General features: G+C 45.9%; 3 protein-coding genes across 7 annotated transcripts; 2 read left to right on the forward strand and 1 right to left on the reverse strand.

The window, feature by feature from the left end:
• Positions 1 to 26,207: 26,207 nt before the first annotated feature.
• On the forward strand, positions 26,208 to 70,229 carry ZFYVE1 (zinc finger FYVE-type containing 1). Of its 3 annotated transcripts, none has more exons than XM_055437500.2 (12): positions 26,208 to 26,433; positions 27,775 to 28,716; positions 48,524 to 49,028; positions 53,320 to 53,534; positions 62,125 to 62,231; positions 64,537 to 64,645; positions 65,200 to 65,297; positions 65,384 to 65,501; positions 66,865 to 67,035; positions 67,774 to 67,954; positions 68,433 to 68,546; positions 69,992 to 70,229. In XM_055437500.2, exons 2-12 carry the CDS (start codon positions 28,234 to 28,236, stop codon positions 70,222 to 70,224), a joined length of 2,334 nt encoding a protein of 777 aa, XP_055293475.1. In that variant the 5' UTR covers positions 26,208 to 26,433; positions 27,775 to 28,233; the 3' UTR covers positions 70,225 to 70,229. The 3 variants fall into 3 exon arrangements, with proteins under 3 accessions (XP_055293475.1, XP_055293477.1, XP_088695600.1); XM_055437502.2 differs by having other exon boundaries at positions 28,116 to 28,716; XM_088839474.1 differs by lacking the exons at positions 62,125 to 62,231; positions 64,537 to 64,645; positions 65,200 to 65,297; positions 65,384 to 65,501.
• A 3,035-nt stretch (positions 70,230 to 73,264) lies between these two features.
• DCAF4 (DDB1 and CUL4 associated factor 4) lies at positions 73,265 to 105,791 on the reverse strand. Of its 2 annotated transcripts, none has more exons than XM_055437504.2 (14): positions 105,637 to 105,791; positions 90,583 to 90,679; positions 88,346 to 88,443; positions 87,778 to 87,935; positions 86,954 to 87,036; positions 85,752 to 85,854; positions 83,612 to 83,755; positions 82,883 to 82,932; positions 78,597 to 78,676; positions 77,498 to 77,593; positions 77,287 to 77,384; positions 76,261 to 76,434; positions 75,797 to 75,911; positions 73,265 to 74,271 (listed from the first exon to the last, which is right to left on the reverse strand). In XM_055437504.2, exons 2-14 carry the CDS (start codon positions 90,669 to 90,671, stop codon positions 74,078 to 74,080), a joined length of 1,482 nt encoding a protein of 493 aa, XP_055293479.2. In that variant the 5' UTR covers positions 90,672 to 90,679; positions 105,637 to 105,791; the 3' UTR covers positions 73,265 to 74,077. The 2 variants fall into 2 exon arrangements, with proteins under 2 accessions (XP_055293479.2, XP_055293478.2); XM_055437503.2 differs by having other exon boundaries at positions 77,498 to 77,596.
• A 40,011-nt stretch (positions 105,792 to 145,802) lies between these two features.
• On the forward strand, positions 145,803 to 431,542 carry DPF3 (double PHD fingers 3). 2 transcript variants are annotated; one of them, XM_055437076.2, is made up of 11 exons: positions 145,803 to 145,863; positions 264,784 to 264,944; positions 286,011 to 286,118; positions 304,925 to 305,052; positions 312,183 to 312,278; positions 323,475 to 323,553; positions 348,323 to 348,460; positions 368,813 to 368,941; positions 419,926 to 420,038; positions 426,881 to 426,962; positions 427,477 to 431,542. In XM_055437076.2, exons 1-11 carry the CDS (start codon positions 145,832 to 145,834, stop codon positions 427,545 to 427,547), a joined length of 1,137 nt encoding a protein of 378 aa, XP_055293051.1. In that variant the 5' UTR covers positions 145,803 to 145,831; the 3' UTR covers positions 427,548 to 431,542. The 2 variants fall into 2 exon arrangements, 1 of the variants encoding a protein (XP_055293051.1); XR_008687334.2 differs by lacking the exons at positions 419,926 to 420,038; positions 426,881 to 426,962; positions 427,477 to 431,542 and adding exons at positions 372,125 to 373,524; positions 381,040 to 382,796.
• Positions 431,543 to 437,279: the final 5,737 nt, after the last annotated feature.

The following is a 437,279-nucleotide window of genomic DNA, read 5'->3' on the forward strand; positions in this document are numbered from 1 at the left end:
CTAGAAAACTACTGTTGATACCAAGAGATAAGTGGCTAAGGCTGTTGTTTTGAAAAAGTGCGCACATACACAAACAGGAAAGCTTACACGCGCTGGTAGGGCCAAAGAGGCGGCTAAAACATTTTTGAAATGCCTAAAAACGGCCTGTAATAGTATTTAACCCATAAAACTACAGTTATTAGATTAATTAAGATAAATTAATCACGAATGATTAGGTTATTCAATTTATGGATTGTATGGTCAGTATCTATTTACAGGCCGGTGTTTCCCAACTGCTTGCATCTTAGAAGAGTTATCATTTATTTAGTATAAAGTTACTGTCTCTGAGTGCCTGGTGCTGGGAGTATGGTAAATAGCAATGAAGCTATTATCCTTGTTCAGGAGAGCTGCAAACAAGGCAGAATAGAGGACAAAGTGAACTGACCACTGCCTATTGAACATACTTATATACTCCCTATCCGGGTTTCCTGTTTACTTTTACTGTATAACGCTTTTTCCTTCTTTATTTTATAGTTTGTCTGCCCATACCCTACTAGGTGTAAACTTAAGGAGTGCGAGTATTGTCTGTTTTGTTCACTGCTATATAACCCAAGTGCCTAGGATGATGCCTCATAAATAGCAAAGGCTCAATAAATATATGTTGAATGAAAGAAATGGTTATATATGGATACCAACAGTGCTAAAACGCAGTAGGAGACTATACTAGTACCACCATTTGTAAAATCCACATCCATCTGTATTTTCTGCTTGCAAAGTTTGTTACCATTAAGAAAGTCTAATAAAACCTACTCTCCCAGAGCTATTGCATGGATTAAATAGCTAACACATGTGAAAATACTTTTTCAGTAAAGTGCTAGTCAAATGCTAGTTATATTTTCAAATAAAAAGTTTGTGCTTTTTTTTTTTTAAACAACCACAAGGGTAAACAAATCCTATCAGGTTATCCCTATATATAATTAGAAACAATGTACACAAATTCATGTATTACTTGTATGATAAAACCTTAGAGAAGTCTCAAGCAACAATTGGCTTACCTATAGTAAACGTGTTGTTTATGTTGACCTGGCCTCTTTTCCCCAGCCTTTCATAAAGGCACTCCAAATTTCTTAAAAGAAACCATCCTTCCACTACTCCAGATCGTTGTAGTTTGGATGGAAAGTCCCAACCCTAAGAAAAAACCCTTAGGACGTAGGGAGGAACTTATGCCAATCAGAGCTGGTAATATAGCCCTTACATTGTATCAGGCACTATTTTAGGCATCCTACAAATATCAGCAACTTTGAATCTCATAGAAACCCAGGTAGTAGAAACTATTGTGATGGTTGTTCGGTTGCTAAGTTGTGTCTGACTCTTTGGGACCCCCATGGACAGCATGTCAGGCTTCCCTGTCCTTCAAACTCATGCCCATTGCGTCAGGGATGCCATCCAGCCACCTCATCCTCTGTGGTCCCCTTCTCCTCTTGTCCTCAATCTTTCCTGGCGTCAGGATCTTTTACAGTGAGTTGGCTCTTTGTATCAGGTGGCCAAAGAATTAGAGCTTCAGCATCATTCCTTCCAATGAATATTCAGGGTTGATTTCCTTTAGCATTGACTGGTTTGATCCCCTTTCTGTCCGAGGAACCCACAAGAGTCTTCTCCAACACCACAGTTCAAAACCATCAATTCTTCAGTGCTCACCCTTCCTTATGGTCCAACTCTTACATTGATACATGACTACTGGAAAAACCATAGCTTTGATCAGATGGACCTTTGTCAGCAAAGTAATGTCTCTGCTTTTTAATATGCTGTCTAGGTTTGTCATGGCTTTTCTTCCAAGGATCAAACGTCTTTTAATTTCGTGGCTGCAGTCATTGTCCACAGTGATTTTGGAGCCCAAGAAAATAAAATTTGTCACTGTTTCCACTTTTTCTGTATCTTTGCTGTGAAGTGATGGGACCAGATCTATTGTGATATAGATGAAAAAAGCTAAGGCTTGAAGAGGTTAAATAAGATTATAGAAATAGATAATTGATGAAGTTACTGAGTCCATGCTTTCAACCTTTACACTATGTGCTTCATCCTATCAAGAAAAATGCTTAAAGGGGGAGGGCCGGAGAGCTCTTCCTTTTTTCACTTAACTCTGGGAGGATTTAAACTCAGAGCTAGTGGAGAGAAAATGAAACCAACACAGAATAAAGCAGGGCTAAGCTGACAATATCATTTGAAATCATGCGTTCAGCCATTCTTTAGGCCAGTCATGCTTCTAGGACTTCCTTCGTGGCACAGTGGATAAGAATACATCCACCAATGCAGGGGACACAGGTTTGAGCCCTAGATGGGGAAGATCCCCTGAAGAAGGAAATGGCAATCCAGCCCACTGTTCTTGCCCAGAAAATCCCATGGACAGAAGAGCTGGTGGTCTATAGTCCACGGGGTTGCAAAAGAGGCAGGTACGACTTGGCGTCTAAACAGCAACACAACAACATACTTCTAGGCTTCTCGGTTTGTAAGCCAATAATTTCCTTTTCCTGAATCAGTTTGAATTGAGTGTCCCATCCTTTCAATAGAAAGAGCCCTAAATAATGCACTTATATATCACTTGTAGGGCTTCCCAGGTGGCACAGTGGGTAAAGAATCTGTCTGCAACGCAAGAGACACAGATTCAATTCCTGGGTTTGGAAGATCCCCTGGAGGAGGGCATGGCAACCCACTCCAGTATTCTTGCCTGGAGAATCCCATGGACAGAAGATCCTGGTGGGCTACAGTCCATAGCATCATGAACAGGCAGACACGACTGAAGCTACTGAACACACATGCACATATCACTTGTCATGGATAGGCCAAGCTATTCATATGTAATGACCTTCAACCCCAAACTGAGGGGCCCTTGCTGAGGAATGCAGCTGAAGATAATTAATTTGGATATTGCTAACTGTACTATGTGGACTTCCTAGGTGGCTCAGTGGCAAAGAATCTGACTGCCAATGCAGGAGACGCAGAAAATCCAGGTTCAATCCCTGTGTTGGGAAGATCCCCTGGAGTAGAAAATGGCAACCCTCTCCAGCATTCTTGCCTGAAAAATTCAATGGATAGCTGAGCTTGGCAGGCTACAGTCCATGGGACTGCAAAGAGTCAGACATGACTGAGCATGCACGCAATTTCATTATGTACATTCTGGCCCTATTCCTATTACCGTATTTGAGCCAAATGGTCAGCAAAATATCAGGTGACTTATGAAAAGAACACACTTTAGCTGAACCAAGCAGATCATCTCAGGAATTTAAACTCAAGATCAATGAATTGATAGCAAGAGAAAAATGCAGTGACAGGTGAGACAGTAGGTGAATTATGTCAAAAACAGGAGGTCGCTAGCATAGGTACACTTGTGCCTTGGATTGAGAGGAGGAAATTATTGGAACTCATATCAAGGCATCTGAGTTGTCATCAGAGCTGCTGGAGCTAAGGTCGTGTCCCAACGAAGCTCCTGTCTCCCAGAGGCTTGGCCATAGAACTTCCTGTGTGACTGTCATCTGTTTCTCACATACTTTCCACGTCAGACACAGTTCCTTCAAGGAAGGGGCCGTGTGTTTACTCACCTTTAAATGCCTAAGCTATATATGTCAATATTTAAAAATCACAGCATGTCTTTAAAAGTAGGAAAATAGTTTTAAACGGCCAGGTATCAAGCAGTTTGTCCCTACATCTCTGCCTGGAGCTCCAATTTAGGCTACTTTGTTATCAAGATTTAGACTTCATGTGAATTCAAACTGCTGTCAATTGACATTATTAAAATATTTATATAATTATAAATAGGCATATTGTGTTAGGTCATCTAAAATTAATTATCGAAAAAGTAATAGCATTGGGTAAAAGAAGAAATAGGTATAAAAAAGGGCAGCTTTCCATATGAAATGGTAATCTGGTGGCTCAGTTGGCAAAAAAAATCTGCCTGCAATGCTTGGAGACCCAGGTTCAATCCCTAGATTGATTCTCTAGGGAAGATCACCTAGAGAAGGGACTGGCAACCCACTCCAGTATTCTTGCCTGGAGAATCCCATGGATAGAGGAGCCTGGCAGGCTACAGTCCATGGGATCGCAAAGAGTCAGACACGACTGAGCAACTAACACACACCATATGAAATGATGAATTAGACTGTTCTTTGGGCTATAAAGAAGAGAGAGTCATGAGACTTCCCTGGTGGTCCAGTGGTTAAGAATCTGCCTTGCAATGCCAAAGACGTGGGTTCTGCCCCTGTTCAGGGAACTAAGATCTCACGTACTGCAGAGCAACTGAGCCTGCGTACTGCAGCTACTGAGCACGTGCACCAGAACTACAGAGTCCCTGTGCATCAGTGAAAGATCCCACATGACTCCAACAAGACCCCATGCAGGCAAATAATTTAAAAAAAAGAGATGAGTAGCTTTGAAAAATGAAGGATCTGTTAAAGTGTAACGATAGAAATATGCAAAGTATTAGTACCAGCACTTAGGCTAGCCTGAGAATCTGGTGAAGTCAGGGAAGTCTTCCAGGAGGAAGTATTATCCTGAGCTACGGTTAACTAGGACTACAGAAAGAAGACAAGTGATGAAAAAGATATAAGAGCTGCTTCCTTTTATTAGTAATCATAGAAAAGCTACTACCATAGTGAGGTATCGTTTTAAAGTCATTTCATTTGTAAAAAATAAGGAGTCTGATAATACAAGAATGTAGAATAACAGGAACACTTAGGGATTGCTGGTGAAAGTGTACATTGGCACAACTATTTTGGCATAACTTAGAAAAATAAAGCATGTGCTTTGCCTAAGAATCAGCAGTTCAACTCTAGTTTCATAAGGAAACTTGTGTATGTACAGCCGGACACATGTTCAAGAATGTCCATGGCACCATTGTTCATAAAGGAAAAAACAATGGAAAGTGTTCATATGGTTGACATGAGAATAAATATACATATTTTCAAAACTTACATACTGAGCATTGTATAAAGATAGGATGAATAAACTACAGTTACATACACAAAGTTTTGAGTCAAGTCAGAACTGTATGTTGTATGATACCATTAATACAAAGATTAAAAAATTATATAAGTAAGCAACTATTGTTTAAGAAACATATATGTGGTAAGCTATACTTTAAGAAAATTAATTAAAAATTCAAGGTAAGGGCTTCCCTGGTGGCTCAGTGGTAAAGAACCTGTCTGCCAATGCAGGAGACACGGGTTCTATCTCTGATCTGGAGAGATTCCACATGCGTCAGAGCAAGTAAGCGGTTGCGCCATGACTATTAAACCTGTGCTCGTGAGCCTGGATCCACAACTACTGAGACTGTGTGCCACAAATACTGAAGCCCACATGCCCTAGAGTCCGTGCTCCCCAACAGGAGAAGTCACCCCGATGAGAAGCCCACACGGTGCGACTGGAGAGTAGCCACTACTTAGCAAACTAGAGAAAAGCCCACACAGCAATGAAGACTCAGCAAAGCCAAAAATAAAGAAATTAATTAAATTATTAAAAAAAATAATTCAGAGTAGTGGTTATCTCTTGGAATTGCTATTTCTCTTTTGGAGAAAGCAAAGGTGGAGATTGGAAAAGAGCATATAAGTATCCTCAATGGTTTTGATAATGTTCTAGTATGCGAATTCATTGCTGGGTTTAATGATTTTAATCTTATTATTATGCTTTACAGTTTACATATGCAGTACATATATTTTCAACGTAGCAAATATTACATATATTTTAGCTTGGAAATAAATTATACAATCATATCTACATATACAACACTTATAGAAATGGTTCATTTTGCTTTTAAAAATTTTACATAAATAGAATCATACAGTTTTTCAACATTTATTCATTAGTGCTGCTGCTAAGTCACTTCAGTCGTGTCCGACTCTGTGCGACCCATAGACGGCAGCCCACCAGGCTCCCCTGTCCCTGGGATTCTCCAGGCAAGAACACTGGAGTGGGTTGCCGTTTCCTTCTCCAATTGTGAAAGTGAAAAGTGAAAGTGTAGTCGCTCAGTCATGTCTGACTTGTAGCGACCCCATGGACTGCAGCCTACCAGGCTCCTCTGTCCATGGTATTTTTTAGGCAAGACTACTGGAGTGGCTTGCCATTGCCTTCTCCGTATTCATTAGTAGGGTTTTATATATTAAATTAGTATATAGAAATCTGCCTTATTTTTAAAACTGCTTTGTTGTATTCAATAATATGGTTGTGTCATAGTGTCTGAACTAGAAAGTTTTCAAAAACAAGAAACAACGCAGAATAGCTTAACCAGTAAGGAAATGTATTGGCCCATTCAGCAGAAAGACTAAATAGGCTGCCTTTCAGGACTAAGTGATCCAGAACTTTAATGATCCTATCAAGAATGAAGGTCTTCTGTCTTCATTTTTTGTTAGCTCCCTGCTCTACCATCTACAATGTGGACCTTGCTCTAAGGCTAACTTCCCTCAGGGTCATAGTGTGGCTACTTTGAGCCCATCAGTTGAGTTCAGTTCAGTTCAGTCCCTCAGTCGTGTCCAGCTCTTTGCAACCCCATGGACTGCAGCATGTCAGGCGTCCCTGTCTGTTGCCAACTCCCAGTTTGCTCTAACTTATGTCCATCGAGTCAGTGATGCCATCCAACCATCTCATCCTCTGTCGTCCCCTTCTTCTCTCGCCTTCAATCTTTCCCAGCATCAGGGTCTTTTCCAGTGAGTCAGTTCTTCACATCAGGTGGCCAAAGTATTGAGTTTCAGCTTCAGCATGAGTTGCTTCAATGAATATTCAGGACTGATTTCCTTTAGGATTGACTTGTTGGGTCTCCTTGTAGTCCAAGGGACTCTCGAGAGTCTTCTTCAACATTGCAGTTCAAAAGCATGGCTCCAGTCACCATCTGCAGTGATTTTGGAGCCCCAAAAAATAGTCTCTCACTGTTTCCATTGTTTCCCTATCTATTTGCCATGAAGTATTGGGACTGGATGCTATGATCTTAGTTTTCTGAATGTTGAGCTTTAAACCAACTTTTTCACTCTCCTCTTTCACTTTCATCAAGAGGCTCTTTAGTTCCTCTTCACTTTCTGCCATAAGGGTGGTGTCATCTGCATATCTGAGGTTATTGATATTTCTCCCAGCAGTCTTGAATCCAGCTTGTGCTTCTTACAGCCCAGCGTTTCTCATGATGTACTCTGCATATAAGTTAAATAGGCAGGGTGACAATATACAGCCTTGACATACTCCTTTCCTGATTTGGAACCAGTCTGTTGTTCCATGTACAGTTCTAACTGTTGCTTCCTGACTTGCATACAGGTTTCTCAAGAGGCAGGTCAGGTAGTCTGGTATTCCCATCTCTTTCAGAATTTTCCACAGTTTATTGTGATCCACACAGTCAAAGGCTTTGGCATAGTCAATGAAGCAGAAATAGACATTTTTCTGGAACTCTCTTGCTTTCTCCATGATCCAGCGGATGTTGGCAATTTGATCTCTGGTTCCTCTGCCTTTTCTAAAACCTGCTTAAACAACTGGAAGTTCACGGTTCACATATTGCTGAAGCCTGGCTTGGAAAATTTTGAGCATGACTTTACTAGCATGTGAGATGAGTGCAATTGTGTGAGCATTCTTTGGCATTGCCTTTACATACATTTGCTTTAATGGTAGACAATGACATTTAATTTAGTTTAACTTACATTTCCATAACTTTCTCCAGTGAAGGTGATTATCTCATCCTACAACTATTATCTGAATCTATTCCCCACCAATCCAAGAAAACTATATCTACTTTTTTACTCCTCTTGTATTTAATACCTCTGACCAGCACCTTTTTTCCTTTTGACTACACCACATGGCTTGTGGGCTCTCACTTCCCTGACTGGGGATTGAACTCAGGTCACAGCAGTGAAAGTGCGAAATCCTAACCACTAGACCACCAGCGAACTCCCTGACCACTGCCTTTAACAATTCCTTCTTCCTTAGTTTCCATGTCCCAGGTTCTTCCTCCTACAACACTGCTTCCTCCTTCTCAGTCTCCCTTGAATGGTCCTTTTCTTATTCTCACATCTTAAAATGTTGTTCATCCTCAGTGTCCTGTTGCAGGCCTTCCTTCCTTCTTACTCTAAGTGATTCCACAGTTGAAGCATCCACTCTTAGGGCTTCAACAATGAGTCTACATATATAGACCTATTCTCAAATCTGTGTCTGTAGCCTAGATCATGTGAACTCCCTTCTCTTATTGGCCAGCTATCTACCAAGTGTCTCTATTAGGATATTTCCTGGGCACCTCAAACCCAACTTAGGCAAAACTATAGATAGAGTGCCTGAAGAACTATGGACAGAGGTTCGTGACATTGTACAGGAGACAGGGATCAAGACCATCCTCATGGAAAAGAAATGCAAAAAAGCAAAATGGCTGTCTGGGGAAGCCTTACAAATAGCTGTGAAAAGAAGAGAAGCGAAAAGCAAAGGAGAAAAGGAAAGATATAAGCATCTGAATGCAGAGTTCCGAAGAATAGCAAGGAGAGACAAGAAAGCCTTCCTCAGCGATCAATGCAAAGAAACAGAGGAAAACAACAGAATAGGAAAGACTAGAGATCTCTTCAAGAAAATTAGAGATTCCAAGGGAACATTTCATGCAAAGATGGGCTCGATAAAGGACAGAAATGGTATGGACCTAACAGCAGCAGAAAATATTAAGAAGAGGTGGCAAGAATACACAGAAGAACTGTACAAAAAAGATCTTCACGACCAAGATAATCACGATGGTGTGATCACTCACCTAGAGCCAGACATCCTGGAATGTGAAGTCAAGTGAGCCTTAGAAAGCATCACTACGAACAAAACTAGTGGAGGTGATGGAATCCCAGTAGAGCTATTTCAAATCCTGGAAGATGATGCTGTGAAAGTGCTGCACTCAATATGCCAGCAAATTTGGAAAACTCAGCAGTGGCCACAGGACTGGAAAAGGTCAGTTTTCTTTCCAATCCCAAAGAAAGGCAATGCCAAAGAATGCTCAAACTAACACACAATCACACTCATCTCACACACTAGTAAAGTCACGCTCAAAATTCTCCAAGCCAGACTTCAGCAATACTTGAACCGTGAACTTCCAGATGTTCAAGCTGGTTTAAGAAAAGGCAGAGGACCAAAGATCAAATTGCCAACATCCACTGGATCATGGAAAAAGCTAGAGAGATCCAGAAAAACATCTATTTCTGCTTCATTGACTATGCCAAATCCTTTGACTGTGTGGATCACAATCAACTGTGGAAAATTCTGAAAGAGATGGGAATACCAGACCACCTGACCTGCCTCTTGAGAAACCTGTATGCAGGTAAGGAAGCAACAGTTAGAACTGGACATGGTTAGAACAACAGACTGGTTCCAAATAGGAAAAAGAGTACGTCAAAGCTGTATATTGTCACACCTCAACTTATATGCAGAGTACATCATGAGGAACGGTGGGCTGGAAGAAGCACAAGCTGGATTCAAGATTGCTGGGAGAAATATCAATAACCTTAGATATGCAGATGACACCACCCTTATGGCAGAAAGTGAAGAGGAACTAAAGAGCTTCTTGATGAAAGTGAAAGAAGAGAGTGAAAAAGTTGGTTTAAAGCTCAACATTCAGAAAACTAAGATCATTGCATCTGGTCCCATCACTTCATGGCAAATAGATGGGGAAACAGTGGAAACAGTGTCAGATTTTATTTTTTTGGGCTCCAAAATCACTGCAGATGCTGACTGCAGCCATGAAATTAAAAGACACTTACTCCTTGGAAGGAAAGTTATGACCAACCTAGATAGCATATTAAAAAGCAGAGATATTACTTTGCCAACCAAGGTCCATCTAGTCAAGGCTATGGTTTTTCCAGTGGTCATGTATGGATGTGAGAGTTGGACTGTGAAGAAAGCTGATCGCCGAAGAATTGATGCTTTTGAACTGTGGTGTTGGAGAAGACTCTTGAGAGTCCCTTGGACTTCAAGGAGATCCAACCAGTCCATTCTAAAGGAGATCAGTCCCGGGTTGTCATTGGAAGGACTGATGCTAAAGCTGAAACTCCAATACTTTGGCCACCTCATGCGACGAGTTGACTCACTAGAAAAGACTCTGATGCTGGGAGGGATTGGGAGCCAGGAGGAGAAGGAGACAACGGAGAATGAGATGGCTGGATGGCATCACCGACTAGATGGACGTGAGTTTGAGTGAACTCCGGGAGTTAGTGATGGACAGGGAGGCCTGGCGTGCTATGATTCATGGGGTCGCAAAGAGTTGGACACGACTGAGCAAGTGACCTGACCTGACACTTAATATCATCTTCCCTGTGTTTTTGCTTTGGTTTGTGTTTAAAGTGAATTTCACATAAAATTCCCAATTTTAAACATTCGTAGGTCTACAATTCAGTGGCTTTTAGTGTGTTCACAATATTGTGCAACAATCACCACTAATTCCAGAACTTTTCATCCCTTCAAATTAAATTCTGTACATTAAGCAGTCATTCTCACTCTCTGTTATCCATTCCCCATAGCCCTGAAAACCACTAGTTGGATTCTTGTTTCTATGGATTTGCCTATTCTGGGCACTTCCTATGAACAGAATCGTATAATATGATTTGTGTCTGACTTGACCATTCCCAGGTGGTTCAATGGTAAAGAATCCACCTGCTAAGCAGGAGACCCAGGTTTGATCCCTGGGTCAGAAAAATCCCCTGGAGGAGGAAATGGAAACCCGATTCAGCATTCTTGCCTGGAAAATCCCATGGACCAAGGAATCTGGCAAGTTACAGTCCATGGGGTCACAAGAGTGCTGGACATGACTGAGTGACTTAACAACAACATCTTTCACTTAACATGTTGTGAAGGTTCATCCTTTTGAACCATGTGACAGACAGTACCTCATTCCTTTTTACGGCTGAATAACATGCTGTTGTATGGATATGCCAGGTATTATTTATCCACTTACTAGTTGATGGACATTTGAATTGTTTTCACTGTGAATAATGGTACAATGCACATTTGTATGCAAATTTTGTTATGTTTTCCATTCTCTTGAATGTTGTCTCTGGGAATGGAATTGTGGGATTATATGGTAGACCTGTGTTTAACTTTTGAAGGAAATACCAAACTCTTTTCCATAGCAGCTACACCATTTTACTTTCCCACTAACAACGTTTGAGAATTTCAGTTGCTAATATTTGTAATTCTCTGGATTTTTTCCCCTAGTTGTACCTGTCCTAGTGGATGTGAAGTGATATCTCATTGGGGTTTTGATTTGCATTTCTGTAATGAGAATCTAGGGCTTGCTTGGTGGCTCAGATGATAAAGAATCCACCTGTAGTGTGGGAGACCTGGGTTCAGTCCCTGGGTTGGGAAGATCCCCTGGAAGAGGGCATGATAACCCACTTCAGTATTCTTGCCTTGGGAAATCCCATGGACAGAGGAGCCTAGCAAGGTATAGTGTATGGGTTTGCAAAGAGTTGGACATGACTGAGCAACTAAGCACAGTGAATATCTATCCATGAGCTTTTTGGCCATACATGTATCATTTTTCTCTAGTCTTTTTAGACTAGAGAAATGTCTATTTACATTCTTTGCTCTTTTAAAATTATTTGACTTCCTATTATTAAGTTTTAAGAATTGTTTATGTATTATGAATATTAGACTCATCAGTTCAGTTCAGTCGCTCAGTTGAGTCTGACTCTTTGTAGCATGCCAGGCCTCCCTTTCCATCACCAACTCCCGGAGTTTACTCAAACTCAGGTCTATTGAGTCGGTGATGCCATCCAACCATCTCATCCTCTGTCGTCCCCTTTTCCTCCTGCCTTCAATCTTTCCCAGTATCAGGGTCTTTTCAAATGAATCGGTTCTTCCCATCAGGTGGTCAAAGTATTGGCGTTTCAGCTTCAGCATCAGTCTTTCCAATTAATATTCAGGACTGATTTCCTTTAGAATGGACAGGTTGGATCTCCTTGCAGTCCGTGGGACTCTCCAACACCATAGTTCAAAAGTATCAATTCTTCAAAGTAATGTCTCTGGTTTTTAATATGCTGTCTGCTGCTGCTGCTGCTAAGTCGCTTCAGTCGTGTCCGACTCTGTGCGACCCAATAGACGGCTGTCTAGGTTGGTAATAACTTTTCTTCCAAGGAGAAAGCATCTTTTAATTTCATGGCTGCAATCACCATCTGCATTGATTTTGGAGTCCCCCAAAATAAAGTCTGTCACTGTTTCCATTGTTACCCCATCTATTTGCCATGAAGTAATGGGGCCAGATGCTCAAAATTCTCCACGCCAGGCTTCAGCAATATGTGAACCGTGAACTTCCAGATGTTCAAGCAGGTTTTAGAAAAGGCAGAGGCACCACAGATCAAATTGCCAACATTCGCTGGATCATGGAGAAAGCAAGAGAGTTCCAGAAAAACATCTATTTCTGCTTCATTGACTATGCCAAAGCCTTTGACTGTGTGGATCACAATAAACTGTGGAAAATTCTGAAAAGATGGGAATCCCAGACCATCTGACCTGCCTCTTGAGAGACCTGCATACAAGTCAGGAAGCAACAGTCAGAACTGTACATGGAACAACAGACTGGTTCCAAATAGGAAAAGGAGTACGTCAAGGTTGTATATTGTCACCCTGCTTATTTAACTTACATGCAGAGTACATCATGAGGAACGCTGGGCTGGATGAAGCACAAGCTGGAATCAAGACTGCTGGGAGAAATATCAATAACCTCAGATATGCAGATGACACCACCCTTATGGCAGAAAGTGAAGAGGAACTAAGAAGCCTCTTGATGAAAGTGAAAGAGGAGAGTGAGAAGGTTGGCTTGAAGCTCAACATTCAGAAAACTAAGATCATGGCATCTGGTCCCATCACTTCACGGCAAATAGATGGGGAAACAGTGGAAACAGTGTCAGATTTTATTTTTTTGGGCTCCAAAATCACTGCAGATGCTGATTGCAGCCATGAAATTAAAAGACGCTTACTCCTTGGAAGGAAAGTTATGACCAACCTAGATAGTATATTAAAAAGCAGAGACATTACTGTGCCAACCAAGGTCCGTCTAGTCAAGGCTATGGTTTTTCCAGTGGTCATGTATGGATGTGAGAGTTGGACTGTGAAGAAAGCTGATCGCCGAAGAATTGATGCTTTTGAACTGTGGTGTTGGAGAATACTCTTGAGAGTCCCTTGGACTTCAAGGAGATCCAACCAGTCCATGCTAAAGGAGTTCAGTCCTGGGTGTTCATTGGAAGGACTGATGCTAAAGCTGAAGCTCCAGTACTTTGGCCACCTCATGCGACGAGTTGACTCACTGGAAAAGACTCTGATGCTGGGAGGGATTGAGGGCAGGAGGAGAAGGGGACGACAGAGAATGAGATGGCTGGATGGCATCACCAACTCGATGGAGGTGAGTTTGAGTGAACTCTGGGAGTTGGTGATGGACAGGGAGGCCTGGCGTGCTGTGATTCATGGGGTCGCAAAGAGTCGGACACGACTGAGCGACTGAACTGAACTGAACTGAACTGAATGGGGCCAGATGCCATAATCATAGTTTTCTGAGTGTTGAGCTTTAAGGCAACTTTTGCACTCTCTTCTTTCACTTTCATCAAGAGGCTGTTGAGTTCTTCGCTTTCTGCCATAGGTGTGGTCTCATCTGTATATCTGAGGTTATTGATATTTCTCCTGGCAATCTTGATTCCAACTTGTGCTTCATCCAGTCCAGAATTTCTCATGATGTACTCTGCATATAAATTACATAAGCAGGGTGACAATATACAGCCTTGACGTACTCCTTTCCCAATTTGGAACCAGTCTGTTCTTCCATGTCCAGTTCTAAGTACTTCCTGACCTGCATACAGATTTCTTAGGAGGCAGGTGAGGTGGTCTGGTATTCCCACCTCTTTAAGAATTTTCCATAGATGCATGATTTAAAAATATTTTTTTCCTATTCTGCACACTGTCTTTTCACTTTCTTTACAGCATCCTTTGACGCACAAAATTTTTAATTTTGATGAAGTCCAACGTACCTGTTGTTTGTTTGTGCTTTTGGTGTCTTCATTGAAAACTGTTGCCAAATCTAAGGTGTCTTAGTGTGTTCAGGCTGCTACAGTAAAATTCCACAGACTGGAGAGCATTATGAACAGCAGAAATTCAATGGCCACAGTTCTGGAGGCAGAAGTCAAAATCAGAGTGCCAGCAGGGCCAGGTGAGAGCACTCTTCCTAGTTGACTCACATGGCAGAAAGGGACTAGAAAGCTGTGTGGGATCTCTTCTATAAGAACACTAATCCCATTCATGAGGGCTCCCCGCTCATGACCTAATCACTTCCCAAAGGCCCTAATCACCTCCCAAATAATAATATTATTAATATTCTGTTGATATAATCAGCTTTGGGGATTAAGATATCAGCACATAAATTTTGGAGGGCCATAAACATTCAGATACTAGCACAAGGTCATGTGGATATATGCCTGTATTTTTACTTTTTTTTTTTTTGGTGATGCTGTGGGTCTTGTGAGATCTTAGTTCCCCAACCAACAATTGAACCTGGGCCCATGGCAGTGAAAGCTCTAAATCTTAACCACTGGATCACCAGAGCTCTCCTCTTATACACACAGATGTATATATATTGGGGTTGCACTGGTCTTGCTGTGGCATGCCGGCTTTCTCTAGTTGTCAAGAGCGGGGGCTCCTCTTCATTGTGATGCACGGGCTTCTCATTGCAGTGGCTCCTCTTGTTGCGGAGCACCAACTCTAGGCACATGGGTTTAAGCGTGTGAGCTCAACGTTTGTTTCCTGCGGGCTCTAGAGCAGAGGCTCAGTAGTTGTAGCCCAGGGGCTAAGTTGCTTCATGGCATGTGGTATCTTCCAGGACCAGGAATTGAACCCATGTGCCCTGCATTGGTAGGTGGATTCTTTTATCCACTAGACCACCAGGGAAGCCCCTCTGTTTTTAATAAAATTTCATTGTTTTATCTTTTACATTTACATCTTGGATTTGAGTTAATCCTTGTATATGTTGTGAGGCTTCCCTGATAGTTCAGCTGGTAAAGAATGTACCTGCAAGGCAGGAGACCTCGGTTTGATTCCTGGGTCGGAAAGATCCTCTAGAGAAGGGCTAGGCTACCCACTCCAGTATTGGGCTTCCCTCGTGACTCAGCTGGTAAAAAAATCCACCTGCAATGTGCGAGACCTGGGTTCGATCCCTGGGTTGGGAAGATCCCCTGGAGAAGCGAGCAGCTACCCACTCTAGTATTCTGGCCTGGAGAATTCCTTGGACTGTATAGTCCAAGGGGTCGCAAAGACTCAGATATGACTGAGCAACTTTCACTTTGTATATGTTGTAGTATAGGGGTCCAAATTCATTTTTTTTGCATGTGTATATCTAATTGTCTCAGCACCAATTTTTGAAAAGACTTGTTTCCTCCATTAAATAGTCCTGGAACCTTTGTAAAAAATTAACTGACAGTGAATGGGTGGGTTTAATTATAGACTCTCAATTATATTCCTTTGATAAATACTTCTATCCATGTGTAAGTACCACACTGTTTTGATCATTGTAGCTTTCTGAAAAATTCTGAAGTTGAGGAATGTGAGTACTCCAGCTTTGTTCTTTTTAAGACTGTTTCAACACTGCTACTCAGGGTTCCTTGCAATTCCATATGAATTTTAAGATCAGTTGCCCATTTCTACAAAAAAAGTGTTTGGAATTTTGGTAGAAATTTCATTGAATCTGTAGATCAGTCTGGGGTGTATTGCCATCGTAACAAGATTAAATCTTTCAATCTATGAACCCGGGATGTCTTTCCACTTATTCATGTCTTTTAAAATTTCTTTCAATAGTGTTTTGTCGTTTTCAGTGCATAAATCTTGCATCTCTTTGGTTAAATTTTATTCTGAGGTAGTTTATACTTTCTGATGCTATTATAAAGTGAAACTATTTTCTCCTGAAACCATAACATTCATGGGAGAAAATATATAACTCGTAAGTCACTTGACATCAGTCTTGGCAAAGATGTTTTGGATCTGACACCAAAAACAAAAGCAGCAAAAGCAAAAATAAACAAGTAGGACTACATCAAGCTAACAAATTTCTGCACAGCAAAAGAAACCATCCATGAAATTAAAACGTAACCTGCCGAATGGGAGAAAATATTTTCAAGTCATGTATCTGATAAGCGGTTAATATACAAAATACATAAAGAACTCATACAACTCAATAAAAATAACAAAAGATCCAATTTAAAAGCAGGCAGAATATATGAATAGATGTATTTCCAAAGAAGACCTACAGATAGCCAACAGGTATATGAAAATATGCTCATCTCTTATCAAGAAAATGCAAATCAAAACCACCTCATCATCACCTCACATTTGTTAGAGTGGTTATTATCAAAAACACGAGAGGTAAAAAAATATTCATGAGGATATGGAGCAAAAGAGAGTCCTTGCGCACTGTTGGTGGGAATGTAAATCGCATAGTCACTATGGAAAGCAACATGGAGTTTTTGAAACAAAAGCAGAACTACCATAGGATGTAGCAATTCTACTTCTGAGTATTTATAGGAAGAAAATGAAATCACTAATTCTAAAGAATATATGACCCCAGGTTCACTGCAGCATTGTTTACAATAGCCAAGATATGGAAACAACCTAAATGCTCATTGATGGATGAATAGATAAAAAATATGTGAGAAACATAAGTAATGGAATGTTATTCAGCCATAAAATCAATGACATTTTGACACTTGTAACCACATGGATGGACCTTGAAGACTCTATGCTAGGTGAAATAATTCAGAGAAAGACAAACGTTGCAGCTCTCACTTTTATGTGAAAACAGAAAAACAAAACCCAGCTCAAAAATACAGGGAACAAAAGATTGATGGCTGCCAGAGGTGGAGGGAGGTTGAGGGGTGAGCAGATTGGGTGATGGGGGTCCAAAGAACAGACTTACAGCTATAAAATGAATACACCATGGGGGTGTAACGTACAATATTGTGACTGTAGTCAATAATGCCATATTGCATATTTGAAAGTTTAAAGTAGATCTTAAACTTTCTCATCCAGTTCAGTTCAGTCACTCAGTCGTGTCCGACTCTTTGCGACCCCATAAACTGCAGCATGCCAGGCTTCCCTGTCCATCACCAGCTCCCGGAGCTTACTCAAACTCATGTCTATCATTACAAGAAAAAAACTGGGGGGACTTCCCTGGAAGTCCAGTGGTTAGGACTTGGTGCTCTCACTGCCCAGAGCCTGGGTTCGATTTCTAGTTGGTTGGGGAGCTTAGATCCCACAAGCCACATGATGTGGCTAAGAAAGAATAGAAAAATTTTAAGTATTTATGACGACAGATATTAACTATTATGGTGATTTTCTTACAGTATATGTACACATCGAATAATGATGTTGTACACCTGAAACAAATACAATGTTACATGCTGATTATAAGTTTTCAAAAATGAGTTGGGAAGTGTTCCCTCTTCTACTTTCTGGAAGAATTTGTGTAGAATTGGTATTGCTTCTTCCTCAAGTGTTTGGTAATAGTAATAGAATTCAACAGCAAAGCTGTCTGGGCTTGGAATTGTCTTTGTGAGGAAGTTTTAAACTAAAATTCATCTTAATAAATAAAGGGTTATTCTGGTTACATTTAGAGTCACGTTTGGCAGTTTGCTTTTAAGGAATTTGGCCGTTTCTTGTAAGTAGTTGAGTTTATAATAACAAAAAGTTATTAATACTATTTATTATTCTTCTACTAAATTAGGATTTGTAGTGATTCTTGTTTCCATTTCCGTAACTGTGTTTGTGTCTTTTTTCTCTTTTTTGGGTAAGTCTAGATATAAATTTACCAATTTTAAAAAAATCTTGTCAAAGAACCATCTTTTGGATTATTTTCTCTATCATTTTCTATATCATGAGTTTCTGCACTGATCTTAATTATTTTTTCCTATTTATTTTGAATTTAACATGCTCTTGTTTCCTAGCTCCATAAGACAATAGCCCAAATAACCGCTTTGAGGCCTTTATTTTTTTCTGAGACAAGGTTTATATCCTACAATTTCTCTCAAAGCATTTTCTTTATTTATTGTGTTTTCATTTTCATTCACCTCAGAATACTTTCTAATTTCCTTTGTGGCTTCTTTGACAAAGTATCATTTAGAAGTGTATCGTTTAATTTCCAAATATTTGGGCATTTTCCAGATATATTTCAGATACAGATTTCCAATTATTTCCATAGTGATCAGAGAAAACACTTTATATGATTTCAGTATTTCTAAATTTACTGAGATTTGTTTTATTGCCTAACGTGATCTATTTTGATGAATGTCCTGTGTGTACTTGAAGAGAAGGTATGTTCTGCTGTTGTTAGGAATATCAAGTTGGTTGATAATGTTTTTCAAGTCTTTCCTGTTTTAACTGATTTCCTTCAACTCTGTGCATATGTCTATTTCTCCTTTCAGTTCAAACTTCAGACCCTCATGATGATAAAACCATGTTTACAAATTCTCAGAAGAGACACTTGTGATCATTATTATAGAATATAGTCCACCTATAACTCTGGGAGATGGTGGTGGGCAGAGGAGCCTGGCGTGCTACAGTCCATGGGGTCGCAAAGTCACAACTTGACTGAGCAATAGTCACACACAGAGACAGGTTTCTTTTCTTGCTCCCCCTGCTGGCAGGTAAAATTTGTTAGTCCATTCTTGGGAGGCTTGGCTTTCTTGGGAGGCTTCCCTTGTGGCTCAGCTGGTAAAGAATCCACCTGCAACGCAGAAGATCTGGGTGTGATCCCTAGGTTGGGGAGATCCCCTGGTGAAAGGAATGGCTACCCACTCCAGTACTCTGGCCTGGAGAATTCCACGGATTGTATAGTCCTTGGGGTCGCAAAGAGTCTTTACTTTTTCTTTTGCAAGGACTCTCTTTTATTGCCCAGTTTCCTCTCCTGTTTCTCTCCTTAGTAATTGTTATCAAGACTCTGAGGTTTCTCTGGTGGCCCGGTGGTAAGACTCCGTGCTCCCAATGCAAGGGTCCCGGGTTCAGTCTCTCATCAGGGAACTAGATCCCACGTGCCACAGCTAAGAGTTTGCATGTCTTGACTAAAGATCTGCAACAAAGGTTGAAGATCCCTAGTGCTGCAACTAAGACCTGACATAGGCAAATAAAGTAAATAAATATATATATATATATAAAAGACTCTAGGATAGTCCCCCCAGGCTTCCCCAGGATTTACCACTCTGCTTGTATTTTTTTTTTTAACTTTCTCTTTTTAACACTTGGGGATTGCTATTATTTTCCTGTCGGTGTAGTAATGTATTTAAATATATATTTTTTGTAGTTTACCTAACATCTGAGTATTCTGCATAAGTCTTTTTAGAATACCATGTCAAGCATACTCACGGAAACAGAAGTTTCATTTTGAATTCCAAACTGTTTTTATTTATTTAATGTTGTTACTATGTACTCATGGTCCATGGTCAGCTCACTGATTGAACAAATGTCTCATCAACTCTCACACAACAGGTATATCTCCAAACACAGAAAAGAGATTATATGTTGAGCACACTCTCTGTAGCAAATGTCCACTCTATTTACTGTTTTTGGATGTTAATTCTAAATGCCCTGGGCAGAGAATCTGACTGGCACAGCTAGAGATCAAGGTACCTTTCTAGTACCTTTTTAACAGAGAAAAAAAATTTTAATTTGTTGACATCTCATTGTATCAATTTTCTCTTTTATGAATTGTGCTTTTCCTGTCATGTCAATAAATTCTTCATTTAGCTTAGGTCTTGAAGATTTTCTCACGTTTTCTTCTTAAAATTTTACAGTTTTGCATTTTACATTTACATCTGTGATCAGATTTTAATCAATTTTTGTGTAAGGTATGAGGTTCAAGTTGAGGTTAATTTGTTTTTTTGCCTAGTTTTTTGTGTGCAATTACTCCAGCATCATTCTTCCTCAATGATAAAGGAAAGACAATCCTTCCTGTAACTGAATTGCTTTTGTACCTTTGTCAAAAATTATTGAGTGCGTTTCTCAAAGATGAGAAATGGAGAAGGAAATAAGAACTTGAATATGTTCAGTTCAGTTCAGTCGCTCAGTCGTGTCCGACTCTCCGCGACCCCATGAATCACAGCACGCCAGGCCTCCCTGTCCATCACCAACTCCCGGAGTACACTCAAACTCATGTCCACAGAGTCGGTGATGCCATCCAGCCATCTCATTCTCCGTCGTCCCCTTCTCCTCCCGCCCCCAACCTTTCCCAGCATCAGAGTCTTTTCCAGTGAGTCAACTCGTCGCATGAGGTGGCCAAAGTATTGCAGTTTCAGCTTTAGCATCAGTCCCTCCAATGAACATCCAGGATTGATCTCCTTTAGAATGGACTGGTTGGATCTCCTTGCAGTATAAGGGACTCTCAAGAGTCTTCTCCAACACCACAGTTCAAAAGCATTGATTCTTCAGCGATCAGCCTTCTTCACAGTCCAACTCTCACATCCATACATGACCACGGGAAAAACCATAGCCTTGACTAGACGGACCTTGGTTGGCAAAGTAATGTCTCTGCTTTTTAATATACTATCAAGGTTGGTCATAACTTTCCTTCCAAGGAGCAAGCGTCTTTTAATTTCATGGCTGCAATCAGCATCTGCAGTGATTCTGGAGCCCAAAAAAACAAAGTCTGACACTGTTTCCACTGTTTTTCCATCTATTTCCCATGAAGTGATGGGACCAGATGCCATGATCTTTGTTTTCTGAATGTTGAGCTTCAAGCCAACCTTTTCACTCTCCTCTTTCACTTTCATCAAGAGGCTTTTGAGTTCCTCTTCACTTTCTGCCATAAGGGTAGTGTCATCTGCATATCTGAGGTTATTGATATTTCTCCCAGCAATCTTGATTCCAGCTTGTGCTTCCTCCAGCCCAGCGTTCCTCATGATGTACTCTGCATATAAGTTAAATAAGCAGGGTGACAATATACAACCTTGACGTACACCTTTTCCTATTTGGAACCAGTCTGTTGTTCCATGTCCAGTTCTAACTGTTGCTTCCTGACCTGCATACAGGTTTCTCAAGAGGCAGGTCAGGTGGTCTGGGATTCCCATCTCTTTCAGAATGTTCCACAGTTTATTGTGATCCACACAGTCAAAGGCTTTGGCATAGTCAATGAAGCAGAAATAGATGTTTTTCTGAAACTCTCTTGCTTTCTCCATGATCCAGTGGATGTTGGCAATTTGATCTCTGGTGCCTCTGCCTTTTCTAAAACCTGCTTGAACATCTGGGAGTTCACGGTTTACATACTGCTGAAGCCTGGCTTGGAGAATTTTGAGCATGACTTTACTAGCATGTGAGATGAGTGCAATTGTCTGGTAGTTTGAGCATTCTTTGGCATTGCCTTTCTTTGGGATTGGAATGAAGACTGACCTCTTCCAGTCCTGTGGCCACTGCTGAGTTTTCCAAATCTGCTGACATATTGAGTGCAGCACTTTCACAGCATCATCTTTCAAGACTTGAAATAGCTCAACTGGAATTCCATCACCTCCACTAGCTTTGTTAGTAGTGATGCTTTCTAAGGCCCATTTGACTTCACATTCCAAGATGTCTGGCTCTAGGTCAGTGATCACATTATCGTGACTATCTTGGTCGTGAAGATCTTTTTTGTACAGTTCTTCTGTGTATTCCTGCCACCTCTTCTTAATATCCTCTGCTTCTGTTAGGTCCATACCATTTCTGTCCTTTATCGAGCCCATCTTTGCATGAAATGTTCCCTTGGAATCTCTAATTTTCTTGAAGAGGTCTCTTGTTTTTCCTATTCTGTTGTTTTCCTCTATTTCTTTGCATTGATCACTGAGGAAGTCTTTCTTATCTCTCCTTGCTATTCTTTGGAACTCTGCATTCAGATGCTTATATCTTTCCTTCTCTCCTTTGCTTTTTGCCTCTCTTCTTTTCACAGCTATTTGTAAGGCCTCCTCAGACAGCCATTTCGCTCTTTTGCATTTCTTTTCCATGGGGATGGTCTTGATCCCTGTCTCCTGTACAATGTCACGAACCTCCGTCCAGAGTTCATCAGGCACTCTATCAATCAGATCTAGTCCCTTAAATCTATTTCTCACTTCCACTGTATAATCATAAGGGATTTGATTGAGGTCATATCTGAATGGTCTAGTGGTTTTCCCTACTTTCTTCAATTTCAGTCTGAACTTCGCAATAAGGAGTTCATGATCTGAGCCACAGTCAGCTCCTGGTCTTGTTTTCGCTAACTGTATACAGCTTCTCCATCTTTGGTTGCAAAGAATATAATCAATCTGATTTCGGTGTTGACCATCTGGTGATGTCCATGTGTAGAGTCTTCTCTTGTGTTGTTGGAAGAGGGTGTTTGCTATGACCAGTGCATTCTCTTGACAAAACTCTATTAGCCTTTGCCCTGCTTCATTCCGTGCTCCAAGGCCAAATTTGCCAGTTACTCCAGGTGTTTCTTGACTTCCTACTTTTGCATTCCAGTCCCCTATAATGAAAAGGACATCTTTTTTGGGTGTTAATTCTAAAAGGTCTTGTAGGTCTTCATAGAACCGATTAACTTCGGCTTCTTCAGCATTACTGGTTGGGGCATAGGCCTGGATTACTGTAATATTGAATGGTTTGCCTTGGAAACGAACAGAAATCATCCTGTCATTTTTAAGATTGCATCCAAGTACTGCATTTCGGACTCTTTTGTTGACCATGATGGCTACTCCATTTCTTCTAAGGGATTCCTGCCCACAGTAGTAGATATAATGGTCATCCGAGTTAAATTCACCCATTCCAGTCCATTTTAATTCACTGATTCCTAGAATGTCGACGTTCACTCTTGCCATCTCCTGTTTGACCACTTCCAATTTGCCTTGATTCATGGACCTAACATTCCAGGTTCCTATGCAATATTGCTCTTTACAGCACCGGACCTTGCTTCTATCACTGGTCACATCCACAACTGGGTATTGGTTTTGCTTTTGCTCCATCCCTTTATTCCTTCTATAGTTATTTCTCCACTGAGCTCCAGTAGCATACTGGGCACCTACCGACCTGGGGAATTCCTCATTCAGTATCCTATCATTTTGCCCTTTGTTACTGTTCATGGGGTTCTCAAGGCAAGTATACTGAAGTGGTCTGCCATTCCCTTCTCCAGTGGACCACATTGGGCTGTGGTCCATGTGATCAGATCGGCTAGTTTCCTGTGATTATGATTTCAGTTTGTCTGCCCTCTGGTGCCCCCTAGCAATACCTACCGTCTTGTTTGGGTTTCTCTTACCTTGGTCATGGAAATTGAATATGTTATTTGACGCCAAAATTGAGATTTGGCAGAAATGATAATCACCAGATTGTTCAATTATGTGAGCCAAATCATTTCTTTTACTGATTAAGGCAGTTTGATTCACAACTTCTGCCTTAACTACTGGAAGGAAAATATAGCTCATAGTTTGGTAGACTCAGACATAATCTGATGAAATAGATTATCGTATTTTAAAATGACAAACCTGGAAACCTTTTGTCTTGTTGGGGTTAAGACCTTTAAAATGCTGTGCTGAGTGACCTAAGGAAATCAGTAAGTCCAAAACTTGGTTTGCTTACCTCACAGATTCTACTTTCCTGTCACCTTTTTCATTATTCAGTTTTTGCTAATTAAAATTTTTAATTTTATTTTTTATGATGAGATATACAAATGGGCTTCCCTGGTGGCTCAGAATCTGCAGGAGACCGGTTTTGATCCCTGGGTTGGAAAGATCCCCTAGGGAAGGGAATGTCTACCCACTCCAGTATTATTGCCTAGAGAATTTCATGGACAGCAGAGCCTGGCGGGCTACCATCCACACGGTTGCACAGAACGACTAACTGTATTGTATTCTATTGCACTGTATACAAGTGGGAAAGTGCAAAAAACATATAAATTGTGTAAAGCAAAATCTAGTGAGTATTGGTACAGCTACTACGAAGGTCAAGAGTGAAACACTACCAACAAACACCCAGATGCCTACCATGTGCCCTGATCGTATCAGCTCCCTCCCCGAGCTCACCACAAGGTTTGTTGTGGTTCAGTTGCTAAGTCAAATCTGTAGTCCCTGCGGGACCCCGCGGACTGCAGCACACCAGGCTTCCCTGTCCCTCACCATCTCCAAGAGCTTCCCCAAACTCATGTCCATCGAGTCGGTGATGCCATCCAGCCATCTCATCCTCTGTCATCCCCTTCTCCTCCTGCCTTCAATCTTTCCCAGCATCAGGGGTCTTTTCCAGTGAGGTGGCTCTTCGCGTCAGGTGGCCAAAGTACTGGAGGATTAAATGCCATTTAAAGTTTTAAAAAGGATTAAATACCATTTTGGAGAAGGAAATGGCAACCCACTCCAGTATTCTTGCCTGGAAAATCCCATGGGCGGAGGAGCCTGGAAGGCTACAGTCCATGGGGTTGCAAAGAGTTGGACATGACTGAAGCGACTTCACTTACTTACTTAAAATACCATTTTGTCCTCAAGATATATTAATATCCTCATTTTATGATTAGGAGTATGAAGCAAACTATTAAGATTATAAAAAATTATTGTGGTAGGTTAGAAATAAAACCTTCTAGGGAAATTTTGTGACATGCTAGCTAATCCTTAAAGTCTAGCTCAAGATCTTTTATCTTAAGTTCATTTCTAAAATCCCTCTTTTCCTCTTCTCCCTTTAAAACCTGAAAATTACAAGTGCTACAGATATTTAGTTCTTAGCATCTTGGTTTGTGATGTGGCATTTCTCAACGAAGTTTTGCTGTTAGTCCAGCTGTTGGCTGTCTCGTCTTGAAAACATAATTTTCAGCAAAAAAACCCTTACAAATAACTTACACTTTATTATGTAGATTTGGCTTTACTATTGGTCTAACTATGTCCTTTGAATTATCAGGTAAAAAATTATCTCACTTTAATTCAGGAGATGGGTTCTTGTCCCAGCTTTGTCAGTTATTTGCTTTATGACCTTGACAAGTCACTTACCCATCACTTTCTTTCCTGGGTTAACAATTATCAAGACAGAGTCAGAGAACATGAGAATTGGCAGGGACCTTTGAGATTACATTAATACAATCCTTTTATTTCATAGAGAGTTGCATGATTTGCCCAAGAGCTTTCTAGATCACAGTCTTCAGCATCTCAGATGAGTGCTCTTTACACCAGGCTTTCTTCCGGTGTTGTTCTAAGAAACAATAGAAAAGACAAAAAATGAAAGCACTGAATAAAAGACAATTTCCAAAAAAAACACAAAAAAACAGGTAACAATGTTAACCATTAGCTTGTATTGTAGCCTGAAAATTTACCTGGATAAATGTACCCCTCTCTAACCAAAAGACGATTTAAAACTTGGAAGTTCTGAAAGTAAGTAAGGAAAGGTCAGAGAAATAAATTAATGGAGAAAAATGTTACTTATTTTTATTTTATATTGTACTATATTTTATTTACAGTGTTGTGTTTGTTTCAGGTGTATAGCAAAGTGATACAGTCATATATATACATATATGAATTAACAAAAGCAGTTCCTGTCTTTTGATGGGGAGCTCGTGGTTTATAATATAAATGACATTATTTTGAGAGAGGGATAGCTTAGGTATGGCATTAAGTTTTTTTTCTTTTTGCAGCTTGAGGCAGTTGTAAAATAATGTAGCTTTTTGCAACTGTGTATTCTATAGTATTTTTTTCATTTGGTGAAATTTTAACTGTTAATGTTTATGGCATTGTACTTTGTACTATTTATTAAATAAAAATTAAAGAAAATAAAAAAAATTAATGCTTGGCTTGCAGAACATTCCAAGACTACTTATATTCTCATATAAATTCTTTCTGGTCTTAGTTTGTGCAAGACGAAATTGGGTAACTGGAGACTGCCTGTTTTTAACACATTTCTGAAGGAATGGTGTGCAATAAAAGTTACTTGAAATCGAATTATTTGCCTGGCCTACACTACATATTACATCAGTTTTCTAATTTAGAGCCACTCCTTCTTTGGCCACTACCCAGAACAACGTGCTGAAACCTGCGGAAACCACAGTCAGCGCAAAAACTCCAAGTCCCACAATGCTCGAGAGTCTGTCTCTGGCGCCTCTTTGCAGGAGTAGCGTCTTCCGTATCGGGAGTTGTAGTCATTCAGAAGCTTCACTTCCGGGAAGTTGGGGAAGGGTGCCACTCCGATGAACTACACTTCCCAGGAGGCTGTGCGCACACCTCTCTATGTCAGGCTCCACCTCTCCCGCTCCTCCCTCAGTGGGCTGCAGCGCTCACGCCTTCCTGTTAGTCCGAGCAGGGAGAAGTTCACTCCGATCAGCTGATCCTAACTGACAACAGGAGAGGAGGAAGCCCGGGAGGCAGCGAAGGAGGAGTGGGGGCAGAGATGGAGATGAGGATGGATCTACCGGTGCCCTGAAGAACAGCCCCCGCCTCCACCGGCGCCCCGTGGTTCCCAGTCGGCGCGTCGCCGTGACAGAACTGCTTAGTGGTGGGGTTCCCGGGCCGCCGCGGTCGGGGAGGGAAGGGCACGGCCCTGCGCAGGGCGAGCGATAGCCCTGGAGCTCCCTCTGCCCCCGGGAGGAAGGGGGGGCGGGTGCGGCTGGGGTGGGGGTGGGGTGGTATAAACAATGGATTCGGCTCTGGCCTCTGCCAGCGTGGGGGAGATTTGGGGGGACCTTCTTTGTTCTTAGATCCTGCTCCAGCCCCTCGGGTTGAGGTGGTGTTGCCTGGGAGGAAGGAAGGGTGAGAAATCCCCGGCTGGGGAGAGGCGTTGAGGTGGGAGGCCGAGTGGGCAGACTTTGCTTGGGTCTTGGTGGGCAGAGAGGTATCCTTTTGAAGATTCGTTTTACATTTTTAATCAATTGTGACAATTTTGATTTTTGTTAACGTTGCGGGAGGTGCTTGGGCACGTCTGTGATTAGGGAGTAAATAAAGTCTCCTAGTCATTCCTTTCGCCTTCCCTGTTTATCTAAAAATTAGATGGATAGATTGATTTCTGTATGGGAGGAGTGAATACTTGAAAGGAGGGCTTTACATTTCGTTGGAGCATTAGAATGGGTGTCCAGGCGAAGGGGAGTTAGAAATATGATTGTAGAAGGGACAAAAGCCCCTTTCTTGCTCCACTTATTTTTCTTTCTTTCTTTTTTTTTAAAAGTTATTTTAAAGTTGGGTTTTGAGTGACAAAGAGAAAAATTATTTAACTCATTGCACGCCTGGCTTTGCAGTGGGTCATAGTGAAGGAATTCTGTCTCTGTTTCTCCCTTTTTTTGCGATTAGAGAAAAAAATGAAAGGAAGTACAATAATTGTTTTTAAGCACCATAGAATGGTGACTCTTTCCAGGTTTAGAGTCCTTAATAGGCATCTGGCTAGAGTGAAACAGCCCAGTTACAAGGGTCTTTGGACCTGCCCAGGACTTTGATGGAGCTAGAGTTTATTATTATTGCTTCTGTAGTTTTTGCAGGCATCTTTCTTCACCTCTCCCAACTGTGGAGTGCAGGGACGGGTGCAGAACGTTGTTCCTTCAAGGACTGTTTGCTTAGTGCTTTCGATCTGATTTTAATAACTCAGGGAACAGAGAATTTCAGTCTGGGAAATAAAGCGACAGAGTCTCTTAAGTGCTTTGATCCTAGAGGTAGTTGTTTTCAAAAGGAACACCCTTAATGATTTTTAGGAGAAATTTCTAGGATCAGAATGAGTCAGTATTTAAGTTTTAAGAATGAAATTTCTCTTGGGAGTTTTGGCCTCATATTTAATCACAATCTTTTTATTCTTTTTGTAAAGGTGCACTTCTTTTAGATGAGTGAAATACTTTTCCTGCCTCTATTCTAGGTATCCCTAGAAATATTGACTTGAGGTTGGATAATATTGAAAAGCTCCTGACCACTCTTTCATTACCAAAACCTTGCGGCTGAGGCCCCACCCATGAGCCCACCTCAGTAAATCCATCAGATCTCTCTCAGATAGCCATAAAAGACCCTTTCAAGTTGATTTTGACCACATATTTGCCTGCACTTTATGGAAGATGAAACTATCAAACCAAATCAACGTTGCTGCTGATTCAAGAGTCTTAGAGGCAGAAAATTAAACATTGGAACATTTGTGAGTGTGTGAAGAATTCTAATAGGACATCGATAGTTTTTTTAAAAAAAACAAAAAAACTTTTTTTTTAGGATATTCAGAACCCTGTGGAAGTTGTGTGCAGTCTTCAGACTCAACACCTCTGTCTTCACTTCCCCTGGGAAAGCCCAGGTACCGTTACATGGTAGGTGGTTTCCTTCCAGTCAGAATATGAGTGCCCAGACTTCCCCAGCAGAGAAGGGCCTGAATCCAGGGCTGCTGTGCCAGGAAAGTTACACCTGCAGTGGGACTGACGAAGCTGTCTTCGAGTGTGATGAGTGCTGCAGCCTGCAGTGTCTCCGTTGTGAGGAGGAACTCCATCGGCAGGAGCGCCTGAGAAACCATGAGCGGATCAGACTCAAAGCTGGCCATGTCCCTTACTGTGACCCCTGCAAGGGCCCCAATGGGCACTCTCCAGGTGTGAAGCAGAGGGCAGTGGTGAGGTGCCAGACCTGTAAAATCAACTTGTGCCTGGAGTGCCAGAAGAGGACTCATTCTGGGGGTAACAAAAGGAGGCACCCCGTTACTGTGTACCATGTCACTAAGGTCCAGGAGTTGCTGGAAGAAGAAGGGATGGATGAGGAGACCAAGAGGAAGAAGATGACTGAGAAGGTTGTGAGTTTCCTCCTAGTAGATGAAAATGAAGAAATTCAGGTAAGCTTTCAGGGGTAGTAGGATTCATGTAGTAGTGCAGGAGATGTGTTGTTGGCAGGTGACTCTCAGGGAATGTCCAGGAGGAGCTCACATTTTAATCGCTAAGAGGCAAGACTTCCGAAAGCTTAAGTTGCATGGAGTCAGATTCAGTCACGTACCAGCTGCGTGACCTTGGGCTGAATTATCAGTACTTTACCTCTCTGAGCCTTAATGTTCTCATCTGTAAACTGGGGACAGTGCCTCCTTCACTGGGTTGCCGTGAGGAAGAAATGACACAGTGTTTGTAAAGCCTGTTAGATAATGAATACTCAGTATATGATAGCTGCCATTATTATTATTAGGATTATTATCAGAAAGAACTGATTTAGAACCATTTTCTGAATGAGAGCACTTTGGTAAGTTGTGAATACACGTGAATGAGGAGAGACTGTGTGTACAGGGAAAGAAACACTGACTTTTTTGGTGGGTCCCAGGGGAGTGGAAGGCTGTTAGTCATAACCCTGCTAGCTCCATTGGGAGACAGGTCTTTGAAAGGTGGGCTTTTCCCAAAGGTAGTGTCCTCTCCAGATGGGCTCTTATTTTCATATATTGGCTTCTGATCAGTAGAGGCCAGTAAGGGCATCTATGATTACAGGACTGGAGAATATTTGATTTAATTCCGAGCTAGGGAGAGGGTGGTGAAGTGATAGGAGCAAGCTGGGGAGATGAAAGTGTGTGACAGTCGGGCCGATTGGGAAAGGGGGTAGATGAATGTTTATACTCTCCAGTGAAGCTAGTATCATCATTTCTATAGTTTCGAATGAAGACTGCTTGAATTCACATCCTGGCTTCACTTGCTGACTGTGTCACCACAGATAAGTTATTTAAACTCCGTGCCTCAATTTTGCTTCCACATTGTAGTAGCAATTGAGAGGATTCAAAGAAGTTAGCAATGGAAATGGAAAGACCCTTATCACCGGGCCTGGCATTGGGAGTCGGCATCCATTTGTTGTATTTGTCAGGATCAGGGAGTATTTGTGGTACATTCAGTACTTTTAGTTGTGATGGCTCCTCAAACCTCAAGATTGGAGGAGTACATTTGTAAGTTACCACTTGGAAACAAATTACCCTTGAATATTTTTCATCTGTCTTTTTCTTCCTTAGATAAGATTATGGAGATGAATTGCATCATGATTTCTATGTACATGTATTGTCAGCTAAATACTTTGCTAACACAGGCTTTTCTTTCTTGGCTGAAAGGAACTAATAGAGTTATGGAAGAGTGACCCAGATCCCCTTCTGCCTCTCTTGTTAGCAATCAAGTCTCCTTTATGGATTATGCTCTAATTGGGTGACAGTGTGGACTAAATATTTATAAATGGAACACTTGGATTTGGATGATTCTTGTTGGTTTTGCCACCAGTTCTCTTTAATGTGGAATACTTTGCAGTGTTGTCAGTTTCATAAAAGGAGAGGAAGATTTGGGATGACCAGTAATCCTCATGGATGTTGTGTCAACACCAAAAAGAGTGTTTCTTGAGAGGAGGAGGCTGCATTGATACATATTTCTTAGTAGGGAATTAAGGAAATAGAAGAATATATACCACAGAAGACAAATCCAACTGTTTGTGCATCTCTTTTTCTTGTAATGTGCTTTTTATATATATATATATATATATATAATAATTGGGTTGTTCTGTAAAGATTTCTCCTTCATAAACATTGACTACTTCCCAGGAAATAACAGTGTATTAGGCTGGATGGCATCACCGACTCTGTGGACATGAGTTTGAGTGAACTTCGGGAGTTGGTGATGGACAGGGAGGCCTGGCGTGCTGTGATTCATGGGGTCGCGGAGAGTCGGACACGACTGAGCGACTGAACTGAACTGAACTGAATTGCAAGCAGCTTTGGTTGGGACTAATGGATTAGATGAGAATTTTAGGTGGTGATTTGTTCTCATAGAGTCACAGTGGAAAAGTACGTGGAGAAACTATCTGGTTCCCTTTTCTAATGTGAACGTCTGAAACAATTAGAGAGGTGATTGTCTGATATGAATCTAGGTGATGAACTCAGCTAGATTGTAAACTCCTGGAGAGCAGGACCCTGTGTTGTGCCCTGGGTCATACAATTGTGGACACGTCAGCCCATAAATACTTGATTGGTGATGTCACATCTCAGCCTCAGATTTTTAGAAATGAATATCACACACATACTTAGTGAAAAGGCTGAAACCATCTGAAAGGACATACAATGACAGGAGTTCCCCTCCTACTCCATGCCCTTGGTCTCTTTAGTTAGAACATTCACCATTAACAGTTAACTATGTGCCCTTCTAGAATTTTTGTCATGTATTCTTATGAATATATGTATACATCCTTTAAATTTTTCAACAAAAAGGGAATCTAATATACTTGCTGCTCTGTCCTTGGCTGTTTTTCACCAAAGGATACTTCTTGTAGAACTTTCTTTATCTGCACTTTGGGGTTTACCTCATTATTTAAAGGCTGCCTAGTACTCGGCTGAATGGTTTTGCTATAATTTTAGCCTATTATGGGATGTTTGAGTTATTACAACCAAGGATGTATTGAATATTCTATAAATCTATTTAGAAATGGAATCTTTGTCAAATGACATGTACATTTTAAAATCAGATCGATACTACCAAATTTCTGAACCTTATTTTCTTTGTTCCTGCAGTGATTCTCTGAATCTCCCCTGAGTTCTGGTCTTGGCTCATCATAGTTAAAATTTAAAGAGCTCTTACTGTGGTACTTGGCACTGTGCATAGCATTTGCGTTCATTGAATCCTGATGATAGATAGCTCTGTATTAGTTTCTTACTGTTGCTGTAACAAATTATCACAGATTTAGTGACTTAAAACAACACAAGTTTTTCTATTATAGGTCAGAGATCAGAAGTCCTAAAATGGATTGATAGGGCTGTGTTCCTTCTGGAGACTATGGAAGAATTTGTTTCCTTATCTTTCTAGCTTCAAGAAGCCTCTTGTGTATTTTGGCTTGTGGCCCCACCATCCAGCTTCAAAGCTAGTAGTGTTAACATCTTCTAATCCCTTTTTCCATCTTTTTTCTTCTGCCGTCACTTGCTTCTCTGCCTGTGGCCCTTCTGCCTCCCTCTTGCAAGGATCCTTGCGGTTATGTTGGATTCACTTGGATAATCCAGCATATTCTCCCCACCGCAAGGTCCTTAATTCAGTCATGTCTGCAGAACCTTTTTGCCCCATGAAGTGACATAGTCACAGGATCTAGGCACTAGGATGGCATCTTTGGAAGTGCCATCACAGCCTATGATGTAAAGTGTATGTCTTAGTCAGTTGGGCAGCTATAACAGAATAGCATAGATGGGGAGGTTTATTAACAACAGAAGTTTATTTCTCACGGTTCTAGAGGCTAGGAAGTTCAAAGTCATGGCACTGATCGATTCAGTGTCTGATGAGTGTTTGGTTCATGACAGCTGTCTTCTCACCACGTCCTCATGTTGCAGGAAGAACCTCTCTGGAGTGGCTTTTATAAGCGCACTAATCCTGTTCTTAAGGTTTCTACCCTCATGACTGAATCACCTCTCAGAGGCCTTACTTCCTAATGCCATCACATTGGGAGTTGGATTTCAATATATGCATTTTAGGGGAATACAGCATTTCTTCTGCAAGCAGTGTATTTTCTCGATGAGCACACTGAAACAGAGAGATGAAATGACTTGCCAAGATCAAGTTACAATAAGTGGCAGAGGATTTGCGCTCTAAGATCCTTGTGCTCTAATACTTCTGTTCTGTCTCACCAAGTCATTTAAACTTTCGAATCAAACTTCATTCTGGTCAGTAGCATCAGCTCACCCATTCCTCATGGCTACTGTGAGGATCAAATGAAACACAGCTCTATGTAAATGCAAGACTGTTAGCATTGAAGAACTCCTTCCCATTCAGTGAAGATTTCATGATTTAGGCCCCGATTTTGTTTTTCTCTGCATGTTTCTAGGCATTTGTGGGCTTTGATCATTTTCAGTTTAGTGCATAGGGATTATTTTAGCAGCTTGTAGGCTGTTACTGTTATGTGAGGTTCCCTTAAATTCTCTGCCCTAGAATCTCCTAAGATTTGTTGTTTGTGATCTGAGTATTTAGTTTCTTTTGGAAAACCTGGAAGGACAAAAAGCTTCCTTTTGGAGGTGACAATTTTATCATTAACCCGTTGCCATTTGAGTGTATACTGGAATGGCAGATTTGGGGAGAGATTGACTTTTAGTCTCAGAAGCAGGAACTCATCGGTGGCTCTTAAATGGACACGTTTGGCCTATTAGCCAAAGACATTTCATTCAGTCATCACGTTTATGGAGTATATCTGTTGGTGCCAGTCATTTTCTAGGCTCCAGAGATAAGGCTTGGTCCATGCCGTCATAAGAGCTTACCATTAAGGGAGGAAAGCAAAGTTCACACATGTAAAACACGTTAAAAAGCTGGTTTAGATGTATAATCAAGGAAGAGTGACTGAGAAGCCACTTTTCCCAGATGGTCAGGGAAGGTTTTATTGTAGAGGTGACTCTTAAGCAAAGACCTGATGGTTAGTACCACCTGGGGAAGTAGACCTCCTGACAGGAAAATGAGAACAGAAAGCAGGTGGGCTGGCATGTTTGAGTAGGGAAAGAATACCAGTGTCACTGGAGTGAGCCGACAGAGAGTGGTGAGGATGGCGGTGCAGAGGTAAGCAGTTGCCGGATCCTGTGGAGCCTTGTAGGCCATGGAAATAAAGTGTGGATTTTAAATGTCATGGGAAGCACCAGATTGCTCTATGCTAGAAGGTCACTTGCGCTGATAGAAGTTTTTTAGAGATGCTCTTGACTTTGGTGTGAAGACTAGGAGACATTGTAGTGTCAAGGAGAGGGCAAGAGGAAAGCAGGGAACCCACTTAGGAGGCTGTAGCAGATGCAGAGGGGAGAAGGAGCTGGATTTGGTGCGATCATTGTCATGGTGAGATGGAAAGACATTGATGAATTTGGGACAAAGTTTGGATGTAAAACAGGAATGCTGGTATGTTGGGTGGGCGAGTGAAGGAGCTAGAGAACTCAGTAGTGACTCCTAGCATTTGGTTTGTGCAAATAACACCTGCTTAAAACCCCAGGTTTAAATTGATAAAACCCCAGACTTTTATTGATAAAACTTTTAAGAACTCAGTTCACATAATAAAGAAAAAGTTAAAGTAATCTAATTTGCTATTATCTAGCGTAGTAGTTCTCAACCAAGGGTGATTTTGCTGGCCCCCAGGGGTGGAGGTGAGGGGGGCATTTGGTAATGTTTGGAGATTCCTTTAATTGTCACTGCTGGGGGATCAGGGATTATGTGCTCCTGGCTAGTGGGTAGAAGCCAGAGTCCTGCTGAGTATCTTAAAATGCATAGTGTAACCCCCACCTAGAGAATAATCTGGTACAAAATGTCAAGGGTGCTAAGATTGAAACTGATCTAAGACATGAAGATTTGTTCTGATAGGAGACCTGGATTCCAGTGAAGTGGAAAACATTTAACCGATACACCACTTTTTCTTCCCTCTTCTGGTTCTTTCTGTTCCTCAGAAGTCATTTAGCTGAAATCAATATTATCTTTTGGCATATTTTGTAACCTCACTAGTGAAATGGTTAGACCTTCTGTGTTGTATTCATTGATTTTTCTAGACATTACTGGAACTGTACTTGGAAAACCAGAGACTCATGGGTCCATTATTTAGAAACTCGCAATAAGTAAATGATCCACACTGACAAGAGATCTATAGTCTCTTGAAGTTAGAGACAACGCCCTTAGCAAATAACTCAAAGGTTAGAAGAATAAAGTTCTAACAGTTAGAGTTCTTAATGGAGGTAGAGGGTAGTATTTTCCTCTCTGTTGAGTCTTGTGAGGGATTCAGACATCTTGTCTTGCTGAAATATTTCTAGTCATAGAAATGGTGAAAAAATTTATGTACTGTATATATATAAAATAAAATTATACATTTATATATACACAGATACACATCTAATATAGGTATATATGAATACTTAAACCGCAAGTTTTTCTTTCTTTTTACAACCACTCCATTCTCCACTGCCTCTTTTCTACAAACTTGCTGTAACTGCCCTCTTTCCGAAAGAACAGAGCAGCTCACTAACAGTCTGTTGCCCCTGTTTCATCCTCATGCTAACTGATCCCCAGGGGTAGGAGAGCTGTGTGCTCTTCATGCCAAAAGCTCTGGAAGTTAAATCCCCTCCTGCTGATCATGTGGGGTGATAGGGAAGCCCAGTGACCCATCAGTGGTCCCTGAGACACTCAAGAAAGTGTCTCCTGGGGCAGGCCTTCCTAGACTAGGACTCCAGAGCCGTGAGCCCTGTCTGAAAGGGAAGGCCAGGGTGAGTCTTCTTGCCCTTCAGTGAAGTCAGTGGTGGCCCTCATCTCACTGAGACCGTTCCTTTAAGAAGACCCATCACGTTGTTTGGCTGCTCCACTTGTTTACAGTCCCAGAATAGTGTGGCTCAGAACACTGGGAGTTGGCCTTTTTTTTTTTTTTTTTAAATTGGCTAAAAGAGACATTATTCTAGTGGGATTCAGGAATGGAAAATAGCTGAGGATGTTTTTGTACTGTATGGGAATCCTTGACCCCAAACAGACTGTGCTGGTCTGTCCCATTTCTATTCTGCTTCTGTCTTAGACTCATCTGCGGGTGACCCCCTTGGCCTTGTCCTCTGCTTTCTGGTCTAGGGTACCTTCCAGGGGCTTGCTCTTCCCAGGACCTCTGTTTCAGAGAAGCTGGCAGAAACCCCTCAGGACTTAACCGTTCGTAGGTCAGGAACCTGGGGATCATAATCTTCTAATTTTTTTGTGGAACTTCCTTATTTTTCTCTTCGAATGGTCAAACTATTATAAGGACTCATTTTGGTGCTGTGGCTGGCTAGCCCTTTGGCCAATTCTGGTCAAAACACAAATATATTTACTCTTGGTTATTAGGTGCCATGTTAAAAAATGTAACAAAAACCCCTCCCATAGATCTGCTTAGGAGCTGTCTGTCAAAATAATAAGCAGTAATTGGTACAACAGCAGAGACTCCATCCCCCTCCATTACCTTTTACTCATAGAAAGCCAAATAAAAGCCCCTTTTGTTTAGTAATAGTAGTCGGGGGAGGGCATTGTATGATATTATTGGGAAACCAGGGTTGAGAATGACTCAGACAAACAGGAAGATGAAAGAACTCCTGTTATATGCCTCTAATTTCTGCTCAGCATCTTATGAACTTACTCAGCCTTGGGCTCATTCAGTTGTAACAGACTCCTGGCATTTAACCTGGGAGGCTATTCTATTTAGTCCAGGACTGTTTAAAATTTGACCCATGCAAGCCATCAAAACCACTGTGAGTCAGCTTTTCAGGGAACCTATCTTTAACTATTTCAAGTTACTTCCAGTTTGTATGATTCTAATTTTTTTCTGGTCTGTCAGTTCCTTGAAGTGATTGATTTTTTTTTCTGAAATTCGGTAAACATTTGGCGTTTTTGAGTCGGGGTTAGTGTACTGGGCAGATTTCTTACTAAGTTGGCAGTGTCTGTTTTCCCTGTGGCTGCGTCTCCTGGCTGTACTGCTCTTGAGTTGATCCTGCAGATTGTGTCATGTGGGAGCCTTCTGATGGCTGGCTGGACTTTTCTGGGGAGTCCTATCTGTTTTGGGAACACCTCCGAAGAAATTTCTGGCTGAGGTTAGAACTGCTAAAATGTATTGAACACATTTGATCAGTGAGAGGCAACCAGTGGAAACCTAGTGGGTGAGATCACAAAGATGGGAAAGAGAAAGTTTTCAGGCAAGAAGGATTGGAAAGACCTATGGGAAGGGACACAGAGGAACTTTTGGAGGCAGGAAAGGGTGGGTGTTTCCTTGGAGAATGTTTCGTTCATTTTGCCCCTCTTTCCAACAGCTTTTGGCCAGTAATTAAGAGGTTCCCTTTGACCTGTTTGTGAGGTCAACTTGGTGGTAGCCGGAATCCTTGGTGGTGGCAGAGAGGTATACCCACTGTACGTAAGCACTCGGCCTCTGGCTTGAATTCATGGAGGATAATTCAGTTTTCTTGTAGCTTCTGGAATTTTTTTTTTCCCCCTCCTTCCTAATTTTCTTCTGCTTATTACTGGGTTATTGCTGTCTTTCCCTGGAACTTGACTCTTAGAGTACTTGAACAGACAGAGCCTGGTTTTGGCGTGTAGTCACAGATACCCCGGTTCAAGTTAAGAGAATATAACCCCAAGCAATTCATTAGTCATAGAGTATTCTAGAAATTCCTCTACTTCTCAGCCCATTCCCCTGCCTGGTGAATAAGTCATCCAATTAATAATACATGGCTGAACCATTTTCCATAATCTCTTATAACCTTTCTTCTCAAAGAGTTTAATTCAGTTTATGTGTGTCATTCAGCAGCAGTCATAAACATTTATTGAGGCTCAATTTTCTGCCTTATTAGTATGAGTAATCTCTGTGAAAAATGCTTTAAAGTGAAAATTCCGAGGTTGAGCGTGACTGAGGAGGGGTGGTGAGGCCTTCTTTCCTGGGAAGGCCCTGCTGTCTTTCGTCCTCGTCTCTGAGTAGAGACACTTTGAGATCTGATTCTTGTTGCCACCGTTTCTGGTCCTGGTGGCTGGGTGTTTAGTCTGTGGCTGGGAGGTCACTGGGTGCACTATTGTTTCTCCCCCGTCCGTAGTCCGCTCTGTTGTTTGGAACTGGATCACCTCACGGGCAGCCAGAAAGAGCCTGCTCTGCCTGTCTTCTGTTCCCTTCCCTCCCTCCTCCTCCTCTTCTCCGTTTCCTTCCTTCCCTACTTCTCTCCCCCTCTCTCCTCTTCCCTCCCTCCCTCTCTCCTCTTCCCTCCCTCCCTCTCTCCTTCCCTCACTTCTTCCCTTCTTCTCCCCCTACGTCATGAATTACGAAGTTAAATCTACCACTGCCAGGGGAAAAACGTTTCTTTCCAGCGCTGCATGTAAATGATTTTAGGCTTAGTGAAAGTCGCTCAGTCGTGTCTGACTCTTCGCGACCCCATGGACTGTATAATGCATGGAATTCTCCAGGCCAGAATACTGGAGTGGGTTGCCATTCCCTTCTCCAGGGGAAGCCAACCCAGAGATCGAACCCAGATCTCCCGCATTGTAGGCAAGTTCTTTACCAGCTGAACCACCTGGGAAGCCCAAGAATACTGGAGTGGGTAGCCTATCCCTTCTCCAGCAGATCGTCCCAGCCCAGGAATCCAACTGGGGTTTCCTGCATTGCAGGCGGATTCTTTACCAGCTGAGCTACCAGGGAATCCCTTTAGGCTTATGTACCATATATATATATTTTTTGGCCACACCATTGTGCAGCTTGGGGGATGTTCCCCAATGAGGGATCTGATTGAACCTGGGCCCTCAGCAGTGAAAGAGCAGAGTCCTAACCATTGGACCACCAGGGAACTCCTGCTTATGTACTGTTTTGGATTGTTCATACATTTCTTCTCCTTTCACTACCATGAAGATTGAGTTTGCTGCATTTCTTTTTTTTTTTAAGGATTGATCTAAAGAGATTTTGGCTTTATAGTGCTGCCTTCCTTGACCACCAGATTTAAAAGAGCAACTCCTGCCTGTTCCTATAGTCCTACTCCTCTCCTGGATTTTCTTCACTCTGCTTATCATTGTTCGACATAACATGTACTTAAAACCAACCCTTGTGTTATCACTTACACATAATATAATATGTACATAAAAAACCATTTTTTTGTTTTTTGGCTTCTTCCCATGGCCTGTGGGATCTTGGTTCCCAGACCAGGGATCCAACCTGAGGCCCCTGCATTGGAATCTCGAAGTCTTAACCACTAGATCTCCAGGGATGTCTCTGTAATGTACACATTTTAAGTGTACAGATTTGTGAGTTTCAACAAATGTGTGTACACCTGTGTAACCACCTCCGCAACACTAGAGATGTAAGTACCGCACCCTAACCGATTGCACCCCTGGAGCTCCCATAACGCTCAACGTATGGAGCATTTCTGTCCCCTCAGAAAGTTTCCTTCTGACTTCCGCCACTAGGAAGTCAGTCCCCAGCAATCACTCATCTGCCCTCTATAGCTACAGATTTGACTTTCCTAGAGTTTCGTGTAAATAGGATAATTCGGTACTGTTTTGTATCTGGCTTCTTGCACTCACCGGAATGTTTTTGAAGGTCATCCGTCTTGTTGCCTGTCTCAGTTCATTTCTTTGTATTGCAGAGAAGTCCACTGTATAGATGTACTGCAGTTTCTTCATTTGTCTATGGACATTTTGTTTGCCATATATATTGTTTGCTTCTGGTCTTTCTCCTCCCCATTAGCATGTAAGCTTCCTGAGGGCAGTGATTTTTTTTTATAGGGGTGTAATTCATGTAACATAAAATTAACCATTTTAAGCGAACAGTTCATTGGTATTTGGTACATTCAGTGTGGTGCAGCCACCACCTCTGTCTGGTTCTAAAACATTTTCGTCATCCCAGAAGAAAACCCTGTACCTGTTAAGCAGTCCATCCCAGAGGCCAGTGCTTTTTTTTGTCTTTTTTATGCAACATTTGTTATTGTCCAGTTATAAAAATAACATAGACTGGTTATGTTAAAATACTGAAGATACAGAACTACAAGAAAGTATCCAGTTTTATCTTAATTTTACAATGAAAACCACTAGTACCTTCAATTCTGAATGAAGCATTTACTCTTTGAGCATGGCCTAGAGGCAGACTAGGGCACTGCAACATCAGTCTGCACTTAACGGTATTTACTGCATGCCTCCACTGTGCTGAATGCTTGCTGTGCATTCTCTCAACTTCATCCTCGCAGCAATCCTGAAGAGTAAATTATGTTGTTACCCTCATTTTACAGATGAGATAATGGAGCCCAGAGAAATTAAATAGCTTCTTTAAGATTTTTCTGAAGTCAGTGAGTGGTAGAGGCAGATTGGACCCCCTCCGCTTTTTTTTTTTTTAATATATATTTCTATTTTTTTTTTTTACTGTGTTGGGTCTTAGCTACAACATGAGAACTCATGTTGAGACAGGTAGGATCTTAGTTTCCCAACCAGGTATCAAACCCAGGCCCTGTGCATTGGGAATGTAGAGTCTTAGCCACTGGACCACCAGGGAGGTCCTCCCTCCACTTTAAAAGATATTTTCATGGCCACACTGTACAGCATGTGGAATCTTAGTTCTTCAACCAGGGATCGAACCTATGCCCCTTACAGTCTTAACCACCGGACTGCCAGGGAAGTCCCCAGATTGGACCCTAACGGGTAACACTATGCTATGGCCTTCTCTAGAGAGAATATAGCATCTAGACGTTCTGTGCTGTGTTTATTCGCTTACTTAACAAATAAGTACAGATTTCATATTGTGTGTCTGGCCCTGTGTTAGGGCTACAGTGGTAAGCAGCACAGCTTAGACCCTTGCCAGCCTGGAGTATGCTCTAGTGGGAAGCTGGAACCAGGAATAATGGGAAAATGTTAACAGAGGTGGTGGGTGGGGACTGGAGGCTGTGATTAAGAGAAAGGTAGAGAAAATTGTCCATGGCGCGATCCAGGTGGAGGTGGATCTAAATCGACCTCTCGTGTCTTAAAAAGTTAAAACATTTCCTTTGTGGTTTATCACAGGATATTGAGTATAGTTCCCAGTGCTCAGCTCTCCCATCTTCTGTCTAGCCTGGAGTTGTTACTACTAATCCCAGAGCCTTTACCAGAGTTTCTGTCTGTTTCTATAGCTGGCCAGATGTGAGTGTGCCATGCTGCGCCACTTAAGAGGGGGCATCTTCCATTTGGAAGAGTTCCTTGAGGGTGATCTGGGTCTTGAGGATGATGTGGTATTTCCAATCCCCAGAATCTAGCATTGCTTTGGAAAGATTCTCACTCGGTATAAATGGACAGCTGAACTGGGTGAGTTGGGTGAAGTCAAAGAAACTGACCATGGAGCTAAAAATGACCCTTCTAAAAGAATTTGTTTTGTGGATCATCTCTGCATAGAAACATTACTCTTTCCTGCTAGAGGAGCTTCAGGCAGCACTGTGAGGTCATATGTCAGAGGCACCACTGGTAGTTAGAAGACATGGGAGGAGAATTCCTGACTTCTCAAGTTCAGTTCAGTTCAGTTCAGTCGCTCAGTCGTGTCCGACTCTCCGCGACCCCATGAATCACAGCACGCCAGGCCTCCCTGTCCATCACCAACTCCCGGAGTACACTCAAACTCATGTCCACAGAGTCGGTGATGCCATCCAGCCGTCTCATTCTCCGTCGTCCCCTTCTCCTCCCGCCCCCAACCTTTCCCAGCATCAGAGTCTTTTCCAGTGAGTCAACTCGTCGCATGAGGTGGCCAAAGTATTGCAGTTTCAGCTTTAGCATCAGTCCCTCCAATGAACATCCAGGATTGATCTCCTTTAGAATGGACTGGTTGGATCTCCTTGCAGTATAAGGGACTCTCAAGAGTCTTCTCCAACACCACAGTTCAAAAGCATCAGGCAGCACTGTGAGGTCATATGTCAGAGGCACCACTGGTAGTTAGAAGACATGGGAGGAGAATTCCTGACTTCTCAAGTAATGGAAATCTTTTGAGGATACTGGAGTGGGAGAAAATGATCTTTGGCCTTACCAAATGCGCTCAATGTGTTGTGAAGCCAATCTTGTGACTTTAGTGGTCTTAAGAAAACATTTGATTGAGAAACAATTGTTTTTTACATGAAACTTGATTGGCACATGCATGGGTAAACACAAAAGTGTACAGTCCTTTGAGGATAGGATGAAAGATAATTTTCTGAACTAGCTGGGTTGGGGGGAGCAGGTTTACTAGAACTTTCTGGCAGTAGGGATTTGCTGTTGGAAGGGAACCACCTTTGGTTTTGGACTTTAACAATGGACTGGCTCCTGCTCTGTTTGACATTGTTTAAGTAAAATTTTATCTGAAAATTAGGCCATGGACTTAAATCTTTGCCGGAGTTTTTTTCAACATGATGAAAATGGCTCTGGATTTTTCAGAGAAGAGCATCCTCACTTTTCACTTCTCCTTTCCTTCCTACAGAAGATGGAAAGTGTTACCTAAATTTCATACTTGTGTTGGTCTTACACTGTTAGATTAGATGAAGCCTCCATCCAGGCATTAGATACTAGATGAAGCTTGATACATATTTGTTGATTGGTCAACAGAGAAAAGACACAGCCTAAAAGTTGAGAATTAGGTTTTACTTGGTGACTTTACTGAGGAGTATAGCCTAGGGTAGCCTCTCAGATGACTCTGAGGAACTGTTTCAAGGGTTTGAAGGAGGAACCAGGATACAAGGGAGTTTTTGCTGGGGGAGAAAAAAGAAAAATTTTCTAGTCCAACATCAAAAGATCACTGCTAATCACAAAGAACAGAAATCTCAAGTTAATGATTTCAGTGCTTTTCTACGGGAAGATGCAAGAGTCTGGGCTCATTGAAATTATTTTTTTGATATACATCGTTACTATCTAGAGTCAGTATTCTGTTTTTCTCCATCCTGAATCCCCTCAGGGTGAACCATGGCAGGAGGGGTGGGGTGGCTGCAGTGACTGATGCCTGGATGGAGGCAGCATGAGTTGTTTACCAGAATGGCAGGCAGCATTCTTTGTTTACTGAAATGGCAAGCAGCATATTTTTTGTGTAGAGATTAAATGAAATAATCAAGTTCTCATTTCCTTCTGAGACAGTGGTTCCAGATCGGCCAAGATTGAGAGTCTGGTTTGGTTTCTTTGGGTTCTGTCTCTTTGTTGGAGCTCAGGCAAAAATAGAATAAACCAGAGTTGTTGTTCAGTTCCTACATTGTGTCTGACTCTGTGACCTCATGGACTGCAGCATTCCTAGCTTCCCTGTCCTTTACTGTCTTCCAGAGTTTGCTCAAATTCCTGTCTTGAGTTGTTGATGCTATCTAACTATCTCATTGGCTGCCGGCCTATTCTTTTGCTTTCAGTCTTTCCCAGCATCAGGCTCTTTTCCAGTAAGTTGATTCTTTGCATCAGGTGGCCAAAGTTTTGGAGCTTCAGCATCAGTCCTTCCAGTGAATACTCAGGGTTGATTTCCTTTAGGATTGACTGGTTTGATCTCCTTGCAGTCCAGGGGACTCTGAAGAGTCTTCTCCAGCACAGACCCTCACATAAATGTAATTAGTGGGAACTTAACTTTGGGGATAATTTACCAATTTTGAGTAATTTTTGAATCTCAGTGGAGAGGTATCAAATCATCTTTGTTGTCCAAGGGTGGGATTTACCATGAGCGCTGTGGGGGGCGGAGTGGTCATGCTTCCCTTAGCCCTTTCGTTACTTTGGGAAAGGACCTGATTTTTGTCCTCAGCTATAAAAACTTAGAGGACTGTGTGTTTGTAGTTGGTGCAGATCAGATCCTCTGCACCCAGAGTGACCAGAACTGAGAGGACCTCAGTCCTGAGTTTCTTTCCTTTGGAGTGTGTTCCACTGTCTTTAACTTTACTGCCTCTGCTCTGTTGAACTTTCCTCCTTCCAAGGCTTTTTACTTCGATTTCTGTCCCATCTCTTGCTTTTTTCCTCCCTCGGCCGCCTCAGAGCAAAGCCCACAGGGTCATTCTTCCTGGAATAATTCTCTGAGGGCTGAGAAGGAATCTCTGGAGGGAGACTGTCATCATTCCGCTTGCCTGCTTGGGTCAGAGGTTGCCTTTTTCACTGTTGTAAACTGCTCTGAACTCTGAGCTGAAACAGTGTAGATCATTGAGTACTATAACATTTCATTCTAGAAGCTCTCCTTGAAACTTTACACAAAATGAAAAGCTTTGTGGGTGAGAGAGTGATAGAGAAAGGAGTGTGTTGTTTGGTTTCTTCAAGATGGGTATGGTAATAGTCAAAGTCGCTCAGTCGTGTCCGACTCTTTGCGACCCCATGGACTATACAGTCCATGGCATTCTCCAAGCAAGAATACTGGAGTGGGCAGCCTTTCCCTTCTCCAGGGGATCTTCCCAACCCCGTGGTTCAACCCAGGTCTCCTGCAATGCAGGCGGATTCTTTACCAGCTGAGCCACAAGGGAAGCCCAAGCTATAAAGTCAGTATCAATAATACTATGTTGTTTTGCTTAGGGGGAGTGGAAAGGAGTTACCAGGAGCAAGCAGTGAGATCTTTTCATTTTCAGATAGAATTTGTTTAGATTTCACCCCATCACTGCCTCAGTCCCTGGATGAGCAACCTCTGAGCCACAAGCAGGCGCAAGCCTGGGTGCTGCTGCTGTGCCCCTGGATCTTTTCCCAGCGGGCTCATCTTTACTAAATAATGGCTGGTATTCATCAAGTGCTTGCTGTGTGCCAGGTGTTGTACTGTGCCCTTTGCATGCCTTATCGCCTTTAGTCCTCTCAATAGCCCTATGGGTTGTAGAATCTCTTACCATCTCATTTCCCTAAGGTTTCAGGAGTTAAGTAGCTTTTCTAGGGCCACTCTGGGAGTTGAATTTGGGTGTTTCTGACTTGCCTGAGGTCCATGTGAGCAGGAGGAGGACAGAAGGCAGAGGTTGGGGAGGCACACCTTTGGGGTGTTGCTCCTGTTTTTGCTGTTGGGTCAGGGCCGAGGACCATTCCCAGCATGTCAAGTTGGGTGGGGTGACCAGTTGGCAGGGCTCAGAGTCAGATAGCTTATTTCAGCCCAGGAATGGAGCAGAGTGGGAACAGGCAGATGGTGAACAGGCAGAACCAGTAGAGCAGCAGCCTTGTTCCCCCTGGCCCTATGCTTCCTTCATCAAGGGGAATCTTCTTATCTTTTCTTGACCTTCTGTTTTGCCGACTGAGGGCTTCCCAGGTGGCTCAGACGGTAAAGAATCTGCCTGCAGTGGGGGAGACCTGAGTTCGGTCCCTAGGTCAGAAGGATCCCCTGGAGAAGGGAATGGCAACCCACTTCAATATTCTTGCCTGGAGAATCCCATGGACAGAGAAGCCTGGCGAGTTACAGTCCACAGGGTCGCAAAGAGTTGGACTCAGAGACTAACACTTTCAGTTCACGTTCTTCTGACTGAAAAACCGGTCTTTCTGCTTACTACCTAAGCTGTTGTCTCCTTCCTGGCTCAGGGGAAACTGCCCACAGGTTAAGGATGAATTGAGTAGCATAACAGGGAGCAAAATAATGGGAAAGGCAGAAGAAGGAAAAACGAAGCGTGGTTTCAGTTTGCCAGGCATTTTCTCGTTTATCTGTTAACTTGATTAGCAACCAGTACCCAGTCAGGGTAGGCAAAGATGGTTATATCCTCATTTTACATGTGGAAAAATGCGGTCAGTGCATATTGAATGATTATCCAGGGCTCCTTGGTAGAAAAACCAGCCTGAGGTTTGAGCTCCACCTCCTAGAATTCTTTGCGCTGGACTCATCTGCACATGCGCACGTGAACTTGTGTGTGTAACGTACCCCGGGACACCTGGTGCCAAAATCATATCCCCAAATGCTGACTCCAGTGAGTTCATTTCTTCGTTTGGTGGGTACTTCACTGGTATCAATCTTGAGACATTTAACTCTGTACCCAACAGCTCCTACAGGCCCCTTTTCAGGTGCCCACTCTTGAGTGTCCTGGATACCCGTTGTGTTTTTTTTTTTTTTGGGTAATGGATTCATGATTGAGTTCATTTCCAGGGGAGAAAACCCCTGGGCCTCATCTTCTTCCTCCAGATTGTGTGATGACTCTTGCAGCTGGCCACTCTGACCTTATCTGACTCCTATGCTGGTAGAGGTTTCTGGAGCTTTTGTTTTGTTTCCCTTGCAGCCAGCTTAGCAGCTTGGAACGATACTGGTGGAGTGACATGGGTCCAAAGTGGGCTGTTCTGTGTAACTTCCTGTTCCTCTCAGTTGCCTGGGAGATCCGTGAGCCCAGTTATCAAATGCTGCTGCTGTGTTCAGCCCTGTGGATGATCCAGGGTGGAGAAAAGTGATCAAAGTACCTAGCAAGGTGCACTGCAATCATTCATTCGGTAACTTGATATTGAACTCCTCTTCTGTGCCAGGCCATATCCCAAGTACTGGGAATGTAAAGGCAGACTCGATTCTGTCCTCATGGATCTAGTGAAGGGCACTGTCAGTGCCGTGGGCATTCAGTAAATAAAATATCGCCATTAAGGCTGCTGCTGCTGCTAAGTCACTTCAGTCGTGTCCGACTCTGTGTGACCCCATAGATGGAAGCCCACCAGGCTCCCCCGTCCCTGGATTCTCCCGGCAAGAACACTGGAGTGGGTTGCCATTTCCTTCTGCAATGTGTGAAAGTGAAAAGTGGAAGTGAACTCGCTCAGTCGTGTCCGACCCTTAGCTACCCCACGGACTGCAGCCTACCAGGCTCCTCCATCCTACCAGGCTCCTCCATCCATGGGATTTTCTAGGCAAGAGTACTGGAGTGGCTTGCCAAGTGCCTTTTCCATCATTAAGGCTATTCCTGTAATAATCATAGTGATGTTGCTGATTAATAGAATAGTGAGTACTTTGCCATCTTGATGAGATTATGGGAAATGAAGACATCATATTATCACACCCAGTGGTCTGCCTCCCTGTAACTTCTCCTTATCAAACCAACAGACTCTTGAGAGTCAGGAATGTGGTTTTTTTTTGTTTGTTTGTTTGTCTGTCTGTCTCCTGGCTGGAGGATGAGAGTTGTAAAGGTTCATCTCTCCTTTAGCTGGAGTAGAACACCGTGTGTTTGAATTAGGAGCTTTGACCTTGGGGATTTGTATTCTGAGAGTTACCGGCCCTGAGCATCTTCCTGGAACTCCAGTCTGGGATCTTTCTCACTGACACCAGCTCCCTTCCTTCCTGGCCTGACTTTTTTTTAAATTTCGTCACAGCACACACGTTGTCTCTGTTTGTGGCATGGGTTTCTCTTATTGTGGAGCATGGGCTCTAGAGCTCACAGGCTTAGTAGTTGTGGCGCTTGGGCTCAGTTGCCCTGTGGCACGTGGGACCTTAGTTCCTTGTTTAGGAACCTGTATCACCTGCATTGGAAGGCAGATTCTTAACCACTGGTCCACCAGGGAAGTCTCATGGCCTGACTTCTTATAAGGACTGCAGTGTTTCTAAACTGTAAACAGAGGAGTTATGGATACATGGAGTTTGACTAGTAAGTTGTTCTTTTTCTTAAATAGTCTTACTTAGATGTAAGTCACATACCATGTATTTATCATCCGTTTAAAATATACGGTTCAGTGCTTTCAGTATATTCATAAAGTTGTACAGCCCTTAGTACTAAGTCCTTAGTGTTTTCATCAACCGAAATAGGAACCCTGTACCCACTAACAGTCACTCCCTGTTTCTTGCTTCCCTTCACCCCTGGCAGCCACTAATATATATTCTGTCTCTATGAGCTGACCTGTTGTGGACCTTTCATATAAAAGGAATTATATAATATGTAACATTTTTTCAAGGTTCATCCATGTTGTAGCATATATCAGTACTTTTTATAGTTGAATAATATTCAGTCATTGTATAAATATACCACATTTTGTATTTTCACTCATCAGTTGATGGACACATGGGTTGTTTCCATCTTTCACTGTTATGAATAATGCTGCTGTGAAAATTCATGTTCAAGTTCTGTATGGATGTATTTTTTTTTTTTTTAGTTCTATCAGTTTATTGATACCAGCCCATCTCCCTCCACCCCCATGCACACATGCTCAGTCATGTAACCCCATGGACCGCAGCCCTCCAGGCTCCTCTGTCCATGGACTTTTCCAGGCAAGAATACTGGAGTGGGTTGCCATTTCCTTCTCCGTGGATGTATGTTTTTAATTCTCTTGGTTTATACCTAGGCTGGTAGGCTGCAGTCCATGGGGTCGCTACGAGTCAGACATGACCGAGTGACTTCACTTTCACTTTTCACTTTCACACATTGGAAAGGGAAATGGCAACCCACTCCAGTGTTCTTGCCTGGAGAATCCCAGGGACGGGGGAGCCTGGTGGGCTTCCGTCTGTGGGGTCACACAGAGTCGGACACGACTGAAGTGACTTAGCAGCAGCAGCAGCAGAGCTACTGAGACATATGACTCTATGTTTCACTTTCTGAGAAACTGCCATACTGTTTTCTAGAGTGGCTGTGCATTTTACATTCTTATCAGCAGTGTATGAGCATTGAAATTTTGCTGTATTCTCACCAGAACTTGCCATTATCTTTTTGATCATAGTAGCCATTCTAGTGGGTGTGAAGGGATATCTTGTCGTGGTTGGTTTGCATTTCCCTGATGACTATGGTGTTGAATATTTTTTCATGTGCTTATTGATAATTGTATCTTTGAAGAAATGTCTGTTCAAGTTTTTTGCTTAATATTTAATTAGGTTATTTTTTCTTACTGAGTTGTAAGAATTATTTACATATTCTGGACCATTAATCCCTTATCAGATACGTGGTTTGCAAATTTTTTCCCTCGTTCTTTGGATTGTCTTTTCATCTAATGGTATCCTTTGCAGAATAAAAGTTTTTCATTTTGATGAAGTCCATTTTATCCATTTTTTTCTTTTGTTGTATTCTTTTTAGTATCATATCTAAGAAGACATTGCCTAATCGACGGTTGCAAAATTTCCTCCTATGCCTTCTTTTAAGAGTTTATAGTTTTAACATTTTTATGACCATTAAGTTCTTATATACTGACTGAGGCTTTCAAAGTTCCTGTTAGCTGTTTGCTAGGGGTAAGTGTTAGGTGAGAGGCTATTATCCTGGGATTCTTTTCCTTGCTACATTGACAAATCAGTCGAGGAGCCCTGGCAAGTACTTAATTCTTGCAGGTGTTTTTAACTATTTTGCAGTTTTCGTATTTCATTGTCTTTCCCCTCCCCCCCGTTTTTTTGGAAAGGTAACGAATGAAGAGGACTTCATTAGGAAATTGGACTGCAAACCTGATCAGCATCTGAAAGTGGTTTCCATTTTTGGAAATACTGGGGATGGGAAGTCTCATACTCTCAACCACACTTTCTTCTATGGCCGAGAAGTCTTCAAAACCTCCCCTGCCCAGGAGTCCTGCACTGTGGGAGTGTGGGCAGCATATGACCCAGTCCACAAAGTAGCCGTGATAGACACGGAAGGGCTCTTGGGAGCTACAGTGAACCTAAGCCAGAGAACACGGCTGCTGCTTAAGGTCCTGGCCATCTCAGACCTCGTCATCTATCGAACTCATGCAGACCGACTGCACAACGACCTCTTCAAGTTCCTTGGGGATGCCTCCGAAGCTTATTTGAAGCATTTCACTAAGGAGCTCAAGGCTACCACTGCCCGCTGTGGCCTGGACGTCCCCTTGTCCACCCTGGGCCCTGCTGTTATCATTTTCCATGAGACTGTACACACCCAGCTGCTGGGCTCTGGTAAGTAGATGGGGTTCGCTTGTCACACATTGACCTTTCTGGGTACACTGGTGCAGTAGTGACTTGGCAGTGGTAGATTGCCCAGAAAAATTTCTGCCTGGGCAAGACATAAGGAAGTGTTTCAAGAAGGACAGAGCGATCAACCATGTCAGAATCTGCTCACGGGCAGGATGAGGATTGAGAATTGCCGATTGGCTTTGGCGATATCGAGGTCCTTCGTGATCTGGGTAAGACCGTTTCCCAGGGATGGTGGGCCTGAAAGCCTGATCAAAGTGGGATCAAGAAAAGAGAAGGAAAAAAGGTAGTATATTCATCTCTTTCACAGAGTTCTATAAAGGGAAGCAGACAAATGAAATGACAGCAGGAGGCTGATGTGGGGGATTTCAGGGAGGTTTCCCTTTTTTGAAGTTTAAGACGTGAGGTATTGCACATACTTGTGTATTGCTGGGAATGATTCACTAGAGCAGGAGTGACGTGCAGGTGGAGGGCTGATCTTGGGAGCGTGGACGGCTCATCTGTAACAATAGGAGAGAAGGGAGATTATATGGACACGATTACAGGTAAGCAGGTAGACATGGTGGAAGTTGTCCTGCTGTTTCTGTTTTCTTAGAGAAATAGGAAGCAAGAGCATCGCCCGAGTGGGGGGATGAGGGAGCAGGTGCGACGGTGGTTGGGTGCAGGTGGGGCAATAGTGTTGGCTCCGAAAACAGTTTCATTATTAACGTTCACTCAGTTAACAAAGTTTGTTAAGTGCACAAGGTCACATGCTGACTGCCAGGACCCCAAACGGAAAAAAAAAAAACAATTCCCATCCTCAAATAGCTGATAGTCTAGTTGGAGAGGCCACACGTGTTGCGTTCTGTGGTGGGTGTCGCTCCTGGAGCTGTGAGTGTGCAGAAGAGGGACACTGTACCTGTCTTTGTGGGATCTAGGAAAAGGAGGTGACATTTGAACTCTAGAGACTGGCTAGATAGAGGAAGGGAGGAAGGATGGTCTAGGAGGATGAACCTGTAGTGGTTTGAAGGAGCTTGTGTCCCGGGAACTGTAGGTATTTGTACACTGAGTTCCTGGATTCCATTCCTGCCCATTTCAATGCAGCCTCCTCAAAGGATGGGGAGTGATGTTTTTTAAAAGCTTAATTTATACTTTAGGTCATGTCATACTCCTGCTTCCAACCTGTCAGTGGCTTTTCATTACATCAGGATAAAATCTAAACTCCTAATTATAGTGTCCTCACTCATGCCTCTGTCTCTGAACTCTCTCTGCTTACCCCTTTCACTCCCTGCACTAGCTATACCAGACCTTTCTCTGTTCCCATCTTTGTGCATGCTACTCTGTCTACCTGGAACACACTTTCCCCCAGCCAGCCATCCCCTTTCAAATTCAGCTCAACTCTCAGCCCTTTGGAGCCTTTGCCAAGTGTCTTCTTTAAAATGGTCCTTCCTGCACGCTGGTGGTCCTGTCTTGTTAGATTCATCAGGGCAGCTGCTGCTCTCCGAAATCATCCTGTTTGTTTGCTTACTGGTTTTTGATCTTTTCCCCTTGGAATGGAAACTCCAGGAAGGCAGGAACATTGCCTGTCTTATTCACTGCTCCCTTTGAAGAGCCTGGGTGAATGCTTGGCACACAGGAGGCTGTCATCAGATACTTGCTGAATGAAGAGGCTCCGTGTGTCCGAGGCTCAGATTTTGTGGGAGGGAATAGTGGGCACACTCAGGGATCAGATCCTGCATGGATGGCCTTGATTTAGGTCTCAAGTGTGACCAGATCCCTTGAAGGATTTTAAGTAGGGAGTTAATGTGACCAGATCTGTATTTTCAAAAAGATCCCCCACGGCCTGTTGCAGGATGAACTAGAGAGGCATGTGTAGCTGCAGGGAGGTGGCCAGGAACTTATCACAGTACTAGGTGAGGAGTGATGGCTGAGCCAGGGCAGGGCAGGAGGCAGGGAGTGGACAGACTGGGACCGTATTAAGGAGTTAGAATCTGAAGGATCTGGGTCTAGTATACCTCCCATGATTAGCATTTTTATGCCACTTTGGATCTTCACAGCTTTGGTGGGGGAAGGTCTAATTTCCTATTCAGGGTTTTGAAATAACCAGCCTTTCAAAGTAACTTTTTTTTCCCATAGGTTTTACTTAAAAAAATTAAAAAACATCTTATTTATTTTTGGCTGTACTGCGTCTTTGCCGCTGCACAGGCTTTTCTCTAGATGCAGCTAGCAGGGGCTACTCTCTAGTTGCAGTGCTCAGGCTTCTCATTGCAGTGGCTTCTCTTCTTTCGGAGCACAGGCTCTAGGGCACGAGGGCCTCAGTAGTTGCAGCTTGCAGGCTCTAGAGCACAGGCTCAGTAGTTGTGGCACATAGGCTCAGGCACTTTGCATCATGTGGGATCTTCCCAGAACAGGAATAGAACCTGTATCTCCTGTGGTGGCAGACAAATTCTTCACCACTAAGCCATCAGGGAAACAACCCCCCTTTTTTCTTTTGCTTTATGCCTTGCACTATGCTAGGTGCTTGTTTGTTTTTTAAAATAAAAGCTGAATAACAAAGATAACATTTTTTTCCTTAAATTTTTAAACATTTTAATTTTTTTGCCTGTGTCATACGGCATATGGAATCTTAGTTCCCTGACCAGGGATCGAACCTGTACCCTCTCCAGTGAAAGTGCAGAGTCTTAACCACTGGCCTGCCAGGAAAGTCCCAACATTTTCTTAAAATAAATGTAGATTTAATGTATCTTTGTTACTCAGCTCAATCAACAGCAGCTATATTTTACAAATGAAGAAACTGAACTTAGAGAGCTTAGGTTATGTAACCAAGGAGGTTCCAGCTAGTAGGCCGCAAAATTGGGATTCTGAATCCAGAGAGTTGTTTCCTGGATCCAGAGCTTTGGCTACTTCTCTTTGATGACTGTACCTTTAAATTGAGCTAAAGCCATATTTCCAGTGTTTAATTGGGATGATTTTGTTGTTAAGATATTAAAGGAAATTATGCTGTATGACTCAGGGAACTCAAACTGGGGCTTGGTCACAACCTAGAGGGGTGGGATGGGGAGGGAAGTGGGAGGGAATATTCAGGTGGGAGGGGATATAGGTAAACCTATGGCTGATTCATGTTGATGTTTGGTAGAAATTAACACAGTCCTTCAATTAAAAAAATTTTTTTTAAAAACAACATAATCCTTTGTCAGCATAGAATCTAGTTTCTAAAAAATAAAATAATTTAGGTTTTAAAAAAAAATTAAAGGAAATTAAAGCCAAAAGTCCTTCCAAGTTTTATCTCCAAAATGATTATTGAATGTTTATACTGCTGCTCCCTAAATTTCTGGATAAATGTTCGTGAAACTACAGGAAGGCTGATACTCTCACACGTTGGCAGTTGTCTGCAACTTCACCAGCATAAGACCAGCGCTTCCAGAGCAGCTATTTATTTTAAATGCTCATTAGAAGGTGACTGGTGAAATCCATCCATAGGATGGAAGACTATATAGCTGTTAAAAAGGAGATGTCTTCTCACAGTGTATCAAGTGTACAAGGATACATGCTTACAGTATGTTATTAAGTGATCAAAGCAAGTTGCATATATGTATTGGGAATGTAGGAAAAAAAGTCTGAAAGGGTAAACACTGGACTGCAGTTGCCTTTGAAGAGTAGGAGGAAGCAGAAAACCTACATTTCTTTCCTTTTATGCTATGACATGTTAGGATTTTTTACAATGAGCATATTAAAAAAAAAGACACTTCTAGTTAAGAATCCATCTTGTAATGCAGGGGACTCCAGTTTGATCTCTGGTTGGGGAACTGAAACTCCCACATGCTGTGGAGCAACTGAGCTCTCGTGCTGCAACTAGAGAACCCGTGAGCCACAATGGAGATCCCTCACGACACAGCTTAGACCTGCTGCGGCCATTAAATAAATAAATAAATATTAAAAGTTAAATAAATGACTGATTCTTTTTTTTTTAAAAGGTACTTCCTTGAAGTGTAACACACATACCCAAAAGTGCACATTACATCAAAAGTGTATACCTGAAGCCCTTTCACAAGCTGGGGGTACATGTGAATTCAATACCAGGTCATGACCCACCAGCCCCCCACTTCACAGAAACCCCTGCTCGTGCTTCCTTCTAGGCAATTCCTTCCTTCCTGACTTCCAACAGCATAGAGCAGTTCTGCCTATTTATGTACTTTATATTTACGGAGTCACACCACATATTCCTTTTATAATGAAAGACAGGAGACTCTTTTTTAAAGAAAGCCCCCTGTTCACACACCTGTTTCCGCTTGTCCAGATCACCCCTCCGAGGTGCCGGAGAAGCTCATCCAGGACCGGTTCCGGAAGCTGGGCCGCTTCCCGGAAGCCTTCAGTTCCATTCACTACAAGGGGACAAGGACCTACAACCCTCCCACTGACTTTTCTGGGCTTCGGCGTGCTCTGGAGCAGCAACTGGAGAACAATACCACCCGCTCTCCCCGGCACCCGGGCGTCATCTTCAAAGCCCTGAAGGTCAGTTGGTTTCTGGCCTGAGTGCTTCTCACTGGGGCACCAGTGGGCGGTGAGGACACGCAGTTCTGCAGCTTCTGTCAGTGCTGCTGATCAGAAACCTGGGCCGGAAAGAGACGGTCTGTGAAAGGAAGGGCGTGAGTGGAGAGTGTTACCTGTTGAATGGCGTCCTCTTGCCAGGAACGTGAATCTCAGATGATAGTTAAAAGGTGACAGGTCCTCATCGTGGAGAAAAACCTTATTTTACCATCTTTATAATGAAGACATCAACTCAGTTTCTGCCAGGACTGCTTCAGTTTTAAGGTTTACTTTGTGTACACCGCTGTGTTACCATGCCTGCAGGCGGAGGCCAGAGGAGCAGGAAGGGAACAGGGTCTTTGGAGCAGTGCAGGATTTGGAGAAAGGACAGTATTGACATGAAGACTTGAGCTAGGGATTTGAGGGTGCCCTGAGGGTTAGGGCATAGAGCCCGAGACCGGAAGAGGTAGGAGAAGCGGTTTGCATAAAGCTAGGCCGGCCCTGGTTGACCCAGGAAGAGGCTTTGGGCATACACTGATTTGCTTCATCCATGGAGTCTAAAAGGTTTGCAGTGGGACACAGTGTAAGCAATTTCTGCATCTGGGTAAACTGTATACACAAGTTCGTTATACTATTCTTGCAACTTTTCTACAGGTTTGAAATTACATCAAAATGAAAAGTTAAAAAAAAAAAGCAACAGGAGGAGGGAATGAAAAGTTACCACTCAGAAAACTTTTTGCATAGTGGTTACTAAAGGCTAGATGTTTGTATCCTCACAAAATTCATATCTTGAAATACACTAATGCCCAATTAGTATACATGTACTAGTATACATACATATCCAGGGGTTTGGGAGGTGATTGGGTCATCAGAATGGAACCCTCTTGAGTGACTTTAGCACCCTTTCAAATGAAGCCCCAGAAAGCTCCCTAGCCCCTTCTGCCAGGTGAGGACACTGACAAGGCACCATCTGTCAACCAGAAGGCAGACCCTCACTTGGAGGCTGCCATGCTGCACCCTCATCTTGGATTTCCAGCCTACAGGACTTTGGGGAATAAATTTCTGTCGTTTATAAGCTTCCCAGTCTGTGGTATCTCATTATAGTATCCTGATTGGACTAGAGAAACTTGGGACTCTGGAGTCAGACAGACTTGTGTTGGGATCCCAGTTCTGCCATTTACCTGTTGCTTGGTCTTAGGAAATTAGTTTGTTCGTTCATCCATTCAACAAATAAATGAGTGGATCTCTGTGTCAGAGTTTGAGGTGCTGGAAATAACCGTGGAGAATAAGACAGATAACAATCTTTGCCCTTATAGTGTACTTCTTCATGGACTTCCCAGGTGACTCCATGGTAAAGAATCTGCCTGCCAGTGCAGAAGATAACGAGTTTGATTCCCGGGTTGGGAAGACCCCCTGGAGGAGGAAACGACAACCCATTCCGCTATTCTTGCCTGGAAAATCCCACAGAGAGAGGAGCCTGGTAGGCTAGAGTCCATGGGGTCACAAAGAGTCGGACACAACTGACCACACATGTCCTTGTTATGGCTTAGAGGTAGTCAGGTGGAAGATTACACCCAAATATTGCAAGCGTTCTTAAATGGAGGCCGAATCTGTACTATGTTATACAAAGGGCTGTAAAATCTGATTCTTAAGACTTATTGACAACTAGGCCAATGGCTGCATTATAGAGTTCCTCAGGTTTTTCTCAGAGGTAACCTAGCTTAATGTTTACATAAGGCCTTCAGGGACACCAGGTGCTGTGAGCAGTAATCCAGTGCTCTGGGATTTTACCTCCTGTCTTGGATGTCCTCCTCCAGGCCGGCTTGTCAGGCCCTTTTCTGGTGGTGTTATTGTTGTTAGTTACTTTTGAGAAAAAGAGTTACACTGTGTTTTTATGAGGTGATATGATTCATGAAGCTTTCTGTGATTAAAATGAGCCTGGTCAGCTGGAATTTTGAGGACTCTCGGTAACTGTTGGCCTCAAGAGTTTACCTGGATCTTGTATTTCCTGTTCTCTGAGGCAGAGTCTGTGCTGTACTGGGATGTGGGCCCAGGGCTCTGTCCATGGGTTGGAGTTACCTGTGTAAGCTTGTGTTTCGGGCTCTCCTCAGGGAACTCTGGGGTCTTGCAACTTAGTCAGATCCTTGAAAAAATTGTTTTGTCCTTTTCTGGTTGTTTTTAATCTTTTTTAAATTAGAAGTTGTTCATTCTCTGATAATCACGCTTATAGAAAACTACCTTTAAAGTCTGCATTAGGCAAATTGACCTAGGAGAGGTTTACTGCTGTTAAAATACTCTTAACAGAAGTCTTCATAGTTCATAAATATAATGGCCATTTATTTTTGTCCACTTATTTTTTGTTTTATGTTGTTGTATTTTTTTTTAAGTGGCCTTGCATTCTTTTTGGAACAAAAGAGTGGGGATGGTCATAAACAGGTAAATTATCAGTGCCAAAATAGCTTGTTTGACTTTCTATTTCTCCCATTTTTTTCTTTCTCTCCTTTTATTTATTCTTCACCTTGTCCAGTTCCTTACTGACTCCCTGAAGAAACACTTCAAGAAGCCTTGGGATGTATTCCAGTATGATTTATATGATTTTGTCTCTTCTGTGATTTTCTCTTTATTTTACATAAGATACACAGGAATATTGTTAGAAAAAAATGTATAAACCTTTCGGGAAAATCAAGAGACAAATGTATAAACCTTTTTGGAAAATAAAGAGGCACCCAAGACTGTGATGTCCAAATAAAGAAATCTCAGCTCTCTAGTAAGACCACCATCATGCAAGGGTAAACACTGACAGGTCTGGCAATAAAATGTCAAAAAGGATATGAAGCACTGTAAACTTACAAACTTCTGGTTGAGGTAAAATTAGTACAGCCACTTTGAAATGCAGTAGTATAAAGAAATGCATAATATATATTTCCAGCCATGTCATTTCTAGAAATTGGCCTTAAAGCAACTCTTCCACAGGAACACAGAGACCTATGTAAGGATGTTAATGGCAACATCCTTGTAATAGCGAAGAAAAAATCAAACCAAGTGTGCAAAAAATAGATAAATGGGGCATTATATGATTCTTTGCTACTTATTTTAAAAAGAGAATTGGGGTTGTGATGTGTCTATGTGCACTTATATACTTTGCTTTTTTTTATGGAGTGTTGAAGCCTAGCATTTTTTCCATGCTATTAAATATCCTATAAAACCATTTTTTTTTAAATAGCTGCATGCTTTTTCATTTATATGGATGGATCATTTTTTATATGTCGTAGTTCTGCCCTTATTCTAATAGTACTTTCCAGTTTTCCTTATATTTTCTGAGTACCTAAAGGTATTGCCTACATTCTGCCTACTTCTTTCGGGTAAATTACAGCTCCCAGTGCTGCAGGCCAGTCTTTCTGTGGAGCATTTACTAATGTCACGTTCTGTGCTCTGCACTGATGTGTATTTGTTCATTTTATCCTCATACCAACTCTGAGGTTGAGAAACAGAGGCACAGAGAGGTATGCTGATTTGCCTGAGATGACTTGTCTAGTGAGTGGTGGAGAATTTGTTTTTTAAATATTCATTCATTTATTTGGCTGCGCCAGGCTTTAGTTTGCAGCATGGCACTCGGGATCTTCAGTCTTTGTTGTGGCACGTGGGATTCTTTTTAGTTGCAGCATGTGGGATCTAGTTCCCGACGAGGGATTGAACCCAGGCCCCCTGCATGGGGAGCGCAGAGTCTCAGCCTCTGGACCACCAGGGAAGTTCCAGTGGTGGGGAATTTGAACCTGGTAGTCTGGCTCCCAAGTCTGTGTTTTTAAACCATGGGCTGTATTCCTTCTCAGTAGTTACTCCACTTTTAAGAAGGTCAGAAGATGGGTTGGGTTGTCTTTAAAGGTTCCTGATACATATTGCCAGTTGCCTTTAGAAAAGAATTCTTATAAGTTGTATTTGAGTGTTTGGTTACTTTAAAAAGTTATTTTTTAAATTGTAAAAGCAATGTGTGTTTGTAATAAATAATTGAAATAGTACAGATTCAAATAGTACAATTCCAATAGTAAGCTATGACTTAAGTCCCTTTCACTCCTGTCCCCCTCACTGTATAGTAACTGTTATAATACTTTCTGACATTCGCTTCCAGAAATTTTTGGTGCTGCTTCAGTGCATACAGAAATATATGTATGTAATGTATGTATACATTTTCTCCCTAAATCGGATCATGGAGAAGTTAAATCTTTTTTTCTTTCTTCATATTCTTTTCATGTTCATTATTGAACAACAAATGTGATTAATGAGCAAGATTGAGGAGTTGTAGGATGTGTGTGTGTGTGCATGTGTGTGTATGAGTCCTTTAGTCACTTTCTGCTCTAGCGTATTGCCTGTATGTTTCCCATTCATTCTGCTGACCTGGTTGCTCTTCCTGCCATTTAGCCTTCTTGTGGTCCAAGCCCCAGTTCCTTTTCTCCAGGGGAATTTTTCTCACTTCTTAACCTCTCACTTGTTTGTTCAGTTTCCACAGTAGCAACAGCTCAGATACCTACCAGCAGAGCATATTCTCACTGATGAAGTAAGTCTGTTTAAAGAAAAGAGATGCTCAGGTCTCTATTGACCAAGGAAATTGAATATTGAATTAACTGTTGTTGCCTGTATTTACAGTTATGAATAATGGAGAGAACCATTTTAAGGTTGGATTCTTACAGGTTTTATGTAATACCTCCTTTAGCCTCTGATCTGTAAATGTAGGAACTCTGACTCTCTAATTCTGTCACATCAGGAAGCACCTATTATGAAGTTATTATATATTTGGGGGGGAGGTGGCATCGTGGATTACATGAGTCTCCATTTTGAATCAGCCTTTGATGACTGGAGTGAAACTTACAGGTTAGATAGTAAGAGCTGTACTGTTGTCAGGGCAACTAAAGTTCAAGATCATCTAGTCTCCAGGCAACCTTTCCAGACTGACCTCAAATGCTTTCCCAAGCTTTCTCAGGAAAGGTCCTTCCCTGCCTGTTATGGCTTTGGGGCCTCAGGAGGGAGAGAGCCTAAGAAACCCTGGAATGATGTGAGGCTTGGAATTCTTGAAAGAGATGAAGTATATGGAATAGGTGGTAAAGTCCACACTGGAAAGAAACAGTCAGGTTATAGAGAAAGGAAGACAGTGTCTCCTTACCCTTGTATCTAAAACACATGAGCATCAAGTTTTCTTTAACAGTTACTGTTATGTTTCCATCCTTTTTTTTGGCCGCATCATCCAGCATGCGGAATCTTAGTTCCCTGACCAGGGATCAGACCTGTGCCCTGTAAGGGATGTATAATCTTAGCCATTGGACTACCAGGAAAGTCCTGTTCCCATACTCTTGATTCTTGTAAGTGTTCCTGATGCTTGTCAAGGTCTGATTCATTACTGACTGCCGGCTCTTCAGTGAGTTATGAGAGAAATAAGATGCTTGTGTTACCAGCATTTGAGAAGATGGGTGGCCAGCATCTGCAGAGGTGAGGCTGGTTGGTCTTGGAGTTCTCTTTCTGATGTCATAAGAAGTTACTGTTGCCTTGGCAAACATAAGCCAACAGTTGTCTAGGGCCGGTGGCAGTGGAGGTTCTATGGGGATTTGTCGCATGGCGATCAGGCTGCAGATTGTTTCATGCTAAGCCTTGAGATACTTAGAGATGTCCTCATTTTTCTGAAGATCTTCCAGAGAAGTGAATCAGGCCATTTGAGTTTGGAACAGAAAAAACCTTATGCTGACACTATTATTGGGTTGCAATTTACATTTACTGGGGAGTGGCATGCTTTCTGAATTCAACCCAGCTGTTGGATTCATGCTAAATTTGATATTTTTCATAAGGAAAAGTATTACTTAGGTTATCCTTTCAGTTACCTATTTAAAAGAGAAACTGAGAGCTAAAAATGCTCTTCTTTGGGTTTCATTATACATCTTTAGTAGCTTCTGCATTCCTTATTTAGCTCTTTTTTTTTTTTTCTTTCTTAACACTGCATTTGGTACTTAGGCATCTTTTTGCAGCTAAATATTCACCCACGAATGCAACCAGCCATGAAGACCAGGGAGCTGTCATGGAAAGGAGAGAAGCTCTTATATCCCTTCTGTTAGCTGCATCGGTTGGTGAGGGTATCCGAGGGAGAAAATTAGAGAATTCTCAGCATAAAAAATAAAAATATCAATCATGGCAGCTCACATTTTCTGAGCTCTCAATCTATGCCAAGTGCTCTACAGAGTAACTTGATTTTCACAGTGTAATCCATGGAGACCCCTGCAGAGGAAAGTACTCCTAGCCACCCCCACTTTACAGATAAGGAAATTGAGGCACTTGAAGAGCTACCAGCTATAGGCTGAAATAATTTTTTGTGGGGGGTTCTCACATTTATGCAGATTTTCCATTTGGTTTCATGCTATACCGAAGTTTATTTTTTATGTAAAAATAATTTTCCTGGGACTTCCGGTGGTCCAGTGGTTAAGATTCTGTGCTTTCACTGCAAGGGGCATGGGTTCATTTCCTGGTCGGGGAACTAAGATCCTGTATACCACATGGTGTGGCCAAAAAATTAAGCAAAAACTTCCTCCCCAAATCTTTCAATAAATTGACGCATTAGGAAGATGGTGCTCTATTTGGCTACCAGCTAGCCCCAGAGGGTTAGGCACACAGCTGTTTTGAGAAATACAGAAAGAGTTATCAGTGATTTGGCCAATCAGTGAGTAGTTAGCCATAAATTAGAGAGGCCTGTGGGCATGGGATGAGACCTGGTGCAGAGGCAGGGCCAAGGTGAGGAGGAGAGGAAGGGTGGGTTGGTGTGCGAGTGGGGCTTGGTGCTGGGGCCCTGCATTGCAGAGGTCCTAGTTGAGTACTTGTTAAGATGTGTGCTGGACTGAGAGGAGGATACGGAGGCAGTGCGTGCCTTTCTCGGTGTTTGTGATCTAGTTTGGGAGATCAGATACATATATCAGGCTTATAGCTTTGCCTCATCACTTACTACCTGGTTCAGATGTTGAGGACAGGAGGTGCTCAGAGAAGGCAGGTGTGATCTTCCTAGAGTGGTTGGGAAGGCTTCATGGAAGAGGTGAGACCAAGGATAGGCCCTACTCAGAAGTAGGAGAGGAGGATGATTCTGCTGGGTTTGCATCTTGATTATTCTCTTTAATATTCACATGTATATTCCTTTATAGTCTGTCTCCAAATCTTGTTTTCCCTTAGTTACTTTTTACAAAATTACTACCAAGAGAAAAGGACGTATATGTATTACTCTTAGATTGTATTTTTTTTTTTGGTCCAAGTCCGGGATTGCCCCTTGGTCAGCCAGCCGTCACTGGCAGGTGGTATTTTATGGGCATGTTCATTATCTTTGCAGGAGCTGAGTTTGAATGCACGTGGGTGAGTCCCACGCCCTTAGTCTGACATGTTCTTTGCCACTACTCTTGTCTTGAACGCCTGACCTGACTCAGCATTGAGAGCTTGTGCTTTTGAAAACACTTGGTTTACAACTCAGGGTATTAGGCTTCATTGGGAAAAAGGAAAAGGAGTTTTAATAAATAAATGTCCTTAAGCGAAATTCTGTTTAGAACTTGAGAATCTTGGTTTAGAACCTAACCTGCTCCTTTTCCGAATCTCATCTTAAAATTTCTTTCGCCTTTTTACTAAAGAAAGTAGCATCTTGTCCTTCTGTTTTAAAGCTACTTTTACATCGCTTCCCCTGAGTAGTGCCTGGCTGCCACAGAAAGAGTCGAGACTTAGGAACTGTGATTACTTAATAATTTTTAAAGCCTAGAAAGCCTGTTTATATTTAATTCATATGACTTTTTCCACTGCATATGACTGAAGGCTTGAAGGGAAAAAAAAAAAATCAGCCTGAAGAATACTTTCAATATAAAGTAGTGAACAAAAAGAGGATTAAAAATGGAAGCTTCCTTTAAACATAAAAATTTCAGTCTATTACTTCACATACCTTTATCTTTCTTCTTGGCATTTATTTTGGCCGTTTGCTTTCTTTTAGGTTAGTTACTGTAGTTGATAAAAGGCTGCCAATACCTAGAATAATTCCTCCTTGCTTTTTGGCTGATAACCCTTTTTTCTACATAGAGATAGTTCTGTGGCCAGTAAACTCCAGTGAGTGCCTGTGGTTAGAACTGGTGGAGATGCCCAGAAAACTCCCAGCGCACTTCTGAGCTCTGTCTCCCTCCGACTTCAAGACAAGCCACCTTCTCGAGTGTCGCTTTCTTTCCCAGCTTCACCAAGATGAAATGGGCATTCGTCAGTATCTGGTGGTTTTGAATGAACGGTGGCATGTGTGACGTGTTTATAACTTCCAAGGTCATTAGGAGAGAACAGTAACTTTGCTTCCTTTTGAGCTCTTGGGAAATGGGCCGGTTCTTTCTGAGGTTTCCTGTGGTGAGGATTGGTGTAAGTCAGGCCAAGAAGGTGGAGGGTAAGGAGCAGAAGTCGCTGGCTTCCCGCTTCTAGCCGCAACCGGTAAGAAATAAGCCAGCAGTGAGGACGTGTTAGAAACGCAGGCAGTGGAAGACCCAGAGCTCCAAGCTCTCCTCTGAGGCCCTTCGCATGTCACCTTCCCTCTGCGCAGGCTCTGAGTGACCGCTTCAGTGGTGAGATCCCCGATGACCAGATGGCGCACAGCTCCTTTTTTCCAGACGAGTACTTCACCTGCTCCTCCCTGTGTCTCAGCTGCGGGTAAGTCCCCACTGTGGGAAAAGAGCCTCAGAACAGTGCTTTGTAGACTTCCCTGTGCCTGCAGATCAGGTGGGGTCTGCTGAAGTTGGACTGTGACTAAAGGATGGAGTGGGGCCTGAGATAGGGTATTCCAACAAGTTCCCTGCTGAGCCTGATGGTCCAGGGACCACACTTTGAGGTTGCGGGGGATTCCAGGACACAGGGTTATGAAGAATTCCCTGAAGATTCCAATCCGGTTTAGATGTGAAATTGACTGGTTTGGGTAACTTTCACTGCAGAAAGCTTTCAGTTCAGTTCAGTCGCTCAGTCGTGTGTGACTCTTTGCGACACCATGGATTGCAGCACGCCAGGCTTCCCTGTCCATCACCAACTCCCGGAGCTTGCTGAAACTCATGTTCATCGAGTCGGTGATGCCATCCAACCATCTGTCATCCCCTTCTCCTCCTGCCTTCAGTCTTTCCCAGCATCAGGGTCTTTTTCAGTGAGTCAGTTCTTCATATCAGGGAGCCAAAGTATTGCAGCTTAGCATCAGTCCTTCCAATGAATATTCAGGACTGATTTCCTTTAGGATTGACTGGTTTGATCTCCTTGCAGTCCAAGGGACTTTCAAGAGTCTTCTCCAACACCACAGTTCAAAAGCATTTAGCACAGAAAAGCAAAAGCACGGAGAGCTTTAGGTTGCCTGTTTTTCTGCATTTCTCTTACAGAGCTTTCGGTTCTAGTCATTGCATCCATTCACTGTGTGCACAGCACTGGGGAAGGTATCGGTCCTAGTGGGTTCCTTTCATGATGAGGGCAGATGCCTCGAGCACATTAGAATTATCCAGGGAGCTTTCCAAATGATTGAGGCCTAGGCCTTGCCTCCAGGGTTTCTCACTTACCAGATCTGGGGTGCTGCCTCAGCATCAGTGTATTTAAAATGCTCCTCAGGTGATTCTGATGTGTAGCTGAGTTGAGAACATTGAGTTAGGGCAGTGTTCTCAAACTTTTATGTATGCATCACCTCGGGATTTTGTTAAATGCAGATTCAGAATCAGCGGGTCTCGGTGAGATTCTGTGTTTCCAGCCGGCTCCTGGGTGATGCTGCTGGTCCTTCATTACAGGGGAAACAGCAGTGATTCTCAATTTTAGCATGCCTCAGGAAAACCTGAAGGACATGTTACAACAGGTTGTTGGGCCTTGCTCCCAGTTTCTGATTCAGTAGGTCTGACGTAGGGCCTGAGAAATTGCCCTTCTGCTAAGTTCCTGGGTGATCCTGATGTCGCTGAATGGGGACCACACGTTGAGGCTCACTGGATTAATTTGAACTGTTGATAGCTACTCAGTCACAGGCCACTGACTTGTTGGATGGATCCTGGGGGTTTCGGTGCAGTGTGTCAGGGTCAGATTGCAGACTCTGTCTTACAGACACCTGCCCACCTCTCACTGCTTTCATCACTTCATCCGATCCTGTCCTCCACATTTGCCCATTCTGGGGAGACCTGAGCCTTTTCTGTTAAGAATCGCCTTTTTGCGTTGATCCCTATAGGCCACCTCCTGGGCCACCATGTTTGCTCTGAGTTTGTATCAAGGACTTGGTTCTTGGATTATACAGTCTGCGCTAGGGAGGACTGAGGCTTGTCTTAGGAAAGAGGGATGTTAGTTGCCAGTGTGACTTCCTTTAGCGGGCCCCATGAGCCCAGCAAGAGAGGCTTAGGCTCTGTCGGGTCATCATCACTTTCCCATTCTAATTGTGTCTCACCAGGGTTTCCAAAGCTTTCCCTTCTGTCACAGTGGAATTCTAAAGTCCTGGTCCCTGGTTTTGCGTTGTCAGTAGAGCAGAGGTCACTGTTCATTTGGAAGGTTTTCTTGTTCAGTTTACGCCTTCTCTTAATGCGTTGTCAGAATTTGAGGGTCAATTTTTGTTTTGCATCTTGGCAGCCTGTTCTGATTAAACTTCTTATTTCATGCTGTTGGGACGTTTGAGCTCCCTGAGGGCCGTTCAGGTTTTCTCTCTCGTCAAGGTGCTGTCTTCTGGCTCCTCCATTCTATTGAGGGACCTGGTGGTTTTCCAAGAAGAGATACCCTTTTGGCTCTTTCTCCTCATGCAAGAGTAATGGGTACACTACCTGTGTAGCGCTGTTGATTGCAAGTATGAGAGAGGCCCTAAAGTTTCCAAAACAAACTGCCGTCTCTCCTCTCAGTATTTGGGGCCCAATTAGTAATGGGGAGGTCTAGTTTGGCCCCTGCATCTGGCTTAATGCTTGTGCGAAAGCGGCTCTGGCTCCTTTCAGCAGCTTCATGTCAGCTTTGGTGCCTCCCTCAGGGCTGGATGTAAGAACAGCATGAATCATGGGAAAGAAGGGGTACCTCACGAAGCCAAGAGCCGCTGCAGATATTCCCACCAGTATGACAACCGGGTTTTCACCTGCAAGGTGAGTCTTCCCAGCCTCTCCTCCGGCAGCTGGCTTGCTGGCCACACTCCCCTCTTGGGAAGACTGGCTCAGAACCACTCTTGACTGTATCCCAAAGTATTTGATATTCAAACTGAGTCTCTCTGAAACTTCTCTCCAGCTCCAGCCGTTAAAAACTCACATGTCTGTTGCCAGGGGCCCCTTGGTTTATTTTTTTAAGCTTAAATCCCCCCCTTATCCTGTTGAGTCTGTATACCAGGTTCATCTACATTGACTGTTTATTCTTAAGAGTGGAATTGCCCTTCAGAAACACAGTTTGGATGGATTTCTCCTGTCTATGACAGGGATAGAATTTGTAGCTCAGTTTTGGGCTCCTGGGACAGGTACACATTTAGATCATAATCATTCAGGGCACTGACTTCTTTGGAGAAAAACTTTCCTCTGCTCCGCTAAAACCCAGGGTCTGTAAACCCTCAGCAGGTCTGGTTTGCAGGCAGTGGGGCCGGACAGGGGTGTGGAGAGGCCTGGGGGTCTGGTGGACAGAGCGGAAGCTGGCAGAGTGCTCCGTGTTTCAGGCCTGCTACGAGAGAGGCAATGAAGTCAGCGTGGTGCCCAAGACGGCTGCTTCCACTGACTCCCCCTGGATGGGTCTTGCAAAATATGCCTGGTCTGGGTGAGTTTCAGTGGCTGGCAGTTGGGTCTGTCTGTCTCTCCAGGCCCCTGGTGTGGGGTTCCAGTATCTGTCTGCCTTCCTTGTAGGTACGTGATTGAATGTCCCAACTGCGGCGTGGTCTATCGTAGCCGGCAGTACTGGTTTGGGAACCAAGATCCTGTGGATACGGTGGTGCGGACAGAGATTGTACACGTGTGGCCTGGAGTAAGAGCTGTTTTGTTTTTCTGTTTTCTCTTCGGGTTGTCCAGTTATTCCTGTGTATGGGAAAGTGGAACTTGTTTACAATGACGTTATGAATTTCAACATATTGGTGGTTTAGGAAGGTGTGATCTGGAGTGCCTTTTTTGTTCTAGACCCTTCATTTTTTTCCATTTCTTGCATAAATATTAGAAACACGAACTAAAAACTGATATAAGTTAAACTGCCTTAGCAAATAAAACTTATCTTTTCATATTCTCCTCACTCATTTTCCGTATGTATGTTTGTATAGATAGAATTATAATTAATGTGCTACTTAACTGCTTTTTTCTTGTACCACAGTTTTGCTTTGTTTCCATATTGCTTTCACTTTTCATGATTTTCATTTGTAATCACTGTGTAATATTCTGTCTAATGTTATAGTTTGATTTCCCCATCCCCTTCACTTTGAACGTTCATGCTGTTCATGGTTTTTTTATTATCAAAGAAAATGCTATCATGACCATCTTCATGTAAGACTTTTCTTTGTTTTGGAGTATATTTAAAGTATATTCTAAGAAGTATAATTACTATAGACCTTTACTGTTTTTAAATTGGATTTTTTAATTCAAGATGTTGGAAAAACAAATCTGTTTATGAGGCAGTGATAGGGTGCTTTCATTCTGCATTAAACCACGATTCATACTTGGAATTAATCAATCACAGCACATCCACAGTCTTTTCCCTTCGTGGAAGAAAGATAAGCGATTTTCTATGTGTTGTTTGCTTCAGTCGTGTCAGACTCTTTTCAAATCCACGGATTGTAGCCCACCAGGCTCCTCTGTCCATTGAATTCTCCAGGCAAGAGCATTGGAGTGGGTAATCATTCCCTTCTGCAGGGGATCTTCCTGACCTAGGGATTAAACCCGGGTCTCCTGCATCATAGGCAAATTCTTTACCATCTGAGCCACTAGGGAAGCTATTTTCTATAAGGGACTTATTTTACTCGGTGGTGTTCCCCTTTCTGGGTGATTCCTAAAGCAACAGATCCTAACCCAGCCTGGGGTGGGAGACCTCTTGGAGGAGGTGTCCTCTTTATAGGATTGTTTATTTCCTGGGTTGTGTATCTCACAAGCAGAGTAAGTTCTGAATTGAACAGTTGTGCATCAAGTCCTATGGTCATCTTGAAGAGTAGTATCAGCAATGACTCATAGGTGTGATGTTGCTTAGAAGCCGAAGGGATTCTGCCCTGACCCTGCTCTTCTCTGCCAGGGGATCTGTGGTTCTGGGTTGGCTGTGATGGGTGTGTAACTCAACCTGAGACCCCTCTCCCTCCTTCCCTTTACTCCCGTCATTCAGAACGTGACGGGAGCCTGCGTTTTCATTTCAGACTGATGGATTTCTGAAGGACAACAACAACGCTGCCCAGCGCCTCTTGGACGGGATGAACTTTATGGCTCAGTCCGTGTCTGAGCTTAGCCTTGGGCCCACCAAGGCTGTGACGTCCTGGCTGACAGACCAGATTGCCCCTGCCTACTGGAGGCCCAACTCCCAGATCCTGGTATGGTGGCAGGATGCCCTGGGTCCCTGGCGTGACCCATTCTGCTTGTGTTGCTTCGCCCTGCCCTTAGCTTGTTCTGCGAGGAGGGCTTGGAGTCTCTCTCCCCCCCAGATTAGCTTCCAGAGCGTTGGAAAGGGTGGGACACACTTAAGACAGCTGGTGTCCTTTGTCTGCTGATTTCCCCTGTTATTTTCTGAGTATTTCCATTGTGGTGGATTTTAGTTTATTTTCCCACTAGAGCCAGTTGTTATTGGTCAAATGTCTGAGGTCATACCTATAGACTGTGAAGGAAAGGGAGCCTTTAGAGGTCATTTAGGGTTACCCCCAGCTTGATACACAAACCTCACGGCTCCCACATCAAGAGAGCTCCCAGATTTGGCCCAAACACTTGTGACAGGAGACCTGTTCCTCCTCAGCTTCCCAGAGGCTCATGAGAAGCCGTGAAAGACATGAATCCTTGTTGCTTTCATGGCTGAAAGTACATAGTCCTTTCTGAGATCCCTGTGACTCAGCCAGGTGGATGTGAGGTACCTTTCCAGCACTTCTTGGAAGAAAATGTTCATCACAGCTGTGCTTCAGTAGGGGTGTTCCATGTGGCTGGAGGTCTTAGGTCCCCTCTGTTGGGACCATCAGGGTCCTGCCAACCTCAGATGATCCTCAAGGCTCTCCGGGTTGACTCTGTCAGCTGAGCAGACATGAATGACACCCGCCTCTCTGTTTGTTTTGGGCTTGGAACAGAGCTGCAACAAATGTGCTACATCCTTTAAAGATAACGACACCAAGCATCACTGCCGGGCCTGTGGGGAGGGCTTCTGTGACGGCTGTTCATCCAAGACCCGGCCGGTGCCCGAGCGGGGCTGGGGCCCTGCACCCGTGCGGGTGTGTGACAACTGCTATGAAGCCAGGAATTCCCAGTTAGGTAACGTGGGGCCCCAGCCGCGAGGCGGAGGGGGACCCTCTCCTTGGCACTGGGTGTTGGGAACGGGACTCTCACCCGCCCAGCCCTGTTCCTTCCTGCCTCGCTCTTTGAGAGCAGTCACTCCCCTGGTCTTGCCCAGGCATTCTCTAAGCTCTTTGTTAACTGGGTCCTGGGGGTGCTGTTCCTTGGGTGGGGGAGGGTTAAAGCTGTCCTGTGTTTACCATAGGCTTAGACTGAATCTTCTCCTGGAGGAGGTTCTAGGTCATGCTCCTGGCCCACTGTAGAGGACGGTTATAAAATAGCCCCAGAGGGCTGAGGTAAAGGACTGGCAGACCTCACTGGCTGTGGTGTGGGTGCCCACAGCCCAGACCCTTGCCACCCTGCAGAATGGCACAGGGTACCCTGGGAGAATCATCTAGAATTTTTCATTTGGGAAATGACTTGGCGGTGATGGCATTTCCTTCATCATTGTCTGCAGATGTCACTGAGGCGCAGGGGGACGACGAAGGTGGGACGCTGATTGCTCGGAAGGTGGGCGAGGCCGTGCAGAACACTTTAGGAGCCGTGGTGACAGCCATTGACATACCACTAGGTGGGCCTGGCAGTGCGTCCCTCGGGTGCGGTGTATGCGGGTCAGGGCTTGTGGAGTGCCGTGCCGTGGGCTGTCGTTTTGTCAGCCTGCTGACCTGGATTGAGCTGGGCAGCAAGGACGCGACTGAGAATTTACTTTCCCTGCTTCATGCTGAATACCTTGGTGGTTTCATGTCTATTCCTGGAGGCCATCCTCTTAGGCCATCTATTGCTGCGTAATAGACTACCTGAAAATGGAAAGGCTTAAAACAGTCACGTCTCAACAGGAAAGGCAAGTATTGTTCTCTAAGTGGCATTGCCGGGAATTACTGCTGGATTTTCCAGTATGGCAGCTGGACGGGTCTTGGGGGGCCAAGCCAACCTCACTTACACGCTGGCTCGCCTGGCAGGAATGCCTCGAAGGCTGGGCTCAGGAGAACTTGCCCCTCACCCCCATTCCCTGTATTCTCCATGCCTCTGCACATAATTTCTCCAGTGCAGTGACTCCTTACATAGTGCCTTAGGGCTCTCAGAGATAGGCCTGGGCCTGGGAACTAACTCTGCCACTAGAGTCTGCTGTAATCACAGAACCTGCCTAGATTCGAGAGGGGGCAGGGCCTCAATCTGCCACACCAGCCGAGCTGTTATTTCTTTAAGATTTAAGAGAGCCACTCACCTGATGTGAGGGGGCAGGCTTATAACCATAATGGGAAGAGGGAGATGAAGGGAAACCTACCAGTGCGTGGGGGGCTTAGGCAGGGCTGACTGGGCCTGGGGCATTCCAGCCCTTCATAGGGGAGAGACCAAGGGCTCCTGGGTGGCTGTGATGACAATTGCTTGGGTCAGATTTAATCACCATGGCTCACAGAATGAGCGGATGACAAGCTTTTGACTTGAGAGTGTAGAAATAGATGGATTTATCCAGCTTGGAGGCTCAGGTTGCATCTGCTCTCAGGTGACCAGGAAGGGCAGGGGCCACCCTTGGCAGAACCTGTGCTTAACAGGCGCTCATCTGCTGAGCACTCACTGGCTGTTGGGTCCCAGCTCATCAGACATTTTATTTCTTGTAATCTTGTAACTGCTTTTAAAGGTAGGTTGTTACAGATGATTAAACGCAAGGCCCTGAGACTGTAAGGAACCTGTCTTAATCCCACAGCTAACTGACTCAGGCTAAGTGGAACTGGGATGAAGCTGTGTTCTGACGCCAAAGCCTAAACTTCACCATTGCCCCAGTGGTTCTTAATTCAGCCATAGTTTAGGCTCACCTGGAGAGCGTAATAGACACATATCAGTGCCAGACATCCTGACCTGCGTGCTAGGGGGTGAGTGAGACCTGGCTGGAGGGGGTGATGTGTGTGTGGTTAGACTGTGAGCCAGTGAAGTGTCTGCCGCTGGGGTCTCGCCAGGTGGGACTTGGGCTGCTGGGTCCTGCATGTGCCAGCCGTCATGGCCCCTTCCGTGATGCAGGTTTGGTGAAGGATGCGGCCAGGCCGGCGTACTGGGTCCCGGACCATGAGATCCTGCACTGCCACAGCTGCCGGAAGGAGTTCAGCGTCAAGCTCTCGAAGCACCACTGCCGGGCCTGTGGACAGGGCTTCTGCGACGAGTGTTCCCACGACCGCCGGGCTGTCCCCTCGCGAGGCTGGGACCATCCTGTCCGAGTCTGCTTTAACTGCAATAAAAAGCCCGGTGACCTTTAACCCCAGCTCCCTCTCCGAGTCCTTCACAATTCCTTAGGTTCTCAGGGTTAGAAACGAGGTCGCGTTGAGGTAGGCCCTCCTCCTGGTCACCTGTGGCAGTGTGTGTCCTCTCCTCATCCCGGGGGCCCCTTTCCCGCTGTGGGGTGGCGGGTGCGGGGGTGCAGACAGCAAGCCGGGCGGGGGCCCGAAGGCGTGAACCCTGCCAGGGCGGGGGGCTGAGCAGCTTATAGCAAAGGGGAATGAACTTGAATCCAGTGCATTTTATTTCAGTTAAAAATAATGAGTACGTGAATATATATATACACACACACCCCCCATATATACATACGAAAGGAACGTGGAGCACGTGCAGGCTGCTGCTGGCCGTGAACACCTGCGCAGTCCGTCCCCAGCAGGGATCCGGGGGCAGCGGGCAGCAGGTCTTCCCCCCACAAAACCGAGCCAGGTCTAAGGCCACTGCACTGCTAGCCTCCCTCTGCCGCTTCTCTCCGAGCCTTTGAAGCCTTCGTGCCCCTCGGCTGCCCGGGTAGGAGCTTCCCAGGGACCGTCTGCTGGGGGTGGCCTGCGGGGGAGCTCCCTGGGCCCTCCAGAGTCAGATCCCAATCCCTGGCCTAGGCCTTTTTCAGAGACCACCCAGCTTCACGTGCAGGTCACGGACGGGTGGAGGGTGTGGTAGGGTCCCCGGACCCAAGGAGTCCCCAAGTGCAGGTGACGTGATGGCCCTCGAGCGGGGGTGGGCACGGAAGGAGACGGGCCTTCCCCAGCAGTGTTCCCTGCTTGTTGATGCTTCCATTTGCTCCACCACTTGGCTTTCCCTGCCCCCACCCTCCCCTCCCAGCCCCCTCGAGCCCACCACCTACTGAGTGTTGCACTAGGGTTCTTGCTTATTTTGAAGTGTCTTAATTCTTTATTCCCAGACATACGACCCCTTGAGCTGTTGGAGGGGTGGTCATGAGAAATCTTCCAGGGAAACAGAACACAGAACGGACTGTTAGTGGTTTTTTCCCCAAAGTATATACAAACATTTCAGCGGATCATTATGAAAATATTCTCCAGTCCTGGCGAGAGAAGTCAGATGAACTTTTGTTTCTCAAGAGCTGGGACATCTGTATCTGTCGTGACTGGAAAAAGACCGTTGTGCTGAAATCCTGTCATCATGGTGGATTTTATCATCAATGGCCAAAAACGAATTCGAAGTGACACAGTTCTTGACTGAACTGGGGGGTGGGCCAAGCTTCAGGGAGGTACGTGGTGGTCACTCTTGGCGTGGCACTGTGACGTGAGCCCTGGAAATGTGTTGGTCCCTCTCAGACCCGCTTCCTTCCTGCCTCCCGTGGCCCAGTGACTGAGGCCTGCTCTAGTACTGAGTATTATTAAATTTGCTGTTATAAAGGAATCTTCCTGCGGAATATGGACTGTGGCCTCTTTCCTTTAAGTTCATCAGTATTATCTTGCTACCTCTTTCTAGCTGATGAAAAGTGAAAGAAAGTGAAGTCGCTCAGTCGTGCCCGACTCTTTTTGACCCCATGGACTGAAGCCTACCAGGTTCCACCGTCCATGGGATTTTCCAGGCAAGAATATTGGAGTGGGTTGCCATTTCCTCCTTCAGAGGATCTTCCTGACCCAGGGTTTGAACCTCCATCTCCTGGGTCTCTTGCATTGCAGGCGTTACCTCTAGTTATAGCCAGTGGTTATACCTCCTATATCTCAGAGCTCATCAGGTACTTTTTTGAGTAGTCAGTTGTCTCCTGTCTCTGAGAGACAGGGACTGTTCAAAAGTGGACTGAGTAGCCACAGCTTCTCTGCCGTACACAATTGTGGCAAAAGCTCTGCACCAGAGGTGCAGTACCAAAGATACTCTCGATAGAAGGCAGATGATGTTATGAACAAACTTGTGAGAACTTAGAACTTCAGGGGGTGAAAGTATGAGTGCCATTAGGGTCATAGCTTAGCACTTATGCTTGTTTGTGTTCTTCGGGTGGGGGCATGTCACCAAAGTCAATCCAAAAGATTCTGCTGTGATTGGTCAGCTGGACCTTTCAATCATAGGGCTATTTCCTGGGTCCTCCATGTAGGTCAGCATGCCAGGGCTGCAGAGATACAGGGGTGATGTCTAAATGACCGAACACCTAAGAATTCTGGTAATTGGCAAGCTTCTTAGCCTTTGAGTGCCAGAGCCAGAAAAATTTACTTGGTGATTAAATATGAAATGCCCCAAGCCACTGTGATTTCTCCTCAGCACTAGCAGAGTGATACTCGAGTGCTGTCAGCAACTGGAGGAGTGCGGGAAGCAGAGGATGTGGTCTCCAATGGCACCAAGCACCAGGTCTCTGCTCCCAGGCCTGTGATCCGTGGGCAGTCACTTTCTCTGCCCAGAAAAGGATGCTGATAATTTTTACATTATTACTACTACGCTACCTCTTTTATGGGTTGTTTTAAGGGTCAAGTCAGGTTAAGATAGGGAAAGTCATTTATAAAACCTAAAGCTCTGAAAACATTTATTGTAATATACAGCTCATCTATTGGATGACCATTCTGATACTCTAAGGAGTTTTGGATTTGTTTCTCTGTACATTAAGTTGTAGGAGGGTTCTGGCAAGACACTCAAGGGGATAACTGTAGAGCGTTTGAATTGGCGAAGCACATTGGACTAGCAACAGAGAGATGCAATTACCAGCTGCAGGTCTGAAGGGACAAACAGATGTTCCTGGAATCCAAGAGAGCTGTATTCCAGCAGAAACAGAAGCCTGGGCTGGAGGGCAACAGCCACAGCCCACCAAACCCCAGCAGGAGGGGAGCCAGAAACTAACACTCTCCCCTCGAGCTCCTGCCCTCTGCTCTCCTGCTGTTATGTCCTATTGGCTGAACCCAACCAGGGCCAGGGAGCCTGCTGAAAGCTTTGCAGCAAAGCCATGGAAGCTGGCCTCAGTCTCCATCTTTTGTTCCCTCACCCGAGATCTGAGCAGATGTTGCTGGAGCTGGTTTGCTGCTACAGCAGACAAGCATCACGAGGTTCTAAATCATGAACAGAAGCAACACACCATGTTGTGGTTCTTTATTTGGTAGAAAGACAGGCTCTTTGTATTAACACTCTGTATAAGCATCTCACAAACTGCTTCTCTTGGATTACAGAAAGGCAAAGCCCATTTTCTTTGAACTGGGGCCCTTGAATCGGATGTTCAAGTCACCATGATAAATACAGGAGCTGCTGTACCTAACATTCTGGAAGGTGCTTCAAGAAACGCATGCTAAGGCCTGCCTAGCATCTGAAAGGATCCATCTTTCCTTTGAAAGCCAATGAATGGTAATAAATGAGAATCCCAGAGATCTGACAGTGGTGTTGAATAAGTTTGAGAAGGCTAACTTAATGATGACCTACTCAGCCTTAAAAATCTTCCTCTAGAGACTCAGAGAAATGACTTCCCCTTCTCACTTGGCTTTCTCAAGGATGTCTTTCTGGGACCCAGGCACTGACTACTAACAGTCTTACCAGGCTTCTTGAAAGGGCTTTTGGTGAAAAAAGCAGCTTTAGTTACTATCTTCAGCCTTTAGAAAATTATGTTTTGTTATAAAAAGAAGGGGGAGAGAGATCCTAAGGAATTCAACAAGAAATATGCACCTTTTATGAAAAGGACTTTCAAGGCTTTTGAGCCCACAACTTAACCGAAATCACTTTACTGAAGCATCTCCACATAAAACACAGCACCTCTTCTTCAGCAGCTGGATGGATGGTACACATGCACACAGCCCACCCACTTAAAATGCCCTCACTGGAAACAGCAATTGTGGCAAAAATACAGCTACCTTAGCTCCCTTGAGTCACATTCACAGCCCTCCAGGCCGCACCCTGCAGTTAGCTGTAGGAGAAGCAGTAAAGGTCCTGCCGGACGGCCATGAGCAGCCCTGGCGCTCCCTGGGCGCCCCCAAGCCGAGAAGAGAAGGCCACGCTGGGAATGTCGGCCTTGGAGGTGGGGTATGGGGAGGGTATGGTTCTGAGTAGCTGGCCATCGTGGAGGCTCCAGATTCTCGTGTAGCAGTCCTGGCCCACTAAGAAAGAGGGAAGACATGCGGCAGGTTAGTGAGAATGCACAGGACCAGGGCGGAGGTGGAAACTGTGGCCCTGGCTTCCACGACTCCTAAGGGCTAAAGGTGATTCCACCTGAGCCAAGCAAACTCACAAGGGAAATTATCTCTACAGATAAGATGTTCCTTTTGAAAATTAAAGTTACAGGTTGCCCTGGTGCTCCAGAATCACGAGTTGCCGGTGTTCAAAGGGACAAGACGCAAAGGCTGGCTGTGACACCCTGGGTGGTTCATGGCGCATCTTGGCTATTGGGTGGCCCATTTTGTTTCTCTTGGTGACAAGGGCTGTTCAAGAGGGAGCCCAGCCCACCTGTTCTAGATGACATGCAGCTCATTTCCTTTTTATGAGATAGTAACCAGGACGATCTCTTTAATTTCATTACATCCTGGGGCAAACTGGGTGATAACTCTCTCCAAAACATTTTCTGCTTTAATGATTCAGTTCATAAGACTTTATAGTCTTCAGTGTTCACAGGTCAGAGGAAAAAGACATCAGACACAACTGATTACAGCAGCCTGGACAGCCAATACATGCTACTGGGGGAAAAGGGCAGACCTCAGGCGTCGCGGATTTCAGTGTGTGCTTCTGACCATCCGGGTTGACTCTATGACCTTAGGGGTGGGTCGCTTCAGGTTGTGCAGTTGCAGGATTACTGCAGCCCCCACTCCCTGCACCTGCTTCTCAACAAGGCTTGCATCTTTTCTATCGTCCAGAACACAGAAACTCTTGTGTGGTGAAAACTTGTGGAAAACAGACTTAAGGAAGCTAACTGCTGGTGGTGTGGTAAGAGGAGTACAAAATTCTAAGAAAGTTCTAGCGAAGTGATGCTTCTCAGCCACAAAAAATTACACAGCAAAGTACTTTCTGTAGGAATATTAGAAAAATTTGAGATCTGTGAAGATTGAAAACATACCCCTTAATGCCAAGGGCCTATTATTTCATTTGTGAAACTGCCAAATAATTATATAATCTGTGATCAACTTGTAACTCCTTTCAAGGGGGTTTGGTGCTCGAAAGCTCTGCTTCTATTCTACACATCATGGGATCACAGCGGTGGTGGTAAAGGGATCGGGCATTGGATCCTTTACAATGACCTTCATCTCTTTTCTCGGCATCCTCTGGTAGAAACATGAGCACAAAGAACAGGAAGCTCAGGCTTTTCGACAGGACGGCCGCCCTGAATGCAGACCTGGTGAACAGACTTAACCCCCACACCCAGCTCTCCTAAGTTGCTGTGTTTCATTGCTCCTCACTGGCCTGTAACTGAAGTGACGTCTGCCCGGTGATGTGGAGACAAAGGGCTATCCGCATGCTGGGGATTAAACTGTTGCTCACTGATGGCCAGCTTTGCACCCCACCTTGACTCCCAGACCCAACTATCCAAACCCCCCTTTATTCAGCTTGTCATAGAGTCATGTCTTATCTCTTTAGCTGCTGGGGTTCCTAAGGGTCAGGATCAGTGGGATGGAGCATCTCGTCCCCAGGTACCTGCCACCACGATGCGTTCCTCCTCGTGCACGTGCAGGGGCAGGTGGGCGTACTCGTTCACGTGCCCTTCGTACTTCCTGATGCACTTAGTAGTCCTCAGGTCCCACAGCTTGATCTGTGGCAAGAAGCACAGCGGCTGTCAGGAAGGGTCCATCCAGCAGGTACTGGTGAGCCCCAGGCATGAAAGCCAGAGGGGGAGAGGTGGTCTCCACAGACCTCTTCAAGTGAGAAAAGGTAAGTCGCCCGCTCTGAGTCTGAGAACCCATCAAAGGCACCAGGATCAGTGCCCCATCCCTTTAGACCAGACGGGGCTCTGAGTGGGCGGCAAAGCAGCTGCCCTGCACACCTGGCACCTCACCTGGTCTCCACATGCCTCTCCCTGCCACGGTCCGACACAAGGGTCTCTCCTGCCAAGCCCCTCCCCTGGCCCAGCTCCCGCAGCTGCAGAGTCAGCGGTACCCTACCGTTCCGGCCATGTCGGACGCCATCAGGCACTGCTCTTCTTGGAGGATCCGCACGGAGGTCACTGCAGAGTCATGGAACAGGCGGGTGGCCTTCCAGCCGTTGCCCTGATTTTGACAACGCAGATCAATGGCAAAGATTTCGCCAGAACGACAGCCGTTAAACAGCAAAGGAGCCTGTGGAGAGAAGGACTGCTTGGAACCTCCCTCCAAGGCTGGGAAGGGTGAGCCCCCCAGGACACACCCCCTGTCTCCCTTCTCTGGGTCTGAAGGCTGGGTAGAGGCAGGCTGGTTAGGGTTCGAGTCTCAGGGGAGACAGAAGGGTTTCTTATCAAGTGTCAAGAACTGGACACGTGTCCCTCCAGTATCCTCCCCACTGGCTGCAATGGGCCCCTAAGGCCTCACCCTGAACCCTCCCCTCCCGTGAAGTGAGGGTGTCCCATCCCCGCCCAGGTTGTGAGTGAGAAAGTAGGTGATGAGAGTGGAGTAAAAGAGACTAGGGATCCAGGGAAGACACGGGTCCCAAACAGAGTGGGAGGACGGCTGAGGAGACCTGAATGCTGAGTTCTGTGCTTACTGCCAAAAGCAGGCCGGCACACCCCTTCCACCCTTTGAAAGAAAGCTGGCATTTTCTACAGGTCAAGTCTTGGAAAGGTAGTAAGGACCAGAATTTTCATTTTTAAATTTATCAAATGGGTAGCTTGACAGCTGCAAATAAAACTGTTACAACTTGGGACATAATTTATACATTAAAATTTTGTTACTGTCCTGCTGGCTAATCTAAGTACTCAAGAACTAACACTTCATTGAAACTTTAGGAAGTTGCTAAAAGCAAGCTGAGCCAGGTCTTTCTAGATCGGCCAAATTTCATTTCATGGCTCACTTATTCACCCATGAATCACTTCGGATGCCCTCTTTTCCCCTGTCAATGAGAGGGGACTAGATTCCACACAAGGGAATCCCATGCCAACCCAGCACAAGGTCCCCTCTTGGGAAACTCTGTGTTAGGGCCTCCCCAATGCAACCAACCGTGAGAGCAAACTGCTGGGTTAAGACGTCACTGCTGGTCCCAAACGACTGCCGGTGTCCCGTCACCACGCTGGTCACCAGGACTCGCCGAGACAAGCCTGACAGAGACAGAGGCAGGGCGGACAGTGTTCCTCTGGGTCTGGGGAGGGGAACTGTGGACCGGCGTTTCGGGTCTGTGTTCTCCCTCACCCTGGGCAGCTGGGTGGCTCACCTGTACTAAAGCAGTTGTTTGCCTGGATGTTCAGGGACCACGCACAGGACCAGGCCCCGGGGATCCGGAAACTGCAGAGCATGCCAGGCCGGTCTCCTGCTGAGGGAACAGCAGCACTGTTTCAAATCCAGCTGTGTGATCTTAAGCAAACTTTTTGTTAATTTTTTAAAATTGATAAAACATACATTAAGGGCACAAATCATACTATACCCCTTAATGAGTTTTCTCAAAGTAAGTAGAGCTATGTAACCGCCACCTAGGTTAACAGAACATTCTAGTACCCTGATACCCTTCATGTTTCTTCCCAATTACTACCTTTCTCACTTCTCCCTAAAGGAAACCACTATCCTGACTTCTAAGAGCATCTCTTGGTTTTGTAAGGCAAATTCTGAACCTCTTTTTGCCTCAGTTTCCTCATCTGTAAAATGGTGATACAACATCCTCCTGCCTCACAAACTGGCTGTATGATGAAATGCTAGGCACAAGGCTAAGTGTGCCTTAAACTACTCAATCTTCCATGTAACCCGAGGGGGCAGATATTTACTTTCCAGAAGTTAAGCAATCTCTTCAAGATGGTTAGGGGCAGAGCTGGGATTCATGCCAGGTCTACCTGAGAGGCCTGATCCTTGGCTCTGATCCTAATTCTCTGAAACTGAAAACTTCATATCCAGAATGCTGCCAGGCCAGCGGACTGCCTTCAGCCATACAGAATCTAAGTATCCCTGACAGCACCTTCCATACAGTAGGAGCTTAACAGGTGCTCTCTTGGTGATCCGTATATAGGCAGCCTAAATAAATATTTTCATCTCCTATATTGGTTACACATGCTTTTAACTATTCTGGCTGCTGAAAAGACCTAAAAGGAGGGGATGAGTGAAGATGTACACACTTCGGGTACAAATCCTGGGTGGGGTTTAAGGAATCCTCCCAGGTGCTCTGCAAACCGTCCCCACCCTGCGAGCTCCCACTTGGACTCACCAGCCTGTGGTCCCCACCCGTCCTGTCCAAGCCATCACCACAGAGCTTATGCTGCTGCTAGCTGCGGCTCCTGGGAGGCAGAGGACAAAGATGTTCCCAGCACCTCCTTATCCATCAGTACCTGCATGATTATTGGCAAACAGTGACGTGGGGAGCAGGGTGGCACAGCCCGGAGTCTCTGCAATTCCCATGAGGCACAGCCTGGAAAAGCTGTTAAGGACAGTCAAGAACGAGTATCCTCCAGGAGGAGAATGGGCATCAGCACTCTTCAGAAAAATCATCCATGTTTAACAGGCTCACATTTTCCATATTTAGCTTTGGATATTTTAAAAGGAAAAAAATGTCACAGATATACTTAAAGGCCCCTTTTTAACTTTCCCCACACAGAGAATTGCTACTCTGAAACAAGTCAGTTCTAGGCCTTAATATTTCTACTACACAGTATTTGTCCACAAGCAATGTAAAGAAGCATTTGATTTTAAAATACATGTAAACGGCATCACACACAATCTTCTACAACTGTTCAACGTACATTGTCTCCGAGATGTAATTGTGGTCATGTTTGTAGTCTGGATCAACCATTTGCACCACAGAGCACGCCTTTGTATGAACAGACCACGGTTTATTTGTCTGGTTTCCTGCTGCTGGGCACTGAAGTGGGTTTTGCCCCCTGCCCGCATCCTTTTCTCCTCTCTTCTTGTGCTTCTGTCTTCCACTCCCATGCATGGGAAGCTTCTCCTAAGGATTTCACTTTACACTACAATGTGTCATGTATACAAACACTGGATATAGGAGTTCTGTAAAACATTCACCCTCACTAAATAGGAAACTGGCATTTTCTAGCAGTTTTCCCCATTCTCCTCCTACACCAAAACTGGCGCTATCAGACCTTAAAAACTGTGTTTATCTGAAGGGGTATAACTTATCTTTTAATTTGCATCTCTCCAACTACATCTGATTAGTCATCAGGTTTCCCTTTCTTTGAGCTGTCACTTTAAATCCTTTGCCTGCTTTTCTACTGGACCATCTTCTGATTTGGTTCCTTTCCCTTCAGAGTTACAATAGGAACCTGTGTTTATTCCCTATTTCCTTGCCTTTTACTCTTCAACCCACTGAAATCCAGGTTGGACCTTCATCTTTCCAGTGAAATGTTCTCCACCAAGGTCTCCAATGAGTTCTTAATACCTAAACCCAATGAATGCCTTCCAGTCCTAACCTGAGCCATGCAGCACAGTTTCTAATGACACACTCCTTGGCTCCATAAGCACTCCTCTGGCGTTCCATCCTTGGAACTTCTATCACTAAGCTACTCCAGCCCAGGTTCTGCTGCTGCTAAGTCACTTCAGTTGTGTCCGACTCTGTGTGACCCCATAGACGGCAGCCCACCAGGCTCCCCTGTCCCTGGGATTCTCCAGGCAAGAATACTGGAGTGAGCTGCCATTTCCTTCTCCAGTGCATGCAAGTGAAAAGTGAAAGTGAAGTCGCTCAGTCGTGTCCGACTCCTTATGAGCCCATGGACTGTAGCCCACCAGGCTCCTCCGTCCATGGGATTTTCCAGGCAAGAGTACTGAAGTGGGGTGCCATCTCCTTCTCCGAGCCTAGGCTCTAAAGCCTCTTAAAGGCGTGTCTCTCCTCCACTCCTGCTCATCAGTTCACTCTCTCTCCACTCCTCCTAGTCCTGCAGCAGCCTTCCATCCAAGGTCTCATCCTCACCAGTCAGCCACCCTCGCTGCTATATGAGAAGTGAATCCATGACCACCGTTCTCAAGGGGCATCCCACAGCCCTGAGGATTTGGTTTTGCAAGGTCCTACCTAGCCAAAAACATCATGGCTACCAAACCACTTACTGCTGCCAAACGTGCCAAGCTCTCTTCTCACTCTTCCTCCTAATGGGTGGTCTGTCCCCTCCCTCCCATGTGGGAGTCACCTCCAGAAAGGCCACCCCCAGTGCCTGTATTCTACAACTGCCCCATGGCCATCCCTGCAGACTCCATCACCAGTTGAGGTGCCCAGTTCCAACCTTCCACAGGGATCGCAGATGCTCAATAAATGATGGAATTAATACACACACTTCATCGAAAAATGCACATCTGTGCCAAGCGGGCAACAGTCTGGACCACCTGCGTGTGTGACGTGTGGGTGTCATGTTGCCTTGGATGGTAAAAGCCTCATGTTAAATCTCTAGTACAGAGGCTGTTGAAACTATACATGAGAATCCTGTGTCTGGGCAGCTCAATTCTTCCTGAAATAAATTTCTTTTCCTTTTAGATTTGTAGGGCAAGGATGGGAGAAAGTCCTTACCCATGTTATTATGGCTGAAACCCAGGTTACACTCAAACTCTGCATGGTACTTGCAAGGGCCAGGATCAAAGATTTAATCCTTTAATAGGCCACAGGTCAATGAAGAAACTGGTTAAGTGTAGAAAAAATTCAGTCGAATCTTCCGGCACTCCAGGGAAAAGAGCAGATGGCTGGTCTGAACCAGGTGTCATTTTTGTAAAGGGAGAAAGTTCAAGACCTTCAGTAAAAGCTGCTGCTGCTGCTGCTGCTAAGTCACTTCAGTCGTGTCCGACTCTGTGTGACCCCACAGACGGAAGCCCACCAGGCTCCCCCATCCCTGGGATTCTCCAGGCAAGAATACTGGAGAGGGTTGCCATTTCCTTCTCCAATGTGTGAAAGTAGAAAGTGAAAAGTGAAAGTGAAGTCACTCAGCAGTGTGTATAAAAGCCTGATTACCTGAAATGACCACCAGAGGGCAAGCTGCTGATCAAACAGCAACAGACCCCAGTCATTAAACCCCATTACAGGCATACTTTGTTTTACAATGATTTGCTTTACTGCTCTTTGTAGATACCGGGTTTTTTAATATTTTTTTTAAACAAATTGAAGATCTATAACAACCCGATGTTCAGCAAGTCCACTACTGTTGTTATTTTCCCAATGGCATTTGTTCATTTTGTGTTTTTGTGTCACATTTTGGTAATTCTCACAATATTTCAAAATTTTTCATTACTATTTTATGTTACAATGATCTTTGATGTTGTTGCAAAAAGATTGATTTCTCTTCAACAAGTCAAACTCAGATGATGATTAGCACTTTTAACAGCAGTATTTGTAAGTTAAGGTGTGTACGTTGTTGCTCAAATATAATGCTGCTGCACACTTCACAGGATAGTGTAAACAACCTTTATATGTACTGGGAAACCAAAAAATTCACGTGACTTGCTTTATTATGATATTCTCTTTGTTGCAGTGGTCTGAACTGAACCTACACTATCTCTGAGGTAGGCTTATAAATGAATTTTTATCCTCACAAAGAGAAGCATGGAAAAATGCCATATTGTCTGCAGATCAGAAATGGGAGTGAGGTTCTTGTTTTGCCTTTTTTAAGGCTTGATCTCTTCTGCCCTCTGGTAAGATCAAGACAGTAAGAGGTGGTCTCATCACTACACAAACCCCACCAAATGAAAGCCACCTAAAACTTTCTCCTTCCAGAACACACACAGTTTGTCTTACATAAAATTTACAATCAGATCCTAATAAAACCCTTTGAAACAGAGTGTTGTGGAACAAATTAAAAAAAAACAAAACAACTCCCCCCTTAAAAAAAAAATCCCGCAAACCAAATGAACAGATTCCAATTGAGGCATCATTTGTTGAGGACCCATGACATGGCCAAGCACTGTGCGGAGTGTATTCACAGATGTTAACCAGTTAACCTGAGGACAACTCTAAGTTAGGTGTAACAAGTGGTCACACAGTTTCAAGAACTCATTTGTTATGGAAATAAACCACAAGACTCATTAACACATGGCTTCGACTTTGGGTCCTTCTCTCCATGAAGGATATGATGGACAGCTGACCTCTGCACCATCAAGAGCCCCCAGGGACCCCAGCTACCCTGACACTGCACTACGTGCCCCTACAATCTGGGAAGGGCAGACGGAGACTAGAATGGAGAGTGCTCTGAAGAAGGCCGGCTAGGCCCAGAGCCCACAGCCCCAGTCCACGTCCAAGGAACAGCCTTTCTGTTGTGCCCTCAGCCTCCCCGCCCCACCTGCACGGTTCCCCTTCCCTCTGTCTCAGGTGGACCTGGGGTCCCTTTTCAAGCCTTTACTCTTCCTTTGTGCTTGGTTCCTCTGCTAAAGCACTGACTCTCGAGTCCAGAACTCTGATATGTGGTGACATCAACATAGTTCCAGCACGTCAACCACTTCTCTGTGCTCCATGGGCATCCCTGTTTTCTAGTGGATGCGCCGCTCTTTCCTCCAGGGGACACATGCCTGCAGAAGGGCCCAGACCTCTGGACACTAAGACACCAAGACACAGTCTCACAAACCCCACAGGTGCACAGGTCTACACCAGGGTGCGGCCTGCCCACCAAACCTCTTCACTGCCCAAAGATACAGAACGTGGGAATCCAGGTGATTCAGCGAGGCCCAGCACATGGCATTCACCTGGTGAAGAAACACACAGAAAGATGGGAAGAATGGTCTGACTGCCAACTTAGAAACAGGTGCTTTCTTACAGAATACAGACATGTGACTGCTTTCTTGAGGTCTCACTCCTTGAACAGGGGCTGGAACGAGCTTCTGAGGACAAGGAAGCTCCCTGCCCACCGTGTAGAACCTTGAGGGCAAGGGAGGAAGCAACTGGGGCCGGGGTCCTTCATCATCAGCATGGGGGCCTCATAATGAGGCATCTTGCATCCCCCTCCAGGGAGGGGATGGATTCTCTACAACGAATCTCAACCCAGAAACCATTTTCAACCTGTGTCTGTCTTGTGGCCCAGGTCTCAACCAAAGAGGAAATCACAGCTACTTACAGATGCCATCACCCCAAATGAATGTAAAGCTGCCCCTAGTCAGCAAGCAAGCCCCTTACATTTATGTAAATTTCAGTGCTGGCTAGACTGGCTGGGAGATGGCACACAGAGTGACGCAGTGGGAGGACCCTCTGCCCACCGTGGCCCACCTCCCAGGAGCAAAACACAATGTTTTCCCTTGTGAAAATGAGGTACCGGAGCCCTGCCTCCTTCACCAAGCCCTCTCCTCTCCTCTGAGTGTGGCCAACTACCGCAGTGCCCTGGATCCAAAGGCAAAGCGGCTGCCAAGGCTACAGCGCAGGGCAGCGTACCTTCCGGTTGGTGAAATACAGGTTTTCGTGCATGTGCACCCTGAACGTGGGGGTCTTCAGGCCGTGCAGGCTGATGATGCCGTACTTGGAGCCCCCGACTTTGACATCGTTCACAGTGAAGAGCAGGTCACTGTTGGTATCCGCCTGGAGAGGGGAGGTGGACTGAGCGTGACCGCTCAGGCTGAGCCAGGCGGGCTGCCTAAGACCAACTGCCCAGCCCCCACGCTCTCTGTGCATTTCCACCAGGTGAGGGCCCCTGTCCACGAGGGAATGTGGAGTGACCTGACTTGCCCCTAAGTGGTGTAGCCGTCACTGGGCAAAGCTAACAGGTATCTGGTCTCAGAACTCAGGAGCAAAGACGGCACTGAGGGACACGGCCAGCAAGTCTGACCTCACTCAACTGGGTGTGGGAGAGTCCTAACATCCATCCAGAGGAATGCTCAGATGAGCCTCATGGTGACACAGCACGTGGCCATCATGCAGGCCACACAGCAACGTGGGAAATGCTAGTTATAACTGCCAAGGGCTAAAAGAATGCAAAATCAGATTCCTATTACACGGTCACTGATTACCACCTCAGGAGACCCCAGTTCGATTCCTGGGTAGGGAAGATCTGCTGGAGAAGGGAAAGGCTACCCACTCCAGCTGGGAAAGAATCCACCTGCAATGTGGGAGATCTGGGTTTGATCCCTGGGTTGGGAAGATCCCCTGGAGAAGGGAAGGGCTAACCACTCCAGTATTGTGGCCTGGAGAATTCCATGGACTGTACAGTCCGTGGGGTGGCAAAGAGTCGGACACGACTGAGCAACTTTCACTTCACTATGATTACCAGTAAAAAACGACACTGTGGGGAAAAAAATTGCAATAAAAAGATGGCACTGGGATGTGGGCTATTTTGAAGCTCTTCTTTTCTCATTTAAAAAATGTGGTTAATTATTTCAAAGCAAAACCTTTATATGTGTGTTTTTAATATATATATAAAATATACACATATAGACACTGGTTTGGATGCTGGTGAAAACACACTCCCTTTGCTAGTTCACTCAGAAAGAACAGGTATGTTCCTGAAGAATCGTTACCATGGCTAGCGTCAGGTTGAAAATCTGACCCCTGGGTGACAAATTGTCCTTCCCACCCCTCTGGTCACACCTGCCATCCAGGCATCTTAACTGAGTGACGGGGAGGGGCCTGCAAGCACCAGCACCGAAGTGTGAGGACCCAGTGCCCAGGCCGTGCTAAGCAGCGACCTCTACTGTCTGCACCCGGTTTACCGCAGGGAAGGGGCTCTGGAGGGGAGCCCACCACCAGAAAGGATTCTAGTTGATTCAGGTCAAACTGTACCCCAAACACAGCAGAGAAGGTGAGTCCTGGCCCCCAACACCCCTTCCGCAGAAGGGTTCTGCTGCTAAGGTCTCCCGGGGCCGGACCTCAGTCAATTCCATCGCCTCAGCCTCCCGTCCTGCCAGCAGACCACTGAGGTTCTTTCACTCTCCTTGACTGGCCCTCTGCCTCCAGGAAGGCCTCCAGGGGTTGCCAGTCTAGCTCAGCGGTCTGACTCCTTCTGTCTGTGGTGGACACTCTGATCCTCTGCCAACATTTCTCTGGCCACTGGCTTCTGGTTTGGGTCTAACCAGAAGTGGGAACTTTCTGTTCCTGAGATACGATGCAATGGATGATGAAATGGAGGTGTGCTGGATGAACAGGCCCTGCTACTGAGGTCAGGGACAAAGCAAGAGCTGAATACGCTGTTGTTTCTGAAGGACGCTGGAACTTCAGGTTTGGCCACCAGATCCTGTCCAGCACGGAAAGGATTAGAGGCCCCTGGTCCACTGTGTATTTTCTCACCTGTGTACACAGCATACCCAGTAGAAAGTTTTTGAGATGGTTCTCTGTTGGCATGGGCGGACCCTGGCTTTAATGAATGTCAAGCGACACAGCTGTAGTGGTCAATGGTCAAGCACAGACTGTCTCGCCAGCATGGCATCGGCTGCTGGTAGCTGCTTGTTAGAACCATAATACCTGATTTCATGGCTAGTGGCTTCTATGCAGTCAGGCTTGATGGAAACCAAAGCGAAACCACAAATGGTCCAGGGGATGGCCACTACACCCTGGCACCCGCGGATGGCTCCCTTGCACTCACCATTATCAGGTTAAACTGGTCACTTGCCAAAGCGGAGGGATCCGAGCTCTGAATGTGGACCTTTTTCCTCTGCATGCAGCTCACTCGCAGCTCGTGGGCTAAACTGCAGAGGAGAAAGAGCAGCAGGGGAGGGCAGACGCCATACCTAGGTATCTGTGAAGAAGATACAGGGCTTCTGCTCTGTCCCACACCCAGAAGACCATCTTTGTGGGTCAGTTCTCTCTCTGTCTTAAATCTCAGCAGTGGAGCTAAGCAAGGGCCCAAGGAAGCTCGATTTAAGAATCTTAGGAAAACGACAGCAAAGAAATGAGTGGCTCATGGTGTCAAAGAAGGTCACACTAGAAAGATTGGTTTTGGATCATCTAGCACAACTCTTTCTCTTGGGATGAAGAGCATGTGACCGAACAGAACAACCTGCTGAAGGGCACACACTTCATCTGCAGCCGCCCACCCGATCATCTTCTTTCCTCTTCACCAAGGACTGAGCATGTCTTCAGGTGAAGAACTAGACCTTTAACTCTTTCCCACCTGCACTGGCTGATACTGCCTGTAGGGCCTGCCTTCCCTGGAGGGGGCCTCCCCAAGGAAGCCACCCACACTCATGTTGTTTCTTCCCTGGCCCAGCTGTAGCAGGAAGCAGCAGAATGCAGGGGCCAGGAGCTCAGGCTTGGGAGTCAGATAGACGGTCGGTCCCCTTTCTACCTTTACCCTGAACAAATCATTCCACTCTGAGTCTCAGTCTTTTCTTTTGGAGCCTGGGGGAAGGGTCACAGGTCTTTAGTTAGAACTGTAGACATCACAAGTGTTTGAAATTTAGAACATATCCATTTAAGTTGCCATTTTTGCTGACAACTCATTAAGAAGGAGAAAAGGAGGCAGAAGTCTGATGGGGTGAAGTTAAAGGACCTTTTACTTAACTAGAAACAAACTACAGGTAATGAAGGGGAAACACCTTGAGAAATTCCTTCCCTGTTTCTCTGCCTAGATGCATTCCCCGCTCTCCCTGGCTCTAGAGGAAAGGTGATGCTCCCAGGGCTGACTTCAGCAGCGGAAGGCAGGCTGTGGGCTGGAGCGCCTCCACTGTGAAGGCGCCTCAAAGGGCAGCTACGTGCGCTCTGCCGACTTAATTCTTGGACCATGGAAATAAAAAAACAGGAAAAGAACCCTGATGAAGAAAACATAACCACGAGACATTATCTTACCGGCAGTAACTGGTGGCGTTGAGAAAACCCAGCTTGCTTTTCTGGAGTAAGGAAGATGTATTAAATCCCAACCTGGCTATTTTCTAAATTAAAGAGAGAAAGATTCGATGAAGTTTTCTGTTATCGTATAATGGATTCTGCTTTTAGGATGCGATGAAGAAACAGGTATTAAGTTGACAGAAATTACACACATAAAAATCTGATCCTCGCCTTTGCTAGTCTCCTCTCCTTGGAAAGAGGAAAAGCCTATCACAAGAAAGTCTGTGAAAGCTGCGAAGTCTGCTTGGCACCCCTCTCTCCAAGGCCCCCATCAATTTAAACCTGAGATGAGGCCACTGAGCTAGTGAGTGCAGGAATGGCCCTGGCCACCGGGTCTGCGTCATGCTTTCCATTTGAGCTCCAGGGACTGTGGGCCCGGATTTTCCATTCCACTGCTCCCGTGATCGCTGAGACGTCCTGGCGTCTCACCCCCAGAAGGGATCCTGGCAACCCTCCTATCCAAACCACACGTTCTGGTTTTCCATTGAAAATATACAGTCACAGAGGCTCTATCGGGTTGCTAACCAAGAACCTCCAGGGGAGGAACAGAGTGTCAGGATTACTGATGAAACCCAGCAAATGAGAAAAGGCGGTGGTGGTGGGAGGAGCATCTAGCCTGTTCCTATTCTCTTCATCGGATCCGCGTCAGGGAAAGCTCGTTGACACCCTCACAGTGTGCCACGCCAAGTCTTATGGGGGGTGTTTCACTGACGCCTCCGTGTGGCAGTGGGTGGACGCTGGCAGGAGTGGAGGGGACGGGGCAGCCCCTAGGGCGCGGCACCTACCTTTCCCTGCTGTTTCTCTTCCTCTAGCAGCTTCAGCCGCTTGCGCTCCATTTCCTTCTGCTGGATACTCTCCTTTGTGAGCGGGTTGCAGTTGTTATGTCCAGGCAGCAAGCGGAAGTAGCGCTTCTTTTCAGGATCAAAGTAATAACCTGGCAGATCTTAGGTCAAAAGAAATAAAATTCAACTTAAAACTCCATGAACTTAGCCACCCAACAAGGAGCCCAGGGGCCTGTCCACCACCCCTCCCGGTTGCTGGTCCCTAGAGACGGCAGGTGGACGGGCACTGCCAGTTGCCACCCTGGACCCGAGTTCAGCCCTGCGGGTAGCCTTGTGCCGCAGGATCTCGGTTCCTAACACACTCAGCTCCTCCCTTGAGTGTTTCAACTTGCTCCCAGGATTTCCTCCGCGTCAGGAGTGGGCTAACGACATACCTAGAGTGTATCACATATGAGTGAAGACGCAGAGGGCTGAGGAGAAGGACAGTCAGAACAGAAAGAACCAGATGACGAGGTTTCATCTTTCCCTGCAGGTAGGCCCCAGAGGAGCCCTGTCCGGCAGGCGGCCTTACCTGGCACAGAAGAGCTGCCAGCTGTGCTGGAGGTCGAGGGGGCCTCACCATGGCCATCGCTGGAACCCTGCGGGCTCTGCTGCGCCCCTGCGTCATTCCTGTTGACACACAGAGTAACTTGCAGCCAGTGAGTCCCAGCCATTCTCTGACCGTGGGGTCCTGCAGTTCCATAGCCTTCGCATTCCCAACCCTCAATTACTTGGGAAGCACTGACCCTTCTCTTCCTTGGAAGCAGTCCACCTACTGCCAATGTTCCAAAGTTAGGGCAAGGTTTTGGTTTCTCACCCTTTACAGGATGCAGGCCACAGTACTTCCCCTTTTGTATCTCCTCCTTTGAGCATTTTCTGAGGTCTTTTGGAATTTTCCAGATGAAAATGAGAACAGAACTCTTGGCCAATAAGAATTTTACCAGCTGGGCTCATCTGTCAGCTCAAGAGTAGCTACAAAGCCAGGTGAGTTGCAGTCTTTACTGGATTCAGCAGTACAAAGAATTTACATTTTACTTGGCTACCCAAGCCTACAGCTGGAGAAACTGGGGTTCGGGCACAGAGGTGATTTCCTCAACAACACTGGGACAGAGCCATGGTTTAGACTCATTCTGCAAAGCTACAAGCAGCTCCTGTGGCAATTGCAGGCTGAAGGATATAATGATAGAACAAAAGACCTAATTTTAGAATTCTGATAAAGTCCAAAATTATGAACTTTCCCTGCCCCCTGTAACACTGAAAGGAATACAAACTGCAAAAAAAGGTTAAAAAAAAGACAGTCAAATAACTTTCTTTTTGCCTATAAATACTAACTATGCACAGTTTCAGAGAATATTATTTATTCTCCCTTTTTATGGCCCAGAGCTTCCCAAGGCAGTTCATCTGTTATCAGCAGCAAGAGAGAGATTAAGTGTCTACATTTCTAGTCCAAGGGCTGCTCTTCCCTTCTTTCCACGTGGAGTGCAGAGGATTGCTGTCCTGCGTGTTTCCACGCGACTCTGGCCGACTGAGTCAAGGCACTTTTTTTATACAAACCACATTCTACAGCACGCTGTGCTCTTGGGGGAAGGCCTGGGGCCCACGGTTCTCCTTATAAAACGTATAAACACTGGGTACGATCCTGACCTTTCTACAATATGGGTCAAGTTTGGGAGTTCAGCTCAGAGTCCCTATTAGCTTGAACCAAGTGAGGCCCGCGCATACAGAAGGCCTGCTCAGAGTCAGGCATCCTCATAGGGCTTTATATGCACTACTTTGACCTTCGCAAGAGAAGTACTATATAAGAAGAGTGACTCGGGGCGACCAAGTAGCTTGCCCGATTTCACACGGGAAGAACGCAGAGCGCCAAACCCAGATCTCCTAATTCTAAAGTCCTTGTTCCTTCCACAAAAATTTGATGCTTTTTTAAAACTTAAATTTTAGGTTTTTTTTTCTTACTCTTTGAGTTAATCTGTTCTAAAGAAGCATACGGGCATTCGACAGCTTCTGATCCTATAATTAGAAATTTGTCCATTTTAAAAGGAGATCTGGAGTGGAAGGTTTCTGAAATTGGCATATAGGTCTCCTTTGGTGAGGGATGGGCTGTAGAGACGTCCTCGGGCCAGAAGTCAGGTCAGCAGCCCCGAACTGTGAGGAGGTAGACTCTTCTGCGGTGGTGGGGTGAGTCACGTCCCGAGACTAGATGGTTTGTACTTCACTCACCCAGAAAAACAAGTGTGGAAAATGTTTATTATAGGGATTCCACCTAAGTATATGCTGTTTTATTTTCTAAGCTGGGTGGTAGGTACATGATATTCACTGTATTATTCTTTATACCTTTCTGTGTTCATTAAATATTACCTATTATATATTACATAGTCTTACTTGGGATTTAGGCTGAATTAATGAAATTAGGTTTCCAGAAAGCTATTTTCATAGGCTGAAAAAAAAAAAGAGAGAGAGGAAAAAGGTCTAAAAAATGGAGAAACAGCTCCTCAGTTATACCAGACAATGTTTACTAAGCCTGTGGCTAGGGCTCTGACCACAAGTCATGGTCACATGGAAGAGAAAGATGAGTGTGGCCATCTCCTCACTACTCAAAGTGTGGCAGATGGGCTGGTCCACAGCAGAGACACCCCCGTGGAAGCGTGTGAGACGTGTAGACCCTAGTCAGCCCCACCTCAGATGCTGCATTTGGTCGAGACCCTTAGGGAGCTACGTGCGTGTGAGGGTGCTGGTGATGCTAGGAAGACACTGGGCAACAGCACTTGCCTCTCGTTGGCACCATGCTGTCTGAAGCAAGCGTTGTGTCGGTGGCCCCTTCTCCTGTGTCTTCTACTCTGCCAGCTGCTTTTATGCATTTCAGCTCCTAAAAGACAGAAAGAAGAAACAAAAAGAAACTACATGCAAACTCACGTGTGCACATCTCCTCTTCCGTTTGCTTTTGATAGTTCAGTTCCTTCATGTACAGAACTAGGCAGAAGGATGTCCCCAACCTGAGTTATCAGGAAAGCCGCCACCAAGCCTTACCTATAGAAGGACTATAGGTAAATGGATATAAGTGGTAACTGGACTATAGGCACAATGGATAAAACCCAATGTGCCCGTAGCCACCTCTCTGTCTGCAGCCCTCTTACCTCACAACAGTCACCTGGCCTGCCAACCCGCCAACCTCCAATCCCCGGGTCACTGTGTGACGGGTTAACAGACTCTCACAATTACTTTTCGACTGAGGTCTGAGCCTGCCATGAGAACCTTCTTCGGCTAGTCTTCTTTTCCTTACCAGATTAACACCAGAGCTATATAATAATTATTCTTTCAATCCACACACATCCCTGATTCATACAGAACAGTTAATAGTAAACACTTTCTCTTCCTCAGTATCGAGCAGGAAAAACTGTGTACAAATTCAATGGGGCCAGTGCCTGTGACTTCTCAATGTGCTTTCGAGAGTGCTTCAGCTTCCTGAAGTGCATGAACTGTTAAAGGCACGGGTGTGCGTGTGCGTTTGTTGACATGATGACACTGACGTTGCCATAATGATTTCAAGTGGCTTTTTCAAATCTTACCTTATAGAGCCTGAATTTATCACTTAGTTGTCAAAATGTCACAAGTTTTAACACTGGGAGTCACACTAGGAATTCTTAAGAAACTGAACTGTAGTATGGAGGCCAGGTGCTGCGAGATTCATGCTTTCCCAACACCCGGTTGGGATTCCTTCCCCACTCACTGGAGACACCGTGACATCTGACTGAATGTACTTTATAAATGTATTTAAATGCAATGACAAAAATTGGAAAAATATTTCTAGGGCTGAAATACAACCAAAGAACAGATTAGAAAATCTACTTGCCTTTGTACAGGAGACAGGAATCAAGACCATCCCCATGGAAAAGAAATACAAAAAAGCAAAATGGCTGTCTGAGGAGGCCTTACAAATAGCTGTGAAAAGAAGAGAAGTGAAAAGCAAAGGAGAAAAGGAAAGATATACCCATTTGAATTCAGACTTCCAAAGAATAGCAAGGAGAGATAAGGAAGCCTTCCTCAGCAATCAATGCAAAGAAATAGAAGACAACAATAGAATGGGAAAGACTAGAGATCTCTTCAAGAAAATTAGAGATACCAAGAGAACATTTCATGCAAAGATGGGCTCGATAAAGGACAGAAATGGTATGGACCTAACAGAAGCAGAAGATATTAAGAAGAGGTGGCAAGAATACACAGAAGAATTGTACAAAAAAGATCTTTATGACCCAGATAATCACGATGGTGTGATCACTCACACTCACCTAGAGCCAGACATCCTGGAATGTGAAGTCAAGTGGGTCTTAGGAAGCATCACTACGAACGAAGCTAGTGGAGGTGATGGAATTCCAGTTGAGCTATTTCAAATCCTAAAAGATGATGCTGTGAAAGTGCTGCACTCAATATGCCAACAAATTTGGAAAACTCAGCAGTGGCCACAGGACTGGAAAAGGTCAGTCTTCATTCCAATCCCAAAGAAAGGCAATGCTAAAAAATGTTCAAACTACCGTACAATTGTACTCATCTCACATGCTAGTAAAGTCATGCTCAAAATTCTCCAAGCCGGGCTTCAGCAATACGTGAACCATGAACTTCCAGATGTTCAAGCTGCTTTCAGAAAAGGCAGAGGCACCAGAGATCAAATTGCCAACATCCGCTGGATCATGGAAAAAGCAAGAGAGTTCCAGAAAAACATCTATTTCTGCTTTATTGACTATGCCAAAGCCTTTGATTTATTGACTATGCCAAAGCCTTTGACTGCATGGATCACAATAAACTGTGGAACATTCTGAAAGAGATGGGAATACCAGACCACCTGACCTGCCTCTTGAGAAACCTGTATGCAGGTCAGGAAGCAACAGTTAGAACTGTACATGGAACAACAGAATGGTTCCAAATAGGAAAAGGAGTACATCAAGGCTATATATTGTCACCCTGCTCATTTAACTTATATGCAGAGTACATCATGAGAAACGCTGGGCTAGAGGAAGCACAAACTGGAATCAAGATTGCAGGGAGAAATACAATAACCTCAGAAATGCAGATGACACCACCCTTATGGCAGAAAGAGAAGAAGAACTAAAGAGCCTCTTGATGAAAGTGAAAGAGGAGAGTGAAAAAGTTGGTTTAAAGCTCCACATTCAGAAAACTAAGATCATGGTATCTGGTCCCATCACTTCATGGCAAATAGATGGGGAAACAATGGAAACAGTGTCAGACTTTATTTTTTGGGGCTCCAAAATCACTGCAGATGCTGATTGCAGCCATGAAATTAAAAGACACTTACTCCTTGGAAGGAAAGTTAAGACCAACCTAGACAGCATATTAAAAAGCAGAGACATTACTTTGTCAACAAAGGTCTGTCTAGTCAAGGCTATGGTTTTTCCAGTGGTCATGTATGGATGTGAGAGTTGGACCATAAAGAAAGCTGGTCGCTGAAGAATTGATGCTTTTGAACTGTGGTGTTGGAGAAAACTCTTGAGAGTCCCTTGGACTGCAAGGAGATCAAACCAATCCATCTTAAGGAGATCAGTTCTGGGTGTTCATTGGAAGGACTGATGTTGAAGCTGAAACTCCAATATTTTGGCCACCTGATGTGAAGAGCTGACTCACTTGAAAAGATCCTGATGCTGGGAAAGATTGAGGGCAAGAGGAGAAGGGGGCGACAGAGGATGAGATGGTTGGATGGCATCACCAACTCGATGGACATGGGTTCGGGTAGACTCCGGCAGTTGGTGATGGACAGGGAGGCCTGACGTGCTGCGGTTCATGGGGTCGCAAAGAGTTGGATGCTACTGAGTGATTGAGGGCAAGAGGAGAAGGGGGCGACAGAGGATGAGATGGTTGGATGGCATCACCAACTTGATGGACATGGGTTCGGGTAGACTCCGGCAGTTGGTGATGGACAGGGAGGCCTGACGTGCTGCGGTTCATGGGGTCGCAAAGAGGTGGATGCTACTGAGTGACTGAACTGAACTAAATTTGCCTTTATTCACCAACTTCTACTTTTGAGTAGGGAGTGCCTGCCTGTTCGCATCAAACAAAGCACTGGAAGTCCAGACCTATGTTTCACAATTCACTATTTATCCAAAGACTCTGTGTCAACCTATGATTGTGAGTTGGGGTTAATTCAATATAAATGAACAGAAATTAAATGAGTATCATACTTAAACATTTCATGAATTCTGTAATGAAGTCCTTGATTTGCTTCCTTTCAAAGTCAATCTGCTTCCCACAGAGTCACTGCACGATTTGGATTAGTTTAACCAGCCACTCTCTAGTCCTGTGCCAGAAAGAATATGCATCACTAAAGCACATCATACAGCCATGCCGACTTGGAGTCATCATAAATGTTTCACTTTCATCCTCTGCTGGGACATCATAAACTGACCTAGTTTTATTTACTCCTAGTTTGGTTCATTGCTGACAATACAGAGCGTTATCACTCTCCTAAAATCCTTTCCACTTCCTTCTCATCACCGTTAGTACATAGCACAGCTCCCCACTTCACCCAGAAGACGGATGTTACCAGCATGAATACCCCAACTTCTTTCTCACCCCCTGCACAAATGTCTGCCTTTACCAATTCTTATCATCTTCCCTCCTGTTTAGGAGAAACACGTGTCCCTGTGGCTTTTCCAGGCCAACCCATCCCTCTTGACAGTTTCCTTCTCAAACTCTGCTGACATCTGTTCTCATATGTTCAATCTCCCCCTTTCCTTATCTCAGCTTATAAACATCCTCTGGCTTTTCGTTTGTATGTGCTCCACCTCCAATCCAAAAGGAACAAAACTGTTCTGGAGGCACAATCTGTATGTACACACCCTAATTCTTTATTTTCCAGTCATTCCTCAATGCAGTCAGGCCTCCTCTATCCTCACTCTTCTGCTCAAATGCTCTTACTGAGGTGTTAACTGATGATTACCTACTTGCCAATGTTAGTGGTCTCTCTTTAATCCTGATTCTCACGACGTGTGACACCACAAAGCTTCATGCTTCTCGAGGTTCCTGGAATAGCTTTCTCTGGGTTCTCCCCTGACTTGTCAAGTTCACCCTGCTCTCATTTCTCTTGGGCCACCCACTCTGTGTTTCCCAACGTTCTACGCTAGAGCCTCTTGATTCCATACTTAATACCATCTCATCTACAAACACAGTTTCACCTCTATCTTAGCATCCCTCTAGAGCAGGGGTCCCCAACCTCCAGGCCTCCAGACCCGTACCTCCTGTCAGATCAGCAGTGTCATTAGATGAGAAACAAAGTACACAATTAACATAAGGTGCTGGAATCGTCCTGAAACCATCCCCCCACGGAAAAACTGTCTTCCATGAAACTGGTCTCTGGTGCCAAAAAGGTTGGGGACCACTGCTCTAGAGCATCTGCTGCTGCTGCTGCTGCTGCCAAGTCACTTCAGTCGTGTCCGACTCTGTGCGACCCCATAGACGGAAGCCCACCAGGCTCCCCCGTCCCTGGGATTCTCCAGGCAAGAACACTGGAGTGGGTTGCCATTTCCTTCTCCAGTGTGTGAAAGTGAAAAGTGAAAGTGAAGTCGCTCAGTCGTCTCCGACCCTTAGTGACCCCACGGACTGCAGCCTACCAGGCTTCTCCATCCATGGGATTTTCTAGGCAAGAGTACTAGAGTGGGGTGCCATTGCCTTCTCCGCTAGAGCATCTAGTTCTTATTAAAAGACCACCTCCTGTCTACTTCTACAGATCTAGCAGATTCAACATGTTCCAAAGAGTTCATAATCTCTCTCTAGTTTCCTAGTCTGCTCTCTTCAGTTCAGTTCAGTTCAGTTCAGTCGCTCAGTCATGTCCGACTCTCCGCGACCCCATGAATCACAGCACGCCAGGCCTCCCTGGTCTGCTCTCTTACCTATCTGTATTTCCCTTCTCTGAAATTCCACCATTGCTTCACCCCATCCAAAAATATAATTTTATTAATTTTCCTCAGTAACCACTTTAATGGTTCCTGAATTTAGATCAATTATCTTAAGCCTCAGACCAAAAAAAAAAAAAGTTGTATTTATTTAAAAAAAAATAAGTTAAAAGACTATCATTATTTCCAAGTCAATAAAAAGATAGGGGTGAGTCAAAGGCTTCAAATCACCCAGTGGGAGGCAGGTCATTGGCCCACCAGCACCACTGTCCTTAGCAGAGCACTGCACAATCACAAGGACACAGCAAATAAAAAAGAAATGGCAACTGCTGGTTTTGGCCGAAGACAATACTTCTAAACTACCAACTCACGTTCAGGCAATGCAACAGGAGGCTGACGAGATCAAGCCAAAGTCATTTTTAAAAAGTCATAACAAATAGATGTTGACCAAACACGGAAAAGAATTAAGAGTGTGATGAAATGGTATCTCACCTCCCACCATTAGATGTGATGTGAATTCTTTAAGATAAAAATCCTGCTTTGTTCTTTTTTCTATTCCTGGTACTCGGTAGTTGGCTCTTGGTAAATGTTCACTGAGCTAAAACCAACTGACCAACAACCAGCCAACCAACCAACCAGCCAACTCTGCAGCTATTTTAAATCCCAAGTAGCTTCCTTCTGCTCTGGGTATTTTCATTTGATATTCAACATACATTACAAAGTGCCCACTCACGTCAGGCACCGGGCATGGAGGGGCAGGCAGAGATAAATTGTGGTTCCCATTCTCAAGGGACTCGGTGCTTAGAGGGAAGATGAATGCATGAACCAATTCCTGCAGTGCATCTTCAGGGTGATGACAGGTCTCTCCAGGTGCAGTGGGGGAGAAGGCAGTGATGGCTTGGAGTGGAAGAGCCAGAGGGGAGAGTGAATTTGAACCTGCCCGTCAGGCAGGGTGGCAGTGTGAGGAGTCTGTGAGCACTTTTTGGTGTGGCCGGAGCCTAAAGTACAAGGGTTTGGGTGACTGGGCTAGAGGCAAGCAGGGTCAGATACTGAGGTCCCTGGGTGTTGGGTAACATTAGACCTGTATTTTAGAAAGGGCATTTTAGAGGCAGTGGTGGAGGGAATAAGTTGGAAGTTAAGGGTTGCTGCAGCAACTCAGGTTAGATGAACCCACCAACATGGAAGTGATAGTGAATGATACCTGGGATAGAAAACCCTGAAGTTAGAAAGATGTAGAAGGTAAATTTCATGGTAGAGGTGGGCAGAGGGCAGCTGAAAACTGGTAAGTGAATATCTGGTAGTGTTCTGACTTGAGAGTCCAAGAATAAAGAAGGAAGGACAGTTTGGAGAACAAAGTCTGACTGTGAACAAGCCAATCTCAAGATGTGTTAAAACAGGCCTGGGAATCCAGAGGGGAAATGAGGTGAAAGATACAGATTTGAAAATCATCAGCACACGGTAACAGATTGAGACAAATGTGGCTCAAGCCAAATATACAGCGAGGATTAAAACTCAAAATTAGAGACAATTTTATTGGACAGTAACATGAAGTCAGCACAATCAGTTTTTAGACTGGTGTTTCTCAACCAAGGACGATTTCACCCACCAGGGGACATCTGGCATTTTCCAGGGACATTTTTGTTTGTCACAGCGTGGGGGTGGGGAGGGGTGGGCTGCTCTGGCATCTAGTGGGTAGAAGCCTGGGATGCTGCTAACCATCCTGTAATACAGGACAGCCCCTTACAACAAATTATCCAGCTCCAAATAGTGCTGAGGTTAAGAAACCCTGCTCCAGAAGGAAGTGCTCAATAACAATTTTGCTGGGGATGAAATGCTGGCTCTCTGCTCCTTGGGAGCCACTCTGCCGAGCACAGACATTAAATAAGATGTATTGTTGCAGGCTGAGCTTGGCTTTGCTTTTTAGAGTATCTTTCAAGCACTTAAAGGAATAAAGAATAATAATTTCTAAGAGACCATTATTCTAGAAAGATAATGTTAATCTCAAACAAATAAAGAAACATGACTTAACTTTTTGGAAAATGTCTGAGCAATACTTATCAAGTAATTTAAATGTACATGCCTTCTTCCGGGAACTGATCCTAAGAAAACAATCCAAAAGATTGTAAGAATTATATGCAAGACATTTACTACAACTTTCCAACTCACTTTATGAAGCTAGTAGTCCTCTGTTGCCAAAACCAGACAAAGGTATCACAAGACAAAAAAACTACAGATCAACCTACTTTATGAACAGACACTATTCCTCAACCATATGCTAGCAAACCAAATCTAGGTTCAACATAAAAAAAAAAAAAATCAGTGCAATACACCATATTAACAGAATAAATGAGAGAAAAAAAAAAACACCCAGGTGATTATCTCAATAGATGCAAAAAAACACTGGACAAAATCCAACGTCCTGCTGGATTTCCATGGTGGTCCAGTGGTTAAGAACCCGCCGGCCAAAGCAGGGGACATGGGTTTGATCCCTGGTCCAGGAAGATCCCACATGCTGTGGGGCAACTAAACCCGCGTACTCCAACTACTGAAGCTTGTGTCCTCTGGGGTCTGGGCCACTGAAGCGAGAAGTCCGCACACCGCAACTAGAGAAAGCCTGGCCCACAGAAATGAAGATCCAGCGCAACAAAAATAAATTTCAAAAACAGAACAGCTCTTATCTTTAAAAAAAAAAATCCAATATCCTGGTCATGACAAAAACTAGGCACAGAAGGTAACTTCCTCAACTTGATAAAGGGCATTGACAAACCCACCACAGCTAACATCATAAAAGACCGCAAGCTTCTCTCCTAAGATCAGGAACAAGACAAGGATGTCTGTTCTTGTCATTTCCATTTAACACTTTCCTGAAAGTTCTAGTCAGGAACAATTAGGCAAGAAAAAGAAATAAAAGGAATCCAAACAGGAAAGGAAGAAGTAAAACTATATCTGTAGATGACATGATGTTACACATAAAGAAAATCCTAAAGGATTCACATACACACATATGCACAAAAACTATTGGAGCTAAGAAATGAGTTAAGCAAGACTGAAGGATGCAAAATAACTATACTTCTATACAGGAGCAGTGAGTAATCTGAAAATGAAATGAACACAAATCCATTTACAACAGCATCAGAAAGAATAAAGTACTTAGCGGTAAATTTAACGAGTGCACAACTCCATACACGGAAACTACAAGACATTATTGAAAGAAATTAAAGAGGACCTAAATAAACGAGAAGACAACCATGTCACGGATTGGAAGACTTAAGATGGTCTACAAACTGATGTACAGATTTAACAAACCGCTATCAAAATTCCAACTGCCATCTTTGGAGAAGTTACTAAGTTGATCCTGAAATTCATATGGAAATGTAAGGGACACAGAAGAGTGAAAATAATCTTGAAAGAGAGCAAAGTGGAGGACTCACACTTCCCAACTTCAGTGCTACGGTAATCAAGACACCGGTACTGGCACAAGGACAGCAACATAAATCAATGGAGTAGAACTGAGGAATAAAGAAAGAAATCCAGAAATAAGTAAATAAATACATATATTTATGGATGTATAAATATATACATCCATATATTTATGGATGAAATAATATCCAGACATAAATCCATATTTTTTGCCTATTAATTTTTAAAGAAAATTATTTATCTATTTCTTTTTAGCTGCGCTGGGTCTTTGATGCTGAGTCAGGGCTTTTCTCTAGTTGCCTCAAGCTGGGGCTACTCTCCAGTTGCAGAGTCTGGGTTTCTCACTGTGGTGACTTCTCTTGTTGCAGAGCACAGGCTGTAGGGCACACGGACTTTAGGAGCTGTGGCTCGTGGGCTCAGGAGCTGTGGCACGCGGGCTCTAGAACGCTGGTACAGTTTTTGTGGCACCCACGCTTAGCTGCCCCACAGCATGTGGAATCCTCCTGGACCAGGGATCGAACCCATGAACCCCACACTGGCAGGTGGAATCCCAACTATTGGACCACCAATGGAAGTCCTGACAATTGATTTTTGACGAAGGTGCCAAGACCATACGGGGGTGGGAGGCAGCGGCAGATAAAGAAAAACCTTTCAACTGCCCAAAGCTCTGGATATTCACCTGCAGAAGAATGAATCTGATTCCTATTTCACACCATATATAAAATTAACTTGAATGGGTCTAAGCTCTCGAACTATAAAACTTTTGGAAGAAAACAAAAGTATAAATCATCATGAATTTTGAACAAGCAACACTTTAAGTATGACACCCAAAGCACAAGGAAAAATAGCTTAACTAGACTTCATCAAAAGTAAAAACTTTTGTGCTAAGAACACTATCAAGAAAGTGAAAAAACAACCCACAGAATGGGAGAAAGTATTTTTAAATCATGTATTTGATAAGGATCTAGTATCCAGAATATATATACAACTCAACAAGAAAAAAGTAACTCGATTAAAAACAAGGAAAAAAATCTGAAGATGATTCTTCAAACATACACCACTTAGAAATGTGGTAAACAGCCACTCAAAACGTGAAAAGATGCTCAGCACCATTAGTCATCGTGCTATGTGCTTAGTCACTCAGTTGAGTGAGACTCTGCGGCCCCACAGGACTGCAGCCCTCCAGGAGCCTCTGTCCATGGGGATTCTCCAGGCAAAAATACTGGAGTGGGATGCCATGCCCTCCTCCAGGGTATCTTCCCAACCCAGGGATCGAACCCAGGTCTCCCACATTGCAGGCAGATTCTTTACCATCTGAGCAACCAGGAAAGCCCTAGTTAGTCATTGCTGCTGCTGCTGCTGCTAAGTCACTTCAGTCGTGTCCGACTCTGTGCGACCCCATAGACGGCAGCCCACCAGGCTCCCCCGTCCCTGGGATTCTCCAGGCAAGAACACTGGAGTGGGTTGCCATTTCCTTCTCCAATGCATGAAAGTGAAGTCGCTCAGTCGTGTCTGACTCCTAGCGATCCCATGGACTGCAGCCTACCAGGCTCCTCCGTCCATGGATTTTCCAGGCAAGAGTATTGGAGTTATTAGGTACATGCAAATCAAAACCACAATAAGATACCACTTTCTCTCTCTCAGGATGGCTACAAAAAAAGAAAAATAAAAGTATTGATGAAGATGTGAAGAAACTTCTGGTGGGAATGTAAAACACTGCAGTCACTATGGAAAATAGTTTGGCAATTCCTCAAAAGAGTCCACAGAGTTACCATATGACTTAACAAAATCCAGCAGAAATGAAAATATATGGTCATATAAAGATCTGGACAGTAATGTTCATAGCAGTATTATTCATAATTGTCCCAAAGTGTAAATAATAAAAGTTTCTATCAACTGATGAATCAGTAAAAATATAGCACATCCATACAACAGACTGTTATTCAGGCATAAAAAGAATGTACCATTGACAGAAACTACATCATGGATGAACCTTGAAAATACTATGCTAAGTGAAAGAAGTGGGACACAAAAAGCTACATACTGTGTGATTTATTTGATGTGTATGAAATCTTCAAAAGAGGCACATTCAGAGAGACAGAAAGAGAGAAGTGGTTTTTCAGGGGCTGAAGGAGGAGGGGTACAGAGTATGAGGAGTATAAAGGGCCAGGTCCTTTCTTTTTTTAAAGCTTATTGAAAGCCTATTTTTCTGTTATGAATAACTGCTTTTTCCAGTTATCCCCAGATGAGTTGATAAAGACTCTGACTAAACTGTTTTATGCTTCCAAGAATAAGAGTAACTATTACATCTTTTTATTATCTAGGTGGTAGGTTTGAAAAATTTTTATAGAATTTTAAATGATTTATGATGTTCCATATATTCTTGTTTATGTTTTCTTAGGCAACATTCCACCAAATTACTAGTGCCATATATAATACTTGAGTATGACAGCAGTTAAAAAATGTTTTAAATTATAATTGATTTACAATGTGTTAAATTTCTGCTGAACAGAAAAGTGATTTAGTTATACACACACACACACATTCTTTTTTAAAGTATTCATTTCCAATACGGCTTATCACAGGACATTGAACACAGTTTAATAGGACCTTGTTTATCCATCCATTTTACCTGTAAGAATTGCTCACATCTGAGAACCTTAACCTCCCACTCCGCCCCTCCAACCCGCCTACCCCTGGCAACCACAAGCCTGTTCTCTAGGAGCACGACAGCAGTTTTACTTGTTTTAAAGTCAGAATCAAACTGAATATGACTTTAAACTAAAATTTATGTTTTGTGCATTTGTAAAACATGGATATACTGGTATCATATTTCCTTTATTCTGCTCGATTACACACTTGTTGAAAGGTAAATTTACAGATCAAATGATGGAACTTAATGATTCACTGAAAGTTTTTTTTCTCTTTTTTAAAAAGAAAACTTGTCTTTTTAGTTAAAGCTTCATGGAACAGAATTTATATTTAATCAGAATGACTAGACTGGAGCCTTTTGGGAAGTCAATCTAAAAGAAGCTAACAGGAATTGATAGAAGTTTTGGTTTTTGCTATTTACTTACTACAGGACTCCCAACCAGGCACAGTACATTAATATGAAATACTCTGAAGCCCATAATCTTACAAATGTGAGAGTTATACAAAAAGACCATATATCACTGGGTAGGAAGTTGACTAGGTACGAAGTGAAATGACTGGGTGTGTAATTTTTTTAAAACCTTCATTTTGGGTCAACATAAATAATCCTTTAATTTCCCCCCTACTTTCAGCAGCATTCCATTTTGATGGGCTTCCCTGGTGGCTCAGAGGTTAAAGCGTCTGCCTCCAATGCGGGAGAGCCAGGTTCGATCCCTGGGTCGGGAAGATCCCCTAAAGAAGGAAATGGTAACCCACTCCATTATTCTTGCCTGGAGAATCCCATGGACGGAGAAGCCTGGTAGGCTACAGTCCACGGGGTCGCAAAGAGTCGGACACGACTGAGCAACTGAACGGAACGGAACGGAATTCAGCAATCCTGAAATCTGAGTCATATTAAGATAAAAATGAAAATGATATATATACTAAGGAAAGTTAGTTTCCTTCTTCTGTAATATCTAATTCATCTTCTGATTGATCCTTTCTTAGTCCACAGGTGGACACTTGTCCTGTTCCAGACAGAGTGAGCTGAGCAATCTCTGAAAAGGACTCCGTGAATGTACTCTTACAATATATGTGAGATGGATAATCAGTTGAATACCTAGAGCTTCTGAAAACCTCAGAGCTTCTCATCAATCTTTTGTATATTTTGGTAGGCAGCAATGTATACCTCTGAAGCTATGCTGAGAAAAAGCATTTCAATAATGATAAATTCTGAAAACAGTCTTCATATCCTTTACTTCCTGCTTTTCAGAACCACCAACCATTTCCTCCAGATGAGGGCTGTCTGTACAACATCCACTGTAGCTCTTTATAACTGGGTTCATCAGGAAATAACACGTCCAGCGGAAGGGTGTGGCGACTCCATTTCTTGATGATGATGTCACTGTGAGGTCATCCCATTTTGTTTATGGTTCCTTCCACTCACTGCTGCGGCTTGCAGACAATCCTGAAGGTCGGTACACGCTTCAGCGGTTTTTCGGACCCCCTTCAAAGCTGGGGTCTTTTGTGATCTCACGTGGGCAAGTCGGCTCTGACTCTCAGCCTGGCAGTTTTCTGCGCATGCGCGCGAAAGATTCGCACAGATAATCAAACTGCTCCCGGGTCGAGCTGCGCAGTTTCCGGGTACCGCTTCCTTCCTCTTCCCCAAGACTCCATTCCAGGCCAGGCGGCCAAATCCCGAAGGTGCAGCCCGGAAAAGGCTGGGCCCGGGAATCTCAGACCTAACCAGGAAGCCTCTCTCTTGGCCTCTATGGCACGATGGGCCCAGTCCTGCCGAAATTCAGCACAGGGCCAAGGCTCACTGCCCCGTCCTACCCAGCACGTGGCCCGCAGCGTCTTCCTTGGGGAGTGATGAAAATATCCTGGAATAAGATGGTCGTGGGGCTTCCCAAGCGGTACTAGTGGTAAATAACCTATCTACAAATGCAGGAGTCATAAGAGACCCAAGAGACGCGGGTTTGATCCTTGGTTCTAGAAGATCCCGTGGAGCAGGGCATGGCAACCCACTCCAGTATTCTTACCTGGAGAATTCCATGGGCAGCAGAGCCTGGTGGGCTACAGTCAATAGGGTCGTAAAGAGTCAGACACCATTTAGTGACTAACGCAGCACGCACACACGCAAGATGGTCACATGACCTTGGACATATTCTACAAAACCTGCCGAACGGTGCACTATAAAAAGGCGAATTATATCCCCCAAGTGAAAGTCGCTCAGTCGTGTCCGACTCTTTGCGACCCCATGGACTATACAGACCACGGAATTCTCCAGGTCAGAATACTGGAGTGGGTAGCCCTACCATTTTCCAGGGGATCTTCCCAACCCAGGGATCGAATCCAGGTCTCCCTTATTGCAGGTGGCTTCTTTACCAGCTGAGCCACCAGGGAAGCCCAAACAAACAAACAAATATTTTCCTGCTACAAAAGTACTATGACGTTTATAAATGAGACATATCCTAAATATCCAGCGACAGATAAGATTATAGAGGTTACTGGACTGCAGCGTGGGAAACGCTACCGCCACTGGCTTGAAAAGCCCCACATAAAATGACCTCTGCAGGGGACTTGCCATGCCCACCCTGCGTAGTATTTAAAACCACCTCACAAATGAAGGAAATCAAGGCTTTGAAGGCTAAATATGGTACCCAGAAAGACACAAGGGGGTGGGGTTGGGGGTTGGGGAAGGGTTTCTACTCCTGCTGGTCTGCCTCAGGACACCACCTCAACTGCGATCAACTGCGATCTCCACGATTATTTAAAACTAGAGTTTGGGGTTTTGTAATTCTGTTTCCTCCTGGAAGCTGTGGCCTCAGTTTTCTTTCCTGAGAGCTGCTCGATTCACAGGACAAGGTCTGTGGACCACCCCATGTCCATCCAGGGGAAAGGGCGCGGCGCGGGGGGAGTCATGGTTTCTGAGGTCAACTGGGGAGACGACGAGGCTTCTTGGACACCGCGAGCGCTAGCTTCGTAGCTAAGGCACCTCGGTGAGGAGGTTAACTTCGGGAAGCGTGGGTTCATCCCGTGGCCCCACCGCTTGCTAGTGACCTCGGGTAAATGACAATCTCACTAGGGCTCGTTCTGCGTCCGACAGAGGTACTGCCGGCGACGTCATGGGGTTAGTGTGCAGAAAGCTTCGATAATGCTTATAAAGCAGTTGGTAGTGCCTAGCATTGTTCTTGCCTGGAAAATCCCGTGGACGGAGGAGCCTGGGAGGCTGCAGTCCATGGGGTCGCGAAGAGTCGGACACGACTTCACTTTCACTTTTTACTTTCATGCATTGGAGAAGGAAATGGCAACCCACTCCAGTGTTCTTGCCTGGAGAATTCCAGGGACGGCAGAGCCTGGTGGGCTGTCGTTTATGGGGTCGCACAGGGTCGGACACGACTGAAGCGACTTAGCAGCAGCAGCAGCACTGTAGGTGCTTGCCTTAACTGCTATGCTGACCTGTCTGAAAGTCAACTACAATCTGAACTTCCAGGTGAAACAGACACCAAGAGCCCGCATCCAGCCACTGACAGCTATCGGGTGGCACCTTGACATCACAATTCAGAAAGAACGCTCCATTGGGGCAGACACGAAGCGGCGAAACTCAGGGCCTTCCTCTCCCGTCTCTACGGCAGTAAACTGAACGCGACGAGCGAGCTCCACGCGCCCACAGACTCCACTCAACCAGAGTTCGCCCGCCCAGCCCCCTACCCACGCCGGGGTCAGGCCGGCGTTCCACGTGTTCGGCCCCTCCTCCCCGCCCCTTTTCTCGGGCCTTGCCCCCACCTCCTATCTCACCCCGAGCTCCATCAGAGGGCCAGCAGCGGCCCCCGAACCGACGCCAACAGTACTCCAGTCAGCGCAGACTTACTCGATCAGAGGATTTTTTTCCGGCTATCCGTCGGGCCCAGGGTCCACAGGAGTCAGGGGCGAAGCGTGGAAGACCCGGAAAGACCGAAGGGTAGCGTCTGCCACTTAGCTGCGTCCACTCTCGCGTTGTCGGAGAGGATAGGGAGAAGGAGGCCGCCCCTCCTTCCTCATTGGACGCGTCTTCTGACGGTCTATGCCAATAAGGGTGGCTCTCAGGGAGGGGGCGTGGTTGGGGTCTCGGCTCCGCCCAGGCCTGGCGAAAAGGCAGCGAATCGGCGGCTGAGTTCTTTGGGCTCCGCCCTTTGGGGCGGGGTCATGGACTCTTGGGACGGGGCCAAGCATGTTCGGGGCGGGGACAGGCGCGCTTTGGGGCAGGGCCGGGGTGGGGCCGGAGGCGAGTTGAGACTCGGCGAATGCGGTGGCTTCCCAAGCGGTGGGTACCCCACCCGGCACCGGGTGTTTTCTGTGTCCAACCCGGTTAGCCCAGGAAATTCTCTCGCCGCTTGGGACCCCCTCCTTTAAACTTACAGAGGAGGAAAGAGTGTGTTGTGGAAAGGGCGACGGAGGCTCTGAGATGAGAGGAAAAAGAAACCGGTGGTGAACTGGTGGTGACCTATTCGGTTGTGTCCTCTTGTAGCGGAGACTGCTGACCGTAGGTCTGTGTGGCTCCAAGGTGCAGAAGAGCGTGCCCTCAGCTTCAGTACGGGAGCTTCCGCTGTAGATGAAGTTCTGTTTCCTTCTTGCTGTGTGACCTTGGGGAAGTCTCTTCCCTTTCTGGCCTTGATTTCTTCTGCTGAAACAAGGAAGTAGATCTAACGTTCTGAGGTTCTCTCGAGTGGAAAGTTTGTTTATACAATTAATATTTCCAGAATGGTCTGTCTGTGCTGTGCCTGCTCCAGGTATCATTGACGTAAAAGATGGAAAATGGAAGCCTGTGTAGGGCCCTTGACCAGAAGTGGCAGTTTGCTTTTTTTTTTTTTCAGATTTGGTTTATCTTTATTGTAACTGAAATATAGTTGATTTACAATATTGTGTAGTTTCTGGTGTACAGCAAAGTGATTCAATTATATATGTATTTATATATATATATATATATATATACCTTTTCCATTATGGTTTGTTATGTGATATTGTCTACAGTTCCCGTGCTATACAGTAAGACCTTGTTGTTTATTCATTCTATATATATTCTGTAAACCGCAACCTCCCACTCCATGCCTCCCTCACTCCTCTTCCCCTTGGCAACTTAACTACAGGTACGTTCTCTATACAAGTGACAGTTTTGTGAGGAGAGCTGGGTTCAAATGGGCCAGGCTTGGTTGTTGCCACGAGCAGACCTGGCACAGCATGTGCCCTGTTAACCCAGGGCCCTGTGAGTTGCTAGACCCCTTATAAAATAGATTATGGGGTTAATCAATTGTGGCCATGTGTGAAAGCGTTTCAACAAATAACAAGGAAGGTAGGATTCTGTCTCTCAAGAATTTTATATAAGAAAGGGTGTGAGTGGGAAGAGATGATCAGAGTAAGGAGAGAAGTTAGTGTAAGAATAAAGGACAGCTTCATGAAGCTTGAGCTGCCTGGAAGAGAAAACAGAGAAATTCTAAGCTGAACCAAAAATCTAACTGGAAGCCTGTTCAGGGAGTAGTGAAGCATTCATTTTGGCTGAATGGGAGGGGAGTCTTGGAAGCTAAACTGGCAGAATAGGTTGGATCAAATGTCAAAGTAAGGAGCTGGCAGAGGGACCCTCTGCAGGTTTGAGAGGTAGGGAGTGACAAGATTAGAGCTGTGATTTGGGGAGATGACAGCTGTGGTTTGGACAGCACTGTCAGAGAAACTGGAGAGGAAAGATATGCGAGTCTTCTTAGAAGATGAGTGCACCCACAGTCCCTGCGGAAGGTAGTCAGAGCTGAACCTGAGCGGTGGCAACTGGGATGGAAGGGAGGGGTAGAGTCAAGACAGATTTCAGAGGAGGGGGAATCTGTAAGATGTGAGGAACTCTGGGAAGAGTCAAATGGGATTCCTGGCAGTAGAGCCAGGGTCACCAGAGGAAGTCAGGAGTTGGCTTGGGGCTTGCAGAGAGAATGAATGACAAACATCCAGCCCCCAGGCTGTCTTGAATATTCACTGAGGGAACTGAACGGGATGTGCCTTGGGGATCTGAGGTAGGTACATCAGAAAAAGGATTAAAAATATTTGCAAATTAATGACCAAAGGAAGTTTGGCCTTGGGCAAGTCTTTTGGCATTTGTGAACTCCAATTTCCTCATAGGTAAAATGAGGATAATGATACCTGCTGAAGTGTGTTTTTTTTTTCCATATATATATATATATATTATATATGTCTGTGTATACACACACAGGATATTGAATATATTTTTCCTGTGCTGTTACACCTGTGCAACCCCATAGACTATATAGTCCATGGAATTCTCCAGGCCGGAATACTGGAGTGGGTAACCTTTCCCTTCTCCAGGGGATCTTCCCAACCTAAGGATTGAACCCACGTCCCCTGCATTGCAGGCAGATTCTTTACCAGCTGAGCTACAAGGGAAGCCCATATATATATGTCTGTGTATACAAACACAGCATATTGAATATACTTTTTCTGTGCTATGCAATAGACCTTGTTTTTCGAAAAGAGTGGCTGTGAGGAGAAAACTGGAAAGCACCTTACTGCTTGATCTGTAGCTTCTATGGACTGAGCATCCTTTATTATGTGGATGACTTGATATGTGAATAGTGCATATTACTTATCAAAAGTAAGAATAATTCCTTTTTCTCATTTCATCTCCAGAATTTGAAGCCAATGCAAATAAGTTTTTCTTTGAAGTGGCACCTAAAATGAGTCAGCATTAACTTTGACTACATTAAAAAAAAAAAACAATACTTTTAGAGGCCTTGTCGTGTGCCACATATTTCTAAGCCCTTTCCATATATTTGTTCTTTTAATTAGCACAACCCTATGAGGCATGTACTATTAATATCACCACCTTATTGATGAATTGAGTGACAGAGAAGTTAGGTAACTTGCTCAAGCTGGTGAAAGATTGAAGGCAGGAGGAGAAGGGGACGACAGAGGATGAGATGGTTGGATGGCATCCTTGACTCAGTGGATGAGTGGCACAATTTGTGCTCTGAAGGAAAAAAGTATAATGAAAGTCTAAAAACATACTTCAATTTGGTATTTACAACTTCAATTTGGTATCAATATTTACAACTCTTACCACAGAAAAGGCTAATTGTCCTAAAATATAAAGTGCTCCTATAAATAAACTCAATAGAAGAAGTTGCAGTGACTACACCAACTATGCAAAAAAGGAGCCAACATGAAAGGATGCTCGGCCTCACTCAAGGTAAGGAAAATAAAGTTTAAAACTCCTTTGACATACTCTTTTTCATAACCAGATAGACAGAATCCAAATGTTAATACTCAGTGAGGCTCCTGGGCTTCCCTAGTGGCTCAGCTGTAAAGAATCCTGCAATGCAGAAGACGGGGGTTTGATCCCTGGGTCGGGAGGACCACCTGGAGGAGGGCATGTCAATCTCCTCCAGTATTCTTACCTGAAAAATCACATGGACGGAGGAGCCTGGTGGGCTATGGTCTGCTGCTGCTGCTGCTAAGTCACTTCAGTCGTGTCTGACTCTGCGACCCCATAGATGGCAGCCCACCAGGCTCCCCCGTCACTGGGATTCTCTAGGCAAGAACACTGGAGTAGGTTGCCATTTCCTTCTCCAATGCGTGAAAGTGAAGTCGCTCAGTCATGTCCGACTCTTCGAGACCGCATGGACTGCAGCCTACCAGGCTCCTCCGTCCATGGGAGTTTCCAGGCAAGAGTACTGGAGTGGGTTGCCATTTCCTTCACCTGGGCTATGGTCTATGGGGTCACAAAGAGTCAGACACGACTAAAGCTACTGAGCACAGCATAGCACGGTTAGGCCCCCATGCAAGCTTTAAGGGAGACAATTTGGCAATGTATCAATATTTATCAAAATAAAAATACACATACTTTTGACCTAGCAGTTACACTACTAGAAATTCATCCTAAAAATACATTTGCTTATATGAAAAATAACTTAGGTCCATGAAATATTTTGTAATAGTGAAAGTTTGGATGCCATCTTAGAGTCCATTAGTTAGTAGTTTAAAAAGTAATGATGCAGTCATTCAGTGAAATACTGTGCACTTAAAAAAATAAAAGGAGTCTCTATGCTGAGGTAAAAGTATCTCCAAAATAGATTCTTGGTGAAAAAAGCAAAGTTAAGAGCAGTACGTAAAGTATTATATAGGGTAAAAAGTGTGTGTGTGTATGTATGTATATCTCCCTGGAATGATAATACTCATTACCTATTGGGACCTGGGTGGTTAGGTGACAGGGATGGGAGAGAGTTTTCACCCTATTGTACCTTTTGAATTTTGACTATTGGCTTATATTATTTATTAAAATATAAAATTTAAATATTAACTAAATCCACATATTACACACGGCAACCAATTGCAGGAGTTGTTCATTTTAAGAGGTGACATATAAATGTGTTCTGTTGGAACATTTGTCAAATCCCATCAGAGAGACACTAATCTAAAATGTAATAAATACAAGAGTAACATAATCAACGTGTCCACTGTATGATAACAGTCCTCCCAGAGCCCAGAAGAAAGGATTCTTTTCATCAGAATTTGTCAGTGTTTATTCAGTACCCAAAGGATGTGAATGTCTTGGTCACTGGAAATCTCGATCCAGAGTAATTCTCCCGTCCTTTTACTAATGTGAATTAAATATCCCACAAAATTCTTCCAACCCCTTAGTATGACTACATGTTCACTGAACTGCCAATGACTGATTCTACCACTTAGGACATGATTCTGAGAAGGAGAGAGCCCTGAGTAACAGGTAAGAATATTATGGGCACCTGGAAGTTATATATCCTGGTAATAATTGACCTGTGGTATTGGTATTCTTGGGTGGTCTGAAACAGTTTCCAAGGGTCCAGCCCAAGTAACTGATGACATCAAATGCTTGAACCCATAAACTCAAAGATAAGACGTATGGTATTGCTAAAATATGATGGAATTCCAGTTGAGCTATTTCAAATCCTAAAAGATGATGCTGTGAAAATGCTACACTCAGTATGCCAGCAAATTTGGAAAACTCAGCCGTGGTCATAAGACTGGAAAAGGTCAGTTTTCATTCCAATCCCAAAGAAAGGCAATGCCAAAGAATGCTCAAACTACCGCACAATTGCACTCATCTCACGTGCTAACAAAGTAATGCTCAAAATTCTCCAAGCCAGGCTTCAACAGTATGTGAACTGTGAAATTCCAGATGTTCAAGTTGGTTTTAGAAAAGGCAGAGGAACCAGAGATCAAATCGCCAACATCCGTTGGATCACTGAAAAAGCAAGAGAGTTCCAGAAAAACATCTATTTCTGCTTTATTGACTGTGCCAAAGCCTTTGACTGTGTGGATCAGAACAAATTGTGGAAAATTCTGAAAGAGATGGGGATACCAGACCACCTGACCTGCCTCCTGAGAAATCTGTATGCAGGTCAAGAAGCAACAGTTTGAACTGGACATGGAACAACAGACTGGTTCCAAATCAGGAAAGGAATATGTCAAGGCTGTATATTGTCACCCTGCTCATTTAACTTATATGCAGAGTACATCATGAAAAACGCTGGACTGAAGGAAGCACAAGCTGGAATCAAGATTGCTGGGAGAAATATCAATAACCTCAGATAGGCAGATGACACCATATTTATGGCAGAAAGCGAAGAATTAAAGAGCCTTTTGATGAAAATGAAAGAGGAGAGTGAAAAATTTGGCTTAAAACTCAGCATTCAGAAAACTAGGATCATGGTATCTGGTCCCATCATTTCATGGCAAATAGATGGGAAAACAGTGGAAACAGTGTCAGACTTTATTTTTGGGGGCTCCAAAATCACTGCAGATGGTGACTGCAACCATGAAATTAAAAGACACTTGCTTCTTGGAAGAAAAATTATTACCAACCTAGATAACATATTAAAAAGCAGAGACATTACTTTCCCAACAATGGTCCGTCTAGTCAAAGCTATGGTTTTTCCAGTAGTCACGTATGGATGTGAGAGTTGGGCTATAAAGAAAGCCAAGCACTGAAGAACTGATGCTTTTGAACTGCAGTGTTGGAGAAGACTTGAGAGTCTCTTGGACTGCAAGGAGATCCAACCAGTCCATCCTAAAGCAAATCAGTCCTGAATATTCATTGGAAAGGCTGATGCTGAAGCTGAAACTCCAATACTTTGGCCACCTGATGGGAAGAACCGACTCATTGGAAAAGTCCCTGATGCTGGGAAAAAGATTGAAGGCAGGAGAAGGGGGCAGAGGGGAAGAGGGCATCACAGACTAAATGGATATGAATTTGAGTAAGCTCTGGGAGTTGGTGATGGACAGGGAGGCCTGGCGTGCTGCAGTCCATGGGGTCGCAAAGAGTCGGACTCAACTGAGCGACTGAACTGGACTGAACTGAAAATGTTATTCTTATCTAGTAGCATCAGCCTGACCAATTTAACAGTTAATAAAACATGCTTGATTCAGAAAATTTAAGAAACAGAAGCACAAAATAAAAAATACACCCAAATAATCTATAATAAACTCATACCTCTCAAGAAACCACTGTTAATATTTGAACGTCTGTTTCTAAGCATGTATTTGTTGTCATTGTTTATATAGTTCATTAATTCTTCAGCAAATATTTATTGGGACCTTGGAATGCCATGCCTGTGCTAGGTGCTAGGGATATGGTTGTGTTTTTTAATAATTAAAAAAAAATTTGAAACAATTACAAACTAAAGATTCAACCAGTCAATCCTAAAGGAAATTAACCCTGGAATATTCATTGGAAAGATTGATGCTGAAGCTGAAGCTCCAATACTTTGGCCACCTGATCTGAAGAGCCAACTCATTGGAAAAGACTCTGATGCTGGGAAAGATTGAAGGCAGGAGGAGAAGGGAACGGCAGAGGATGAGGTGGTTGGATGGCATCACTGACTCAATGGACATGAGTTTAAGCAAGCTCTGGGAGATATTGAAGGACAGGGAAGCCTGGCATGCTGCAGTCTATGGGCTCGAAAATAGTTGGACACGCCTGAGTGACTGAACAACAAGAAACTAAAAGAAAATTCCAACTAGTACAGAGACTTTTCACATTGGAATACTCTTAGTTGTATTTTTTCAAACAAGGATGTTCTTCTACATACTCTCAAGATAACCATCAAATTCAGGAAATTAACATTTTTATACCACTACCATCTAATCCTTGGTCCCACTCAGTTATCACCTATTGTCCCAATACTTTCCTTTATGGCAAAAGTATCAATTCAGAATCACATGTGTTTAGTTATATCTGTTAGGTCTTCTTCAGTCTTTCTTTAATTTTAATAATCTTGACACTTTTGAATATTATAGTCCAGTTAATTTGTAGAATGTCCTTTAGTTTGAGTCCTCAATTTGGTTTTATCTGATCTTTTCCATGATTGGCTCCAGATTGTAACTTCAATAGGAAAATCAGAGAAGTGACAGCATTCTTCTTATTTAATCCTATCAGAAGGCACATGATTTTGGTTGGTCCCATTATAGATGATGTTAATTTTCACTTCTTGATTAAGGTGACAGCAGGCAGGCTTCTCCTATATAAAGTTACTCTTTTATAAATTAAAAAAACAACAACAAAAACTTAAGTCATAGAGGCTCACAGGAAGTTGCAAAAATAGTCCAGAGAGGTCCCTGTACCTTTCATATAACTTTACCTGTGGTAATATTTCATATAACCATAGTACAAAATCACTCTTTGTTTTTTTGTAATTTGGTTAGTATTTATGAGTCCTTGTTGTAAATATTGTATTCTTTATCAAACGTTTAATTAACTTATTTATGGGCTTATGGTTTCCTATGTTTTTCAATGGGCTAAATCTGTCCTTATCATTATTTATATTGATGCTCAAATAGTCCCAGATTTGCTCTTCCTAACTATTTCTGTGTCCTTTTTACTTGCCTCATTATTCTTTGATCATTCTGTTCCGGAAAAAGATATTCCAGGCTCATCTTATTGTTTTTCTGCCCAAGCCTGAAATGAGTCATTTACCTAAGGTGTCCCAGTCTCATTTAGTGGAAATTGGTATTTAGAAGCCAAGATCTGAGTGCCAAGTGTACTCGTTGCTGTTAGGGGATCCCTGTTCCAAGTATACTACAACTTAGGGTTAAAGTTGGAACTATATACCCACACACTGTCACATACAACACAAACACATGGATACATTTACATCTATATTAACACATGGACACATTTACATCTATATTAACACATGTACACATTTACATCTATATTAACATGTGTACACATTTACATCTATATTAACACATGTACACATTTACATCTATATTAACCCTATCTTGAAAACCATGAGTTCACTCCAGTACCTCCAATTCCAATCCATCACCGTGGGGCTCATTCAAGTTTTTTCTCTTTCTGTATTGGTATCTCCCTTTCCCAACAGTAAAATTATCATTATCTTTTTTTTGTTTTTAATTTACTTATTTGAACAATCCCTCTATATGTGGCCATGCGTATAGGAGTCTCTACCACTCTTCTCTCCCGCTGTAGATGTCCTCCTAACCCCACATGGGTTCTGAGAATCTGTGCTGGGTCATACTCTCCACCCGCCACAAAGAGGATGCCAGCACTCCATGTGAAAATGTAGTTTTGGAGAGACAAAAAATCCTTCCTTTCTTTCAGGGAGTTTACATTCTAATGGTGGGGGAAGGGGAACAAAGAAATAAAAGGTGAAACGAGGTAATAAGTGCAATGAAAGAAAAACAGCAGGATATTGTGATAAGAAGTGACTGAGGGGCTACTGTGGGCTGGTGATGCTGATTGTTCTCTTTGTGCACTCCCCCAATCCTTTTCTGTCTCTGTGCACGTCTACAAAATGTATCATGTTGGCTCCTCTGTGACTTCCTCCCTTTTTTCCCGTCTTTGTGGCCACTCTGTCTGGTGTGTGGAACTTCCCTGACTGGGATCAAACCTGGGTCCCTGCAATAGGAACACAAGAGTCTTAACCTCTGGACCACCAGGGAAGTTCTGCAGCCTGCTTTCTGATTGCAGTCAACCAGTAGGAGATTGGGGGAGTGGGAGGAGAGAGAATCCCTTGCCTGCTTCGGGATGTATTTTCTGGCAGTGGCCCCTCTCCTGGCTCCAGTGCTTATCAGGCTCCCAAAATTCCATTTCTTCCCCTTGTCCCTTCAAGGCCCTTGGTGTAATAGCTTTTTTCTGTTACTAGCTCGTGGGTGCCCCAATGGTCTTGTCTTGTCTCTTTTTATCCTGCTTACACCTTTGTTAGTAATATCTTCATTAAAGTCCCTTGGATCATTGAGTTGGAGTCTATTTCAGGAAAAGGCTCTTTCAGGAAATGACTCCTGAATGTGGTGAATCATTTTTCAGGTCAATACATATTCTTATACTGTATGATTTTCAAAAACTCAATTTGATCAGTTAAAAAAGGACAGCATTAGCCAGGCTTGTCCTTCTGGAATTGTGTGCAGAGTGAAATCCCTCCTTGTCCTGCACCTAACCTGAGGCCTAAGAAGCTTGAGTTGTGCTTTCAAGGGGGCAGCATTGATCTTGGAGAGGCAGCAGTGATTGGTGGCTTGAAGCGAGCTGTTAATTCCCTGCCCAGGAATTGAACCTGGGTATGCTGGATGAAAACCAGGAATCCTAGTCACCAGACCAGAAAGGGTTAGAGGCTAGAGGTTAGAAGCTATTTTCCCTTGGCTCTTGCCTCTAGTGGAAAATGCGTTTCCCATGGAGACAAAAACTATAAAAGCAGGTACATAGTTTATTATTAGAGACATGGCACATCAAGTGGGAGAGCACATAGAGAAACTGTTAAGCTAGGAGCAAGGCAGAGATATACACCTGGAGAGAGAGACATGGGCATCCTCCTCAAAGAGGAGGAGCACAGAAAAGAGGTGGTTAAATCATTTACATAGGGCAGTTCTTCCAGGTCTCTGTCTTCCTCCTGGCCAATCACCTTGTTTTGTCCCCCTTGGCTAATTTGTTTCTGGACCTTCCCCATAGATGTGCACGCATCTCTCAGCCAATATGGATCTCGACGCAAAGGCATCTGGGAGAAGCAAGATTGATTGTGGCCTGGCATTGGCCCCTGACTCTTGACCCCCGAGGAGTCTTTCTGCGCATGTGTAGTGTTTCCCTTGCCACAAGGAGGGGGGGAATATGTGATCTCTTGATCCTTTACTCAAACAAGGTTTAACCCCTCTCTGTTTCGGTCATGACTGTTATCTCAAGGGGTCTTCCCTGGTGGCTCAGATGGTAAAGCGCCTGCCTGCAGTGCAGGAGACCCGGGTTCGATCCCTGGGTCGGGAAGATCCCCTGGAGAAGGAAATGGCAACCCACTCCAGCATTTTAGCTTGGAAAATCCCATGGTCGGAGGAGCCTGATAGGTTACAGTCCATGGGGTCTCAAAGAGTCGGACACAACTAAGCAACTTCACTTGTTTCATTATCTTAAGGTGTCCACAAAGAGAAAAAGCCTGGCTATTTACCCTGTTTCTGTTGTTACTTCCGTGTAGGCGGGCAAACAGGAGGCTGATTGTAAACGCCTCACCTGGAGCCACCTGTCTGTTTCAGGAAATGCAAACAGGATGCTAGTTTTAAGTGTCCACCTGGAGCCCAACTGTAAACAGGAGGCCAGTTGTAAACGCCTAGCTTGGGGCCCATGTGTTTTCTGCTCAGTATGCAGGATGTTGTGACTCTACACCCTCATGGCATCCAGATTAGCCCAGACATGCCTTTTTTGGCCTCTTTAGGATACAGAGGATTTTCTTCATCAGGATTCATCCTCAGTTGTGCATTTCTTCAGTCCCTGCCCACCTAAAGAGGGTTCTCAGCCATTAGGCATCAGCAGAGCCCTTTCTGGGTTATGCAGGTCGTTGCAGGAGCCTGCTTCTTTTATTACCATGTCTCCTCAGTGCCAGGCTTCCCTGGTGGCTCAGATGGTAAAGAGTTTGCCTGAAATGCGGGAGACTGGGTTCAGTCTCTGGGTCGGGAGGATCCCTGGAGAAGGAAATGGTAACCCACTACCGTATTCTTGCCTGAAGAATTCCATGGGCAGAGGAGCCTGATGGGCATCAGTCCATGGGATGGCAGAGTGGGACATGACTGAGACACTAGCACTCTCACTTTCTTTCACTTAGTGCCCAGGATTGTGGTTCCATTTGGAGGATTCTGCAAGTAATTAAAACCCCACCCTCCCTCATGAAACATTTGCAAGCCTGAAGGTCTTCCCAGGATGGTCTACAATGGAAGTGAGAAAGGGCATGCTGGAAGAGTTCCTTGCTAGAGCTTCGGTGTGGTTAGTCGCTCAGTCGTGTCTGATTCTTTGCAACCCCATGGACGGTAGCCCTCCAGGCTGCTCTGTCCATGGGATTCTCCAGGCAAGAGTACTGGAGTGGGTTGCCATGACCTCCTCCAGGGGATCTTCCCAACCCAGGGATCGAACCCAGGTCTCCTACATTGCAGGTGGATTCTTTACCGTCTGAGCCACCAGGGAAGCCCAGAGCTTCTGTGAGTATGATTCAAATATTTCCTCAGCAAGATTGAAGAACATTAAAGGAATTTGCATTGTTTCCCGTGATTGGCTTTATCAGTGTCAACAGCTTTATAGAAGTAGGAAGCTGTAGATTGAAAGAAGGAAAAAAAATAGCCTGCAGAATAAGAGCAGGAAAAAAGATTCATGCATGTAATTGTTCCAAATTTAATGCCTCCCTGGTACCTTCTGCATTTGAGTTTCTGTTTAGCACTGATAGGAGGATTGCCTTTAGGGGACAGGAGGAAGGGAGTAGGGGAGAATTCAGCTTCCGTTTAGATTTAGGGAACTACAGTGGACTTGAAGCAGAACTGAATTCATCAAGAAACCCACGTGTACTTGCACCTGGGGAGGCTTTTTACAAATCTGGTGGGAATGTTATTCCTGATCCCAGGAGAGGAATCTGTGGTGTTTCTGTTGTATTTTCTAGAATCGTATATATAGACAGTCAAGTAAACCAAGAAGGCTAAAGTATGGAGCCTCTTCAACCACAAATAGCATCGTCTCCCTCTCAGATGAATCAACACTGAAAGCTACATGCTCTCACAAAAATAATTTCTTCCTTGTTTTGTCCCAAATTTAACTATCTAGTCCTCTGTTAAGCATTAAAAAAGGGAATTTGAGGTACTGTGATCCCACTTTTCCAGATCAGAGAAATACTACACTCTGGATAAAGAAGAAAACATTTGAAGGTGTTTTGTATATTGGAAGGAAGACACTTTTTGGCCTCACCTCGTGGCATGCAGAGCTCCCTCGATCAGGGATCAAACCCAGGCCCCCTGTAGTGGAAGCTTAACCATTGGACCACCAGGGAAGTTGACACACCTTATAAAGAATGTTGCTTATTATTGTTAACGATCATCTCAAATGCGGTCTAGAGTGTAAGACTGTGCCATGGAGTCAGTCAGCCCGTGTTCAAATTCCTGTTCCTTTCCTATTTAGCTGTAGGATCTTGGGCATGTTTCTTAACCTCTTTGAGCCTGTTTCCCAAGTGAAAAGTGATGATACTAAGGCTATCCACCTCCACGTGTGGATTTTGCGAAGCACTTAGAACAGTGCTTGACCCACCGTGAGCACCTGAGAACTCAGTGAAACAGAACCTCCAAAGCACTGTAATCATCTTCCACACAGTGGGCATCTCAGAGGCTCAACTGCACTCTCTTAAGAGAGCAGGGAGAATCGCAGAGGGTGGTTCCCAGGCTTCCTTTTTCCCATTCTGAGGCATCAGTGTGATTTTCCACCCTCACGTCTAAAGTGATAGCTCCTTCAAATGAGGCTAAGTGTCAGCCATGGTAGGTTTTGTGGCAGAAGCTTTAACCATTTTATAGTGGAGGCTTCAGCAGAACAAGCTTCTCTTTCTATAAATGGCTTCCTGTCACTGCACCTCTGTGGACGGGGTCTCATGGTGGGATCGGCTCATTTTCTGGAGCTAAATAGACTTTCGTTCCCACTAGCCCCACGGTGCTCGTGCCGCTAGTAATGAGCGGGAGCGTTGCCCACTGCTGCCGATGCCATTAGGGACGCCCTGGTAGAGTTGTGTTGATTGCCAGGGGGGTGTCAGAGGCAGAGAAAGCACAGCTGGGGCTTTCCGCCCCCAGCAGATCATGTCGTGCAAGCAGCCAGAGCAATCATTCTTAGACTAGTGAAGTCAGGACATAAATTCTAAGGGGAATAAAAATGGGTGAGATAAAGGCTTTGAGGTCTGTGATTTAGGGTCGTTTTTCAGGTTTCTGAGATCTTGAATAAATTAATATGACAATGAAATTGAAAGGACACTTCGTAAGAATAACAGCTTGAGCAGCTCTGTATTAAGGAATGATCTCTGAGTTGGTTTCGCTGTCAGAGTTCGCACTTCCTGGCCGAAGCCTACAGTCTCCATGCTCAGTAAATATGCATTTTAAGAGCTGAGCCGTGGGGGAAGTCTTCAGAATGAATAAGGCCCATGGCAGTGCAATATGCATAGCATAAATGTGACAAAATCCACTGGTCCCTGGACTATAAGACCGAAGCAGCCTCTGCAGATACTCTGAGAGTGCTGAACTGACACCAACATGAGACTGGTGCAGGAATAGGAGATTCTCAGAATTTGCTTAAGGTAGGCTGGACTGTCCCACGCAGTGTTTGCAGGTGCTGATTTTAGATGAGGATATTTTTGGCTATATGGACTGAGATTTGCAGATGGTTGGATGTCCTAGCCACTCCCCTTCATGCAAAGCACCAGAAAGCCAGTCAGGCTAGCACAAGCCAGAGCAGAATTTAGCAGAAGGATTTTGGGGTATGTCATGGTGTCAAATCAACCTTCCTTCTCTGGTAGCTCAGTTAGTAAAGAATCTGCCTGCAATTCAGGAGACCAGCTTCCATCCCAGGGTCAGGAAGATGCCCTGGAGAAGGAAATGGCAACCCACTCAAGTATTCTTGCCTGGAAAATCTCATGGACAGGGAAGCCTGGCAGGTAACAGTTCCTGGGGTTGCAAGAGTCAGACATGACTTAGTGACTAAACCACTACCAAGGTGTCTAAAGGGAGGTGGCACTGGAATTAGGAATCAGGAACCCAGGTGATTTTTATCTTTGCCTTTTGAAAGCTTCGTGAACTCTCATCTCTGCTTCTGTCTGCACATCTGATTCTTGTCTTTGACATAAATCTCTGCAGCCTTGCACCTACCCTGATAAGCAATAAAGTTCAATATAAAAGGTCTAATAATGTTTTAGAAATAAGGAGATGTAACTAAACAAATCTAAGGAAAAGAGGCCTCTGACAAAAAAAAAAGGTAGAACCCAGAGTTCAAGAAAAATGAAGAAAGATTCAGATTTCCTTGGCATCAATTGGCATCACTAGGAGGGAAGAAACGTCCAGGTCACCCCAGCGATAATACCGTGAGAGTGGAGGGAGCCAGGACTGTCAAACCGCTCTGAGTGAGGTACCAGGCAGGAACCTAGTGGAGTCAAGAGGGAACTGAAGGAAGAGAGACTCTTATATTGTATAAATGCTGAAATCAGGTCTGTGTGTTTGAGAATTTTTTGACTATCCTGCTGACTCAGGTCTAGGCAATATGGGTAATAAATTGGACATATCCTTGCAGCTTCACCTGGTTTTATAGTTGGCATTACTACTAGAGAAAGCTGGCCTGGAAAAGGTGAAAAATACTCTGTAAAAATGAAGGCTACTTCACTGGTGATCCAGTGACTAAGACTCCACAATTCCAATGCAGGTTATGAAAGAGTTTCATCCCTGAATCAGGAAACTAGATTCCACGTGTGCAACTAAAGATCCTGTGTGCTACAACTAAGATCCAACAAATATTGAGTGTAGTTGCCTATGCTATGCAGTAGTTAGTTTATATATTGTAGTGTATATATGTTAATCCCAGACCTCTAATTTATCCTTCCCTTGCCCCTGTGGTAACCATACATTTCTTTTCTATGTCTGTGGGTCTATTTTTGCTTTGTATCTTCTTTTTAAATTTTTAAAAGATTTTAAATTTATTTTTTAACTGAAGAATAGTTGCTTTAAGTATCTTCTTTTTTTAGATTCCACATATTGCAGTAGAATGTAAGTGATAAAGTATGATATGCTATTTGTCTTTTACTTAACTTGATATGATCATCTCTAGGTTCATCCATGTTGCTGCAATGGCAATATTTCATTCTTTTTTATGGGTAAGTGATATTCTATTGTGTATGTATACCACATCTTTATCCATTCAGCTGTGGATGACATTTAGGTTTCTTTTATGTCTTGGCTATTGTAAATAGTGCTGCTATCAACACTGGGGTACATGTATCTTTTCAAATTATAGCTTTCTTTGGATATGTGCCCAGGAATGGGATTGTTGGATCATATGGTAGCTCTATTTTTAGCATTTTAAGGAGCCTCCATACTGTTTTCCATAGTGGCTATACTAATTTACATTCCTGCCAACAGTGTAGGAGGGTTCCTTTCCCTTCACACTTTCTCCAGCATTTATTATTTGTAGACTTTTTAATGATGGTAATTCTGACCAGAGTGAGGTGATACCTCATTGTATTTTGATTTGCATTTTAGAGGGTAAAGGTTTGATGAAGTAAGGATATGTACGTAATTTCAAGATATTGCCTAGAAATACTTATTAATGACAAAGTGGGAAAGGGTGATTTATACAGTGGAGAACCTGGCAGATACCTCCTTAATCAAGTGACCAAAGTTAGTATCACCTGTCATGACACAAATTTAGATTGGGTACCATCCATTAATATGCAGTGAGAAGAACACAGCATCACTTTTGTAGTATTCCTGACCAAAACACATCACTTGAAACTATTCATGAGAAAACACCAGATAAACCCATGTTGAGGGACATTCTCCAAAATAACTATCCTGTAATCTTCAAAAGTTTCAAGGTTATAAAACATAAGGGAAGTCTGAGGAACTATTCCAGGTTGAAGGAGACTAAAGAGATGACAGTTTTATGCAACATGTCACCTGAATTGGATCTTCTAGTTTTCTAAAGGATATTATCGAAACAATTAGCAAAACTTGGAATGGGTCTCTATATTAGATGGTGATACTGTGTAATGTTAATTTTCTGATTGTATTTTGGTTACATATGGGGAATGTCCTTGTTTGTAAGTATTATACCATGAAGTGTTTAAGTATGTTGGGGCGTCCCACTGGCAACTTATTTGGAAATGATCAGGAAAACAAAAGGTTCTTTGTCCTAGTTTTACAAATTTCTTTGCGTTTAAAATTATTTCTAAGTTACAAAATTATCTGGACAAAAACTGAAGGGAAAATAAAGATATTTTATTGGCCAAACAAAAACTGAGAGTTCACTATCAGCAAGCCCACTAAAATTTTTGAATTCTCAAGAAGTTTTTCTTTCCCAAGTAAGATGGAAAAGATCTCAAGTGAAAGGTTAGAAATACATTAACGAATAAAACACAAACAAAGGGATAAATAAATGGGTAATCTAGGAGAATATCAACTGTAGAATTTCAAAGTAAAACGCATGACAATAATAACAGATAAATTGGAGGAAGATATGTGGCGTTAAATGTTCTAAAAATTTACTGAATTTTCTGGAAGATTAAACTGGTTATATTAGATTTTGGTAAGTCATGAATGTGTAATTTTTAATGTACACACTAAATGTAAAAGAACAGAAAAATAATATAGAACTTCAAAGTATGTAAGAAAATAAAATGATAAAAATTGCTCAGTCTGGCTTCCCTGATGTGTCAGTGGTAAAGAATCCTCCTGCCAATGCAGGAGACATGGGCTCAATCCCTGATCTGGGAAGATCCCACATGCCCAGAGCAACTAGGCCTGTGTGCCACAATTATTGAGCCTGTGCTCTTGAGCCCGGAAATCACAGCTTCTGAGACTGCATGCCCTAGAGCTCATGCCCTGCAACTAGAGAAACCACCACAAAAAGAGAAGCCTATGTACCACAGCTAGAGAGTAGCCCTTGTTTGCCCCTAATGAGAGAAAAGCCCAAGCAGCAACAAAGACCCAGCACAGCCATAATAAATATATAATATAAATAAATAAAATGCTCAGTCAATCCAAGAATAAGGCAAAAAAAAGAGAGAAAAAGGAACATAAAACTTATGAAACAAGAAGCAAGCACATAATGTTGAATCCAAATATATCAGCATTTACATTAATTATATATGTATTGTTGTACACATATTACAATAATATATTTGTATACATATTAATTGTATATGTATAGTTTACAGTTATATTAATTGCAAATGCCTCAGTTAAAAGACAAAGATTATCAGACTGGATAAAAAACAAATAAAACCTAACTATCCACTATTTATAAGAGACACTTAAAACCTAAGGATACAAAAAAATCTGAGAATCAAAGGAGAGTAAAATTATACCGTGTTAAATAGAAGAGACAGCTGTGTGGCTGTGTATTGAACAACATAGATTTATTTTAAGGCAAAAAGCATAACTGGAAATAAAATAGTCACTTCATGATGATTACTGGTTCAATTTACTAGGCTGATACGATAAATCTACCTTGAATATATTAAAATTTGTTAAAAAATTGATGGAACTAACAAGGAGAATCTAGCAAATCCATAATAACAGGCTATTTTAATGCATCAGTTCAGTTCAGTCACTCAGTTGCATCTGACTCTTGGCGACCCCATGGACTGCAGCATGCCAGGCCTCCCTGTCCATTGCCAACTCAAACTCATGTCCATTGAGTCGGTGATGCCACCCAACCAAAGTGGGTGTCCCCACTTTGTTGTCCCCTTCTCCCACCTTCAGTCTTTCCCAGCATCAGGGTCTTTTCAAATGAGTCAGCTCTTTGCATTAGGTGGCCCAAGTATTGGAGTTTCTGCTTCACCATCAGTCCTTCCAATGAATATTCAGGGTTGATTTCCTTTAGCATCTTTCCTGGTTGGATCTCCTTGCAGTCCAAGGGACCCTCAAGAGTCTTCTCCAACACCACAGTTCAAAAACATGAACGCTTTGGCACTCAGCTTTCTTTCCAACTCTCACATCCATACATGACTACTGGAAAAACCATAGCTTTGACTAGACAGACTTTTGTTGGCAAAGTAATGTCTCTACTTTTTAATATGCTATCTAGGTTGGTCATAACTTTTCTTCCAAGAAGGAAGTGTCTTTTAATTTCATGGCTGCAGTCACCATCTGCAGTGATTTTGGAGCCCCCCAAAATAAAGTCTGTCACTGTTTCCACTCTTCCCCCATCTATTTGCCATGAAGTGATGGGACCAGATGCCATGATCTTAGTTTTCTGAATGTTGAGTTTTAAGCCAACTTTTTCCCTCTCCTCTTTGATTTGACCAAGAGGCTCTTTAGTTCTTCTTTGCTTTCTGCCATAAGGGTGGTGGTGTCTGCATATCTGAGGTTACTGATATTTCTCCTGGCAATCTTGATTCCTGCTTGTGCTTCATCCAGCCCAGCATTTTTCATGATGTACTTTGCATATAATTTAAATAAGCAGAAGCAGGGTGACAATATACAGCCTTGACATACTCCTTTCCCTGTTTGGAACCTTTCCCTTTTTAATGCATGTCTCTCAGTAATTGACAGGACAAGAGGACTAAAATCAAGAAGCGCCTGAAAGATTTTGAACGACACAATGAACAAACTTAATTTAATGAACATATCAGTATACACAACATTGCATCCAATAACTGCAGGATACATATTCTTTTCAAGACCAAGTAGTGTTTACCAGACTTGGAGATATCATAGTAATCTTTGACAGACTTAAAATGACTGAAATAATACTGTGTGTTTTGTGACCACAATGCAATTATACTAGAAATCAGTAGCAAAAAGATAACTAGAAAATAAATCCCCTTGTGTATGCAAATTGTATAAGGTGTCTTTTAGTTAGGTTATCCTGCAAGTAAACAACCTCAGACTCTCCTTGACTTACTAACACATTTCTTTTCCATTCATGTTAATGTTTTTGATGTTGCAGCTCTGCTCTACCCAAGCTATGGGTTAGCCTCAGGTCTGCTTTCCATATCTTTTTATTCTGGGATCCAGGCTAAAGGAGTCATCTCTAGGTGGGACATACCTTTCTGTGGCAGAAGGCACTGGAGTGCAAAACCCCTAGACAAACCACACAATTTAGTGTAAAAGCTCTGCTCCAATATAGCATACATGAACTCCGGGAGTTGGTGATGGACAGGGAGGCCTGGCGTGCTGTGATTCATGCGGTCGCAATGAGTCGGACACGACTGAGCGACTGAACTGAACTGAACTGAACAGTCCTTGGGCCCAAGAAAGCCACATGGTCAAATCCAACATGAATGGGTATGTATTATCCTATTACAGTTTAGGAGGGAATGACTACTTGAGAAAAATAATATATCTACATCTTAAATTAAGAAATCCAAATCTATGTAACCCACGATTCAAAGAAGAAACCACAATGGGCATTAGGTAAAGAATTGATAATTAAAAAACCCAGCATATTAAAACCCTAGAATGCAGCTAAAGCAATTCATAGAGGAAAGTATATACTTAAATGCTTATGTTAAAAATGAAGAAAGACTGACAGGCAATGGGATAGGCGCTCACTTCACCTCAGGAAGTGAGAAAAAGAACACTCCACAGTAGTGTCTTAGGAGGATACTGAGTGGCTGGGGGACAGGAGTAGAAAGAATTATTTTTCACTGTATATCCTTTTTATCTTTTAAATTTCACATCATATGAACTTACAGTTTTTTTTAGGAAAACATAGTATCAAGTATGGCTATATACATTTGGCTTGAGGGACTTGAAAGGAAAAAGAAAAAGAGGAATGCTGGGCTGGAAGAAGCACAAGCTGGAATCAAGATTGCCGGGAGAAATATCAATAATCTCAGATATGCAGATGACACTACCCTTATGGCAGAAAGTGAAGAGGAACTCAAAAGCCTCTTGATGAAAGTGAAAGAGGAGAGTGAAAAGGTTGGCTTGAAGCTCAACATTCAGAAAACAAAGATCATGGCATCTGGTCCCATCACTTCATGGGAAATAGATGGAAAAACAGTGGAAACAGTGTCAGACTTTATTTTTTGGGGCTCCAAAATCACTGCAGATGCTGATTGCAGCCATGAAATTAAAAGACTCTTACTCTTTGGAAGGAAAGTTATGACCAACCTTGATAATATATTAAAAAGCAGAGACATTACTTTGCCAACCAAGGTCCGTCTAGTCAAGGCTATGGTTCTTCCCGTGGTCATGTATGGATGTGAGAGTTGGACTGTGAAGAAAGCTGATCGCTGAAGAATTGATGCTTTTGAACTGTGGTGTTGGAGAAGACTCTTGAGAGTCCCTTGTACCGCAAGGAGATCCAACCAGTCCATTCTAAAGGAGATCGATCCTGGGTGTTCATTGGAAGGACTGATGCTAAAGCTGAAACTGCAATACTTTGGCCACCTCATGTGACGAGTTGACTCACTGGAAAAGACTCTGATGCTGGGAAATGTTGGGGGCGGGAGGAGAAGGGGACGACCGAGAATGAGATGGCTGGATGGCATCACTGACTCTGTGGACCTGAGTTTGAGTGAACTCCGGGAGTTGGTGATGGACAGGGAGGCCTGGCGTGCTGTGATTCATGGGGTTGCGGAGAGTCGGACACGACTGAGCTACTGAACTGAATTGAGCTGAACTGAGAGACTTGAAAGGAAAAAGAAAAAGAACAACAACAAAAAACAGTTTAGGAATAAGAAGGGAGATGTAACCATCATCCAAAACAGAAAGATCAGAAGAATTTTGAGAGACTGTGACATACAACCCTATGGCCGCAAACTTGAAGCCTTAAAGGAAAGGATTATCTCCTATCAACATACAGTCAAATTTGACCCAAGAAGAAATTAAAAACCAGAATAGATTACTTATCTTAGGAGAAATCAGAAAGATGATTCAAAATTTACTATTTAAAAAATCTACTTTTTAGGACTTCCCTGATGGATGGTACAGTGGATAGGAGTCCACCTGCCAGTTCGGGGGTCACAGGTTCGATCCCTTGTCCAGGATTCCACGTGTTGTGGGACGACTAAGTCTGTGGGCTGCAACTACTGAGCCCTGGTGCTGAAACACTGAAGCCCGTGTGCTTAGAGCCCATGCTGCACAGAGAAGCCACTGCAACGAGAAGCCGGTGCACTGCAACTAGAGAGTAGCCCCCACTTGCCGCAACTAGAGAAAGCCTGGACACAGCAAGGAAGACTTAGTGCAGCCAAAAATAAATAAATAAAAATCTACCTTTTAAAAATGGCGGCCAGGTAGATTCCAAGCTGAATGTATTCCCTAACCTTTAAAGAGTGGATGATTCTGAAGTTATTTGAAATATCCCAGTCTATAGAAAAAAGGTAAAACCCTCCAGTTTGTTTCATAAAGCCAGTATAATTTTGCAACCAAAACCTGAAAAAGGTAGTGCAAAAGTAGAATTATAGACTGATCTCACTAATGAATATGTGTTTGCAGAAATTTTAAATAAAGTATCAGTGAGTAGAATCAGGCAAACAGAACCTAGAAATCTCTCTCTCTCACTCACTCACTCACACACACACACACACCAGTAAGTTCAGTTCAGTTCAGTCGCTCAGTCATGTCCGACTCTCCGCGACCCCATGAATCACAGCACGCCAGGCTTCCTTGTCCATCACCAACTCCCGGAGTACACTCAAACTCATGTCCACAGAGTCTATGAAGTACAAACAACAAAAACAATAAAACCCTCCTATAACTCTCCCTGGTTACAGGACTGGGAGGACTTTGTTAAAGTGATTCACTATCAGGACATTTCTCAATAAATTCCATGATTTAAATAATGGAGAAAAACCTTATGATCATATCAGTAACTTCAAAAATGCATTTGATAAAGTTTCAGTTCAGTTCAGTCGCTCAGTCGTGTCTGACTCTTTGCAACCCCATGAATCACAGCACGCCAGGCCTCCCTGTCCATCACCAACTCCCGGAGTTCACTCAAACTCATGTCCATCAAGTCAGTGATGATAAAGTTTATCTCATTGCTAATAAAATTCTAATAGTAATAGAATGAAACAAATATGTTGAAAGCTGTCTACCAAAAGGGCTTCCCTGGTGGCTCAGTAGTACCTGTCAATGCAGGAGATGGAGGTTCAATCCCTGGGTTGAGAAGATCCCCTGGAGAAGGAGATGGCAACCCACTCCAGTATTCTTGCCTGGGAGATCCCATGGACAGAGGAGCCTGGTGGGCTACAGTCCATGGGGTCACAAAGAGGCGGATATGACTTAGCAATGAAACAACAACAAAAAATTTACCAAAAACTAACAGTAAATACTATCTTATCATTCATGGTGAAACATGAAAATAATTTCTATTAAAATCACCATTATAATTTGACTGGCAAATCCAATAACAAGAGAAAAGTTATCTTTTTGTTCCTGATGATATGATTACATACTTAGAGAAACTGAGAGACTTTGGTTAAAAAAAGATAATTTGATATTGGGGATAGATTTTAAATAAAGATCAAGAACTTTACTAAATGTGTAAATGGGAAAAAGTATTGCATTTATAAGAGCAACAAAAATGATGAAATACTTTGATAAAAATCTAATAAGACATAGGACCTGGATAAAGAAAAGTACAAAATATTATTATTTCTATAAAACCACTAAAGTCTAAATAAGTGCAAAGCCATATCATGTTCTTATATATGTCTAAAGACAATATTTAGATGTCAGTTCTCCACAAAATAGTATGTACACCTAATTAAATTCCACTTATGATACTCATAGGTTTTTTTCTTAATTAGATAAAATAATCTTAAACTTTACACAAAGGATAACTGAGATACTAAGGGAAAAAAATCAGATATTGGAACTTATTGATGTAAGAATTGATGTTGGTATAGGAATTGTTAGAGCAGTGGACCACAACTGAGAATTCAGAATTGGTGCACATAAGAGGTTAATACATACTAAAGGACATTTGAATTTAGTAGATAAAGGAGGAACATTTTTAAATGATGTTGGTTCACCTGGTTATTCTGCTAGAGGAAAGTAAATTTGAATCTCTATCTTACTTCATATCCTCAAAAAAATTCCAGATGGAAAAAAAGATAAATATAAAAATAAAATATTTTATGAGATAATTTAGGAGGCTACACGTATTTTCTAAAGATCAAGGAGATCTCTTTCACGAAGACTAGGAATCCAGAAGTTGAAAAGATAAATATATTGGACTAAAATATTTAAAAACCCTTTATATTATAAATGGTATCATAAGATAAGTTAATGGGCAAATAATAATGTCTGTAATGTGATGATGAATTAATTTCTATAATCTTAACAAATTTCAGCTCATATAAATTGACAAGAAAAATACTAAGTAATGCAATAGAAAAGTGAGCAACAGATATGAAAAGAAAATTCACTCAACAAGTCCAAATATTCTCTGCCATATAAAACTATGCTCAAATTTCTTGATGGTCAGGACAAGGCCATTGGTAGCACCTTCCCATAAACTGGAAAAGGTCAGGGCCCTTCCTCCGCACTGAGCACAGCGAGGATGCTTGCTTTTGCAAGCCATTTGTGGGCTGGATTTCAGCCATGACAAACTGTGTACAAGCTGTATAATGCATGCAGTGGTCTGGACTAAGAGAAATGCAAAATAATAATGGAATATTGCTCTGTATCCATTAACCTGGGAAAACTTGAGCTATGGTACCTGTTGCCAGCAGGGATGTGGGGGAAGTATGCTCTCATACATTGGAGTTGTAAAGTGTTCCAGCCCTTTTGGAAGGCAATCTGGAAATATCTATTAAAATTAAAAATACATATTCCCCTTGACCCCAGAATCCTACTCCTAGGAATCTATTCCATAAAAATAAAATGCTAATTTGTAAGGACATGTGTGCGAGAATGTTTATTGCAGCATTGTTTGTAGCTGCCAAGAACTAGAAATGTGGTGAATGGCCATTAATCAGAGAATGGATGAAAAATTAAAATATATTACTCCATAGAATATTACATGGCCATTAAATGGAATGAATTATAACCTTGCCAGATGTCTGACAGAGATTTCCATGAGATACTGGTTAGTGAGAAAACAAAGATGCAAAATGAGTGTCACATGATGCCATTATGGTAAAAAACAACCAAAAAACCCTCCTTACATATGTGGGGATATATGAATATGCATGTGTGAGTGTGTGTGATAACAAAAGGGAACCTAAATGCACTCCAGGTTGTTAATGTTGAAGGAAGAGAGGAAAAGAGGGGAAAAGTTGTCCATGATAAAAACAGCAAGTTTGATACAATCCCATTCATATAAAATTGTGGTAATATCTGTTCCTAGGTGTGTACATATATGTGTATGTAAATACAGCAAAGGAAGTTTCCCTCATTGTTACTGGTTAAGATGGTGAGATTTCAGTGGACTTTTATTTTCATGATGATTTCTTTATATGTTTTTCCAATTCTTTATAATGGATGTGTATTATTTTCATATCCAGGAAGAAGATGACGTTATTTTCACTTTGAAAATAAAAATAACGACAAAACTCAAATAAACCCCAAACCAGAAATACTAATATGACCCCGTAACACACACATTCTTATTTATGGTTGCCTGGAGGGGACTCAGCCTGAAAAGGGGATGGAAAAGAACGAACAAAGCGAAGGTCTATCGCTCTGAAGTATTGCCTCCATCTCAAATTATGGGGCAGCTGGGAAAATGTTTAAAGTCACACATATATTAGCTGCAGCATCTCTTTTTGATGGTTTCCCTGTGTCAGCAGAATTATTTGCTGCTTTTTGTAAACTTAGAAACCTTCAGTGGAAGTTTGTTATTTTGGTATTTGTTTTTTTCTTTGTGGGAAAACACGCAGAGTGGAGAGTCATGAGAGGGGAAAGGACTGTGTAAGGAAGAGACTGGCAGGCCTCTCTGGCAGTTGGGGTCACTTCGCTTCAAAGTTGAAGCTTTGAAGCCAAACAATTTTTATTTTTTTGGCCGCACGGTGCAGCGTGTGAGAACTTAGTTCCCCAACCAGGTATTGCGCTGGTCCCCTGCAGGGGACGCACGGAGTGGTAACTACTGGACTACAGGGCAAGTCACCGAAGGAGTATAGTTTTATCCATTTAAGAGTTTTCCTCCCTGCTTTCCAGATGGCTAATGAAAATGGCATTATGTGATGTTACAAACCCAGAACTGCACATTTTAGTTGGAGAATGAGATTCACGTCTGTGTTTTGGACTTGAGAGAAGAGTTATTTGGACTGGGGATTAGAGATTGGGAAACTTGTTGACCTAGATTTAAGTTGGTGTTGGTAGTTAGCCTGGGTTTACTTTTACTCAGTTATTCTTTCACAACTGAGAAAAACAACAGAAATCTTTCCTGCCCATAAAATGAGCTGTCCTGAGAGTATATCTAAGAGCTGTTGAGAGATTTAAATGGGCTCATTATGGGTAAAGTGATTTAGAATAGGGCCTGTACCTGGGAAGCACACAGTAAGTATTGCTCTTATTGTTTTTACTAGTATTACTATGAATCTTTTCTTATAGGGTGGGCTTGACTGTCTGCTTGCATGGTGCACACTTTTTTTTTTTTGGAAATGGCTAATAATACATGTCTTTGATGTAATTTAAGATCGAGATGCTATGTGAATTACTTTCTGTATAATACTTCATCCAACGCTGTGAATTTGAGGGCACTAAATTCTATTTAGTGGCAAAATTAAATCAATGGTTACAGTCACCACATAATGACACTTAGGGATTTAATAGGATATAAAAAATACTTCTGTTTTCCTTAAATAAATGGGGTTTTCAATAAAATCATGTGTTACTGATGCTTGACTTGGGATAAGACACATGGAAAGTACCGGTCTGTGGGGGTGTGCTGTGCTCGGTCGCTCAGTCATGTTTGACTCTTTGCGACCCCATGGGCTGTTGCCCGCCCCAGGCTCCTCTGTCCATGGGATTCTCCAGGCAAGAATACTGGAGTGGGTTGCCATGCCTTCCTCTGTGGGGGTACCTAGCAGTTTTTGTCAAGGGTGTCTTTTTCTAATAATTACAAAAAGAGTTTTCTGATGAGTAGTGACAGAGGATCTCTCCTTGGCAGACCCCTTTGAGCTCTGTTCCTGATTAGGAAGTCTTCAATGAAGTCTTTCTTGCCATTTAGAAAAAGAGAATCTTTTACAATGTCACTCACTGAGGACGAGTTAAGGGGTTCTGCTCTCGGGTTTGGTGTTGTTTCATCCAGCTGTAATGTCCCGTCACCTGTGTGACCTCTGTAGTTCCGAAAGCAGAGTCTTAGAAGGCCATTACTAACACTTTGTACCTCCTTCACCCTCCCTCCAGTTCTGGATGAGCTATTTTGACCCACCTGCTGGGAGAGCACTCCTGGCATTGGAAGGTCAGGAGCCCTGAAAAGAAGGCAGGAGATGAGAAGGCCTCATTTCTCCTGCATTAGCTGTGAGTTGGCAAAAGAAACCCCCTGCAGGGCTTCCAGATTTTAAAAGCACCCTGGTGCTTAATGGCAATTGTGTGAGTGCAGAGCAAATGCGGGAGGACTCTGCCCCTCTCCAGCCTTATTCCTCGTTCCATCTCTGTGAAAATAGAAACTAGTCAAATGTGCTGACCAGTGGTAGCTTGAATTTTTACTCCTAGGGCTCAACTGCCTGCCTCACTTTTGGCAATGTTGAGTAAGTTCCAGCTTGTGTTTGGCTTCGCTCCTAAAGGGCTCTGTCTGGGCACAGATTTGTAACCCTTTCCTAGCAGCACTGACTTCCCGGCAGCGACAGTGGTAAAGAATCCGCCTGCCAATACAGAAGGCTCAAGAGACGTAAATTCGATCCCTGGATCTGGAAGATTCCTTGGAGTAGGAAATAGCAACCTGTTCCAGTATTATCCTTGTCTGGAAAACTCCATGGACAGAGGAGCTGGGCGGGCTACAGTCCATGGGTTGTGAAGACTCAGACACAACTGAACACACCTAGCAGCACCATATGCCCTTGTTGCGTTTAAGACATCTGGTCGCCCTTTAGTCTCTTGGTCCTGGAAAGAGATTGGGAACAATCTTGTGAGTTCTTAGTCTGTGCTCTGGGAACCTCTCTCCAGACTGTCTGAGGCATAAATGTCTGTGACTTCTAGGCCAAACGAATAGTCATCGGATGTATCAGCCATCAGGAGACGTGGCCTGTGGGGCTTTTCCAAAAGGCAGGGCAGGGCATCTCAGGTCATTCTGCTGGATATTCAATTTCAGGCAATTGACCATTCATTCAGGGGGCATAAATACAGGCTGTAGATAAAACTTGCATTCTCATAGAAAGAAGTAGAAGGTTGTAGATTTCATTAGTGAAAAAAGTAACATGGTGTGTGTCATATATCACAGTGAAGTTGTATAGGGATTATCTTTCTCATTTCTCAAAGCAGGCAGACTGCAGGTTCCAGTACATTGCTGACTGTCTCAGCAATTGTTGCACTCTGATCAAAGTAGTTCATTGAGTTCTGGGGCTGTTTTTTTTTTTTTCTTTTTCCTTAAGGAAAAATCATTGCAATCTTCCTGCACAAAACTGGTATAGTCAGGGAATATTTGGTCCATATACTGTCAACTTACTGAATATAAGTTTCTAGTAACAAAAGAAACTGGACTGGCAAGCAATTTGAGGTAAGTCCATGTGGTTATTTTTTCTTTGCCTCACAGTGAATCATAGATCTGATGCCAGAACAACTTTGGAACTAGGCGTTTTTCCCCCCATCTGACGCAGGATGGATGATAAATAGATCAACCATGTTTTACTGCTCTAACAGTATGGGGGATCATGGGTAACTTTTTCTAAGAGGAAGCCATGTTCCCCATCTCCCCCAGCTTTGCAAATGGACTCACCAAAGCTCCGAGATTAAAAGGTGACCTACTTTTATGACAGCATGCCCATTTGGTTGACCCAATGGAGCAGTTCCTTAATTTCAAACAGGTGATCCTGCCATGGTTCTTACTCAAATGCATCACTCAGAAAACATCCTAAAATGTGAACAATCAGGTTTTCCGTTGCTGTATCCATTTGACAGGTGGCATATTCATTACATGTCAATATCCTGATGTGGCATTAATTCAGGACTCTGCCATGGACCTACTGCCATTAAATCATTCAACAAACATTTTATGAATACCTACGATGTTACCAAACCTCATGACAGTAGGACTTACTTGATCATCTTGATGCTTTTTCAACCCTCTTCTGCCTTGGAAGGTATCTCTGTAAACATTGCTGGTTTGGCAGTTTCTTCGAGGGCTGGAACCCTGCATGATTCCAAACATCTCCGCTTTCAAAGTCTGTCTTCCCTATTAAATGACACTAGAGGGCGCTCAATTGCCAGTAACAAATTTGGGCGGGTGGACTCCGCGCAGTATTTCAAGACTTCGGTTTTATTCTTTTCAGTCAAGAACAGTTGCACAACTCCATCCTCCTCCTGTCTTCTCTTTTGGTGGACCAGATGGACTAGATGTTGGTTTCCATTCCGGCTTTCTCCCGGAAAATCCAGGCTTTTGAAATATCCCTGTTAACAGTGAGTAACCTGCTAGTACGCACATCCTGGATATTAACGTTTAATTATATGCTCTTGTCGTCCACCACATCCACATCTAATCCTTAGATATCCCAAAAGGAAATTCTTGAAAAGACGGACTCCATTCATTATAAACTCAAAGACTTGACCGACAGACTAATTTGGCTCTCATTTTGCTTTGGGTTAATGTCCTTTTCCTTGTACTCAGGCACGTCTTGCCTCTCATTTTGGCTGGGGATTATCTGACTTCATGGAGGGGGAAATGGCAACCCACTCCAGTATTCTTGCCTGGAGGGTCCTATGGACAGAGAAGCCTGGCAGGCTACAGTCCATGGGATTGCAAAAGTCAGGCATGACTGAGCAGCTAACACTATCTGGCTTCATTGGATCTAGTGGACCACACACTATTTGCCTCTGACTCCCCCTAACCCCACCATCCCTTATCTTCTGTTCTTGCCCTTCTTTGTACCTCTTAAGCACCAACCAGGACTCAACCTTTCATCCTCTTCCGAGGAGAAGGGAGAAATATTTCTCAGGGGCTTGCATCATCAGTTGCTGTTCCTTATGTCACTTGCACTATGACATGAACGTCTTCCCAGAAACCCTTCAGAGCTGGTATCTGATATCTCCATTTTACAGGTGAAGAAACTGAGGTTCAGGATTAAGTCATAGGCCAGAGTTTGTATACCTCGTAAGCGGTTGAGACAGGATTTAGTCCCGAAGTTTTCTGACTATGCTTTCCTCTGTCCGTCCCCCTTACTCTTCGGTATTGGCATCAGTGTTTCCAGTCTTGTCATTCCTTGTCACGTTCCTTGGTTTTACCACATGAAAGTTTACCAAAATTCACAATACAGGATAAATACTAGCTTAAGAAAAAGGTTACACAAATGAAAATGAACCTCAAATCTGATGAAATCTGCGCTCCTATCCCCTCCTTATATGGGTTTCCCAGGTGGCTCAGGGATAAAGAATTCACCTTCCAATGCAGGAGACGCAAGAGACGTGGGTTTGATCCCTGGGTTGGGAAGATTCCCTAGAGTAGGAAATGGCAACCCACTCCAATATTCTTGCCTGGAAAGTTCCATGGACAGAGGCGCCTGGCAGGCTATGGTCTATAGGGTTGAAAAGAGTCAGACGTGACTGAGCGCGTACACACATGCACACCCCCACCTTATAACTAAAGATTAAAAAGAAATCAAACTTGGGATAGGAGTAGCTTTGGTCATTAAGTAAAAATGCATTCTTGGTTCAGCCTCCTCGTTATGAAATTTCACCTTAGAAAGCATCCCAGAGTGGCTAATATGTGACATTACAACACTTATATTTGACTTTACAGAAATACCAGAAATCCAAAGGCCTTCAGAATCTCTGTTAATGAGCTCATTTGTTTGGCATAGTTATAGCTTCAATATTTGAAGCTTTCTATGGCAAGGAATTTCCCTCTGTGTTACTTGGTATGCGGTAAGAGGCTAATATGAATATAGAATTATCAAGTAGAAAGTTGAATTTCCTCCAGTAGGCATGCTTTCTACTGTCTAGTACAGTTATAAGGGAGAACTGGCCATAGAGATTTCTGGGTTAGTGGGCTTCTGGCATTATTATGAGTAGAGATTTAAAAAAAAAAGCCGCTTTGCGATATAACTTCATTTATTGTACAGTTCACCCTTTAAAGTGTACAGTTGAATGAGATTTACTGTAGTCACAGATAAGTGCAACCATCACCATTGTCAACTTTAGAACTTTTTCATCACCTGAAGAAGAAATCTTGGGGAATTCCCTGGTGGTCCAGTGATTAGGACTTGGTGCTTTCATCGCGGGGGTCCAGGTTCAATGTCTTGTCAGGATTTAAGATCCCACAAGCCACTCAGTGCTGCCAAAAAAAAAAAAGGAAATTCTTTTAGCTGCTCCTCTCCTGTTCCTCACACCTGCCCCATCCAGTCGTAAGTAACCATTCGTACAGTCTTAGTTGATGGGTTTCCCTGTTCTGCACTTTCATATGAATGGAACCATGTAGAATGTAGCCTTTTGTGACTGTTTTCTTTCACTCAGCATGATGTTTTCAATATTCACCCGTGTTGTTGCATGTATCAGCACTTCATCCTTTCTTACGGATGAATCATATTCTATTGTGTGTATATACTATCTTCTGTTTATCTGTTCATCTGTTGATGGACATTTGACTGTTTCTACCTTTTGACTACTAAGAATAATACTGCTATGAACATTCATGTACAAGTTGTTGTGTAGACATATGTTTTTTACTTTTTAAACTTTTTATTTTGTGTTGGGATATAGCTGATTAACAATGTCGTGATAGTTTCAGGTGAACCGCAAAGGGACTCAACCATATATATATACATGTATCCATTCTCCCCCAAAGTCCCCTCCCATCCAGGCTGCCATGTAACACTGAGCAGAGTTCTATGCGCTATACAGTAGGTCCTTGTTTGTTATCCATTTTAAATACAGCAATGTGTACATGGACATATGTTTTCACTTCTTGGGGATCTGTACCCAAGAGAGGAATTGCTGGGTCATACGATAATGTATGTTTATTGTTTGCAGAACTGCCAGACAGTTTTCCAAAGCAGCTGCACTATTTTACAATCCCACCAGCAGTGTATGAGAGTTCTGTTTTCTTCATATCCTCCTCAACACTTGTCATGCAAGTGTTTGATTCTCGTCATCCTCGTGGATGTGAAGTAGAGTTGTTTAATAGGGTGGGATGTATCTTACTAGATATAGTTATTTACACTTTTATGTATCCTTTTAATTATTAACTGTCTGCTTGGTCTAGGGCCAGGGTTCAGAGATTTAAAAGTGCCATACCTTCCATCCACATTTTATGGGGTAGAGAGACAGAAAATGAGACACTTTAAAATATAAATATATTGTCTTTTTTTTTGGCTATGCCACACAGCTTGTGGGATTTCCGTTCCCCAACCAGAAATTGAACCTGTGTTCTAGCACTGAAAGCCCAGAATCCTAAGCACTAGGCCACCAGGTAACTCCCCCCAATATATTTTAATGTAGCTATGGGTAAAACTGTGAAAACCAAATGTAGCGAGTGATTAATTTAATCCATTAAATCTAGAGATCCATTTAATCTATATAGGTTTACATCCTATACCCTACTGAATGGGTATGAGTAAAATATTTAGTATCAGCTTTATTAAAAGCCTTTTTATAAACATGGTGGTTTTCGGAGTCATCATGAGTGAGCCCACTTGTAGAAAATAGCCCTTTTTTCCAGAATTGTCAGCGAGTTCCAACTGTTACAGTATGGCAATTGTACAAAGTTTTGTCGATTGTGCAGGGATAAAATAAGTTGGTTGGTGAGAACAGAGACCAGGTAACCAAAATAAATTTCATTTCTTGTCTGGACCTTAATGATCCCCTTTCATTGGCTTTTTGCTTCTTTTCTTTCCCAGAACCAACCACTTCCATTTCGTCTCCTCTTCCTGCAGTCCTATCTCCTTCATCCTCTATCACTATTTTCTTTCGGGGGGCGGGGGGGGGTGTGGTTCTGGACTCTGTGGGAAGAGCTGTCCCCAGGCTGGCTGCCCCTGTTGTCTGAGATGCATTTAAAATGCACTCTGTGGGCTTCAGGAACGTTTTCTCACCTCCTTTTCTTTTTTTTTCCCCTTGAGTAGAGTAAACATGGAGTTGAGGTCCTTTTGCAGCTATGTAGGCCAGAGTTCATCGCCTAGAGCGTCAGAGTAGAAAACATCTGTGATTCAGCAGGCCTCTGTCCCCGTCTTTGCCAGAGTGCGGGACATTTTAGGTCCTGTGGCGTCTGTCCACCTCTCCTGCTCGTGGACACCTATTTTTATATGGTGGTGTAAATATCTGCAGAACACCCAGACTTGGTGTGCTCCTGTCCTTGGCTCTCCCACTTCTCCTGGATGCATCCTGCCTGGTGACAGAGGAGAAGCCGAGGTCATGTCAGTGGTTGTGAGTGAGGGAGACAGGTGCCTCAGGGTGTCTCCACACTTAAAGCCATACCCCGCAGAAAGCCCTCTTTGGGGGGCTCTTGGGGCAGCCATTTTGCAGACGAAAGGCAGTTTCTCTTTACCCAGGAAATGGCTCAGGGGGTGGATTTATTTTTTTATGCGTGAATACAATCTGAAGGGAAGTCGGGTCCTTTGTGTCTTGGTCCAGGCATGGTTCTCGTCCCTCCCCGTGGGGGTAGTGGTGGAAGGAAGGTCCCCGCTTCCTGCTCCATTCTGGTTTTCTCTGCAGGGTAGTGGTGGAAGGAAGGTCCCCGCTTCCTGCTCCATTCTGGTTTTCTCTGCAGGAGGACCTTGCCAGAGCCTTTGATTTAGGAGGCGAGAGCTGCCAGAGTTTCAGATATGGCATCTACGTGGATGAGCCAAGGGAGGACTTGGAAACTTTTGGTCTTGGCAGGTAGAGTGAGGAGTTAGCTCTCTTAAAAATATGGACTGTGCAAGAGCTCCACAACCAGTGTCTCTATCAGGAAAAACCGAGGCCCACGTGTGATTGTCTGGCCTTAGTGAGCCAGTCCTCAGAGCAGACTGTGATTATGCCCTGTGATTTGAGTGGAGGGAGATCCTGTGTAAAAATATTCCGTTTGCTGCCTTTCGTGGTTACACCTGAGATTCTAATAAAGTCACTGCTTTTGTGTGTGTGTGTGTGTGTACTGTGTATTTCATGAAGTCTTGATCCCTTTCTTGTGAAGGTTTTGGGGTGTCCTAGAATCCCCTGCAACTACCCAGGAGGGAGACTTCTTTAAGCAGATTTGGAGCGTGACCTGAGGGAAAGGGTGGGGATTAGCAGGAAGGGATTTGGAAGAGGCCCTTAAAGTGCTTCCCTGGTGGTTCAGAAGGTAAAGAAGAACCTGCCTGTCATTGCAGGAGATGCGGGTTCCATCCCTGGGTTGGGAAGATCCCCTGGAAGAGGGCATGGCAACCCACTCCTGTATTCTTGCCTGGAGAATCCTGTGGACAGAGGAGTCTGGGGGGCTACAGTCCACAGGGTCGCAGAGTCGGACACGACTTAGTGACAACAACAACAACAGCTTGATGGAGGGTAGAGTCCACTGAGGAGAGAAAAGCCAGAGGAAGAGGGTAGAGGAGCATCCCAGCCTAGGTTGCCATTCCCCAGGGAGTTCATGTGAACACTGTGGGGGAGATTGGACAATGAGGGGTTACGATTTTCATTAAGACAAGCCCCTCTCCCACAGTTGAAAGTCCTAGGACTTCACTGGTCTCCAGTCTTTAGGACTTGGCCTTGACTTCATGTTTCTGTAGTCAAGGGGAGCTGGCTGTTGGCATTTCCGGGAGCCAGAAACCTGGCATTATCCCGGACCCTTCTCATCTCCCTCCAGCCCATGGCAAGCGTGCAACCATGTCCTGAGGGTTCTACTTCCTTAGAAATCACGCATGCCGTCCTTTATCTTCATCCCAGTGTGAATGCCTCCTAGCAGGTTCCCAGCCCGCCGGCTCAGTCTCTTTCCAATCTGTGGTTGCATCGCTGCTGAAATGAGCTTTCTAAAAAGGCACCAGCTTCATTTTCACCCCAGCTGAAAATCTTTTAGTGTTGCCCGACTGCCTTCCAGACAAATCTTAGCCCTGGCAACATTCGCGTCCTCACCTCTCTAGCTTTTCCCGTCTCACTTGTCGCCCTGCCACTACCTTCCTGTGACGGGATCCCCTGAAATCGTGGTGCCCTGTCTCACCTCCGAAGCTTTTATGTGAGCTACCACTTCTGCAAGGACATTTCTCCTCCCACAGGTCATTTGAGACTCAGCTCAGGGATCATCTCTTCTAAGAGGACAGCCCTGACCTTCCTGTCTGGTTGATGCCTCATCCAGCCCCACAGTGTCCCCTGTTCTTCCACCTCATACATCTTCACTGCCTTCTCCCTGCTTCCCATGTCTTTCAAATATGCGTCCTTTGAAGGTGGGGACTGTCTCAGGTCTCACTGCAGCCCGAGGCCCAGCAGAAAGGAACACAGTGGAGTAGAGGAGGGAATCTACAAATATTTGATGAATGCTGTTTTTAGTCTTTTACTCCTTGACTGTGTCTGAAATCTACCTAATCAGGGTCCACACTTTCTCCATGAAGCCTTTCCCTCCAGCACTGTTAGAGGTACTTTGCTCCCTCCAAAGAGGTTCTTTGGCATGTATCACTTCTCCCTTGTTTTATACTAATTTCTGAAAATCTTGATACCGTGAAGTCTCGAAAACCCAAAGGAGTGAATGCAGTAAACACTCAAGGACAGGATTATGGGCTCCATGCCAGGAAAAGGCGAGACTGACTGGGCAGGCCACTTTTCCCTTTTAAGTCACATCAAGTAATTACACTACTTACTTATAGGGTTGGGCCTACTATTTTTATTCTCTCTCCAGATGGATGGGAATTGCTTTTTGAGGGTTGTTTCCATGTCTGGTTTATTTTTATTTCACCACCTGTGCCTAGCACAAAGCCTCCCTCATAGAAAGCCTCTGATAGGTGAGTGAATGAATGAGCTGAGTGAGTGGAAACAGCGTGCATTGGTTTCAATTCAGCTTGTCCTGAAATAGGAGGTTTCAGAGGTTTGGCCCTAGGAGCATCTCCCATATCCAGACTTTGATTTTTTTTTTTCTGTGCTTTGAGATTTTGTGAATGGATTAAGAATCCCACTACCACCTACATCCCCAAGAAGAGAGAAAACCAGATTACTGTTTTTTTTTTTTTTAAGTCTTTTGCTGTGCCACATGGCATGTAGGATATTTCTTAATTTCCCAGGGATCGAACCTGTAACCTGTACGCTCTGCATTGGCAGCATGGAGTCCTAACCACTGGACTACCAGGGAAGTCATCAGATTACAGTTTCCGTGCCCGTACCTCTTTAGTTCAGTGCCTGTAATACACCAGAGCTGGTTCTGGATCTCAGGGGAACCGGTATGGCCAACCAGCTGCCAAGGCCATGACTGATTGTTCTGGGGATGAAAGGAGGAATTGAGGGTGAGCTTGTTCTTGTTTTTTAAACACCCACAGGACTTCAGACTCCTTCAGCTCGCAGAGCCTGCTGGGAACTGCCTTTATTTTGGATGGCTTTTGTGGTGTGCTTCCTCTTTCACTGAACTCTCTGGCTATTTGTGAGGCCTGTATCTCCTTCTCTTCTCTCTCTTACAGAAGTCAGGTGGAAAGGCTGACACTTGCTACAGAAAGGCCATTCTTCCCCTGTTTCTGGATGAGCATCTCCTCACAGCTTTGATTCACTGTCTGCTGAGACAGTCTTCAAACTTTTTAAGCGAAAACAGATTCCAGTGCCCCTAGTGGTTCAGGTACCCGAGTCCTTGGTTGCACCCCAAATGGTACTTGGATGAGTGGCATGGAACATGCTTAAGCTGGACCAGGGAGATTTGCTGATTTCAAAGCTGAATCTGAGAGGATGACATGGGATGGATTAACATGACCGAGAAAGGCCTCAGCCTTCTTTCCCTGGTCACATACACTGTCTAGAGCAATGCTGTACCACAGAAACACAACACGAATCTTTTAAAATTTCTTAGTAGCTACATTAAAACAATTACAAGGAAAGAGGTAAAATTAGTTTTAATAACATTTTAAATTTAGCCCAGTAAATTCAAAATATTTTCATTTCAACATGTAATCAATATGAAAATTATCAGTGAGATATCTCACATTGTTTTTTGGTCCTAAGTCTATGACATCTGGTGTGTATACACACTTATAGCACATCTGGATCCAGACTAGCCATGTTTCAAATGCTTAGGAGCCACATGTGACTCATGGCTCCCATATTAGCACAGCTCTAGACTCTCCCGGTGGGGTGGGGAAGTAGTTACTTTGGGCCTACTCTGTCCTTCAAATGAAGTCACCTAACCAACTAAATCAAGCTGAAAGCTTTGGGGAGTAGTGGAGTATATTCAAATATATGACTATCTATAGAGCCTCCAGTACTCTTGCCTAGAAAATCCCATGGATGGAGGAGCCTGGTAGGCTGCAGTCCGTGGGGTCGCTAAGGGTCGGACACGACTGAGCGACTTCACTTTCACTTTTCACTTTCACACATTGGAGAAGGAAATGGCAACCCACTCCAGTGTTCTTGCCTGGAGAATCCCAGGGACGGGGGAGCCTGGTGGGCTTCCGTCTATGGGGTCGCACAGAGTCGGACACGACTGAAGTGACTTAGCAGCATAGAGCCTTAGACATGGGATTTTAAAAGTGTCTTGATATTACAGTCAGGAAGAGGGCATTTAGGGGATTTAAGTAATTATATGACCCTTAACTCAATTAGTCCTATTTATTATTTCATTCTCATCAAAGTTGTTCTTTGCTTATTTTTCTTGGATTAATGAGTTTAAAAATCTAAACTTGATGGACACTTACTTTCTGATAGGTCTTTTTATTTGGAACCCCTTCATTCCTTATGCCATCAGGAAAGAATTAAATACCTACATAAAAAATAATAATCAGCCTTAATTGAGAGCTTGCTATGTGCCAGACACTTAACATGCATTACTTCATTCAAGTAGGTTCTATTATTACTGACATTTATCAGATGAAGAGACTGAGACATTCAAGTTCCTAAATAAATTTGCTCAAGATGACCCAGCTGGCAAATGGTGACCTCAAGCAGGTGAATTCTAGGGCCCAAGCTTCTAAATCATATACAGCACTTCCTTGCAAAATTAAAGTAAAATTTAACATTTTCCCCAAATTTTTAGGGTTCTGGTCTTATTTAAACCTGTCTGCTCTATGTTCTTTTGCTTTTGAGCATTCTGGCAAGAAATGTGTGTTTTTCTGTGGGGTGAGAGCAGTACATTTTAAGTCCTATTTGAACAATTTAGCCTCATTGCAGTTGGGTCAGACTGTCTGCATACTGACAGAACTTGCCTTATTGTAGAAAAAAATCTTGGTCTATGACATAAAAACCAAAGTTAAATTAATAATAACTCTTATATGTCTTATAATTGATAAAAGGTGAATTCACAACAATTCTGCTTACTTAAAAGTCATATCTATGTTGACAGAGTTAAAATGGCATTCCATTAAATTATAAAAGGCAAGGTTATGCTACTTAAGAAACCAAAATCCTGTCTTTAATTCATATTTTTTTCAATTCAATTATTATAAAATATAACATAAATGCTTAAATTCTGGATTAGTTCCTCATAGTGGAGACAGATCTAGTCTGCCATTTAGATGTACTGGATGCTTGTTTCTGCATCTTGGTCTTAACTCAATAAATGACTATACATGCTTAGAGTTTGTAATATGTAATATAAATATATTTTCCCTCTCCTATTGTAAGCCTACTTTTTCTGATTATTTATCAGAAAAAGGCACTACTTTTTCTGATTATTTATCAAGTGCATATATTAAAACATGCTTTGCCTTCCAATCTGAATTGCTATGCTTTTTAAAAATATTTTTAATCAGAGGATAATTGCTTTACAATGTGTTGGTTTCTGCTGTACAAAAACATGAATCAGCTCTAAGTATACCTATATCCCCTCCTTCTTAAGCCTCCCTCCCTCCCTCCCATCCCCCACAGCCCACCCCTCTAGATCATCCCAGAGCACTGAACTGAGCTCCCTGTGCTGTGCTTTTGATATCTCAAAGAGGCTTTGGGAGTTCTGACTGATAGTTCAAACTCATGCTTCTTGGGCTTTTTAATGTTGTCAAGGCCCATCACAGGCAAAGTATTAGCTTTTGAACCAATCCCTTGACAAATTAATAAAGGACCAGACTTTTCAAATTTTAATTTTAGAAAAAGGGAGTAACTTTTCAAATTGTAAGATGCTGTGCAAGAAGTTACATAGGGAGGTTGAGGTTAGCAGATGAATGATGCAGATGTAAACTATTATACATAGAATGGATAAACAACAAGGTCCTACTGTATAGCACAGAGAACTATATTCAGTATCCTATGAGAAACCATAATGGAAAAGGATATTTAAAAAGAATGCATATGTATCACTGAACCACTTTGCTGTGCAGCAGCAATGAGCACAACACTGTAAATCAACTGTACTTCAAAAAAAAAAGTTACACAGCAATCTAGAGAACTTGACTCTGCTATTAACTTGGCAGAAAGAAGGGGTTAAAAATGTCAAGTCTTGCATACTGATTCAGTCCTCTTCTGTTTATCTGTAACTCTGATAGTGTATGGAGTTGAATTCTGAAAGTTCTGGAACATAAAACAATTTTTATTTATTGTATCCATTGCTTTGAGAGCAGCACTGAGAAAGGAAGTGAGAGGGCACAGTTTTGAAAAACTGGCAATTTGGCATCTCCTCTCCCCTTTTTTCACCCCTCCCCCACTATCTTAGCTATTTGACCTGATTAAACAACTTTGGAACGGGAGCCAGATTTCTGTATGCTAACGAGGCCGCTATTCATGATTTAGTGCGATTTCATCCCCCCAGAGCTTCCAGGCTGCCCAGTGGAAGCTTGGCTTCGCAGAAGTCTTCTGATTTTGTCAGGGGTTCACCAGTGAGTAGTTCGCACTGGCTTGAAGCAGACAGAGACTCTCTGAACGCCTCGGGTCACATCGGATTATTCATTAGCAAAGCCTTTTCACCTTCTATCTAATCAGCTTAAGGTGACTCCAGAATCGTGTGTGCTACTCCCCGAAAGAGACCCTGGCAACATCCAGCCTAGGTTCCACAACTTTTGGCTGGTTACTCGCTTTCCTGGGAGCAGAAAGTTTGCAAATTTCCTTTAAATCTCCTCTTCCCTAAGCCTAAAGGTCAGGGTGCCAGGGCCCAGTTAGCTCCCAAGTCAGCCGGAATCTGACCATTTCAGAAGTTTCTGGTGTGTGTGAGAAGAGGAGGTAGTCGGGAACCGTCAGAGTGACCACCGCGCATTACGTAACGAAAGCCCCGGGAGCGGGCTTGACATCGAGACATTCCAGGGGGAGGGGAGCTGCTATCCTGGAGTTGCCAGGAACGGCGGCGGCAGGTCAAGAAGCCAAGAAGGAAGGTGCCCGAGATAAAGACAACACTTCGGGAAGGAGAATATAAAAAAGCCGCAGGACCCAGAGGATTAGCAAACGACAGGACACGTGTTAGACGAAACGGCAGCCTTTCAACTTTTGCACGGGAACAAGGGGATTTGCCCTTTGGGGGATTTAGGAACGTAACAGCAAAGCCAAAAGCTAATGAATGGAGTTCAGCTGTTTGTTGGCAATACTTAACTATTTCTATCCAGTACTTAAATATTTTTGTCCAGGAGCGCAACTCTCTGTAGTTATTTAGAAAGTAGGGATTCAAACCAAACTAAGATACTCTCCGTGCGTCTCCACTTTCCCCAATCCGAAAAGGAGGTGCTCGCGCGGTACTGCCCCTTTAAGACCTGCTTGCTCTCGGGCTCTACAAAAGGGAGTGACCTCTGGGCTTTGACAGCTCCCCTAATAACTACCACCGTGCAGGCTCCGCCCACTTGGCGACCAGCCGCGCCGATTGGCCGGCGGGCCGGTATCCCGTGCTCTGATTGGCTCTCCGCTTCCCCTGAGCGAACCTTTAGAACTCTGAGACAGACAATATTCTGTTACATTGTAGCAAAATGGCGACTGTCATTCACAACCCCCTGAAAGCGTAAGTAAGACTAAAAAATGTACATATTCCTCGTGGTTTCAATATGAAAAAAAGGCGCCTTCTGCGTGCGGAGCGCTGCCAATGCACAGCGCTTACAGGCACCTACAGCCGTGGCGGGGCTTCTCTCTTTTCTTTCAGCTCTTACTTCTTCATCTTTTTTTTTTTTTTAAACCCCAACGCGCAGAAATGTCAGGAGATGCAATTAACAAGGAGAAAATTGTTACATTTGTGTTCTTTTAAATTGGCGGACCGAGAAGAGAGGGGTTGTCGGTAGGGGAGCCAGGCGCTCGAGAGCTCTACAGCTAGGGGATCGTGGGCAGCTCGGGGACAGCACGGTCCCCTGAGTCTCCCCGGCTTCGCGGGGCGGGGAGCGCGGCGCGCGGCGCGGGGGTGGCGGGGCCGGCCCTGCTGGGGGCGAGCGCCGTACTCTGGGGCTGCCTTGGGCGCACTTGGCTGAGCCCCGCGCCTCCGGAGCCCGCGGCCCCCAGCCCGGCTGCTAGGTCCTCCCGGGCGACCGGACCGCGGCAGCTCCGGAGTTTGCAGGGCGCTCTCTGCCTTCCGATCGCTTGCGGGGAGTTTGTGCAAACCTTCCGGAGTTGGGAGGACCGCAGGGGGGAGCAGCGGGTCCCGGGAGCCCTGGGGCCCAGGTGGTTGCCCGGGGCTTTCCTGCCGGGGCAGCTCCCGGGAACGTGACGGCGCTTCGGGCGGTCGCCGGTGTGTCTACGGGTGTGTTTGTCCGGGAATGGGCTGTAGTAAATGAACGACTCGGGTTAACTTGAGGTTGATTTGGAGACAGGGAAGAGCTGCAGGTCTCATGAATGGTGTTCTCGGCTCCTCCGGGTGAATAGCCGAGGCGAGCGAGAGGCAGTTTATTGGGGAGCTCGGCGCCCGAGCCGGCAGCGTCTGCTCCCGGCCAGAGCGAGGGGCAGGTGCCTCTGGCCGCCGCCGGGAGACTTTGAGCGGACGCCCAGATCCGGGACGGAGGGGGGCGGGCTGGGCGAGGACACGCCGGGGCCAGCCCCGGGTCCCACAGCCAATTCCTGCCCGTCTTCCTCCCCCACTCCTTTTTATCCTGGCTTCCTTCCTTCCTTCCTTCCAGTCGGTGGAACTGTTAAGCCGCCAAGTCCGCTCGCGATCGCGGAGCCGGGGGTGGCTTCGGAAAACTAGCATCGCTCTAAAAGGGGTGCTACTGGCAGTGATGTTGGCAGCGGGGCGCTCCCTCCGGATCGCGGCGCGACGTGGGTGGGTGGGTGGGTGGGGGGTTTGCGCGCCTGGGATTAGGACTTCGCAGCTGGGCTGGAAGCCGCGGGCGAGAGGAGAGAGGGAGGTGCGGGTGTGTGTGTGTGTGTGGGGCATTTCGTGCCGAATTCTCTACGGTGCGTGGCGGATGCCCACTCTGGTTCTTTCAACTCAGCGCCTCCGCGTCCGCACCCGCGGCTCCCCTAGGAGTTGAAAGCCAGGTTCGCACGCGGGGTGGGAGGAGGGTAGCTTGGGGTGGGGTGGGGGAGGTTCTTAACGCGAAGGAAAGCGCCGAGAGAATGGGAAGTGTTTGCACCAGCTATCTCCTATCGGTCATAGGGGAAAAGGGTAAGAATGTCCCAGATCTCGGAGTTTTACATGTATATATATATACACACACTAACGCTGCTAACAGAACATTGGAAGCTGGGGCTGATTAGAGAGCAGCTCTCGGCTTCAATTCTCGCTCGGAAGCTCCGATACACTGCACTTGAACGCCACAGCGTTTCACCCAAGAAAGCAAATGTTTTATGGCAGAATAAATGGGCGTAACTTCGCGGCATCCCCTCTCCTCGTCGCTCTCGCTAGCCACATCGCTGATGCTGTGAGTTTTTAACCGAGCCCACAGCTGATTTGCAGTTTTCACATTTCCATCCGAAAACGCATAGCGGGGCGGATGCCTCCTGGTAAACTCAAGTTAGAGAAATCTATTTCGCCTGTGCGCCAGGTTTGTTTCCTATTGGGAAAGCGGTACCCTTGTTACCGTGGAACCCGCTTATGCGCGGTCGGGCGCAATATCTCTATACTCATTCCTGCCCGCTCCAGTTTTTTGTTTCTGTTTTTTTTTTTTTTGGACCGCTGAAGGGTGCGTTTTGGGGGGAGGGTGTATGTGTGGGGTGGGGTTAGAAGTGCAGAAAGGGACAGAGTCTCGGGCTGGTTATTGGAATTAGTTCTGAATTATTACACTTGTACTTTGTATAATTAGAAACAGTTGCAATGTGATGTATTTGTAATTCCGTGTCCACACACACAAACACACGACATTCCAGTCGGCTTTTTCTAGGTGGCAGTTGAATGGTCATTTATAATTAGCCGCTCATTTTTTGCATCCCGACCCCTTTCCCTGGGGGTAAGGGGGTGTAAACAATACCACCAACCAGCCGAGCCTCTTGCGCTCTAGACGGTTTTTAAACTCCAAACGCAGGAGCATGCACGACGGTACAGGGAGACCTACATCATCTGCCTTTATTTTGAAAAACAACCTGTTTAATAGAGCATCTTATATGTTTCATTTGTTTTTAAAAGTTGCTGATCAGGAAACAATACACACGTGAATAAATTATGCATGGGATAAATTAGAACAAAGCGCAGGGACACAGCAAGCGGAAGGAATGGATGGTGGTGCTGGGAGGAGGGGAGCAGGGAGAAAGGTTTGGAGAGCTATGTTTTTATCCTCCTGTGTCCCTCCTGACAATGAAACGGAGCTGAACAACATTAGCATTTTCTCTGTGTGCGTTCAGAGTCTTTTTCTTCCTTCCCTTAAAAAAAAAAAAAAAAAGCCAACACCGAGGACGCCCCCTATAGAAGCTGGTCACACAAAGGTTTCCTCTAGGACTGGGGATAAAGTGGCAGTAGGTAATGTTCTGGGAAGAAACAAGCAACACCTCTTTAGGGCTCTGCCTAAGCTGCGTAGGGACCATTTTTCATTATACCAGCTTTTTCCACATGGAACATTCAGTAATTCAATAGCTTGAATAACTGGACGGCACAGTTTGAATCTCATTGCTTTGGGGTCTTCTGTTGGGCCCCAAGCTCCTGGAGCCACATCTCCTCTCTCAGCAGTTCAGCTTTCTTCCTGCCTGTCTTTGATCTCCCTTCAACTCCCTTTCTTATTCCTCCTCCTTGTACCCTTCAGCCCCTTCCTCTCTGAAGTTGACAGCCTGGCTTCTCTGTCAGTTGTCGCCTTTAACATCTTATTACTGCCCAACAGGGTGTTAGAGGCAGAAACAGGAGCCGCCTGGACTGATCAGATCACAAAGGAAACGCAGCAGGTGGGCCCACAACCAAGCAGTCACATCTGGGCAGATAGGATATGAAAGCATCGATGGACATGTATGATGTGTAAATAGGTATTGCACATTATTTAATTTAGCAGCTACATTGTCTGAGCCTAGATGTGTGAGTCACCCTTAATTTTTACATGGACAAGCAAGATAAGGGCCATGTAGGGAAGTAAATACATGTAGGTAACATAAATATAGATTTGATAATCCATTTGTCTATGTGTAAGTCTGCCACATTACCTATCATGTTCTGGTTGATTGCTACATACCTTGGGAACATAATGCCTTTTTTTTTTTTGCCCTGCAATATTCTTAAAAAAATTAAAAAAATTTATATTGGGGCATAGTTGATTGACAAACATAATACTTTTAATATAAATTCTAATCTTAGTTGATATTCTGCTTCACGTTAACCACCCTCTCCCAAATCTGCTATCAACACTTTAAACAACTTACTCTTTTATTAAGTTATCAAAACCCTGGTTTGTATGCACTTAACTGGGAATGTCTGCCACCTTCTGCCAGACTGGATTATGCACATATATATCTATTATACTAACTGCCTGCTTAGAAAAGAGTAACTGTTATTATTATTTAATTATCCCATATAAACCAATAGGGATTTATCCCAAGTAACTATTTGTTTATAAATAATGAGGCCAGTAGACTGGTCATACCTATAACATGTGAACATCCAGTTATGTAGTTGTATTAAAACTTTTTTTGTAAGGAGTTTCCCTTGGTTGGAGGCTTTTTTTTTTTTAATCTCTGTTTTGTAATTAAGGACGCAACTCTGGGAGAAGCAAATATACTTACTCAGCCAAGGTCAAACATCTGGTCATGTGTATAGATGGACCTCAGATCTTCATCTTTTTATTCATTCTCTGACCTGGAGACCATGTATTCTAATCTAAAGTGGTTTTGTGCCTGTGAAAGTTGTGAAATTGTTGCCACTTAGAAGCCAGACCTCACTCTTGCTGTGGCACTCAGTTTAGATTATCAGAGAGGATGGCGCAGAGGGGACACATTCCTGGTTCTAATCTGCTTCTGGCTCTTTCTGTTGGGGTGGGGGGATATGGGTAAGTACTAAATGGGGAACACTGGGGTTGGGATTTGTGAGCTTTCAGCATTTTATGGACATTATTTTAGCCCCTTATGAAAAAGGACCCTCGGACATTTTAAGCCAACAGATGCCTAAGAACCACCTTCTCATCTGCATCTGGTTGCCACTGGGGTGAGGGCGGGGGAAGCCTTAAATTCTCCAAACTTCATTAGCACACATTATTTTTCAGTGAGAAGAATGTCTGGTTTTGATGAGATACCCATAAAGGTTATTAATTTCTGCCAGAACCCAGATGAAGCCATCGTCACAGAAAACTGCTGGGCTTGCAGACCACCTGGGAGACATTCAGAGGTCTCTAGTTGAACGGGAGTTGCTCAGTTCTAGAAAGTGAAGTTAATTCACTCAGTCGTGTCCGACTCTTTGCGACCGCGTGGACTGTAGCCTACCAGGCTTCTCTGTCCATGGGATTCTCCAGGCAAGAATACTGGAGTGGGTTACCATTTCCTTCTCCAGGGGATCTTCCCGACCCAGGGATCGAACCCGGGTCTCCTGCATTGGAGGCAGACACTTTAACCTCTGAGCCACCAGGGAAGCCAGTTCTAGAAAGTAGCCTGGAATTCAGAGGCAACTTAATTGGAGACTTCTCATCCTCCTTTGTCTTTTTGGAACCATGCAGGTGGCTGAAATTTAGGTACATCTGAGAAACACCATAATATCTAAAGCTGTTCCAGAGCCATTTGCCCAGATCAGTGCAGAAAGTAAAATGCCGTGGTCACCAAGCTTTGTTTTGAGCTTGCACCAGAAAAAGAAAGGAAACTGAGGCTGATGTTTCAGTATTGAACGTGCAGCCACCCTGATTGTAGTGGTGCTGGGTGTGGGTCAGGAGAAGCATCAGAATTCAGGCCTGTTTATTATCCCAACCTCTGCAAAGTAACTTTTGTGGTTTCTGAGTGTTCTGAAAGTCACTAGAAGACAAATGTAGCCCAATGTGGCAAGCCCTTGACCAAAGAAATGCCACAACCACTGAAACAGTTTTTTGCCCAGCCATGGTTTTCCAGCAGGGACCTATGTAAGCATGACCCTAGCATTAAATAATCTTTAAACATGTAGGCATTTAACAAGAAAAGATAAAAATGTGGCCTGGGGAGAGGGGATGGGGGAGGGGATAGGTAAGTGGATGAAACTACTGTGTGGTCTGGAACTCTGAGAAGATGATTGTTTAACAGTAAGAGAGACTGTTATGATCTATTGCAAGTTGAAAGTTTTCTTTGGTTTGTGTGAGCAACTGGGGAGAGATGAGGTGTTGCGGTGTTTTTGTAATCTGTTTTTCTTATTGGTCCGGTTACTAGTGTTTCACAGTCTGTCAACCCATATGGATGAATGGAGCTAGCATCGTAAAACTGTCACTGAAGGAAGGTTTTTGAAGCCTGTGATTTGCATCGGAGTTTTAAAAGCAGTGGTTAGGAGGTGTTTGGGTCGGGGGAGGGAGAAGGGGGCAACCTGTGCTGGGAATGTCTCGGTTGTGTGTTTGTGAATAGTGGTAGTGGGTGGGGGGTTACCAGGGAAGAGAGCAGCCTTGAGCAGGCCAAGATTTAGGGGACTGTGTTTGGAAGCAGGGAGGGGCAGGGGATTAAACTCAGAGCTCCTAATAATGGGGTTCAAATAGCCCACGTTGAGACCTCCACCCCCAGGCCTTATTTCTGAGTCCAAGGAACAATGATGGTGCGTGTCTAACTCCCTTTGCATCCTCTCCTCCCTCCCTGAGTCCAGAGCTTGCCGTCATCTCAGGTTGCTATGAAATGAGTGAGTTTTTCTCATTGTTATTCACTTCGAAAATCTGCTGTGGTATTAACTTCAACTGGAAGCTCCACCAGAAAAGGTTTTTCAGTCCTCAAACTTTCGCCGGTCATCCGTACGGCCTTATCTCAAACTCTGTCCCTCTTACACGTTTGTTTCTCACCAGTGGCTATGCATTTGTAGCTTCAGAAGTAAAAGCTTCAGGGAGAGGATCCCAGAGATGTGAGCTCAGTTTTCAGCCCTACCGCTCACTAGCTATGAGATCTATGAGCCACATATTCCTTGTCTTTAAGATGAGGGTGATGTACTGATGGCTCTTAGACTATGGTTGATTAGGAAGGATGAGGAGGACAGTTAGGAACCAGTGTTTGAATTCTTCTCATTTTTGAAGTGTGGCTCTAAAAGGGAGTTAAGACCGGTAGACTCGCCTGTAGTTTCGTCTTCTCCGGCCCAGTCTTGCCACATTGTGTTACCACTCGGGTTCTGATCTCTCTCTTCTCAGGGCCCAAGGCTGAGGACCAGGTGGTGGCCCATTTGGAACGTGGCCTTTTCTTCTGATTCTCCCTTTTGAACACTTTTCTCCTCATTAACACTCCAACCAGAGGATGAAGACGGGAAGGAGAAATGAGAAGATTAATTGCCCTATTTTTTTCTGTTTACAAGCACTCAGATTAAGTTTTTGGTTGTGCAAAAGTCTAGAATTATTGAGAACATCTATCTTTTTCTTCCTGTTTTGTGTAAATGTGTGGTGGAAGAAAGGGAACCAAGCAAAAGATTTTCTTCTCTGGATTTCATTTATCTACAGTCTCCTTCAATCTACTCTTCTTCTAACATGGCACCCATCCCAGTTAACATGGAAATAAATGCTTATTTCATTTCCATTTGGGCAGTTGCAAATACCTGACCGTTCAGTGAACTGCGGTAGGTGGGCCTGTACTGATGTCTCAGGGAGCTTCCTCTGCTGTACCCCGTGCTGCTGCTGAGGAAGTGGAGGTGTCCATTAGACACACAGAGTCTGGCCTTACGCAGGTGGGTGTCAGCAGTGTCTAAGGTGGAATTCACTGCCTCTCGTTCAGTGACACGCCTCCAGAGCATCCCAGATTCCTCTGGAGGCGTTATTATCAGGCTTTCCTTTGGTTGACAGCTCCCTTGGCAATTTTCGACACCTCTAAAGGAGAAAGAGGGGGTTGTTAAAGACATCAGAGAATTCACAGAAGCCTGAATTGTGAGAGTTAGGCAAAATGAAACAAAAAACCAAAATGGTCACCCTGACCTCCAGCCTACAGAGGCAGTCCCTTAAATTTTTTTGTACTTGTGGTAAGATATATCAATATATAACATGTATATTTAACATGTATGACATGTGGACATACCATTTTAGCCTTTTTTTAAGTGTTCAGTTCACTGGCATTAAGTACATTCATAGTGTTGTATAACTATTCATTGTATTCATTTCCAGAATTTAAAAAATCATCCTAAAAACACTCTATATCCATTAAACAGTAACATCCCCTGTTTTAATGAGGACATCCTCCTCCCACCCCATCCCAGTTTTGGTAACTACCATTGTACTTTCTGTCTGTATAAATTTGCCTATTCTAAGCACCTCATATGAGTGGAATCATACAATATCTATCCTTTTGTGACTGGCTTATTTAACTTAGTATAGTGTTCTTAATGCTCATCTGTGTTATAGCATGTGTCAGGATTTCCTTCCTTTTTATGGCTGAGTAATATTCCATTGTACATATATGCCTTATTTTGCTTATCCATGCATCCAGGGATAGGTACTTGGGTTGTTTCCACCTTGTGGCTATTGTGAATAATACTGCTATGAACATGGGTGTGTAAGTAGCTGTTTGAATCCCTGTTCTCAGTTCTTTGGGGTATATGCCTAGACCACCCCCAACCTTCATTTTTAGACTTATTAAAATTCATGGATCACATGTCTAGATAGTACAGGCAACTCCTTTCTTCTAAACTTAAAAAAATACTCATGGTGTCATAGAATTCAACCTCTTTACCCTCCGCCTCCTTTAGGACTACCACTGTTTTGGGGGTGGGGGATAAATGCCCTGGGAACTCAGAGACTCACTTCTTTTATCCCCAGCCATGAGGATTGCCTTCATCTTGTCACCCCCCTACCCCCAACCCATTGAGGGCAGGGCTCCCCTTGGGGGTCAGGGTCTGGGTCTGGGGAGGCCCCAGAGGCTGTGGCACTCGTGGTCACCTGGTGGGCCTGGGGCGAAGGTTTCCCAGGCAGAGTGGAGGTCTCCTCAGGCAGCAGGTGTTCAGGTGGAGGGAGCACCTGGGATGCCAGGATAGCTTGAAAGTCAGGAGGTAGTAAATCTGATCTATCTTTTCATAAGGTGAGAAGGGCTTTTACCTCCTTTGGCCTCCCTTCCCTGCACTCAGCCCTGCTTACCTCCCCCTGAAGGGTCCAACTGAAACAATGGATGTGAAAACACTTCGGAAAGTGTAAAGTACAAACGGGAGGTGTTACTAGAGCTGCAAAGTTTCCCGTAGCTAACTGAGGCCTTCTCGGAGAGTCAACAATATCGCATGTATCAAACATCACTTTACTATATTAAAACTAAAATAAATGAAAAGATCCTGGCATTACACATCCTATCTAACCATTGTTTCTCAGGAAATGCAAAACCTCACTCATCCAGCTGTGTGTAAATAGCCCTGGGATCTCAGTGGGGTTTTCCCATCTTCCGGGTTTGAAATAGGTGAGAATAGGAGCTCAAGGGAAGCCTTCGTTTCATTTTCCATTGTCAACCCCATACTGAGTCCATCTACAATCAGAGGAAACAGAAGCTGGTGGGCAGAGGGAGCATTCTCCTGGAACTTGGGCTCTGGTCATCCGTTGGTCTCTGGGTCCTTCTACCGAGAAGACTCCGGGGAGAGAGCAGGGGAGAAGGTGGGGATGGGGTTTAAATCTGCTAGTGAGCAAGGAGGGTGCAATGTTGGTGTAAGGGGTCAGTGGCAAGAATGAATTCTTTGTACATGAGTAGACTGTGGGCAGCATGGTGGTGAGGGTCAGATCTCAGAATAACAGAGTTATTTGCCAGCCTTGGAAATGCTTCAGATTCAAGTTTGCTGCAGAAACACTGCACTCCTGTACTTTATAAAAGCAAATTAAGTGGGAAATATCATCCTTGCTCCCATTCTCCTCAACTAAGGACTCTTTACATGTCTTTGTTTGGCTGTTAGTTGAGCTCAGTGAGAACTGTCTCATCCTCTTCGGAACTTTCTTCATCCTGTCCTGGCCAGTCCTGCTTGCCAGTCTGCTCCTCGGTACTAAGCAGCATGGTAGCCTCCCTCTAGGCCTCTAGGACCTTCCACTCCAAGGAAGGACTCCAGTCTGTCTGCTTCTCCTTCCAGATCCTTGATCTTTGACAGGACAAAGTAAATGCTTGTAAACCAGGAGGCGGACTGTTCCCCTAGGTGTCTGGGGAAACCACTGTTGTTTGTGGGGGTGGGGGGGAGGGGAGGCAATGTGGTGCTGGAGGTGGGGGAGGGCAGGGTGGATGGGGTAGCCGAAGTGGAGAGAATATATTCTCTCCTGCTAATTATTTTCCCCGAGGACTTAGCCAATGCAGAACCATCTATTATCGTGGGAGTGCTCTATGGTGGTTCTGCCTGTGATGAATGCTAAGTGGAAACAAGCAAGAAAAATTAACAGGCGGCTGCTTCTGTCCACCTAATTAAAATGCATATCCAAATGCATAATTCCTTATGTTTCCCCATGCACACACTCCCCTTCCAATCCCAATTCTATGGAGGGAAAAAACCCTACTTTCTCCCAATCATTTCTCTTGATTATACTTCCATCAAGAGAGAACTGGAGGGTTCCTTTAGAATAGTGAAGGGCCATTTTTGTAACACTCCAAAATTGCTGGGTTTCTTTTTTTTTTTTGCTTAGATTGGCCCCCAAAATTCTGAGCTCTTTTTTGTTTAAAATGAAGAACAAAAACTTTATCTGACTGCAGAGACAAGGGAGAAGGAAGGAAGTAGAGAAAGAAAAGGTGGGGTGGGGGGAGAGAGAAAGCAAGAAAGAAAAAAGAAAGTTCCCACAGTTTCCACTGACCTTTAGTTTTGTGCTGAAAGTCTGGCTTGGATCAGCAATGAGAATTTTGAAGGTCTTTTCCATCTCCTCTTCCTCTTCATTCCTTTCTCTGACTTGGCACTACTTCCCTCAGCTCCCCAAAGAAACATAGCCCAGAATTTTTCAGAGAGATTTTAGGAGATGCATCTACCTGTGCAGATCAGGTAGAGAGAAAAAAGCAAAAGCCTCTGTCCTGGGGGCAAGATCAGAGATGCAGACATCAAGGTCCCAAGAATGCCTTAAACAAACAATACCTCTTCATCCCTCCCTCTTCCTCACTTTTTGTTCATCCAAATGATCAAGTTCTCCCCCCTCGGAAAAGCAGTTTTATTCAGGGGTCATAAAATATTTACTAAGACATGAAACTTAAGTCACTGTGTTCCATTCCACGTCACTGCCGTCCTGGCAGTGGATCCCCTCCCCCAGGCAGCACCCCCCACCCCCCCATTCTTGAAGCCCCTTGACCGCCCTCTACAGCAGCCCCAGCTGTTGATTTATCAGGGCCGGCTGGCTCAGCAGTGCATGGAGATTGCTTTTAATTAACTCTCTTCATTTTTCCCAATCTTCAGGGAGCAGCAGCCCTTTAATGATTTTAATATTTTATCTGGATTTATATCCGCCTTATTTGTTGTTGTTTGACTTCCGCATTTGTTCTTCCTGAATCGCTTCCAGACTGATCTATTTGTGTGCCCCTTTCCCCTGTCCCCCAAGGCCTTCCAGGAGAAAGGGTGCTGAAGAAGAGCCACCCTCTCTTCCCACGCTGTCTACCATGGCACACGGAGAGGTGCCTAGCGTTGGTCTCTGCCATGGTTTGGATGAGAACTTTTGTCTTAGGAATCCCAGTCTCACCTGACTTAGCTGAAGGAGTTTCTGAGCTTCTCATTAAAGGGGGGAAAAAAATCTGAACTTTAGAAAGTGAAAATTTTCTAATCTCTTTGCCTCTTTCATGCTTGCTGCCTCTGTGAGGGAGTGAGTGCCCTGGAGAGTTGGATTAAAAACTGCTTCCAGGGCCCGGAGGTCTGTCATCTTGCCCATTCCAACCTGACATAGTTTAATGGAACTCCCTGGAGGATGATGACTTCCCTGATAGCTCAGCTGGTAAAGAATCCACCTGCAATGTGGGAGACCTGGGTTCGATCCCTGGGTTGGGAAGATCCCCTGGAGAAGGGAAAGGCTACCCACTTGGGTATTCTTGCCTGGAGAATTCCATGGACTGTATAGTCTACGGGATCACAAAGAGTCGGACACGACTGAGCGACTTTCACTCACTCACTGGAGGAGGATGACTTCAGGATGGGGCTGGAGGTAGGTGCCTTTTCATACTGTTCATGGGGTTCACAAGGCAAGAATACTGAAATGGTTGCCGTCAAGTCTTCATGCCACTTTCCATGTCTTTAGATGTGGCTGGAATTTGCCCCGCAACTGCAAAGAAGAGTACTTGTAGGTACGGTCTGAAAGAGGGCCTGCAGAGGTACCAGTTGCCTTCTCTGTTTGAGAGTGCCTGCTCCCTCAACCCTTGGTTCTCTGTTTCTGCGCCCACTTCTTACATACCACCATCTGAACACCTTCCCACCCCCGACTTCCAACTTCCTTTTGGCTGCAAAGTCTGCCTCTTCCCCCAACAGTCCCAGAGAGGCCCTGGCAGACAAACTTGCATGGGGGCTAGTTTTCAGAACCAACTTCTCTACAGAACACCCTTTTGACATCTCGGTTTGGTGATGTGTCTTTGGGGTTATTCGTTGCTAGGCAACTGCCAGCTAAAGTTTGAGCCTGATCTGGGGAATTGCAGTGAATTGCCCTGGGTGACTTGTATCCACATTTAGGGATTTGGCTTTACAATCCTTCGAACAGGAAGTTGAGAAGATATTTTTCTGTGTGCCTTTCTGGAAAGAGGTGTTGGATTGTAAGACCCAGCCCACCAACTGGCACACACGTGTCTGTACTCACAGTGTTTGTTCTGGTGATGACAATGGTGACTTCTTCCCATGTCCTTGTATTTATCCCTTGAGGTATGCTAGCTTTGAAAACCTGTGACGTGTCAGGTGCTAAGCTCTCTGCAGGATGCAGAGACAGAAACCATGGCTTCTATATCACAGTTTGGTATTCAGGCTACTCAATGTCCTATTGAGTGTTTCTTCTTCACTTTTCCTTGGCAATCACAGGCCCTTTTGAGAATCCTGTGAAAGTTCTGGATCATTTCCCCAGAAAAAATGCATATCTGCATCTGATTTTATGATTTCACAGATGTTGAGGAACCCATCAGTGGATGCCCTAGAGACCATTGGCTCCAGGTTAAGAACCTTAGATCGAGAGATGTGGGTGAGCTTGTTACCCTGAAAGGCTGCTTCTATGTCCCTGATCAGAGGTCCCTCACCCTTCCCACCCCTCCTGTAGTCTCACCAAGTGGCTCGTGCCTCCTCAGCCCCACTCTGCCCCAGTTGCACACGATGAACACCTACCTGCTCATCTTCCAGACACTTCCAAGTCCTCTCCTCCCCAGCAAAGCCCTTGCTACCCTCAGGTAGAATTGGCCATCCCTGCCCTTGGCCCCATAGTCCCAAGGATACTTCCCTCCTGGCCACTGAAACATTTAACACTGTTTAATTAAAATGGAAGGCCCTAGAAGGTTGAAGGGTGGCTGCCTGGGCCTTTCTGTCCCTAGGATCTAGCATTGTCCTTGTTCTTTTATGACCCCATGGTCTGTGGCCCACCAGGTTCTTCTGTCCATGCGATTATCCAGGCAAGAATACTGGAGTGGGTTGCCATTTCCTATTCCAGGGAATATTCCTGACCCAGGGATCAAACTTGCATCTCCTGTGTCTCCTGCATTGGCAGGTGGCTTCTTTACCACCATGCCACCAGGGAAGCCCAGAATCTAGCAGAATGGATGTCTGATAAATGTGTGTGGGATGACCGAGCAAATGAAACCAGCAGGCTCTTCCTGCCTAATTTGCTTCCAGCTCTTTGAAATCAACTTGTTTCTCATTCTCTCCCTGGCAGGAATTTGGAAGAGGCAGCAGAATTACTCTCCCCAAATTCTTCAACTTCAGGAGTTGGAAGATAGGCACAAGCTTACCTTGCTTGCACGTGTCATGTGAGGCTGTGATGGCTGTCAGCGTCATTTATTCTAGCCCCTTGTTTATTCACCACTTCATCCTTGTGGATCTAAAAAACTTGGCTTTCCTTCCCTTTGGTCTTGGGAATTAAAGGCAAGTCTTTTTACTCTGCCTTCTTTCAGGGATTAACTAACCTGGGGCCTGAGAGTAGTCACTGATAAATCAACTGTACTTTTATTAAGTGCCTACTTTGTGCTCAGCTGTGTATGGGATTTCCTTTAGCCTTATTTACACCTGAGGATTTTTATGGGTTTTTAAGATGGAAGCGATCAGGAGGTGCTAGTACAACAATGGTTTAACCTAAAGTTGGGGTCCCGGGAGAGTCTATTGCCTGTCTCATTGAACTTTGGAGGTAACTGTGGCCCAGTCACTATTTTCAGGTATATATTCTTCAAGAAATTTTCCTGTACTTTAATCATGCCTATGTAGATACAACTTTCCCTATGACTCCATCCCAAACACATTCAACGCAGGTAAATTTATTTGACAATGAAACAAAAAATAATGGCCTGGGGATCATGTTGTTGTTGTTCAGTCGTTCAGTCACGTCTGACTCTTTGCGAACCCATGGACTGCAACACGCCAGGCTTCCCTGTCCTTCCATCTTCTGGAGTTCACTCAAACTCTTGTCCATTGAGTCAGTGATGCCATCCAACCATCTCATCCACTGTCATCCTCTTCTTCTCCTGCCTTCAGTCTTTCCCAGCATCAAGGTCTTTTCTAATGAGTTGGCTCTTCGTATCAGGGGGCCAAAGTTTTGGGGCTTCAGCTTCAGCATCAGTCCTTCCAATGAATATTCAGGGTTGATTTCCTTTAGGATGGACTGGTTGGATCTCCTTGGGGATCATGGGAAGGGCTTTGTTCTTCATATTGAGAGAGAGGGAAATCTCTGTCCTCGTAACTCTTGCTGCTTTTCCACCCTCCAGATCATTCGGTGTTGGGGCTCTGGGGAGGCCTGGTTCTGAGTCAGGAGGAAGGCGAGGGCCAGAGGTACAGACAGGCTATTCAAGCCAAGTTTTAATCAGTCTTCATCCGCTAGACATCCTCCAATGTGGAGAGCTAGAAAGAAAATGCTGATGGTGCACAAAGTATAGGCTGGAGGAGCAGAACCATACCAACGAGTTTGTGAATTCAGAGGGGTCACACCACACCAGCACCTACTCTGAAAGTGACCTCTCCTTCCATCCTGGGTGGAGCCCTTTGGTACAGAGGGTACACATGGGCCTGTCCAGTTCCTCGTGCTCATTTCCTTTCTGGGCAGCCATCCCAGTGTAACAGACACTTATACATATTCTGTCCTCATTTTATCTAATTACACACATCTCTGGGGGATGGGAAACAGGTTTGGATCACTCGCTTTTAGGTCAGTTATGCACAGGGTAGCTGAGATGAGCAATGATCTATGGAGTTTGATGAAATTCGGGAAGCTCCCAGAGTTCCCTGGTCCACAGCACACCAGGGGGCATTCTTTGCTATCTCAGGGGCTGGAGATCCCAGTCAGCACAGTGGAGGGATGGAGCCTGGCCGGTTTGTGAGTCTGAATGTAGGAACCTTTCTGAGACTGAGCTCACTCTTGCTATCCTTGGAGCAACAGGATTCCTTTATCATTTGATGATCAGCCTAACTGAAAGGGGGCTTCCCCAGTGGCTCAGTGGTAAAGAATCTGCCTGCCATGCAGGAGCTGCAGGAGATACCAGTTTGATCCCTGGGTCAGGAAGGTCCCCTGGAGGAGGAAATGGCAGCGTACTCCAGCATTCTTGCCTGGAGAATCCCATGGACAGAGGAGCCTGGTGGGCCACGGTCCATAGGGTCTCAAAGAGTCGGACATGACTGAAGCAACCTGGCATGCACGCACGCATGCTAACTGTGAAGACCCAGTTCTATATGTCCCTCTTCTGGTGATCATTTGTGTTCACTCATTACCTGCCTAGTATGTGTTCTGATCAATGCAACAGTCTCTAACACTGCCCAGGGTTTCCAAGAATTCCTTGTCTTCTTTGCGACCCAGATGAACTGGTCTGTACAATACAATAGCTCTGGGAGGTCCACACCTTTCTCCACAAACCAGAGCTGGCAGCCTTGGGCAGTCCAGCTTCCTGGCTTTTCTCCTCCAGGCTCTCTGGTAGCTTTTCAAATACCCAGGAAGGAAGTGAAAGTGAAAGTCGCTCAGTCGTGTCTTTTGACTTTTTGTGACCCCATAAACTATACAGTCCATGGAATTCTCCAGGCAAGAATACCCAAGTGGGTAGCCTTTCCCTTCTCCAGTGGATCTTCCCAACCCAGGGATCGAACTCAGGTCTCCCACATTGCAAGCAGATTCTTTACCAGCTGTGCCACAAAGGAAGCCCCCAGGAAGGGAAAGCCCACTGGTTACTCTTTTCTTTTGCTTTCTGCTGCTTATTTCATTTCTTGACTCAGACCTAAGGCTCCCCAGCGTTCTGGGAGCCCTAGAAGGAGGAATAAGCCGTGTGATGCTTCATATCAAGGTCTGCACCTCTCGCCTGGGTTTCCTTCTGACCTCTTGCCCTCTTCATCTACGCCCCACTGACATCTTTCTCCTTTTCCCTGTGCATTGCACCTTGATCAAAAAGCGCTGAAGAGGCACAAAAGGAGGGAAAGCGTATCCTGTCTCGTCCTTGAGAAGGCACACTCATTCTCATCAACAGGGGAGCAGGGAGTGGGGAGGAGGAAAAGGCGAAGCTTGCACAGAGCAAATGGTGAGAAGCGGGAGAGAGGAAACAGGGACCATGAGGTTTCCTTGTGGGAAGAACTGCGCTTGGTAAGCAGTTCAGCCCCTGAGGGGTCTGTGAAATTGGAGGAGAGAAAGCGGCCCTGCAGTGGGGATGTGTCAGAGAAGGTTTCAGGGAGGAGGTGGCTTTGCGCTGGGTTTGGAAGGGCAGAGGGATCTGGTGAGGCTTAGGAGCAGTGGATGGGGAGGATGGGGAAGGATGGGCACGAAAGGGCTGTGAACAAAGATTTGGAAAGCATCTGAGTGACTCTTTAGAGAATCTTCCCCTGTGGTGGTGTGAACTGGAGGGGAAGGGCCAGTTGAGAAGCAACGTGTGGAGGGCAGCAAATGGGTCCATTTGGCTGGATGGGAGTGGGGGTCCATGAAAGTGAACGTGTTTGTGACTCAGTCCTCTCAGACTCTTTGCGACCCCGTGGATTGTAACCCACTGGGCTCCTCTGTCCATGGGATTTCCCAGGCAAGAATACTGGAGTGGGTAGCCATTCTCTTCTCCAGGGGATCTTCCCGGCCCAGGGATTGAACCTGGCTTTCCGGCATTACAAGGGGATTCTTTACCATCCAAGCTACCAGGAAAGTAGGAGTCCATGAATAGGAGGTAAAAATGGGAAATAGCCTGGGGCCGGGTTTGTCTGAGCAGAGCTGTACTTTGACAGCCAGTTTCCAGGAAGAACTTGAACACTTCAGAGGTTGAAAGAGAAGCTTCAGGGTGAGGTAGTGGGTTGTCATTATGTGTCCCTCAGTAGAGAGGATTGTCATCTGCAGGGACTCTGTCTCACTGATTCTTTGGTTCCTTGGTTGTGTGTTCTGGGTTTTTCCCAGGGCACCCCCAGAGGAGGTAAGGCAGAGGAAGACTCTAGGGGGCCTGGGCTGGTATGAGCCCCCCACCTCAGCAGGTACAGGACAGCCTTGGTCAGCCATCCAGGCAGATATGCCAAGTGAGGCAGGATGATGGGATAAAGCTCATCCAAGTGCTGGATCTAGAAGTCTTTCCCCTTTTCTATGCTTTATCTCCACCCCTTTTCTTTACAAAAACAATGAAAACCGCCCATAAATGGTTATAAGTAAACCATACAAGTCCATTCTAGGAAGGAAAACCTAAATGCTGACCCTCATAGCGCAATCACAGTCTAGTGCTCCGAGGATTAGTCTCATGGTTCAAATGGGAGTGGGGTGGGGGTGGGGGGCAGGGAGGCTGCAAGTCTCTAAGACTGTGTTTCTTCCCCCGGGGGATGGAGGTAGTTTATTTTGAAGGTAGTTCTTTTCCACTCCTACCCAGGCCCCCTGATACTCATTCAAACTGCCCACCCAATGCCCACTCCCTCCTGCTAAAAGGCCTGGGCCCCGGGGAGCTTTATTGATAGGCTTGTGTCACCCCAGTCCTCAGGTTCCTTGGAGAGCTCAGATGCCGTCCTAGGGAGTGAGAGGGTGGTGAGCAGTGGCCATGTGGCTGGAGAGTCTGGGTCACATCCAAGCCCCGTGACTGTGGGCAGGATCTCTCACTGCTCTATGCCTCAAAGTCCTCATCTGTCAAGTGGGAGAGATGGTTCCTGCCTTTGGAGGGTTGTTGGAAGAATCAAACAAGTTAATATACATTTAGGGTTAGAAGAGTTGGCCCATATTACCCTCTTAATATTAATAGATGTTGGCAGTGACTCTGCTTTTCTATCTGCGAAATGCAGACACACTAGCTGATTTTTTCCCACCTGGCATCTTAAGGAAAATGAGATAATAAGTAGGAGGAGCTCTGATTTTCTTAGCAGAAAGAAGTTCTAGAATTCAGTGGCGCTACTGTCAGTAACTCTTAGAAAGTGCCAGGAGAGACTTTGAGAGGGATTTATCTCTGGGACGCTTTGTCCAGGAGCTCAGGCTATTGCATGCTGCTGGACGGGTACTGATCTTGGGTCTTTCTGAGAAGGAACGATTGCACAGATGCAGAACCACTGAGGTGAGCTGTGCTGTGACTGAACTCTGGGCTCCTGCTTCCAGTCACTGCCGCCTCTTCCAAGGGGGAGGCAAGTGCTTCCTGCCTGAATGGGCTCTGCCCTAGAAAAGGGCTTGAACAGCCTTCAGACCAAAGCGGGTGAGGGTGGGAGCTGGTCTGTGCGCCCATGCGGGCGGCCGCCCCTTTGTCAGACACCTTGCTCATCGCGGCCCTCCTGTCCCCGGTGGGTGGGTGTATGTATACATGTTCCCAGCACACGCTTTTTGTAGGCAGCGAGCTGTGCTTGACAAGCTGGCATTCCAAACTCCAGATCTTCCAAACACCAGACCCCTATGTTATTTTTAACTGTCCAAAGTTTTTTCCACGAGGTGTAATTGATGAGACTCAATAGCCTGGTCAGAGAATCTAAACTTCAGCTTGTTTTGTCTCCCTTGAATGGGCCTGTGTCCGATGACCGAGCGAAAAAACAGTGTTTCAAAACTGGCTGGTCTAAATCTTCCCATCCGTCCCATCCCCCACTTCTCTTTAGGGAACAGAAGTGAACACCAAGATAACCTGAGCTCGCCTGTTTCTGTGGCTCCAGATAGGAGAGAGGCAGATCCCTTCCGTCTGTGACCTTCTCCTCCCTGCTCTCTCTCTCGGAGTCCCGATAGTGAGGGACAAAGCTACGTTTTCAGAGAGATAACAGGAAGGGCATTGAGAAGTTGGGCATGCAATCTCTTCTGGCCTTCTTTTCCAGCCCCCACATTCCCCGAGGGGTAAGTCACATTCTCCTCATCCTCTGGGGACAGCCCTGGACAGATGCTGTTATTTCAGCGTGCCCGACATCTTGTGACATCGAGTGACCACCATCCTTATAACACTGGAGAAGATTCTCAGCTCTGCGCACCCAGGACAAAGTGCACATCTCACACTGGCCTGCCATTTGCATCGTGAATTTCTTCAGTTTTGTGTGTCATTTCTCTTTTTCATCCATACATCTCTCCAGGCCGTGGTATACTTGGCACTTAACGTTAATCAAGTGTGCACAAGGTACCAGTTACTATGGCACTGGGTATACAGTGATAAGCAAAACTGATAGAGACCCCATCTTTGTGGAGCTTGTGGTCCAGTTGGGGAGACAGACGTTGATCACATACATATATAAATAAAAGTTGAATCTGTGTTATGTTGGAAAGTCCAGGAAGATAGAAGAGAGTGTGATAGAGGGAACTGTTCTGGTCTGGTATGTTGAGGGAAAGTTTCCTTGAAGAGGCAATGCTTCATTGCACGCAGAGGGGGACAAGCATGTGCAAAGGTCCAGTGGCATGTTGGAAGAACCAGGGAAGGCTGCTGTGGCTGGAGTGCAAGAGAGAAAGGGAAACTGTGGCTTAATGATAGGGTAAGAGAGGTCAGGAGGGACCAGAACATGCAGGGCCTTGATGGATATTTTAAGAGTGTGTACTTTCTCCTAAGAGCAGTGAGCAGCCACGGCAGGGTTGAAGTCAGGAAGTGACTTAGTTCCATTCATAGTCTAAAAATTGCCCCCTGGCTACGGGGAGATTTAGCAAGAGAGCCTGGGAAGGGAGGGATGAGTGAGCTTCTAAGAAGGCTTTTCTGGGTAAAATTTGGGAAATAAAAACATGATGTGTGCGTGTCCATGAAGGCCAAGGTGTGAGCTGGACAAGTGTGTGACAGTAAAACGTCCCCTTGAACTGCCTTCCCTGTTTCCACTCGTTCCCAGTCCCATCTGGTTGTTTACAGGAGCTGACAGCCCGCCCCCATCCTTGGAGGTTTCTGATACTGGGGACAGGTCTGTTTTCCTCCCAGGCAGAGTCTGGAGCTGTCTGCTTCCCTCTGCTCTCCCTGCTGCTTCCTCCAACTGTCCTTTGAGCAACTCAACATGTGGCCTGAAAACCCTGTACACAAGGGACCTGGGTGTGAGTGTTGAAAGGTGGATTCCTGGGCTGCCTCCTAGACCTTCAGAGTCAGAATCTCAGGGGTGAGGCCATGTAGCCTGGTTCTTGTTTTTTTTCTAGTTTGAGAACTGCTGTTCTTCCAGCCCTGCACACCAACATTACATCAGTTACTGCAATGATGCTTTAAATGTGTGTGTGCTGGGGGTGGGGGTGGGGGTGGGGGGGTAGATGGGTGCCAAGTGCTTTCAAGGCACGGAAGGTCTTCTTTGGGCCTCACAGTAATGTGCTCGAGGAGATAAGGCTCAGGTAACTTCGGTTAACTGATGGCGTTGGTGGGAGGATGGAACTCCAACTGATGTCTGACACCAAGTGCTTTCCTTTGCTTTCCTCTCTTCCCACCTCTGGGTGCGCAAGGTTAAAAAGGACAGACATAATTTCCAGGTGAAGTTCCTTTTAAAAAAAAAAATCCAATATGTTTTTTGGGGCTCAGGGGATCCACCTAAAAAGTGAACATCCAATTAATATGTGAAAGGGTGGAATTCGGTAAGTTTATTATAATTATTATTTATAATATATATGTATACAGATTAATATATATATAATTATTATAACCTTTTAGTATGGAAGATGTCAAACCTGTACAAAAATACACAGAATAGCGTGAAGAATCTCCATGTGTCTGTCACCCAACCTGGCTTTCACAGTCATAAGAAGGGTGGGCATCTTTTCAGGTGTTCAGATTTTGCTCTGTGGTACTCTAGTTTCTTCTGTCATTTACTGACTTGTTTAAGAATTTTGTGTGGGATTATAGTTGCTTTGCAATGCTGTGTTAGTTTCTGCTGTACAGCAAAGTGCATCAGCTACAGTAGCAGTCTTAGTTGCTCAGTTGTGTCCGACTCTTTGCGACCCCATGGACTGTGGCCCGCCAGGCTCCTCTGTATGTATACATATATCCCCTCTCTTTTGGGTTTCTTCCTGATTTAGGTCACTGCAGAGCCCTGAGTAGAGTTCCCTGTGCCATATAGCAGGTTTGTGATGCTCTCATTTCTGTGTCCATTGGACGAAATACCTGACAGGAGAGTAGGCAGCTTTCAAAGCACCCCGCCAGCTAATGACTGGAGAGGGACAAAACTTTTTTCATTCAATTTGTTCGTCAACACAACAGCTTGTAGACAGAGATTGTGCTTGGATCTGTAGATCTAAGAAATACCTTGGAGACCATTGGTAGTCTCCCTCACAAGTCTGACGTGACATAAGAGGCCAGACAAGCTCTGTGGACAGTCCTCAGGCTCTGCACAGTTAATAAGAGGCAGGTCCTCCAGTCCTGCCTTCCTTACACAGAACCGAGGGTCTCTCGACATCTTTGCTCCAGTGTTTCCCAGCATGAAGTTATGGGACAGAAACCCCACCAGACCCCTGGTGGTTGAAATACCAGTATTTGACCATCTCAGCTTTTGCTTCCTCTTTGTGGGAAAAAACCTTGGTGGAGCCTGCAGGGTAGCATATGAGTGAAAGCAAAGTGGGCTATATGCTCAGTCTCCCTTAGCTCTGCCTGCCCTAAAATGCTAGAAGCCCTGAAGCAAAATATGACATATTAGCAGGTGTCATAGGCTTTCAAGAAAGGAAGAAATGGTTTCACTGGCCAGCTTCCTGGAGGAGGTGGGAGTGGTGGCAGGTATTGACTGGTGGGCAGAAGTCAGGGAGCTGAGGATAAAGACGCCATTCCTTTAAGAGGGGAGCTAATCTCTCAGCACTGCACGTGGACCAGGAATTCTTTAGCACCCCCTAAAGCGGAAGGCTCTGTACTTCACAGTGAGACGGCTACTGAGATGCAGGAGATACGCTTTCTGTTCTCCGGGAACTTTCTGTCTAGTTGAGGGACAAGACATATGTTGAATATTAATATAAGGGGGAGACTCTAAGATGCTAAGATGCAAGTTGACTTTTAAGATAAGCTTAAAGAAGAGCATAGTGGAAACCAGAAGGTGAATCACAAAGCAGCACGTGTAACAGTATCAGTGGCCGCGGACCCGGGGTCTTCTGCGTGTGCGGCTGTGGTCCAGATGTGGCAATAACTGCACCTTACACGGCAGCTTTTAAAGCGTCATGCTCGTTCCAGCTACCATCTCTTGCACACCTGTGTCTGCTTGGCAGCCCTGTGCTGTGTGCTTGCACACATGAACTCATTTAATCCTCCTAGGAAGCAGGCAGTATTAACTATATTATAGGTGAGAAAACTCTGAAGAGTTTAAGGAACTTGCCCAAGACCCAAGGCATGGACCTGGGTCTGTCCATCCAAATGAACCTGGGTTCAAAAAGGAAGTGTGAAAAGCAGCCAGGCTGAGTAGTTGGGAGGGAGAGGGCTGGACAGGTAGCAGAGGACCTGTTCTAGACACCTGTGTGAAAAGTGTGGTGCGGATCTGTAGGTGTTGGGGCATTATTTAGATATGGCAGGATGGACATTTGAGGATGGTTAATTTGCAGGATGGGGTGAGTGGGGAAGCTGCGGCAGGAAGTGACTGGGGTCTCTGAGGGGGTGGCGGTGGGAATGCGCCTGGTCAAACCGAGTAATGAAAATCCTCACAGCCCATCAAACTTAATTAAAATCAAATAAACACTCCGGCAAACCCATCTCGTACCAAGTAGGGTGTCAGGCGAGCTGCAGAGACATAGCGCTTTGTCCTTATGTGATACCTGTGAAGTATGCCGTGCTTTGCATCGACAGGCCCCCTTTCACAGTCACGGTGTCAGCTTGGGCCCTGGTGCCCCATCGCTCTTCTCTTCTCTCACCCCTTCCCGTTTCTTCCTGACAGCCTTTGTTTCAGTATTTTGCCGTTTACCTGAAATCCCTCGCCATCCTCTCCCTCTCAGCGGATGATTTCCCCCAGAGTTGTTCAAGAAAATCGAAGCTTCGAGGCAAGGAACTTCCTTGTCATCCTTGCCCTCGGCCTCCTCATGATGAAAGCCACCTCTTCTGAGGCGCTCCCTGCCGCCCACCCCTGTGCCTGCATAACTCTCCCATTACCCTGGTATATTTTTTTTCACAGTGCATACAACCCTCAGAAATTATCTTTATGCATTTGTTTACCTGTCTTATGTCTGCCTTTCCTCTTGGAATTTATGTTCCGCGAGAGCACAGACCGTACCTGTCTTGGGCACTGCAGCATCCATGGTCTCAGCACATAGTAAATGCCTGGAGCAATGGAACCTGCTCAGACATGGAAACCAGAGAAGGCAATGGCACCCACTCCAGTACTCTTGCTTGGGAAATCCCATGGACGGAGGAGCCTGATGCGCTGCAGTCCATGAGGTCGCTAAGAGTCGGACACGACTGAGCGACTTCACTTTCACTTTTCACTTTCATGCATTGAAGAAGGAAATGGCAACTCACTCTAGTGTTCTTGCCTGGAGAATCCCAGGGATGGGGGAGCCTGGTGGGCTGCCGTCTATGGGGTCGCACAGAGTTGGACACGACTGAAGCGATTTAGCAGCAGCAGCAGCAGCAGATGTGGAAATAAATAAGCGGATTCCCATGACTTCTGCTGGCACTCATGAGTTGATCATCTCCCCTCCTGACTGTCCTACTGCCTATTTGACTCCATCGGGTTGTCCCTCCTCAAATTCATGTTCTAAATAAAATTTTCTTCTCCTTAAGCTGCTTGTTTTCTCTTGGGGTTCACTATCATTTAAACAAAAACCTCAGGGTCGTCTTTGGCTCTTCTCTCTCATCACTCCTATATACACTTAGTCCCCAAGTCCTGTTGACTTAACCTTGGCAATACCTCTGGACTCCGTCCCCTCATCCATTCGCATCTCATTCAGGCAACAGAAGCGCTCACAGGGATGCTGGCAGGACCTTCCTAATTGACTTCCCAACCTGTAATCTCTCCCCATGTCAAGTTATCCCCACCCACAGGGAGAGCTCTGCACTGTTTGCTTTCTCTTAACTTTCACCAGCACCACTGACTGTAGATCCTGCCCATCTACCCAACCGTCTGTCCATCCATGCCTGCATCTGCCCGTCCATCCATCCATCCATCCATCCATCCATCCATCCATCCATCCATCTGTCCTTTCCGTCCACCCATCTATTACCTATTTACTGAGTGCCAATTGTGTGCCCTGTGGGAGGTGCTGGGTAGAGAGCTGAGAGCACAGTCTTTCCTTTCATATCAATTTTCAACCTCGTAGGTGGATCCAGATATAAACAACCTTGACCTTCAAGTGTTACAGGTGCTTTTTATTCATTCATCAACTATTTATTGAGTTTCCACCATGTGCTACTCACTGCAGGTGCTGGGGATACAGCCAGTCCGTCAGGCAAGGTCCCGGCCTTCATAGAAGCCGCATGCTAGCGGAGGAGCCCAGCAGTGGACAGAAACGCAGGTGTAAATGCTGTGGGGAAATACGGCGAGGGTGAGGGGCGCATGTGCGTGTGTTGCCCTCTGGAGAGGGCATTCAAAGATGGTTCCTAGAGAGGGTGTGTTTGAGCAGAGACCTGTAGGATGAGAGGGAGTGGCACGTGCAGACAGCTGGGGGAAAAGCATTGCAAGCAGAGGGAACTGCTGACGCCCTTTGCTGAGGCCCTGCTGGGCTGGGAGTGTGTACAGGGCCTGGTGAGATACAAAGGAGGGGAGGAATCGCCCTACTGGAGGGGCCAGGGGGCACTCCCCAGAGGAGGGAGCCAAACTCCCTAGCACGACGATTCAGCCTCACATTCCACCACCTGTCCATGAACTCTGAGCTTGAATCATGCCACACCATGGACTTTCCACCTCCGGGCCTTTGCTTCTCTGACCATCTCTGCCTCCTCTGTCTCCTACGCCTCTCGCTGGTGAACATCTGGTTCCCACTCACCCTTCAAGAACTCAGCCACCTCCAACCAGAGTCAGTTGCCCCTCTGTGGGTCCCATAGCACTTTGTTCATGCCAGTGGAGCACTTGGCACGGTGGTGAGCTGAGTCTGGGCTGGTCACGTCCACCTGTTAAAGCTCCTCGCACAAAGGAACTGTATCTTAAGCCTTCCTGGGTCCCCAGCACCTTGCACTGTGTGGGCACACAGCAGGTGGTTTGATGCGTGTCGCGTTGGAAAGCATCTTGTTTTGTTACCAGACCTCTCTCTATTGACACACGGGCAGACGTCCATGCCCCCTTTCTGCACATCAGTTACTTAAAGCTCCGCAGTTCCTGATGAAAGGGAGAAGGTCATGAAATTAATTTGTCACCCCTATGCCAGCTTCACTCAGCTGACTCATGGCCTGGGAGGGGGTTTTCAAACATGTGTTTCTAATCTCTGTGCTAATTTCTCTTCCCTTTCTCCATCATCTTCCCCGCAGACTTGCGGGCGGGAGCTGCCTTCGGGTCCGATGGTACCTGCACCCCCTTTGGAATCCTTTGCTCGGATGTTTTCCAGCTTTGGGCCTGAGAAGAGGGGAGGTGGTCTCTGCTTTAGGGAGGGTAAGAGGGAGGAAAAATGAAATGAGGTTTCCTCCCCTCTCAAAATTCATTAGAACTTATTTATTTGCTTGAGAAAGGCCTAAAATACATATGTTTTGCTATGAACTGGATCATATGTCTGTAATGGGATTCTAAGATTTTTCCCTTTGTCAGGTGGAGTTAAGAATATTTCCAGGTGTCCTGGGATTAATTTATTAAGTCAGCAAATAGTTACTGGGTTGTTGTTGTTTAGTTGCTAAGTTGTGTCCGACTCTTCTGCGACCCCATGGACTGTAGCCTGCCAGGCTCCTCTGTCCATGGGATTTCCTAGAATACTGGAGTGGGTTGATATTTCCTTCTCCTGGGGGTCTTCCTGTCCCAGGGATCGAACCTGTGCCTCCTGCATTGCTGGCTCCTCCCTGAGCCAGCAGGAAGTCCCATTTACTAAGTACTTAGCACTATTCTGAGTGCCGGACATCAGCGATGAAAAACAGGAGCAAAATCCTGGCCTTCTTCTAGCTTACATTCTAGTGGAGGCAGATAATGGTGATCTAAGGAAGTAAATGACTGGGATGGTGATTAAGTCTATGAGGGGGATGGGAGAGGGGGCTTGGGTGGGGACAGTTAAGGTGGCCAGGGAAGATTTCACTGAAACGTGACATTTGAGGGTCATCTGGGGGAAAAAGATTCAAGGCAGAGAGAGCAGCGAGTGCAAAGGTCCTGAGGTGGTCCTCACTTAATTTGCCTGATGTTTTGCAGAATAGCAAGAATGCCAGTGTGGCTGGAGTAGTATTAGAGAGGGGGAGAGTAGTGGAAAACTTTGGCTTATTTTTGGAGTTGGGAACCTACTGGAGGGTTTTTACAGCATCAACCTAGCTGCCCAGTTGAGGGTAAACAGATGAATCATGGGCTGAGCAGGGAAATGAGTAAGGAGGCAGCTATTGGGACCAGGGTGGTAATTGTAAAGGTTGTAAAAAGTGACTGGATTTGGAATACATATTATAGATAGGGAAGGCAGTTTTTGCAGAAAAATTGGAAGTGGGGTATGACAACAAGAGAGGCATTATGGATGACTTCGAGGTTTTAGACCTGGGCAGGTAGAAGAATGGAATTGCTGAGATGGTGAGGATCGAGGGGCAGCGGGCGTGTGTGGGCCCAGCTTTGCCCTTGTTAGGCCTGAGATGCTCAGTCAACATCCAGGTGGAGAAGTCCAATAGGCAAGGGTGTGGATGAACCTGTTTTTTCTTTTTTTTCTGACTGCACTGTGCAGCATGTGGAACTTCCCTGACCAAGGGTGGAACCCAAGCCTCCTGCAGAGGAAGCGCGGACCACTGGATCACCAGGGAAGTCCCAGCACCTGCCCTTGTTGACCTCCACCTGGGGAAGAGAGTAGGATGTGGTCCAGGGAGGCTTCTTGGGACCTGGATGCAAATTGGTTGCTCAGGGTCTGTACCATTGCCCTTTAATTTTTAAAAATTGTTTCTTTAAATCATACTGGGACTGAATTCAAGAAATATTTACCAGCATTAACTATTTGCCAGGCATTGTGTTAGGTGCTGGGGATAAAACATAAAAGTAGGATTGAAATGTTTTTTTCCTCTTGGAGTTTATAGTCAATGGGGAAAAGTGTGCAAAGCATGCATTTTTATTAGAACAGTGAATGGTAAATCCACAGTTAATATGAGAATAGACCCTTTGTCTTGATGAATAAATTAAAACCTTTACTCATAACACTCTATTGCTGTTACTTTGATAAAAAAGAAAAATTGAAAATGTTTGTGGTTTTTCCAGATTGAGCTTTTCTTGCCAAAACATTTGATTTGCAAGTCTTTGAGTGTTCTTGCCTGGAGAATCCCAGGGACGGGGGAGCCTGGTGGGCTTCCGTCTATGGGGTCACACAGAGTCGGACACGACTGAAGTGACTTAGCAGCAGCAGCAGCACCCTGAGTGCAGGCATAAGTGATTCACTGAACACTGCTAAACGTTTTCCCATGACCAAGCATTTACATAGCAGGCCTCTGGTTGTGTTATTGGGGTCATATAAGTCATTCCTGGAAGGGAAGTTTTGTTTTTGAAAACTGCTACAGTCATGCATGCTAGTAAAACTTTACCTAGTTCAACATCAAACATGGGTGTGAAAACTTTGCCCAAGTGGCAGCAAAGGTTATAAAAAATCTAGTATGGATGTGGCATGCAGTAAGCCTGACTGCCCTTTCCTTGGCCATCAATTACTGACCCAGTGATTACTTTGGTCTGGTCTTTGTGTCCCATGAAATGGGGAACTGGGTTGGGGTGGGTGTCTGCTAAACACTGTGAGGTGTCGATCCAGGACCTTGCTTCAGACATAACGTACCTTTCAAGAAAAAGGTTCTAATGCAGAAAAAATCTGAACCAAGGATCCAGATTGATAGAACCTATCTTTCAAGTATTGTTGCACTTTATCTCCACAAATATTTGGAAATGTCTTTGTGAGATACATGGAAGAAGAACAATTATGGGACTTTTTATATAACATTCCAACCTCAGCATAAATAGAGTCCGAGGTAAAGGTCATCTGATGCCTGAGACTGGCACTGACCACTGCCACCAAGGACATTTGGTTGGGTGAAATTCTGTCTCTTGACATCAGATCATGTCTTCCTTTACTTTGGACAAGATTCCACGTGATTCAAGGGTGCCTTAGAGAATAGACCCTGACCCTAAATCTTGCAGTTTTACACCACCTCTGTGTGGGTGGCACTCTTGTCTCATTCACCACTGATCCCCAGCCCCTGACTCAGTGCCTGGCACAAGGTAGGAGACTGGCAAGTATTTGTTGAATGGATGAGTGAAACCCATCCTCCACCAGTCAAGCTGTTCTGCCTCTAAATAAACAGAGCCTGAGAGTAGCTCTCTCAGGAGTGTGTGGGAGCATTGCTCAGGCACATCCCTTCTGTCCCCTGGGCAGGGGTAAGATCAGATACAGTGACTTAGGTACCAGAGTATGCCAATAGACCTGATGGATGATTTTAGAAAGTTTGGGGGAATGGTGTTGGAGTGGAAGGAAAAATGAAGTTAAACTGTAATAGTGAAAGAGAAGAGTTAGCCTAGGGTGATGAAAAGCTCAGGTAGAAAGATGGCTGGCTGGGGACCTAGCTAGCTTTTGGGAAATATTGCTTCCCTGTTGTCCTTGAAAGAGGTTCCTCTTTCACTGTATATTATGAAAACTTTCAAACATAGTATAGTGCAGGGGTCCGTAACCCCCGACACCTCCATTGCTTGCATTATTACCTGAACCATCCACCCCACTCTGTCTGGAAAAATTGTCTTCCATGAAACCAGTCCCTGGTGCCAAAAAGGTTGGGGATCACTGGCATAGTGAACCTCATATATTCATAACTCAGCATCAGCAATTAGCAATTCAGAGCCAGTCTTAGCAACAGCCTACCCCGACCCTCCCACACCAGGGATATTTTGAAATAAATCCCTGATGTCATTTTATCTGTAAATGTTTCAGTTCAGTTCAGTGGCTCAGTCATGTCCGACTCTTTGTGACCCCATGAGTCGCAGCACGCCAGGCCTCCCTGTCCATCACCAACTCCCGGAGTTCACTCAAACTCATGTCCATCGATTCAGTGATGCTATCCAGCCATCTTATTCTCTGTCGTCCCCTTCTCCTGCCCCCAATCCCTCCCATCATCAGAGTCTTTTCCAGTGAGTCAACTCTTCGCATGAGGTGGCCAAAGTATTGGAGTTTCAGCTTTAGCACCAGTCCTTCCAATGAACACCCAGGAATGATCTCCTTTAGAATGGACTGGTTGGATCTCCTTGCAGTCCAAGGGATTCTCAAGAGTCTTCTCCAACACCACAGTTCAAAAGCATCAGTTCTTCAGCACTTAGCTTTCTTTATAGTCCAACTCTCACATGACTACTGGAAAAACCATAGCTTTGACTAGATGAACATTTGTTGGCAAAGTAACATCTCTGCTTTTTAATATGCTGTCTAGGTTGGTGTATATATGTATGTATGTGCATATAAACATGCATATATACTATTGTTTTAGTTTTGTTTCAAAATGAATTTATTATTTTTACAAAGTGATATATATTTGTTACTAAAATTTCAAGCAGTGCAAAAATGTAAAAAGATGAGAGCAAAAAAATAATCACTCCAGATCCATTAGATGAACGTCCTTTTAGATACCTCTCCATGCCTGTGTACAAAGGAGAGCAAATAGAAGATGGACTGTCAGAAAAACTTTTTTAGTGATATATTAACAAAGAATCACTGAATAGGACACCCAAGGTTCTTGAGCTTTTGCACAAGGCCGGGCTAGATTGCAGAATCCTTGAGGGCAGGGCTGTGCCTGAGTTATGTTTATATGTCCCCTCCCCCATCAACTCAGATGGTCAGGGACTGTAGTTTGAATTGAGGGGACCCTTAAGAAATTGCTCAGTCATGTTATGGGGTAGAATGGCCCTTGAGTTGAAATCACTCGCCGAGATCCCACAGCTACTTAGGATGCGTGTGGGGCTGGAGTCCATGCTCCGGAGTCCCATTTCAGTGCCCTCTCTCTGGTCTGTGAGACTGAGTGGTTGCAAAGTGGCCCAGTGCACAAGCTTGGAGTCAGACACACCCGGGGCTTGATTCTTCTCTGAATCTTTCTCGTGACTTCATGGTTGTGAGACACCTCTTACCCACAGAGTTTGCCTACCTCAAAGGGCTGTTGCAAAGAGTAAAGGAGATATTGCCTAAAAATATGGTTCTTAGCACATGCATGGTGCTAAGTCAATTCAGTTGTGTCTGACTCTTTGTGACCCCATGGACTGTAGCCCACCAGGCTCCTCTGCCCATGGGGTTTCCCAGGCAAGAATACTGGAGTGGGTTGCCATTTCCTACTCCAGGGGATCTTCCCAACCCAGGGATTGAACCTGGGTCTCCTGCATTGTAGGCAGATTCTTTACTATCTGAGCCACCAGGGAAGACCTCTTAGCACATACCAGGTGCCAAATAAATGTTAATTGTAATTATTATTATTTGTAGTAAGAGCAGCAGTGGTCTTAATAGTTCCATTATTTTCTTACTCTAACAGAATTGTCAACTGGAACTCAGAAAGTTCGACCCTCTCCCTGCCTCCACTCCCCTCAGGTTCCTGCTTGCAGATCGAACACGGTACAACTGTGTTCACGGTTCAACTATAACTGTGACTTTTGCTTTCTTCCTGCCACTGGGAAGCGAAGATTCTTTCATGTGGGAATCCTTTTCCTGTATTGCGTCAGCTTCTGGTTGGCCGTTTGGTGGTCAAGGTTCGTGTGTCTTCTCTCTGTTGGTAGCTTAGTGGTGCTGCCTTAACAAGAGCTTTGCAAATAATTATTCTAAGCTCTTCAAATACAAACGCCGGGCAAAGGGCTGGGTGCAAGACATCTGGCCTTCCCTGTCGCCCCTTCAGTTTGCTGACTCGGTAGCTCTTCCAAGGCCCTCCTCCAGGTCCAGGGTCTGTCAGGTCACTAATGGAATCTGCTGGAAGCAAATTAACTCATGAAAAAAGGGCTCACAAATCACTTCAGCTCTTGGTGTCTGCCCCAGGATGGCTGGCACTTCCCCATTCACTCGTAAGACCTCGCCTCACATTTCATAGCTCTCTGGGGGAGCCCCATGTTTTCTTGCCTGGTTACTGAGGAGCACTGGGGCGGTGTGGCATCTCAGCCCCCACAGCAGACCTGTGGCCTGTGTGCGTGAGGCGGCCATCTGTGCTGCCTGACACGCCTTCCTGTGTGGGAGGCCTGAGCTGGCTCCATGCGTTATTCACACTTCTGGGTTTGGGTTGGCTTCACTGTTTGCTCCAAGTGGAGGCTAGGAAAAGGCGTGTATGTGTGTGGGGGGGCAGGTCTTAAACATGGTCTTTCCTTCTTCCCTGATCACATGAGTTCTCTTCAAAATATTGTCTCAGGTTGGGTGGGAGCCGTGCTCCACCTGGGTCTGTCCGGTCCCCTGCAGTTCCTGGGATGTAGTTTCCTGGAGCGGTGTTGGGTTTGGGGGGCTTTCCCGAAGCATGCTGGGAAGTGCTTGCATCCTTCCGGAAGTGGCGGGCTGCCGCTCTGTCATTCTTCTTTCTCTCTCTCCTCACCCCTCTCGCCTCCCCCAATGTCGCCTCATGGGTCCCTGAGTAAACTGAGGGTGTTCTGGTGAGGGGTCCTCCTGGCTACAGTTGGGGTGATAAGAGAAGAGGGAATGATGCTCTCTTCCTGCCCCAGAGAGAGCAGTCCAGGGTGGGGAACAGGATTTTGTGGCATCAGAGAAGCCCCAGGAGCATCCTGTGGTAGAAGAGAATTTGAGTGATGGAGAGGGGACAGGACAGTGACCGATAACGTGCCTGGGCTGGAAGGAACCAGAGACATCCCCTTCCTTGCTCTGTCTAGGGAGAAAGTCCATGTCGTGCCTACCTAGAGCTGTTGCTCGAGATGAGCTCTGTGAGGACCCGAAGAACAGGCCAGGCCTTAGAAGATGCTCACTGAACACTTGTTTCTGTCTTTCCTTCCAACTCACCCAGGTCTTTGATAGCAATGGTTGACCTTAGATTCTCGAACGCCTGACACTTTGTAAGAATAGAAATTACAGCTGAGTGCAGGAATCATTATCTGGGGCTGCTGCTGACCACTCATGCCTCGAGCCATTAACCACCCCCCACACCCGAGGTTTGACACCACCCACGTGTTCACTCCTGGCCTCACCATCTTCTCTCCTGGCCTCATCACTGAAGGATGTCCATGTTTGCTTTGGACCAAACTGACACATCAGTTAAAGTGTCAGTAGAGGGGACTTCCCTGGTGGTCTAGTGGTTAAAGCTTGATGCTCTCAAAGATGGGGACCTGTGGTCAATGCCTAGTCAGGGAGCTAGATCCCACATGCCACAACTAAGAATTTGAATGCCACAGCTAAAGATCCCACCTGCTGCAATTAAGACCAAGTGAAAGTCACTTAGTTGTGTGCGACTCTTTGCACCCCCATGGACCATACAGTCTGTGGAATTCTCCAGGCCGGAATACTAGAGTGGGTAGCTGTTCCCTTCTCCAGGGGATCTTCCCAACCCAGGGATCGAACCCAGGTCTCCCAAATTGCAGGCGGATTCTTTACCAGCTGAGTCACAAGGGAAGCCCAAGAATACTGGAGTGGGTAGCCTATCCCTTTTCCAGTAGGTCTTCCCAACCCGGAAGTTGAACTGGGGTCCCCTGCATTGCAGGCAGATTCTTTACCAACTGAGCTGTCAGGGAAGCCTGCAGCTAAGACCAGGCACAACCAAATAAATAATTTTTTTTTTTTAAGAGAGTCAGTAGAGACCTTTGCTTTCCCTACTATCCCCTTGGCCAGTGGGAGTCTGAGACTGTCTTAGTTAAAAGATTCTGTGCAGAAGTAGGGCGAGTTCAAGGAGAGAGCCCTAGGGTGGTATAGAGGAGGTCTGAGTTCTGTATCCTCAGGTGGCTGAGCCTTCCAGACTCAACCCAAGACCCATATCGCTGAAATTCATTTCAGTGTTCTGAATGGACCAACACTGCTTCACAAACCACACTGCCCTAGTCAGTTCCCCACTGTACCTCAGTTGCTTTTTCTATAAAACAGGGCTAATAATAATGGGCCACTATCTTACCAGGGGAGGCTTCCCTGGTGGCTCAGATGGTGAAGACTCTGCCTGCGGTATGGGAGACCTGGATGTGATCCCTGGGTTGGGAAGATCCCCCGGAGTGGGGCGTGGTAACCCACTCCAGGATTCTTGCCTGAAGAATCCCATGAACAGGGGAGCCTGGTGGGCTATAGTCCATGGGGTCTCAAAGAGTCCGACATGCCTGAAGCAACTAAGCACATAGAACATCTCACCAGGGATAGTGATGAGATGGCATATGGGAAATCTCTTTGAAAAGAAGGCAAAGGGTGGGCTCAATTCCTAGTTCCCTTATTTGTATTGTACTGTGTTGTATTTTTTCTTCTTGTCATGACAAATAAGCCATTTGAGAGATCATTTCATTCATCTCACAGATAAAAAGGTGGCGAGGTAAGTGTACAGCATCCTTACTTAATAAATCAGAGTGATCCTTGCTGGTGAGTCAGGGCTGTAGCTCAGGAGCTGGGCCCTGGGCCTCCCAGTTTGGTCTCCCCACCCCTTCTGCCTGTTACTTTTTCATATTTCATATCAAAGTCTCAATCGTTCTTTCAAGTCCTGTGTAGTCTGGGCTCTGATCATCCGGGGACTGTGCAATTCTTATTAATATTAAAGGTGAGAGTTTTCTTAGCCTTCTTCCCTTCGTTTCTAAATCAGTCTCTGGAAGGAGAGGGCAAAAGTAGAACTGGAAGGACGGCTAAGCCCCCCAAGGAATGCTTTCTGGTGTGTTGCAAATGCAGGCTCCCTCTGGTGACTTTAAGGATTCTGATGAGTGAAGTGTGAACAGTGACTGATTAGCTGCAGAACTTCTGTGACTATTAGAGTCTTGATTTCAGGGTCAGGCTGAAATTGACAATTTGATCCTGCTGCACAGCTCTGCCAAATGCCAGGAGTTCAAGAGACCCAGAGTGTACATTTTCCTTCATTTCAGCCTCCTTGTCACTGATTTGCTGATAATAACTGTATCTAGCAGTATTCGTGAGGAAAACAGATGGAAGTGAAAATTTTGTAAATGAATTGGATTTTCTTGTTGGCCTCATCATTTCAACCCCAGGGTGTTGTTTTTTTTTTAAACTTCATTTCTAATTACTTTGCAAATGATAAGGGCCCTTTGAGATTTAGATCTCCGTTTCTCAAGCTTCCAGCAGCAGTATTCTCTAAATAAACACTTAAATGATGGAACAGGTTGGTGTAAGTCCGTTCTTTAAGAGAAGAAAAAAAAATGATTTTAATAATTGGAGAGATTCCAGCCTATCGGTTGGTTTTGTGAGTTTGTGTGTTCTGGCCATTTGTAGGGACTAAGCACTGGGAGCAGGAGCTATGTCTGATTTGTGTAGAAAGGTGGCTTTTCAGCTGTTTCTCAGATAATCCCTAAGGAAGTCAAGTCTAGAAGCCTCAGTTGTTTCCTAGGTGTTGGAGCTACATTTCTGCCTCTGTCTGATACAGCTTAACCCTCCTCTGTGAAGTAGGTTTCAAGATACTGTCCTTTCTTAGCTTGGTGCATTTTAGATGAAGCAGCCTGCGTGTTGGCAATATCATGACGAAGGTGTGTAATATTTTTTGTAAAAGACAGCAAGCTATTTCCAAGACTTACTTGCTTACTTTGCAGGGGTATGGGAACAAAATGCAACCCATGGGGGAAAAGTGATGTTGGAGTGACTTTTCATTTCATAATTTTAAACATTTAAGAAGTGACATACTGATTGTAAAAAATGCACAGTACAGGACATGAAATGAGAAGAAAAAAAAAAGAACAGAAAAAAAAAAAAGACTTCTTCCCCTCTTACCCATTCTGCTCCCCACAGTTAAGGACACTTTTTGTATCTCCTTCCAGATATTTTCTATGGCTCTGAAAGCATACACGTGTATACAGATGGCTACTGCAGAATAGTTGTTGGTATTTGAATTTAAAAAAAAGTCAGTCATAGGGTGATTTCCTGTATTTCTTTGACTTTATGGTAAATTGAGAGCAAACTCATTCAGTTTGTTTTTGTTTAGTTGCTAACTTGTGTCTGATATTTTTGTGACCCAACTCCATGGACTGTAACCTGACAGGTTTTGTCCATGGGATTTTCCAGGCAAGAATACTGGAGTAGGTTGCCAATTCCTTTTCCAGGGGATCTTCCGGACTCAGGGATCGAACCCACATCTCCTGCAATGGTGAGCAAATTCTTTACCACTGAGCCACCAGGGAAGCCCAAACTCATTCAAACTCTTTAGGAAAGCCTTTCTATAAAAATTTAAGCATCTCCGACAAGCCTATTTTTGCACATGGCATGGGTTCTGTTTAGTGATGCAAACAGTACATAGTGTACAGCAAAGAAAGCGATTGAAGTGTTTGACAAAACACAGACTAAAAACATTGACCGTAGAAATCCATGTGTAAGGTTATTGCCTGTGTGTGGAGAAGAGATTGTGGGGTGTTTTTACAGTATTTTTTTTATCAGTGGCATACAACTTTTCCAGGTATCTCACAGCAAAATATTAAAGGTTGAATAAATGTGTAATGTGAGAATGTGTGATGTTTATTGCCAAACACAGCGACAGGCTGTTGATCCTTACAAATGTGAGCTGTGGGAACTTCTGGACTGGTCCTTTTGAGATTGAGAGACCAGCCAGGTGGGGGATGGCCTTGGAGTACACACACACAAATCCAACCCCTCCCCTTTCAAGAAACAGGGTGGGAGTGCCCAAAGAGGCAAATTGGATCCAGATTTCAGTTTTCCCCTCCATGTTCAACCTAGGCTCTAATGAAGGGGTTTTGAGCCCAAGTCCAGTCATCTGAACTCTGGTTCCCGGCTTGGTGCACACAGAGCCATGATCAGGGCTCTTACCCTGTTTCACTTTGCAGCCTCCTCTGGAATGGGAGCCTTGGGGGACACCCTCAGAAGCAGTGGCTCCTTGGCGGCCTCCTCTGTCATCCCAATTCTGTAGGTTCGTCCATCTCCTGCAACTTGACCCTCTCTGGAGAACTATCTCGGAGCCCAGGGCTCTGTTTTCTCCTCTGCTGTCCCTTCAACTACCTGCGGCCCCTCTTAGCTTCCACACCCTCAAAAGGGATAATGTTCTCCTTGAAAGCGTCTTTTGAAGATTAATTGATGTTTGCTCTATGCTTTGAAGAGAGAATCCTATCAAGTCATGCTGCTGTCCTCAAAGCTGGCCCTGGTTCCAGCTGGTGCCCAGCCTGGCCAATGGGGATGCAGGGCGGGCACACCTCTCTCATCGGCTGCCTTTCTGGGCATATCATTTGCCTGCTCAGTACCCACCGTCCAAGGCGATTACCCAAATAGGTGGTGCAGATCCTCAAGTGGACACTTTGTACATTGTATGTTTTTTCACTTGGAGAAAGAGTATTTGCATCGAAATGATCATCCCTCCAGAAGCCAGTATGTGGCCATCTGTGACATTTTCTCGTTTGGAAATTATTCTTTTCTCTCTCCTTAAAAAAAAAAAAAAACTTCAGAAGTGAAGGAGCAAGTGGAGTTATATATAATCTGCCACTTCTCAAAGAAGTCCCTTTGCCAGGGCATTTATATGTTAATGGCATGTGGTTTAGGGAGGAAAAGGATGCTACCTGCTTCATGATAAGCACATTCATCTCAATGAATTCTTTGTTGGAACTGTTTAATCGAAGAAATGGAAGCTGCAACCTCCTTATTGGAAAGATCCACATTATGCAGTGTGAGTTAAGAACCTGAGGGTTCCATGGGGAAGATGGATAAGAAAAAGTTAAAAAAAAAAGTTTTTTTAGGACAGCTCAAACAAGGAGTTAGGAAAACAAACCAGTCAAAACATCTTAGTTGTCTTGTGGTTGTGGAGGGCAAAGTCAGCTGGAGGGCAAAGCCAGATAAGCTGTTGGGGTCCTCTTCCAGGTCCTAGGACAGGCGTCAGCATGGGACAAAAGATTGGGGACCTGCTGCTGGCTGTTCCAGTGGGGCGTTTCAAGGGGATCCAGCCTTGTCTATCAGTCCTCCAGCATCCGATCCTTGTAAAGTCTCTCAAGCCCCTGGGGTGGGGCTGGGGGTGGGGGTGAGCTGGAGGTAGGGGTGGGGTAGTTTGTTTCTCAGCACAGGTCTTTTTCAAAAAATATTTATTTACTTAATTTATTTATTTGGCTGTGCCAGATCTTAGCTGCGGCCCATGGGCTCTTCAATCTTCTTTGTAGCATGTGGAACCTTTAGTTGCTTCATGTGGGATCTAGTTTCCCGACCAGGGATTGAACCTGGGCCCCCTGCATTGGGAGCATGGAGTCTTAGCCACTGGACCAACAGGAAAGTCCCAGTACATGTCTTCTTAATAGAAAGCAATGTTTCTAAATTATATTCCCAGGTTCATGAAAAATCGAAGACAGGGCCACCCTGAACTTTCATTCCATCATGGTGCCATCAGCATCTGCCACCCGTTTTCATGGGGCAGTGGGATGGACACTGGCTCACCACCGGGGGCACGTGTTGGCTTCTCAGCCACGTGGGAAGTTCATGAGAAGATAGTGTGTTTGTCTAGAAACACATGTGTGAGCACACATGCATGTACAAACACACACATATGCACACACACACATACACACACCATCCCCGATCCAGGCCAGAGGGGATTACCTTACAGAAAGGTTACATCTCAGCAGGTTCAGAGTGTATAACCTGAATAAGAGACTTGAGAAAAGTTAGTCGGGGCATGGAGGTAAGATGGGAAGAATCAGAATACCATGGCACATGGTAAAAGAGGTGTTTGTGATCTGTGTGTTGAAAAGCACAGTGCCTTTCTTTGGCCTGTTCATGTATTTGGAGTAGCAGTGGGGGTGGGTAGTGACTCGAGAGGCAGAAGCAACAGACCTGTATTGAAGCCTCTGTGATGGTCTGGACAGTTCCTGGGACACCCAGGAGCTTGATAATAAACAGTATCTAATGATTCCAGCCCTGGCGTTGCTGATGAGCTCCTCTTGGAGATCTGGAAGAATGCACTCTCTCCCCACTTTCTCAGTTTCCTCATCAGCAAAATGGAGGCACTACAGCAGGCACTGCAGACACAAGCGCCCACAGGAGCCCGGCAGGCATGGAAATGAGTGAATGGATGTCTGGATGGGAAAAGTAGAGCAGGGACTGGCGTGGACTCTGGTAAACTGAAAATTCACGCTCAAGCATTGGGATGTCCGAACTCAACTCTAGCCATTTGCCACATGGGAAAACAGGGCCCGTTGTTGCCAGGACTCCTGATTTTTCTTTTTTTTCAAATTAAAAAATTTATGCATTTATTTTTGACTTGGCTGCGTCTTTGCTGTTGCACGCGGGCTTTCTCCAGTTGCACTGTGCGGGCTTCTCATTGCACTGGCTTCTCTTGTTGCAGATCACAGGCTCTAGAGCACCGGCTCAATAGTCATGGCACATGGGCTTAGTGGCCCTGCAGCATGTGTAATCTTCTTGGACCAGGGATCGAACCTGGGTCTCCTGCATTGGCAGGCAGATTCTTAACCACTGGACCACCTGGGAAGTCCAGGACTCCTGACTTTTCTAGAGACACTTGAAATTTGAATGTATATATAAACTCTAACAACTTGACATAAATAATTCAATTTTCAGAAAGCATAGTACAACCAAACAAAACATACTTGGGGACCACATTTGACCTATAGTCATTAGGTTTGCAGCCTCTTAGGAAAGCTGGTGTGAGGAGGAAGGAGCTTGTGGAGGTGAAGAATGGCTGTGAGGATAAGGTGGATGTGAAACCTGGACCACACCGTTACCAAGCTCGATAGGCAAGTCTGGACCATGCAGCTTCGAGGAGGAGGGTTTCAAGGCCTGGCAAGAACTGTGCATGGAGGCGGGCAGGAAAGCACACCTAGGGCAGGCAGCCGAGGGGAAAAGATGCAGGCAGTGGGTGGCAGTGGATGGGTGGTGGGTGCAGAGGTCAGGGGGTGGCAAGGGCAGTCCAGGGAGCTGGAGGAAGCAAGAGGGAGCGAGGCGGGCCCCAGGGCCAAGGCCGTTTGCCCTCTGCCCTGCTGTAGCACGGCGGGTGTGTGCAGCCTGTCACCAACTGTGTGCAGAGGAAAAGTGTCACGCCCACACGGTAAGCTCAGGGCATTAGGCACCTATTCAGATAAACACAAAACCTGGCCCAGCCCTCCCAACGTGTCATCATAATAGGGAATAAAAGCCTGTCACACATGAAGAGAGGCAGAGTAGCCTCGTGGGTAAAAAGAGAACAAGTTTAGGGTTCAAACAACTTGGGTTTGAATCTGACCTTTGTCACTTATGGCCATGTGGCTGGGGCAAGTTACTTAACTTCTTTCTGAGCCTGGTTTACTCATCTGGGGATAATGAAAGTTCCTACCTTTTAGGGTAGTCATGAGGATTAAGTGAAAACGAATGCTGTAATGTATGTGACGTGCTTAGTATAGTTCCTGGTCTGTAGTGAGCTCTTCAAATTGAGCTCTTCATTATTGTGAGATAAAGCAGTAACCTCAGCTAACTTGTGGTTAAGCACAAAATCCATTGTCTCAGCAGAGAGCTGACACAGACTCAGTACAGGTTTACTCCTCCCTTGTTGCAAATGTTTCCTGAAACATAGATTCTTTGGCCCAAGCACCTGTTTGCTAGGAATGTGGGATACACTGTACCCACCTGGATAAGGATCTTCTACTGAGATTGGGTGGGGCTTCCCTGGTGGCTCAGATGGTAAAGAATCTGCCTGCAATGCAGGAGAACTGGGTTTGAACCCTGGGTCAGGAAGATCCCCTGGATAAGGGAACGGCAACCCACTCCAGTACTCTTGCCTGGAGAATTCCATGGACAGAGGAGCCTGGTGGGCTACAGTCCATGGGGTTGCAAAGGGTCAGAAATGACTGAGTGACTAAGCACTCACTGAGCCTGGATAAGTCTATTTGGCCCCAGTATCACCTTGTTTACATAATGGTATTTTCATTTATCTTACAAATATTTGATGAGCAATTATTATGTTTCAAGCACTAAGAGAGGGTTTGGGGGATGATGTGTGGAGTAAGACAAGGTTTGGTCTTTAAGGTGCTTAATCTAGCATATAAGGTAAGCAGCCATGCGTGTGTGCATGCTTGCTAAGTTGCTTCAGGCGTCTCCTACATTGGCAGGTGAGTTCTTTACCACTAACCCACCTGGGAAGCCCATAAGCTGCTGTAATATCTCCAAACAGATTGGCTAAATAAGACAGATTCTTACTTCATGTAAGTCCTAGGGGGAATCACACCAGACTGGCAAGGTAAGTCCACGAAGTCATTTTTGGACCCAGTTTTTTTTTTTTTTACAACTTTTCATCGCTTTTTTTCATCCCAGTTTTTCAAAATCTGGGAAGCAGTTTGCTATTAAGGGGCTTCCATTCACATCTCTTGGCTTAAATTTAGTCACATGGCCATATCCAGCTGCAAAGGATGTTGGGAAATGTTGTCTGGAGCAGATGATTGTGTACTTAGATAAACCTTGGGGGTGGAGGCTTTTATCAAAAGGGAGAGAGGAGAATGAATAGTGAGGGACAGTTAGCAGTTTATGAGTCGAGGAGATAGAGAAGTAAATGAACTCTCATAAAACATTTAGGTAAATGCGCCTCATAAGAGCATTGTTGTTCAGTCCCTATGTTGTGTCCAACTCTTTGCAACCCCATAGATTGCAGCAAACCAAGCTCCTCTGGCTCCTCCATTGTCTCCTGGAGTTTGCTCAAATTCATGTCCATTGAGTTGGTGTTGCTATCCAATCATCTCATCCTCTGTCGCCACCTTCTCCTTTTGCCTTCAATCTTTCCCAGCATCAGGGTCTTTTCCAGAGAGTCAGCTCTTCCAGTCAAGTGGCCAAGAATATTCAAGGTTGATTTCCTTTAGGATTGACTGGTTTGGTCTCCTTGCAGTCAAAGGACTCTCAAGAGTCTTCTTCAGCACGACAGTTTGAAAGCATCAATCGTTTGGTACTCAGCCTTCTTTATGGTCCAACTCTCACATCTGTACGTGACTACTGGAAAAGCCATAGCTTTGATTATATGGATCTTTGTTGGCAAAGTGATGTCTCTGTCTAGGTTTGTCATAGTTTTCCTTCAAAGGAGCAAGTATCTTTTAATTTCATGGCTGCAGTCACCATTGACAGTGATTTGGGAGCCCAGGAAAATAAAATCTGTCATTGCTTCCACTTTTCCCCTTCTATTCGCTGTGAGGTGATGGGACCGTTTGCCATGATCTTAGTTTTCTGAATGTTGAGTTTCAAGCCAGCTTTTTCACACTCTTCTTTCACCCTTAGCAGGAGGCTCTTTAGTTCCTCTTCGCTTTCTGCCATTAGAGCAGTAACATCTGCGTATCTGAGGTTGTTGATATTTCTTCTGGAAATCTTGATTCCAGCTTGAGTTTCATCCAGCCCAGCATTTCGCATATGTATTCTACATATAAGTTAAATAAGCAGGGTGACAATGTACAGCCTTGTCGTATTCCTTTCTCAATTTTGAACCAATCAGTTGTTCCATGTCCAGTTGTAACTGTTGCTTCTTGACCTGTGTACAGGTTTCTCAGGATACAGGTAAAGTAGTCTGGTACTCCCATCTCTTTAAGAATTTTACATAGTTTGCTGTGATCCACATAGTCAAAAGCTTTAGCATAGTCCATGAAGCAGAAGTAGATGCTTTTCTAGGATTTCCTTGCTTTCTGTATGATCCAGTGAATGTTGACAATTTGATCTCTGATTATTCTATCTTTTCTAAACTCAGCTTGTACATCTGGAAGTTCTCAGTTCACATACTGCTGAAGCCTAGTTTGAAGGATTTTGAGCGTAACCTTGCTAGCATGTGAAATGAGCGCAATTGTCTGGTAGTTTGAACATTCTTGGCATTGCCCTCCTTTGGGATTGGAATGAAGACTGACCTTTTCCAGTTCTGTGGCCACTGCTGAGTTTTCCAAATTTGTTGACATATTGAGTACCACACTTTAACAGCATCATTTGTTAGGGTTTTAAATAGTTCAGCTGGAATTCCATCACCTCCACTAGCTTTGTTCATAGTAATGTAAGTAAGGCTCACCTGACTTCACACTCTCGGATGTCCAGTTCTAGGTGAGTGACCATGTTATCCAGGTCATAAGAGGACCATAAGAGTACGGAAATATCTTGTGGTCCTCATGGGAGCCTAGGCTTGAGAATCAGACTTCTAGGTTGAAATTCCAGTTTTCTCTTTCACCTCTGACACCTACCGCAGAGGGTTGGTGTGAGGATTAGATGTTAACCTACATGAAGCTCTTAGGAGATGGTCTGAACCAAAGCCAGGGCTCAGGAAGTATAAACTATTCCCATGGGGGAGTGAGGGTGGAATGTGTTTGAGAAAGTCTCTTGACTCGAAGATGTCTGGAGAATTGCGCATGGGTTCATCACCTCTTTCAGGTTTGCATGTTCCCATAGGCCTTGTCTCTCTGGACGCAACACTGGGCATTGAACCCTTGCCCCCCTCATCGTGGAGAAATGCTAATGAAGATAAACAAAGCTATCTGAACAGGCTGGTGTTTTGAGAAAATAGAATGAATTTGTGTTAGTCTGGACTGGAAGTAAGGGAAGAATTTAGAGAGGACATTTCAAGGTCACACTTAGCCTTCAATAGCTTGAGTAGGATCCAGTGCATTAAGTACTTGGTCCACAGACCTCTTCTTGAGTGTGTCTTCGAGTAAAGAGCTCTAGAAATTATTTTTAAACCCTGCTGCTTAGCTAAATAAAAGGGATAGTGAGCAATGAGTCCTCACTGGGGGCCAGGGAGGACTTTGCCCTTGGGGAAGGCCCTGGTGGCATTTCTAGGGCCCTTACAGCAAGAGGAGAAAAGTGGAAAAGCTTCCCCCACTGGGTGCTGCACTGGCTTCTTACTGGGAACTGGTGTTCTGTGATACGCAGAGGGTATCACATTTTCCATCTTCTACAGGTGTCATATGGAAAGAGAACCTCTCTTGCTTCAGAACAAGAGCCTTAACTTCCCTTGGCAACTCACACAGTGAATAGATTTTAGAGAAAAATAAACAGACATTGGAAAATGGTTTTCAACCAGCTTTCTGTACTGTCTCATCTTTGGGTCTAAGGAGCTCTCATACCTTTTTCAGGTCTTTTTCTAAGACAGGATCTGTTTAGAATTGGACCTCACACTCTTCTGGAAAGGCGCATAGGATGCCATATCACAATGGACACCATTTTTGATTCTCTAAACACATTTAATTGACTCCCAGGAAATGGGATGGACATGGGAGAAGGGAGCACATATTGGAAGTTTCACATGTTTTTAGGAGCCCCTCTCCTTGTAGAGAAGCCGGCAAATATGGGCCTGGGGCATGAGTGTAGCCTCTGGAGTCCTGGGTCAGAGCTAGTTCAAGGGCAGGTAGGCAGATGATTGTGTTCCTGCCTGTTGCTCGTAACCTTAGTTGAACTTCTGGATTTGACCTCTAGGTATTATGAAGCTCCTGCACCTGGCTGGCGTGCGACTTTATTGGCCTTGACCTAGAGTCTTCACCCGCATAGTCTTCAGCTCTGTGAACCTCCTTTCTTCCCTATTACTGGTTCCTAGCTAGGCTTTCATCAATCCTTGCCACTGGGATCAATATTTTATTCTTCTTCCGTTAAGAAAGGCTTATCAAATGGATAGAGCAGTAGTGTGACCTGATTAAACTTGGGTCTCCCATTCCTGTAGGACTCAAATGAAACTTTGGGGTTATCTCTGTGCGAGGTTTTATGTGTAGTTCCCAAGGTGTTCATCATAAGACATCCACTGTACAGTCTGTGGCTGGACCACACCATCATCCATGGGCCACTCTCTGAATTAATAATACTTTAAAAGAAACAGATCCTGTAATTCTCTTGAGATCATAATTATTTTACATTGTATTTAAGTTTGTGTGTGTATATATGTGAAGAGTGTGAATTTGTTGTGTAAACATTAAAAATGTGTCGTATGTGTAGCAATCCAGCTTTGCATTTCTTTGATTTTTTAATAACCTGGGCACCTTCTGAGAGGCCCGGTATTGCAGCCTGCTAGATGAGTGGTGAGCAATCCATTTTACACAAGAGGGCAATTCAGGAAAAGTAAACCAACATATTTACGAGTTCTTATTTTTTTTTTCCCCCTCCAATCAAAATGAAGAGAGTTTTGTTGAGTTCCATGACCCAGGAGAGGGTGGGGCATCAAGGAATGTTGATCCTTATAATTTACTCTACTGAGAAGATAAGATCAAGGAATTTTATTCTTAGAATGTACTGAGAAAACAGATGGTGCTTTTTAGTCATTGAAAACTTACATCAACCATTTGGAGAGTGTTTTCTAACTTTCCATTCTTGAGTTAGACCTCTGGATGCCTATCTGAGCTTTGTCACTGCACAGACTAATCCTGTAGCCTATGAGTTGGTGTTTTGTACATGTCAGTACCTCTCTTGCCTAGTATAGTGCCCAGCACATAATAAGGGCTTGGCAAACGGAGACACGGGTTCGATTCCTGGGTTGAGAAGATCACCTGGAGAAGGAAATGGCAATCCACTCCAGTATTCTTGCCTGGGAAATCTGGTGGGCTACAGTCCATGGGGTCGCATGAGTTGGACATGACTTAGCAACTAAACAACTACAAAGTGCTTGTTAGAAAGCTCTATGGTATAATGGTTACGAAGGCAGATTCTAGCCAGACAACCTAGTCTGTCACTTACTGGCTGTGTGAGTTTGAGCAAGTTTCTTAATGTCTCTGGGCCTCGATGTTAGTTTGCAAAGTAGGGGTTGTACAATCTTTACCTTATAGATGGAGATTGAATAAGTTAACATATGTGAGCACTCAGAGCTATGCCTAGCATGTATAAACCCTGCATACGTGTTCTGTTCTGCTCTGTTCCGTCGCTCAGTCATGTCCGACTCTTTGCAACCCCGTGGACTGTAGCCTACCAGGCTTCTCCGTCCATGGGATTCTCCAGGCAAGAATACTGGAGTGGGTTACCATTTCCTTCTCCAGCATATGTGTTAGCTGTTACTATAAATATTGTTATTGAACTGAATGGAAACCCCATTTGCCTGTGGTATTAGAGCCTTTATAGAGAATCTCTTTCCATCTCTGGCTTCTAATTTGTCACCATTGATCAGCTTTTCTTTCCATTCTCTATCTGTAAACATTGATTTGATTTCCGTATAAAATAATGATGTCTTTCCCCTTCATTCCAAACATTTTTTAAAGAGAAGAAAAACAAAAAACAAAGCCCCCAAATGTTTCTGAAACAAACCTGAGTCCAGCTGAAAAGGACAGGACAGTGGATTAATTACCCGGGTGGAGTTTGCACATCTAGATTTTGTAAAACTGCTCCTTTCTAAAGAAAGCGCCAGTTTCTCTGTGGCCTCTTTCATCTCTTCTCACAGAAGCCTCTTCTGCCACATTCAGCTAAGCAGTCTTTGCATGGACAGGAGAGCTCCCAGGAATGATACATGCCAGATGAAATCTGGCTCCAAGAGCCCTGTCCACCTGACTGCTTTACTCTTAGGGACTTTCCTGGTGGCTCTGATGGTAAAGTGTCTGCCCACAATGCAAGAGACCCAGGTTCAATCCCTGGGTTGGGAAGGTCTCCTGGAGAAGGAAATGGCAACCCACTCCAGTATTCTTGCCAGGAAAATTCCATGGATGGAGGAGCCTGGTAGGCTACAGTCCATGGGGTCGCAAAGAGTTGGACACGACTGAGGGACTTCACTTTCACCTTCATTTTTGTTCCATGTCTTTTTTTTGTTTTAAAGCTCAAAGTACATCATACATACAGTGTGTATATGCTGTCACTTCATACGTGTTTGACTCTTTGCAACCCTATGGACTGCAGCCCGTCAGGCTCCTCTGTCCATGGGGATTCTTCAGGCAAGAACACTGGAGTGGGTTGCCATGCCCTTCTCCAGGGATACATACAGAAAAGTACACATTTATGCAGCTCAATAAATTCTAACAAATTAAATTTTCTTATGTCATCACTGTCCATGTTAAGAAACAAGAGACAGAAGTCCACCTGTGCCCCTTCCAGTTACTACCACACCTCCTACCCCATCCCCAAGGGTGACCATCCTGATTGTCACCCCCCATGGAGTGGAATCTTCTGGCAAGTTCACTTTAGTGTCTGGATTCCCCCATCAACATCGTGAGATTCATTCATAGTATGGGCTGTAGTTGTAGGTCTTGCATTCTGGGTACTGGGTAGTATACTGTCATGTGAATATACTGTGATTTCTTTGCTGGCTCGATTCTTGTTGGGCATATGGCAGTTTCTGGTTTGTGATTTCTCTGAGTTGTGCTGTGAGGAGACCTGAAGTGTGCCTACCTGCCAGTGGGATGGCTAGGTCCCAGGTAGGCTGTGTTCAGTAGATGCTGCCAAGAGCTTGTCCAGAGCAAGGGGTGCCCATCATCTGCTCATTTTTTTTTTTTTTTAAAGCTGAGCCATCCGGTATGCAGGATCTTAGTTCCCTGTCCAGGGATCAAACCTGTCCCCCCACCCCCCTGCAGTGGAAGTGCTTTCTCTTAACCATTGAGCCACCAGGGAAGTCCCTCATCTGCTTGATTTTATGAGGAAAAGTATTCCACATTCAGATTTGATTTGAGTTTTAGAGCAGAATAACATTATACTAATTCTGCAGATTTTTTATCATTCCTATTGCTCCCTTGTGATGCGTTATGGTTGGATGGCATCACCAACTCAATGGACATGAGTTTGAGCAAACTCTAGGAGACAGTGAAGGACAGGGACGCCTGGCGTGCTGTAGTCCATGGGGTTGCAAAGAGTAGGACACGACTGAGCGACTGAACAACTCAAGCGTTATGAGCCATATGGTAACCCGGCAAATTCACTCGAGTTGCTGAAACTGCTTCTTTTCAGGAAGGTTCTTGAAAGGCTTAGAACTGCTACCTGAAATGGAAGTTTTAGGGATTTCCCCTCCCAAAGCATCTCCTTTTTTCAGGAACAGAAAATCCTAATTATCGCATCCCTTGCAAAAGGAGTATACCCATCCCCAGTACCTTACACTTTTTATTGAATGCAATTTAGAGCTTAGGGAGCTTTTGAGTGAAAATCAGACATCAGTGAGATTTCCGATTTTCCACAATCTGCTCACTGGACGATTCCTCTTATAACTTCAGTTACAGCTGCTCCTCTTTGGAATGTGACAAAGCCTGGCGGGTGGAGAGTCAAAAGTCCTTCCAGCTAGTCCTGACTTTGGGTTGTAAACAGTCGCGGTGCAAGGTGCTTCCGGAAGGCAGAGAGACAGAGGCCTTCCCATCCAGTCCCAGCAACTTTCTAAAGAAGGACCTCCAAGTCTTAGAGGGAGTTGAATTGAAACAGTTAGTTTTGCCTTGCCCTCCCTTCCTTGACCGCCAGAACAACAAGCTAGAAACAATATCCTATAGAATAACAGCAAAAATAGCACTTCACACAAGGCTTCCTCACAAAAGTACTCCCGAATTCTGCACCACCAGGCAATTATTTTTTTACTGTACATATGGGAAAATTAAGACCTAGAGAGTTGACACAGTAAGACCCTGCAAGAACTAGGAGTTGGAGGTCAGACCCAAGCCTGGAGTTTGCACTTCTAAGAGCAGAGGGGTCCTATTCTAAGGGGACTTTTAAGGATGATGTGACCCTATTGGAGCTCATGATCATGTCTTTTGATGGATGACTTTCACATCCTGGGCTTGGGCAATTTGTCTGGTTAGAAAATGATCTTCGGTGAGGACATGTGTACAAGGAGTTTATTGCTATTTTGTATGTAATGGCCAAGAATTAAAACTCAGTGAATACCTGTCAGTAGAGAAATGGTCCAATAGCAATGGTACCTTCATCCTGTGGGTCATTACAGAACCATTAAAAGGATTTGAGCTTAAAAAGAATACATTTGAATCAGTTCTAATGAGGTGGATGAAACTGGAGCCTATTATACAGAGTGAAGTAAGCCAGAAAGAAAAATACCAGTACAGTATACTAATGCATATATATGGAATTTAGAAAGATGGTAATGATAACCCTGTATACGAGATAGCAAAAGAGACACAGATGTATAGAACAGTCTTTTGGACTCTGTGGGAGAGGGCGAGGGTGGGATGATTTGGGAGAATGGCATTGAAACATGTATATTATCATATGTGAAACGAATCACCAGTCCAGGTTCGATGCGTGATATAGGATGCTCGGGGCTGGTGCACAGGGATGACCCAGAGGGATGGGATGGGGAGGGAGGTGGGAGGGGGGTTCAAGATGGGGAACACATGTACACCCGGGGCGGCTTCATGTCAATGTATGGCAAAACCTATACAATATTGTAAAGTAATTAGCCTCCGATTAAAATAAAGTAAAAAAAGAAATGGATTTGAGCAACATATGACAGAATAAACAAGAGGGAGAAGAGCATATATCTCTCCCCTAACCCCTATTTATGTATGTTTGTGTGTGTAAAATTATTTACGTGGGTATGAGGAAAAACATGGAAGGACACAGACTGAAATATTAACATTGGCCACATGGGGAAAGCAGGGTCAGAGCTGGGGTGCTGATGTGGAAAGACAGAATATAGGAAAAGAGTGTAAGTGATAAAATGCATTTGAATAAATTATATATATACACACACATTTGCATAAAGAAACTCATAAAAAGTATTTGCATAAATAAAAAAATTCAAACAAACGAAAGATGGTTCCTGTAAGAACAAGGCCGTGAAGCCAATATGGGTCAGTTAGCTTGGCAAGAATGAGAGCTCAGTTCTGCAGCCAGAGGCTTTACCCTCCAGGTCTGTTCTGTTGCAAGTGAAGGCCATGGGTCAGAAGGGGTCAGGGAAAATGTGTGGGTGGCTGAGCACAGACACCCTGCTGTGCCTGGCAAACCCATACTTACAGGTACATATTGGCATTTTCATAACTTCTTGCAGCTATCTTTATCCCCATTTAATGGATGAGGAAAACTGAGAGCAAACACTCTCAGTCACATAGTGAGTGAGTGGTGCTGAGATTCAAGTCCAGGTCAGAGTCTAGGACTCCTGCTTTTTAGGCCTCATCACAACTTGGAGTTCACATCCCATTGATTTTAATGAGATAATCAGGGCCGGCCTGCTTTAATCTGAACTGAGATTTCTGCAGGGCCTGTCTCGCAGATGTGTGTCCTAAAGATGGGTTTCGCAAATGAAGCCAGCCAAGCCACCATCTAGTGAATGTTTCCTGTGTGTACTCGCTGGCCTGGTTTTGGATGGCAGAGTCTCTTACCTGTGTGAGCGCAAAGCAGTCTGTTCGGGCTTCTGTTCCCAGGGGAGCAGGGCTCCATGGAAAAGTAGGGCACCTGGACACCTACCTGAGGACAGGTGAAAAGCAGGCTGGCTTGTTTAAAAGGAGGACAGTGTTAGCAAGTCTGACATCTGGCCCCCGAACCATATCAGCAACGTTTTTGGGAATAAATGCTTGGGCTTTCATGGGGATCTGTCTCCTACTTCTTCTCACTGCCCGCCTTTCCCTCCCACCCCAGCCCCCGCCCAACACCCCAGCCCCCGCCCAACACCCCGCCCCAGCCCCACTAAACACAAAAGGACTAACAGTGATGGCTTGTTTGGTGGCTTGGTAATGTGGCTTCCATTTAAATCCCTGAGCGCCTGTGCTGTCACCGAGGGTCCCTGAAAGTGAATACGTAGGATAAAAATCTCGGTTCTGCATGTTAATGTCACCTGGGATGACATTTCTCTGTCCTTTACCTTGGTGTCCTCATTCGTAAAATGGGCATTGGACTTTTTTTCCTGCTTAAGATGAAAAGAATATATTTGTGATGTAAAATTTTTTTTTAAATTAAAAAAATTTTTTTTTTTTCAGACACAAAAAACATGTTATAGATCCAGTAAGATAATGTCAGTTCTCTGTGTTAATTTTTGGCTGAAAGTAACGGTGCTGCTGACGCCAACAGCAGCCGCCATTTTTTATGTAAGAAGTCTGGAAGTTTCCAGTGCTATCGGGCCCCTGTTTTGTACCGGGTGCTGTGTCTTAACAATGTCAGTGATGACTTCCAGGAGCGGTCCTGTTGCCGAAAGGTTAAGTTGACTGCAGAGGGTGAGCCGGCTGCAGGAACGGCCTTCCTGGGCCCTACTGCCATTCATGGCAGATGGCTGCCATTTCCCCGGTGGGGCTGCAGCAACTGGAGCTCGAGCCGCCTGCCGCCTTCCTTCACTGCCTGGCAGAAGCCCCGCGGATCCCACAGCAGAGGACGAAAAAAGGAGAAAGCATACAGCCAGCTGTTGGTGTTCACTTGAGGATTTCGGGCAAGGCTCGCCCATGCCCGAGTTTTTGCTCTCTGCCCACAGATTGTAGACTGAGCCTCATGGCCAGGGACAAACTGCCTGGTCTCTCAGAGCTTTGGTTTCTAGTGGAGCAAAGGCATTAAGATGAGCCTGTGTAACTGTCATGATTGTGAACAGTCATCCTGTTGTTAGTTCTTTGAAGACTGGGACTCCAGTACCTGATGCAGTGCTTGGCACACAGTAGGGACCCAGAGAAATGCTTTTCATTGGTATGGAACCCCCTGAGCTCCATGGTTAGACAGTGTGGAAAGCAATCGTTTAGGAGATAGTTTTCTTTGCTCTTTCGCATTCTTCAGTGCGTGATAAGTAGGGGGTTTGTATGTCTTTTCCTCCATCTTTCTTCTTTGCCTTCATTTTACTTAAAAAATGACTGCCTTCTGCCCTGTTGAGTAGATCTGACAGGACCTTGTCACACATCCCTGTTCTGTTTGCATTTCTGAGTGCTGGTGAAATCTGTGCTCTGCATAAAGGTAGGGAGAGATTGACCAGCTTGGGAGGAGAGCTTCTCTGTGTCCTGGGAGCCACTGCTAACTCTTCCCTACCTTCATTAGGTCTGTAGAGTCTTCTGAGGTCCCGGATGCTGTAGATTAAGGTCTAGATTAAGAAAAGGGCTGGAGCTCCCAATGGGCTCCCAGGCATTGGATTGGAGGATGTCCTTTAGAGAAAAGGAAAAAAAAAAAAATCCACCTTGATGGAATGATAAAAGGAATGACATCACAGTAGGCATGGCAACTGCAGGGTATCATAATCTCCCCACGAGGTGGTCAGAACCCCAAGGGAAGACCTGGTTTCTTTGTGCTCTGCTTCTCGTGGGCGGACAGGGACAGGGAGGCATGGGGGAGGGGTTGCTTACCCAAGGGCTGGAAGAGGCCAGAGGTTTTGCTTTTCACTCCAGAACTGCCTCCCTGCTCTGACAGTCTCTCCGGGGTGGTCAGGTGCCACCTAGAAGCATGTTCATTCTCTCATTTTATTATCCAGTGTTACCCTGGGAGTTTGGCAGGAGAGAGGGAGCAAAAAGAGACAAGCGTTATCATTGGAGAGGGAAGTAGCGATGAAATTATCATCAGGAAGTTCTGCGGAACCCTGGAGCTCCAACCTCAGGCTCTGCTGCCCGGAGGCTCCAAGCTCCTCTGATAAACTCACAGTCTGTCTCCTGTCCCACTCTTGGCTTCTCGGGGCCTTGACTTCTGCAGCCGACGGTGCTGAGCTGGCTGTCGACCATGTAAGTTGTGCTAATTTCAAAATCACTTCTGTCCAAAGCCCAAAGAGATTTAGAGCCACTGCCTGGGGCACCATGTGAACAGAGAGTGGCTGTATTTGTGGTGAATGGTGCCGCTCTGGACAGCTTGGAATGCTGGCCCACAAGGTCGTCTGGAAACACAGTGCAGGGGTGCTGGGTGTTGAATAAGGGGCAGGAACCAAAAGGTTGCCATTCTGGGACTTCTGGATACCCTGAGCCCAGAAATCATTTCTCTTTTCTGTCTTCATGGAGTAACTATGCCCCAGGTCATGCCTAGTTGCTGTCTCTCTGTTGATCTGGTCTGCTTACTTGGCAATTTAGGGTCTTAGAAATAAGGCAGCCTCACCAAGGCAGGAGTAGCTATTAAGAGGCGCCTGTTCCTTCTCTACTCATCAGCAGAGCCCCCACCCCCAGCCTATGGACATTTGAAGACATTTAATATAGTCTGTTGAGAAGCATGCCCTTTGGCATCTTTAGTTAGAATGGAGTTTCAGCTTCTTTAGTCAGAATATCTGGGCAAGTTGGAGAAATTGCTTACCCAGCTCCTCTTGCCAATGGGAACTTTGTAAAGTGAGTTTATTGTCTAACATTTCTTTTATTGAGATAAAATTCCTGTAATATAAAGTTCACCATTTTAACCATGTACAATTAATTGTGTTCTTTTAGCATTTTATTTTATAAATTATTTATTTATTTAAACAGTAAGGATTAAAAAAGAATTAAAGCAGAACTATGTCATCCTTCTACCTGAAAACAAAGTAGTTTCTTGTATTTATATCCAGTCAATGTTCAAATATTGATTTTTCATATTTTGAAGTGTGCAATTGAGCAGTCTCAGTATATTCAGTGTTGTACAAACATTACCACTATCTAATTTCAGGATATTTCATTACCCTAGAAAGAAATCTCTTACCCGAAAGCAGTCACTTCTCATCCTCCCCTTCCCCAGGCCCTGGCAACCATGAATCTGCTTTCTGTATCTATGAAACTTGGTTTGAATATGTCATATAAATGGAATCGGACAATATACATGGCCTTTCGTGTCTGGGGTCTTTAACTTAACATGTTTTCAATGTCTAACCATATTATAGCATGTTTTTCCTTTTTATGGTAGAATAATATTCCAATGTGTGAATATTTTATTTATCCATTCATCAGTTGATAGACATCTGGTCTGTTTCCACTTTTTGGCTATTATGACTAATGCTAATATGAGCATTCAAGTATAAGTTTTCATGTGGGCATATGTTTTCAGTTCTCCTGGGTATATGCCTAGGAGTGGAATTGCTGGGTTGTATGATAATTTTATACTTTATTTTTTTAGAAACTGCCAAACTATTTTCATTTAAAAATTATTTTTATTTATTTTAAAAGATTGTTTTCATTTGTTGAAAATTTTTTTTGGCCACACCATGTGGCACATGGGATCTTAGTTCTCCAACCAGGGATTGAACTCACATCCACTACAGAAGGAGTGTGGACTCTTAACCACTGGGCCACCAGGGAAGTCCTGCCAAACTTCTTTTAGAGTGCCTGCACCATTTTACATTCCTACCAGTGGTATATGAGGGTTCAGTTTCTCCACATCCCTGCTGACACTTGCAGTTATCTTTATGATTATAGCCCGTCCTAGTAGATAAAAGGAAATGGCAACCCACTCCAGTGTTCTTGCCTGGAGAATCCCAGGGACGGGGGAGCCTGGTGGGCTGCCGTCTATGGGGTCACACAGAGTCGGACACGACTGAAGTGACTTAGCAGCAGCAGTAGATAAAAAGTGATACCTCATTGTGGTTTTAAGTTGAATTTCTCTGATGATTAATGATGCTAGGTGCTTTCATGTGCTTATTGACCATTTGTATATATTCTTTGGCGAAATAGCCATTCAAATTCTTTGCTCATGTTGTAATTGGGTTGTTTGTCTTCTTGTTGTTAAGAAGTGAGTTTATTTTAATATATCATTGCTCCTTCCTCGACTCTAGCATGGTGTGACCAGCCTGTGGAAGATAAAGGAGTTTAGTGGGTCACTTAAAAGCAGACTGAGGTCTCTGCTTCTTGCCCGTCGATGTTTGGGGGTGGGGGAGCACTCCTCTTCCTTGCCCACCCTTAGAGCACTTCGGTTCCCCAGAGTTTCTTAATTCAACTCTTGTTTTGCTCTCAGTTTCTCTCTAGTTGACCACATCTACACCCAGGACATCATGACTATATATATGCTGGTTACTCTCAGATGCATATATCTAACCCAGACTTCTCTTTGGGGCTCCACATTTACATATCCAGGTGAAACCTCAGCGTGTTCAGAACTTGCTCCATTCCTCTGCCAAACCTTCTCTTGGCCTCCCCACCTGGATGAGCAGCAGCCGCACCTCCCAAGTCGGCAGAGCTGGAGTCACCTTGGACGCCTGTCTGTCAGGCGCGTCTGCCCTCTTCCTCTAAAGGGCTGGCCCTTTGCTTTCTTTGATAGCCCTCTCTGACCTGTTCTTAGCTCCTCACTCCCACTCTAACTGTTCAGGTCTTTGTCACTCCAATTAGGCTCCCTACACTCCAGTGTTCTTGCCTGGAGAATCCCAGGGATGGGGGAGCCTGGTGGGCTGCCGTCTATGGGGTCGCACAGAGTCGGACACGACTGAAGTGACTTAGCGGCAGCAGCAGCAGTTTTGAGTTACTGCCGTCCATCCTCTGCTGGAATCATCCAGTTACATCCCTCCCATCTTAAAACCCAGTGCTGCCTTGTTGCCACCCCCCCACCCCCCAAATAAGCATCTTGTCCCTTTGTCCAGCATACAGGCCCTCCTGGATCTGATCTCTACTTATCTTTCCAATCTCATATTCTTCTGCTCCTTGTCCCTTCAACTCTTACTTTGATCATAAGGAATTCTTTCAAGTTTCTTGAATGGGTTGCATTCTCTCAAACCTTCATGCCTTGAATGCCACAGTATTGGCATGGGTTTCATATGTGTGGTCAGGGGTAGAGTTTTGGGGATCCTATATGACCCAAATTAAAAATTACGTTGAATAGAGAACATGGTGACTGTGGGTCAGATGTGGATTTTGATTCAAGAATTTATATGAAAGAATTTCCATACTGAATAGAAATTAAGCTGCATTCTGTTCTATTAATGAATCTCATATATTGAAAAGAGGATGAACTTCTTTTGGGTTCTGACTTTGCTCCATCCATAACTTGTTGTAACTAGTTATTTTCTGAAACAAAACCACCATGATACATAATGTGACAAGCATATGTGTATTTGGGGAGCTGATGGGACAAAATATTTGAAATCAGTTAAGTATCCCAAGGTTGCTGAGCACCAGCGTCATATAGTTTTTGGAGCCCTATGCCTCTAATCTCTGGGAGGTCTTACTTTTTCTAAGGGTGTTAGTCCTTAGAGAAACTCTGTGAAACTGAGGGAGTGAGTCCTAGTTCCTTCCAAATCATTAAAACAAATTAATTTAGATTCTGAACTAGTGCTTTCTCTCCCTGAAATTTTTACTTGGAAAAATTTCACACCCTCTGAAAAGTTACAGGAATGGTAAAATGAACATCTCTGGTTTGCTTAGAGTTAGCGTTTACTGGCATTTGGCCACATTGGTTTCCTGTCTCTCTTCCCACTATATGCATCTGTGTGCCTCCCTCCAACACCCTCCGTCCCCCAGATGGTCTTTACAGTTCTCTTTGTGTTTTGGTTATAGTATCAAATGGTCTGGAGAAGACAGATGATTCATGATGGAGCTAGTTGCTAGTTGCTAGTTTCTCCCGCAGAAGGTGATTTATTCTCTTAACAGTTTCCAAATGGATGGAGAAACCATGAGACTAGATCAGTCGCCCCTTCTGAGAACTTGTTAAGACTTTCCTCATCTGAGGCTGCAGATGTGATCAACTATGTTTTCAGGACGGATGAGCTTTAGTTCATAACATACCTTCCTCTTCTCTGGGTATGTTTTGGAGCCCCTAGTGAAGCCATGTGCTGAAACTGAAGCCTCAAGGTCTCAGCTCAGCGCCGCCTGGAGCACACTGGGATGGTCTCGAGCAGATTCCTTTCTCTCTCCGAACCTCAGTTTCCCTTCTGTAAAATGAGAGCTTGGGTCAACTGCTCTTTAAGTCCCCTTCTCGTCATTATGTTCCATGACCCTGTGATGGTGAGAAAACCTTCATCCTTTGGGAAATCGTCAGAAGATAGATATTTTTTGTATGTGTGAGGTGAGCCCCAGAAATTTATGATGGCTGGGCTTTGGCCAGGACCATGTCTGGTTTATAGCAAGGACTGTTTTCCCCCTTGCAAGAGCTACCAGTGCTCTGTCTGCTGAGGCAGGAGGTGGGCTTGGTGGGGCTGGAGGAAGCAGCATGACCTCTGACCCCTGTGTCAGAGTCTCTCCACCTCCCCTTCCTTTGAGGTTGCCTGCTTGTTTAATTTGTCTCTCCCTTGTTTCCCACACCCTTTTATGGCTACTTTTGTTCAAGGATATTGCCACCTCCTTTTTCTGTCCCTGGCCTGCCTCCAGTTTAAATATCTCAAGGAGGATGGCAGCAACCTGACAACGTTGATGAAATGGGTGACTTTAATGGTGGACCTGAGCAAGGCTGCACTCTCATACTTTGGGGAGCGAGAGTTAGTCAAAGTCCAGGTAGTGGATGGATCACGATACTAATCGTTAGAGGATTTCCCCAGAGTTCTTATCCACAGAACAGGGATCCTGGAGTGGCCAGACTTCATTTATGGGTTTAATCCCCATGGGGAGATTTTGAGAAAGTTCTAGTAACAGAGGGAAGAGCTTAGGTGTGGTGGGATTGGGGAAAGGAACTGGTGAGAGCAGGGTGTGATTGGGGGTTCATCTATTTCTTCAATAAATGTTTATTGAAGACCTTCTACATTATGTGCAAGATCCCTTTACCCAGAACATCCTAAATCTGGGTCGCCATCCATATGTGCCAGATGCTTTGCTGTGTGCTGTAGCAGAGGTATAGAAGTAACATTAGAGGTGTAGGAATAATTTTAGTCATCGTCATACCCCCTCTCTCCCGACAATCACATGCCAGGCACTTTGCTAACTGGGTTACATCGATTCTGCTTAATCCTCCCAACTCTGACGGGAGGTCCTGCAGGAGAGGAAAGGGAGGTTTAGAGCAGGCACTCGCTCAAGGTCAGGCAGTGAGTAAGAAGCAGAATTGAGATTTGAGGTCAAGTCTGATGTCAAATCCCACCTTCTTAACCTCTCGTTCCTCAAAGCTGGTTTAGGGACTGGTGCCAGTTTGTGAGGAGGTTTTCACCGCTCTAAAATATAAGGGTAATAAATTAATAACTAGTTTGTTAATAAGGCTTCCTTTATCTAATTCACTGGTTCTCAGCTGAGATGATCTTGCCCTCCCGGGGCTGTTTGGCGATGCCTGGAGACATTGTTTGGTTGTCACAACTTGGGAGTGCTACAGGCATCTCCGGAGCAGTTGCCAGAGATGTTGCAGACTATCTCACACAGAGTACAGGATGACTCCCCAACAACACCCCCTGCATCCCTGCCCCGTCCCCCCGCCCAGCAAAGCCTTATCTGGCCTCAAGTGTCAATTGTGCTTAGTCAAAGAACTCTGATTTTATTTGAAGGATTATCCCTAATCTTAAAACTATATTATTCTGACCTGTGCAATATGTATTAAATGTCCTTTCTTTTAAGAACCTGAGTAGTAGATGGCAGTTGGGTTTTAGAATGTCCTTAGCTGACAAAGTAAAAAAGTTGACAAGACTATGATAATCCCTGTAATTTTTTTTTTTTCTGTTGTTGTTAAAAGTTTCCTGAACTTTGAAATCCAAGCATCTAAGAACTGCCCAATCTAGGTGTGATTTAAAAAATACTGTTTGTTAAGGATTAAAGAAGAAAACAGTCTCACATTGCAGTGAAGGCAATGCCTAAGGCCCCCGTGGGGCTCCTGGATTTGACTGACTCACTAACATTCATTGACCTCTTGGTGCCTAGGACTGTGCCAGGCCCTTTGGGAGGTCAAAGGAATTTTGCATTCACGGGCTTGTCATCTTTGTAGGGTGAAAAGCGAACCTGCATGAAACAAGCAGGGAACAAGGAAACAGCCTGGCAGATAATGATGGCTAAGTCACTGGTTGATGCTCATGGCAAACCAAGGGGTTTCTACTGGGAAGAATTTTAGGTTCCTGGCGTGGGTCTGTCATCAAGTAGTCTATGTGACCTTAGCTAAAGCACTGTATTTCTCTGCCTCTTGCTTTCTTATTGGTTTCCCATCTTGGCTGAGCTCACACGAGAAAGCCTCCTTTTCCTCCTGCCTCCAGTGGGACACCCAGTCCTGTCGATTCTATTCTGGAGATGTCTCCAGAGTCTGCTGAGTCTCTTCCTATTCCAGTGCATTCTCTACTTAGCAGCCGGAATAATCTTGCTAAAATGTAAATCTGATCACATCACCTGCCTCTGCTTAAAACCCTCGGGGGCTTCCTCGTTGCCCTCAGGACAAAGTCCAAGCTCGTTGGCTCTACGGTCGGGGCCCAGCCCACCTCTTTAGCCTCGTTTCTCAGGCTGTGCCCTTCACCCCCACTCGTGCCATAGTCTGGAGACAGCAGACGGCTTACTCTTCTCTGAGCCCAAACAGCAGCCCACCGCCCTGGAATCTCCTTTCTTCTGTTTTTCACTTGGCAAAGCCTTTTAGGGTCAGTCATCTCCTCCGGAAGCTGCCCCAAATCCTGGAGCACAGAGTGCGTGCCCGTCTCTCTCCCCTGCTGTTCTGTGAAGCTGATGAAGGCAGGGCCCACGGTAGCTTTGCTCCGTCTTGTAACCTTCATACCCTGCGTGGTACTAGCGCACGGTAGGTGCTCAACCGTTGCTGAGGAGAAAGCACATGAAGAGAGGAGGGACGTTTAAAGCGGAGATCACAGTGCTTGTTCGTTGTTGCCACCCAGGGCTACATGGGGTCGCAAAGAGTCGGACACGACTGAGCAACTGAACTGAACTGAAGGTTACTGTGGCATGAACATGAGATAATATTTATTGAAGAACTGAAAAATGAGAGGCTAAGCAGATGCAAAAGAATGTATTCATCATTAGTTTCAAAAGGCGACATTGTTAACTTTGGAAACATGGGTGAAAAAACCTTAGAATTCCCTCCATCATGTCACCATTAATGTGTTTGCACATGTGTTTATGCAGACACACACACACACACACACAGTGCAGGTCTAAGAGTGAAGGTTGTCGGGTGCTGGAAGTTGGTGTGTCAAATAGAAAAGTCCAGATGGCCAGAATTTTGCCCAGTTCAGCAAAAACGTGTCTTGCTGGTGCAGGAACAGACATGGCATGGATTGTGACTTGGTGGCCTGGACCTGCGTGGGGCCTCTAGTGACAGTAGGTCCTCTTCTTTCCCAGAACTGGGACTGAGCATGGAGAGGACAGTGGCAGGAGGCAGGGCGGGGGTTGGCTTCCTTCACTTTTGCGTCCCCTGTCTTTCTACCCCAGTCACGCACGCTGAACATGGTACATCAAAGAAAGAAGCAGCAAAGACATAGAAATCGATGTCTGGACGTGGGCAACACTGCAGATATAATTGCACTAGCCTGTTTTATCCTTCTCTGCGCAGGTCCCTTATTCCTAGCACCAGCCCCCAGACTGTCACTCCATGCAGGGCAGGTGTTTTCTTTGTATTCTCTTGTACCCTCTGTGGGTGCCTGGCACCCTAATAAGTGTACACAAGTGTTTGCAGAATGAATGCGTGAGCTCACCGAGTCAGAACGAAGTTTACCTCTTGTGCCAGTTTCTAGGGGTGTCATCTTGTTTCTGATATTTTCCGAGATGAGGGATTCTTTTCCTTTTACCCAGATTGAGGACGAGGTGATTTGTGACCCTCCTTCTGGACACGCCCCCAGTTCGGCCCCACAGGTCTGATTTTCCTCAGAGGCATCAAGTCTTGGCCTTGGATCCCTCCTCTTCTCAGATCCCTGAAGGTTGCTCTGTCCCAGCACAGGGGGAGCAGGGCGCTGCAGGGTACAGGGACGGAGCCTAAGGAATTAATTTGTTAATCTTTATTACAAAGGCTGCTTCTATTGTTTACAGGCCATTAGAAACCATTATCATCTTCCCAGGCTGGGCAGACAGCAGTTAGCTGCTTTGATGCATGTCTTGGAGTGATAAGGAAAATTTATCCCTTCAAAATTTCTTCTTGGTTTATTGTTTGATGCAACTAGTCAACTTTCTCTCCAGAAGTCCCCGGGTTCAGGCAACTTTTTCAAATTGTTTTGGAGGAGGTTCAGATTAGGATCCTATAACTCTGGAACTGGAAGAGACCTGAGATAAATGATTGTCTGTAACCTACCACCTTCCTCTGTCAGTGTCACCCCTATTTTTCTCCCCGGAGCAGAGCAGTTCCTGGATACACCACCTTCTCAAGGAATTTGCGCCTATTAAGGTCTGAGCAGGGTGGACTTTTCTTCTGACTTTCAGCAAAGCTTCCTGTCTCCAGGATCGTGTTTCCTCTGCTGGGAAGGCTCCTAGAACTCTTCCCACACCCCACATTGCCAGCCCCTTACCTAGCACCCCTGGAGTACTGTGCACTTAGGTGGCGGGGTTATCTTTACTCTGCCCTCTTCTGTGATAGGCGTATCTAGCCTTCTCCTGGGTGGGCTGGGCAGAGCCCTTGAGGGCCCTCACCCGTCTCCCAGACAATCTGTCTGCTCCAGGGCTGGTTCTTGAGGGCGTGACATTTCATCTGGACAGATACGGGCATCAGGATGCAGACCGCATCCTCCTTGTTGTGGTCAGGGTTTTTGTCCTGTGATCCTGGGCGTGTTCTATGTCCTGGACCTGAAAAAAGGTCCCTCATACTGAAGCCTGAATGCTGAAAGTCATTTTTCAGCTGATTGGTTGAAGAGTTCCTATGTGTTCTGTAAGAGATGAGCTAGCTTGCCCGATCCTGGGCACTCACATGCTTTTTAGACAAATGAATGGATGGATACAGGAATAAAGGATGCCAGCCAGGACCAGGTCAATCCTTATGGGGCTGTGTATTCAACTCATTAGGTATTTGATGAGTGTCTGCCATGGAAGAGTTGGTTGTTGTCGTTCAGTTATTCAATCGTGTCCGACTGTTTGTGACCCCATGGACTACAGCATGCCAGGCTCCTCTGTCCTCCACTATCTCCTGGAGTTTGCTCAAACTCATGTCCACTGAGTCACTGATACTATCTAACCATCTCACCCTCTGCCACCCCCTTCTCCTTTTGCCTTCAATCTTTCTCAGCATCAGGGTCTTTCCCAGTAAGTCAGCTCTTCACATCAGGTGGCCAAAGTATTAGAGCTTCAACTGCAGGAAGAATTGGTGTTGGGGGTCAAAAGATGTTTAAGACCTGGTTGTTTGACATTCAAGCGTTTATATCTAGTGGGAAGTGAGACTTTTATAAGACAAGGCAGGTAAGCACATATGGGAATAGAGAGACCTCGACTTGTGGAAGGAGTGTAAAGGGTGGTGGATTAATTGCAAATGAAGGGGTCAGGAGAGCTTTGGGGGAGGAGATGGTTTGTAAGGATCACAGTGAATAAAAGAAGGGAAAGGAAAGCAGATCCAGACTGGTAAACAGCAAGTGCCAACGTTTTGATACATGACAGTGCCTTGAGCTTGCCACAGACCAGGCCTGGCAGCCCCACCAAAAGCCACTTCTGTCTTCAGCCAGTGAGGCTCCAGATCCATCTCAGACAACACCAAATAATCCCAGGAATTTTTTCCAGGCATCTGACCCCCGGGTAAGGCTTGGGGCAGACATTCCTGTCCTCCAGACTTCACAGGGGCCCCAGGTTGCCGGAGTTTGCTCTTTGGAGGGCGCATAGGACACACTCAGGGATGCCCTAGAGTAGATGAAGGGGGTGGATAAACTTCCAGCACTAGATTTCTCAGTTTCCATTAAGTCTCTGCCCTTCCCCCAGCCAGTCTCATTGCTAGGCCAAGCATCACCCTCTTCTGAGGTTTGCTCATGCTCTTCCCCTCTCTAGGACAGCCTTCCTCTTATTTCTGTTTGTCTGATTTCATCTACCCTTCTGCAGAGGCCCAGCCTCCTTCTGGAAGGACATGCATCTTTTTTTCTGAGCTCCCAAAGCAGATCCCCTGCTGAGGTTGGAGATGGGTCTCCTCCATGTCTATCAGAGGCATGGCACAGGATGACTGCCCCAGAGATGAAGGAAAGAACGGAACTTCCTACTGTCCCACTTTTATTCCAAACAAGTATCTAAGGTCAACATATTTTAACACATTAAAAAAAAAAACCTTCCAAATCCCCCTGATTTTTCGTATTCTCAGGGTAACTGCTGAGTTACCTTCCAGAGAGTGGGAGAAAACCAATAAGGAGAATTCTTAATCTCCAGGCGCAGAAATGTCTTGGAAGTGGAAGACGCCCTTGGCTCCTTGCTCCAGCAGCACTGCGGCCCATTTACAACTGTGGGCGAGGGCTCCCTCTCATTGTCGCTTATCTCTGCCTCACATTCACAGACTCACCAGTCTGCAGTCTCCCTGGATTTTGGCCAAGCCAGTTGGGAATGCATAATAGCTGAGATATGGGATGGGCCGAGCTTGCCACGTCCTTGCATGCTGCTGTGAAGGTCTCCCGTCTCCCCTTCTCTCTTCCCTTCCAACCTCTTCTCTGGCATTGGGAGCTAAGCTTCATGGTCCCACCTCTCTAATCTTTGAAAGAAGGCAGATTCAGATTCCATGTTTGCAGGTGGCTGTGCTAGTAATTATGAACACCCCTTGGAGATTGGGAGGGAGGTTTGGGTAAGCAGATTTAGACCAAATGGCATTTAGCTAGCTGCCATTTTGAAATCTCAGCTAAAAGGTCTTTTGAACTTCTGAGCTCTGTCTATAAAATCTCCCCCAGCTCACTTGCTTTTTATGACCAAGAGTTTGGTTTTGCTTTAGTGGCTTTCTGTTTTGCTTTTTTGCCCTGGCCAGAAATAGGGAAGACAAAAGGAAAGACCCCTGGAAAGAAGATTCTAACCTTCCAGACTAGAAGATGGGAGAAAGGGCTGCTGGGAAATTTGATGAGGTCTTGTCGGGGGCGGGGCGGGGGGTAGTCTGGGCCCTGCACTGGAGGCGTTGGGGGAGGCAGATGGCGTGGGACCATGCTGTTAGTGCTCTTGCCCCAGGAGCAGCTCTGTTCAAGTGGTACACTGGGTGCAATGGCTGACAGAACTACAGTGTAGTTGTGGAAGCTATAACATCCTTGTTGAAGATGGTCTTGGGCACTGTTAGAATGAATAGTTTCCATGCCACAGACAAAAGCTGAGTCACTAGCTGGAGTTACCAGGGGTGTTCTATCATATTCCTCTCTTCCAGTGTCTTTACTGTAACATCATGGGATTCTGGACAATGGCTCTTTAGGTGAGTGGGACGGTTCTGATAGACGCACGAGATTGTAATAAAGTCACATGCCTTTGTTTATTGTTTTACCTTTAAAAATTAAGTGTTTGTGTGTGTGTGTGCATGTGTGAGGGGGTGGGGCAGGGAGGGAGAGAGAATGTGAAGCATTTGCCCATTGCTACAGGCGTGGGAGTGGGGTGAGGTGATGGGTGCTTTGGTTATGGGACGAGGTGCAGGTATGTTTGTTTCTAGAATGGTAGGTTTGATTGTTGTGAACCTTATTATTATTACTTTTTGTTTGTTTGATTTCATGTTAATATTCCTCCCTATATTAGTCTGTTGTAATAAAGTACCACAAACTGAGAGGCTTAAACAACAGAAATTTACTGCTTCACAGTTCTGGAGGCCAGAAAGCCAAGACCAAAGTGTTGATGGGCTAGGATCCTTCTAAAAGTTTTGAGGGAGAGCTCTTTGGGCCTCTTTTAGCTTCTGGAGGTTTTCTGGCAGTCTTTGATGTTGCTTGGCTTCTAGAAGCATCACCCCATCTCTGCCTTCATCCTCATACAGCGTTTTCCCTGTATGCATGTCTTTGTGTGCAAATTTCCCCTTTTTATAAGGACATCAGTCATACTGGATTAGTTGTTGTGTAGTTGGTAAGTCATGCCCGACTCTTTTTTCGACACCATGAACGGTAGCCTGCCAGGCTCCTCTGTCCATGGGATTTCCCAGGCAAGGATACTGGAGTGGGTAGCCATCCCCTTCTCCGGGGAGCTTCCCAACACAGGGACCGAACCCCTGTCTCCTACTTTGGCAGGCAGATTCTTTACCACTGAGCCACCGGGAAGCCCATACTGGATTAGGGCCCACACTAACTACCTCATTTTAACAGTTAGGTCTGCAATGACCCTGTTTCCAAGTAAGATCAGATTCTGATATACTGGGGGTCAGGACTTTAACATATGCCTGTTGAGAAGACATGATTCAACTCATAATACTTTCCTTTCTTCTCCTAAAAAATGGTGTTCTTTTTTTTTTTTTAAAGAGGGCTTTACTTTTTGAAAAAGAAAGACCTCTAAAGTGGTAAAAAATTAAAACGCTACAGGGAGTAAACAGGAGAGGAAGATAAGTCTCCTCCCATCCTCAGACCTTAGTTCTTCAGTTTACTTTTTTTTTTTTTTTTAGCTGCACTTCTCAGTTTGCAGGATCTTGGTTCCCAGACCAGGGATTGAACCCTGGCCATGGCAATGAAGGGCTTCCCAGGTGGCTCAGTGGTAAAGCATCTGCCTGTCAATGCAGGAGATGCAGGTTCAATCCCTGGTCAGGAAGATGCCCTGGAGGAGGAAATGATAACCCACTGCAGTATTCTTGCCTGGGAAATTCCATGGATAGAGGAGCCTCAAAGAGTTGCACCCGACTTAGCGACTGAGTGTACACGCATGGCAGTGAAAGCTTGGCGTCCTAACCACTGAACCGCCAGGGAATTCCCCCCAGTTCTTTACCACGGAGCCTACCACTGTCATTCATTTTGTTTCTTCCCTATTTTTTCTAGAGTTGTTCTATGAGTATCAGTTCAGTTCAGTTCAGTCAATCAGTCGTGTCCAACTCTTTGAGACCCCATGAATCACAGCACGCCAGGCCTCCCTGTCTATCACCAACTCCCAGAGTTCACTCAAACTCATGTCCATCGAGTCGGTGATGCCATCCAGCCATCTCATTCTCTGTCGTTCCCTTCTCCTCCCACCCCCAATCCCTCCCAGCATCAGAGTCTTTTCCAGTGTGTCAACTCTTCTCATGAGGTGGCCAAGGTATTGGAGTTTCAGTTTTAGCATCTATGAGTATAAATGTGTATAAGGGGACAACAGAGGATGAGATGGTTGGATGGTATCACCGACTCAATGGATATGGGTTTGGGTGAATTCCGGGAGTTGGTGATGGACAGGGAGGCCTGGTGTGCTGTGGTTCATGGGGTCGCAAAGAGTCGGACACGACTGAGCGACTGAACTGAACTGATCCTTTTTTTCCCCCTTAAAATAGCTGTATTCTAAATGCCCTGTTCTGCACCTTGCTTTTTCAATTTATCAATATATTTCAGAGGTCCATATCAATAGGTATATGTCTGTCCTATTTTTAACAGAGGTACTGTATTTCATTGCGTGGATACACCATGATTTATTCAACTTCACCTCTCTTGATGGGTATTTAGGTGATTTCTAATCTTTGCTATAATGAGAAAAATTATATACACATTTCTTTACCCACTAGTATAAGTCACCTATATAGCTCCTTCTTAAAAAGTTCATATGCAGTATATAAGAGTTCCTACTCTGGACAAGCATTTGCTGTTTTATCGTACTGATATTCATATTTACTCAGCGTAGTGGCTTGTCCTAAGTCAGTAATGAAAATTCTTGCATATTGATTTCTAGTTTTGATTATTTTTAGCATAGGTTCCTAGGAGTAAGTCAAATAATCAAGAAATTGTTGTCTCTGGATCCTTATTGCCAAACTGTATTCCAGAGATGTACCAATTTATGTTTTTGCCAGAAGAGTGCTTATCTTGCCCTACAACACTAGCCTTATTATTAAAACAAACAAAAAGCAGTGCTAATTTGGTATGTGAAATATGGCATTTTACTTTTTAAATTTTTTACTTGTTTATTAGCCATTCTTATTTCCTCTTTTGTGGCTTATCTGTGTCCTCTGCCCTTTTATCTGTTAAGGTGTCAATGCTTTTTATATCAACTTGTGTGGGCACTTATTGATTTGTCATATCTGACATATATGTGGCAAATATGTTTAGTACTTTGTGGTTTGACTTTTATATTATTTTAAACCAACTTTATTATGATATTATTTGCTCGCAATAAAATGTGCTCATTGAAGTATATCGTTCTCTGGATTTTGACAAGTGTATATTCCCATGTCACCAATACCAGGATCGACTGTTTCTGTCACTTCCCCAAATTCCCTTGGGCCTCTTTGCAGTCCACCCCCTCCCTTGCCCCAGGCAACCATTGTTTTGCTCTCTGACACTATAGATTAGTTTCGTTGGCTCTAAAATTTCATGTAAATAGAATCATACTGTATGTGTTTTTTAGAATCTAGCTGATTTTACTCAGCCTTTTTTTTAAAAAAAGATTTACCCATGTTATTGTGTATGGTAGTAGTTTGTTCCTTTTTATTCTACTCTATGAATATACAACAATTTTTTATCCATTCACCAGTTGATGGACATTTGGGTTGTTTTCAGTTTTTGGCTACTATGAATGAAGCTGCTGTGAGCAACAGTGTACAAATCTTTTGGTAGACATATTTTTTCCTCCCTTTTTGGGTAAATTCATAGACATGAAGCTGCTCAGTCATATAGCAAGCACATGTTTCTATATAAGCGACTGCCACACTCTTCAGAAGTGGCTGCGCCATTTTATATTCCCAAAGTGTACGAGCATTTTGGTTGCTATGCATCTTCACCAGCACTTAATATTATAAATTTTTAAAATTTTAATTATTTTAGTGGGTGTGGTGTCTTATAGTTTCAGTTTGCATTTTCCTGATGACTAATGATATTAAGTATATTTTCATGTGCTTATTGACTGCCTGTGTTCTTTTGGGAAGAGTCTATTCAAATCTTTGCCCATTTAAAAAAAACTTGGTTTGTCTTCTCAGTACTGAAATGCTAGGGTTCTTTATGTGTTCTAGATATAGGTCCTTCATCACATATATGTATGATGAATAATTTCTCTCAGATTGTATTTTGCCTATTCATCTTCCTAACAGTGTTTTTTCCCATTGTGATAAAAATATATGTAACATAAAAGATGCCATTTTAATCATGTAAAGTATACAATTCAGTGGCATCAATTTCACTAACACAGTTGGGCAACTGCTATTCCTGTTTTTAAGAGTCTTTTGAAGAATAGAAACTTTTAAGTTTGACAAAGTTCAACTTATTCTTTTCCTTTTGTGTTTCTTGCTTTTGTGTCCTGAGAAAATTTTGCCTATACTAAGATTTCCCTTTATGTTTTCTTTTGGAAATTTTATAATCTTAATGCTTAATTTAATTCTATGATCAATTTGGTATTACTTTCTGTATTTACATGAGGTCATGTTTGATTTTCCTTATTTTTGATACTGATATCCACTTAAAACAAACAGAACTTAGTAGATGTTACTGTTTTTCTTTTGTGAGCCACTGATTTATTTCACTGCTGTTAATCTTAGAAATTCCACACTCCCATTCAGCTATCAGATAGATAATCACCTATATAATTCTTTCTTTAAAAAAATGTTTTTAACCTCAATTCTTTGATTCACCATGTGTTGAGGTTTATGTGAAGAGTTGAAGGACTCATTTGATTCTCCCTCAACAGTTGAGTGAATAGCAGGAAGGGGAATTCTTAGAGGAGATATATCTTCCCTGCTTGCTCAGCAGGTAAAGAATCCTCCTGCCAATGCAGGAGACACAGGAAGCACAAGTTCGATCCCTGGGTCAGGAAGCTCCCCTGGAGAAAGAAATGGCTACCTACTCCAGTATTCTTGCCTGAAAAATCCCATGGACAGAGGAGCCTTCTGGGCTCCAGTCCATGAAATGGTGAAGAGTCAAACACGACTGAGCAACTAAGCACACACATATACACACAGTGGGGATATAAGGTAAGCAGAGGGTAGAGCTTTTGTGAAATGGGGTCTACTTGGCCTCGCCTGGAGAGAAGTAGTTGTGGGAGACAAGTCAGAGAGGCTGGCAGGGGCAGCGGCAGCCTGTGGAGGACCCCCAGACTCTGTCCCCTGGGGTAGGGGGGCACAAGCCACTGAGAGATATGATGGGAGTGTTGCTTTAGCAATGTGTAGGTTGGTTCTGACTGGGGAGAGACAAGAGGGCATGAGAACAGAAAGTGAGACCTGGCAGTTTCTAGCTTTAAAGAGAGGATGGGATGGGGGTGGGGGAGGGGGATGGATTGCCAGTTCTTGATTCCCAAAAGAGAGCCAAAGACCCAGGGTCATGCTGACACCACAGGCTGGGTTGCTTCTAGGTGTCTGGAGGCAGGGGTTGTCTCTGATGGAGTGGGCAGGGGGTGCAGGGCTCTGAGACATGTGGAGGTACCCATTCAGCCCCCAAGGCTGGAGGCCTTCAAGGTCAGTGTGGGGATGTTTGAGGGCTCACATGTACTGGGAACATCTCTGGATTTGGATTCTGAGGCCATGGGCTTGAACATTCAGTACAGTTCAGTTCAGTCACTCAGTCGTGTCTGACTCTTTGCACCCCATGAACTGCAGCATGCCAGGCCTCCCTGTCCATCACCGACTCCTGGAGTTCACCCAAACTCATGTCCATTGAGTTGGTGATGCCAGCCAACCATCTCATCCTCTGTCGTCCCCTTCTCCTGCCCTCAATCTTTCCCAGCATCAGGGTCTTTTCCAATGAGTCAGCTCTTTGCATCAGGTGGTCAAAGTATTGGAGTTTCAGCTTCAGCATCAGTCCTTACAATGAACACCCAGGACTGATCTCCTTTAGGATGGACTGGTTGGACCTCCTTGCAGTCCAAGGGACTCTGGAGAGTCTTCTCCAACACCACAGTTCGAAAGCATCAATTCTTTGGTGCTCAACTTTCTTTATAGTCCAACTCTCACATCCATACATGACTACTGGAAAAACCATAGCCTTGACTAGACAGACCTTTGTTGACAAAGTAATGTCTCTGCTTTTTAATATGCTGTCTAGGTTGGTCATAACTTTCCTTCCAAGGAGTAAGCATCTTTTTATTTCATGGCTGCAGTCTCCATCTGCAGTGATTTTGGAGCCCCAGAAAATAAAGTCAGCCACTGTTTCCACTGTTTCCCCATCTATTTGCCATGAAGTGGTGGGACTGGATGCCATGATCTTAGTTTTCTGAATGTTGAGCCTTAAGCCAACTTTTTCACTCTCCTCTTTCACTTTCATCAAGAGACTCTTTAGTTCTTCTTCACTTTCTGCCATAAGGGTGGTGTCATCTGCATTTCTGAGGTTATTGATATTTCTCCAGGCAATCTTGATTCCAGCTTGTGCTTCTTCCAGCCCAGCGTTTCTCATGATGTACTCTGCATATAAGTTAAATAAGCAGGGTGACAATATACATCCTTGACATACTCCTTTCCTGATTTGGAACCAGTCTGTTGTTCCATGTCCAGTTCTAACTGTTACTTCCTGACCTGCATACAGGTTTCTCAAGAGGCAGGTCAGGTGGTCTGGTATCCCCATCTCTTTCAGAATTTTCCACAGTTTATTGTGATCCACACAGTCAAAGGCTTTGGCGTAGTCAATAAAGCAGAAATAGATGTTTTTCTGGAACTCTCTTACTTTTTCAATGATCCAGCAGATGTTGGCAATTTGATCTCTGGTGCCTCTGACTTTTCTAAAACCAGCTTGAACATCTGGAAGTTCATGGTTCATGTACTCCTGAAGCCTGACTTAGAGAATTTTGAGCATGACTTTACTAGCCTGTGAGATGAGTGCAATTGTGTGGTAGTTTGAGCATTCTTTGGCATTGCCTTTCTTTGGGATTGGAATGAAAACTGACCTTTTCCAGTCCTGTGGCCACTGCTGAGTTTTCCAAATTTGCTGACATATTGAGTGCAGCACTTTCACAGCATCATCTTTCAGGATTTGAAATAGCTCAACTGGAATTCCATCCCCTCCACTAACTTTGTTCGTAGTGATGTTTCCTAAGACCCACTTGACTTCACATTCCAGGATGACTGACTCTAGGTGAGTGATCACATCATCATGATTATCTGGGCCACGAAGATCTTTTTTGTACAGTTCTTCTGTGTATTCTTGCCACCTCTTCTTAATATCTTCCGCTTCTGTTAGGTCCATACCATTTCTGTCCTTTATCGAACCCATCTTTGCATGAAATGTTCCCTTGGAATCTCTAATTTTCTTGAAGAGATCTCTAGTCTTTCCTATTCTATTGTTTTCCTCTATTTCTTTACATTGATTGCTGAGGAAGGCTTTCTTATCTCTCCTTGCTATTCTTTGGAACTCTGCATTCAAATGGGTATATCTTTCCTTTTCTCGTTTGCTTTTCACTTCTCTTCTTTTCACAGCTATTTGTAAGACCTCCTCAGACAGCCATTTTGCTTTTTTGCCTTTCTTTTTCTTGGGGATGGTCTTGATCCCTGTTTTTCACCATGTCCTAGACCTGGGGTGAGATACTTGATTTCTCTGAATCTTCGTTTCCTTATCTTTGAAATGTAGCATCATATACTCTGGAAATACTGAAATTCCCGAAACTTGCTACGCCTCTGTGCCTTCGGTGAAACTCCTGCTCCTTCAAAGCAGAGGTGGGAGGCAGGGAAGGGAGATGCTCTACAGTGGCCTTGAGGAAGGCACATGAGCCAAGGTGTGCAGGTCGTCTCTGCTGCTGCTGCTGCTGCTAAGTCACTTCAGTCATGTCCGACTCTGTGCGACCCCACAGATGGCACCCCACCACGCTCCGCCATCCCTGGGATTCTCCAGGCAAGAACACTGGAGTGGGTTGCCATTTCCTTCTCCAATGTGTGAAAGTGAAAAGTGAAAGTGAAGTCGCTCAGTCTTGTCCGACTAGTAGCGACCCCATGGACTGTAGCCCACCAGGCTCCTCTGTCCATGGGATTTTCTAGGCAAGAGTACTGGAGTGGCTTGCCATTGCCTTCTCCGAGGTCGTCTCTAGAGACTGAAAAATATAAAGGGATTTTCTCCTCAGAGCCTCTAAAAGGATCTAGCTCTGCTGACACCTTGACATTAGCCCCGGGAGACTGATTTTGGACTTACATCTCTAGAACTATAAGAGAGTAAATGTGTAGTGTTTTAAGCTACTAAACCTGTGATAATTCATTACAGCAGGAATAGAAAACTAATACAATGCACTTAAGATTCATCCAAGTTATTGCATGTATGGATGCATTCCATTGTATGGATGTTTCACCACTTGCTTATTCATTATCAATTGATGAACACTTGGGCCGTTTCCAAGTCTGGGGCATTATAAATAAAGCTGCTATGAACATTTATATATGTAGGTCTTTGTGCGGACATATGTTTTTATTTCCCTTCAGCAAATGCCTAGGAGTGGGATTGCTGGGTCAGAAGTGTATATTTAATTTTATAAAAACTGCTAAAGTGCTTTCCAAAGTGGTGCATTCCCACCAGCAGTATATGAGAGTTCCAGTTATTCTATATCCTCGCTGATGTGTGGCATTGCCAGTCTTTTTAATTTTAGCCAGTATAATAGATGTTCAGTGATATCTCATTGTGATTTTAATTGCATTTTCCTGATGACTAATGATGTTGAACATTTTTTTTCACAGGCTTTTTGGCTATCTGTATTACTTCTTTTGTGAAATGTCTATTCAGTTCTTTTGGCCATTAAAAAAATTGGGTCATTTGTCTTATTATTGAGTTTTAAGAGTTCTTTATATATTCTGACTACATAGACTTTATCAGATATACATTTTGCAAATATTTGCTTCAAGTCTGTGGCTTGTGTTTTTATTTTCTTATTAGTGCCTTGCAAAAAGCAGATGTTTTAAATTTTGATCAAGTCCAATATATCAATTTTTTTTCTTCTATGGATTGTGCACTTTGTGTCTTATCTAAGAAATCTTTGTGTTGCTGAGTGCTGTAGTATGTTGCTTCAGTGTTCGACTCTGTGTGTCCCTATGGACTATAGCCTGCCAGGCTCCTATGTCCTTGGGATTTTCTAGGCAAGGATACTGGAGTGGGTTGCCATTTTCTCCTCCTTGCTTAATCCAAAGTCACAATGATTTTATCCCTCATTTTCTTCTAGAAGTTTCATAGTTTCAGTTCTTATATTTAGCTGTATGATCCGTATTGACTTAATGTTTATATATGGTGTGAGGTAAGGGTTGAGCTTTTTAAAATGAAAAAAAAAAATTTGGTAATGCCTTTGACTAGTTAGGGTACCAGGTTAATGCTGTCCTCGTGTAATGAATTAGTATCCTACTAGGTGCTGCAGGGAATATAAAGGTCAGATCCAACCCTTGGTGCAATCATACACATAAACATACCTCAAGTATTATAAAGGCGGAATTTAATAAACTCCATAAGAAAATGCTTCTGGCACTGCAAGAAGAAAGAGGGAAGCCTGGGAAGCCTCAGAAAAGCCTTCCTGAAGGTGGTAAGACTAAAAACGTGCTTTAGTAGGGCTGAAACTTTGCCCACCCCTGGGGGTACTGTTTATTGAATGATGCTCCCTTCTGGGCTCACAGAATAGAACATGGATGGTGTCCACCGAGAGTTGTAAACATAGAGGCCCTGCTAAAATAGGTCTACCAGCTGAGAGACTATGGGGGAACGTGGGTGGGTGGGCAAGGGTGCTGTTAGAGGGGATTCAATTAAATTCATGACTGGTTGTTTTATATACATATCCTTTTGTCTCCCCAACTTGTAAATTAATTCTCACTGACCTGAATCCTCCCCACACTGAATAAGGTGCTGGAGGTCTTGGAGAGGAAGGTGGGGAGGTGGGGAACCAGCCCTCCTGGAGCGCCCTTAGCTCTGTGCTCAATCTCAGTCCTCCCACCAAATAAAAAAAGGAAAATTGGCTACACCATACAGCATGCTTGATCTTATTAATATTTCCCTGACGAGGGATCAAACCCATGTCCCCTGCACTGAGAGCAAGGAGTCCCAACCACTGGCCTGCCAGGAAAGTCCCCAATCTCAGCTTCTCTATCTCCACTTTTTCAGATTAAAAAATGAGTCTCATAAAGATTCAGTGCCTTGCCCAGGGTCAGTGGCTAGTGGGTAGTGGAGCTGAGATTGCCATTGGGCCCCCAGCTCCCCTCGGCCTCTCCGGCACTCTCCCCCTCGGCTTGGAGACGACTTCATTTCCGAGGAAGGCAGGCACACAGACAGGAAAGGAATGGGTGCCAGGGGGAGGTCAGGATGAGATATTTGTGAGTGGGTTTGTTCTGATTTAGCAAAAACACTCAGCTCTGTGGGCCGGGTTGCGGCTGACTGGCTGTGTGGTCAGGGTTTGCAAAGCTTCCAAAGATCCTTTTGCTAGAAGGGCTTTAAAAGCTGCAAGCTCTCAGCAGTTTCTATCAGTTGGGATTTTTTTCCCTCCAGACTGAATCCTGTCAGGGTTTCACTGGCTTCTGTGTTCCCAGACTGACCTGTGTCTCTGTCATCTGAGCTGCACGGCTCTGTCCTCTCACCACTTCCTGTCCCCGGTGTCTCCTCGGGAAAGGGTTCTTCACCAGCTCCGTCTCCTGGTCCCCCAGCATCTGCCTTGTCACTCTGTCAGAAACCTCTGGTTTCTCCAAGAAGCGTGGAGTTGAGCACATCAGGGACAAAGGAACGCCAGGACCTACTTTTGATCTAGATTTGGGGGTTTGCTTCTTTTCCTGGTATTGTATTTTTTAAAAATAATTTTACAAGTTCTTTTTACCTATTTAAATTTTTTTTTTTTTTTTTGCCATACCCTGAGGTATATGAGATCTTAATTCCCCAATCAGGGATCAAAACCACACCCCAAGCATTGAAAGGCAGAGTTTTAACCACTGGACCATGAGAGAAGTCCCCAGGCTCATATTTTTAAAAGAGTTCTCAAACACCAGGGTGCTGTGAGAAGTTACTGCTTGAGGGACTTGGGTGAAATCCGAGGTCACCATGTATGGAAGTTTTCCTTGTGCCCGACCCTGTTCTGATGTCCTGACCGTGTGGAATGACCTTATCCTCAGACCCCTCTCAGTGAGTCTTGCTGGCTTGCCCTGGACATTGGCTTCTTGTCCTTTGCCTGGTCACCACGGGCCCTGCCCCTGTCACCACAGAGGCAAACAGAGATAGGGCCTCGAGGACAGCATCACACCGCTCTGCATCCTCAGAAAGAGCATCCGCTGTCACCTGCATCCTGGAGCCCCTCCCCTACTGCCCCAGAAGGCCTCGGTGCCCTCCGGCGCTGCCCACCAGGCCCAGCGCCCAGCGCTCCAGGAATTCCCGGTGACTTCACGGGAAGCGTTCTGGGTTGGTTCTCCTTGCCTCCACCTCCTTCCAGGACTTGCCGAGGATGACGCCTCCAAGCCCCTCCCAGCTCCCAAAATACCAGTCCTGCCTGCTGGCCCTGCCAGAAAATGCTTAGCACATTAGCGGGTTTAGCCGCCACAGTTGCAGCCATTTAGGAAGCTGCAGAGGCACATCGATTTCATTCTGGAATTCTTTCCAGCTGCTCGCTATTTTGACAACACTGGGTGGCACGGTTACCAGGAACCTGCAGGGCCTGTGAGCTGGAAGTGGTGGGGGGCCTGGGGGCTGGGGTGGTAGGCGCAGCAGTCTTTTCTCCTTGGCTGGTCTCCCTCCTTGCCTTCTGGAGCTTGCTTGGAACCGATCTTGGATACCAGCAGCGTATTTCCAGTTGCCACTGTGCTGCGGCTTCTGCTTGCGGGAGAGGCAAGAGGCCGCAAGGCAGAGTGAAAGGAAACAGCCCCACCAGACATCTTCTTGGACTCAAAAGGCCTTGCCGCAGTGGGCTTCCGGCCACTTAATGGCTGAGGGCTCCGGAGCCAGTCACCAGCTCTCCAGAACTCCACTGTTCCCATCTGTAGAAGGGATCACGTGACCTGATGCCTCTCCCCCACCCCTCCACCGCCCTGCACCTCAGAATAAGATCTGGGATGTACAAGAGAAGGATGCATATGAAAGTGGCAAACATTTGCATTTCTGTGAGCTCCTGGAGGGCAGGGACTCTGTTTTGTTTATCTTTGAATTTCTTCCACCGTGTTGGTTTGTTGGATAGGAAAGTAAATATGAAGACTTTCTGGAAGTTTCTCACTTGCCCATTGATGGTCAGTGTGGTGAAGAGAAGTAGGGTTATGGGTGTATTCGTCTGTTAGGGCTGTTGTAACCAGATGCCACAGACTAGGGGCCTGAGGTGGCATTCATTACCTCATAGTTCTGGAGGCCGCAAGTCCGAGATCATGTTGCCCACAAAGCTGGTTCCTTGTGAGTGAGACTCTGTTCTAGGTTTTTTTTAGCTTAAGGCAATGGCAACCCACTCCAGTATTCTTGCCTGGAAAATCCCATGGACAGAAGAGCCTGGTGGTCCAGGGGGTCACAAAGAGTGGGACACGACTGAGCGACTTCACTTTCACTTTAGCTTCTAGAGTTTTGCCGGCAACTTTCGGTGTTTCTTGGTTTGTAGAGGCATTGCCCTGATCTCTGCCTTCATCTTCACAGATGTCTCTGTGTCCAAATTCCCCCTTTTTATGTAAGGATACCAAACATGTTGGATTCGGAGCCACCCTCATAACCTCATTCTAGCTAATTATATCTTTAATAGCCCTATTTCCTGACATGTAAGGCAAGGGATCTTCTGAGCCCGGGGGCCAACGTAGCATAGGGAAGACCAAGGCAGTGCGCCAGGCCTGACTTTGAAAAGAGTTCTGATGCAGAGGCAGGGCCTTATTGGGTGAGGGACCCCATTTTATACTACCATTCTCAGATTTGGGGAAGTAGATTGTTCTCCATACAAGCAAGACTCATCTTTCTTCCAACTCAGAAGCGTGGGTGCTCAGGTGTCAATGCAGGACACTGCTGAGTAAATGCGGTTCCCATTCTCTGCCTTCACTTCCTCCTTCTGAAATTGCACTACTTGGATGGGATTCAAACCAGCCCCAAACTTTCAGATTGGGACTTGAACCCATGGATGAGACTTATTCAGCCAAAACTTGAACTGGGACTTGGACCCATTAACTTTTAATTAAGTTCCTTGGTGGCTCAGATGGTAAATAAAGAATGTGCCTGCAGTGCAGGAGACCTGGGTTCAGTCCCAGAGTTGGGAAGATCCCCTGGAGAACACGCTTCAATATTCTTGCCTGGAAAATTTCGTAGACAGAGGAGCCTGGTGGGCTACAGTCCATGGGATCACACAGAGTCGGACACAGTTGAGTGACTAACACTTTCACTTTGTTTGAGGACTTAATGAAGCTCAGATTCTTTATGTCTCAGTGCAGAAGGAATTCAGCAAGAGGCAGAGTGATGTGTAAGAAGTGAATTTATTTTGAGAGGCATACATTCCACAGATTGGATGAGGTTCATTGCAAAAGGCAAGAGCAGCCTGAAATATGGGGTGGTTAACTTTTATGGGCTGGGTGATTTCATAGGCTGGGCTTCCATGGTGGCTCAGTGGTAAAGAATCCTTCTGCCAGTGCAGGAGATGCATGTTCAGTCCCTGAGTTGGGAAGATCCTCTGGAGAAGGAAGTGGCAACCCACTTCAGTAGTCTTGCCTGGGAAATCTCATGGACAAAGGAGCCTGGCGGGCTATAGTGCATGGGGCTGCAGAGAGGCAGACATGAGTTAGTTACTAAACAATAAGAATCTCACAGGCAGATCGTTCCAACTATTTTGGAGAAGGGGTAGGAATTTCCAGAAATTGGGCCACCGCCCACTTTTTGGTTATTTATGGTTGGCCTCAGAACTGTCATAGACCTGTGGGTGTGTCATTTTACACATGCTAATGTGTACAGTGAGCAAATACTGAGGCTCAAAGTCCTCTGGAAGTTGAGTCTGTGGTTGTTTTGGGTCTGGTTGGTTCTAACTAGTTAATGTCGTATTCACAATTTATTCTTCAAGCATCATGCCCTGCCCCCGTCCCTCCTGTTTCCCTTTGTCGTCCCTTTTGTCCCCCACTGCAGTTTCCTACGCTAGCAAAGTCATGCTCAAAATTCTCCAAGCCAGGCTTCAACAGTACGTGAACCGAGAACTTCCAGATGTTCAAGCTGCATTTAGAAAAGGCAGAGGAACCAGAGATCAAATTGCCAACATCCGTTGGATCATTGAAAAAGCAAGAGAGTTCCAGAAAAACATATACTTCTGCTTTATTGACTACGCTAAAGCCTTTGACTGTGTGGATCACAACAAACTGTGGAAAATTCTTCAAGAGATTTGAAGACCAGACCACCTGACCTGCCTCCTGAGACCAGACAAGACTACCAGACCAGACCAGACCACCAGACCACCTGACCTCCTCCTGAGAAATCTGTTTGCAGGTCAAGAAGCAACAGTTAGAACCAGACATGGAACAATAGACTGGTTCCAAATTGGGAAAGGAGTATGTCAAGGCTGATATTGTCACCCTGCTTATTTAACTTATATGCAGAGTACATCGTGTGAAATGCCAGGCTGGATGAAGCACAAGCTGGCATCAAGATTGATGATATATATTATTGGAAATATCAATAATCTCAGATACACAGATGACACCACCCTTATAGCAGAAAGCGAAGAAGAACTAAAGAGCCTCTGGATGAAAGTGAAAGAGGAGAACGAAAAGCTGGTTTAAAACTCAATATCTGAAAAACTAAGATCATGGCATCCGGTCCATGGCAAATAGATGGGGAAACAACGGATCAGTGACAGACTTTATTTTCTTGGACTCCAAAATCACTGCAGATGGTGACTGCAGCCATGAAATTAAAAGACGATTGTTCCTTGGAAGAAAAACTATGACCAACCTAGACAGCATATTAAAAAGCACAGAAATCACTTTGCTGACAAAGGTCCACCTAGTCAAAGCTGTGGTTTTTCCAGTGGTCATGTATGGATGTGAGAGTTGGACTGTGAAGAAAGCTGATCGCCGAAGAATTGATGCTTTTGAACTGTGGTGTTGGAGAAGACTCTTGAGAGTCCCTTGGACTGCAAGGAGATCCAACCAGTCCATCCTAAATGAAATCAACCCTGAATATTCATTGGAAGGACTGCTGCTGAAGCTGAAACTCCAATACTTTGGCCACCTGATGCAAAGACCTGACCCATTGGAAAAGACCCTGATGCTGGGAAAGATTGAAGGTGGAAGGAGAAGAGGGTGACAGAGGATGAGATGGTTGAATGGCACCACCGACTCGATGGACGTGAGTTTGAGCAGGCTCCGGGAGTTGGTGATGGACAGGGGAGCCTGGCGTGCTGCGGTCCTTGGGGTCGCAAGGAGTTGGACACGACTGAGTGACTTTACAACAACAACAAACTTCCCAAACCACTCAGCTAAAGAGAGATGCATACAGTTCTCAAGCAGAACCTCAAGTTTTACTCTTTTATTCACAGGGGTCCTCAAAGGGAAGGCAATGGCCTGCTTGCATCAGAATTATTTGGAGAGCACAGTGAAAAGTCAAGCTCCTGGTCTCTACCCTAGTCCACTGAATCAGGAGAGGGTGGGGTGGGACCAGGGATCTACCTTTCACAGTTGCTCCCCAGGGACTCATGTACACACCTGGGCTGAGAACCCCTCCCAGGGTTCTACTTCCTCTCCAGAGCCTTCTTCACTTCTGGTTCCACCCTGGCTGTCCAGACCCTGCCGTTCCCCACAGCTGGGGTCTGAAATGCAGAGCACCTGTTCTCTACAGCCCCACACCCTGCCTTCTTCCCTGGGGTTGAGCATCTGGAAGTTCTGGTGGACAGAGGGCAGTCAGGTGTAGGGGAACAGAATTTGCCACCCCCAAATATGTCTCTTTGGCATATTAGTTATTTTAAGCTGGTTATTTTCTGAGAAACATCCAACAGGGAAAAGAAAACCAAACTGAACACTGACTAGTAGTTACTGTTTTGTAAGAAATATTTACATTTATAAGGGAAATCTCCATTCATAATGGTTTCTCCCTCATGGTACCAAAAAAGAAGCTGACCAGATCTCCAGAAACTCTCACGAGGAAGGCAATGACCTCAAGCTGTGCGACAACCTTATCCTTTTTTACTGTACTTTCCTGCTCACCTCCCACATGACTCCCCGCCCCCCTCTCCCCTCCCCCCAGCAGTCTCTTTGGTCTTTAGCCGAGAATGGTAATTAAGGTGAGGACTTTGGCCATTTTGGGGAGTTACTTAGTTTTCCTGGGTTTCCCCCATGTGTACACGTTATTAAATTTTTGTTTGGTTTTCTCCTATCGATTTGTTTCACGTCAAGGTAATTCTTCAACCAGCCGAAAGAACCTAGAACTGAATTTCCTTCCAGACATCGGCTTGCATATGGGTTGGCAAAGAGGGTGGCTAGTGACCTGTGACCCTTTCCCCATGTCCTGGTATCCTTCCCCTCTCCACTCTGCCCCAAGGCCTCATGTGGAGCGGCCAGGTCTTGAGTCATCAGGCAGTATCCTGGCAGGGCTGGGCAGCCCTGCACCCTGTTTGGAGACGGTATCGACGTTTCCGGTGACTGAAAGAGAGTGAATATTCTGGAGTGAAGTCCTTAACCTTAGCAGAAGTGTGGGATTCCGTGAGCACCTCTGTTTCGTCACACAGCTGTCCTCTGCTCTGTCTTCCTCTGCACACATTAGGCCTTCTTCAAGGCTCTTTGTTCTCTCCCATACCCACAGTTCCATTTTGCAACCCTTTATCAGAAAAAACACACCATTACCAAAAAATATCCCCCCATCAAAAACAAGCAAACAAACAAACAAACAAAAAAACCACCAAAACAAACCCCACAAAGACTCAGTACATTTTAGCAACTTAAAACGTTTTAGAAGGAAGAAGTACTGTTGTCCTACTTAGCAATGGGGTGGCAATTAATCACCCATAAGCTTTATGTTCTATCCTAGGGAGCCCCTGCCCCATCTCTTTTTCTGAGATATACAAGCACAAAACTACAGGGTGTATTCTTCATAGGCTCTTAGGAGTTCATAGTACATTGGAGCTAGAATGTGAGTCCCGAAATGGCAGGAACCCACTGTACCCCAGAGTCTAGAAGGTGTCTGACATGCAGGAGGTGCTCAGTGAACATTTTTCTTTTTTTCTTTTCAACCGAGTGAATATCAGAGCTGAAAGGCACTGCTGAGTTTGGCTTGTCCAGAAGCGCCAGATGAGCAAACAGAGGCTCAGAGAGGTGAAATCGTTCACCTGAGTTTGCATAGCAAGTAGGTGGTCTGGCCCGGGGTGGAACTCAAATCAACAGGACCTTTCCTGAGCTCCCCAGACTATCAAAATCCAAGCCATGGCTTCTGAAGTACATTCTATAAGCCTAGAGGCCTCTGGCTGATTCCTTGGTGGAAGAAGCTGTTGAGACCCTTCTCTATTTCTGGGTCCAAGATCTCAGAAGTTTGGATGGAAGCAAAAAGCTTTTGGGAAGGGTTTTCCCCCTCCCAGAATAGACAGCATCTCTGAAAACAGTACTTGGATTTCTAGGCTGACATTCTAAACACTACCTCATCCTAAAAGTAAATGGTGAACTATTTTCACACACTCTTAAAATTTTAATTTGGAAACCTCTTGTCCTTGGAATGCAAAATTCACCAGGGTTTTACATGCTGTGGGCAGAGCTTGTTTCTAGAACTTTCTTGCCAATTCCACTTGTGGGGAAGGACCTGTGGGATTTGACCAGCTCAGTGGCTTTTACTGTTTGAGTTCAGAATGTCTTGTTTGTTTGAAAATGTTCACTCAGTTCAGGGTTCTCCCCTCTGCCCCTCACCCCCCTACCCCAACACACACACTCCTCCTTTACAAAGCAGGACACCTTCTAGTGGGTGGTGGTGAAAAGGTAAAATTATTAACGTAAGCATCAGTCGATAGTCCTAATTTCACCGCGATCTGTTGCCCTCCTAGACTGACCCTTACTCCGTTTCTGATCTCCCTGCTTCCAGATCTTCCATCCGTCTTTGACCCACTCCTTTTCCTAATTCTCACTCTATCCCAGACCTTTCCCCTGGTTCTAACCCTCACTACATCCCTCACCCCACCTCTGAGCTTATCTTTTCCCATCTGTGAGGTCAGAGAGGGATGACCTCAGGGAGGAAGAGGGATTTTCCTTGTCTTACGTTACCTGGTGTTTTTTTAAAAGTTGAAAGTTTAGTGGTTTATTTTTTAGGCAATGTCAAAAGGCCTTTCTGTCAAAACTAGCCAAGTCAAAGGGCAGTATGAAGGTTATGCAGGAGTCAGTATCATGCCCCTTTTCTAACCTGTCAATAATAATAATAATAATAAAGCATATATGGAGCCTTTGTTATGTATTAAGTGTGGCATTAGGCACTTTCTCTACTTCCTGGTGACTCAGAGGTTAAAGCATATGCCTGCGTCTGCCTGCAATGCGGGAGACCTGGGTTTGATTCCTGGGTCGGAAAGACCCCCTGGAGAAGGAAATGGCAACCCACTCCAGTATGCTTGACTGAAGAATCCCATGGACAGAGGAGCCTGGTGAGCTGCTGTCCATGGGGTCGCAAACAGTCGGATGCGACTGAGCGACTTCACTTATTTGTCAGATCCTCACAGCAACTCTAGGAGTCAGATATTTTAATCCTTATTTTATTGATGGGAAAACAGGAACAAACAACTTAAGGTGATTGCTCAAGGGCATCAGTAAGAAAGGAGATTACAGAATTATGGACACTTGTGTCCTGAATAAGTAAAGTATTTCCTTCAAGGTCCCCCTTGTGGATGTCCAGCTGGTGGGCCTGCTGGGATATCTTGGTGTGGTGTGATGGTAGCCTCTGAAATGCCCAAGATCAGAGAAAACTTTTCTCCTTAACCCTGTAGATAGGTAGGTAAGCACTCCCTTGGGCCATGCTAGAAATAAACCTGGGAACAGCTTTCCAAAGAGACAAATGGTATAGAAATGGGATTTGGTATTGAATTTCTCCCTATTCTTGCTTCATTTTACACTGGGCAGTGTGGCAGGGACAACAGAGGGTGAGATGGTTGGATGGCATCACCAACTCAATGAACATGAGTTTGAGTAAACTATGGGAGTTGGTGATGGACAGGGAGGCCTGGCGTGCTGCAGTCCATGGGATCACAAAGAGTTGGACACGACTGAGCAACTGCACGGAACTGAACTGGGCAGTATGGGGACAAAAAAGAGACCAGCCTGCCCTCCAGGAGCTCACAATGTAGATGAGACTGACGTGATTAATTCTGCAATAAGGCACAGGACAATGCACTAAGGGACAGTGGCTCGGAGAGTGGAGAATTTGGGGGAGAGAATGACACAAAATCAAGTCACATTTCAGGAGTCACTTGGTTTTTAGGAGAACCACTAACTGAAGCTGCCCGCCCTGGCCAGACACCATAGTAGCCACTTCCATGAGCTATCTTACAACAGGAGGTCCTGATAAGGAACATGGAACTAACAAGCTGCCACCAATGGAGAGCAGAGACACCAGTCCATACGTCCTCCCAGAATCCTTCTCTCTGGAATCCATCTTGGCTGAGTGATGTGTACACCATCAGGAAGGACCCTGAGTCAAATGACTGGCCAGAGACAACCCAGAAACTAACCCCGTCACCATAGAACCCGAGTCTGCAAGCCACGTGGCAGAGCCGTCCTCCTGATTTCCCTTATCCTGCTCCTCTCCTCCCAGGCACCCCTTCCCAATACAGTCTCCTGCTTTGTCAGCAAGTGTCTGAGTGTGTTGACAAGAGCCTACTCTCGGGCCCTGGAAGAGGTCCCCTCCCCACTACAGTTGCCCATCCTCTACAGGTTTTCGGCACTTCCGAAATGGTGTTCCTTGCAAGAGCAACCCCTCCTCTTTCTCAGTAAAAGACGTTGTTATAATGCAAAATGTTTTTCTCAGAGTTGGCAGGGCTGAACTTTGTCGTTGCTAAAGGTGATGAACGTGGAGGTGGTGTGAGGTGAGGGTTGGAGCCAAGGTGGCGGATGTGGAGAGACGGGTACAGGGGTAAGGACTGGGTCTTACAATGGCCTGAGCCCCTCCACCTGGTCCCCGCTGAGGGAACTAACCGACAAATTAAAGTCAAGGTTCTGCGGGTTTCAAGGAGAACACGGTTAATACTTATCACATGTTGGTCAGGCAGCATCATGACCAGGAAGTGGCAAAAAAGGGAGGAATCAATGACCATGAAAAAGTAGTTCTGGGGAAGGGTAGGAGCTCCGCGGAATGGACTGATGAGAATATGGTGTATTTGAGGAGCTTCTCAGGAAACGTAAGGAACGAGGAGTCATCATCGCTAGAAGGGCCTTTGACGATTTCAAAGCGTGATCGTGCAGTCCCCGTGTTAGTGTGTGGGGCAGGTGAGAGGAAAGGCGGCTGGGAAGTGTGGAGGCCTGAGCGGGAGGAAGCCCTGCCGAGTCCAGGACAGGCAGAACACAGGGGCTGTGGTTCAGGGGGACCGGCTTCTTTGGCGACAAGAGACACTTTTTCCTTAGGGACGAGAGACAGTCATCTTTTCCACACCTTAGCTGTTACCAGGACCCACCAAGATGACCCCGTGTGCCCATTATCATGTGGCTCCTGCTCCTTTCCTCCAAGTTCAGGCTTCATCTCAGCTTTGGAGGCAGCAGGCATTCTCCTTCCTCAGGCATTCTCCTCCTCCCTGTGGAGACAGGTCCCGGCGGGGGCTGGGGGCTGCACCATGAACTCAGAGCTGTGTGTGTCTCCAGGGCTGGTCAGGGACTCTCATGTGGAGTAGGAGGCAACTAAGCTCAGGGAGGAAAGTGACTGCTTCTTTGTTTCCCTCAGTTGCTAGCTCAATGCCTCGGAGAAACTCTGTTTCTCGAAAAAAAAAAAAACACAACAAACCAAGGAAACAGCTAGTTATAGCAGAGTGACGAGAATTCAGATATTCTGATTTTTTTTTTTTCTCCTTTTTTGGCCACTGTCTTTTCCATGACACCATCCAGGGTTCTGTGTATTTTATACCAAAGTCCCTGGAAACAGTTTCGTTGGAGTAGTGAAATGACATCTCTTTACTAATAGGATGGATTCACTGAGAAGAAGCAGATTCGGGTCCCTTTGAGGGTTTCCTCTGTGTCATCCCCCAGCCTTGGCACTTCCTCAGGCTCCCCTTCCTGCTACTTCCTCTTCTTTCTGCTTCCTTATTGAAAAACTAACAAACAACAAAAAACCAACCTCCTGACACCTTATCAATTCCAGTGAAAGAAGGCCTTGTACATAAATAAATACGTGGAAAAAAAAAGTCCTGCCCTCAGATACATGTGGGAGGGTAGCGGCTCGGGCGGTGTTCAGTCTTTATTTCGGTTAGGGATCCTGCGGATTGTCGTTGCGTTGTTGTTGTTCTTGTGGGCTGGTGTGCAGTAGCCCAGTGTTCACGCAATGCCTTGACTTCACGACCGCTTCTCCTAGGATCATTACAGAACGGCATAATGTAGCTATTGTTGTCTTCCACAAAGAACCACTGTCATGGGGTGATGGGGTGGGGCTGGGGGGCGCGGGCGGGTGCTGTGGATCTGGAAGGCGGATCTTTGCGCTGGTGTGAGTGTGTGTGTCCTGGACAGCCATGCTGGATCTTGCGTTATTTTTCTTATTCCATTCCTTGAATCCCTAGCCACCTGTGCCTTCTTTTCCCCAGTTATTCATCCCTGATTTCCCTCACCAAGTTCCTAGTTTAGGCTGCTCTATACTCTTCCCTCCTAGGGTTATCCCTGGGCCTAGTTTGAGGACTTCAGCCAAAGAGGCCGAACTAGGATGTTTGAAGGAAGTGTTTAAAATTGTTTTGGTGAGGTGATTCGCCCGAGTCTGATGGCTCAAGGGCTTGTGGTGTTGCGGATGACCTCAGAGGTCATCCAGGCCAACCCCTTTCACTGGCCATCTGAGTTGTTCAGAGCCCTTGCCCTGCAAAGCTCGTGTTACTTCTGGGACATATTCATTCACTCACTCAGCATGAGCTTGCCAAGCGCTTGCTGTGAGGCGAGGGCCTGGGCTAGGCGGTGGGTATATAGTGATGGGAAGAAAAGGGCACCAATCCTGCCCTCATGGATCGTCCACTCCAGGTGCCCATGTAGGCAGGTGAAAGGTCTGCAGGTGTCATTAGACCCACTTGACCCCTGCGGAATCCAGGGCTGGGCAAAATGCTGGCCGTGACTCTTGAAGCTAGAAATTAGGACCAGATCTGGCCCACGTGCCAGCCAAGGCCAGACAACGCTGTTCTTTTCTTTTCTTTTTTTTTAAATGGTAGTGAGATCTCTCAGACTGAGATCTCCCTTGGAGATTTTAGTGGTAATACCTGCCTCTCATTTCTCCCTCTCTCCCACCTCCATCTCTCACCAGACTCATCTGCACTGGGGCTGTAGAGATGTTACATGTAGAAATGTTTTGGACTCCACCCACAAGAACCACTGGCATCTGAGTGGGAGTCCTACCTATGTTACCATGTACCTCATGAACCTCAGAGGCCATGGCCTTCTCTGTTCACCCTTGAAGATGCAAAAGACAGGTTTCACTGAAGCCAGGGGACACAAGGAGGGCCACTGAGCTGAGGTTCTGTAAGCAAGCTGAGAAGAGAGGAGAACTTTTCTATCTTCGGAAGGAACCTGCCTCAGTTTTGCCACCTGGAAAGGCGATTGTTATACTAAAAATTTATGCTCTTTATCTAACATTCAGCTTTAACTGGGAGTGCTTATTTTATCTGGCGACATTGCAGGATGGGGTGGGTGGAATGGTGGGCAGTTGGGTAGGGACTCTGCTTCCCCACGGGGCTGATGATGGCAGGATGGGGTTATTGGAGCCCCGAGGTTCTGAAGGGTGATGTGACAGCAGGGTATCAAACGAGATCAATCAGAAGACGAGAGACTGAATGTCTCTGCTGTTTGTGGCCTTTGGAGAAGTCACTGTGGAGGAGTCGCACTCACACGAGCCAAGAGAAAAAGAGCGTCCTTAGCCTTGCTTCTTACCCAATCGTGTCTGAAGATGCATTCCATAAAATAAACAGATGTATTCCCTTTGTGTATATTTTAAAAAGAACCCAAATTCTTTCCTCCTGGTGAGTTAAAACAAACACCCAGGGCTGAAAGTCTGTGTGCTCAAAAGTGTGTCTCAGGCCCCAGGCTGCTTGGGGGCGTGTGCCTAGAAGTGGGTGCTGACAGATACAAGCGGCTGAGGGCTCAGCATCTTTGTGCCCATTCCCAGGAGTTAACTTGAACTTGGATTTCTATGTGATTCTAAAAAGCATAGTGTATGACCACTGGGCAGGTCCTTGGAGATGAGCCAATCTGAAAACCAGGAACTCTTGGAACTGATCAGCCATGACCAGCAAGAGCACATTTGCTGGCTGGTACCCACACACTGCCATTCATGGGTGCCATTCCCTTTGCTCCTCTGCGGGAGTTTCTTGTCCGTGGCTCAGCCGATGTTTGTGGTTCCCGGGCCCTGGCTCTGAGTCATCCTCAGGGCGGAAGCTGGGCAGGGATGGTGTCTACCATCAGGGGTTATTCCCGAGGAAGCTAGTACTTCTTACCCCCAGTAAGTGCCCCTCTTTTCTGTCCTTGGAGTGGTTCTGTGTGCAGCTCTATTTTCCCTCTCTCTCGTAAGCAGTCATTTCCCAGCTGTAAGGAGAGATGAGATGTAGAGCCTCACGTTTTGGGTGAGTGCCTCGTCTTCGTGGTGGCCAACCTAGTTTTGTCCAGGTGTGCCGGTTTCCGGGTCGTCCCCACTGAGGACCTGCATCCCGAGCAGAGAGACAGCTGAACGCGCCTGGTTATGGGATCACCCCTCAGTAATCCCTGGAAAGGTCCTTCTGCTCAGAACTTTGTGATGACTTCACAAAGGCCATGAAAGGGGGACCATGATTCGTAGTGGGGTGCATGGTATGTGGTTTCTTAAAGTGATTGCCTGAAGTGTGAGCGTGCACCACACAACGAATAGTTCATGGTGTGGTTCTGTGTGAATCACCAGTTACCTCCCCGAGGAGGAACAGGCCTTGTCCTTGCTCTGAGCATCATCTCCCTCGCTGCTATCTCTTTGTTTCTATTTCTCAGTTCTCCGAGCCACTTAGTATCCCTCCATGGCCATCTGGACTCCTCATATCCTTGTTTCAAGGCCAGAGCCTCATAGATACATTTGTGGACATCTGCCTGCAATGACTCCAGATCCAGACAAGAAAGCACCGTGCCCGCGTCCTCAGCAACTCTTTCTGTGGCTGCTGCCCAGATCTCAGTGGCTGCTGAGAATAGAAAGAAGCTACTGCCTTGGGCCAGTTTTTCATGCGATGTAGTGCCTGTGAATGCTGGGAATGGTTTCTTCTTGTACAGCAGTATTGGTGGGATTATGTTAACTACTCTGGCTTGGGGGGTAGAGAGGAGAATAACTACGGGGTGAGTGTTACCCAGAATGTCTTGTCCCCCAGTGTTCCAAAGACCAGAGCCACATGGAAGTAAGTCCATGGCTATTTCCTTTCCTGTGTTATCAAGTGATCCCTGACAGCAGTGCCGTAAGGGTATTCTTTGTCTCATGCCTGTTTGTATATAGGCTCAATTTGAAAACACATAACTGCTTGTGAGGGCTTCCCATGTGGCGCTAGTGGTAAAGAACTTGCCTGCTAATGCAGAAGATGTAAAAGAGGCGGGTTCCATCGCTGGGTCAGGAAGATACCCTGGAGGAGGGCATGGCAACCCACTCCAGTATTCATGCCTGGAGAATCCCATGGACAGAGAAGCCTGGTGGGCTACGGTCCATAGGCTTGCACGGAGGTGGACATGACTGAAGCGACTTACACATGCAACCACTTGCCTGTTGGCCCCATCCACTCATCCATCCATTAATTGACCCATTGGTTGATTAACTGATCCATCCATCCATCCATCTGTCCATGCATCCATCTGCCTACCCATCCAATGATGGATGGTAAACTTCTGGGACCAGAAAGGTAAAGTAAAATGAGGAAAATGGGCTTATTAGATACAGAAGGGAGTGGTTGTGGGGACTGTGGTAAGCTGGAGAGTGCAGTTTACTGAGCTGCCGTATACAACATTCCCTGACTCTGACCTCTCTCAGGTTTGATGTACGGCAACTGATGGCTACAGTGAACCATCTTCATCTCACAAGCATTTAGGTTGCCAGCCTAGATCTGTTTGGATGGAGCCCCAGGCTTCTTCCTCAGCCTTGTGCAGGGTCTTTTGGTAAAACCAAACCCTGGAATGTGCACTAGTCAGGGCTTTTAAATGTTGCAAATGGAAGAAACTAAACTCAAACTGCTTAAGCATAAAGAGGAATGTATGGGCTCTTCAGGAGTACGTCTGCTTCACTTGGGACTGAATCTAGGGGCTCAACAAGATTCCCTCCACCTCTCCTTTCTCTCTTAATTCTACTTTCTTTGACACTGACTTCCTTTGCAGAGAGGCCTGCTTCATGGAGTCTCCCAGTAGCATCAGATATACATTTTTATTAGCTTTTTCATACCAAGAGAAAGTGCCTCATTCCCTCAGAAATTCCAAGACCGATTTGAATTTGCCTGCCTTGCACCACATGTTCATTTACTTTTGATGCAACCTAAGGCTTGGGTGTTCATTGGAAGGACTGATGCTAAAGCTGAAACTGCAATACTTTGGCCACCTCATGCGACGAGTTGACTCACTGGAAAAGACTCTGATGCTGGGAAAGGTTGGGGGCGGGAGGAGAAGGGGACGACGGAGAATGAGATGGCTGGATGGCATCGCCGACTCTGTGGACATGAGTTTGAGTGAGCTCCGGGAGTTGGTGATGGATAGGGAGGCCTGGCGTGCTGTGATTCACGGGGTCGCGGAGAGTCGGACACGACTGAGCGACTGAACTGAACTGACTGACTGAAGGCTTGGGGAGCTGCTTTTCTCATTGGTCAGGGCTGGGTCACAAGCCTCTCCCTAAAGTAGAGGGATGGAAATGAGTTGATTTTACTCAATTGACGGTGGGGAGAGCTGATTCCCTGGAGGAAAACGGAGGTGTTGTTACTGGAATGAGGTGGCATGGCAGCTCGACAGATAACCCATGCCCACCATAGACAGGGAGGATGGGCTGGTGCACAGACTGGGCCCTTACTGTAAGCAAGACTCAGGACACTGAGCAGGACCAGAGCTGCTCGCCCCTTCAGCTCTAGCCCCCTGGTTTCAGTAGCAGCCACCCCTCACCTCTGTCCTGCCCTCATCAGGCTCAGGATGAGGGTAGCACTGGGCTTCCTGGGCAGAGGCTGTCCTACTCTGCCTCCCCTCTGCTCTGAGACTCTTGGCTCTAAGGAAACCTGATATGTGTGTTTGTGTGTGTGTGTGTGCGTGCTCAGTTATGTCTGACTTTTTGTGACCCCATGGACGGTAGCCTGCCAGGCTCCTCTGTCCATTGGATTTCCCAAAGAATACTGGAGTGGGTTGCCATTTCCCTCTCCAGGGGATCTTCCCAGACCAGGGATCCAACACACATATCCTGCATTGGCAGGCAGATTCTTTATACCACTGTACCACCTGGGAAGCCCAAGGAAACCTGGTACTCACCCCAGAATTATGACTTCCAAAGGTTTTGGAGTTTGGAAGAGGGCAGTAATCCAAGAGGGTCCCAAAGTGCTCAGAGCACTCTGTAATCTTCCAACCTGGTCCTGTTGTTGTAGGAGGAGTTGCTGAGACTGGTTTCAGCAGTGCCTGACTTGGGCTCAGAACTTGGCTAGGTTGATCCCATTACTTGGCCCAAGGCAGGAACTGAGGCTGTTGGAAGAGTCATTCTTAGGAATATGGAGACTTTGGTTCCACCCTGGGCAGAAGCTGCTGGAAGAGGAGCAGGACCAGGCTGTATCCTCAGCAGCTAGCAGCCCCTGGTGCAGCCTAGAGAGGACCCAGAGTTCTCCATTGGGACTTTGGTCCCAGAGAGTAAGTCAGGCAGATGTTGGGTCTGACCTTAGTCACATGGGATCCTCAGTGCCAGAAATACCACCTCTCGGATTGAGCAACAGTTTTCTCCTCAGCGTCGAGGGTAATTTTAACTGTTTCTTACCTTGTTTTTGTTGTTGTTGAAAATATGGTGACCAGAGAGCGGAATGTGAGAAGGCAGATAGATAAAGGATAAATAGACCTCATAGCAGGATATATTTATAAAAGCACTTGAAACTGTCAATAAGTAAAACTCTGTTAAGAAGTAGAATTATTGATGGTGGAAAGCACTCAAGAGACTTGACACTCTATCTTGTTTGCTACAACAAACCAGTGAGGGAATGACAGGGAAAGATCATTTTCTTTTTAATATCACTTTACAGAGGTAGAAATGGTGATTAAGAAAATTAGCAAAGTCTTGCAGGTATTTGAAGAGTTGAGTCTAGAACTTAAATCTCTAAACAACTAGTCTATTTTTAAAATCACCATACCCTTTTCTGGTGGCTCAGTCCATAAAGACTCCGCCTGCCAGTTCAGGAGACCTGGGTTCAATCCCTGGGTCGGGAAGATCCCCTGGAGGAGGAAATGACAACCCACTCCAGTATTCTTGCCTGGAGAATCCCAGGGACAGGGGAGCCTGGTGGGCTACAGTCTATGGGGTCACAAGAGTTGGACACGACTTAGTGACTAAACCATCACCACCACATTATAAGTTCATGTGAAACTTTCTTTTTCACTTGACTAAACTGTGGTGCTGGAGAAGACTCTTGAGAGTCCCTTGGACTGCAAGGAGATCCAACCAGTCCATTCTAAAGGAGATTAATCCTGGGCGTTCATTGGAAGGGCTGATGCTAAAGCTGAAAGTCCAATACTTTGGCCACCTCATGCGATGAGTTGACTCACTGGAAAAGACTCTGATGCTGGGAAGGATTGAGGGCAGGAGGAGAAGGGGACGACAGAGAATGAGATGGCTCGATGGCATCACCGACTCAATGGACCTGAGTTTGAGTGAACTCTGGGAGTTGGTGATGGACAGGGAGGCCTGGCGTGCTGTGATTCATGGGGTCGCAGAGAGTCGGATACGACTGAGTGACTGAACTGAACTGAACTGAACCTTTCCGAAAGAAGAATGCTGACTGAGAATAATAAAGAAAGTGAGTCTTTTATTAGGTATCACGTAAGCAAATCTGAAAATATTCTGAAAAAAATCTGAAAAATATTAAAATGGTTTAACCATAACATCTCAATAGAATTATGCAATCCAACATAGTCTCAACTTTCCAGCATGGCATTCATTAATTCCCAGTTTTATTGATTCATTGATACAGTACTTTCGTCTGTTCGTTCCGTTCCGTCGCTCAGTCGTGTCCAACTCTATGCGACCCCGTGGACTGTAACTTACCAGGCTTCTCCGTCCATGGGATTCTCCAGGCAAGAATACTGGAGTGGGTTACCGTTTCCTTCTCCAGGGGATCTTCCCGACCCAGGGATCGAACCCGGGTCTCCCGCATTGGAGGCAGACGCTTTAACCTCTGAGCCACCAGGGAAGCCCTACAGTACTTTACTGTGTAACTATTATACACCAGGCCTTTTATTGGCTGTTGAGGATGTAAGGATGAAAGAGACACTGGTTCCTGTTAGTTTTGCTTCTTAACAAAATGCCTCAAGGCTTAGTGGCTTCAAAGAGCAACCATTTATCTTGCTTACTGTTCTCTGGGTTATCAGTTTGATCTGGGCTCAGCTGGGTGGTTCTTCTGATCTTGGCTGGGCTCAGTTATGTGTCTCTGGTCAGCTGCTGGGTAGGTAATGGGCTAGTTGGACTAGAATAGCCTCAGCCAGGACAGCTTATCTCTGCTCCTCCTCTATATTCACCCAGCAGGCTAGTCCACGCTTGTTCACATGCCAAGCAACTAGGCAGGTTTTCAGGAGAGCAGAGTGGAAGCTCGAAAGGTCTCTTGCAGCCTGGGCTTGGAACCAGCACAACCTAGCTTCCACTGTAGTCCACTGGTCAAAGCAAGTCAATGAGTTTATCCTAGCAGACTCTTCAACTGCAGTTTTATGATATTGGGTTGGTCAAAAAGCTCATTTGGGTTTTTCTGTACCATCTCACGGAAGAAACTCGATGAACTTTTGTTAGTTGCTCAGTTATGTCCGACTCTTTGTGACCCCATGGACTCTAACCCACCAGGAATTCTCCTGGCAAGCATCCTGGAGTGGGTAGTCATTCTCTTCTCTAGAAGATCTTCCTGACCCAGAGACTGAACCTGTGTCTCCTGCACTCCTGGCAGATTCTTTACTGTCTGAGCCACCAGAGATGAACTTTGGGGCCAACACAATACTCAGTCTCCTCTCCAGGTGCTATGCTTAGTCCTCTGTCTTGCTTCTCTTGTCACTTTTCCACACCTCATCCTACCCCATTGGGAAGACCCACCCTCTCTCCTTTTTCCTTCTCTCTAATTCTACCTACCTTTCAGATTCTACCTTCATAAAACCTTCTGGAGGTGATTTTAGAGTCAACTGACCTTTCAGTTCCTTTTATCAGCAACAATACTTATTGCATTTACCACTCACAAGGTATTTGAATTAGGGGCTGAAGATGTTAAAAGTATCCCCACCCTTCCCAGGTGGTAATATTTATAAAGAACCTGCCTACCAATGCAGGAGACATAAGAGATGCAGGTTCAATCCCTGGGTCAGGAAGATCCCCTGGAGGAGGCATGGCAACCCACTCCAGTATTCTTGCCTGGAGAATCCCATAAACAGAGGAGTCTGGAGGGCTGTGGTCCATAGGGTTGCAAAGAGTCAGAAATGAATGAAGTGACTTAGCATGCATGCACAAAGAGGTCTACTTTCTAGGAAAATGGAAATAATAAAGCCTACCTCATAGAATTGTTGTAAGGATTAAATGAATTAATATGCACAATGCCTTGCATAGTGTCTAAAACATGGTAAGGTCTCCATGAATCCAACGTGCCAAGGGTTTTACATGATATTTAACCAGTAAACCATGTGAAAGGCAAGTTTTTCTGTCTCCTTTACAGATGAAGAAAGTGATGCTCACACAAGTTATATGATTTCCCAGAAATCACATAGATAGTTTAGCAGGAGTTCTGAAATTCAAATTCTAAACCTCTTTAAACCTAACGCGGGAGGAGAAGGGGATGACAGAGAATGAGATGGCTGGATGGCCATCGACTCGATGGACATGAGTTTGAGTGAACTCCAGGAGTTGGTGATGGATAGGGAGGCCTGGTGTGCTGTGATTCATGGGGTCACAAAGAGTCAGTCACGACTGAGTGACTGAACTGAATTGAACTGAATTGAGATAGTTCAGTGATGGAATCAAATAACCCAGGATAAGGCTGGAAGACAAAATCCTTTTTCCTTCGGTCCCTGCCTCAGTTTGCTCATCCACAAAATGGGAAGGTAGAAGGATTCATGATGGGAACTATTGACTATAACCTGCAGCCCAGATTAATCGCAATACAAATTAAAATAATACTCAGTTATCTGTAAGAGAAACACACATAGGGGAATGGAGTATGAGTTTGTGGAGAAGAGTGCTTGGGCTTTGTGCATGTATTCTTTCTTCAGAAAGTAAACTGAGCTTCTTGTTTCTGGACTGTATCCCAACTAGGAAATTTTGAGCACGAATCTTAAGTCTTTGGGTATCTCTGCTGGGTCCCTCTGGCCTCACAGCATCAGTCTGCATTGGGCTGAGTGGCCCTTCTGCTTCCTGGGGCCTGACTGGGCCTGCTGGCGTTTGTGGACAGTCAAGTAGTTCATATCAACTGGTTTATTTAGTGACTGGACCTGATCAGAGCAGAGTAACTGACCAGTGGACTAGTGGGCAGCTCACTGGTTGCTATTGACTAAGCATTTATTGTGAACCCAGCATAGAGAGAAGGGGTGTTTCATTTTTTATTCCTTACGCTATAAGTGGAAAGTTATACGGACTTCTAGTTGGGGAAATAGAAGCTGATGCAGACACTAGGTCATGGAGTGGGAGGTGGATGTCCTGTGCATGTAGGCGCTGTACACCTGCCACCTTAATTAGATTTTTGCTTCAGTTTTATTTAAAAATTGAAGTAGAGTTGCTGTACAATAGTATGTAAGTTTTGATGTAGACAGACCTTCAATATTCTCTAGTTTAGGGCAGAACCTTCCTCCTCAGAATCTCACCATTGCTATAAGAGTTCTCCAGTGCACTTTGCTGCAGAACCCACCTTTGGCAGACAGAATAGGGGCCCCTTGAATATGTCCACACCCTAACCCCTGGAGCCTTGAATATGGAGAAAGGGAGTTGGCGGATGTGATTAAATTAAGGACTTTGAGAAGGGGAGGTTATCCTGGATTATGTGGCTGGGCTTGATGTAATCTTCCTGGTAGAGGGAGGTGGGAGGCTCAGAGTCTCATGGGGCTGTGACAGTGGAAGCAGAAATCGAAGTGATGCAATGGAGGAAGGGGTCACAAACCAAGGAATGTGGGCCACCCTAGAAGTGAAAAAAGCAAGGAAACAAGTTCTCCCTTAAGGCCTCCAGAGGGAATGTGACCTGGCTGACACTTTGATTTTAACCTTCCGGGACTCATTCTGGACTTCTGCCCTCCAGACATAGAAGCTGATTCTGTCAGATTCTGTGTTGTCTTATGGCACTAAGTTTGTGGCCACTGTTACAGCAGCAGTGGGAAACCACTACGCCACCTTTCCACATGTCCTGTTGAATATTCTGAAGTCCCAGCCTGCTAAGGCTTTCCCTCCCTTGTGACCAAGCGCCCTTTCAGAAAGGGGTTAGAAGCCCTTGACCCACCCCTAGGGGAGGTCTGTGCCATGACTTAGGTTCCTGCTGGTGTGGCCAGTTTGCATGGAATCATTCACATACGGTTGTGCTTCTGAGCATGGATTCTGTTGGCTAGATAGCTGACTGGTGGAAGAGTGCTAGCTGAGCCATTGAGCTATTTTATTTTTTAATATATTCTGCTGCTCTTCATCCTTGTGGACGGGGAGACCTGTGGAACAGACAGTACTGTCTGGGAATGACCCCCAGCTGTCTTTTCTGCCACTGGTGGTAGAAGCAAGTGGAGGTGGGACTGCAGATCATAGTAATGACAGCTAATATGGATTGATCACTCAGCGTGAGGATATTTCATCTGTTCTCAGTGGCCTATGAAGACGGTCATATTATCCCATTTTACAGATGAGGAAAGTGAAGCTCAGACTGGTCAACAGGTCACACAACAAATAAATGAGAAGCCAGGACTCAAACCTGGCCTCCTAATGCCAGCGCCCAGCCCTTCACTGAAATGCTTTGCTGCCCCTCCCATGGTGTGGCATGCCTGGAGCAGGCACTCCTGCCTACTAACTCAGTGAATGGATGGCTGTCACTCAGACGAACCAGGGGCGGCTTTGTGAATCCCCATCCGGGGTGACAGAGTAGACTGAGGGGCTGCCAGGAAGTCCAGCTGGACAGCGAGGTTTTTACTCCTGCAGGTGCACAGACAGCATGGAGCTGGCTATCTCACTTAGCATCTTGTACCTGGGCTCGTGGGTGGACCTGACTAAATTCTTCTTGAGTTTGCTGATGTCAGGCGCCAAGCAGGAAGTGGGAGTGGCAATCCCTCAAGGTCTCTATTTTCCCGGGGCTTCCCTCACCCCATCTTTAGATGCTCCAAATGGCCCAGCTAGGGTGGGAGTTGAGTGTGGGTTTGTTAATTTCCTTTGTTCCTTCTCGAATATGAAAGAGAGATGGGAGGAAAGAGTGAGGATGGAGTTAAACTTAGTGTGAAGCTGCAGGTTGGAGGGGAGCCCACGTGCCTTCACTTGCTTAGAAATTACCCACGTCCCTAATCAACTGGCAGCTTGTATGGCTGCTTCCTCCCTTTTGCTTTCTTTTATGTCTTGCTTTTGTGAGAGAGAATTTACCACTGATGAGCCTCATGCCAGATAACGAATAGAAGGCAAGTGACCCCAGCTGTCTCTGCCCTATGCCATCCCCAGGAATGTCTTGTCAGCCCTAGTGGTCTTTGTTGCCCAGCCAGTTTGTATGGGATGCTGCTGCTTCATTAAATTGCCTCATGACTGCTGTCTGACAGTTTTGATTTCCTTCCTCTCCAGGTCTCCCGCAACTTACTACTCTATTTGCGACATTGGGCAGAGCAAGGCAAAGATGTTGATTTTCCTTCTTTTGTTCTCAGTTTCTCTGAATATTAATTGCATCTAATCGTGTTTGTCATTCTCCTGTCTTTTGTGTTGTTTAGTCGCTAAGTCACGTCTGACTCTTTGCTCTTTTGTTGCTGTTTAGTTGCTCAGTTGTGTCTGACTCTTTGCGACCCCACAGACTGTAGCCCACCAGGCTCCTCTGCCCATGGGATTTCCCAGGCAAGCATACTGGAGTGGGTTGCCATTTCCTCCTCCAGAGGATCTTCCTGACCCAGGGATTGAACCCATATCTCCTGCATTGGTAGGTGGATTCTTTACCGCTGAGCCACCAGGGAAGCCCTCTCCTATCTTTGCTGCTGTTGCTGCTGCTAAGTCGCTCAGTCCTGTCTGACTCTTAGCGAGCCCATGGACTGCAGCCTACTAGGCTCCTCCGTCCATGGGATTTTCCAGGCAAGAGTACTGGGGTGGGTTGCAATTGCCTTCTCCGTCTCCTATCTTTAGGGAAGATTAAATTGTTGGTATTTAAAGGGAAGAGCAGGGAATCTTTTTGTTTTGGCAGCACTGTGTGGCAAGCAGGATCTTACTTCCCTGGCCAGGGATCAAACCTATGCCCCCTGCATTGAGAGCGCAGACTTTTAACCACTGGACTGCCAGGCAAGTCCCGGGCAGGGACTGTTTTTGATTAGAGTGAAAGTATTCAAATTCCAGTAGCGCACAGATTTAAAACTGAGTTCTGTGTGTTTCAACAAGGTCTTTTTTTTTTTAAAGAATATTTTCTGTTCTGGATGTTTTCCAAACAGTCTATAAAATGCTGTGGGAGCCATTCACCTAGAGACGTCACATCAGTGATTTAAGATTTAGAGGGACTAGGGGAGAGAAGGTACAGGAAGGCTCTGGAGATTTGGAGCCCATCTCATGCTGGGTCACTGGAAACATCCTCTGCTAATTGGACCTCGTCCTGTCAGGACACATCAGGCAGGGCTTGGTGGGGGTGGGATGGTCTGGATGTGCAGTTGTCACTGCTGTGGGTCCTGGGAGTGCTTTGTTACTCTGGGGAACGAGTCGGCCAGCAGTCACATGGACCGAGGTCAGTAGACTGTGCTGAGCTGAGTTCTCCAGGAGCCCAGGAGCCAGAACTGAAGTCTGGACTATTTTGGACTGTGTGGTGGCAGAGCTAGTGTGTGTGTGTGCATCATTATGAGTCTATATCCTCCAAAAATCACTCCTAAGACTAAAAATGTGTGTTTTCTTTTTTTGCCATTGCCTTCCAAAAAAGAAAACAAGTCTTTAGTCTTTGAATTGTGTTAATGGGGAATATTAGGTCCCACAGCAGGAAGGCTTTCTCCCTTTTTGTTGCCACCTGGTCCCTCCGCCCTCCTCTTGAGTTTCCTTGTGACTGTCTGGAGCATGGACATGGAGGGTCCGAGCCTGCGGGTGGGTTTATTGAAATCCTGGTGTGTGCCCCTGGATGAGCACACGGCTCTCTGCTGGCTCCGCAGAAAGGAGCAGTGGGGCATGTCATTCCAGGCAGCCTGGAGCCCTCCACTCCCTTCCCTAGCCCATACCTCCACTCCACCTGACTCCCTTCTGACCCTGGGTGACCGATGACTCTGGACTGCCTCCCCAGACTGGGTTTGAGTCTGTGACCTTCTTGCCGAGTTAAGGGGCTGGCCTGTGAGGTTGCCTGGACTGGTGGGAAATTAAAGTCTGAGGATATGGACTGATATGTACTTTGATCTCCCTTCTCGGTCACTTAGTAGCTTTGTGGCTCTGGTTAAGTTCCCTGTCCTCTTTGAACTGAAACCTCCTCATCTGTCAGCTTCAGGGAGGATGTCCACATGTGGCAGCTGAGTCCCATACCTGTCACACTGTGGTGGCCTGACGAGTGTGATTGCTGAGGCTGGGGGGCTGCCAGCTTTGTGTGACTTACCGGCGCACCATCTGAGGGGTCCCCAGCAGGCTGCCGCCGAGGAGCCTGAGCCAAGCAAAGGACAACCCTGCCCTGGATGTGATCACCTGTGCTTTCCCATCCCAGCCCTGGGCAGAGGCTGTGGTCCCTGCAGGGCCGCCCCGGAGTCCGCCTCTCCCTGTCTGTGGTTGGCAAAGGGCAGAGTCTGCCAGGAAAACCTTCAGCCAGCAAGTCACCATTGATTTATAGGTCTTGGAGGGAGACAGCCCCCAGGCTGTGGGGAAGGGCCTGGCGGAGGCGCTGCAGGGAGCGGGGGCAGCCGAGGGGGCAGCAACCGCAGTGGGGGGTCTGGAGGAGGTGCAGAGGCTGGGCGGAGTTTGCGTGTCGGAGACTTGGGGTTCCAGCGGAAAGCTGCCTCTTCACCCGGAGATGGCTGTTTATCAAAGTGTGGACAGGGGAAAGTACAAAGAGATGGCAGCGCCCCAGGATGAGGTCAAGGGGAGAGGGGACAGTCCCTGGGATGGCAGAGGGTAGCTGTGTGTGGAGAGGGCTGCCCGATAGGAGCTGTGACCTTTAGTAGAAGCTGCAGCCACCCCACTGTGACCCAGCGAGGAGGTGGCTGAGGGAATTCAGACCCCATCTCACTCTCTTCCTTCTCTCTGATCTGGCCCTGGCACCTGTGGCTGGCCCAGGCCACCAGAGGCAGAGGGGAGGGAGCAAGTGGCTGATGCAGGACTCCTGGGGGGACTTGGCAGGGAGAAGCATGGCAGAGAGAGAACCGGGAAGGGCCAATGGAAGAGATTTGGGGAGGCAGACAGAATGAGGGCTGAACTCAGTGTACTTCTGTGTGGTCTTGGGGGAGTGTGTAAGCTCTCCAAGCCTCAGTTTCCTCATCTGTAAAATGGGAATGGTAAAGACAGTCTCTGTCACATTGGGGTACAATGAAATACTAAGTACTCAGCAAGGTTCCTTGTGTACTGTAAATGAAGATCAAACAGATCAGCTGGGTTTACATGAAAGTGTCCAGCTGAGCAGCTGCCATGTATTGTGTAAGGCCTAGTGGGGTATCATTTATCCAGTGCCCACAGGATACTTACTGAGTGCCTCCTCTATGCCAGGTACCCAGCCTTAGGCACTGGGAATACAGGGGTGAACAAGCCAGACCAGTCTTTCCTCCAAGGAGCTGACGTATCTAAGCGGGGGGAAGACAGGTAGTAAGTAAATATAAATAAAATAAGTTTTAATAGTTGGCAAGGTGCTGAAAAGGCCATAAACCAGAGTGATGGGTGGAGAATGGGTGCTCTCTGAGGGGGTGGGCTGAGCAGAGCAGGAGGAGCAGAAGCAGCCAGCCCTGTAACGACCAGAGGGTGCCTGTAGAGGGGACTGCAGGCCCTCAGCCTGGAGGAGGATGGCGTCTCGAGGCAGACAAGCCGCGGGGAGCTGGGCACCAGTTGGATCACGGTGTCACTATCCAGGGTGAGGAGGAGGACTGCTGTCTACACATGCGCAGTGACCATTAGCTGTTTTTCTTATTATTTAATACATATTATTATTTTAGAAAAGGGTGGTGTAAATCAGTTCAGTTCAGTTCAGTCTGTCAGTCGTGTCCGACTCTGTGACCCCATGGACTGCAGCACTCCAGGCCTCCCTGTCACCAACTACCGGAGCTTACTCAAACTCATCCCATTGAGTCATTGATGCCATCCAACCATCTCATCCTCTGTCGTCCCTTTCTCCTCCCGCCTTCAATCCTTCCCAGCATCAGGATCTTTTCCAATGAGTCAGTTCTTCGCATCAGGTGGCCAAAGTATTGGAGCTTCAGCTTCTGCATCAGTCCTTCCAGTGAATATTCAGGACTGATTTCCTTTAGGATGGACTGGTTGGATCTCCTTGCAGTCCAGTGTGTACAATGTAAAACGTTCCCATGGATCAGCAAATGTTTACTGTCAAGGCAGCGTGAGTGGAGTGGTTGAAGAGCACAGTTCTGAGACAGACTTGCCTGCTCGCACCCTGGCTCGGCCAGTCCCTCGGTGACTTCAGCTCCTGGCTTAAGCTGTCTGAGCCTTGGTGTCCTCATTGCGTGATGAGGAATCAGAGGAGCATCTCTCTCATGGGACCATCATGCAAGAGAGACGTGTCCCTATTTCTAAAGTGCTTAGAACCACGCCTGGCCTGGTCAGCGGTCCTGCTGAGGCTCAGGAGCTGATTCTGGTAGGAGGGGGCATGAACCATGGCCTGTTCTCAAGAAGCTCACAGCTGGGGCTGGGATGTGTGTTTACAGAAACTCTGGAGAATTCCCTGGCAGTCCAGCAGTTAGAACATCACGCTCTTACTCTGTGGCCGGGGGTTCAATCCCCGGTTGGGGAACTAGGATCCCACAAGCTGAGGCCAAAGGGAAAAAAAGAGACCCCTGCCCCTCAAGCCCGTGTGTGATGGTTACTGCGTGAATGGCCAGCCCATTACTGGAGGAGGCATCATAGAGGGCTGGGGGGCGGGGCAGGGTGTGTGTACAAGAAGGCTTTGAAGAGAGATGGGAAGATAACAAAAAAAAAATTTTTTTAAAAAAATGCTGTCCAGATCTGATGGCATCAGTCAGGTGAAGACAAAAATAGTCCAGTCGGTCTGCCCCAGAGCACTGCTCTTGCTTTTCCTGTGCAGCCCTTCGCCAGCTTCCCCAGGCCCTGCCTCAACCTACCTGTTGTGTCTATCAATAGGGGACAGCTCCCCACCTCCCCCCAACCTCCTTCAACCTGCTGGACTCTGTGAGACTCTTCTACTTTCAACTTCCCTCAGGCCGGAGAGAGAAGGAAAGGTTAGAGGTCAGAGGACAGGAGCTGGGAAGCTGGGAGGGCCAGGGTGGGGGTGGAGGGCAGTGTGGGTGGAATTAGCCAGAACCCTGTGTTGTCTGGCAACTGGCAGATTCTTCTGGTAAGATAAGTGGAACCCTCTGCAAGGTAATTATTAGAGAGCATAAATTCCCCAGATAACCTGTCCTCAGAAGAGATATTGATGGCCCTGGGGCAGGCCGGCGCTGCAGGCTGCTCCCTCTCTGCGATATTGACTCCTGTCCCACCTCCTCCTCCCTCTCCTCTTTCTCCTTCGTTCAGTTCAGTTCAGTCGCTCAGTCGTGTCCGACTCTTCGTGACCCCATGGAGTGCAGCACGCCAGGCCTCCCTGTCCATCACCAACTCCCAGAGTTCACTCAAATTCATGTCCATTGAGTCAGTGATGCCATCCAACCATCTCATCCTCTGTTGTCCCCTTCTCCTCCTGCCCTCAATCTTTCCCAGCATCAGGGTCTTTTCCAGTGAGTCAGCTCTTCGCATCAGGTGACCAAGTATTGGAGCTTCAGCTTCAACATCAGTCCTTCCAATGTATATTCAGGACCTCCTCCTTTGTTTGGAGAAGGAAATGTCAACCCACTCCAGTACTCTTGCCTGGAAGATCCCACGGATGGAGGAGCCTGGTAGGCTACAGTCCATGGAGTCGCAAAGAGTCGGACACGACTGAGTGACTTCACTGCTGCTGCTGTTGCTGCTACTGCTAAGTCACTTCAGTCGTGTCCGACTCTGTGTGACCCCATAGACGGAAGCCCACCAGGCTCCCCTGTCCCTGGGATTCTCCAGGCAAGAACACTGGAGTGGGTTGCCCTTTCCTTCTCCAATGTGTGAAAATGAAAAGTGAAAGTGAAGTCGCTCAGTTGTGTCTGACCCTTAGCGACCCCATGGACTGCAGCCTACCAGGCTCCTCCATCCATGGTATTTTCCAGGCAAGAGTACTGGAGTGCCTTGCCATTGCCTTCTCCGACTTCACTACCTTTCCTCTAATCAGCTGCCCTGCCTGTCTCTCCTCCCTTCAGACCTCAGCCTCTGGTCCACGTTGACTCTTCTGGACCTTTCTTTTTGCCTGCCTCTCAGCTCTCTTAATGGCAGAGTTCCTGGAAGACCGGGCGGCCACATGCATCCTTGTGGCTTCAGCAGGGTTGGTGGAGGAGGGGCAGCCCTGTGGGGAGGAGTTTCTAAGATGGGAAGGAGGCTCTAGCTTCACTTGGGCCAGGGTCCCCAGAACAAGCCAGGGTCAGGTTCCATGAAGGGCCGGGACTGGACCTGATCCTGGGGATTGCAGCTCAGGTCTTAGCAGTGTAGGCAGGTGGTAGGTGCCCGTTGGTACATCTCTGCTCTTACAGTACTTCTGAAGCCCTCTATTCTCTCCAGGGCCTCCCAGGTTTTGGCTGATATTCTGTAAACATTTATGTAACAAATATAAGAAGAGGCAAAGGGCTTGGTAAGGGGCCACCAAAGAAGCAGGGTTGCTGGGGGAGTCTCTCCTTTCTTGTCCCAAACAATTCGGTTCTAGCCCCAGACCTGCACCCTGCCTCTTGACCAAACTGGACCTGTCTGGCTTAGAAGCCCACTTACTGCCATCATGGACAAGTTCTGAATGGGGGGACCTTATCTTTCTCTGACTCTACACAGCTTATCAATAGGGTGACCTGATCATCTGTCAGCAAGGCAAAGGCACTTTTGAGAGGGAAAGCAGGTATTAACTTTTACACAAGGACCTTGGTGTGAACCGGGACTATTCCATACAAACTGGGTCCCACTTCTTGAAGTTCTTTGCCTAAGATGATGCTGGTAAAAAAAGCCTCTCCAGCTTTCTACAGTCCTGGTTGTGTTTTAATATGACTTAGAGATTGGACAGGGGTGATGGGGGGTGGGGTGGGGGGTGGTGGTGCTGCCTGGCTGGCCTGCCTTATCCCTCATTTGGCTCTGCCCATAGCCCATCCTTTACAATATGTGAGGGTGAGTCTCTCCATTTAACAGAGGGGACCCGGGGGCCCAGCCAGGCTGAGAGACTTGCCTACCCACAGTGCCTAAGTTCCATCTCCGACCTGGAACTGAGGTTCCAGCCTTGATTCCCACCTCAGGCTAGCAGGGGCCAAGCCCCATCCCTCTCTGTTCCGTGGGATGGACCATCCTCATCAAAATGGCCAAGAGCTGGGATGCTTCTGTCAGCCTTATGCTGATCCTGATCACTTTCTGGAGAAGAAAGACATGGATGAGTGAGGCAGGGAGGCACCAGAGGCCGAAGAGTGAGAGTCTCTGCTGTGCCTGGTGGTTCCTGCGATTTTGTTTGGAGTGAAGGGGGACAAGTGAGTTTTGACGCCTCCTCCTTAACAGAGAGCACCCCAGGTAGGGGCACTGCTCCCAATCCCCCTGCTGTCCCAGCAACAGCCTTTAGCTCACCAGAAGGAAATGGGGTCTGTGCAATAGTACGAAGCATCGTTTTGCCCTTCGACTCAGAGTGTTTCATAAGTGAAAAAGGGCTTTCAAGGGAGGCTTGGAAAAAAAAGTTTTCAGCGATGAGTTTTGCTCACTGTGGTTAATGATAATTATTAAATAGGTAGGGTGAGCTAGTGCTTGTTTTCCTTATTATTAACTGTATTTATGGGTTTTTATTAAGTTGTGCCCAGCTGAGATAATTGTAAAATTATCTGCTTAAGACTCTTAGGGTTCCCATTCTATTTTCTTTCATTTCAAAGGTGGAGTCTTTTCATTATTCAAGGCTTATGCTATAGACCAGGAGTCGGCACACTTCTGTAAAGACCCAGAGGGTAATTATTTCAGGCTTTGCAGGCTGTGTGGTCTCCATTGGAACCCCTCAGTCCTACTATAGTGTGAAAGTGGCCACAGACAATGCATGACTGAATGGGTGTGACTGTCTTCCAATAAAACTTTATTTATAGAAATTCATGGTGGGCCAGATTTGGCCTAAGGACTGTAGTTTTTGGTCCCCTGCTGTAAACAGAGGAGAAATTCCTAAACTAGGAGCCTGAAGATTGAGGATTGAATCTCAGCCCTGCTGATGTGGGTGACTGGGGGAAGTTACCTCACTTCTCTGGTGGTTGATTTTCCTTGCAATAGAACAAAGGTATCAGACCAGATGATCTCTAACACTCTGACTATTAAATCTGACTCTAGTTTATGATAACCTGGCATCTTTCTTTTCCTCCCTGCAGTAGATGTTCAGAACCACAGGGCCTCTCAGAGGCCATAACCACTTTTGGGATGGATTTGGTTTCTAAACCCCAGAGTGGTGGTGATGGTGGTTTAGTTGCTAAGTCATATCTGACTCTTGTGACCCCATTATGTGTGTGGGATGCTACACTCTTGTGTAGACCATCAGGCTCCTCTGTCCATGGGATTTCCCAGGCAAGAATACTGGAGTGGGTTACCATTTCCTTCTCCAGGGGATCTTCCTGACCCAGGGACTGAACCCAAGTCTCCTACACTGCAGTCAGAGTCTCTCCTACTGCACCACCCGAGAAGACCCCATACGTAATATTTTGTATTTCTCTGATGGTTTCTTCTCAGGCAACCCCATCACAAACCTACTTCTTTTAAAAAAAATTATTTATTTTTGGCTGTTCTGGGTCTTTGTTGCTGCGAGGGTTTTTCTCTGGTTGTTGTGATTGGACCTCTCACTGCAGTGGCTTCTCTTGCTGTGGAGCATGGGCCTCTTGGGAGCTTGGGCTTCAGTAATTGAGGTGTGTGGGCTTAGTTGCTCCATGGCCTGTGGGATCTTCCTGGCTCAGGAAGATGGCTTGAACCCAGGTCTCCTGCAGATTCTTCACCACTGAGCGACCAGGAAAGCCCCTCGATTTACTTCTTGAGTTACTGAGGGTGACTCTGTTACAGGAAAGTTTGCCTCTGGACTATTTGGCAGAGGCTCCCAAAAAAGAAATAACTAAGATTACCCAGCAAGTTGGTGATGATGTTAAAGAAACCAGATGCCTCCAAAAAAGGAAGTGTTGCTCAAGTCATTCTAGTTCTGAAATCTCTACTCTCTGTGAAGCGGTAGCGGTGTCCCCATGGGAGCCGATAGCATAGTGGCCAAGAGCGAGGTTTTCTGCACTGAAATTACCTGGGCTTCTGTCTTCACAGCACCACTTAAAACCCTAGGTGCATCACTTAAAACTCTCTGTGCCTCAGTTTTCTAATCTGTGAAATAAGAGGAAATATTAAGATGGGGTTGTTGTGAGGATGAAATGAGATTATGCATATGAAGTGCTTAGAACAGTGCCTGGCATACATAGTAAGTGCCCAGTAAATGGAAACCTTGCTGCTATTATTTTCATGATCATTATCATGTTGTCATTCCTCTGTAAATATGTAGAGGGTGTCTTCCTCATTTTTATGTTTTTGATTTAAAAATTTATTTTATTTTTTGAAAGATATCTTAGAAGCTCAGAGTTATTTTTATTTTTTTGCCATACTGTGTGTGAAATGCAGGATCTTAAGCTTGGATTCTTTTTTTCCTAATTAATTAATTAATTTTTTGGAGGCTAATTACTTTACAATATTGTATTGGTTTTGCTACACATTGACATGAAACCACCACGAGTGTACATGTGTTCCCCATCCTGAACCCCCCTCCCACCTCCCTCCCCATCCCATCCCTCTGGATCATCCCAGTGCACTAGCCTTGAGCACCCTGTCTCATGCATTGAACCCGCACTGGCGATCCATTTCACATATGATAATATACATGTTTCAATGCCATTCTCCCAAACCATCCCACCCTCGTCCTTTCCCACAGAGTCCAAAAGACTGTTCTATACATCTGTGTCTCTTTTGCTGTCTCGTATACAGGGTTATCGTTACCATCTTTCTAAATTCCATATATATGCGTTAGTATACTGTATTGGTGTTTTTCTTTCTGGCTTACTTCACTCTGTATAATAGGCTCCAGTTTCATCCACCTCATTAGAACTGATTCAAATATATTCTTTTTAATGGCTGAGTGGAGACAGTCTCAGATTTTATTTTTTGGGACTCCAAAATTACTGCAGATGCTGATTGCAGCCATGAAATTAAAAGACGCTTACTCCTTGGAAGGAAAGTTATGACCAACCTAGATAGCATATTAAAAAGCAGAGACATTACTTTGCCAACCAAGATCCGTCTAGTCAAGGCTATGGTTTTTCCCGTGGTCATGTATGGATGTGAGAGTTGGACTGTGAAGAAGGCTGATTGCCGAAGAATTGATGCATTTGAACTGTGGTGCTGGAGAAGACTTTTGAGAGTCCCTTGTACTGCAAGGAGATCCAACCAGTCCATTCTAGAGGAGATCAATCCTGGGTGTTCATTGGAGGGACTGATGCTAAAGCTGAAACTCCAATACTTTGGCCACTTCATGCGACGAGTTGATTCACTGGAAAAGACTCTGATGCTGGGAAAGGTTGGGGGCGGGAGGAGACGGGGACGACAGAGAATGAGATGGCTGGATGGCATCACCGACTCTATGGACATGAGTTTGAGTGAACTCCGGGAGTTGGTGATGGACAGGGAGGCCTGGCGTGCTGTGATTCATGGGGTCGCAGAGAGTTGGACACGACTGAGCGACTGAACTGAACTGAATATTCTATTGTGTATATGTACCACAGCTTTCTTATCCATTCCTCTGCTGATGGACATCTAGGTGGGGAAGCTTGGATTCTTAACCACTAGGCTGCCAGGGAAGTCTCTCATCCTCACTTTTATACCAGACTCATCTTCAACTTTTGGGTTACGGATGTGGCCTGAATGCTTTTCTCCTGTCCTATATGTTAAGTGACTCTTGATGAGGTAGAAAGACTGAGGGAGGAAGATGGGGAAAAGCATGGGAGGAGCAGAAGGGAGGGATAAAAGAATGAAGGAAGGGAGGGAGGAGGGAGGAGGGAGGAGGGAGAAGACTTGGGAAAATAGGTCCACGAGGAAAGGAGAATCAGGTTCTAAATGCAGTCGTGTTTCCTAATACTTGTAGGGATGGGAAGGAAAACAGACCTCCTTCAAGCAGGATGGATGTTTTGATGTCCTTTGTCATTATCCTGGGATGTAGAGGTCATGAGTGTACGCTTAGGTATTTCTAGAGTGCACTCACCTTTCAGTTTAGTTTTGAGTTTTCAAGATATTTCTACCTCTTCCACCAGAGAATTTAAATTTCAGGAAAGGCTGGTCATGTTAGCCTGTCTTCTTTCTGTCATTATTAAAAGGTTTACAGCTTTGTGCCTCCAAAAGCAGCAGACCTGAGACAGTTTTCCCTGGGGGCTGCCAAGAGAAATTGGGGTGACTCTCAACCTTGCAGCAGGTTAAATGAGACTCAGTTCTCCTTTGTTCGGCTTGATGTCCCTTAGAAGGACAGCCCAGAGATCACTCGGTCTGCAGGGCGTTTGCTTCTGCAGGCTGATTTTAACCAACTCTGACAGGAGGGCAGAGGCCCCCAAGCGGGGTCAGGACCACAAATCCCATCCCAGCAGGTGCATGATGGGGAGACAGCGCCCTCCAGATGACCTTCAGGTTCCCATTGATTTCCCGTCCAGCAGTGCTTCCCCACCCCCATGCTGATCCTGCCCCGGCCACCACCCGTGGGCTCTGGGCTCTGGACGAGGACACTGATCTGCTCTGTAAGAAAGAACATGCAGAGGAGGTTAATTCAGAGAGAGGCCCTTTCAGGGAACTGGAGTTCATTACTCTGGAGACCATGTTCTGGCCACCGCTACTTTACAATGCCAATATCAGTCCTGGAATGTCCTTTTTCGGGCATAGGAAGGAGTGGTTGATGTCATGAATGGGAACATTTATTCACTTGGCCCCACTTCTCTTCAGGCTTTGGGTTGTTTAGGTGGCGTTGTGGGGTCATGAGCAGGATTTGGGTATGGACAGTAGACTCCCCCACTGTCTAACCAGCTGAGTGTGTTGGGAAGATCACAAGTGAGAAGATGGTGGTGTGATTCTTGCATTGTTGGGAGCCTCTCCCTAGCACTGACCTTCTTGTCCCCTGGAAGGCTGGGCTTCCACACCCTGCAAACTCTCTGCTGCAGGTTGGCCTGGATCTTAATGTATTTGTTCAGTGTTATCTGATGAGCATTTCCTATGTGCCCAATCCTGTGTTATATGTAAGGGATCCAGTTGTAGGCAGGGAGATAAAGACCTTGCTCATCCAGGGTTCATAGTTTTGTTATGTGGCAATGATCAGCAGGCCAAGAGAAAACAGAGACTTTTTTTGAGAATGGTAGATAGTTTGAGAAAAAAAGAAATGAGATAGTAAGGGTTAGCACAAGAGGGGAGTAGGTTGGGCTCTGTTCTGTTCCATCGCTCAGTCGTGTCCGACTCTATGCGACCCCGTGGACTGTAGCCTACCAGGCTTCTCCGTCCATGGGATTCTCCAGGCAAGAATACTGGAGTGGGGCTACCCTAGATTAAATGAGAGAGAAGCCAGCCATGAGAAGATCTGGGAGAAACATATACCAGAAACAGGAAGGAGAATGTGCAAAGGTCCTGAGGTGAGGTGATTTTGGTTTGTTAGACAGACAGTGCAGTGAGGAGTCCAGCAGGGACGAGGGGGCAGGAGACAAGATGAATTGGGAAAATTGGGCATGGCCACTTAGCCACAGGAAGTTGTTCACACTCTATTCTAAGTGCACCAAAGGCCACTGGGGGGATTTAAGGAGGAGAATGTCATGATCAGATTTCATTTAAAAAAGATCACTTGGTCTGCTGCACTGAGAATTGACTACAGAGCACGTGTTCTTCGTGGCTGTATTTTAAATGCCAGACGGATATTCCTTTTACTGGGGAGGGCAGCGCTGAGGCTCTTCTACTCCAGTGGGAAAGATGTATTTGCCCAAGACTTGACTCTAATCCATGGTCGGCTTCTCCTGGCAGTCACACTCAGGAGACAGCATGCTGGTGCCCAGCACACAGCTGGGGTTTCAGAGAGGACTCAGTCTATGAACCAGAGAAAGTAAAGATACTTGCTCAATCAATGAAGTTGCTGTGATGGGTGTGTGTTTTCTAAGTATGCTTCACCCTAAATAAAGCATCCCCCCTCCCCCACTTTTGAAAGTTGGTTGCATTCTACACATTCTTTAGGCTCCAGAGGAGAGATTTATTTTGTCACGTCTGGATGCCATTTGAAAGGCAAACCTTGGACACCAGAAAAGCGGCGGTCTTCTTCCTCCCCAGAGCATCCTCCTTTTCCGACTCCGCGCCCTCACCCTCCCATTATTTACTGGAAGGAATCACTCTGTTTTCCTCCTGCCTCCAGTCTCCTGTCCTTGTCAGCCCCTTGACTCCCACCCTGAGTTGTGTATGTCATCAGAACACCCAGTGGCAGCTCAGAAATCATGGCCAGGTTCAATATAAATTCCGTCTTGCTTAGGCAGCTTTGCATAATAAGTCCCTGAAAAGTCTTCACCAGAGTAGATGCTGGAAAAGCGATTTATTGGGTCTAGCAGGCCTGAACGTCAAGACTGAGTGGCGTTTCAGGCCACGATGGGAGTTTTAGGGTTCAGATTCTTCGTCTGACTTGGCTTTTGTAAGGCGATACCCTCGCCCCCAGACGCCTTTCCTGTGATGTTAGGAAGGTCAGGGTCACCTCCAGAGGGACCACTCTAAGGAAGTCAGGATCTCTGTACAATTGCCTCGACCAAGTCTCATGGGTGCTTTGTGAGAGATGAGGACTTCTGTGGGACTCGTCGGCTGCAGTTGAGTGCTGCCAGGTTAATCCATGCCCGTTGCCTGAAAACATCTCCCACAGGAACAAAACAAGCTGAGTTAAAGTCAGTTAACCAGGGTTTTGCACTCTGCTATTAAAACGTGGCTCCCTTGTTCGTGCCCTTGCTTTGTAGGTTAGGGAAGCTGTACTTCTATCAGTGAGTCTTGGGACCTCCCCTAGTGGTCCAGTGGTTAAGAATCTGCCTTGCAAGGCAGGGGACTCGAGTTTGATCTCTGGTCAGGGAACTAAGGTCCCATGTGCTGTGGAGCCACTAAGCTTTTGCACCACACCTGGAGAGCCCGTGTGCCCCCAGCAGAAATCCTGTGCGCCGTACTAAGACCCAATGCAGCCGAAGAAACAAATAATTAAATAACAAGCAACCAGAAACATTGTGAATGGACTTAATAAAAAAATAAGAAGTAAAACCTGATTCTCACTGTTCTCTGAATCACTGGGGGATATGTCAAATATCTAGACATCTAGATTACGTGCACGCTCCGGCATCAACATTTCACATTGCCACCCACCCTCCTGCCTGCATTGATTCTGACACAAAACCAAAGTGTGAGAACCACTGCCCTGGATTATTCTGGAAGGTGGGGTGATGGCATTCTTGATAAGCACAGAAGGGGTGTTTCCCGCATCACCAGAGCAAGTCTTCCTGGGGGTTGTCTGATGATAGCACAGCATGGCATTCAGTGAGCTTCTCCGGGAGTTCAGAGAAGAGGAGGGTTAGTTCTGCATCTTGGCGTGAATGCTGAAGTGACCTTTTTAAAGAAGATGGAGAGAATTCAGTAGGATTTGAACTTATAGGATCTCTGTTTTCAGATGCCTAATCCTGTGCCCTGGAGAAGCCACATAACTTCAGGCTCACCTTATTTTCATCTGGAGAAAGAGGGCCGCCTCACATCCCTCAGCTGTGACACTTCCATGAGCTTGCTGAGGATGGTGTGACATTTCCATCAAGCAATCCATAGTTATCACAAGCTTCTACATTCTCAGCACAGTGCTTGGAGGGGTAGCGCAGAAGTATAGACCTCTTAGTTCCTGTCTTCAAGATGGGTGGGGAGAAAGAAGGACAGTGGTAGAGATTGGCCAAACATGAACGAGACGGTTAAGGAGCTCAGAGGCAGAGAGCAAGAACCACTGGCTGGAATAACTGGGGAAGCTTCCTGGAAGAGGCGGGGCTGCAGCAGCCTTCGAACGGGGTGAGATCAGCCAGGCCAAGGGCAGGAGGCAAGAAAATTCCAGATAGGTGGGGAGGGAGGGTTCTGGGTAAAGTATTTTGCTGGAGTCCAGGGAAGACCTGACCTGACCACCTGACCTGCCTCTTGAGAAACCTGTATGCAGGTCAGGAAGCAGCAGTTAGAACTGGACATGGAACAACAGACTGGTTCCAAATAGGAAAAGGAGTACGTCAAGACTGTATATTGTTACCCTGTTTATTTAACTTTATGTGCAGAGTACATCATGAGAAATACTGGGCTGGATGAAGCACAAGCTGGAATCAAGATTGCCGGGAGAAATATCAATAAGCTCAGATATGCAGATGACACCACCCTTATGGCAGAAAGTGAAGAACTAAAGAGCCTCTTGATGAAAGTAAAAGAGGAGAGTGAAAAAGTTGGCTTAAAGCTCAACATTCAGAAAACTAAGATCATGGCATCCGGTCCTATCACTTCATGGCAAATAGATGGAGAAATAGTGAAAACAGTGTCAGACTTTATTTTTTTGGGCTCCAAAATCACTGCGGATGGTGACTGCAGCCATGAAATTAGAAGATGTTTACACCTTGGAAGGAAAGTTATGACCAACCTAGACAGCATATTAAAAAGCAGAGACATTACTTTGCCAACAAAGGTCCGTCTGGTCAAGGCTATGGTTTTCCCAGTAGTCATGTATGGATGTGAGAGTTGGACTATAAAGAAAGCTGAGTGCTGAAGAATTGATGCTTTTGAACTGTGGTGTTGGAGAAGACTCTTGAGAGTCCCTTAGACTAGAAGGAGATCCAACCAGTCCATTTTAAAGGAAATCAGTCCTGAATATTCATTGGAAGGACTGATGTTGAAGCTGAAACTCCAATATTTTGGCCACCTGATGCGAAGACCTGACTCATTGGAAAAGACCCTGATCCTGGGAAAGATTGAAGGCGAGAGGAGAAGGGGACGACAGAGGATGAGATGGTTAGATGGCATCACTGACTCAATGGACTTGAGTTTGGTTAAACCCTGGGAGTTGGTGATGGACAGGGAGGCCTGGTGTGCTGCGATTCATGGGGTCACAAAGAGTCGGATACGACTCTGAACTGAACTGAACGGAGGGAAGGCCTGTCTGCTTCATATACACAGGAAGGTCAGATAAGGATTTATTCATTCACCCACTTACTCATTTCTCCATCATCAACCCAACACAGCAAGCTGGCCTTGGGGATAGAGCCAAGTGTGGTCTCTGCCCTGGGGGCAGGCTTTGATCCCTGAGATCCTTGTGCGGGGTCTACTCTGCCCTTCTTGATGCTGGAGGCTGGCCTCTCCACGCTGCTGCCAAATGTCTTGGGATGGAGGTTTGGCAGGGCACCTGCCAGCTTCAGAGACACTGCAGTGGTGACTGTTGTGTGCGTGTATGTCATGTGGAGGGCAGTCAGCCTGCTCAGGCAGAGGGAAACAGTGGCAGGAAACACTGCTATTTGATGGAAGGATAAAGGAATCACCATTGGTTACAGGCATTTACCTCTGAGTTAGAGGTTCTATGTCGTCTGTTAATAATCATTTCAGACCTGAAGTAGGAGCTTATTGTGGGAAGGTGAATTTAGGCTTGGGGAGGGTAGGTAACTTGCCCCAGGGCTGTGAAGCCAGTGGGCAGTGGAGCTGGACTCAGCCCTGCCTGATTCCAAGTCTCTGATCGACCCCAATATCAAGACTTTCCAAGGGTCTTGACAGCTCAGTGGAGCAGCTTAGGACCTTTGGTGCCAACGTGGCTTCTGTACTGAGTATAAAACTGAAAACTGAGAATGAGGGAGATTTCTTTTTGTCAGCTGGGTAGGAGAAGTGTTGGAGTGACTGCATTCAGTCAACTGTTGAAATGACCAGGGGGTCATGCTGAGGACTCAGTGAAGGTGCCTGCAGACATTGTTTTAATTTTTCTTTTTAAAGTTGCCAGTAGACAGTTGTATAATCTCAATCACCCACCTATGCATTACTGCTCTGATGGAAACATCTACCATACGTGAGTGATATATGAGTTGTTGAAAGCAATTCAACGAAGAAGTTTTGGGCACCTACTGTGTGCTGGGCTCTGTGCCAGATGTTGGGAGTGAATTGGTGAAAAGGTCAGCTATGCAGGGCTCCGGGGAGTACCGTTCACACTGAAGTTTAATATGAAAGGCACCCCTTCTTGTGGTTTAGTGCAAAAACTAAGTGGCTGTGTGTAGTGGCCCTGCCCTCATGGAGTTTATAGTCTAGCAGGGGAGACAAATATTAAACATTGAGTTGAGCTGAAAGTGACATTATTAATAGTATTATTATTTTTGTTGGAAGAAGAATGAGGAGGAAGGGGACTGATCCTCTCTTACTCATTCTCTCTCTGTGTGAGTGTGTGCTCAGTTGTATCTGACTCTATAGCCCTTCCTATTTTATTTATTTATTCTAAAATATTTATTTATTTCATTTGGCTGCGTTGGGTCTTAGATGCAGCCTGTGGGATCTTTGTTGTGCTTTGCAGGATTCTCTCTAGTGGTGGCACTCAGGCTCAGAACTTTTAGCTCAGGGGCTCAGTAGTTGCGGAGCACTGGCTTAGTTGCCCTGTGGCATGTGGGATCTAGTTCCCTGACCGGGGATGAAACCCTCGTCCCCTCCATTGCAAAGTGAAAGTGAAAGTCACTCAGTCGTGTCTGACTGTTTGTGACTCCCATGGACTGTAGCCCGCCAAGCTCCTGGGTTCAAGGGATTTCCCAGGCAAGGATACTGGAGTGGGTTGCCATTCCCTTCTCCAGGGGATCTTGCCGACCCAGGGATCGAACCCTGGACTCCTGCCCTGCAGGCAGACGCTTTACCTTCTAGCCCATTCCCAGAGCCTCCATTGCAAGGTGTATTCTTAACCACTGCACCAACAGGGAAGTCCTGAGTCTTTATTTTATATAAGAAACTCTGTCTTAACTGGGACTGCTGTAGCAAAATGACCATGGAGTAGGTGGCTTAAACAGCAGACATTTATTTCTAACAGTTCTGGTGGCAGGAAAGTCTGACATCAGGGTGCCAGCATGGTCTAGGTGAGGTCTGGTGAGGGCCCTTTTCTCGGGCTGCAGATAACTGCTTTCTTGCTGTGTCTTCACGTGGCCAAGACAGAGACACACACACACACACACACACACACACACACACACGGTGGGGGGGGGAGGAGAGAGAGAGGAAGTGAGCGCTCTGGTGTCTCCTCTTGTAAGGGCATGAATCCCATCCTGGGTGCTCTACTCTCATGACCTAATGACCTCCCCAAAGTCCCATCTCCAAACCCCATCCATTGTGGCGTCAACCTCTGAATTTCAGAGACGGGGGACGTGGTTCATCCCACAGCAAGCCCTAAACATGGTTTTCGTTCAAAGGCAGCTTTAGGAACAGTTAACCGTGAGGAAAATGAAAAGGCTCTCCCCACACCTTGCCAAAGATTGCCCCCTGCTCGCTAGTTCTTTCAAACATGACTCAAACAGGAGATGGCTTCCTGTGCCACCGTCAGAGTGAAACACGCTTCGGTGCAAACGAGGAGGCAGCAAGTTGGCAGAGCTGAGTTTGCTGTGTGCCGGGGGTGGCTGGCTGTGGGCGCGGGGCCGCTGAGTGAGCCCGCAGGAAAAGGCCAGGTGCCGGGCTCCTGCCACGGGCCGCCCTCCTCCTTATCTTGGCTTATCTCTGCTCTGAGAACAAATAGCTGTGATGGGCCGAGGTCCTAATTTTTACAGCCAGAAGGGACCTGTGGCCACGGAGTGGGGAAGGAGAGAGGGTAGGGGAGCTGCTTGGAGACATGGAAGAGCAGGGGAGAGTCAAGGACAGCGGGCCCCGGAGAAGCAGGGCTGGGTTCCCTGAGGTCCCCGCCGCCACCCCTGGAAGCCTGGAGGCCGGGGTGGGAGCGAGGCTCCGGCCCGACGCGAGGACTTCGCTTTTGGACACAGGTGTGAGGTAGGGCCGGACGCCCGTCCCCGGGTCAGCACACGGGAACGGGGGGGACCCTGAAAAGGGAGGGGGCCCCAGGGGTCCGGGTTGGAGGGTCGGAGCTGAGAGCCCATTCAGGACAGTGGGCATGGAATCTAAGAGCACACGTGGGGGACTTCCCTGGTGCTCCGGTGGTTAAGACTCTGTGCTTTGGATGCAGGGGGCGCAGGTTCAATCCCTGGTGCGGGGTTGGGGTCGGGGGAGCAGAGGACTAAGATCCCATCTGCCCCTGAGCATAGCCAAAAAAAAAAAAGAGAGAGAACAGGCGTGGTTTGCGAGAGAGGGAGGTGGAACCATGAGGCTGAGGAGCCGGCTGTCTTACAGGGGGTCTGGCAGGCTCTGCAAATCACACGCGTGGAGCCTCGTCGGCAGTCATTTTGGAGAAGTCTTATTTTTTCCACTCTGAATCCTCTTTGGCGCCTGGAATCCATTTCTCCACAGATATGCTCAAGGAGGGCGCCTGGAAAGCTCTCAGAGGTAGGATGGCTCTCCCCCTCCAGAACGGATGGCTAAGGATCCCACAGAGCCCCTCACGAAGGCCCCCGAACTGCAGCCAGCTCTGCTCCAAGCCTCAGGCCTGGGGGGTTCCTGCTCTGGCTGGGAGCCTGGCAGTTTGTCCCCGCTGCCTGCCCTGTGTCTGATTGAAGCCTTGAGTGGCCCGAAGTCAGTGTTGATGAGAATATCCTTCTCCTGTGCCTGTGCCAGCTTCTTCAAGCCCAAGACATCTATCATCCCGGGGAACGTCTAGCCCCTCCGTCTGGGGCAGACAGGTGATGGCTGAGGCTGGGCCATGCCTGACCCATCCCGGGGTGTGCTGGTCACCACTCCACAAAGTGAATCATTCACTGTCAGCCTTTCCCTGCTCCCTCTGCCCCTTGCGGCTTTCATGCAAATGTCACCCACCCCTGGGATCCTATCAAGTAGGATTTTTTTTTTCTAAAAAGAAATGCTATATGGGTGGGGGAAGAGATAAGTTAGGTGTCTGAGATTATCGTATATATACGACTACATTTAAAAGAGGTGAACAACAAGGACCTTCTGTATAGCACAGGAAACGATACTCAATATCTTATAACAACCTATAACGGAAAAGAATCTGGAGAGTATATATAAATATATAACATACTTTTATAATATATATATGTATCTGTATAACTGAATCACTTTGCTGTACACTTAAAATTGTAAACAACATCGTAAATTGATTGTGCGTGCTAAGTTGTTTCAGTTGTATCCGACTCTTACGCGACCTCATGGACTGTAACCCACCAAGCTCCTCTGTCATGGGATTCTCCAGGCAAGAATACTGGAGTAGGTTGCCATGCTCTCCTGCAGGGGATCTTCCCAACCCAGGGATTGAAACTGCGTCCTTTAGGTCTCCTGCATTGGCAGGTGGTTTCTTTACCAGCAGTGGGACTTCAATAAAAAAAAGAAATACCATGTTGAAAAGGACATTTTCCCCTTCTCCCATTTAACTTGCTTTTCACAGGTTAGGGAGAACTGGCCATTGATTTTCTTCTAGAGAACAGAGCAAGCCCTGTGCAGATTTTGGCTAATTAACTTTTGGAGAAGTGCCGCTTGAATTTATCAAAGGGTGAAGTCTCTTTTCCCGTCCAGTGTCTTAAAAAAGGCTTTAAACTTTTGTTTCCGAATCTCTGCCAACGCCTGGCCTGTTTAAAAATGACTTCCCTGGAGACGATGGCAAAGGGTGACGGTTGTCATATTTTTGTAACTTCAATCTTCAATACAGTTGTTCCAGTCCTCAGAAAATCTCTTCTGTTTACATAAGAGAGGTATCATTCACACAAAGATTACATTTAAAAATACACATTCCCCCTTAGCATGCCTGTTACTAATAACATTGCATGTTATGAAAGTGGAAAGTATTTAAGATGAAATTAATTTTCACCCAGCGAGCCACTTTGTTTGACTTTTTCGTTCCATTTGGTGTGGGGCATGGGCTTGGCCAAATGCACTTCTCATTGTCATCAAGTTCACCTCCTTGTTTCTCTTTTTTGGGATTGATGCTGTTAGAAATGAGTTCCGGGCACATCGAGAGAAGTCTCATCTGGGATCGTATTGTACATTTCTTTTGTATTGGCTTCCAGAAGTTTGTTTTTCTAAATGAAAACCCTCTTCTCTCCAGTCGATGAGTTATAGTGTACAGTTTTTTTTCTTTCTTCCTTTCTTCCTTCCACGGATTCTCTTTCAGAAGAATTTCTGGAGTTGGAATAGTTAACATCTCTTTTGGCTGTCTGTCAGAAGATCGTGGGGAGCCAGATAATGGCTCCTTGCTTAGGACACCTCCCGGTCGTGTGTTCTTGTCAATTCTCATCCGTGTGATGCGGCTGGTCTCTGTTGCTTGGAGGGAAGCTGGAGCCCCCAGGACACGCCGGACAGGCTGTGTGTCCGAGCTGCCCTCGACAATTCTGTTACACAGAGAGGCATCGCCTTAGCAGAGGGAGGCGTTTAAGCTGGTGGGACACAGTCACAAATGCTTCCCAGGAAATGGTTGTTCATTTTTGATCAATCTCATGATCCTTGTTACTAACTTTGATTAAATCAGCTTATGCGCAGTTCTGTTTTATAGCATTCTGATGGACTTTCATTCCCCCTTCCAATTCATTGTCAGCTGGGTGACTATTATAATTTGATTACAGTTAGGTTTTGCAGCTGCTAGACACTTTCTGAGCTGTCATGCTGCTCTCGTGAGAGGGAAGATGCCCAGAGGTAGAAGAGGAGGTTTGTCCACAAGTAGTTTCCAAAAGGTGCCTTAGAAGCTTTAGTGATTATATCCTCCCAGAATAAGGAATTTGCTTTAAACTTTTTGGTAGAATCTGACACTTTGACCTTTAAAAAAGAGTAAGAGGCCAAATACTATTTGATAACTACCTATATGTGGAATCTAAAACATACAACAAACCAGTGAATATAACAAAAAAGAAGCAGACTCACACATAAAGAGAACAAGCTAGTGGTTACCAGTGGGGAGAGGGAAGGAGAGACGGGCAGGGAATTAAGAGGTATAAGCTTTTATATATAAAATAAACTGCAAAGTTATATTGTACAAGGAATGTAGTCAATATTTTATAAGTGGAATACAACTTTTAAAAGTTGTGAATCACTATATTGCACACCTGTAACATAACATATTGGACATCAATGACACTTCAGTAAAAAAATAAAGAGGACAGAAGAATCCATTTAAATTCCCCCCCCCTTTTTTTTTTTCTCCTCTAAATATTTTGGTTAAGAAATATTTTAAACTGAGACCTCCCCACCCCCCCATTTTAATGTCACTGTGTCTCCAGAGACCAAAACAAAGGGGCATTCATAATGTCCCTTCAAAATGAGCTATCTGATTCTCCCTTTTGGCTTTGCAAATCCTGTGGGTCTCCTCCTTCTGTCTTTTCCTTCTCCTCTTCTCTAAGAATCTCTGCTTTACCTGGTAGACATTATATTATTACAGTTTCAATTCCTGGGATCATTTATTCACCTTTGTCATGTGCCTATTGTTTATTTGTTAGGTATTTGATCTTACTGATTGTGTTTTATTACATTTGATCAATTATATCAATGTTGTATTTTTGGTCTTTGAAAAGGACAGTATCTTAAAAATTAGTAGCATCACCCAAGGATACCAAAGATTCAGGAACCTAAAATTTACTGTACTTAATCAGATCACCATCTCCAGTAAACCTGAAAGGTCTTTCTATTTGTGGATTGAACTCTGGGAATCAAATTATTTTGAGTCCCAAAATTCAGCCGTTATGCTTTAAATGCTTCCTTCAGTTTTTTTTCTATCAGAAAGTTATTTTTCTTCAAGTGTGTGGTTTTAAAAGATCGGTGCGTGCCCTTCTTCATCTCCTCGCCCCTATAATAGCGCTATGTTTACAGGGCGTTTCCTCTGACCCTCTAGACTTTTCTATGGGGCGTTTCTCTTCTATTGTGATGGAAGTCTTTGTATCTATGCTGGCAGTTTCAGTCCAATCTGGAGTGTCTTTGCTGGTTGCCACTGAGGAATAAGTGTGGCTAATGGTGGGTGTTAAGGGGCAGGGGGCTCTGGAAGCTGGGTGTCCTAGCAGACCCCACACAGAAGGTTGTACCAGAGCTACCTCCTTTCTGGAGGGGGGCCTCATGCTTCCTGGGACAGGGACATGTTACTCTTGTGTGTGTGCTAAGTCACTTCAGTCGTGTTGGACTCTTTGCAGCCCCATGGACTGTAGCCCATCAAGCTCCTCTGTCCATGAGATTCTCCAGACAAGAATACTGGAGTGGGTTGCCCTCCTCCAGGGGATCTTCCTGACCCAGGGATCAAACCTGAGTCTCTTATGTCTCTTGCACTGGCAGGCAGGTTCTTTACCACTGGCACCACCTGGGAAGCCCCATGTTACTTTTGCTGGTGGTTTATTCTCAGGGTCCTAATTTCTCCGTTAATGGGGTCTCTAAGTTCCCTGGTGGATTTGGTACAGGAAATAGAACCTGTTGGAGACCTGAAACTGAGTTGGATTCTGCTGCTTGCCAGAGCTCTTGATCCCTATTATCTTGGTCTTCGTAACTGCAGAATCTTCCCTGGCAGGTGGGTGGGTGACTTCAGTTTCCTTCTGGGTGTCTTCTGGTTTTCCCTGGCCTCATCCCCCCTCTCTCTGCCTCCCTGCAGGCTCGGGGACCAGTTCTACAAGGAAGCCATTGAACACTGCCGGAGCTACAACTCCCGCCTGTGTGCAGAGCGCAGCGTGCGTCTCCCATTCCTGGACTCGCAGACCGGGGTGGCCCAGAACAACTGCTACATCTGGATGGAGAAGAGGCATCGAGGCCCAGGTGAGCCATGCCACCCCTGGGATGTGCTCACGTTCGGGCTCCCAGCCTGGATGCAGGCTGCTCTGAGATTGTCCAGGAATCCCTGCAGCCTGGGTGGGCGTGGAGGTGGGACAGGCTGTACAGGGAGCCTGGAATACTTTCAAGAAACTCAACTGCTTCTGTAACTCTTGGCACGTGCCCCGAGGATGATGCGTGACATTGAAGCCACACTGGGGGGAAGGGGCAGAGTGAAAGAATTCAGGGTGTTTAATCCCTAAAAGGGAAGACTGAGGCCGTGACAGCTGCTTCACCGTTTACCCTGTGTGTTGGTATAGCTTAGTGGTTATAAGCTGGGAATCTGAAGTCAGATTTTGGTTTGAGGCTGAGCTTTGAAATCAGACCTCTTGCCCTCAGGTTCCTCATCTGTAAAATGGGGATACTGATAGTACCTACTTTAGGACTTTGTCAGGATTAAATGAACATTTTCATAAGAAACTCATAACCTGTGTTAAGTGCATAGTATATACTAAGGCTTCCCTGGTGGCTTAGTGGTAAGGAATTTGCCTGCTAATGCAGGAGATGCAGGTTCGATCCCTGGGTTGGAAAAATCCCCTGAAGAAGAAAATGGCTGTCTACTCCAGTATTCTTGCCTGGGAAATCTCATGGACAGAGGAGTCTGGTGAGCCATAGTCCAGGGATCGCAAAAGAGTTGGATATAACTTAGTGATTAAGCAACCAAAACAACGTTTTCTAAAAATGCTGTCTGTTATTGTTGATGTTATTATTATTAGTGCCGTGATACTAGTCTTCTAGGCTTCAGAGAATAGAGTAAACACCACTGGGTGGAGATCAAGGAGGTAATTTAACACAGTTTTCTGGCTCTATATTGGTATATTAAAAAAATTTTATTATGAAAGGTTTCAAAGCCATGCAAAAGTGGAGAGAAGAGTAAAATGAATTTCTGTGTATTGTTCACCCAGCCCCAACAGTGATCAACTCATAGCCAGTCATTTCATTCATACTCACCTTCCACTTTCCTCCTTGAACCCAGGTTATTTTGAAGCAAATCAAGACAGCAATACTATTTCATCTGTAAATTTTTCAGTCTATGTATCTCTAAATGGTAAGAATATAAACAAACATACCAGCCATACCTGTCAAAACTCAAAAGTTAAAAATGAGACATTAATAGCATCAAATATTTGTTCAACATTTATTTCTCCGTGTAATTGAAATCAGGATCCAAATAGGACTTCTACATTAAACTTGGCTGATGTGTCTCTTAAGTCTCTTTAAATCTGTAGGTCTCTCTCTCTCACTTGTTACTTGTGGAAGAAACTGGGTTGTTTGCTCTGTAGGGTTTCCCAGAGTCTGGATTTTCTGATTGCATCCCCATGGTGTTATTCCTGTGGATTGGTAAAAACAGATTCAGGTTCAATTTTGGGGCAAGAACAGTTCCTAAGTGGTGATGTGTGCTTTCATCAGGAGCCTCATGGGTTCTGGGTATTTCTCTTTTATTGATGTTAGCAGCCCTTGATGAAAATTGCCCAGATGCTTTATTAAGGGTTCAGAAATGGTGACATTCAATTTGAGGCTATCATTATTTCTTTATTTATTAGGTCTACATCATTTATAAAGAGAAGCATCTCCTTATTAAAATTTTGGTTATTGTGGGGTATAGTACACATATGAAAGTGTGGATAAATGATTTTCCCCCTTTAGTTATCAGTTTTCAAAATAATGAGCTGGTCCCCTTGTATTCTCCAAAGATGATCAATAACATTATTATGATTATCTTGAGTACCATCATGAATTCACAGACTTAAACATATTGAATAATTTTAATCCATTGCAGCTGTTATTCTCATCAATGCTTAAATTGCCCCCATCTTTGGACAGCTCAGTTGGTAAAGAATCCACCTGCAATGCAGGAGACCCTGGTTTGATTCCCAGGTGGGGAGGATCTGCTGGAGAAGGGATAGGTTACCCACTTCAGTATTCTTGGGCTTCCCTTGTGACTCAGATGGTAAAGAATCTGCCTGCAGTGTGGGAGACCTGGGCTCGATCTCTGGGTGGGGAAGACCCGCTGGAGAAGGGAAAAGCTACCCACTCCAGTATTCTGGTCTGGAGAATTCCATGGACCGTGTATAGTCCATGGGGTTGCTGAGTCGGATGCGACTGAGCGACTTTCACTTTCACTTTAGACAGTAGGGTTTCTGTCCAGTGCTAGTGTATTGAAACAGCCTAGTAGTTTCTGTAGCATCCTTGCTATCCTAATATTGGGATGTTTCAGGCTCATCTTGCACACGTCCTGCCCCAGACCCTGAATCAACTATTTCTTTAAGCATCCCCATTTCCTCTTTGTAAGACTATTATTTGGAGACTACAGTCTGTTGCTCCTGGGCTGGTCATTGACTTTTCAGTGAGCAGAACTAAGAAATATGGTTTCTTTTTTCTTGTTTCTCTTTTTAAGAGAAAACACGTTGTTAAATTTACTTATATAACCCATTCAATTCCGTTTTACCCAGTTTTAACTTAACTATCTTCATTCTCTCACTGAAAAGAATACTGGCTCTTTATGATGCCAGCATAGTTTTTTTGCTTTATTCTGCAATAGACACACAACAATATCAGAATAAAATGAGACTACCAGCAATAAGGTGACTGAAATGGTTTAAGTTTTATTTCTTTCTTTGCAATTTTTTGTTGTCTTTAGCATATTTCCTATTAAGGATGTAGAGTCAGATTACTGTGTTTTAAGGTTGCTTGAAATAGTTCCTCAGTGTGTTTGTAGTATTAACTCAATACACAGTTGGATTTGTTTCATTTTTGCTTTCACTTATTAGGTTTTACTGTTTTTTTTTTAATTTTATGTAATTACTTTGTCTTTTTTAAATTAACTTTTTATCTTGAAATAATTGTAGATAGACAGGAAGCTGTAAACATAGTACAGAGAGATCCCCTTGTACCCTTCACTGGGTTTCCCCTAAGGGATGTATCTTGTGAATTATAGCATAATATCAAAACCAGAAAAGTGACACTGGTGACATGTATGTGTGTAGTTCTATGCCATTTTATCACATGTATAGATTTATGGAACCACCACCACAATTGAGATACAAAACTAGTCCATCACCACAAAGATCTTCCTCATCCTGCCCTTTAATAGTCACACCCGCCTATTCTCTCTTCATTTAGGTCCCTTTACCCTCTTGCATTTGTAATATAGTATCTTAAACATTTCCTCTGCATACATTGAAAACCACATCAGACAGACTGATAATTTTTGCTTCAACTGTCAAACATAATTTAGAAAACTTAAGAGAAGTGTCTATTGTATTTACTCACAACTTTGCTCTTTTGTTGCTGCGTCTTCCTTTCTGATGTCCCAAGATGCCTGCCTTTATAATTCCTTTCTGATTAAGTATTTTCTTTAACCATTCTTTTAAAGTAGGTCTGATAGTAACAACTCTTAGTTTTCCTTCATCTGACAGTGTCTTGATTTTCCTGTTATTCCTTTTTTTTTTTTTTTTTGTCTTTGTTTTTGGCCATGCCCACACAACATATGAGATCTTATTTCCCTGACCAGGGATCAAACCTGTGCCCCCTGCAGTGAAGCACAGAGTCCTAACCACTGGGCAACCAGGGAATTTCACCCTTCATTCCCGAAGGATATTTATTTTGTTGTTGGATATAAACTTCTGGGATGATAGTCCTTTAATTTTAACACTTAAAAAATGTCTTGCTTCTTCCTTTCAGCCTCAGTAGTTTGTGATGAGAAATCTGCCGTCATTTAAATTATTTTCTCTTGAAAGTGAGGTGTCATTTTTCTCTCATTGATGTTGCAAGTTTTTGTTTTTAGTTTTCAGAAATTTGATTTTGATATGTCTTGGTGGAGATTTCTTTGAGTTTATCCTTTTCAGAATTTGCTCAGCTTCTTGACTCTGTAGGTTTATATATTGTTGTTGCCAAGTTTCAAAATTTTTCAACCGTTATTTCTTTGATTATAAGTTTTAGGCTCACTCTTTTCCCCTTCTTCTTCTGGATTCCACTGGGAAAGAAAATTCTGGGACTTCAAAATGTTAAATCTTTTGTTACAGACCCAGAAGCCCCCCAGGCTCCCTTCTTCTCTCTCCAGCCTCCTTCTCTTCCCTCTCCTCCTTCCTTCCTTTTTTTCCGAGTCTCTTGGATGACCTCTGTTATATTCTCTTCAGGTTCATTACTGTTTCATCTAGTCTCTTCATTCTGCTGTTAAGCCCTTTCACTGAGGGTTTGTTTTGTTTTCGTTATCGTGTTTTTCAGTTCTAAACTTTCCATTTGGTTCTTCTTTATATCTTCTGTTTCTTTGTGGGACTTTGTAGCTTTTCGTTGTCTTGGGTGTTAATTATTTGAAACATTCTTGTGATGGTGACTTTAAAACTCTTGTCAGACGATTCTAACGTCAGACGATTCTAACGTGTGTTGTTTCAGTGTTGGTGCCTGTTGTCTTTTCTTATTCAAGTTGAGATTGTCCTGGTTCTTCACAAGCGTGATTTTGATCGAACCCTGGACAGTCTGGCTGTAATGTAATGAGACCCCAGACGTTATTTAACTCTTCTGTTTTCACAGACCTCCTCTGGCACTGTGCCAACAGGGGAAGAGAGGTACTACTGTCAGATGGATGTGGGAGTCCAGGTTCCCCGTTCAGTCTGTCGACACCCCAGAGTGGGAGGAGTACCTCATCATTGCTGGGTGGAGGTGGGAGTTCAGACTCCCCACTAAGCCTTCACCAAGGCCACCCTAGTTGGGAGGAGGAAGCACGCCTTATTACTGGTCCCTGTACAGCCTCCACTGACGCCATGGGGTGTCACTTGCCCTTCTCTGACACTAAACCTGCAAGGATATTAGGATGCCCTGCTGGGCTGCCTCTTCCCTGGTCCTTCAGCTAGAGAGAGCAGGATTTTCTTGGGGCTTTTTGGGGTCTACATTTGGTGGTGTTTCTGGATAGTCAGCTTTTCTACATCTCAGTCTGGTGTGTATAAAACAACAACAAAAAAATGCCCAAACACTTGCCACCCTGTTGGATCTGAAAGTCCCTACGGGTCATTCTCTTTACCTTTCAGTATCTTATTTTTGTTATAGAAACAATGTCTAGGAGTTTTAGTTGGGCTTTGTGGAAGGATTATGGGAGAGTATATCTATTCTATCTTTCCAGAAGCAGAAGTCCCTGGGTTGCTTTTTTTTTATTAAAAAAAACATAAAAGTTAACAGCTTTATTGAATTATAACTGACATAGAGCAATCTGCACATATTTAACATGTGCAATTTGATAAGTTTTGACATGTATATACCTGTGAAACCATCACGACAATCAATATAACAAACACATCCTTGACTCCCCACAGTTTCCTTGTGTCACTTGTAATCCATCCCCCCTTTTCTTCCTCCTCCCTCTATGTTCCATCTCTCCCAAACCCCAGTCATGCTTTCTGTACTGGAATCACACAGGACGTACTTCTTTTTTTTGGTGACTGGTGGACAGGGTCCTGACTTCTTTCACTCAGCATAATTATTTTGAAATCACCCATGCTCTAGCATGTATCAATGATTTATTTGTTTTATATGCTGAGTAATATTCTATTATATGGCTACATCGCAGTTTATTCATCTGTTGATGGACATTTTGATTTGTTTTTAGTTTTTGGCTGTTATAAATAGAGCTGCTGTGAACATTTGTGTGTAGGTCTTCATTGACATATACTTCATGGACATATACTTTCATTTCTCCTTGGTAAAGTACCTAGGAGTGTAATGGCTGTGTCATAAGGAAGGTCTGTATTTTACATTTTAAGAAACTGTCAGGCTGTTTTTCATAGTGGTTTTATCATTTTATATCCACCCCAACAATGTACAAGAATTCCAGTTCCTTTATATTCTCACTAACACTTGGTATGGTCAACTTTTTGAAGTTTTAGCTATTCTTATTTTTATACAGTGGTATCTCATTGTGGTTTTACTTTGCATTTCCCTAATTAATGATGTTGAACATCTTTATATGTGCTTATTTTACCATCTTTTGGTAAAATGTTCAAATCCTTGGACCATTTTAAAATTGGGTTGTTTGTGGGTTTTCTTATTAATGAAAATAGATAGTTCTTTATATATATTAGATTCAAGACCTCTCCAAATTTGTCCTTCTTTTTTGAAGTTGTTTTGGCTACTCTAGGTTCTTTGCGCTTCCATATGAATTTTATAATCAATTTGTCAGTTTCTACAAAAAAAACATGGTGGAAATTTGATTGAGATTGTGTGGAGTCTATAGATAAACTTGGGGAAAACTGACATTTCTTAATGCTGAATCTTCCAACCCATGGATATAATGTATCTCCCCATTTATTATTATTCTTTTTAATTTTTCTCATCAATCACTTTTAGTTTTCAGTATACAGGTCTTTCACATTTTTGTCATATTTATCTCTATATACTTAATATTTTTGATGATATTATAAATAGATTTTTAAAATTTAAATTTTCTGATTTTTCTTTGCTAGTGTACAGAAATGCAATTATTATTGTGTACTCACTTGTGTCCTAAAATTTTGCTATACTCATTTATTAGTTCTAGTAGCTTTCTATAGATTGCATAGTATTTTCTCTATAGTTGATTATGCTAGTGAATGAACAAAGTTTTTCAATATAGATGTGTTTTATTTATTTTACTTTATTTATTTACTTGTCTATGTAAAGTAATAAGTATATTATCATAAGTGACCAGTCCAGGTTCGACGCATAAATTTTCCTCTGTTCAAAAAAAAAAAAAAAAAAAAGTAAAGTAATAAGCTGTATTGTCTATGTAAAATGACAAGTATTGTACTGGAATGTCCAGGACAATATTAAGTAAACGTGGTAAGAGTGAACATCCTTTTGTTGTTCCTGATCCTAAGGTGAGAGCATTCATTCTTTCATTTTTAAGTATGATGCTAGCTGTAGTTTTTTTTTGCTGCACCACATGGTGTGCAGGATCTTAGTTCCCCAACCGTGGATCTAACCCTGGCCCCTTGCAGTGGAGTCTTAACCACTGGACTGCCAGGAAAGTCCCAGCTGTAGGTTCTTTATAGTTGCTCTTTATCAAATCGAGGATGCTCCTATCTCTAGTTTGACAGTTATTTAAATCAGTATTTGGTATTGGTTTTGTCAGTTGATTTTGCTGAGTCTATTGAGATGATCATGTGATTTTGCTTTTGTTAATTGTTAATATGATGAGTTATATTGATTGGTTTTTGAATGTTAAATTAACATTGCATTCCTAGGATAAACCCTACTTTGTCATGACACGTTATCCTTTTTATATATTGTTAGATTCACTTTGCTAAAGTTTAATTAGAACTTTTGCATCTATCTTTATGACAGATATTGGTCTGTAGTTTTTTTTTTTTTTTTCTTCTTGTTGTGTCCCTGTCTTGTTTAGGTATTTGGGTGGTGTTCGCTTCATTTAATGAGTTGGGAAATATTCTCTCCTTTTCAGTTTTCTGGAAGATTTTATACATAGAATTGATATTAGTTATGTAGAATTGATATTAGTAGCTGCAGCATGCGGGCTCAGTAGTTGTGGCTTGCAGGCCCCAGAGCGCATGGCCCTTAATAGTTGTAGCACATGGGCTTAGTTTCTTGGCAGCATGTGGAATTTTCCCGGACCAGGGATAGAACCTGTCTCTCCTGCACTGGCAGGTGGATTCTTACCCACTGTGCCACTAGGGAAGTCCTAAACTTAATTTCTTTAATAGATATATACAGCTATTCAGGCTATTTCATCTTCAGTGAGTCTTGGTAGTTTGTGACTTAAAGGGACATGACCATCTCATCTAAATTATGCAAAATGAGTTGCATAAGATTGTTCATACTGTTGTAGTATATTTTTATTATGTGTAGGATCTGTTGTGGTATATCCTCTGCTGTTCCTTATATTGGTAAATTTGAATTTTTTCTTTCACCTGATCAGTCTGATAAGAGGTTTATCAATTTTATTGATTTCTTGAAAGAAATAGCTTTTGGTTTAAGTGATTTACTCAAATTTTTCTGTTTTATGTTTTATAGTTTCTGTTCTGATCTTTAGTTTTCCTTTCTTCTATTTTACTTTGGGTTTAATTTGCTCTTCTGCTTATTTCTCAAAGTAGAAACTGAAGTCAATGATTTGCAGTCTTTCTTCTTTTGTAATATAATTTCTCCCTAAGAATGAGAGTTTAGCTCATTCTTTAGCCTTGTTTCATAAATTTTGGTATTGTTTTCATTTTATTCAATTGAAATGTTTTCTAATTTCCCATTTTATTTCTTCTTTTGTCCATAAATTATTTAGAAGTATGTTATTTAGTTTCCAAACAGTTGGGAGATTTTCCAGAGATATGCCTTTTATTTATTTCTACTTTAATACCATATGGTCAGAGAATGCTCTGTATGACTTGGATCCTTTTAAATTTACTGAGACTTATTTTATGGCCCAGAATATGGCCTGTCTTGGATAAATGTTCTCTTTAATCTGGAAAAGAATGTGTATTTTCCTGTTGTTAGTTGGAATGTCCTATAAATATCAATTAAATCAAGTTATTGATAGTACTGCTCAAATTTTCTACATTCTTACCAATTTTTATATTTGTTCTGTAAATTATCAAGAGAGTACATTGAAATTTCTGACTGTAATTGTGAGTTTTACTATTTTGTCTCGTAATTCTTTTAGTTTTTGATCCATATATTTTGAAGCTCTGTTATTAGATACATAGACATTTAGGATTATTATGTTCTCTTGATAAATTGATTGCTTTGTCATTTTGCAATGACCCTTGAAATCTGTTAATATTCTTCATTCTGAAATTTGCTTTCTCTAATATTAATATAGCCATTCCAGTTCTACTTTGATTAGCATTAATATGGTGTATTTTTTTCATTCTTTTACTTTTAACCTATTTGAGACTTTATGTTAAAAGTAGATTTTTTTTAATAGGTAGTATGTCTTGCTTTTTAAATGTAATTTGATGATCTTTGTTTTGTTAATTTGGGTATTTAGACCATTTAAATTTAATGTGATTATTTTTATAGTTAGGTTTAAATCCTAACTATAAAAAAATCATTTTGCTATTTGTTTCCTGTTTATCCATCTGTTTGTTTCCTATTTTCTCATTTTCTTTCAGAGGTTAATTAAATTTTTTGACTCCATTTTCTCTCATTTTTTTGGCTTATTAACTAAAACTCTTTCTTTTGTTATTTTAATGTTTGCTTGGTGTTTATAGTATGCGTGTTTAACTAATTATAGTTTACCTTCAAGTAATATCATACTGCTTGGTGAATAGTGTAAGGACTCTACTATAGTATGGTGGTAAAAAGAATATTACTATCCTACCCCAAAGATGCACATAGCTTAATCCCTGGAACCTGTGAACATGTTATTTTACATGACAAAAAGGACTTTCTTAGTGTGATTAAGTTAATGAACTTGATATAGAGAGTTTATCCTAGATTGTTCCAATGGGCCCAGTGTAATCATAAGGGTTTTTGAAGGAGGGGGCAGGGTGATCAGAGTCAGAGCAGGAGATGTGACGGCAGAAGCAGAGGTCGAAGCGATGCAGCAGAGGAAGGGGCTACCATCCAAAGAATGTAGGTGGCATCTAGAGGTTTGAAAAGGCAAGGGAGTAGATTCTCCTGCAGAGTCTCCAGAAGGGATCAGTTCTGCTGACACCACAATGTTAGCTCATTCAGCAAGACTGATTTTGGAATTCTCTGGAATTTTAAACTAATAAACTCATATTGTTTTAAGACTCTCTGTGTTGATTCTTTACGCAGCAGCATTTGGCAACTAATGCAAGTGTACTTTAACATAAAAGTATTGACTATTGACCTTTGTGCAATTGCTGTCATACATTTTATTTTTATATATGGTGTAAACCTCATATTACATTGTCATTATTTTGTTTAGTCCACATCTTTTAAAGAATTTTGAATAATAAGAAAACTTCTTATATGATTACTGATACACTAGAAGTCATTTCTAATGTTCTTTATTTCTTTGTGTAGATCTTTAATTAGATCTAGTATCAATTTCCTTCTGCCTAAAGTTTTTCTTTTAACATTTCATATAGTCTAGGCCTGTTGATGATTGATTCTTTCAACTTTTGTGTATCTGAAAATATCTTTAGCTTGCCTTAGTTTTTTAAAAGTTATCTTTGCTGGGTATAGTCTCTAAATTGTCACGTTTCTTTTTTCCCTTTCAGTATTATAATGACTGAATTACTATTTTCTTGCTTGCAGAGTTTCTGATGAGAAATCATCCTTATCTTTGTTCCTTTATTTGTAATATATCTCTTTTCTCTGCTTTTAATATTTTTTCTTTATCACTGTTTTTGAGCAATTTTGACTATGATGTACATTGCTACAGTTTTTTTCATGCTTCTTATACTTAGTTCTGTTGGAGCTGCAGGTTTATAGTTTTCATCAGACTGTGAAAATATCCAGCCCTGTTTCTACAAATATTTTTTCTTCCCTCTCTTCTCTTTAGGGATGCTAATTAGACACATATTAAGTTGTTTGAAGTTGTCCCACTATGCTGTTCTGCTTTTTTTTTAAATTCTCATTTTCTCATGGATTTTTATTTTAGACAGTTTCTATTGCTATGTTTTTAAGTGTTCTAATCTTTTCTTCTCCAGTGTCTAATCTGACCTTAATTCCATCCAGTATGTTTTTAATCTCACACATTGTAGTTTTCATTTTTATAAGTTAAATTTGAGTCTTTTAAAACAGACTGTTTTAAGCTTTTAAGCATGTGGAATATAGATAATAACTGTCCTAGTGTCGTTCTGCTAATTCTAACATCAGTGTCAATTCTGGGTTGGTTTTAATTGATTTTTCCCCCCTCTCACTGTAGGCCATTTTGAAGCTTCTTTACATGCCTTATAATTTTGAATTGGGTGCCCAACATTGTGAATTTTACCTTGCTGGGTACTGTATATATTTTTTATTCCTATAGATATTCTGGAACTTTGTTTTGGGTCACTGTCAAGTTACTTGGAAACAGTTTGATCTTTTCTTGTCTTACTTTTAAATTGAACAGTGCTTAATCTAGGGCTAATTCCCCATTAGCAAGGCAAGACCATTCTCTGTACCCTACCCAGGGCTCCATGAATCATGAGGCTTTTCCATGGTGCTGGTGGGAACAGACTATTCCCACCCCTAGTGCACACCAGGCATCCTATGTTCTTCCAGGTGGTTCTTCTCTTGGCATTTAGTAGTTTCCTCACAAGCATGCTGCGGTCAATACTGAGTGGAACACTTGAAGGAGACCCTATGTGTATCTCCACAGTTCTTTCTCTGAGCAACTTTCTTGTGTTTGCTGTTCTTTTTTTAAAATTTATTTTAAAGTGTTTATTTATTTGTTTAAATTTTGGCTGCACAGGGTCTTGTTGCAGTACATGGACTCTGCATTGTGGCACATGGGCTTTCTTTTGCTGTGGCACGCTGACTTAGTTGCTCCTCGGCGTGTGGAATCTTAGTTCCCCAACCAGGGATTGAATTCATGTGCTCTGCATTGGAAGGCAAGTTCTTAACCACTGGACCACCAGGGAAATCCCTGTTTACTGTTCTTTTCCTTGAATTCTGGTCACCTTGGTCTTCCCAGACTCTCAGCTCTTTCTCTTCAACTCAAGAAGTCAGCTGAGTTCTACCCATGTTCCTCTTCCATGTGCTGCACCCTGGAAACTCTCTCAAGCAAGTAAGCTGGGGCAATCACAGGGCTCACCTTGCTCATTTTCAGTATCTAAGGAATCACTGTCCTTCATCACCTGATGTCCAGTGTCTTGAAAACTCTTGTTTCATTTTTTTTCTATCTTGGCTTCAGGTGGGAAGGTAAGCCTGGCCCTTGATATGCATCTTAGCTAGAGGCAGATGTTTGCTTTTCTTGTTCAATCACTAAGTTGTGTCCTGCTCTTTGTGACCCCATGGACTGCAGCACGCCAGGCTTCCCTGTCCTTCACTATCTCTGAGAGTTTGCTCAAATTCATGCACATTGAGTTGGTGATGCCATCCAACCGTCTCATCCTCTGTCACCCACTTCTCCTCCTGCCCTCAGTCTTTCTCAGCATCAGGGTCTTGTCCAGTGAGGAGGCTCTTCGCATCAGAAAGCCAAAGGATTGGAGCTTCCGCTTCAGCATCAGTCCTTCTAATGAATATTCAGGGTTGATTTCCTTTAGGATTGACTGGTTTGATCTCCTTGCAGTCCAAGGGACTCTCAAGAGTCTTCTCCAACACCACAGTTCGAAAGCATCAATTCTTTGGCGCTCAGCCTTTTTATGATCCAACTCTTACATCCATATGTGACTACTGGAAAAATCATAGCTTTGACTATATGATCCTTTGTCAGCCAAATGATGTCTCTGCTTTTTAACACACTGTCTAGGTTTGTCATAGTTTTCTTCCAGGAAGCAAGAGTCTTTTAATTTCATAACTGTAGTCACTGTCTTCAGTGATTTTGGAGCCCAAGAAACAAAATCTGCCACTGTTTCCATATTTCCCCTGTCTGTTTGCCATGAAGTGATGTAACTAGATGCCATGATCTTAGTTTGCTTTTATATTTTAATTTTCCTTTGTAATAATATCATATATTTACTGGTTTTAAAGTCAAATCTACAAAGCATCGTATATTCAGAGAGAGAGTTTAGCCCTCTTCTATCTCTGTTCTTTTACCCTGTTCCTTTCCTCTTTCTATAGACAACTTTCTTTTCTTCTTGTTACTATTATTGTTATTATTATTTTTCTATCTGTAAGTAACTTAAAAAAATAGTTTTTGGTTTATCTTTCCGTTAAAAAAAAAAAACCCATGTAAAAACACAATATATATGCATCTGTGTGTGTATATATCCCCATCTGTTAAAGACATGATAATATAATACGCACACTATTCTCTACCTTACATTTTTCACTTAATGATACCTTCCATTGCAGTGTATACTCCCCTGCCCCCATTCTCTCCTCCCCCGACTTCTTTCCATAACTTCGTTATAGTCCATTATGAGGATATGCTATTATTTATTCAACCAGGTCCCTGTAATGGACATTGGATTGTTTTCACCTTTTGTCTAGTATTGGATAGACCACGATGAAACCGTGTTTTTGTATTTTTGTGCGTGAATCTGTGACAGATTCCTGGAAGTGGACTTGCCGGGTCAAAGGGTAACATGTCTGTGGTTTTGTTAGACACGCCAAGTTCTCTTTCATAGGGTTAGTTGCTCAATCGTGTCCAACTGTTTGCGACTCCGTGGGCTGTAGCCTGCCAGGGTCTTCTATCCATGGATGTCTCCAGGCAAGAATACTGGAGTGGGTGACCATTCTTTCTCCAGGGGATCTTCCCCACTCAGGGACTGAATGTGGGTCTCCTGCGTTGCAGGTGGATTCTTTACTATCTGAGCCACCACATGATACTCAGACAGAGGGTTGAGCCCTTCTGCATTCTCACCAGTGGTGGATGAGATTGGTAGACATATTTTTAGCAATAAAATATTTCAACAGCATAGCAGACTGCTTCATGGAAGGGTAAGGACTACAATGATTGAAACAGAGGCCAGAGTGGAGACTCAAGTCAGAGATAGTGTAGAGGCAATTCTTGTGTCTGGTAAGAATCAGATCCAATAACTTCTAAGCTCCTGCTTCACGTTATAATGTTGATACTGTAAAAATTTCTGACAAATTTAGAAAGAATGTCCTAGTCAGTATCTGATTCTTCACACATTTTATATACTATACTATAATGTTTTTGTATTACCAAGATGCATTTCCCCATGAGCAATTTTAGTTGGTGATGTGAAAGGAAAGGAAAAATAAATTCCACAAGAAGTGGCTTGATGAGGGTGGGTAGGAGCACCAAAGTTCTTTTCCTGAGCGTTTTGGCAAGGAGAGCTCTGTGTTTCAAGCCGGCTGCGTATGGACCAGCCATGGAATGGCTCAATGATAGTGGAGAGGTTCTGAGTGTGGGCTGAGGACTAGGCTACCATTACGAGCTGTATGAGCCTGTACCAGTTAACCACTGTTGACCCTACTGTCCTCATCCTTTAAATGTCTCGTAGGTTTGTTGTCACTGTGAGATGGCAGTGATTGTGAGGCGCTAGCCTGGAGAATCCCAGGGATGGGGGAGCCTGGTGGGCTTCCGTCTATGGGGTCACAAAGAGTCGGACACGACTGAAGTGACTTAGCAGCAGCAGCAGCCTGGAACAGACTAAGAGCTCAGTGAATGTTAGCTACTGTCCTGTGTCCTTTTTTTTTGTTTTTTGTTATTTTTGATCTGGACCATTTTTAAAGACTTTATTGATTTGGTTACAATATTGCTCTGTTTTATGTTTTGGCTTTTTGGCCACAAGGCATGCATGTGCGATTTTAGCTCCCCGACCAGGGAGTGCGCCTGCATGCTCTGCACTGGCAGGCAGAGTTGTGACCACTGGAGCAAAGGGAAGTTCCACTGTGTCAGTGTGTGAAGGGCCCCTGAGGGACTTGGGGGAGACCTCTGGGGAAACAGATGGGGAAACAGTGGGAACAGTGTCAGACTTTATTTTTCTGGGCTCCAAAATCACTGCGGATGCTGATTGCAGCCATGAAATTAAAAGACGTTTACTCCTTGGAGGGAAAGTTAAGACCAACCTAGATAGTCTATTAAAAAGCAGAGACATTACTTTGCCAACAAAGGTCCTTCTAGTCAAGGCTATGGTTTTTCCTGTGGTCATGTATGGATGTGAGAGTTGGACTATGAATAAAGCTGATCGCCGAAGAATTGATGCTTTTGAACTGTGGTGTTGGAGAAGACTCTTGAGAGTTTCTTGGACTGCAAGGAGATCCAACCAGTCCATTCTAAAGGAGATCAGTCCTGGGTGTTGATTGGAAGGACTGATGCTAAAGCTGAAACTGCAATACTTTGGCCACCTCATGCGAAGAGTTGACTCATTGGAAAAGACTCTGATGCTGGGAGGGATTGGGGGCAGGAGGAGAAGGGGACGACAGAGAATGAGATGGCTGATGGCATCACCGACTCGATGGACATGAGTTTGAGTGAACTCCGGGAGTTGGTGATGGACAGGGAGGCCTGGCGTGCTGTGATTCATGGGGTCGCAAAGAGTCGGACACAGCTGAGCAACTGAACTGAACTGAACTGAATTGGGCCAGAAGAAGCAAGCAATATTCTGGATTTGAGGTCTACCTTGCCAGGGCCGTCCTGTCACATGGGACACTGAACTTGAATGTTAGAGAGAAACTCCCAAGAAGAGTAGGAGGGGAGGCTGGAAGGGGATGTTTGGCTAGCCAGATAGAGAGCCATTCTGGGTGCTGGCAAGAGGTGCCAGGTACCCAGGACTCCAGACTTTCAGGGAAGAGAAAAGGCACTGTGGCCTGGGATGGTTCAGGAATGCTTTACTGAAGAGATGGTCCATGAGATCCGGGCAGCTCTTAAATGAGCCAAGAGAAGAGAGGAGGACAGAGCACCAGACAGTGACACAGCTGTCAGTGCTTGGGAAACACATCTTCCCTGCCCCTCAAGCCCTGCCTGGGGCTATTACTCATCCTTCCAGCTCTGCAGACTTGGTCCAGAGTGTCATCCTCAGCCACAAGGAGCAGCAGTGCACCTATCATCTGTGGGTCCTGGGGAAATAGATAGGGGTAAGATCTGATCTAGTGCCAAGTTCCTTATGTGGGATGTTTTCAAACTACAGCTGCCTTGGTGGATCTCTGCTATTCTGGCTTGGAAGGATTGGACTGGACCCCTTTTCAATACCTACTTCTGTCGTTCTGACGCCCTGTCTTGGCGGAGAGTCCCAGGCTCTCGGGCAGGTGTAGTCACCGCCTCTTTCCTCCAACTCTTATTGCCCTTTAGTTCTTCATTGTCTCAGCTGGCTCGCCTCCAAACCCAAGCAGGTGGGTAGGATGGGCATTCGGGATGCAGATGACACCTGTCCACTCTTGGGATCAAGGGTTGACAAACTGGCATAGGTAAACAACAGGAAGGTAGATTTTGATTTCAAATAAGGGCAAGGTGAAACTCTGTCACGTTAACAGTGACCAACAGTGGGACAGTGTGTCCTGTGAAGTAATGACTAGGGAACCTCGGGCTACTCTCTGAGCTGTTGTGGGCAGAGCCCTTCTCTGGGTGGGCTTGAACTGCCATTGCTCAGCTCTGGTCTGGGGAAGAGGAAGATATTCTGATTCTTCTTTTCAAATCTGTTCTCATCCCATTTCATCTTCTGAATTCTTAATGGCTCATGCTGTGTCTGTCAGAGAGGCTCATAACACTCAGGATCCACCTGCTGAACGTGGGCCATGCATGTGACAAGCAATTTACATGTGCAGGCACCCAGCTCATCCTGCTGAATTTTCCTATGGAGCCGGTTCTTCCTGCAGCCAGTGGGTGAGTTCCTGAGTGGGTGTGTGTGTATGTGTGTGTGTGTGTGTCTGCGATGCTCACACTTGTGTATAAGTGTACCTGGAGTTGCAGCTCAAAGTAATAGCAGAGTAGTTTGCTCAGTGGGGTGTGTGAATGGAGGGGTTGCTGTGGTCTCGGTTACTGGGAAGGCTGGTCACCTGTCTTGTCTCCTGCCTTCCTCTCCTCTATATCCATCTCACTTCCCCCATCCCCAGACTTCCTCCTTCAGGTTAATTTCCCCAGCTGCAGCTGTGCCTCCCTCTTCCCCACACCCTCCTCCATCTACCACACAGACACATGGGCTTTGAGTTATGTGCCTCCTGTTCTAATGAGATAAACAACATAACTCTCACGGGGCTCTGCTCATCCCTGTGTAAGTGGAACTCCAGGGCTGAACGTGTTGGCCCTTTAAAGGCACCCTGGTGCTTGTCAGCCCAGGGAGGAGGGCAAGGAAGCGGGCGGGAGCCCTAAGAGAGCTCTTGGGGGCATTTGCTTGTTGATAGCAGTTGAAGCAGGCATCAAAGGGGAGCCCGTTGCCTCCCTTGTGGCTAGAAGAGCAAAGAGCCATCATGTTATGCCAGATGGGGGCCACGTGGGCAGAGAGTCCAGGCTCGTCTAAGTCAGCTAACTCCTGATAATTAAGAACTGATGTCTGTATGAGACTTGATGGCTATAAAGAGCTTCTTCTTGAATATAAGCTAATCCCCCAGCAGTCCTTGTAAGGCAGGTATTATTATCGCCTTTATCTTAAGGTGAAGAGACAGACTCAGAGAAGTATGGTGAGATTCCCAAGGTGACTCGAATGGGGGTATGAGGACTTGTGCTCATCCTCTGCACCGTGTGGGGCTCCTCCATCCACCAGAGAAAGTTACAGAAGGACCTAAAGACAGTCCCTTCTTCTGGGCATTCAAACTACTTTCTAAAATGGACTCCCCCAGGAGAATGGACCTGCAGCTGAGTGGCCCGAGGCAGCTGACCAGGCAGTGTGGTGATTGCAGCCTCAGGGAGGGTGGAGGACTTGGACAAGGGCTAATCGTTTCAACCTCCAGTCACTTAGACCTTTTTGAGTGTGCTGGTCAGGACCAGTTCCTTCTCACGGACCTGTTTTTGGTCAGAGTGGAAATACCATGGAAATAGCCTGTGGGGCAAGAAGGAGCCTACAGCACAGAGACTCCTTCCTTGGGGTGTCTGGCGTGGGTTCTGTGTTCAGTGCAACAGGTCCCTCTTGGATGGTTTGAAGGCGGGTGGAGGAGTTTCCTGGAGTCAGAAACAGCAGGAGCCAAGGGTCATCCACTTCCTGTGTTTCTGAAACTCAACCGTTCTGGTTGAGAATGCCAGGCACTGTGCTAAACTTTGGGGATATTTGAGACGGACATAACTCCTCCCACCTTGCATCTTATTAAACCAGTGGGGATGACAGTCTAGTAAGCAAGCAGTTAATGGCAATGGCTTGGGAAAAATACAGGAAACCTTGGGAACCTACTGGGAAAACGATTAGACTGGTCTTGGTATATCAGAGGGAACATCCAAGTAGTAACTCTTTGGTGCTTAGACATCCAGAGTTTCTTTGTCAGATATTATGACAGTCTATAAAGTGCTTTCAAATAAAGAGGTGTTCAGTTCCCCCCCACACCTCCATGTGGACGGGGTAGCTCTGGCATGGTTTGGGGCATTGGTGTTAGTAAGTTCTCCAGGTGATTTTTGGCTTCAGCCTGGATTAAGAATTGTTCATCCAAGATGAGGGGGGATTACGGGACCAGTTCTGGGATACAGAGCAGCAGGCCAGCGCTTATACTTGGCCTTCTCTGGGATCCTGGGGAACACCGGCCCCAAAAGTGGCCAAAACGTCTGGAAGGGACTCTAACTCAAGGTACCCATTTATAGGAATCATAAATTCATTCACTTTTCAAACAAAACAAAGCTTTGTTTCCTTTAATGCTGGAGTAGTTGCCTCTGCCCTGGACCTAACCAGTGTATGGGTAGAGGTGACAACACACATGCAGAATGGATGAATGGAGGCATAACAGTGAAACTTTTGTAGATTTTTCTCTAAAAAATGCAAAAACAAAGACAGTTTTTCTCTTAGCTTTTATTATTTTTAATTTTTAAAAGACTTTTTGATGTGGACCATTTAAAAAATCTTCACTGACTTTGTTACAATATTATTTCTGTTTCATGTTTTGATTTTTTGACTTTGAGGCATCTGAAATCTTAGCTCCCTGATCAGGGATTGAACCCGCAAGCCCTGCCGTTGGAAGATGAAATCTTAACCACTGGACTGCCATGGAAGGCCCCCTCTTAACTTTAAAAGCCCCAAAATGGAAGACAGAAGATGGGAAAAGGGTCCTGATGTTTTGTACCCACGGTCCGAGGTCTAGGAAGGGCCCCTTTTATGGGGGAGCTGCCTGTCTTTAACAGTTGTCATGTGCCACGTTTATCTACAGAAGACGGAGTTGTGACTTCCATGAAAGTGAACTGGAACGTATTCTTTCCCTCACTCACTCAGCAAATGTTTTGTTTGATTCTTCTCTGTGTCTGCCACGGTTCCAGTTCTGGGGATTCTGATGTGAATAAGACCAAGTCCCTGTCCTCACCAGGCTTTTCGCTCCAATGGTGGGGGTGGGTCAGTTGACTTGCTGGTTTATTTGGGGGTGCATTGGGCAGGCTTTTTATTTTTATTTTTTATTTTTTTGTTTTTTTCCCAGCTCTTTTATTTATTTAACATCTTAACAAAAGAACATTCCTCAAGTTTAAAAAAAAAAAACTTTGAAAAATATACAGTTTAATATTATTTACATAACATACAAGTACAGGTCCCAGTATCATACAAACATATGTTAGAGATATAGTGGGAAGGTATGATATAACTCAGTGCCTCCTGAATAGCTAGGGTAACAGACATGTTCGCATTTTCCAACTACCTTTGTCGCTTATTATCCTGATGCAAGGCACCTGAGAAGTTGGAAGACTTCTGAATGTGAACTTCAATAGCTTCTATTTTGATCTTATTGATTTCAAAACTGACTACATTTTAAATCTCTTTACAAGTTTACTTCATCCAAAACTAAGCTACCTTTATAGTCATTATCCTAAATAATCAAATATTAATCACATGTACTGTAAATACGTACACAGATCTAAAAGTCAAACATACAACTGTGCAGCTAAGTTATACAAGATTTTATATTTAACCCCAGGACACTCCCTAGTGCTTTGCAAGCAATCCAAATTCATTAAAGTGCCAACTCTTCAGTTTCCATGCTCTCAACTGGCTTTTTGAATGTATTTTTTAAAATGGCTTAAAAAAAAAAAAAAGACTGACAATAATTAGAATAATTGCTACTATAAATTAATCAAGAAACTAAGATAAAAAATTCTAAATTATAGTTTTATTTGTATTTAAAAATATGTTGGAAATTCTGCATATGCCCATGATCAAGCTTATTGTCAATGCACATTACTTAAAATTTTGATGACATGGTTTGTTCTGACAAGTCCTCCTTTTTAATCTGCAGATCACCTAACCAGTCTCCAGCCCTCTTCCTCTGCCCTCAGCCTCCACCCACCGCCCTCTTCTCTGGGAACAAACCAGGGTCTCCACGTTCTTCCAAGGCCTCTGGATGCCACACTGTGTGCCATGTGAGCCCCAAGAGTGTTGGCTGATAAGCAGGAAGGTTCCTCATAGGGTGCTCGGCCTGACACACGATGCTGGTGTGGCGCTTTCATGTCAAAGGCCAAATCCGAGTGGAAGTTCTTGCTGGGAGATGGTGTGATCCATAAGTCCAGCACTGGACTCCAGCCTGTTTCTTTTTGGTAAAGCCCAGGCAGGGATGTGGGCTTCCTTTGTGGGTCAGCTGGTAAAGAATCCTCCTGCAATGCCGGAGACCTGGGTTCGATCCCAGGGGATTGGGAAGATCCCCTGGAGAAGGGAAATGCTCCAGTATTCTGGAGAATTCCATGGACTGTATAGTCCAGGGAGTTGCAAAGAGTTGGACACGACTGAGTGACTTTCACTTCACTTCAGGCAGGGATGTACAGATATGCCGGCTGTGCTGGCGTGGAGCCTGCTCCCAGGAGAGGCTTATATTCTGAAGGAGGTTGCCAGGGACTCCCTTCAGCTTCAGCGAGCTGCCAGCAGCTGTCAGTGGGTGGAAGAAGCCAGTGGGTAGGAGATCTGGCAACTTGACTCTGTTTTCTTGAGATGTTTCCCCATACAGGCTGTCCGCAGGTAGACAGAACAACTCCTGCTGCTCCACCTTGAAGGGCACCTGGTTGGCCTGGGCAGAGGGGCAGTTGATGAGCAGTAGCTGGACATACACTGCCTTGAAAACACCGTGATGGGGATAAATCTGGAAAAGTCCCTCCTGTGGTTTGAGGTCTTGCTGATCTTCTCCCTAGGCTAAGAGAGCAGAACTGATTTTGGTAACAATGATGGCTCGCTTTTGGCATGTGCCTACTGAGACAGCAATGTACAGCAGTCAGAGCCCCAGGGTCCTGGGGTCAGGGGGCCTAGATTTTGCCTGGGCTCCACCATTTACCAGGTGTGTGACCTTGACATGCCCCTTCACTTCTCTGGGCCTCATTCTCACTGTGATTGAGAAGGTCAGACAGGGTGGTTTCCAAGGTCCCATCTAGCCTGGAGCCGTTAACCTTTATATCGTCTCTGTCCACAGGCCTTGCCCCAGGCCAGCTGTACACATACCCTGCCCGCTGCTGGCGTAAGAAGAGACGATTACACCCACCGGAGGATCCGAAACTGCGGCTGCTGGAAATAAAACCTGGTGAGTGCCCGGTGGAGCTTGGCTGGGCTGGAACAGGAGAGGCGGGGAGTGCTGGGCTGGCCAAGGATGAGGTTGCTCTGCAGAGTTTTCCCAGAGAGTGCATGTGCCCACACTGCACTTTCAGGAATAAACCATTCACCTGCCCCCCCACCCAACACCCCCAAACTTCTCGTCCTCTGGGGGGTGGGTCTCAGGCCTTCCCCTTCCTTTTGTCTTTCTCTTGCTATCCCAGGAGAGGAAAGCAAGCAGGTACAGGGCGGGAACAGGCCCAGGATGAATGACTTTCCGCCTGAGCGGAAGGAGTTGCCGCTATTTGGGGCTGGATGATACCTTCCCGGGGTTTCAAGTAAAGAAACCTAGTCCCAGACTGTGATCTAAGGAGAACAGTGCCCTGTATACCTTCTCCCACCTCACTGGGAATGAACTAATGGAGCATCTTACACAAGGAAGGGCCAGTCACTAAAGCTAGAACCCATCTTGGACATAGAAATGAAAGAGTTTGAGTTCAGGATTTGCTTCTAGGTGACACTGATTGCTTTGTGGCCCTGAAGAAAGAGTTGGTTAGTTTCTTTACTGATCTGTTATTACAATTCTGAGCAGAGGGCTATCTTCAGACCTTGTGGGCTGCAGCAAGGCAAAGTGATGGCCCTGGGTCCTTAGCTTTAAGGGAACCTCTGCTTTGGGGGATGCCGGAGCTGGGATGTGACTCAAGAATGGAGGCAACAGTGCTGTTAAATGGACTAAAGGCAGAGCTGATTTGCCCCCTTCCACTGTCACCAAACAACACAGACCTGGCAAGGGTGGTTGTCCGGCAATCTTACTTCACGCCGGCCTTTCCACACTGGCTCCCTAGGCTGCTTTTTTTTCTGGCAAAATCTCTGCTAAACCAGTTGTTCGGATGCTTTCTTATAGTTCCATTGATAAGCATGCTTCAACTGCTCACTCTAACCCAGATTTCACTTGTGCAGAAGTTTTATTTGTTAGGGGTGGGTACTCCACCCAAGTTCTCAAATGGCCTTGCCCCATTTACAGACCCTTGCAGACACTCCAGGGTGATGACTGAGGTGGTCCCAAACCTCCTGAGATGCAGGTTATAGGAGAACCAAGTCTCCTGGAGCAGAATTGTGAGCCACATGCATCTTTTTACATTTTCTAGTAGCCACATTAAAAAAAAAGAAAAAGAAAACTGGTGACAGTAATTTTTAACAATAGATTCTTTTTAACTTAATAATATTATTTCAGCATATTATCAGGATAAAAATTATGAATGAGAAATTTTTCTTTATTTGGTATAGTTTTTTTAATTCCAGTGTATATCTTGAGCTTTTAACATATTTCATTGTAAGCTAGCTGTATTCAGTGCTTGACTGCCACATGTGGCTAGTGGTGCCCATGTTAGCTGGTATGGTTCTAGAATTACACTCCAAGTGTGGTCTTGACCATCAGGATAGGCATCACTTGGGAGCTTTTGGTCCTCACCCCAGACCTGCTGAGTTAGAATTTGCATTTTATCCAATCTCAAGGACTGCATCCCCAGAACAGATGTTGAAGTTTGAAGATTTATAGGATTCATGGGGTCGCAAAGAGTCAGACACAACTGAGCAACTGAACTGAACTGAACTGAACCACAAGTCAGGATGGCATGACTCCACACTATCTACATGCCTTTATTAAACAGTTATCAATATGAATAATTTATTTTGGAGGTGCTGGCTCCCTCCTCTCTTGTTCCAGATCTGGAAGTGGTCTGGTGAGTGATGAGGTAATCCCTGACTTGAGCCTAACCTGGATCCATTTTAATTCCTCCCTAATCAGAGCTTTGCAGTAGGTGCTATAGTGAGAGGGTGAGCCCATGCCCGTTGGCTCTGTAGACTTGAGTGAGGGGACTGTTCGGGTGTCTGTCGTTGTTTGGATGTGTCTCTGTGTTGGAGTACGTGAACCCTTTGGGTGTATTTCTGCATCTGTAAATAGCACAGTGGTACTTGGGATTCCTAGCCAGCCTTGCAGCTTCCTCATAAGGATCAAACAAGCAATATGTAATAGTATTTGCCATTTCTTACCCTTTCAATTAAAATTTTAAAAAAATTGAGTAGGTAATGCAGTCACATTCCAAAGATATAAAAGGATATATTTTATAGTGAAAGATAAGACCCAGGCTTCAAAGAGGCATCAGTAGTACCAGTCTTCGGGGATTCTTCAAGAGACGGGTTATGCACACACAGGAATTACATCTGTATGACTTTCCCCTCCTCTCTTCGTGCAGCACAACCACCTTGCATTTTGCCCTTTCCCTTAAAACCGTGCCTCAGGAACTGACCATGTCAATATGTAAAGAATTTCTTCATTTCTTTTCCACAACTACATGATATTTCATTGTATTAATTCACTACAACTTATTTAACCAAGCTGTTCCCAATTTTTGTTTCTCAGGTGCTGAGTTGTTCAGTTTTGTCCAACTCCTTGTGACCCCATGGGCTGTAGCTTGCTAGGCTCCTCTGTCCATGGGGATTCTCTCGGCAAGAATACTGGAGTGGGTTGCCAAGCTTTCCTCCAGGGACTCTTCCCGACCCAGGGATCGAACCCAGGTGTCCTACACTGCAGGCGGATTCTTTACCATCTCAGCCACCAGGGATTTTTTTCCAATTTAAGCAATGATGCAATGAATGTTTTACATGTATATAGTGAAAGTGAAAGTATTAGTCACTCAGTCGTCTGACTCTTTGGGACTCCATGGACTGTATAAGGACATATCATATGTAACTTGTTAAAGGATTTTATTATAAGTGCTTGACATCAATTTTAAATTGTTGTCTTTATTCTTTTCTAAAGTCTTTATTCTTAACGTTTATTTAAAAAACCTTTATTAAGCATACTTTATGTGAGACTAATTGGATTATCTTTTACAGTATCAAAACTGTTTAGCACTGTAAACACCTCAGACGTCATTAACTCCAGTTCTTTATTTTCTTGAGATCCAGACACTCCAGTATTCTTGGGCTTCCCTTGTGGCTCAGCTGGTAAAGAATCCGCCTGCAATACGTGAGACCTGGGTTCGATCCCTGGGTTGGGAAGATCCCCTGGAGAAGGGAAAGGCTACCTGCTCCAGTATTCTGGCCTGGAGAATTCCATGGACTGTATAGTCCATGGGGTCACAAAGAGCTGGACATGACTGAGTGACTTTCACTTTCAGACAAGTTGAGAAATTTGCTCAAACTTACACAGCAATTCCCATGGAAACTGGCTGAGAACCCAGGTTGCTTGATTTCTCTGTTCAGTGATTCTGCTGCTTCCTCATGTTGCTGATACGTGTACTGACTTAAAAGTTATCAAAAATTTTTCCCGTAAAAACTTTATTTTATGATTAGAAAACTAATATATTAATTATTAAAATGCATCCGAGAGATAGTTCAAATTCCTTCAGTCATAAATACCAGACATTCAAGTTGAATCTGCCTAAGCAAAAAAAGGGAAGTGGTTGACGTAACAGTGAATCCCAGCGTGGATTTGGGCTTCAGGCACAGCTGCATCCAGGGGCTCAGATGTTGTAGTGGGGGCTCTGTGTGTCTCTTTCCACCTCTAGCACTGTCTTCTCCTCATGGGGATTGCAAGGTGGCCACCAGCAACCCGGACTCAGCACTCACCACAGCTGGCAGAAAGGCAGTCTCCTTCAATAGCTGTGCTGGAGAAATCCCTGGAAGGACGGATTAGCTGACTGGGTTTATGTTCATCCTTCCCATCACAGCCACCTGGGTATGGAGCACTCTGGTTGAATCATCATTATAACTGGTTTCTGAAAAACACTCTGGTAGCTCAGACAGTAAAGAATCTGCCTGCCAATGCAGGAGACACGCGTTTGATCCCTGGGTCGGGAAGATCCCCTGAAGAAGGAAATGGCAACCCACTCTAGTATTCTTGCTGGAGAATTCCATGGACAGAGAAGCCTTGTAGGCTACAGTTCATGGGGTTGCAAAGAGTTGGATACAACTGGGTGACCTGCAACCCCCACACAAAGCATTTTCATTTATCATTTGTCACTTTGGTCTTTAACCGTAGCCCTGGGAGTTAGAGAGGGAAAGGAGAGGTAAAAGTGTTATAAGCCTATTTTATAGGTGAGGGAAGTCAGATTGCTGGCAAAGCCAAGGAGCATCTACTGTGCTGCTCATGTATCAGAGGACTTAGAGCCTCATTGTTGGTGGGACTGAGGCAAGGAGCTACGTTACCGGTGTCTGGTCTTTCTGGCTACAGACATGTACTCGGGCATGTGGGTCTCCAAGAAGCTGAACGGAGAGCAGCTGGGGTCACGATTGACTTTGGACTGCCCCATCCTTGGGTCTGAGGGAGAGGAAAGGAAGGCCCCCGGGGCTGGCAGTGTCCTGCAGTCATGTGCCCAGCAGCACCATATGTGTATCTGTGATCTTCGAGAGGTTTCCTTGTGCTCAGTCCTCACGCTTGGAGCAGACACCGAGGTGACTGCTCCTCCAGTGAAGGCCTAGCCTCAGAGACAGTCAGGGTTACGTGGGAGGACCCTCTCTGCAAGGATGAGTACCAGCCCGGTTGAGGATGGGCTCTCAGAGGTGTAATCATATCCCCAGGTGGCAGAAGACCCCAGGCAAGTCAGACCTGCCCAAGGCAAAATGTCTACTTCACACCTGCACCTAAGTGTTGAGAAACAAACAATCCAGGGCTGGAATCAACAACTTTGCAAATGACAAGAGATCTATCTCAGGTGAATTTGTTCCCTCTCTGGGTAATCAGACCTACTCTTAAGCCTACTAAAAACAAAAACAAAACCCCCAAAACCTTGGGCCAAATGTCAGTCATTTTTGTATCCTGTTCTGAGTGTGTACCACCGGGCCAGGCCTGGCTCTCAGGATGTGTACAACCTCACCAGCCTGCGGCTGTAGGTTGTGAGTAAAGATGCCAGGGGAGCATCTGAGAGTCAGTGATAAGGAGCCTCAGGCTTGAACCTCAAAGCATCAGGGCCCATCCAGAGAACATGAAGCAGCATGACCAAAAAAACACGTACCATCCTCTTTCTGTAGGCTTTACACGTTTGCCTTTGAATTTTTCACACAAGCCAACGTTTCAGAAAAGGTCCTTTACCCAGAGCCTCAGCTCACCCATATGGCACCTTTGTGCAAAAGTAGAAAAAGATCCCCTGGCTGGGCAGACATTTATAAATGATGCCCCTTCTGGTGGGTTACGAGGCATGTTCTGGATCTCAGCTCCCTTCTGTCCCCTTGGCAGGTGTCCCTGCGTAGGTAACACATGCTACCTCTGAGAGGCTCTGCCGTCATCATTTATAAAATCAGTCCTCAGCTGAGAGGACTTCTCCCCTTTTATGGCGGGGGGAATGTCCTCCCAAAGCACAGAATCGACTTGGAAAATATTTCAAAATGCCTCTTTCTTATTTTTATTCCATTTGATTTGGTCTCAAAGAGAGCTGGGGTTTTTTTTTTTGGTCTATACTTTCGAGTGTGACTCAGGGTAGAACCACTGAACAGAGTTCCTGGGGAATTTGTTGCAAATTTCTAGTAGGTGGAGGCAGTCAACTGGGCGGATGGAGGCAGACCTCCCTGGGAATGGGGGGCAGTTGAAGGGAACAGAGAGGAGAAGCTAGGGATCTGCTCTCTTTTACCCATGGAAGTGGAGCTGGGTCTAACCTGTCTGAAGGTTCATGCACAGTGCCTCTCAGTACTGAAAAATCACCCGCCCTTTGACCTACAAATTCTATGGCTAGAAAATTTTATCCTATAAATAAATATGGACTCCCAATGGGTAAGGTTGTCCACTGTGGCATTGTTTGTAATGACAGCAGTGAACAGAGAACAGAAACAACCAGTAGGTCTATGGCAGGGGACTAGTTAAACATAGGATACATTCGTAAAATAGAATAGTGTTTTGTCCTTGAAAGGAATGAGTAGGAAAAAAAAAATGGAAAGACATCCAAGCTATATTGTTTAGTGGAAAGAAAAAAGCAAATTGCCCAACATTATGTATAGTCCTCTTTGGGCAAACCTTGCTGAAAATTGATTATCAATTTGTCCATCTCTTTAAATTTATGGAAACTGGAAGACTGAGTGTATGTTGGGAAAAAGTAATGAGTGACCCAACCACCCTTGGCACCCTTTTGCCACCCAGTCCCCATAGCTGCCCATCCTTTCCTCTGTCTTCCCTCCCAGCCTCCTGGTGTGGATTCTCCTGAGTTCCGCTCGACAGGCTCTAGGGATGCAGTTATGTCTATGATTCTTGGAGCCTCCCTTGGGCTCCACCATCAGCCCATCGAGTCCTCTGGGGAAAGAGAGACAAAGAGTTCCCCTGATTTGTGAGAGATGGGGCATTGGCCTGGAGTGGAATTGTCTCAAAGCATGAGTTTCCTTCCATCTCAGACCTTTCCATGCATGATAAGGAGCTGCCACAAGCAATTTGTCATGCCAGCACCCGGTTTGTCCCTCCTGTCTTCCTTTGTGATCCTGCCTGAGTCCAACCAGCGGTGGGCAGCTTTCAGGAAAAAAAAAAAAAAGGCCAGGGTGGAACGTGGCTTAGAGTTGTCCTTGACCCCAGGTCTTCAGAGCTGAGAGTATTGTCAGGAAACCAGGTCAGGGTAAGGGGCGGGGGGATCCACTATGGAAATTTGAGGGACTTTGGAGCAGATCTCAGCCAGGGTTGCAGAACCATCCACTTCTGGTGCAGCCCTACACAGCCCACAGCTTATCTGTGACATTGCAGGGTGGGGAGTGGGGAGCTGATGGTGGCTGCTGTGAAGTCATTTGTTCTTGGGCTAAATTATACACTGATGGAGTACTCCCCAGGCCTGCTGTCCTCATCCCATCTCCCTCACTGTGAATATGCCATCCTGCCCATGTTTCTTTACTACTTGCTGAAAATAAAAATGTGTCTGTGTGGGGGTGGAATGAGGCTGAGAGCTGGGGCGAACTCTTTGGAATTTGAAAGCATGCTCAGCATCCCTGGACCTATGTGTTTCTCGTGCCTAGCATCATCCCTCCAATCAGTCTTGAATAAACATCTTGCAACCTCCTACTTTCCTGGGCGTCTGAAGGACAACACACACAGCATTATTTCTCTCCGCTGACTGACAATGGAGTTCAGTGTTCTCTGCATCTTGTATTTGGCTGCAGGGGCAAATGCAAGGTGTTTCACGGCACAGCCATCACAGTTCAGGCAATGTGAACATGGGCAGGGGCCTGGTGCCGGGGAGGGGCCTTCCCTGGACCATTGCCCCCAAGAATGGAGCTCTGTCCTTGCGAAGGGGAAGCCGAGCTGGCAAGAGAGAAAGGTGGATAGTAAATATCCATCAGAAGGCCCTGAAGAGTGGGGCAGTTGTTGGGCAAAAGCCAGCTGATTGAGAAAGAGCCTTTAACTTCACTTTTCTTTTGAATAAGGAAAAAGGGCTGGGAGCAAACTTGTGTCCTTCTGGGTTAAATGCTCAGATAGTTTGCTTAGATCAGTTTAGCATCTTCTCATTCCAGACCTTTAGGTGCTTGTGGTCTAGGACAGGCTTTGTTTTAGAGGTTGGGACGCTGTGGCATGGAATTAGGCAGTGAATTTCCCGAGGGGCGTCTCTGGTGAAGCCAAGGAAAGGAACCTGTGGGGGAACCTGTTGGAAGTGGCGCCATGTTGCTTCAGGACTCAACACACACATCCATCCTGGGGTCTCAGTAGGGCTCCTGGAATGTACCTGAGGGCTTGCCAGTCTCCCGCTGCTCCAGGACCTTGGGGACCAGCATCTCTTTCAGATTCCAAGGGTGATGGGAAGGAAGGAAGCCAGGAATAGGGTTCTGGTTCTTTCTCTTGGGTTTTTATTTTCTTTTTGGCTGCTGTTCAATGACTGGGCATGATTGACCAGGGTAATCACCACCTCCCCAACATGTTATTGAGGGAACATTAATGGTTGGGCAGAAACCCTTGGGGGGATGGTAGTTGAAGGTACGGCCCAAAGCAGAGTGTGCCATAGCTGGCCACCAAGCAAGTCTCAGGGACCCTCGGAGGGGTGCTTCCTAAGGGGGCAGTCCAGGCCTGAGTCCTGCCTGCGGGGGCAGTGATGGAGCAGCCTGCTTCGCCCGCCTAGGGTGCTGTCCCTGCCTCACCGAACTGCCAGAACTCTACAGATGGGAGCGGGCCGCGGCCAACTTCCCCAGCTTTTGAAAATCCTGCATCTTAATTAGTTCCCTACTGCTTTTGTACATGGCCCACATTTTAATAGTCTCCGGGCTTCTTCCACCATTTGCTCTCTGATGTTCAGCTCGATTTCTCTTCTCCTCGAGACAGTCCCTCTGACTCCTCCAACACCCTCCCAGCCCAGGAACAACTTACAGAACGCCGATGTGCCAAGCATGTAGCCTGAGATTGATGAGCCTGTCAGCTGGCTCCCTCTGGCCCCCACCCCACCCCCGCCTCCCCCTCTCCTCCTCACAGGGCTGAGCCGGCAGGGGGTGGGGGCGGTGGGCTAGATGGGGGCACGCAGGGGAAGGGCCCCGTAGAGCCCCCAGCCAGGTGTGAGCCAGCGGACAGCGTGACCTTCTCCTGGTCTGCAGAGGAGTCCGGCTGTGTCCTTCCTCTGGGGGGAAGGACGCTGGGCTCCCCACCCCATCTGTCAGTGCTTATCTGTCCCTGCGCGGGGGGTTGCCTGAGCGTGGTACGGCCGGGAGAATGGATGCCTTCAAGTGCATCGGGGGAAATGACCAGTCATTTATCTCTTTCCTGCAGTGTCAAGAGCTGCAGCCATCCATTCTGGAGGCCAGCAACAGCAGCTTCTTCAGCTCTTGTTGGCCTCGTGAGCTGGAGAGAGGTGGGCAGGCCCCTCCAGCCCACGCTCCTGGCAGCCTGGGGACAGGCGCCGGGTCTGGGGGAAGGGGCCTGGGCGTCTGGCACTGTCCTGTAGGGATCTGGGAGCTGGGGCTGGCCCAGGAATTGGGCAGCCGCTGGGAATCGGCCAGGCTGTGTGCATAGTGGCTGCAGGGATTGCAGGACTGGATTTTGCGGTTGGGCTTGGCAGAGCCATGTTTAGAACACAGCTTGTGAGACTGTCACCCTGTTATACCAGGGCCTGTGCACTTGTATCTCTCCCTCTTGGAAGGTGCACAGTTTGAGTTCAGAGGCCCATTCAATACTTCATCTGTATCCCCAACACCCAGTACCCGACTTGGCACATAGTAGGAGGACAGCGAAGATTTATTAAAAGGATGAAGGAAAGAAAAGGGCCTCCTGGTCTCTGATCTCAAGTTTGAAGAATGTGGTTTAGTTCTCATCATGCCCCTTGCACAAAGGAGGGAGCTCGAGCAGGCGAAGGGGAGCCTTTGGAGCTGACCTGGCCTTCCCGTCCACTGCCCAGACTGGCCAGGGCAGTGGCGGGGGCGGAGGTTCTGTCCCGGGTTTACTGTCTTGCCTGTCTTTGGTTTGAGCTCACAGCGGGGCCTTCAGTATGTCGAACAGCTATGCTCTGCAGGAGAAAAGGCGTCCAACAGGAATCACAAGACCTGGGTTCAAGTCCCGACCCATTCCACCCCTGGCTGTGTGATTTTGAGCCATCACCTAACCACTCCGGCCTTGATTCTCCATCTGTGAAATGTGTATCGTGGCAGCTGCTGTGCTTGTTTGCTGGGATTTTTCCGAGAGTCCCGCTGGAAGGTGGGGCTGGAGGGCTTGGCAGATGTGAAGAGGCACCACTGATGCCACCCCCACGTGGCGCTGCTGGGTGGGCCGAGGAGACCTCAGCTGATGCTGCTCCTGTCCCCAGCGCTTGCTCACTGCAGGCAGCTCACCGCCCAGCTGGCAGAGTGTGTGCCGTGTGGCCAGAATGGGAACACATTCTGCCTTACAGTCTTTAAAAGCCCAAGGCTAGCACCTTCTGTCCTGAGAAGACCTGGCATCTGGCTATGGGATCTGCCTTTCCCAGAACCACAGCTTGCCCAAGTTCACCCCTGTGTCCCAGGACTCGGTCCTCTGGCATCCGCTGCGGGGAGCACAGAGATAAACTTGGAAGGCTTCCTCTCTGTTTTACAGACACCTGTCATCCCATGGTGCTAGGCTGGGCCTGCCTGGCTGGGTCTTTTCTCTTCCCTAGGCCGAGGCCGATCTGCCTTCTCTGAGAACCGCTGCTCTGTGGACTCACCCTGTGTGGCTTCACTCCTTTGCCCCTTGGCACTGGGCATCCTTTCTCCACACCTGGCCTCTACCCTGATTCACTGAGTGGGGATGGTCCCTGCTCAGGGGCCAGGGGACTGGCCTCTGGACGTGTCTAGCCACCAGGATGTAGGCATCTTGAGGACAGGGCCCTTTCCTAAGCACTGGCTCATTGGTGGTCCCCTCACTTCTGCCCTCCTTCAGTTAATTTCAGAATGATCCTATTAAAATATAGACATCATATTGTCACCCTTCACTCGAAACTGCCAGTGTCTTCCGAAGCGGGTGTTGTTAAGTTGCTCAGTCATGTCTGACTCTTTGTGATGCTGTGAAGCACGCCAGGCTTCCCTGTCTTTCCCTCTCTCCTGGAGTTTGCTCAGACTCATGTCCATCGACTCAGTGATGCCATCCAACCATCTCATCCTCTGTGGTCCCTTCTCTTTCTGCCCTCAATCTTTCCCAGCATCAGAGTCATTTCCAATGAGTCGGCTCTTCGCATCAGGTGGCCAAAGTACTGGCGCTTCAGCGTCAGTCCTTCCAATGAATATTCAGGGTTGATTTCCTTTAGGATTGACTGGTTTGATCCCCTTGCAGTCCAAGGGAGTAAACATTCTTGGAGAGGCCTACACAGCCCTTCAAGGCCCCAGCACTCTCTGAACTGGGCTCCTGCTCTCCCCCTGGCTCACTGTGCTCTGGGCAGACAGACCCCAGCTTCAGAGCCTTTTTGTGCTAGCTCCTTTACCTAGAACATCCTTTCCCGATGAGCAGTGTGGCCCCCTCCCTGCTCCTTCAGGTTAGTGCTTTCCAGACCACATCTAAATGTGGACCCACCCCCCCCATCACTCCTGACATCCCAGATTCCCCTATCGCTGTCCCCGCTACCCCCTCTCTGTTTATCTCCAAAACGATGATTACCATCTGCCATTCTATGGGTCTTGCTTGTTTGTTTTCTGTCTTGTTTCTACACCACTAGAGTATAACTTTTATGAGGAAAAGAATTTCTGTCTCTTATTCATAGCTGTGTCCTCATCACCTAGAACAGAGCCTGGTACACAGTAAATGCTCAATAATTATTAGTCAAATGAATGAGTAGAGCACAGGCTCGTCCATGTGGTTCTGCTGTGATGTCCAAATCTTCCAGACGCATTCCCTCTTTTGCACCCCCACCCCCCAAATTGGAGCAGCATCTCAGCTCCGAGCCAAGTCTCACCCCCAGCCTCCTCTGTCCTCTGCTCCATACTTGGCTTCTTCGCTTCCACTCCCCCTGGGCCCATGTCCAGATTGGGGGAGCTGTGTCTCACCATGTCTGATGGTCTGAGTGTGTTAGAAGGGGAGGAGTTTTGCTTAGAAGTGCAAGGAGAGGGAGACTTTAGGAGGTGAAAAAGAGGGGCTGTCATGAACTGAGCATCTCCCTGTGCAGACACTCTATGTCCGTGATCTCATCTGGCCCCATAACAACACTGGGAAGTGGACTTTGTTCTGCAGATGAGGAGAGCAAGGCCAAGTGTGCTGTGCAGGACACAAGACCTGAGATTTCACCCCAGACAGCTTCTTGGACTTTCCAGTGATCTGTATTCCCTTGAACCATTTCATCACTCCATCCATTCCTGCTGTCCTTCCCCTCCCTCACCTTCCCGCTAAGTTCTAGCAACTTGGTTGGTCCACTCACCAGCAGAGTGGTGAGCTTCCTCCAACGGTGTGGGTGTTTTCCTGTGTCTTAGAGGTGGGAGATTGCTTATCTGTGGTGCCAACCTCTGGATGCTGATTCCAGGGCTCATCCTTGCGTGTTGGCAAGGGGTGAGGGGGTTGGCAGAGCAGAGGGTGGGGACCACAGGCCTTCTGGGGGGCATGATCAGTACTCCTGTGGTGTGGATATCCTGGGCTTCTAAAACGAGTGGTAACAAGGGCCTGCAGGGTGCAGCCTGGGTGATGGGTCCTCATTGTGAGCCTCATCTATTTTGAGCTTTATGAATCACAAAGCAGGGAGTCAAACGCAGCCAAGAAAATGGCACCCCTGAGGAATGAGCAGATGGATTCCGGGGGCCCACCACCATCTCAGGAAATCAGGGCTTCAGTCCCCTCCGGTCTCCTCCCCTGTGGGGTGAGTGATAGCAGTCCCCTCCTCCTCCTTCCCCGTGAGCCTGAGAGTCTGGTGGGCATAAATGAAATAATGATTCTTAAGCATTTTACTCCTTGTATAAATCCAAGGAAATGTGATGAGCTTAACTCCTCAAAATAATAAGCACCAAAATAATAAGCCTGCACATTTGTATTTTTTAAAGAAAACTAGAGTCAGGTGGGGAAAAAAAAAATCTGAGCACTCGTGATGTAGCAGGAGAACTGTCTGCCATTGTCTGTGGGATTTCTGCCTCCTTTGCACCATGGCTCTATCTCCAGGCTCCTGCGTCAGAGAGAGCCTGTGATGGATGGACGGATGGATGCAGCTTGTCGAGGTGTTTCACCACGAGTTCCCATGGGGCAGCCTGTCTGTCGGCAGAGCACAGCCTCCCCAAAGAAGGTATCTCTTGCAAACTCGACAGCTAACAGACAGTTCCCTCTTTGTATATTTCCCCGAAGAAGAACTGTCTTAATCTGTTTTTTATATGGCATATTTTATTATAATCCATATATGACTTACAGGTTCCCAGTCCTCCATCCCGAGCCAAAAAAAAATGCACAAGGAGTCAGAGGCTCCATGAGTCCGTGACATCCGAGCGTTTGCATTTTTAAATGACCTGGGATTTAATTACTCACCACGCTCCTCTGTTGCACTTTCGGGTTCTTGCCTGCATCCTGTTAATGAGCTCAGTGGCTCCAACAACCCAGTGGAAGCCTTGCATTTGGTGTGTTGGGTGGCGGCTTGGGGCACCTGTGTCAAAAGTCTGTGGCTTTGATCTTTACCCGAGAGGATGGCTGCCCTGTCCACAGCCATGCAGAGAAGTCACTGCTCTTCACTGGTGATTTTTTTGTTTTGTTTTGCTTTTATTTGCGCTTTTCTTTCTTTATCTTTTTAAAAAAGACTTCTATGCTTCAATCCTTGTTTGTCTAAGAGGTTTTTTCTTATTTGGAAACCGATTTGCTTCGGTTTGCACAGAAGCTGTCTCTGGTGTGATGGATCGTGCTGGAAGTCACCCAAGGAGTATCTCTGTTCCCAATTAGAAGTGGAGGCAAAGCTGCGTATGGGGGCCCGGGGAGGCGGCTGGCTTGGGTGACAGCTGCTGCCGCTCTGGAGAGAGTAACGATCCGTGGGTTTATATCCATGTGTATAAAATCAGGCTAATTTAAAGATGAATTATGTGTGTGTGTTTTAGACCATTTTCTTTTAATGTTAAGTGTTCGATAGCTCCTGTCAGGTTATGTGGTACCCAAATTTGTGTGAGGATCAAAATGAATACGCTTTTAAAAAATTATTAAATCCTATATCCAGATGAGCCGTATTAGAATAAAACTGAATCAATGACGTCCCTACGGGCTCCATAGTGAGCGTGTCTAGGACATGCATTGTGCAAGAGCTTGGACCTGTTACCTTATTTTGCCTTCACACTGGGACCTCCTGTGGTCCAGAAGCAGGGAATGTACCCTTCGCTGCCTTATGGGGAGGGCATTGTTTAGCCTGTCACTCTGACCTTGCTGGCTTTACCCATAGTGCTTTGAAACCAAGGTTTGCCAGGGGTCAACTAGAATGCTGTTTGGGAATGGCTCTCAGACTAAGAACTGTATTTAAAATGTCCTCCCAGTTTTGAGAAGCAAAATTTTAGCAAATGTTGCTTTTAATGCTATAAAGCTGTAGTGTTTCATAGGGTAACCACCAGTCACGTGTGGCCATGGGACACTTGAAATGTGGCTAATCTGTATTGAGTTGTGCTGAAACTGTAAAATGCACACTAGATTTCCAAGATTTAATGTGAATGAAATAATGTAAAATATCACGGTAATTTAAACATATGGATTACATGTTGAAGTGATAATGTTTTGGATATATTGGGTGAGATAAAATGTATGTTAAGACTAATTTTAATTAGCCTCCAATTAAAAAAAAGACTAATTGTACTGGTTGCTCTTTGCTTTTATAAATGTGGCTACTAGAAAATTTAAAATTACATGAATGGCTTGCATTATGTTTCTGTTTGACAGTGTTGCTGTGCCATTAAGTCAGAATCATTCAAACTTCAATGATAATAACATATAGCATTTGTAAGACTTAGAACACCCCAGACTCTTTACATATATGATCTAATTTTGAATCTTAAGTTTTTAATGGGAAAAGGGTGAAGAAAAACTTGATAGCCTCTTTTCCCCACTGTTTCCCACACTAGTTTTTGTGGGGATCTTTTTGGAGTTTCTATGTGGGGTATATTACCACGTTTAATTCTCATGCTAATGCTATGAAATAGATACTATGATAATTCCCATTTAATAGATAAAGAAACAGAGACTTAGAGGTTGAAGTAATCAGCCTGTGGTCCTTTGGCTAAAACATGGCAAGGCCAGGGATTGACTTCCGGGGTTTCTGAAAGCAGAACATCTATGAGCCGATTAAATACTTTGGAAAATTTCTCTGTGACCCTGGGAAGGTCTCTATGTCTTTCTGGGCCCCACATTTCTCATGAAGTGATTGGACTCTGAATGCTGTTGGGGGTGCTTCTAGCTCTTCAAATGTAGGAGGGCCCATTCAACTCTTCCCATTTTGCTTTGCTTCTCACTCTTGCTTCTGACCTTGCGTCCATCTCAGAGGGCCAGGTCCAGAGGACCAAGAGGGTGGATTGAATGATCAGAAAGCAGGATGGAGGAATAGTTAGCAGGGGAGGAAGAAGGAGCAGGGGGAGGAGGAAGAGAAAGTTTACCAGTGATGGAAAATTCTGTGAGTTCAGTACTGTTGTGCTGAGTGAACACCCCATAGAGATGTTCACATAGAACACAAGACCTTGACACAGACCTGCCCTCGGCCTCAGCAAAGGTCTCTGCCTTTTATCTTGAAATATGAAAACTGTGGAGAGGATCTAGGAATGCAGTGAACACGCACAAAGTTTTGGAAAAAGACTTTTCATGGAAGGACCAAATTGAGGCAAGGTGAAGTTCATACAGACTAGCAATTAGGTGAATGGGTTCTGAGTCAGATTGGGGTTAAGGCGGGATTTTGCCCCTGACCAGCTTTCTGATACTGGGCATGTTCTAAGTCTCCCTAAGCTGCAGCATCCTCATCCTGAAATGGGATGATAACTGTACTCACCTCTTGGGTGGTGGTGGGGATTAAGTGATGCACGGCAGTAGCAGCTGACACAGTTTGAGTGTTCACTACCTACCAGGCATCTGCCACATGTAGATTGTGTTTTTATCTTGCCTTGTAGTTCTGTCAGTAAAGAATCTGCCTGTAATGCAGGAGCCCCGGGTTCAATCCCTGTGTCAGGAAGATCCCCTGGAGAAGGAAATGGCAACCCACTCCAGTATTCTTCCCTGGAGAATCCCACAGACAGAGGAGCCTGGCAGGCTACAGTCCATGGGGTCACAAGACTCAGACACTACTTAGCAACTAAACCACCACCACCAGGCATTCTGCGTGTACACGAACACATCAGCGCTCATTGGGGCTGAGCCTGCAAACTACTACTAATACAATGAGTGGGGCTCTCGTCACCATCTTTACTGTGTCTAGGAAAGATCCTTTGGCGGCATTCTTGTCCTGCTGAGTGGCTTCCGGTGAAGTTACTTTTCTGAGCCTCGTGTGACTCGTTTATAAAATGAGATAATTAAAGCAGATGATCTGTAAGGCCTTCTCAACTGTAAAATACTGTGCAGTTCGGAAATAGAATTTATTTAGTGTTGAGAAGGCTGAGGGGGATACTAAAATATGAACTTCATATATATATATATATATAAATATATATATGATTCTTATAAGTTTGAAGGATGGTGAACAGCTGTTCTCCTTTGGCTGAGGACAGGGCATGAGGCAACACATTTTAATTGTTTGAGATTAGACATTTGGAAGCCTTTCCTGACTTGGGAGAAAGACTAATGTGTCACTGGATCAGGCTCTAGAGCTGCACACTTTGAACTCATCAAGGCAGACGGTTGGCTATTTTTCTGACACTGAGATGTAACTTCATCACACAGGCCTTCCCTGAAGCCTTGATCTTAAATAGATATCCCACCCCCCGACACCCCAGCACCATGTTCTTCCTTCACATTTCACCCTGTTGTTTTCTTCCATGGCACTCATGACACTTTGCATATTTATTTTGTACTTTCCTGGTAGCTCAGATGGTAAAGTGTCTGCCTACAATGCGGGAGACCCGGGTGCGATCCCTGGGTCGGAAAGAACCCCTGGAGAAGGAAATGGCAACCCACTCCAGTGTTCTTGCCTGGAAAATCCCATGGACTGAGGAGCCTGGTAGGCTACAGACCATGGGGTCACAAAGAGTCGGACACGACTAAGCGACTTCACTTCATTTAGCGCTTGAAGTCTGTCCTTTTAGATTGTAAGCCATGTAAAAGCTGGCTTGGTCATCATTTGGTTCATCTCCTGTGTACCTGGTTCTAGCACAGTGGTTGTCACAGAGCAGGTGCTCAGCAAATATTTGCAGAATGAATAGATGGGAGAATGAGTTTCAGGGGTGGTTGGCTGGGTGGTAGTGCTTCTTGATAGACGTGAACCCTCTGCTTGCCTTTTTTAGTAAGAAAAATCCCAAAGACCTTACCTTTCAAGAATGTTATATGCTGTTTCTCCTTCCCATCATCATCTCCTGGGGTCTGATCACACAAGCATGTGAATTTCTTCAGTTTTGATGCGCTGCCCAAGTGCCCTTCCTTGTGGGCTGCTCAGCCTGCATCTGAGCAGGTTCTAGTGGAGGAGACAGAAGGGGTAGGTGGAGTTTCATTTGAGGGAGAATAAAGCCCAAGGGCTTCCCTGGTGGCTCAGATGGTAAAGAATCTGCCTGCAGTTTGGGAGACCTGGGTTCCATCCCTGGGTTGGGAAGATCCCCTCGAGGAGGGCATGGCAGCCCACTCCAGTAATCTTGCCTGGAGAATCCCATGGACAGAGGAGCCTGGCAGGCTACAGTCCACGGGGTCACAAAGAGCTGGACATGGCTGAGCGACTGAGCACACCCATACAGAGCCCAGTGGAACATGGCTTGGTTGTGCTGGTTGTTTCCATTTGCTCCCCAAGGTCTGCTCTTTGTCCTTCTTTGCACTGCCCTGTGTGAAGAAGTTGACCTCAGTGGTTTTATCAGTGAGGTTCCCTTGCCCTCTTGCTTCCGGTTGAGGTCGGCCAATGGGCAGACAGGAAGAGCAGGAAGACGAGGGAAGGAGAGGGAAGTTGGACGTGTGTGCCTGGGTTCTCTGGCCCACGGGCTCGCAGACTCCTACATGGGAGCTCGCCCAGGCTCTCTCCAGGTCTTGCAACACGCTCTCTCTGTCCCTCCAGGAACAGCGATGCTCATAACTCCCTACTGTTAACTCCCCTGGGTGCTTCCCCATTCCTTGTCCCCTCATTCCTGTCTGCTCTTCTATGAATAGTCCCCACACTAGACTGCATACAGGTGGGCCATTCGTGCCCCTGACCATTTGCTGGGGCACCTCACCCCTGTGGCCTTGCACCATCTTTCCTGATAGAGGGTTGGAACCATGCGTCTAACTGCAGGGTCCGGGGGTATAAGGTACAGGGTCCAAAGAGAGGGTTGGAGGGATATTTTGTAGTTAATCTGAGTGCGATCACCTTTTCCTGAGGTTTCTGTTTTTAATGAAACAACAACAACAAAACTGACCAGAAGACCTCCACCCATCCTCTGGGTAGGAGATGGGAGGACTTCTCGAGAAAGGGGGTTCAATGTCTCTCTCTGGTTTCTCTCATGGGCAGGGCTGGCTCTGGTTGCCACTGCTCGGGTGGCCGCATGACCTCCAGCCCCAGGAAGCCAATCAAACTCTGATGTCTTCAGAACACACGGCCCGACGTGCGGGCACTGCAGCTCCTGGCTGCTGATTGGGGGCCTGTTAGGCATCCGCTCTTTCATTATGTTTCTTCCCTGGGCTTCAGAGGCCTTTACTTCCCTGGTGAGTTGATTAGAACAGCCGCTCTGAGGTTGAAATAACTTTTCACGGAGCAGACTGGAGCTGGGCAGCCAGCATGGCCACGGGGAGGTCATGGAGTTGACAGATGAGAGTTGGCATGGAGGGAGAGGATCATAAGACTTGAGCCCAACACTGGTGCACCGCTTTCGAGTTTTCAAAGTGCTTCAATGTGAAGGAACACATTTATGCTCCACAAAATGGCCTGGTGGGGAGGCTGGGCATTGTCACCCTCACTCTTGTAGATGTGCAGAAAAGGGCTGGGGGGTGGTCCTTGAGTGCCTTGCCCGAAGTTACAGGGTCGGAGAGTGGCGGAAGCGGGCCAGAGACCCTGCCCGTCTGACCCTGTGTCCATCAGGTGCCCCTCCTACCCAGCCTCCGCTGTCTCTGAGGGAGCAGGCAGGGCTGGGCTCCGGCTAGGAGACTGGGAACCGGAGATGGAAAAGCCGGACCCAACTCCAGTGTTTGTGTTTGACCAGGAGGAGAGCACACAGGCCTTCTCAAGTCCTTCTCAGATGCTGTGGTTCCTGCTTGCCCTCAAGGGCTTCCCCCACCTCCTGTCCTGAGTGGGTTGACGCTGCTTTTCTGTTTTTCAGAAGTGGAGCTGCCCCTGAAGAAGGATGGGTTCACCTCAGAAAGCACCACCCTGGAAGCCTTGCTCCGTGGTGAGGGGGTGGAGAAGAAGGTGGATGCCAGGGAGGAGGAGAACATCCAGGAAATACAGGTATTTCTGTGCTTGTGGGGTAGGGGGGATGGGAGGGGGAGGCGGTGACCCCAAGCATCACCGCCCTGCCTCCAGAACTGCAGTCCCAAGTTGGGGCCTCCTCTCCAGGGCCAGGACTGTGTTTCCACTGCTCCGAGGCACCGTTGCTGGGAAGCTGGCCTCTGTCTCCCCGTTCATCCACTGAAAATGGAGTTTGGGAGCCTGTGTGTGCCAGGCACTGTGCTGGGCCCTGGGGACACAGTAGTGAGCAAGACTGACCGAGTCCTCACCTTCTACTGGTAGCAGAAAGCTTGGGTGGACGGCCCCCAGCCTCTCAGGGAGTTCCCCCAACCCCTGCCTCACGCCCCATTCCCCTCCGCTCTAGTTCCCTGGCCGCCTTGTCCTTCCCCAGCCCTGCCACTCCTCCTCCAAGGCCAGTTTAGAAGTCACCCTGCCCCCTGCCAGGTGGGGTTGGTGGCTCCTGGCCCCGTGTGTCCACCACCCTCTGTGCACGGCCCAACTAAGGCTGTCACCAGGCAGGGTCACCAGGCAGCTTGATAATGCATTTTGTGTCTTCTTTATGCTTCTTGAGTCTCCATTGTTGGCACAGCAAATTGTAATAATATTAATTAATATAAATATAAAATACCAGTTTTTAATAATTAAGCATAACAAGATTATTATAAAATTAAATCACATTTATACTTTGCATTAAAATTTTATATTTTATGTTGTACATGTATATGGCTATGAAATTACATCTTTATTATTAATTTTGCATTCAATTTAATATTTATGTATTACTATATTAGCATGGTAATTAAATGACTACCAGTTACATGTTTGATTTGCTTTGTAAGTACCGCCAGCATGCGGACACTGTCCAGCTGGGGACAGGGCCTTCGTGTTCACCACTGTACCCTTGGGGCCTTGCACGTGCCTAGCAGAGTCAGGTCGCAATAAAGGCATTGAATAAATCCATGAACGTGGCCTCCTCTACCATCCCTGCCTTCAGATCAATAGATGCTAAGATGCTTTTGAACTGTGGTGCTGGAGAAGACTCTTGAGAGTCCCTTGGACTGCTAGGAGATCCAACCAGTCCCTCCTAAAGGAGATCAGTCCTGGGTGTTCATTGGAAGGACTGATGCTGAAGCTGAAACGCGAATACTTTGGCCACCTCATGCGAAAAGTTGACTCATTTGCAAAGACTCTGTTGCTGGGAAAGATTGAGGGCAGGAGGAGAAGGGAGTTGGTGATGGACAGGGAGGCCTGGTGTGCTGCGATTCATGCGGTCGCAAAGAATCGGACACGACTGAGCGACTGAACTCAACTGAACTGAACTCTTGTTTCTTCAGTTGTGTCTGACTCTTTTCAAACCCTATGGACTGTGGCCCACCAGGCTCCTCTGTCCAGGGGATTCTCCAGGCAAAAATACTGGAGTGAATTGCCATTTCCTTCTCCAGGGGATATTCCAGCCTCAGGGATCAAATCCATGTCTTAAGTCTCCTGCATTGGCAGACAGGTTCTTTACCACTAGTGCCACCTGGGAAGCCCCGAAAGAGATCAGGCTCTGTTCTATCTACAGCCTAAGCAATTAATCACCAGGCTCCTCTGTCCATTGAATTCTCCAGGCAAGAATACTGGATGGTCTAGTCTCTTCTGTTTGGTCATCGAAACATGGCTTCTCAGAGTTACAGCCCCAGTAAAGATCCTTACTGATGCAAACCTGTATTTGTCTGACACATTGTGGAGTCGTCTTCGATCGCTGTCTTTCTCCCACAGCCGGTATGCGTTCCTCAGGTATCCTGTCCACTGCTCCCTAAACGCAAACCCAGAGGGGTAGCTCTTCTCCCTATATATCCTGCTGCTGCCCTGGTCCACGCCCTCACAGCTCCCATCTGAACTGTTACTGTTGGTTTCTGAGTAGCCCCTGCTGGTGACTGACGGGGGCCTTCCCTGTGTGCAGAGCCCTGCACTGGTCCCTGCTCTCCCGCGTAAAAGTCATGTCCTCTCCCCTCCCTCTGACTTGCTGCTCCCTCGTGCAGGCTCACTGGGCTCCAGGCGCCCCGGTCTTTTGCGCCTCACTCTTACACCAGGCACGCTCCACCTCTGGCTGTGCTCTGGCTGCTTCCTCTGCCTGCACAGTCCTCTCCCCAGACATCTGCTCGGCTCTCACCCTCACCTTCTTCAAGTTCAGCCCCTGTCTCTTCTGCTCTGTGAAGCGTCCCGTGACCGCTGAATGTAATACCACATCCTGTGTCCTCCGCACCCCCCAGCAGTCCCCATTCTCTTACTCTGCTTTCCTTTACTTTTTCCCCATAGGTTTTATCATCTAACATAACTTACAATTTACTAATTTATTACCCTATTGTTTGTTTTCTGTTTTTGTTTCCAACAGAATATAAACTCTTCGAGGGCAGAAATCTCTTGTCTATCTTGTTTGCACGTCTTTTGTATCTCAAAGCCTAAACAGTGTCTGGCACATAGTAGTTCAATTCAGTTCAGTTCAGTCGCTCAGTCGTGTCTGACTCTTTGCGACCCCATGGACTGCAGTAGACGCACAATAAATATTCATTACATGGATGCACGAGTGAACAGATTCCTGTGAGTCGCCATCCCTAGTCCATCCCCTCTCCATGTCCTGCTTTGATAGCTGAACTTTCATCCCCAAACACAACTCTGCTTGTACCACGCCCTTGTTTAAAAAACTTGGCCTGACACGCTTTTGTTTCCTGCTAAATAAATGCAGAATGATGAGGGTGATCTTCTTGGGCCTCCTCTCTCGGCTCCTAACCTAGTTTTCAGGCTTATTTCCCACGATTCCTTTACTCCTTCTGTTCTCCAGCCTTCTCCCCTCCGTGCCTCTGGTCATGCTGTGCCCTTTATCTGGCGAGCCTTTTCTTCCATCGCCATGTGTACAAATTCCTCCCATCTATTAGGCTCGGCCCCAATAGCACCTTCCCTGTGAAGCCTTTCTTGATCACACCCAGCCCCTAGTTCTCTTTTTACCCCTGGCATTTAGAGCACCTAGTATTTTCTTCTTCTTCTTCTTTTTTTACTCTTCATGTATTATATCCCATTTTTTGGACTTTTAGGTCTTTGAAGTCACTGTCTGTCCCATCTGTAATGCCGGTTGAGAGACTTTTTGTGCAGTTAGTGTAATTTGACCAAGTCAGTGAGCGGGACAGAAGCATTGCCCAGAAGTCTTGATGCTCCAGTGATAGGCAGCCCTTTCCTTTTTGAGCTGGAGATGAGTTTGAGTCCTTCTCGGGCAGCATCAGGGCAGTGTGCGGCTTGTCATTGTTGAATCACCACCATTGCCCTCATTCCTGATGTAAACTGAAAGCCTACTGTGTGCAGAGCATGGGGCTGCCATCCGCTGTGCTAGAAGCCAAAACCAGGACCAAAAGCCAGATGAGTGTACATGGTTTTATTGACTCTGATCATTAAAATAAAGTGTGCATGCAGCAAATGAACCGTTTTGTTCATTTTCCTTTCATGCATTCATTCCACTAAAATTTATTGAGGGCCTCCTCTGAGCAGGCGTTGTGCTGGGTTCTGGGGAAACAGGGAAACCAAGGAGAGACCTGTCCCTACCTCTCATGCTTATAGTCTAGTGTGACGTATAGATGGAAAGCAAGGAAACAAGTTAAATGGCTGCCTTTCAGGATAAGTGCCATGAAAAGAACAGAGCACAAACGCTCAGTCTAAGAGGAGAGACAGATTCTAGGTGCTGTCCTAAGGGAGACAAGGGCTATCCCCCAGTCCTTTGGGAGGAGAAGGTGTCAGCAAAGCCAGGGACCTGCAGAAGGGCTTTCTGGGCGGAGGAATGGTGCTCTTGAAGTTCTCATGATAGATCTGAACTCATTGCATTGAAAGAATAGAGGCTGGTGCAGCTGGAGCAGGGTGCCAGGGAGGGAAGGTCCCAGGATGGGGCTGGAGAGGCGGGCAGAGCCAGACCTGGAAAAGACTCGTGATTTCATGGGACATGAAAAAGCAATCCATTCAAGGGGTTTTAACCAGGGCAGTGAATTTGTGTTTCCTGAAGACCCGTCTGGCTGCTGTGTGGAAAGGAGACTGGATGCAGGGCCTGCAGTGGAAGGAGGGAAATCATCTAGGAGAATTTTGCACTGTTCCAACCAGTGATACCAGAGTCTTTAAAGAAGAATTCCTCTGAAATGCAAAAAAAATTCCTCCTTTTTTTAAAAAAACAAAAAGCACAATCACAAACAATCATTATCATCACTGTAAAGATTGTTTAGAGTCTCAAGGAGAAAAGTTATTTGAAAATGTGTTTGTTTTCCAAGTAATACCCTTGGCCAGGGAATGCAGGTATGTCATGAGGGGGTGAGCTGCGTCCCTAGCTGGACACAACTGCCCTGCTCTCCTGGTACAGGATGCCCCCTCTGCTTCCTGAACTCTGAATATGAGTTCTGTGTGTGAGGAGCTCCTGGCTCCTCCTGTGCTGTGTAGGGAGGCTTCTGGTGTCAGAGCCATGTTGCAGGAAATGCAGAAACACGGGAAACGCCGCTGTCACATGTGAGGCCCGAAGCTCAGACCAGAGGTTCTAGAGATGCAGGGAGGCCGATGGGAAGAGGGAGGGAGAAGTCAGTTTCCTCCCAGACGTTGAGACTGTGCAGTGTGTCTGGGGACAAGTGCAACCGCCTTCCCCACCTTTTGCCTTCTAACCCAGAGTTTATATGGTGGGTAATAAACACCTTCATAATGAAGCAAATTCGAATGGAGTCAGAATTGCACTGAGATGCCAGAGGCAATGACCTTTAAAGTCAAGACACTCAGAAGTTACCATGATTAAATGACTTCAACACCCAGAGAGTTTGCAAGGTGGCTCTACAAACAGCAAAAGCACATCTTGCATTTATGCCACATCTTTTCACCAAAGGCTGCAGAGCACCTGACTCGTCACTGTCCTGCCAGTCTTCCCCCAATGGTTCAGGAAGCCAAGGTTCAGAAAGGTTGAGCTGCTTGTGCTGGGCTGAGGCCAGCGTTTCCTAGCCATGGGCCAGAGGTTGTGTCCAGCTGCTGCTGCTGCTTCTCTGTTAGGTGTCTAAGGTTGGCTCAGAGAGCCTCAGTGCTGTCAGCTGATGGTTTCCCATATAAACTGGTAGAGAAGCCAGAGAAGGATTTACTATACCTGTTTTGAGTTCTTTGGGAGAATTTGGTTAATTAGCAATATCCTGACCACAGTGATGGAAATGGAACTCTCTGACAAGAAGGCAGTGGGAGAAGGTCGCTGGAAACTCACCCCTGGGCTTCCTGCTTTGAGGGCAAGCCCAGGAGGCCACTTGAACAGTGATGGTGATACTAGAAATCAGTACCGTGCATGCTGCCTTCTAAGCCTTTTCATAGCTTGTGTGATTGTCACACCATCACCATAGGATGGCTGGATGCTGGTGTCCTGTATAACTTGGTACCCACCCACCTTTCCAGCATCATCTTATGCCAGTCTCTCCCCGAGCCACTGAGCGCTGGTCACACTGGCCTCCTCGTGCTCCCTGGACAAGCTGTGTTCACCTCCCTGGTTCTGGGTGTCTGCTCGTGCTGTTCCCTCTGCCTGGAATACTTTCCCTCCTCTTCTTCCCTCCGTCCCTGTTCTCAAGGTTAGTCCCTGTTCATCCTTCACATCTCAACACCCTTTGTTCACTTCCCCAGGTGAGCCCTACCTGACCTCAGATAACGTGAAGTTTCTTTCTAACAGCCTCTCACAGCGCCTTGAATTTGTTTGTTGCTGTTTTCATAGCAGTTGTAATTATAGGGTTATGTATGCTGTTTGAATCTGTTTTCCCTGCATTAGGCTGGAGAGTCCACTGAGGCCAGGTCTGTAGCCACACTGTGGCTGATCTAGGACAGCTCCTACCATGTAGTCAGCCCTCGATAAATGTTTGTTGATTGACTGAATGAATGAGTTCCTATTTTGTAACTGGGGAAACTGAGGCATGAAGCAATGATGACTCTCCCAGGGTCACACAATCAGCTTACAAAGAAGCTCCTAGGACCCCTGACATGGAATCCATGGGCTCCCCTTCCCCTTATCTCATTTCTACTCTGGGGAAGGGGAAGCTGGTCCTCTGCCATAGTCTCTTATCCCTCCCTTAAACCTGGAGACATAGGTTTCCATTTTCTTGCCTTCCACCAAGTCAGCGAGGTGCTCAGGTCCTCTAAGAAGTGTCATAATATGCCTTGGAATTATCAGACACAAGAGCTAGGAGAGAAATGGAAACACTGAGCTGATGAACCTGACCTTGCTTTGGTTGTGGATTCTGTTGTATAATCTTGAGCAGTTGAAACTGTTTTCAGCCTCAGTTTGTTTACCTGTAAAATGGAAGTTGACTTCTCTGCTACAGTATGACTTGCAGGGCTGTTGGAGAGAGAGAATTAAATTGAATCTCTACTACAAGTGCTGTAATGACAATCCATTTCTCTTAAAAGAACATGACAGTGGGAGACAAGGAATAACACATTCATGTCAAATTCTGGTCAGATGGATAGGAAGTTGTTTTCATCAAACTAGGTAGAATTCCCAAATGCCAGGGAAAGGAGAGATGTATTTTCATATCTTTGAGGTGGCCCTTGAGGAACAAAAGGAAAATTACATTAAAGTAAGCTTTGGAAAAGACCCCTGATGCTGGGAAAGATTGAAGGCAGGAGGAGAAGGGGAGGACAGAGGATAAGATGGTTAGATGGCATCACCAACTTGATGGACATGAGTTTGAGCAAGCTCCAGGAGTTGGTGATGGACAGGGAAGGCTGGAGTGCTACAGTCCGTGGGGTCGCAAAGAGTTGAACACTACTGAGTGACTGAACTGAACTGAAGTTTTGACCAGACATCTTGGGCCTACATAGAAGAGCACCCTTACTAGAGTATTCTCTTTGTAGAAAACACTTTGTGGGCAAAAAGTGTAGAAAAGGTCGGTGTTCTGGGAGGACTTGGCTGGAAGAGTCTTGGGAGAGAGAGTCGGTACAGCCAGGAGCTCCAACTCCTGGCCAGCATTTTGGAGGCTGAACCACGGCAGCTTCTTCACTGTGCTAAAAAATAACAACAACAAAACACAACACCCTCCACATTACCCTCTGAGGATTTTCTCCTCTGTGCTTTATTTCTCAATGCTTCTATTTTCTTCTCATTTCAGAGGGTTTTAGAAAATGATGAAAATGTAGAAGAAGGAAATGAAGAAGAGGATTTAGAAGAGGATATTCCCAAGCGGAAGAATCGGACCAGAGGACGGGTAAGCTGGGGATGCCAGGAGGGAGGGAAGAGATCAGGGAGGCGGGGGGCCTGCCAGACAACTGGACCCCATATTCAGAATCCCGCTGCAGCTGGTTAGACAGTGTATCCATGGTCTTCCTCGCACAACACCCAGAGAGGAGACTGCTAGAAGAGCTCTGATCCCCGAGTTTAGAGCTGGCTAGAGGGAGAGAAGTGGCAGAGGACACAGCGAGGGGATGGGAGGGTGAGGGTGAGGTCTGGGCGAAGATAGAGGATGAGGAGAATGTGACTGCTGACCCCATTCCTCAGTCATCGAAGAAGGCTGGAAGTGTCCTGTCCCTAGGGCTGCCCCAGTTTCACAGGTACTGCTTTGGCATACTTTTCACCAGGCAGAGAGCAGAAGCTTACTGGGAAAGCATGGTGGGGCCATAGCTGATGGTTCCCAGGCAGGTGTGGCAAGAGTTTTGGAGGTGTGTGGGTCTGGAATACGGCAAGAAAAGACCAGAAGCCTGGGGAATGGCAAATAGGAAATCCATGATGGAAGGAATAAAAATATGAGGGTGACCCTTGAGGGGAGGGAGCCAAACCTGAGTGGCGCTCTCAGGCTTTTGGGGTGGTCCTCCAGAGTCCTCATTCTCAAGGCCAAAGGGGTTGTCTGTGGTCACCTTCAGGGATCTGCAGGAGTATCTGAAAATAACCCGGTGGAGTGGGCGCTGTGGGGATGAGCTGCCGCTTTCCGTCTGGAGAATTAGCGCTCTGAGGCTGGTCTGGCTCCTTCAGCCTCTGGACGGATGCCTACCCCTTCTCCGGACGAGAGGCTAGTCCTGGGTGTCCTCTGGGCTTGGGTTGAGTGGTGATTATGGCAAGGCTCTGTGTTCCCTGTGGCTCTTGAGTCTGAGCACACATCTGGATCACCACTAGAGCCTATCGAAATGCAAATTTGCAGGACCCACTCCTAGAAGTTGTGATTTAGGAGGTCCAGGGTCGGGCCTGGAAGGCTGTATTGTAAACAGGTTTCTAGGTGACTGGTGCAGGTGGCCCAGCAGTGCCCACTCTGAGCTACGGTGCTCTGACCTGGACGGGAGCTGGAATTTCTCAGTCTGGACAGGGCCGCCCGCTGATACCACAGCTCAGTTTCCTCCATGATCAGTGCTTTGTTTAATCTTTTCTTTGCTCCCACTTTCGGCTGGTTTGTATGTTTGTTTGTTTTCTGTGTGTGTAGTTTTTTTTTTTGTATGTGGGATATTTCAGTGCAAGTTCTAGACTTTTTTTTTTTTTATTTAACCTGTGCCATATTTTAATGTATATCTCTAACAGGCATCATTATCATACCTAATAAAAATAACTATTCTAGTATCCTCCACCTTCCCTGGTGGCTCAGTCGGTAAAGAATCTTCCTGCAATACAAAAGACCTGAGTTTGACCCCTGGGTCCGGAAGATCCCCTGGAGAAGGGAATGGCTACTCACTCCAGTATTCTTGCCTGGAGAATTCCATGGACAGAGGAGCCTGGTAGGCTATAGACCATGGGATCACAAGAGTCGGACACGACTTAGTGACTAAACCACCACCATTCTGGTATCCAGTCCCTGATCATTTCCCTCTGATTTTCTCAAAAATGGCTTTGGCAGTTTGAAACTTGTCTTTTGCATTCTATAACATACTTCTTCCTTGCTATTCCCTGTCACATACATAATTTTTTTCCCCTCCATGCCATTTATTTGTTGAAGAACTTGGGTGGTTGGTCTTGTAGAATTTTTCGTATTCTAGATTTGGCAGACTGGTGGTGTCTAATGTGCCCCTGGATCCTCTTTATTTCCTGAAAACTAGTGTTTTGATGAGAGACGGTTAGCTTGTGGATATTCGTGTGTGTATGTAAATACCTTTTTGGTGGGGCTAGACTCTTTCCTAGGTGTAATGTGTGTTTCTTATTGCTTCACATCTGGAGGCGTATGCTGTCCACTGGTTCTGACTTCAGCGGTGGTAAAACTGATCAGGAATTTGGGTGTTGTCAGCCAGAGCTCTCCTTAGAAAAGTGCCTCATCATATTTTTACCTAATCTTCTTAGTGGCCACTGATGAATTTGCCTGGACCCATGCCTTCATTGGGGGTTACAAAGTAACGAATGATCTAGTTCTATTGTTAAAGAAGACTTTAGAATGTGGGCTTTCTGGGCCTTTTGTGAATGCCAATTGCTATATGCCTGCAGGCCGGTTTCCATCCCTTCTCTTAGCCCAGACCAAACTTACTCTAGTAGATGGTAGACAATGGTTGTTTTAATATCTCTACTCCCTGAAATCTAGGCATTGAACTTGCAGTCAGCAAATATGAATTGGGTGTCTTCACCATCAGAGCAGCAGCAACAGTCATCTGTGCTGATTGTATACTTCCTGTACATTAGGCAGTGATGAGGCTCTTCGCAATGAGAGCTACGTTACTGAGAGTGATGGCAGCTCCTTTTTATGCTGCATTCTGTATTTCTTCACTGTCCGCTGGCCACTTGTGGCTACCAAACACTTGACATGTTGCTCATGCAAATTGAAATATGCTGTAGATGTAAAATATTCACCAGATTTTGAAGGTGGTGGTTTAGTCACCCAATTGTGTCCAACTCTTGCGACCCTTCATGGGGTCGCAAAGAGTCAGACATGACTGAGCGACTGAACTACCTAACTTGCTACCCCACGGACTGTAGCCTGGCAGGCTCCTCTGTCCATGGGATTTCCCAGGCAAGAATACTAGAGTGGGTTGCCATTCCCTTCTCCAAGGGATCTGCCCGACCAGGGATCAAACCCGAGTCTCTTGCATTTGCAGGTAGATACTTCATCAATTGAGCTACCAGAGAAGCCATAGATTTTGAAGACATAGTATAAAAAGAATGGTGACCATTTCATTAATGATTTTATATTGATTACATACTGAAATAAAGATATTTTGGATAGATTGGGTTAAATAAAATATATTACTAAAATTAATTTCATCTTTTTCTCTTTTCACTCTTTTCAAAAATGTGGCCATTGGAAAATTTAAAATGGCATGTGACCCCCGTTGTATTTCTCTTGGTCAGCACTGCTTCTTTCTTTCTTATAAGTTGGTATTATTACTACTGGAGAGGTTAAAAACTTGTTCAGGGTTGTCCAACCCAGTAAGGAAGAAGTGAGGATTTGAACACAGGTCTGTACTTTTCTGCTGGGTCACTCATGGCCTAGTGCCCAGCATGTGGCCATTGGCCAGTTTGTTGAATGAATGGTTTAATGATAGGAAAAGAACAAAAAGTCTTATTTGAGCTTTCTGGGCACTGAGAAAAGGCCCGAACACAGCAGTGGAGCTAGATGGGGCCTAGGCTAGTTCTGGGCCCATTCATGCTGGCGGAGGGGCAGTCAAATGGCTCTACATTGTGCAGTAGCATAGTGGACATGTCACCCATGGTGGGAACCATAGAAGAACCTAAAAGTTACAGGTGAGCCTGCCTGTGCTGGAATAAGGAGTGGAGACTGCTTCATGCACAACCTCAATGAAGCTACCCTTTAACGTGTATTCAAGCTGCTGCTGGCGCCTGGAGGACAGTCTGTCTGTTTCTGTTGTCAGGACTGAGACGCAGTCTAAGGCTGTCTCAGTATGTGGTCCCTGGGCTTCAGCATCAACTTCACCTGGGAGCTCGTTAGAAATGCAGATGCTAGACTCCACCCCAGTTGGGCTGAATTGGAGTCTGCACTCTAACCAGACCCCCAGATGCTCTGTGGGTTCATAGAAATCAGGGCTAAGGTAGTGATGACAAGAACAATCTCTACCTTGTCTGAACCCTAAGTTTAATCCCAGCTTTACCACTTATTAGAGTTTGGGTCAAGTATGTAACCCCTGTCAGTCAGTCAGTTCAGTCGTTCAGTCATGTCCGACTCTCCGCGACCCCATGAATCACAGCACACCAGGCCTCCCTGTCCATCACCAACTCCTGGAGTTCACTCAAACTCATGTCCACAGAGTCAGTGATGCCATCCAGCCATCTCATTCTCTGTCGTCCCCTTCTCCTCCCGCCCCCAACCTTTCCCAGCATCAGAGTCTTTTCCAGTGAGTCAACTCTTCGCATGAGGTGGCCAAAGTATTGGAGTTTCAGCTTTAGCATCAGTCCTTCCAATGAATACCCAGGATTGATCTCCTTTAGAATGAACTGTTTGGATCTTCTTGCAGTCCAAGGGACTCTCAAGAGTCTTCTCCAACACTGCAGTTCAAAAGCATCAATTCTTCAGTGATCAGCTTTCTTCACAGTCCAACTCTCATATCCATACATGACCACGGGAAAAACCATAGCCTTGACTAGACGGACCTTTGTTGGCAAAGTAATGTCTCTGCTTTTTAATATACTATCAAGGTTGGTCATAACTTTCCTTCCAAGGAGTAAGTGTCTTTTAATTTCCTGGCTGCAATCAGCATCTGCAGTGATTTTGGAGCCCCCCAAAATAAAGTCTGACACTGTTTCCACTGTTTTTCCATCTATTTCCCATGAAGTGATGGGACCAGATGCCATGATCTTTGTTTTCTGAATGTTGAGCTTCAAGCCAACCTTTTCACTTTCCTCTTTCACTTTCATCAAGAGGCTTTTGAGTTCCTCTTCACTTTCTGCCATAAGGGTAGTGTCATCTGCATATCTGAGGTTATTGATATTTCTCCCAGCAATCTTGATTCCAGCTTGTGCTTCTTCCAGCCCAGTGTTCCTCATGGTGTACTCTGCATATAAGTTAAATAAGCAAGGTGACAATATACAGCCTTGACGTACTCCTTTTCCTATTTGGAACCAGTCTGTTGTTCCATGTATAACCCCTGTGACCTTGACCAAATAATGTAAGTACTGTGGGTCTCAGTTTCTTCATCATTAAAATTGAGTTAGTAATTCACAACTGATTTTGAGTGCTTAATAAAGGTGAAATAGTATTAGGAGAGGACAAGCAAAGGGAATAGCCCTCTGACTTTGACAATGGAGATTCCCTGAGAGATGAGAGAAATTTAGGCCCAACAATTAATAACTGGCCCTAGTCTTTGGTTGGAGAAGGCAATGGCACCCCACTCCAGTACTCTTGCCTGGAAAATCCCATGGACGGAGGAGCCTGGTGGGCTGTAGTCCACGGGGTCACTGAGTCAGACACGACTGAGCGACTTCACTTTCACTTTTCACTTTCATGCGTTGGAGAAGGAAGTGGCAACCCACTCCAGTGTTCTTGCCTGGAGAATCCCAGGGACGGGGGAGCCTGGTGGGCTGCCATCTATGGGGTTGCACAGAGTCGGACATGACTGAAGCGACTTGGCAGCAGCAGCAGTCTTTGGTAGCTTTAACGCAACAATAAGCCCTACTGTAAGTCAGTGGTAACTTTAGCCCAACAACCAAAGCTTTTTAAAATTCATGAAATTCCTGTGAGTCATCCAAGTGAGTGTTATCAATCAGTTGATCAATCAGTAAGTGTTTATGATGCAGAATGGTGTAGTCCAGTGCTTCCCAAACTTTAATGTGCATATAAAGCACCTGGTGATCTTGTTCAAGCGTAAATTCTGGTGGGTGGCGACTGAGATCTTGCTCGATTAGCAGTATCCCAGATGATGTCAGTGCTGCTGATCTGAGCACTGCACTTGAAATAGCAAGAGTGTAGAACAGCAGTTCTCAATATTTATTTGGTCTCAGGGATTCTTTACTCAAAAATTACTGAGACACCCCCACCCCCCTCCAAAGCTGTTGTTCTGGCGGCTGATAACCAGTGATACTTCTCATATTAGAAAGAGAAACAGAAAAATGTTAAACTTAAGGGTACACAGCACATGGACTGATGACAGCAGTGTGTTCTGTAGCCCCTGGAAAACTCCACTGTGCACTTGTGGGAGGATGAGAGTGAAAACGTTCAAAGAACACTTCATCACTATTACAAAAATATTTTACCATCAGAGACTCCCTGAAAGGGTCTCAGCGACTCCCAAGGATCCCTGGACCACTATTTGAGAACAACTGGTATAGAGCAACTAACTCTCTGCTTGGGACTGAGTCTATCCTAGTTGAGAATCTTTTAGTTGTAGAAAACTCACCAGGTTAAGCAAAAATGGGAACTATTTGAAAAGCTGCTGAGCTATTACCCAAGATTTGAGCAATTTTTCAAGGTTCAGGAAGGACCAGAAAGTGGCCGGGATTTAGGACAGGGAAAAAGTAAGGAACCCAGGCAGTTTTTGGTCTTGACTCCTTCCTCCTTCATCCTTCTCTCATAAGACTGCCTCTTCTGCCTCTCTGTGCATGCGGCCCTATAGTTCCTGAATTTATGGGTCCCTAGCAGCAGTTCAAGTGACCTATACTAACTAGAGTAACTATTTTCCAATTTAAAGTCTGTTGGAGCTAGAATCTGATTGGCCCAGCTTGGTCATGTGTCTACTTCTGAGTCAGCCAATCAGCAGTGGCCAGTGGGGCAGGGCCGTGTGGTGCAATCATGCCTGCCATGGCCCACCAGTGTGTGAATGGGAGGTGGGGTGGGGAGGAGTGGAGTGAGATCTGCAGTTCTCAGAGCAGGAGGGTGGTTTTTTTGGACATCAGTCTCAAAGTCTTCTGTAACAGATTCTGGAAACCTGGGCCCCCATCTTCCATTGGCTTTGTGACTATGGGCAAGTCATGAGTCTTTTCTGAACCTGTTTCTTCAAGTACCAAATGGGAATGAAATTAGTCGGTTAAACTCAGATGGTATTGTAGGAATTAACTAAGCTAATATATAAGAAAGAACTTTGGTTGCTGTGTGCCCTGCATAGTACTAAGTGTCAGGGGTTATAATAAAATATGGAGTGTCATCTTTGCTCTCTGGGACCTTGGAATTAAATTGAGGAGAAAATGCTAATAGTCATGATACAATTAGAAAGCAGCAGGCTTCTGACTGTGCACTTACCAAATGCAATAAGAGTTCAGAGGAAAGAGAAGTCAAGTGGGCAAGGGCGGGAAATAATTTATTGAGTACTTCCTGTAGACCTAGCATTGTCCCCTGTGGTTTCACACCCCCTTATTAGCTCTATAGCAACTCTGCAATAAAGATGTTGCTCTGCCCATTTTACAGCTGAGAAAACTGGCACTTAGACAAGTAATTTGTCCAAAAACACATGCTAGTGTTTAAAGATATGTCCGTCTGACTTTAAAACTGATGCTTTACTCCTTAGTGTGGCAAGAGGAAGATTCTCGGAGGAGTGGCATATTAACAAGGCTAATGCATGGACCAGATATGGCTGGGCAGAGTAGAGGCGGATCCATGACAGGGATCAATCAAAACAAAGACTTGGATGTTGCATGAGCATGAGGTGACCGTGGTAGGGTTGGTATTAGGATATCACTGGATAAATCAGTAGGCTTCGGATGGCTGTGACTGAGTATGTGATTGAATGGATGACCATGGGCTCCTGTCCTTCACTCCTTTTGTCTCATGAGTCTGAGTATCATGCAGGATGCATTGGGTAGGGCAGCGCAGAGGTAGAACCCTAGCTGGTGAGTTCTTTGAGCAGCTCAAGGGTTAATTGATGCCCCTGGATTAAGATATGGAGTCAAAGGGAAATGCAAAGCCGGAAGGAAAGTTATGACCAACCTAGATAGCATGTTAAAAAGCAGAGACATTACTTTGCCAACAAAGGTCCATCTAGTCAAGGCTATGGTTTTTCCCGTGGTCATGTATGGATGTGAGAGTTGGACTGTGAAGAAAGCTGATCGCCGAAAAATTGATGCTTTTGAACTGTGGTGCTGGAGAAGACTCTTGAGAGTCCCTTGGACTGCAAGGAGATCCAACCAGTCCATTCTAAAGGAGATCAATCCTGGGTGTTCATTGGAAGGACTAATGCTAGGGCTGAAGCTGCAATACTTTGGCCACCTCATGCGACGAGTTGACTCACTGGAAAAGACTCTGATGCTGGGAAAGGTTGGGGGCGGGAGAAGGGGACGTCAGAGAATGAGATGGCTGGATGGCATCACCGACTTGATGGACATGAGTTTGAGTGAACTCCGGGATTTGGTGATGGACAGGGAGGCCTGGCGTGCTGTGATTCATGGGGTCGCGGAGAGTCGGACACGACTGAGCGACTGAACTGAAGATGTCCTTTGAAGAAAGATATCTGGATACAGAGAATGAAGGAGAAGACCCAAAGACAATTAACTTACTGACTGGCTGGTGGATTGGTTCATTTATTCAGCAAACATTCATTAAGTGCTGTTTAGGTGGCTGGCCCTGTGCCAGGTTCCATAATGGTGGCCCAAATAGATGCATTTTCCACCCTTACATGGGGGAAACAGAAAACCAGCAAGTACACCAACAAATATATAGTATAACATTGTGCGTGCGTGCTTAGTTGCTCAGTCATGTCCGACTCTTTGTGAGCCCTTGAACTGTAACCTGCCAGGCTTCTCTGTCCATGCAATTCTCCAGGCAAGAATACTGGTGAAAAGTGAAGTGAAAGTGAAAGTTACTCAGTCATGTCCAACTCTTTGTTGACCCCATGGACTATACAGTCCATGGAATTCTCCAGGCCAGAATACTGGAGTGGGTAGCCTTGCCCTTCTCAACCCAGGGATAGAACCCAGGTCTTGCGCATTGCAGGCGGATTCTTTTCCAGCTGAGCCATGAAGGAAGCCCAAGAATACTGGACTGGGGAGCCTATCCCTTCTCCAGCAAGTTTTCTCAACGCAGGAATCGAACCGGGGTCTCCTGTGTGGCAGGTGGATTCTTTACTAACTGAGCTACCAAGGAAGCCCTTAAGAATACTAGGAGTCATTCCCTTCATCCAGGGGATCTTCCCCGGCCCAGGGATCGAACCTGGATCTCCTGCATTGCAGGTGGATTCTTTACCATCTGAGCCACCAGGGAAGCCTAGTATAATGCCAGATAATGCCAAGTGCTGTGTGACATGAAGCAGGATGGAAGGCATTAGTGAACATACATTGGTCAGGAGGGCTTCTCTGAGGAGGTGACATGTGAGCAAGACAAGTAGGATTCCGAGTTTCCAGGCTTGATATGTTGCAGGAAACTGGAAGAGTGTTTCCCTGATAGCTCAGTTGGTGGAGAATCTGCCTGCAATGCAGGAGACCCTGGTTCAATTCCTGGGTTGGGAAGATCTGTTGGAGAAGGGATAGGCTACCCACTCCAGTATTCTTGGGCTTCCCTTGTGGCTTAGCTGGTAAAGAATCTGCCTGTAATATGGGAGACCTGGGTTGGGAAGATCCCCTGGAGAAGGGAAAGGCTATGCACTCCAGTATTCTGGCCTAGAGAATTCCATGGACTCTATAGGGTGGCAAAGAGTCAGACACAACTGAGTGACTTTCACATACATACGTACCAGCCACTGGAGGCATCCCTGGCCTGTGTCCCTGATGCCCTGGAGCCACACCCCCTGTTTGCAATTGAGGAAACTGAGGGAGAGAGAGGGAGCCCTGGCTCTCTGAGGGGCCTCCCTCTCGGCTGCTCTCCTCCCTGGTGGGTGGGAAGTCTTTTCAGCCACCCGGGCCCCCTCCCGAGTCTGCCTTTGCCTCTGTCATTCTGCTTGACTTGCTTTCACCTGCTCCGAGGCGGCTGTGACAGGGCTGCGGGCTGCACACGTCAAGCTGTCCCTGGCTTCTTGGAGGGGCTGTCGTGGGGTGGGGGCGCGGGCAGCTGAGGTTGACCACCCTCAACGTGGGCAGGGAGGGAGGCCCGTCAGTGCCTGGGGGGGTTGGCTGCCAGGGCCGTGCAGCTCCCTCTTGGGGTCAACTCTGCGTAATGAGGGCGAGGGGAGGCGGCTGCTGGCTGGTGGGGTGTGCAGGGATGGTGGGGGGTGTGGGGAGGCCGGCGGGAAAGCGCCCTGGAGGGGAGGGAGGAGGGAGGGGGAATTTTGTAATTGGTTTTGGAGGGAGACAGCCGAGGAGGTGGTGGCCGCCTAGCTTGGCAGGTGGTTGTTGATTGTGAGCTGTGTGTGTTTGGGGAGAGGGTGTACATCATGTGACTGGGGTACAGGCCTTTCCGCTATGATGTCCCCAGGGAAAGTGTGTGTGTGTGTTTGTGTGTATGTGTGTGTGAGCACCTCAGGCCTTTGGACTGTGAATGAAGCCCCCCTGGAACCACTTTTCCAGGCCAGGTCCTGTTTGCCCTGCACACCGGGTACTGCCGTGTTTTATTTCTCATCCATTGTGCTTTCCTATCTCTGTCCCCAAAGACCCCACGGGCCCTTTCCCTGCTTGGGAGTTTAGTGCTACTCATTACCAGAGAATGACCCAGAGGAGGCCAGGGTGCTACCCACGTGACCGCTGGAGGCCTCACAAAGTTCTAAAAATAAACCCTGCCATGTTCTTGTAGCCACTGTCCCAGGGCTGCTGAGCTGCCAGCTCCCTCTCTGGCTGCTCTTGTCACTCCTTGGAGGTGGAGCCCACCCCCCATCCTCCCAGATGATGCTGGCCCTTTCTGGGAGATGATACGGTGGGGGTGTTAAGAGTCCAGCCCCAGGAGACTTTGAGGTGTCAAGGTCTTGGCTACTGGCTGGAGACTGGAGGCAGAGCACTCAGGGAGGCCTCAGCAGACGCCCACCCTGTGGAGTAGGCTGAGCAAGTGGGGAGGGGAGCTCCCCACGGGCCTGGGCTCCTGCCCCAATTCCGGACCCGGCTCGCTCTTGAGAGACTTGAGCTGGAGGGGATGTGAACACAGGAGTCTGGGGTGATAGCTGCATGCTCATGCTACTTGCTCTCATTTTCCCACCATCTTGGCTGCCAAGGGGAGTGGGTTTGGCACCCACATGCGGTGTCAGCAAACCTGGGGGCTGAGGAGTTGGAGGAAGAGGTCCTGGGGTCAACAGTAGAGGATGGGAATTCTGACTGCCCAAGGCTCTAGAGTCAGACTGTCTTGAGTTTACGTCCTGGCTCAGCACGTAGTGACCATATGACCTTGGGTGAGCTACTTTACCTCTCTGTTGCCTCAGTCTTCTCATCTGTAAAATGGAGGTAATAGTAGCACCTGCTTCTTGGAGTTGTGAGGATTTAATGAAATGATACAAGTGAGTTGCTAAGTGATCTGAGCAAGTTACCTAGCTCTCTGGGTCTCAGTTTCCTAGCCCAAAGTGGGGTTGGTATAGGTATGAGTGGAGTATAAGGTTGAATGAGGAGATCCAGGTGAAGCGCTCAGGGCCTCACAGAACACACGCTGGGGAACCACAGTGATTGTCAGCATAACAAGCACCCCGATATTCCCATGTCTCCCCAGGCCCGTGGCTCTGCAGGTGGCAGGAGGAGGCACGACGCTGCCTCGCAGGAAGATCATGACAAGCCTTACGTCTGTGACAGTAAGTACCGAAGATGCCACCTTCCTGCCGCAGGCCCCCACCCTTCCCTGAGCTGCTCTGGCCCGGAGCTTGCTGGCTGTTCCTCTCGGGCCCGGACCTCAGCTTGCCTGCTGCCTGCCACCTCACTGCAGTCACACCTGACCTCCTCTGACTGCTCCCCCAGGCCTGGTGTTGCTGCAGGAGGGAGAAGTCAGCCTGGGAGGCCTCCCTGCCCTGTGCTCCTTTCCCTGAAGTGGGCTCCTTCGTGACTTTCCTCTGGCTCCCTCTCTTTCACGCTCTCTGTCTCTGTAAGGCTCATCCTTTATTTCTTTTTCTGTTTCAGAGAATTACAAACAAAAACATAACTCAAAATCCTCCAACAGAGGTGCTTGGCTCAGGCGGCTTTTCATTTGTTTCCCTTTAATTTCCTCTCTCTTCTTTCTCTCTCTCTCTCCTGTCCTAGGTAAGGGAGGTTATGAATCTTTCTCTGACGATGACTTAGTTTAATAAATTGCCTACGATCCATCTCCAGCCTTTCTCACTGGCTTCAGGAACATCTTCGGACAAGTGACTCCCCGGCTCCAGGGTTTAGGGTCTGCAGACAGAGCTGGGGAGGGACTGAGGTGGGCAGAGCCGCGGGAACAGTGGCAGCAGGTGGCCCTTGGAGACCTGCAGCTTTCAGAGGGACTGCCGTCAGCCTGAGAGAGCTTTGTCTTTTTCACCCACCAGAGCACTGGGCGGTGGGTTTAGATCCTTGTCCTAGTTATCTCCTCACCAGATTGGGCACCATCTACTAGCTCCATGGCAGGGGCGGCCCTCGAAACCGCACTCCCTGACCATCTTCCCTTCCTGCCTTCTCTCTGAGGATGCAGAGCTCTGCCACTGGCGAGAAGGGGCTGCGGTGGGACCACTGAGGCTGGGCTGGGCACGGTGGTCCCTCGGGCGCCCCACCTACCCTGCCAGTATCTGTGGTCGCTATGAAAGCAGGAAACCCCCAGGGAAGACGGGGGCGGGCACAGGCAGTGCATCAGGAGTGCTGCGCGTTTCCTCCCTCTTTGCTGGCCTCTTTTGATTTCCACAAGTTGTTCTGTGCCTGGTGGGGTGACAGCTGGTTGGAGAACATTTTGCTAGAAGAACTCAAACTCCACGACCCCCATTTGACTGTTCAGTACACCATGCAGATGACAGTCCTGAGACGAGTCCTGCAGGTAACATCACTCCATCCCCAGGTGACCCAAGTTCAGGATAAGGAGGGAGCAGGGCATGGGGGTCTGATGTCTCTTGGCAGTGCCGGGAGGTGCCTGCTTCCTCCTGGGTCTTGCTTCCTGGAAGGCGTTCAGTTTTGTTCTGACACATAAAAGCCCAAGCATGCTAGCCCCTCAGGAGACTGGTTCAGGGCTGGGAAGGGTGCTTCAGACGCTCTGGCAGCAGGCTTTCCTACTGTGTCTGGCTGGAGCAGCCCAGCTATCAAGAATGCCAAAAGCTGCTTAGGAACTGGGGCATTGCAGCTCCATTCCTCTTGTAAAAGCCTGCATTTTCTTAGGTGATTTTTCTGCTCCCGTAGACAGTGGGATTACCTTTTGCTCTGTCTCTCCAGCTCTCATCAGGTTCCCAGCCCGTAATAATCCCAGACACACCCGTGCACCCCTTTCCATCCTCCCCTCGGTTCCTGTCCTCGCTGCTTTGTCTCCGAGGTCTGCCTCCTTAGCGTTAACTCCAGGACGTGCCCTTTGTGGGTGTCCCCACCTGGCCTGGCTGCCGCCCTCTCCCCCAGCTCCTGTGGCTTTGTTAAGGGGCTCTCGTTGCCATTCGCCGTTTCCCCTTCCCCTCCCTGTGGGGTCTCTTCCTCCTCCTGTGTTCCCTGCGGCGCTTGGGAGGCCTGATTACAGGCTTTCCGGAAGTCTCTGCAGTTGGTTCTGCCTACACAGGCCTCCCTTTTCCTCCCTCAGTGGAACAAGGTCCACTGTGGAATGCCCTTCTCTAGTCTGGCTCTCTTAGGAAACTGTGTGGCAGCTCAGTGATTAATAGACTTTATTTTTATCTGGTGCCCTTCAGACATGTGATCCTTTGGGATAGGAATGACCTTTGGAGAGGTCGCAAGGCCCACCTCCCACCCCCGGTCAGAGCAGGGAATGCTTTTAATAATCTCTAATGCATCCTACGTAGAGAGGTGTCTGGTCAACTCCTCGAATGTCCCCAGGGATGGTGTTACCATAAGCTGCCCTTTCTTCCATGATTTCAACTGTGCTTTGAATGATTGTTTTTTTTCCTTAATAGGAGCTGAAATTTTTCTTTCCTCCAGGCCCGCTTAGCTTTGTGCATCTTTTCCCAACCAATAGGCACGTTCAGCATTTCATCTGTGCTGGAGGCCCTCTTAACATCTCCTTGTATTCTTGGTTTACCTAGGAACACATCGCATAACTTGTGTGCTGGCCTGCTCTGAATCCCCTTCCAGGTTTAATTTAAACTCAGCACTCTTCATTGAAAGTAGAACCAAGGCCAAGTGGTTCAAAGAGTAGCAGACACATTTCCTTGTTTGTTTCACACGTTGGCTCTTTCCGACCCCCGCATCTGTAGAGAGAGAAGTGGTTGGCCGCCCTGTCGCACTGCGCACCGTCTCAGCCAGTTCCCACTCCGTGCCTGTCCTAAGCCCCGGGCTAATGCCTCTCCAGGTGTGTGCCCTTTTCTACTTATGCATTTGATTATTCCTTCTCCCATAGATCACTCTGCATTTGGCCCTGTTGCGTTTCCATAAAGAGATACAATAATATGTGACTTCAATATACAAGATTCAATAAAGGCAAATTTAAAGACAGTGCCCAGTAGTTAAATTTCATTCTTCACAGATTCGCAATCCCTGCCATTTTTGTATTGTGTGTGGTTTGATTTGCATAATCCCCACTGCGTATTTCGAGTTATTTATGAAAATATCAGGCCACCTTGGACCCCACCACCTCTTCTCAGGTTTCTGTGGAGTAGTTGTAGCTATTTTTTTCAGGTGTGATTGTATTTAACCCTTCCTGGTATCTATTCCTATACAGTCCTGATCTGTTCTCGGTCCAAGGTTCCCTTTCAAGATGAGTGGCTGAAATATTATCTTACCTGCTAACTTCAGGTGATGGATAGTTTACTTGTTACCTTTCACTCAGTCCTTGAATTTATTCCATCTCAGGGAAATATTCAATCATCTAAATATAATTTATTTTTTACCCAATCCTTCATTTTCCAGCAAGTAACCAATCTCTATTAATTATCCTGAAAGTCTACCCAGCTTCAGGATTAAAGCTCTGTTTCTTCCCTTTTAATCTCTTGCTGAAGGGGAGAGAGTGTTCAATCCCTTCAAGTAAAGTACCTGCACGAGACTTTGTAGGAAAGGCTGTCGGTGTTGGTCAGAGTGTGGGCCTGGACGACCTGTGCAAAGATAACTGAGATGCTATTAAACCTGCATCTGTTGAGAGCTTCTCAGGGGATACTTAGGAATACTGGGAATGATTCTTCCACTTCATTCAGATCCGAAGGCTTCTGGCCTGTGACTGATCAGCCCTTTTATTATTCCCTGCTTTTTGCATCTGAACGTTCTGGAGTCTCCAAGAATTCTCCAGGCAGAGTGTCACTGGCTTGCATTTCTGTTTTAGTGGTCCTTTTTGGAATCTTTCCTGTTCTTTCAACATTGTTGTGAAACTCAGTAGTCGAATATAAAATTCAGCAATCCAGCAGTTGACTTTAATTTACTCAATAACTTTAAATCCCAGTAATATAATTTACTCCCCTTTATAGGTGGGATGATGACAGAGGATAGATCTGTGCGAGAAATCCTTGGGTTTGAGCCACTAGAGTATTTTAAAGATCATTTCAGGCATTTGCCACTTTGCTTCCTAGCTGTTCCCAGCCCTGGATTTTATCTTTGCATCACTACAACAGACTTCTGCTGACAGAATCACTTTTCCATTTTCTTGGGGCTTCCCTGATAGCTCAGTTGATAAAGAATCTGCCTGCAATGCAGGAGACCCTGGTTCGATTCTGGGTTGGGAAGATCCTCTGGAGAAGGGATAGGCTACCCACTCCAGTATTCTTGGGCTTCCTTCACGGCTCAGCTGGAAAAGAATCCGCCTGCAACACGCAAGACCTGGGTTCGATCCCTGGGTTGGGAAGAGCCCCTGGAGAAGAGCAAGGCTACCCACTCCAGTATTCTGGCCTGGAGAATTCCATGGACTCTATAGTCCATGGGTCACAAAGAGTCTGACACCGCTGAGCGACTTTCATTTTCGCGTGTTCAAGGAGCATCATGGGAAAGAGGATGGTGGTGATGGGATGATTTTTAGGAAGAGGGAGAATATTTGTCTCTAAGTTTCAGTCATTTAGGGAGGAACAATGCACCCATTTGCCCTTCTGCGGGGCACAATAGAAGTGATTTGTGAAGTTACTATTTTCTTTCTCTATTTTTAAAGAAATTTTTTTAAAAAAGTTAATTTAAATTTAATTACATTGTAGGAAAAACACTTAGCCTGAGACCTACCCTCTTAAATTTTTAAGCGAACATTATATGCTGTTGAATAAGGGCACATCGTTGCACAGCAGGTCTTTAGAGCTTGCTCATCTTGCTTGATGGAAACTTTATGATCGTTAGTTAGCGATTTCCTATCACCCATTCCCTGCCAGCCCCTGCACTACCATTCCAGTCTTTGATGCTGTGGCTCTGACTACTTTAGATAACTCATGTAGGTAGAATCATGCCGTACCTGTCTTTCTGTGCCATATTGTGCTTAATCACTCAGTCATGTCCGACTCTGTGACCCAATGGACCATAGCCCGCCAGGCTCCTCTGTCCGTGGGGATTCTCCAGGCGAGAATACTGGAGTGGATTGCCATGCCCTCCTCCAGGAGACCTTCCAAACCCCTGGTCTCCCATATTGTAGGCAGATTCTTTACCATCTGAGCCATCAGGGAAGCCCATTTGTCTCTCTAGAACGGGCTTATTTTGTTGAGCACAATGTTCTTAAGGTTCATCTATGTTATTGTATATTGCATAATGCAATATTCCTTTTAAAGGATGGCTAGTATTCCATTGTATGCATGCACCACATTTCTGTATCCATTCATTCACTGATGGACATTTAGGTTGTTTCCACATATTGGCTACTGAGAAAAATGCTGCACGCATAAGAGTGCTAGTATCTCTTTGAGATATTAATTTCAACTCTTTTGGATGAATACCCAGATGTGGGACAGCTAGATCGTATGGTAGTTCTACTTTTAATTGTTTAAGGAAACTCTGTACTGTTTTCCACAGCAGCTGCACCATTTGACAGTCCCACCAACAGTGCGCAAGGGCTCCAACTTCTCCACATTCTCGCCAACACTTGTCTTTTGCTCCCAGCCTTTTCTGATTATGGTGATAGCGTCTGCTAATGGGTGCTTATGTGTGCAGAGCATGGTGCTAAGCATTTTATATGCATTGTTTCTATAAATCCCAGGGCCAACCTGGAGAGGCAGGGACAATTGAGCTTACTTTACTGAAAAGAAACAGGCTCAGGGAGGTGACAGGACTTGTCCAAGGTCACACAGCTAGTTAATGCTAAACCTGGGGTGTGAATCCTGTTTCTCCAGCTCCAGAATGGACATACCCCAAGACATCTCCACACAGACTGCTGGCTAATATGCCCTTCTCCACACATAGAGAATTTGGTTCTGTGTGGATCATGGAAAACTGTGGAAAATTCTTAAAGAGGTGGGAATACCAGACCATGGCACCTGTCTCCTGAGAAACCTTTATGTAGGACAAGAAACAACAGTTACAACCAGACATAGAACAATGGGCTGATTCCAAATTGGAAAAGGAGTATGTCAAGGCTGTATATTGTCACCCTGCTTATTTAACTTATATGCAGAGTACATCATGCAAAATGACGGGATGGATGAAGCACAAGCTGGAATCAAGATTGCCAGGAGAAATATCAACGACCTCACATATGCAGATGATACTACTCTATAAGAGCCTCTTGATGAGAGTGAAAAAGCTGGTTTGAAACTCAACATTCAGAAAATGAAAATCATGGCATCCGGTCCCAGAACTTCATGGCAAATAGATGGGGAAAAAAATGGAAAAAGTGACAGACTTTATTTCCCTAGGCTCCAAAATCACTGCACATGGTGACTGCAGTTATGAAATTAAAAGGCGCTTGCTCCTTGGAAGGAGAGCTACGACAAAGCTAGACAGTGTATTAAAAAGCAGAAACATCACTTTGCCAACTAAAGTTTGTATAGTCAAAGCTATGATTTTTCCAGTAGTCAGGTATGGATGTGAGAGTTGAACCATAGAGAAGGCTGAATGCTGAGGAATTGATGCTTTTAAATTATGGTGCTGGAGAAGATTCTTAAGAGTCGCTTGAAGTGCAAGAGATCAAACCAGTCAATCCTAAAGGAAACCAACCTTGAATATTCATAGGAAGAACTGATGCTGAAGCGCCAATACTTTGGCCACCTGATGTGAAGAGCCGACTCATTGGAAAAGACCCTGATGCTGGGGAAGACTGGAGGCAAAAGAAGACGGGGACAGCAGAGGATGAGATGCAAGACAGCTTCATCAACTCAATGGACGTGTATCTGAGCAAGCTTCAAGGAGATGGTGAGAAGGACAGGAGAGCCTTGGCGTGCTGCAGTCCATGGGGTGGCAAAGATTTGGACACAATTTAATGACTACACAACAGCAATAACAAATATGTCCTGCTCCACACCGAAAGAGTCTTTGGGTCTCCTGAAAGCTGAGGAAACAACGTGCTTTAACAATAAATGCATGAGCAAGCACGCTTTATTTATGAGGTGAGGCCCTGTCCACTGTTGACAGACGGCTTCCCGGTGTCAGGTTGGCAAGCTGGAATCAGGGAGTAATTATAGCTGAAGTGGAATGGAATAGTTTACATAATTTTGAGCCTTTTCAATTTAAATCTATTAAAATCATTCTACCTCCCACCCCTAACTGGGTTATTAGGATAGATTAGTGACAGAAGGCACACAGATGGGATGGAAGCCCTCCTGGGAGCTTGACTCACCTCTGAGTCTTGTCAATCTCAACTCGGTCTCCATATGAGCAAGAACTCTGTCCCCTGCCACCCTCGCCCCACTGATGTGTAGTTTTGATTGTGTGGCCCATGACTTCACTGTGTTGCCTCCCTTCTAGAAATCTGGTGGGCTTGTAACTCTGTCCATTTGGGCCAGTGTCAGAATAGGGCCTGGGTCTTCTGGGCAGTAGACCCCAGGGAGAATGTTTGGGACAAAAAGCAGGGTCTGGGGGTAGACCCCCTTGATCTACCTTGATTCCACCCCTCAAGTGGCTATGACACCACTTTTCTCATTTGTCAATGATGGGGAGCTCCTTTTTTTTTTCTTTTAAACATTTTATTTATTCAGTTTTTCTGTATGGGGTCTTCATTACTGTGCATGGGCATTTTCTAGTTGCAGCGAGCAGGGGCTGCTCTCCAGTTACGGTGCCCAGGCTTCTCATCGAAGTGGCTTCTCTTGTTGTGGAGCATGGGCTTCAGTAGTTGTGGCTCCCGGGCTCCAGAGCACAGACTTAATAGTTTTGGTGCACAGGTTTCATTGTTCCGTGGCATGTGGGATCTTCCTGGATCAGCGATTGAACCTGTATCTCCTGAGTTGGCAGGATGATTCTTCACTATGGAGCCACCAGGGAAGCCCCGGGAGCTCCTTTTAAAAAAAAAAATAAAAAAAAAATTATTTGTCTGCACTGGATCTTAGTTGTGGCATGTGTGATCTAGTTCCCTGACCAGGGATCAAACCTGGGCCCCCTGCATTGGAAGTGCGGAATCTTAACCACTGAACCACCACAGAAGTCCCGGCTCCTTTCTTGAGTCTCTAGACCTCCTTAGTCGGTTGCCTTTCCCCCATCATGGGGCTCCTTTCTTTCCAAGCTTAACAGTGAGGCTCTTTCCCTGAAACATAGTATGTTGGGGTTTAGGACATTAGGAGACCGACATGCGGGGGCCTAGAGCAGCCCCAGCTGCTCCCACAGTGTTTCAGAAACTCTGCTTGACTGTGCGTGTGTGCGTGTGTGCTCAGTTGCTTCAGATGTGTCCGACTCTTTGTGACGCTATGGACCATAGCCAGCCAGGCTCCTCTGTCCATGGGATTCTCTAGGCAAGAATACTGGAGTGGCTTGCCGTGTGCTCCTCCAGGGCTGCTTGACCTCAGCCTCCTTAAAAATCACTGCCGTTTCCCCTTGTACCTGAGTGCACAGGAAGAATCGGACGACCACTGCAGTCTTATTAAAATTTTTCTGAGGGCATTAAGGCCCCACATTCTCTAAGGCTCACATGCTTCTAGCTTCGAGCTGCAGCAGAGAAGCCAATAATGTGGGCTTCAGGCTGGCTGCCCTTGTCGCTGGAGGGAAGCCGGGCTCATCACTCAGTTGTTGCGGATATTATCTCGCAGGTCCTTGCATGGGGTGCAGTGGGGGAGGGGTGGGACAGGCTCCATGCCCCAGAAACTTGATTTGTGGAGCAGGGCTTGTGGCATGGGATTGATCCCTAGAGACCCAGTGCGTTTGTTCCTGCAAAGCTGGGACTGTGTAAATATTTAAGTGTCCTCGCATCGTGGACGCAGGTTGCAGGTTGTCACAGCAGAGCTGGTCAGAGACAGGGCTGAGGAGCGGTCGAAGTTTCTCATTCATACCCTCAGACCTTCTCACTTGCTCAAGAACCATGTCCTTGACCACTAAACCTAGGGTTGCCTTGCCTGTAACCCACACCCTCTTTTATTTTTTTTATTGAAGTATTGTGTTAATTTCAAATGTACAGAAAAGTGACTCGATTATATATACATATATTTTATATATTTTTATATCACATATATTCTCTTTTCAATTGTTTTCATTATAGGTTATTACAAGATATTGAATATAGTTCCCTGTACATGCATGCTAAGTCGCTTCAGTCGTGTCCTACTCTTTGGGACCCTATGGGCTGTATCCCGCCAGGCTCCTCCATCCATGGGATTCTCCAGGCAAGAATACCGGAGTGTGTTGCCATGCCCTCCTCCAGGGGATCTTCTTGACTCAGGGATTGAACCCTAGTCTCTTAGGCCTCCTACATTGGCAAGTGGGTTCTTTACCACTAGCGCCACCTGGGAAGACCAATAGTTCCCTGTACTAAACAGTGAATCCTGTTGTCTATTTTGTATATGGTGCTGTGCATCTGTTAATCTTATACTCCTAATTTATCCCTCCTCTCTTCCCCTTTGGTAACCTTAAGTTGTCTTATACCTATATGCAAACCCTCTTGAATTACTTTGTCATCCAGTTAGAAATAGTATATGTTTATTGTGGAAAAATCAGAAGTTACAGATAAACATAAAGGGAAAACTAAAAATCACCCACAATCTTACTCTTCAGAGGTGACTTGAGTTTCATTTTGTTGTATCCTGTTTTAGGGTTCTCTTTATGGTCTCCATCTACTATACCCTCTCTCCCCCCAGTAAATAATATGTACCACGTTAACCCATCTCCCACTCAACAACACACAAGGACTATCCTTCCATGTTAATAGGGACACTTTTATGACAACATTTCAGGGCTATATGGTGTTCCATGATATGGCCATGTCCCAGTTTGCCCAATCATTGTTTCACTTATTGGATGTTTGGACCAAAACTTGTCCATGATTAAAAACAGTCTTGCAGCTCTGTCTTTGCATAACTCTTTTATTATTTCCCAGAAGCAGAACTGTGGGGTCAAAAGGCCTGGTGCACAGCCTTTTGATTTCTCTTATTTCAAGTCCTGGTTGGGGCTCAGGGAAGTGGGTTAGCAAGAGCTGCACGAAGAAGGAGGTGCGCTGACTTTGCTGGGAGAAGCCCGAGGTCAGACTGTGGCCCTGCCGCTTGTCAGCTTGTTATCCGGAATTTTTCGAGAAAATCATCTTGCTGCTGGGAGTGTCCATTGTCCCGAGGTGTGAACCAGGGCCTGATGCGGTTGGGAAAGCTGCCTGTGATAATGTCTGTAAAGATGCTCGCACGTGCACGGTGTGTGCTTAATGACTGCGTCTCCCACTTTTGCCTTTTCCTCATTTCCTTTGTCTCCAGTGTTGTTGGCAAGAGGAGGCTGCTGTCACAGGAGGAGAGAACACAGGCAGTTTTCTTTGAGTAGATAGATAGTGAGCGCCGTAGAATCCAGGGGAGGGGATGGCCAGGGCCAGGGACTGAGGTGGCCGAGGGTGCTTCCCTAGGATGCCACACAGGTCCTCGGTAAGGGTGTGCTGAATTGACTGAGGTCTCCAGGGATGTGGGAGTCAGCAGGGAGGTGCTAATAGTAATGGCGAAAGTCTGCTGATTTGTATTATGGGCCTGGAATGTTCCATCGGTTTCCTCTATACTAGTTCTTTTTTTCATATTTAAATACAATATTTTAAAAATATTTATTTACTTTTTGTTGCTGTGTGAGAGCTTTCTCTAATTGCAGCCAGTCGGGGCTACTGGTTGTGGTGTCAGGCTTCTCATTGCGGTGGCTTCTCTTGTTGCAGAGCACAGGCTCTAGATGGCACAGCTTCAGTAGTTTCGGCTCACAGGTTCCAGAGGGTGGATTCAGTCGTGTGATGCATGGGCTTAGCTGCTCTGCAGGATGTGGGATCTTAGTTCCCAAATCAGGAATCGAATCGACGTCAACTGCATTAATTCTTTAATCCTTGAGAAAGTACTTGGAGATAGATGGTGTGATTATCTCCATCCTACAGATAAGGATTCTGAGGAGGAGAGGGGTTATTTAACTTTCCTGAGGTTACACAGTGAGTAACTGGGAGAAGTCACTGCAATGAGAAGCCCGGATATCCTGCCATGTCCACAAACCTGTACGTCAAGTGCTCTCTCAAATTACCTCCTCCTCCTCCAGAATACTCCAGTTAAGCCTCCCTCATGTCTCCTCCACTCAGGCTCAAGACTTCAAGAACTATTGCTGCCACCCCCCTCCCTCTTGCACACACCCTGCCTGTCCCCTGCCAGATTCTGTGAATTTCTGTTTCATAAAGGCGCGTTTGTTTGCCCCATACATTTTGTTCCTGTTGCCACCACCATCCAGACTTCATGTCTTCTCCTTCCCAGAAAAGGCTCCTGTTAGCCACAGGCTTCAAGCTCTCTTCCCTGAATACCTAACCCTAGAGATTAACTATTCCAGAGATGTCTCTAGAACCATCCATGATTCACCATGGACTATACAGGCCAAACTCTAAGTACCTTAGCCTGGTGTTTCGAGCATCCTTATCCAGCTCTGTATCTCCCAATCTCCCTCCCCAAACGCTCTGCTTCAGCCACACTGGTCTATCTGCTATCCTGGTGTGTGCAACCCACATTCATCAACATTTTGGTAGCAACCAATGGGCTGGGTTGAATATGACACAGTCCCTGCTCTTAGAGGCTCACCATCCAGCTGGAAGAATGGACAAATAGACAAACTGTTATCGTACAATATGAGAGGCAGCCTATGCAGAGATATATATAAGGCAAGGCAGACTCTAGGAGGAGGTGAGTGACCAGTGGAGGATAGCAAGATTGCAGAGGAGAGAGAGAGAGAGAGAGACTGCCCACTGGGATCAAATCTTGGCTCTGCCAGTTACTCAGGAGGCTTAACTGGAGTATTCTGAAGGAGGAGGAGGTAATTTGAGAGAGCATTTGACGTACAGGTTTGTGGACATGGCAGGATATCCGGGCAGCGACGTTTCACAGATGCCAATGTACATTTGTTTCCCCAGAGTTAATGAGGGACGCACGCTGATGTCACTGGGGGATGGGGGCCTGCTTCAGGTAAAGGCCACTGAGAGACTCGGTAGGTTGGGTCTCACAAATGAAGCATCTGAGGGAGCATTTAGGTCAGATATTCACCCAGATATCCCATAAGAGAGGACACTGGCCAGATTCCCAAATGTTTGGGGGCTGCCACACTTATTATTACATCTGATTTTTTTTAAACCTATGTTTATCTTCCTCATAACTGTGGACAGTTATATTTATTATTGAAATTATTTTCAATGATGATTAAAAAAAGAATGATATTTTACTCTTTAAGTTAATTGTTGTTGCTGTTTAGTTGCTAACTTGTGTTCCACTCTTTTGTGACCCTACGAACTGTAGCCCACCAGGCTCCTCTGTCCATGGGATTCTCCAGGCAAGAGTCCTGGAGTGGGTAGCCATGCCCTTCTCCAGGGGATCGTCACACCCCAGGGAGTGAAATCGTGTCTCCTACATCGGCATGCAGATTCTTGACCACTGAGCCACCAGGGAAGCTAAGGATGGGCCGATGTATGATTCGCTACAATAAGGAATCAAAGGCAGCATCTCTGTAAGGTCCAGAGAAGATGGCTCTTGGATCAGAAGCCAGGATTTGCGTCTTTACTACGACATAACCTAGCCATGACCTTGGGCAAATCATGAAAACCTCTCTGTGCCTGAGTTTCTTTTTCTGTCAAGTGAGGACAATAAGATTGACTTTAGAGTGTTTTCAAGAGGGTAAAATGAGACTGTTATGTGTGAAAACCATTACTTCACTGCCTGGTTCATATATATGCTCAATAAATATTTATTTTTTTGTACTACGTCAAGAAAGGGTACTTATTTGACACTTAGGCTGAGTCCCCAGTTGTGTTCTGTGCTCTGGCTGCTGGAGTTGTGAGGGACCAGGGAAGCATTCTGATAGAGCTAAATTAATGATCAGAAATCGCTAGTGTTCAGTGAACATTTGCTGTGTGCCAGGCAGTGTGCTTAGTACTTTAAAGGATGGACTCATTCAGTTCTGGTAAAGGATCCGCCTGCAATGCGGGAGACCTGGGTTCAAGCCCTGGGTTGGGAAGATCCCCTGGAGAAGGGAACGGCTACCCACTCCAGTATTCTGGCCCGGAGAATTCCATGGGCTGTATAGTCCATGGGGTCACAAAGAGTCGGACACGACTGAGTGACTTTCACTTTCTTTCACTTTCATTCAGTTCTGACTATATCCATATGAGGTATAAAATTATTATTATCCCCATTTTACAGTCAAACAAACTGAGGTTTGGAGGGGTTAAGTAACTTGCCCAAGGTCATACAGCCAATTAACTGGCATAGGACGACTGACCTCAGAGTTCACCAGAATTATGTTACCCTGCCTCTCAACGGTGCAATGAAGTGTTCCACCAACACATTTAATGCTTTGGTGTGGGGAGTTTCTGCATTTCTCTGCTGGGGATACAGAATCAGGTTATAGAGTATTTTGAAACGGAAGCCTTGTTGCTTATCTCCATTCTTCTTGTGTTTTAGTTAAACCTGTAGCCACATTCACATACAGTAAATTCCTCAAATATGCAGAATGTTCTCCATTGCTGCAGACGCAGGACTTGTGGATCACTGGCATTTGGTAGATCCTGGCTCTGGGCTCTCTCCTAATACGTGGGTCAGTGCAGGCCCTGGGGAATATGGCTCTGACAAATCCAGATGTTACACCCCACCCCTCCACCAGACCTTTGTGTTTCTGTCCAGAAGACTTCAGCTTAAAGTAAGCGCCAAGTGTGGCCTGAAAGAAACATGAGGCCACAGAAAGGCCTCTGCCGACCTGACTTGATGGGGTGGGGAGGAGCAGAGACAGCCGCTGGGTGGATCCTGTGACTGGGAATCTACATCGTTTTTCTGTCACAGTTGAGGGAGTCATTGCTGCGGGAGGATCTGGAGGACCCAGAGAAACAAAGACATGTGCAGTGTTAGAATGGGAAGACTCAGAGAAGGTCTGAGGCAACTGCCATGTTTTACAAATAGGGAAACCAAGCCCAGAAAGGTTATTTTGTGTGTAAGGGTGCATGATGGGTTAGTGTCATCGCCAAGGCCAGACCCCAGGTGTGCAGAGGGCCACCTGCACTGCCAGCCTCTGGCTCGAGAGGATGGGGGAGGGGAGCCCACCTGGGCTTGCCCAAGAGGACCTTCTTGGTGCCTGAATGTTGCAGCACCTGGGCCATTCATTGGTGAAGCCACCACTTTCATTGCTTGAGTTCCATAGAGCCATTATTGACTCTTGAGAAAAGACTGGGCATTTAACTTAGTCGTAGGGATTAACACTCCACCCTGCATACACAAATCTGAGCTAATGGCTTTTTGCAGTCCCCTGGGTTTTGTCCCAAGCTCATTCATGGCAGGGCTTTTCTCACTTGGCAGTCTCCCTCGGGGGATTGGTGTAGACGTTCCTCCACCACCCCTTGATGGTTCTCCAGAGAGAACACTGAGGGTTGTCAGGAAGGTGTCAGTGTTAGTCGCTCAGGCGTGTCCGACTCTTTGTGACCCCATGGACTGTAGCCTACCAGGCTCCTCTGTCCATGGAATTCTCCAGGCAAGAATACTGGAATGGGTTGCCATTCCCTTCTCCAGGGGATCTTCCCGACCCAGGAATCAAACCCAGGTCTCCTGCATTGCAGGCAGATTCTTTACCATCTGAACTACTAGGGAATTCAGGAAGGTGTGGGGGTCCCCAAACATCTGGATCAGTCTGGTCCTACCAGTGTGAGTCCCCTGTCTAGATGGCCCCTGTTTTTTTCTGTCCTGGCCCCAGCCAGCCATAGAGTTCAACCTTAGAAGGGCTGAATGGCAGAGAATTTGATAATGGCGTGATTGTGGAGGTGTGGGCAGGATAAAGGTACCAACAAAGGAGGGGGAGCCCTCCCCATCCTGAGTCCCAAGGAGCAGGGAGAACATTGGCTCACGGCTGGATCTGGGGGGGGGGGTCACCCTGCTCCAGGGGTGCTGCCTGAGCAGGGACAGGCATGGAGATCCCCAATGCCTCTCTCCTCACCCTCCATCCTTCCCAATGACCAAACCCCACTGGAAGCAGAGGGCAAGAGGCCATAGAGGTCAGCTCCGGGCACTGGGAGGGGTGGTGCACAGAGAATGAGTAGTGTATCTTTGAGTCCGTGTGCTTCGACAGGCCTGGGTTCAGATCCTACCTCTGCCATTTAGTGAGTTGTCTCAGTGCCCCCAGACTCAGTTTCCTCCTCCGTGAAATGGGATGACAGTCCCTACCTCCTGCGCTGTTGTGAGACTCCATGTAAGAATGTGTGCCTGTAAGTGACCAGTCCAGGTTCGACGCATAAATTTTCCTCTGTTCATTTCTTTGCATTTGTGCTTTTTTAATAAAAATACTTTTAACTGTAAAGAAAAAAAAAAAAAAAAAGAATGTGTGCCTGCCCGATACTCTGTAAGCAGGTTGCCTTGGAGGCGTTGGCAGGTGACAGGCCCCGCTGGGTCACTTTTTACGGAAGGGGAAGTCGAGCTGCAGAGCGAGGAAGTGGTGTCCTCAGGGCTGTATGGAAGTGCCAGGGGCAGAGCTGGGAAAAAGACGCAGCCCGTGCCTCCCAAGGCCCAGCCTTCGTCTCTTGGACACTCATCCCGTAATTGCTTTCAGTCGCTGCTTTCAGGCTCTCGGAAACCACTGGCTCAGATACCCACTGCGTGCTCCAAGTTGGGCTGATGAAAATGTGCCAGAGTCATTAAGTTATCAGTGGGGAAGGCGGCCGCTTCTCCCCGGCAGGAAGGCTTCTGCTGTCTCTGCAGCCGGCTTTGTTCACGCACACTGCCCCTGATTGCTCCTCCTCCTCCTCTTCCTCCCCTGCCTCCCCCTCCTCCCCCACCCTCAGAAGGAGTGAGGGATCTAGGGTTGAAGTGCGGTGGTGGGGGGGTGGCATCATGCTGTAAATATTCTGGGGCAGCCCTAAAGGTATTCATAACTCCAGACAGGAGGTCCTGCCTGGAGACTCCAGCTCTGGTAGGGAAGTGGGCAAGCTCTCATTTTGCAGCTTGACAGATGGATTTGCCCCAGGGGAAGGAGAGAGAGGCAGGCAAGCTGGACCTTCCTCGTTGTCACAACCGGCCCTCTCCATGTGCGCCGCGCCAGGAACACATGATCCAGGTGTGAGCTGCCAAGGTGAAAAGAAGGACCTTAGGTTGTGCACAGGCAAGGTTGACTGGTCCCGGGGTGCTGACTTCCGAGGCGCCTGGCCAAGGAGCCTGCCCTGGGGGGGAGATGGGAGCCGGAGGAGGGGGCAAAGCCCTCTCTGAATGCTTCAGCTGTCTTGGGGCTCAGTCTGATTCTGCACGACAGATAATTCCAGAGTGAGATTGCTGACGTGATAAAAGGATAGCAGATGGTTCTAATACTTTATTTTCAGAATGTATCTTTCCCAACATTCTATTTTCTTGCAACTCCATCACCCGAGATCTCAGAGGAGAAACTACTAGTTCCTCGCACCCCCCCCCCCCACCCACAGCGCCTTTAGGGTTTATTCCCTTTGTGGATCCACAGAGTGGCTGATGGCTGGCAATGGCTGAGGCTTACTGTGAGCCCTGCACTGTTTTCAATGTACTCTCTCACGTAGCTGCCCAGCTGTGCGGTAGGTGTGCTGCCATGATCGTCCTGTTTTCCTGAGAGGATGCTAAGGCACAGAGAGATTTAGCCACTTGCCCAAGATCACACAGTCAGTCAGCAGCAGAGCTGGGATTTGAACCCAGGCAGTTCAGATCAGCTTACCCACATTCCAAGACAGATCCTGCCTCTCTGAAGGAAGGGTTGACCTAGAAGCAGGGCCAGAGCTGTCGCTGGCACTAAAATGACCACTGTTGAGTGACTAACCACTCTGGCCAGGTTTCCTATTAATAGTTACCTCAGAGGGGAACTTTACTCCTGACTAGAGCTGGCTGGGTCCTGCATTCACTGTGGCAGCTCTTACATGACCAGGGTGGCTGTTTGGAATAACTAGTCCCAGATCTCCACCCACTGCTTCCATAGGTTTCCTGGACCAGATGCTTTCTTCTTTTTTTTCTGTCACATCATGCAGCATCAGTTCAGTTCAGTTCAGTTCAGTCGCTCAGTCGTGTCCGACTCTCCGCGACCCCATGAATCACAGCACGCCAGGCCTCCCTGTCCATCACCAACTCCCAGAGTTCACTCAAACTCATGTCCACAGAGTCGGTGATGCCATCCAGCCATCCCATTCTCCGTCGTCCCCTTCTCCTCCCGCCCCCAACCTTTCCCAGCATCAGAGTCTTTTCCAGTGAGTCAACTCGTCGCATGAGGTGGCCAAAGTATTGCAGTTTCAGCTTTAGCATCAGTCCCTCCAATGAACATCCAGGATTGATCTCCTTTAGAATGGACTGGTTGGATCTCCTTGCAGTATAAGGGACTCTCAAGAGTCTTCTCCAACACCACAGTTCAAAAGCATCGATTCTTCAGCGATCATGCAACATATAGGATCTTAATTCCCTGATTAGGGATTGAACCCACGATCCCTGCATTGAAAGGTGGCACCTTAACCACTGGACCACCAGGGAAGTCCACCAGATGCGTAATTTGCAGGGCCCAATACAAAATGCAAATGAGGGAGCCTTTGTGTCATAGTATTAAAAATTTCAAGGTGACAGCAAACATTTACTGTAAATTACATTTACATTTAATGAGAGCAAAACATTAAACTAAGTGTGGGGCCCTCCTGACCCTGGGACCCTATCTGAAAGCATTGGTCTCTCGTTTATAAAACTGGTTCACAAGTGTTCAGAGCAGCAGGAAGATGTGATGAAATCCATATAGAAGGTGAGACGGCGCTGGATGTTCCTTCTCTTCCAAACCAGTCAAAGCAAGATTTCCAAGGCATTTCTTTTTATCTCAATGCAGCAGTCTGATCTAGAATGCACTTCAACCAAAATAAATCTTAGGAATCTCTTGGCCCTAGGATGAAGTCATCTGAAGGACTGGGACTTGGGTCAGCAGCTTTGTTTTGGGGTCAGGCATCTTGTTCCATGGGCTTCCCGGGTGGCTCAGATGGTAAAGAATCTGCCTGCAATGCGGGAGACCTGGGTTCCATCCCTGGGTTGGGAAGATCCCCTGGAGGAGGAAATGGCAGCCCACTCCAGTATTCTGGCCTGGAGAACCCCCATGGACAGAGGAGCCGGACGGGCTACAGTCCAGGGGGTTGCAGAGTCGGACTTGACTGAGTGACTAAGCACATGCAGCCCATCTTGCTCCATGAGCTCCAGTCTCTCCTAAGCCTGCCTTTCAAACTCTCCTCTCTCTGCTGCCTCTTTCCCTTTAGCCTCTGAGCCTGCTCGGGATCTATTCTGTTTAAGGACAAGCCCTGCTCAGTCTCCGTGGACTCCACGGTCCCATCCATCCACCAGCTGACTCTTTCCTCTTCTGCAGCCACGCTGGAAGGAATGGTCTGCCAGCCCCATCACCACTTCCTCATTTCCAGAAGCATCCTAGCTCCCTGCAGCCTTACCGTGTCCTCTGGGAGTCTGTGGGTTCCGTGCTCACTAGGTGACCTCCTAATTGCCAAGGCCTGTGGTTTCTTCTTGGGCCCCATCCTTCTTGGCCCTCTGGGGCATCTGACCTTATCCAGGCTCTGCCTCTAGAAAATGAGGATGCAAGTGGCTGTGAGCAAATGTCCTCGAAGCCCCAGATCAGGCCTGGCACATGGTACACAATCAGTAACTCTTAGCAGGAACCGAGACTGGTGGTGTCATCTCTAATGTCACCTGGAAACCCTGCTCCTCTGGCCTAGGTTACTCACTCCTGTGTGAGTCTTTCTTGAAAAATATTTATTTTTCTTTATTTGGCTGTGCCCAGTCTTTCTTTGTTGCAGCACGTGGATCTTTAGTTTCGGCACGTGAACTCTTAGTTTTGGCCTGTGGGGTCTCCCCACCCAGAAATCAAACCCCTCTGCCTGCATTTAAAGGTGGAGTCTTAGCCACTGGATCACCAGGGAAGTCCGGTGTGTGTAAGTTTTTCTTAACCAACTTTGACGTTGGTTTCTCTTTCTCCACCAGACTCTTAAGATCCTGGTGTTTTCTGAGCTCTGTCCTGTGTCCACACTTTTCTTCTTCCTCTCCTCATTCTCTCCCAGCACTTCTCTCCCGATCCATAAGTTCCACTGCCACCCTGCCAGCTCCAGCATCCGCATCTCCTTCCTAAAACTCCAGGTATATAAGCCAGCCGTAGACTGGGGAATCCTGCTTTAACTGTGGCAGCTCTTCCACGGTGAGGGTGGCAGTTTAACTTAATCAGACTGAACTCGCTCCCTTCCTTCTTTAAATCTGATTTTCCTGCTACAAGCTTCCACCCCACTGCCCAGATCAGAAGCCTGGGTGTTTTTATTGCTTCCCTTAGCTGACATCAAGTGTAGGCCCTGAGCTGAGCACTGGGGCTGCATCAGTGTCCAGACACTCAGGGCCTGCTATGCTTGCTGCTAGTGGGAGAGACACGTACTGATACACGACTCATCCTGGGAAGATAACACACCAGGGTCCTAATTGTGATTGGAAAGACTGGAGAACTGAAGGATCATGAAGGATCATTAACTGAAGTTAATCAGGCAAACAGGGGCTGGGGGACATTCTGGGCAGAGGCTTGTGCAAAGGCTCGGTGGTGGAAAGAAAACTGTTTAAGAAATGAAAGGTCAGTGGGGAGGAAGTCCAAGAAGGAGGCGGAATGTGGCTTAAGGTGAGGCTATGGAGGTGGACAGGTGCTGGATTGGCTCATGGCAAGGAAGTCTTGTTAGGCTCCTCCCACCTGCTCCCACTTCTACCAGATTCTCTCTCTTTAACCTCCTTCTTCTCCTGAAGTCCTCATTGTTCACACATTAAAAATTAAAGTAGCCTCTGTTGTTGTTGCTCAATCGTGTCTGACTCAATTTGACATTAGATTTAGGTGATTTCAGGATGTCTTTATAGTTACATCAAATACCGGGATGGGTTGCCATTCCCTTCTCCACAAAATCTTCCCATCCAGGGATCGAACTTGGGTCTCCTGCATTGCAGGCAGATTCTTTACCATCTGAGACATCAGGGAAGCCCTAAAATAGCCTCCTGCCATCTCCAAGTCCATCTTTCGCACTAGAGTCTTACGCGGTATCTCTAAAATATAAATCTGATTAAGTAGGTCCTCCGGGTGCACACAGTGCTCCCCTGGCCTCCCACTGTCGGAATGAAGTCCCGCCCACCTTCCTCTCCTTAATCTCCTCACACCCACCCCGAAGCCTGCTTCCCATCAGCTTTACTAAACACCCTGCAGGTCCCAGAGGTGCTGCTGGAATGTGCTTTGGTGCCCACAGGCCCTCCTCCTCTGTCTGCCTGGTGATGTCCTGCTATCTCACGTGCCGTAGCTCATCCCCCTCCTCCGGGAAGCTATTCCCCCAATCCCTGCCTCAAGCCTGTGCACTGGACCCTCCTCTTTGCATGCACAGGCTCCCACTGGTGCATGGGTCCCACCTCCCTCCTTGCTAGCTGACGTGTGTATCTCCTTTGCTAGACTGTGGACTCCTGGAGGGAGGGGACTGGGGCTCATTTATCTTTGTCCTCTGGTGCCTCGAGACTGGGCACACACTAGGTGTTTAATAAATGTTTTCTTGAAGACCTGATGATGAAGGAATGACATTGTATAAGCAGGTGGTACAAAATGAAGCTCCACCTGGAAAGCTCTGCATGTAGGGATCGTGGTTAAGGGGTCTGGCTCCCAGGACCTCCATGGGCCGTCTGGTTCTGTTACTTCTAATAATGGAACACAGATCTCACGGCTGCCTCCCACTGCCCCTGCCTGCCACCACCATCCATCCAGAAGGGCAGGCAGACGCAGGGCGGGCAGAGTCAAGCCTCAAAATAGTCAATCTTCTAACAGTGGTTCTCAAACTGTAGTGTGTATTCAGAGTTACCTCCAGGGCCTGTTAACACACAGGTTGCCAGGCTCTACCCCAGACTTTCTGATCCGGTAGGCCTGGGGCGGAACCCAAGAATCTGCATCTCTAACAGCTTCCCAGGTGCTGCTGAGGGTGCTGGTCTGGGGGTTACTCTTTGAGAATCTGTCTTCTAGCAAAAGGATCTGCTCTAAAAGCAGTTACTCTCTGTGATGTTGGGGAAGGAGATAAGGGAAGCTTTTTGCTTGGATTTGGTTTTGTAGGTTTTAAGAACTATTAGTGTGAGATTAATGTGGATAGATAGGGCCGATTCTACACACCTACCTCCTCCCCAACTCCTGGTTTTCTACAAAGCGCTGCTGGGTTCACTCATCACCTATTCAGTGGGTATGTTTCGAAGGTGTAAAATGTGTTTGGCAGCATGAGAGGTAGAGTCGTTGACATCAAGAGGAAATTGATATGAAATGGTCCTAGGAGAGGCCCTCTAGTGCAGTCCTAGCCATAATTTAAGGAAATCAAAGAAGAAATGTCCGCTCAGGTGGGTAGTGAGTTCCCCATCAGTGGAGTTGTTCCAGAAAGGCATCTAGAGTGTTCGTGGGAATAAAACAATTGGATAGCTAGTTAGACCACATGACTCTTAAGACCCTGGGATTCTGTGATTAAGGAAGACAGTGTGGTGGCTCAGTGGTAAAGAATCCGCTTGCCCAGGCACTCAAAACTGGTGCTCTGGGAAAACCCAGAGGGATGGGGTGGGGAGGGAGGTGGGGGGTCAGGATGGGGGGACACATGTACACCCATGGCTGATTCATGTCGATGTAAGGCCAAAACCACCATAATATTGTAAAGTAATTAGCCTCCAATTAAAATAAATAAACTAAAAAGAAAAAAATAATCTGTCTGCCAATGCAGGAGACCCAGGTTTGATCCCTGGGTTGGGAAGATCCCCTGGAGAAGGAAACAGGCAACCCACTCCAGTATTCTTGCCTGGGAGATCCCCCGGACAGACGGGCCTGGTGGGCTACAGTCCATGGGTCACAAAATAGTCAGACACGACTTAGTGACTAAAACAACAACAACAAGGTGTAGTCACAACAAAACGACACAAATAAAACGCGGTGGAGCGTGTGGTGGGAGAGCTGCAGAGGCGGCTGAGGTGTCCCGTATCAGTACTGATGTTATTGTCCTTATTTTAATAAACGCATTTACTCCTCACCAGTAATATGCTTGGTAATAAGATGAATTTATGCCCAGCGACCCTGTAATTTGCTGTTTATTGCCCTTAGATCATTTAAAAGGTTAAATAGAAAAAGCCACAAGCAGGCCCACAGTGTGCCTCAGAGGCCTCCTTAGGGCCTATTTCCTGAGTGAGATGGGATTGAGATGTGTAGTGCCGTGTTATTATTTTTTTTGCAATATTTATGTGTGCCCGTGAAGGGGAGAGAGAAAGAGGGAAGCCAACTGCAGGACTTGAATTTATAGTTACTAGGTCAACAACTTGATCACCAACTTGAATTTCAGACTGTCACCTTGTTAAGATAGTCCAGACAATTGCCAGATTCTGCAGTAGAGGTAAAGGTCAAGTCCCTCTTTCAGGAGGGTCCAGTGCCTCCGGTAGACGAAGCCCCTCACCCCTCACTACTGTTTCTTGAGCATCTATTAGGGAATGGGTACTGAGTGAGATACTTTACAAATCTTATTTACAATCCTTCAAGGTAAGTAGTACTATTGTCGTTTTCAGATTTTAAAAAAAGTCACATAGGGATTATGTGTCTTGTTCAATTTCACAGAGAACTCAATTCATTTTTGGAAGTCAACATAACTATGTGATTGAAAAGCAAGATAAAAGATAGGTGAAAAATTGTAGACCTATCTCAAGTCTGAGTGTAGATGTAAAATTAGAAAATAGAATGCAGCAGTATATCAAAAAGATAATACACTTCGATCAAAGAGGGTACATTCTAGGAATGCAAGAATGGCTCAATAGTAGGAAGCATTAGGAAATCAACGTAATTCACCATATCGACAAACTAAAGGAGCATCATATATTAGTAGATGCTGAAAGGCCAGCTGGTAAAATTCTCCTGTAATAAAACTAACTCAGGAATAAGATGAACTATTTAAACTTGATAGAGAATAAAACCTAGTCACTTACAGTGGATTCTAAACAGTGAATCACTAAATGCAATTTCACTACAATAGGAAAAACTTACTTTTCTGTCTTAGAATATGGTCTTGGTGATTCTTACAAATGAATTAAGCTGAGAAGATAAAATAGTTTGTATTATCTATTTTTGTGAAGGTTATCATACTTGAAAAACCCAAGAGAATCTAGTACGAAATGAAAAAAAATAGTTGCTCGGTTGTGTCCCACTCTGAGGTCCCGTGGACTGTACTCTGTGAAGCTCCTCTGTCCATGGATGTCTCCAGGCAAGAACACTGGAGTGAGTAGCCATCCCCTTCTCCGGGGGGTCTTCCTGACTCAGGGGTCGAACCCAGGTCTCCTGCATTGCAGGTGGATTCTTTACTGTCTAAGCCGCCAGGAAAGGAAGGAAACCCCACCAGAAATAATAAGGGAGGCCGGTAAGAGCGCTGAGTCCCAACTCTTCTCTGCACTGTGGAGGTCACGCAGCTGGTCAACTTTGGCCCCTGGAAATGGGACTTGAACCCATGTCTGATGATGAAGCCTGTGCTCTTTCCACCTTGTGAAGTGTTTACTCTCACAGCTGTAACCCAGGCATGTGAAGGGAAAGTCTCTTAAAGCTGCCAATTTCAGCTGGTCCAGCAGATTGGGTAGGGTTTGCTCTGCTGGGGAGAGGTGGGGGCAGGATGAGAGGGTCAGCACAGGACTTTTACTGGAAGACCCTCAAGACTTCTGCTACCAGAAGTGCTGTGCCTCCAGGGGCTGCGATACTGGGCTTTGTGGTGGGGAGGCGGGGTGACAGCGGTCTAGTCTTAGCCATTAATGTGCTGAGCAGACAACCGAGGGAGCTACCCCTTTCATCTTTTCGGCCCCAAGAAACCATATTTGTGTTGCTGGTTGCCCTTGTCTCCTACTGTCCACTTGAGTGGTAGGGCCTGCCGGGACACATTTTTAGAGTTTGGGGTATTAGAGATTCCTTGGGCCATCAAGGACACAAGCTCCTGGCTAGCACATTTACCAAGGATGCCTCGCATTTATGGTTTTCATGGTGGAAGTGGAACGTGTTTTTCTGGCACAAAACTCAGTGAGTGATACATCAAAAATATGATCCACATAAAGCTTTTGTACGGCGTCAGCCACAGGCAGAAGGCGCAGTGCACAGGGGCCCAGGAGACTGGGTCCCGGTGGCTGGCGCATCCGGAACTAGCTGTGTGTTCCCAGGCACGTCACTTAACCTTGCTGGGCCTCACTTGCCTCATCTATGTACGGGATAGTGGATTAAATTCAGTAGCTTCCAGTCTCTGCGTGCTAAGTCGCTTCAGTCATCTCTCAATTTGTGACCCTATGGACTGCAGCCCGCCAGGCTCCTCTGTCCACGGGATTCTCCAGGCAAGCATACTGAAGTGGGTTGCCGTGCCCTTCTCCAGTGGGCCTTCCTGACCCAGCGATTGAAATTGCGCCTCCTACATCTCTTGCATTGGCAGGCGGGTTCTTTTACCACTAGCGCCACCTGGGAAGCCAAAATAGACTCCTAATACCTTTTAACTTCAAAGTTATAATAATGATCACCCTTCCCACGTGCCCAGCTCTGTTCTAAAGTGCTTTGCACAGAGATTAACTCATCATAACAACTCAAGAGTGAAGTACTATTATGATTCTCTTTTTCCCTCTGAAGAAACCTGAGGCACACAGAGGGCAAGTGACTTTCCCAGGGTCTCACAGCTAGGAAATGATGGTGCTCTTCCTCAGTTTAACTTCTGTGGTTTTTCTTGACCTGGGTCCATGCTGTTATAGCGCTGTTGGTTCTGTCCAGTGGGGTGAGGGGTGTTAGGAGCGGGAGACATTTTCTCAAGGAAACCTAGCTCTGGGGTGGATGGATGAGCCACTGCCTGGGAGATTGATGGCAGTGGCTGCAGACGTTGCTGACGTTTTTGTTTTCCGTTCTTCTCTTCCTCTCTAGTCTGTGGCAAGCGCTACAAGAACCGGCCGGGACTCAGCTACCACTACGCTCACACTCACCTGGCCAGCGAGGAGGGGGATGAGGCCCAAGACCAGGAGACCCGGTCCCCACCCAACCACAGAAACGAGAACCACAGACGTGAGTTCCAGGTGTTGGGTTGGGTGAGTGGTAAGGTGGCTGGGCAGGGCTACAAGCTTTCCTTTCTGTTCACCTCTGTGATTGTCTGCCGGCACCTGTGGACTGGTCTCAATGACCTGGCTTAGAGTGGGCTGAGCAGGGGTGGCACACCCAGCTCTGCTCCTAGAGGACAGAAGGTAAGTGTTAAGGCCAAGGGAAACCTCTTTACCTGGCCATTGTCAAATGCCAGACCTGGCAGTCTTTTTCCCTAGCTCCGGAAGATCCATTCACAGCTGCTAATCTGAGTTGGGCAAAGCCCTGGGGTGTGTCAGTTCAGGCAGACCTTCCAAACGTCTCCTTGGCCATAAGAGACACAGGATATTCTTGATCCATCGTCTTGGCTCTGATAGGGTCACAATTTGGGTAAAAAATACTGCCCTAGAGTTTCCATGCTCTTCCCTTGAGCCCTCAATCATCTAACATGACCTGGGTGTGCTTGTCATTGGGAATGCTGGGCTCTGGAGAGATCCTGAAATTTGTGTTTCCATTTCTATTCTTTCTTTCCTTCTTCAGCTTCCAGTTATGAATTAGAGAGTCGCAAAGGGCTTAGCACTCACAATGTGACTTCCCTCTTCAACATTCTTTGTAGTTTCTGGACCCACCCCAAACTTAGGATGGGATGGGATGATGGGATCTTTAGGGCTTGCTTTGAAATGTGGGTCAGTCTAGGATCATGGGGTGAGGAATAATTGTGGACATGCCATGTGTTTTTTATTTTGTTCAGAACATTTTGTGGTAGGGGTTCCTATAGCGAACATGTCAGTATAATACAAGGGATCAGACCTTTAAAAATATTCAGATTCTAGAGTTTGAGGGTGACTCCTGTGCGTGTCAGTCAGTCAACTCAACTGATGTGAATTGACTGCCTTCAGCCAGTGTTTGAAACAATGAACACATGTTGGCCAAGACCTTTCTTTGGATTAGTCTGGGTTCTCCCCTGGCCCCTAACAACCCACTTTCCCCTTGTAGCATTGCCTTCTGTCTTACTTTCCTCGGATTGCCCCAACAAAGTGCCAAAGACTGACTGGCTTACCCGTGATTTGTTTTCCCTCAGTTCTGGAGCTGGAAGTCCCACATCAAAGTGTCATCAGGGCGGGTCTCCTTGGAGGCCTCTCTCCTTGGTTTGCAGGTGGCCGCCCTCCTGCTGCCTCTCCTGTGGCCATCCCCTTGTGCACATGTACTTCTGAGGTCTCTGTGCGTCCAAATTTCCTCTTTTTATAAGGACACCAGTCAGATCGGATTAGGGCCCGTCCTAACAGTCTCATTCTAACTTTTGCTTTTTCATCATCTCTTTAAAGGCCCTAGATCCAAATATAGTCATATCCTGGGGTACTGGGGGTTAGGGTTCAACACATGAGTTTGGGGGCGGGGACATGATTCAGACCATAGCACCTTCTTTAATTCTCACTCTTTCAGAATTCAAGCCCTTCGTGAACCTCTCTTCTGGTACAAGCCAGACCCTTTATTTTCTCACCAACTGTTGTTATCTGGACAGAATCTGAAAGCAGGCAGGAGGCCCTCCTCCACATGTCAGCTTCTGAGTAGTCACAACGCTGAACTCTCTCTGCCTGCTCCTTGGGGAGAGGTTCCCTTGGTCCCGTCACCCTTATCTTCCAGAAAGAAGCATATATTGACCTGTACCAGTCAGCTGGGTTTTGCATCCTGCCATCTCTCCTTTCCTCCTGCCACTAAGTGGCCAAGGCATAGCTATTGTCTCCTGCCTCGAGGAGGCCATGAGTGCCTTCCTTTGATTTGGGTTGCTATCTGGAATGCGTTGATTAGCAAAGGTTGCTCTCTCTAAACTATTTATCAGCTTGCTGTTATTTCCCACTCCCCCCAGTGCTGGCTTGTGGGCTTCCCTGGTGGCTCAGTGGTAAAGAATCCAGCTGCCAAAGCAGGAGACATGAGTTTAATCCCTGGGTCAGGAAGACCCCCTAGAGAAGGAAATGACAACCCACTCCAGTATTCTTGCCTGGAAAATCTCATGGGCAGAGGAGCCTGGTGGGCTACAGTCCATGGGGTCACAAAGAGTTGGACATGACTAAGTGACTAAACAACAACAACTGGTGCTGGTTTATCTCTTCTTTAAGGGCTTCCCTGGTGGCTCAGGTGGTAAAGAGTCTGCCTGCAATGTGGGAGACCTGGATTCAATTTCTGGGTCGGGAAGATCCCCTGCAGAAAGAAATGGCAACCCACTCCAGTATTCTTGCCTGAAGAATTCCAAGGACAGAGGGGCCTGGTGGGATACAGTCCATGGGGTCACAACTGAGTGACTAACACTTTATCTCTTTTATGGTATTGGTGGTTTAGTTGCTAAGTCGTGTCTGACTCTTTGCGATCCCATGGCCTGTAGCCCTCCAGGCTCCTCTGTTCATGGGATTTCCCAGGCAAGAATACTGGAGTGGGTTGCCATTTCCTTCTCTAGGGGATCTCCCTGATCCAGGGAGTGAACCCAGGTCTCCTGCACTGCAGGCAGATTCTTTACTGACTGAGCCACCTGGGTATCTCCTCTAAATCTCTTCTCAAATGTCAGGCTGTTTTGTCCCTCACGCCGCAGGGTTTGGCCTGCCTCTCTTTGGTCTGGATATGTTTTTGTGTGTGTGCATGGTGATGGCAGCCGCAGAGGAGGGTTCCTTGTGACCTCCAGGTATACTGTGGGCCCCAAGTGGACTCCTCCTTAGCCATTCCTGCGGGCCCCTCCCAGCTGTCTGTTGACTTCCAAGGTGGGCACTGGCCCCTGTTATTCTCTGTCCGCCGGGATTTCCTCCCGCAGTCTTGGGGGGCATTGTCCTTATGCCCTCACCGTGAGGCTGAGCAGCCTTGCTTAGGGAGGAAGCTGCATCTTTTCTCCTGGATGGAGACGAATCCCTGAGGATCCGGCCATGTGTTCCCCTCTCTTGGGGGGTTTGCCAGCGAGCACTCTTGTTCTAGCCCTGCTCCATCTCCCTGCTCTCATCCCGCTCCTGAGAAATTGGGTTTTTCATAAATGATCATACTGGAGGGGTTTAAACTGCATAGAAAAATAACAGCTGTTGCTGGGCTCATCCAGGGCCTTCTCACACGAGGACGGTTCTAGAACCCTCACAAGCACCATTTTGACAACATCTAAGGCCTCTGAGAAGTCTGTGATTAACTCTAATTTTACTAGCAGGGATGGGGGAGATGGGCTGCAACAGAGATACCCTCAGCGTCCTCAGAGCCCTCCCTCTCCTCTTCCCCAGTTTCTCTGGACGAATCCAAGAGACAGCAGCTCTCTCCCTGGGCTCCCTGCACACAAACACACCGACTGTTTGCTGCTCCGAATGTGTGCTCTGTTCCCTCCCGCATGTGCCTGGTGAGCGGCCCCCTCACCATTTTCTCATGCACTCTAATTGCCAGCATCATTAATACCCAGTCATTAGCTGCTCCCACTGTTTGGGGGTAGGACATCCATCCTGCCCCTAAATGCTACGGGGGCTGTGCGGGGAATCGAAGGTGACAAGCTTCGGCAGCATCCCAAAAGCCTGTGACCCTCCCTTGGCAAGGCTTTTGGAGTGGGGGAGGGAGGCAGGAGCGCTCCATCTGGGAGGTTCATCTCCAGTTCCCTTCCCCGGAAAGGTTGTGGATGCCAGCAAGGTGGGAATGCTGAGTTTTCCCTCTTTGAGCTGAGCTGCAGCGGGACCCCAGCTGCTTGTGGGCACGGCCTGTGGGAAAAGCCGCCCTTACAGACGCTGGAGACGTCGCGGGCATCTGCCTTTGCACCACCTGCGGCCGCAGAGACCTTTTGCCTTTGGTCCTCCTGCTGTCCCTTGTGCATCCCCCCAGCTGCGTCTCCAGCAAAGCCCAGTGCTCAGCTCTGCTCCTGCCGTTGCTGAAAGGGCAGAGTGGAGTGCTGGAACCAGTTCTGACTGCCCCCTGCCAGCCGCCCCATGCTGCCCTGTGCTGCCAATCCTCCGTCCTCCTGCCCCCTCCCAGCTCTGCTGCCTTTGTTCCTCTCCTAGGCTTGCATTTTCTCCTGAAAATATGCTGCTTGCTTCCCTGGCACATCTGTCCCCTTTGCTATGTGCCCTTCCCTCTCTGCCTCAACTCCAGGCAGCGCAGGGCTGTGTGGAGCTCAGACACCCCTCCGTGGGAGACAGGACTTTTCTGATGGGGTCCTCCCTGCCTGAGCTGCCACCCTTCTCCTCCCTGTAGGAGGCTGGATTCTTCCTACTTCTTCTATTAATATTGCTCTGACCACCTTCATCTACCTTCTTCTTCTTTTTAAAAAGATATTTTATTTATTTATCTGGCTGCACTGGCTCTTAGTTTTGGCACATGGGATCTTTGATCTTCATTGTGGCATGATCTTTAGTTGATGTGGGATCTAGTTCCCTGACCAGGAATCATACGCCTCGTGCCTTGGGAGCAAGGCATCTTAGCCACTAGACCACCACTAGACCCTTTCATCTACTTTCTACAAATGCCAGTCACCACGTGTGCACATGTGTGCCTATATGCGTACAGACAGATACACACACACACAGAGACTGTATTTATGTGAATAGATGGAGGGAGGTTTGGGCAGGTTAGGACTAGGAGAGCTGCCACTCAGAGGCGTCCTGATGTGACTCCGTCAGTGCCACCTTGGTAAACAGCACTGGGTTACAATTCAGAACTCCTTTGCACAGGCTCACAATGTCAAAGCTCTCCTTCAGTTTCTTTTTATCTTCTTTGCACAGTGGTAATCTATTATAGACTATGTTTTCAAGGTACCTTTCTTTGGGGGTGATGTGGGTATGGGCATTTCTGAGGTCATGTACCTGTATGAAAAAGCTGTGTGAATAAAGTCAGTCTAGTATATTAATCGGTCCGTCCATCCATCTATCCATTCATCCACCCATCCATCTGTTGGTTTAATGACCATGTATCAAATACTGTCTTGGTCCCCGTCCTTGAAGAGCATGCAGTCGTGAGCAGGAATGTGTAATAGGGTTTGTATAGAGTGTGCTGAAGGAAGCCAAGGGCTCAAGAGCACTGCACACTTTCTACTCCAAGGGCAGCCCTGCTCTAAGTGTGACTTTAGCATCACCTGGGAACTTGCTGGGAATGCAGTTTTTTGGCTCCACCAGACCTTCAGAAATAGACTCTGAGGGTGCTGGTCAGCAATCTGTGTTTTTTTTAAAATAATTTTGTTTATTTATTTATTTTCTGGCCGTGCTAGGTCTTTGTTGCTGCATGTGGCTTTCTCTAGCTGCGACGAGCAGGGGCTACTTGCTAGTTGGGGGCCACGGGCTTCTCATTGCTGGTGGCTTCTCTTGCTGCAGAACACAGCCTCTAGGGCGTGTGGGCTCAGTAGTGGTAGCTCCCGGGCTTTGGAGCACTGGTTCAATAGTTGTGGCACACGTGGCCTTAGTTGCTCCACAGCATGTGAGATCTTCCTGGATCAGGGATCAAACCCGTGTCTCCTGCACTGGCAAACAGATTCTTTACCATTGAGCCACCAGTGAATCCCCAGCAATCTGGGTTTTAAAAAGTCCTGCAGGGCAATGAAAGCTTCAGAACATTAGAACATTTAAAAAGCACGAGGGGATTTGCAAAGGCTTTCCTGAGGAGGTGACCTTCAAGTTAGCCCTTGAAGAACAATGAGAAATTGACTGGGTGGGAGAGAGCTTCCCAGGCACAGGGAACTGTGTGCAGAAGGGCAGCGGTGTGAAATAGCATGTTGCGTTCAGAAAATGAGTAGTAGTTGGGTTTGACGGTGGCATTGGAGAAATGGTGGAAACATGGGCAAGGGCCACAGCTTTAAGTATCTTCTCTGCCAGGCTGGGTAGCCGTCATCCTATAGGAAAAGGAGACTTTATTTTCTTGGGCTCCAAAATCACTGTTTGTGGTGACTGCAGCCATGAAATTAAAAGATGCTTGCTTCTTGGAAGGAAAGCTATAACAAACCTAGACATCATATTAAAAAGCAGAGACATCACTTTGCCAGCAAAGGTCTGTATAGTCAAATCTCTGTTGGACCAGAAAGAATGCTATGGGCTGAAGAATTGATGCTTTTGAAATGTGGTGCTGGAGAAAACTCTTGAGAGTCCCTTGGACTGCAAGGAGATCAAACTAGTCAATCCTAAAGGTAATCAACCTTGAATATTCATTGGAAGGACTGAATCTGAAGCTTTAATACTTAGGCCACCTGATGTGAAGAGCTGACTCATTGGAAAAGACTCTGATGCTGGGGAGGATTGAAGGCAAAAGGAGAAGGGTGTGGCAGAGGATGAGGTGGTTAAATAGCATCACGGACTCAATGAACATGAATTTGAGCTAACTCCAGGAGACAGTGGAGGACAGAGGAGCCTGGCCTGCTGCAGTCCACAGGGTCGTAAAGAGTTGGACGTGACTTAGTGGCTGAACAACAAAGGAAAAGGAGAACCATGACTAGAAGTAAGAATAAATGATTTATAAAGAAATACATGTGGCATTTTATTAATCGTTGGGCTTCCCTGGTGGCTCAGCTGGTAAAGTACCTGCCTGCCAGTGTAGGAGACACAAGAGATGAGGGTTCGATCCCTGGGTCGGAAAGATCTCCTGGAGAAGGAAATGGCAACCCACTCTAGCAGTCTTGCCTAGAAAATTTCATGGACAGAGGAGCCTGGCAGGCTACAGTCCATGAGGTTGCAAAGAGTTGGACATGACTGAGCATGCATACACGTGCACACACATATACACACATTATTAATGATGGTATGGCATCTCTTTCTTATTTAATAGCACAAATGATTGTAGAATGCTCTCTACAACATATTTGGAGCTTCTATGAAGGAAATGTGTTTTAATGTATGGATCTATAAAATTTATTCCAAGCCTATGTCTCAGGTTCCTGGCATGGAAGTCGGGTTGCCCTCAGTCCCAAGAGGGCTCAGTCTTCTGTTTAATAGAGGTGGCCTGGCATATAGCTAGGCTCTCAATATCTGTCAAGAGAAGAAAAGTCCCCACCCCAGTGTGCCTGTGGAGGGCATGCTGTACTCTGCAGAACTGAAAGAGGAGAGTCGAGTTGATTAAGGGTAATGTCGGCTGATTAGATAATCTGAAAATTAGTCTGATAATGTGCAAATTATCTAAAAGAAGCATATGATGTCATTGCCACACTGATGGGGAAGATGGAACAGATGTTAGTCTTCTGACATCTCTGTCCTCTAGCATATGGCCCAGGGGCAGCGGATACAGCTTCAAGAGAGAGAGTGAAAGTTATGTTTTGCATGAGCTTGAGAATTTTGAATCACTCTGAACGGTGCCTGAGAAGCTTTATAACCCACACAACCCACCCCACCACTTACCCAGCCTTGATGCAGGAAGTTCAGGCTTTGATCCAGGGCTCTGTCTGAAACAGTGAGCTGCTTCTCGCTCCCTAAAGAGCAAATTTGGAACACCGGTGTTCCTTAGGTGAATTATTATTTCACTGAACAGTTTATAGATTCCAAAGCAAAGAAGAATCTGAGGGGTTGCTCTGGCCTTGAAGGTCTAGTTGGAGTCAGCTCTCCAAACCTGTGGATCATCCACACTCTGGACCCTGTGGCTGAGAAATGGCATTGGAATCGGCCTGGCCCGTGTGTGAATCACGGCGGGGCCACCTCGCCATCTTCTGTGAGTGTGGGTGTGGGTCAGTTACACTTCTCTGCTCCTTTGTTGCCTCATCCATGAAACAGAGAGAACCGTCTTTCTGCCCCTATGGAGTTGTTGTGAGTCTACAGGCGATGCGGGTGTCTGGCACCTGGCCCTCTTGCCAAGAGTGCCTCCATCCCGCCTCTGTGCCCTTTGGGCCAGCAGGGCATGTCCAGACCACAGGTGGATGATCTGAATCAGGGCCTGTCTGTGGCCATGCGATGCTGAGAAGCTGACTGCCTATGGGGGTCTCACTGGCCTCAGGCGAAACTATCAGAGCCTGACTCAGTCCTGGCACAACCTTTGCTAACTCTTAGATATGGTACACCAACCCTTCCACATAAGCTAAACATGAGTGTTTATTGAGCACTTACTGGGCATACGCCCTCATGGGGCCAATTGTAACTGGGGCTCCTAAAAGAGAACATGTAGTCTTGGCCCCAGGAAATGAGATGGATATGAGACACCGGGTAGGAGGAAGCTGTGGGGTGGAATCGAGCCAGTGTCTGGCCCTGAATTTCCCGTCCTCTTTCCCCAGGATCGGGCATCCACCCGCCACTTGCCTCTCTGTGAGCCTCTTATTTCTCTCACATTTTTGGCCTAATTACCTAGAATGTTCAGGATCGAAGAGTTCCATGGTCCTGATCAGTGACAAGGACGATAATACTTGCTGACATTCCTTGAATGTGTCAGACACTGTGCTAGGCGTGCCATGTTTATCTCATTCATTCCTCACAGTAACCTTATAAGGTAGGTGCCGTATCTCCTAGAGGACACCAAGGCACCCAGAGACCAAGGGACGTGCCCTCGGACACAGAGGGTGAATGTGAATTCTTCAGTCATGTGTCGCTTCTTGAGAAAGCTTGCTTACTTATGACTGTGATCTGTTTTTCCTGCCTTTTCAGAAATAAAATTGTTTTATGGAGGAAAAGAAAGTGAGAAAGACATGGTGGCATACCTAATGGTGCCAGGCACTTTATATGCATCATCTCATGTGACGTCTGCAAGTCCGTGAGGTACATGCTTCCCTGGTTTTACGGGTGAGAAAATGGAGGCTCAGAAAGGTTTAGGAACTTGCCCAGGTCACACAGCAAGATGAGAAGCTGAGATGTGAATGTGCTTAATTTGGACACCATTCAATTATGTCAGGACACTGGAACCTCAAGTGATGAATCCCAGTCTCAACCTGGAATGTTTGTCTTGGTCCTACTCAGTCATTTCAGTTCAGGTCAGTTCACTCGCTCAGTCGTGTCCGACTCTCCGCGACCCCATGAACCACAGCACGCCAGGCCTCCCTGTCCATCACCAACTCCCGGAGTTCACTCAAACTCATGTCCACAGAGTCGGTGATGCCATCCAGCCATCTCCTCCTCTGTTGTCCCCTTCTCCTCCTGCCCCCAATCCCTCCCAGCATCAGAGTCTTTTCCAGTGAGTCAACTCGTCACATGAGGTGGCCAAAGTATTGCAGTTTCAGCTTCAGCATCAGTCCTTCCAATGAACACTCAGGATTGATCTCCTTTAGAATGGACTGGTTGGATCTCCTTGCAGTCCAAGGGACTCTCAAGAGTCTTCTCCAGCACCACAGTTCAAAAGCAACAATTCCTTGGCGATTAGCTTTCTTCACAGTCCAACTCTCACATCCATACATGACCACGGGAAAAACCATAGCCTTGACTAGGCGGACCTTGGTTGGCAAAGTAATGTCTCTGCTTTTTAATATGCTATCTGGGTTGGTCATAACTTTCCTTCCAAGGAGTAAGCGTCTTTTAATTTCCTGGCTGCAATCAGCATCTGCAGTGATTTTGGAGCCCAAAAAAATAAAGTCTGACACTGTTTCCACTGTTTCCCCATCTATTTCCCATGAAGTGATGGGACCAGATGCCTACTGATGACCCTTAATTTTCCCCTATAGATCAATTATCAAGTGCATCATATTGCATAGTGACTTTTCAAAAGAAATGATTGTATTAATGGGCAGTATTGAACTGAGCCTGGGCTATATAACAAAATACTATAGACTGGGTAGATTAAACAACAGGAATTTATTTCTCACAGTTCTAAAAGTGTCTTTTAGATGGGTTGGTGTCTTGTGGGGACTCTCTCCTTGGGTTGGAGACGGCTATCTCTTTGCTGTATCCTTACATGGCCTTTTCTTGGTACATGATGCAGGGCCAGGTGAGCTATGTCCCTTCAGTCATGTCTGACTCTTTGGGATCCCGAGGACTGTAGCCCACCAGACTCCTCTGTCCATGGGATTCCCCAGGCAAGAGTACTGGAGTGGGTTGCCATGCCCCCCTCCAGGGGATCTTCCCAAACCAGGGATTGAACCTGCGTCTCATATGTCTCCTGCCTTTGGTAGGTGGGTTCTTTACCACTAGTGCCATCTGGGAAGCCCCACAAGACGGTAGAGAGAAGCAAGCTCTCTGGTGTCTCTTCTTATAAGAATACTAATCCCTACCACGAGGGCTTCATCTCTCGATGCCATCACACTAAGGGTGAAGACTTTAACATGTGCATTTTAGGGGAGAAACAGCTTCAGCTATGTGTGATGTTATGTGGAGCCTCCTTCATAAATTCTGCTTGAGACTTGTAAATAAGTTTTGCTCTGGAGAAAAAAGAAATCACACATCTCTCTGTTCAACCATTTTCTTGCATCTTTCTCTCTCATTCTATGGCTCAGTCTTTCCAAGTTCTTTTTATCTCTTTCTGGCCTTGCTATTTAAAAAGGTACCTAAAGGGAAAACCCTAGGACTCATCCTTGGCTCTGTTTTCCTTCACCACCCATATTGGCTCCCCTTCCAAAACATACCGCAGGTCAGTCTCCCTTTCTCCATCTCCAGCACCACCAGCTTCGGCTCCTGCTTGGATCATTGCAACTTCTTTATTGGTCTCTCTGCCTTTATTCTTACCTCTCATAGTCTCTTCTCCATGGAGTAGCCAAAGTGGTCTTTTAAAAGGGTAAGGTAGATTATGCCATGCCATGCTCTCAGACTTTCATCATGCTTCAATACAATCCACACTCCTCACCTTGAGGGCCCACATTATGGCTTCTCAAAGTATGGTCAGCAGTTTCAGCATCTCCTGGGACTCAGGTGACCAACTTGTCCAGGTTGGCCGAGGACATTTCCAGTTTTAGACTGAAAGGTCTGTGCCCTAAAAACACCTCGGTGGTAGGCACACCTAGATAGGTTGGCTACCCTGTGGGGGAGCTTATAGGAAATGTGGATTCTCAGGCCCTTCCTGGGTCTATGAATCTTAATTTGAATTTTCATGCGATCCCTAAGTGGTTTGTTTGCACCACTCAGATTTGAGAAGCCCTCGCCTCCAGGGACTGCCAGCCACTCTGATTTGACTTCCCTAGGGTGTGGTTGTGTGTGCCTGTGGCAAGGTAGTATCAGGTGGGCCAGCTAAGAGCCCCACTGCGGGGTTCAAGGCCCACATAGCTTGACCTTAGACAAGCTTCCTTGCGCCTTATCACCTGCGTGAAATGAGAACATTTATGCATCTATTTATTCTCAGTTGCTTCGGTCCTATCTGACTCTTTGCGACCCCGTGGACTGTAGCCCACCAGGCTCCTCTGTCTGTGGGATTCTCCAGGCAAGAATACCGGAGTGGGTTGCCATGCCCTCCTCCAGGGGATCTTCCCAATCCAGGGATCGAACATGAGTTTCCTGCATCTCCTGCATTGCAGGCAGATTCTTTACCACTGAGCCACCGGGGAAGCCCTAATGCATCTCCACCACAGGGTTATGTGATGGTGAAGTAAGTGAATTCATATATAGTACAGCACTGACAGAAGATGTGTATGACACTGTGTGATGTGTCTGTCACGTGTCTCGTTAGAGCTCTGGTCCTCCAGCTTGAGCACGTCAGAAGCACCTGTTCCTTAAACACACACACACTGCTGGATCCCACCCCAGAATTTTGGATTAGGCAGGTCTGGGGTGGAGGCCTATAATTTGCATTTTTAAGAAGTCCCTGTGTGAACTTAGAGAGGTTGAGCTTTCGAAATGCGCTAAGCAATCAGTGTTTCCCTTTGATTCTTTTTTCTTTTGGAAGCACTGAGTCACGTAACCAGGAATAATGTGGCACTGTTAAATCTAGGGGGAACTTGGTTTTCATCCTTTTCCTAGGACTCTGTCCTACCGAAGGCAATGTCTGTGTGGCTCCCAGCACCCGCTTCCCAGCTTGCTTTCTGGGTGTGGTCCTCGTCTGGGCCCTTATCCCCGGGCTGGCCTGCCTGTCAACTCCATGGTCCTTGACCTCCTCAGGTCTGATGCTTGGGGCTCATCCTTTTCTTTTTCCTGAGTACTGGTTTTCAGTCTGAAGGACGCAGAAAATGCTGGTCCTTGGCAGACCAGTGGGGTTGACAGGCCTGAGTCCCGAGGAGGTGCTGGCGAGGAGGGTGGAGAGGGTCAAGGCAGAGAAGAGAGGAAGGGGCTTGCCGAGTGCTGCCGTCACGATAATCACATCCTGACGAGTGAAGCGGACCAGGCTTCTCCTGCTCGACAGCACCGGGATGGCCTGCCATTCTCTCAGGGGAATGACGCCACTTCACTCACAGCCCTTCTGACACTGTTCCTCTCAAGTGAAACGTTCTTCCCCTCAGCTGACTCATTTGGTGGCAATAACAATTTGGTGGCCAGGGCACGAACTGACCCACATGACCTGCCGCTGGAAAATGGAAACGTCTCCTTGTGCTTTTCCTTAATCAGCACCGAGAAAAGTAATCCGCTTTGCTTCGTCTTTTTCTCACTCTTCCAAAGCCTCGGTGACAGACCCCCGGTTGCTGGCCTAAGGCTGGAGCACGCGAAGGACATTACTGTCGGGTCATGTGACCGGCCACTCCCAGAACTGGGGACGTGGGGTCCAACTCCTGGCAAATGGCAGCTCTAACCGAACACATCCATTAAGAGGGAGATATCAGTGTGAACAGACACGTGCTCTCTGATTCTACAGCACAGTGTCTTGGAGTAAATATTTGCAAGGTCTGTGTCTAACGGTTTGAATCTTGTGTTCTATAAAGACAGAGGGAAGAAGACAGATATAAAGAAGGTTGGGATGATTGGCATACACTTAACATTTTCAGGAAGATTCTACAGCCACCAGAGCACAAGTAAGTCAGGGCCTCATATTCTCACTGGCTACTTCAGGGCTCCTGGCAAGACAGTGAACATGGGGTTCAAGGGGCCCTGGGGGCCAACTGAGACTGAGAGTTCTTAACTCCTTCCATCCTGGCTTTCCAAGAAATGCCTAAGGGAGAGGCTTTCCGCAGGAGGGCAGACCTGTTGACTTCCTCCACCACTGCTTTATTCTTTCTGATGCACCCCCAACCCCCCAGTCTTTATGTCCCCCGTTACACCCAGGACTGATGCTGTAGTGCCTTAGGACGGTCAGTCAGTGCTCAGGAGACACTGCATCCCCTGAATTCCTGATCTTTGACTTCCCTTTTCCTGGCAATTGTTTTTCTTCCCCTCCCAAAAGCCTCTGTGAAGATTTGCCCATCCTTTCATTAAGTATTTATTGTCAGCTCTGTGTCAATCACCGTGTCAGGTGCTGGAGATTCAGAGATTAAAGACACCGCTCCTGCCCTCAGGTAGCTCGCGGCTAGCATGGAGAGAGATGCGTACACAAATATGAAGTGGGGATGAAAGGCTGAGCTCCTCGGGGTTTGGGAAACTTTGCTTTTCTGTCTCTTCTTTCACCCTGTTATAATCCTCAGATAATAGGCCTAAAGGGGGCCTTAAGATGACATCTCATAGATTCTCTTGCCTCTAGATGGGCACACATTCAAACAAACCTGGGCCAGGGACATCTTCCCAGGTGCAGAGGCCTCTCCCTAGAGGCCTGCTCCTCCAACCAGGCCTTCACCTGTTGAGCCGCGCTTGTGTCCAGCTTTCGGACAGCAGTGTGCTGCCATTTCAGCTCCTGTCTCCCGTTGTCCTTGACAACATGGAGTCTGGCGACTTAGGCCTATCCATAAACCCAAAGACTTATTAAATCAGCCCTCGGCCTTCTCGTCTCCAGAAGGGCTAATCTGGGGGCCTGGAGTCGTTTTGTCTTCACAGCACCTCTCCCAAGGCCCTGTCATGCACTCACACTGTGTTCAATGCCAGGTGGCAAATGGCTCATGAGGCCTGGCGGCCACGTGCTGCGTGCATCCAGGTGTCTGTTTTCCCCTGGGCTCCCCGGCCACCCCGTCTTCCACATTCATGGAGGAGGGAATTTTTCGTCTTCCCTCTGGAGCCCTGGGGTGGGGCCAGAGTTGTAATTAGGTGGCCAAGAAGAACCAGCCTGAATGGAATCCCAACATTTTTATTCCTGGGATCTGTGGGATTTATTTTTTCATCAGTTCTAGGGAAGCAATGAAAAAAAGGTGTCAGGCCTTGGGGATAATTTATATGAGTAAACACGTAAGGAGTAGGGTGAGCAGGAGCATGAGAATTAAGGCCATTTATCCAGGCTTGGAGGCTCTGTGTGCCCTCTGGTCCAGCCTTCCCCGCAGTCTTTATCTCATCACTTTAACCCTCTCGTGGCTCTGCTCCACTTGGGCCCAGCACAGATCTCTTCCCAGCCCCAGCCTTCCGCCGCCTCCCCCTCCCCTCCCGGGTCCCTCATTAAAGGCTGGGTGGAAGGGAGCAGGCAGTGGCGGTGGCCTCCAGCTGAGGCCTGCTCGCTGATTCTGAAGGGAAGGCACGTTGGCTCCCCCCCCACACCTCCCGCCCCGTCTCTGCAGCTTCCTCTGCCAGCCCAGCCTGTCCGTGTGCCCTGTGTGGCCAGCCTGGGGCTGCCTTCCACCTTCTCCCTCTTTGCCTCTCGCTTCTCTAACTCCGTCCTCTGAAGATGCGCTCTGCGCAGCCACATGGCACGAGGCTAGGATGCTTTACACTTGAGAGATGAAGTAATAACAGGTGGCAAGACCAGAGACTGCCGGAGCCCAGGATTCCGGTTGCCATGGCAACATGTCAGACCTGTGGAGGGACGGGAACTGTCAGCCGTGGAGGGTGGTTGGGGAACGAGGGAGGGATGGGGGGGAGGTGCGGAGAGGCACAGTGCCTCCTGGAGGGCTCTTCTCCATGCCTGCCCTGGGTTCCTTGAGCAGCTGCACCAACCTGCTAGCCTGCCTTGGCTGGACAGCTGCAGGCCTGGGCAGGGGTGGGGCTGGGTGGTGGGCATGGAACCCAGCCCCGAGGCTGTGCATCCTGGCAGGCGGTCGGAGCATCTGCTTGGGATGTGAAGTCATGCTTTTGTGGATGTGCCATGGAGGAGCCTGAACTTCCAGCTGGCTTCCTCCTTCCCTAGGACCCTAGGGAGGAGGCTCTGGTCTCGGCGGAAGCAAGTGAAGGGTTGTTGCTGGTGGCCAGCCTGTGGCCTCCACGCATTCTTCTCCTGAGTGGCAGGCGCGTGACTGCGGCGGTCAGACGGACAGAGGGGCCAGACAGTCCTGTCTTGGTGGTAGTTCTTGGAAGGTTTGGGGCCTTGCTTGCCCTTGCCACGTTTCCTGGCTGAAGTCAGAAGTCCTGAAAAGTGGCTCACCCTTTCCCCAGTGTGTTGGTGGGATTATTTGGGACCTGGCTTTTCCTTTCTCTTGATTTGTTTTATTTGAATACTCCCTCCTGCCTTCTGTTATTATTATTGCTTTGCGTTTTTTCATGAACTTTGTTCCTGATTTCCATTTTTTTTCCTTTGAACTTCTTAAAGTTACCCCCTAACCCCCAGGTGAACCCCTGAACTCTCAAAGTGTTAGAGAGTGTTAGTCACTGTCATGTCTGACTTTTTGCAACCCCATGGACTGTAGCCCACCAGGTTCCTCTGTCTATGGAATGCTACAGGCAAGCATACTGGAGTGGGTAGCCATGCCCTCCTCTAGGGGATCTTCCTAACCCGGGGATCAAACCTGGGTCTCCTACGTTGCAGGTGGATTCTTTACCATCTGAGCCATGAGGGAAGCTCTCTCAAGGCTCACTTTATTTTCTCAGCAGCTTCTTTGTCTCGCTTATATGATCTCAGCCCATGAACGTTAATCAATAGAAAACCAAATCCATCATCGCAGATGCTGCCATTGACATACCACTCAGGTCTTAGGCCTCCCTGTCATCCTGTTCTATGAAGCGGGACTCAATTTCCCATAAGCAGAAGCGGAATGTCTATTTAAATACTACTGGCAAGGTCTGGGCAAGCTTCCTATTTATAGTAAAATCCTTTTTATAATGACCTCATAGATGGTGCCAGGAAATTGCTCATGGATGGGTCAGGCCAAAGGCCAATAAAGCCGCGCTGTGAGCTTTACTTTAAAAAATTCCTTCCTGAGCCTCTGGAGTCCTCTGGAGAAGTGTTTTCATGGAGTCTATGGCAATAAACAGGGCCACCAGGATGGATTACTGTGGTAGAGACATTAAATGTAAGTTCAAAGGGAATTTCCGCTTTTATCAGGCCAATCTCAATACTTTTTATTGCTTTGGGCTTCCCAAGTAAAGTAATGGGTGAATCACATTGACTTTGAAGAGATTTATGAAATATTTTATATGCAGAATTGGCTCTGGACTTCCTGGAGGCAGAGAAGTGTGATTAGAGACAGAGTCTCTGGGAACATTGACAACCCAGGGGGTGAATCCTGCTTCTTCCACATCTTTACTAGGTCCTGAAGCCAGCCCCTTCATCTCTTTGGGCTTCAGTTACCTCATCTGTCAGATGCTCCCTACTTCACAAAAATGTTGTGAGAATCAATGAAATAGTATGTGAAAAGCATCAGGGTAAGGTCTGTTACCATCTTGTAGTTGTCATATATGTCTGCTTCTTTATCTTCTCAAAAAGTGGTTGAACAGGGGGCTAAGTGGGTAGGCACAACCTGTTCCCTTCTCATGAGACAATCCTAGTCTTCTACTTCCCTTGTGTGTCTGTGAATAGGACAGTGTTGTACCTGCTGTAATAGGGGTGTGCTGCTGCTGCTGCTGCTGTTGCTTTAGTTATGTCCGACTCTGTGCAACCCCATAGACGGCAGTAGTCTAGTGTTATTCTTCCAGCAACCCAGGGCCCTTGGCTACCCACTCTTGTGTACTCTGGGAGCTAGCTAGACATGACCCAGACCAGATGACCGATCAATCCATTTGGACATGGACCAGCTCTTCTCTCTGGGGATTAGGGAAATAACCCAAGCAGAGAGGGCTATTCAGAATGACTGGTAACTCTGCCTCTGTCCCCCTAGGAGGAGCTCCCGAGGCATCCCTGGGTTGCTTACCTACCTCTCTGCCATCCTTTCCTAAGCTGTTCGTCTCACACATCATTGTTAACCATTTCCTATGTGCAGGACAAGTTGGTTTTCTAACAATGAGTTGGATGTGTATACTCCCCTATCTGAAGGAGTAAATTGTTGACTATCGGGGGATGAGGCAAGCGTACACATGTATAGACAGGGGGAAGGTCCTAGAAGTGACGTCAACAGCATGCTATCCCCAAGTCCTGATTGGTCATTTCTGGCTAGCGAATTGAGAGAGCTCCATGGGAGAACCCTCATCCTAAAACTAATCCTAAAGACCCGCAAAGGGTAAGAAGAGAGCCAGATGAGAAAGCTGTTGGTTAGTCCATCCCATGCCACTTTACCAAGATGGACGGAAGCTTGAGCTCACTGTCATGAGAGGAGAGTATGAATCGAAGCAGAAAGGATTTCACTGGAAAATGAAGTCTAACTGCTCACTGTCACTTTCCACACTGGGCCCTCGCTGGGCTGAAATCATAGCCACCCACCTGGCCTGTCCCAGCTGTACACACCAGCGCCTGCAGTTAGAAGTTTATCACCTTCTTCATCCCTTTGGCTGGGAACTTTGTATAACCAGCTACTGATACAAACAAATATTCGTGGAGAACCTGCTCTGCTTCAGTTTCCTTGGAAGCTTCCCTTCATCAGATGAATTCAATTCTCTTCTTTGGTCTTTCCCCGTAGGTTTGATTTCTCCACCACTGTCTGCCATGCTCTACTAGATTGTTTCTGAATTTTTTATTTCTTGCCGGGTTCAAGTCCCTAGTTTAATACGGTGGTCTGTGGGTGGTAAAAACTGTAAAGAATTATCTGGGCTTTCTTTTTTGTTTTTTGCTGCATAGAGTCTTAGTTGTGCTCAGGGGCTTCTAATTGTGGCTCATGGGCTCGGAGCCTGTGGGCTCTGTAGTTTGTGGTATATGGGCTGTCTGGTTGAGTGTATGGGCTTAGTTGTCCTATGGCATGTGGGACCTTAGCTTCCCAACCAGGGACTAAACCCACATCTGCTGCATTGGAGGCAGATTCTTTATCACTGGACCACCAGGGAAGTCCCTTTCTGGGCATTCTTATACTCTATATTCTATGTCTTCATTTTGATAAATCACAAGGGATATGGTATGTGGGAGAAAAACTAGATCCTTTGGTTGCTTACAGATTTTGTGAAAGGGGAGAAGTCTGACATAAAAGGGAGTCCCTAAGAGAGCAGGAAAGAAAAAGGTGATGAGACTGGGCCTCCTGAGAGGTTCGGTGTGATGATATACTTGGGGTTCTTTGATCTCTCATCATGCAGGAAGCTACCTAAGTTGTGATCGGCGTTTCTACACTTTATATCTAGTTCATACCAGTCATGAAACTTAGCTTTGGTTGACACTCAGCCCCGCCATTTGAAATAACCCACTTCTTTCTGTTCATCTTTTGATTGATTTCCATGATAGTTGCTTAATGAAGAAACCCTGAGTTTATTTGTTTCATAAACATACTTGGATTTCCTTGAGAGAGTTCTAAAAATGGTTAAGATGGCAATTGAGTGAAGAAGAAGAAAGGGACTTCCTTCTGGACTTGGGCAATGAATTTTACAGGCAGAGTAAACTTTTTGCAGATGTCCTGCTTTTTGGAGATTATCTGCAAAACCATTCTGTATGATGCACATCTGTCTTTGAGATGCAGTGACTGATGAAGAAAAACCCACATTCCCGGAGGCCACAGGGTGTGGCCCCCTTCTCTGTTTACCCCAGTCAGCCCCCACTTTTCTTGCAGAGAACTGTCTGCCTCCCTGAAGATGAAAATCAATGACTTAGAAACTGATTAAACGATCCAAATAGCAACTGATAAATGGATTAACCCTCTATAATGTGATTCTGCGAGCTTTTGTCTTCCGCCTTCCCCAGGTAAGTTTTTCTATTCCTGGAGGCAAAGAAGAGGCCTGGAGGAAGCAGAGGCCGGGGGAATCATATTAAAGAGGGTGAATCCGTTTATCACTTACTGTCTGGATGGTATTTCTGCTCACATATCTGCTTCCTTTTACAGATTTGTACCCTACGGGACCCTGATTAATGTTAGCCAGTGAATAATGAAAGATAGCGGCAGACGTTGGAATTGGGGAGGAGGAAGGTACCCTTGTGGTTTAGGCTGATCCCATAAACAGAGAGACTTTTCTTCTTTGCCACAGACAGAGAGTGTTAATATGACAAAGAAGTGTCCACAATAGGGATCGAAAAACAAGGAAAATGAAAGCATTTCTCCTCATACAAAGAACCTGTCCAAAGCTTTTAAACCAGCCCTTAGAAACTGAGATTTCAGTGCTTGAGGACATGTGCTGTTTTCACAAGGCTTTGTTTTGAAAAATCATGTCCCAAGATATTCCTTTGCTTTTGTGTAAGGCCTTTCAGCAAAGGTACCTTGTGAAAATCTTAAGCCTCAAGATACGCTCATTAACTCACCATTCAATCCATGTCTGTTATGTTGTTTTTCAGTAGCTAAGTCATGCCTGACTCTTAGCGACCCTGTGAATTGCAGCACACCAGGTTCCCTGTCCTCCATTATCTCCCAGAGTTTGCTCCAGTTCATGTCTGTTGAGTTGGTGACATGGTCCAACCATCTCATCCTCTGCTGCCCTCTTTTTGCCTTTGGTCTTTCCCACCATCAGTCTCTTCCACTGTGTTGAGTCTTTGCATCAGGTGGCCAAAGTATTGGAGCTTCAACTTCAACAACAGTCCTTCCAATGACTATTCAGGGTTGATGTCCAGTATGAGACTGATCTAAGTGTCCAGTTCCGATTCTAGGGATCTGCTGATTAACTAGTCCTGGGTGATTTCTGTAACCAATGAGTCTGGACTTCAGGGAGATGGATGGGGCTGAACAAGAGTGGACACCTATGTACCTGCCAACATGTGTATCAGCGTCCCAAGAGCATCTTCAGGGTCCTTCCTAGAATGATCCCCTCATCCTTGCTTCTTTGTTTTCCTTTTCAGAGGCAGAAGGACTATTTCCTCAATAGGAGCCTCTTTCCCTAGGTAGGGCAAGGCCTAGGTAGTGACCTTTCTCTTTCCCTATAGTCACAGCACCACTGATGGTTGTCATCTGATGTTTGGACCCTGAGGGTCAGTTGTTCAGGGATGAGACAAGCTCACTTGACTCATAGGCTCTCTGGATGCTTCAGTGATCCAGGGATGCAATCAGAGGAGCAGGGTTGTTTCTCTACAAACACAGAACTGACAAATATTGCAGAAATCAAACTCGGCTCTGAATGGCTTGCAAGACATTAGTACTATTGAATTAGGAGGATCATAAAACTTTGCCCAAGAAAACAACCTGGTTGTAACCAAACCTCAGATTCTAAACTTCATATTCTTTCTGGAGCAGATTCAGCCACACCAGCAGAAGAGGGGCCAGTGGAGACTCACTTCAGCCTAATACTGGATTTTTAAAAAATGTTTCCACAGCCCAGAAAGGACCGGATGGGACAGTCATTCCCAATAACTACTGTGACTTCTGCTTGGGGGGCTCCAACATGAACAAGAAGAGCGGGAGGCCAGAGGAGCTGGTATCCTGTGCAGACTGTGGACGCTCTGGTGAGTGTGGCCCCTTCTCTCATCGTGTGCCCGTAGACCAGGAACTCTTCCACTCTCATTCCTCTGCCATCTTGTCGGGGGCAGGGACTGAAGGGTGGGTCCAGAAGTGATGGTGGTGATTTTTCGAGTGCAAGGGGGATTTTCAGGTTATTTTGACTGTTTTGTCCTTCTTGAGTCTTAAGAACTAAAATCTATGCTCTGGGATTCAGGGAAAAGGGAAAGAAAAAGGTGTGGGCTTGTGTCTGTCTGGCCTTTCCATGAGGTGGCTATTTCTTGGTGTGTGTTGTTATGGACGATGGTGAAACAGCGTGGAAACAGCTGGAGACAGAGGCAGTGTGCTTCCTCGTATCGGGTGACGTGCATGTCACAGAAAGACGTGTTTGTTCTGTGCAAGTGCCCGGGGCAAACCGGAAGAATGTGGAGACATGAATGTTGATAGACCTGCCACAGCTGGAGTTGTGGGGGAGTCAGAGACCCCTAGGCTTCTGGGTAGCAGCATAAATACCACCTCCATTGGCCACTCATCCCATTTTCTCATGTGGAAAACCGAAGAGAGCCTGGTAGATCAAGGAGAAAAAAGGGCAGGTGTTCTTAGGACTCTTTTGGAGTAGGCTTGGGATGTTTTGAATTTTCATCTGAAATCTATTCAAAGACTAAACCTGGTTTTGCTCTTTCGTTCTTAAAATGAATTCAGTCTTCAGGCTTTTGTTTTGCTTTTTTCGTGCTGGATCATGGTTGGCTTTTCATATTGTTTTGTGTTGTAATGAGGCTCAAGTGCTAGGCAGGGAGGAAAGTTTCAGACTCATCTTTAGTCTCATCATCTGCTGACTAGTAGATGAAATTCTGTTCTGCTGGATGGTTGGTTCCAGCAGCCGGGAGTCATGGCTCCTTCCCACCTTTCTACCCAGCATCTGTTCAACTCCTAGTCCTGAGAGAGGGCCTGAGATGACCACACCTGGCTTTACTGCTGCTGCTGCTGCTAAGTCGCTTCAGTCGTGTCCGACTCTGTGCGACCCCATAGACGGCAGCCAACCAGGCTCTGCCATCCCTGGGATTCTCCAGGCAAGAACACTGGAGTAGGTTGCCATTTCCTTCTCCAATGTGTGAAAGTGAAAAGTGAAAGTGAAGTCGCTCAGTCGTGTCTGACTAGTAGCGACCCCATGGACTGCAGCCCACCAGGCTCCTCTGTCCATGAGATTTTCTAGGCAAGAGTACTGGAGTGGCTTGCCATTGCCTTCTCCGACACCTGGCTTTACTATAGCAGCTCAATTCTTCCCTGGCTCTGTCCGCAGACTTTAGCTTTTAGTCCTTTAATATTTGGTTTTGGATTGTTTAAGGTTTAAGATGGCAAATCAGTAACTGGAAAAGCATTGTGGTTTCCACTGCACACAACCCCCCACATTTAATGCTTAAGAACCCTGACAGGGTGGCCCATCTGTGCAATTCTGTCAGTTCCTTTACTTGCCAAATGTGATACCTAATGTTGAACTTTTTATTTTACTGGTGCCAGCTTAGACGGGGGCGGGGGGGGGGCATGTGATAGTGGACTCTGGGATTTAGACACTCGAAAAGAAAACGAAGCAAACTCAGGAAGAAAATGAAGCAAATGAAATTCAGTTCAGCATTTTTAAAAGAGAAAGCGATCAGACAAAATCTCTACCACCAGAAGCAGAGTTACTTGGTGGCATGATATTCTAGTCAGAATTGTATGGACTGCTGTGGGGTGAGGATGGGTTAGAGAGGGAAGCTTCAGAATTCTCAGTGAAAACTGCTGAGACGTCCCCTCTTCCTTTCCTACAAAAGATGGGGTACTTGAATGTGATCCGTGGGGGACCAGAAGTGGGGAGCTGGTTTTTCCTATCCAAAGCCTCTCTCTCGCACAGCCTTAACTCAGCTTATCCTTCCCAGGATCTGTCTGCTCTGTGACTCAGGGGGCCGTTTTATACCAGCCTAGGTGTTCTCATTGTATTCACCAAGGATTAGTTTTGGTGGATAATTTAGTCTTGATCTGACTCTGATGTTCCTGAAATAGTTGACACCTGGGGAATAAACAGGTGGCATTGGCCCATGGGATATGCTTTGTTGAGGCAGGTGGGTGAATACTTCTCTAGGGCCTCCCTGGAGTCCTTCCAAGGAAGAGTGTGAGCTCGGGAAAGCTGTGTTTTCCTTCCCATCTACTCCACTACTTACTTTTCCCGGGAGAAAAAATGAGATTCCTGAAACTGACACTGTAAGTGGAGCCTTGAGACCTCAATAGGGGGCAGTCCTGGGGCCCATTTAGAATGTGTGAAAGAGTTTGTACCCAAGTTTTATAGATTTCAGGATACTGTCTTTTATTCAGTTTTGTCACCCCTTGTTCCCACTTTCTGAGCTCTCTGAGTTAGCCTGAACAACCCCAGACTTTCTGGAGTAACTTAGACCTGGGTGTGTTTAAGACCTGGAGAGTGCGTTCACGTGCCTGCCAGCCTGTGTGCACACATGTGTGTTTGTGAATGCTCATGTGTGTGGGTGCAGGACACAGACATGTCCTCCAGGGGTAAACAAAACGAGAGGCTCTTTGAATACCTACCACTTATCAGACTTTCCAACTTCTTTTCGCTTTCAGTGCAAATGAACTACATGTTGTAAGGGCAGAATTGAAAGGGTTTGGGAAGAATGGGATTAGAAATGGGTCAAAATAAAAATAAAACGGATGGAGGCTTAACCACCTTGGCTGGGTTATCTGACAGTAATACCTTTGTGAAGCTGACTGTCAAAATGAAGGACAAACATTGTGCAAAGAAACGCCAACTGAAAACACCAAAGAAATACCAACCAGGCTTAAAAACCACCAAGAAAACTCATTGTCTGGGGTGGGTGGAGCGAGCGAGCATGTGAATGTGTGCCTTCCAAAGAGAAGAAAGAAAGATCGTGGTTGAATCTGGCGCTGTCAGAGCTGCGGACAAATATATTGGGTAGAGGTGATGCCTTTCTGGGGAGGGGAGAACCCTTTTCCTTGGAAGTGCTGCCTTTGTCCTCTTACCCCAAACCCCTGTCACCAGGTGACACACCCGGTTAATCCCTTTGGTGTGGAATGATGTATGATCTTGCTATTAAGAATAACACTGTAATAATGTAATAAGAATATTAATAATGCTGTCTGTTGCTTAACCCATGTGCTGATATATTCATCATACATGTCAGCTCATTTGGGAGGAGAAGGCAGGAAGGAGAAGGAGGCAGCGGCCGCAGCACGCACCACGGAGGACTTATTCGGTTCCACGTCAGAAAGTGACACCTCAACTTTCCACGGCTTTGACGAGGACGATTTGGAAGAGCCTCGCTCCTGCCGAGGACGTCGCAGTGGCCGGGGTTCGCCCACAGCTGATAAAAAGGGCAGTTGCTAAACGCACGGGACAGACTCTCTGGGCAATTAGCCATCACCCTGTGACTTTGGTCATTGTTCTGGTTCTGATATATTTTTTTTTAAGTGAAAGACAGTTTAGATTTTCCCTTTATCCTGGCTTTTTCCTCTCACCTTCCACACGTTCCTCTCCTCCTCTCCCTCTATTTAGGGTACGTACAGCGGAAGCACAAACTACTGAAAGCAGAACAAAAGAGCAGAATTAACAGTCCTTCAGAGAGACGGCATTGTGATGTACTATTTATTTTCCATAGATACGGGAAGTTAGGTGGATTCACTCTTTTTTTTGGGGGCGGGGGGAGTCTTTTTGACATGAGCAGAGTTGATTTCCTCAGTTTCCCTATTTATTGGCAAAACAAAGAGAGGAGGAACATTGGGTTTGGAAACAAAGAACCAATAATGTTAAAAAAATGGTTATTTATATATTCTAGCTATTATTAGTAGACCTCCTTTTTTTGAGACAGAGAGGGAGAGAGAAGGGAAATCAAATAAATGAAAGTAATATCCCATGTAGAAGAAAGCCTCTGTGGGGGAGGATTGATCCAAGGCGACCCCGTCAGGAGGAGGTCCTCGATTGGAGAGGGTGGCGCCATCTGTACCCCATGGAGTCCGCGGCTCCCCGCAGCAGACCCCTCCCCACTTCTCCTCCTCGACCTTCCCATCTTCCTCCCTGCTTGCAAGAACGTGTCAGCAGCTCCTGGGAAGCCGGGCCGCCCATGTGTGGCCTCCGTCCAGTGACTGGGCCCCAACCAGCAGCGCCTGCGGGATCCTCTTCCTCCATCAGTAGAGCTGCTGTTTTGTTGTTGCTGGTTTTTTCCTCGCCTTCCTCCTGGCAAAGAGCGATTTCCAAACTCAGGAATGGACTCTGAGCAGAAAGTCATGGACTTAGCAGTGACAAAACTACCCGAGGCTGTGCTCATGGAAGAAAGAACGTTACCTCACCGTAGAGTTCCCTCTCCCCTTGCCCCTGTCTAAAAACATATAAATACCCATTGGATGATCAAGTCTCCCATATTTCTTCTATTTTTTATAGTGCCCTCCAGGCACTTTGTTTTATGTTTCCAATAGCACCTCCTGAAATAAACCAAAGCAACACTTGCTCAAGGCCCCTGGGGTGATGAAGACCATCCACCTCGTTGCCAGTCCCAAGGATGAACAGCTGTGCGGTCCTTGTCCAAAGGTATGTCCTGGCTGACTTGTCTTATAATGAGGGAATACCATCATAGTTGTTTTGTTTGCTTTATGTTTTTTCCTTCTTTCTTTTTTCCTTTCCCCTCTTCTAACTTGTCTTTTGTTTTCCTGGGTTTGGACCCCCTTACTCATGTGGGAATGGCCCCTGGAGCATCTTTCTACCCAGCCATCTACTGTCTGTGTGTGCATGCATACTTATGTGGGCCTGGGCCTAGGTGCGGGCTGAGTCTTGCTTGGACTCTAGGGGGCTCTGTGTGGAGAATGGGGGGTTTCAACTGCAAGAGAATCAGCTGGGGGAGTGCTTGGCTCACTGCCTCCTTTGGCTACGCCTGGAAGCAGAACCCAGGGAACTGAGGTTGGAGTTGGCTGCTGTCCTGGGGTAGGAGTGAGGGGACTGCATGTCTAGGGTGGAATTCTTTGCTCCAGGTGCCAATTAAAAGAAGATCTCTGATTAGGTACGACATTGAACCCAGTTGATGTGAAGATTCTGAATTCCCCCCTAAGCGTGGTCAGGGTCTCTGGCTGTCATGAGAGTGTAGGTGCAGAGACGTAGGCACTGCCCCTTGGCTTGGGTTGGGAGACCTAAGAGGCCACCCAGGCAATAGGCTGTTTAAGTGTCTGGAAGGATCTGCTTTGACAATCCAGTCTGTGCAGAGCCTCATGAATTAGACCTCTCATTAAACTAATACACCAACCCAACAGAAGCAAGGACCAAGCAAAGAAACCCACAAATGGACTCTTTATGCTTCCCTTTCTGGTAGCCTGAGACAGGAAGGGCTTCCACTTTTCTCCTGATTTAAATATGTAAGTGCCTTCCTGGGCGTTTGCTCGGTTGTGAGAGATGAGAGTAACTCACTCACTTGGGAGATCTGCCTGATCTGTGTGTGGCCCTGTTCTTAGAAAATGTGGCATAAACCTCCAGTGTTGTAAGATTCCTGCATGCTCACGTGTGGGGAAAAGCCAGCATAGCTGTTTCCAGTTGGTTTCTGCTGAGGGGCTTACAACTGGCTCTTGCTGTCATCCTTCGCCCCTTGATTTCATCTGTTCTGCTACTTTGACTTGGGATTCATAGCCTTATACCTTGCTCCCACTGGTAAAATATGAGCTTCTACACTAATAAAAATGTATCCAACCTATCTATATGGTCATTTGAAATCTTGTAGTTGCTTGTAGTCCTGAAATTCTCAGTGACAGCTTGACTTTGAATTTGAAATTAAAAAAAAAATAAACAACTCACATAATCAAAGCAAATTATGAAAATTCATCTAATTTCAGAGTCTAGCTTGGGTTCTGAAGGGGAACCATGAATGAACTGTCTAAACTCCCATGCAAAGATTTACCTGAGGATGGCTATTGCTTACCTATTTTAGTTTTACTAGCATAACTTGATCTTCAGTGTCTCTTGTTTAGGATGGTAGATGTCCTCATCTTTCTTAGTTGGTATAGCAAAGGTAAATGTAATCATGCATCTTAGCATTACTTGAGTACCTTATTTCATCTTGCTTATAGTATCAGAATTTACAATCTTAAAAAAAAAAAACAGGAAAAGAACTGGAAGGGATGTTGAAGATGATCAAGTTCAAGTCCTTCACTTTTCGTTGGGAAAGATCAACCCAGAGAGACTGAGTTACATTCGAGAGAAGGAAATGGACATTGCTTGGAGGCAGATGTCTTAAAGGGAATGAAAGAAATGAAGAAAACTCTGAAAGGGAGCTTAGGAGGAGGAGGCTGGCTGTCCTGGCTTTCCAAGTACCTTGATGGTTGATGTTATAGTTTATCCTTCTTTCTTTATATAGCAATGGCAAACCATTTATATGCCAGGCCTTGTTCTGGTTTCCCTGGAACTGTTCATTTAATCCTCTTGACTACCTGTAAGGTAGGTGCTTGTATTACCCACAGTTTACAGATGAGGAAACTGAAGGTTAGTAATTAAGGAATGTACTTGAAGTCCCAGAGCGGATAAGGAGCCAGATTTTGATCCTTGGCAATCTGACTCCAGCACTTATACTATTTACTTTTAATATTGTTCTGCATTGCCCTTTGCATGTTCCATATATGGGATATAGGTATATATAGATATATCTCTCTTCCTTTTTCTCAGGTCCGCCTGAGAACTTTAAAGGGTAATCAGTCTTATTAAAAGCAATCTCAAAACTGAAGAGTAAGCAGCTAGATCCCCCAAAGATAATTCCAATTAAAATTTTATAGACAGCTCATCTTCTAAACCACCATTTCTAGACATTTCCTCCTGATGCCTATTAGGGACAAAGATCTACTTTCTTACAACCTCAGAAATTGCAAGAGTTGTGTGAGTAGTCAGCACATCTATTGTTTTGTTGTGGCTTTTGTTAAGTATCGATACTCAAATATTAGTACAAAATAAATTAGAGTCAACAGGATGAAAATGGTCCGATTAGTTTTCTCTGTCCACAGCTCAGTAAAGCACCCCCCAAATCCTTCAGAAATGTCACCTAATTTTCTGAATCCTAGCCCAAAGATAGGAGAATCAAAGATAGCAGAACTTTCTAAATTTGTTGCAACATAGAAAACCCCTGGGGGGAACTCTTTCTGTAAAGGTGATTATAGTGTTGTCTACCTGTTGTTTTTTCCTACCTAGGACAGTTTAATCCTTTACATCTGTTACTGAGACTATGTAGCGAGCAGACCTCTAATCACTATTAACACTGGGAGTGAGAAATTTGCATTTAATTTTTTTAAAGGTACTTTAAAGTCACTAATGCGATTTGCTACTGGTATTTTAGAGAGAAAGGTTTAATAAAAACATGATGTTCTCATCAATAGTATCCTTTTAAGTCTTCCCGCTTACCTTGCATCTCTCTTTGCACCTAATGGGCTGCAGCCTGGTATTGCCTTTATATAGCACTTGAGGGAACACAAGATCATTACTCAGGGAGAGAACTAAAGGCTGTTTGGAGGTTCTCACTTCATGGTGGAATAAAATTAATTAATATTATCCCAATATGCCTCCTGTTACGTCTGATGAATATCATCTTGAACTTGTACTTAAAGTTTGAGCAGACTCATGTGTTAGGAATTTTCCTATGGGGGATTTTGTTGACTTCTGGAAGTGAAGTTACTTGTGCCATGTATTTTCTGAGTGAGGCATTTTTTGAGTAGAAGCCTAGAGTAGAAAAGTCTGAACTCAGTCCCTTTGTGAGTCTGTTTCCATGAATCTCTGTCATGGGCTCTCTGTCCCTAGGATATGGACATTCCTTGTGTGTATAGTTGCTCAGTCATGTCCAACTCTTTGCAATCCCATGGACTGTAGCCTGCCAGGCTCCTCTGTCCATGGAATTCGCCAGGAATGAATACTGGAGTAATCTCCAGGCAGAAATACTGGAGTGGGTAGCCATTCCCTTCTCCAGGGGATCTTCCCAACCCAGGGATCGAATCCAAGTCTCCCGCATTGCGGACAGATTATTTACCATCTGAGCCACCAGGGAAGCCCTGGACATTCCTTGCTGCTGCTACTGCTGCTAAGTCACTTCAGTCGTGTCCGACTCTGTGTGACCCCATAGATGGAAGCCCACCAGGCTCCCCCCTCCCTGGGATTCTCCAAGCAAGAACACTGGAGTGGGTTGCCATTTCCTTCTCCAATGTGTGAAAGTGAAAAGTGAAAGTGAAGTTGCTCAGTCGTGTCCGACCCTTAGCGACCCCAGGGACTGCAGCCTACCAGGCTGCTCCATCCATGGGATTTTCTAGGCAAGAGTACTGGAGTGGGTTGCCATTGCCTTCTCCGGACATTCCTTACCCTATCACAATACATAATCAACATTACCTAACCATGATTCTTCAGACAACCCCGTGAGGTAAAACAGATTTTCTTTATACCCATTTTGCTGATGAGGAAGCTAAGGTTTGATCAGGTTAAATGACAGGTCTGAAGTTCCAGGGTCAGTAAGTGGTGTCTGGGTCTCTCTTGAGTATGATCAGTCAAAGGCTTTGAGGTCTCTCACTCAAGACCTCACTGGATTGAAAGGAGGCATCTGATACTGTAAAAACCAAAGCAAATCAACCTGACCCAACCCAAACCGAACCAAACTCCTAAATTCCAGCCTATTATCCCCTTAGAATCCCGTTGAGAAGTGGCAGTGTCTAAGTTTTCATGAACTTTCCCAAAGAACTGAGGTTGACTGACGGTCAGTCTGCTGGCGGTGACATCAGCGTGGGGTGGGTGGAGGGGTGAGGTGGCAGGAATGCAGACCTCAGTCTCTGTTTTGGTCACATCCCCAAGCACTTGCAACACTGAAACACTGAATTACATGATTCCGTTGTGCTCAATAAAAGTGATTTCTGACCATTTACTCAAAATAGGAAAAACCGTATAGGGAAAATCGTTCAACTTGATTGATTTATAAAACAGCTGAGAATGACAGAAGATCCTTGTCAGAACTAAATTATTGGCGAAAAAGCATTTGCAGTTAGGTTTTCAAAGTGTTTTAAAACTGGCCCTTCGCCAATAACTAAGACTTAAATTTAAGTTTTGAAATAGTTTTCATACTTACAAACTTGCACAAGTAATACAAAGATTTTCCATGTACTCTTCACCCAGATTCTTCAATTAACCAGAGTACAATGATCACAACCAAGGAATTCACATTGATGCAGTACTACAATCTACAGACTCTATTCATGATTGATTTACTCCATTATGAGTGACTCAGACATTTTGCCTTTAAGCTGAGGTTTAGGCTAGTATGTTTGTAGAGTATAATATTTTCATTCATTTAGTGGCTAGGGACTGAGTAAAAGCAGCTCAGCCTTGTGAAGGATAGGATGAAATTAAACACAAGTTCAGTGGATTTATTTGGACTCTAGCTGGGCAAACTAGATATTAGTAAGTAGTTAAAAACATATAAGTGTCATGGGATGGTATGTATTTTTGCTGTGAATCACAGTAGTCAGGGAAATTTTCTTGGAGGAAGTCATCCAGATCAACAAAGAGCTGTAGCTTGACTATTGCTATTTAATCTGTAGGCAAGGGTGTCTATTGTGAGAGAGAATGAATATAGTGCTGAACAAAAAGCAAAACTGGGAATCACAGCCTGAAACGTTAAATGGCAAAAAATCACAGTATTTTTAAAAAGTGCATAAGTATTGTTCTGTAGCATTTTGTCCATGTCCCTAGCATTCAGTTCAGTTCAGTTCAGTTCAGTTGCTCAGTCGTGTCTGACTCTTTGCGACCCCAGCATTAGTGCTTATCAAAACATATTGTGATTTTTTTTGGTAGTCTTTCTCATCAAACAGCTGGTGTGTTCCTTGAGGGTAAAATGATGTCATGCATGTCCCTCGGACAGTACCCGACACCATTGTGCCATAATTATTTGTTGAGATAAACAGAACTGAGCAACGTTTCTGAGCTAATTAGTGGAAGGATTTAGTGTCTCCTATGCACAGTGGATGCTCAAGAAATTTTCTTGGCAGAAAAGTTGAAGCCATAGCTGGACACAGCATCCATTGGTCAAATGAAGGAGATAAATGAGAGCCAGAAGGCAGTGACATGGTGGTGGGCGGTGGGGGAGGGAGAGAGGATGAGGACATAGGATATCTGTGGAGTGATGGAAAGTAAGCCTCCTGAGGTGGCTGAGAGCAGAAGACCGAGATGTAGCAGGACATTCCCAGTGGCCCACACTTGGCCCAGAAAGAGAAAATGGATGTAGGAGCAAAAACTTGGGAACCAACCAGCTACTTTCTACGTGGCTTAATTAGGGCAGAAGAAGAATGTGTCTGTGTGTATGTTGGGGGGGTCAAAGTAGAAATTTGAGGAAACGGAAAGGATATGGTGTAGGGTTATGAGACAGACTCACCAAGCAAGCAATGAAACAAGGCTGGCTAGGTGAGGATCTGGGCCACTGGGGGAGGGACTGGAAGACTCCCGGCAGAGGGTGAAAGTCTGATGGACTCCCAATTTGGCAAGCGCTCTCTGGGGGCTCTGGAGAAAGGTCAGCTGGTTCTGTTGCTGGAGTGAAGGGGCTAGAGGAGATGGAACGGTGAAGAGATGAGCGCAGGGGAGGGGGAGGAGAGGAGCCTGGGAAGGGGCAGCAGAGAAGCAGATCGGAGAAGGGGACAATGGGATGGGATGGGATGCAGAGGAAAGATTCAGGAACAGGGGTGCAGGGAGGGCTTGGTGGCAGGTGGAAATGAGGCCCTTCTCAGTCTCCCTTTGAAAGCATCGGTGGGTGGACAGAGTCCCGGCTTTGGAAGTGCATCAAATCCAGTCCTGTACCTGACCAGTGATGCCTTGGGTACCAGAAGCGATGGGGGTTGGGAAGGGGAGGTGCAACTTGGAAGAGGCTGAGTGGCTCATCTTTTCTTTTTTTTAGCTCATTAGATTTTGAGCTTTGTTCCCTGCTGGCTTGGCCAGTTTACAGTTGAACCCTCCCCTCCCCTCTCACCACTCAGAGTGAGCTGGACACCATGGGGACACCCATCTCTGCCCTCAGGAACTGCTTCTTGGGGTGAAATGTGATAGCCCTTGGTTTTATTGCTTATTCCTTTGTGCCGACTACTCCATTCCAAAGACCAAAATAACCTGGCAGACTTCATTTCAGCTAGAAGCAAAATCCTTGCCCGGCTGGTTCCCATCCAGGCTAAAGAGACCCACCTGGTTTGAACTGCCACCACGTTCCAAGGCTGACTCCGGGGATCACTGGGCTAGTTGAGGACTGGAACAGATATCTTGGCTTGATTCTCTCTCTGAGTAATTCTGACACCCTCGCGCAGGATTGGGGATGAGAACGTACACATGAAGCAGTGTCCTTTTGGCCTTAGACCAGATGGGGCACCCACTGGGCTTTGCTGTGGCTACTACTGGTCCCGTACCATAGATACTACTCATTTCCAGTTAAGTGACAGGTGAGAGATTCTATCATAATGCTCCTTCTGGAGTATTTCAACAGGGAAAAGATTGTTTCATTTCTAAGCAGAGGAGAAAAAAGTAAAGTGAAAGTGAAGTCGCTCAGTCGTGTCCAACTCTTTGTGACCCTGTGGACTGTAGCCTACCAGGCTCCTCCGTCCATGGGATTCTCCAGGCAAGGATACTGGAGTGGGTTGCCATTTCCTTCTCCAGGGATCTTCCTGACCCAGGGATCGAACCCGGGTCTCCCGCATTGCAGGCAGATGCTTTACCATCTGAGCCACATTTTGCTGATACCCAGTTTTACCTGCTACACCACCTAGGAATGAAAAATCCAGCCACGCCCTGTTTCTCGTGTCATTCTGTTGTCCAGGAGCAGCTGATCTCTCCTATTCCTGGCTGCTGTTGAGCTGCTGGTGTTGAATGAAGGCATGAGAGACAACTAGTCGGGTGCTTCTTGTGCATAGCCATGGCCTCATTCACATGGCAAATTGTTAGTTGTTTCCGTTTTTTTCCCCCCAATTCATTTCATTTCCACCACTTCCTTAAATTGAAATCTTTCTTTTTTAGGCAGTTTTCCTGTGCTGTTGTTTTTTGTTTTATCTTTCATTGCCTTTCCCTCTGCAGTCAACGCTCTGACCTGGAGACTCCGGCATCCTTCAAGCAAGCCGTATCTGAAGAAAGTGGAGAGAAGCCACGAGAATCAGCACCTCCTCTTCCTCTTACTTCTCCTTCTCCTCTTCCCTTGCCTGGCCCCCTCCTGCGCATGTGTTTCCGCCAACACAGGAGCCTGGATTGGGGACAAGCCTCCAGCTCAACTCAGCTCGTCTCAGAGAAGTCTCGGGAATGGCCTCACTTTGTGCAATAAGAAGACTTTTTTTTTTTTTAATTCTTCATTACTTTTTTTTTTTTTTTTTAAGTGTCTGTGAGAAAATATCCAGGTCAGACTGGAATCACTCTACTGTAGAAATAACTGAACACAAACAGACTTACAGGAAAAAAAAAAAAAAAGAGTTAACTATTTTATTTATTTCAATATTTAAAAGAAAAGTTGCTGATGTGGCACAGTATTTTTGTTTAAAGTACCTTCAACTTCAAAAGTTAAAAGCAATTTTTGTGAAGACATGAAAATCAATAGAGGACTTACTGTAAAATAAAGACTGCATATTAACTCTAAGGAAAAATACCCCACATTTTTAATAAGAGAATAAAGATCAACTCTGCTCTCTCAGGCTTTTTAAAAAGCCATTCATGTATGTTCTTTAGGTATTTTTATTTCTTCAAGTTGGAAGTGGTAAGTGAGGAGTGATCAGTTTTTTTTTTTTCCTTCTTCGAAAGTCTATTGAAAGTGTTTGATTATGTGTTAAGACTTGACTGAAATAAATTAGCCACAAGGGCTATCAGCAGTCTCTCGCTCCCCGCTAAAACAGTCAAACAAACAAACTCTCCCCTCACCCCAGGCAAGCCCCATTTATCTGATGTCAAGAAGCAGCCTGCCTCCTGGTTATCGTGTCTGATGAGGCCTAGTTCTGAAAGGAATTCCATCTAGCGATTAAATATATCTCTGCAAGTTCAACAGATTTAAACACAGACAGCTTTGTTTAAAATAACCCAGTGAAGAAAAAGAGATGAGGGAAAAAAGAGAACAAAAAATAAGCATTTGCTGGGATGATATTAAGACCGTTCTATGACAACTCCTAGAGGAGACTTGAAAAGGGAGCCTTCTGCTGATCTGGCTTCTAGATGTCCCCAAGGACAAGGAAGGCCAGCCAGTCTGACGGATGGAAAGCTCACATTCAGTTGCTGATGGGGAGAAAGGCGGGTGAACTGTCCTTTTATGGCCATGTTAGTGGAAGTGAATGTGGCCTATGAAACACATTCAACATTGTGTCTGCGGCCTAGTGAAGGAGCTGGGGTGACTGGCTGGTCCACTGGGTTTTGCTCCTGGTCTTATACCTTCTGGCTCTTGAGTTTCCCTCACTGCTAAGCTGAGTCATAATAATCAATGTACCATCTAACGCTGGATATTCCTCTCAGGAAAAGTCTTGGGTGACAGTGTTAGTGGGATGGTTCTGAGCCCGAGAATCTCTCTTTCACCTTAGCGAGGGGAGATTGGAGGGGCCTTGCCAGTCCATTCAAGGCCAGTCCCTGGGGGAGATCACCAAGAGTATCTTTTTTTTTTTTTTTATCATTTTGTTGTCCTTTCTGTGACATTTTCTGATAGAAAATGTCCGCTATCAAAATGATAATTATAATAATAATCCACTCTCCAACCAGCTCCCACAAGTTATAACATGCGTAGAATTGTGATAAAGTTTTGCATAATGTAGGATTTGTATCAAGTTTGTGTAAGTTTCGGTTAAAATAAAAGCCTGTTTCCAATGCTCCTATAGCATCTCTGTAAATGTTGCTTTTCCATCCTCATCCTCCATGAGTTCAACTTTCACGCTGTCCTATAGTAGGGGCTCCTGAAAAGATTCTGCCCGTTCACATGCCCAGGATCTGTTGAGCCTTATTGTTTTGTTTAGAAGCACAGTCCAGAACAGAGGCTGCCACTGGCTTGGCTGACAGGTGGTGACTTGGAAAGTGAACGATGTCCAGGGTTGGTACCAGCATCTGAGCTTTGAGTCCAGAGTTGCTGTTACCCACCCACCATCACCACAAACACCGCCACCCTCTCGATGGCCAAAATGGAGCTGTGGAGAGCTTGGTTATGTGAACTGACTCAAGATATTCATCCAGTGCTGCTGTTTCACCCTGTGCTAAGATAGTTTTGCACAGTAATCACGATGTAGTGTGTGCTTGGGAAAAGCTGAGAGGTTAATGCTTCCACTTCCTGGAAGGTTAGTGAGTGGAGTAGCCTCCCCAAGCTGCCAGTTGGTGCAGCTATAAACCTGCCCCCCACCCAAGATAAGTATCTCCTTGAGTGTGGAGGCGGACATTTCTCTGATGGGTCCTCTAGGTCAGAGTGAACCAGGCCAGCCTCTCAGGCCAGGTTTGCCCCCTGAGCATTGCCAGCTCACACACAAATGGAACAGGACACTATGATGCTGCTGCTAACATGTTCCATCTTCCTTTAGACATTATGGATTTTATATATTTCTGTAGCAGTAAAAAGGATATTCCCCCCAATATACCCTCCTTAGGATTTTCTCCTTTTTACTGTGGGTGAAATATACATGATATTAAATTTACCATTTTAACTTTTTGAAGTGTATGGTCGGTAGCATTAATTACATTCACATTGTGCAACCATCCCCACCATCCATCTCCAGAATTTTTTCATCTTTTTCAACTGAAGCTCTATATCTATTAAACACTGTCCATTTCCCCCTCTCCCCAGCTCCTGTCAATCACCATTCTACTTCCTGTCTCTATGAATTTGATTATTTGAGGTACCTCATCTAAGTACAAACATACAGTATTTGTCCTTTTTGCCAGACATATTTCTCTTAGCCTATCTTCAAAGTTCATTCATGTTGTAACGTCAGAATTCGTTCCTTTTTTAAGACTGAATGCCATTCCATTGCATGTATATATTACATTTTCTTTATCTGTTCATCTGTTTATAGATGCTTGGAGTAGAAGTTTTGATCATTTATTACACACTACCCACTTCCTGTGTGTGCATGCTAAGTCCGTTCAGTTGTGTTCGACTCTTTGAGACCTCATGGACTGTAGCCCGCCAGGCTCCCCTGTCCATGGGATTCTCCAGGCAAGAATACTGGAGTGGGTTGCCATGCCCTCCTCCAGGGGATCTTCCCAACCCAGAGATTGAACATGCGTCTCTTATGTCTCCTACATTGGCAGGCAGGTTCTTTCCCATTAGTGCTCCTGGGAAGCCCACCCACTTCCTACAGTGACTCAGATTTGAGATGCCTGAATTCAGAGGTTACTTAGGGATTTAAATATCTTCTTAGGAGGGATGTGATTGCACCTGAAATCCTTCTGCTTTGTACCCTGTAAGAAGGTACTTTGCCTCCGAAGGGTAAATACTTTCTACCTAAAGTGTGTTTTGTGCTCGTGCTAAATTGCTTCAGTCATGTCCAATTCCTTGTGACCCCTCAGACTGGCAGCCCACCAGGTTTCTCTGTCCATGGGATTCTCCAGGCAAGATTACTGGAGTGGGTCGTCATTTCCTTCTCCAGGGGATCTTTCTGACCCAGAGATCGAACCCATGTCTCTCTTGTCTCCTGCATGGCAGGCAGGTTCTTTACCGCTAGCCCCACCTGGGAAGCCCATATAAAGTGTGTTTTACTTCATGACTAAGGCTTTCTCTGTAGAGACTGTCTTTGGGATGATTGTAGGGATAAGATGTCTAGCATGGAGCTGTAAATAAGGACAGAGGAGAGCCCGCAGAATCTAATATCTCTAACGGCAGGTCATGAGGCAGAGATTGCCTTTTCTAAATGTCTGATGGTTTGTTACTGGCAATGTACGTGTATGCTTTCGGTCTGTAGGTGGTCACTGACCGAGATGGTTGGGGAATGTGTACATGTGAGCCAGAGAATGAGAAAAAGAAGTCATTTTTCCTCATCCATTTGGAAATATTGAGTTGACCTAAAAATTTGTTGGGGTTTTTCTGTAAGATGTTTTGGAAAAAGTTGAACAAGCATTTTTACCAACCCAATATATTAATTTGTATGATGAGTTAGCTCTGGGTTTGAATTCAGATGCCTACAGGGCAGGTATCTTTAATGAGTAAAACAGGCCAGGGATGAGAAAATGAACAGTGCCAGGGAGACGGGGGGGAACAGTGCCTTTATGCTCAGCTTTGGGCACAGGGGGGATAACAGAGAGGGTTGGCGGGGGTGTGGAGAGCCAGAAAGCACCTGAGAGCACCTGTGCTCCGAATGAGGTGGCTCCCACAGTTCAAGGTGCTGCTGCCTGCAAGAACGTGATCCCAGGGTGCCCAGGGCCTCTGGTTTTTCAAGAGGGGCCAAAAGTTTTAAATATTTGGGAGATCTCCCCGTTTAAAAATGTTGGTTGTAGATTAAAAACACTGAAGAGCCACTTTGTGTGGATGAAATCAAATGTGAGCATGTAGCAGATACCCTTTGAAGGCTTTGGGGCAGCTCGCCAAGGGCTGCCAGGTGGTGAAAGTTGAAGAAGTCGAGGTTAGGTTGCCTGGACCAAACTCCATCACGACAGCAGGTCCTTGACTTAGCCTGTGAGTGCATCTGGTGGTATTCTGACTTAGACCTGTTACATGCTGGGAATGGTCCTTTGGTGGCCCTCTGGATAGAGCTAGGTCATTATTCATCATGTGTTAGGGATTCAGGACGTGGTTCCAGGAAAAAAATATTCCCCCATCCAACCCTCTGAAAGATCTCCCCTTTAAAACTCTGGGCACAGCTGTAAGTTTAAAGATCTATTTTTTATTTCACACTATTATTGATGATGAGTTATCTGTTATATCACATTCCTTTTATACTTTTTTTTTCTAAGAACTTCAAATTATTCCATATGTTTAGAACTGAATTCACTCTATTGTATCCCCAAACCAGCAAATTCACAACTTCTTTTGATTCAAATAAAACATATTTATACATATATGATATCTTACAAAATGTCTTCTGAAATAAGTTCCATATGAGATTCCCTGGTGGCTCAGACAGTAGAGAATTTGCCTGCAATGTGGGAGACCCAGGTTCGATCCCTGGGTTGGAAAGATCCCCTGGAGAAGGAAATGGCAGTCCACTCCAGTATTCTTGCCTGGAAAATCCCATGGATGGAGGAGCCTGGAAGGCTACAGTCCATGGGGTTGCAAAGAGTTGGACACAATTGAAGTGACTTCATATCATATATCATGAGATGTATAATACTTTTAAATTTAAATAACAAAAATTCTGGAGGGATATATATATTATGTATAATTATATTTTATTATATAATGTATATTGATACTATATTGTATTTATATTAAGAGGGCAGCAGAGGATGAGATGGTTAGATAGCATCACCAACTCAATGGACATGAATTTCAGCAAATTCCAGGAGAAAGTAGAGAATAGAAGAGCCTTGCATGCTGCAGTTCACAGGGTCACAAAGAGTTGCATCCAGCTCAGAGACTGAAAAACAACAACATATTAAGTGTATTTTATATATTATTATTATCATTCTAGAATTTTTATTTAGATTTCTCTTGTAAGTATTTTATATCTTTTATGTATCTTATTTCAGAGGACACTTTGTAAGAGAGTCAAACCAGATTTTATGCAAAGTGAAAGTGAAGAAACTGTGTTAGTTGCTCAGTTGTGTCCCACTCTTTGTGACTCCATGGACTGCCTAGCCTGCCAGGCTCCTCTGTCCATGGAATTCTCCAGGCAAAAATACTAGAGCGGGTTGCCAATCCCTTCTCCAGGGCATCTTCCTGACCCAGGGATCAAACCCAGGTCTCCCGCATTGCAGGCAGATTCTATACCATCTGAGCGACAGGGAAGCCCATTTTATGCAAAGCAGTATGCAAAAACTAGTCACTTGGGTCACAGTTGATTTTTGGTTCTGTTTTGTCAGGGTGGAAAGAAGGTTATTCCAAATAAGCAATTTGTTTTCCTTGTGGTTTATAATGCAGGGTTTGAAAACTTTTTCTATAAAGACCCAGACAGTGAATATTTCAGACTTTGTAGTTCAGACGTCTGTTGCAACTACTCAGCTCTGGAGTTGTAGCATGCAAGCTGCCTGAGTTAGTATGTAAATGAATGGACATGGTTGTGTTCCAATAAAACTTTATTTACAATAATAGGCAGCTGACCAGATTTGGCTCAGGGGCCATTGTTTGCTGATCCTGATTTAGAAAGCAACTGTTATACTGTTAAGTTGGGTGGTGATAATTTTAAGGTATTTTCCAGGTCTCAGGACTGAGGAAGAGAAGAATTTCAAATCATCAGGTGAAGGGCTAGGAGTGTGTTCCAGGGTCAGCAATGTCTGCTGTATTGAGATCTATGTGAAGAAATGTTTCAGACCCAAAGATTCCATCACAAGATTTTAGAGAGCTGTCTACCAGAATTTCCAGTTTGAGTGCCAAATGCAAACTACAACAGTGCAGAGCTTACCTAAAGAATCTGTCAATAATCCAACCAGCCTATGTACTAGTCATATATAATAGTGACTCTGGGGACATGATGTCTAATATGGTTCATCTCTGGTAACTTAAGTAGGAAAAAAGGCCAACTTTAAAATAGTTAGATTTGTGCAGATGATGCCTACGGGCCTGGTGAATGTAGGCAGTAGTGTGTCATCTGTATCAGATAAATGATAAAGGGCATTTAGTGGAACCTGGCACGGAAGTTGTGGAGTTCCTGTAGTTAGAGAAATGGTCTCTCTCTGGTGACTACTGATTTTTCCATGATTGTGTGGCTCTCTGAAATTGTGGGGGTATTGAGGATGTTACTGTGATACCTTTCTTCCTAAGAACTCAGACTCTTGTGTGTCATATTCAGAATCAGGAGACTTCCCCCACCTTCTTAACTTCACATCCCCAAAGAACTGATAAGAAATCATTTCCCTACTTGGATGGTGGAGAAGATTCTTGATGCTAGACATCCTATTGGATTAAAACCTTACAAATTGAATAGGAGATTATCCTGAAGGGTAGCCTATGAGCTGGTCATGGTAAGTGGCAACATTCGTGCCAAGTTTATCCATGATGTCCTCTTTAGCCCTTACTAGAAGAAGCTCAGCAGTTGTTTGGAAACATACATAACTTTCAGATCTCAGGATGCCTTTGAGTGGTGCTTATTGCTAAATTCCCCTACATATTTGCAAGTTTCCTTAAAAGAGACAGGGGTTGAGTCAGGTAGGTTGTATATTTGCTCCATTTGCTGTGAGCTCTGCCCTGTGATCACATCTCTGAGTTCACCCACTTGGCAGTTTCTAGGCATAGACTGGAAGGAGAAAGCGTTTCAGACCAAAAGTTAGAAAATCCTATTATGACTCCTGTTAACGTATGGCAGAAACCAACACAGTACTGTAAAGCAATTATCCTCCAATTAAAAATAAATAAATAATTAAAAGAAAATCCTGTTTATATTTTACATAAACATGGTGTGAGCAGCACCCTCCCTTTTGTGCTTACACCAGATAGTTCCTTATACCAGAGTAGAAGATACTTGATGAGAGGTGATAACAGTGGTCATCAATGGTTTAGCACCAATCTGACTGATAACAATTATGTTGACTGTGCTATTAGTGATCACCTGGCAAAGCATAATCATAGCTGAGATGGACCTGGAAGTCCTAGTGGAACATTAGCTGAAGGAGTATTGTGTTGTTTATTTTTAAGTAAGATGATACCAGGATGTGTTATATTGAGAATAATGTGCAAGGGCTGGGAAGTACTTTTTCACCCCTGTTTAATATTTGACACCACCATGTTCAATTTAGCTGAAAATTACTGTGTAAAGGTCCGTCTAGTCAAGACTATGGTTTTTCCAGTGGTCATGTATGGATGTGAGAGTTGGACTATAAAGAAAGCTGAGTGGCAAAGAATTGATGCTTTTAAACTGTGGTGTTGGAGAAGATTCTTGAGAGTCCCTTGGACTGCAAGGAGGTCCAACCAGTCCATCCTAAAGGAGATCAGTCCTGGGTATTCATTGGAAGGACTGATGCTGAAGCTGAAACTTCAATACTTTAGCCACCTGATGCGAAGAGTGGACTCATTGGAAAAGACCCTGATGCTGGGAACGATTGAGGGCAGGAGGAGAAGGGGCCAACAGAGGATGAGATGGTTGGATGGCACCATCAACTCGATGGACATGGGTCTGGGTGGACTCCCAGAGTTGGTGATGGACAGGGAGGCCTGTCGTGCTGTGGTTCATGGGGTCGCAGAGAGTCGGGCATGACTGAGCAACTGAACAGAACTGAACTGTGGAAAAATCAAAAGGTGCAAAAACAATTATTAACAACATGTTTAAAGGAGTGGAAAATAAATCCTTTAAGAAAAGGTTAAAGAATTTGGGCTTGTTTAACTTCATGGGAAATAGATGGAAAAACAGTGGAAACAGTGTCGGACTTTATTTTTTTGGGCTCCAAAATCATTGCGGATGCTGACTGCAGCCATGAAATTAAAAGACGCTTACTCCTTGGAAGGAAAGTTATGACCAACCTTGATAGTATATTAAAAAGCAGAGACATTACTTTGCCAACAAAGGTCTGTCTAGTCAAGGCTATGGTTTTTCCCATGGTCATGTATGGATGTGAGAGTTGGACTGTGAAGAAAGCTGATCGCCGAAGAATTGATGCTTTTGAACTGTGGTGTTGGAGAAGACTCTTGAGAGTCCCTTGGACTGCAAGGAGATCCAACCAGTCCATTCTAAAGGAGATCAATCCTGGGTGTTCATTGGAAGGACTGATGCTAAAGTTGAAACTGCAATACTTTGGCCACCTCATGCGACGAGTTGACTCACTGGAAAAGACACTGATGCTAGGAAAAGATGGGGGCGGGAGGAGAAGGGGACGACAGAGAATGAGATGGCTGGATGGCATCACTGACTCTGTGGACCTGAGTTTGAGTGAACTCCTGAAGTTGGTGATGGACAGGGAGGCCTGGCGTGCTGTGATTCATGGGGTCGCGGAGAGTTGGACATGACTGAGCGACTGAACTGAACTGAACTTGAGGAAGAGATTATTGGGTTGTTTAATAACCATCATTATTTGTATCATTGAGAAAAAAGAGACTGACCGGTTGCTTCTGGTCTCTAGAGAGGACAAGAGGAATACCTTGGGCCTTCAAACAAATTGACGAACTTCTTTTGCCATCAAGGGATTTTGACAATTGAGGCTGAAATAGATCTCGCTGCTAGTCAAGCATTTCTCCTGCGTAGAATTAGGGGCCAGAATACCTCTTGGGGGCCAACCTGGCTCTGAAATGCTTTGAATTGCAGCTGGGCAACCTGAAAGAGTGCCTGACTCACCACCATGGAGTGGGAGACAAGGGAAAAATTAGTCTCATGAATGCATATTATGATTGCTAGCTAAAATACACTTCTAAGCTTGCTTCTATGCACCCTGGAGCAGTGTCCCAAGCCTGTATGGGGACTCTTCTTGTTTTGCTAGTGTGAGACACCAGCTGGAGAGCGAACGTGGTTGCAAGAGACATTTTCCTTCAGAGAAGCACCCAGTGTGGGTAAAAGGAAGCGAAAAGCAGCAGAAAAGGACAGTAAGGCCAAAAGGCCACTAAGTAAAAACGGTTCTGCTGAAACTCCATCTGAATTCCCATTTCTCATGTGCTTGGACCCCACTATGTCCAGTGTCACCCTTGGCACATGGACTTCAAAGTTGTTCATAGGGCCTGGAAATTATTCTCAGCTGGATTTTGGTTGAATGACCTCACTGACATTCCTGGTTTTGTACTCTCTTCTCCCTAGCTTGGTGGGGAAAGAAAGGTCTAATTAGAAGACAAGGTTAATTTTATATTTGTATGTATTATATGAAAATTCTGTTGGGAGAGGGGGTGATCAAGATGGTTTCTAAACTTAGACGAGAACTCCTATAGGTTAGTTTTGTTCAGTATTTGATTTAAAGAAGTAGCAAGGATTGTACTGCATTTAGTGTGTGAAGTCAACTTTCTGTGGCCCAGAAGTATAAAAGAGGTTGGAAATGGAGGTGACTTGTGTAAGACGGGGTGGAGGAGGGGTGTGATGACTTGCTAGCATGAACACTTCTGCTGAAACTTCTACTTGGCTGGTGGTTTGAAATCTTGAAAGCTTCTTTAGTTAAAATAGATCGTTTTTCCTCCATAGACATCAACCTTTCATCTATAATTGAAAAGAAGATCAATGCATTTTGACCACATGCTGTTACTTTGCATAATGACCCTCTAGTTATTGGCTTGTTTTATGCTACTGATCAATTAATCAAACATTTATTGAACACCTTCTGTGTGGCAATACCGTGCTAGGTTTTGCAGAACATAGAAGAGGAGCAAAGGGGAATTGAAAAAAACTTTGGGGGATACTTTTTATGTGCTATAAGGGCTTCCCTGGTGGCTCAGATGGTTAAGAATCTGCCTGCAATGCGAGAGACCTGGGTTCAGTCCCTGGTTTGGGAAGATCCCCTGGAGAAGGGAATGGCAACACACTCCAGTATTCTTGCCTGGAAAATCCCATGGATAGAGGAGACTGGGGGGCTATATAGTCCATGGGGTCACAAAGAGTCGGACACACCCGAGTGACTCACACTGCATGCTAGTTACCAGTGGGCTTCTTATAGATGTCAGCTTGTGAAGGCCATGTTTAGTCCTTTCAATTTAAGATTATTATTCCTATTTCACAGAAATGGAAATTGGAGCGCTGGGAGATGGAATTGATATATAGCAGTCACAACTGGTAGGGTCTGCTATTTCTAATCAAGGATTTTTCTGGCCCTGAGACTCTACTCACTGTATAAGACATCTTTTCTGCTCATGAGGAGGAGTGACAGGTGGTTAGTATATTATTTAAGACAAGACCACCTAATTTTGTGCCAGGTTGGTGCAAACTCTAAGTATCAGCAGAGTGCAGGCTGAAGTAGGTCTTCACGGAAAGATGAGAGTCAGGTGGGCAGAGAGAAGGCAGGCAGCTGATGGTAGCGGCGGGGAATGCCAGAACAGAAGTTCAGAGGTGCCAGTGACACTAGGTTTGAAGCCAGCATAAAGATGAGCCTGAAGGGCTTGGGGGAGGTCCTGACTGTAGTGAGAAGACTTAGGAATATAAGTAGCATCTGCATTGTGGTGGGGCCTGATCCATAACAAATGAAAATCAGGAATGGGAGGAAGTCAGGGGTGTTGTGAGTTCTTGAGCAGCAGAATGTGATGTTTAAGATGGTTATGTGAGCAGAGCCCCCCTGCGCATGTCAAGAAGTTTGCGTTTGTACACGCTTCGCACCAGACTGCCTCTGACCCTGTCCTGATTGTAGGATCCTAACACTTATGGGGAAAAGAGGTGATCAGAAATCCTTCTAAATGACTTGTAACAGAACCCCAGTATATCTTGTCTTCTGTGTGACACTTGTCCAGCTGAGGAAAGGTTCATCTTGCTTGGTATCAAATGGTTCTGTGGGCATTTTCCACTAAGTGTATCCTGAAACCAGAGAACCTGCTGTTATACCACTGACTGCTTTGCAATGCATTTGGAGAGGAGGGTGAGATATCCCGAGAGGCTGGTTGGCCCAAGAGAGCTTTGTATCTAGAGACCAATTGAAATTTGGGATCAAAATCTATAATTGTCTTGCTAGTCAAGTTGGAGAAAGGGTCTATTTGCCTAGGTACCCTTTAGAGTGAAAGGTCAGTGAGGAAAATCTAGGAACCTAGGCTTAGATTCCGGCCATGGCCTTTGTTTGGGTGTAGAAGCTCCTTTTGGTACCACTGTCTGGACACCCTTTGCTGATTTACATGCTGCTGCTGCTGCTGCTGCTAAGTCACTTCAGTCGTGTCCGACTCTGTGTGACCCCCTAGACGGAAGCCCACCAGGCTCCCCCGTCCCTGGGATTCTCCAGGCAAGAACACTGGAGTGGGTTGCCATTTCCTTCTCCAATGTGTGAAAGTGGAAAGTGAAAGTGAAGTCGCTCAGTCCTGTCCGACCCTTAGCGACCCCACGGACTGCAGCCCACCAGGATCCTCCATCCATGGGATTTTCTAGGCAAGAGTACTGGAGTGGCTTGCCATTGCCTTCTCCGAGGATTTACATGCTAGAGGATCAAAAAGTTGTGAGGCTGCAATCTCCTGTCCCCACTTCCGTGTCTCTATCCCAGGCTCGCACTCAACACTTCATCGTGTTGATGGGCTCCTCGCTGGCCCCCAAGGCTGGGAGAATTGTAGCCAGGTGTGAGGAATATGGATTATGAGTGCAAAGACCGTGGGCCACAATGGCCCAGGATGGCTGGCTCCTCCTAAGCCACAGCCATCACATTCTCCATGGAATCTTCCTGGCAACCTGGACAGGGTTAGCTTTGGACCACTTAGCAGGTGAGAGACCAAAACTCAGAAGGGTTAAATGACTTGGTCAAAGCTACACAGAAGTGGGAGGGCCCAGACTGAGCTTCCAGGTCTTCTTTCTGATATTTCCATGAGTGCATTTGCATTGCTTGTCACTCGTCTGTAATGTTCAGTGACAATTGCCTTGGCTTTAGGCACAGCTGAAGGTGGAAGAGCCCTGGACTGAAAAGGTGGCTTGGGGAATTCTCTGGCAGTCTAGTGGTTAGGGCTCTGCTCTTTCACTGCCAAAGGTGCAGGTTTGATCTCTGGTCGGGAAACTAAAATCCCACAAGTCGTACAGTGTGGCAAAAACAAAACAACAAAAAATAGTGTGTAATCTTGGGACTTCCCTGGTGGGCCAGTGGTTAAGACTCTGTGCTTCCAATGCAGGGGCCTCAGGTTCAATCCTTGGTCGGGGAACTAAGAGCCCAAATGGCACACAGTGGGGGTAGAGTGGATGGCAGTCGCTGGATCTACCCCTTCCCCTCCCCTCCCCCAGCGTTGATGTGGCACCTGGGCCTCACTCAGCACCGTCTCACCAACCTCTTTCAGAATTGCTCTCCCCTTCATCTGCCTTCAGACTGTAACACTGCCAGGGATCTGTTGTAGCCAGTGTTCCAGGGCTGAGTTTTAACCGCCTCTAGTGCGATGTTCCGGGAGTTTCGTGCATCCACCTATAGCACCTGCAAACTGGCTTGAAATTTCGCTGTGTGCCTCACAGAGAACACCCCAGGCTTGCCTCTAATGGTGAGTGAGGTCTATCACAGGCCGGCCCGAGAGCGGGTTTGGCCCCGCAGAGGCTGAGAAGGTTGGCTTCTGGAGAAGTCTCTCTGCCTGGTGATTGACGCAGGGAGACAGAGCATCAGAGACGGCAACTTGCCCTCCCTGCTCCCTCTCCATTAATTCCAGGAAAGTCTGCAGCTGCTCCCTCCTGCTTCCCCACCATCCTGGTCTCTCCGCTGTGCTAATCACAGCTTATTTCTGCTGCATGCCTCATTTGGGAGAAGAGCGCTCCAGGGCTCCCAGAATGTGAAGAGAAGGATGTGAAGGACGGTTGGCCAAATGGGTCAGCCCATCGCCACTGGGACCATCACTCTCCTCCCCAGAAGGCCCCTGTGCCTTGTCCAGGGCTCACTGGGCGAGAGTCTCCCCTTGGGCTTTTCCCGGGACCAGGTGGGGCTGGCTTTGGATGCTAAGGAGAGAAGGGAAAGCAGGGTCACTGAGCACCAACTGCACGTCATTGTGTGTGCGTGCACAGTCGTGACCCTTTGCGACCCCATGGACTGTAGCCCGCCAGGCTTCTCTGTCCATGGGATTCTCCAGGCGAGAGTACTGGAGTGGGTTGCCATTTCCTTCTCCAGGGGATCTACCTGACCCGAGGATTGAATGTGTTTCCTGCATTGGCAGGATGAGTCTTTACCACCAGAGCCACCTGGTTCTCTAATTTCCTTACCTCCTTTAATGACCTGTGACATTGGGCCCATTTTACAAGCTGAGGGAACTGAAGTGGAGAAAAGTTAAATACTAATTTGCTGCAAACTCAGCAAAGGCATTTGTCTATTTGATTTCAAAGGCTGTGCTCTTTCTTGCCATTTTTTTTTCTTTCTTTCCATTATAACCGTTGCCCAGGGAGGGAGACCCTCCCTCATCCTCCTCCTCTCTCCTTAGGCTTCTGTTCATTCTTTTTCCTCTCCCCAGCCTCCTCCGGGAACCTGACTTTTTTCTATAGAAACCAGAGTCCCATTGGCTCCAGGGCGAATCCATCCTCGCTGGGAGTCCTGTTACCTATTGGCTGCTCAGCTCTCGGGTTTAGGCATATGCTAATGAATGCAGGTTTCCCAGTAAAGGACAGACTGGCAGTTGCAAAGAGCCAGTTGCCTTGGGCAGGCTCCTCGTGCCGGGCAGCTCCGTAGGACCATTTTAGAGCCTGTCGGGAGGGGAGCAGAGAGTTCCCTCTCTCTTCTAGGCAGGGAACTTCTCCTTTCCTGGGACTTCTTTCCCTTTCATTACTTCTTTTTAAGACCCCTGGGCCTCATTTGGTTGACCTGCTTCCAAAGAAACTCAATCTCCATCTTTGTAACTAAGGAATCCGACCTGGTATTGGTCAGAGGATCTTGAAAATTCCAGGGTGCCATTTTAGTGAGAATGTGACCTTAAAAAAAATTACATTTTCCCTCCATCCCCCTGTCTTCCTGCCTTATTCCCATTGTCCAACAAAGGAATGTTTCTAAGTAGAGTACGCTGTCTGTGAAAGCCTTAGAGCTGTCCCTTCTGGAAACTTCTACCTCCTAGGAGTCTGTTGAAAAAGGAGCTGGACGCAGAGTTGGTGGTACCCAGGAATATTTTGGCCGCAGGGTTCCGATGTGCATTCATCCTTCCGGAAGGCAGAGTCTGGGAGGAGTCAGCTGGTGAGGTCCCAGGGGCTCTTGTTTGCAGTGGTGAATGAGTGAGAGGGGCAGCAGGAAGCAGGACGCCAGCCCCCCTCAGGGGGATGCTCCCAGGGGCCCATCCACGCTGTGAAAAGACTTAGTAGGCCTGGGTGAGGGTCCCAGCCTTGCTGCCACCATGCCCTGCGACCCGGGGCCCATCGTTTCACCATCTGGGGCTCAGTTTCCTTGTATTTTTTAAAGAAGGGGTTGGACCAGGTGGTCCAAGTTTCACTCTGGTGCTGACAGTCAGAGGCTCAGGTGGAGCAAGTCAGAAATGTGACATCAGCCTCTCCTGTCTGAGAGACTGGTTTGCATTTTAACTGCTGCCTTTTGGAGGTCAGGTTTTAAAGCCCCTGGGGTCGCTTCGGTGGTGGAAGTCTCAGGCACTGTTACAGGGGTCGGTGGAGGGGAGGTGGCAGTTTATATCCTTGCCCCCCCAAGTACTCCTCAGCATGACCGCTAATCATGGAGGTGTAGATGGCTCCTCCATCCTCTCTCGCCCCCGGGAATCCCCCAGCCCCTCCTCCCCATCCCCCTCATCCCTGGCTGAAGAGGCAGATGGAGACCCGGCTTGGTCAGAGGTAGACAAGCATCTTGGGTGGGTCTGGGCGCCTGCAGAACGCGCACCTGCCGAGATTTGAGAATCGTTGCTGTTTTCCTGGCTCTGACTTCCAGAGTCAGGCCCCGCGGTCCCACCCTCTGGGCCCGTTTCAGACGAGGTTGTGTTGGTCCCTGATGTTGCCCTATCCTAGGCTGTCGGGTGCAGAGGCCCGAGACCTGATCCAAAAGGGAGGCAATGGAGACACGGGAGAGTCACTGCGGAGCCCTCAGAGCTCCGGGGGCCAGCGGGCACGAGGCTCTGGACTCCCAGTCGAGCACTCTCTCCCCCGCCTCCAGCAGCCCCTTTCTTGAGGCTCGGTTTCTCCCCGTTTTGGTTTCAGGGAGCTAATGAACTCCTTTGCCTTTTAAGCCCTTCCAGTTCCCTTTAACTCTGGGAAGGTGGGGTTTGGAGGGGGCCTGACCTGGTTTTGCCCTAGGATAATTCAGGACTGCTTTTAATCCCACATCCTAGATTAGCTGCCAGGCTGGGACAAGTCATCCCCCCAAATCCTCACACCACCCCGCAGAGCCCTCAGCTTCTTCGCCGCCCACCCCTCCACTGCCCACCCTTGCCAAGCAGCCTGCAGAGTGGTCAGGGGACAGTTGTGGTGGAGAGGGAAGCAGGACCTGGGCGCAGGTGGGCGGCCTCTGACCTGGGGAGCTGCTGGATGGTCAGTGCACCCTGGAGGGCTGCTCATCGCACCCCAGCCCCTGACTCTGTGTGTCAGGAGACGGTCTCTCCCCACTCCTGTTTCCTGTGGCCCGGTGGTTACCCGAGGGGAGGTTGGGGTAAGATGTGGTCAGCACCTCGCCTCTGGTGGTCCTGAATGAATGACCTCACTGCTCTGAGCTTTAGTTTCCATCAAATGGGGACAGTGACACCCGAGTCGCAGGTGGTTTTAAGAATTAAATGAGGACCTGTGTGCAGAGGGCCTGGCACCCAGGAAGCACACTGATAAATGGTAGCCATTAGTAGTAATCATACTAATATCCCTCTGGGGAAGACTCAGAGAATTGAGTTTCTGCATCTTGTTAAAAATTCAGCTGGAATTCTGGTTGTGTCTCCTGAATAGGCAAGGACCCTCTTTTCTAGTTTCTTATTTTCATTCTCTCGTTCCTTCCAGCTTCCTTCTTCGTTGTCTCTCATCTCTTCCTGCGTCTCCTTTCTTCCTTCCCCGGTCCTTGCCCCAGCATTGACTAATTCTTCCACTTCTCAGAGCCTCTTTCTCCTCTCTGTTCTCATGATGCTGGAACCTGTGATGACTTCTTTTCTTATTCATGAGCTGAAATGCATCCTGGCAGTTCTGAAAGCTGGTGCCATCAGCCTTTCTGCTTGCTGTGAGTTCCACCTCCCACCCCCAGGAAGACACTGCAGCCCGCTGGCTGCGGGCTCCCCTCCTGGCGGCAGGGTCTGCGCCACCCCTGGGGATGAGAATTTTCCCACAGTGGTCCTTTGCCATCTTGGTTCTTAACTTACTTTCTATTCTTCGGGTTCCCCACCACCAGGGCAGTGGACTTGTGAGTCTGTGACTCAGCGGAGAGGTCTGTGCTGCAGATATCAATTTGGGAATGACGAGTGTGAGATGATATTTGAGGGAATTGAGTCAAACTAGATAAAGATAAGGAGTAAAGAGGAGGATCCAATAAGGAGACTGAGAAAGGGCAGCAGGGAGACGGGAGGAGGGCAGGGGAGTGTGCTGAGGAGAGAATGGCCAGGAAGGTGGAAGCACTGGCCCTGCCAAGGAGCTGTGCTAGAGAGAGGAACAGGACCTGGGCCCTGGTAGAGGGAGATGCTCGGTCAGGGTCTCCTTGGGAGATGGGTGCTCTTCTAGCATATTTGGATTTTTTAGATTTTTTTTTGGTGATAAAAGTCACATAAAACACACTATTTTAGCCGTATTTAAGTGCACGGCTCAGAGCACTAAGTGTGTCCACACTGTGCAACTCTCACCATCATCTGTCTCCTGAACTCTTCCCCTTCCTAAACTGAAACCCTGGAAAAGACTCTGATGCTGGGAAAGGTTGGGGGCGGGAGGAGAAGGGGACGACCAAGAATGAGATGGCTGGATGGCGTCACCGACTCTGTGGACATGAGTTTGAGTGAACTCAGGGAGTTGGTGATGGATAGGGAGGCCTGGCGTGCTGTGATTCATGGGGTCGTGGAGAGTCGGACACGACTGAGCGACTGAACTGAACTGAACTGAAACTGAAACCCTGTCCCCATTAAACACTAAATCCCTAGCCACCCCCACCCCAGTGCCTCCACCCTCTGGCCCCCAGCATCTACTAACACACTTTCTGACTCTAGGAGTTTGACTAGTCTAGGTATCTGGTATAAGTGGTGTCAAACAGTATTTGTCTGCACCTCATGGATATTGGTGCTTCTCTGGTGGCTCAGATGGTAAAGAATCTGCCTGCAATCCGGGAGACCCAGGTTCAATCCCTGGGTTGGGAAGATCCCCTGGAGGAGGGCACGGCAACCCACTCCAGTATTCTTGCCTGGAGAATTCCAGGGAGAGAGGAGTCTGGCAGGCGACAGTCCACGGGGTCCCAAAGAGTTGAACATGCCTAAAGGGACTGAGCAGGCATGTATGCAATATATATTGGAATGCATTTTTAAGGTTAACTTATTATTTGTCCTACAAACAGACTATACTTTCTTTTTTTGTTGTTGTTGTTTCCCCTCTCCCCTGCTCTTCCAGCATATTCGTATGCTGGCAGAACGATTGACTAGAAAGAAAGAAGTTGATATTTCAAGAGGGAATTATAGAAGGAACAAAGTTCCTAGGAAGGTGTGAGAGGTTGGGCTCCAGGCACAAGTAGGAGCTGGGAGAGTTGCTCCTGGTATCAAGAGGGAGACTAGTATAGGGGCGCAGGGGTGAGGCGGTGGGTGGAAGCGCGTGGAGAAGATGAGAGAGTTTTATTCTTATCACTTGTGTATTTTTTTCTTTGTATAAGTCAACAAGAAGAGTGTGAGGAAGGGCCATGAGGTCTGGCAGATTTGAGAAGCTGGAACAACGTGGGAGAATGGTTCACCGAGTTTTGTGGTCAGGGTAGACTGGTTAGCTCAGTAGTGTGATTTTCTGTGCCTGGGTTCAGCATGGAGCCCGTGGAGGGTTGGGCTTATCTGGAGTTAGGTGAGTAGGAAAGAGGGAGAAAGGGGTGAGCAGGTAGATGCAAGGGTGTGATTTCAGGGATGGATATGGGGTCGATGGCCATGGACTTATGAGAGGCGATGACTGAGAGGATGGTAAGTGGTACGAAGTGTGAAGTCAATGTGTTGGCTCCCTTGACCCATGAACTGATGGTGTCCTCAGTAAGTTAGAGCCAAGCTGGTTATTGCTAGCTGCGCTCTTTTGATTTTAGCTCAGGTATATCCCTCAAAAATAATTGAATAAACACTAAAATAGTGAATGGTGAAAAGCAATGCTCTTTCTAGGGCTGTTGGATTCACTCATCTTTCAATAAGTCCAGTTTAATTAGGCTGCAAAGATCCTCAATGACTCATGATGACACAGTGGAAGTGATATCTTACATCTTTTCTACCCCAGTCAGATTAGTCCCACAAACACTGGAATGGGCACTTGTGTTTGTTCTCGTTAACACAAAGGAGATATTCTAAGTGCATTGCGGTCTGAAAGGCCTTACCTTGGAGACGGAGTGTGTGTTGTCTTTCTCTGGCTGCTGGGAGAAGGCTAAGGCCTCCTGTTTATGCATAAGACCCCCAGGCTGGTGGCAAACAGAGCTGCTCTCGGGAAGACAGCTTATGTCTGGACACTGGCCAGTATGAATTGATGTCCTTTGTATCCAACAATCACAGGACTGCCTGAAACACTTAAGAGTATGTTGACAGTAGGCTCTGAGGTTGAGAGAAATGCAGAGTTTCTGGGAATGGGAATAGAGGTTTATTTGTTAGTGCCAAGACAAAGCCAAAGAGTGGGAAAACCTTGCCTTGGGAAAGAATGTTTCCCATTTTAGCAAAGCAAGAGCACATACCCTATCGCTGTGATCCTCACAATAGAAAGATGAGGTGGGCAGGAAAGATTTTGGAGCCTTCATTTGACCAAGATGGACTCAAGGTCAGAGTAGCTGATAACCTTGCCCGTGGTCCTGCACACCTGCGTCATGGCAAAGCTTGCCGTGTGTGGGAGCCTCAAGGAGAATCTAGGAAGCAGAGGGTCATCTAGTGCAGCCCAAGGACCTGGCATCAGGGTCTGCATGTTTAAGCTCGCTCCAGGGTACTCTGGGTCAGCGGAATGGTCTTGCGGTGGCCTGAGGAATCGGGCGGGTCTGCAACGAATATGTCCTCTCTGAGGTCTTTGATCTCCAAAGAAAAAGGAAAAACTCCCACTGAGGACAGGAGAATGAAAGAGGTGGGTTCTCGGGATGTGTGTTGAAGAAAGGGAGCAGACTAGATCTTCAAGGAGATTGAGAGACTGGGCAGAGGGCGCCCTGGTGGTTAAGAACCTGAACAAGGTAACCTGGTTTAGATCAGCCCACTTGGGGCCTCATCCACAAAGCAACTTTCAACTTGCCATACCCATCTCAGCCACGGAGTTCTGCCCTTGACAGTAGCCATGGGGTGCTTCTGGGGAGGTCGTGAGCTGGGGAGGTCATGAGCATTCTTTCTGCTGTCATTCTTAAAGGTGGCACATGGCAGGTGCACTGGGTGTGACTGGGCAGTTTGCCCAGCCTTCTCTCAGCCCTTTGGTTTCCTTGTCTGCATTGGAGAGCAGAAATGTCTTCCCAGAAGTGGACTATTTGGGCTGGACTTGAAGGCTGAATAGAAGTTCCTAGGGTGGGCCCAAGGGGAAGTCATATTTCATGGATCCTTTTATTCATATGTGAATGGATGGAGTCACTCATTTAGTGAGAGTCTTGTTGATAGAGAGGTAGGGAGGGAAGTCAGAGTAGAGAAAAAGAAGATTGGGTGGGGTTTCCCAGGAAAGGAGGGAGTGAGTTTAGGACAGTGTATCTTGGTAGCATCTTGTGAAAATGCAACATTTAAGTTCATAGGTCTGGGGTGAGTGTTTCTAGCAAGCCCCCAGGTGATTCTCATAGCCCTGGTCCATGTGACTACAATTCATGTAACCAGAGTATAGACCACTTGCTTGACAGGTTTGGCTGTGAATGGGAGCTGAGAGATGGGTCAGAGAGACCTTTGTGTGCACAAGTGTGAAAGGCACAGAGAGAAGGGGGTTTGGGGTGGGGATGGGGAGAGGGAGGGTGACAGCAGGTACTTTTCCGTGAGACTGTCGCAGAGGGTGTAGACGTGGTCGAGTCAGCGGTCAGGAAAGAAGACGAATCTAAAAAGGGCAGCTGTGACCAGGCAGCCAAGAGGCCTGCAACACTAAGGAGCTTACTTCCCACTGTGAGCAATGAGAGAGGTTGGAATTATTTAAGAAAGGGTGGGTTGGTACCTCATAACTGATGAAGCAGAAAAAAAAAAATGAACTACTCTGAAAACTTTTTCTGTTTAGAAAGGGTTTTTCCGATGATTTTCTGTGCACACAGAAGTATGCGATGGTAGGAGTACTGTCTGTTAGTCCAACCACAGAACAAGGCCACCATCTGGTTTGCGGTCTTAGTGGTTTTGATTAGGGTCTCTGACTCACAGAGGGAAACAGGAGTTAAATAGCTGGTGACTTCCTGAAGGTTCAAATCGTTAATTCTCACATGAGACTTTTAACCTATTAAGCTTAATAACTTCCCGCTCAGAGGTAGCAGCTAGGTTTCTTCTTGCATGAGAACTCACAGACCAGTCACGCTGGACTAGAGAAGGAGCCAGGGTCTCCGCGTGAAGAGTGAAGAAAATGTTGCGTTGATTAATGATGTCTGCTGTCAGTGTGGTGAAGAGAATGTTGCACTGATTAATGATGTCTGCTGTCAGCCTGGGATGGAATGGTGCCACCTATTTAGCTCCCTCAGAAGGGAGGTCAGATTTCTGGTGATGAATATCCCCTCATACCTATTCCTCAGGTGAACCAGGAGCCATTTTAAAGATACTCAGTCCTTAATTCCCCTGGTCGTGGAATGGTGTTGATCGTCATCTAACCAGAACAACTTTGTGAATCTTCAAATGCTTGCGAGGCTCTTGTCTACCTTTGCAAAGTACCAGGAAGGGCTCTTCTTTTGCATTACTCTAATATCGATATTAAAAAGCAGAGACATTACTTTGCCAACAAAGGTCCGTCTAGTCAGGGCTATGGTTTTTCCAGTGGTCATGTATGGATGTGAGAGTTGGACTGTGAAGAAAGCTGAGCACCGAAGAATTGATGCCTTTGAACTGTGGTGTTGGAGAAGACTCTTGAGAGTCCCTTGGACTGCAAGGAGACCCAACCAGTCCATTCTAAAGGAGATCAGTCCTGGGTGTTCATTGGAAGCTGATGTTGAAGCTGAAACTCCAATACTTTGGCCACCTCATGCGAAGAGCTGACTCATTGGAAAAGATCCTGATACTGGGAGGGATTGGGGGCAGGAGGAGAAGGGGATGACAGAGGATGAGATGGCTGGATGGTGTCACTGACTTGATGGACATGAGTTTGGATGAACTCCTGGAGTTGGTGATGGACAGGGAGGCCTGGCGTGCTGCGATTCATGGGGATGCAAAGAGTCGGACACGACTGAGCGACGGAACTGACTGACTGACTGAATATTGATGGGTATTTTTGTACTGAATAAACTATGTGTCTTAGGGCATTATTTCTATTAGATCTGAAGACAGATGCTGGTCACTGGAAATAGCCATTGATTTGCTTCCTTTTGTTCTAGCTCAACTCCTTAATTTATCCAGAGGAAAAAAATAAAGGCCATGGAAAACCAACCCCTCTAGCTTTCTAAATAAACAGCGAGATCAATTCTCATTTGTGAATTTGTTGGATAAATAGTTGTTTGATTGTAAGGAAAAGTCAGATTAATCTTAAGATGAGAATTTGGCTGCTGGAAAATGATCTATGAGTTGGACTGAGTGCCCCCCAAAGATGCAGGATGAGTACAGAGCTGGTGCTGCCTTTGTGTTGGGGGTTGGAAGCAAATGCTGAGTTAATGCAAGGCCAGACAGATGGTGCCGGGTTTTGCCATACTCCCATGGAAACTAAGGATGTGTCTCCGTTAAGTAGGGTTGGTTCTGCATAATTTTTGTTTCCTTTTTGTTGAGGATGTTGAAGGATATCAAGGACCTCAGGGTCTTTTAAGGAGCCTGGGCAAGAGGCTTCAGGGAACCCCGTTCTTACCACCATCACCCTCATTTTTCATTCTCCTGCCATCACAACTTGGAGAGCAGATTTGTGACAAGGAGGAAATAGGGGGTGAAGAGAGAAAATGATGAGCTGGTGAACACTTGTTGTGGCTTTGGAGTGGGGAGGTAGGGCGGTAGGTGTCTTGACTGTGATGCAGTTCTGGTGAATGCAAAAGGGGGGCCTTTTCTGCTCTTTTGTTATTCTAAATAAGGTGAGTAAAGAGCATTCCTATCCTCTCTTGACTGACAGCGTAATAGAGGTGTCTGGGGCTGATGTGAAATTGGCTTTGGATGCCAGACGTCTTTGTGTGTTCCTCTCAGAGGCTCCACCCGGGGAGGTGGTGATGGGCTGACCATCCAGGTAGCTCCCTGTGGGATCACTGGCCCAGCAAGGCTGTGTGGGATGGTGCGCTGAGGAGAGGGGAAGGCTACCTCCTCACCCCAGCCTCTGGCAGAGGAGCTGTGGCCAATGAGGTCTGGGGACCTCTGTTGAGATTCTTGGGTGCTGAAGCCCAATAATGTCCACAAGTTTCCCGCAGCCTCCAGGCCCTGTTGGCATGGGCTGGACTGGCTCACTGCACAGCAAGTCTTCCCCAGGGTTTTCCAGGATTAGTCACTGCCAGATGGTGAGGACTCACTGCCTGGCCTTGTGTGAGCAAGCCTGGCTTCCTGAGGGATTTCGCATGAAGCATGGAACACTGAGGCCCAGAAAGGTCTTCAGGAACAAATAGTCACCTTTCTGTAGTATCAACTGAGGAGGCAAAGAGGAACTCAGTGACCTAGCTGACAGTGCCTTAGGGAACTTCTTGTGAGTGAAAGGGGGATGTGCTGCCAGATTGAACAGCTTCAAGTACGGAGGTGAGCACAAGCTGGGCCACCACAATTGTGTTGACTGTGTTGGGTGACCACGGCTCGGGGCAGAGGAGGGAAGGAAAGAGTCCAAGGACAAGCGTGTGAGGACATGGCTTCCAGTCTTGGCTCCACGACTTGCTGTCTGCCTGAGCCATTCTGAGCCTCGGTTTCCTCACCTGTAAATCAGGCATATTTGTATCTGTCCTACCTGCCTCACATGATCATTGTGGGGAATCCAAGGAGACCAGTGAGTAAAAAGGTGTTTACTTGTCAACGTTATGAGAACTATCATTAAGATATCTAAGCGTTGCTTACTTTAGCCCACACACTGGCTATGGGTGGCTGTTCTGCTCGTATCAGTTTGTGGAACTTCCGGGGAGTCTCTGACTTTCTAATATGGTGGGGAGTGAGGGTGGGGTGGGGGTCTTGTTCCAGGGAACCTACATGGAGACCTTGTTGGAGGTGAGAGAGGGGCTCAGGTAGCTGGAAGGAGGGTGCAGCAGGTTGAGGGTGAAATGGGACTAGAGGTCAAGCCCAGAGGCCAAGATGGCAGCCTCTCTGGTGGAGAGTCCCCCTCTGGCCCACACCAAGCAGACATGCTGGGCCCAGGAAGCTGCAGACGTGCTTCTGTTGCACAGTGAGGTTTCACACCTATTCACTTCTTTTTTTAGTCACCCTCACATTGTTGTACAAACTGTCTTAATTTTTAGTATTGGCTCTTTTGAAGACGATTCATTTAAAAAGTAACAGCCCTACATGGAGGAGAAGTGAGATAAGACCCCAGACCCCACTTCTGCCCTTCCTGGTTCAGGCCAGCACTGGCCCTTCTGTGGCAGGGACTTGCCTAAGTTTGAGTCCTGTCAAGTACCTGATTTTCTAGAGCCTTCCTGCAGACCTCTTACTGTTTCTCCTTTGTCGCTGCTTTAGTTATCTGTGACCTGTGTAATCCCCCAGTGCAGTAGCTTAGAACAACAAACATTTATTATGTCATAGCTTGTGAGGACCAGGAATCTGGGGGTGGCTCAGCTGGGTGGTAAGGGTACGTTCTTTCAGGAGGTGGTGGTCACGATGTTGGGTGGGGCTGTGGTCATCTCCGGGCTGGACTGGGGTTGAAGATGTTGCTCCAGGCCCGCTCACATGATTATGGTAGGGCTCAGCTCATCTCAGGCTGTTGGACTGGGGGCCTCAGTTCCTTCCTGGCTGATGGTCAGAGGCTGCTCTCAATTCCTTGTCATGTGGACCTTTCCATAGGGCTGTTCATAACGTAGTGGCTGACTTGTTTCCCAAGGAGGGAGAGGGAGAGAGGGACAGAGGGAAGGAGGAGGAGGGTGGGAGGGATGGAGAGAGAGAAAGAATGAGAAAGGTCAAAATGGAAACCTGAGTGCCTTTTTAATATTTAGCCTCCAAAGTTGCATATTGTCACTTCCTTTTTACTGTATCTATTCAAACAAGTCAGCGCACGTTCAGAGATTGGGGAATAGTCTTCGTCTCTTGAAAAGAGGAGGATCGAAGAACTCGAGGGTATTTTTAAAAAGCACCATAGTCACAAACATTACTGCCTGGTGATCATTTCCATCCTCCCCACTGCTCAGTCTGACTTGCAGAGTCACTCTCCGGCCTGCGGCGCCAACAGCCCTCCTGGATCTGACCATTCTTAGAGAACATGCATGGATACTTGACCAGATTCTGAAGCCTCCGCCAGGATCTGCCCCAGCCTTGCAGGTGGGGCTCTGACACCTGGGACTGAAGAACTTCAATCCAAGGTCAGGAGGAATGAACTGGCTTCCAGAGACTGGATGCATCTCCTAGGGCACGGATGGAAAGTGATTCTGGCAGGGCCTCTCTTTGGCTATGGAATCTACATCAAAAAATGACCCCTGCTATCAACAAATGGCATCAGATAAAGGCAATACTCCTAAGACAGTTTCATAAGGTGTTTGCATATAAACACTATAAACTTAGCCTGATGGACAAAGCCTGTGGAAGGAGAAGCATGTTGTGAGATTATCTACTGGTGAATTCTTCTCTCTGCAATGCTGAAACCACCCAGTCATCCAGAGAGGGATGAGGGTCCGCTGCTCCTGGGGATCACTTTACCCAGTTCTGTTCAGCACCGACTCACAGTGTAATACTCAGTTCTTTCCTTACTGAACCTTTCCCTTGGTGTCGGTGGCCATCCCGTCCTCCTCCTTGGATGCCGTGAAGGTCTCTCTCCAGGTTCTCCTCGTTTTGTGACTCTGCTGTCTCAGTCTTTCTCGCTGAGTCCTCTTCCTGATGTCCTTTCATGCCTTCAGTTCCAATGGTTACCCTCTCCACTATTCCCAACTTTTTATTTTTCACTCTGTAGTCTCTCCCTGGGGCTTCCCTGGTAGCTTAGCTGGTAAAGAATCTCCTGCAATGCAGGAGACCCTGGTTTGATCCCTGGGTCGGGAGATTCCCCTGGAGAAGGGATAGGCTACCCACTCCAGTATTCTTGGGCTTCCCTGGTAGCTCAGATGGTAAAGAATCCACCTGCAATGCAGGAGACCCTGGTTTGATCCCTGGGTCAGGAGATCCCCTGGAGGAGGGAATGGCAACCCACTCCAGTATTCTTGCCTGGAGAATCCCCATGGACAGAGGAGCCTGGTGGACTATAGTCCATGGGATCACAGAGTTGGACCTGACTAAGCGACTGAGCACAGCACAGTCTCTCCCTGAGTATCTTACTAAGTGCCGAGGCTTTGTCTACCATCCACGTCTGATGATTCCTTAATCTATATCTCCAGCCTGGTCCTCTCTCCTGAGTATAGCCCTGTATTTTCTCACCTACCAATGGACAACTCCACTGAATATCTCATTACAACAAATGCAATATGTCAACATTGAATCTATTGTTACTCTCTGCAAGCCTGCTGTCTCCTTCTCAGCTAACAGGGTTATCATTTACTTTGTGTCCCAACCTAAGAATCTAGTGTCACTTTTTACTTCTCCCTTTTCCTCACACCCATGTCTAGGCAGGTGTCACATCCCATTGACTAATCCTACCTCTCAAATGTTTCCTACATTTATCACCACTGTTTCTAGGCTGGTCCTGGCTAGTGCCCCCATCAGAACATAAGCTGCAGAGGAGTTGGAGCTTTTGTTTGTGTTACTCACTGCTTGGCACCTCTCATAGTGCCTGGCACATTGGAAGTGTTCAGTAAAAACCTTTTGAATAAATGGATATTGTAACTGGAGCTGTCTCCCCTATATCTACCCTCTGTCCCACCACCAGAATCATCTCTCTAAAGCAGCTTCAGTCCATGGGATGCTCCAGGCGAGAATACCAGACTAGGTTGCCATTTCCTTCTCCAGGGGAATCTTCCCAACCCAGCTATTGAACCCATGTCTCTTATGTTTCCTGCAGGCTTGTTCTTTACCACTAATGCCACCTGGGAAGCCCGTGGCTTCTCCAAAGTATGGGTACAAGCAAATCAGGTCCCTGCTTAAAAAACCCTGAGGACTTCTCAGCGCTTACAGGGTCACATTCAGATCTGTATATCTGTATAAGGGGCCCTATACAATCCTTCCTCTTACCTCTCTAGCATCATCTCTTGCCATTTCCCTTTTCTCCTGCTCCTCTTGAGCTACTCTGTTTTGCCTGGATGAACCGTGCACTTTAAATTTCTTGCAATTTCCTCTCCCTGTAATTCTCTTTATTTTTTTTTTTTCTTAGTAAGCTCCTATTCATCCTTCAAGGCCCAGCTTAAATGCTACCTTCTTTCAGTGATATTCCCCAAACTCCCCATTATTTACTGCTACTCCGTCTCTAACCACTTTTTTCCTTCCCCTATTATAGTACTTGTTGAATTGTATTATAGTCGTTAATGGGCTTCCCAGGTGGCACTAGCAATAAAGACCCTGCCGGCCATTGCAGGAGACATAAGAGATGCAAATTTGATCCCTGGATCGGGAAGATCCCCTGGAGGAGGGCATGGCAACACACTCTAGTATACTTACCTAGAGAATTCCATGGACAGAGGAGCCTGGCAGGCTATAGTCCATAGGGTTGCAAAGAGTTGGACACAACTAAAATGACTTAGCACAGCATATCACATAGCCATTTATATATATATATAATAAAATTATATATATTGCAAGTTTTATACATATATGTATCTTATAATAGTTATCTGATGCTGTATAACAAATTACTCTGAAACATAACAGCTGAAAACAAATATTTATTATCTCATAGTTAGTCTGGGTTAGAAATCTAGGTGTGGTTTAAGGTGAGTGCCTTTGGATCAAGGTCTCTTGTGAAGCTACAGTCCAATTGTCATCCAGGGATATGGTCTCGTCTGAAGGCTAAACTGGGAGAGGATCCAATTCTAAGCTCACTCACATGGTTTTTGGCAGGACTCATTTCCTCCTAGGTTATTGGACCGAAACCTCTTCAAGGACGTCTCACAGCAGCTGACTTCCCTAAGAGCAGATCACTGAGAAGACGCAAGACAGAGTGTCAAAGATGAAACCTGCTGTTAGGAGCGACATCCTATCACTTTGGTCGTATTATACTCGCTAGAGGGGAATCAGTAAGTCCAGCCCACCCTCAAGGAGAGAGAATCACATATGCTTATGAAGAGCAGGAGCGCGAGATCTCAGAGGCTGCCTGTCACACCTCCCTAACCCGAGCTCCTCAAGGCAGGCTTCATGCCTCATTCATTTTTGAAACTTCAGCACCTAGTACAGTTCCTGGAAGGTGTAAGTACTCAGTGAATTTGGTCAAATTCAGTAGAACTATTTTTGTGTACAAACCTCATCACAATGAAGTGAATTGCTAAATCAGAAGAACCCTCAAAATTAGATTGAAAATAGTTCAAAAAACAAAATGTAAGACTAAGTGTTTAAGTGTCATGGACACACTCTAAGTCTTCTATTTCTAGGCATGTCTATGATTGCTTCCCAGTCTCATGTAGAAAAGGTCAGAAAAGCAAGAAAGCATCATTTTTATTTTGACTTGGTACAGATATAAAATATTTTTGAAAGAAAAAAGTGGAGTACCATCTCAAAGTTCCTTAGATAACTCAGGAACTTAGACCACACGTGAATCCATCTTCTGATTCATGGAAGATCAATAGTTGGAGGACTGTAGACAATCAAGTGTTGCTTCATCACTGCTGTTTTCTGCCACTACCATCAATGATGCCATAAAATCCTCCAGGACAGATTACAGGATCTCAACACTATACAACAATTTCTTCTTCAGGTTTATTTTTCCAAAGAAAATCCAGAGTCTTTAGCCAGGGCCCGTGGCTGGATGCTCATGACGTCCAGAGAGGTCTGAACTGCACAGCTAATGTCAGAGACTCACAGCGGAAACTGATGTTGTGTTCGGGAGGATGATTCAGGCTGGCCTCCATGCACTGCTGTGGGACAAGCATCACTTTGGCAGATAATTGCCTACAATCCACACTTCCAGCTAAAGATTTAGAAGGAGAGGCAACCTGAGTTGCTCATTTGGTGACTCTTTTCTTCCATTCCCTGCCTGGAAATATCTGCCCACCACTACACAGCCAGCTCAACCCGGATCTAGTATTGCTCATGGGCGAAACCTTGTCCAAGGCCTCTGCTGTCTGCAGATTTCACCGTCAGTCCATTTATACAGGCCAAATTTATTGCATCAGTTGGGTGGTATAATTAATGAAAAGTTGAACACTTTCAGTGTCTAGATTTCTTGTGCTTTTTGTCATGGTATTGGTCTAGGGGTGGGCTATTTCAGTGGAAGAGTTGCCAGAAATTCCAGCAGAACTGATTACTTAGATTTCCTTCTTAGTTTCTTTCACTCTGAGTATCAGTTGGCAAACTTTAGAAGGCTTGCTTTGTCCAACCAGATGGACAAAATTTGGATCAAGAATATCTCTAAAAATAGTGTTGATGAGTGGCATAGGCAGAGTCACAGCTTCTTGGATAGTAGAGTCCTATCCTTTCATTAATAAGTTGGAAAACTAATGTGTTAGAGGCAAAGTGACTTGTCTCAGGGACTCAGACGCTGCATCATATCTCAAACTGTGGTACTTGCTCCATAAGGGCAGGTTTTGATTTTCCCACTGCTGTATCCCCAGTACCTAGAAGAGTGCCTGCCACAATTATTTAGTCAACAAATACTGTTGAGGGAATGAGCAAATGAATAAATTATCCTTGGTCCTCAGTTGCAGTGACTAATTAGAGGCACCGGGATCATTACTGTGGTTCTTGACATCTTTCTGGTGCCTTGGTCCCAACATGGGCCAGTCAGGTAAGTTATATAAAACCAGATCAAGGCTGACCCACCCCCTGATTTTGCTTTACAAAGATCAGCTGCAGGTTTGTAGATGAGACTTCTTAGACCACACTTGACCATGAAAACTTGGGGGAATTTCTAGGGCATTTAAGAATGGCACCATGAAGCCCTTAGTGGTTTAGCCCATTAAAAGTGCTCCTAATAAATGGCAACCCACTCCAGTACTTTTGCCTGGAAAATTCCACGGACAGAGGAGCCTCGTAGGCTTATAGTCCATGGGGTCGCAAAGAGTCGGACACGACTGAGCAGCTTCACTTTCACTTTCCAATGTTCTTGCATGAATGTGTTTTCTATGATGATTGATGACAATGATTGAAGTTACAATCCCTGTGGTTTGCCTCCTGTGTGGCACCTGTGTGCCTTGAGTTTGACAGCTTTGAGAGAGGATAAGCAGCGCTCTAAGGCGGGTTGAACTTGCTGATGGTTTCAGCCCAGCAAAAGGTAGTTATGGCATACACCATCATTTATTTTGACTGTGCTTTTGTTACTTTGGTCTTACCCTTTCTACTCTCTTTCTTCTCTTCATCCTTGTTGAAGGACATCAAAATGATGCGCAAAAGGGAGCCATGCAGATGTCCCTGGAATGCTATTGTGCTCATCGATTTGTAGATGTCCTAGTGTTAGAAGTAATATCTGGGGCAGATGAGAGGTGAGCCGGAGACCATTGCAGAAGGCTTGCAAAGAAGGGCTGGAGAAGTCATCTATATGGGGAAGCAGTGCCTGAGTAAAAGCTTGTCACAATGCAGGTGCACAAAGTTGGAACTCTTGACTGCTCAGAATTGGTCTCCATCCCCCTTTACAGACTAAGGATAAAGACTCAGAGCCTCATTCCCTTCTCTTGACAAACTGGGTCTCAAAGTGGAGGGGGATTGAAAGAGAAGGAGAGATAGAGACAGAAAGATGGGGAAGGAGAGAGAGAACGAGGGGAAATGAACGGGTCCGACGGAGTGAGGTGGTTTCCCCAGGTGAGCTAGTAATATTTTTTTCTCCTCAGATTACTCTTTAGCATGGATGATTCAGATTTGATTGCACTGTGCATGAATTCTTTATAGCTGAAGCTTCTTATGTATTTTTGCAATATGTAAATATTAGAACTTGTATGTGTGTATGAATATAGAGAACTGCTAGAAATTTGAGCCAAAGTGTTTTCTAATGAATGCTTATGGAGACTTGTTTTTGGTGCTATTTCAGGTTGGAATTGATCCTACATATTTTACATAATATGATTTCTATAAACCAGGCATGAGACAGAGGAGCACAAATTTGAATTTTGCAGTTGCTTGCCTGAGAACCAGGGATATTTAGTTTTTCCTTTCCTGAGAAATTAGTTTTTAAGAGTTCAACATTGATAAATAAGGTAATAAAATATAATTGGATGTTTATAATTTCACAATGAGTAAATAATAGACCATGCTACTTCCACAGTTATTTGTATCTGTTTTATTTATGTTTTCAGCAAATACCTAGCGAGATAATTTTTTTTTTTTCCTGGAGCTCTAATTTAATCAGTGATGTGGCTTAGCCTAGTCCAAATTAAATATTGGCAATAATGAAATAAAAAACTCTTTTAATAAGGATCATAATGTAAGAGACACATGTCATAGTAGTTTGTAGATTTCTTTTTGCCCAGGGTTTGTTGAAAATGAACTGTGTTTCTCTCACTGTGCTGAGTACCTATAAAGTGACACTGACTGTAAATTCTGTTAGCATCTAAGTCACAAGTGTAATATGCACCCAATCAACAAGGTATATTTAGATAGTTTTCCCCCTGAAATGTTGCAAATATCCATATGTGTGGGTAGCTGTGTATGAGCACGTGTGGAAGTAGGCAGCTGTGAATATAAAACTAATACTGGTTTTGCCTGGATATTTGTCTGTGTGCCTTTGCACTCAAATACCACAACTCCTGTTCACTGTCCCTGGAACATTCTCCGCGTCTATGCACATGGGCTCTGGAAAGACATGAGACGTGTCCTTCAGGGGGCAAGGGGGCATTTCCTGCTTTCAGATGCCTACCTTCTCTCTCTCTTTTTAAAAATGACTTTTTATTGGAGTGCAGTCGCTTTACAATGTTGCATTAGTTTCTACAGCAAAGTGAATCACCTATACATATACATGCTGCTGCTGCTGAGTCGCTTCAGTCGTGTCCGACTCTGTGCAACCTCATAGACGGCAGCCCAACAGGCTCCCCCATCCCTGGGATTCTCCAGGCAAGAACACTGGAGTGGGTTGCCATTTCCTTCTCCAATGCATGAAAGTGAAAAGTGAAAGTGAAGTCACTCAGTCGTGTCCGACTCTTCGCGACCCCATGGACTGCAGCCTACCTGGCTCCTCCATCCACGGGATTTTCCAGGCAAGAGTACTGGAGTGGGGTGTCATCGCTTTCTCTGATACATATACATACATCCCCTCTTTTTTGGATTTCCTTCCCACTTAGGTCATGGCAGAGCACTGAGAAGAGTTCCCTGAGCTACACTGTTGGTTCTCGTTAACTGTCTGTTTTATACATAGTATCAATAGTGTATGTAAATCAATCCCAATCTCCCAATTCATCCCACCTCTTCTTTCCCTCTTTGTATCCATAAATTCGTTCTCTATGTTTGTGTGTCTATTTCTGTTTGGCAAATAAGATAGTCTATACCTTTTTCTTAGATCCCACATGTAGCGTTAGTATACGATATTTGTTTCTCTCTTTCTGACTTACTTCACTCTGTGTGACCGTCTCTCCTACTTTCTTTTTTCCCCTGAGTTGGGGAGACTGTAATTTCATACGTACCAACCTCATGAACAGTCTTCTTTCTGAGAAGCTTCTCACACCCCACCGGTTTCCGTTTTCTACCCAGCTGCTAAAATAGCACCCTGAAGCCAAATCTCTGTTGTCTGAAACCCCTGTCCAGAAGCTAGGCCTCTGGACATGGTGGTCAGGGGTTACATCTTCTGTTTCAGCTTATAGGGAAGATTGAGGTCTGTTTTGGAAGGTGGTAGGGTTTCCCAGGTGGCACCAGTGGTAAAGAAGCCACCTGCCAATGCGGGAGATATAAGAAATGCAGGTTTGATCCTTGGGTCAGGAAGATCCCCTAGAGGAGGGCATGGCAACCCACTTGAGTATTCTTGCCTGGAGAATCCCATGGACAGAGGAGCCTGACCAGCTACAGTCCATGGAGTCGCAAAGAGTTGGACATGACTGAAATGACTTGCACAGCACAGGGCTGGATTTAGAATGTCTCTTTACGCGAAGTTCACCACTGGACCAATTAAAAAAGTGGGCAGATTTATTGAACCCTCCTGATAGAACCAGTTTGGAGGAACACTTAGGAAGGGCCTTGTTTTTAATGATCTGGCTAAGATGATTCATGCATACCACCCCACTTTCTAAATCCATTTTGGTAATTGGAATCTTATAAATGTCCTGTTGAATCATCTCACCCAGGCGACCTGGGAAGGGATGTTACCCCTTCACTCCACTAGGACGTGCATGCATGTTCAGTCATGTCTGACTCTTTGCGATTTCACTCCACTGGGATATTTAAACAGCAATGAAGGTATTCCTTGCTTTAAGAAAAATGGAAATACGGAAAATTCAGATTTCCAAGCAAGCACATTAAAGAATGATTGTTAACTTTACAAAAGAGATAAGGACAGAAATCCTTAAGTAGTGAGTGACCATAAATTGCTTTATTGCCAGTGTGTCTCTATTTTGTGCCACCTTTGAATTGGAAGGGCTTCCCTGGTGGCTCAGCGGGTAAAGAATCCGCCTGCAATGTGGGAGACCCGGGTTCGATCCCTGGATTGGGAAGATACCCTGGAGAAGGGAAAGGTTACCCTCTCCAGTATTCTGGCCTGGAGAATTTCATAGTCCTTGGGGTCACAAAGAGTCAGACATGACTGAATGACTATCACTCTGAATTTGAAAGACTATTACCCACTTACTTCTAAAGATTTTAGAAATTTGTCCTGATCTAAATAAGGAATTCTAGTAGTCAAACTTAGGTATGGGCTTCTGGTAGTTTTCCTCGAAACTTTCTGTTTTGTCCAACAGTGTGCAATTATTCCAGTCATTTCCATGGTAGATAAGAAGCCTTATCCTTGTAGTGTTATCAAGGAGATGCCTTCTCCAGTTTGTAGAGACAGGCAAAGACAGGCAACTGTTCTGGTGGCACAGAAAGCAGAGCCTAGTTCTGAGTGTAGCATTTGCTCCTGCTCACGGCAGCTTGGGTGACTTACCTCTTTGTGTCTCACCCTCCCGGGCTGAGAAGTTGCATCATTGCCTTTCCTCTCCCACTCGAGTCTGAGTTTTGAGTGAAGAAGCTCTGCAGGCAGAGCTGAAGTGACTCTGAAAGTGAAAAAGTGCTAGTCGCTCAGTTGTATCCAAATCTTTGCAACCCCATGGACTGTAGACCAGCAGACTCGGAGCCTCACATTTTATCCAGGATGGAGGCTGTGTGAGCTTCGTTCCCTTTCTTTGGGTTTAAAGTCTTTGCGAGGAGGCTAGTGACTGTCTCAAGACAGGAACACAGAGAAAGCCCAAGGGATTTTTTTTTGGGGGGGACGAGGGTGGACTTCCAACAGGAGTTTGTTTCTCAAGCCTACTTGTTACTGTTAACTGGTCCAAAGCTCTTCTAGAAAATGTCTTCAGAGCTCAGCACAGTGGTTGCAGAGGTCTTGAACAGAGTTGGCATTCAGCAGATACTTGTGGTGAAGGCAATGGCACCCCACTCCAGTACTCTTGCCTGGAAAATCCCATGAACGGAGGAGCCTGGTAGGCTGCAGTCCATGGGGTCACTAAGAGTCGGACACAACTGAATGACTTCACTTTCATGCATTGGAGAAGGAAGTGGCAACCCACTCCAGTGTTCTTGCCTGGAGAATCCCAGGGACGGGGGAGCCTGGTGGGCTGCCGTCTATGGGGTCTCACAGAGTTGGACACGACTGAAGTGACTTAGCAGCAGCAGCAGCAGATACTTGTGGAGTGGGGTCAGCTGCCTGAAGCTTGCACCCCCCACCCCACCGCCCAGCCTTGGGGGCATCCAGAAGGCTGTGGGGCTCCAGGTCATGCTCTGGAATGTGCTGACCTTCCTTCCCAGCGAAGGTGGCACTGCTCAGGGTGTTATTATTAGTAGCTCAGCTTCTGCTGTGTTCTGGCAACATGTCCTCACTCAGGGTCCTTACTGAACAACGAAAAACCCACGAACCTTGGCAGTCAACACAGCCGACCGACCACCCTCTCCTCCTCTGGACCACTGTGACCCATACTCTCTGGTCTTACCTGTCTCTGGCCATCCTTCCAATTTCCTCTGTTGGTTCTTTCTTTTGGTCTTCAAACCGTTCTTTAAAGCTCAGTCCTGGATCTTTTTCTCTCTTCTTTCCTCTTCTTTTCTCTTTTCTTGGATAATTTCATTAATTCTCATGGTTTCAATGACCGCCTATTTAGCAAAACTTCCCTGGTGGCTCAGATGATAAAGAATCTGCCTGCAATGCAGGGGACCTAGGTTTGATCCCTGAGTTGGGAAGATCCCCTGGAGAAGGGCACTCCAGAATTCTTGCCTACAGAATCCCGTAGACAGAGGAGCCTGGTGGGTTATAGTCCATGGGATCGCAAAGGGTTGGACACAACTCAGCGATTAACACACCCATTTAGCAAAAGCTCCTAAATTTGTATGTCTAGTCTACTTCTCTTTTGAGCTCTAAACCCCTATATTTGACCTCATCCACTTGACGTTTCCACCCCAAATCTCACAGACTTCCCAAGTTCAACCTGCTCAAGACAGAGTGCTTCTCTCCTCCGTCTGGTCCCTCTGTGCTTTCCATAGTCTCCCTCATCTGTGTAAGTTTCACTGCAGCCCACCTCCTTTCTTAGGTCGGAATCTTGAGACTACTTCTCATCACCTCTCTTTCCCACACTCTGAAACTTCATATCATGGTCAGGTCCTGCCAATGATTTCTTTAATACTTCTCAAATCTTCACCTCCATCATGCTTCCCTTTCTCCTGCCAGCAGCATCTGTCTTCAAACTAGTTTTCTGGCAACACTGCTTACATCTTTATATTCCCTTTGCCTCCACCTCCAATTCTTTCCTTTGACAGCAGCTCTTTCCTTTCTCCCTCCCTCCCTCCCTCCCTCCCTTTCCTTCCCACATTTCTGATGACAATTTTTTGTGTGTTTTCCTTATTTAAAAAGATCTTTTCAACTTTTTACTTTGAAATAATTATAACTACATGGAGAGTTATAAAACATATTACTGAGAGGTCCCATGCACCCTTCACTCAGTTTCCCCCAATGGTAAATCTTACATACCCATAGAACTTCTATAGGCATGTGAGTACACTATGAATCACGTACACTGTGAGCCAGGCACACTGTGAGCCATAGTACACTATGTTCCACAGTACACTATAAACCAGGCGATGACAGCCATGCACTCACAGACCTCCTTATCTGTGTTATTGGTTTTATATTCACACACATGTGTGTATGCATGTGTGTGTATTGTTCTATGCAATCTTATCACATACATAACTACCACTGCAATCAAGGTTCGGAATTGCTTCACCATCCAAAGTTTCCCTCTTGCTGAAGGGATGCTCTTTTAAATCCAAAAAAGAGGGGATATATGTAAGCATATAGCTGATTCACTTTACTGTACAGCAGAAATTAACACAACACTGAAAACAATACTCCAATAAAATTTTAAAAAATGAAAAATCTAATAATATTAGAAAAATGCACAGAGTAATCTAGTCACTGCCTTGCCCAAAAGGCTTTAATGATCTTAAAGCCCCAAATCCTTAATGAGGGGCATAACGTGCCTGGGTAGTCTGACTCTAGCTTCTCTCTGGGTTCTTTGCACCCACCTCCCTGCCTGCTTTGCTTGCGAGCCTCTGCCTACCGGCTTTCCCCTTCCTTTGACGTTGCCCAGTTCCTCCACTGCTCAGTGCCCTCCCCTCCACGCACCATCCTCCACACATGGAATCCTCTCCCTCGCCCATCCCGCTAACCTCCTCAATTGCCAGGTGTCAACTCCAAGATCTTTCTCAGAGCAGGTTTCCTTGACATCTCAGACTAGATACGATCCTCCTGTGATTTTTCATTGCCAGTTATGATTTTCCTTCGTGGCATTTATCACACAGGTGTAGGTAAATAGGTATGTGTGTAGTTTATTAATTTGAGTTCTCTCTGACCAGACTAGAGGGATCTGGAGGTAGGGGTGTGTGTGGTCTTGCTCACCAGTGTATCTTTTCTGTCTGGGACCACGACTGCTCTAGTAGATGTCCAATAACTCCTTGTTCATGAACAGTTACTATAAGCTGGCTGGGTGTGGCTGGGTGTACACTGAGGCTGTGGAACTGGGCAATGACAACCTGCTAATCTAGGTGTCTGCTCCATGAATTAATCATCAAACTTCCTGGGTGTCCTGTCTAAGAACATGGGCATCTATGGTGCAGACCACTCAGAATCTCAAGCTGGTATATTCTCTCCTAGTCCCATGCCAGTACTCTGTGTGAGAGAGTGGGATAGGGAACAACCCTGGTCAGTGTCCTTAGATATTTGAGATGCCATCAGGAATATCAGCTGGATGTTCATCCAAGCTTTTAATGTAAGGTTTCTTTCTCCCCTGGGTCACTGGTATGGTGTCGCTTTGAGAAAGTTATCTGTTCGGAGCCATGGGGTTTTCTACCTTGGATGGCCTCTGAGAAGTCCTAGAAAAGCTTTTAGGCTCCTCCTCTCCTCAATGCTCCCACCTGCTGTTTGTGAAGTGTCCCCAGCTCCTCTCAACACGAGTCCCCACTCTCACTCTCAGAGGTAGCTCGGTGTTGCGTGCGTTGCTGGAGCCCCAGATCTGAAGGGTCTGTTTGTTGACTGAATGGACAGAAAGGACCATGATGGAACCAGCTTTGTGAGGATATGGAAAAGAGGAAATGGGGCCTCCTGCTGAGTTGTGACTTTGCCAAGGAGTGATGGTACCATGTGGATCTTGACTCTCTGTGGGGGACACTGGGTTGGTAGAACTGCCTCTAACTGGAGGCCCATCTATACTCTTCTCCTTTGGAAGCTCACAGTCCCTCATGTGAAAGAGGCCAAGCAATGCACGATATGGTGGATTTGGCAGAGTTGGAAGCTCTGGAGAAGGGTGAACCCCCAGCAACAGGCAAAACTGTCCATTCTTTTATGACAGTGTCAGTAACGGGCTTCACCCTGAGTGCTCTGCCTTCTGATTCACAGCCCTGAGTGACCTGGGGACCGCGTCCAAGTTTCCCATCGCTGTCAGACAGAAGGTCAAAGGCTTCACATTCTGTGGCTCACAGTTGTTCTCTCGCTGCTGGCCTCTGTCTTTTGGGTGAGCTGTAACTGAGGGTAGAGCCCAGCTCTGCAGGCCAAGCCTCCGGTGTTGGACCACTGGGGCTGGGTGCTCTACGGTCACATTAATGTCCCTCCCTGCTCTTGCTATTGGCTTGGCTAATGTGATGCTTGGCTAACGTGATATTTGGGATGAAGAGAAGAGTTCAGGACAGACCTGGACATCCTTGCAATGATGCTCTACTTCTCCAGCCTCCCTCCTGTTCCTGTGCAGGGTGTGGACTTCTGCTGGTCCCCTGGTCGTGGGCACGGAGGGACACTTTAGGTGGCAGTGCAGAGCCTTCCAGTGCCCCTGAGCTCTGTCCCCGGGAGCCTCACACGCTCTCTCTGGTCTCTTCCCCTGTGCCCTGCAGCAGCATGAACAACTTTGCAGGTCAGAAGGATCAACTCCAAATAGCTCTTATGTTGCTCCCACCACAGCTGATGCTGGGGAGATGACGTTGCTGACTCTCATAGCGTCGCCTTGAGCTGTGTGATTTCCTTTCGCATTCTCTCTGATCACCACTTTCTGTCCTCATGAACTGGTTACACCTCTGGGGGGACATGGCTCTTAGGGCAAGAGGACTTGGATGACCTCTCTCCCCAGCAAAGGGTTAATCCTCACTCCTCTCTTTGGGCACTAATCTGCTGTAACTGTGGGTGGTGGCGAAGAGGCCCCATCCAGGCCCCCAGTTTGCTTCCCAACACATGCTACCCCACCCTCCCTCCAAGTGAGGCATAATGTTGTGTTGAGGGGGTGAGAGGTCAGACCCTCTGGCCTTAACGCTGCCGTTTCTGCTTCCTCCAGGTCACCCCACCTGCCTGCAGTTCACCCTGAACATGACGGAGGCTGTGAAGACCTACAAGTGGCAGTGCATAGAGTGCAAGTCCTGCGTCCTCTGTGGGACCTCGGAGAACGATGTGAGTGCGGGTCTCCCGCATGGCGGCGGATCCAGGGAGTCCTTTGAGAGTGGAGGGGAAGGTGGGGTTCTCATCCCTGGACTCCTGGGGAAAATATCCATCAGGACCCTCCCCGCCTTGACTTTTGCCTTGAGGACCCTTGGGACCCTTGTGCTACAATGGCCTTGGCTACTCTTTGTGCCTTTAGAAACAGGTGCAGGAGGGAATGGCCAGAGACTGCCTTGCTGGCCTTCAGCCCTCAAGGGGTCAGTGGTAGACAATGATGCCCATCGCTTACTTTTGGGATGTGCTTGGCTTTTTACACCACATTCGGGAATGTGTCATCTCATTTGATCTAAATATTAAGCATAATACATGCAGAATTAAAAAAAAACACTTTTTTATGGAAAATTTCAAACGTATACAAAGATAGAGAAAATGATGAGACTTGTGTACCCCATCAAAAGCTTCAACAATGATCAGTACATGTCCACTCTTGTATTGTAAATGTTGCCACCTCTTTTACATGAAATTATAATGCTAGTCATAAAGTCATTTCACCTGACAATATTCCATACATATCTCAAAAAGATAAAGACTACTTTTTAAAAGATTGTGAATATATTTTTTACAAGTTGAAAACATATAAGGATTTACTTTTTAACAAAAATAACCAAAATATTAACACAGATTTAAGAAATCAATAATTCCTTAATATAATCAAACATCCAGTCAATATTTCTATTGCCTTGGTTGTCTTAAACTGTTTCTAAATGTTTTTATTATGGTTTATTTGAATTGGGATTCAAATAAGGCCCATGAATTGCCAGTTAGTTGGTATGTCTTTAAAGTTTCTTTTCATATATAGGGTTTCCCTTCATTTTGCTCTCTTTTTCCCCCCCTTGATTTTTTGTTAAAAAAATCAGTTTACTTGTTCAATAGAGTTTCCTGTAATTTTATTTTACTGAATGCATCCCTATGGTGGTGTTTGACATTTTCTTCTGTCTCTTGTATTTCTTGTACGATGGTGCTTAGAGCTAGAGGCTTGGTCAGATCCAGGTTCTCTCTCTTTTTCTCTGCCTCTTTGGTATATAAAAATAGTAAGACTACTTAATAAACAGTGGTGTATACTTTTATCAGGAGGTACGTAATACCTGGTATCTCTCTTTTGGTGAAGGTAGCAACTGTTGGTGATTTTCAAACATTGACTATTTTATCAGGGATTGTAAATAGTGATATTCTTAATCTATGATTTCTTTTTCTTTGTTTAATAGCTGGAGTAATTCTATAAAGAGAAACTTTCCAAGCCTTGTATTTGGTTACCCTCAGATTATTAGAATAATAATCTACAGATTATTTAGAAAAAGCAGGATAAACACTTGATTCTTTTCCTTCATCAGTTTTCAAAATAAGGGAGTGGATTCAACACCTATTCATGATCAAAACACTCAAGAAAACAGAAATTGTGGGATACTTTCTTAACATGATAAATTTTTTATATCTTAGAACTAAAGCCATTATCTTGTTTAATGGAGAAATGCTAGAGGCATTTCTAAGATCAGGAACTGGGTAAGGATGCCCACTAATGTTATTACTACTCATTACTCTAGAGATACTAGCTAATGCAACTAGGTAAGAGATAACTATAAGTACAATAAGTACTTGAGATAACAATAAGAATGGTTAACAAATTAGAAAGTTTTTCTATACTTCATAAACTATAATAGTATATCTAGGAAGCTCTAGAGAATCAATAATAAAGCTAACTCAAACATTAAAGGTAGCAATATATAAAATTATCATACAGAAATTAATAGCCCTCATATGCACAAATAATAACATTATTTGTGTTAGAAGACATTATGGTAGAGAAGCTCCACTTATAATACCAAAAAAAGGAGAAATATTTAGAAATAAACTTAGTTATAAGTACATAAGACCTAAATAAAGAAAAATTTTAAATGCTTTTGAAAAGATATAGAAATAGATTTAAACAAATGAAGACATGGTATGATCTTGGATAGAATGACTCAAATTGTTAAGATTTCAGTTCTTCCTAAGTTAATTTATAAATTTGATTTAAATCCAATAAATTCACCGACATGTTTTTTAATGGAACTAGACAAGTTGATACTAAAATTCATATGGAAAAAATGCAAGATTAGCCAATGAAACACTGAAAAACAACAAATTATGAAGGGAGTCTAGCCCTCCCAGACATTAAAACATACTATAATGCCTCTGAAATTAAAACTGTATGGACAAAAAGACCAGTGGAATGGAATAGAAAACCCACAGATCAACCCAATTACATATGGGCAGTTGGTGTAAGATAAAATTTGGTCTTCTCAGTGGCTCAGATGGTAAAGAATCTGCCTGCAATGTGCGAGATCCAGGTTTGATCCCTGGGTTGGGAATACCTGCTGGAGAAGGGAATGGCAACCCCCTCCAGTATTCTTGCCTGGAAAATCCCATGGACAGAGGAACTTGGTGAGCTACAGTCCATGGGGTTGCAAAGAGTTGGACATAACTGAGCGGCTAACACACTAACACACACACACAAAAGTTGTATGTAAAATTATTGGATCAAAGATAGACATTTTCATGAATGGTACTGGGATAATAGGGTAACCATTTGGGAAAACATAAAATTAGGTCCGTATCTCATGTAATACAGAAGAGCAGTCTTCATGTGAACTGGGGATATACATGTAAAAAGTAAAATCATATTAGTATCAGAAGAAAACATGGGTAAATTCTTGTCTAAATATAAGGTAAGATTTTCTGTGACTCAGAATTTGCTAGGAATAAAAGAAAATGTTGACAAATCTGACTACACAAGCATCTGCATACTAAAAAACACAATAAAGTAAAAAGATAGCTGACAAATTGGCAGGAAATATTTGCAGCATATACTACAGTTTAAGGTGGCAATGTATAACATATAAAGAACCCTTAAAGTTTGAAGAACAAAGGATCATAAACTTGACAGAAAGTGGGGAAAATGTGAATCATCGTTCACAAAAGATACAAAAATGACGCGTACACATGAGGGAAAAAATGGTTTGAACACATTCATAATTAAAGAAATTTAACTGTAAACAAAATCGAGATATCCTTTCTTACCCATAAAATTAGGGGGAAAGTATGACAGTGTATTCTGGTGAAGCTGTGGGAAAGCTGGCACCCTTAGGCCTTGTCAGCAGGAAAACAAAGTGGTACAACCCTCTGTTCTACCAATACCCAACACAACCACTGTGCACTTACCTGTTGACTCAGCTGTCTCACCTATCCTATCCCAAAGATATACCCATAACACTGTGAAAATATGTATGCATAAGGTTCTTCATGATCACATTGTTTTTAATTGCAAAACATTGGAAATGACCTAAATGCTCACACACAGTATGGGTGCATGAAGTGTGGCACAATGAAGTACTGTGTAAAACAACAACAACAACACAAGATCATCTTTATGAATTAATATGGAGTGATTTCCAGGATGTGTTGTTAAATAAAAAAGCAAAGTAAAAACAATATCTATAGCACATGGCCGTTTTTGTAAGAAAGGCATAAGAAAATATACATTTATCTGTTCACTTGTTTATGAGAAATAGAAGAAGGGTAAATAAGAAACTAGAGACACTGGTTATTGTCACAGTGGGTGGGAATGTACATCCCAGAAAAGCATTCCCATTCTACTGGAATGGTAGCCATAGGTGAATTCTGGTTCTTAAATACTTAGGAGTAAGAAACCCTTAAAGTGTGTTTCTCATGGGGGATAGCACGGGCTGGTCTTTTTTTTGGTGGGGAATAATATTGGCAGAGACATTACTTTGCCAACAAAGGTCCATCTAGTCTATGGTTTTTCCCGTGGTCATGTATGGATGTGAGAGTTGGACTGTGAAGAAAGCTGAGCACTGAAGAATTGATGCTTTTGAACTGTGGTGTTGGAGAAAACTCTTGAGAGTCCCTTGGACTGCAAGGAGATCCAACCAGTCCATTCTAAAGGTGATCAGTCCTGGGTGTTCATTGGAAGGACTGATGCTAAAGCTGAAACTCCTTGGCCACCTCATGCGAAGAGCTGACTCACTGGAGAAGACTCTGATGCTGGGAGGGATTGCGGGCAGGAGGAGACGGACGACAGAGAATGAGATGGCTGGATGGCATCACCGACTCGATGGACATGAGTATAAGTGAACTCTGGGAGTTGGTGATGGACAGGGAGCCCTGGTGTGCTGTGATTCATGGGGTCGCAAAGAGTCGGGCACGACTGAGCGACTAAACTGAACTGAACTAAACTGAATATTGGCAGGCGGTTATCTGAGAAGCAAATGGAAAAGAAGAATTATGGTGCTAGACAATTTAAACCCACAGATACCTTGGTTTCCCTTTGAGACAGTCTAAACCAGGATATGAGTTGACTTACTGGAAAAGACTCTGATGCTGGGAAAGGTTGAGGGCGGGAGGAGACGGGGACGACAGAGAGTGAGATGGCTGGATGGCATCACCGACTCTATGGACATGAGTTTGAGTGAACTCCGGGAGTTGGTGATGGACAGGGAGGCCTGGTGTGCTGTGATTCATGGGGTCGCAGAGAGTCGGACACAACTGAGCGACTGAACTGAACTGAAACCAGGATCTCCTGTCTTCTTGTGTAAGTAGGAGCTGTCAGTGTATTTCAGATATTAGTAACACTGTTTCTCACGTCTCTCACTCTTTCCTGTCCCTCTTGTAACTTGCTTTCCCTCATATCATCCCTAAATCATACTGCAGTGTAGCTTACTTGAGTTCTGACAATGACGGTGTCACCCTTGGAACAGACCGTACCATTCTCATGTTCATCCCACATTTCCGACCTCTGCCTGTCCTTAACTTTCTCCTCAGTAACTTTTTGAGTTCTTGGTTTTCCAGAAAATTCAATGAAAGCTATGGATTTACTTTTCCCTTAGAAAAATCTACATTTGGACTTGTATGAAAAATTGTACATTTAATTCAAGGAGTTCATGGATACCTCTCTATGAGCACAAGTTCAAAAACATCTGCTTTCTCATACTCTGGGCTTTCTCTCTTCCTGGTTCTTCCAGGACCTTCCTTGCCATCTCATCACCAAAGACTCCCCAACCCATATCTCATGCTCAGGCCTCTGTCCTGATCTCCAACTGTCTTCAGGGCATCCTCACCAGGTGATCTGTAGATCTACAGAACATGTTTATAGCTGAGGTTGCCTTCTGCCTCCCACAGGCCTGCTCCTCTGTTTGTGGCTTAATGGATGACTACCTCATCTGGCTTGCTGACCAAGACCGCAACCTAGGAGACACCCTTGATTTCTTCCTTTTCACTCTCTACAGCTAATCAATGACTCTCAAATGGAAGCAGGCCCCTTTTCTCTCCCCCAACCCACAACCCTAGTTCAGGCCATCATCATACATTATCTCTTACCTGGATGAGTACAGTAGCCTCCTAAGTGGTCTTCTGGCCTCAAGAACCAATCTCTCTCCACCTGGGCATCTATTCTGATACAGCACTAGTGAGATCTTTCTAAAGTGCAAGTCTAACCATGTCCCTCCTCTGTTGCTAGCCCTTTGAAAGCTTCCCATTGTGTCCTATTGAAAGGTCTTAGCGTGATAAAAAAAAGAGATCTTTCATGGTCTCTCCTGCCTCACTGCTTGCTCACAGGGGTTTCCAACGTCTTTATCTACCTTTTCTAGAATCTCTAAACCGGTGAAAGCCAAGGTGAGATTTGATACAAAACTTTGCAGACGTCTTATAAGCCATCCAAGCAGACCCAAAGCTAACTGAATAGAGCAGGGCTGAACCTGGAGGATGGGGGCCAGGTCACAAACACTTACTGAGAGGCTCCTGTGCACAGAAGTTCTGAAGGAGATGTGGAGGTGACAAAGACAAGATCTGCCCCAAGGGCTGTGCAACCTGTACAGACACAGACCAAAGAGCCGTGTTCCAGACGGACTGTGTGCAGATGTCTACCACGTGCCAGGCTTGGCAGCATAAGGTGCAATTAATGTCATAAGAAAGAGAACGTACATGAGGGTGCAAGAGGATCAGAGAACTTCCACTGAGTAGATTAGTGAAGATTTTGTAGCAGAGAAGTGTTTGAAGAGGGAAGAGTCCAGAAGAAAAGGGGCTGGGGACTGGGGGAGCCTCCAAGCAGAGAGAACTACAGGAGCAAAGGCGTCAACTGTGTCCTTGGAAGTTAACCGCAGTGCTGGAAAGGCCTATTCTCATCTGGTTTCCAACCTCCAGCCTCCGAGGAGGCTTTTAGGAGCTGACAGGTGGCATAATATCACTTGCATTTCTCTAGTAATGAAACCCTGAAAAGGTTCTGAGGTGTCATGGATATTACAAGCAAGTATGCTGCCCATTTCATAAATGGAAAGAGTGAGGTCCAGAGCAATTCAATTAAGATGTACAAACATTTAAAGTACTGTCTATTCACTAGGCAAATATCCTGAGGAATACAGAAATGCATTAAATTAATTTTCTACCCTTATGGAGGCAGAATTGTTGGTGATGTGAGTCCAGAAGCATAAAGAATCCCTTTAGGCTTGGATGTGAGATGGTGGGCCAGGGAGGCTTCTTGGAGGAGGAATGATTCAAGGAGAGCACTTATGTGGGAGTAGGGTCTGCATAGTTCAGAAGACAGATGGGGGAGTTCCAGGTGTGGGCAAAGCACATGGCATGTTCAGAGGGAAGTGAGGACTCCAAATGGGACTGGGAAACGGGTATCCAGGGAGGTTGATTAATGGAAATAAGCTGCTGGCACAGGTCATTGGGGGTCAGAAAAATAATTAACCTAAATAATTCTGTATTTCCTCCTCTCCTTCTGCTCTGTGTTCCACCAGGACCAGCTACTCTTCTGCGATGACTGTGACCGTGGCTACCACATGTACTGTTTAAATCCCCCCGTGGCTGAGCCTCCAGAAGGTAATGATGATGAGGTCACCAATAACAATAACAGCTATTTCTACCACTTCCTGAGCCCTCACTAAAGTGCAGGCCTTGTGCTAAGGGCTTCACATATCTTGTCTCATTTAATTGTCATAACCTTTCGAGTTAGGTATGACCACTCCAATTTTGCAGATCATGCAACTGAGGCCCAGTTCAACCAGCTGAAATTCCAGCTTGAAGGCCAAGGAGATGTTTCCCTGGTCTATAACTGAGAGGTGTGAGTTTCTAGGGGAAGCTGGTCCAGACCCGGTGATGCTGGTTAAGAGGCACAACCAAGGAAGCAGGGTCTTCACTGCCGTTCGGCCAGCCATCTCTGTGCACTTACTATTTTCTGAGCAGCGTTGTTCTGCTGAGCGACGGACTTCAGCACATTTTCGGAACTGGATCATGAAAGTCAAAATAAAGTGGGGCTGATAAAATATTTAGGGCCAAGGGGTGGGGCTTGAGGCTTGGGGAGGTGCTGCTAATAATGCCATCTCGTTTCTTGTAGGGAGCTGGAGCTGCCACTTATGCTGGGAACTGCTCAAAGAAAAAGCCTCAGCCTTCGGCTGCCAGGCCTAGGGCCCCTGGTCACACATAGAAGGTGGCTTGCTGCTGGAGAGGCTGAAGCAGAGCCCAGTTCAAACCCGATCGAGCCCCTACTCCCGTATATCCAGACAGACCGACTGTAAGGAGGCACGTCAATCAGTAACCACAGAGCACCTGGACACAGGGCATCGAGGGGCGAGGTGTCTGCTCACCTCCTACACGCAGGTTTCCATTCTTCAGCCAGCCCCCCACCCCCTGTTTCTGCCAGAAAGGTGGTAAACTTTTGAAGACTGACCCCAGCCTCAGGGCTGTGGACCCTCCCTCACATTTATCCTGCACCGTGGCCCTCTTACTGGTTCCCCACTTTCAGGTCCCGTTTTGTGCCCACCCATCGAGTCACTCCTGTGTGGTTTGGTGTTTCATATTATCTATCGTGTTCCAAGAAACCTTTGCACAGCCTCCCTGCCCTGTTTTGTCTTTCCATCCCGAACTCAGCAGAGGAACAGAGGGCTGCAGAGAAGTTTTTATTTATTACAAGCCTCCCTGGAAACTTCTAGACTCGGGACCTGGAGGCCATCTAGATGATGAAGCCCTGAACTCCCTCCTGGTACCTCCGTTTCTTTGAAGAAGAAATTTTTGCTGCTTTCTGCACCCCCAGCAGATATCCAGTGACATCAGTGACAGCCGGGGGGGTGTCTCTAGATGGTGCTGGGGAGGGAGGGGCAGGCCATGAGAGGTGGGCGCAAACGCTATGAAGGTAATTCTACAGCCCTGTCACAGCCACTCAGTATTTGCTGTCCATCAGGAATGGCTTTGCCTGGGACCAGATTGTCAGAGCTGGGGCATCCTTGAGGAGAGACAGGTCACAGCGTGGGCGGAGTTCTGAAGAAGTCAAGACTCTGCCTTCCACTCGGTCTGGGTCTAGAGCTTTCCCTGGTGGACCAAGAACCCGGGAAGGTGAGTGAAGCCTGCCAGGTCAAGAATCTGAATGTTGGTCCTGAGGACTGCAGCTCTGAGAAACCCTTCAGTATTGACGTGACACCGTGGATCCCTTTTCCCAAATAACTCCTTCCTTCTGCATTGTGTGCATTTGCCATTGTCTGCTGAGACCCGACTCTGGGAGTTTCAGGATGGGGGAAGAAATGATGATTCCCTAAACAAATAACTGGGATGATGTGATTATTTATGACCAGGGTGACCATCACGCAGAACCTTCAGCTTGAGGGCTGCTCTTGTCTCCGAAGTCCCCAGTCCATGCTGGATTCTCCCTTTGAAAAAAAAAAAAAATGTGTCAAGAAGAAAGAGGTGGGAAGGCGCTCAGATGCCAAGAAGTCTGTGTTGGAAGTCAGCCCCATGGTCTGAAGCAGGCCGGGCCACCTTTGAATCTCTGCAGCAGTGGTAACAGCAGCAGCTCACACTAACTGACATATTTCTGGAAAAATCATTTGCCCAAAGGGCAGGTCTCGGTGAGCCGGACCCTCATGTGTGCTTGGCTTCCTTGAAATCAGCTCCATTTCTGTGGTCCGGCTGCTTACAACAAAGGCCCAGGTTATTTTTAGACCTTCAGCTCCTGAAAAAAGCCCTCCAGAGGCCTGGAGGCTCCAGCCACTTGGGCCACCTCTGCCCGGCTGCAGCCTTCTCTCCAGGACTTGGCAAGAGCCCTCCTTCCTGGCTAATTGCTCTTGGCCAGTGGACCCGGGGCAGCCTGGCAGGGAGCCAAGCTGTGTGGCTTTCTCCCCGGGTCCTTTGCAGGGAGACCTTGGCCAGAGGTGGAGGTCAGTCTCCTGCAGGGGCCCGTGGCCTTGAAGGGAGTTCCATGGATACATAATGATCTCGTTTAAAGGGCTGACCAGATGGAATTTCCATCTTCCTCTGGAGGGGTTTCCTTCCCCCTGTTGGTTGGTGCACCCGTTTTGGATTCTGGAGGCCCAGGGAGGGTTTGGGAAACTGCCGTGTGGTCACACCATCATCCGTTTACCCAAGAGGGTCACATTGGAGGGCCAGATTTCCTCCCCTGACGGCCCTGGCTCTCTGTCCTCCCACAAAACCCAAAGTGGGCATCCTCAAAGGCTGGTTATTGGTTTTGAAAAATCACTTTGATTTAATTTTAGGAAAAAAGTCTTCAGGCTGTTCGCAAAAGCCACAAATGGCTTAAAAGCTTAAAAAAGCAAATCTGAAACCGAAACAGTGACCCTGCATGTGACAGACCCTCTTTGGAGAGCGTTCCCCACCTCAACACCGTTGATGGGGGGAGGGGGGAGGGGACTCTGTTCTTTCTCCAGACACACTGGCTGCCACAGAAGCTATGAAGGTGTAATTGAGTCTTGCAGAGCAAGGAGGGTGCTGGAACCTTCCACAGGGGTGAGGGTGGCCAGGACTCTGCACTGAACATCAGGAAGGCCCAGAATTCCCTTTTCAGTTTCACTGCTGTAGGATGGGCCCAATCCCTTCTTTGGAGACCTCAGTTTCCCCATCTGGAAAATGGGGACAGCAAAGCCGGCTGGTGAGATGGCACCTGCAGGATACTGCAAGCAAAAATCATGGTCACACTGATCACTTTCTGTATTGAAAAAAGGAAGGTGTTGGTCAACAACTGCTCTTTTTTTGAGCCCCAGAGAATGAGCTGGAATCATGGGTGCACATGGATGCTCAGGATTTTTGTTTTACCCCTGCCACTGAGTAGCTGTTTGACCTTGGGCAAAGCACTTAATGTCTGTGAACCTCAGTTTGCCCATCTGTGAAATGGAGATAATACGTGTCCTGCCTGTTCCACAGTGATATCAGGAGTCTTAAAAGGCAATGTTATATAAGTCATCACTGGAGAGCTGGGCTTATCGGGTAGGGACCTCCAAAATGATTTTCACACCCACTTTCTCATGTGAGTTAGCCAAGGTTAGATGCCTTCTTGGAATCGTCATTTTGACCAAAGGGGGTTTATGTTTTAAGGAACAGGCTGCCTGTGGTCAGGGTCACTAGGTCAAGCTGTGACAAGAATATTGTGACTGAGCATGGATCTGTGGTGGAAGGTGAGGATGTACCCTGGGGCTGGGGATTTCAGAATGAAGATACTCCCTTCTATAATGTCAGCGCAACCTGGAACGGGGCTCTGACTTCTGGGGAGGGCTGTCATTTAGTTCAGTGTAACAGTAGCTTAGAAACTTTGGTTTTTAAAGCCCAGCTCTGCTAGTGTCTAGCAGAAATGACTTGGGGAGATGACTTAACCTCCCTGGGCCTCGTTTTCCACATCTTAGGAGGGGGGATCTGGCCTATCCAGCAGGGTTCTCTCAGGGACTAGAGGCAGTGTTGCTGAAGATCCTGGCACGGGGATCCTTGGTGGAGGTGCAGAGAGGGGGCCTCCCCCACACTGTGGTAGCTCCTGTCACTGCACAGAGGCTACCATGTGGAGGTAAGGATGCTGCTGCCTCTCAGCTCAAAGCCTGGGCACAGCCAGGGTGCCCTGGTTCAGCTTCACCCCGATGCTTTGGCTCCTGCCAGCCAGAGAGGAGGTGCAGCTGCAGGGTCCAAGCCGGAAGCTGAAACCCTCTGTTTCCTGTAGTTATTTTCGAAACGCTGCCTTTGGGGCCTGCAGCAAATCCAGAGCAGGCACAAGAGTGAGGAAATAGACGAGGCCCCTGGTGGGATGTTCACCTTCTGACTTTCTTTCTCAAGCCCGCCCTGACTCAGAGCCCCCGAGGCAGGAGCCAGCCAGTCCCAAGGCACCCCTGCTCCTGTCATTGCCCCAGAGCCAGGTAGGAGACCTGCGCAGGCCTCGGGGGCAGCTGCTTCCCTGGACTTGGCTCAGTCTGTCTGCAACCAGGATAGCAAGCCCGTGGGAGGGAGGCCACATTCCTTTGGAGCTGGGGAGGAGAGCAGGTTTAAGGTTGGGGAGGGTTTGGCTTTCACAGTGATGGTTTCATGATACCCTGGAGAGTTTACGCTCACGTGCATTTTAGTCTTTGCGCTTTGAACACAGCATGATTCCTTTATGCCCTTCCCTTTAAAAGTTCAGATATTTTAAGGAAGAAAAATGAGATGATTATTATTACTTTTCCTACAGGGGCAAATTTAAGAGACAGATCTATGCTCTTGAAGAAAAATTATGGGCACCCTTAGGCTTCCAGACTCAGAGAAGAGGGGCCTCTGGTATCTTCTTTGAGTCCCTGTGTAGGAGGCGAGGGGGAAGTCCTGAGGACCCTCTTCTCTGCCCTCTGGGAGGTTCTCAGTCCGAATGCAGGTGCTGGGACCACAGCCCCCGCTTCCTCTCTCACTCCCTGAACCCCCAGGCTCTCCACTGCCACCCACTGTGGGCCCCTGCTCAGGGTGTGCCCGTGTCCCAACCCTAGGGAGACATGGCTTCCTGAATCAGAGCTGAGCTCACACTCCTGATGAAGGTGCCCTGCTTGCCTCCTTTTCCGAGCTGGACATTGGTGTCACCTAGAGTAGGCTCTTGGAGAAGGAAATGGCAACCCACTCCAGTGTTCTTGCCTGGAGAATCCCAGGGACGGGGGAGGCCGTCTATGGGGTCACACAGAGTCGGACATGACTGAAGTGACTTAGCAGCAGCAGCAGCAGAGTAGGCTCACATCCCTGGAGAGGGAGGAAGAGGCGGCCCTGAGGAAGGAGTAGAAAGGTCAAAGATTTTCACTTTAGGCAAAGTAAAATGAAGAGAATTGGGGCTGGGGGAGGCCTTTGAGAAGGGGGCCAGAAACCTGGGTTCCCCTTAGAAAGAAATCCTTCACCTAAATAACTAGAAGGCATTTTTTTTTCTCCCTAAAAGCCTAAGATCCTGGTAACGTGTTTGTTTATTTCCCCAAAGGCCCAACCTTTGTCATTTCTGGACACCAAGCTGACTCTACTTTTTTCGAGACCCCCTGGCCTCTGGTCCCCAGGGTTGGGGGTGGGGTGCTTCAGAGACCAAAGCAGGCAGGAGTGATGCCCTTCACCCAGCTGGAGGTGGGAGGTACAGTGGGTCTCCTGGTTGATCACTGTGAATTTTCCCAACCGCACAGAAAAAGCTTTTGATACTCATTAGTGAGATGAGCTGCTAAGGTCCTCCTGGTCTGTATGGAAGGTGGGGGCGTGGTGGAGAAAGCGGTGGTGGCAAAGGCCAGGCTGGGTCACCGCCTGCCGCCCTGAGAGTGGAAGACTGCCAGGCGCTGCCTCCAGAGGTATCAGCACTGGGAGGCCCTCCCTGACCCGGTCCCCAAGCCCAGCTGGCCAGCAGCTGGGACTTCAAGAAAGGGGGGACCTGGCCAGTCCTCCCCACTGCCCAGAAAGCTGTATAGGGTTCCTCTTCCTCCTGTTGTCTGCTTTCCCTTTTAAGGATCTTACTCCCATCCACAAAAGGATGCTTTTGGTTTCCCAGTTAGACCAGTTTCCCCTGGACACTGTGTGAGTCGGGAAGAGGGTGGAAGCACAGATGCTCTTGTTTGCCTCAGGCCTTCAGGTCTCCCCTCCCAGCCCCATGGCCCTGCGGGTTTCCTTGGGTCTAACTGGTCAGTGGCCAGAGGCGGGGCTCTGCAGCTATCAGGGGGCTTAGGACTCCCCCTGATAGCTCCCCTCCCCCAGTTCCTGAACATTCCCAGGGCATGGGGATCTGGTCTCAATTCTCCATGGCCACCAGCCCCAGGTGTAGAAAGAGCAGAGCAGGTGGGTTAGTTCAGGGCCTTCCAGGGAGCTCGAGGGGGCTTTGACCATGGGGAGCTGGGTCCTTTCTAGGGAGGCGGGACAGCTGAGGTAACTGTTCTGGGAGAGGGGCCAAAGGGACAGGAAACTGTCCTTGGGTGCCGCCCGACCGGGTGCCGCGGCCGCGGGAGCAGGGCTGGCCGGCCTTTGAGCATCTCAGCAGCTGCTCGGGGCAGGGCGTGGCTGCAGGGCGCCCTCCCCAGGCTGCCGGGAGGAGAGGCCACAGGAAGCACCTCCAGGAAACTGTCAGGGGGAGGGTCGTGGTTTCCCAGAAGGAACAGAGGCCCCCTGTGTGAGGGCAACGCTTTGGAAGGGGGCGGCTTCCCAGAGGAGGCACTCTCTGGGCTCTCAGGGGGCCCTCCCGTGTCCCCTCAGATGGCTGAGACCTGAGGTAGCTCCCCAGGGTCCTGGGTGGGAGGCTTTGGGAGGGGCGCAGAACAGGGGTCAGAGGGCCCAGGAACACCCTTGGTCACAGTCTCTGTTCCCAACCCCCTCCCTCCCTCGCTCCAGTGCTTTGAAAGAGACTCATTGCAGGCCTCCCCCTCTCCGGCCCCTCCAAGAGAAGGAAGTATTTGTGCTGATGGCGACATTTCCCAGGCAGGCCAGAGGAAGGCAGGGACCGGGACTGGCGGGCAGCCAGAACCCTCTTCGACAGAGATATAATGACTAATCATGACCTCTAGCCCAGGCAGCGAGCAAAGTGGCCATTCAGGACGGCACCAACCCAGTATGGCAAAAAAAAAAAAAAAAAAATGCTGCTGTGGTGGGGAAGAGAGAGGGTAAGCAGCCACTGTAGGAAATGGGGGTGTGAGCCCCCTAGATCTCTGTTCTCCCTCAACACCACCCCTCAAATCTCCAGGTTGTATTCATATGGACTGCATCCTGTTTGCTTGCCTCTCTGCATCTCTATAATTCCTATCAATGTTATTAGTATGGATGATGAGAACAGAGACGTGTACACACACACACATACACACACGCACGCGTGCGCACGCACACACACACACACACACACACATACCCGTGGCTTAGGGAACCAAAGCAAACCTTTGTGTTGCTCCAGGATAAGTAGAACCTGCTGGTAACCAGAAGCCACCAGACAAGATGCCTTCTTTCCCTAAGGTCCTGCCAGGTCTGCTCCCGCAACTTCCAGCCCCTGCACAACCACAAGGAGTTGGAAAGGAATTCTTGTGCTTGGAAAGTCATTGGCCGTGAGGACTCTCTCATCCCTCTCCTCTGCTTCCTTGGGGGAGATGTTTGGCAATAGCTGGGGACCTGGAAAAAAGTCTTGATTCTGCTTTCTGTTGAAGGGATGCAAAGATTTTCTGGGTAGCACTGGGGTTGTGGTTTTGTCGACTTTGCCCTTTTATGATCATTCCCCACTGAGACATGGGTTCTCCTCTTCCTTACCCAGCCTTCTCCCTTCCTGCCCCTTCCCTCCTTTCCCTCCTGCCGGGCTGGATGCGGCAGGATGCGGTGGTAGTGGACAGTAGCACAAAAGAAAAGAAAACATATGCCCCCTGCACACTTTCACCATGTAGCTGAAGGCCTAAATTAGGTACTAGAAAAAAAAATAAAAAAGGAAAACACAAATATGTGAGTGAGAACATGAAAACATAGAACGGTTATCCCCGAGCGGAGGCGGTGGGGATAGGGAGACAGGGTTCTGGCCGTTTGATGCATCTGGCCCATGTGGCATTTGGGAAGGCAGAGAGTCGCGCTTTGGCAAGAGATGCTCAGATGCTTAGGGGGCATTTGTGCCCTGGACCAGGAAAGGGAGTGTGTCCATCCTCATGTCCACCACTCATCTGCTCCATTTGCCCACTCTGGGCATCTTTCCTCCAGAGGACCATGAACACATTTCATGCCTGCCATGAAGGACTGCTGGGCAGGCTGGTACTGGCCAAAACCCTTGGTGGGGTATGGACTACAGGCCGGGCAGTGTGCTAGATACCACAGGGTCTGGAGGAATAAAGTACATCTCGGCCCAACCTTTCAGTTGCTTTTCAGCCTTAAAATTCCACTCCCTCGAGGCACCCTGATCACATGTCACATGGTGTGGCATCAGGGAAGGTATGCGTGTGTTTGGGCCTCTCTGTTTAGGACGCATGTTGGTCAGTAGAAGATGAGCAGGCCTGCGCGTGCCATTATCCTCACCCTCTGGGGCTGGGGGAGAGGAGCACAGTTGACATCGGCCCGGTTGTTTTTAAGTCTCCCGAGCACTGGCTGCCCGGGGAAGATGAGCATCCTTAACGGGAACGGGAGTGAGATGATGAAGGCATCTGGGCTGGAGTGTGTCGCCAGCTGGAGGGACTCAGAGCCTGGGCCTCCAGAAGCTGCCTTTGGGCCACTGGGTGATGGGCAGGCAGGTGCACTGGCAGGGCCTGATCAGAGGCCGAAAGGGGACCCTCAGTGGCCTTGCCCAGTCCCCACCGGAGGAAGCAGAGATGAAGAGAAGTGGGACGCAGCCTCACGCGTGGGTTGGGTGGATTCCCACGGAGACCCCAGCCGGGCTGTCCCAGCTGCACAGCGTTTCTGGCTTGGAGGTGCGGGGAGAGCACGTCAGAGGTATTTTCAGTAAACCTTCTCTGTCCTCCCTTGGCCAGGTGCTCGTCAGATCTGAGCTTCATGCTCCACTGGACTTCCACTGTCTGACAGCATCAGAAATTGGCTATTTGCTCCAGCTCGCCCTTCCTCTACACACGTCACAGCCAGACTCCAGGTTCTAGCTATTCCCTGAAGAAGCTGTCCCAAACTGGCTTCCAGGCTCAGCGCCTGGGCTGAGGGGAAGGCTCGTATCTGCCCCTGGGCTGGTGTCAGCTCAGAGTCGGCCTAAAGCAGCCTTCTCTTCCTCCGCTGGGCAGGTTCTTGGAAACGCTCTTCCTTGGACAGCACTGGCTCCCAGAAGGTGGTTTTGGTGATCTCTGTGGAGAGTCAGGGACACGAGGTTTTCATGATGCTTGGCTGGGGGTCTGGTTTTAAAGTGCTTGAGAACCCGAAGTGCATTCTGGGGGTTGATCTACCCATCCGTTTGAAAGCCTTTGGGCAAGGCTCTTCTGACTGACCCAGTTTCAGCAGTCTCTTGTGCCGGCAGAAGGAGAGAGAGGAAGGCCATCTGACTTGGATCCCATCCAGACCAGACTGGCAGCACCTCCCCCAGGCAGCCGGCCTCAGACCCTGAGCCCACAACCCACCCTTTCCCCTACCCCTGGCTCCTTGAAGGGTGGACGCTGCTGGCCCAGTGGGCTGAGCCCAGAGATGGTCTTCCCTCTTCTACTCAAATCTACTCTCAGGCTGAGAATACAGTTTGCTCAGACCCCTTCCCAGCCTGAGGGTGACCCACTGGACCAATTAGGAAGTGGAGGTCTGGGGGAGGGACCGTCCCATCCACATCACACAGTCCACTGGATCAAGAGTCACAACAAGTCCTCAGTTGGGTCTGCATCTTCCTTTCCGAATGTGTTTAGAGCGAGGGCAGTTTTAAAGCCCAGTTTTGATGACATTCCCCTTTGAGAGCCAAGAAACAGAACATCTCTGCCAGGAAACCAAGATAAATTGATTTTCTTCTCCTAGCTGCCTGAAGTCCCACTGTGTTTCTCCTCAGAGAGAGGCTGATTGTGGCAGCTTTGATGTCTTCCTGGGATTCCTCTGGGTGAGCTGTGGCCCCAGGGGTAGGAAGGCTGAAGGGGGTCCCACAGGAGGGGACGCTGGCCCCAGCGTCGTGGGAGGAGGCTCAGGCCTGTGCAGGCTCCGGTTGAGGAGAGACTGTGAGCAGCCTGGGAAGGGGTTCCTTGAGGTTTCACACTGCTTGACCCAGCTGGTGAAGAGACCCTGGTGCCTCACAGCTTCGGGAATTTACCATCCTCGGGTTGCTTTGGGTGGTGGTTGGAAAGGCGGACCCTAGAGATGTTCCAATGATCTCCAATTGCCGAGGGTCCATTTGTTCCTCTAGACCCATGGATAAGAGGCAAACTGAGCGTCACTTCTTCAGGTGTGGTCACAAGAGAGGAGGCCATTTTCACAGGGTATGCCCATCATTCCAAAATGCCTTCTAGTCCCTTCTACCCGCATCTCTTACAT

This window comes from Moschus berezovskii, chromosome 9 (genome assembly GCF_049115385.1).
Source record: "Moschus berezovskii isolate FMDL1 chromosome 9, NW_MosBer_1.0, whole genome shotgun sequence".
NCBI classification, from domain to species: Eukaryota; Metazoa; Chordata; class Mammalia; order Artiodactyla; family Moschidae; genus Moschus; species Moschus berezovskii.

What these genes read in the sequence shown, in the direction of transcription:
- ZFYVE1 (XM_055437500.2), top strand. Translation starts at nt 28,234, where the DNA reads ATGAGTGCCCAGACTTCCCCAGCAGAGAAGGGCCTGAATCCAGGGCTG. An exon ending in ACCGGGTTTTCACCTGCAAG is followed by an intron (nt 64,646 to 65,199) that starts GTGAGTCTTCCC and finishes TCCGTGTTTCAG; the next exon opens with GCCTGCTACGAGAGAGGCAA. An exon ending in TTGTACACGTGTGGCCTGGA is followed by an intron (nt 65,502 to 66,864) that starts GTAAGAGCTGTT and finishes TTTTCATTTCAG; the next exon opens with ACTGATGGATTTCTGAAGGA.
- DCAF4 (XM_055437503.2), bottom strand. Translation starts at nt 90,671, where the DNA reads ATGCATAAAAGCAGCTGGCAGAGTAGAAGACACAGGAGAAGGGGCCAC. An exon ending in AAACAACTGCTTTAGTACAG is followed by an intron (nt 77,385 to 77,497) that starts GTGAGCCACCCA and finishes TGTCTCTGTCAG; the next exon opens with GCTTGTCTCGGCGAGTCCTG. An exon ending in CGTCCGACATGGCCGGAACG is followed by an intron (nt 75,912 to 76,260) that starts GTAGGGTACCGC and finishes TTCTTGCCACAG; the next exon opens with ATCAAGCTGTGGGACCTGAG.
- DPF3 (XM_055437076.2), top strand. Translation starts at nt 145,832, where the DNA reads ATGGCGACTGTCATTCACAACCCCCTGAAAGC. An exon ending in ATTCACAACCCCCTGAAAGC is followed by an intron (nt 145,864 to 264,783) that starts GTAAGTAAGACT and finishes GCCTCCCTGCAG; the next exon opens with GCTCGGGGACCAGTTCTACA. An exon ending in GAAGAGGCATCGAGGCCCAG is followed by an intron (nt 264,945 to 286,010) that starts GTGAGCCATGCC and finishes CTCTGTCCACAG; the next exon opens with GCCTTGCCCCAGGCCAGCTG.